The sequence below is a fragment of the Geotrypetes seraphini genome, chromosome 1 (genome assembly GCF_902459505.1).
Source record: "Geotrypetes seraphini chromosome 1, aGeoSer1.1, whole genome shotgun sequence".
In the NCBI taxonomy this organism is placed as follows: Eukaryota; Metazoa; Chordata; class Amphibia; order Gymnophiona; family Dermophiidae; genus Geotrypetes; species Geotrypetes seraphini.
In genome coordinates, this window is record NC_047084.1 from 441,721,211 (window position 1) to 442,280,245 (window position 559,035).

The 559,035-nt window shown below is 43.5% G+C and overlaps 6 protein-coding genes and 1 long non-coding RNA gene across 19 annotated transcripts; 3 read left to right on the top strand and 4 right to left on the bottom strand.

The window, feature by feature from the left end:
* Positions 1 to 49,983: 49,983 nt before the first annotated feature.
* C9orf72 (C9orf72-SMCR8 complex subunit) lies at positions 49,984 to 164,268 on the top strand. Of its 5 annotated transcripts, none has more exons than XM_033919873.1 (10): positions 49,984 to 50,168; positions 64,576 to 65,054; positions 77,234 to 77,329; positions 80,913 to 80,977; positions 94,784 to 94,856; positions 124,947 to 125,063; positions 140,987 to 141,222; positions 151,110 to 151,167; positions 158,863 to 158,972; positions 159,058 to 164,268. In XM_033919873.1, exons 2-10 carry the CDS (start codon positions 64,611 to 64,613, stop codon positions 159,242 to 159,244), a joined length of 1,386 nt encoding a protein of 461 aa, XP_033775764.1. In that variant the 5' UTR covers positions 49,984 to 50,168; positions 64,576 to 64,610; the 3' UTR covers positions 159,245 to 164,268. The 5 variants fall into 5 exon arrangements, with proteins under 5 accessions (XP_033775764.1, XP_033775748.1, XP_033775774.1 ...); XM_033919857.1 differs by lacking the exon at positions 49,984 to 50,168 and adding an exon at positions 58,759 to 58,851; XM_033919864.1 differs by lacking the exon at positions 49,984 to 50,168 and adding an exon at positions 58,942 to 59,061.
* Positions 164,269 to 189,646: 25,378 nt separating this feature from the next.
* On the bottom strand, positions 189,647 to 223,797 carry LOC117348194. Of its 2 annotated transcripts, none has more exons than XR_004536929.1 (3): positions 223,017 to 223,797; positions 221,394 to 221,845; positions 189,647 to 189,966 (listed from the first exon to the last, which is right to left on the bottom strand). It is a non-coding gene; the product is annotated as an uncharacterized LOC117348194 (long non-coding RNA). The 2 variants fall into 2 exon arrangements; XR_004536927.1 differs by lacking the exon at positions 189,647 to 189,966 and adding an exon at positions 220,350 to 220,487.
* On the top strand, positions 223,041 to 423,959 carry MOB3B (MOB kinase activator 3B). 5 transcript variants are annotated; one of them, XM_033919933.1, is made up of 4 exons: positions 223,041 to 223,092; positions 277,710 to 278,308; positions 384,746 to 384,948; positions 421,950 to 423,959. In XM_033919933.1, the coding sequence occupies exons 2-4, from the start codon at positions 277,891 to 277,893 to the stop codon at positions 421,977 to 421,979; spliced, it is 651 nt and encodes a 216-aa protein (XP_033775824.1). In that variant the 5' UTR covers positions 223,041 to 223,092; positions 277,710 to 277,890; the 3' UTR covers positions 421,980 to 423,959. The 5 variants fall into 5 exon arrangements, with proteins under 5 accessions (XP_033775824.1, XP_033775834.1, XP_033775794.1 ...); XM_033919943.1 differs by lacking the exons at positions 223,041 to 223,092; positions 421,950 to 423,959 and adding exons at positions 223,131 to 223,283; positions 397,447 to 397,508; XM_033919903.1 differs by lacking the exon at positions 223,041 to 223,092 and adding an exon at positions 223,132 to 223,283.
* Positions 423,960 to 429,193: 5,234 nt separating this feature from the next.
* Positions 429,194 to 436,171, bottom strand: LOC117368110 (taste receptor type 2 member 41-like). The gene is made up of 3 exons (XM_033961440.1): positions 434,311 to 436,171; positions 429,976 to 430,073; positions 429,194 to 429,379 (listed from the first exon to the last, which is right to left on the bottom strand). Exons 1-3 carry the CDS (start codon positions 435,292 to 435,294, stop codon positions 429,247 to 429,249), a joined length of 1,215 nt encoding a protein of 404 aa, XP_033817331.1. The 5' UTR covers positions 435,295 to 436,171; the 3' UTR covers positions 429,194 to 429,246.
* Positions 436,172 to 445,548: 9,377 nt separating this feature from the next.
* On the top strand, positions 445,549 to 462,540 carry LOC117348201 (perilipin-2-like). Of its 2 annotated transcripts, none has more exons than XM_033919962.1 (7): positions 445,549 to 445,659; positions 446,816 to 446,853; positions 446,941 to 447,127; positions 448,035 to 448,117; positions 448,823 to 449,087; positions 459,169 to 459,350; positions 462,146 to 462,540. In XM_033919962.1, exons 1-7 carry the CDS (start codon positions 445,629 to 445,631, stop codon positions 462,494 to 462,496), a joined length of 1,137 nt encoding a protein of 378 aa, XP_033775853.1. In that variant the 5' UTR covers positions 445,549 to 445,628; the 3' UTR covers positions 462,497 to 462,540. The 2 variants fall into 2 exon arrangements, with proteins under 2 accessions (XP_033775853.1, XP_033775864.1); XM_033919973.1 differs by having other exon boundaries at positions 462,149 to 462,540.
* A 23,854-nt stretch (positions 462,541 to 486,394) lies between these two features.
* On the bottom strand, positions 486,395 to 517,175 carry WDR45 (WD repeat domain 45). Of its 2 annotated transcripts, none has more exons than XM_033919985.1 (10): positions 516,939 to 517,175; positions 516,173 to 516,247; positions 510,460 to 510,564; positions 508,914 to 509,019; positions 508,426 to 508,520; positions 504,013 to 504,092; positions 490,495 to 490,703; positions 487,964 to 488,065; positions 487,740 to 487,885; positions 486,395 to 487,539 (listed from the first exon to the last, which is right to left on the bottom strand). In XM_033919985.1, exons 1-10 carry the CDS (start codon positions 516,988 to 516,990, stop codon positions 487,430 to 487,432), a joined length of 1,080 nt encoding a protein of 359 aa, XP_033775876.1. In that variant the 5' UTR covers positions 516,991 to 517,175; the 3' UTR covers positions 486,395 to 487,429. The 2 variants fall into 2 exon arrangements, with proteins under 2 accessions (XP_033775876.1, XP_033775885.1); XM_033919994.1 differs by having other exon boundaries at positions 516,162 to 516,247; positions 516,939 to 516,991.
* Positions 517,176 to 533,842: 16,667 nt separating this feature from the next.
* Positions 533,843 to 553,681, bottom strand: UBL4A (ubiquitin like 4A). 2 transcript variants are annotated; one of them, XM_033920017.1, is made up of 4 exons: positions 553,527 to 553,681; positions 544,682 to 544,787; positions 544,374 to 544,546; positions 533,843 to 534,103 (listed from the first exon to the last, which is right to left on the bottom strand). In XM_033920017.1, exons 1-4 carry the CDS (start codon positions 553,572 to 553,574, stop codon positions 533,993 to 533,995), a joined length of 438 nt encoding a protein of 145 aa, XP_033775908.1. In that variant the 5' UTR covers positions 553,575 to 553,681; the 3' UTR covers positions 533,843 to 533,992. The 2 variants fall into 2 exon arrangements, with proteins under 2 accessions (XP_033775908.1, XP_033775898.1); XM_033920007.1 differs by having other exon boundaries at positions 544,374 to 544,576.
* Between the last annotated feature and the right edge of the window lie 5,354 nt (positions 553,682 to 559,035).

Consider the following 559,035-nt stretch of genomic DNA (forward strand, 5'->3'; position numbering starts at 1 on the left):
TTGAGGAAACAAAAATGTTTTTAACTTGTACTAAATATCAACAGATTTGTTTCCTGTCTCAGCTCTATAGGAAGTTTATTCCACATCTCTGGTCCAATCACTCTTAAAGCCTTTGACTGCCATCTAGCCTTTCTTACAACATCCACACCTGGCACTGGTAGTAAATTACCCTGATCTAATTGCAGCAGGGTATAAGTTTCTCTTTTAAATATGCAAGACTCTGACAATGTAATACCTTAAAATTTAGGGTTAATAATTTAATGAGCTATAAATATGAAAAAATGAATTCAGAAATTTTGTGTAATAATAAGCTATTTAAATTAACTTTGGGTCCATTGAAAAATTTTATTAACACTGATTAGTTGGACTATCCCCTTATTTACTATTTGATTTGCACATCCAGGGAGGGTGAGGGTATTATATTTTGTTGTATTAATTGACCAAAGGAAAGTGCTGTTTATGATTTTAATTGTATATATGTAATAATGCAACTTGTTTTTGAATTAGGGTGTGGGGTGGAATATATTGTAGTACTTCTTTGATCGATTGTAAGTGCTGTCTTGAAGCCAATTGTATGTATATTTTAATGACCTGTTCTTGAATGGAAAATTAATAAAGATTTAAAAAATAATAATAATTTAACCCTTTCAGGACCATAAGGATCGTAGGCCAATTTTTGTGGTTTTGACGACATTTTTATGGTAAAAAGGGCTTGCAGATGCCAAAAAATTGATTTTTTTTGTGAAATATCATTATTTTTATTTTAAAAAATCACACTTCTGGCTTATGGACAGTGTGGCAAGTGAATCTTCTCGTCAATCTAGCAACGACGCTAATGAATGAATGTCGGAACCAGTTTGTTTACATAAAGGTAGTATCATATGGAATCCGTACATATCAAATTTAGAACTGTAGACTATCCCAATCAAAATTTATAGGATTTTAAAGTTATGGGACAAATATGTCCCTTGGTCCTAAAAGGGTTAATGAGCCCTTTCCTTCATAGAAAGGCAGTGTACTTGATTCAAAGGGGTTTTTTGTACTTTCCTGACACCTCCCTAACAATGATTTATGTGGCTGACATATTCTGGATAATTTGCAATTTCTTAAATAAAATAGTGTGTAAACCGACATAAAATTTTTGTTCAGGCAGACTGAATGGACCATTCGGGTCTTTATCTGCCATTATTTACTATGTTACTATGTAAAATACATTACAATTATTCAGAACACTTAAAACAAAGGCACATATTACCATCATTAAAGCCTTCATATCTAAAAATTGTTTCCATCCATCAATTTTAAAAAGCTCTTTATGAAATGGCATTTACAACAGAATCTCAGTTAACCAGCCCTCAGTTAACCGGCACTCCAGCCAACCAGCAAAAAAATTGCCGGTGGGAAAACAAAATGTCCCTCAAAGCACCAACTGCAGCGGTCCTGAGCCGCAAATCTCCCTTCCTCCTCCAAGACCCAAAAAACTACAAGTGGCAGAAGTCCTGAGCTGCGAACCCCACCTCCCTCCTGACCCGAAGCACCAGCATGGCAGTGTCCTGAACCACAAATCCCCGCTCCCTCCAGCCCCCAAGCCCCAAAGCAGCTGAGACATTAACTCCCCTCCCTCCTGCCCCGAAGCACCAGCGCGGCAGTGATCCTGAGCTACAAAGCCCTCCTCCCTCCCTCCCTCAAGCCCCGAAGTGGTAGAAGCAGGCAGCAGTCCTGAGCCGCAAACCCCCTCGCTCACTCCTTCCTTCCCTCCCTTCCTTACCCGAAGTGCAGCTGGTCAGCAGGAGGCAGCTTCAAAACAGGTCAACATGTCAGAAAGACCCTGCCAGGGCTGGCCATGAGCAGCCTGTTTTGAGACTGCCTCCTGCTGACCGGCTGTGCTTCATGTAAGGAAGGGTGGGAGGGAGCGAGGGGGTTTACGGCTCAAGACCACCACCTGCTTCTGCCACTTTGGGGCTGGAGGGAGGGAGGAATGCTTTGCGGCTGAGAACCGCTGCCATGCTGGTACTTCGGGATAGGAGGGAGGGGAGGATTGAGATCTGTGTTCTAACACAGCACTCTCAATCAACCGTGAAAACAGTTACCTGGCATCTACTAAGCCCCTGGGATGCTGGATAACTGAGATTCTACTGTAATATGATCTCTAAAACCCTTACAGAGTGATACCAGACTAACACCTGGCTTACGCTGGCTTTTAAAATCTGCGGTAGTGGTTTCTATGAGCGTTAGAGCATTTACCTCGCTGGACCACAGTAGAAACCTCTACTGTGGCTTTATAAAAGGAGTCTTTAATGTTGGGAGTACCCTAAGATCAGCTGAAGATACATTACAAATAGCTTTAGTAACATTGACCACAAGATCACTAGATTTTAACCAAGTCTCCAGCCAGGCCAGACCAATCATTTAGCGACACACTTTATTGGTGAAGCTATTTGCCAAGCTGCTTTACTAGAGGGAAGCAAATGTGATTTTATTCCCCTCTAGCTGCCCCTGATGCAGTCATATAGGCAAAACGTGGCCAAGTCGGGATCTGGTTACATTCGTGCATTAAAGTTTTGGAAGTCAATTTTCAGCTGGTGGCAGACAGCACGCTTAAAGCCCACCATTGAATGTCAGGGATTTTAAAAGATGGCTAGCTGATAACCGATTAGCAAATATTCAGCACTAACTGGCCATTGGCTAGTGCAAAAAGATTGAACTACTCTTTATGCAGTCCTATCCAGGTGCTAACCTTGGCCGGTTAGCACTGAAACTCAGGCCCCGATTCTATAACCAGCACCTAAATTTAGGCATCGGTAGGCGCCCTGCCAATGGTCAGAAACGGCAGGGTTGAAGCACCTATCAACACCTAAATAAAAGGTGGCTAAAATGGCCACTGGAATCGTGGCTAGGTAGCTGCTTTAGATCGCCTAATGTCAAAGTAGGCGTGGCCATTATCTGAAGTGGCGTTAGTTGATCTAAAGCGGCTACCCAGCTGTGAATCACACCAAGATGGGCTCCAGTCTTTGCCTAGACCACAGCAGCCAATCGCAGCAGGAGAATTCCCCCCTCCCCCATCAGCAGAGCGGCAGGAATTCCACAAAGCTGCGATTCTTGGCACCAGTAACAGAATCGCGGCTTTAGAGAGTCCCTGCCGCTCAGCTGATTTTGGAGGGGGAAATTTCCCTGCTGCAATCGGCTGGCAGGAAGGATGCTCACTCCTTCCAGCCAGCACCCCCACACCTTGGTAACATCCCCAGCAGGAGGAATGCCCAATCACTCCTGCCGGCAGCTCCCCAAACATTCCTGACAGGAGGGATGCCCAGTCCCTCCTGCCGGCACCTCCCATTAACACTCCCATACCCCGAAACCCACCCAGACCCTTCTCCGTACCTTTTATTGGAAGGCCAGCCAGAGGGATGCTCACTCCCTCTGGCTGGCAGGCTCATCTCTTCCAAATGGTGGGCCTTCCCCTTCCTGGTGCATCCTAGGATGCACAGGGGAGAGGCCTAAGGCCCTGATTGGGCTAGGGGCCCTTTAAGGCACCTGGGCCAACCGGAGTCTTAGACCCCTCCTAGGGTGCACTGGAAGGGGAAGGCAGACTGCTTTTCAAAGGGCAGATGCTTTTTGGCAAGGGCCTTGATGAGCTCATGGCCAGTGTAGCAGACTGCCGCCCTAAGTTGTTGCCAGAAAGCATACCTCACTTTCCCCCCTGGGGGGTGTTGGAGTAAATTTCATCCCTCCCACTGGTCCCGCCAAAATAACTTGAGCCCCTTCACCCAGAGATTGTTCCTAGGGTACAGACAGTACTATAGCAACCCCAGATGCCAGCAGAACTCTGGGTTTCACGTCAACCTCTCCTCCAAAAATCCCCACTGATGCCAGGCTTGGAACTGCACCTCCATGCATTGAGGGATAGTTGTCAGTGTTTCAGAGGGAATAGAAACTAATCTCCTTGGACCAATGGGTGCTGGACATCATACGAGAGGTGCACAAGATATAATTCTTTTGTTCCCATCCGGATTTGTTTATAGATTCTCCAGCCGGGAGACCGGAAAAAGAGGCCAGGGTCTGAGCCATGCTTCAGCAGCTCTTAGATATTCATGTTGTAGAACCGGTCCCCGACGACAAATCTCCTTGGACCAATGGGTGCTGGACATCATACGAGAGGTGCACAAGATACAATTCTTTTGTCCCCATCCGGATTTGTTTATAGATTCTCCAGCCGGGAGACCGGAAAAAGAGGCCAGGGTCTGAGCCATGCTTCAGCAGCTCTTAGATATTCATGTTGTAGAACCAGTCCGCGACGACAAAGGCTCAGGCATATACTCCATATATTTCATTGTGCCTAAGAAAGGCACATAGGACTGGAGGCCCAACTGGAATCTCAAGGCAATCAATGCATTTCTGAAGATTCCATGTTTCCACATGGAAACAGCCCAATCAGTCCTTGCGGCGAAGGCTCCAGGAGAATTCCTGGCGTATATGGATTTAACAGAGGCCTATCTTCATATTCCCTTCTTCTCGGGCCATAGGAACCATCTGAGATTTCATGTTCTCCAGCAGCATTTCCAATCTGCAGCCCTTCCCTTTGGATAGGTGATGACACCCCGCAAAATGGGGATGATTGGCTCATCAGAGTTCTGTCTCAGACGGAGCATGAGTAGGCAGTGTGGAAGGTTGTGGTTCTCCTGAAAAGATCTAGATTATTAACTTCAGGAAGAGCCAGCTAGAAACAATTCAGAGCTTGGAATATCTGGTATTCAGATCAACATGGTACAGGGCTATATTTTTCTTCCTGAGCCATGCACACAGAAACAAATTTTGGACGTATTAGTGTTTCCATCACCCCACAGGTAGCAAGATATTCACAACATAAGGCACTGTTTATCCATTATTTCTTCATAAAAATTACCAAAATCTGGTTACACTCTTCCATTGCTGTTAGTTTTCAAAAATGGCGACAGCTTACTTTGTAGATGCAGAAAGTAAGGGCCTATCAACTTACACCATGTGTCAGAATCTCATTGGTCCATAAATAGAAAACTGTCTACATTAATAGAAATGTTGCCACTCAATACTAGCTTTTTAAAACTGGTCAGTTCCACTGAGTATAATCAATAAATCAAACATTGTTCTTTCTGTGATAGAAATTTTTTTAAATCCCCTCTCCTCCTCCCACCGAGTGCCTGATTCAAAACCACCTCTCTCAGGTCCAAAAACTTTTGATGGGCTTGAACAAGGAGGGAGGGGGGGCAGAATAGATCTATTTACATTACTTTTATGCTCAGTCAATCTCACATTCAGTTTCCTTGAGATTTGACAAGCATAGATGTTATCACATAGTCAGTGAATACTGTACACTACACAGCCACTTTTACAATTGGTGTTATATCTTAGTTTATATTTCTACTTATCCACAAAACACAACTGTAATCTCCTTTACTGCACACAGTTGATAAGAACCGCATGCCATGTGACCCTTAGGCTTCAGTCATTTGAAGTGGCTGAAGTATTGGTAGTAGAGATGGACACAAATTTTTTTTTCAGATTTTTACTTCTCCAATCCGCCCTTTCATTAGTAGGTTTAGGTTGCAATAGGAGGTCCCTGCTATTAAAAAGACTCTCTTGTAGGGTCTCTGGACTACCTTCTCAGGATAGACTCATAAGTTCTTAGAATTGATATTATCAGATTGTTTAAAGAGAAATTTTTGTCTAAGAGGACTACTAAAATTTTCCCAACCTCTTTCCCAGTCAAGGAGAAAACATTCAGGGCTCCTTTTACTAAGGTGCGCCAGCGTTTTTAGCGCATGCAGGAAATTACCGCGCGCTACACTTCTAGAACTAATGCCAGCTCAATGCTGGCGTTACGGTCTAACGCGTGCTATTCTGTGCGTTAAAGCCCTAGTGCACCTTAGTAAAAGGAGCCCTCAGTTCTTGGTAACATAAGAGCTTTCTGCTTCCTACTTATCCATATATAATGAGATTTTTCAGGGTTAAGCTTCAGCTCTGTCCTTTTATACCTCTGATATAATTCCTGCAGACAATTATTCACTAGTGACAAGGTTTCAACCTGGCCCACTCCAATCGCAATACATAACTGTCTATCATCTGTAAATAATTGGAAAGATAGCCTAAAATGCTGTATTAATCCAGAGATCATTTATCCTCTCTTTTTCTAATATATGCCATCGTCTGCCAGCAATGTCCCTCTGCTGTCTACACAGGACAAACAAGTCAGGCCCTAAGAAAAAGATTAAATGGACACAAATCTGATATAGTTTTTAGTATTTATATACATCCAGGTACTCAAGCATTTTTCCCTATCTGTCCTGGTGGGTTCATGCTCTGTCTAATATACCCAGAGCAATGTGGGATTAAGTGGCTTGGAAACACTGGAGGGGTGAGGGAAAGAGGTGGCAAGCTTTAAGTAAAAAAGGACATTGATGAGAGGGTAGTAAGAAAGTAATCTAGACAGATGCAGAAAATAAACTGAAAAGGAAAATGAGGGAAAAAAGGGAAAGGGAAGGAGAGGAGAGAGATGCCAGACCAATGGGGGTGAAAGGAGAGATGGAAGGGGGAGGCATACAGTTTCTGGAAAGGGCATAGAAGGAGAGAAGATGCCATATAGGGGAAGAGAGACTGCAGACAGTGGATGGAAGGAAGAGAGTTACAAGAAAATGAGGAAAGCAGAAACCACAGAAGACAAAGGTAGAAAAAAAATTTTCTATTTATTTATTGCTTTAGGAGACATGTGTCACTGTTTCTGTGGTGCACTGTATGCAGAGGCCAGCTTCTTACTGGTTCAATTTAACCTTTGTCTATGCATTTCTATTTTATTGCAGTATCCGGCTTCGGCATTGCAACATTTGCAGGCGATCCATCGCCCTACCTTGCAGCATCCGTGGAAGAACGGGCTGCAAGCACAAATTGAGGCCCCCACTTCTGCCTAGCTACAGTCAGTGGCCCGCCAGCAAAACGTACTGCCACAAATTGAGACCCTCCGCTTCGGCCTAGCTACAGTTGCGGCCCCCACAGCATCCGTGGCCAAAAGGGCCTGAAGCCGCATCCACAGGCAGCCACAAATCATGCCACTTTCCCCCAGTGGCCGAACATCAAGCCCCCGACTTGGGCCTAACCTGCCTTGACAGCCTGTAAGGATACATCTCACCAGCTATACCTGTAATTGGCTACCCTGCCCTTTTATTGAAGAACCCTTTTATTGAAGAATATGGCTAAAAGAAAAAAAGATGAGGAGTATCGTACTTTTCAGCAGGAATGGACGGAGGAATTCGCCTTTGTGGAGAGAGCAGGTTCTGCAGTGTGTCTAATATGCAATGATAAAATTGCATCGAAGAAATGGTCAAATATAAAGCGGCACTTCGACACACGCCATACTACATTTGCATCAAAATATCCTGCGGGGGACAGCAGGAAGAAAGCATGTCAAGAGCTACTGTGCAGAGTGCAAGCTAGTCAGCAGCAACTCCATGTTTGGACCCAACAGGGTGTCTGGAATTCGGCTAGCTTTGCTGGTGCTTTAGCAATTGTGAGAAACGGAAAGCCATTCATAGATGGGGAGTATGCCAAAACATTCATGCTTGATGTTGCCAATGAACTTTTTGATGACTTTTCAGATAAAGACAAGATAATCAAATGAATAAAAGACATGCCTCTGTCAGCAAGCACTGTTCAAGATCGTACCATCATGATGGCAAATCAAATTGAGGCAACACAAGTGAAGGACATAAATGCAGGACCATTCTTTTCTCTCGCTTTGGATGAATCAACAGACATAAGCCATTTATCCCAGTTTAGTGTGATTGCAAGGTATGCTGTCGGTGACACACTAAGTGAGGAAAGTCTTGCTGTTTTGCCTATGAGAGAGACAACAAGAGGGGAGGATTTATTCAAGTCTTTCATTGAGTTCGTTAAAGAACAAAATCTACCGATGGATAAACTTGTTTCGGTGTGTACTGATGGTGCTCCGTGCATGGGGGGAAAAACAGAGGATTCATAGCGTTTCTTCGTGAACATGTAAAGAGACCTATCCTAAGTTTTCACTGCATCCTACATCAGGAGGCGCTTTGTGCTCAGATGTGTGGTGAGCAGCTTGGTGAGGTGATGTTGCTGGTCATTGCAGGTGGTCAAGTTTATTGTTGCCCGAGCTTTAAATGATCACCAGTTTAAAACACTGCTGGAAGAAGTGGGGAATAATTATCCTGGTCTGCTTCTGCACAGCAATGTGCGTTGGTTGTCAAGAGGGAAGGCTCAGCTCTTTTGCGGCTTGTCTGAGCGAAATCTGGACTTTTCTTGAAATGAAAAACATCGAGCATCCTGTTAGCTAACACTGAGTGACTCTTGGAGTTCTACTATCTCGTGGACATCACTGAACATCTGAACCAGCTCAATGTGAAAATGCAAGGCGTTGGAAATACAGTCTTATCCCTTCAACAAGCAGTGTTTGCATTTGAAAACAAGCTAGAACTCTTCATCGCCAACATTGAAACAGGTCGTTTACTACACTTTGAAAAATTGGGGGAGTTTAAAGATGCATGCACAGCAAGTGACCCTGCTCAATATCTTGATTTTTAGCAGCTAGCGGTCTTCACATCTAATCTCCTGCTGTCATTCAAAGCGCGCTTTGGAGAATTTTGTGAGCGCACTCGTCTTTTTAAGTTCATCATCCATCCTGCTACAAGCTGCTGACCTGAAGGCCTCAGACATGTGGGTGAATAAGTTCAAGTCACTGAATGAAGATTTGGAAAGACCTGCATGACAGCAAGCAGAGTTGGTGAGCAAACACAAGTGGGGAGAAATGAAAAAACTTCAACCAGCGGACCAGCTGATTGTCAAAACTTGGAACGCACTTCCCGTCACATACCACACACTGCAGAGTGTGAGTATTACTATGCTGACAATGTTTGGCTCTATGTATGCATGTGAGCAGTCTTTCTCACATCTAAGGAACATTAAGAATAAAGACCAACCTACGATCACGTTTAACGGATGGAAGTTTCAACGCCTGCATGAAACTTAATATGTTTAAACTTTAAACATATTGTATGGCTCTCATGGAATTACATTTCAAAATATGTGGCATTTATGGCTCTCAGCCAAAAAGGTTCCCTACCCCTGTCCTAGAAGAATTTGTCTTTTTATGAAGACTTGGGATCCCTATATTCAAAAACTTTCAACTAGTCCTAGAGCAAGAAGTTTAATTCTCAATGAATTACATTGAAGCTATTGTTGTCTTAATTGCATTCCAGATCTTGGCTGTTTTTTTTTTTTTTGGGGGGGGGGTTGTCACCTTTCATCCGGGGAGGGGGAGGGAAAATGGGATGGAGGAAAAGGGGAATGGGATGGAGGGGGAAAAGGAAATGGGTTGGAGGGAGGGGGAAGGGGAGGGAGAGAGTGTGATAATGAGGGATTATGGTTTATAATATAAAATGATTGGAGGAATGATAATATTATTTGATAATATGTATTATATGGAATGGAGTTTTTAAATATATGAATTTATTTGTAAAGAATATCTTCATATATTATATGAATGTATTTTTTTTGTTCCTTCAATAAAAATGTTTAAATATAAACCGCGATAGCGGTTATTAGTGTAGGGAGCCGTGCTGAATGTTCTGCACTGCTCCCGACGCTCATAGAGTTCCTATGGGCATCGTGAGCAGCGCTGAGCATTCAGCGTGGCTCCCTGCGCTAATAACTGCTTTCGTGGCTTAGTAAAAGGGGGGGGGGTAAGTTTAAAATAAAAATATTTTTTCAGTAGTCTATTTTGTCATGTCCTCCAACCTTGAACAAAAGTCTGCTTACTTAGCGTATACAGTGGTGCCTCGCATAACGAACGCCTCGCACAGCGAACGCTGCGCACAACGAACTTCATGTCTTGCTTCCTACAACGAACTTCGTTTCACACAACGAAGTCGCCCGAGCTGCATCCTTCCGCGCAGGCACTGCGCTTAACTGCCCTCTCTCCGCCTGGCTCCCTGTGCAGTGGCGGACCGTCGGCTCGCAGGGGCCCGGCGCCTACTGCTGATGCGTTGGGGGGGCGGAGCTACTCTCGCCGCTTCCCCGATGCTAGAAAAAAAAAAAATGAACAGTTAAGTCCCAGTTTTTGCCGCTGAGACTCTGCCCTCTCTCACTGTAAAATTAGACTCTACTTAGTCTGTCTTTAAATTTAAAAAATGTGTGTTGTTTTAAAAAACAATTATGTTTTTAGATGTATCTAAATAAAAATAATAACAAAAAATTTATCTTTATTTATGTCATCTTAGCATATTTTATGCTACAGAACGAATTATTTTTTTTAACATGTATTGTTATGGGAAAACGCGTTTCACATAACGAACTTTTCGCATAACAAACTTGCTCCTGGAACCAATTAAGTTCGTTGTGTGAGGCACCACTGTACTTATGTATTCAAGCTCAACTCCAATCCCAGTGTAGTTCTCTCTATGTAAGATCGTTTGCACACACACACACACACACACACACACACCCCCGGCTCAGATCCTGGCTACACCTAACCTAGGCCCCAGCTACTTTGCAGCCTGTTTTTTTCTGGAACAGTGTCTGTATGATTTTACCTTTATACCTGTTAATTCTGATAGGAAAAACATAATATTTTTTTTCTGCATATTCATTTTTGCCCAGATTTTCTTCAACAAACACATCTTTCATGGGATTAACTTTGGCCTGCAGCTGTTCCTTGGCTAGCACCACAGTTAAGGAATCTAGAAACAGAAAAGCAATGAAAAAAAATTATTTTTCATCCCTTTGTAGGCACAGCATGTATAGCTAGCCGCTCAGCAGTGCCACAGACTCACAGGGGCATTGTCTTGCTTAGCCACAAGCTTTTGACTAAGATGAAGTATTGCTTTGAGCACCATGTCTTGTCTCCATGTCAGCACGAGATGCTTCGCTGCACAAACCCCTGCAGCTGAAAGCTCCGACAGCCATGGCAGAGACAGCAGTTTGTATTTATTCATGCATTTTGATTGTCATCACAGTAAATGGGCACATCAAACTCCACCAATATAGCAAGATTTATTTACATAACATGGAATCCAGTCCCAGCATCTTTTCCCTTCTGATTGTATGTAAGGCCAATGAAATGATTTGCATAGCTGTCAGGGACAGTCAAAGGAAAAGACCCCAGAGACTTTTTATCTTTTTTGCTTTTTACAGGAGTAACATCCTGGTTATTTACAGTTTGCATTTATTAAACCACCTCTGTTACAATAGCCTAAAGCAGTATACAACCAATAAAACATAAATATAAATGAACAACAGAGCTCATGAGTGAAACACACACATTGGTGAAAAGCAATAAATATAATATAAAGAAATTATAAAAGCTATACAGTCCCAAGCTATAGTCACAACATATATATATATCAACCAACAGCAGAAAAAAACAACAACCTTGAATCAGTTTCCAAGTTTATTATTTATTTGATATACCGGCTATCAAAAAAAAGTATCTAGATGGTTTACAGTCAATTAAAAGCGTTCAAACAAAAGTACAGTATAAGCGATTAAAATTTTCAAAAAAAAAAAAAGAGCAATTAAAATTTGCAAAAAAAGAGGGGATTACAAGACCAAGGGGGGACTAATATGACAAGAAGGAAGGAACAAGATAAAAATACATCAAGATAAAAACAATAAAATAATGGAGGGTGAAGGGAGTTCAATTAAACAACCAGTCCCTGCAAGGCTGGCTAAAACTAAGGGCTCCTTTTACGAAGGCGCGTTAGGGCCTTAATGCGCGGAATAGCGCATGCTAAAATGCTGCACGCGCTAGCCGCTACTGGCTCCTCTTGAGCAGGCAGTAGTTTTTCGGCTAGCGCGCTATAGCACGCGCTAATCCGGTGCATGCGTTAAAAACGCTAGCGCATCTTTGTAAAAGGAGCCCCAAGATATTTTGCCTCTGCACTCCTCTCTTTAAGCATGAAGTTCCACAGAATAAGCCTTCCTGTTGGTGAGGCAGAATCTAAAAGTAAGGCAGATATTATCATCAGTCAACCAAGAGAAGAAAACCCAAAATTTCCACAATGAAGCAACAAATCAACCAAAGGAAATTCTGGAAACAAATGTATCCCGATGCAGGTTCTTTATTCAGTCTATAAAATCCAAAGAACAACCTTTTCAGTCTATAAAATCAGATATTAAGCATGCAGCTGGATATTAAGACGCAGTCCACAGCAATATGAGAGTCACTGAATAAATCTGGCTTTTACCATACTGCTTTGGACTATACCTTTCTACCTAACTCCCTTTTACACCCAATGATGCTGATCAAAGGATAACAGGGTAACGTTTACAGCAATTCTTTTTTTCCGTATCTTGAACTGAATAAAGTTTGAAATTCATTAAAATCATCTCTCAGTCCCACCGTTTATCAGCATTTCACTAAAAGAAGCGTTAGCAAAATAAGGCCCTCTTTTACTAAGCCATGGTAGAGGTTTCTACCATGATCCAGAGTAGAGAATGACACGGTGAAAAAATTGGTCCCCGTCACCGCCCCGTCCCCGTCTCACCATCCTCTGCACCGCCCCGTCACCGTCATTCCCTTCACCGCCCCGTCACTGCCACTGCCACCCCATTCACCGCCCCGTCACCGCCACTGCTGCATACATAAAAGCCTCAAACGGGTACGATTTTATATACTTTTCTAATATCTCCCCTATGTATCTGCCATTGCCCCCCCCTGTGTCCATATACCATCCCCATGGCATGTCCCCTTTTTGTCTCTGTCCCTATGCCCCATGCACATAATTTCCCCTTTCTGTTACCTTCCTGTGTCCAGATTTCCCCTATCTTCCTCTTCCATACCAGTGTGTCTCTTCTTTTCAACCCCATCTAGCTTTTTTCCCTCTTTCTTCCCCCCCCCCCCTGCTTCTAGCATCTGGCTCACCTGCCTGTCCTTCCCTTTCTTTCCTGCTGTGGGTTTTTCTTTCCGTTTTCATCACCTTGGCCCAGAATCCTTTTCCCTTTCACTCCCTCCTTACAGTCTGAGCCGGGAACACGGGTGATCGCACGGTCCTCGCAGCCCCCACCCACCTGCCCAATCGATCCTAGTGTTTAGCCAGCTCTCTCCCTTCTCCTCACCTTAATTTGCAGGCTTTCTTTTTCAGCGACCTGCACGCTTTCCCAAAGAGCCGCACACGCGCGGCTGCTCAGTGTTCAATCTTCTGCTCTGCTGCAACTTCCTGTTTCCGGTTGCGTCAGAGCAGAAGATCGAAACTGAGCAGCAGCGGCTCTTTGATAGCGTGCGGGTCGCCGAAAAAGAAAATCTACAAACTAAGGTGAGGAGAAGGGAGAGAGCTGGCTAAACACTAGAATCGATTGGGCAGGCGGGTGTGAGCTGCGGGGACCGCGCGATCCTTCATGCCTCACTGCGGGGACAAGACCCATTCACCGCCCCGCGGGCGGTGAATGGCCTTGTCCCCGTCGCCGCAGCGACTGCTAGTTTTCTTCCCTGTTTTCGGCGGTGACCCGCGGCTAAAATGCGGTGGCCGCGGGTAAACCGCCACCGTGTCATTCTCTAATCCAGAGCGCTAAATGATCCAATGCTGCTCCGACACTCACAGGAATTCTGAATGTCAGAGAATTTAGTACTCTAGGCCGTGGCAGAAACTGTTTTAACCCATCTTTTAAAATGCTAGTTGGGGGACCATCTTTTACAGCAAAAGTATTCAGAAAACATTTTTTAAATATTTCTGAGGACTATAAAAACAAAGGGACCAGTATTCAGCTATATAGCTGATACTCAATGAAATCCAGATAAGTTATGTATCAGGACATTTTTAAGTAAATTTTCCAGAAACCTGTCCATTTAAGTAGGATTGCTGATTAAGCAGTTCCAAATTTTAACAGATCATCTATCTGCATAAAGATAGGATTGCTATTTTTGTCATTCATTAGTGAATGAATGGCTTTCTGAGTGCTGCAGTGCACAAAGCTGTGGGCAGCGGCTCCTCAAATCATTCCGCACCTGAACCGGAAGCCATCCCTCTGACGTTGCAACGTCAGAGAGAAGGCTTCTGGTTCAGGTGCAGGACACGCTTAGGAACCTTTTCCCACGGCTTTGTGCACTGCAGCACTCAGGGAGCCTGCCTGAAGATGCCGCGTTGATCGCACCGTGGACCGGCGGCTGAAGAACACTGTCTTCTGCCCGATGGAAGTGTTGGTTCTGTGGGCCAGCAGAAAATTGCTGTGGACCAGTGGTTGAAGAACACTGTTCTAAGGTGCCCCACTGTTCTTTTGGCATGTCTGGGTGGCCAGTCCATTACCATGCTGGCTCCACCCACATACTGATGATCTGGATTTGGACATTTTGAACTTGGATGTTTTTGTGGTCGTAAATGGCCAAAAAAGTTAGTCAAATTATGGTTGGACATCTTGATGGCCAAGATATCTAAAAAAGATGATTTTCCAAAAAATTAAAAAAAAGGATGAATGTCTAGCGGATTTGAAAACAGACATTTTCGGCATCCAAATTTTAGATGCACTTAAGACATCCAAATCGGACTTGGACGGACTGTCAAAAATGCCCCTCCATAAATGCCCTGGGCTCTTCCACAACTTAAATGGATAAATTTAGGCCATATGTTGACTAGAAGAGACAAAATCTATCTATTCACTAATTGAAAATCTTAAAAACAAAGGTCCCAATATTAAAACTGCAAGAGATATCATGGCAGCAATCCCGGATATTTAATCCAGTCACTGGCATTCAATTTCCGAGGTAAAGTACACCGCCACAGACTTAGCTAACTAAGCCAATATTCAGCAGTTGGCCAGCTAAGGCCTAGCAGCCAAAGATATACCTAATTTTTAGGTGGCTCTATCTGGCCACATGCCTTAGCCACCAAGCCGCTGTATACTGGCAGCGACTGACTAGCTTGAGAGGCCCCAGGGCCGGTTTGGGAACCACTGCCTTATGCAGTTTGCAGGACAAATCCACCCTTGAAAAGACATGAAAGAGAAATTTCACCTTCAGATGTAAGGGCTTTAGTAATAACTAGGTCACATTCTTCCCCAAGAAAATAAATGTAAAGATGCAAGAACACTCTCACTGGAGCATTATTCAATTTCTATTATCCGCCCTCCTGTACTAAGTGGAAACAGATTATGTTATCTCATTTGAATCCTGGACCTTCTTCTTCTAACAGCCCCTCTCTCATTATATTCATGCACAAAGACATTAATAACTTGGCTAATGGCTTTATAAATTAACATAATTATAGCACTAGTTACTCAGCAGCATCTCTTAAAAAGAGGCAATGTTTGTAATCAATTGCATAACACTATTTTACTCAGTTGCATTGTGATGAGCTGAGCGGTCATTTTCCCATCACATTGCCAGGACCTGCAGTGCTCCGGGCCAGGTTTTCTAACAACCCTCTCTGTATTCACACACATATACACTTCGAGACCCTCTTGAAGGTATAACGAACACTTTTATTAGTGTACAGGACCCGAATCTGTTCTTTCACAACTTCAGAGAAACCAAAACTCTATACTTTAAGTTCAGTCTCTTAGTCCACTGGAACCGTATCAATTCCCATTCAGTGCTCAATCAGTTAATCAGCTCTTAGCAATTTCAAAACCAGCGTGGCTTACCTCAGCCACACCAGACATTAGCTGTTCCTTTCACAGCAGTTAGGCTCTTCAGCAGACAGCCTCAATCAAATAATAATTGGCTTACCTTAGCCAGCACCTTTACTGTCCAAGCTTCCAATATATTCAGCAGGCTTCTCATCCAGCCAAGCACAACACCATTCACCATACCAGCTCTTCCAAGTAATCTTTCCCAGTCTTCATAGCTTCCCCCGGGGTTCTCCTTAACCCACAGCTTCTGAGCCTTCTCTGCTCAGGGAAGTCTCTTTGTGGAAGCTCTCACCATCCCACAGGTGCCGCTCTCACAGGGACCTTGCAGAATGAATCCCAGACTGGGCATACGAAGCTCTTCCTGCCTGGGTTCCACCCCATGACTCAGCAGGGTAGCCTGTTCATGTAGTTCAGCGTCACCTGCTGGTTGAGCTCTGAGCTACAAAGCTCAATGCATCTTGGACTCTGTAGTTCAGCGTCATCTGCTGGATGAGGATTAAACTCTGAACTACAGAGCTCAATGCCTTCTGGACCCTGGAGTTTACCCAGTAATTGTCCAGCGCCCTCTACTGCCCCACCACTCGTGAGGGAGAATCCCCGACTCCCTCACATGCATATACTTAGCAATGTTATCTAGTGGTCAGGGTTGATACTGATATTCAACTGGCATTATTCTCTACTGTAATTCTCAGACACATTTACTGACACACAAATAACACCATATTCTTTACCCTAGGAACCAATGTTAAATCTAACACGTAATTATCAGTTTAGATAATTCATTCCAAATTCTCTCTCATCAACAGGGTGCTAACATTAATCCTACAAGCCTAGAAACTCAATAACATGCTGCCTGTAGTGACTGTCGACAGAGATAACAGCAAAACAAATAAGAGGCAAGGAACTGCCACAAATCAAATGCAAGTCCAACAAGCAGATCAGTCCAAATAAAAGGAGTCAATCAGTCTGAATAACAAGAAGTCTGATTTATTGGTATCAATGACCCGACATGGCCACGTTTCGCCCACAGGTTTCATCAGAGGTAATGGCTATAACAGGGATAAGGAACTCCGGTCCTCAAGAGCCATATTCCAGTCGGGTTTTCAGGATTTCCCCAATGAATATGCATTGAAGCAGTGCATGCAAATAGATCTCATGCATATTCATTGGGGAAATCCTGAAAACCCGACTGGAATACGGCTCTTGAGGACCGGAGTTCCCTACCCCTGGGCTATAACATTAAAAAAATCAAACAAACAAGTAAATACACAGTCATAATTATAATGCCCCCCCTTTTACTAAGCAGCTTAGTAAAAGAGTGGGTATGTAATTTAAAAAAAATCTTATAAAATCATGCAATAAGAAAAAATTGACTTACACAAGATCGCCATATAATAAAAAGATGAGCTCATAAAGAATAAATAGTAAAAGATTAATTGTATATGTATGAAATATGCTGTGGTGACATACACAGGCAATTATCATATTGCACTTTCATAAGCATCGATTTTTAAATATGAACTTATGATGTACATTGTGCTAGACAGCCATTAACAAAGAGAGTGGCATTGTGAAAAATTGTACAGTGATATAACTGCTATTTGTCCTCAACAAATCACAAAATTATTCATTTTCCACATACCTGCAGGGGAAAGCAACACGGAATAAGTCTCTGCTAATCAGCACTTTTGTGCCACTTCTGTGACTTGTTGAGGACACATAGCAGTCAAAACTTTTACTATTTACATATTCTTTATGAACACATCTTTTTATTATGTGGCGGTCTCGTGTAAATCAAGTTTTCTAATTGCATGATACTAATAAATCAGACTTCTTATTATTCGGACTGGTTGTCAACAGACCTAATTAATCATGAAATGGGTCCTTCCTTCTCTAAGCTTCTGCCTTCATCTACCTGACTCTGCTCCTGGAGTAATGCCAGAATAACTAAAACCAGACACAGGGCTCCTTTTACAAAGGTGCGCTAGCGTTTTTAACGCACGCACTGGATTAGCGTGCACTATAGCGCGTGCTACCCAAAAAACTAACGCCTGCTCAAGAAGAGGCGGTAGCGGCCAGCGTGTGCTATTCTGAGCGTTAAGGCCCTAACGCACCTTTGTAAAAGGAGCCCACAGACATGTGCTGAGGGGCACTTTCTTTTTTATATATATATATATATATATATATATCTTTATTAGATTTTCAAACTACAATTGCGCCGAGCCCTACACCCCTCCCCTAATATCCCCAACATCTCTAGACCCTCATAGTGTTTTCCGCCAGTAGAAGCTGTTTTTGAAGTCCTTCATTTGGGTCTCCTGAAGCAGATTCCAAAACTGGACCACGTCGGGACCCCCCAAATACATCTAAAGATAAGTGATGTGTTGAGAAATATGCTTCTTTGTTGCTTTTTTGGCATGAATCCATCTATATCAGGATAATTATACATGCAAAAATGCAAAGTGCATCTATATCAGGATAATTGTACATGCAAAAATGCAAAGTGATGCACCTGGGCAGTAAAAACAAGGAGCATGGGTACAAACTGTTAGGTATAACATTGGGGAAGAGCGATCAAGAAAAAGACCTGGGAGTACTGATAGATAGAACCCTGAAGCCATCGGCTCAATGTGCAGCGGCGGCAAAGAAAGCTAACAGGATGTTAGGCATGATAAAGAAAGGAATCACGAGTAGATCAAGGGAGGTCATAATGCCGCTTTATAGAGCAATGGTCAGACCACACCTGGAATACTGTGTCCAACACTGGTCTCCATACCTGAAGAAGGATATAACACTACTGGAGAGGGTGCAGAGGAGAGCGACGAAGCTAGTAAAAGGTATGGAGAACTTGAGCTACAAAGATCGCCTCAGAAAACTGGGACTATTCACCCTTGAGAAGAGAAGACTGAGAGGGGATCTGATAGAGACTTTTAAATTGCTAAAAGGAATTGACATAATGGAGCAAGCTCACTCACCAACAGGGGGAAAGGATGGTGAGCAAGAAACAGCGTTATTCACATTGGCAAATGTAACCCAGTCTCGGACCAGAGGTCATGGCCTGAAGCTGAGAGGGGACACGGCCAAGACAAACGTCAGAAAGTTCTGCTTCACACAGCGAGTGGTGAACGCCTGGAACTCTCTCCCGAAAGAGCTGGTGGAGGAAACCACCATTCTAGGATTTAAGGGAAAATTGGACGCACATCTTCTTGCAGAAGACATTGAGAGATACGAGTGACATTGTATTCGCCAGGGTGTGCCTGGCTGGGCCTCCGCGTGTGTGGAACGCCGGACTAGATGGACCCCGGGTCTGATCCGGTGCAGGCATTTCTTATGTTCTTATATATAATTACAAAAAATAAGAAAGAAACATAAAAAGAAATACATAAAGAAAAAAAAAGATTGAAATTCTACATCATATGCTATGACTGGATGGTGAGCTCTGTAGGGGGGCAACCACACCCCATTAAAAGCTTCATATATCTGAATGTATGAAGAAGCAGTATCAATCAAATGCTACATTCATATTGAAGAATTATAACTGTCAGGAGATTAGTTGTGTTTTACATGTAAAGATGGATGTAGGGCAAGTGAAGGAGAGAAACAGCAAGTGGATAAGAAGGCCCTGGAAGCAGAGTTAAGAGCACAGACAGAAGGAAGCACAGCCAGAGTCTGGGAAAAGAGGAGTAAAAAGCACAGACAGAAGGAAGCACAGCCAGAGTCTGGGAAAAGATGAGTAAAAAAATAAAATCACCAGTGATTTTATTTTCAGTTTAGTGATTGAAATGTGTCAGTTTTCAGAATTTACATCTGCTGTCTATATTTTGCATTGTTCAGGAAGAAAAGTATTTCTTTCTATTTCTCTGGTGTTGAACTGCACGCAGAGCTTGGCATCTTAGGGTTTCATTTGTGTATACGGTATTAGGACTTTTAGTTTGTGGTCCTGTATTTGCATATTGTTTATTTGTGTTCTGCATGTGTGACCAAGGCCAAGTGTTCTGGTAGGAATGAATGTCGTAAAGTGTTATTGATGTCATGGGCCCAAGGAGGAAGAAATTTGTTGGCAGTTTGTCTGGGTTTTGGACTGCCCCGAGCTCGGGGCTGAATCTGGAGGGCCTCTGCGTATGTGTGGACGTTGACGTGATGACATCGGATTGACATCCACCCTTGTGCGGAAGCCCTCTAGATGCGGCCCAGAGCTCAGGGAAGGAGACATGAGTCGAGTCTCTTTCATTTGAAAGGAAACTCTGCAATGAGAGGGCATAGGATGAAGTTAAGAGGTGTTAGGCTCCAGAGTAATCTAAGGAAATACTTTTTTACAGAAAGGATGGTAGATGCATGGCACAGTCTCCCGGAAGAGGTGGTGGAGACAGAGACTATGGCCTGGGATAGGCACGTGGGATCTCTCAGAGAGAGGAAGAGATAATGGTTACTGAGGATGGACAGCTGTATGACCTCACAATGCAGATGTGAAGAGCCTTAGCCTATAGGAAGAGGAGATGGAAATGTTAAGAGCCTCGGCCAATAGGGAGAGGAGGAGATAATGGTTACTGTGGATGGGTAGACTAGATGGGCCATCTAGCCTTTATCTGTCATCATGTTATATGTTTCTATGAGGTTTGGGGGGACGGGGCTGAGGGGTGGGGCCATGTGTCATCTGTTTTTTTAAGAGGAAATCTAGTAACCCTACTAAAGGGAGCCTAAGGAAGAGGAGCAGCACCACAACAGACCTTCCTACCCTGCAATCGCCAAAAGCAAAAACTTATTTGAAGTAGGCTAAGTTTATCTTGGAACCTAGTTGACACTGTGACTTTGAAAGTCAGAGCTAAGCTGGGTCCAATTGTGCTGAGTATTGGAAGACAGTACTTGAACTTTGGAGACTGAAGGACAGAGATAAGGTGGTTGGGCTGTGTTTTGGAGGGTCAGACAAGTACATGCTGTAGGCCTACAGGAGCAGGTCACGGGAGAGAATTTAAAAATGTAAGGAGTGTCTTTACATGCCTATTTTCTCCTGATCTGTGAAGGGAACGGGTCAGTTATTCCAGTCTGCATGACAATAAATTATTTTCTTTAATGCTTAACCCTTTCTGCGGCTGTATTTATTAGGAGCTCAGACCTGTCCTTCCTTCTTAAATGTTCTTTGTAGGGTTACGTTTTTTCCCCCCAAGTTTGAATGCAATTTTTAGAAGGTAAGATATAATCCATTGAAGTTTTCTTCCCCTCAGCAGGATCTCTGTCAGCAATTTTTCAGCAGATCCTTTTGTAAAATACCACCACCCGGACACATCAATTCTAGTTTCAACATTCAATATAAAATGGTCTTTCACACTTGTATTATGGGGTTTTTTTTAATATGTATATATTTTTATTACTGCAAATGCCCTATGGATTCTATGAGGATTATGGTGAAATATAAATAATGATGATGATGATCATGTATCAGATGGGCTCCAGAATGTCCAACAAAGTCTGAGAGATACACATACAGTATATCACTAGAGCACTTAAAGGACCCTCTTGACGAAACTACAGTATCCATTCACTTATCAATTTTTATATAAACTAGAGGTCTCTTTCTATCTCTCTTTGTAATGGATCTTCTACAATAGTTCTGAGTTAGCATCTCCCCTACTTTAATGCTTGAACTGCTCAATAAAAAATAAATGCCTTATCTAAAGTTCTTTCCCTCTTTTTCATTACGTTCCAATCCTGCATACAGCCAGTTGTTAGAAAGACTAGAGGGTACTTTCAGTCAGATTCATTGCCTTAATCGAGCACAGCTCCTCAGTTAGCTCTTTCCTCTTTACTGAAAGGCTTAAGGGGAAAAACAGAGGGCTGTCCTTATGGCTCTTTATCATTCAATCAAGTAAGTCAATTTCTCTCATAACCTAGGTTGACCTCCTTCACACTAAAAGTGCTTAACTCTACAAGCAACAGAGTATTGCAAAATTTCTGTACACCTTAGCAGATGCACTCTGCTGCTGCCTTTCCTGACAGTTTCAGTGCTTTAAACAATCTCTTCACACCAACAGAAGTCTTTTCTCAATTTTTAGGTTCCTACAACATCCCACGTACAATAAATATTAAGTATTCTTCTCATAACCACATATAAGCTTAAAAGACTCTGCAAACCCATCTAATATAGCAGACATGTCCAACAGGTAGATCACAATCTACCTATAGATCACGGAGGGGTCAAAGGTAGATTGCCAGCCCCACTTGGCTCCATCTCTCCAGCAACTCACCCCGTTGCTTGAAGAGAGCTCGTGCCGGCAGGTCATCTGCTGAGAGCTTGCTGCCACTCCTGATCCTTTGCCTATCTTTTTTCCCTGCCTGCAGGAATCTTGCCTGCGGATGTATTGGGAGGCGTTTGTTGTTTTCATGCCAATAGTTTGTGGATACCCCAAGGACTGCCGCCCACACCCAGCGACGATACTCCAAAGGCCCGGCGTCATACCTGGTCTCCTGCCTCTCAGAATCACCCATTTCTGCCCCTGCCCCAACACGCCTTAGAAATGTGTTATATACCGGGCGATATCCATTCGCCCGGGCTTTACCTGAATACACTTAGGGGCTCATAATCGAAAGAGAAAGAGTCCAAAACTTGGCCTAAGTCGGCACTTGGATGAACATTTCCCAAATACATCCAAGTGCCGATAATAAAAACGGGTTTTGGACGTATTTCTAAACGACCTAGGCCTACATAGTGCCGCTGAATGACCAAACCTAAACGGGGTGTTTCGGGAGGAGTGTTGAGGGCGGGAGTTGGGCGGGACGTGGGCCGGCTTAGATTTAGTCGCACAGCATGTATAACCGAAAGTTAAACAGCCCAGGATCGACGGAACTTGGACGTTGTGACTTAGACCATGTAAAACATGGTTTAAGTCACAAAAACCCACCTAAAGTCACCAGATAAGCACTGCAAACACATAAAACAGACCCCCACACACTACCCCAGTGATCACCGACCCCCCTACCCCATAAAAATATTAATCATACCTTTAAAATTCAGCCTCCAGACCATCATCACCTGGCCGCCTGGCATAGGAAAGCCTAGTTGTCCAGCACAGAGGCGGCTTAAGTCATCTTGGGGGTGGGTTAGGGACCCATAGAGAGGAGGACCCACGCCCATAAGCCCCTGTAATCACTGCATTGATACTGAAACATTGGCACTCCCCTATACACCCCAAAACCCTTTTGTACTGGCATATAAGTGGCTCCTGCAGCCATAAGGGCTATTGGGGTGGTAGATAAGTGGGTCTAGGGGATTCTGGAGGTGGTTTGGGCGGCTTACCATGATCTATAAGGGAGCTGTAGTGAGGAGAAGACATGGCACCCTTTTTGTGAAGTTCACAGCAGTGCCCTGTAAGGTACCCCACTATTTAGGTGGCATGTCTGGGTGTTCAGTCCATCACTTTGCAGACCCCTCCCACGTCCAACAGGGCTTGTTCTAGGCGTTTTTGACTTGGACGAAAATGTGGTATAAAGATGAATGATTTAGCGACTTGGACGATCAGACCGGCAGGACATATAATTAGACGATTTTCAAAAGAAAAAAATTTTGGACGTATTTTTTGAAAATGTGTCCTAGGCTGTTTTTTTTACTTTGGACGACTTGTGACTTAGACGAAATGGACTTAGACGTCCCTTTCGATTAAGCCCCTCCACCCGTATTAGTTGTGTCATGTGCTGGTTGTTGGTTGCTTTATAATTTGTTTTTATTAAACATTTTCGGGCAGACACAATAAAGTGTCAAGAATTTGGTGATTTTGGCTGGCTTTTCCAATTTTGTTCTAACTTACCTATATGCCTTGCCTTCAAATTGGTTCAAACCACTGTAACTTTTGCTTACCTCTGCAATTTTATTTCGCCTTGCCTTTGCGTTGATTCTAAAACTGTGTGCAGAATTTATTAAATCGTGTGTGGTGGTATTTGAACTTGTTTGGCGGTATTTGATTTTATTTGGTTTGCTGGACAGATGTTTGAGTTTTTTTGATGATTGTTTGGTGGTATTTGATTATTGGTGCCAGTATGATAAATTCTTATTTTTACTTTTAGAACTGCATGTGTGGTTTTGGCATCTCCAGTCCTTGTATTGCACATCGTCCAGAGGTCTTCAGTTCCTGTTGACCTTTAATACTTTGGGACAGTGACAGTTTTGGACCAGATTCAGCCAGTGTTTATACTAACTTAGCAGATTTGGCCATCTTACATCCAGCCACTCCAGTATAACGAAGATGAGTGTTCCAAAGAAGAGCAAGACCTACCACTTTCATGATGAATGGGAAATGGACTACTTCATCATGGTGAAAGACAAGTGTTGTCTAATTTGTAACGCCCCCCAGTATCCTTGCCCATAAAGGGTAATCTGGAACATCATTATATGGCTCTGCATAGCAATAAGTTTGATGCTGATTTTCCACCCAAAAGTGAAATTCATAAACTGAAGCTCAAAGAACTTAAATCGAAATTGGCTACTCAGCAACAGTTGATGGCATTGCCAAGGTCAAATTCAGTCAATGCAACCATAACATCCTTCAAGATCAGCAACCTGATCACAAAGATATGCAAACCTTTCACTGAAGGGGAATTTGTAAAAGATTGTTTTTTTGAAGCAGCTGACAATCTTTTTGAAGGATTTAAAAATAAGAAAGATATCATAGCTGCTATTCAAGATGTACAATTGTCAAGAAACACTTGTGCAACGAATAGAAAAGATGTGTGGAGACACAACTGAACAATTGTTGGATGATGTTTCAAATTGTGTTGCTTTCTCATTCCAACTGGATGAATCTACAGACTTAAGAGACATAACCCATTTACTAGTCTTTATCCGCATGCCATCCGGCATGACTACCGGTCAGGAAATATTCAGTTCTTTCCATTATTTTGTGACAAAGTGTAATCTTCCATTGCATAGACTTGTTTCCATCACTACTGATGGAGCAAGAGCAATGACAGATGAGGTTAAGGGTTTCATAGCCCTCTGTAGACAGCATGACGACTTCCCAGATTTCCTTTCATACCACTGCATCATTCACCAGCAAGTTTTGGAAAGCAAGAGACTCAATACAAAGACTGTCATGAACATCATTTTCAAAACTGTAAATTCAGTTCATGGAAGATCACTTCAAAGATGGCTTTTCAATCTTACTCTTGATGAAGGAGCAGCGGAAATCATTTTGCACACAGATGTAAGGTGGCCAAGTAGGCACAAATTTCTGCAAAAATTTTGAAATTTGCTGAATGAAATAAGACATTTTTTGAAGGAGAGGGGAGATGACCAAGCAGAGTTGGACGATGAGGAGTGGTTATATGATCTGACATTTCTCACTGACTTTACAGGCGAACTAAGTGATATGAACTACAACATACAATGAAAGCAGTGCATGCTAATAGATCTCATGCATATTATTTGGGGAAATCCTGAGAACCCGACTGGATTGCGGCCCTCGAGGAGGGACTTTGACACCCCTGGCCTAGAGACAAATTTCCCAACTTGAGAAGATGCAGTGAAGTTGTACACTCCTGTTTCAGTTCAACTTATTTGTGTGAATCTGTGTTTTCCTATCTGAAAATGACAGAGTACATGACGTTCCAACATGACAGATGAACATCTCCAGGATTCCCTGAGACTTGCCCTCATGCAATATTCACCCAACTTCAAAAAGCTGGTGGATGAAATGCAGGCTCAGACGTCTCACTAATGAGCAAGAGCGAAATATTAAAGATGCAAGATCAGCCTGGATCAATACTCGACCTAAATTTAATACAAATTACTCAATAAAGTTAAAGAAAGTTATTACTCAATAAAACTTTAAGAAAAAATGTACTTTCCATTTCCCCTCATAGTTCTTACTGGATCTTCGTTTCTCTGTTTGTTTTTGCTTAACAGCTGATCACATCCAAGTAAATGACAGAAGGTTCATTAAAAATGGGGGGAGGGGCTCCTCCAGCTTTATTGGGTTAAAATTTAATTTGAAACTTAATTTTCATGGTGGTAGGTCACTAGCACTTTTGGCCGGAAAAAGTAGATCACGACCTGTTCGAAGTTGGACATGCCTGTAATATAGGAATTGGCAGAGATGTTAATGTAGATTAACTAATGAAAGGCTATCCCCTGGTCTACATTGTTATCATGTCTTTCCAGCCAGTCAGAATCACTATACCTGTAGCTGGTTAAGTGTTCATAGCTCATAAATGAAGTAAACTTTTTTTTTTTTTTTTTGCTGTGGTTCATATTTCATAAGATCATATATATAAAACTCGGCAAACTGAACCTTGTCAGAGGTAAACATTTTGGAGCTAAATTTCATAGTGATCTAAATCATTGTTTAAAACAACAACTAAATTACTTCCTGGCCTTGTATTTAAACACTTTTAAAATATATCTTCTCTTCACCAGATATAGTTTTCATACCTTTGCCTAAGGCTATTAGTTTCTTTTCAAAACTACTTTATCCATTTTATGTTTACAGTTTGTATTTGTGACTCTCTCTGTGACTCAAAGAGATTTGTCTCTCTGACCTTTTGTTTGTTCTGACTCGTTCAGTTAAGTTAATTTAAATAAATTACTGTGCCCCAAACTATCGGCATTATTACATGTTAAACCCCCTATGGATCAATATAAATGCCATCTTTTCCTTATCATGACCAGAATAGTCATGCAGATGGTTACCTGAAACTGGAAGAATTCTGATCGTCTAAATTTCCCTTTCTGGTGGGCAAATCTGTGCTCCAGCTATAGGTGTGAAAAAATGAATGCTGATAGTTTGGGGCACAGTAATTTATTTACAGTATTTTTCGCTTCTTTAGATGCCTGCCTGCCTGCAGGGAGGCCTGGAGGGGGGAGGCCTACCTGCTTGCCTGGAGGGGTGCTGCCAGGAAGGGGGAGTCCTGCCTGCCTGGGGGGATGCCTGGGAGGGGGGAGGCCTGCCTGCATGCCCTGTCCCTACCTGCCTGCCAGCCACAAGGCCTGCCTGCCCTGTGCCCTGGCCCGGCCTACCACTAGACCACCAGAGGGTGGACAGGGTACAAAGTCTGGCAGGGAGGGGGGGACAGGGTGCAGAACTTGGCAAAGAGTGTGAAGTTGGGTGCAGAGCCTGGCAGGGAGAAATTGGTTCAGAATTTTTTTTCTTGTTTTCCTCCTCTAAATCTGTGTGCGTCTTATGGTGAGGTGCGTCTTATGGAGCGAAAAATATAGTAAATTGGTCTTTGATTATGAGTCAGTTTTGGTTTATTTTCGTACACATCCAGGGAAGGTTGGGTGGGGGAGGTTATTTCTGTCCTAATTTTGACCTTTGAGTATTTAAACTTGGGGTAGGTGGGAAGAAGGTAGGAGGATATTATTAATCTGAATAGGGAAAAGTTATTGGAAAAATCAATGTTTCTGTGTTTTATTGATTAATCATTGGGTGGGTGGCTGGGTAAGTGAGAGGATGGGAGGGTATTATTAATTTGAAAAGGGTAAGGTTAATGGGAAAATATATGTTTATGTGTTTTATTGAATAAGCATTGGGTGGGTGGAAGAGTGGAAGGAAATGGTTGGTTATGCATATTTGTAAGTTTCCCAGCAAGAATGTAAGCCAATGAAATGGCTCTACGGATCCACCTGGAAATTGTGGCCTTGGAATTGGGAGCACCCCACTTAACTGATTGAGTCAGAACATACAAATGGTCAGAGAGACAAAACTCATTGGTGCCCTCCAGATAACACAGAAGAACTCTGCGCACATCCAGTTTCTTCAACAGGTGGTCCTGTGTCTTAGAACCTGTCAGTTGAAAGGCAGACAAACACACTTCCTGATTAACATGGAAAGCCAAAACTACCTTCGACAGGAGGGAAGGAAGGATCCATATGAAGGGAACCCCCCGCCTCCAAAATACGGAAAAAAAGGGTCTCTGCAAAACAAAGCCTACAGTTCTGACATACGACACTCCAAAGTAATGGCAACCAGAAAAACGGTCTTGAGCATCAAGTCCAAGAGGGAAGCATCTCGAAGAGAATCAAAAGGAGCCTTGGAAAGGCTTTAGAACACCAAGTTAAGGTCCCAGGAAGGGAAAGGATGCTTAACCGGCGGTCTGACACAAAGAGCCCCCTTCAAGAATCTAGTGACATCAGGATGAGATGCCAAGGAGGACCGACACTCCTGGGCTCTAAAACAGGAGAGCCCGGCCACTTGGAGCTGAAGAGAAGCCACAGTGAGGCCTTTATCCAAACCAGCCCGAAGAAAGGTGAGAATCAGCGAGATCAGAGCTGAATAAGGGTCCACCTGAATAAGGGCACACCAGTTTTGGAAGGCCTTTCACGCCTTAGCATAAGCCAACATCGTGGATGACTTCTTAGACTTCAGAAGACTATCAACAACCAGGGAAGAATATCATTTATGTTCTAAGGCTGCATGCTCAAAAACCATGCTGTAAGAGCAAAGTGGCCCAGATCTTCAATGGAGACCGGACCCTGCGAGAGAAGGTCCGGAGAGGTGCTCAGCCAAAGGCTGTGACCTTTGCGCAGCCACATCAGATCTGCGTGGCCACATCAGATCTGCAAGGCCAATCTGGGGCCACCAGAACAGTGGCGTACCTAGGGTATGTGGCACCCGGGGCCCATCATTTTTTGACACCCCCCCCCCCCCCCCCATGGAAAAAATTTTTTTTTTTTTTTTTTTTTTGCAATAACCATGAAATGGAATAAATGGTCAGAATAGAAACAGGCAGTGAAAATTTTCTTTTATTGAACCTCATTTATGTAACCATTATTCCAAACATAACATAACATAAATTATGTCTGAATTGTCATGACATCAGAAGTACATATGGAGTAGTTGCAGGTGATGCTTGGGACAGTTCTGATTATGTTAGTTTGGTTTTATGTGTTTTTTGAATAGAAGGGTTTTTATTTCTTTTTTTAAGGTTTTGTAGTTTGTGGTCGAGGTCAATAGGTTGTAGAGTTGGGGGTCAAGTGTTGCAGCTCGAATGGCTAGGAGGTTGTCGAACAGTTTTTTTTCTTTTGACGTTTTTGGTTGGAGGGTGTGTGAATGGTGTGTGAGTTCTCCTATGTCTGTTTGAAGTGGATTGAATTATTTAGCTGAAGAAATTAGTTACCCCCCCATTCCACACACATTAATTCTCTTCCATTTTTGTTCCCATTATAAAAAAACACTGATAAGTTCCCAGGAAAAAAATACATTAAAATAAGAAGTGAAAACAAAGGCCCCTACAGATGAGAACATAACATAAGAATAGCCTAACTGGGTCACACCAATGGTCCATCATGCCCAGTAGCCCATTCTCATGGTAGCCAATAGTGCTGCCCGATTCAGAGAAAAATATTTCATTCGATTCGATTCACCCTGTTGAATCGATTTTTCGATTAGATTCACTGTTAATGACACCGCTTTTTAAGTTTAAACAAAGTATAACAATAAATTTCACAACAACAATAAATTTCACAAAGTACTTAAAAAAAAAAAATCACATTTTTCCATTAAAGCAGTTCTGGAGACATTTGCTTGAACAGTCTTTTTTCCCAGTCCATAAGCAAGCAATATGAAAAAGATTTCCTTAATTATCTACTCAAACATTTTTGCTATTTACTTTCATTGTACCTAGACTACCTCTTCCTCTCAACACACTGACATGCTACCACCACCACCAACACTAGGAACACCTCACCGAGTATGCCAGCAATGCTTATAAACTTTATAAAACACATTATTATATTTTCTTATAAAGCATATATTTTAACTGAACTCAGCCTTGCCATTCACAAAAATAGAAAAGTTCCCATTTCAAGCTGTCTCATGTACACTTTTCAAATCTAACATATTGTAATCACAAAACAGAAAATAAAATTATTTTTTTCTACCTTTTGTTCTCTGATCAATATTCAAATCTTGTTGGTCCCAGGCTCTTGTTGTCTTGCTTGCCAGGGTCTCCTTTCTCCGTGCTAACCATCCGTCTGCCATCTCTGTTCTCCCCTTCCGTTTCCCTTCCCTCTCCCAGAGATCTGGCATCTTTCCTTTTTTTTGTCTCCATCCACAGATTCACCTTTTCTCAACTCCCCACCACCCCAGGATCCACCATCTCTCCCTTTCTGTTCCCAACTATCCTCCTATCCAGTATCTCTATCCCCCCTCCACACCATCTCCTGTTTCCAAGTTCTCTCCCTTTCTGTTCTTTCCCTCCCTAAATCCCATTATGCACCATCTCTCTCCCACTCCTCTGTTTTTAGACCCATTATTTCTAACCCCCAAAGTCTGGCATATGCACGTATCTTTGAACCCCCCCTTCCCTCTCTCCCTCTGTGTACTTTTACACCAGGACCCCCCTCCCCCGAAGGTCTGTCCCCCCTCCGAAGGGCTACACCTCACCCCTGAAGACCTGCACCCCCCCCCGAAGGACTTTACCTCCCACCCGAAGGTCTGTCCCCCTCTGAAGGCCTAAACCCCACCCCTGAAGGCCTGCACCCTCCCCGAAGGATTGTACCCCCCACCCGAAGGTCTGTCCCCCCTGAAGGCCTGCACCCATCCCGAAGGCCTGCACCCACCCCGAATGCCTGCACCCACCCCGAAGGCCTGCACCCACCCCGAAGGCCTGCACCCCCGAAGGCCTGTCCCCCCCCTTGAAGGCCTGACCCCCCCTTGAAGGCCTGCCTGCTTGTCCCCCCTTGAAGGCCTATCCCCCCTTAAAGGTCTGCCTGTCCCACCCCCTTGTAGGCCTGTCCCCCCTTAAAGGTCTGCCTGTCCCACCCCCTTGTAGGCCTGTCCCCCCCTTGAAGGCCTGCCTGCTTGTCCCCCCTTGAAGGCCTGTCCCCCCCCCTTGAAGGCCTGCACCCCCCCTTGAAGGTTGGCACCCCCCCAAAGGCCTGCACCCCCTTGAAGGCCTGTCCCCCCCCCTTGTAGGCCTGTCCCCCCCTTGAAGGCCTGCCTGCCTGTCCCCCCCTTGAAGGCCTGTCCCCTCCCTTGAAGGCCTGCACCCCCTTGAAGGTCTGCACCCCCCCCCGAAGGCCTGCACCCCCCCGAAGGCCTGTCCCCACACTTGAAGGCCTGCCTGCCTGTCCCCCCCTTAAAGGCCTGCACCCCCTTGAAGGTCGGCACCCCCCCTGAAGGCATGCACCCCCCCTGAAGGCCTGTCCCCCCCTTGAAGGCCTGCCTGCCTGTCCCCCCCTTGAAGGCCTGCACCCCCTTGAAGGTCTGCACCCCCCCCCGAAGACCTGCACCCCCCCTTGAAGGCCTGCCTGCCTGCCTGTCACCCCCCTCCCCCTTGAAAGTCTGCCTGCCCGCCCGCCCGCCCCACCCTGAAGGCCTGATGCCCCGACCCACCCCGAAGGACCATTCGCCCCCCTGGCCTCCCCGCACTACCTATGAAGCAGCCGCAGCAGGATCGCGACGTCAGCTATCTTTGCGCTGCTTAGGAGCTGCTTCCTTCGCCGCGGTCCCACCCCCTCCTCTGACGTCAGAGGAGGGACGGGACCGCGGCGCAGGAAGCAGCGCCCAAGCAGCTGAGGGATTGCTGACGTCGCGATCCTACTGCGGGCTGCTTCATAGGTGTGCTGGAAGGTCAGTGGGGCGAGCGGTCCTTCGGGCGTGGGGGGGACTGAGCGGCAAGGCCGGGAACACCCCCTCAGGGCTGGTACCCGGGGTGGCCCGCCCCCCCCCTAGGTACGCCACTGCACCAGAATGACATGGTCTGATTGGGCTGTGATTCGTCAAATAACCTGGACAATCATTGGCCAAGGGGGAAAGACAGAGGAAAATCTCCTGAGGCCACAGCTGCACCAGAACATTAAACCCCTCATTTCCAGGCTCGAATCTTCGATCCGCTTTTTTGTTTTTTGCCTTGACCATGAGGTCAAAGTGGGACTGACCCCAGCACCCTACTCACCCAGATCCAGAGTCTGTCTGCTGAGGAAATCTGCTTGAACATTGTCTATTCCCACCACATGCACTGCTGTCAGAGACAGGAGATGACGTTCCATTCAAAGAAAAAAAAGGCGGGTTTCCTGAGCCAGAGGAGTGCTCTTAGTCCCTCCCTGGTAATTGAGTAGGCTACTACCTTCACATTGTCAGAGAAGACCCTGACTATTTGGCCCTCCAGAGTCCTCTGCAATCTCATCAGAGCTAGTCAAATGGCTCTGAGCTCTAACCGGTTGACTGACCATTTTCGCTGAGATGGAGTCCAGGACCCCTGAACAGGACAATGATGCAATGGCTCCCCAGCACCAAAGGCTGGCATCTGTCATCACCACAGCCCAGGAGGTAATGTGTAGAGGTACGCCCCTGCAAAGCAACTGTGGGAGAAGCCACCAGTCCATGCTTTCTCGGGCTTCCAGAGTCCGAGGTAGAGAGGCCTGCAAGGCATCCCTGTGCAAAGCCTAGCAAGAGAGGATGCATGTGTGCCCTTGCCAAATGAACCACATCCAGTATGGCAACCATGGATCCCACAACTTGAAGATAATCCCATGCTGATGGAGCCAGCCACTGTAGAAAGGAAAAAATCTGGGTACACAGTTTCTGCTGCATGCTTCTGGTAGATAGACGCAGCCCACCACTGTGTTGAAAAGGACTTCCAGGTATTTCAGTGACTGTTTGGCATCAGATGGCTCTTCATGAAGTTGATAATCCAGCTCAAGTCCTCCAAAACCTGGAGCACTTGCTCCCCTGTGTCAACCCTTGGCCAACGAGAGAGCTCTGATCAGCCAGTCTAAGTACGGATGAACCTGGAGACCCATCTTTCGAAAGTAAGCCTCCATTACCACCATCATCTTGGTGAAGGTCCAGAAACTGTCGCCAGCCCAAAGGGCAGGGATGAGAACTGGTAATTCTATCCCAGAACATGAAAATACAAAAATTTGGGTGGAAAAATAGGAATGTGCAAGTACACCTCTGTGAGATCCAGAGAGGCAAGAAACTCTCTTGGGGCCACCACTGCAATGACCAAATGCACGGTCTCCATTCGGAATCAGGGAATTTTGAGAGCTGCATTCACGTGCTGAAGATCCAGAATAGGCCTCCAATCTTCTGAGCCTTTCTTTGGCACAATAAAGTATATGGAGTATCTGCCAGAACCCAAGAGGTCGGGCAGTACTGGCTCTATAGCTTGATTATCCAGCAAGTGCTGAACGGTGACTTGAACTTGGAGCACTTTGTCCAGGTGACCTGAAGGAGAGTCCATGAACCAATCTGTCAGAGGTCGAGTAAATTCCATCTTGTAGCACGATGAATAATGTCTAAGTACCACTGGTCGAATGTAACGCACATCCAGGCAGGAAGAAATATTGAGAGCTGGCTCCTATCCGCAGAGGGGCATCTCTCCACAGAGGGGCATCTCTCGGCCTGGTGTTTTTGATCCTTTCTGGCAGAGGGCATAGAACAGGGAGGTGGAAGACTGAGAACGCCTGTAGCCACTATATTGTCGTCAGGATCCCTGTGAAAATCTCTGCGATATGGCATTTGCATACGGTTTGGAACACCTTGAGCCACGAAAATTAGAACGACCAGAATCCCTGGAGGTTCTGGGCCTACTATCCGGCAGAGTCTTAGGGTGACGGTTTATGACCGCTTTTAAATTAAAATTAAATACTGAAAAAAAGCAAATTTTTTTTAGCTACACCTAACGAAAAGATAAAAGAAAATACGATTCATGTGGTCGGGCGAGAATATAATATTGAACAAACAATAAAAATACTGGGTGTAACTCTCGATAAACATCCAACTCTGGAAAAATATGTCGATCTACTGTTTAAGAAATGTATCTCGGTCTTATGGAAGCTCCGCACCATCAAAAATTTTTGGATGAACCTTCTTTCTGTCTGTTTGTATCCTGTATACCTCTAGAAATTTTCAGAGAACCCTCCGGAGAGTCAAACTGCTCCGAGACCAGAACACTCATATCAGGGTGCCAGGGAAAGGTAATTTACTGCGTGCGCACACCACATAACCAGGAGGAAGGAGTGGACGGAGCCAGCTGAGTAACTAAATTCAATTCCTGCAATGGCTCATAAATAAGGTCTAGCAGAGCCGCAAACTTAAATAATCGAAAGACAGTAGAATCATCCACAGGATCCAAGACCCCAGAGGGATCGCAGATCCAGCATACAGCCCCTGATCTCCCACTCCAGGAAGCGCTGTACTTGCAAACAAGGGTTCAGTAAGGGAAACATCAGGATCCAGGTCCCCCAGACAAGGATAAGGTAGCACAAAAGCCACAGCAGGATGAGGCGAGGCCATGCCCAAATTCACCATGCCACTAAGAGACACCGCAGAGGCAGACAGAGACTGTTCATGGGGAGACCACCTGCTCTAAACCTCTGACCACAAAAATTTCATAAATTTAGAAAAAGTGTCCAGCTCCTGGGGTGGAAACTCACCCTTAGATGACTTACATTTGCATTTCTTAGGCTGCGAAAGGTCCGCAGCCTGGCTGACGGAAGTACCAGCCATGCCGAGCCCCGAAAATAACAACGGCCACCACGACAGGCTAGCTGAGTGTTTGGTCACATGCTTCAGCATGGGAGAAGTTAAGTTGGACGCTATAGCCCCCCTCCCCCCAGCTGTGCCACATAGACCTTGGTGCAAGGATGCTCTAAAAGCACTAAATTTGCACAACTCTGGAAAGAATCCACTTGAGAACAGCCCAAGGACTCCATCCCAGCAGTTTTCCAGGCAAAATTTGCAGTTATGAAGAAACAGGGAACTTTAGAAAAAAAAGATTCCTAAAAATCCAGATGGCCGCTGTAAAAAAATTTGCTCAAAATTTACGATATTTTTCACAATTCCCAAACTGCAAAAATGGCGATTTTAGGATTTTTCAGCAGGGGAACATCCAGAAACCTTCAAAATCTGACTTTTTCCAACAGCCCCCGATGTCTCTCACAGGCTGTCAGCTTGTGTACTCACTGTGTGACCTGACAGGATCTGTGCTGCAAACTGCTTTCAGCTCTCTCACAGTAGTTGGATGAGAAATTTCACTGCCACAATACTGGGAATACTTCTACAAAGCAGATCTTCGGTCTATGTCTGACTACACTTTCACCCCTGCAGACTAACAGATGCTCACTGGAATGGGCAACATGCAGCCAGCACCCTGCGAGACACTACCGAGCCACCTAAGGGCGCCTAACAGCCTGTGCTCAACCCCTGATGAACAGCAGGTGAGACCACCTCAGGGATGGCCCTGAGCTCCAGAGAAAACTATACAGGATGGTAAACAGGTACCCAGTGGGATCGGCCTGCCAGCTACAGACCAAAGTCTGTGAATTCTCAAGCAGGTAGAGCTTCAAATTCGCTCCAAGCACTAAATTACCTGAAAAGGGGATGAAATTACATTAAGTTAAAAATAATAATATGGGGAAAGCAGAACACTCCTGCAGGCACCGTGCAGAAGGAAAGAACTGAATGTGGGGCTAGAGAGCCCAGTGAAGTACAATGGCGGCAGAGTGAAAAATCCACAGTGGATTCCTTCTGCAACAGCACACGGCTACTGGGAAATAACAACTGTAATGTAATGTAATTTATTTCTTATATACCGCTACATCCGTTAGGTTCTAAGCGGTTTACAGAAAATATACATTAAGATTAGAAATAAGAAAGGTACTTGAAAAATTCCCTTACTGTCCCGAAGGCTCACAATCTAACTAAAGTACCTGGAGGGTAATAGAGAAGTGAAAAGTAGAGTTAGAGGAAAAATAAAAATAAAATAAACATTTTAACAAGACAGCATTGATCTAAATACTTTGGAAGGTAGAAGAGAGGAGAGAAAGGAATAGAAGCAGAAGGGGGAGCCGTTGAACAGTAGAATTCTGGTGAAATTTAAATGATAGAAATAGAACAAAACAAAGACAAAAGGCAAAACAATAGATAAGATTACAGATAAATCATAAGCTGGAAAGAAAAATAAAATAAAACTTTGTCTTCAATCCACGGTTTCAGTGTCAGTGATGAAGTGGAGCAAGTAAGTTTAGGAGGAGCGATTGACGTTTCCAGAAAGGGCTTCTTCAGGGAAGAGACTTTTTTTTGAGTTCAGACGTTTTTATTGGTTTTATGTATTGCTTCAGTTACAAAAAAGAAATAACAGGTAGATAAACATGAACACAATTCAGGGAATACATTTCAACATGTTATACAAGTATTAATAAAAATAATAAGTGTGATGAGGATATCAAAAATCTCATTAGTAACAACTTCAATTATTACTACATAATATATGTGCATAAGCAGATATCAGAATAGGTACAATTAACAAAGTTATATATGATGAGCATATCTACATACACCAGTTTGAAAACAAAAGGTCAATTGCCACAATAATCTATAAGAGGCTTCCAAATGATGTTAAATTTAGATAGTGTATTTGAACGTTCCGCAAGAATACGTTCATACTTTCCTATTAAGCATAATGAGTTCCACCACATGTGGAAATCTATTTTGGAGAGATCTTTCCAACAATATAGGACTGATTGGATTGCTAGTGATATCATAAGCGTGAATAATCGAGACATAACAGGGAAGAGACTTGGCCGACAGTCCCAGGATGCCTATGTCTAGAATGTCTCACTTATTGCATTGGAAATGTTATTATCCTGGGAACGTCTCTCCTAAATGTGGCATCTGACAGTGTCTGTGTTGTTAAAGTGTACATTGTCTTTTCCCAGCATTTAGGGGAAGGTTTCATAAGAACACATGAATTGCCGGTGCTGGGTCAAACCAGTGGTCCAGCAGTGCCCAGCAGTCCGCTCCCGCGGCAGCCCTTAGGTCAAAGACCAGTGCCCTAACTGAGTCTAGCCTTACCTGTGTAATTCCTGGTTTATCAGGAACTTGTCTAACTTTATCTTGAATCTCTGGAGGGTATTTTCCCCTATAACAGCCTCCGGAAGAGCATTCCAGTTTTCCACCACTCTCTGGGTGAAGAAGAATTTCCTTACATTTGTACGGAATCTATCCCCTTTTAACTTTAGAGAGTGCCCTCTCATTCTCTCTACCTTGGAAAGGGTGAATAACCTGTCTTTATCTACTGTCTATTCCCTTCATTATCTTGAATTTTTTGATCATGTCCCCTCTCAGTCTCCTCTTTTCAAGGGAGAAGAGGCCCAGTTTCTCTAACCTCTCACTGTACGGCATCTCCTCCAGCCCCTTAACCATTTTAGTCGCTCTTCTCTGGACCCTTTCGAGTAGTACTGTGTCCTTCTTCATGTACGGTGACCAGTGCTGGACACAGTATTCCAGGTGGAGACCACATTACTGTAAAGATGTGCTTCGAGCTGAGTCGGTCCAGCGAATGGCCACTAGGAGGGTCTCCGGACTCAAAGGTCTCTCATACGAGGAAAGACTGGACAAATTGCAGCTCTACTCTCTAGAGGAGCGCAGGGAAAGGGGTGACATGATTGAGACTTTTAAGTACGTCACAGGTCGTGTCGAGGCGGAACACGATATATTCTTTCCCAAGGGACCCTCAGTCACAAGGGGGCACCCGCTCAAACTCAGAGGAGGGATATTTAGCGGTGACACCAGGAAATATTTCTTCACAGAAAGAGTGGTAGATCACTGGAACAAACTCCCAGTGCAGGTGATCAAGGCCACAAGCGTGCTCAACTTTAAGAATAAATGGGACATCCAGTGGGATCCCTATGTGGGTCGAGCAGCACTCAGACTTAATGGGGTGGGTCAGTGGAGTGGGCAGACTTGATGGGCTGAAGCCCTTTTCTGCCGTCACCTTTCTATGTTTCTATGTTTCTATCATGGCCCAGTACAGCGGCATGATAACCTTCTCCAATCTGTTCGTGATCCCCTTCTTAATCATTCCTAGCATTCTGTTCACCCATTTCACTGCCGCCGCGCATTGCGCGGATGGCTTCATTGACTTGCCAACTAGTATTCCCAAACGTCTTTCCTGGGGGGTCTCTCCGAGTACGGCACCGAACATCCTGTATTCGTGAATAAGATTTTTGTAACCGACATGCATCACCTTACACTTATCCACATTAAACCTCATTTGCCATCTCGCGGCCCATTTCATAAGCGTGTTTATGTCACGCAATCCTTCCGTGTCTTCACTACTGTGAATAACTTTGTATCGTCCGCAAATTTTACCACCTCGCTCGTCGTACCAATTTCTAGGTCGTTTATACATATGTTGAAGAGCACGGGTCCAAGCACCGAACCCTGGGGCACTCCACTCATGGCGATTTTCCAGTCCGAGTATTGTCCATTAACCCCCACTCTCTGTTTCCTATCCGCCAACCAGTTTTTAATCCACGTGAGTATTTCACCCTCGATTCCATGGCTCACAATTTTTCAAAGTAGTCGTTCATGCGGGACCTTGTTTCAAAACTATTTACTCCATATATGACTTTTATAATTGAATCCAATTTTAGATACAGTATAATCCAATTAAAAAGGGAAAAATAAAAATTCATCCAACTTTCTGTGCAATAAAATAAGTTCTCCTTAAATATAAGGAGAGAAAATGGAAACCAGAAGAAAACAACTCAGTAACAGACTGAATGCCACATCATAAACTCAAAGAGTGAAATTTATACATAAACCCCCAGATTCTATATATTGTGACCAAAGTCACACATGTAAATCTGTGTGCATTGCCAATTTGTGTGCACAACTTGATTGATTAACAAACCTATCAGCACTGATAATTGCCAATTTACAAACTATTATTGCCACTAACTAGAATTTACATGCATAACTTTCTAAGCGTATTCTATAAAGTGGTGCACGTTAAGTTCTCCTGCGCAGAACTCAAAAGGAGGCACAGCTAGGGGAGGGGCATGGGCAGGTTGTGGGATTTCCTTACAGTTAGGGGCACTGTTATAGACTACGCCCAATCCACGCACAATTTAGGCGCAGACATTTATGTCTTGTTTCATTGACATAAAAGGCCTCATCTAAAATGTTTGCCATGCAGACAGGCGCTACTCGTATTCTATAAACCACGCCTAACTCCAGAGGAGGTTTATAGAATAGCACTAAGCGCAAATTTTTTTTTAGCAACATAAATAGAATTTGGACTACAGCAAATATCATAATATGATTACCCTAATAGAGGGGTTCTTTTATTGCACAATAGTAAACACCAGCACATGCTCATTGTAGCTTAAAAAGGCTTACTGCAGAAAATTTCTAATCTGTGCAAACCAATCATGTGCTAAAAATATATTTTTTAATTTTTCCATGGAGGGGGTATTTATTTATTCATTTGTTCATTTTTATAGCCCGTCCTCCCCAGAAGCTCAGAACGGGTTACAGTAAAATAAAAACTAGGCATTTAGAACTTCTCTAACTGTCCCGAAGGCTCACAATCTAGCTAAAGTACCTGAGAAAACAATTAGTAAATAGGAAAGATAAAACAATTCAAATAATAAAAAAAAGAAAAGAAAAGAATAGCATTAAAGTAAATCAAAACCTCAACGACCCAAAGCAGCCCAAGCAACAGCAGGATACAATGGCCAAGAAGAACCCTCGATGATAGTCTATCACTGGCCGAAGATGATCTCTAGATCCCAACCGTGGTAGAAAGGAGGAGACAGGTCACAGCCGATATTGAAGTCCACAGTCAAAACAATATAATTAACAATTGCAGGGGAACAGCGCCTGATGGCCAATGGCTCAGCCGAAACTGGAGCTCTGCTACTACAGCCCTTTTACCCTCCTGCCGCCTCACATTCATTTTAAAAGAGCCCAAAGTTCTGCTGTCCCTAATCTGCAGCAGGCTGCCTCCATCCACCAGACTCCTGACGGTTAGCCCCCGGCAGCTGCTGTTCTTCTCCATCTCATAGCCGGCTGCCGCCAGAGCCCCACCATTGCACTACTCTGAAGGCCCGATGCGTGCTTTTTCGCCACTCCCCCAGGCTTCACTGCCTTTTCCTGTAAAAATCAGTTGTGCAGCTGCATTTTCACATGCTGATTAGCCAGGATTAGCGTGTGAACCCTTGGGGAAAATTCTATAAACGGTGCCTAATGATAGGCACCTAACTTAGGGCCCTCTTTTATTAAGCTGCGCTTCAGGTTTTCCGTGCAGGCCAGTGCAGTAAATGCTCCGATGCTCATAGAATTCCTATGAACGTCAGAGCATTTACCTCGCTGGCCTGCGCTAAAAGCTCCTAGCGCAGCTTGACAAAAGAAGGGGTTAATTAGTAAATTAGCTTCAATTATGAGCTTTAACAAGCTCATAATAAAATAAAAATTAATTGGGAAATAGGCACCTATTTTATTAGGCGCAATTCTACAAAAGACAGGTGCCTAGCGGTGCCTAACTCCAAAGTAGATGTGTTTAGGGATGGAGAAGGCCTTAGGCACCGCTACATTAGAGGCACCTACATTTTAAGGCAGGTACCTAGTACAGAATCGCACCTAAGTGTGATTGACAAGGCTATCTATTTAGATGCCATTTACAGAATTTCCCCTTACTGCCTACAAAATAAGTGTGTCATTTTGAACCAGTTTACAGCTATTTTATTTAAAAAGTTTACAAATAATAGCACTTTAAAAACACTTACGGGTAAATACTGCAAAGTAAAATCATATAGACATTGGATAAGAGGTTTTAGACTGATGAAAGATGTTATGTGCAATCTTATGTCCCACTGAATCCTCGCATATCAGAGTTATAGGCAGGTTACAAGCAGTATATCGCTACCTAGAATGAAAGACTAGGTCTCATCTGGATAATCTTCTTTCAATTAATCTACTACAGATTCTTTATGTATGGTGATTTATCCCTTCTTGTTAACTGGCTTGAAGAGAGAATACAGTACTTACAGCTTTGAGCACCTCCTCTGTCGAGGCGGAGCCCCTGTCCACACCTTAGTTTAGTCCCAAAGCAACCAAGCTCCACTGGAGCAAAAAACAAAAAAAGGAGGGGAACAGGGAAATTCTGAGATCTGAATAAACATGCCCTTCAAAAAGGGCAGATCTTGAAGCCACCAGCGGAGACTGAGACTCTAAGCTCCAGTCCAAGCGAGCTGCAACTAAAGAAGATGCTTCTGCGGAGACCAATGGGGCAGAAGAGATTCTTGTAGAGGCCACTTACGGCCTCTGGCCAAGGGGACAACCTCCAGCATGGCTGCCATGGAGCCCAGCAGTAATGCCAAGGTGTCAGATATTGCATTTCCAATAAAGACCGGATCTGGATCTGGAGCTTCTCTTTGTGTGGTTTGGGAAGAAACACTCAGCGCTAATCCATGTCAAAGAAAATGCCAAGATACTCCAGTCTTTGGGTGGGTTCAGATGGCTCTTTCTGAAGCTGACAATCCAGCTCAAACACTGGAGCTGGTCCATGACGAACCAGCAGCAAGCACTCCGGTCTGGACAGGGCCCTATTAGCCAGTAGTCCAGATAGGAATGAACCTGAATCCCCATGCGCTGGAGATGATCTGCCACCACCACCATTACCTTGGTGAATGTGTGGGGGGCTGTTACTAGCCCAAATAGGAGAGCCGCAAACTGGAAATGCTGCTGAAGTACGTGGAACCGCAGATATTTTCTGTGGTCCGTAAAGATTGGAATATGCATAAAAGCTTCTGTGAGGTCCAGGGAGGCTAGAAGCTCTCTTGGAGTCACCACCGTGATGACCGAAGGGGCTGTCTCCATGTGGAAACATGGTATCTTCAGAAACACATTCACTACTTTGAGATACAAAATGGGCCTCCAGTCCTCCATGTCTTTCTTTGGCAAGATAAAATATCTGAGCCCGAGCCGGAGACAGATTCTATGGCCTGAAGGTCTGAAAGCCTCTGGAGAGTGGCTCAGACCTTGATCTTCTTCTCCGGCCATCCAGCAGGATAATCGAGGAACAGATCAATGGGAGGGTGATAAAACTTGATCTTATGACCCTCTCGGACGATATCCAGCACCCATTGATCTGAGGAGATTTTCTCCCACTCTCCCAGAAATGCTAACAACTGCCCCCTCAATATGAGGGAGTGGAGCTGGCAGCCTGACGTCACTGCTGGGTCTTTTTAGGAGGGTTGAGGTGGGTCCCAGCAGTCTGCTGGTGCCTGGAGCTGCTGAAACACTGCCAGTAACATTGGATGGGCCTCTGTATGAGAAACCCTGGTAGTACTGTTGAGAGCGGCAGGAGGGACATAAAGTACCCCTACTCCCACCTAGCGGCCTGTGAGGCATGTTTTCCTGCAGGGACGTAAGACAGCAATCTACCACATTGGCCATAAGATCACCAAGGCCCTCACCAAAAAGCATCTGCCTCAGCTGGTAAGTCGCTCCTATCTGTGCCCTTCTCCTCTGCCAACTCGACTCTGTCCCTTCTATCTTGCTGCACCATAAGCTTGGAACAAACTGCCCGAATCCTTATGGCAGGCTCTGTCTCTGGCAGGGTTCAAAGCCAAGTTAAAAGCCCACCTCTTCGAGACTGCATTCAACCCTTAACTCCTCTCAACTCTATATCTCATGTCTGTCTGTCCAGGTTAGATTGTAAGCTCTTCCGAGCAGGGACCATCTAGTAAATGTCAAATTGTACAGCACTACATACGTCTTTCAGCACTATATAATTGAAAAAATTAGTAGTAGTCTGTTTGAGGTAGCCTTGGACACTGAGTCACCTGCCCATTGTCAGATCCAGAGCATCTAGTGAGCCAAAATTGCATAAGCAGACACCTTGCTCATGACTCTTATATGGTCGTAGCAAGCATCCGCCACATAATCCACACCTTCCCATACGAGATGAGGGTAGGTGTCCTCCTCCACAGAAAGTATCTGGCACAACCTAGTGTGGCAGGCCCTTGCAGCAATAGAAGCAGCAGTAGCCCTGATCCCTAGAACCAGGGCCTCATATTTTTTCTTGATAACCATGTCCACCCTGCGGTCCTGCGCATTCTTCAGCATGACACCTCCTTTGCTCGTGAGAGCAGTACGCTTGGTAACATGAGCGACCGCTGAATCCACCTTTGACTGGGCAAAGAGCTGCTGGAACTCAGGAGCCATGGGATCAACTGGAATTTTCTAACCCACTCCGATTCTTCCATAGCTAGGTTGTGAGCCCACTGGGACAGATAGGGAAAATGCTTGAGTACCTGATTGTAAAACCGCTTAGATAACCTTGTTAGGCGGTATATAAAAACAACTAATAATAATAATGATAATAATTAAAAAAAAGAAAGAAGGGGGTTTTACTCATAGTTTTCTGAAGGTGCCTGCCTGCAACTTTTTCAACACAGCTGAATGGAGGAAAGGACATTTCTACCTCAGATATTTCCTACGATTCCTCCTTACTCAGGGTACCCACAGCCTACACTCAAGCCACTGAGAAACTCAGAAGGCGAACTGGCTCCAGGGGCAATGGACCCTGAGCCCAGAAAAAACAAAGCAGGCTGGCCCTCCAGGTTCACCTGAAGGCTTGTCCTGCAGAGCTGCAGACCAGCACGGCAGGTCTGAGTTCTTTCTCAGGCAGTGAATTCCCAAGAATGAGGTTGCAGGGTACCAAAGCCTCAAAAAAAAAAAAAAACCCAAACCAAACTTTAAATGCAAGAAAGCAAAAAATCTAAGCAGAGCAGATCAGAACCCCTCTGCACAGTTTGCAGAGAAAAAACTGAGGTGTGGACTAGGACTCCACCTCTATAGGAAAGGTGCTCAAAGCTGAAAGTATTCTCTCTCTGCAAGCCAGTTCACGGGAAGGGAAAAATCACCACACGTACGGAATCCAGAGTAGATTAACTGAGGGTCTTTTTCTAATCCTCCTGTTCAAATTTAGGCACAACAAAGTCCAACTCTTCCATTAACAGAACACACTACTACAGAAATGGTCTCATAATTTCTTCCCAGGTGATAAAGGAAGAAAGGACAATTATTTCTGATTGATACTCTGATAGTTAATAGTGTGATATCATTAACTTTCAGAAAGAGGGAGCAAGATGAAGACATCCGAATGGCTGCTGCTTGCATTAAAGCAGATAAACTGATTATAACAAGTATTGCTGGAAGTACCTTCCATCTCATCACCTCCCCCCCCCCCTCCAGCAAACAAAGTTCTCTATTAAATTTTGCAAGTTGTTTCTAAATGACTTCAGTTTCAGCTCCCTGGGAGCATACAATCTGACAGTCAGTTTCTTTTAAGATACTGTTGAGGTGGCAAGTAAGATAAATAAACCAATTATAAGTGCTTTCTGTTGTGCTTATTGATGTTGCCCATCCATCAGAAATGGAGACAGGGAAAGGGATTGCGACTTGTATACTGCCTTTTTGTAGTTATGCAACCACACTCAAAGCGGTTTATATACAGGTATTTCAGTCATTTTCCTTATCTGTCCTGGTGGGCTCACAATCTATCTAATGTACCTGGGGCAGTGGAGGATTAAATAACTTGCCCAGGGTCACAGGGAGCAGGATGGGGTTTGAACCCACAACCTCAGGGTGCTCAGGCTGTAGCTCTAAACCAGGGGTAGGGAACTCTGGTCCTCGAGAGCCGTATTCCAGTCGGGTTTTCAGGATTTCCCCAATGAATATGCATGAGATCTATTTGCATGCACTGCTTTCAATGCATATTCATTGGGGAAATCCTGAAAACCCCGACTGGAATACGGCTCTCAAGGACCAGAGTTCCCTATCCCTGCTCTAAACACTACGTCACACTCTCCTCCATAGCTTTTAAAACAGTGTCCTGCAAACTTTGTCGAGCCGCAGCACGCTAAACGTAGTGACCGCGGCTTAAGGCATCCTGAAAGTGCTTGATGATGTCACGTGCGTGCATGACATCATCGCATCGATGTCCGCGCATGCACAAAGGCCCTCCATACGGGTCCTGAGCCACCAGGGGGGTTGAAAGCAGGGAAGATACGAGGAGAGGACAGGCACTGGCGCCGGCGGATTGCACACAGCAGGTCGGGTTTTCAGGACATCCACAATGAATATGTATGAGATGGATTTGCATGCACTTCCTCCTTGAGATGCAAATCTATCTCGAGGACCGGTATTGCCTACCCCTGGTACAGGATGTGCCTCTCGCGGCGAGAAGTATGTCCTGTAGGCAGTCAGCCAGTGCCTCTCCTCCCCAGCATCTTGTGGCACACCTGAAATTTCAGGAGGCACACAGTTTGCGATACACTGCTTTAAAACTTAAAACAGCAAGTTTACTTAAGGCAGTAAAATCATTTGCACCATTAATAAGTTTTATTTCATTCATTTAGAACACAGAATGCTATTCCAGATTGTTCTGTTGTGCTGTTGTCATATCACATATCCAGCTAACTTACTGCATGCAGATAATTGATAAACAAGAGTTCTGCTGATCAGTTTGGTTGGAAGACAGCCAAACTGAAAAAGAGGAAGTTGAGAGATGGATTCTGAAATATTGCAGAGGAGGGAGTTAAAATGTAATGGAAAAGGATATCTGTTAACTGGATATATGTAGGCTTCAGTGCAGGAAGGATGCTGGGTCTTATGAAAGGAGGATGTGAGCCTCTTTAGGTGAAAAAGAGGATACTTTCTCTAGAGAGAGAGGACAGAGGCTGTGAACTGCTTGCTCTTGAGTCCAAGATGGAAAATTCTGGCTTCGCAGGGCAAGGTGCAGAGAATACCCATAAGACTAGGGGCAGAAAAAATTACCAATAGAATAACAGCATGTGCTTGGAGTGGGGGGAATGAAGCCAAAATCTGGTAGACTTCTCAGCAACTTCAGGAAATAGGCCACGTGTAAAAGGTGGCCTGTGAAAACAGATATTACTAACCCTACCAGGTACAGACAGTGACATATTAATTTTGGGCCCAAAAAATTCACTAGGTCTTATTTTCGGGGTTTGCACATGATTATCTCTCCCTTCCTTTCCTTCACCCCAATTCTTCCTCTTTTCTTTCTCTCCCCCACATGTGTAGCATCTTTCCTCCCCTCCCCCTGTGCAGCAGAATATTGCCCAGCTTCTATCCTTCCCCCTACAAGTTGAAGTTGCTTCTGGCAAATCCCGGGACTAGGGCTTATTTTTGGGGTAGTGCTTATATTAAGACCTACCCTGAAAATGATGCTAGGGCTTATTTTTGGGATAGGTCTTATTTTCGTGGAAACACGGTAGTTGATGCCAGCCTGAATTATATAGTATAAATACGAGGGGCCGCTGAAAAGTTAGCTCAGCCAACAAAGTTGGAGCAGTCTCCATCAAGGGCTATACACACGGCCCAGCGATTTTTCACTTTTTGCATTCTGGTTTTTTCCAATGGAAAAAAAAGTGGAAAATCACTGGACTAAGGGCTTCTTATACTATGGTGCGCTAGCGTTTTTAGCGCACGCAGGAAATTACCGCGCGCTATGCTTCTAGAACTAATGCCAGCTCAATGCTGGCATTAAGGTCTAGTGCGCGGGGCAATGTAGTGCGTGCTATTCCGCGCATTACAACCCTAACGCGGCTTAGTAAAAGGAGCCCTAAGTGTACAGCCCTCAATGGAGGCTGCCCCAGCTTCGGCCCTCTTTTACTAAGCAGAGGTAGAGGTTTTTACCGTGACCCAGAGCATTAAATGCTCTGATACTGCTCTGAATCTCACAGAATTCCTACAAGCGTTGGAACAGCATCGGAGCATTTAGCACTCCAGGCCGCAGTAGAAACTTCTAGTAAAAGTGGGGGGGGGGGGGTTGTTGGTTGGGCTGAGAACTTTTCAGCGGCCCCTCTAGAAAACTGTATACTCTTTCCTATAAATTAAGTCAGATTCTGGGTTCTATCTTTCACAGAGATTACAGGATCTCAAAGTCCCTCCTCGAGGGCCGCAATCCAGTCGGGTTTTCAGGACTTCCCCAATGAATATGCATTGAAAGCAGTGCATGCACATAGATCTCATGCATATCCATTGGGGAAATCCTGAAAACCCGACTGGATTGCGGCCCTCGAGGAGGGACTTTGAGACCCTGTTAAAGTCAAGGTATTTTTAATGAAGTTTTAAAATGAAGCATTAAGAATAATACAAGCATTTAAAAATAACAGTACAAAACAATCAACAGAGTACGGTGCCAATACAATTTAGAATAGTATATTTACAATGAGCATACATTATAATAATAATAACTTTATTCTTCTATACCGCCATAGTCGTGAGACTTCTAGGCGGTTTACACTGAAAAGAGCTGGACAGTCAGCGAGTTACAATATGTTGAAGTCCGGGATATAGGTGTGACAGTAGGTTGGGCGCTGTTGCTTGCGCCACGAACGTTACAGAAGTATGGGGAAAGGGCGCAGCAGTGAGGGGGTGGAGAGAAGGACGGATGCCTCATCGCTACCAAGACAGCGCCCAGGGCAGAACACCCCATCTTACTATATCCTAAGTTGAAACCCTCAGTTCAATGTGCTAAAAAACAAAATTATGAACATTGTGGATAAACACTGAAAGTTTTAGAGTAACATCATATAGTGAAATGGCATGAAATAAAATTAACTATATCTGGTGAAGTCATTTAGGGCTCATTTTACAAAGCTGCAGTAGCAAATCCCAGCGCAGCAAATGCAACACAGCCCATAGGAATTGAATGAGCTGCGTCACATTTGTCACACAGGACTCGCTAAAGCAGCTTTGAAAAATGGCCCTTAGTTAACAATGAATATTGAGATAGCTCATAAGAATAATCCATTTTTTGGAGTAAACATATGAGATTTTATTCTTTGTTGCTAGTTATAATTCAATTTTTTATATAACACACACCAAGTTTCACCATTTAGAGTTGTCTACTAAATTTAGCTTTTTCCATGAAGCTACCGTATATACTCGAATATAAACCGAGGTAACCTTTTTCCCCATAAAAAGAGGAAAAAAGGTTGACTCAAATATAAACCGGGAGGTTAATATTCAAGTGCAGTACTTTGCCTTGCCCTGCACCCTGTTCTCCCTCCCTTGCTGCCCTGCCAGCCTCTGCACTCAGCCGCCTCACTCACTCACTCCCTGTCTTGTCAGTCTCTATACCCTGTCCCCCCTCCCTCCCAATGCCTTGCGGGTCTCCACCAGGCCTGCCATGAGACCTGGTGGTCCAGCAGTGGTCAGGACAGGAGGGGTTCATCCTGCCTCCGGTTCCAGCCGATTCTAAGAATTTTTACCTCCCTCCTGCCTCCCCATGTGTACCTTTAGTTTCCCTGGTGGTCCAGCGGTGAACTGCGGCAGGAACAACCTTCCTTTGCTCCTGCCCATACAGAGCTGCTAGCTGATTAGCTGCTGTGACTTCACACGGGACTGCATCAGGATCCTCCAGACTAGGGTCAGGCAGAGCAAGCACAGTGGCCGGGTGAAACAAGGACGTATCCATAGGAGAGACGCCATAGAGGCGGATTGGGACTTTGCAGGGGGAAAAACACTGGTTTTGAGATTCATACCACAAAAATTTCAAGTCAGAAGAAAGTGTCCAGCTCCTGGGGCATAGAGGCACCTTTAGGTGACTAAAATTTGTGTTTCTTAGGCTAGAAGGAACTGCAGCCTGGTGAATTGAATCACCAGCCGTACTGAGCCCCGAAAGTCACAAAGGCTTCCCCACCGGGCTAGCTGAGCGTTTGGTCCCCTGCTTCAGCAGGGGAGAGACTAAGCTGGATGCTGCGGGGCCCCCTGCTTGTGCCATGCGGCACGTGGTGAAATAACTCTCTAAACACGGTAAATTTCCATAATCCTGATAAGAATCCACATAAGGAGAGCCCAGGGACTATAACCCAGCAATTTTCTAGGCAAAATTTGCAGTTTTGAAGAAGCAGGGAGCTTTAGAAAAAAAAAAACACCAAATCGCTAAAAATCCAAGATGATCACCATCAAGAAATTTGCACCAAAATTGCAATTTTTTTACATTCCCAAACTATAAAAATGGTGATTTTAGGATTTTTAGGAACATCCAGAAACTCTCAAAACTCCAGTTTTCCAACCTCCTCCGATGTCTCTCACAGGCTGTCAGCCTGTGTTCTCACTGTGACCTGAGAGAAGCAGTGCTGCAACCTGCTTTCAGCTTTCTTACAGTAGCTGGATTAGAAATTTCATTGTCACAATGCTGTGAATGTTTCTGGAAAGTTGATCTTCGGGATGCCAGGCAGACTCCTATGTATGACTACACCTCCACCCACTGGAAAAAGGAGATATCGAGGCCCCTTTATAAGACTCTGATGAGACCTCATTTAGAATATTGTGTACAAATCTAAAGGCCACACCTTCAAAAAGATATAAAAAGGATGGAGTCGGTCCAGAGGAAGGCTACTAAAATAGTGCATGGTCTTTATCATAAGGTGATGAGGACAGACTTAAGGATCTCAATATGTGTACTTTGGAGGAAAGGCGGGAGAGGGGAGATATGATAGAGATGTTTAAATATCTATGTGGCATAAATGTGAATGATTCAAGTATCTTTCATTTTAAAGGAAGCTCTGGAATGAGATGACATAGGATGAAGTTAAGAGGTGATAGGCTCAGGAGTAATCTAAGGAAATACTTTTTTACAGAAAGGTTGGTAGATGCGTGGAACAGTCTCCCAGAAGAGGTGGTGGAGAGATAAACTGTGTCTGAATTCAAGAAAGCATGGGATAGGTACAGGGGATTTCTTAGAGAGAAGAGATAATGGCTACTGTGGATAGACAGACTGGATGGGCCATTTGGCCTTTATCTTCCATCATGTTTCTATTTTGAGCATTTAGATTTTGTTAGACAAGTGTTTTTTGCTGCCAAACTCTGCATTGCGCAAAAGTAGAAAGATACTATGGTACCCTCTCAACACTTTTATTTGGGCAGTTTGGCTTTTAGCTGCCATAGAGCAGATGGTATGGCTCTGTAAACGCAAATTGTGGAAATATGATTTTTTTGGGTACCCCTTTTCCATTCTAATGAAAGATTAGGTTCTTATCTGGATAATATTCTTCTACGAATTCCTTATGTGAGGTGATTTATCTCTTCCTTCAAACTGGCTTGCAGAGAGGAAATACACCTCCCCTATTGAGGCAGAGCCCTAGTACACCTCAATTTAGAACCAAAGCAATCAAGCTCCACTGGAACAAAGGACAGAGGAGGGGAACAGGGAAACTCCACACAAACAACAAGCAATTCTGGTCTTCTCTGCAACTTAGAAAACAATAATTAGAAGAAAGCAACATAACAAATGAAACACAACCATAGAGAACCAACCTCCTGTGTGCAACTGGCACTAATATTAAGGGAGTCAAAGGCTGAGGAATACACCGATACTGTGACCAGTCAGGTAGGCTCCCTGCCCAGGTCCCAGTTAGAACAAGAAAAATTGAAGCAATAAAGGAAACCCGGAGTGGAATTGGGAAGGGACAGACTGTGGTTAGATGTAATAACGACCTTAACCACCGGGGGAGCCCAAGGGGTCCTTGGAACTCAGCCAGGGCTGACAAAGCAGGGTGTCGCCCTCAGGTACTTAAGCCCAGGAAGGAGAGCAGAGAAGGAAGCAAGATAGGGAGAAGATTTAATCCTTTCCTCCCTAGGGTGCCCTCGCAGCCAAGCAGGAGCAACGATCCAGTTCCTATGGAGGTGCTGGAGGAGGGGTCTGCTGAAAAGCCTATGTTTTCCAGTGAGCTGCCCATGGAATTGGGAGAACCGTTGGCAGAATGTGCTCCTGAAGTTATTGAGGACATGCAGGTGAACTTTGTTGCTGTCCACAAACAGTGAGTGTGATTTATGGGAGTTGAACTGTTTGTGAAACCTTTTCTGCCTTTTTCCTGTGTGCAAGCTGAGGAGTGATTTCTTTGAGGGAGAGGTTTTGCTAATATCTTGGGCGGGCATAGTGAGAGTCAAGTGAAAGACTTTTGTAGGCAAAACCTATCACTCCCCTGTTTCCTGGCAGTGTAGGAAACTTGCCAGAGGCTTGTAGGAACTGTACAATTTTTGTTCTGAGAAGAAAAGCACCTGGAACTGTTTTGTGTTTTTTTTTCTTCTGAATTTTGATACTGACCGCATTTGCAGCAGTCAGGGTTTTGACCCAGTGGGGTTGCAAACCAGAGACACAGCTGAGGTGTCCTTAGCACTGAATATAAGTCAAGGACTTGTGGCTTTGCTACTGTTTTTTGCTGCCTTGTTTAAGTTTATTATTTTTGTTTTAGTCCTGCTGGACAAAGCTATCCTGACCAGCTTAGCAGCTTTATGGAAAAGACTATCTACCTGAAGACAAACGGAATAAAAATAAGATTATTTGTTTGCACAGTAATGGTAGTGATTTTGTTTTGATTTTTCTCTTTTGGGCCATTGTATTGGCAAGAGTGTGAATCCGATCCTGCAGGGCGGCTCCGGTCCGGGCCACACGTCAAGGTGCTATCTTGTGGCATGCACTGTGAGTGTTCAGGAATCCTATCTTGTGCTACAGTGGACCACAATACATACCGGGGTTCTTGGTGTGTGGCCTTCTGGCTGACAAGAGAAGAACTTCAGGCCTGGAATACAGAAAATATCTGAGGCAGAAAGCAAGTGATACTGAATAGACAGAGGGCAGGCCATAGGAAATCTGTAGTAGATTAACTAAAATAAGACTATCCAGGAAAGAAACCAATCTTTCATTCAGTTACATCTATTCCAGATTCAGTACATGAGGCGACTATTGCCCCTGGTCTAGGAACTTTTGACTTTGGCCTGAACGTTGTCCACTCCTTCCATGTGGGCCACAGAAAGAGCCTGAGGATTAACTTCTGCCCATCAAAAGAGCATCTGAGCTTTCACACAAGGGAGTGCTCCTGGTACCTCCCTGCCTGTTCATGTATGCCACCACCGTGGCGCTGTTGTTGAACATCCTTACAGCCTTTCCTTCTAGGATGCTCTTTAGAGCTAAACAAATGGCTCTGAGCTCCAGACGCTTTATGGACCACTTCTTTTGATGGAGAGTCCACTGGCCCTAAACTGAGCGATCCCTGCAATGAGCTCCCCAGCTAAAGAGGCTGGCATCCATCGTTGAAAGTTATCCATGTGATTACAGGGGGTACAAAGCAAGGATGCACTCTTTCCCTACTCCTATATGAGGGGCTGCTGAAAGGTTCTCAGCCCACCCAAGAAGAGAATGATGTGGAGCCATGAAACTTATAAGTTATTCATAAGAACATAAGAATTTCCATACTGGGACAAACCGAAGGTTTCCAACAGTGGCCAACCCAGATCCCAAGTACCTAGCTAGATCCCAAGTAGTAAAACAGATTTTATGCTGCTTATCCTAGGAATAAGCAGTGGATTTCCCCAAGTCATTTGAATAATGTCCTATGAACTTCTCATTTAGTAAATTATCCAAGCCTTTTTTAAACCCCCGCTAAGCTGATTTTACCACATTTTCCAGTAACAAATTTCAGAGTTTAATTACATGTTGCAGTGTTCTCCCTAGGGCCTTTCAGCCAGGCGGTCCACCCGGGTAATTTAGATGACCGCCCAGCTAAATTCTGCTGCTGCTCAACATTAAAAAATTAAAAAAAAGACGGCTTGGAGATTTCACCTTTGCCCGTAGCGAACTTATGCTCCGGGGCTCTAACATGTGCTGCCGGCTTCCCTTCTCTTCCCTCCGAAACCGGAAGTTATGTCCGGGGGGGAAGAGAAGGGAAGCCGGCACGCACATGTTAGAGCCCCGAAGAATGCATTCGCTACGGGCTAAGGCGGGAGACAGGTCAGTGAAGCTTTCCATTTGCTCTTCTTGCTGTCGGGTCCTGCCTACTTTCAGTTTCCGCGAAGGCAGGACCCGGCAGCATTTCTCCCAATCGATCGTGATCTTGGACCGATCAGCCTTCCTCTCCGACGGCAGAATTGATGTTGGGGAGAGGAATGCTGGTCAGCCCGAAGTAGGGAGCGCTTGGGGCAGCGGTGGTGGCTTTGGGGCCTGTTCCCCGATGGCAGCAGCATTGGTAGTGGCTTGGGGAGGGCAAGGAGAAAAAAAGAAAGAGGGCAGGAAGGGAGACAGAAGGAAAGAAGAGAAACAGAAAAAAAGAAAGGGGGCATGAAGAGAGAAAGAAAGAAAGGGCAGGAAGAGAGGAAGAAAAAGTTGGGGGGAGGGGAATAAGGTCAGGAGGTGAGGAAGCATATAGGCTGAAAGAAGGGAAGAAAGATTTGATGCACAGTCAGAAGAAGAAAGTGCAACCAGAGACTCATGACCAGACAACAAGGTAGGAAAAATGATTTTATTTTAAATTTACTGATCAAAACGTGTCTGAATTTATATCTGCTGTCCCCTTTTACTAAACCGCAATAGCGGTTTTTAGCACAGGGAGCCTATGAGCGTTGAGAGCAGCGCTGGGCATTCAGCGAAGCTCCCTGTGCTAAAAACTGCTATTATGGTTTAGTAAAAAGGGAGGGGGGGTATTTGTCTATTTTTGTATGATTGTTACTGAGGTGACAGTGCATAGAGTCATCTGCTTTAACCTCTTTGAAAAAAACCCGGAATAGGAATGATTATTAACATTTTCTCTACGTACAGTGTGCTTTGTGGGGGGTTTTAAAAATTTTATTGTTGGTAGATCATTTTGACTTGGTCATTTTAAAAGTAGCTCGCAAGCCTAAAAAGTGTGGGCACCCCTGCTCTAGAACATCGCTCCTTAGTTTTATCAAGTGGTGCAGTGAGGGGCCAGCACTTTACATCTTATCACCTCATTCTTTCTTTTTTCTCCTCATGTACAGCACGGTTCTTTATTCTAAGCAGCTCTGGCACTAACAGTACTATGGGTGCCTTATGCTACTTTCACTACCACTTGCAGTCAGGTTTGACATTTTATCATGGTTTTGGGTTTTTATTTAGTTTTTCACCAGTATTTTCATTTATTTATTAAAGCAGCATTTTTTTTAACAGCCCGATGCCCCTCCCCTATCAGTGTGCATTTAATCCACTGCCGACACTTTTTTGGCGCCTCTTTCAACGGATCAAATATCATAACCCCACTGTCGCGTGTTCACATTTATTCTGCATACGAGTTTATCTCATCAGTGCAGAGACCTTTTTGGTAAGTCCATTTTACTCTCCCTTTTTTACTTTCCCAAGTGCTGTGGTTTTATTCTTTGGTTTTAATAGAAGCTCAATTGTACAATAATTTAGATCTTTCCCAGGTTCACTTTTCATCTACCCGGTCGGCTTGTCTTTGAGCTACTATTGGCTTATGTTTTCAAGATACACTCTGTATTATCAGCTGTTCATTTCCCTTACGTTTACTTTTGCCCTGTTTAGGTCTATATAGTCTAGGCATACTGTTTGTAACCAGCCATCATTTTAAGTATGTATATGCCCTATTTTAGGGGGGGTTAACTTCTTTTGGCATGTTGTTTCATTAATTCTGATTTTGGTGTTACAATATGTTGTTCTCGGTTTTTAGTTTACACATTATTTATTCTTTTCTATGACATGTTCGCATCGCAATTTTACTCAAAAGTATAAATAGGTATCCATATTCAAGTTTCATCATGGTGCTCTGGTTTTGGCTCCAGTATTTGTCACTTCCGTCCACCAGGTCTGGCTATCCGCTACCGTCTCATATTTTAAAGACTCATTCGTTATAATTAGCGGTGATCCACACGTCTCTTCATAATGGACATGTCCGATTTTAGCATTTGGATCAGGGGTATACAGCCAGCTGGATCCAAAACCTTCCAAGCTGCTCTAAATGGCACCTGCACCTCAGCACGGCTGCCGTACTTATTCTGAAGCAGAGTCAACAGCCGCACTGAAATGCAGGAAGGTCCCGCGATGACTGCAATTGCCGCCTCTGCCTCCGGAAGACGTAAGTGACATCAGAAGGGGTGGACCGGCAGCTGCAGTCATTGTGGAACCTTGCCGCAACTCCCTGCGTCTGCCAGCCCACTCCCTCCAACATCACTTACATCTTCCAGAGGCAGAGGCAACAGAGCAGTCATCATGGGACCTTGCTGGTTTGGAGGGAGAGAGGAGTATAGAAGGGTGGTGGAGGGAGAAAAAGGTCAGGGTGGTATGGAAGGGTGGTGGAGGGAGAGAAAGGGGCAGATGCTGATGGAATTGGTGTGCAGAATTGCCGCACATGCTAGACGCTAACGCCAACATTGAGCTGGCTTTAGTTCTAGCCATGTAGCGCGGCAATTCTGCACGCGCTAAAAACGCTATTGCAGCTTAGTAAAAGGAGCCCTTAATTTTCCCCACCACCAAATTTCCCCATCCCGCCCCACCCGGCTACTTTTTCATGCTACCTGGCTGGAAAAAATTTCTGGGGAGAACACTGATGTTGTATGAAGAAATATTTTCTCCTGTTTGTTTTAAATCTACTACTTAGAAGCTTCTTTGCATGCCCCCTAGTCCTAGTATTTTTGGAAAGAGTGAACAAGCGTTTCACATCTACCCTTTCCACTCCACTCGGTACTTTATAGGCCTCTATCATATCACTCCTAAGCCATCTCTTCTCCAAGCTGAAGAAGCCTAGCCACTTTAACCTTTCCTCACAGAGAAGTCATCCCAAACCTTTTATCATGTTCGTTGCCCTTCTCTGTACCTTTTCTAATTCCACTATTTCTTTTATGAGATACGGAGATCAGAATTGCACACAGTATTCAAGTTGTGGCCACACCATAGAGCGATACAAGGACATTATAACATTTTCTTCATTTTTTCCATTCCTTTCCTAATAATTCCTAACATTCTCCCATCTTAAAGAAATTACATTGGCTGCCAATATTATTTTGTGTTCAATATAATATCTTAAAACTTGTCCCGTTTCATCTCTGCAACCACTTTTGTGAAGAGGAACCACATCCGCTCATCTCCATTCCCACAGAACCACTCCTGTCTCCAAGGATTTACCGTATTTTTCGCTCCATAAGACACACCTGACCATAAGGTGCACCCTAGATTTAGAGAAAAAACCAAGAAAAAAAAACATTCTGAACCAAATTCTCCCTGCCAGGCTCTGCACCCAACCCCACACTCCTTGCCAGGCTCTGCACCCTGTCCCCCCTCTGGTGTTCTAGTGGTAGGCCGGGACAGGGCACAGGGTAAGCCGTGGCAGGGCACAGGCTGGCCTGGATAGGGCACAGGGCAGGGGCAGGGCACAGGTCAGGCAGGGACAGGGCAGGCAGGCTTAGTAGCAGGCAGGAAGGCCTAGTGGCCTGGAGGTAGGCAGGCCTAGTGATAGGCAGACACCTGGTGGCAGGCAGGTTCCCTCCCCAACAGGGTCCCCATACCGAGACAGGCAGGCAGCCCCTCCCCCCCCTTTTACTTCAATTCCTCCCATAGGCCAGGGCTATAGGGCAGGAACTTTCAGCCTCCTGCCCTTTCCTCCAGCTTACTCCTGAGCAGCAGGGCCCTTCCTCCGGCTGACTCCCTCCTCCCCTTTCCTCAAGCTGACTCCCGAGGCTGAAAGCTCCTGCCCTACAGCGCTGGACCGCCGAAGGAATTAAGGTCGGTGGGGAGGGGGGCGGGTATTCGCTCTATAAGACACACCTTTATTTCCAACCAATTTTTTTGGGGAAAAAAGTGCGTCAATAAGAGCGAAAAATACGATACTGAAAAATTCTTTGTGGGGCTGCCAGAACCCCACTGAGCTCCCTCAATATCATAAACAATTTCTTCCGTGAACAGCGCAGTATCCATGCCATTCTCAAATGTAGTTTTGCTAGCCAATCACGGTCCTTTTCCAGGATTTTCTTCCGTGAATTTTCCGTATTTGTTAGCACGTTTGCTTTTTCATCCACATAGCAGTTAATAGCTTCTTTCAGTCTCATAATTCCATTTTTCGTCTTCCTTCTTTCACTAATATACCTGAAAAAATTTGTCTCCCTTTTTTATATTTCTAGCCTTTTGCTCTTCCATCTACGCTTTTTATGCTCCTTTTCTTGAGTATTTTTATATTTCACAAATGACGACTCTTTTGCCTTTCTCTGCCACTAATTTGGAGAACCATATTGGTTTCCTTTTCTCTTATTTTTATTTTCCTCACATAAAAGTCTGCTGCCATTTTTATTACTCCTTTCAGCTTGGACCACTGCTTTTCCACTTCCCTTATATCCTCCCGTCCTTTCTTCAGAAACTATCTCATGCTACTAAAGTCCGCACTAACCCCCCTCTGTAGTGTGGTTTTTAGCCGGCAGTAACATCTCCAACACTCATAGAATTCCTATGAGCGTCAGAGCTGTTACTGCCACGGCCAGCGCTAAAAACCACACTACAGTTTAGTAAAAGGGGAAGGGAGCAAGAGAACTGGCATTTTACTTACCCTTGCTGTTTTATAAATTAGTTTTCTGTACCACTAACTCTTATCTTTATGGTTATATTCGGTGGTTCCATTAATTTAAATTGCTACACTCAGTATAGATGGATTAAGTGGTGTGATTGCCCATTAGTCTATTTTAGAGCATGGAAACACGTTAATAAATGAAAACAAATAATCTTTTTTGTATTGAACTTAAATGTATATAAACACTTAACTTTGGCACTATTCATACATACAAGGTAGACCTTTTATTTAGTTTGCTTAAGTTATATTCAAAAATTTCAAGTTCTACCTATAACCTATGCTAGCTCCCCAGTCTGCCCTTAACTCTGCTTCCAAGTCCAAGCATTTTATTAATATTGTAGAACCAGAGCGAATTAAATAGACAGAACATTGGTTCTGTTCTTGTAACTCCAGGTGTATTATTAACACTTACCACTTTGGTAATAAACCACGGTTAACTAACACTGTCCTCGTAGTCCTGCCTTGATCAGACAGTGGTCATCCCTGAGCTACTGGAACTTGGGTGTGGCAACCTCCATGTGCAGCAATTTATTAGCATGTGAAGGTCGCCACACGCATATGCCAGTTGATCAGGTGACCTCTGATACTGCTGACCCATGCATGTATCAGCTTGAGCCTAGCTGCATCACCAGAGTGGCTGGGTTGAATTTATTGGAGGGAATAGGAGGTGGTACTTTTGGAGTAGTTTCTCAAACTGTGTGCCACAGCACAGTGGTTTGCCACAAGAGATTCCAGAGTTTTACTTTATTTTTTAAAAATTCCCTTCATAAGTACATAGAATAGATTACATAAGACTGTCAATGTTATGAGCGTATGTGTGCATAAGGATACAAGCCTAGACAAGCATCATTCTTGGAGGTCCTTGGTCCTTGAAAACTAACAGCAAGTAATTTTATTTTTTTATGAAGTAGTTATCCTAACTTGAGCAACAATGCAATCAAAGCTTTGTTACCATTTGGATCTTCTTATTTTTGTGAACCTGAATTTTCATCCGACAGAAATCGGAAAAAACCCCAAAAACAAACGACTGCAGATGGTGGATGATGAAATGCGTGCTTGCTTGCAACTATCGAGTCGCGTTTTCAGTTAATTTGCACACAAAAACAAGCGCATCCATCGCATTGATTGGCAATTCTATTCTATCTACTTTAGTTTTACCGTTGTTACAATTACCTGTACATACCTTAAAGCAGTGGTTCTTAACCCTTTCAGGACCATAAGGATCGTAGGCCAATTTTTGTGGTTTTGACGACATTTTTATGGTAAAAAGGGCTTGCAGATGCCAAAAAATTGATTTTTTTTTGTGAAATATCATTATTTTTATATAAAAAAATCACACTTCTGGCTTATGGACAGTGTGGCAAGTGAATCTTCTCGTCAATCTAGCAACGACGCTAATGAATGAATGTCGGAACCAGTTTGTTTACATAAAGGCAGTATCATATGGAATCCGTACATATCAAATTTAGAACTGTAGACTATCCCAATCAAAATTTATAGGATTTTAAAGTTATGGGACAAATATGTCCCTTGGTCCTGAAAGGGTTAACCCTGTCCTGGAGGACCACTAGCCCTAATGAATACGCATGAGAGAGATTTGCATATAATAGAGGTGACAGACATGCAAATCTGCTTCATGCGTATTCATTAGGGCTAGTGGTCCTCCAGGACAGGGTTGGGAACCACTGCCTTAAAGAACTTTGAGTAAATAACAATCATATTTAAGTTTTTATTGGTTAAGTTTTAATGTGCCGCAAAAAAAAAAAAAAAAACCCCCAACAACATTTGATCAGCTTAGTGTGCCGGAGTTAAAAAGTTTGAGAGACGCCGTTTTGGAGGATTCTGGTTATGTCGTTAACCACCGGGAGGTTCAAACACTCTCCCGTGACGCGCTCCAACAGCTCCCTAGCTCCAACTTGGAGATCGCCTGCCAGTGCGGCCTGTCGTCCCGCCTTCCCATGACTGACGCAAGCTCCCTCCAATCCCGCCGCGTTTCTGCTCTCTGACGCAACTTCCTTTCTCCTGAGGGAGAGAGAGAGAGAGAGAAGTTCCGTCAGAGGGGGGACGGCTCACCGAAGAAGGGAAGCTGCGCGATTGGTAGTGGGCGATATCAGGTATCAGCTTGCTGGTAGGATGGAGCGTTCAGGGAGGGGTGCTGGGTCGGGGGAGCATCTTTTAGACCGGGGAGGGAGACAGAGCGTGGGGTCGGTACACCGCTTCTTTGGTCTCCGACTGCATATGTGAAGCGGGGTGCTCGGCATTGGGGAAGCTGAATGCATGTGACTTGGTATTTCTGTACCGTACAGCAGATTACTTGGCTATAGGTTAGATATTTACTTCTAGACTAACCAGTTTATTGAGGTAGGATGACTCTTTGCGTCTGGGGTACACTCCGGCCCGGGAAAGCTCACGCCTCATTAAATTATTGTTTAGTCTATAAGGTGTTAACCTCTCTCTGAACGTTTTGCTACGCCAGAGGAACAAGGCTACTACCTATGTTATAGTTGTTAATGGAGGTGTGTCCCTGCCACTGAGCATCTTATTTTAAGACTATCTGAGGTCACTGAAAGGAAGCAGGTTTTGATCCCAGGTCTTCTGGCTCACACGCCAGTACTCTCTGAATGCTATGCTGCTCCCTTTCTTCTATGCTGTTGAGGCTGGGGGGGGTTTCCCCCAGCCTAAACTTGCTTTTCCTTTCCTTGTTGATGGGTGTCCTAGGCAAACCTTACACCCCACCCCCGATTTTGATAATTAAATTCAACAATTATGATCGTCACATAAGCATTCGGTAAAAATGCTGGCCAAAGTATGTGCTGCTGAGTTTATATGGCTGTTTTTGCTTTGACTGCAGTTGCTCTTTGTTGCCTTCCAAGAAGCTGTTGTCTTAGGGAACTGCCTAGACCTGTTCAATGGTCTGCCCCTTTTGCTGCTCTACAGTGCTGTAGAAAATAAAAGTAGTCATCAAGTTTCCTTTTTTTAAGGAAGGGGGGGGGGGGTCCATTCCCTGGCTTGTAAACTGATAGCTCAAAAGCAACTCTTGTTTCTGAGTAAAGACATCTCAAAGTACGGTAAATTATGTTCAGGCATAATGCGTTTCTTTAGCATGTAGGCTAAAAGTTACTTGATAAAGGGAATAAGCATTGGTATGCTAGTGCATGCTACAGTGGCTTGCTTAGTTTTGATGTGACGGGGCAGTTTCTGTTCTGCTTTTTATCATTTATCAGCTCTCACCATCCTCCTATAAGAAGTGACAAGGCCTTGAATATAATTACCACTCTTAACTGATTTCAGGAACAAAATAAAAGCTTAGAGAAAAGGATGTACTGTACTACGACTGTCAGTCCAGCATCCTTTCTCCAGCAGTGGCCTGTCTGGGTTCCAAAAAATAGATCCAATATTCAGCTGCAGACATTATTGTTCTTACATACGCATTGGGTTGTTTTCATATACTGTACAGTGTTTGTGGCTATTTGGAAAATGGAGTATGTTATATCTATTGTTACTTAATAAAGCATTGTTCAGATGCCCCTCACAAACTACCACTCAAAATAATATTTTATACACACACATTAGTAGCAACTAATGGCTTTTGGCTAGCAGTTACCAGTACTCTGGTTTTCTCTCTCACTACAGACTCTATATGACCAAGTCAAAGTGACCAAGACAAAATGATCTACCAAGAATAAACATTAAAAAACAAACAAACACACAAAGCACACTGTATGCAGAGAAAATGTTAATTATCATTTATATTCAGGTTTTTTTTCAAAGAGGTCAAGGCAGATGACTTTAAAATATGCAATGTTACCTCAGTAACAACTATACAAAAATAGACAAATATAACCCCCCCTTACTAAATCACGATAGCGGTTTTTAGCGCAGGGAGCTGTGCTGAATGCCTCGCGTTGCTCCTGACACTCATAGGCTTGCTATCTTTTTTTTTCCTCTTATACTCAACTTCTGTAGTTATTCCTGACATGATTGAATTGTACCACTGTTTAATTACTATAACCTCTGTTGACAGATGGTTTCAGACATCTAGTATGCTCATTTTATTTAATAAGAAACTGGTTTGAATTATAATTTTTATCAGATCTGTAGTTTAGAAACGAACAAAGCAAAAATCGAACAAATCTGCAGTGAGGGCGCAAATGAAACAAAACAGAACTGCAGACAACTGTACAGATACAGATAAATGTTTATTAAAATAACAAAATATTTGGGTCCCATGATCTGTTAAAAGGTGGTGTGTTTGTACGCAACAAATATTTTATTTGCCTGCATTTTGTCCAGTTGTCTTCTGTTTTGTTTTGCACTGTAGTTTAGAAATTCATTTATTTCCTCAAAAGTCAAGTCAAAGGGTATATGAATTGTGGTAGGTAATTTTTTTTTAAACTGTATATCAAAGAACTGTTCCTGCTGTAGGACTGACTCTTTAGATTGTAAACAATTTCTATTGACTGAATAAAGGCAGTATCATAAGAAAACAGCAAAATATAAAGAAATCAAAAAGTAGCGTGTAATCCGCTAGAACAAGGCAAAACAATACAGTCACATGTCAAGTTATATCTCCCCACGTACCCCAGAGATCCCCCCTCCGCCCCCCCCAAGTGTCCCCTCCAAGCATGTCTCAGTAACGCACGGGAGTCCGGAGACCCCCTGAGCAGGGAAAGCCCAAAACGTGACCAGACAAGCCAGTCCTATGAGAAACAAGAAGAAACATGCTCCCCCCAGGGTCTGGACTCTGATGACCCTAGGGCGAACACCAGCTTTGGGCCCCCTTGCCAAAAGACAATCCCAGAATTCCCCTCCCCCCCAAATCAGGATTGACTCTTTAATATTATAATTTATTCAAAGTAGCTTCAAAGGCTCAACAAGTACCTCGACTCCACCTAAGTGCACGTTGATTAAGCGCACGCTTCGGTTATCCACAGTCTACCACCATGGTCCCATTATTTTTTTATTTTTTTTTTACATTAGTCGATGGATGTAAACTCCGGATAATTGCAATTCTGATAAGCACACAATCCGCTTATGTTATAGGTCCCACCTCTATTTGTTCACATTACGTTCACTCCAGTTAAAAGCAATCGCATTCCCATGTGGATGAGTAATGTGTTTGGGATCAGCAGTCTAGGCCTGGCCAGGTGTTCGAACTTTCAGAACTGCACCATAACATCGCATTGGCAAAAATCTTTGTCTTTAGCTTAACATGTCTACCATGCTGGACAAAGCTCATTGTCTTTGATTGAACGTGTCGATGTCTTAAAGAGACTTGACCAACGGGAGAGTCAGGTCTCTATTTCAAAACATTACAGCGTTCATCCTAGCCATATTTCTCAGATTTACAAAAAAAAAAAAAAGCAAGCCATATTGAAAGACTGGCAAAACAACAGCAATCCTACCAGAAAATGAAAAAGAATTGGGAGGGCTGGAGACGTTGAACAGGCGTTGCTGCGATGGTTTGCTGAAGCTACAAGTCGTCAACTGCCAATCAGTGAGCCTCTGCTGATGGAGAAAGCAGCACAGCTATCCGAAGAACTGGGCATAGAAGACTTCAAAGCAACAAACAGATGGCTAGAGAGGTGGAAAGTTCGTAAAGGCATAAAATTTAAGAAGCAGCATGGCGAAAAACAAGACATGGATGAGTTTGATGCAGAAAAGATGGGTCATGGAAGTGTTGCCATCAGTTATTGGTGGATATGAACCATGCTACGTTTTCAAGGCTGATGAGATGGGCATGTCATCCCTGATGGAACATTGGCTTTCAAACGCAGTGAAATTGTTGGCTTCAAGGTTGCAATATGGATGGTAGTGAAAAGCTCGAGCCACTGATGATTGGAAAGAATCAAAATCCTCGGTGCTTCAAAAACATTAAACGCCTTGCTTGTTGAATATGAAAGCAACAAAACACATGGATGACGGCGACACTGTGGATTGAATAGTTGCAGAAGCTTGACAATCTGCTGAGAAGGCATAGGAGGCACATTGTAATGCTGTGTGATAACTGTGCAGCACACAACAATGATGTAAGACTAATCAACATCAAACTCGTGTTTATTCCGAAACACAACCTCTTTGATCCAACCGATGGATCAATGGATAATCACCAACTTCAGACGTCATTACAGGTCGCTCGTCTTAAGATATGTGATGGCAGTGATTGATGCAAGCATGGAATCCAGTCCCCAAGCTGCTGAGCTTGCGAGAAAATTGACGATGCTCGACTCTGTTTACATGGAGTCGAGTCTCGTCATCAACAATTTCAAATTGCTATCGATGGGCGAGCTTCATTCACGCATCTGATGAGGCAGCTGAAGCTGACACTTCGTCCATTGAACTCCCAGTTGCACTTTCGCCACAAGGTAGAGAGAATGAGAGGGTACTCTCTAAAGTTAAAAGGGGATAGATTCTGTACAAACGTAAGGAAGTTCTTCTTCACCCAGAGAGTGGTAAAAATTTGGAACGCTTTTCCGGAGGCTGTTATAGGGGAAAACACCCTTCAGGGATTCAAGACAAAGTTAGACAAGTTCCTGCTGAACCAGAACGTACACAGGTAAAGCTAGTCTCAGTTAGGACACTGGTCTTTGACCAAAGGACCGCCGCGTGAGCGGACTGCTGGACACGATGGATCACTGGTCTGACTCAGCAGCGGCAATTCTTATGCTCTTATGTTCTTAAGAGTTTGAGCTGTATGTCGCCGTTGACAACGATGTGCCCACATCATCTGACAGTACTAATGCCGATATCTGTACAGTCATAAAGGACACTGCACGCAACCAAGAGTCAGATGAGGACGGAGATACTGCTTCTGTCATCACAATTAATGAAACACCTGCAGAGATTGCTTCCTTCTCAGACGTTCTGAAGTCCCTACACACGCTGCATTGTCATCTGGAAATAAATGGATGTCACGACTATGGACAATTTTACAGCATCAGTAGTCAGATACACAGCCTGAATTGTGCATTCTGTGTGCAGAAAACAATGACTATTTCAGTAGAATGTTGGTTTAAAAAAAGTTTTCCAATGTATTGCATTAGACAGAACAGTGCTGTTTCTATAATTGAACCGTGTTAAATTGTATTCAGTGTGGTTTTTGCTGAATAAAAGTTTTATTGCATTTGACTACAGCGTATTGTGATTTTTCATGACTAAAAAGTGGTACTCTGATTAAGCGCACATTCCATTTAAGCGCATGTGGTGGTTCTGTCCGGAGGCCTTGCACTTAAGCGGAGTCGACTGTATAGAGGACAGCTTGAACTGTGTAAAGCACTATGCTATACTGGATATCAGAATCTTATCATCGGCTGAGAGGCGCCAGAAAAAAAGAGCAGTCATCAAAAAAAATCCAAAATGGTGCTCCCAAAAAATGGTATCCTTTATATAATTATCATCACAAAAATTTATCAATAATATAACTCGCTCCTGGAACCAGCAATAAAATATAATAATTCACAATGTTCTCAAAAAAGCAAAAAAAAGAAAAGATAAAATACAATCAATCATTATCTGGGAAAAACATCCAGTTATTTTAGTAACAGTACTTCTTATTCTTCATATATTTAACTGTTGTATGCAGCAAAGTCCCAAGGAATAATTTTGCCAATGTTCACGTCACATGCATTGGTTCCAAGCTAACAAAATAATTAATAACTATTGCACTACCTTCAACTACAGCATAATTTCAAATGTCTTTATAAAGAAACAGTAAAACTTCACTGCCCCCAAAGATGCCATCGGAGACATCGTTTGATTGCCGATTGTGATAGACACAAGCTGAATTGTATGGTATTATCTTTCTCATGATGGCATCTCTCTCAACTTTGTGTTCATAGGTTACCACAGAAAACGTCCCAACATGTGAGAAAACATGTCTGCTCTCTGCCCACCTCCGTCTCCTGCTGTGGCCAAGACCCAAATTACTTTAAATGGGCCTTCACCGTTGCTAGCTGCCACTTTTGCCTACTGGGATAATATTCTGGGCCCTAGGGTAAGACATATTTGGGCTCCAAAGTCCGAGCAGGTGGTTCTCGGTGATGGAGAAATAACTTTTCTTGCCAACCACACATTGAATGGTGAAATCTTGCGCAACGCAGAGAGTGGAGCCATTGATGTGAAGTTTTTTGTGCTTGCGGAGAAAGGAGTGATCATTGTGTCGCTAATCTTTGATGGGAAATGGAATGGTGATAGAAGCACATACGGGCTTTCCATCATCCTACCACAGACCGAGTTGGATTTCTACCTCCCCCTCCATCGTGTATGTGTGGACAGGCTAACACACATCATCCGGAAGGGAAGGATATGGATGCACAAGGTAGGTGACCATTTCATTGTGTACCAGATATAAGCATTTATTTTAGTTTTGCTTTTCAGTTGGTGGAATGCATAATTATCCGCCTCCTCCAGCCTCTTCCCCTGTCCTTCACTTTACTAGAATAAGGGGCCTGCTTGTAGGGTATGGTACTGGCATGATGACCTTCTGTAAGTGTTGAAGAATGTAGAAATAGATGGGGCTGTATGAAAAGATTTAAAACTACTATTATAAAAATTAAAATTACCAAACATAAAGAGGAGGAGTATAAAGGAAATCTCACTTGGCATATAGTTGCTGTTTAGTTGCAGACTGTGTAGCAATTGCCCAACTGTTTGAAGACATTAATGAGCAAGAAATGACCGATGTAGTAGACCGCAGAACCACAGAGCTCACAAACTTTCTCTCAAACATAAAACTTTTAAGACAAAATAAATTGTATCACATATCAGTTTTTTTCTAAACAAATGAATCCAGAACATAAGAACATAAGTAGTGCCTCCGCCGGGTCAGACCATAGGTCCATCCTGCCCAGCAGTCCGCTCCCGCGGCGGCCCAAACAGGTCACGACCTGTCTAAATCACCAGAAGGGGCCCCCATGCCGCCTTGGTTTCCCTTCCTAGCCCTCCGGTCTTGCACATGCACGACCTGGGTTTCTATACTTATTTTCTGGTTAGCTTTCTCAATATCCCATGATCCCTTTATCCTTCAGGAATCCGTCCAGTCTCTGTTTGAATCCTTGTACCGTACTCTGCCTAATCACTTCCTCCGGTAGCGCATTCCAAGTGTCCACGACCCTTTGGGTGAAGAAAAACTTTCTTGCATTCGTTTTGAACCTATCTCCCTTCAGTTTCTCCGAATGCCCCCTCGTACCTGTTGTCCCCTTCAGCCTGAAGAATCTGTCCCTATCCACCCTCTCTATGCCCCTCATGATTTTGAAGGTCTCTATCATATCACCCCTGAGCCTCCTCTTTTCCAGAGAGAAGAGCCCAGCCTATCCAACCTCTCGGCGTATGAGCAGTGTTCCAGCCCTTTTTACCAGTTTCGTTGCTCTCCTTTGGACTCTTTCAAGTATCGCCATGTCCTTCTTGAGGTGTGGCGACCAATACTGAACGCAGTATTCCAGATGTGGACGCACCATCGCTCAATACAATGGCATGATGACTTCCCGCGTCCTGGTTGTTATGCCCCTTTTTATGATGCCCAGCATCCTGTTGGCTTTTTTCGAGGCTGCTGCGCACTGTGCAGATGGCTTCAGTGATGCATCCACCAGCACACCCCAAGTCTCTCTCAAGTCTGCTGTCTCCCAACAATGCCCCCCCCCCCCAATTTGTAGTTGAACAACAGGTTCTTTTTCCCTATATGCATGACCTTGCATTTTTCCACGTTAAAGCGCATTTGCCATTTGTTTGCCCAGTCTTCCAGCTTGTCTAGGTCCCTTTGCAGGTCCTCACACTCCTCCCTGGAGCTAACTCTCCCGCACAGTTTGGTATCGTCTGCAAATTTTATAACCTCGCACTTTGCCTCCTTTTCTAGGTCATTGATAAATATGTTGAAGAGTAACGGCCCCAGAACCGATCCCTGTGGCACACCGCTCGTGACTCCCCGCCAGTCAGAATATTGGCCCTTTACTCCGACCCTCTGCAGCTCCAGCTTTTGCTTTTTTTAAACTTTTTTTTTTGCTTACAGGTAACATAACTTGCATTGGTAAACTACAGGAAAATCAATGATCAAAAGAAGAGCTAATATATACTAACCCCCTCTTCTATAAAGCCGTGCTAGCGGCTGCCGCAAGACCACAGCCCCAAAGGCCTTTAAATCTCTATGGGCTTTGGGGTCGTTACGGCACAGCTTTGTAGAAGAGGGAGTAAGTAAATCAAAAGGCCCATTTTTCAAACAACACCTGAGATCTGAATCATCCCGGTTGAGATGTGCTAAATTAGTGGTATTTTACAAAAAGTTCAGCCAAACGCAGCAAGTCACTCAGTCCTCCGTGGCCCCAGGTACGCTAGATAGATTGTGAGCCCACCGGGACAGATAGGGAAAATACTTGAGTACCTGATTGTAAAAACCACTTAGATAAACCTTGATAGTCGGTATATAAATACCTAATAAACTTGAAACTTAAAGCTGTGCAAGAGTGTATGAAGACCAACATATATTACTATATCTTGAATCTATACATTTCATCTGATAGTATCAGATTGGTCTCAATATACATTGAAGAATACTTTGATAGAAAAAGAGTTTGCACTGGAATAATCAAACTGTTAAACTGTTGCCTAAAACCAAGCCATCTGGACATAGGCAGGGTCACTGTTTATACTACACCAGCCACACAGACATGCCAGCAGAGAAGTAGGGCATCACTGTGAACTTCACATAATAATAATAATAACTTTATTCTTTTATACCGCCATAACCAAAAGTTCTAGGCGGTTTACACTAAAAAGAGCTGGACAATCGGCAAACTACAATAATGCAGTAAAAAAAATATATACATTTAAAAAGGGTACTAGGCTTCTGAGGGATGGGAGAGAGAAGATACTGAGCAGGTGAGGATGGGAGTGGTGGGGTGGGAGAGAGAGGATGCTAGACTGGTGAGGGAGGATGCTGAGCATATGATGGGGTAAAGAGAAAGGGTGAGTGTTTTGCTTGTAGAGGGTTGAAAGAGATTATGTTGGAGAAGGGTAGAGAGGATGCTGGACAGGTGAGGATAAGGAGGGAAAGGAGAGAAAGAGGATGCTGGACAGGTGAGGGAGGATGCTGGTCATGTGATGGGATAAAGAGAAAAGGAGAATGTTTTGCTTGAGGTGGGTTGAGAGAGATTATGTGCCAGATGTGCATCTCACCCAGAACCCCCTTATAATTACAGGGTGAGCCCTCCAAAACGCCCCCAAAACCTACTATACCCATCTGTCTACTACCCCAATAGTCCTTATGGCACCCTCTCCGACATTAGAAACAGCTTAGTTACAAACTATCCTGGATGCTGCTCCTAAGAAGCTGCCACATATGGCATCAGCTAGAAGGGTGGAACAAGCTCCCACATCCTACCTTGGGTAGAAACAGTTTATTCAAAATACACACAATTGTAATATTTATCATATCATTTCAATTTTTTTAACCCATCTCAGTTAGGTTTCTCACTGTTTCCATTTTCCTCAAGCTTAATTGCTCCAGTATTTTTAACATCTCTGTTGAGGTTTGTCCTTTCCTTAACTAAGGGGTCTTTTCAGTAAACTGCAATAAAATTAATAGTTACCACAGCTTAATGCAGGGCTTTAGCCCATGCTAGCTGAAAATCTCAATGTGGCAACCATTGGAGGTGTTGCATTAGCATTCAGATTAATACATGGTACCTGCGCCTAAGCCATGCCTAAAGTTAGGGATGCTTTAGACATCCAATCTAAGTATTTTTTGCTCCATAAGGTGCACTTTTTTCCCACCCAAAAGTGGGTGGAAATCTCGGTGCATCTTATGGAATGAAGATACAAATTTTAACCCACACCTACTCACCCCCCCGCACTGTTTTAAAACTCCCAGTCGCCACCGCAGTACCTTTTAAAAACATCCACCCATCTACCCACCTGCTGTCAAATGTCCACCCACTGCCGCCTCTTTAAAAACACCCACCACCGCCATTGTTGTACCTCACGAGAACTGACAGCAGACATTTAGAAAATCAGAACTGGGCCAGGCGGGAGCGCAGAAAGCGCGCACCTGACATCCGCACTCCTGATCTGTGCGCTGCTAGCGAAGGAGGGATGCACACTGGACCACCAGGTATGGGGAGATGATTTAAAAGTACTGGGGTGGGAGGGTGATTAAAAGAACTGACGGGGGGGGGATGATCTAAAAGTATACCAGTAAATATACAAAAGAGGTGGAGTGTGTGGTTTGGGCCAGAAATGGTGACCACAGGCCCCAATCTCTTCTTGGGATCCTTTGGTTGACAACAGAGGTGGCAGTGAGGCAAAAAATTAAATTTAATCATGGATGGACTAGACACAGAGGATCCTTGGTCATAAAAAAGTGTAAAATCTGAGATGATTTAGTATAGGCCACTTTTCTGTAAAATATCCAAAATGGCTAACAGCAGAGTAAAATATAATTAAACAGGTGCTGCAGTAGGTAGGGAAATATGCAGACAGATGGATCTAGCCCTGTCCATTGTCCTGTCCCGGCCTACTACTAGACCACCAGAGGGAGGACAGGGGAAAAGCCTGGGAGGGAGGAGAGACAGGGTGCAGAGCTTGGCAAGGAGTGTGGATTTGGGTGCAGAGCCTGGCAAGGAGAATTTGCTTCAGAAAGTTTTTTCCTTGTTTTCCTCCTCTAAATCTAGGAGCGAAAAATTCGGTAGTTAATGAGCCAGTTAAGGGTCTTAAGCGATAATTGGTACTTAGGTGTCCGAAGGATAAAGATGCCACTTTGTAGGTGCAGCCTCAATTTCATGGACGCCCATGTTTAAAACTCGCGCCTAACTCAATAGGCGTGGACGTAGAATGGGCATGGTTTGGGCAATGACTCAATTTGGGCATCCTTTGATTCATTTACATAACACTGAGCAACCTAGGATGTCCATAAGATGCCTATATTGTAAGAGAATAAAAACCAGGTCTACTTTTGAGCTTAGTTTGGGCGCCTAACTTTAGACGCGTTTTGCAGAATCAGGGCCTTAGTGCCTCCTGTTTAGGAGGTGTAAGTGGTCCTATATTAACTCTAATTAGGCAGTTTGAATTCAGTAAGTGCAGTGCAGTATATTAACTGCCAAACACCTCCATGCTTTCTCTCCACTTATAATAATAATAATAACAGCTTATATACCGCAATACCGTGAAGTTCTATGCGGTTTACAATGATTAATCAAAGGTACAAATTGATTGACTTTAAGAGGGGAGGAAGAAAGAGGGTTAATAGGACAGGAAATCCATTTTTGAGGAGAGAGTGATCAATAGAACAAGTTAATCGCTATAGAGGGGAGAGAGAAGAGAGGATCAGTTGTCTAGATACTTTAGGAACAGGTGTGTTTTCAGACGTTTCCTAAATTCCTCATAAGTAGTGGGCGAAAGCAATTGTTCTAGGTCTTTACCCCATGATGCTGCTTGGTGTGAGAGAAGATGTTCATGGTGTTTTTTCAGTTTACAACCTCTCACTGGGGGGGGAAACGAAGTTGGAATGTGAGCTTCTCTTGTGTCTGTTGGCTGAGAAGACGAAAAGGTCAGTTATATATTTAGGGGCAAGTCCGTGTAGTGCTTTGAAGCAGAAGCAGGCAAATTTAAACTTTACGCGCGCCTCCATTGGCAGCCAATGCAGCTGCCGGTAGTAGGGTGTCACGTGGTCAAACTTCCTCAGCCCAAAGATAGTTTGACCGCTGCATTTTGCATCAATTGTAAACGCTGCATGTTCTTTTGGGAAATTGCTAAATAGGCGATGTTACAGTAGTCAAGTAGACTCAAATTGGACTAGGGTTCTGAATGCCGCTGTATCGAAATAAGCTTTAATGGATCTGAGTTTCCAGAGAGTGAAAAATCCCTTTCTGATCAAGGAGTCCACCTGATCTCTCATGGTTAGGCACTGATCCAAAGTTACACCTAGTGTCTTTATGGTAGGTTGAATAGGGTAATTAAGATTATTGATACATAGTGGTGATTTGGTGTCATTACCCCTAGTATAAAAAGAACATAGTGCATGGTTTATCATGGGTAAATGTGAAAATGCTGCAGATTCCTTTAAAACAGCACTGTGTTAACCTTGCATTAAGGCCTGGATTCTCTATAGCAGGGCTGTCCAATCTTTTGGCTTCCCTGGGCCGCATTGGCCGAAAATCTTTTTTCTGGGGCTGCACAAACACGCAAATGCTGCAGCAAGACAGCGGAGGGAGCCAGCAAGACAGTAAATACCCGGGGGCAGCAAAGGAAAACACTGCATCACTCTCAACCGGGGCCGCACAAAATACTTCACAGGGCCGCAGGTTGGACACCCCTGCTCTATAGGGTGCCAATTATCGGTGGCCGCCGATCGCATGTCAATCCCATGACGGTGCCCTAAAGAGTATCACACCTTTGCGAAAGATGGGTGCCGGTAATGTAGGCCAGGGTTTTCCAAGCCTACACTTTGATGCTTGTCTTTTTCATGAATCATGTCTATGTAGGCACATTAGGCCTCCTAATGCCATTTCTGGCGATAGCCATACCAATAGTAGTGGCCTAAAGCGCCCATACAGGTGTGATTCGACAGTGCGTATTTAGGCGCTGGTAGGCGTATTAATGGTGCCGTTTATTGTGTTTTAAACATCATTTATTAATTAACTTAGAATTTCCCCCTAAGTTTTAACGTTCTTTAGTAGAAGGGCCTCTTAAGTTTGCATGCATTTCTTTATATAGATACTAGTAGATTACCCGTCGTTGCCCGGATATTTATTTATCCAAAATGTCCCACCTCCCACATGTCCCCAACCCCTCACATGTCCCACATGCCCCACCCCCTACATGTCCCACAGGAATGCCCCTTTCTGTGGGGCTGAACTTGGACTTAAATGGCATCGGAGGTGTCAATATTCATCTCAGTGAGCCCGAAAATTATGGGTTAGACACTAATATCTGTCATTTTTGATCATTTTTACATGTCGCTCCCCCTTCCCACCCCTACAGTATTTTTCCCCAGATAGTAAGTCATATGTGTACCAAGTTTGGTTGCAATCTCTCCACGCGTTTATGAATTAGACACTAATATCTGTTGTTTTCGATGTCACACACACACACACACCCCTCTCCCCCCCCCTGCCCACAGCATTTGTGCCCGGATAGTACTTGAGTACCTGAATGTAAACTACTTGAGCTATAAGTGGTATATAAATAAATTGGTTGAAATCTGCCCATGCGTTTATAGATTAGACACTAATATCTATCATTTTCGATGTCACTCTCTGTCCCCCCCATATCACCCCTTTACTCCCCCCCACACACACAGTATTTGTCCCCAAATAGTCATAAGTGTACCAAGTTTGGTAGAAATCTGTCCATGTGTTTCAGAGTTATGCTGAGTATTGTAGCCACACTGCAGCCCTAGATCGGGGCTCTAAAGCACACCCAGTGGCTGAACACAAAAAGTACACTAGCGTGTGACCCGGCCTGGAGTCACCCTGCAGGATTGGACTGACACAGAAAAGGAACTAGAAATCAAAACATACCACAGTTGTATAAACGTTATTAATGCAAATTTACTTCCAAAAAACATAAAGGTCAGATGACACCAACAAAGTAAATAATGGTCAATTGTAAAAAATCCAAGCAAAACAAAACTCGAGAACAAAAAAACCAGCTCATGATAAAAGTTCAGGTTTTTTTCTTTCTCTCTGACGAATACAATAATTCACCTGAGGAATTGCCCTCCTTAGAGCTTCATTTTCCTCAGAGTGCTCACCTCCTATTCTCAGGCAGGTTATAATGAAAAAAAATAAAGTTCTCTGCTCTGGCATCAACAGTTCACAGTTCCAAAACAAAGCCTCCAGCTTTTAAAGTACTGCTGGGAAATGGAGAGTGCCCCCAGGTTTGCCTTGCAAAAAGCTTCATAAACAGCCTGCAAATTCCCTCCCTGGGTGATTGCAAACCTCTCCCTCAGATAAGGCACTTTCAGCTTCTTAACTTCAAACAAAAGCAGAGTCCAAAACAATTCAAAAACAAAAACTTACTGTTGCAGCCTTATTCCCTTGCATATGGTTAGCAAGCCTACTTCCTTGGTTCCAGCACATTCACAAACTGTTCTGGCAGTTGTCCTTGTATTTCTATCGGAGTTTCCTCCTCGTCAGGCAATGGAAGATTCAGGGTCTCACCAGCTTCCTCTATCTCCACAAAAGTACATCTATCCCCTCTGCTTGGCCCAGGAAAGTCATCAGGAAAGAAAAGCTTTAACCTTCTCCCTGCCTGCCTGTTCCAAACTGCTGGCTTTTGTACTACAGGGACATGCCCTAATCTGGCTGAGTCAGCATGGAGTTGGGTGACTCTTGGGCTCCCCTGGTGGTGACCTGAATACTGTCTACCAAGAGATTTCTTAGTTGTCTCTGCCTCCCCCTGGTGGACAGCCGTGAAATCAATGTGACCAGAGCCAGGTCTGTCCTTCGGTATTCTCTTCCTAGGCTTCTTATTGCCTTTCCTGTCTGCCTTCGCCAGGACCTTGGCAGGCACAACGCCTGACTGGTCACAGTATTCATCTCTGCTAGTCCAAAAACTATGGGGTCGACCAGGCCTACACAACTCAAACGAAGTCAAACAGGGCTGAAACGAAGTCAGAAAATGTAGCGAGGGCCGCAGGTAGTGATCAAGGCTCAAAGCACCCTGAAGTGCGCTGACGTTGCCGTGATGACATCAAACACATGCGCTACATCATCACGTTGACATCTGCGCATGCGCAGAAGTCTTCCAAACGAGGGTGCCAGCAGGGAAGAGAGAAGGAGAGGCACTGGCAGCGGCTGATTGCCTACAGCAGTGTTTCTTAACTACTTCAAGCTAAGTACCCCCAACCATAGACCTCCCAAGCTCTGCCCTAAATCCACCCAAGCTTTGCCCCAGATCCTATCCCCTTTACTAATTGTAATGCAATTTTTTTCCTTTCATTTTTCATATACACACAGTAGATTTAAATTCTCAAAACTGACACATTTCGATCACTAAATTGAAAATAAAATAATTTCTCCTACCTTTGTCTGGTAATTTAATTTGTTTCTGGTTGGACTTCATTCTTTCTGTGCATAAAACATTTCTTTCACAATCCAGCTCCATCCCCTTTGAGTCCAGGTCTCTATCTCTTTTCCCTCTGCTTACCCTCCTTGGATCCAGTGTCAGTTCTCCTTTGTGCCTACCACCACCTTTGTTCCAGGTCTCCCTCCCTCCTCTGTTATGATCTTCCATCTCTCTGTCCTTCCTCAGGGTCTCTCCCCCTCTGTCTCTTCTGACTGTACCTCTCATAGTCCAGCATCTGCCTCCTGTCTTTCCCCTTTGGTCCAGGCCTCTCTCTCTTTCTTCTGCTTACAATCTCCCCCCCCACCCCATGTACAGCATTTGTTCTCCTTTCTTCCAGGTATTTCTCTACTTCTCTCTTTCTCCTTCCTTCCTCCCTCCCTGGTCCAGAATCTTTCCACCTCTCTGCAGTTTCTCTCTCTCTCTCTTCCCTCTATATACCCCCAAGTCCAACATCTGCCCCCTCTCTCTTCTGCCTCCCCTTTGTTTCAGGTTTCTCCCTCTCTCTATCTTCCTTCTGTTAACATTTTGAGTCCTCCCCTCTCTACCCTCTTTAGTCCAGCATCTGCCCTCTCTTCAAGTCTGTTTTCTCACCCCTCCTCAAGGTCCTTTACTCTCTCTCCCCAATCCTTTTCTCTTTCTTCCCCCTCCCGTTTCCAGATCCAGCGTCCCGCCGGGGCCCTCGCGATGGGTCATTTTCCGCTGCTAAGCTAATTACAGCAGCCTGCACCACCGACCCCAACGAGGACCAGTTTGCCAAACTGCTACGGGTCAAGAAGGAGCGCATGGCCAAGAACGAGCTGCAGCACATACTCAACATCGCTCATTCACAGGGGCACGAACCACCCGCTCCTGTTCCACCGCCCAGCACTCCCCGGGCCCAGCTGGGCAAAGAGCTGCAAGTGGCTCTGCGTTCTACTGCCTCCAGCCGCTTCTAAGCGCTGCTGCCCCACGAGAAGGAGCCCCAAAGCTTGCGAAAGAAGAGGCATTTCTAGCCACTGCTTGGCGATATGGCTGCCGAGAAATAGCGGCAGCTGGAGCTGTTGAGTGTGCTTAGCCGTAAGGAGCCATGGTTGAATGTGACCCGTGTCGCCAACAAACAGCTGTGAGAGGATGAGCAAGAGGCTGCACAGAGTAAGAAACTTTCGGGCTGCTGGATGAACTGGCACTGGCAAAAAGGGAAAAGGGCCTGGCGGAGAAAGGGCCGGCAAGAAAGGAAAGGGCCGAACAGGGAAATGGAGCAGAAAAGGACACTGACTGGACAGGAGACCTGAAACGTGTCTCCAGTAACAGATGCTGCATCTGTTTCTATTGGATGCGGCAGTATGGACTGGAACGGGAGGAGACTTGTACTTGATTTGAACCTAGCAGGCTGCCATTAGCTCTGCAGCACATTTCCTCTGCCACGGTCCCGCCCCTCCTCTGACGTCAGGGGCGGGACCGCAGCAGAGGGATCGTACTGTGGAGACTGACGGCAGCCTTATAGGTTTGTTCTGCAAGCAGCCGTAATTAGCTTTAAAGGGAGGAATCCAGGGGAATCCGAGGAAGACAGCCGGTAGAGAGAGCCGTATCGGGTGCAGGCCGTAGTGAGAGTTGTCTTGGGCCATATGTTGTGTAGGGCTGGGGTAGACACTAAAATCTGTTTTTGATAATTTTTACTTCACCCCCTTCCCACCCCCATAGTGTTTGTTCCAAGATAGTAAGTGATATGTATACCAAGTTTGGTTGAAATCTGTCTGTGCGTGAACATACGTACACACATCCAATTTTATATATACTAGATTTAGAGGAGGAAAACAAGAAAAAAAACATTCTGAACCAAATTGTGTACTAATATATAACAGCCCCCCTCACTTTCTGCCAAGCTCTGCACCCTGTCCCCCCTTCCCTGCCAGCCTTTTTAAAACACCCCCGTCACCTGCCAGTTAAGAAGCAGTTTTGTTGTGCATGACAACCATCCAAGAATCCTACAGCAGTGAAAGAATGAAAGTAAAAAAGACAAAGGGGAAGAGAAAGAGAGAGTTGTAAGTACAGGACAGAATGAGAAGGAAGTTGCAGCCTTGTCTTCTTGGATGGAAGTGGCGAGAACTGACTTCAGCCATTCAGGAAGCAGCGCCAGCCCAGGCAGGAGCTTGGAAGGCTCGCTTTGCCAGCTGATACACCGCTGGACCACCAGGCTATAAGTGGCATGTAAAACAGTATGATGAAGGGACATTTTTAAAACGATACTACAATAGGGGGGGGCATGTAAAAAGGTACGATGAGGGGGGGGGTGTTTTATAGGTGACATGCTTTATTTTTGCACTCTGAGAGCTCCAGCACTGTGTTAGAGAGGAACTTCAGGTGATATGCTGCTTGTGTTAGAGCACTATAAGAACTCCTGTGTTATATAGGAGCTATAAGTGTGACATGCTGTGTATTTGCTTTGTATGAGAACTCCAGTTTATGTTAGAAAGGAAGTTCAGTTATATCCTCCGTATGCTAGAGCTGCACGAATATAGTCGGTTGTGTATTTTTGGCAAAGATTCGATTTCTTACAGCCTGGGGGAGACAGGCAAGAGGAGCAGTTAAATGAGTAGTCAGTAGTTCACAGCTCTGAAATGTGCATGACACCCTGGGATCCCTGCGACCTATTTTCCAGCTATTCAGCAAGAATGCTTCCTATACTAGATAACAGTGTACTCCAAGGAAATTCACATAAGCCACTTCCATCCAAGAAGACAAGGCTGCATCTTCCTTCTCATTCTGTCCTGTGCTTACAACTCTTTCTCTTCCTCTCTGTCTTTTTTACTTTCATTCTTTCACTGCTGTAGGATTCTTGGATGGTTGTCATGCACAACAAAACTGCTTCTTAACTGGCAGGTGACGGGGGTGTTTTAAAAAGGTACGGTGCAGAGCCTGGCAGGGAAAGGGGGACAGGGTGCAGAGCCGGGCTGGGTGCACAGGCTGTTACATATTAGTACACAATTTGGTTCAGAATGGGTTTTTTCTTGTTTTCCTCCTCTAAATCTAGGGTGCATCTTATGGTCAGGTGTGTCTTATAGTGCGAAAAATACGGTAATTATTTTTTCTGGTGTAGGCAGATGTAAGAAGACTTTGAAATAATTCATCAAAAACATTTCAGTAGATATTAGAGAAATAGGAGAATTGGGGATTCATTAATAATACTTTAAAGCAGGGGCTTGCAGCCTTATGCCAGTTGTTAATACAGCTCACTGGTTGGCTTACAATGTTGAGCATTGTCTTGCAAATCTATCCTGCTTCATTCCCGCAGCTCACTCTCCCACCCTCATCCCCCCCAAACTCCATAAAGTTGCAACTATCCTTTCTTTTTCATGTTAGATTTGTTGATTATAAATTACTTTTTTGTAACACTCTGGCTGTTCTCTCTCTCTCTCTCTCTCTCTCTTTTTTTTCTCTCATGAATCTGTATTTATTGCACAGGGTCAGAGCATCATTCCTATGCTGACAGGAGAAGTTATCCCTATAATGGAACTCCTTTCATCTATGAAATCACACGGTGTTCCAGAAGAAATAGATGTAAGTCTTGCTCTCCCTGTGTCACATTTTGAGAAGAGGAGCGTCTGTCTGTCTGACATGATGCTGCCTCTGTGGAGTAAGTCACTGCCATACTGCACTCTGGAAAGCATTACACTCTTGTGTCCAGCTAACACAGCCAGATATTTTATTAAGGGAGTGTCTGGATCCTAGGCCTAGGTCTCTGAACCCATTTAACAGAGCCAGTAACCACTTCTGGTCAGCACTGGGAGTTTTAAGTCATGCCCTGAGTTCCAGTAGTTTTGCTGGCTATTTTATTTTAATAATAATAACTTTATTATTTTATGCCGCCATAACTAAAAGTTCTAGGTGTTTTACACTTAAAAAGAGCTGGACAGTCAGCGAAGTACAGTGATACAATAAAAATACAAACATCCAATAAAAATACAGTTTCAAGTAATGAATTTATCGAACAAAATGGTCTTAATTAATTTTTGAAAAGAGCAGTAAGACATAGCTTGGTGAATACATTTACCTACCCAAGATTGCAGTTTGCCTGCTTGAAATGCTAGGGTCCTATCTAAGAAGGTCTTATATCTACAACCATTAATTTTTGGATAAGCAAATAAGTGAGAACTTCTAATTTCCCTTAATGGTCTGTACAACACAAAATGAGGAAAAAGGTAAGCTGCAGACAATGCCGATATCAGCTTAAAGCAGATACAGGAAAATTTAAATAATACTCTTGCCTCCAACGGCAGCCAATGAAGTTCTAGGATAATAAAATGGACTGAGGTGGTCATTCTTTTTTAAATCAGTCGGACAACTGAAAGGAAAAAATAGGCAAGTTAAACTGGTATGCAGCTGGAAAGAGTAATGTACCTGTCCCTAGAAAAATTTCTCTGAGCACTGAGTTGCAGAAAAGAAAAGTTAGCAACTGGCTAAAAAGAATCCTTTTTAAATAAGAATCTATCTTCATATAATGCTTTTTTGCAGAGATGTGGAATGCCTTATTTCTTTTTTTTCCCTTTGTTATTGGTGTCAGCTATTCCTTCCTTCCCAGATGGCATGCCCAAATGGTTCATGTGACCTTCACCATTTTTTAAGATTTATGGAGTATCTATCTCCAAGTCATTGGCTAAGCCCCAGCTTTGAGCAACTACCAAATTAGCAGCAGCCTTCTTCAGGACACCTCCTCCCCAATGCACCCAAGCCAAGCCAGCTCCATTGGATAGCACATCTACATCTGGAGCCCTGCAATCATAGGGAAGCTCTGCTCATTCTATACTTCCATTAAACTCTTCAAAAAGGTGGGACACAAGAAAATAAAACAGCCATTTGCTTGCCAAGGTTTGAAAAGGCTTTTTATTACCCTAGAACTTCATTCTCTCTAGCTTAAGGAAAGAAAAAAAATTCCACAGCAAAAACTTGGAGAAAAAGCACTTTCTAGAAGAAGTGTCAGCAGTCTTTTGTAGAAGTTTTCTAATACAATTTTTTCATGTGAAATTTCCTCACTTCTATTTCCAGTACTTTAATTGATGCAGAGCACATTCGTTGCAGTTCTGTGGCTAGGGAGTAATAAATGGCTTGTATAATGTCAGGGGAAAGTCCTAGAAGCAGAAAATATATGTGGTATCTCGTTTTGCCTCTGGTGGGTAATTTTAGGAGGTGAGATTTCTATTTTTGAATAAATGTTAGGCATGTATATTGATGTCCAGCTACTATTGCTACACCATGAGACATGGACCGCATACATGTATTCACTGCTGGGTGATGGGGAATGATAGGTCACAGGGCTGGATGCACTAAAAACAGTTGTTAAGACTGTGCGGGTCGCAGTGGGCCGTTTTTTGTTGTGTTTTTTTTTTTGCCAATTTCAAAACGTTCAAATGATTTCCCATGCAAATGAGTTTTTGTGGAGGGCAGCCATAATCCCATCTGATTGCTCATTTTGAAAGCTACACTCATTCAAGCGCACAACCAGTAGGAGAAGCTTGAACAGCTGAGTGGTAGGGGAAGCCCCAAAGCAGCCTCCAGCTATTCAGCTTTTTTTCTTTTTTTTAATAGCACAAATGTGCATGTGTTACGCACAATATCTGCCCCATAAAAAGTTGAGTTGAGTCGCCTCTGCTCTCCCAACCCCCAGAACAAAAATAGAGAGAGACATGAGGGATGCCCACTCCCTCCTGCCACCACGAACCCCCCATGCCCACTCCCTCCAGCCATTGGATGCCCCCCATGGAAACCAGACCCCCCCTCCCTTTCCCCACTCCCCGCACTTAGGAAAAAAATCAACAGGAGAGATTCTCCTGCCACCATATTGCGCGCGCCCCCAGAACCGAAACCCCCCTCCCCATGATTGGCACAGACGCCCCCGGGAGGTGCCTTTAGTGTCTGAGGTAATCCGGGCCTTAGGCTCCCTGCCCAGCGCATCCTGGGAGGGGCCTTAGTTGTCTGAGCCAATCAAAACCTTAGGCCCCTCCCCGTGCATCCTATGATGCACCAAAAAGGAGAAGGCCAATCATTTAGGAGGGACTGGGCATCCCTCCTGCTGTCTTCTTCACTTAAGAAGTATAGGGATGATTTGAGGGTATTGGGGGAACAGGGGGCTGAGGCAAGAGGGAGTGTGCATCCCTTCTGCTACGCTTCACACACACCCTCCCCCCCCCCCCCCGAAGTTTGTAATTGAGGCGGTTCACAGCAAGGGGGTTTATGCGGCAGCGGGAGGGAGCGGACATCCCTCCTGCCTCTATTTTTGTTCCAGGGGTATGGGACAGATATTGTGCATGTGTTTACACACGCATATCTGTGCCCATAGAAAAAAAGTTTAAAAATATGGAGGACCTGTTGTTTTTTTTCGGGTTGGTATTACTTTTCTGTAAAATTTAGTGCATGTCTTTACCTCATTTTAATGGCTTGTTTTTATATTAATTACCTCATTTTAATGGCTTGTTTTTATATTAATTACCTTATTTTAATAGTAATGAGGTCGTTTGCATGGCAAAGTCAGAGAATGTATGAACACACAGAAAACCACGCAGTGACCCGTTTTGTACATCGGGTTGGCAAATTTGGTCAGTCGCTAAACCAGGCAACCTGGTTTAATGACTATTGATACACAATCAGAGCGTTTAGTGACTCTAGGCCACAGTCCATGATCCACAGCAGATAACCAGAGGGTATTTAACACTAGCTGTAGATACTAAGTTATATATTGTTTTCTGCATACCAACCAGCTTCATATACGAGGTACTGTATATTGTTATCTGCATATAAACCAGCTTGGAAACTTGAAGCTAGTAGTAATTTTTCAGTAACTAAAGAGATGAGGAGAAAAACAAAACAGACCATGGTACTTGCAAGGAGGCCTCAATGCCACAGTAAGAAGCATTTTGTGCAAGCATATATTCCATATTGAAACGATACGTCAGAAGCAAAGGAGTAACTAGCACTGTTTACCTAATGTCGGTTTATTTATGTGATCTGGTCAGCATAGCGTTCCTGCATCTTCTGGTAGTTTGAAGCTCGAAACTGATGGGTTAAATGTAGTTAGATAGCATTAGAAAGGGTCCTTGTAGACAAGTGTCAGCTTGAGCCAATGTTTTATTACCCTTTTATGTTTCAGATAAATGGCACCTTCCTAAATGATGATGATATCGGAGACAGCTGTCATGAAGATTTTCTACACAAGTACGTTTCCCTGCCTCATGGCAGGGGTTTTCTTTTCATCATTACCACTGCCCCCAATTTGTTTTTCTACATTCTTTTCAGTGACGAGAGGTAGAGAGCTGCACGGGAACAGGGATTGCAGGAAACCTGCGGCTATGACTTCCAGGTCCACAGGAATCCTGTAGGGACAGAAAAAATTGTTGTAGGTTTCCCACAGGATAACTAGTGATGCCAAAATGAGGCTTGGAACACACAGAAGTTATTGGAGAACCTGAATGAAGCTTGGCAAACGCTGAGAGACGCTATTGGAGCACCGGCTTCACTGCTTTTTAGAAATTAAGGCTTTGCCATTCTGCAGGTATAATATACACATTTGCTTTAAGCTATCTCAACAAAATGTTAGTGTGACATCATAATCTGAAATGAGCCTTTAAAAATAATTACATCTACTCAAAAAATAAATTCAAATACAAGGACAGGGGAAGAGTAAATATTTCCACTCAAATAAACCAAAATTAAAACCAACAAAGTGAAAAATATAGCAATAAACCATGCACACCATCATGCGCCCTCCATCAGCATGTGCATATTAGCATCAAACTGATGCAATGTTCAGTATCCAAAGTCTTTAAAGTGCCCACCCAACATGAGCAAAGATTCATTTCCAAACTGATAAATTTGTTGAAAACGGTGACTTATCTTGTCATAAGTAGTACTGCTAATTATGACACCATCTATAATATTTCAACAAAAGACAAAATTAAGGACACTAATAATCATAGATGCACTTTATAAACTTGACAAGCGGAGCTCAAAACCATGAGTTGGTATAGAAATCACAAACAGGGACAAGCCCTCAAATGTGTTTCACTGTGTCTATCATTGCTCCGTCTTGATTTGGTATAAAAATGTTTCATATGATTTAAACATTGGTTCCTAAAAGAACTGTTTGAAAATCCATTTTAAATACTCATAAACACTTTTTTTGTAAATTTTTTTTGATATTTAAACTTCAACTTAACTTTTATGTGAAAGTCAAGGAAAGGCTGAAGTTATCTCCCTGTGGCGGGGTCTGACGCATTTCACCAAGACGGCTCTCACTAGTTGACATTCAGGAGAAGAGCTTCATTCTAAAAAAATATGGAAAAACCATTTTACTGTGTTGAAAAGCGCAGAATATAAAACAATCTTACGATGCTGCTGGTGGATACCTTATATAACTCTCCTGACTTCTCTGATTTCTGGTTTGAATGACGTCACTCCCAGCTGAAATCCCGGTTTATCAATTAATCGAACTGTCACTGATTTGTGGAGAGGTGGGATATGGGAGCTCCCCTCTCACAGCACTGGCACACTCAGGCACATTCCTTGGAAGACCCTCATGGCTTTGGAAGCGCCACGATTGAAAAGAGGGGGGAACATGTCGGCTTTTCTGTGGAAGAAAGAGCGATCGTGGATATACCATTGGCAAACGGTAACCCCGACGGGGTTGAACCGTGAGGTTGAGTGGTGGGCGTTTCTCCACAAATGACTGACAGTTCAAGACGGAGCAATGATAGACATAGTGAAACACATTTGAGGGCTTGTTCCTGTTTGTGATTTCTATACCAACTCATGGTTCTGAGCTCCGCTTGTCAAGTTTATAAAGTGCATCTATGATTATTAGTGCCCTTATTTTTGTCTTTTGTTGAGTTCATCACTTTGGGATACTTTTTGATTAGAATTTTCTATCACCCAGTATTGTGTTACGGAAGCCATCTATAATATAGCTGCTTCTCTTACATATACACAGGAATGCATACTTTAGCTATAGATTCCCACTAACTGCGAATCTGCAGAAAGGTGTCACTAAGATCTTGATCTTCTGCCCTTGTGCAGAAGAGAATAGCTCCCTCTTCAGTTTTTTCCTTTTGCAAGCAAACTCAGAAGGGGGAGTTCTAGTATAATCCCTCTCTGTTCCTTGGCAAGTAAGTTATGTATCCCATCTCATGAGATCTCTTGTAGGAAGCCTCATTTACATACTTTTGAATCTCCCCTCTTACCTCTGGACTGCCCTCTGACTTCCAGTTGTCTTCCTACAAGTGAGACAGTAGGAGCTAGTCTTTTTTGCTGTATTTATTTTTTTCCTTATCTTCAGTAGTTTTGTGCTTTCATATTTTTTTTGTGCTGCAGTGGTTCCCGACGGGGACAGCTCTGGCTTTGGGAGATTGCAGACTACTGGAGAAATCTTTTTCCAGGGGATTGGCTGCTTCGCAGTGCACCTATCTGGACAGCCTGCATTCACAGATCAGGGCTCAGGGACCATTCCCTTGGGGGCGTTGCTCACCCCATGTTTGTCCACTAGTAGATTGGAGCACAGGCTGTGTGGCTTCATGGAGGTGTATCCAGGATCGGGGCCGACTGCGTTCCTCCAGCCATTCATGTAGGCAGCATTTCCAGGGGAGGTGGTGGTTTCTGGCTGAGGTGTTGGGCAGAAGAGGCAGTCAGAAGACCTGCAATTCATGTTCCAAGACTTGTTGAGGCAGAAGATCTCCCTGTAGCTGTTTCAGCTTCCATTTTGCAGCTCCCAGCGCACAGCATCGCACAGTGAGTAACAGCCTGTGAGATCGATTTGGGGGGTCTCTACTTTTAAGTTTTAAGGGTTCTGCGATTTAGCCCTAGGTCCCTCCACCCAAAAAATCCTAAAATCTCTGTTTTAGGGGTCAATGTGATTTTCCTGGAATGCTTTATTAGTAAAATTGCTCCTATGGTGACCATCTTGGATTTTCCCAATTTTATTTAAAAGCTTTTTTTTTTATTTCTACAAGCTTTGTTTTTGTAAAAAAACACATCAGATGGACTCAGGGCAGATGGCTGACAGGCAGGTATCCGAGTTCCAGGTGCCACATGACGCATGATGGGGGGAAGTGGCATCGACTGACATCGGGTTTCTACCATTCAGGTCATCCAAGGTCAGTCTAAAAAGGTAAAAATAGGACTGGGAGCTATGCAAGTACATCCCCAGCAAAAAGCAGCTTTGATTCTGTATCTAATGCCCTCAAAACTTTCAAGAGCTCCAAGAAAGATTCACAAGATGCGACCATCCCCCAGGATCAAGGTTTTTCCCCGGAATTTATTAATATGCTCTTTCAGGCTTATTTAGCAAAGAAAAAATTGCCAAATCCACCTACAATGACATCTCTGTTGGTGTCGGGGGCCCCTCCTTTCCAGGACACGGGCCCCCAGCAGAAGGGCCATGTGCAGCTGAGGGATGATCCATCAATGGACAGTTTGGATGATCCAGATGATGTGACCATGCCTTTGATTACTCAGACAGGCACCTCCACAGTGGGGGATTTGGCTGCAGTCATGGATCTTCAGGATCCAGATCTGGGAGATGCTCCGGATCTTGGGGATGACCCCATGGTGCAGAGACTATTTAAATCTTCCACATTGGTAGAGATTATTTCAGAATCCCTTCAGGAGTTAAAATAGGAGGCTAGCCAGTCCTCAACAATGCTATGCTCTCTCATGAGTAGCATAAAGTTGCAGTCTTCCTCCTTTCCTGACCAACTGGGCATTGCAAAGATGCCCATGGATTACTGGGAGGCACCGGAGGGTCCTCTGAGAGTTGACAAGGCCATATCCAAACTCTATACGATGGCAGAAGCTTTTAATCAGCATTTTGTCTCTCCAAGGTTGAATTCTTTGGTGGCATAGGTCATCAAGGGATACAAATAAAGGTAGGGATAGGTTATGAAAGGGTATAGATAGAATGGATAAAGGGGATCCAAGGGTGTAGACAAGGATCACCTTACAGGTCATGGACCTGATGGGCTGCCGCGGGAGCGGACTGCTGGGCGCGATGGACCTTTCGGCCTGACCCAGCGGAGGCAACTTCTTATGTTCTTATCTCTCCCTAGTGTCATGTTGAAGGATGCACAAGACCACAGGATTGATTTTGTGCTAAAAAGTCTTTTTTTTTTTTTTTTTTTATAATTCTTTATTCATTTACATCAAGTACATCAACATTGGTATTAACATTTTAACATATCACTTGAAATTCTACAATTAATCTTATCAAATTAAATTTATCCCCTTCCCTCCCATCCTTTTATATTTCATAAAAACATTTTCCAATAATAAATACCCCCCAACCCCCACCCAATTTCCATTTGTACTAATCAGGGAAGAAAAATATATGCTCATTCTTTACAATAATCTGATAATGGCCTCCACACATCCTGAAATTTATTAAAGTTCCCTTTTTGAATGGCTAATGTTCTTTCCATTTTATAAATATGGCATACTGAATTCCACCAAAAACTAAAGTTCAATCTATTCCAACTTTTCCAATTCTTTTTGATTCTGTGGCCTCTGGTTTGAAAGCGGCTACAGTGGCATCCTTTATCACTAGAGCCTGTCGCTTCAAGCTGCGTCACTTCAAGATTCTGACACTAGTTCTTCAAGATCTTTCCTTTTTGTTTTCTAGTGTGGACTATGTGGCTGATGCCCTGTATGACCTATTCAGAGTGTTGAGCTCTTCATGCCCCTCCTTCTCTTTTCTTCTGTTTCAGTGGAGTTTAATTGCTTTGGTACCATCTGAAGAGGGAACTATTCTCCACTGCAGAAGGGGAGGAGTTCAAGATCATAAAGTGAACCCTTCTTCAGATTTGTAGTTAATGTGGGAATCAACAGCTAAAGTATGAACTCCTGTGTGAAACAAGATTATCGAGGTAAAAACCTAATCTTTCGATCAGCAATTTGACCTTTGTTCATTAAATCCCACACTGAGGCTCCTTATAAAACATTTTAAAAAATTATTTTTGTTTTGGTATTCACAGAAATATTAAAATGTCATATATTATAAATTAAGATTGGGCTAGGACAGGGATCTCAAAGTCCCTCCTTGAGGGCTGCAATCCAGTCGGGTTTTCAGGATTTCCCCAATTAAAGTGCATGCACATAGATCTCATGCATATTCATTGGGGAAATCCTGAAAACCTGACTGGATTGTGGCCCTCAAGGAGGGACTTTGAGACCCCTGGGCTAGGACATTGTTCCATATTTTTTCCACTTGGCTTTATTTTCACTAAAAATAAATTCCCCATCTCTCTTCTTCTTTAAATCCTTAGTGCTGGAAGTAACTGTGGGTATGGATGAGGATGAAATGGATCTTAGTGGGGATGGTTGGGGATGGGATAGATGCCGATGGGGGAAATTTCTGTCCCCATGCAACTCTACTCTGCAGCCTGCTAGAAGTGAGTATGGCTTGAGCAACCTACAGATGAGAAAACAAGCGTAAGTGAACCATCTGGTGTGTTAAATTGCTCAGAGCTCTGTAGAGCAGCTACCCTGCAAGCCGATAGTCACGGCTGGATCACTCTGACAACTAATAGGATTTGATTACCATCAGCTAGGCAGCCCTATGTCAGACAACTGTTTTCTCATTACAGCAAGGTCTCAGTTCAGTGAGGTGCACTTTTGATAAGAGCAATGTTGCCATGGAGATAGCTTTGGGGCGAAAATAACTTTTTGGGACTTTATCTGGGGAGAGGAGTACTGTCTGAAAAGTAATGATTTAGCTTCTTGGCACAATTTCTGAAAGCTTTCACTTTCATCTCTTGGATTTTTACTTGTCAGAAGGGTCTAAATATCTGGCTTGCAGTAATATTTCTCCTGCCAATGAAATGTGGATGTTTGAAAGGTGAGGTAAAAGCCTTTATTTCTTGTTGAGATTAAGGATATGGATGCTATAAAGTGCTAGTGTGCTTCCTCAGTGTATTCGTCACCCCTGGTCACAGCCCCCACTCCCCAGCCCCATATGCATTTGCTATGTGAACAAAAGTTCAACATGAAACCAAATGTCAAGAAGGGATTTATTTTTAATATGTGAATATATGATGGCTAGAGCATATGAATACATAAAATCCAAAAGATACAATAAAGCACACTGGTTGAGAACTACTGCTGCTAGGTGTGTCACTAAAACTTTGGCATAGACAGTAGGTTTGTACTTTCCTGAACAGCCACATGTATTTGCAGGCAGGGAGTAGTGCAGAGCAAGGAGTCAGATAGATGAAATTCCTATGATAGCTCACTATTTATTGCAGCTGCAATTAGCTCGAGCTGGAAATCTTGTAGGTGTATTGTTCTTCCCTCCCCTCCTCCAGCAGTCACCACCAATGCATCTTGCACTACAGCTGTGATCACTGCTGCCACCAGGTTCTGAATTAGGATGCATCCTGCTCCCTTTTCTACGACTGTAGTCACTGCTGCCTGCCTGGTCCAGAATTGTGCAGTCCTGTCCAGGACTAGAGCAGAGGCCTGATAACACTCTCACCATCACCACCACTTTCCTCCTCTTTTGGCCAGACTTTATCATTGGGTAAAGAGGGTGAGTTTTATTAAAGGGTGAACTGATGAGGGGCTGAGAAAACAGAATATGAGCATGAGCTGCTTTTGAAGTTTGATCATCCTTTTAAGGATGTTTTTAGTTTATGCTAATTTGGCCATCTTAGCCCTTCTATTCGTTTTCCCCTCCTTTTGTTTTTCCCGTTATCTGTTCTTTACTATCCAAATATTGTAGTTACTCCCCATCTCCTCTCGTTCCAGTAAGTCTTGTCTATTCGTTTGTCTTTGTTTAATGGTCGTTTTCCTGTATTTTATAATTTAAAATTCTGTAAAACTGCTTTGAATTCTGATAATTTTAACTTGGAAACTTGGCAGGGCTGCAGAAAGAGAGATGGGTTGAATCTGGTGCAGTGATACCACAAGTGTTCCCTCCCCCCCAAAAAGTATGGCTTTGATGAATTTGATTAGCTGGCAGTGAGGATAGAGAGAAGGAGGGACTTAGGAACTGGGTGAGAATGTGGTTGTTTGAAGATGATGGGAGTGGGGACTAAGGGGCAGATTCTCAAAACTAAAATCTGCCTTTAACGTGCTCACTAAACTAGTTCCAGCTAGTTTAATGTGTATGTATTTTAGTAGCGGATTAAAACAGCTTACCGTGGTCTTTTCCAAGTTTTGTAACAGTCTCTGATACTGCCATATAAATATAGTACAATGAGGTCATTAATAGTAAAATGAGCACTCCGAGCTATTCTCTATAATCGCCAAGTGATTCTATAATCTCATTGTGTAATATAAGCATTGGCAAGTTAGATGCAAAGCACTGATAAAGACGCCTAAGAGAGAATTTGAAGAGAAAACTTGCCATAGAAGCAAAAACCCATATTAATAACTTTTTCAGGTTTATGAGAAGCAGAATGCCTCTGAGGGAATCCATGTGTAAAAAGGAGTAAAAAGGGCACTCAAGTAGGACAAAGCCATAGCAGAGAGACTGAAAGAATTTTTTGCTTCAATCTTTACCAAAGGTGTTAAGCGATCTACCTATACCAGAAATGTTTTTTAATGGTGATGATACAGAAGAACGGAAAGAAATCCCAATAAGCCTGGAAGCTATACTGAGCCAAATTAAAAAGTAGTAAATTGGATGGTAACACCCCAGAACTCAAACATGAAATTGCTGATCTGCTGTTAGTGATCTGAAACCTATTATTAAAATTGTCCACAGTACTTGAAGATTGGAAGGTGACCAATATAACATTGATTGGCTCCAGAGATGATCCGGGAAATTACAGACCAGAAAGCCTGACGTCAATGCCAGGCAAAATAATCAAAACTATCAAAATTACTGAATACATAGACAAAACAAATAAGGTTTAATGGGTCAGTGTCAACATGGATTCTGCTAAGGGAAGTCCTGCCTCACTAATTTGCTTTTAAGCATATGCATAAAGCTGAGCTGGTTGATGTAGTTTATTTTGATTTTCAGACAACTTACAAAGTCCTTCATGAGAGTCTCCTGAGCAAATTAAAAAGCCACGAGATAGGAGGTAATGTTATGTTGTGGATTAAGTACTGGTTAATAGATAGAAAACTCAGTGTAAGGTTAAATGGGCACTTTTCTCAGTGAAAAAGGGTGAATAGTGGCATGCCTCAGGGATTTGTACTGGGACGGGTGTTAACATATTTATAAATGATCTAGAAATGGGAGCGACAAATAAGGTGATCATATAATTTTATGTCATCTGCAAATTTAAAGTTGTTCAAAATACATGTAGACTGAAAAATTGCAGAAGGGCCTTAAGACTGAATGGGCATCCAACTGGCAGACACATTTTAATGTGGATAAAGGCAGAGTGATGGGAAATATAATCCAAATTATAGTTAAAGCTAAAGTATGAACTACCTTGTTTACGATGGCTAGCCGGAGAGGGTCCAGCATCTTCCATTCTGCTCTTCAAGAACTCGCACTGCTACTTTCCATGTCTTCAGTCATTTGCTCTCCTGCTCAGACAGGTTCCACCACCTCCACTGGTTTAATTATACTGGAATGGGGATGGAACTTTTTTATAGACTTTTTGTGGTTATACATTCAAAGCAGTTTACATATATATAGGTATATAGGGGCTTCTCCCCCCTTGGGAGGGGCCTGAGGCACCTGAGCCAATTAGGGCCTTAGGCTCCCCCCTGTGCATCACATGATGCACTGGGACGGGGCTTAAAGCCCAGGCAGACGCGTCGCTGGAGTCTGGAGGAGCAGGAGGGACTGAGCACCCCTCCTGCTCCCGACTTGTAGGTACAGGGGTGCCTGGCCGGGGGTGGGCCATGCTGCTCGGGGGGTGGGAGGCCTACGGAGCAGGAGAGACTGAGCACCCCTCTTGCTCCCAACTTTTAGATACGGGCCATGTCGGGCCGGGCCAGTCGGGGGGTGGGCCGGGCCGGTGGCAGGAGGGAGGCCTATGGAGCAGGAGGGACTTGAGCACCCCTCCTGCTTCCAACTTTTACATATGGGAGGGTATCAGGCCAGGGGGGTTGGGCAATTTTTGACTCTCCTGCTTTCTGCTGCCCTTCCCCACAGTGCAGCCCCGCTTTAAAACCACAGGCTTGCACTGGGGAAAAGGGCGGCAGAGAGCGGGGAGGCAGAGAGAGTCAGGGCAGGTAGACAGCAGGAGAGTCAGGGGAGGCAGAGAGAGCAGGGGAGCCAGAGAGAGAAGAGTCAGAGCAGAGCAGTTTTTTACACAAGCGACTGGTCCTCACCAGTCACTTGTTCTTGATCGGCCAGCCAGTTGTGTGTCAGGAAAAAAGGGTAGTGAATTGCGTCCTTCCTGCTTTGCATGCCGATTCCCCTCATTTGCATGCACAGATCAGGATCGGATCGCTACACAGGTTAGTGAATCAGGTCGCAAAGGGCTCGCAAACCGATCGGTACATGATCGGTTTACTTGGTGAATCCAGCCCTAAGTCGCTTATTTCACTACTTCTAGCATGACACACTCCTTATTTATCATCCTTATGATCGCCAACTTTTTTGTTCCCAGGCTGCAGGAAGCTTTCATTCCATCGGTTTGTATGGGATTTTTTTGGTTTTGTGTTTTTTTTTTTTTTAAATAAACTTGCTGTGTCAGTTTCAGTGACATAACACAGAGGAGGATCTCACCAGCAAGACACTGCCAGGAGTCAACAACCTTACTTTATGTGGTGTTTGAGAAGTTCAGGCATCTGTATTGATATGCAATTATGCATGCTATACCTTAGGATCATTCCCTTAAAAGAACAAAATCTGAGTCACAATGGCAAGTTGTAAGAATAAATTTATTTTATTTTATTTTTACTTTATACCAGTAGGAGCATAGTTTGTCATCTTGACTCACCACTAAGAACTAATATGACATCCATTTGCTAATATATTGCCACATTCAACAACTGATCAAAAATCCCAGAGCAAAGGCACCAGCTGATAAATTACTATAAAAATCTATATTGTTTTTGTTAGCAGCCTCTCCTGTGACCCAGTAAGTGGTAAAGATGTGTAATCTGATTGAAAAAGGAAGAGTATTTCTTTCACACTACACTAGCCAATAAATGACTTCTAGAGAGAATTCCCTATTGAATGGCAGTAATATTTCATTTTCTAAATCTTGTCAATCAACATATATATTTACGTAAGAAAGTGAACAAGCAGAGAGCTTTGAGAAAATGCTCTAAATTTAATTTTTACTCAGTGTAAAATAAAATAGCAAAATTACTAAATAGTCATATGCAAGTTTGTATGTCTCCTTGGATGTAAAATTGCATCAAAATTTTAGATATGCTCAGCTCTGAAAATGTTAACACAGAGCACACAAGCCGTCCAATAACAAACTACATATGCGGATAGTGCTGCATGTTAGCTTGGAATTTGACCTTGCTGAGAAATAAGACACTGTCGGGTTCTGAGTATCAATCTACAGTTTTAGGATTCAAACATAGCTTTCTTCAGAATAGTGATGAACAATGATATCCCAGCTTACACATAGCAGGCTTCAGCTTGAAGGAGGTTTGTTCCTGTAACAGTATGCACAAAACTAACCCACTTGGAGAAATTGCCCCTGAGACTTTACACAACAGGCTTTCAGTTCCAAATGGACATGTGAGTTCAGGGAGAGGGTGATGCAGTGGTTAAAGCTACAGCCTTGGCACCCTGAGGTTGTGGGTTCAAACCCATGCTACTCCTTGTGACCCTGGGCAAGTTACTTAATCCCCACATTGCCCCAGGTGCATTAGATAGATTGTGAGCCCACCGGGACAGACAGAGAAGCATGCTTGAGTACCTGAATAAATTCATGTAAACCATTCTGAGCTCCCCTGGGAGAATGGTATAGAAAATTGAATAAATAAATATTTTTACAGTACTCGGGTTTTCTATGTCAACAAATGCAACTTCAATAACAAGATTCCGTGGACCTCTCATTATGTTTTCCTGCATGGCTTACCAATGTCCACATTGCTGGAACCAGGTGTTGTTTTCAGCGAGTCCTTTGCAAACTCTAAGAACTATTCCTCCTTCTGATTCCTCAAATGCAAGGATGTAAGTCTTGATCTCAGACACTAAGGAAACCCTCCTGGCTTGCTCAACCTTAAAACTCCTGTCTCTCATCCCAGACCTTATGCAATGAGATGGTGCAAACCCAACAGCACTTACAAATATTCCAGATCTTGATTGTACAATACCAGAATTCATTCCAGAATTCATTCCAGATTATCTCTAGCATATCCTGAAGCACAATATATTCTAAGCAAATTGGCATCTAATCCAATCAGCATCTGGAAGAACTTTTTAAGGATACATCTACTGTAATATAAGCCTTGGAGATAAAATTAAGCCTTGGAGATATGAAGAGAGAGCTTGTGTTTCTGTTCATCGCTACAGTTCTCTATTTCCAAAGGAACACAGTCACTACAGTGAGATATTAAAACCAATTAAGAAAGTGACCAACAACTAAATAAATGGCCAATAAAATGTCTAAACTATGAGCTTCATGGATGCAAAAACCCGCTTAAGATTTTGCTCAAAGTGTACCTTAAAACTTGTCACAGTTTGTCATGACAGATTTTGACCAGTTTATCAGCTGCTATAGCTCCACAGCAAAAGTAGATACAGACTTCAGATTTTTATCATAGATTGTCCTTGCACTGAACACTGCACTGTCAAATTTACAGCAATTCAGTATGAATAGCTGCATCAGAACATTCCTTCAAATTTTGCCCCATTGATAGAAGGGCTGAAATTTGTCAATTTTCAGGGTCAATTATAAAAAAAAGTCTGCCTGAATCTTTTTCTAACTTGTACCATCTGAAAGAGGAAATATTACTCTACAAGATTTATATTTATTTGTTTTGCAATGCAATCCTTATTGAAATATAAATTTGCATAAAAGAATGGGATATCATGTGTGCATGGCCCATGAAATACACATATCACAAGGCTAGAAAATATACAGTATATGAAATAGATGTTGCATTGGTCCATGATGGCTTTGCCACTACTGGTTTCTAAATGAGCAGACTAATATCTCCACTTGCACAGTTTGAAGCCACGAAGGCTGCAGTTTGAAGATTGGCCTTACAAAAGTGTAGAAAACTTGCTTGTATGAATGTTGAAGTCTACTGCTTACATGTAGCTAATTGTCTGATATTTGTTCATGCAACTTTTCTTGTACAGTCGTTAAACACTTTTGCCCAAGAATGTAGGGCTCCTTTTACTAAACTGTGGAAGAGCTGCTTACTACGGGCCAACAAGGTAAATGCTCCGACTCTCATTCAGTTCCTGTGAGCGTCGGAGCATTTATCTCGTCGGTCCGCGGTAAGAAGCTCATCTGCAGTTTAGTAAAACCCAGCATTAGTTTCCTGCCATTTCTTGAAGGGAAGAAAAATATTTTTTGATTACAATTGCCCCAGCAAACGTTTCAACAGAAAGCACTGTAAGTCTTTTTGCTGGAAAAGGTTACAAGCTCAGATGGGTCCAATATTTCCCAATGTTTACAAATGATTTTCCTTGGGAGTCAAAAGATGAATAATTGGCACCATAACATTTAACAAGTAAATAAATAAATGCAATTTTCCTTGTGTCGGCAGCAGAGAAATCCAGATAAATAGATTAAGGTCATCCACCAGCAGACAAGAGATAGAGAACACTGAATGCAGGTGGATCTGTAGTGCCATTTTGTCAGCCTATATTCTTTCTAGGAAACAGTCTCCCGTTTCTGTCAAGGCACATTCTACCAGCAGTGTGGCTGAAGCTAGAGGTGTCTTCCCTGAGGAGATCTGCAGGGCGGCAACATGGTCCTTTCTACACACTTTTGCCAAGTTTTACAGAATGGATGACTCTGCCTTTGGGTCCTTGGTCTTATGGATTGACGCAGGAAGCCTGTCCTAGTTTATGGGCGACTGCTTTTGTACGTCCCATCTGTCTAGAATGTCTCACCTATTGCACTGGAAAAAGAGATTATGTACTTACCCTGATAAACTCTTTTCCAGTAGATAGGCGAGACATTCTAGACTCCCGCCCTGTCCTTCCTGTGCCTGCCTACTGTTTTAGTCTGTTTATGCATCTCCAAATTGTTTTTTGGATGCCTGTTAGCCCTTGGGGGCTGGGAAGTGGGAAGTATACTGGATATATGTTATTTTTATCTGTGCTCTTTGTTGGCTTTTTTTCAGTTGATGTTCTAATGTTACTTCTTGAGCAGAACGCTTGTTGCTGAACTTGATTGCCATAGGTGTGTCTACTTCACATTTATTTTCTGGCTCTCATTGCTTGGGTACTAACTGTAGGTGGAGCCTAGTGAAGTACAGCAGAGGCACAGAGAAAAACTCCAGAATGGAATCCTTCTGCAGATGGCATGCGGCCGTGGGGACACTGCCTATCTGTCTAGAATGTCTCATCTATCTACTGGAAAAGAGCTTACCAGAGTAAGTACATAATCTCTTTTTCTATACTAAGTATGCTTTAAACAGCTCTAGTATCATTTGAGATTTTTGTTTAATTGCTTAATTGAATGTAAGCTCCCCATGATCTGTATGGGTTCTTAACTTTGTAAATCACCTTGATCCTTTATAAGCATAGAGTGATCCACAAATCTTAGATTAGATAAAGCAACCATATCACTCTATCCGAGAATGAGACGATAAAGTTTGTTTATGGTAAGCCAATAGACATCATACAAACTAGGTTAGCCAAGTTCTGCAAAAGAACCTGGTTCTGAGGCCATGTGTAAGCAAGTATCTTATGAAATATTATTACGCATTGCCTGAAGAACAAACCTGTTATGGGTGAGTAGAGGCATGAGGAACATACTTGAAATAGCCTTCTAAATTCCTGTCCCATTAAGAATGCAGGTGAGACACAAGAATAAGCTTTTTCTAATTTTCAGTGGGTGTATTGTCATTCTGCTTGAAGATTGTTATGGAACACAGGTCATTACATTTTTTAATAAGCAGTCTGTTTTTTATTTAATTTTGCAGTGCCATCAGCTCACACCTGCAGACCTGCGGCTGTTCGGTGGTGGTGGGTAGCAATGCAGAGAAAGTTAATAAGGTGATGTATTGCGTAATTTAGCAGTTTCCACATAGATTATTAGAACTATGTCAACATGATACAGTATCTTCAGTAATTTAGAAGCGGTAATTAATTAGGAAGGTAATAGCATTTCAATTATATATTACATTGCCTGTAAGCATGATTAACATCACAGGGAAAGAAACTACCTTCCTATTAAATTATTCTGTTTGGTTTAATTAGCTTCATTTTGTGAGTTGCATTGCTTGTTCGTATCATTTCTGTATGAAAAGTAATATAAAATTCCAGTACAATAGGTGAGACATTCTAGACCAGGGGTGGGCAACTCCGGTCCTCGAGGGCTGGAATCCAGTCGGGTTTTCAGGATTTCCCCAATGAATATGCATGAGATCTATTTGCATGCACTGCTTTCAATGCATATTTATTGGGGGAAATCCAGAAAACCCGACTGGATTCCGGCCCTCGAGGACCAGAGCTGCCCACCCCTGTTCTAGACCATAGGGTTATTTCCCTTTACCCACATGGACTGCAGAAGAGAACCATTCCAGGTTTTCCACTCCGCCTCTAGAGTACTTCACAGCCTAGCTTAGCTCCTCCCATCAGTCTTTCTCTTCTGCATGCATGGCTACAGGTGTTAGAGTTATGCTCTCCCACATTTATTATTTTTAATTTGACGTAGTTTCATCCCCTTTCGCGGTTCTTTCGCATTTTAAGAAATTTGAAAAGCTGCCTGCTTGAGAATTCACAGACTTCAGTCTGTAGCTGACAGGCCATTCCTTTTAGGGTACCTGTTAGCCAATCTGCTTAATCTTCCTTGGAGCTCAGGGCCGTCCTGACCTGGTCTCACTCCCTGTTAGGGGGGGTCGAGCGCAGACCGTTCAGCACACTTAGGAGGCTCAGCAGTGTTCCATAGCGTGCATGCACATTTTTGCGCCTCCACCTGTCCTGGTGCGCAGTCGGTGGTCCACGCGGGTGGAGGCATAGTCAGACAGTGGGTCTGGCTGGCAGTTCAGAGAATCAGTTTGATAACAGCTTTTCCAGCAGTGTGGCAGTGATTTCTGATTATGGCTTTTCATAGAGGCTAGAAAGCAGGTGCAGCATCTGTCTTCAGTACTGTGAGTAAGAGGAGCTGACATGCTCTATCAGCGATTTTTAAAACTTAATTTCAATGGGGATTGAGGGTTTTCTAGTGTTCCCCTGGGTTCCCCCACCTGAATTATACCATTTTCCAATTTTTTTATTTTTGGGAAGGCCGTTTTTATTGCATTTTTTGGTGCAAATTTGGATCCGGTGGCCATCTTGGATTTTTAGCAATCTTTTTTTCAACTTCTCCCTGTTTCTTCAAATTTTGAATTTCTGCCAGGAAAACTGCTGGGATGGAGTCCTCAGGGTCTCTTTAGTGTGGACTCATGTAAAATTTGTGCAAATTTGCTGCTTTTAGAGCATCCATGCACCACGTGCAGCGCGGTTGGGGGCGGTAACTTCGGGTTCAGCCTCCCCTCTGCAGAAGCAGGTGATAACACGCTCAGCTAGCCCATTGGGACAGCCATCTTTACTTTCATGGCTTGGGTCTGCGCCTTTATCGGCGAGCCGCGAGTCAAAGCGCAAGTCTAAAGGTGACTCTATGCCCCAGGGTCCAGATGCCTTCTCGAACTTCATGAGAATTTTGTGGTCCGAGTTTCAAGCCAGGGGTCCAGCAGCTGGATGTTCTTCTGTTGCCCCTACGACGTCGCCAAGCACCGGTATCTCATCTGGGATGTCAGAGTCTCAGGCCGCACCAGCTATACCTTCTTCACAGTCTGTTTAGGAGGCTCCAGCTACAAATCCAGACCTCGCTGATCATTTATTCCTCGGATTAGTGGATCCAGATTGGGATGCTGGATCGGCGGATCCCTTCGGGGCTCCAGATCCTAGAGAAGATCCTACTGGGGTGCGCTGGATCTTTGCAGGACTTGGGCTTGGATGACAAGCCCACACCTTCTTCTTTTCTACTTCTTCTCCATGGCTCTGCAGTATGTACGCTCAATCTGCAGTTTTTCCCTGGCATCTGGATTTGATTTTTTTAGTCACAGAACAGTTTGACTCTCCAGAAGGTCCCTTGCAGAATGCTAAGGTCATGTCTCACTTGTATCCCCTGGCGCAGGAGTGTCAGCAGCTGCTGGGACAACCCAAGGTGGATTCCTTGGTGGCCCAGGTGACCCGACACACTTCGCTACCTAGTGAAGGGGGCGTTATGTTAAAAGATATACAGGGTTGCAGGGTGGTCATGATCCTTAGGAAACTTTTTGAAACAGCTAATTAGGAGTCAAAGCTGCTGTGGCTATGTAATTTGTGGCACGCACCTGTATGGATCGGTTGTGTACGCTAGAGACTGATGCAGTGGATCCTCCTCCTCAGCTTATGGCTGGGATGGACTACTTGGCAGATGGCTTATATGACCTTTTGAGAGTACTAGCAAAGGTCTCAGCCTATTCGATATCAGCCCGCCGAATGCTCTGGGCTCGGCAGTGGGCTGGGGATTCCACCCCCAAGGCAACCCTGGCTCAGCTGCTTTTTAAGGGGCAGTTATTGTTTGGCAAAAGGTTGGATAATCTCTTAGATGGTGTGATGTAGAGAATGACACGGTGAAAAAATTGGTCCCCGTCACCGCCCCGTCCCCGTCTCACCATCCCCGTCACCGCCCCGTCCCCGTCTCACCATCCCCGTCACCGCCCCGTCCCCGTCTCACCATCCTCTTCACCGCCCCGTCACCGCCACTGCCATCCCATTCACCGCCCCGTCACCGTCACTGCTGCATACATAAAAGCCTCAAACGGGTAAGATTTTATATACTTTTCTAATATCTCCCCTATGTATCTGCCATTGCCCCCCCCCTGTGTCCATATTCCATCCACATGGCATGTCCCCTTTTTGTCTCTGTCCCTATGCCCCAATGCACATAATTTCCCCTCTTTCTGTTACCTTCCTGTGTCCAGATTTCCCCTATCTTCCTCTTCCATACCAGTGTGTCTCTTCTTTTCAACCCCATCTAGCTTTTTTCCCTCTTTCTTCCCCCCCCCCCGCTTCTAGCATCTGGCTCACCTGCCTGTCCTTCCCTTTCTTTCCTGCTGTGGGTTTTTCTTTCCGTTTTCATCACCTTGGCCCAGAATCCTTTTCCCTTTCACTCCCTCCTTACAGTCTGAGCCGGGAACACTAGCGATCGCACGGTCCTTGCAGCCCCCACCCGCCTGCCCAATCGATCCTAGTGTTTAGCCAGCTCTCTCCCTTCTCCTCACCTTAATTTGCAGGCTTTCTTTTTTAGCGACCTGCACGCTTTCCCAAAGAGCCGCACACGCGCGGCTGCTCAGTGTTCAATCTTCTGCTCTGCTGCAACTTCCTGTTTCCGGTTGCGTCAGAGCAGAAGATCGAAACTGAGCAGCAGCGGGTGCGCGGCTCTCTGATAGCGTGCGGGTCACCGAAAAAGAAAATCTACAAACTAAGGTGAGGAGAAGGGAGAGAGCTGGCTAAACACTAGAATCGATTGGGCAGGCGGGTGTGAGCTGCAGGGACCGCGCGATCCTTCATGCCTCACTGCGGGGACAAGACCCATTCACCGCCCCGCGGACGGTGAATGGCCTTGTCCCCGTCGCCGCAGCGACTGCTAGTTTTCTTCCCCGTTTTCGGCGGTGACCCGCGGCTGAAATGCGGTGGCCGCGGGTAAACCGCCACCGTGTCATTCTCTAGTGTGATGGACCGTCATCCAAAGTCTCTGCCGCATAGGGTCAGACCTAAGGGGGATGGGCGTCCTAATTTTCGTGGCTCCAGAAGAAACTTTCATGCTTACAAACAGTATTCTCCCTCCTCATTGCAGAGATCTTCACAGGGCTTCAGAGGTTGATATGTGGGCTAAAGGCGCTCTCATCCGACCGTATCCTGCCTGAATTACCAACAAGACACAATGATGCCAGGAAGCCGAGGACCTCTCTAAAGATAGGGGGTTGGTTATCGGAGTTTCTGCCTGCCTGGATTACAGCAGACCAATGGGTCTTGGAAATTATTTGGCAGGCTACAAGCTGGAATACGCCCAACCACTGTCTAATTGGTTCGTGTTCTCTCCTGCAGGGAGTCGGGAAAAAGCTTTCAGAGTCCAGGTTACAGTTCAGCGCTTTCTGGATATTTAAGCAACAGAGCCAGTACCAAGCGATTTTTTTTTTTTTTGCTCAGTCAGATACTCTGTTTACTTTATCGTACCAAAGAAAGGGTTGGAAGATTGGAGACCTGTTCTAGAATGCGGCTCTCAAGATTCCTCAGTTCTGGATGGAGATCATGAAGTCGGTCATTGCGGCAGTGTTTTCGGGGGAGTTTCTGGCCTCCCTGAATCTTTCAGATGCATATCTGCACATTCCCATTTTTCCAACTCACCGCAAATTTCTAAGGTTTCATATGCTGGGTCAGCATTCTCAGTTTTCAGCTCTGCCCTTTGGCCTGGCAACAGCACCCTGGACCTTCACCAAGGTGATGGTTGTAGTAGCAGTTCATCTGAGGAAGATGGGGTTGCAAGTTCATCCGTATCTGGACAACTGGTTCATCAGAGCGCCCTCGGCAGAGGGGCATTCTATGGTAGAGAGTGTGCTCCAGGTGCTGGAATCCTTGGGTTGGATTGTCAAATTTAAGAAGAGCCATCTGATGCCCACACAATCCCTAGAATACCTGGGAATTCTGTTTGATATGGCAGCAGGCCGCGTTTACCTTTTTTGAAACTGCTTTCAACTCTTAACTCCCACTCACTGCTGTCAGCTACCTATACCCACTGTATCATTTCCTCTACCATAATCTCCCCAACCTTGTAATGTCACTAAATTAGATTGTAAGCTCTTCTGAGCAAGGACTGTCTATTGTATGTTAAAATGTACACCGCTGCGTGCACCTTTTAAGCGTTATAGAAATAATAAATAGTAGTACCTGCCCGAACCTCGCAGACAAAAGCTGTGTGCACAGATTTCAGATCTGTTGAAGAAGTTGGCTCCTTCATTGTGGGACTACCTGCAGATGCTGGGCTCCATGGTAGCCGTGCTGGATGTGGTCCCCTGAGCAAGGGTGCACATGCTTCCTCTTCAGCATACCTTGCTTCCTCGTTGGGCACCACACCGCAATGCCTTAGAGATGCATCTGCAATGGATGTTAGAGGCCAGGACAAGCATGGCCTGGTAGTTTCACCCTCAGTTGCTCTGCTAGGGTGTCCCATTTCAGCTTGCCTCCTGGATGCCAGTCTTCAGGGCTGGGGGGCTCACTGTGATCGTTGTCCCCTTCAGGGCCGTTTGACCCCATCACAGAGGAAGTGGTCCATCAACCTGCTGGAGCTCATGGCCATTTGGCTGGCCCTGAGAGTTATTTGGAGGGGCGAGCTGTCAGTCCGACAATGCAACGGCAGTGGCATATGTCAGTCGACAGGGAGGGACCAAGGGCTCTCCCTTTTTTTGCCTCAGGAGGCCCGGCTTCTGTTCTTTTGGACGGAACGTCATCTCCTGGCTCTGACGGCATCACATGTGGCCGGAGTGGATAACATTCAAACGGACTTCCTCAGTCGTCAAAGTCTGGATCACGGAAAGTAGACCCTTTCAGTTCAGGCATTTTAGATGATTGTGAGATGTTGGGGATAGCCCTGCCTCAATCCCATGGCCACGGCACAAAACAGGAAAGTGCCACATTTCTTCAGCTGCAGATTTGTGCCCGGAAGCACAGGGCTCGATGCTGTTGTACAGCCATGGTCTCAGGATGTTCTTCTCTGCGTCTTTCCACCTTAGCTGATGTTCGGCAGGGTTCTTCAAAGGATTGTGACTCATCCAGGCCGAGTCATTCTTGTGGCTCCCGACTGGCCAAGAGGACCCTGGTACGCAGATCTGATGTGACTGCAGGTAGGACACAGTCTGCGCCTGAGTGCCTACCGGGACCTTCTTACTCAGGGCCCGGTAGCCATGGAAGAACCGGGTCACTTTACTCTTACAGCTTGGCTCTTGAGCATGCGGCCTTAGAACGTAAAGCCTGTTCAGAGCTTGTGATCGCTACTCTTCTCAAATCTAAAAGGTCATCAACAGTTGAACACCTTCAAACATTGGGGTAACCAGAATCAGGTGGACCCTTTTTCAGCTCCAGTGTCGTGGGTCATTGCCTTTCTCCAAGCTGGTCTGGATAAGGGCCTCACTGTGGTGTCTTTAAGAGTCCAGATGGCTGGTCTATCTTGTTTCCGATCTCGGGATAACCTATCCTTGTTAGTGTCGCATCTAGATGTAGCTTGTTTTTTGAAAGGGGCTCTTTGGTTCTGGCCACCGTTAAGAATCCGTTCCCAGCCTGAGACCTTAATGTGTTGCTGTCGGGCCTTGCCAGAGCTCCTTTTTGATCTTCTTCACGATGCTTCTCTCCTGGATCTTATGATCAAGACTATTTTTCTGGTCATCATCACTTCTGCCCGCAGGGTTTCTGAACTGCAGGCATTGTCTTGTAGAGACCCTTTTCTCCAAATTTCGGAGACAGGAGTTTCGCTTCAGACAGTTCCTTCCTTTTTGCCAAAGGTGGTTTCCAGCATTCCATGTCAATCAGGAAGTGTATTTACCTGTTTTTCAGCCAACAGGTTCCACACATCAGAATTATCTCCTGAAAAAGTTGGACATGCGCAGAGTTCTGTTGCATTATCTGGAGGTTACTATCGATTTTCGTCTTTCTGAACATCTGTTTGTGCTGATGCAATCAATTAAGCGAGGTACTCTCGCTTCTAAGGCCACGATCTCCTGGTGGATCTGTAGGGCCATTTCGTCCACCTACATTCTTACTAGAAAACAATCTCCTGTTTCTGTTAAGGCACATTATACTAGGAGTGCTTCTTTGTGCACTGAAGCAAAATGAGTTCCTCCTGCGGAGATTTGCAGGGCAGCGACATGGTTGTCTCTTCACACGTTTGCCATGTTTTACAGAGTAGATGTTGCTGCTAGATGGGACTCGGCTTTCAGGTCCTCGGTCTTAAAGGCCGGCACAGCAAGCCACCCTGACATTTTGGGGGGATTGCTTCCCTTCCCCTATGGTCTAGAACAGTGGTCTCAAACTCAAACCCTTAGTGGGGCCACATTTTGGATTTGTAGGTACTTGGAGGGCCGCAGAAAAAATAGTTAATGTCTTATTAAAGAAATGACAACTTTGCATGAGGTAAAACTCTTTATAGTTTATAAATCTTTCCTTTAACAAAATATCTCAGTCCTTAATTATTTTAAACCTCAACAGCGAGTTGTCACTCTATGGAAGTTTTTTAGCCAATAATGTGGGGGGGGGGGAGGGGTTTGAGCTTGAGCTCTGCGGATAAAACCTGAGGCTTCCATTTGAGCAGACTCTCAGCTTCATTTAAGTGGAGTTGTGGGTTTGTTTTTTTTTGTACTACTTTATATTTCCCCACTTCACCTTTTGCAATATTGTAGTTATTTCACTTACCAGGGTAAGTACATAATCTCCTTACATAGTGTAGATGCTATGGTGGCACAATGGAATGATAGTTTGATTGATGCTTTGAATTTGGTGGTGCCTGAAAAAGTAATAGTATTAAAAGAACAATATAAACCTTGCCCTTGGCAATCAGAAGCAATTTTTCAGGTTAGAAGTGAGGTAAGAACGTTATTTTATGGAGGTATTGGAAATACCAGAAAATTCCCTATTCCCCCCCCTTACAAGGGCTTATTATCTACCTATGAAGTCTCAAGAAATTCAGGATCATGACCATCAAGAAGGTCCTATGGATGTTTTTACACTTTTGGAGAAATATAAGAACATAAGCATCGCCTCTGCCAAGTCAGACCATGGGTCCATCATGCCCAGCAGTCCGCTCCCGCGGCGGCCCCCCAGGTCCAAGACCTGTAAGTGATCTTTTACCTAAAATTTATTCCCTAATTGTATAATATCCTGTATAGTAACCCTCTAATTATACCCTTCAATCCCCTTTTCCTTCAGGAAATCGTCCAATCCCATTTTGAATCCCAAAATCATACTCTGCTCTACCACCTCCTCTGGAAGCGCATTCCAGGCGTCCACCACCCTCTGAGTGAAGAAAAACTTCCTAGCATTTGTTCTAAATCTGTCTCCTTTCAATTTTTTTGAGTGCCCTCTTGTTTTTGTTGCCCCTGCCAGTCTGAAGAATATGTCCCTCTCTACCTTCTATATACCTTTCATGATCTTGTAAGTTTCTATCATGTCCCCTCTAAGTCTCCGCTTTTCCAGGGAAAAGAGCCCCAGCCTCTCTAGCCTTTCAGCATATGAAAGGTTTTCCAAGCCCTTTATCATCCTTGTTGCTCTTCTCTGGACCCTCTCGAGTATCGCCATATCCTTCTTAAGGTACGGCGACCAGTATTGAACGCAGTACTCCAGATTCGGGCACAACATCGCCCAATACAGTGGCAGGATAACTTCCTTCGTTCTGGTAGTGATACCTTTTTTGATATTGCCCAACATTCTGTTCGCCTTCTTTGAGGCTGCTGCGCATTGTGCCGCCGGCTTCATTGTTTTATCCACCAAAACCCCCAAGTCCTTTTCTAGTTTGCCTTCCCCCAGTACCATCCCCCCATTGTGTAGTAATACATCGGGTTTCCGATACAGAAGTAGCTCTTCCAGCTACTTTATTGTTGACTAGTGTTATCTCCAAATAAAGATTGAATTCTTGATTTTCTGGGGTTTAAAATACAGATTTTCCTCGACGTTTCGAGAGAAATGCAGAAGAGGAGACGAGAATATCTAATTTGAAACCAGGGGTAACCCAACTAGGGGATAGCTTCTTTTTATGGTTCCCTTGCAAGTGTATTATCAGATACCGTTCTTTTAATTATGTTTTTGTAAATCCTTCTCATTTAGTTAGTTTTCTCTCCCCTAAGACGCCTGGAAAATGAAGGTGTAACAACTACTGTATAAAATGAATAAGTCCTTTGTTTCAGCAGCAGATATACATATCTTTATTATAAATATTATGTTTTAGTAATTACTCTTTTTTTCTGCTTCTTGGACCACTTATGAGGACTTGAGTGTAATTAAGAAATTATTTTCTGATTTTTGATGATTTTTGTTTAAATTGTTGTCTTAGATTATGCTTTCTGTACAAGATGTTAAGCTTGGAACATAATTTTGAAATTTAATAAAATATAAATTTTAAAAAAAGAAGTGAGGTAAGAAGAACAGAACGTTTATGGCACAAAACTCAGGATGTTGAAGATTATGATAGCTTTAAATTACATCTAACTATGGAATGGCTTTGTTGGCCAGATTCGAAAATGTGGAGAGAGGAATTCTTTTAGGAAAATGTTGAAGACTCAACTATTTGTTGATGCATTTTTCTGCATTCAGTATCCCACTTTAAAGTCTGATCGGTCTTGCTACATCCTGAGGCAGCAGATTTGTGAAACGCTGGCCACCGTCGATGTACCGATCAGCTGATGTACCGATCATCTATCTTTTTGAGTTTTGCACCGTAAAGAGCTTTATCAGTTTTGATGAAGGTTTTTTGCTGATGAGGTGACTGCTCAACCACTATTAATGAGCCACTTTTGTGGAGGTGGGAGAGCCCTTTTCTGAGACTTTTTCCTTCTATATAACTTGTTGTGGAGCCTCTGCTGTTCTGGCATTACACAATTTGACATCATGCATAATTTATGTGAAAGTGTTACTATCTATCATCATTGATTTTTCACTGTATCTGAGTCGTTTTGACTGTCCTTAAATGGTTCATCTTGTACTTAACATATAGATTTTTTCCAAGTAAGGAATGGGAATAAGATCTCAAGTAAATTCACGGTGAAAAGTGGAGTTCCACAAGGATCAGCGTTTTCTGCATTATTATTTAACATCTATATATATATTATTTAACATCTATATATATAGGTCAGCTGTTTCAATCACTAGGAGTCGAATATCGAATATATGCGGACAATATTATTTTAAGAACATAAGAATTGCCGCTGCTGGGTCAGACCAGTGGTCCATCGTGCCCAGCAGTCCGCTCACGCAGTGGCCCTCTGGTCAAAGTCCAGCGCTCTAACTGAGACTAGCTCTACCTGCGTACATTCCGGTTCAGCAGGAACTTGTCTAACTTTGTCTTGAATCCCTGGAAGGTGTTTTCCCCTATGACAGAAGAGTGTTCCAGTTTTCTACCACTCTCTGGGTGAAGAAGAACTTCCTTATGTTTGTACAAAATCGATCCCCTTTAAATTTTAGAGAATGCCTTCTCGTTCTCTCTATCTTAGAAAGGGTTAACAACCTGTCCTTATCTACTAAAGTAGTGTATTCCCTTCAGTACCTTGAATGTTTCGATCATGTTCCTTCTCTCAATCTCTTCTGTTCGAGGGAGAAGAGGCCCAGTTTCTCTAATCTTTCCCTCCAGCACCTTAACCATCTTGGTCGCTCTTCTCTGGACCCTTTCAAGTAGTACCGGGTCCTACTTCATGTACGGCGACCAGTGCTGGACACAGTACTCCAGGTGAGGGCGCACCATGGCCCGGTACAACAGCATGATAACCTTCTCAGATCTGTTTGTGATCCCCTTCTTTATCATTCCTAGCATTCTGTTCGCCCTTTTTACTGCCACCGCATATTGCGCAGACGGCTTCATCGACTTGTCGATCATAACTCCCAAGTCTCTTTCCTAGGAGGTCTCCAAGTACCGCCCTGTTCATCCTAAATTCGTGCTTGAGATTTTTGTTACCTACATGCATCACTTTACACTTATCCACATTGAACCTCATCTGCCATGTTGATGCCCATTCCTCGAGGCTGATTATGTCACGTTGCAGATCTTCGCAATCCCCCTGTGTCCTTACTACTCTGAATAACTTCATATCATCTGCAAATTTAATCACCTCACTCGTACCAATGTCCAGATCATTTGTAAAGAAGTTGAAGAGCACGGGTCCAAGCACCGAGCCCTGCGGCACCCCACTGGTGACGCTCTTCCTGTCCGAGTATTGTCCATTTACCCCCACTCTCTGTTCCTATGCTCGAGCCAGTTTTTAATCCACGTGAGTATTTCACCCTCGATTCCATGGCTTGCAATTTTCCAAAATAGTCGTTCATGTGGAACCTTGTCAAACGCCTTCTGAAAATCCAGATATACAATGTTGACCGGGTCGCCCTTGTCTATCTATCTGTTTACTCCCTCAAAGAAGTGCAGCAAGTTCGTCAAACACGATCTGCCTTTGCTGAAACCATGCTGACTGGTCCTCATCAGCCCGTGTCCATCAAGGTGATCAATGATGCGGTCCTTTATTAGCGACTCTATCATATTTCCCGGTACCAAGGTCAGACTCACCGGTCTGTAGTTTCCCGTATCTCCCCTCGAACCTTTCTTGAAGATCGGCATAACATTCACCACCTTCCAGTCTTCCGGAATCTTTCCTGATTTGAGGGACAGATTGGCTATTAGTTGAAGCAGTTCAGCTATGGTCCCTTTTCTTCCCAGTGTGTGTATGGAGAGATGAGCTAGAGAAGCAGATGAGTAATTATATGAGTGAAATTACTGAATGGATGGAAATTCAAGGTCTGACACTGAATGTAGACAAGACAGAGGTTATGTTGGTGGGTAAATCTGATCGGGAGAGATGGCCAAAAGAACTAAAAGTGGTAGATGAGGTATTGCAAGTGAGGGAGTCAATGGCAATTTTAGGAGTGAGATTGGACCCTGGGCTTACAAAGAATTGTCAAGTGACAAAGACAATACAAATATGTTTCGCTCAGATACATTTATTGTATCGTGTGAAACCAATGCTTTCACCGTTTGATTTCCGTGCCGTTGTACAGGCAATGATCTTGTCATGGTTGGACTATTGCAATGTCCTATATCTGGGAATAACCAAAGCCAGTTGCCGGTGGTACAGAATGCTGTGGCTAGATTGATAACAGGAACATCAAGATATGAGCACATTACGCCATATCTTCGACGACTTTTGAATCCAATACAAAGCAATTATGATCTGTCACCAATTCGTACTATATGCATGATTCCAGAATTCTTTAAGAGTAAGATCTCTAGTTATCAACCAACAAGATCAGTGTTTGGACAAGTATACATTGTTCAAAACAAATGTCAACCCAAAATATGCGGAAACCAATGCAATGACCTTTTCATGTGCAGGGGTAAAACTATGGAATGTCCTTGTTGGCCAAATTTGGAAATGCAGTGACAGGAGTTCATTTAGAAAACTTAAAAATACAACTGTTTGTTGATGCATATTTCTGAGTATTGATTGTTAGAATTAATGCAGTCTGGTTCTACTTGTCCTGATTTGTTGTAACATTTTATTTATGTAACCATTTTGTAAACCATTTTGATATAAAACGGTATAGAAATTTTTAAAATAAAAAATAATAAATATAGATATATATGTATTTAAAATATATACTTGTACACAAAGAAGAGGTGAGGAGTACCCTAGTGGTACCTCCAGCACTACTCCTTGTGATCCTAGGCAAATCTTAATCCTCCATTGTGCCTGCTACAAAAAGGTTGTATTCTAGTCCCATTTACTGTCCTTCCTATACAGTCATATGAAAAAATTAAGACATCCCATGAAATATTCAGTTCTTTCTTAAGAAATGTTCACATTTCAATGTCAAATCTTTTTCTTTTTTTATCTCTGGAAAAGAAAGTGATGTAAAATAAGTAAACAACAAAAGTTTTCCTTGATTTACTCATGAAACAAAAGATATCCACAAAAATGTGTATTCTAACTGAGGAATAAATTAGGACACCCCCACATATCCTCCCACTTAAAGTGGCTCAAATCACACACAGGTGTATCACATCAGGTGCACATGATTAGAACATCATTACTCAGCATTTTGAAGGAGGTTTTACCTACTTAAGCCTCAGACATTTAGTTTGGTGTGCTCATGACTGCTGCGGTGAGATCAAACACCATGGTGCAATCAAGAGAGCAGCTTATAAGTCTAATAAGGGATTTTTAAAAATCTCGAAAGAATTTAACATTAGTCATTCTATGGTCTGAAAAATAGTGTACAAGTGGAGGACTTTCCAAACAACTGCCAACTAGTCCAGGTCTGGCTGTCCAAGCAAATTGACTCCCAGAGCAAACTGTAAAATGCTAAGAAAAAAGTCTCCAAAAACCCTAACATGTTATTATGGGACCTATAGCAGGCTCTTGCTGCTGTTTATGTGAAAGTACATGCTTCTACAATCAGAAAGAGACTGCACAAATTTAATTTGCATGGGAGATATGCAAGGAGGAAACCTTTGCTCTCTAAGAGAAACATCAAGGCCAGACTGAAGTTTGCCAGAGAACATGTAGACAAACACCAGGACTTCTGGAATAGTGTTCTGTGGACAGATGAGTCTAATATTGAGCTATTTGAACACCAGAAAAGAGGACATTTTTGGCATACACCAAATACAGCATTCCAGGAAAAGATCCTCATACCAACTGAAGCATGGAGGTGGAAGCATGGAGGGGGATGCTTTGCTGCAGCAGGACCTGGCCAACTCACCACCACCGTGAGACCATCTATAAGAAAATTAAAACCTGAAACGGAACTGGACCCTGCAACATGACAATGACCCAAAACATACCAGTAAATCCACCAAGGACTGGCTGAAAACTAAGAAATGGAGATTCCTAGAGTGGCCGAGTCAAAGCCCTGTTCTTAATCCCATTGAGATGTGTAGCGTGATATTATATGTTACCACATTCTGCACACAGAGTGGTCTCTATTTGTGCTGCTTGCCACACTCTGTACACCAAGTGGTCTCTCTTTTTCCCCTCCCCTTTTTCATTTATTTTCCTTTCTTGCAAGGTTTAAATATTTTGTATATAGTAATTGCATCCTTAGTAGACTGTGTGCTTTTATTCCCAATTAGTATATTTAAGTTTGCTTGAAATGATGGACTTAAAGTAAAAATGATTTCTAACTGGGATTCTGAAAAGTTTGGAGTCCAGCCCTGCCCCCCAGCCATCTTTTCCAGGTGCTGTGCTAGAAGGCATCTATTGCAGGGGCATGGCTGGGTATGCCAGAAAAAGGACTGAGCCTTCAGACAGTGTTAAGTAAAAGGACAAAAGACATGGCTAGACAGATGCAACTAAGGCGAATACACAAAAACATGACTGGAGAAAATCTATCATGACCTCACTGAGATAAAGACTGCCCTTCTCTGTGATGCACTGCTATTTGATTGTATGTGAAATAGAGACTGCCCCTGAGTTTTGATGCATCCCGGGAATCCTCTCCACATCTATAAAGCATGGATACCATGTGGGGTTTGCTCGCTTTCCATCTTCCTTCGGACCAGTGCTGGACCAAGCTACAACCTCTGCAATCATGTGCTTCTAAACATGTGTTGGGCGCTATCCTGTGGCCTTCTAAGGACTTTTCAACCAGCATTGTGAGTAACTTTGAACCTTTAATCTTAGAGAGAAATTTTGTCTAGTGTTGTATTTCTGTTAATTCTTTGCTTAAAGATCCTATCTGTAACAACTGCCTACCTGCTTGATTAAATTTTCAGTTTGCTTATAAATGTTCTGAATCTTAGTTCTTGAATAAGTATTCATATATATTTAATTGTTATTACAGAGCTGAGTGTTAATCAAGCGAGCTAACTTCCCCCAAAATTAATATTTCCTTATAAAATATATTCATCTCTATGAGAGTGATATATTTTATTGGTAGAGATTAATAATAATTTTTATAACACATTTTAATGGTGCTGAATGTGCGGGCAAGAATTAATGGTGCACAGATAAAATTTCTTTTCTAAGAGTTAAAGTACTGGGACAGAAAATGGTTATTATTGTGCTGCTTTTAAAAGTAATTAGAAGAGTATTTTTGTGCTTTAAAGAAAATAGAAAGTATTGAAATTGTTTTGGGGCTGGGGTTTTTTAATGCATGAGGACCCATCTTTCCCTGTTCTAATCTATCACTGTTACTGTTTATATCCATTTTCCAGTCAGCCTGCATCCTGATGAACATATATTAGGGATCTGATGCTTGACGGCTCTATTCTTTTCCTTAAACTATTTCCTCCTAGTCTTCCATCCAGTTAACAGCTAGTGCACACTTTTGCCTCACAACTATCTTTCTAAGCCTCTCTTCTCCAAAAAAAGAGAGCATTTCTAAATACACCAAGCTTTACCCCGGTACCAACGAGTGAATTAGGGAAATTCATGGTATAAAAATGTTCTGGCGTAAAAAGAGAGCTGATTCTGCAGCATATGCTGAAGGCACCCCACAGACACCCCCTGTTTTAGGTGTAGACAATCTCACCTTATTCAGGCAGTGTGTAGTGTCGCCTGGGCCTAACCCATGGACTTCCTGTGTTTCGGATGATATAGTGTCCATCTCCGATGTGGAATCTAAATTTCAGACATATTGCTCATTGTATTCTATGAAATCAGAGCGCAAAAGAAATGCAGCTTGCCTTTAGTTAACATGGTCCATTTGTAAGAGAATGATAAGAGATAATGCCGAATTAAAGGAGAAACTAGAAACCAAAGAGAAAGAATATGCCTTATTGGAAAAGGAAAAGGAGTTTTTAGCAACACAGAATTCCTGCTTAAGGTACCAGTCCGACTCGTTAAAAGAACATGTCCAAAAGCAAATAGCTCAGGAAGACCACATGCAAACACAAATTGCAGCTTTAGAAATACAAGCAAGCCAGGTTCCAGAGGGAGTGATAGGACAGGGTACGGTATTGGAGTTCAAGAAGGGATTGGACAATTTTCTGAAGGAAAAGGGGATAGAAGGGTATAGATAGAGGGCTGGTATACAAGTCCTGGACCTGATGGGCCGCCGCGTGAGCGGACTACTGGTGGACCTCAGGTCTGACCCAGCAGAGGCACGGCTTATGTTCTTAAAACATTTGGTTTGGGAGCTCTCTTTGCAGGCCCCCACCCTAGATGAAAATGCAGACCATGCTCATTGCCACAGGGAAATACAAGGCCTAAAACAAAAGCTTCAGTACTCCTGTTTACAAATTTCAGCCACTACTGGGATTCCATACAAGCAGTCAGATACAAATAGAGCTACAATGAAGCCTGTGTCCGCAGTGATAAAGGTATCACAATCCCAGCCTATGGCCGGGGGAGTAACACAGACGATTAGCAGCCACTCCTTATCCCAAACAGATATGGAAGTCATAGCAAAGCAAGTAGACAAAATAGACCCCCATAATTTTCCCTGTACTTGTGTGATACTGTGAAAATTAGAATAGGATGAAAAACTAGACGCAGATGAATGAATTAAGATATTGCGCCTCTGTATTAGACCAGAATATGCAGAGCAGATGAACAAGGCAATTAATGTAGCCAAACAAGTGGGATTTTCTTTGATCCACTTATCCACTGCTTTTTGTATCTCTTTTGGTATGAGAACATTCAAGGCTCAAAGTGCAAAGATCCAACAAGATAGAAATGAAGGAATAGAAGATTATGTCCTTAGAGCAGTTCTATTACTAATAATGGCTGGGGTAGCCAACGGATGAGATTCACAAAGCCTAATGCCAGAAGATCTGTTAGATTGCCAGATAGATACAGAAGACCTTAGGGAGATTTGTCAGGGAATGCATCAGAATATAGCCATTTCTTTATGTTCTTGGACAGCAGGAGAATCTACTTCTGCTAAAGATTTGTGTGTGAAGGCCATGAATGTCCAAAGGTATCAGCCCTATGCTTCACACCCAGTAGCCACAGCTGGACCTGTTTTATACCCAGATCTAAAGCCATATCAGAAACAGGCCCCAGCATTGCATACAAAACCACAATACGTAGACCCACAACCTAGCTGGCATTCTGATCTTTGCTCTCATGAAAATAGGCCTTTAACTGAAAAGTCAGCATATCAGTACTTAGATGGTGAAACCCGCAGGCAAGCTTGCGACATTTTAAAATCTTATGGTAAGAACATGAATTATTGGAATGAGAAACCAAGCCATGTCCTCATAGCACGAGTTTTGCACCTTGTGACGCAAGACTTCCAAAGGGAGAAAAATCTGCCCCCAGATAAGCAGGAAGGTGTAGCTGCCTCTCCTACTCTTTCAATAAGAGATCTTGCTTCAGCCCTTCCTTTTAATGAGACATGAGGAGACGTGTCCAGTTTGGACCGAGCTTTTCCACAAGAGTTGCCATTTTGCAGATTGCAGTGGGACCCAGGTGGCAGACATATGGTGTTGACTGGACAATAAAATAGTAGAAATATTGATTTAAGTGACCTTGATAATATAGAAAAGTTTTGCTAGATAGTAAATAATGTTTCTTTTTCATTTTACCTCAAAAACTAACACTGTGAACCACTTTCAGTTAAACTTCTCTTGTATTTTTGTAGATTGAAGCATCCCTGCGTGCATTCTCTTATGATTGTGTGACAGAGCCTATGAATGAAGAAATGATCTATAGGAAGGAAACCAGAAAAACAATAGGGCCAATTAACTTAAGTTTTTCTCTCTCTCTTTCAGAAGCTTAGCATCCAGACATGGCCATTCAAAACTCTTTTTCATTATGCCTTTTCTGTGTATCGGCAAAGTTAATTTGTTCATGTGTGCACACAAAGAAGTGCTTCCAGCGCTGCGACTTTATATTGGGAGTCCAATGGATACCAAATATGAATATGATTCTTTTGCTATAATAGTGTGCTTATTTAAAGATTAAATTCAATCCTGAACCCTTGCCGATGGAAGAAAGCATGTTGGAGCTCTATGTTTGTCTGTTTGTTATGTGGTCTCTGTGCTGTGTTGTCTGTTGTAGCTTTTAGGGGTACCCCAGGAAACATTACACATTGGCCATTTCCAGAGTTTTGCCACCCTTCTGCTAATCCAAATGGTACCATGTCCCTTTCCAAAAAGATTCTCTCACATACAAGAAAGCTTCTTATGAAAACCATGCTCACAATGATTTTATGCTGTAGCTCACATAGTCTAATTATAACTTATTTAGGGGTTATATTATAAGATGGTATCTTAAAAGAAAAAAATATATATATAGAAAGCTTTATACTTGGTAAAATGGTGCTTATTGGTATTTGATTTCATGGTTCTATAAAAATAAAAGAAAAAAAAAAGGGGGTCTCTTTATTTAACTTACCAGTTTTAAACAGTGCAGTGCACATTTCTGACATAAGTTATTTTGGTATTACAATCAGTTCGTGTTTATGGTTTCTCTTAAGTGACATAATAGTTGTGTGCAGAACATAAAAAGAATGTCATATTGAGCACATTTAAGTGCATTAGTATTGTTTCTTTTTTCTCAAACAAATACCACTTTAAACACAAGTATATTGTCGCATGTTGCCATGCTCCGTACACAAAATGGTTTCTCTTTTTCCTTTTCTCAAACAAATACCACTTTAAACACAAGTATATTGTTGTATGTTGCCATGCTCCATACAAAAAATGGTTTTTCTTTTTTCTTTTTCCTATCTTCTCTTCTTCAAGGTATATTTCACTTGGATCCTGGTACCCTACCAGGCCAGTTAGAGGTATTCTTATAATAATTATGTTGCATATAGTTTTATTATAGTATTGAATTATTGTACCCATTTATTATCGCTAGTAGTGTTTGTTGTAACTAAAGCATTGAGGCCAAACAGTCATAGTGAGACTTTTTCCTTAGAAAATCACGTACTGGGAATAGTATTTTGTATAGAATGTTTCATCCCTTTGCGATAGAATTGGTCAGCTCTACACTCTTATTCTTATGATTTGGCTAGCATGCTGGGTTAAGAGAAAATTTCACCAGATTGAGAAGATGACATCACGAAACCAGACAGACAGTGCCGTGCCATGACGCACGCTATTATGTGGTACCCACTTGGGAAACTGCAGCTTTACACTACGGCTGGTCTCTGGGGGTGGTATACTTAACTCTTATATGAGTGGCATAGTAAGCCTATTGAAACTGGAACATAGCCAGACCCTAACCAAATCTGCCAATGAAGACTGGATACCAGATGACTGCAGTGATTGATCATGAATATGGTGAATATCTAGCATGTAAGCCATAAGTTGGAGCACAATTGTAATAATAATATTATAATTATTAATTTGAGGTGATTTGAAATGGGCTGTACATGCAATAAACCCTTCAAATATCTCACAACTGAAAGAATTCTGCATTGAGCAGTGGGCCAAACTTTCCTCAGACCGATGTCAGAGATTGGTAGATGGCTACAAGAAGCATCTTACTGCAGTTATTTCAGCCAAACTGGATAACATTAGCTATTAGGGTGTCCTAATTTATTCCTCAGTTAGAATACACATTTTTGTGGATATCTTTTGTTTCATGAGTAAATCAAGGAAAAGTTTTGTTGTTTACCTTCAATTACATCATGTACCTGCATATAGTCATGTGAAAAAATTAGGACATCCCATAAAATATAGTAACATAGTAGATGACAGCAGATAAAGACCCAAATGGTCCATCCAGTCTGCCCAACCTGAAGCCCTCCCTAGCCCATCCTCAACGAAACGGCCATATACAGACACAGACCGTGCAAGTCTGCCCAGTACTGGCCTTATTTCTTCATTATTTACTATTATTTTCTGATTCTAGATCCTCTGTATTCATCCCACACTTTATTGAACTCTTGTCACCATTTTCCTCTCCACCACTTCTCTCAGGAGCGCATTCCAGGCATCCACCACCCTTTCCGTAAAGTAGAATTTCCTTACGTTGCTTTTGAGTCTACCACCTCTCAACCTCAAATTATGTCCTCTGGTTTTACCATTTTCCTTTCTCTGGAAAAGATTTTGTTCTATATTAATACCTTTCAAGTACTTGAACGTCTGAACCATATCTCCACTATCCCTCCTTTCCTCTAGGGTATACATATTCAGGGCTTCCAGTCTCTCCTCATATGTCTTTTGGTGTAAACCTCCTATCATTTTCGTCGCCCTCCTCTGGACCACTTAAAGTCTTCTTATGTCCTTCGCCAGATATGGTCTCCAAAGCTGAACACAATACTCCAAATGGGGCCTCACCAATGACCTGTACAGGGGCATCAACACCTTCTTTCTTCTACTGGTTACACCTCTCTTTATGCAGCCCCACATCCTTCTGGCAGCAGCCACCACCTTATCACACGGTTTTTTCACCTTTAGATCTTCAGACACTATTACCCTAAGATCCTTCTCCCCATCCGTGCATATCAGTCTCTCACTTCCCAGCATATACGGTTCGTTCCGATTATTAATCCCCAAATGCATTACTCTGCATTGAATTTCAGTTGCCAGATATTAAACCATTCCTCTAACTTTTGTAGATCCCTTTTTATGTTTTCCACTCCCTCCTCGGTGTCTACTCTTTTACAAATCTTGATATCATCCGCAAAAAGGCAAACCTTCCTTGTAAACCTTCAGCAATGTCACTCACAAACATGTTGAACAGAATTGGCCCCAGCACTGAACCCTGAGGGACTCTACTAGCCTTTCCTTTCTCCGAGCAACTTCCACCATCCTCTTGCATCTGTCTGACAACCAGTTTCTTAAGAAATGTTCACATATCGATGTCAAATCTTTTTTTTTATTTATCTCGGGAAAAGAAAGTGATGTAATTGTAGGTAAACAACAACAATTTTCCTATATGTTAGCAATTGTTTGGAAAGTCCTCCACTATTTTCCAGACTGTGAAATAGCTAATGTCAAATTCTTTTGAGCTCTTTTTAAATCCCTTACTAGACTTATAAGCTGCTACAATCTTCTTTCTGAAGGCCTCACCATGATCTCACTATGGTGTTTGATCTCACCGCAACAGTCATGAGCACACCAAACTAAATGTCTGAGGTTTAAGTAGGTAAAACCTCCTTCAAAATGCTGAGTAACAATATTTTAATCATGTGCATCTGAGATGATACATCTGTGTGTGATTTGAGCCACTTTAAGTGGGAGGATATGTGGGGTGTCCTAATTTATTCCTCAGTTAGAATACACATTTTTGTGGATATCTTTTGTTTCATGAGTAAATCGAGGAAAATTATATCACTTTCTTTTTCAGAGATAAATAAAAAAAACAAGATTTGACATTGATATGTTAACATTTCTTAAGAAAGAACTGAATATTTCATGGGGTGTCCTAATTTTTTCACATGACTATATAATTTATTAATCATAGCAATAACAGTATTAGCATTAAACATACTTGCAGTTCTAAGGAAAGAGGCATGTCTAGTGTAAACAGCTGTCAGTCTCTCCCAGACCCTTCTGTACTGCAGGTATTTCCTCCAGCCTGGGAGGCCAAAATAATGCTCTTCCCTTCTTAAAAAAAGGGTTGCCAGCAGCCTGGAGTTCCTCAACCACAAATTGGGCTATCTTCTTCTTGGAGGCAAGCTGCATGATATGTCCCCATGCTTATGATGTTGATAATGTCAAAGGGTGCTTATAAAAATCACGATTCTGCAAACTGCGCCCATAAAATCAGTGTGATTCTGTAAACTGTGCTTAGTCACACCTAAACAATTCTAATGACAACTGCTATTTGGCGCGCTTCTATAAAGGGTGCCCATACTTAAAGAATCACACTCAGTGTGACCTTTAATCTGCACCAAAATTTTAGGTGCTTTTTCTAGAATTTGGGCCTAAACAAAAACTATAATCACTGCTATTAATGCCCTGATCCGATCTTATCTTATGCTCTTAAATGCAACCTAAAATACTAATCTAGACTAAAACACTTTTTATATAAAAACCCTAAGAGAGACTCTAAAGCAGTATATCGCAAACTGTGTGCCACAAGATGCTGGCAAGGAGGAGAAGTGCTGGTATGTCTCCTCCTCATACCGGCAAAGTGACAGGTTTAGGGTCGCAGCCGGAGGACATCAGTGCACTTCCGGATTTCTTCCGGCTGTGGCACCAGGTTTAGTGTGCCGTGGTGCCAAAATGTTTGTGGGGCACTGCTGTAAAGGCTAATGAGATTACTAATGAGTTCCGATTGTCTGACCATCTTTTTGTGCTTACTAGTCGGCTAGATGCGGTACACTAGCATCTAAGGCTACCATTTCAAGATGAATTTGCATGACCATCTCATCAGGATATATTGCCTGTGGCAAGCAATTGCCAGTCTCCTTGGAAACACATTCAACAAGAAGCATGGCTTCTTCATGGGCAGAAGCTCAGGCAATTTCGCCCAAGGAACTTTGTAGGACAGTGACCTGGTCCACACTACATATGTTTTCCAAGTTCTATAACGTGGTCTTGGCAGCATGGAAAGACACCATATTTGGTTCCTCGGTGTTACGAGCTGTCGCAGAATTCTCATCCTAGATTTTGGGGACTGCTTTTATACATCCCTACTGTCCAAAATAACACACCTATTGCAGTAGAAAAAGAGATTAGGTTCTCACCCTGCTTTCTAGTTGATAGTTGTGTCATTCTTGAGCCCCACCCTGTCAGTTATTTATCTGCCTGCCTGCCTGTCAAGTCAAACGTGAGATTTTGATGTCGGTCAGCCTTCAAGGGTATGAAGAATAGTGTATTGCTATAGCACATTGGGGAATATTTGAACTCCATAAATGTTTCTGATTGGTATGGTTAGTCTGAAGTTTGATTGTTCCATTGCAATGTTTAACATGTTTGTAATACTTTCAGAGCAGAACAGCACTGTGTTTTCCCGTACCCCATCTTCTTATATGGTTCTATATAGGGCTATTACCTGCTTTGGTACAAAGTGAAGGGGGCAGCAGAGCCCTCAGTAGAAGGAGGAGTTGAAAACCTGAAGTGTATTCCTTCTACAAGGCTCATGAGCATGAGGAGAATACCTTACTGTCCAGAATGGCACACACATCTACTAGAAAATATATTAGCAAGCTAAGAACCTAATCTCTTTATCATAGCCATTGGTATATTTCTTGGACAGATTTTAGTAATCAGACAACCTGCGGGCTGCCATGTGGCTTCAGGTTTTCAGTCTGTGTTTTGCTGGCATCTCTATTTGTTTCCCTTGTATGCTGCACTTTGCTCCTCTCCAGCATTTCCAACACTTGAGTTCTATTGAGTCTCTAACATAATCAGCAGAAATCGAGCAGATCTGCTGAATAATCTCCTGCTAGGGTCAGGAAGGCGGGTCTCGGAGGACTGTGGTGTGCACTTTTAAGAAGGTATCAATAAAAGTTGTGTGCATCTGAGCTAAGAGGAATTCTAAAGCATACTGTATATCTTTTCTTGAGGCCCAAGCCAAACTTTCTTAGGGTAGAGGGTGTTATACCTAAGCAAAAGCTGAATCATTCAGTATTGGTGCTATCTGAAAATTAACTGAGCCACTTTTAATTTCCTCAGTCTACAGAAAGTACATGCATAGGATTGAAGAGCCTTTATATTGTGTTTCATTAATAGCCTACCATACATTGCCGGTAATACTAATGTTAGGTGTCTTTGGCGAGACATAAAGATGTGCTTCTCGTATCAGAGTGTGTGCATTTTCATTTTACTGTATGGGCCTTTAACATACAGTACTTGAGAAAATACTTATGTATGCTAAATACACACATTTAAATCTTTTTAATCCTCTTATCTTCAGTACAACACAATGCAGTGTATATTTAAGAATAAAAGAGCAGGAGAAATGACACGGTAAGGCAAATGAATGGTTCATCAAGCTCAGAATACTATCTCTGACAGTAGCCAGATCAGGTCATTTGGCAGGACAAGGCAGAACTTGAGAAGAAGTCCTTTTCATATTGCAGAAGTCATGAAAACTCTCTGAAAATGTTTCTGCGGACATAAGTAGAACCAAAGTTGTTATCTAATCATAGACTGATGTTAAGACGCCATTATATCAGTCCTAGAGAAAACTAGAATCCTTAGGAATTTGTAGTTCGCTGGATCAGTATAATAGTTATTCACATTTAATGCATCTTCGAAGAACGCATTAGTAAAATAAGAAAATATAAGATATGATGTTCATCCACTTATTTGGATAAATCTTTGTGTTGCACAGTGAAAGATCTTACTACCTACAAAAAGACATTAAGCCCCAGATTTTATATATGGCTCCCAAAATTACATGTTGAAATTTGGTGTGTATCGGGCATATTCCATAATTGTGCATTCATGTTGACAAATGAATAGTTAATTGGCAATAATTGAGCACTAACAATCAATTATTGGTTTGAATTTACGTGTGCATCCTTGTAGTCTGTATTCTATAAAGATGTGCACATAAATGCTATGTGTGGATCTGAAAAGGGGTGGCCATTGGAAGGGAATGGGCAGCTCATGGGCATTCCTAGAATTTGCATACAATGTTGTAGAATAAGGCAGATCTGCACCTAATTTAGGTGTGAAGATTTACACCAGGTTTGATGGTATAAATCTTTGTGCATAAAATTGGGCACTGATCCCAGCACTAAGCACTAGTAGAGTGTGGCATAGAGTGAAAATTTCTTTATGAAAATGGTCGCAGAGATAAAGTGGTAAACTGCAGGCCGGTAAGCCTCACTTCAATTATTGGAAAAATAATGGATGCATTGCTGAAGGAGAGGATAGTGAAATTCCTAGAATCTAATGGGTTACAAGATCCAAGACAACAGGGCTTTACTAAAGGTAAATTGTGCCAAAAGAATCTGATTGAATTATTTGACTAGGTGACCAGAGAGTTAGATCAGGAAAGTGTGCTAGATATAATTTACTTAGATTTCAGCAAAGCCTTTGACATGGTTCCTCAAGGAGGCTCTTGAACAAACTTGGTGAGCTAAAGTTAGGACCCAAAGTGGTGAACTGAATTATAAACTGGTTGATGGACAGACGTCAGAGGGTGGTAGTTAATGGAATTTGCTCAGAGGAAGGGAAGGTGAGTAGTGGAGTGCCTCAGTGATTGGTGCTAGGGCCAATTCTGTTCAATATATTTATGAGCGATATTGCTGAAGGAGGGTTAGAAGGAAAGGTTTGCCTTTTTGCGGATGATATCAAGATTGGAAACAGAGTGGACACCCCGGAGGGAGGGAGTGGAAAACGAAAGTTGGAAGAATGGTCCAAAGTCTGACAACTAAATTCAGTCAAAGAAGTACAGAGTGATGCATTTGGGGAGTAGAAATACGAGGGAGATGTATGAGCTAGGAGGTGAGAGGCTGATATGCACAGATGTGGAGAGGAAGCTTGGGATGATAGTGTCTGAAGATCTGAAGGTGAGAAAGAAGTGTGACAAGTGGCTGTAGCCAGGAGGCAGTGGCTGTGGCAGGGCTGTAGCCAGGAGGATGCTAGGCTGTAAAGAGAGAAGCATAACCAACAGAAAAAAGGAGGTGTTGATACCGCTATACAGTGGTGCCTCGCACAGCGAACGCCTCGCACAGCGAACGCTGCGCACAACGAACTTTATGTCTTGATTCGTACAACGGACTTCGTTTCACACAACGAAGTCCGGGGTTCCTGCGGGGTTGGATCGCAGCGGGGTTGGTCGAGCCGCGAGGGTAGTCTCCTTCTCCTTACCTGCCCTGTCGCAGCACACAGCCGAACGGAAATCTTCCCGATGTCAGCGCTGACGTCGGAGGGAGGGCTTAAGCAAAGCCCTCCCTTCCTCCGACGTCAGCGCTGACATCAGGAAGACTTCCGTTCGGCTGTGTGCGGCTGCGGCAGGGCAGGTAGGAAGAAGGCAATGGCGAACGAAAGAGGGGGGAGGGGGCGGTCCGCCCCGAAGAATGTGCACAGCTGGTCAGGTCCCCCGATCGACCGACAACAGGCCCGGCCGACAAACCTCCCTGCCCTGTAGCCGCGAATCTAAATTACCTCTTACAGCAGCTTCAATAATCCAGCTGCTGTAAGAAGGTAATTTAGATTCGCGGCTACAGGACAGGGAGATTTGTCCGACCGGGCCTGTTCTGTTGTCGGTCGGGTGCAAAAGCGCCACAAAGGTGGAGGCAGGGAGGGAGGAAAGGTGGAGTGGAGAAGAAAAGACGCTTAAGGGGGGAGAAGGCCGCTGAAAGCACATGTTGGAGCAGGGGATGAGAGGGAGGGAGAGAAGGGGAAATATTGGACAAGGGCAGAAGGGATGCTAAATCATAGGGTGACAGGCAGAGAGAACAACAGGAAAAAGAGTGGAAGCAATCTTGAACCCTGAGGGTGAGGGCAGAGAGAGGTGGTGAGATGATTGATCATGGGGAGAGGGACAAAAGGGAATAGAGATGGGATAGGAAGATAGTGGAAGTAAAAGGACAGGGAGATGTATGTTTTTAGATGTATCTAAATAAAAATAATAACAAAAAATTTATCTTTTTTATGTCATCTTAGCATATTTTATGCTGCAGAACGAATTATTTTTTTTTACATGTATTCCTATGGGAAAACGCGTTTCACATAACGAACGTTTCACATAACAAACTTGCTCCTGGAACCAATTAAGTTCGTTGTGTGAGGCACCACTGTACAGGTCATTGGTGAGGCCCCACTTGGAGTATTGTGTTCAATTTTGGAGGCCATACCTGGTCAAGGATTTAAAAAGACTTGACGTAGTCCAGAGGAAAGCAACAAAAATGATAGGTTTGTGCCAAAAGAAGTACGAGAAGAGACTAGAAGACCTCAACATGTATACTCTGGAGGAGAGAAGGAACAGGGGTGACATGATACAGACATTTAAATATTTGAAAGGTATTAATACAGAACCAAATTTTTTCCCGAGAAGGGTAATTGGTAAAACTGGAGGACACAAATTGAGGTTGAGGGGTGGTAAACTTAGGAGTAACATTAAGATATTATTTTTCACAGGGAGGGTGCTTGATGCCTGGAATGCCCTTCCAAGAGAGGTGGTGGAGATGAAAATGATGATGGAAATCAAAAAAGTGTGGAATGAACAGTGGATCTCTAATTACAAAATGGTACAAATTGTAGAACTAGAGCCTATATTAGGCAGACTTGCTTGATTAGTGACCCATATATGGCAACTCGACTTAGGATGGGCCGAGGAGGGCTTCGACGGGAACGCCAGTAATTTGGAACATGAGGGCAGTATTACTGCTACACCTCCTCTTTTATATTTTGGAGCATGATGTGATAGTCTGGTGGGCACACTTCGCTTATGACGACACCCCACTGTTGTTTGTAAGCCACGCAGCTCCTGATTGGTGTAGCCTGACTTTACTACAAGAAGAGGCGGTCAGAGCAGACCGCGAATGAGCGAGACCACAAAAGAGCGGGGGAACACTATACACCATCCAGCAGTTCATTTAGGTTATTCTGATTTATATATATATATATATATATACATATATACACACACACAGTGGTATCTTGGTTTGCAAGCATAATTCGTTCCAGAAGCATACTCGCAATCCAAAGTGCTCGTATATCAAAGCAATTTTCCCCATAGGCCATAAGGGCAACTCAGATGATCCGTTCCACCCGAGCCTACACCTGACTTGACCCCCAAGCCGACACCCGACCCCGGGAGCAGGCTTTGTTGCTCCCCCAAGGCCACCAGTGCTGCTACCTCCCTTCGTGATCTCCTCCTCCCCCACCCCACTGACCGGCCCTGTCCTTACCCATGTGCCACCAGTATTGGAAAGTGCCTGCCACCGGTTTTTGCTGGGCTGCTGCTGGGCCTTGAGCATCTGCACATGCTCACGACTTTCTGGCTCTCACTCTCTCCGAGATTCTCATGAGAATCTTGGAGTGGGTGAGAGCCAGAAGGCCTTGAGCATGCGCAGATGCTCAAGGCCCAGCAGCAGTCCAGCAGAAAACCGGCAGCAGGCACTTTCCAATACCGGCGGCGCCCGGGTAAGGACAGGGCTGGTCAGTGGGGGGGAGCAGCGCTGGTGGCCTCAGGAGCAACCAAGCCGGTTCCTTGGGTTAGGGGATCACAAATCGAGTCAATGCTCGGTTTGCGAGTTACAGTTTGCTCGAGTGTTTTGCTCATTTTGCAAAACACTCGCAAACCGTAGTTTGATTGTATATCCTGCGAAGATGGGTTTACCTAGTAGTATATAGGTAGCAAGTGGTTCATTTATTAGTCCTAATATACCAGCAAGCAGTTAAGTTATTTTAGCATGTATGCTGTAAAAGTAACCAAGCTGATGGCATACAATCATCAAGCAGTTGCCAAACATTAGACCATTTCTCAAACATTTTTGTAAATCTGTATTAATGTTTTACACTCCCTCCCGGATGTCCACTCTGTTATAAATCTTGGTGGTATCCACAAAAAGGCAAATCTTACCTTCCAACCCTTCATCAATGTCACTCATAAAAGATAGAATTAGAAAAGGTACAGAGAAGGGCAATATAAATGATAAAAGGGATGGGACAACTTCCCTATGAGGAAAGGCTAAAGCGGCTAGGGCTCTTCAATTTGGAGAAGAGTCGGCTCAGGGGTGATATGATAGAGGTCTATAAAATACTGAGTGGAGTTGAAAGGGTTGATGTGAATCGCTAGGGGGCATACTATGAAGCTACTAAGTAGTAGATTTAAAACAAACTGGAGAAAATATTTCTTCATACAATATGTAATAACTGGAATTTGTTACTGGAGAATGTGGTGAAATCACTTAGCGGGGTTTTAAAAGGTTAGGATAATTTTCTAAAAGAGAAGTCCGTAGGTCATTATCACCTTAAGATCTCGACAACTCTTTGGTAATTCTTATGTAACTCTTATGACATCTCTTATGCTATTCCTGTAAACTTTTATGTAATCCGCCTTGAACCGCAAGGTATTGGCGGAATAGAAATCACTAATGTAATGTAATTATTGAGATGGCTTGGGGAAATCCACTGCTTATTCTTAGGATAAGTAGAATGGAATCTGTTTTACTATTTGGGATCTAGCTAGGTATTTAGGACCTGGGTTGGCCAACAGGATACTGGGCTTGATGGACCTTCGGTGTCCCAATATGGCAATTCTTATGTTCTTGTATTGAACAGAATGCCTCCAGCATCGATCCTTGAGGCACTCCACTACTCACTTTTCCTTACTCCAAGCAAATTCCATTAACCACCACCCTCTGGCATCTGTCCGTCAACCAGTTTCTAATCCAGTTCACCACTTTGGATCCTAACTTCAGCCTGTGAAATTTATTCAAGAGCCTCCTATGAGGAATTGTGTCAAAGGCTTTGCTGAAATCTAAGTAAATTACAGTACATCTAGTGCACATCCTCTATCCAGTTCTCTGATTACCCAGTCAAAGAATTCAGATTTGTTTAGCATGCTTTACCTTTAGTAAAACCATATTGCCTCGGATCTTGTAACCCATTAGATTCTAGGAAATTCATTATCCTTTCCTTCAGCAATGCTTCCGCTATTTTTCCAATAACCGAAGTGAGGCTTGCCGGTCTATAGTTTCCTGTTCATCTAACATGATCTTATCTACCCACACTACCTAAAAATCTTATTGCTGAGTTCTGCAATGTCTGGAGTTTATGCAAATCCACAGCTGCTAATCCAATCAAAATTGTGTTAGCATAATTCAAGCTTGCCAGAAATATCCTTCAACCTTTTTCTTCTCTCACTGTGAAAGTAAGGAAAAGGTCAAGACATTTCCAAGTCCATCCCAACAAAGCCTTTATTATTTCCTGACACTTCCAAGCTTTGCAGTGACATGAGAGGGTGAATCCGCTGGCTAACCCTAGAGTGGGAAAAGCAGCAGCTTGAAATAGGCCCAAGCATGTTCTTGAGCAACATTTGGAGAGGAAGAGAAAACTTGTTTTCCACAGGAGTTCTTTCAGGTCTCTTCTCGACTGTCTTCTCCCTTCTCACATTGAGAGAGCTTCTCTCACACACATACCCTTGTCATGTATTTCACTAGCCATACATTAGTAGAGCACAATGTGTCAACTTCATGTGAAATTAAAACTGAATAGAAAAACTGTGACAAAGTTGCACAACTGGCCTTGATTTGAGCTTCAGACTAGTGTTTCTAGGGCTGAACATATCTGGGCACATGGCCGTGAATGGGCAATATTCAGGTGTTGTCTGTGGGCACTTTTTTGTATAATTAATTTAATCATAAGTATTCAGAGGAAAAATGTCACCTAATCTTGTTGCTATCAATGCATGATTCTCTTTTATAAAAGACAAGAAACAGCAATTAGATTGTGTTTTGCCGCCTCTACTGTAGTGCAGTATGACAGAGCCTAGTGAGTGATGGAACTGTGTTTTGTGCCCTAGAAGAGCCATCTTTCTATGAGACCTCTCTCCATTGCAGGTGGTACGGACTCTTTGTCTCTTTCTGACTCCCTCTGAGCGGAAGTGTTCCAGGCTCTGCTGGACTGATTCTTCTTTCAAGTATGAGTCTGGGCTGTTTGTACAAGGACTGCTGAAGGTAAGCCATCCTTTGCACCTCTGATTGCCCCTCACACTGTGTTCCCTAGTGTGCTCAAGTGGCTTTTGGTTTTAGATATAATTTTGTTCCCCCGCAATTCACAGAAGTGGAGAAAATGATGAGGGTACCTTGTCTTCATTCTGACCATATTCATAACTTGCTTAAACCTATAGCATGAGTGAGTATGAATCTTATCTCCCCTTAAGTCAACAGCTCTTCTTTCATATACAGTGGTACCTTGGATTACGAGCATAATCCATTCCAGGAGCATGCTCATAATCCAAAATGCTCGTTTATCAAAGCGAGTTTCCCTATAGGAAATAATGGAAACTCGCTTTGAAGCGTTCTCCCCACTCCCCATGAGAACCGGCATTGCTCCCCCCGAAGGCCCCCCCTGCGATCCAGCACCCCCCCCCCCCCCCCCCCCGTGATTCGGCACCCCCCCCGACGCGATTGGGCACCCCCTACCACAATCCGGCACCCCCCCCCCCGACGTGATTGGCCACCCCGCCACGATCCGGCACCCCCCCCCCCCCGCTGCGATTGGGCACCCCCCCCCCCGCCGTTTCTTACCCTCATCTGGGCACCGGCATGTCTTGTGCTTGGTGCCGGTGCCCGAAGATCGGCCTCCTCTTCTGCTGGGCCTTGAACTGCCCAGATGAGGGTAAGAAGCGGAGGGGGGGTGCCCGATCGCAGCAGGTGGTAGCCAGTCGCGTCGGGGGGAGTGCCGGATCGTGTCAGGGGGGTGCCGGATTGCAGGGGGAGGGTGCCGGATTGCGGGGGGGCACTCGTAAATCAAGCCATGCTCGGTTTCCGAGGCACCGATTTTGCAAATGTTTTGCTCGTCTTGCAAATCACTCGCAAACCGGTGCACTCGTAAACGAGGTACCACTGTATAAACTCATTTTTGGTAGCTTACATATGTGTTATTGGAATATGAGATAATCTCACCATATGCTGTGGCTTTTTTGGTACAGTATTTCTAGCCTAAAGGAAGTTAATACATGAAGTTACTGTTTAGTTGTAGTCCAAGTTTGTATTTCAGATAAACTGCCTGTGTTTATTCCAGATCGGGTTTTGTATATGTCCTGCTTCGCAGGACCAGGGCCTGAATAGAAAAATAGGAGCTTGTAAACTGTAGCATGCAGTGTTTCTCATATGTCTATGGGGCAAAATGCATAGTTCAGAGTCAAAAGCTGTCAGGCTCCTTTGAAGACTTGACACTGATTTTACCAGGTTAATTCTTTGAGTTCCTGTTGCTGACACTGGCAAGAATCTACAGCAGTGGTTCCCAACCCTGTCCTGGAGGACCACCAGGCCAATCGGGTTTTCAGGATAGCTCTAATGAATATACATGGAGCAGATTTGCATGCCTGTCACTTCCATTATATGCAAATCTCTCTCTTGTATATTCATTAGGGCTAGCCTGAAACCCCGATTGGCCTGGTGGTTCTCTAGGACAGGGTTGGGAACCACTGATCTACAGTATATTTTTCTTCCCGCTGATTCTGCCAATTAGAGCTGAATTTTTGTGGGTCTACTTGGTGTGGTGGCTTATGACTGTTCTGCACCAGCCCCCTGGCCACCACCAGAATACAATAGATTCTTAGGCAAGCTATTCCAGTAGCCAAATAGATGCAGTGAGACTTGCATATTTTAGCCAGCATTAGGCTATCACTGGAGCTATACCAGTGATGCACATTGTGATGCATCTGCTGTTTTGGAATAGCTTCCTATGTGTGTCCTCTGGCTTCTTCCCCCATAACTTTCCCACACAGGTTTCTTGCTTTCTCTCTGGCTTCAATCCCAGCATGGGCTTCCTTCATCACTAGTGTGACCATATGGCTCCAGAAAAAAGGGGACAGATTGAGACATCCGGGTTTTACTTCCATTGAAAGCAACCAAGATGTCTCAATCTGTTCTCCTTACTTCCATTGCTTTCAATGGAAGTAAAAGCCGGATGCCTCAATCCGTCCCTTTTTTTCTGCAGCCATATGGTCACACTATTCATCACCTACAGCCCTCGTTGACTTCCAGCAACATAGAGCTTATTTTTCACAACAAAAGGCCTTTAAAGCCCATTTAGTAGATTCCCCGTCTTGTCTCAAATGTGGCTTTGGTGTCAGCACTTTGTTTAATGCTTTTTGGAATTGCCCTTATATACAGATATTTTGGAAAAAGATCGCTGATTATATAAATACTCTTCTCTGGTCATGAGTGTAGAGCTTTTTCAAGCTTTTGATTTTGGCGAGCACTGTAGACTTAAGGGTTAGAAATAAGGGGCAAATGTTGTTTATGCAGAATTCAGTCTTAGTGGAGAAATAATGTATTCTTCAGTATTGGTTGGATAATGAAACTCCCTTATTCTGGCACTGAAGGAACCACTTATATATATTTATGATGTGGGAGGCTAAAGAAGCACATTTAACCCTCAAATGTAGAAAGTATTTTCTAGCAATTTGGCAACCTTACATACAGTCTCTTAATTCAAGAATGAGGACTCTGATTTTAAATAAGTTACAAATATACATAGAGGGGCATAGTCAAAAGAAAAGTCTAAGTCCGTTTTGGCCTAACTCACAAGTCGTCCAAAGTCAGACACGGGAAAAGGTCCATTTTCAAAAAATACATCCAGCATATTTTTTTATTTGAAAATCGTCCAACTGTACATCCAGCCGTCTGATCGTCCAGACCGCTAAGTCTTTATACCCCATTTTCGTCCAAAAATTCGTCCAAGTCAAAAACGCCTAGAAAAAGACCTTTTGGACGTGGGAGGGGCCAGAAAAGTAAGGGACTGGACACCTAAACATGGCAACAGAGTAGTGGGGCACCTTACAGGGAACTGCTGTGAACTTCACAAAAAGGGTGCCACATAAACATCTCACAACAGCTCCCTTATAGGTCATGGTGAGCCCCCACAAAACACCCCCCAGAATATACTAGACCCACCTATCTACCACCCCAATAGCCCTTATGTCTGCGGGAGCCACTTATATGGCAGTACAAAGGGGCTTGGGGGATTTTGGGGAGGTGCACATGTTTCTCCATGAATGCAGTGATTAGAGTGGCTTATGGGCCTGGGTCCTCCTCTCCATGGTTCACTAACCCACCCCCAAGACCACTTATGCCACCTCTGTGCATCTCTACTAGGCTTTCCTATGCCAGGCTGCCAGGTGCTGATGTTCTGGAGGCAGATATGTAAAGTTGTTATTATGTTTTTTAGGGGGGGTCAGTGATCACTGGGGCTGTGTGTGGGGGTCTGTACTTTGTGTTTGCAGTGCTTATCTGGTCACTTTGGATACCTTTTGTGGACTTAGACCTGGTTTTAGATGGCCTAAGTCACAACATCCAAGTTCCGTCTAGGCAGTGTTATAAAACATTCGGTTATGCATGCAGTATGACTAAGTCTAGGATGGCTCACATCCCGCCCAAATCCTGCCCTCACCACTCCTCCTAAAACGCCCCTTATAGCTCTGGTCGTTCAGCAGCACTGTGAAGGCCTAAGTCGTTTTTAAATAAGTCTAAAACCCCTTTCGATTATCAGCACTTGGATTTTTTTTGTTACCGATCGTCCACATGCCGATTTAGGCCGGCTTTAAGACATTTTTCTGTTTCGATTATGAGCCCCATAATGTTTGGGATATATTGTAAATTGGGCTTGTATTTTATTCTGGTCCTCAGTTTGCTGTGTAAAGATTGATTGAATTGGGGGAGGTAGGGTGCTTTGCTTTGGAGTTTGAGGGGAATAGGCTCTAAGAAATAAAGCCTCCCTCTCATGTTACTGGATTGTTTATTTACACAAAATAAATTAAAAATTTAACCTCCCCTCCCCCCTTTTTACAAAATAGTAGTGCGGTTTTTAGCGCCAGCCGCGGTGGTATCAGCTCCGATTCTCATAGAATTCCTATGAGAGTCGGAGCTGGTACCACTGCGGCTAAAAATATATGCTACTGTTTTGTAAAAGGGAGGGTGAATAAGGTTCTCTTGCTTAGGTTTAAAGGAGCTTTGGATTATCTTTGTACACTGTGAAATATTTATCTGCTAAATGTTTTATTGTTCCTTGATTTATGTTTATTAATAAAAGTGATTTTTCACTAAAAGACCATTTTATGCTGCTCCTCCCTAGCATCCAACCGTGTTCAAATAACCTTAGTACCTACATGTGCATGTTCAGTTTTTATTCAGAGCCTTTCAGAAGAACATTGTTGTGGTAGCTGGAGTTAGAACCTATGATACAAGATTCTGGAAGGAGCTTTGCATGATGCCTGTCTTTGACTAGGATCAATGAAAGAGCGAGCCTGTTCAAATAGAAAGGAACATCCTCAGCTAGTCGGGGATGGAAGGCTCATGGCACCAGAATAGCAGAACTTCCAAATAAACTGAAATCTATAAAAAAAAAGAGGAACCTACCGGGACTGAAAAAAAAAATCCAGCTTTATGCCCAGCCGCTCCTTCATCTTTATGCCAGTAAAATGAGGACAAATTAGCTTACCTTGCTGGCATCATGCTAGGTAGGATGCAGTTTCCTTTTAAGCATGGCTTTGTGTGTACATTATCATACTCCAGGGAGCACCTTCTTAGTTCCAGAGAGAAGAAACCCCAGTTTAAAGTAGATGTTCCCTCTATATCCAGAGGGAGGGGGAGGGGGAGGAGAGCAGTGAGGTGTAGGAAGCTGTTAATGCCCTTCATTTTGGCATTCACCGCCTTTTGAGACCTCAAGAAATATCTCGTGGAGTAGGATTTGATTTGCCTGGTTTACGGTTTATTATTGCGCTTTCTATACCGCTGTTCATCCATTAATATCAAAGCCGTTCAGTTGAAATAAAATCAAACCAAAATTACAGTATAAAATACATTAAAAGCTTGACATCTTATGCCTTGCCTCCAGAAGACTCGATACATTGCTGCTACCACAACTGGAGCAGAGTTTCCCCTCTGGTCCACCTGTCAGTGATAGAGGCGGTTTGATTAATGTGGGCACACTGGAACATTTAGCTCTAGGCCACAGCGTTATGCCTCTGGAATGCTTTGCTCCTGGGGCAAGGCCATTAAAAAAAGATTTCTACAGCTCAGCTGTTATTGCAGAATGTCATGACAGTCTTTCTAGCAGACAAGAGGAGATAAATCCTCCCAGTTTACACAGTGCCAAAGTCATGGCAAAATAACATCACTTCAGAAAGAAAAGGAAAGTAAAAAAAAATGTAGTGTTCCATAAGAGTATCAAAACTGAAGTTTTGTGGATAAAATATTTGGTGTGTTGGTGGTGGCAGGGTGCCACTGTGCTTATTCTTACACAAATACCGTCTCCATTGTGTAACCTAACAACTGATCTTATTACTACATTTTGGTGGGGGGGGGTTGCTATCCCTTCCTAACTAAGCATTTGAGTTTGCTTTAAAACAATGTAAGAACCTTGCAACCTTCCATACAAACCCAGAGTGTAGTCCCATTTTATTGGTATAAATTCTCCTCCTGGAGAAATTCTGCACTACATTTTTGAAACTTCAGCAAAATTCTGTGCTGTTTATTTGTAGTATATTTGCACAGACTTTCCCAATCCTAAGGCCTGAAATTCCATCTTTCCATTTGTTTCTCAAGCTCCAGCCTTCCCAGTTCTATCTCTCACTCCAACTGCAATTTTTTTCTCTCCAACTCTCAGCAAGACCTCTAATTCTGTCTCTAAAGTCATCTCCTCCCTTTCTCCTAGGCACATACTCGATCTCTTAACTCTTCCTCCCACCAGGCATACCCCCACACACACACCCCTCTCATTCTTTCTCCTCCTCTCCCCAGATATCATTGTATCTCCATGGCACATCCTCATTTTTATTGTTCCCAACTTTAGTGAAACACTTTTAAGCTTTCGCTTCTGCCTCTACCATTCCCATGGTATGTCCTTGGTTTTTTCTTTTCCCCTCCCAAAAATCCTAATGGCGCACTTTTGCAGCTTTTGCTGCTCCCCTCTCTCCATGGCACACTCACCTTCCTCTATCCTCCCCACCCTCACCATGACACACTCACTTTGCTTTGCCTCTCCTCCAGCCCTCCTCATAGCACACTCATTCTATGACCTGTTCCACCTTTCAATCTCACACTCACCCTGTTCTGCTCTCCCACCCCACTGGCAAACTTGGCTTGTTCTTTCTCCCTCCCCTCCCCATGGCACATTTACCTTTGATTGCTCCACCCACCCCCCCTTCTGAGGTTCACATAAGCTGACTGGTCTGAATTGGCAGAGGAGGAGGAAGTGACCCGATTTGCAGTGATTTACTTTCTCCTCCTGCCATGTGGTGATTTGCAGTAGTGCTGCCTGATTCAGAGAATAATTCTTCGATTTCATTTGGCCTATTGAATTGATTTTTCAATTCGATTCACTTTTCCCGCCCAATTGGGCATCTTTTTCAAACATCCTGGTGGGTTTATTTTGTGATCTCTTCACCCACCCCACCCCCCTTTGCCCTCTTCAACCCTACGTTGGTGCTGTGGTGTAAATAAAGCAATATTTTTCCTTTCTCTGTTAGGTCATAGCTCACACTCGTTGTCTAACACGAGCTCTGACAGGATACACATTTCAAATCTGACATATTGTAATCACAAAATAGAAAATAAAATTATATTTTTGTTGTCTGGTCATTTTATTATTCAAATTAAGGTGGTCCCAGGTTCTGGTTTCTGTTTGTCTTCTGTCACCAGGGTCTCCTGCCCATTTGACATTTTCTTCTTTGTCTGTGATCACCATTCATCTTCCATCTCTGCACGTTCCCTTCCACTGCCATATCCAACATTTCTGTTTCCCACTGTCTATCATCTCTCACTATCTCTCTCTCCCTGCCTTATGCTCTAGGTCAGGGGTGCCCACACTTTTTGGGCTTGCGAGCTACTTTTAAAATGACCAAGTCAAAATGATCTACCAACAATATAATTAAAAAAAAACACAACGCACACTGTACGCATAGAAAATGTTAATTATCATTCCTATTCCAGGGTTTTTCAAAGAGGTCAAAGCAGATGACTCTATGCACTATCACCTCAGTAACAACCATACAAAAATAGACAAATATACCCCCCTCCCTTTTTACTAAACACGATAGCAGTTTTTAGAGCGCAGGGAGCTGCGCTGAATGCCCTGCGCTGCTCTCGACGCTCATAGGCTCCCTGCGCTAAAAAAACTCTATTGCGGTTTAGTAAAAGGGGACCTTAGTGTAAAATATAGACAGCAGATATAAATTGAGACACATTTCGATCACTAAATTTAAAATAAAATCATTTTTCCTACCTTGTCTGGTGATTTCATGAGTCTCTGGTTGCACTTTCTTCTTCTGACTGTGCATCCAGTCTTTCTTCCCTTCTTTCAGCCTGTATGCTTCCTCTCCTCCACACCTCATTCCCTCCCCCAACTTTTCCTTCCTCTCTCCCTGCCCTTTCTTTCTCTCTGCCTCCCTTTCCTTTTTTTCTGTTTCTCTTCTTTCCTTCTGTCTCCCTGCCTGCCCTTTTTCTTTCTTTCTTTCTCCCTGCCCTCCCCCAAGACACTGCCACTGCCATCGGGGACCCAAACTGCCATCGGGGACCAGGACCCAAACCGCCACCAATAACACGCCCAAAAGCCGACGCCGCCCCAACCTCTCCCTGCTTCGGCCGACCAGCATCGCGAGGAACTGTTGGGGTAAATGCTGCCGGGTCCTGCCTTCGCGGAAACAGAAAGTAGGCAGGACCCGGCAGCAAGAAGAGGAAATGCTTCACTAACATGTCTCCCGCCTTAGCCCGTAGCGAACGCTTGCTTCAGGGCTCTCAACATGTGCGTGCCGGCTTCCCTTCTCCCCCCCTCCCCCTCCCCGGGCATAACTTCCGGTTTCGGAGGGATGAGAAGAGAAGCCTGCACGCACACGTTAGAGCCCGGAGCATAAGTTCGCTACGGGCTGAAATCTCCAAGCCGGTTTTTTGTTCAGCAGCGGCAGATGACAGCTGGGCGGATCGCCCAGCTAAAAGGCCCTAGGTAGAAAGAACACTGGAGAGGAAGGCTGATCGGCCCGTAGATCAGGACGGCAACACGAGTGCGATCGACTCGAGTTGCCTTCCTGAGCTACTGGTCGATCGCGATCGACGCGTTGGGCACCCCTGCTCTAGGTCAAACCTCTCTATTCCCCTCCATGCAGCATCTCTCCCTTCCTCCCCTCCATTATCATGTACAACATTTCTTTCTCTCTCCCTTCCCTCCACTCTTTGTTTAATATTTCTCCCTCTCTCTTCTCCATGCATGTCTCTCTCTTCTCCACCATATGCAGGATTTCTTCTCCTCATCTTTTTGCATCTCTCCCTTTTTCTTCTCCCCCCTCCCCCCATGTCCATCAGTTCTTCTTCCCTCCTATCCCTCCTGTGCAGCATCTTTCAATCCCCCTCCCAACCCCCCTGAGCAGCAGCTTTCCATCCTTCCTATCCTCCTGACTGCCCCCCTCCCCCCACCATGAGATCTGACATACCTTCAGCCCTCCCAAAGCAGTGGTGGCCAGCAGGTAGAGGCAGCGTGGTGAACAGGCTGCTTCTGGCCTGTCCCACCAGGGTTTCCCTCTGCCAGTGATGTCATCAATAATGCAGCAGAGGGAAGACCCCCAACAGGGCAGGCCAGGAGCAGCCTGTTCACCACACTGCCTCTACCTGCCTGCCACTGTCAGTGCTGCTGCTGCTTTAGGAGACTAGAGGGTATGGCATGCACTGAATCAGTGAGTTTGATTTTCTTAGAAAACGAATCGATTCACCAACATGAATTGATGAATCAATTTGAATTGGCAAATCAGGCAGTACTAGTTTGCAGAGGAGAGGGAAACAGACGAGGGAGAGATCTGATGGTGACAATAAGTGCAGAATTCTGTGTTTGTGGGACTGGGGAATTCTATGAAAATTCTGTGCTGTGCAGTTGTACAGAACTCCCCTAGGAGTAAAATTTCTCTATTTCCCACTCTCATCTTTCGGTAGCATAGTCACGTCAATGAATATGCTCACCTCATGTTTTCTAGGGAATGTTTTTCAGCTGTACACTGCCATGGATGAGTCTCTTCATAAAGGTGGTTAATAAATCTCAATAAATAAAATCAATTTTCTGATACTGGGATTTGTAAAAAAAAAAAAAAGTAACATGGAAAATATAAGCAGTGAAGTTTGCTTTCACCTTACATTTTTTTGTGATGCTAGTGTGGATTCAGGTTTTACTGATGCCCATTACCTTATCCTCTACACTCCAGGGGTAGTCAGAATCATGGCCTTGTAGTTTCTTGGAAGCACTTGGGTATCTATCTGTTGGGTACCTTTTAGTATATAAGGAAATGTTGCACAATAAGTTTCCATTATATGTATGCAGCCTGTGTTCAGAGAGGAAGACCTTGCCACACTGCTTTCTGGTTGCTCTTCTTCAGTAGTATCACACTGACATCTAGTGGTGATGAGAAGGAATGACACTGCAGATTTCCTCGTAGAAATGCCCCCCCCCCCCCCAAAAAAAAAAAAAAATGCAGTACCATTCCATAAGGAGGACAGGTTTTAGCATATAACCTCCCTTCCTTGAATGAGCAGTCAGTCATCAGGATCATATGCAGTGCAGCCTGTAGTAAATTAGTCATACCCTCCAGTATTACCTATTACAATAGCATGGTTTCCTGTAGAACAAAATGCTAGCTAATACACTGCCAGCTCACATGCTTATGAATACTCTGCACAAATTGTATGCAAGTGCGTACATGTATGGAGTAGACATTCTCAGCAGTAGAATTTGAACAGCTCTTAAACTTGCATAGAAACAAAGGTTTCTCCTTTTTAACAGCATTAAATGACACTTTGGGAGTATTTAGTGGTGCTTTGCCTTTTTGTCTTACATGTAACAAGAATAACAGCTGCAGATATAGAAAATGAGAGCTTCTCCCTTCTAACAGATGTGTGTGGGTGCACGCTAGTGATGGGCAGCCAGAAAATGTTCATTTCTCTGAGGACAAGCAGGACAGTGCATCTTGCATCTGGGTGACATCATCTGATGGAGTCTGCTGCCAATGCCACCCATGTGTAATAGGGGATTGGGACTTGTATACCACCTTTTTGAATTTAAAAGGCTTTTGGCAACACCATATCAAGCATGCGCAAGTGCCTTCTCTCTCATTGTGGATATCCTAAAATTTCAACTGGCCGGGTGGTCCCTGAGGACTGGGTTGAAAACCACTGGCCTAGATTACATAACCTGTGCAATTTGCTATCTATTATTGATCCTAATCGCCTCTGTTGTCACCATACAAATTCACCAGGGGACAGCAGCAGCAGTCCAGCTAATACTTCATTGGAAGTCGCCCAAAGAAAACAAGTGGTGGTGTTTAGGGGTGCATCTTTGGGCAGCGTTACAACCCCCACAACTACTACATCAACCCATACTACTATCACCGCCCAAAACTTTCTCTTCCCCCAAGCACACACACAAATAGAATAACAGGCCCAATATATGCCCACCCACAAGCACCCTCTGAACATACATACAGGGATTGTATATTTACAATTCCCTATCCCTTATGGCAGGGGTGCCCAAAAGGTCGATCGCGATCGACCAGTAGATCGTGAAGGCAACGTTAGTCGATCGCAGATCCCATCCCAGGCTCCGTGATAGACTCGCGTTGCCTTCGTGTTCTACCTGCTTACTGATGCTGTAAACAGAAGCCAGGGCCGACCAGCCTTCCTCCCGACGTCAATTCTGACATCAGAGAGGAAGTTCCGGGCCAGCCAATCGCTGCCTAGCTGGCCTGGAACTTCCTCTCCAGAATTGACATCTGACATCTCTCCAGATGTCAGAATTGATGTCAGGAGGAAGGCTGGTCGGCCCAGCACTTCTACGTCGGGAAGCCAGGAGAACTCACAACTCGGCAGGGGTGGCGGCTTGGGGACCTGTTTCCCGATGGCAGTGGCTGATGCTTGTGGGAAGGCAGGGAGAAAGAAGGGAGGCAGGGAGACAGAAAGAAAGAAGAGAAACAGAACGAAAGAAAGGGGGCATGGAGAAAGACAGACAGAAAGAAAGGGGAAGGGAGACAGAAAGACAGACAGAAAGAAAGGGGCAGGGAGAAAGAAAGAAAGGGGAGGGTAGGGAGAGAGGAAGGAAAAGTTGGGGGAGGGAATGAAGTCTGGAGGAGAGGAAGCATACAGAAGGCTAAAAGAAGGGAAAAAATATTGGATGCACAGTCAGAAGAAGAAAGTGCAACCAGAAATTGATGAAATTACCAAACATAAAGGTAGGAAAAATGATTTTATTTTCAATTTAGTGATCAAAATGTGTCCGTTTTGAGAATTTATATCTGCTGTCTTTATTTTACACTATGGCCTCCCTTTACTAAACCGTAATAGCGGTTTTTAGTGCAGGGAGCTTATAAGCATCAAGAGCAGCGCGGGGACCTGCACTAAAAAACGCTATCACGGTTTAGTAAAAAGGGAGTGGATATATTTGTCTATTTTTGTATAGCTGTTACTGAGGTGACATTGCATAGTCATCTGCCTTGACCTCTTTGAAAAATCCCCAGAATATAAATACTAATTAACATTTTCTCTGCGTATAGTGTGCTTTGTGGGGTTTTTTTTACTTTATTGTTGGTAGATCATTTTGACTTGGCCATTTTAGAAGTAGCTCACAAGCCCAAAAAATGTGGGCATCCCTGCCTTATGGGCTATGTTCCCTCTAAGCTGAGCACATGAGCAATTAGTCACATATTCTAGGAACATCGCACACAGATTTTACATATTGCTCACAAAAATACTTGCAAATCTGGCTTTTAGAACTAATTGTTCACATGAAAAAAAAATGTACAACTTGTTGCTCAAATGAAAACAAATTTGCAAACACCCGGCCAGTCCTTAGGGGAGTATTGCTTATGGGATGCATCCTTATTCATTATGATCTATATTTCAGTTTTCATTATTAATTGTACTGTGAAAACTAATGATAGGCTCATACAGTTTTCTTACTGGTTTCTATATGTACTATCAACCAGTATCTGTTTCTGTGAGCAGGGTCAGAGTAAGACATTGGCAAACTATATACATTGGGCTAAATATTTAGGTGGCCCCATCAGATGTGCTCTGATCTCAAACATTTAGGATTGCCAGCTGTCCAGTTCTTTTTCCAGAATTCAACAGATTTTTGCACTAATTTCTAGTATGTTTGGACATGTTTCTGAGTTTAAAATTTCTGTCTTTAGTTCTTGTACAATCCCACTCTATTCCTGGACTAGTGGGTTATTTTCCCGTACTCACTAGAGCTTGTAGGAAGCCTCATTATACAGAATCTTGAGCTCCTCTCCTCTTAACGCAGGACTGCCCCCCAGGAATCCAGTTTCTTTCTTACAAGCCAGACTATAGGAGCACGGCATTTCTGCTTGTGTTTATTTTTCTTTAAACCCAGTTTGTTTTGTTTGCGTTTGCCGCCATCATGCTGCAGAGGTTCCCCACATGAGATTGCAGACTTTGTGGAAAGTCTGTTTCCAGGGGGCTGCCTGTCATTGCACCCTCTAGACAGCCTGCACTTTGGATCGGGGCTCAGGAACCATTCCCTTGGGAGCTCGCTCACCCAAGAATAGTCTACTAGTGGGTCAAGCACAGGCTGCGTGGCTCCATGGAGGTGTGCCAGGGATTAGAGCCAACCGCATCCCCCTGCCAGGTCGTGTGCATGGTGTGTTCGAGAGTGGCAGAGATCCCTGGTTGTGGGTATTGGGCCATTGTGGCAATCAGAAGACTGGCAGTCAATTTTGTTGTTGAGACAGATCTCCCTGTAAGCAGTTTCAGTTTCCATTTCAGCAGTCCACAGCAGCACATGGCACAGTGAGTACAGGGCTGACAGTCTGAATCAGCAATTTTGGGGGGTCTCCAAAAGTGGGTTTTGGGAGGTTTAGGAGTGTGCCCTAGCCCCACCCCACCCCTAAAATCCCAAAATTGCAGTTATTTAACATTCCCGGGCTGTTTATGATAAAAATTAACACCCTCTACAAGCTTCGTTTTTGCAAGAAAACCACTCAGATGGACTCCCCAGGGTGAGATTGCTTGGATTCTTGCCTTATTTTTGCTTGGATGGCTATCCGGCATGCAGCTGTGTTCCACGTGTGCTGTGGTACAGGAGGGGGGTGGAATTTCTTTGGTTCAAGTACCCGCAAGCTCTGTAGGGGGTTCCATTTGTTGTTCCTAACAGAAAATAGGCAAAAGCGGGTCCTGAGGAGTGCGTAGGTACTGTTCCAGGAAAACACAGTCGCAATTTGGTGGCTGAAGCTCACCAGTCCTCCAAGACTTCCAAGTGGGATCTGTAGAAGGCGATTCTTCTCCATGGCAGGAACAAGTCCACAGTGGCAGCCTCTGCGAATGCTTGGAGATGTTATTAGGTCTGGTGTGTCCAGGACCATGAAGATCTGTTGATTCCGTCAGTGCCTCAGATCCTGGATTTCCTTCAGGATGATCTGTCTTAGGGCCTGGCTGTGGCTTCTTTGTGAGTCCAACTTGCTGGTCTCTCCTGTCGCAGCCCTAAACCCTTGGAGGGGCTTTTTGGCATCTCTTCCGGATGTTGTCTCTTTTCTGCAGGGTGCGCTAAGGCTTCAGTCCCTCCTGTGGCCGCCCTGTCCATCTTGGATTCTTCATCTGGTCCTTCGATCTTTGACTCGCCCGTCTTATGAACCTCTGAGCAAGCATCCTTAATGGATCTCTCTGTCAAGACAGTCTTCCTGGGAGCCATTACCTCTGCCCACAGGGATTCTGAACTTCAGACTCTTTCCTGCTGAGATCCTTTCTGCGTATCTCAGATTCTGGTGTGGTTCTGCGCACTGTGTCCTCCTTTCTTCCAAAGCTGGGCTGTGCCTTCCACATTAGTTAGGATGTCCGGCTTCCTTCCTTTCCTCCCTCGGGCTCGTGGGAGCCTGACTGGTTGTTGTGCTCCCTGGATGTGCGCAGGTGCCTGTCGTACATTGGGGTCACAAATGAGTTTCGTCTCTCCATCCACCTGTGTGTCCAGGTGGGCCCTGCCTGAAAGGGCAGGATGGCTTCCAAGGCCACCATTTCCAGATGGATCTGATTGGTTATTTCTTCTGTTTCCATAGCAGCCGGTAAGAAATCTCTCTCCCCCCCCCCCCCCCCCTCTTTTTGATGTGGGCTCAATCTACCAGAAACATTTCTTCCTCTTGGGCTGAGTCCTTGGCGATCTCATTGGAGGAGGTTTGCAGAGTCCTTCTTGCATTCTTTCACCTAATTTTTCCAGATTGATGTGGTGGCCAAGCCAGGATACTGCTTTTGGTTCCTCCAGCAGGCTCATCAATCCCATCCTAACACTATGGGACTATTCTGTTACATCCCACTAGTCCAGGAATAGAGCGGGATTATACAAGAATGAAAGATTAGGCTCTTACCTTTGCTAATCTTCTTTCTTGTAAACCTACACTCTATTCCTGGAACCTGCCCTGGAAGTTGCTGATCTGCCGATTGTCTGCATTTGCAAGTATTGGTAAGCTGGTTTTCTGGGTTTCTGACCAGCCTTTGTAAGAGTACATGCATATGTGGTTAGCATTTTGTCTTGGAGGTCCTTTGTCCCAGCAGCGCAGGCTATGTCTCCTTAGAGCACTGTTTATTGTTCAGGTTTCTACTGTTTAATGACCTGTTTCTATTGTTCCCGATTGTTCTGATTTCATGTGATCAGCAGATTTGGCTTATTTTGGGGGGAGTTTACCCTTACCCCTCTCTTTTCCTTTATCCTCTATAGGTGTTTCTGGCTGCTTTGTCCTGGTGGGGCAGTTCTGAGGTAAGATAGGAAGAGCTCAAGACTTTGTATAATGAGGCATCCTACAAGTTCTGGCAAGTGTGGGAAAATAATCCACTAGTCCAGGAATAGAATGTAGATTTACAAGAAAGAAGAGTAGCAAAGGTAAGAACCTAATCTTTTGCTCTGTAATACTTCCCAATGTATGAGTGAGCCTGCCCTGCCTGTTTCCAATGTAACTAGTAACAGATTGGAGTAGGTTCTAGATAACAGCAAGACAATGGGAGCAGAGTCCTGGAAGTCTGCTTTAGTCATAGGAACAGAGGTGACGAGTTGGGGCAAATTCTTGTGCTGTAGCTGTATCGTTTCTGCATGTGATGGGGGTGGTAAAAATGTCCCCTCCCTCTCCCCCCCATAAAAAGAATGCCCCAAACATTTCTTCTAGTCACAGACACAAAGAAAGTCAATACATAATATATAACTTACACATATACACCCCTTCCCCTCTTGATAAATGTGGAGTTCAGAAGTTTTAACACTTGAATTAAATGAAATGAAGCATGTACACTTCTCCCTCCCTATTTGCGGTTTCAGCGATCACGGTTTCGACTGTTTGTGATTTTTTTTTTGCCTGGGCCCCCGCATCAACCAGAACCGGCTCCGGGACTTGGATCAGGGCTAGGAGGAGGGGGCGATCGGAGGAGGAGGAAGCGATCAGAGCCCTCAGCCGTGGACGCAGCTCCGGTGGCAACTTCATGCATGGACCTTACCTGGTGGTCTAGCAGTGACGTGGGGCAGGAGTGATCTTCCTACACTCCTGCGGCACCCATGCAGAACCATGCTGTGAGTTCCCGTGGTTTCATGAGATTACAACTTTGCACGGGACAGGATTGTAGGAAGATCACTCCTGCCCCACGTCACCGCTAGACCACCAGGTAAGGTCCGGGGGTGGGTCAGTCAGCCAAAAGTTATTCACAAATTTTCCTTATTCATGGGCTGGCTTTGCCCCTAACCCCCGCGAATACGGAGGGAGGACTGTATTTCTAGTTCAACCAGCTTCAGTATATTTATTCCAGCCAAGTATTTGGTCTGTCTTCAGTTCTTAAGAGTCACTGTATATCACACTGTAGTGTGTTTATAAATAGAAAATTGTTAACAAGTATAAACTTTGTCTCTACAGGATGCTACTGGGAGCTTTGTGCTGCCATTCCGCCAAGTAATGTATGCACCATACCCAGCCACCCACATAGATGTAGATGTTAACACGGTGAAGCAGATGCCACCCTGCCATGAGCACACCTACAACCAGAGGCGTTATATGAGGTCAGAGCTGGCAGCTCTCTGGAGGGCTACATCAGATGAGGAGATGGCCTTGGATTCTATCATCCATACAGATGAAAGCTTCACACCTGACCTGTAAGTGCTGTTCCTGTTAGAAGCCTACGCTTATTACAGCTGTAACAGAACAAGTTGTTGCTTAGAAAGGGAAAATATAACTGGCTAGAAGGGAAGGCATGAGGAGTTTGTAAAGAAGAGGAAACTGGGTCATTTAGGAAATCCAGTTTATTTAAACATAAATCTCTTTTCAAGTTAAAGATTTTCCTTTTTTTTTTTTTTTTACCTTTCTGTAAATCCGCTTGCACTCCACAGCTTTCATCCCATGAAAAAAACCAGAATGGTGCAGGAGGTTGCAGACTTGGTTAAGGGAGTCCACATATTTTTTTTTGTTCGCAATCCGTGACTTTGTGATATGTAGCTGTGGACATTATCACGCAGATAATTTTGCGTCATCTGGGTTATATTGTTGAACCTGTTATGTGCTTTGGATCTGAAGTGATTCTTGCTCCAATGTTGACCAGTTTTTACATATCTTATAATCTTTGTAATAGTTCTACTAATAAAGATTTAATTTAAAAGAAATAATTTTGGTGACTTAGATGGATAACTGATAGGGGAGTCTCCCAGTTTATAAATAAAATATCTTTCATGACTTTAAGTCAAAATCAAGGAGTTCAAAAAGTTCTGATCGCGGTTCTTCCTTTTTCCATTTTGATGGGCAGTGCCTGCCCCATCTGTCTTATGAAGCCAGTAAAAGAGAGACTCATGTGGAGATGTGTGTCACTGAGGAGCTAGGGAAGGATCAGATGGTATGCCATAAAACTCTGCTGAGCATTCTGGTAACTCCTCTCCTAAGTAGATGGAGATGTCTTAGTCAGACTGGTCAAAGCATAGGCAGTGGAACACTTTTTTTGTTTGGGGGGCCCAAAAGCTCCGCCCCAAAACCTACCTAAGCTTTGCTCTTGCGATAAACAATACAAACATTTTCCTGTTCCTGTGGTTTGCCGCAATTTACCGTGAGAATGGATCACCGTGTCATTCTCTATTTGCAAGTCCAGAACTTTATTGCTTAGACCAGTATTCTTCAACCTTTTTACACCTATGGACTGGCAGAAATAAAAGAATTATTTTGTAGACGGCATCGGTCCGCAGACCGGCCGTTGAAGAACACTGGGCTAAGTCATGGGCCAGACCCTGCCCATCTCTATCCAATCTCCACCCTAGACCCTGCCCCCATAGTCCTAATTGTAACACTATTTTTTCCATTCATTTTTCATATATACACACACAATATAATCTTATTAACAATGCATCAATCGCACCGCGGACCATCAGTTGAAGAACACAGTTTGGGCCTGATGCACATGCCAGCCCTGTGGACCGGCAGGAAATTTCTGTGGACCGGCACCAGTCCATGGACCGGTGGTTGAAGAACACTGGCTTAGACCACAAGCATTTGTGCATGTTGTTTTCCAGCTGCTTTTTGTTGGTTGGTTTGTTATTTATATGATACCAGATTAGGCATGAACTACTAAAATGAATGGGGATGACATTCTGAATTCATCTTCTTCCATGAACCTCCTCTTCCTTGTGTGCTCCCTCCTCTTCCCCCCCCCCTTTCACTTCTACCATTTGGTTTAAACTGACAATATATTGCCTGAATTATTCCACTTAGAATCCTTTTTTCTGTCACGGAAATATGTAAAACATTGTAGTACAGCCTTTTGTTTATTGTGCCAGAAGTCAATGTACCCAGGGCAGGATTAATTCTTTGAGGGCCCCCAGGCACACAAGTACACTGGGCCCCCCTGGCCCAGTCCCGCCTATGCCCCACCCACATCCATTTATCTGTTTTCTTATTTATTTCCACTTGTATTTCTTTCATTTTTTTTAATTCAAAACAAACAAAGATTAGCATACCAGTGCACAGTTTTTCTTCTATGCAACCCCCAAACATCTCTGAACAATCCTTCCTTCCCTTCAAACCTACTTACCCAGGACTTTAACTCTGAACCCTTTCCATACATATATAAAAGTGTTCAAATATATTGTAAAGCAGTAATACCATCCGAAATACTGTATAAGTCTATATTAATAACCAAGTTTGCAAAGCCTCTGAACTGCCTCACTCTATATCAACCAACTGTAACCCATATGAATGGATAAACAACCAAATCTGTAACTTCTCTAGTACGTTCCACTCCATGTATGTTAACTTGTGACGAAACAACACGGCAAGCAGTCCACACAAAAATCCAACATGAAACAAAAGAAGATCGGCAGAAAATTAAGGAGATTCAAATCAGGTTTATTCAAGGTGCTCCCAAGAACTATGACCGGTGCATTTAGCCAAACAAGGCTAGTCAACGCTAACAGAAAACATGTCATACATACAGAACACAGATATACCCTCACCCAGTATGGAATAAGTAATCACAAACTAAAAATAGAAATATGCAGATAAAGGTTAAACTGAACCGCCAAGAAGCCAAACTGCATACAGTGAAACACCAAAGAAACAATGACACATAGGGCTCCTTTTACTAAGCTGCGATAGCGGTTTTAGCGTGCACTTAGCGCACACAGAATTGCCGCACATGCTAGACACTAACACCAGCATTGAGCTGGCATTAGTTCTAGCCACGTAGCGCAGGTTTAGCGCACGCTAAAAACGCTATCACAGCTTAGTAAAAGGAGCCCATAGCCCCCTAATACTCTGCAAAATATAAATATAGCAAATGTAAATTTGAAGAAACTGACAAACAATCACCACTTTACAAATTAACAAATAGAAATAAAACAAAAATTGAAAATAAAAATATACCATTTTATTTGACTAATCAATTTTTAAATTAACTTTCAGAGACCTTCAGGTCAATATAGTATATTGCTATTACATTATACTGTCCTGACCTGAGAAAGGAGATTTTGGTCTCTAAAAGTTAGTAAAAAAAAGTATTAAAATTAGTCCAATAAAAATATTACCTTATTTTCTGTTTACAAAAGTTTTATCAATACAACTTCAATACTATTTTATTCTAAAGAAACAAAAAAATCTTTTTTCTACCTTTTGTCGTTTCTGCTTTAATCATCTTGTCTTCACTCTCTTCTTTCTATCCAGCATCTTTCCTCTCTCTGTCTTCCATGCAACATCAGCCCCTTCCATCCACTGTCCGCCCTCTCCCTGTTCCATATGGTATCTTCCCTCTTTATATACTCCTTCCATAAACTGTCTATCCTGTGCCCCTTCTCTCCTTTATACATGATTCATTTCAGCTTCACCCCTCTCCATTTTTCTGTCTCCACCCCCTCCCCTCTCTCTTCTTCTTTCCTTCCTTCCTTCCCACTCCACTTCATGGTCTGGCATCTCTATCTCCTTCCCTTCCCTCCCCCATGCCCTGGCATCTCTCTCCCTCCATGCTCTGGCACCTCTTCTCCCTCCGGGTCTGGCATTTGTCTCCTTAGTTTCCATTCCCTCCCCCCATGCTATGGCATCTTTCTCCTCTCCTTCCAACTCCCCTTCCATTATCTGGCATCTCCTCTCCTTCCTTTCTCTCCCTCCCTCCTTCCTTCCTTTATCTCCCTCCCTCCTTCCTTCGTTTCCCCTGGTCTGGCATCTGTCTTCTTCCCTCCCCCATGCCCTGGCATCTTTCCCTCCCCCTCTATAGTCTGGTATCTCCTTTTCTTTCCCTCCCTCCCATGGACTTGGCATCTCTTGTTCCTCTCCCTTTTCCTTCTCTCTCTCTTCCCAATTGGGTGCAGCAGCAGCATTTCTCCCCCCTTTCCCCCTTCAGCAGCATTATCTGAATTGCAGACAGGAACCCTATGCGATTCAGATAAGGTTTTCTTTGATCAACATTATTTGGACACTATTGCTCATTTTTGAAATTTGAAAATTTGCCAACACTTAATTTTTAACTTGAATTTAGTATTAGGGGATGGGTTTTTGAATCGCTTTTTTTCCTTCTTTCAATACTTACATTGAACATTTGCTTCACTGGCAGCTTTTGATTGCACTTTGTATTGGATTAGATGATGTATGGGGCAGGACTTATTTAGGTTATAAACCTACCCCTGTTTTACTAAGGTGCGCTAACCAATTAGCGCACGCTAAATGCTAACGCGTCCATAGACTAACATGCATGCGTTATCATTTAACGTGCACTAAATCGATTAGCACGCACTAATTGGTTAGCACACCTTAGTAAAACCGGGCCCTAGTGCTGGTCACCTATAAATTTCCTGTCTAGGGCTTTAAAAGTATTTATTAATTATTTATTTAACTTTTCAGCCCGTACTGATTTGTCCCTTTAGTTTAAAAAAAAAAAATTGGAGGGGGGAACTTTGCTAGGTTTGTCTTGAGAGAAGACTTGAAGTTTTGCCAAATTTTGTGTTTTGTTTGCAAATTATTATATGTTGTGGTATTCAGCCTATGCCTGCTATGTCTGTCCCCAGAACAGTGTGCAGCTCAAGAGTAGACACTCCACAAACAGCTCAATTTAAACGTAAAACTGAACATTTTGATGACTTTCCTTCTTTGGCCCCTAGAGGGAGCAGGAGAGCAGATTTGCCTGTTTCCCAACCCCCACACAGCTCTAGTTTAGCTCCCAGCAGTCACCTGCAGGCTGGAAGCAGAAACAGCCAGAAAACCTTTTCACCTGAGGGTTGGAGTGTGGCTGCAGGCTATTACATCAGAGAGCAGAACAGTTAGAGAGGCAGAAAGAAAAGGAGCAGCAACAGGAAAGGCAGAGAGACTCAGGGTTGAGAGCTCTGAATGGCAGAGAACAGCTGGAAAGTATGGAGTTGACTGAGGCTGGTTTGGAGTCGCCCAACTTCATGCCTCAAAATTTCCAGGACATGGAACTAGAGCCTTATGCTGAGCCCCGGAATGGAGTCCTGCCAATGGAGGTTTGATGGACTGGAGGCAAGTAATTCAGATTGCCTAAATCCTTAACTTGGACACTGTTTAACTAAGCTGACTGAATGTTTTTTTGTGGTAACCCTGAAGAAGGTGTGGTGCTTGGAGGCACCTCTAAGACCTGAAAAAGAACTGTTTTGAATTTTGGGTTTTTTTTACTCTTCCCTCTGGGTGGGGGGAAGGGCTGTTACCAGTCCAAGGCAGTGGGGAATGCTCCGCGTTTTCTGTGGTGGGATGGAGGGCCTATGATTGGCGAATTACGATCACACAGAGCACACTCCCTGGCCAGCAAGTCAACTGCTGGGGCCTAGTGCCGTAGCACTAGCACAGGCTGAAGATATCAGCCTAAAAATATCAGCCTAAAAGACTGTTTTTTTGGAAGCTTTGAAAGTTTGGACAATTAATTGACTGGAGAGCCAGCAGCAGCTTTGGGAAAGCTTGAATTATATGTTTTTGAACTTTATTGACTGACATTAACCCAGAGACTGTTTAGCAGGGTATTTTGTTTGGGACTATATTTTATATCTGGAGCATCCTGACAAGATTGTGGTTTTCTTTTGATATGAAACTGATTGAACTTGAAACAAGCAAGCTGGTTTGAATGTTTTGTATGAAGAATAAACCCAGTAATGGCTTGATACAATACCTACCTGGTGTGGCGGTGTTCACTTCTATTAGCCTTTTTTTTTTTTCTTCCTTGTGTTGCCCGCAGCGGCTCACAAGAGTTTTCTCTTGCCCCATTGCCCTGAGGCTGCCAGTGACAATGTACACTATTTAAAATCACATAAGTTTTGTTTAAAATGAATACAGTAAGCAATAAACAAAAACTTATACAAAAACTGGTGAACACAAAAAGAAAGACAAAAAGATAGATCCGAATTAGAAAATTTACAGAGAAGGACAATGAAAACGATAAAAGGGATGGGACAAATTCCCTAAGAGGAAAGGTTAAAGCAGCTAGGGCTCTTCAGTCTTGAGAAGAGACAGCTAAGGGGAGATATGATAGAAGTCTATAAAATAACTAAGTGGAGTGGAACAGGTAGATGTAAATCACTTGTTTACTCTTTCCAAAAATGCTTGGACTAGGGAACATGCAATGAAATTGCTAAGTGGTAGATTTAAAACAAACTGGAGAAAATATTTCTTTACTCAATTTGTAATTAAACTCTGCAATTCTTTGCCAGTGAATGTGGTGAAAGCAGTTAGCTTAGCAGGATTTAGAAAAGGTTTGGTTAACTTCCTAAAAGAAAAGTCCATAAGCCATTATTAAGGTAGTCTTGAGGAAATCCACTGCTTTTTCCTAGGATAAGCAGCATAAAACCTATTCTGCTCTTTGATATCTTGCCATGTACTTGTGATCTGGGTTGGTTACTGTTGGAAACAGGATACTGCCAATATGGCAGTGTCTCGCAAGCTTTGTGAAGCTACGGCACACTAAACGTAGTGGCCATAGCTCGAGGACATTTGGAATTGCACGGATGTCAACACAATGTCATCACATGCATGCATGACGTCATTACGTCAACATCCACATATGCACAAAGGCCCTCCAGACGGGGCCCTGAGTAACCACTGGGGGGTGTTGGAAGAGAAGAGGCGCAGAGAGAAGGAAAGGCGCTGGTGCCAGCTGACTGCCTACAGGATGTGCCTCTCACCACGAGAGGCACATCCTGTAGGCAGTCGGACAGCGCTTCTCCTTAGCGTCTCGCATCACACCTGGAATCTCAGGGGCACATAGTTGGCGATACACTGCAATATGGCAGCTCTTATGATCTTAAAATTGTGGAGCCCATACCAAGTCTACCTGAGATTTAATTCCTTACCTTTTATTTTTAAATATTTTATTTCATTTCATTTATTCAAATTTTATAGACTGCCTTATGCCAAAGTAGTGTACACAAATATGATGCTACTGTGTTTCCCCGAAAATAAGCCCTGGCAACAGAAGACCAGTGGTCCATCATGCCCAGCAGTCCGCACACACGGCGGCCCTTAGTTTAAAGACCAGTGCCCTAACCGAGCCTAGCTTTATCTGTATACTTTCTGGTTCAGCAGGAACTTGTCTAACTTTATCTTGAATCCCTGGAGGGTGTTTTCTCCTATAACAGCCTTCGGAAGGGCATTCCAGTTTTCCACCACTCTGAGTAAAGAAGAACTTCCTTACATTTGTATGGAATTTATCCTCTTTTAACTTTAGAGAGTGCCCCCTTGTTTTCTCTACCTTAGAGAGGGTGAACAACCAGTCTCTATCAACTAAGTCTATTCCCTTCATTATCTTGAATGTTTCGATCATGTCCCCTCTCATTCTCCTCTTTTCAAGGGAGAAGAGGCCCAGTTTCTCTAATCTCTCACTGTATGGCAACTCCTCCAGCCCCTTAACCATTTTAGTTGCTCTTCTCTGGACCCTTTCGAATAGTACTATGTCCTTCATGTACGGTGGCCAGTTCTGGACGCAGTATTCCAGATGGGGGCGTACCATGGCCTGGTACAGCAGCATGATAACCTTCTCCGATCCGCTCGTGATCCCCTTCTTAATCATTCCTAGCATTCTGTTCGCCCTTTTCGCCGCCACGCTTTGCGCTGATGGCTTCATCGATTTGTCGGCCAGTACTCCCAGGTCTCTTTCCTGGGGGGTCTCTCCAGACATCCTGTATTTGTGAATAAGATTTTTGTTACTGACATGCATCACCTTACACTTATCTACATTAAACCTCACCAGTCTGTAGTTTCCCGGATCTCCCCTCGAACCTTTCTTGAAGATCGGCGTGATATTCGCAACTTTCCAGTCTTCCAGAATCCTTCCCGATTTGATCAACAGATTGGCTATTAGTTGAAGCAGTTCCACTATGGTCCCTTTCAGTTCCTTTATAACCCTTGGATGGATGCCATCCGGTCCCAGGAATTTATCGCTCTTAAGCCTATCAATCTACCTGCATACCGCCTTCTAGACTGACCATGATCCCTGTCAGTTTCCCATCCTCGTTTCCTGTGTATAGCCTGTTGGGTTCCAATATGTTGCATATATCCTCTTCAGTAAAGACAGACGCAAAAAAATGTGTTCAGTTTGTCAGCGATGGCTTTGTCCTCCTTTAGCGCTCCCTTTATTCCATGGTCATCCAACGGCCCCCACCACTTCCTTCGACATTGCCGGTTTGTTATAAGGTACATTTAGTCTCGCGGTTCGGATGGGAGGGAGATATGGATCGGTGGGGGGGGGTGCGGTGGCGGGGGGGAGGCATATAGAAAGATGCTACATGGGGGATGGGTGGAAGGGAGGGATAGAAGCTGCAAGGGATGGGTGAGAGGGGAGGAAAGATACTGCATATTATCACCAACGGGCTCAGGGCAATGGGTCCTGGAAATACTCTTGTGGGCCGCGGTGGGCGACACAAGGAAAAAGAAAGTCAGGTTTAGTGGAAGAAAACACAGACAAATTAGGAAGTTGAAAATCAAAATCAGGACTGGATTTATTCTTCAGAACAAAATAAACCAGTTGCTTCACTCTTTTGTTCCTAACCCAGTCCTCAAATAAATCAAACATAAACCTTTGTCAGGATACAGCAGCAAACAATAAAGTCCCAAAACATAAGGTTTGGTATAGCTTAATGGTCCGAAAGCTGCACAAAAAGCTTCACCGTGGTTTTAAACCCAAAACAAGAAACCTTAACTTTCAAGCAAAAATGGAATCTTCATATAATCAAGAGTCCCAGTCAGTAAGGTTTCACTCAAACCAAAAATAGTCCAAAAACATAAGTCTTTACTTTCCTCAGGAAGACTTGTGCTTGTATCAGTGCACCTGCACTGATTCCTCCAACAGCAGTAGTGCTGGGCAAGGTGGCGTGCTCCACGTGGTGATATATTGCCAAGATTTGGCCCTCGATCCCACCGCATGAACGTGGGGCAAACCCCACCACCTTAGATACAAAACAGTCAAACTTCAAAAAGGAAGAAAAGAAAAACTAATCCACAACAGGATAAATCCAGCACAGCCCTTGTCAAAAGAATCCTATCCTGCTTTAAACTTAGCAAGACTGGCAAGGCACAGTTTCAAAATTAGTCCCACCAGCTAGAGCCGGATATTTTTAATCCACTTAAGAGTTTTAAACACTTGCCTCGGACCAGCACATTTCCATGGGCTGGACACTTAGGAATCTCAGTAATTGGCTCTGGCTCCAGTTCCATGGCTTGGGATACTTCGGAAGGGTCAGAAGGTATCTCTGCTCCGGCCTCTGTAAACTCCATACCTTCAGGCAAAGAACAGCCCTGCAGATCTCCCAGCCCTGAGTTCTGCAGCTGCTTCTGTTCCCTCCAACTCTCCCTCTCTCTCTCTCTCTCTCTAGAAGCTCAGACCTTTGGTTTAGGAGCTGGCAACCACGCCCCAAACCCTCAGGTGTAGAGGATATCCAGTTGCTTCCTCTAGGATTGCGTGGGGGAAGGGAAAACTGCTGCTTAACCCCAGGTCTCCCCCTACTGGTAACAGAAGGTACGTCAGGCAACATGCTAAACTGGGGTTTAACCTGAGCAGGTTGGGAACTGTCTGCTTTTGATACAGGTCTCACCCTAGGGCCAGACCTAGCAGGCACAGTCTGCATATCACAATATGTGAGGGAGAGAAAGGAAATAGGAAGAATTGGGGTGGAGGAGAGGAAGGGAGAGATGATCATTGTACATGAAAAAAAATAAGACATCTCCGAAAATAAGACCTAGTGCCTTTTTTGGGCCCCAAATTAATATAAGACAGTGTCTTATTTTCGGGGAAACACGGTAGCTAGCAAGTCTACTTGTTAGAGGTTTATTTTTTTCTATTTAACAATTGTGTTCCTGTGCCTTCTTCAACTTCAGCTTTAAAAAAACTGATTTTGTCTTGCCTTTTTTGGTGGGGGAAATTTCTGTTCACTGTTCCAGACAGGTAATAGTAATTGTGCCTAACCTGCTTCATATGACCCAGAGTCCAAATTGGAAACATTTTCTGTAACTTACTAGAAGACCCTGGTGTTTTTTCTTACTCAAAATAATTCACGTGGCTCTTTTCTTCCTCTTTTCACAGGAACATTTTTCAAGATGTCTTGCACAGAGACACACTGGTGAAATCCTTTTTGGATCAGGTACTGTACCCTATTCCATCCTTTACATTGCAGTGAATTGTTTGTTTATAAGAGAATGCATATCACCTACATAAAATGGGAGACCTTGATTTTCCAGATGTCCCTGGAGCTGAAAGAGGAGGGGAAAAAAACAACTGAAGTCTCATTTTACATTAAATTTAGATTCCAATGTTCCTTCTAAGCCAGGAAAGCAGATGTGCATGTCATGATGTGTTCTGAGCAGCAGTTGGTTTGGGCTAGGCTGTCTCGTGGTGGTGGGGGTGCAAAGACAAACAATTTCTGAAAATTATTCCAGATTATATTTAAAAATTAAGAAATTAAATTATGCGGTTTACACAATTTAAAATACATTTGAAATACAATAAAAGCAGAAGAAATTAAAAAGTAAGAACCAGTGACTAAAAACCCTAAAATCTGATAATTAGTAAAAATATTTTATATTATATAATTAACTACCTAAGTACTTCAGAAATAAATGTGTTTTTAGATGTTTTCTAAATTTCAGTAGAAATGAGCAGTTGATCTAGATCTTTGCCCCATGCTGCTGCTTGATATGAAAGAAGATGCTGATGATGTTTTTTAAGTTTGCATCCTTTAACAGGCGGAAAAGCAAAAATCAAATGTGAGCTTCTTTTATGTTTATTAGTTGTAAAAGAAAAAAGTTCATTTATATATTTAGGAGTCAGACCAAATAGAGCTTTAAAACAAAAGCAACTGAATTTAAATTTCACGCGCGCCTCCATTGGCAACCAATGCAACTTCCGATAAAAGGGTGTCACATGGTCATATTTTTTTAATCCAAAAATCAACCTGACCACTGTATTTTGCACCATCCGTAATCGGTGCATATGTTTCTGAGAAATTGCTAAATAAGCAATGTTGCAGTAGTCAAGTTGACTCAGTATAAGAGATTGCACCAGAACTCTAAATGATGAAACATCAAAATATGCCTTAATTGTCCGGAGCTTCCAAAGAGTAAAGAAACCCTTTTTAACCAAAGAATCCACTTGGTCCTTCATTGTTAATCCCTGGTCCAATATTGCACCCAAAACTTTAACAGTAGGTTAAACAGGATAATTAAATTTATTAATGCACAATGAAATGTTGGTGTCAAATGGATGAGGTAAAGCGATGAAAAATTTCATTTTTTCTGAGTTAAGCTTCAACCTGAATTCAATCATCCATTGCTCTGTCAAATCCAATATTTCTGTTGCCTTAGGAATAATTTCAAAAACAGAGGTAGCAAATGGGATAATAATCGTGAAGTCATCAGCATATAATAAACATAGCCTGCATCTTGTACATATTGTCTGCAGTTTTTTTCTTGTTTCTCGTTTGTTGTTCCTATACTACAGCCTTTGTTGGATTTTTCTTTGTTTTATTTCTTCCATAAACATAGAACAGATCTTGTTTCTCATAGCTTTTTTGAATTGCTTCTGTTGTTTCAAAGTGAAGTGTGGTAGGAGCCATAGAAATTGATCTTCAATAGTAACCCATATACTCTTCTCACAGATACACATCCAAAGCATGGAAGGAAATATGAATGATCTTAATGAAGTCCTTTGTTCCAAACATCTTTTAAGTGTATAAATTTGTTTTGGAGTTAAAGCAGAGAGATCTCAGAATAAGACCATAAAGAAAACAACAGTGCTAAGAAAATTGGATAAGTCGATATTTAGAAGAATCTAGCTTGGTACTGCTATACTTCTGCCTCAAGGCAACCAAGATAGCTTGATAAAGCTATAAAGCTTGATAGCTATAAAGCTTTTTCCACATGTTAAACCTGTTTTACATGCAGAAAATAACTTTAAAAAAATGGCATGGATATTGTAGCCACACTGTAGCCCAGGACCAGGGCTCTACAGCACTCCAAGTGGTTACACATAAATAGTACACCAGCGTGTGACCCGGCCTGGAGTCACCCTGCAGGACTGGACTGTTATTAAGCAGGAACTCAAAAATAAAACAAACAAAGTCACCACAATTAAGATTTGTAACAAAATAGTTCAGTTTTACTTATTGTTTCATTCAGGTAAGTAGTTCATCATTACAGCTGCAAAAATTGTCAAAATTCAAAACAGCAACCAAAATGCCAAAAAGGGACAGCAAACAAAACAGCCCTAAAAATAAAGTTCAAATTAGCAGCTAAGTCGTCTTCTCTCTGTAGAGCTAACATAAGCCTGCTCCCAAGCAGCTTGTTCAATTTTCACAGCTACCATTCAGAGTACTGGCTTCCACACTTCACAGTAATTGAAAGAAACCAGTAAAGCCTCTGGCAACTTTATATGACTGCAAGGAAAGGAGAGTGACACAGGTTTTGTAAAAATAAAGCCACAGGTATGGCCTTCAAAATCCCACCCAGGGTGTTAACAAAATCTCTCCCCAAACTTACACTCCTAGCTTTACCAAAACATCAAAATAGTCCAAACAGGCAAACAGTCAAAACACTCACTCTTTGTAGCTAGAGATCAAGTCCACCTGCATGGGCTCAGGAAAGTCAGTATCACACACTGCAGAACTTTCTTGACAATCCATGGGTTCCACATCCAATACAGGCAAGTTCTCAGCTTGTCCAGCTTCTGTTAGCTCCATGGGAATGGGTCTATTGCTCCTGTTTGGCCCAGGGAATTCCTTAGGGAGGCAAGGCCTGAACTTCCTCCCTAGCCGGCCTGCCTGTCTGATCCCAACTGCTGGCTTACATACTCTAGGGCCATGCCCTACTCTGGCTGAGTCAGCAGTGTTCCAGGAGGCTCTTGGGCTCCCCCGGTGGTTGCTTGGGTACAGCTCACCTAGCTCATTCTCAGATAGTTCAGGCTCCCTCTGGTGGTCAATGGAGATATTATCAGAATCATGATCAGGAGAGACCTTGGAATTCGCCTTCCGGGTTTTCCCTTTTACTTTTTCCCCTGTCCTAACTGGGACCTTGGCAGGCATCATGTCTGACTGGTCACAATATATAAGTGTGCAAACAATACACACAGAAAAATTCTACTTGGTTTATGTGTAGGCATTCCCAGGGTGTAGTTGCAATCTACTTATTATTTTTTTTATAAAATTCCCCCATGCATTTACAGCTTCTCTAGAGCAGATATAAAAGCATGTGTCAGCATTTGATAAAGGGGATGGTTCTGGGTCCCTGTTGCCTTAATAAGAATAGGGATTTCTAGTACGACAGACACTTTATTCCTGAACCTTTGGGTGGTCAACTCCTTCTCATTATTGTAGAGGGCCTCATTAAACATAAACATAAAAACTCATTTGTATTCCGCAAATACCATTAAGTTCTATGCGGTTCACAGATATTAACAATACAAATGAATAAACAACCAGTATCTAACTTCCAAAAGATTCTATAAAAAGATGTGACTTTAAAACACATCGAAATTGTTGATACAAATTTGAAAATGTAAATGTGTAAGTCAGATCCCTAATCCATAAGGCTGTCTGGAAGGACAGCAATCATTCCTGGAATTCTTTGCTCCGCCTCCCATCCCTCTAGGTTGTCCTCCAATTCCTCAGTTGTCTCTCTGCAAGCGAGATGGTAGGAGCCTACTCATGTTTATTTTCAATTAAATTTAGTTTTGCTTACCATTTGCGAGACTTTTCAGTGCTGAGAAGATCCCCGGCTGCAGGAGAGCACAGACTCTAAGGTCAAGGGTCTTCTTCTAAGGGGCAGACTGCTTTGCAGTGCATCCACTTGGACAGCATGCATTAACAGTTCTGGGGCTCACCCCAGTTTTCATCCATAGTGGGCTTGAGCGCAGGCTGAGTGGCTCCATGGTGGTTTTTCTAGGATCGAGGCTGACTGCTTTCCTCCCCTCATCTGCGTGCAAAAGACCCGGTGGGGATTGAGGTCTCCAGCTAGTTCGTTGAGCCCAAGTGGCAGTGTGAAGAGACAAGCAGTCCCGATTCCAGGCTTGTGAGGCAGAAGTTCTCCCTGAAAGCTGTCTGTAGCTTAAGCACTTGCAACTCCCAGCACACAGTATGGCACAGTGAGTAACAGGCTGAGAGCCTGAAAACCAAAATCAAGGGGGGGTTAAAATCAGTTTTGGGGGTTCTTGGGTTAGATCAGGGTCCTCCAATCTAAAATCCCCAAATCGCTAGTTTTTGGACCCCAGTTTAATTCCCCTGGGCCGTTTTTGGCACTAAAATCTCTGCCGCTGCAGCCATCTTGGATTACCTGATTTGAAAATAAAGCCTCTATTTGCCTCAAAACACCTCAGTTTTGCTCAAAAACAGGTGTGATGGACTTGTCAGGCCAGGATACCTTGGATTTATGCCAGATTTGTGCTGGATGACTGTCTTGAGGATCGTCCATGTCCCACATGCTACATGAGGTGGGCAGGAGTCACTGGCTTAGCCTTCTCTAGTTCCTCAGGGAGTGTTAGTGCCCAGATGGTGTGAGGGCTAGGGAACAAAGTCCAGGTTGAGCTAGGAAGCAGTGCAAGTGCATCCCCGCAGAAGCACAGCCAAGCTGCTGGCGCAAAACCCTGGAAAGGAACTTGAGCATCCACAGGGGCCATCTGAATTCATTAATATGATGTTTGAAGCTTGCATATTTAAGGGCTGCATGGAACCCTCAGGAATCACAGCCATTCTGGCACCAGGGGTTCCCCCTAAGAGCGCAATTCCCCAGCAACAGTGCCTTGTTCAAAATGGAGATGTCCAGTCTGAGGAAGACTGTAACAAAGTGGGCTCTGTCCCAATTTGTTTACTCTCTTAGTCGGGGTCCTCTGTAGCAGGAGATGCTGCTTTATCTTTAGGGGGGTCAGATATGGATCTCGTGGAGGTCCTTGAACTTGGAGAGGACCCAACTGTACTCAGACTATAGTCAAAACAGTGTTTTTGGTGGTGATTACCTCAGGTTGACAAGTGTTGAAACTGCAGGCATTATGCAGAAATTCCTTCAGAATTTCAGATTCAGGCATGGTCTTGCACATAGTCCTATCTTTCTTACCAAAGATGGTTTCCAGCTTTCATATCAATCAAGAAGTACAGTTGCCTGTTCTCATTCCCTCGAGATCGAGGAAGAGTGATAAGGTGCTGAAATTGTTGAATGTGCACAGAATTTCGACTGTCAGATCATTTTTTTGTACTGGCGGGTGGCTGCCCGTAAAGGTCGACCTACTTCAAAAGCAGCCATTTCAAAATGGATCCATATGACCATTTCTTCAGCCTATATTGGAAGTGAAAAGCAACTGCCAATATCAATCAAGGCACAAGCCACTAGAAGCATTGCTTCCTCATGGGCAGAATCTTCAGCAGTATCTCTGGAAGAAATCTGTAAAGCAGTCAGATGGTTCTCTCTCCATACGTTCATGAAGTTTTACAGGGCGGATGCAATGGCCAAAATAGATTCTGCATTCAGGTCGCCCATACTGTTGGCAAAGTCATCTGCCTTGCCTTAGCCTCTGGGGACTGCTCTGAATCTTGTCATACTAGAAAGAAAGATTAGGTTCTTTTCTCTGTAATCATTCTAGTAGACACTTTATTCCTGAAACCTGCCCTGTCAGATGATCATTTGCCTGCTTACTGCCTCGATTGTTCTGGGACATCTTGTTTTTTTCCTTTATCTAGTTTTAACAAGGATAGAGGGTGCAATTACTGTGTTGAAGAATCTACGAGGGGGCATTGAAAAGTTCTCAGCCCAACCAAGAAGGGAATGACATGGAGCCATGAAACTTACAAGTTATTCCACATATTCACTCCTAAGTTCAACAAACTTGGCACATCATGTCTGAAGTTTCTGAAACCCTTCCAAAAATACTCTGATGTCTGGTCACTGAAATACTGCTCCGCTACTTCAATCACCTCCAAATCACTCAAATTGTCACTTTTTCAAACTCTCTTTTTAAGGCTTGAAAACAGAAAATAGTTAGATGGAGCAAGATCTGATGAGTAGGGTGGATGGTCTATGCACTGAACCCCAACTGTGTCAAAACATCCATCGTTTTGCCAGCCTTGTAAGCAGGTGCATTGTCAAGAGAACTCCTTTACAGAGCTTTCAGTGCCTTCTTTAATAGGCAAAGCAAGTTACAGTAGCATTCTGCATTAACTGTTTGGCCCCTTGGAAGATAGTCAGTTATCACAACAGTTTCCTGATCTCAAAACACTGTGGATATGACCTTTCCTGCTGACCTTTGGGTCTTGAATTTCCTTAGTCTTAGAGAATCTGGGTGCCACCATTGTATGGACTGTTGTTTTGTCTCAGGATCATAGTGGTGTAACAATCAACAGTAACTAGTTCTAAAAAGTTGGCACCAGCTCACTGAAAATACTGTAAATTCAACTTGGAAGTATCCACTCGACGTCGTTTCTCATCAGCATTCAAACATTTGGGCACCCGTTGGCTGCCGGCTTCTACATAACCAGCTGCTCACGGATTATACACCCAACATGGTCCCTGGATATCTGTAGTATCTCAGCAATTGTTTTAGCTGATATTTGCCAATCTGCCAAAATCAGGTTTTCAGCATGGTCGACAATTTCAGGAAATGACACCGTTTGAGGCCTCCCAGATTTTGCTGCATCTTTTGTCTCAAAATCTCCACAATAAAAGTTTGCACACCACTTCTTCTTCACTGTAGAGTATGATGGACATTTGTCACTTGTGGTTGTGTCACCTTGTTATGTATTAAAAATAGTTAAGTTTTTAATTCACATGTTATGTTAATGATATGAGCAGAATAGACATGCTTCTCGGGGAGCATCCCCATACCCCTCTCTATTCTTTTATATATATATACATATATATATATATATATCCTTTTACATTTATCTCCCCTCCCTATTCTATTTCCTCTCCAGGGCTGACCATCTGCTTTGCTATGAACTAAGGAATTGGAGGACAGCCCAGAGTAATGGGAGGTGGAGCAAAAGAATGCTAATGAGGCTCTCTACAAGAATTCTCATGAGAAAGGGTTGACTACCCAAAGGTTCAGAAATAAAGTGTCTGTGTACATGCTCTGTTTAACACCCTTCTTATTCTTGCTCAGACTAATTTTATCTAACTGGAAATCCTTTGATTTGATTGATGTCCATTTTTGGTTACAGTCTGTGTTATTACAACATAGACGTGAATTATTAATCTCCGCAACTATGCCTCTGAACAACAAAACTATTAAGAAATGGGCCATTTATGAAACCTATTTGAATTCTATATAATTATGTATTTTATCATATTCTTTCTCTCTTTCCTTATTTTTTTCTCTGGCCACTAAGGAACTTTCTTCTTCTCTTTTCGTTCTATCTACTTTTATTTCATCTCCCCCTCCCCTATTATGATATACTGAATAGTTTGGAGAACTTCTTTCTATATCCTTGATTTTGCTGTTATTGTATCAAGCTTTCTCCGTCCTTATTGTTGGAAGCTTTTTGTTTTATTTTAGTTCTATTGTTGTATTTTACTAAAATTTTTAATAAAAGTTCATGAAAAAAAAAAAAAAGAAAGAAGATTACCGAGGTAAGAACCTAATCTTTCCATATTGGGCACCTTTTTATACTTCTCACATAGGTAACCTTTTATAAAATCCATAAACAACCAAAAGATTGCCCATTCCAGAGTAGTAGAGGAGTCCTTCTGTTGGTTAACCACTACTTCCATTAGTACATATCTTTTAATACCTGTGCTATTCTTGTAAGTGTATTGCGTGCAGTCTCAGGCTTTATTTCACATTTTCTTGATTACTTTGGCAGGTCTTTCATCTGAAACCTGGCTTATCTTTGAGGAGCACGTTCCTTGCACAGTTTCTTTTGATCCTTCATAGAAAAGCATTAACACTGGTTAAATATATTGAGGATGAAACGTAAGTAATTTTTTTAAGTAGTTTATGTGTGAATATGCATCACTATTTATACCTATACATGTCTTTTATTTATTTTTTAAAACAGACAAAAAGGAGAAAAACCTTTTAAATCCCTCCGAAGCTTAAAGACTGACCTTGACTTGGCAGCAGAGGGCGATCTGAGCATAGTGATGGCTTTAGCTGAAAAGATCAAACCAGACCTGCATTCCTTCATCTTTGGGAGGTCCTTTTACACTAGTCTACAGGAGCGAGACGTCCTCATGGCTTTTTAAAGTAGAAAACTGGACAATATGTTTTATTATGGTGCTCCTGCTTTAAGTGCCAGGCATTTCTTAGAAAGACAATTGAACTTGCTGTGCCATTAGTGGAAGCATTGGAACAAGCATTTGCTGCCTAGAGGAGAAAGGCAGCTTTTAAAACCAGGATGCATCTTTGAAGAGAGTCGGGGGGGGGAGGGGGTTGTTTTATTTTTGTGTTGCTGCTACTAACTGAAAATAAGTACTTTGAACATTTAGATTTGGTCTTTCCAGGCTGCTATGCTAACATTCATGTACTGTGATCAGAGTTGCTGGTACTAAATGCTCAATAATGTGCAAAAAGATTCCCTTCAATTGTGGATGAAAGGGACCTCTTGAGACACTGCAAGCATTGTCCCTGTTATGTCCTCTATTACTGTAGTTGTATCTGTTTCTATCTAGCTATAGGATATGAGAACATAAGAACTTCCATGCTGGGACAGACCAGTGGTTTACTGAGTCCAACATCCTGTTCCAACAGCCTCAGTCCAGATCTCTTGAACATCTCAAAATCTGATGGAGAGATCCAATCCCTCTGGCTTACTCCCAGAAATAAAAAGTGGCAAACTTTTAAGTATGTCGGGTTAATATTAATGGTCTTATCCTTCAAAAAACTTGTCCAAACCTCTTTTTAAATCGAATATTTCTACTAGCCTTCATTTTATCATCCAGTAACAAATTCCACAGCTTAATTGTGCATTGACTGAAAAACTCTTTCTTCAACTCATTTTAAATCTGGTACCACTTGGTTGCTTGGAGTGAGCCCTAACCCAGGTACTATTTGAAAGGGTAAAATAATCATTCCCTAATAACTAGTGATCTTATAAAGTTTTTATAATATCCCATCTGTCATCTTTAAGATGAAGAGCTCTCATTTTGTTAAGCCTTTCTTCCATATATTTTCAAAATTATTCAACTACAAGACTCCCCTGGAAAATTACTACTACTAATTCTTTAATAATCATATTTCTTATGTTTGTACAAGAAAAGATGGCAATGAAAGGAAGAGGTGAGGGCTCAGAGAAAGATGGAAATATCAACACGAAAGGAAAAGAGGCAGAGCTCAGGTACCTGGTAATAGCAATATGACAGAAAGAGTACTGAGATGAGAAAAATCTAGAAACACTATACCAGCTTCTTAGGGACCTCTCTTATTCTTGGTTAGCTGTAGTTATGACTTACCCAAACTAATCAGAAAGGTTGAAAGTATCACAGCTAGACAGAGTGAGGGGATCCATTAGCATTTTACAGCATCACTATCAATGTGACTTGGCATTAAAAACTCTCAAATAAAGGGAAAGAGGGAACTTAATGTATGGGCAACCATTTTCGTATACTCCATGACCTACTCCTGGACAATTGCCATTTAGGTATGCAACAGTAGTGCTTATAGCCTGCTGAAAGAAAAAAAACAATGGAAGGAACATTGGAATAAGAAGTTGCACTAGAGAATTCTGCTCCTCTCTCTACCACTTGGCCATAATTATGAACCAATAGCCATGTATCCACAAAATAATAGGGAACATTTTGTTATAAAATTACCTTCTATACCATGATAGGAGGATCCCTATCTATTTTATAAAGACAAATAGACAAGACACCTCCTATCATGAGACAAAGCTCAGGTTCCTGGTGACAGTAATATGGCAGAAAGAGCACAGCGATGAGAAAAATCTAGAAATACTCTACCAGCTCCTCAGGAAACTCTCACTGATTGGTTTTAAAATACTAGTATATGTTGCATAATGGATGTGTTCACTTACGCCTTCTTGAAAGCTGGTGTGAATGAAGTGCTTTATACAGATATACACATATTTCATAAGTTGCGCATATTAGGTACTCCCAAATTCTCTCCCTCACACACACACACACACACACACATGGTGCACTCCTTGACATGGTGCATATTAGCCAGTATTTTATAAGGATCATTTATGCACCATAGTGCCAAATTCTTAACCTGCTGATGAAGCATGGCCGAAAGAGTGGTTGACAGTTGGAATAAGCTCCCAGTACAGGTGATCGAGGCCAGCAGCGTGCCAGATTTTAAGAACAGATGGGATGCTCATGTCGGATCTCTACGAGGGAAAGGTCATCAGAGAGCGATTAAATAGGGGGTGGGTCAATGGTGTGGGCAGACTCGATGGGCCTCGGCCTTTTTCTGCTGTCACTTTCTATGTTTCTATGAAAGGTTAATCTGTAACTGGGGGAAATGAGCACTGACATGCCAGTTCAGCATTGTTTATCTCTCAGTTCTGTCCTCTCAGCTGTGATGCTAATACAGATAACTGCAGCAGAAGGAAAAAAAAGAAATCAAATTCACACCAGCAACTTCAAACTCGGAGAAAAGAATGATGTAGGCAAGACACTGCACCAAGGGTGGGGTGGAGAGGAGAGTGGAATAGTAATGTTTTGTTTTGTTTTAAGTCAGAATCTTTGGGCTCCTTTTACATAGGTACGCTAGCGTTTTTAGCGCACACACAAGATTAGCGTGCGCTAGCCGAAAAATTACCGCCTGCTTAAAAGGAGGCGGTAGCGGCTAGCATGCGGCATTTTAGCGTGCGCTAAAACCGCTAGCACATCTTTGTAAAAGGAGCCCTTTATTTTTAAGATTAGTTTTTATTTGCCTAGCCTTGATAGTGCCATACGGGCTTTTTGTTTTGTGCATTTCAGTATTCAGTTCCTTGTTATAATTCAGACCGTAGGGATGGATTATAATACTTCATAAAGTATACAATGTCCAATCCAAAGGTGTGCCAAATTATAACAGATGTAAGGTATGTTGCAAAGATAATCGGTCGTTCATTTTTTTTTCCCAAATATTTGTATAGTTCGTTTTATTTAAATAATATTGAGCCACACATAACTCTGGAACCTTTTTTCTTCCCCTCTTCCTTGCTTTTATACTTTTATGGTTTTATGCTTTTATACTTTTATGGTTATAAACCATATCAAGGTGCAGGGCAAATATCAAAAGATAGCTTGTAAGTGATAAGTTTAACACCATACAAGCTTCTCAGGAACCTCTCATTTATTGGTTTAGCAGTAGTTTTGTCTTGTCAAAAACTAACCAGAAAGGCCTGAGAGACGATCGCAACTAGGGCAGCCATTTTCTTTTACTCTATGACCCTTTGTACTGTCCTAATGTAACACTTCTCTCTTCAACTCCCCTCCCCCCCAGTATGCACACACATAACTATATTAGTAGGGGGCTTTTACCCTCCAAAAACTAGCTGTGCTCTAATTTGGTTCTGTGATGGACAAGGTTTCAGAAATCTTAATTGTTGGTGTTTCCTCAGGAATAAAATTTTTAAAAGAGAGTGGATTTTAAAACTTGATATACTGTCCCATCTTGTCAGGTCTAAAATGCTTACAAATAAAATAGCAAAAAAAAACCAAAAAAAACCCTACAATTTTTAAATAGGAAGGGAAGAGCAAAGTCATAGTCCTAAAACTACCTAACAGGCTCATCAGCAAATCAACGGCAATCTTTTCCCCCTTTTTACAAAACCATAGCATGGTTTTTAGTGCTGGCCACGGCAGTAACAGCTCTGACGCTCCGCTGCGGCCAGCGCTATAATTTTGTAAAATGAGGGGATTATGCTGAAATAGAACAGGCAAAGGCTGTCATTTTTTTTTTCTAGCATCGTTCTGAACTATTACATCTGACTGTGCTGTCTTCTGATGTACTATCCTGGAAGTGGAAGAATAACCAGGCATTATTTAGAGTGGAGGAGTAGCCTAATGACTAACACAGTGGCTAAGAACCAGGGGAACTGAGCTTGATTCTTACTGTGGCTCTCTCTGGCCATGGGTAAGTCACCTAACCCTCCATTAACACACATACAATAAAACTTAGATTATGAGCTCATTATGGACAGAGAAAGTAGCTGTATATAATATGTAAACAATAGTTGTACCACAAAAAGACAGTATATCAAATGCATGACCCATACTTAGAAAGGCTAAGGCTTCCTTTTATCAAGCTGCGGTAGGGGTTTAACGCGCGTAATACCGTGCGTTAAACTGCCTCCCACGCTAGCCGCTAACACTTGCATTGAGCAGGCGTTAGTTTTTTTAGCCGGCCGCGGGAGTTAGCGCGTGATGAAATGTCCGACGCACTAACCCCGCTAGTGCGGCTTGATAAAAGGAGCCCTAAAAGTACCTGGTTAACTTTTTTCTATCCACAGATGAATTTTGTATTTTTGCTCTCTGTAGGGAAATTTGATTCCCACTTCTTTTTACAAAGTTAGAATTTAGCTATGTCTGGAAACTTTAGACCACACAATGAGGATGTTGCCATCACTGTTTGATTTGAGCCAACGATGTACGAGATATTGTTTTAAACTTTAACACTATTAACCATCAAGCTCTAGGTTTACGTTATATAGATGGATGTCCAGTACTGAATGTTGGTTCAGGTATTAATTTTGTTGCTTTGTCTTTTTAATGCTGCCTACCCAGTGACGGTCTTTGTACATCCATGTTAATACACTGTAAATTATTTTTTGTGCATATTTTAAAGTTTATATAAAATTCTACTTATCCATTAATATACTGTTTCTACGGTGTTATCTCAAACATGTTTTTCCATTTGCAATGAGCCTAAAATCGCTACATGTTTTTAAAATATAGGGTGATAAAGTATCACTCTTGTGCAGCACTTATCTGAATGTTATGTGACATAGCATTCACCTCCCCTCCCCGTATGCCTCACCCACGAAGAAGCATTCCCCAGTGTTGTTCCTGAATCCATATTATTGAATTTAACATTGTGATCTGTTCTAGAACTTTCTTTCGCGTAAACACATCTGCTCTTTCCAGCCAAAGTGTGTGCTTTTGCCTCCCCTCTGAGGCACTTGTGTTCTGGATCAGTAAATTGGGCAGGGTTGAAAAGTATATGAGTACATTAAAATGTCAGGAAAGTATGCATATACAGTGGCAGACCCGGACTCTAGCATCCTGACTTATAAATTGCAATAAATATCAATCGACATCCACTTCTTGTATGTAATTTCTTTAGATTTTAAACATATGATTAAAGCAGTTTTTAGGATTCTCAGAAAGGGTGCAATATTCCTCAATAAACTTTTTTGAAGATCTTTTTTTTTTAAGAACACAGAGGTTCTAGAATCAGAAAATAATATTAAATATTGAACAAAGGCCAGTACTGGGTTGACTTGCACGGTCTGTGTCTGTGTATGGCCGTTTGGTGGGGGATGGGTTGGTGAGGGCGTCAGTGGCTGGGAGGGTGTAGATGGGCTGGAGTAGGTTTTAACAGAGATTTCGGCAGTACCGGGTAGAGCTTTGGATTCTTGCCCAGAAATAGCTAAGAAAAAAAATTAAATTGAATCAGGTTGGGCAGACTGGATGGACCATTCGGGTCTTTATCTGCTGTCATCTACTGTGTTACTATCTAGCTTGTACATTTTTATAGTGAATTTTTCAACCTTTTATTTTCAACTTTTTCATTTATATAACTATATTATTTCTTTAAAAATTATTTTAAAGCTGGATCACTTATCTTTTTTACTTTCGAGCACAGCTTCAATTTTGTCAGCTGGGGACTTCTGCTGACATGTTTCGCCGTACTGGCTTTTTCAAGGCAATCCCCTAGACAGAAAAGTATAAATGGAATGCTATTGTAGTAGAATACAGTGATACCTCGGTTTACAAGCGCACCGGTTTGCGAGTGTTTTGCAAGACGAGCAAAACATTCACAAAATCGGCGCCTCGGAAACCGAGCGCGCCTCGATTTGCGAGCGCCCCCCCCCCCCCCCCCGCAAACCGGAACCCTCTTACTTTACTGTAGCCTCCGCACCGGCACCAGCATGTCCTGTGCGGTGGTGCCGGTGCCCGAAGATCTGCCTCCTGTGCTGGGCCTTGAGCATGCTGGTGCCGGTGCCGGTGCGGAGGCTACATTAAAGTAAGAAGAGGGTTCGGGTGGGTTGGGGGAACCTCAGGTCACGGCGGGGGGGGTGCCCGATGGCGGGGGGAGGTTGACGGTTCACGGGGGGGGGGGTCTTCGGGGGAGCAATGCCGGTTCTCGTGGGGGGGAGCAGCACTGCTGGCCTCAGGGGGGGAAGGGGGGTGGGAACATATCAAAGCGAGTTTCCATTATTTCCTATGGGGAAACTCGCTTTGATAAACGAGCATTTTGGATTACGAGCATGCTCCTGGAACGGATTATGCTCGTAATCCAAGGTACCACTGTACTTTCATATCTTCCTATAACATACACATAGGGCTCCTTTTATCAAGCCACGCTAGCAGTTTAATGCGCATAATATTGTGCGCTAAACTGCCGTCCATGCTAGCCGCTACCGCCTCCCTTGAGCAGGCGGTAGTTTTTAGGCCAGCGCCGGGGTTAACACGTGATGAAACGTTGCACGCGTTAACCCCGCTAGTGCAGCTTGATAAAAAGAGCCCATAATTACTGCCACCTATATAACTTGAAATTTTAACCTATTATGAACTTTTTAGTTAAATATTTACAGCTCTTACTGATTTTTGTTCACACATGCTCATGTAGTCCCATTCTTTTAGTGGGCTAAAGATGGCAGCGGCATCCTTTTAACTAATGCCTTGAAAAAGCCAGTACGGCGAAACATGTTGGCAGAAGTCCCCAGCTGACAAAATTGAAGCTGAGTTCGAAAGTAAAAAAGATAAGTGATCCAGCTTTAAAATAATTTTTAAAGAAATAATATAGTTATATAAATGAAAAAGTTGAAAATAAAAGGTTGAAAAATTCACTATAAAAATGTACAAGCTAGATCTTCAAAATAAGTTGTTTGAGGAATACTGCACCTTTCTGAGAATCCTAAAAACTGTTTTTTAATCATATACAGTACCAAAGACATGTACTTTACACCAGTGTTTCTCAAGCTGGTCCTGGTGTACCCCCTGAACTGTCTGGTTTTCAAGATAGTCACAGTGAGTGTACTGAGATAAAACCAAAGATTAATAAAAAAAGAAATCTAAGATCTTGACTAACTTTTGGGAGCTAAAACTTACTTCCTCAGGTCAGGACAGAATGAGCAACATTAAAATTAGAATATACAGTATAAATAAATTATAACAGTATTCCAATGATATTCTGAAGAGGAGAAGCATGAGTTTGGAAGAGATGGGTGAGTAACGAGCAGTAGAAATTTATGGTTTCTAATGTGTTAGATTTGCATACAATGGATGCAGCAATTAAATACTTTGAAACTAATAAATGTGGACTTAAACATGTGAGGTTTTCTGGGTCCTGCATATTTATTATACATTTCATAAAAACCAGACTGACTAGGAAGTATGCCAGAACTAGCTTGAGAAACACTGATTATAAATCATTTTCAAGTGGACATAGGCAGCTTTATGCAATTGAATGCATACCTTTTTTGAATATGAGTTTGGTGCTAATTAGGCACTGAGTTGCCATAATGAAAAGTGGCCTGCAAACTCCCCCCGCCCCCGCCCCATAATGTTGAATAATGAGTAAAATGAGAAATTTTGATCATAATTCATGTAGTCTTTACTATGGTATCTCTTGTTCCAATCCATTTCTTCATCTCCTGTCCAACTTTTTCTCTCCTTTCAGTCAACTTCTGTCATTAGTCCTTCATTTGCCTTCCCTTCACTCTTCATCACACACTTTATTACTCTTTCCCGTTGTCATTTGCCCATCTTGGTCCCTCACCTCCTTCCCCATTTCATAATATCAGAATGTGAATTCTGTTACATAAACAAAGGAATCTGTATGTTAGGTGATCAATCTGTGCTTACAAATGGTTGCAGAAGAATATCAATCACATCTTTCAGCTCCTCCTCCTTTACCATTTTTGGGGATACTCTGCCTGGGAAAGGACACAGACTCCACAAGGGCGGATTCCAGCTCGTAGGGCAACCCCCAGGTATACCTGATGAGCCAGCCTGCCTAGGGGCCAGCTTACCTTCTGATTTATTAGATGCTTGAGCACACATGATGGCAGATAAAGGCAGACAAATGGCCTATCCAGTCTGCCCATCCACAGTAACCATTATCTCTTCCTCTAAGAGATCCCACGTACCTATCTCATGCTTTCTTGAATTCAAACACAGTCTCTTTCTCCGCCACCTCTTCTGGGAGACTGTTCCATGCATCTACCACCCTTTCTGTAAAAAAGTATTTCCTTAGATTACTCCAGAGTCCATCACCTCTTAACTTCATCCTATGCCCTCATTCCAGAGCTTCCTTTCAAATGAAAGACATTTGACTCGTGAGCATTTACGCCATGTAGGTATTTAAACATCTCTATCATATCTCCCCTCTCCCGCCTTTCCTCCAAATTATACATATTGTGCTCTTTAAATCTGTCCCCAACACTTTATGACAAAGACCACATACCATTTTAGTAGCCTTCCTCTGGACTGACTCTATCCTTTTTATATCTTTTTGAAGGTAAGGGCTCCAGAATTGTACATAATATTCTAAATGAGGTCTCATCAGAATCTTATACAGGGGCATCAATATCTCCTTTTTCCGGTGATCCACAAGGGTGGAAGTGTAGTCAGACATAGGAGTCTGCCTGGCAACCCAAAGATTGGCTTTCCGGAACCATTCTCAGCATTGTGGCAGTGAAATTTCTTATCCAGCTACTGTAAGAGAGCTGAAAGCAGGTTGCAGCACAGCTTCTATCAGGTCACAGTGAGTACACAGGCTGACTTGACAGCCTTTGAGAGGCATCGGGGGAGGTTGGAAAAGTGGTGTTTTGAGGGTTTCTGGATGCTCCCATGTGTTCACCCTCCTGAAATATTCTAAAATCGCCATTTTTACATCTATGTTGCAAGTTAAACTAAATATTGTCCTTTTTCATGAGTTACAGAGCAGAAATGTATATTAACTCTGGGGAATTTCCCCATGCCCTTCCTTCTCTTTTCTTCTGTTAAAGTGGAGATTGATTACTTTGGTACAAACTGAAGAGGGCATTATACTCCACTGGTAAAGGAGGAGAAGCTGAAAGATGTGATTAACATCCTTCTGCAATAGTTCGTGAGCACAGATTGATCACGTAATGTATGGACTCCTGTGTGCATAAAAAGAAAGAAAGATTATCCAGGTAAGAACCTAATCTTTCAATGATAGATTTGTTCTACTACCGGTATATTTTGTGCTCATGATTTATAAACCAGCCTTTTGATTGACTAAGTGGGAATTTACTTTTTTACATACTGAGATTTAAATGCTGGTTTCACTCTTTGAGGGTTATTCTGCCTCAGTTAGATTTAAATGCTAGCTTAGCTAATTAGCAGAATTTCTATTTAAGTCAATGGATCTTATTCAACAAGGATTTTTCCCATGGGAAGAAGTTCCTTTTGAATGCAGCCCAATGAGAGCTGAGGCAGTTTAATATGTTAAATTGGATTGTTTGTAATTTGCAAATGTTTGCAAGATATGCTAAATGGAATCCATATGTGTAGCAGAGTAACTTTGCAGTTTGTTAACATACAAAAGCCATATGGCCCACTTAAGAGGCACTTAGCAGTAGATTTTCCCAAGTCTGCATCATCTGCTGAATATTCTTGCCTACAATAAATTTGGTCATCGCTCTTTTTTGCTTTACCATCTTTCAACAAGGGCCAGCTTATACATTAGGCAAGCTGGACAGTCGCCTAGGGTGGCAGCTTCTTGAGGAGGAAGGGAGGGAATGGCAAAGAGCAGCTGCAGTTGAAACAAGATAGTAGGTCTAAATAACCACACATTAAAAGATCCATCAATGCATTCTTTTCCTGTGCAATATGTGAGACATTCTAGACCAGTTGTTCTCAACTCGGTCCTGGAGTGCCTCCTTGTCAGTCAGGTTTTCAGGATATCCACAATGAATATGCATAAACATAATTTGCATACACTGCCTCCATTATATGCAAATTTCTTTCAAGCATATTCATTGTGGATATCCTGAAAACCTGACTGGCAAGGGAGTACTCCAGGACCGAGTTGAGCAATACTGTTCTAGACAAGCGGGTAGTGTTCCCATGGCCATGTGCCATCTGTAGAAGAAAACCAGTTTGGATTTTTCTATGTGCTTCTCTGTACTTTCTGGAGCTCCTTAGCTCCACCTATAGTTTTTCCCTTCTGTACACATGCCTGCAGGAGTATGTTCATTCTGCTCTCCACATTTTATTATTTTATTCAGTGTTTTTAGTCCTTTTTTCTTCAGGATTCTTGTTCCCTGAACGTTTCTTTTACTTTGCCTGCATTGAGAACACACAGACTTCTGTCTGTAGCTGACGGGCCAGTCCCAGTGGGTACCTGTTAACCAGCCTGCTGAGTTTCTTTGGAACTCAGGGCCGTCCCTGAAGTTGTTTCACTTACTGTTAAGCAGAGGTTGAGCGCAGGCTGTTAGGCGTCCTTATGAGGCTCACAGGGGTGAAGGTAGGCATGGGGTCTGACTGGTAGCCCAAAGATCAGCTTTCCAGAGCCATTCTCAGCATGAGGCAGTGATTCTCTAATCTAGCTACTGTAAGAGCTGTTACAGCTGTGATATGGATCAAGGGAGGTCTGAAAAGTGGAGTTTTCAAGGTTTTTGCTTGTCCACCTGTGTTCCCCCACATGAAAAATCCTAAAATTGCCATTTTTTAGCTTTGCTATGTGTGGAAAATATCGCAATTTTGGTGTGAATTTCATAGCAGTGGCCATCTTGGATTTGTAGTGTTCTTTTTTCTGCTTCTCCAAAACTGCAATTTTTGCCTCAAATCTTGTTAGGATGGAGTCCTTAGGCTCTCCTCATGTGAATTATTTCCAGGATTGTGCAAATTAGGTGCTTCAGGAGCATTCTTGTGGCGCAGCCAGGAGTGGCAGCAGCACAAAGCTTAGCCTCTTCCCTGTTCAAGCAGGTGACAAAATGCTCGGCTAGCCCGCTGGGGCAGCCTTCTTTATTTTTGGGGCTCGGCATGGCCTCTGAAACACATAATTAAGTCATCAGAGGGAGAAACTATGCACCCCAGGAACCAGAGACTTTCTCAGAGTTTCTAATATAGATTCAAAGCAGGCGTTCTTCCCCTGCACAATCCCACTCCACATCCGCTGCATCTCCCAATGGCGTTGCGTCTCTGGTTTTGTCCTTGTCTCAGCCAGCGGTTGTTCCTGGTCTGCCTGACCCTGTCTTTATGCTGATGACCAGTTTGCTTACCCCTTATTTTAAGGTGCAGCGCTTCCAAGAATGGGGGGATCAGGAAACTGTATGCTGGATCTTTGGATCCTTCTGGAGCTCTAGGACCTGGGGACAATCCCACAATTCTGCGCTTATTTCATCTGTGGCTTTGCCAGATCTTATTTCTTCGTCTTTGCTGGAATTGCATTTGGTTACTCAGCTAGTTCTGTCCTCTCTTTCCTCCAGGCTTTTGGTGCACGCTTGCAGTCTTTCACCTTTCCCTGACACCCTGATACGAGCATTTTAATATTGGAGCAATGTGACTATATGGAATATGCTCTTATGTTGGTGAGGACCATGTCTTGCTTGAACCCTCTGGCACTGGATTGCCCGCAAGTTCTGGATCAGCCTAGAGTGGATTCTTTGGTTATGCAGGTGCCTGATTGCACCTCTCTAACCAGGGAAAGTGCTGTGGTGCTTACAGATATGCAGTACAACGATGTGGACGTTGTTCTCCAGAGGTTTTTTTATGCAGCTGCTTTGGCAGCGCCTTTCTTGCCTGCACACTCTGGAGAGTGAGGCTGTAGATTCTCCTCCTCAGCTCTTATGGCTGGGTTAGCTTATGTGACTGCCACTTTATATGCCTTATGCCGGTTTTGGCATTTTCCATTTCTGCCTGCAGAATTCTCTGGATTAGACAGTGGGCTGGTGATTCCACTTCCAAAGGTTTTTTTTGGCGAGACTTCCCTTTCAAGACAGTTGTTGTTTGGCAAGGACCTGGTTGACCTCATGGATTCTGTGGTATTCAGTCACCCTAAGACCCTGCCTGATAGCAGATCCAGACCCTCTAGGGATTCTGGTTGTACTAATTTTCATGGCTCCAGGCATTACCACTTGTATTCCAGTGCCACATCTCACCCAGATAGCGGTACTCCAACTACAGATATGCCAAGTCAACTGGCTCTCATCCTGAAACCCCTGCCAAGAAGGTGCATTGCGCCAGGATAGGAGACCCCTATCTACAGATAGGGGGCAGGCTGTCAGCGTTCTTGCCGGCTTGGGTTTACATTACACCTGTGGGTTCTGGCCTTTATTTCATTGGGCTTCAATTGGAATTCTCACGGCCTCTGACCAATTGATTTATGTAAACTCCCGCAGGGCACCCGGACAAGGCACTCCAAGTGCAGGCCACTGTACAGCACTTGCTGGATATTCAAGTTCTACAGCAGGTGCCGCCCGATCTTTCAAAATCCGGCAGATACTCCATATGCTTTATCGTGCCACTTAATGATTCCGACAGCTAGAGGCCTATTGTGGAGCTGCAGCACGTACATAAGGCTCTCAAGATTCCACACCTTTCATAAGAACATAAGAATAGCCTTACTGGGTCAGACCAATGGTCCATCAAGCCCAGTAGCCCATTCTCACAGTGGCCAATCCAGGTCACTAGTACCTGGCCAAAACCCAAAGAGTAGCAACGTTCCATGCTACTGTTCCAGGGCAAGCAGTGGCTTTCCCCATGTTTTTCTCAATAACAGACTATGAACTTTTCCTCCAGGAAACTATCCAAACCTTTCTTAAAACCAGCTATGCTATCTGCTCTTACCACAACCTCTGACAATGTGTTCAAGAGCTTAACTGTTCTCTGAATGAAAAAATATTTCCTTCTTTTAGTTTTAAAAGTATTCCCCTGTAACTTCATTGAGTGTCCCCTAGTCTTTGTAATTTTTGACAGAGTGAAAAATCGATCCACTTGAACCCGTTCTACTCCACTCAGGATTTTGTAGACTTCAATCATATCTCCCCTCAACCATCTCTTTTCCAAGCTGAAGAGCCCTAATCTTTTCAGCCTTTCCTTATACAAGAAGAGTTCCATCCCCTTTATCATCTTGATCGCTCTTCTTTGAACCTTTTCTAGTGCCGCTATATCTCTCATGAGATAAGGCAACCAGTATTGAACATAATACTCCATGTGAGGTCACACCATGGAGTGATAAAGAGGCATTATAACATTCTTAGTCTTGTTAACCATCCCTTTTTAAATAATTTCTAGCACCTTATTTGGTTTTTTAGCCGCCGCCACACATTGGGCGGAAGGTTTCATCATATTGTCTACGATGACACACAGATCCTTTTTTTGGGCGCTAACCCCCAAGGTGGCATCTGGTAATCGTGATTTGGACTATTCTTCCCAATGTGCATCACTTTGCATTTATCCACATTAAATTTCATCTGCCATTTGAACGCCCAGTCTTCCAGTTTCCAAAGATCTGCCTGCAATTTTTCACAATCTTCATGCGTTTTAACAACTTTGAACAGTTTAGTGTCATCTGCAAATTTAATCACCTCACTCGTCATTCCAATTTCCAGATCATTTATAAATAAGTTAAATAGCATCGGTCCCAGTACAGATCCCTGCGGCACTCTACTGTTTACTCTCCTCCATTGAGAAAAATGACCATTTAACTCTACCCTCTGTTTTCTGTCCGATAACCAATTCCTAATCCACAACTGAACTTTGCCACCTATCCCATAATTCTTTAATTTTCTCAGGAGCCTCTCATGAGCAACTTTGTCTAAAGCTTTCTGAAAATCTAGATACACTACATGAACTGGCTCACCTTTATCTACATGTTTATTCACACCTTCAAAGAAGTCAAGCAAATTGGTGAGGCAAGATCTCCCTCAGCGGAACCCATGCTGACTCTGTCCCATTAAATCATGTTTGTCTACGTGTTCCACAATTCTATTTTTTATAATTGTTTCCACCATTTTTCCCAGCACTGAGATCAAGCTTACCGGTCTGTAATTTCCCAGATCTCCCCTGGAACCCTTTTTAAAAATCGTGTAACATTGACCACCCTCCAATCTTCAGGTACTACAGAAGATTTTACTGACAGGTTACAGATCACTAACAGCAGGTCAGCAATTTCATGTTTGAGTTCTTTTAGTACCCTGATATGCAGTCCAAGTGATTTATCACTTTTTAACTTGTTGATTTGGCTTAGTACATCTTCCAGATTCACCAAAATTTCTTTCAGTTCCTCCGTATCATCGCCCTTGAAAACTATTTCCGGTTCAGGTAGATTGACTGAAGCGAAGCAAATAATTCATTCAGTCTCTCCACTATGTCCTGAGCATTCCTTATGCTCCTTGACCATCCAACAGTACCATGGATTCCCTCACAGGTTTTCTGCTTCTGATGTACCTAAAAAAAAATATGAGTTTTTGACTCTTTGCAAGTTTCTCTTTATATTCTTTCTTAGCTTACTTTATCAATGCCTTGCATCTAACTTCCCAGTGCTTCTGTCTCTTCTTATTTTCTTCATTAGGATCCTTTTTCCACTCTTTAAAGAATATTTTCTTGGCTCTAATAGCCGTTTCACTTCACCTTTTAACCATGCTGGCATGTTCTCTCCAGTAGACTCAATTCCTTCTTTGATGTATAGGGCAATACCCCCACCTTTTTGATATACTCTGTCTCTGCGGTAGTTGTATCCCGGTAGCGCAGTGTCCCAGGCGTTTTCCTCGTTCCACCATGTTTCCGTGACGCCGATGATGTCAAGGTTATCTTTTTGTGCCATAGCTTCCAATTCCCCCCTCTTATTTCTTAGGCTTCTTGCATTTGTGTACATACACTTGAGTTTGCGGCCTGTTACTTTCTTGCAGTTTCATCCCTCTTGTGTTCTATCTTGCCTATAATCCGGTGAGTCTTCCCGGCTATCTTTCTGCACGGTATCCTCTGGGTATACCGGTTCCCGAACCATCAACTCATGGTCAACTGTCGGCTTTCCCCTTCTTCCTAGTTTAAAAACTTCTCAATTTCTCTCTTGATGTTATTTGCAAGTAGCCTTGTTCCGTCTCTGCTGAGGTGGAGTCCATCCTTTCTGATTAGCTTGCTCTTCCCACAGAATGTTGTCCAGTTGCGCACAAAGTGGAATCCTTCTTCCTCACACCAGCACCTCATCCATGCGTTGACTGCTTGCAGCTCCGTCTGCCTCTTCTCGTCAGCCCTGGGTACTGGCAGAATCTCCGAGAACGATGCGCTCTGCGTTCTGGTCTTCAGCTTCCTTCCCAGCATCCGGAACTGGTCCTTCAGTCCTTTCCTGCTATAGTTCCTGTTGCTCACGTTGTCCCCACATGAATCACCACCGCCGTATCTTCCACTTCCACTTCCACGCTGTCGATGATCCTGTTGATTCAGCTCACTATGTCTTCTACCTTGGATCATAGTAGGCAGATCACCAGCCAATCCTGTCGATCTCCCGCTATGTGGCTATCGACCTGTCTGATGATGGAGTCCCCCACGACGATCGCTGTCCTCTCTATCTTCTCTTACTTCTCTAGCCGCAGGTCTGTGTATTTGCATGCCTAACTACCAGCCTTTGACAAGCACAAATGCTTAGGTGTGAAACGCTGCTCCTTGTGGCCGTGAGCAAATGACTTAGGGACAGATGCACTAAAGTCAGTAATCATCTAACGATCGTCACTAAATGGTTTTCTGACGATCGTCTTTATCGACCCGCTGCAGAACACGGCTCACTATGTGGTTTTCTGCATGATCACTCATTCTCCAATCCAACCATGCAAATAAACTCATTAATATTGAAATGCCATGTAAACTAGCAGAGTGATTGATGCACTAACATGGATTCCTGATGCACAAAAAAAGTGATCGCTTTTAGCGATCCAAAAAAAAGCGACTGGCCATGACTAGTCGCCTTAACTATAGTTTAGCCCTTTTTTTTTCTTTAATGAGCACAGATGCTGTGTGCGTGTTACACATGCACAAAATATGCCCCATTAAAAAAAACCAGCACTCCACCTGCCTATGACAGCCCTCCCTGACATCCCCCTTATGAACAAGCACCAGGAACCGACAGCCCCCCCCCCCCCCAAGGCAGCAAAAACATCAGCAGGGATGCCCACTTCCTCATGTCATGCTGACCCCATCCCTGCATGAGAAAAAATGGCAGGAGGGATGACCCCTCACTCCTGCCATTGCAACACACAAGAGAAAAATAGCAAGAGGAATGTCCACTACACACGTACCCCGCACGAGAGAAAATTGGCAGGAGGGATGCCCCCCTGAACCATCCTCAACCCTCCCCCCCCAAAAAAATGTGATGAACACCCACTCTTTCCTACCACTAGATGCTCCCCTGAAACCCCCCCCCCCCCAATACCTTTTACCAAAGTTGGAAGTAGGAGGGAAGCATTGTCCCTCAATCTTCAAAGCCCGCCGATCCAAAATGACAGACCTTCCCTCCTCGGTGCATAATGCATAGGGAGAGGCCTAAGGCTCTGATTGGCTCAGATGCCTGCCTTTTGGCGGGAAGGAGAGGGGATGGTTTGGAGGGGCCTCTGTTGACAGGAGGGCATGGGTATCTCTCTTGCTAATTTTCTCTCATGCAGGGAGGGAGGGTGTCAGCATGGCAGGAGGGAAGTGGGAATACCTCCTGCCTATTTCTCGCACGGTGGGGAGCCGCCATGGCAGGAGGGAGCGAGCATCCCTCCTTTCTCACATATGGGGGTTGGTATAGCAGTAGGGAAGTGGTCATCTCTCCTACCAATTTTTGCTGGCAGGGGGGTCGGTCCCTAGTGCCAGTTCATGGGGGAGGGCCATCATCGGCGGAGGGGTTTTTCTGTTGTTTTTTTTTAATGGGGCAGATGTTGTGCATGTGTAACACACACTTAGCATCTGTGCCCATTTAAAAAAAAAAGTTTTCTGCCCCAAACAGCTGAATTTCAAGAGACTTTTTTGGGGCTTCTGCGTCTCAGTTGTTCAGAGTTCCCCTGCTAGCTGTGCACATGTGTGAGAGTCACTCGCAGCGATCAATCGGACATGAGAGTCAGGGATTACGATGAACTTCCGTGAATCATTTGCATACAAAATCTTTAGTGCATCAATAACTCTTTTAGAATCGACCAAAAATTGGATCAGAGTGGACCCACACACAGGGCAGGATTAATTCGTCGAGGGCCCCTAGACACACAAGTACACTGGGCCCCCTAGCCATGTCCCGCCCCGCCCCCATTTATTTACCTGTTTTCTTATTTACTTCTTTATTTCCACTTGTATTTCTTTTTTTCTTTTATTATAAAATTCAAAACAAATAACAAAGATTACCATACCAGTACCAATATACAGTTTTAGTTCTATGCAAGCCCCAAACATCTCTAAACAAAACCCCACTTCCTTCCCTTCTCACATACTTGCCCAAGACTTTAACCAAGTTTTCAACTCCTCAACTGCCTCACTCTATGTCCTACAACTTTAACCCATATATATGTATAAACAACCAAATGTATCTCCTCTGGTGTGTTTCACATGTCTGTTAATTTGTAACAAAACAACAAGGCAAATGGTTCACCAAAGAATCCAACGTGGAACAAAAGAAGATCTGCAGACAATAAGGAGATTCAAATCAGGTTTATTCAAGGTGCTCCCAGGAATCATGCCTGATGCATTTCGCCAAACAAGGCTGGTCAATGCTAACAGAAAACCATGTCTTTCATACACACTGGACACAGAACCACCCTCACCCAATATGGAATAAGTAATCGCAAACTAACCCCCCTCTCCTTTTACAAAAGCACGGAAGAAGTTTTTAGCACTGGCTGGTGGGCTGAATGTTCTGACAATCATAGGAATTCTGTGCCCATCAGAGCAGTGCAGAGAATTCAGCATGCTGGCTTGTGTTACAAACCGAAGGAACGGTACAGTTTAGGGGGTGAAGAAACAGTGTGCATATCCCCCAATACTGAACAAAATATAAAGATAGCAGATGTAAATTTGAAAAAAGAGAAATACCAAATCACTTTACAAATTAACAAATAAAAATAAAACAAAAAAATGGAAAATAAGATACCATTTTATTGGACTAATACATTTTTTAATTAGCTTTCAGAGGTCAAACCCTCTTTCCTTAGGTCAGTAAAGTATACTTCTGTTACAGTATTGTATCCTGACCTGAGGAAGGAGAATTTGGTCTCTGAAAGTTAGTCAAACATGTATTAAAATTAGTACAATAAAAAGATCACCATTTCTATTTCTAAACACTTATCAGCACAGCTCCAATACTACTTTATCCTGAAGCAAAAAATAAAATTTAAACTATCTCACTAACTCTATCTTCTTCCCCCCATCCAGCATATGCCCCCCATCTAGCATGTGGGAAAGCAGCAGCAGTGGTGAGGAAATGAGGGCTCCTCACCTCTTCACTGCTGCTGCTGCTGCTGCTGCTTCCTCATATGTGACTGAAGCTGATAGCACAAGTTTTCCCCACTTCCATCATCTGCCCCCCTTCTCTCTATCTTCACCCCACTCTCTCTCCATCCCAGGCAATTCTATCACATTATCCTGCCCCCTCTGTGAATTGCCTGGCTGGAGGGAGAGAGGGAGAAGGGGACAGATGATGGAAGTGGGGAGAACTTTTGCCGTCAGCGTCAGGCATATGTTGGAAAGCAGCAGCGGTGAGGAGGTGAGGGGCTAGAAGCTATCTTCTTCTCATTCATCTCCTTGCCACTCCTGTCCCTTGGTCTTTCCCACAATTTCCAGCATATCCCCTCCCTCCATTCTTGTAGCCTAGCATCTCTTCTCTATCTCTGATGGCCTGACATCTCCCTGTCCTTTTTCCTTCACTATCTTCCTATCCCATTTCTCCTCCCTCCCCTCATAATCATCTCACCACCTCTCTCTTCCCTCCCCCTCAGGGTCCAAGATTGCTTCTGCTCTCTTTCCTGCTGTTCTCTCCCCCTGTCACCCTATGATCCAGCCCCTCTCCCGCCCTTGTCCAACATTTCCCATTCTTTCCCTCCCTCTCATCCCCTGCTCCAACATACTGCATTTCTTGTTCTTCCTGACTGTCCTTCCATCTAGCATCTTCCCCTCCACAGGCCTGCCGACTTCAACTCATTTACTGCTCTGTGCTCTCTCTCTCTCCCGCCATTGGCGAAGCCTGTAAACAAATTTAACACACGCCGCAGGGCTCAAACAGTGCGCGTGCTGCTGATGGCTTCCCTCCTCCTTCCTCCCCCCCTCATGACGTAACTTCCCATTTCATTTATGGAGGATGAAGGAATCCGGCAGTGTCACGTGCACTGTTAGAGCCCCACGTCATGTGTTAAATTTGTTTACAGGCTTCGGCAGCGGATGGAGAGAGAGCAGTCACAGACCGTGTTTCTGTCAAGCGTGGGTCCGGTGTTGCCGATCGAGGGGGGGCCCCAGTGTTGCTGATCGATGGGGGGAGCCCCGGTGTTGCCGATCAATGCTGGGTAGGGGCCCGTCACAATTTAAACATTTTTTTTCAGTGTTCTCCTTCAGCGGGCCTCCCCGACCATTTCAGGCCCTACGCATGTGCCTACTGGGCCTATTCATTAATCCGGCCCTGCCCACGCAGTCTTACTGATCCCGTTTAGTGCATCTAGTTCTTAATTGCCCACATATATTAGATAGATTGTGAGCCCACCAGGACAGATGGGGGAAAATGCTTGAGTACCTGAATAAATTCAAGTAAACCAGGACAGATGGAGGAAAATGCTTAAGTACCTAAATAAATTCATGTAAACCATTCTGAGCTCTCTTGGGAGAACAGTATAGAAAATTGAATAAAATAAATGTGCACTAAGTTAGTGTTCTGTAAAATTTCCTCCCTCCCATCCCTCGTGCAGCAGAATCCTTTGCCCAGCTTCTATCCTTCCCACCTTCCCATCCCTCAGGCAGCAGAACCCTTGCCCAGTGTCTATCCTTCCCTCCCTTCCTCCCACCCTTGGACAGCAGAACCCTTGAGTATCCCCCTGCCCCCACCGTGCAGCCGAACCCCTGCTGATCCTTCATTCTTCCCTCCCCGCCGCCCGCGAGCGAGCCCCATCAGTAACACGGCAGAGTGAAATCCCTGACTGACAAGGCCAAGCAGCCTGTTTAGAGTGCTGCCGGCCCGACGCTGCTTCAGTTGAAGGTAGGGTGCTTGCGGTCGGCAGGGAGGGAAGGTCAGCAGGGGTTTGGCTGCGCGGTGGGGAGCCAGGTTGAAGAGTTGCCGGCGAATCCCGGGACTAGGGTTTATTTTTAGGATAGGGCTTTACAGTGTTCCCTCTAAGGTGAGCGCATGAGCGATCGCTCACTATTTTCAGTGACGTCGCTCATGTGCTTTCCCCTGTCGCTCACTCGAGGGCGGGCGGAGGTGAGAGGAAGCGGCGGCGGCGGCCTGTATTTGTAAAGTTAAAAGATGCAGCGGCGGCTCCTCTCAAGATCCCCGACTGCATCGTACTTCCGACGCAGGTGGGGATTCGTGAGAGGAGCCGCTGCCATGTCTTCAGTGTCCTCCAAGGGGGGGAGGGGAGCGGTCCGCCCCGGCTGTGCATCCGCCCTAAGGCTGCAGTTGGAGAGGAAGTTCGGGCCAGCCACTCGCTGCCTGGCTGGGCGGAACTTCCTTTCCGACGGCAGAATTCACGTCGGGGGAATGCTGGTCGGCCCGGTGGGAAGCAGAGAGAGCTTCGGGCAGCCGCGGCAGTGGCTTTGGGGCCTGTTTCCCCCAATGGTGGCAGCAGTGGCTTTGTGGAGGGTAGGAAGCAAGAAAGGGAGCAGGGAAACAGAAAAAAAAGAAAGGGGGCATCAAGAGAGAAAAAAGAAAGAAAACAGGGAGAGAGGAAGAAAAAGTTGGGGGAGGGAATGAGGTCTGGAGGAGAGGAAGCATACAGGCTGAAAGAAGGGAAGAAAGATTGGATGCTCAGTCAGAAGATGAAAGTGCAACCAGAGACTCATGAAATCACCAGACAAGGTAGGAAAAATGATTTTATTTTAAATTTAGTGATCAAAATGTGTCTGAATTTATATATGCTGTCTATATTTTACACTATGGCCCCCTTTTACTAAACCGCAATAGTATTTTTTAGCGCAGGAAGCCTATGAGCGTCGAGAGCAGCGCTGGGCATTTAGCGCAGTTCCCTGCGCTAAAAACTGCTATTGTGGTTTAATAAAAAGGGATGGGGGTATATTTGTCTATTTTTGTATGGTTGTTACTGAGGTGACAATGCATAGAATCATCTGCCTTGACCTCTTTGAAAAAACCCCAGAATAGGAATGATAATTAACATTTTCTCAGCGTATAGTGTGCTTTGTGTTTTTTAATTTTATTGTTGGTAGATCATTTTGACTTGGTCATTTTAAAGTAGCTCGCAAGCCCAAAAAGTTTGGGCACCTCTGAGCTAGAGCGTTGAAACTGTGTATTTCTATTTTATCCCCCCTTTTATAAAACTGTGGAGCTTTTTTAGCGCCAGCCGTGGTGGTAGCAGCTCTGATGCTCAGAATTCTATGAGTGTCAGGGCTGTTACCACTGTGGCTAAAATCCACACTACAGTTTTGTAAAAGAGTGAGGGGTTAGTTTGTGATGACATATTCCATACTAGGCGAAGGTGTTTTCTGGGTTCTGTTTGTTCAAAAGACATGGTTTTCTGTTAGGATTGATGGTGTAGGATTGATCTGTGCTGGTCTGGCTTGTTTAGTTTTACAATGGGTGTATTGATGTACTGATCACTGCAATATGTAAGATGCTGCCTTTTCCTAGGTACTCATGTGTGACATGTGGTTTGTTACTAAAAATCATGTTTTTCTTACAGATGGGGGGGTGGGGTGCCAAAAAATGATGGGCCCCGGGTGTTACATATGCTAGGTACGCCACTGTATGTAAAGATATCAGAAAGCTGGCGTAGCAAAAACTTTAAGTAAATTGTTATTCTTCTAAGTTTTGAGTATTTAACCCTCCCACAATCTCACGGGCACTCGTTTCAAGTTTATTGAGATTTTGATTTAAACGCAATATCAAATATTTTTAATGCGTATAACAAAAATAAATTTGGGGAAATAAATAAAACCATTTGAACAATAAACATACAAACATATCCATAGATGATTAAAATTACATAAGGAGTACAAGGATAAACTACATTTGTTTAAAAATGCGTCCTCCGTGCCTGCTCATAAATTTGTGGAGTATGTAACTTGTCGCTCATGCATATTTTTTTTTGCACACACCTCATCAATCCTTAGAGGGAACATTGATTAGGACCTATCCCAAAAATAATGCTAGGGCTTATTTTCGGGGTAGGTCTTATTTTCAGGGAAACACGGTACTTGCCTCGAGTGGAGGACTGGCCTAGTGTTTAGAGCAGATGCCTCAGCACCCTACGGTTGTGAGATAAATTCACACTGCAGCTCTTTGTGACTCTGGCATGTTACTTAACACTTAATTGCCCCATGTGAGCCACACAAAAAAGCGGTATATCAAGTCTCATCCTATCCCTTTTTAGTACAGTACTTTGAGTTTGCATTACTAAACTGTAATAACACTCTGCATTACAGTAATTTAAAGCATAATACCTTTTTAATGCTGGATTAAGCAAAAACTGATTTGCATGGTGGTAAATAGTGGACAAAGAGACAATGATCTTATAAGCTTGACTTCCATCCTCTAGTATAATTCCATGGCTAGGTGAAAAAATGCCTGATCAAGCCTTGTGGGTTTGGCAGTAACTCCTGTGTGCAATTAAGTATACAATGCTGATTTGTCACAGTCTCCAGCTAACGCTTAAAGGCCTCTCTGAGGAAATAAAGTAAGGTGTTAAATGCTTATAGAAAATCACAATTATTTTGACTGAGAAGACTGAGCTGTTCAATAGTGGTTTAGTTGGGGGGGGGGGGGGTTAATGTTCTTTTTTTTAATCTCAGTAAGTCACACTAAACATTTTCGCATGCACTAAATGAAATGAAAGCATATCATTACTGGTTAACTACTTATAAAGCAGAATGCTGTTAACTTTAAGAGGCTGTAGTAAACCTTCTGTTCTAAAGGGTAGCACAGTTGGCATGTAAAACGCATGCAAATTGCTGAATGGCATATTGTTCCTGATGTAAAAGAAGAAGAAAAAAAGCTTTATAATCTAATGCTTTTTTTTTTTTTACTCTTTTCCTAAGGCTGATCACAACTCAGCCTCCCCTACCACACAAAAAATTCCTAGTGGATGAAATGGCTCCTATGTACCTTCCATTCCTTCCCTCAGTCTCCTCTGTTGACACGTCCTCCAGTTCTCTTCTTACTGGCCAATGCTATGGACTGGGAGGATCTGCTTTCAAAGTGGTCGAGCCAAGGGCCACTCAGGGTCAGGTAACCTGTAAGTCACTGGATTCCCTTGATCCATCCACCCAGCTCTAAATTCGAGAGGCAAGAGCAATACCCACTTACTCTTGCCTAATCCTTGCTGGAAGCATTCCCTTATTTGGCAAATTGTTCCATCCCAACATACTGCTGAAGGCCAGGTGCCCTCATTTCAGAAGATGACAATGTCAGAGGCAGGAGTAAGGGAACATCATCGCTCCTGCTTCCCAATGAGAGGTGAGATATCACCGTCTGGGAAAGCTGGTCAGTTGCTACCAGTAGGTAGGTCTTGTCAGACAAATCTGATCAATTTCTTTGACTGGGTGACCAGAGAATTGGATAGAGGATGTGCACTAGATGTGGTGTATTTAGATTTTAGCAAAGCCTTTGACAGTGTTCCACACAGATATCTAATAAATAAACTGAGTCCTCTTGAGATAGGCCCCAAAGGGATGGGCTGAGTCAAGAACTGGTTACGTACAACACAACAGAGGGTAGTGATCAATGGAGCTCACTCGGAGGAAAAGGATGTTACCAGTGGTTTGCCTCAAGGTTCTGTTCATGAGCCTATTCTTTTAACATTTTTATAAGTATTAAGTCAAAAAACAGCAAGGGAATATATTTATCCAAGGTGATACTTATAAATCACTGTTGTACTAATCACCTTTGTTTTACTTCAAACACAAATTACAACACAAGTTGATGTGGTTAAGTGAACACTCAGACCCGCAGCTGAGGTCCGGTGAAACAAGTTCACGGAGCAGCTGTTAAGGAGACCATCATTGTTGTTCACAGTCTCCTCCACCAAACAACGGAGCAGCTGTTAAGGAGACCATCATTGTTGTTCACAGTCTCCTCCACCAAGCAACGGAGCAGCTGTTAAGGAGACCATCATTGTTGTTCACAGTCTCCTCCACCAAACAAACAGAGCAGCTGTTAAGGAGAACATCATTGTTGTTCACAGTCTCCTCCACCAAACAAACGGAGCAGCTGTTAAGGAGACCATCATTGTTGTTCACAGTCTCCTCCACCAAACAACGGAGCAGCTGTTAAGGAGACCATCATTGTTGTTCACAGTCTCCTCCACCAAACAACGGAGCAGCTGTTAAGGAGACCATCATTGTTGTTCACAGTCTCGAGGAGACTGTGAACAACAATGATGGTCTCCTTAACAGCTGCTCCGTGAACTTGTTTCACCGGACCTCAGCTGCGGGTCTGAGTGTTCACTTAACCACATCAACTTGTGTTGTAATTTGTGTTTGAAGTAAAACAAAGGTGATTAGTACAACAGTGATTTATAAGTATTAAGTGACATGCCCAGAGTCACAAAGAGCTGCAGTGTGAATTTATCTCACAACCGCAGGGTGCTGAGGCATCTGCTTTAAACACTAGACCACTTCTCCACTCGAGGCAAGTACCGTGTTTCCCCGAAAATAAGCCCTAGCATCATTTTCGGGATAGGTCTTAATATAAGCTGTCAGGTAAGATTTGCCTCTTTGCAGATGATACCAAAATCTGCAATAGAGTTGACACCCTGGATGGTGTGAATGACATGAAGAAAGACCTAGCGAAGCTTGAAATATGGTCTGAAATTTGGCAGTTAAAATTTAATGCTAAGAAATGGAAGGTCACACATTTGGGCTGCAAAAATCAGAGGGAATGGTACAGTTTAGGGGGTGAAGTACTTATGACAGGACAGAAGAGCGGGACATGACAGAAGAGCGGGACTTGGGTGTGATTGTATCTGATGATCTTAAGGTGGCCAAACAGGTTGAAAAGGTGACTGTGAAAGCTAGACGGATGCTAGGGTGCATAGGAAGAGGTATGGCCAGTAGGAAAAAAGAGACATTGATGTCCCTGTATAAGACTCTGATGAGACCTCATTTAGAATATTGTGTTCAATTCTGGAGACCGCACCTTCAAAAAGATATTAAAAAAGATGGAGTCAGTCCAGAGAAGGCTACTAAAATGGTGTATGGTCTTCGTCATAAGGTATATGGGGAAAGACTTACAGATCTCAATATGTATACTTTAGAGGAAAGGCTGGGGAGGAGGAGATATGATAGAGACGTTTAAATACCTACATGGTGTAAATGTGCATGAGTTGAGTTTCTTTCATTTGAATGGAAGCTCTGGAATGAGAGAGCATAGGATGAAGTTAAGAGATGATAGGCTCAGGAGTAATCTAAGGAAATACTTTTTTTACAGAAAGGGTGGTAGATACATGGAACAATCTCCTGGAAGAGGTGGTGGAGACAGAGACTGTGTCTGAATTCAAGAAGGCCTGGGATAGACACGAGGGATCTCTTAGATTGAGGAAGAGATAATGGTTACTGCGGATGGGCAGACTAGATGAGTCATTTGGCCTTTATTTGCCATCGTGTTTCTATGTTAAAATAAATCACTTTTTCTATGTTTGTCATCTGGACATTTTATTTTTCCATCATGTTGGTCCCATTTTGTCACATCTGCTTTTATGTGTCTTCTGATAATTCTCTTTCTAGTGGTTGCTGTCCCAGTCTTTTCTCCTCTCTCCTGTCTTGTTTCATTCCCTCACTATACCTGTCTTTGATATATTGATCTTTCCTTTTTAGCTCTTTCCACCTTTTATCTACATATCCACATGATCAAAACATTCAAGATAATGAAGGGAATATACTTAGTAGTTAAAGATAGGTTGTTCACCCTCTCCAAGGAAGAGAGAACGAGAGGGCACTCTCTAAAGTTAAAAGGGGATAGATTCCGTACAAACGTAAGGAAGTTCTTCTTCACCCAGAGAGTAGTAGAAAACTGGAACGCTCTTCCGGAGGCTGTTATAGGGGAAACAAAGTTAGACAAGTTCCTGCTGAACCAGAACATGCGTAGGTAAGGCTAGTCTCAGTTAGGGCACTGGTCTTTGACCTAAGGGTCGCCACGTGAGCGGACTGCTGGGCACAATGGACCACTGGTCTGACCCAACAGCGGCAATTCTTATGTTCTAATGTTCTTATTCATTTACCCCTGCAAAGAAATCCAGCAGAATGGTGAGGCAAGATTTCCCTTGACTAAATCCATGTGGGCTTTCTCTCATGAATCCATGTTTATGTATATGTTTTGTCATTTTGTTCTTTATAATAGTCTCTACCATTTTTCCTGGCACTGATCTATAATTTACCAGATCACATTGGAACCCTTTTTAAAAATTGACATCATGTTAGCCAACCTCCAATCTTCCTGTACTATGCTGGATTTTAGAGAAAAGTTACAAATTACTAACAATAGCTCTGTAAATTCATTTTTCAATATATCTGTACTCGGGGATGTATACCATCTGGTCCAGGCAATTTGCTACTGTTCAATTTGTCAAATTGCCCCAAAGAGATTTTTTTGAGTTTTGCAGATTCCTCTACTCCCCATTAGCACATTTCTACTACTGTACTCACTTCTCTCTCAGTTTTGTCTCATTCATCTTGTCATTCCCCTTTTGATCTCTTCCACATGGCTCCACCTTTTCCAGAATCCCCCTCCCTCTATCCACTCTTGTCAGGCTACATCACCCTGTCCCTTTCTCCCCATCCTCTAGCATCTTGTTATCCCACCTCTCTTCCCTCATGCCCTCCCATGGATCCATCTCTCTTCTCTTCTCTACCATGGTCCAACATTTCTCCCCCTCTTTTCTGCTGTTCTTCCCTCCCCCCTTGATGCAGAACAATAAGATGGAGGGGGAAAAAGAGATGCTGCATCTTTCTCCCTTCCACCCCTAGACCTAACATTTATCCCTCCCAACCTTTCATCCCTAGGTCTAACTTCTCTCCCTTTCTCTTCCCAACTGCCCTCCCATCCCATATCTCTCCCTCCCTGGACCAAAATCTCTCCCTTTCTCTTCATAGCTATCCTACCCTTCCATCCTATATCTGTCCTCCCTTGAAATATCTCCCTCCCTCCCTCCACACCACTGCACATCCAACTTCTCTCCTTTTCTCTTCTCTCCCTCCAGACCATTGCCTACTATCTCTCTAAATCTTCTGTTTCCAGGCCCCATAAGTTCTTCCCCTTCACTTTACCTCCCCCAACCCTCAGTCTGGACCTTCTTTAAACACCTTCCCTGTTCTACTTTTCTAAAAAGCCAGCTGGTCCAGAGGGCTTCCTCAGGTCAGCATGCCTACCCCTTCTTTCAGCACTGGTCCAATATCACCTTCATGTTCGCCTTTGAGGTCTCATTGAAAAACTGGCCACAGCAGTGATTCTGAAACACTGCATGCGGCCCCCTCTGTGCTTTTCTTCTGCTACTGTCCTCCCAAGAGGAAATGGGAAGTTGTGTCATTGGGGACAACTACAGCAGCCACTTTTTCAGTGAGACCTGGAACATGAAGATAATGTTGGATCGGTGCTGAAAGAAGAGGGAAGGCATGCTGGAACACAGGGCACCCTCCAGAACTATGTGGCCAGGGTAGTTGTCTTGTTTTCCTCCCCTAATGTTGGTCCTGCATGACTATTGGGACATTTCTTGTACCCTCTGCTCTCGCATAAAGAAGAGGACCCTTAAGGCCAGGAAATTACAATGTAACAAGTTTTTTGGTACTACCATGATTTTTTTCCAACATGGCCTGTTTCTGCACCTGCTCCTCAACATCCTGCCACATCAATATTGACCCTGTTATCGACTCCCATTTTGCCCACAGAGCATGGTACAGAGGTCTCGCATTAGCGAGAACATGCATTGCTGTCTTGTGAATCCAAAGACTCACATAAAAAAAGTTAAGAAGTGATAGGCGTACATCTAAAGATACCTTAGATCTGCATGCATCGATTGATGACTCTGATAGGCATGTATCCAAGGTGTCTCCTGAATTGATGCCCCATAAGTGTTGATGCACAGTCAGCAAGTCATCTTCTCACCACGGACACGTCTCAACGTCTCTGGTGCTTCAGTCCCCATTACAATAGCAGCCGACTGTACCTTTACCTATATTGGTACTGGCACAATCGTTGTAGGAGCAGCTTTGATTACTGCTGCAACAGGAGCTTGCTGGTATGCTGCAGCTGCTCTCAATACCAAATGCTGCCCCCAAGCAACCACCTTCAGTCCAGTCTAGCCAGAACATCAGCCTTGATATGGCTTCAGGCATTGCTCCATGACTTCTCAATGTCTAGCCTCCACGCTGCAATGGCACTCCATACACTCTGCAGAGACCATTGTGTCCATGCATCTCCTTGATGCTCATCCATGCACTCCATACAATCTCCTCGACAGTTGCCTCAGTGCTCTGCATCTAGCTATTCTAGGCATCATGTGGACTACTCTGACTCTGACCTGTCCTTTCACTTCTCCATAGACATTCCTGATTTTCCACAGATGAGTCATTTGTCACACGGACCATTCCCCTCCTCCTCCATGATGTTCTTCTCCATCTGAGGATTTGTCTTTCACCAGCATTATCAGACACATGGGTCAGGAGCTGCCCATTAAGATGAAGTCTGAAGAACAGCCTCAATCTGAGCTTATGGAACTTTAGATATAAAAAGTTGCCTAAGCACTGTATTAAGGTTCCACTTCATAAACTAATAAGAGAGACCCTTTTTATTTTAAAAACTGGGAAGCACCGTTAACAATCCCAATAGTACCTCTTAGGCTGGATATTTTATACAAGCTCCAACCTTGTCCAGTTTATGATAAGCTTCAGCTTCAACATCAGTCTTTAGTGGTGGAATCAACTTTGAAGTGTGCTCATAATTCTCATTCAAATACCACTACTCCACCTGGCATAGAGGTCAGGACAATAGACAAATTTGGCAGGCAAGACTATCAGTCTATCATGCTTACTAACAGGATTCTAAATTATAGCCTCTACATGACTTTTATTTAAAATCTTTAATCAAGCCAGTCTCCACTTTTCAACAATATATTCCATCCGACCACCATAAACAATTCAGGCATTGGGTCAGAAATCTGCTGGAAACCAGAAAGTGCATGGTGCGTTCCTCATTCAATGCCTTTGTTACTTCATTAACCTCAGCAGTGGCCATTACAATGTGTAGGCAGGCCTGGCTATGAATATCAGACTTCGATTCCTCTGTCCAAGACCACCTATCTAATATCCCATGTTTAGGAGATAACCTCTTTGGTGATCGTATTAAAGAGGTTACAGAAAAGATAAAAAGGTACACATTACATGACCACTTTGGTATAAATGTGCTCTTTTCAATCCTTGCAATCAGCTCAGAGGTATACCAATGCCTCTAGATGCTCTTATTATAATAGAAGATGCTATAATCAGTCTTCTGCTATCTCTCGTTCTTCCACCCAGAGGCGACCCAGACAATAATTCCAATCTCAGCAGCAACTCAAAACAACAATCCAATATTTCCCTTTCTCGTCCACCAGATCTTCTAGTAGGGGACCAGATTCATCACCACTTTCATTGCTGGACATCAGACCGATAGGTGCACCAGCTCATTGGCAGAGGTTATGCCCTTCACCTATTTTGCAAACCTGCGGACCAGAATCCAAAAGCATCTCTTTTCAGCTCTACTCAGAGAGCTCTCCAACTCAATGCAATACAACCAGTTTCTCTGCAGGAGAGAGGCCGAGGGTTCTACTCCAGGTATTTCCTCTCCCATTTGTTCCAGCCAACAGCTTTGTCCATGTACTTCCGCTGCCTCTGCCCCACCCTTCATGCATATGCCCAGTTTTTGTGCATGTGCAAAACTGACCATGCATGGCGGGGGAAGACTAGCTTTTGGGCAGTGCTGCAAGCCAGCGCAAGTGGGAGAGGGAGAGTTCTTGCTACCAGAGAATTCTTGCAGCTGGTGGGGCTTGAGGATCCCCACCAGCCATAACAAGAGCAGTTCTGTACAACCTCAGGGTATAAAGACTACCTCAAAGCAGTAATTTTATCCATATACAGTAAAACCTTGGATTGCAAGTAACTTGGGACTCCTTTAACGAAGGTGTGTTAAGCGTTTTAGCAGATGCACCGGATTAGCGTGTGCTAGCCGAAAATCTACTGCCTGCTCAAAAGGAGATGGTAGCGGCTAGTGCGCGTGACAATTTAGCGCATGCTATTCCACGTGTTAAGGCCCTAACGCGCCTTCGTAAAAGGAGCCCTTGGTTTGCAAGTGTTTTGCAAGACAAGCAAAACAAGGAAAACTGCAGACAGGCGTACAATGATGCAGGCAAAGTTTATTATGACAATAGATAAAATGCGATTAAAAACATCACCTAAAGGCAAACGAACCAAAGGACCCGACACAGTCCATGTTTCGGAAAACACACCTTCGTTGGGGGTCCCAAATGAAGAAAGAATCAGTTAAAACCGCAAACAAGCTGTCTTTCTGGAAGTTTTCTATCTGCCATTTTCTGCTAGGAACTAGGGAAAAATCTCTGCTTTGTGAGGAGCCCGTTTGCCTGTTGCCAGTGGAAGCTGCAGGGCTTGGAGGTTTGTGCAGTCTGCAAGACAAGCAAAACGTTTTATGAAATTTTAACTTGATAAATAAGCAGTGTCTTGCAATACAATTACATATAGTATACACACGTCACATCATCACAATTGAGCTAATGGTTCTTCTCCATCTATGACACTGCAGGAGAGTAGTGACTGTTCTAAATGAGTGAGGTCTTGCAATACAAGTATATACAGTATTTTGTATTAAAGTTTTTGGGTTGTGGAACAAATCACCTGAGTTTCCATTATTTCTTATGGGGAAATTCACTTTGATATATAAGTGTTGTGTTTTTTTTTTTTTAATATTTAAATTTCTATTGAGATTTTCATATTACAGATTTACACACCTAATTCAACAACAATACAGAATACAACAGCAGACAATGCAAGGACATCCATGTTTATCCTTCACTGAGACCTAAGAGACCCAACCCTCCCCCATCACCACCACCAAAAGACCCTCCCGAGCCCCCCACACCCACCAACCCCACCCCAGCACTCCAGTGTCAAAAGTTCAAAAGAGAACTTCTAGCTCTATGGGACAGACCCTCCCAGATAGGGGCCCAGATTCTCCTAAATTTCCGCCAGGGCCACCCCTACGTACATCCAAATATTCAAATTTTAATAAAGTAAACAGTTCATTTCTCCACATAGTAACAGTGGGCATCTCAGCTTGGCGCCACAGCACAAGGATACATTTTCTAGCCAATAAGGAGGCTTTGTGCAGCAGCAAAGTGACCCCCTCTAGACAAACCCAATGTAGTAACTTGAGAAAACAGCAGAATATCCACTAGCTAAGGAATCTGCTTATGCAATATAGTCTGTAGATACAGTGCAACAAAGGACCAAAAGGTCTGAAGTCGGTCATAGGACCAAAACATGTGAAGCAAGCCTGCCGGGGTGGACTGGCACTTGGGACACCGAGCATGATATTGCAAACCCAGAGACATATGCCTGGTAAGGAGACACATGCAGCCGCAGAAAAAACTTGTACTGCTTTCCTGCAAAAGTATGGTGAGTCAGCCGAGGGAGATGTTTCATGAGAAGACGAAGTCCATCTCCTGTAACTTGTTCAGAGGGGGACAGATACTGGTTCCACACTGCTGCCACGAACTCATAGTCCCATGGGGGCACTAAAGCTCTCCAAACTGACCTGATGAAAAGACAAACTGATTCTGGTCAGGCGAGATAGAGTCTCACACACCACATCCGCCATATCTTCATTCAAGGTAGCAACATCCAAAGAAAGAAGGTAATTAGATACTTGACAATAGTAAAACCAATCACTGGTCTCCAGGAACTCTTCCGCTTGTAGGTCCTGAAAAGAATGAGGTGCACCCTCGTCTGACACCACATCACACACATAACAAAGTCCCCGAGCACTCCATCTCTGTAAATACCTTTTAGAAGCATCAGGATCCAGATCTTGGTTACCCCATAGTATCAGCAAAACCATGGAGGTGAAAGGCAAATGCATCCGTTTGCACAACCATTACCAACATTGTCGTATGGATCTCAGCAAAGGATGACTCCTAGTAGGAAAAATCCAGTGAGGGCGTTTCACATGAAGATAATAAAGCAGGGAGTAGGAGCCATCAGTTGTTGTTTAAGAGAGACTGGAGTGTAATGTTGAATGTTCTTTATCCAATCCACCAGGTGTCTGAGAAGGCAGGCTATGTTGTATCTCTGCAGGTCCGGTAGTGCCAGTCCCCCACTGGCACTACCGGCAAAGACAATTGATTAAGCAAAGACAATTGATTAAGTGTCATGCGGGGCTTTCTATTATTCCACAGAAATTTGCGCAATACATTCTGATACATACCAAGATCCTCGTTAGTGATATACATGGGAAATGTCTGCATCATATAAACCCACTGGGGGAACAATACCATTTTGAAGAGGGCAATACGCCCCCTCAAAGACAAGGGAAAACGAGGATATGCAAGTGTTTTGGATTACAAGCATGGTTTCGGAACAAATTATGCTCGCAAACCAAGGTTTTACTGTATTTTATTTAGAGATTAGGAGCACCTCAACCTGTCTCTGAATAAAGGGACTTAAACACCAGGACCTTGTAGGAAAATCCCTTCCCCCTTGAAAAGAATCTGTTCCCTTGAATAGGAGCATGCATGCTGTGAGCACTGCAAGGAAATAAACATTCTGTGGGAGCCTGGAAAATGAATCTGTTGATAGTCTATCCTTCAACCAGGACACCCCCTTACACTTTTATAAAGATTTTTAGGACTGCTTGGGTTTTGAGTCTAAATACACATTTTTATTCTATTAAAGACTTTGTATTTACTGTATTCTGACAACACTAACCAAATTACTACAAGCTAGGAAGCCTCTTTGAATTCCAGAGTTCAAACTTTGTTTTAATGAACAAAAAACAAGATTCAGTGATGTGCTAATTGGCAGGCAGAAGAATTGACTCCTGAAATTCTGCTCTCCCTGCTCCTGGCTCCATTTCTTGCTAGTTCAGTTTAGCCAGGGGTTAGCAGAGATATGTTGCTTACTTCTTCCTTCCAAAGCTGTAATGCAGTCCAGACACCAGACACTTGGCTGCCAGGTCATCCAGCCCCAGAAGAATCCGACGTTGATGTAACTGAGTTGCTAAGTGCTATAAAATACGGTAAGATCCTATTTAGATAAAAGATGATTTCTGAATCTGTGCTTCTGTATCTTTATGTCCTGCTAGGAAATAAATCAACTGTGCAAACAACCAATTGTGTGATGAGGAGCAGAGCTATCAGAACTTTCTACTGTGACACCAAAAAGGATAGTTAGTATTAATCTATAACATGTCTACTCAGTCTTCACAAGTAAAATTCACCAGATCCTAGTTCCACCATTGTTTTCAAGTGGTTGGGTCAGTCTTTTCTAATTCATCCCTCCTCTCTTTCTCTGAATGTGGTGCTGCAAATGTTGGTTGTATGCTGCAGAGCTCACAGTGGGTCATCTTTTGTGACCCGTGACCCACCACACCTTTGACCCATGACCCATATGAATGACCCGCAGTGCATTTTCACGACTCCAAGATACAGTGTCAGCAGATAAGGCTACATGTTACTACGTTGTGACATAATTATGTGTCGAGCATTGAATGCGCTGAAGTGTCTCTCACATTGAGTCATCTAGTGATATCTGATCACAACAGAAACGTCTTGCAACAGAGACCCCACCACTTCTGTGGGTTAAAGTGAGGTTGAGGAGGGTTTGCTTCTCTCTCGTAATCTCTCATTTCATCATCAGCTCTCTGTTCCAGTGTGAACCTGGATACTTGGCTCATGTTACTGGCACTAAACATGTGGAGGGACATAATCAAAAGAAACGTCTAAGTCCGTTTTGGCACAAGTCGCCCAAAGTCGGACATGGGAAAAGGTCCATTTTTGAAAAATATGTCCAACATTTTTTTTTCCTGAAAATCATCCAACTGTATGTCCAGCCGTCTGATAGCCCAGACCGCTAAGTCGTCCATCTTTATACCCCATTTTCATCCAAAACTTCATCCAAGTCACAAACGCCTTGGGCATGGGAGGGGCCAGAAAAGTGATGGACTGGACACCCAGACATGGGGTATCTTACAGGGCACTGCTGTGAATTTCACAAAAAGGGTGCCACAGAAACATCTAACTACAGCTCCCTTATAGGTCATAGTGAGCCCCCCCAAACACCCCCAGAACCTACTAGACCCACCTATTTACCACCCCAATAGCCTTTATGGCTGCAAGAGCCACTTATTTGGTAGTACAAAAGGGTTTGGGGGTTTTTAGGGGGGTGCACATTTTTCACCATGAATGCTTATGGGCCTGGGTCCTCCTCTCCATGGTTCACTAACCCACCCCCAAGACCACTTAAGCCACCTCTGTGCAGCTCTACTAGGCTTTCCTATGCCAGGCTGCCAGGTGCTGATGTTCTGGAGGCAGATATGTAAAGTTGTTATTACGATTTTTAGGGGGGAGGGGGTTCAGTGATCACTGGGGTAGTGTGTGGGGTTCTGTACTTTGTGTTTGCAGTGGTTATCTTGTCACTTTGGATACCTTCTGTGGTCTTAGACCTGGTTTTAGATGGCCTAAGTCACAACATCCATGTTCCGTCTAGGCAGTGTTACTTCGGTTATACATGCAATACAACTAAGTCTATGATGGCCTACATCCCACCCAAATTCCGCCCTCACCACTCCTCCTAAAACACCCCTTTTAGTTCTGGTCGTTCAGCAGCACTGTGAACACCTAAGTCGTTTTTAAATACATCTAAAACCCTGTTTGATTATCGGCACTTGGATGACTTTTGTTACTGATTGTCCACGTGCCGATTTAGGCCAGTTTTTAGACATTTTTCTGTTCACCACAATAAACACAAGATGCATAAGCATAAGTATAACAATATTTTTCAAACATTTTGAAAAAGTCTATTTGATGTGCATATATCTGCTATTTTTTTCTCCAGTCCTTGCAAAACAAAAGTGACTGAAAATGATTATGGTACCTTGTCTCTGAACTTCTGCAGCATGTGAATGGATCAACCTTCAGCTTCTTGCATAAAAGTTCCAGTGGTGCACTCAAGTTGACATCTGTAACATATTCTATAGATGCCGAGGCTGCTTCAATAACATCATCGTCAATTGAGTCAGTCGATTCAATGGCTAGCATATGAAGGGAGGACTTCACTTGTTCGAAGAACCCTTGGTGTTCCTTTAGGTTTTTCACAAGCTTGGATCAATATACAATATGTTGCCACAAAGTGCAGCATGGTCAAACTGCTCCAGTATTTGTCAGTTAATACTGCTAGAAATTATTTCTTCATCAGACTAATTGTGTCACTGTCGTAACACTGTGGTTGCCAAGCTGCATGAAGAGTACAGTATACCCCCGAAGTTTGCAGGGGTTTCATTCCAGGAGCACCCGCGAACTTTCAAAAACTACGATTATTGGACGCAGTTTAGAAGCGGAGATCGGAGGTGGGAGAGGGCTTCAGGGGTGGCGACTCGCCACTTTGGTTTTTTTGTTTTTTTTTAACTTGGATCTCGTCGGAGGTGCTGAGGACTTCTGCCCGTCTGCAGTTGGCTGCCGATCTGTTCTTTTGCTTCTTGTGCTTTTGGGACTTTCTCTGGTATCATTAAAGTCTTCCGATTTTTTTTTTTTTTCTTTTTAATTTCGCTTTGTCCAAAACTAATGCTATGAACTCGGAAGTTTGAAATCCCCCCTTCTTGTGGACTTTTTTAAAGAGGCTCTGAGCGGAAATAATTATGACCAGGGAGATTTGGGGAAAAACGCAAATGACTGGGGCTGCGAACTCAGATCTGTGACTTTGCGGGGGTATACTTATAATAAGCCAGCAATGAATTTTGCAAAGTGTGAATATTGGAATATTCAAGAATATTGAATAACGGAAGAAAAATGTCCATGAAAGACACCGTGTCCTTTTAAAGGTCGCTATCAGTTCAGGAAATCAAATGTTCCTTTCTGTCCCTCAGCAGCAGAATCAGTGTATCACAACTCTCCAAAATTGATGAAAACATGTCATGCCAGCCACGCCATGGTCTAGTTTCTCTCTCCCCACCCCCCCCCCCCTCCATTTAAGGCTTTTTTGGCAAGTTGGACTGTATGCTTGATGCCTGTTTTGCATATTTGACCGATTCATGGTAATAGTTCAAGTTTCAAGTTTTCAAGTTTTATTAAAATTTTGATGTATCGCAATATCATAAATTCAAAGCGATTTACAATTAAAAACAGGGTCTTAGATATTAATTCAGAACATTGCGGTCCGGCTCATCTTTGGTTTAAAAAAATGGGAACATATCACCCCATACTTCCAGATACTCCACTGGTTGCCGGTGGAATCCAGAATACTCTTCAAGTTTGCCTGCATCAGCTACAAAGCTATCTTTGGGATGCTACCAACTTACCTCGCCTCTCAATTCATCCTCAACAGCTCTAATAAGAGCTCTCACAGAATAAATCTCTTTAATTACCCATCCCTGAAATCATGTCTTTACAAGAAGTTCCTAGACAGAATGTTATCATTCCAGGCAGCCAAACTGAACACATGGCTCGTAAAACCCATTCTCGAGGCCACTTCTTACGCCGACTTCAGAAAATCACTGAAGACCCGTCTCTTTAACAAATACTAATTCCTAATTCTTGCCCAATCCCCCTCAGCTTTCCTCATCCCAATCCCCAATTCTCTTGATTTTAGATTAACTCATCCTTCTTCCCATTTATAAAGGTATTTCACCCAAATTGTTTTCCCCTGCACCCCAATCTCTGACTAGATACTTCCTTTTGATTCAAACCATCTTGGTTCTCTTCCATTTGCAATTTGTATCCCAGAAAGTACTTTTTCTGTTCCTCTTACATCTCATACACTCATTTTATGTATCTTGTTGTAAACATCTCTTACTTCTTGTTGTAAACATCTCTTACTCTCATTGTATGTAATTTGTTGTAAACCTCTTTGAACTTATGGTATAGCGGTATATAAGAAATAAAATTATTATTATTATTATTAATTATAACAAACACACAAACATTACGAACTGATATGTAGGGGAAGTATAGTAAAGGAAACATAAAAAGTAGATACAAAGGGAGGGGTAAAAATTTTTAAATGTATTAATAAGAATTAAAAGAGAACATTAAGAGGTTTTTGGTTTGGTATTTTTTAATTTCTCAGAACCTAAGACAGAGGAGACATGAGTTTCTGTAGAGATCGGGGTCACAGGAAAATCCGACAATTAGGTCTCAAAGGCTTCCTTGTACAACCAGCATTTTAACAGTCCTTTAAATTTACTTAGTGATTTTTCTTCCTTAATAAATGATGGTAAGGAGTTCCATATTCTGGGCGCTGTAACCGCAAAGATCGTATCTTGTCTTGTATTTATTATGCTAAGCAATGAAATTACTAGCAGTTTTTTGTCCTCTGATCTCAAACTTCTAGTAGGAATATATGGAATAATGTACTTTTCTGGCATATGTCGGAGTTCATGGACATGACTTTCTTCCAGGCTGTGTCAATGACGGTGACACAAGAAATTTGTGTGAGTTTTTGCAGCAGTTGCAGCCACAACATTTAGTCCTTTCTTGGTCATGCATGGTGTATCATCCAAATTCAGTCCAAATTCTGAGAGAGTAGTGTTACTGAAGTTCTCTGTGTTCTTTGCTATGTGTTTCTCTGGAAAATACTCACATTTATCCATTGCATGATGCAGGATCCAGTTATTCACTCAAAACACAGTGAAATCCCTGTAAGAATTTTTGTTGAAGTCATTGGTCATCATATCTGTGCAGAATGACACAGCTTTATGGACAGAGCTAGTCGTAACTTGTTTCTTGATCTCCTCATAGCATTGCTTCATTTTTTTCAAAGACCGCTTCCCTTACTGTTAGACGTCCATACAATACATTATCAAGCCTTATCTAATATAATAAAATGGTAAGCCGCGCATGCGCACTTCCTATGTGTGCGCCGGTTTTCCGTGAGCTGTAGCGACACATAGGAAGTGCGCATGCGCGGCTTACGGTTCTTTGAAAGACGCGGCGGTGGCTACTCTCACGATCCCCGCCTGCGTCGGACTTCCGACGCAGGCAGGGATCATGAGAGGAGCCACCGCCGCGTCTTTCAACTTTAAAAAAAAAAAAGTCAAGACGGATGTTGCCGCCGCGGCTGTCGGCGGCTGCAGGCCGCGGAAGCTGAAGCCCGCCGCGGCCGATCACGGAGACGGGCTGAAGTTTTTTTCAACTTCAGAGACGCTGCAGCGGCTCTCTCTCTCTCCGGTCATCGGCGGCGTCTTCGTTCCTCTCCCCGGCACACCCGAACCCCTGTTCAGCCTCCCATCCGACCCTACCTTCGGCTCCCTTAGTTCCTTGCCGCCGCTCCTCTTCTCTTCCCGCCCCGCAGTACCAACAAACGTCCTTACTCCAGCAGGGGCCGCAGCACTCTAAACACGCTGCTTGGCGGCCTGCTACTGCCCTGATTTGCTCTGCCCGACATGGCATGGGACCGCGGGAAGAGGGTGGCAAGGGACTAAGTTGGCCGGTAGTGCTGTTTTTCCGTGATGGAGGAACACGCGAAAAGAAAAGAAAACAAAATAAAGAAAATGTTGACCCCCGCCGAAGAAGTGGAAGGTGGAGGAGGGGCGTGAGGAGCCGGAGAGCTGTATGTAAGTGTGTGTGTGTGTGCGCGTGTGTATAGCCGAGGAGGAAGTGCAGCAGGAGCAAGGAGGTGGGGAGAGTGGATTTCCCCTACTTGGATGTCAGGCATCAAGAGGATTGGAGTAAAAGCTTTGGTCCTGTGATCCTCACTCTTTTCCTGGGGCTACTGCTGGACAGGGGGGGGGGGGAGCAGGACATAAAGGAGAAGAGCTACTGCTGGACAGGGGGAGAAGGGAATGGGAGGGGTACTGCTGGACAGGGGGAGATAAAAGGAGAAGGGCTACTGCTATATGGGGGGAGCAGGGAGGTGTTGCTGGACAGGGAGGAGGTAAAAATAAGGGAGAAGGGCTGCTAGCACCCGTTAATGTAACGGGCTAAACTACTAGTGTTTCTATAATTGCTGCCAATTAAAATCATTTGCTGGGCAAACAATTTCAAACCCAAACTCTCAACTGAGAATGATAGTCCAGCCTCAACAACTAGATGAATTTCAGCACTCTTCAGAGCAGGTCTGTCCCCAGGAACCAAGAACCTGTCTCACAAACCGATCAGAGTTTGCCTGCCTAGTCTAGCAACAGCACATATCTTCATAAGATCTCTTACTAATTCTTTATTGCCTATGTATCTCTCCCCACCTCCCCGACCCTCTTAGGTCAGTTATACAACCCGAAGAAGCTTCTGATATGTTTTACACCTAGGAAAACCCAGAATTTCCCAGTATACACAATAATAATTTAGCATCTTTTAATTTTAGTTTGGCAAAGGATGTTAAGGATTTTTTGGCGATGTATTTTAATGTATATTATTGTAATCTGCCTGAACTTCTAAGTACCTGTATTTGTATATGTAACAACAAGCAAGCATTAATTTTATTTGCAATCAAACCACTACCAATTGTAATATTTTTATGTGTGCATGTGAAAAATATCTTTATTGGTGCAACAAGGAATATACATCTCCACAAAGACAACAAGAATGCACAATAAACACGTCCACCAACTGCAGAGAGATATACAAACAAATATGCCAAAACCCAAAGGAAACTTCGAGGACGAGAGCATAAACAAAATACATAGCGGAGTACAGCGGCACCCAATAATAGGAACCTCTGCTAAACAAACCATACTTCCCCGGGAAGAAAGAGCAGACTGAAAATTATGCTCTCCCAAAATACTATAGAAGATCCCTGTTGCATTTTCAATAACCCCAAACAAAGGAACAATCAAAATAAAAACCCCAGTCACCAACCACCCATCCAGTCAAAAAGTTCACAGCCCAAAACCCCTCAGCCATACCATACACACACCTGTCATTCCCCCCCCCCCTTCCCAGGGTTGCGAGTTCTCCCTCTCCCAAAGCTTCCAAGAAAAAAAGGGGGTACGGACTCAAGTCCCCAAGCAGACTGCTACCAATTGTAATTTTGCTTGATGGGTGCACATTAAGCAATGAATTTTAAAGCATGTGCATATTTTCACTGCCCTGAAAATGAAACAGTATTTTGTAAAGTCCATACACAATAAGTAGTTTGGTGAATGAGTGAAGTGAGCAAGCAGAAAATACAACCACATACGAAGGCGTTTCCTTCAAGTTAAAGAGCATATTTTAAAGGGTCATACACCACAAAATCCCAAGCAACATTTGGATATAATTAGAGACACACTGAATGCCCAATACTTCCTATATTTATAGGGAAAGTCTCATTGTGGTTAAAAAATGTTTTTTGTTTTTTTTAATCTCTTGCAAAAATCTGAATCCATTAATATAATCCAAAAGAACACTGTACATACACTTCTTCCCTCAAAATAGCATTTGAAAGTGTTCTTCTGCATGATACAGCATCCTCTTTCAGAACTAGAAAGTAAAATCAAGTGTGTAGTCTCAAATCTTATGGTTCTGATTTGTATTTTGTTGATGGCAGCCTCTCTCATCCTCTGTCCTCCTTGTTTCCTTATCCAGTAGCTTGCTGCTTGTTCATCCCTTTTTCTGTTTAAACTTTATTTGAATGTTCCATTTAAACTTCATTTTTCTCTCATCTTCAAGCTTCTTTCTATCTTTTTCCCTTTTTCCAAACGTCACTTGTTCTCTCCTTCATCCTCATTTCTTCAGTTTACTTTGTGTCTTCCCTCTCCTCCTTTCCTCACTCCAAATCTCTGCCCCCTGCCATGAGCAGTGGAATAAGGATGGGCCATTGGGGCCGATGGTCTGACCAATAATGTGGCCAACTATATAGTTGGGGAAGGGGCATAGATCAGTTTGTTTGGCCTCTCCAGCCAAAATGTCGTTCCACTGCCTCTGTCTTCTGATCTCTCCATTTGCCTTTTTAGCAATCCAGGTTTCTTTTCCCTTCTCCCAATCCCTTTCCCTGGAGCTGCCTCCCTTTTCTTTCCCCACCTTGTCTGGCTCCAGACAAACCTACAAACTGTCCCTTTTTAATAACACACCATAACTCAGCCTCTCTCTCCTTTTCCTTTCCAGAGCTGTCAATATGTCTTGCTCCCTACTCACTCTATTAGAGTCCTTACAACTGTGGCTTTCTTCTTTTAAGGGCACCAAACACAAGGAGAAAGTCCAACCTAATCTGCAGAAAAAAAACAACCAGGAGAAACAAACAAAACTGCAGACTGTGTACAAGATGCAGACAAAAATTTATTGTGCCAAAATTAAAATGCAAACAAATAAAATAAAACCCTTTTACCAATCAAGGGACCCGACACGGTCCGTGTTTCGGACAAACCTTCGTCAGGGGTCCATGGTAAAAAAGATTGGAACATACCATAAAAAATGAAGATAACCAACAAAGTGCCTGTATGTAGTGTTCGCTGAGGATTGCTAAAAAAAGTAAAGTGTCTCAAGGAAGCTGCAATCAAGGAGTTTTTTTTTCGATATTAGGGTGCTCAAGCACCTAGAGTACCTACAGAGCTGGTGCCTATGGCTGTACTCATAAGGGTAGCAGGGAGAGAGTAAGAGAATCGCAACAATAAATGATCACAAGAAGAATTTTGCCTGGTGAATTTCTAAATGCTTTTTAAAAAAATTTATTTTACATTTCGAGCTTGCAAATTTTCTGCAGTGAAGAGAAAGAGGAAGGCAGACCCCCAGTACATGTTAGTTGCATGGTCAAGAGAGTGGATTTTGGGTGGGCCTAAGGCAGAAATAGGTGGACAAAGAAAATGTGCTTTCCACCCCTACCTCACCTCATCCACCGCCGCCCCTAAGACTTAAACTTCACAAAAAAAATTATAAGCACCCGAGCTGGCAAGGATCCCCAAGCCCCACCAGCTGAAGATTTCCCTGAAAGTATCAGAAACTCCTGCATTCAGCAGTCGGCAATCGGCAGCCCTATGCATACTCAGTTCCTGTGCATGCGTGGAAACTGAGCACTAACTGGTTATCAGCATTGGTAGTTTAGGAGGCAATTGCTGACTGCCGAGCTGGACAAAGGTGTTTCTGGCACTCACATGAATGACCAGTGGCATAGTAATGGGGAGACAGAGGGAGGACCACCCCAGGCACCATCTTGGTGGGAGGTTCTTCTCTTCCTCTTCACCCCCAAGTATTTCTCCTAAAATGTTCACCAGCAAGATCAGCATCTTCCATCTCCACAACCAGGAAGTGGCATCGGAAGGGAGCCAAGGCCAGCGTAAGCAGGAAGTGGAAGATGCTGCCACACCAGCAAACATTTCAAGAGGTACATGGGAGGGGAGGGGGCTTAAGCGACGTGGAAGCGTGGGGGTACATGGCGTGGTGATGTAGGGTGCCACCACCCCAGATGCCTCCCTCCCTTGCTATACCTCTATGAGTGACAATCATTTTCAACATGTATTTGTACTAAAAAGTGGATTTAATTTAGAGCAGTAAAGACCGTAAAGTTAGTGCACATGAAGCCTCTAACAATCGACCCTTCACAAACATCCCTTTCTTGGCAAAACTTACAGAGAAAATTGTCTTTCACCAAATTTCAGACTTCTTCGAACAAACAAAAGTTTTACATCCAAATCAAATGGGATTCTGTCAACATTATTCCACAGAACTTTCACTCATTGGGTTGACCACTAAAATTCTTTATCATCTTGATCATCATCAGTCCGTTCTGCTTATCTCCTTAGACCTATCATCAGCATTTGACACAATAGACCATAAGCTTCTTCTGTCTCGCTTGCACGAAATTAGAATTACAGACCAGGTCCTGGACTGGTTTTAGTCTTTTTTTCACTGATCGGGCTTCCAAGGTAGTCTTTAATACAACATCCTCAGATTCAATTTCAAGTGAGTATGGTATCCCACAAGGCTCAATTCTATCTCCTCTACTCTTCAATATCTTCTTGGACCCTCTCTTAACATTAGGGCAATCTACAGGTTTTACGATGTACGCCTATGCGCATGATGTCCAACTAGTTCATCCGATTGACTTCAACAACCTAAATGAAATAAAGCTCGTAAATCAAAAACTAGAAAAAATTAACTCTTGGCTAGACTCACATATGCTTTCTTTGAACATCGGAAAGTCCAAATTAATGATCTTTCCAATTAAAGATGGACTTTCCCTTTAAATTCCTCTTATACTCAAAACTCAACCTATCAATGTTGTATATTCATTAAAATTACTGAGAGTTACTTTTGATAGTAAATTTAATTATCATCTTCATATTAGCACAGTGGTCCAGCACTGCTTTTATCCAAATGCTGGAGCCCGCTTCTCTGAATATTTTGATCCACTCTCTCGTGATTTCATGTATCGATTATTGTAATGCCCTCTGCAAAGGCATAACAAAAAGGAAATAAGAAGACTCCAGATAGTACGGAACACTGCAGTAAAAATTATATTTAATGCAAAAAAAAATATGAGCATGTTACTCCCCTTTTACATGAAGCTCACTGGTTACCAGTAAAACACAGAATCATGTTCAAAATTCTGTTATTAACATTCAAAACCAGACAAAATCACCAGCTAGAATTTATTAATAACCTTCTTATTCCTTATAATCCAACTAAGAATTTAAGATCTACATCTCAAAATCTTCTCTCTATCCCATCACTGAAATACATAAATACAATGAGGTCTTCAATTTTTTTCTGTTATTGCCCCTCTCTTTGGAATAGTATCCCGACGTACTTACGTGAAAAATCAACTCTTATCGATTTCAAGTGCCTCTGAGACCTAACTGTCCTTTTAAGGGTGACCTAGAATCTAGATGGATTTTACCATCAGCACCCCTCCCTAGTAACAGTGGCTTTAGCGCCGGATTGCAAACAATTGTTATTGACCTCTGTTTCCTATCTACATTTTAGGAAACAACTAAAAACTCATCGGTTTTCTAGATTTTTGAGCAATTAACATCTAACTCACAGGTTATCTCTTATATTCAGTTGTAGTTCCTTATTTAATTTTTTGTTAACCGCATAGAACTTAACGGTTATTCGGTCTAGACATTGATTTTATGTTATGGTAACTGAACATAAGAACATAAGAAGTGGGGGCGGAGCTTGTCCGACATGGCGATCAGACGTGCAGATTGAGAGCTCTCTGCGACAGCAGGATATTAGCAGAAAAATTGTCTCTTTTCAGTCAGATAAAACAACGCTATTATCTCCGGAACTAACTGGCGATTCTACTATGTCTCTGTCAAAAAGCTGCAAAGCAGAACAATCACCTACCGCAACCCCCAGTGGAAAGCGGCCTAAATACGAGGCCCCTTCGCCGGAGAAGCAAGCGCCAAAATCTGTAGACTCGCAATTAAAGCTGCTTATAACGGAGGTGCGTGCCTTTAAAACTATAATGACTAAGCAAGTAGAAGAATCACAACTAATCCGTGTGGAAATTGAAGCCCTGAACTCACAATTCACGGACGCGTGCCATAGATTGGACGTGCTTGAAGCGTTTCAGGCGGCACATGTTCAAGATGTCTCCCTAATACCCAAACATGAGCGGGACATTGCGGCCTTAAAAAACGATTTGGAAGATCTTTCGAATAGAAGTCGTCGGAATAACATTAGAATTCTAGGAATTCCAGAATTGGCTGAAGGAAGCGACACAATTGAATTTCTCACTAAATTAATTCCTTCCCTGCTGGGCGTGAAATTTGATATGCCGTTTGAACTGGAGAGAGCACATCGTGTTCCTTCTAGAATCAATCAAGCCCAAAAATCGCCTCGTCCCATCGTAGCTAAAGTTTTACGCTACCAACAGGCGCTGCAGATTCTACTTGCTGGTAAAGAAAAGAAACAAATCTTATATCAAGGTAGAAAAATTCTTCTGGTACCTGATCTTGCGAAGTTGACGGCGAACCGCAGAAAAACTTTCTTACAACAAAGGCAAGATCTGAAAGATATTGGGGCCCGGTTTGGTCTTCTATATCCTGCCAAAATGCTGGTCACACATCAAAATAAAACCATCACATATTTAGATCCGGCTGAGTTGCAGCGTTATATTGACTCTATTAAGATGCAATAAGTTTACAGCACTGCATCATTTCTTTCCTGAAGCAGCTTATACTGAATGAGACAGTCCTCATCATCACCGACTTCTCTTCGTATGATTCCTGCTGTTCTTGGAGAGCTCCGTGGGTTGCGCTGATCGACCTTCTACAGTCACAAACCCACCCTGATTTACATGTGCTGTTCAAATGTCCTCTCTCTGGCACTGTTTGCCGCATTAGAGAGGGCATTTTTGATTGTTCACCAGTTCCAAAAGCCTATTTATATCTTATGTTTTTTGGCTATGTTATATTTCAATATTGATACATGGTATAATATCCAAGTCTCAAAGTGTATATTATATGATAATATATGACCAATTTACACATTCTTTCCTTTAATGTCAATGGTTTGAACCACTGTATTAAAAGAAAAAAGGTGACTAATTATTTGCGTTCCTTGAGACCAGATATTATCATGTTTCAGGAAACGCACCTTAATCAGTCTGATAGTGCAAAGACATTAATTCCCGGTTATACTTCACCTTTCTTTTCTCCTGCTCTGAAGAAAAAGAACGGAGTATCCACATACTTTAAGTCATCCCTTACATATTCTGTTGTTTCTACCGAATCTGATTCAGAAGGTAGATGGTGCTTGGTATATGTTATCCTATATAATAAGCCCACAATATTTCTTAATATCTATGCTCCCGTTTCAGATAAACCTGAATTATTTCGATCCTTGCAGAACATTTTGTTAAAATTTCCAAATGCTTCACTCATTATAGGTGGAGACTATAATCAACCTTTTGATATTGTTTTAGATAGAACATCCAAATGCAGAATTACTAAATCTAAAACTCTAGATGAACTCAAGAGTCTTATCAAAAATTTTGCTCTTATAGACCCTTGGAGGACTCTAAATCCCACTGAACGTGAATATACGCATTTTTCAGCTCCTCACAGTACCTATGCCAGATTAGATTATTTTTTAATTTCCTCCTCTCTTTCATCAAACATTTCAAATGCTGTCAACCACTCTATTATCATTTCAGATCATGCACCAATCTCTCTATTTCTTACAATCTCTATGTCTCACACCATTAAACAAAATTGGAGGTTAAATAATAGTATTCTTACAGATGAATCCATTACTTCCCGATAGAACACTTTTACCACTAATTTTTTCATTACTAATTCTGACCCCTCTCTAACATCGGCTACGATTTGGGAATCTTATAAAGCCACTTTGAGAGGTGAGATTATCAGCCTAATGGCATGGAAGCGTAAACAATCTAATACAAAATTAAATACCTTAGAATCAGAAATAACAACACTTGAAACCCAATTTTTCTCTAACCCTACAAATATGATACTGCATTCACAACTGCTTAAAAAAAATATGAATACAATACTATTGCCTCTGCACTGGCTAATAACGATATCTTCATTTTGAAATCTGGACATTATGTAGGGGGGAATAAAATGGGTAAAAACTTAGCCCGCTACTTAAAAAAGAAAAATGAGAAACACCATATCTCCTCCATTATAAATTCCAAAAACCAAACTATTACTGACTCAAATGGTATTAGTTCTGAATTTGAGCATTTTTATTCTGAACTATTTCAATCTGAATCAGACTCATCGCAAGATGAAATAAATAATTATTTAGATACCATTTCACACCCGACCCTGCCTTCCCACATAAGAACAGAATTAGAAAGTCCAGTTACTATCCAAGAAATTCAATTAGTGATTCAGTCTCTTGCTTCTAATAAATCCCCTGGACCAGATGGCATTACCAGTGAATTTTATAAAACTCTGTCACTTCAACTAATTTATTACAATATTATAATTTATTACAATATTATAATTTTGTTCATTCTCACCCTGAATTACAACGTAATTTCACAGAAGCTAATATAGTGATATTTCCTAAACCTGATAGGGATCCCACAAAAGTAGGGAACTACCGACCAATCTCATTACTCAACTCTGATTACAAAATTTTAGCAAAAATTCTTGCGAATAGAATTAACAAAGTAATTCAGTTGTTGATTTCTCCCGATCAAGTGGGATTTGTTAAACAACGTTTTATTGGAGATAATCTTCAAATTTTTCATAACCTCTCTGGATGTGCCAAAACTGTTGAGGAACCTGTGGTGGGACTAGCAATAGATGCCGAAAAGGCCTTTGATCGGGTGGAATGGCGATTCATGCTGCAGGTTCTGAAATGGTATCATTTTGGGGATAATTTTGTAGCTTGTATTCGTGCGCTGTATTGGAAACCATGCTCACGAATTCTAATAAATGGCTCTCTTTCAAAACCAATTTACTTATGTAGGGGAACTAGGCAGGGATGCCCCCTTTCACCTCTTCTCTTTAACCTTTCCTTAGAGCCCTTTTTATCTGCCATTAGACAATCCCCCAATATACAAGGAATTCCCACTTCCTCTCGAGATTTTAAGGTCGCAGCGTATGCTGATGATATTATGCTCTATCTTAAAAACCCTACACAATCTCTAACGGCCCTTATCTCATTAACCAACTTATACTCAACATTTTCAGGATATAAAGTTAATTGGAATAAATCTGTTATCTTTCCACTAAATAATTACGCTTCGTACTCAGATGTCCAAACATTCCCATTTTCATGGTCTACTTCACCTGTAAAATATTTAGTACGTATGTACATAAAGATCCTGAGACTGTTATGGATTTCAATGTCACTAAATTGAAAGAACTAATAACTCATACTATCTCGACTTGGTCCCCACTTTATATTACATGGTGGGGTCGCATTTCGGCACTTAAAATGACTTTAGCACCTCAAATTTTGTTTAAACTCATTATGCTTCCCAGTTTATGTAAACCACAGATGTACAAATGGATTGATCGACAATTATCTTCTTTTATCTGGCGTAATAAATGTCCTAAAATAGCTCTTAGTAAATTAAAAGCTACTAAAAATTATGGAGGCGTTAATCTTCCTGATTTTTACAAATACCACTTAGCATCGTTAGTCAAATATGGGGCTTACTGGATCACCTGCGATGAGTCTGATGATACTTCTATCATACCTTCCTGGCTAAATTTGGAAATGTCGATCAGCAATCCAATCCCTATCCATGTCCTCCCTACCATGCGAATTCCTAAACATCTTAAACAATATCCTCTCTTTCCAGCAACTCTCTCTGCATTACACGCTCTAGATAAAGTGGCTCCTAAATCTATCTTTTCCCACAAAATTATGTCGCTTTGGAATAATACTTCCCTGAAAATTAATAAGCGATGTATAAATTGGGAGAAGTGGAAAAATGCTGGTGTATGGTCTGTCAATGCATTATACAATGGATCGGTACTGTTACCCTTCTTCGCTTTCTGTGCAAATTTTCTGTCATTATTTTCTAAAAAGCACCAATGGACGATTCTTTCTTCCTTCCTCTCTACTCTTCATCTTTCTGACACTTCATCTATCTCAGAATGGAGTACAGTTTCTAAAGAAACAGGAAAAGAAATGTAATTTTATTATAAAATATTAAGGGATTCTAGTTATGTTCCTTCCTTAACCATAATGGATAAATGGTCTGCAGACTTTGAAACTCCTCTGACTGAAAAAAATTGGTGTCAAATATGGTCCAAAATCAATAGACCATTCTTGTCTGCTAACATGTCTCAGTCGTTATTATTTGTCATGTGGAGAACAATTTGGACTCCATATAAGAAAAAGAAAGCAAATCTCTCGTCTGATGATACTTGTTGACATTGCCAAAATTCACAAGGAACGCTTAAACATATGTTTTTTTCATGTCCTCATATCCAATCTTTTTGGACTCAAGTTTGGACCCTTATATGTCAAATTACTAAATGCTCTGCAAATCTATCCTTTGATATTATTATTAAACGTTCTTTACATCCCTGCTTTAAATATTGTATATGTGAAAACAAATTGATTGATATTATGATTTCAGTAGGTATCCAACAGATTCTGCAATGTTGGAAATCAGCCTCAAGATTAAACTTTACCTTTTGGTGGCATTCTTTATGTTTATATAAACGATTTGAGCAATATGCGGCAGAAAAACTGCCTTTGAGACAGAGGCAATCAAATCAAAATCTTTGGTCACCTATTGAAGAATATCTGCAATCCGTGTAAACATTTCAATGAATATAACAATATCCGCTCTTGTCCTGTTTAACAGATTCCTGTTTTTCTATGGCTTTTGTGAACTTTCATTATACTTGAATGTAATTTTGTTTTTTGTTCATTATTACAAAATACAATCAAAAAGATTGGAACTTAAAAGAACATAAGAAGTGCCTCTGCTGGGTCAGACCAGAGGTCCATTGTGTCCAGCAGTCCGCTCGCGCAGTGGCCCAACAGGTCCAGGACCTGTGTAGAAGTCCTCTATCTCTACCCCTCTATCCCCTTTTCCTCCAGAAAATTGTCCAATCCCTTCTTGAACCCTAATACCGTATTCTGTCCTATCACGCCCTCTGGAAGCGCATTCCAGGTGTCCACCACCCGTTGGGTGAAGAAAAACTTCCTAGCATTGGTTTTGAATCTGTCCCCTTTCAACTTTTACGAATGCCCTCTCGTTCTTGTAGTTTTCGAAAGTTTGAAGAATCTGCGAACAAACCACCGCGGAGATACGTAGTGATGTTGGCGTGCAATTTGTTCATGAATCATAAAAGTCTGTGCGGTGGATCATGAATAAATTGCACGCCAACATCACTACGTAGCTCCACGGTGGTTGTGCTTCTACTTGGATTGTGGAGATATTTCTCCTGGTTTGTTTGACCATGGTAATTGACTGCATCATTTAAAACCAATTAAAACATCACTATAAAAAAAAAAAAAAAAAAACGGAGGTGCCCGCAGGCGCCTACAAAAAAAAAGAATGCCATAATCACATCTACAGAGGTGCCTGTGTAAACATGATTCTCAACAAACATAGGCACCGGTAATGTAGGTGCCTATGTTAGAAGTAAGCCGCAATTCTCTTAACAGCACCTATGCATGTCTGACACGCAGAGGCACTATTTTTGGAGGCGTCAGACGATGGAAGAGCTGTTACTAGAATCAGGACCTTTTGTGTCCTTCCTGTTTTATTTTGTATTTCCTTTCCAGTTTCTGAGATTTTTTTTTTTTTTAAATTATTGTAAACAGCATTGACCTGAGCCCATAAAATGCAGCATAGCTAGTTTTACAATAAACATAAACATGTCTGCTTGGATAGCCGGTAGATTTTTTTTATTTATGTATTCAATTTTCTAAACCGTTCTCCCAGGAGAGCTCAGAACGGTTTACATGAGTTTATTCAGGTACTTGAGCATTTTTCCTTGCCTGTCCCAGGGGGCTCACAATCTATGTAATGTACCTGGGGCAATGGGGGAATTAGGCGACTTGCCCAGAGTCACAAGGAGCAGCGTGGGTTTGAACCCACAACCGCAGGGTGCTGAGGGTAATCCTGACACTTGCTGCAGCACAAATTGTTCCAGTTTAAGACTTGCAGGAGCAATGCCTTCAAATTGAGTAATTTTTATGCATAGAAATAAACCTCATGTCTATGCAAGAGTACACTACGTTGGAGATGATTTCAGTCTCCTAGAATCACTGCTAAAGTTCAACCTGGTACCTGCGTTGTTCTAAAGAAGGCTGATTATGCACCGAAACACAGACTATGTGCAGGGGTGTCAAATGTCAGTCCTCGAGGGCCGCAATCCAGTCAGGTTTTCAAAATTTCCCCAATGCATGAGATCTATTAGCATACAATGAAAGCAGTGCATGCAAATAGATCTCATGCCTATTCATTGGGGAAATCCTGAAAACCTGATTGGATTGCGGCCCTCGAGGACCAACATTTGACACTCCTGGTAGATCTGAGTCTCACTTTTGTGAGCATGTACCATCAGTAACACATTCCGTACATAAATAAATCCTGAGGTTGCTTTTCTTTTGATTTTAAATTGACTATTTGAATGAATCATTTTTCCTGGACATCCAGAGACTTATGTTCTAATCTACTCTGTATTTTCATATTTCAATTTTGTCAATGAATGAAATTAGTTCATTGGAAACAAGACATTCCATTAATTTTGATAAGAAGCATAGTTTAGATACTGATTTGTAATTCTTGGGTAAGGAAAGATCACAAGAGACTTGTTTAGGGATTGGCCAAAGAATTGATATTTAAGGCCAGTGCCAAAAGGCCATGGACTGAGATTTTTAGCCAGGGAGAGGGAACAGGGTCCAAGTAGTAAGTCATACAGATCATTAGAGAGATGGCTTTGGATAGCTGATCTAAAGTTGGAAGAGAAAAAAAGATGACAATGTTGCAGATGGCAATAATGGAGATAAAGCTAATGGGGGAGTAACTGAAACAGTGGAAGTGTCTCACTTCTGGTGATGTCAGCAATGTAGGTGGGGCCTAAGTGCTATTTTTAGTTCTCCTGGGAGAACAGGAGATGGCTGAGAAGCAAAGGGAAGATGGAAAACAAAAGCAAAATACAACAGAGGTCAGCATTGCCCCCTCCCCCTCTCTTCTTTCTGCCTTGAGATGTTCTGCAATTTCCTTTCTCTTTGTTAACCCCTCCAGGTTGGCATCAACATAGTAGCAAGCCAACACAACACTCAATGTAGCTGGCATGGGGCCATGAACATCCAGACATACTCAAGACTCCACACCAGCCACAATGTCTTCCATAAATATATTAATAGCCCTAGATAGAAGCCTAGTTCACCTAGGGCTCCTTTTAATAAGGTGCGCTAGCGTTTTTAGCGCATGCTGCATTACCGCATGGGCTAACCCCGCTGGAAGCCCGAAGTCATAATGCCGTTGTACAGATCCATGGTGAGACATCATCTGGAATATTATGTACAATTCTGGAGACCACATTACCAAAAAGATGTGCTGAGAGTTGAGTCAGTACAACGAATGGCCACCAGGATGGTCTCGGGACTCAAAGATCTCCCGTATGAGGAAAGGCTGAATAAATTGCAGCTATACTCGCTCGAGGAACGTAGAGAGAGAAGAGACATGATAGAGATGTTTAAATATATCACGGGCCGTATCGAGGTGGAAGATGATATCTTCTTTCTTAAAGGGCCCTTGGCCACAAGAGGGCATCTGCTGAAAATCAGGGGTGGGAAATTTCATGGCGACACCAGGAAGTATTTCTTCACCGAAAGGGTGGTTGATCATTGGAATGAACTTCTGCTTTAGGTGATTGAGGCCAGCAGCATGCCAGATTTTAAAAGGAAATGGGATACACACGTGGGTTCTCTAGGGAGGTAAAATCAAGGGGGGTAGGTCATTAGAGTGGGCAGACTTGTTGGGCTATGGCCCTTTTCTGCCATCATCTTCTATGGTTCTATGTTTCTACGTGCCAAAAACTAATGCCAGCTCAGTGCTGGTGTTAGCGTCTAGTGTGTGGCAATTCTGCACACGCTAAGCACACGCTAAAACCGCTATCGCAGCTTAGTAAAAAGAGCCCCTAGTGTTTTGGTTTGTACTGAACGCAACCTTACCTTTCCATTCTTGTTGCATCCTTTCAATTCATGTTTCAAGTTTCTTTATTTTTGATATACCATTTATCATACAGGTATCTAAACGGTTAACAATAAAATAGAATATAAAAATTAAAAAATGAAATAAAAACATGGCTAAACTAAAAGGAGGGAAGCACTTACGTATTGACATACATGATGATGGGGAGAGGAGAATTATTAAATACATCGAAATGGAAAATAAAAATAAAGGGAGGCACATTTGGGTAGGGGGGTCGCTTCAAAAGAAGTGTTTTGATTGTCAAAGAAGTTCTACAAAAGAGGAACAATAGTTGTGGAAATCAGGGTTTACAAGGTATAGGCATCTTTAAAAAGGAAAGTTTTGAGTTTGATTTTAAATTTATCTAAAGAGTTTTCTAAACGAAGGTCGGCAGAAAAGGCATTCCACAAGTTGGGAGCTGTAACAAAGAAGATGGATTTGCGAGTAGTGTCGATTTTGATTACTAGATCGAAGAGTCCTACAAGATGCATATGGAATTAGAAGTTTATCAATGAAAGCTGGTTGGTGGGAATGTTTTGTTTTGAAAGTAAGTAGTAGTATTTTATAGGTAAGACGATGTGTGATGGGCAGCCAGTGTGCTATACGGAGGAAAGAAGTAATGTCAAATTTTTGTGCATGATAGATTATTCCAGTCCTATTTCCTCTCCTCCATTTCTCCTTCCTCTTCCCTCTCTACCTCACCAAATTTCTTCACCTCCATATCCTACACGTCTTGTATTCTCCATCTTTGATTCATGCCATTTCCCTGTCTACTCCTATTTACCTGGACCTAGTGCTCTGGGCCCTCTGCCCTGTCCAGTGGTTTTTCCCCTCCCCCATACAAAGTTTGCTCCATTGGCTGCATACTTCAGGATACCTGAACTGGCCTGGTGATTTGAGCATTGCAAATCCTCCAAAGCAGGAATCATGACAGATTCTTATAAACCATAATTACAGTATCCAGTTTTCTTGCTTTATGTGGGTAACAACCCCCTCCCCCCAAAAAAAACCCAACAACACAAAACTTGAAACAATTCCGAGGAAGTACAAGGGATAGATCAGAAATAGCTAAATTCAATAAATCTTCTACAAGAGTTTCTTGTAAGTAAGATTCTTACAATTAGGTATTCTTTAAAAAAAAAACAACAACATATTTATTGAATATAAATGTTGGACCAGAAGAACATACAAACTAGATAGCATTATTATATACAGTACAATGTCTGAAGTGGTCACCTTTTGCCGATGGCTGCATCAGAGGCAAAGACAAATTCTCTCTAAAGAAGGCACAACCAAAATTAATCTGAAACAATTCCAGAGAGGTGAACAAACAAGTACTTTTCTCTGAACTAGCAAAGGCAAGTAAAACAGTGCAGCATCCAAACTCTGTACGGTATTGATCCATTAGCGAAACATGGCCTTGTCAGACATTATATGTAATAAAGCTACCTAGTTTCTATGCTCTTCTGGTCTGCCCTTTTGTCTTGCTGTTTTCCACATTGCAAATCACCTGCCTCTCTTGTGCTATTCATTTTAATATAAATGTTTATTGTCTTCCTAAAAATACCATAATTACTTTGCATTCTAATTAAAGATGGCAGGAATCATTCCAAACCAGTGCCGCTTAGTATAAAAAAGAGCAAGACAGTAATTTCTTAGATTTAATTTTACCATCTGCTGGATATCATAAATACATCTGTGCAACAATAAATACTGTCACTTTCTGAAACTATTTAGGTGCAAAGGCTCCCCCTTCCCCTCCACCTCTCCATCTGAAATTGGCTCAAGCGAAATGCTAACAACCACTCTGAAATCATGTACACCAGTTTTGCTCCCTCAGCCACAAGAGACTCAAGCCAATGGAGGAAGGTAGAAGGTGGCCATCAGGACTCTCTGAGAGGTGAAAACTCCCACCCTATAGCCCTGTCGGTATACACTTCTAACACATGCTTTTCAACGCTACCGGCACCTCCTGATCTGTCGTTAATTCTGGATCATTAAAGGACGGCGCTTCATTTTGTGCAGAATCTGGGTATTGGTCGGAGTAGGAGGCTACTACAAGCCACAGAAAAGACCGCTAGTAGCCATTTTGGGCACCAATAGCTGAAATACTTCAACGCTAAACTGGTTAAAACTGGTTTAGCATCGATCGTTAAAGGCACGGTGAGTTTTGACCATATGGGCCCTACCCAAACCATCAAGGAGGGGCTCCTCGGCAGAAGGAAGGACTTGGAACAGGCCACTAAACATTTTTCATCGTAGGCGACTAGCTCCTTCAGGTAAAGTAGGTGTGAGGGGAGCTGTGGAGGCGATGCTGACCTGTGGGGTGGTGTTGCAGCTGCTGCTATAGCTGTACCTGCGGGGGATGAGGCTATTGGAATCGTCAGGGGGGGATCAGTGGTATAACGAGAATGAGAGGCACCTGGGGTGGTGGCGCCCCTCCCCTGCCCTCTTCTCCGCCTCTCCCACCTCCTTCTCCACCCCCTCCTGCCACATGCGCCCCGCTTCCCTTCCCTCGTACCTCTATAACATTCCTGGTGTAAGCAGCAATCCCCAAGCTGCTGTCGTGCCAGCGTCATCTCTTCCTCTGATGTCATTTCCTAGGTGCGGGTCAGAGAAAGAGCTGACGCTGGTGCAACAGCAGGTTGGGGGGGAGGTTGCTGTTTGCACCAGGAATGTTACAGAGGTACAGGGGAAGGGAAACAGTGCGCATGCGTGACAGTGGGGTGGGGCGGCAGAGAGGAGGATTGGTGCCTGCGCCCTCACAAAGACGGACTGTCCCTCCGGCCCTCCCCTTACTATGCCACAGTTGGGGAATGCTAGTTGGTGTCACAGCTGGTGCTGAAGTGAAGGGTGGTGCTGGATCGGGGATGGGGAGAGAGGTTTTGGACTCATGGGGGGACTGGGGCTAGAGGGAAGGGAGAGAGGTGCTGGACCTTTAAGGAGGGGAGATTGGAGCTGAAGGGAAGGGAGAAGTACCTGACCCGCAGCTGGGAGCTGAAGGAAAGGGAGAGGTACCAGACCCGTATATCAGAGCTGGAGCTAAAGGGAAGGGAGAGAGATGTTGGATCCATGGGAGGGGGCTTGAGGAAAGGGGGAGAGGTGCTGGACCTGTAGGGAGGAGAGAAAAGGGAAGGGAAAGAGAGATGCTGAACCAAGGAGGTAAAGGGAGTGAAATATTTAACACAGTGGAGGGAGAGAGGGAGGAAAGAGGGTGCAAGAGATATATTGATGTAAGCATGTAAGATGTGAGAAGCTGGACACAGGGAGATATACAAAAACAGGGGAAATGGTGGGCATGGATGGGAGCATAGGGACAGGGAAACAAAGTGGAACGCTGCATGAGGGTGGTATATGGACATAGTCAGTGGGACAGTACCAGACATAGAAGGTTAGATGGACACAAAGGGAAGATGGCTAGACATAAGGGAGAATAGGAATGCAGAAGAGAGATGCTGGACTTGGGGGGGGGAGTGCATAGAGACACAGGGGACTGACTGGACATGAAGCGAATAGGGACACAGAATAGTGATGATGATGATGATGATGTTGAACGCAGGAAGATGGGAATAGGGGAAATACTGGAAAGGGAAGTATAGGAGTCAGAGAGGGAGATATTGAATATTGGGGAAAAAAACATGTACATAGATGGAAGATGGAGGGTGAGCATGGGGAAGGACCTTGGTGTGTGAGTTAAGCGTAGACAGAAGGAAACACAGACCAGAGCCTGAGACTAATGTGATTTGAAGAATAAAATGACCAGACAACAAAAGGTAGAAAAAAATAATTTTATTTTCTATTTTGTGATTAGAATAGATCAGATTTGAAATGTATATCCTGCCAGAGCTAGACATAACTGGGAACTGCAAATTCCAGGCCATGCTTCTTTAGCTTCCAACTGGTCAGGAGGCAGTTGCCCTATTGCACTCCCCTAACAATATTCCTGTCATGTGTTACTGAAGTAGTCTGTTAGCATGATTTTTCTTTCTGCAGTAATTTGGCTTGTTCAGTCTTCAGATAGTGGAGGGGATATTTGTGAGGGGGAGGGGAGGAGAGACAGGGGTTTTGTTGATCCTTGTTCTGTATTATTTGTGATTTATAAAATGACAATTGTACAAAATAGAGTTTCTTTTTATACTTTAATAAAAATAAGTTCAATATAAAATCATATTAAGTGATATTAAAGTATAAAATGATTGTATCTTATGTTACACTTATTGTGAATTTTAAAAATGAATAAAGATTTATAAAAAATAAAAAAAATAAAATCATAACTATTTGAGGCTTGTGCAGATAGAATCAGACAGTTTGCAGGGTTGAGGCGAGGATAGGGACCAAGCTTTGGGGATGGGTCCCAGCTCACGAGGATGGGGTAGGCACAGGGATCGAGCTTGTGGGGACGGGGACCAAGCTCACAGGGACAGGGGCAAAGTTTGTCCCCGTGTCATTCTCTGTTGGTGACACCTACTGTAGCAGCATGAGCAGTTTTAATTTGTGAATTAGATTTGAGCACTTGTTGATCTATCACTTTTATTCTCTTATTCTGTTCAGCAATTTTAAATGAAGTATCTTTGGAAAACAAAGATAAATTCTCTTGTAGAGCTTCCTCAATCTGAAGCTGAGGACTGAAGCTCCAGTATGAGCTGTGAAAAGCCTTCCATATCAGATGTTGATAATGTATGAACAGATGACATTCTAATTTCTAATAGATTTAATACACATTTACAGGTAGAATTGCAACAACTTTGGGATCTGGCTCTTGAAAACTCTCTGGACCTCTGCCTCCAGAGTTCATTTGGTTGGGAGGGGGGGAGGTGAAGTTTGACCAGACAGGGACAGAGAAACAAAAGATGAGAAGCTACTACTCACAGTTCCAGTTGAGGCTAAGCCACTTAAACATTGTAAATGCTGATCCATGGGACCTTTCAGTGAGTCCTCCTAATAATGCAAAATGTCTTCCTTTGTGTTTCCCCATGTGTCCTGACCAGCAGTTCATCACTTCTTGCGCTTCAGTTGACTGCAAAGGGGCTCCAAAGGGGTGTGTCCACACGGGCACATACCTGTGGCTGTGTTCCATGGAGAGGTGCTGATCTTCTAGTGCCAGAAGCCCTCGGTGATGTTAGTGACACCAGTCTTCCATCTCCAGAAGTGCTTGCAACAAGACCGGCACCTCCACAATTCATAGATACTCTCCAGCAGGGAGGAATTTTAAAATAAAGCTTTTTCCAAACCTGTTTTACACCCAGAGAATAGGCTTTTCTAAAATTGTATGGCAATATATGCATGAAAAAAAGAATGTGCACAGAAAGAGTGCCTCTCATCCCAACTGCTGCACCCTGAATGACAGGCAGGGGTGCCCAAACCCTGCTTACTGAAGTTCTCTGTGGCCAGAACCTCCCCCAGTGAGAAGAAATCAGCAGAGTAGTTTCCAGCTGCTGACACTGGCACTTCTCATGCATATTCAGTTCATAGAAGCATAGAAACATAGAAATTGACGGCAGAAAAGGGCCACAGTCCATCGAGTCTGCCCATACCAATGACCTACTTCCTGACTTTTACTCCCCTATAGATCCCACGTGAATATCCCATTTTCTCTTAAAATCTGATACGCTGTTGGCCTCAATCACCTGCTGGGGCAGCTCGTTCCAATGATCGACCACCCTTTCGGTGAAGAAGTACTTCCTAGTATCACCTTGAAATTTCCCTCCCCTGATTTTCAGTGAGTGTCCTCTGGTTACCGAGGGTCCTGTAAGACTGAAGATATCATCTTTCACCTCTATACGCCCTGTGATATACTTAAAGGTCTCAATCATGCATATCATCTGAGCTTGAAGGACTACCAGCATCTGGAAAGCATGTCACTGACTTCACATTGGGGCAGGTTCAGACTGCGAAGCTCTTCAGCTGGTAGAGCTTGGGCATCCCCGCCAGCAAAGGTAAAAATTTTCTTTTTTTTTTTTTGTAAATATTTATTTTTATACGTACAATAAGTGTGATAATACATAAACACATTTGCACATTGAGAATATCACTTAATATTCAGCAATAATACCAATCATAAAATCTTATCTCCTTCCCTTCCCACCCCTTCATAATAAGTAGAGCTTGGGCATCCCCACCAGCAAAGGTAAAATTTTTAATAGGAGCAAGAGCAGAGAGGAATAGGTGGTCCCCCCCCCCCCCCAAACTACCCCAGGGTCTCCTAAAAAAAAAAAAAAATGGGCTGGTGGCTATGTTCCTGGTTTAATATCCTTTTTAAAAAAAAATAAAAATAAAAAATCATTCCCATAGGCTATTTGACTGTCTTAAATAGATTGTTTGTCTGTCTTGCATAAATTATAAGATCTGTCAAGCAGGGACTGTTTCTTATAAGTTTTGTGTACAGCATTATGTATGTCTATAGAAATAATAAGCAGGATCAGTTGTAATAAAACCATGCCCACAGTGATCTGGCTTATCTGTTGATGCACATAGTCCTGAGATCTGGTGTTGTACAGCCCATGCCTTCAACATATTCCCTAAAATACTGCCCGTTCTGCAAGGTAGATCGCCGAATAGCAACAGTAAAGGTTGACAAAGGAAAACAATATATTACTCCAGGCGGAATTCTGCACGTGCAAGATGGCAGTTCACATAAACAGTCAGATCTAAGCCAGCACAGGAGGAGGAAGTGACCTGCGGTGCAGCAGTTCACTTCCTCCTCTACTGCTCGTGTCCGTAGTGAATTCTGCACAGCATATGTAAAATTCTATGCGTCCTGAGGGGGTGAGGAATTTGGCATAATATGTAAGGTGACACTGTGAACTATCTTGATACATAATTAGACTAGCTTTTGGAGCTAACTCCCCCAACAGAATGAGCAAATGCTGACATTACCAGAAAATACAATTGAATATCAGAGAAAATATCTCATGTAAATGTTTTCTAATATCACACCTGAAGAAGAAAAAAAAAGAGAAAATATTCAGGCCACTCTGGGAGATACCCAGCTCTATGCTATACATATTTAAGGGTGTAGTTTAGAGTTCTGCAAAGGAGCGGGTCCCACGGGAATACCTCCATAACCCACGGGACTCCCACGGGGATCCCCCTCTAGCCAACCGGACTCCCACGGGGATAGAAGGCTTTGGAAGTAGGGTTCGTCCATATAATATAATGGACACGTCAGCCTTAGTAAAAGAGGGGATTTATAAGTTAATTACCTGAACAGAAAATAAAAAAGGGTTCCACCAAAGAGATTCAACAAGGAAAACAGCAGCGCAAACGCAGAAGAAACTGTGGAATTGATGATCCTGTCAGAAGTACTTGCTGCTTTTTATGGGGATTGGCGGGGATGGAGGTAATGCCTTGCGGGGATGGGTGGGGACGGAGAGGATCCTGGCGGGGATGGGTGGGGACGGAGGGGGGACGGGTGGGATTTCTGTCCCCGCGCAACTTTCTAGTGTAGTTATCAATGTGAACTACCTGGTTACATTTTTAAAGCTGTTCGTAATTCAGATTTGTATGTAACTCAGATCTTGTAGATTTTAAGATTCTTGCTGCTTACCTCTGCTCCCAGCTGACATAAGGGCCAACTGTCCTTACCAGTGTTCCCTCTAAGGTACAGCATGCACAACCACAAACTGTTCTTAATGTGGCTGTGCATCAGTCCTGAATCTGCTACAGGAGAAGTGTAAAAGCCTTCGCCACTGGAAATACTGCTCAGTGAAATCAAATGAAGCCGCGACCGCATTCTTAAGTACGAGTCGTACTGAAGTCGGGCATCTGTAACTCGGGGACTACCTGTGCTTTTAAAGCCATATTATTTTGCCTGTAACTTGTGCTAAATTAACACAGGCCCCAATCTATGCAGTGAGACCTAGTTTCTAATAATTGGGGTTAACAGTAGAATAACAAATCATAATGGAAGCTCACGTTGATAACCTTCTCCCCTAGAGGCCCTTTTATTAGTGTAAATCGTGTTTTATTGTTGTACAATCAGCAAACACACAGAACAAACAACAGCACAACAAGGTTGAGAAAACCAAAGTACAAGACGACAAGTTTTGGAAATAGACCCCGGTCCCCCACCTTGCCCACTCCCGATTGCATACACTCCACCCATACTGGAATCCCCCCCAAAAAAAAAAACTCCACCCCATCTTCCAAAAGAAAACAAACAGACCAGAAGAACTGCTGAGCAAGCTGTGTTCTTCTGCCACTCAGCAAGCACCGAAAAGAGACATCCCAAACCACTCCCACCCTCTCCAAGCTGATGAACAACACACTCCACTGCATCCATACCAACCATCCACACTCAGCCAAACATCCCTGGGAAGCATCCGAGGATATGCGGTATCATCGCCTAGAACAAGTTTAAGACTAGACTTCTGGCCCTAGGGGAAAGCGATTGAATATAGGAGTTCCAGATCTGCAAAAAAAAAAAAATTAAAAAAAAATTAAAAAAAATTTTCCGCTTGAAAGACAAGCAGGCATGCTGTTGCTCCAAGAGCATCACATTATGAAAGCGGTTCCTCCATGCCCAGTAAGCAAGTGCAGTCAGTTGCATCCATACACTAAGTATGATCTTCTTGCCTAATACAGCAGCTTCCGAATCAGTATCCGATGTCCCCGAGCAGACACCCTCAAAGATTCATACCAATCCAGAAGTAAGCCTACCGGCGACATCGGAAGAGATTGGCCAACAAGCCGTTCCAGAAAGCGGAGTACAGCCCTCCAAAAGACTTTCACGCAAGGGCACCCCCAAAAAGTGTGGAAAAGTGAATTACATCCCTGTTGACATTTAGGGCAGGTTGGGGAAGAGATACCCCCTGCTTTGTGCACCTGCTCTTGGGAAAAGTAGGCTCAATAGACCACTCGAAATTGGCATTCCCTCAGTTCGGCGCTAATAGATAAAGAGGAAATACGATTAATAAGGGAAGGAAAATTCAAAGGATTCGACAGATATACCCAGATCTCTCCCCCAGCGAAGCCCCAGAGCTTCATAAGACTTCCGAGGAGAGAGATAGAAGCCCTTTTATTAAGCTGTGGTGAAAAGCATGGTTTTTTTCTGCATGCTAAGGCCATTTTTTACTGGAGCCATAAGGTAACCCTACACGTTATAGCCCTCACTCAATATAGACTACTGGAGATGTGGGCAGGGGTAGAGTGGGGCATGGCCGGGGCCAGGCAGCCCAGTGTACTTGTGTGCCTAGAGCCCATCGAAGGATTAATCCTGCCCTGATTTAACTAACTTAAATGGGTAGAATCAGAGACCACAAATACCACAATGTTTTGGGGTTTAAGTTTAAAATCAGGACTAGTCAAAAAGTCTCACCCTTTAAACTGGGTAGCTATGATGCTATTGTGGTGGTATGGAATCAAGATCTTGCCTCCTCTGAACAGATAACCGGTGATGGCTTGCGTCTTCTTATGAAACATCTCCCGCGACTGACTCGCTCTGTGGTTCTGCAAGAACAGTATTACAAATTCCTGTTACGTCTGTACATTTCCCCTTATAGGGCTTATGTTGCTGGATTTGCCTCTCATGCCAGCTGTCCCAAGTGCCATTCAACGCCAGCTGGTCTATTTCATATGTTCTGGTCCTATGACAGATTGCAAACCTTTTGGTCCTTTGTTGGTCTTCATTTGCAGACGATCATGCGGAGAAGAGTTCCTTTGCGGGCGAATGTCCTGCTTTTTTCTCAAATCTCCTCCGTGGGATTGTCTAAGGGTAATTCTTTAGTATTGCAAAAAGCTTCTTTGTTGACTAGGAAATGTATCCTTTTACTATGGAGGCAAGCAGAGGTACCTACCGTTACTATGTGGAAAATGAAATATTTACCTTGTTAAAATATGAAAACAGTGGAACCTTGGTTTACGAGCATAATTCATTCCAGAAGCATGCTTGTAAACCAAATTATTCGTATATCAAAGCGAGTTTCCCCATAGGAAGTAAGGGAAGCTCGCTTGATACGTTCCCACCCCCCACCCCCCCGAGGCCAGCGGCGCTGCTCCACCCCCCTGAGAATCTCAGAGAAATTGAGAACCAGAAGGCCTTGAGCATGCGCAGATGCCCAGGCAAGAGGCAGGAACTTCTTTCACCAGCACCGGCACCAGCATGTCCTGTGGGCTGTGTGCCGGCGCCAGATGGGGGGTAAGACTGAATAATGTTCGGGCAGGGGGGGTGCCAGTTCACACAAGGGGGGGTGTTCACGAGTGTGGGGGGGGGAGCGATGCCGGTTCTCAGGGGGTGTGCTCGCAAATCAATTCAACGCTCGGTTTGTGAGACAAGATTTGTGAGAATGTTTTGCTCGTCTTGCAAAACACTCGCAAACCACGTTACTCGCAAACTGAGGTTTGACTGTATTTCGATGTTAAGCATTGTGGCCCTGGTTGTTGGAGAAAATTTCAGGCTATTTGGGCTCCTGTTTGGGATAATTTGTCCCATGGAGCTCAAAGTGCTCTTTTGAATTTTTGATACTGGAGTGCTTGGGTGGGTGAAAGGTGTGTGTGTGTGGGGGGGGGGGGGGGGTTTGGATCTTGCCTTGTAATTATTGATAGACTCTCTTATCCTTGGATTTGTTTTAAGGATGTATTTTGTTTTCAGAGTGTTGTATCTATTATCTTGCATACAAATTTCTAAATAAAAAAAACAATTAATAAAAAAACTGGGTAGCTTGCCAGCTCTGCCACTCCAAGTGCAAAGACAGTAAAAGTGCCACCAGTCTGGGGCCAAGGACAACCTCCACTTTCCACTCGATATGTAACTGTGAAAAGTTCACAGATTCCAAGTGGATGATCTCGAATGAGAATCACCATTGCCAGCTCTGTGAGTGCTTGAGCGCCCCCAATGCTGACCAAATTCCTTGAATATGTCCAGGGGAGGCTCATTTCCACTGAATTCAGCACCCCCCCCCCCCCAATCGTTTTGGGAAATTTGGCTCATAACGATACGTACAGATAGAGGTCCTGCTCTGCCTGCTCCCAGGTCACCAGGAATTAAACGCAGCCTTGCGCAGTACCAGCAGCGGCCGGTAGGCGGCTCTTGCCGACTCGCAGAGGGGGGCACGTTAGTGTTTGTATAAAGAGCATGTGGATGCTGTCCCGGGTCGGGAGTGAGCTTTCGTCCCTCTCTGCGTCCGTGGCCACGGCTTTCGGAAGCCACCCGAGAGTTGTGGGGGGGGAGAGAGAGGAGGGAAGGGACTCGGCTGAGTGCGATCGCTAGGTAAGAGCTCCGGGCTGTTCACGTTGTTCCCGGGGATGGGGGGCGAGGGGGGGGGGAGACGCTGATCCCGGAGTGTTGTGCAAGCGTGCGACTGCTGGAGTCGGGGCGAAGCGTTGCCACCTCCTGCGAAGCTTTAGTCTGTGCCCGAGTGGCGGTGTCTATGTAACTCCTGGCCGGTTCTATCCCGGGGGAAGGGGGGTCCCAAGTGCCCTCCTTGGGGTGTATTGCGGACGGGCTTTGGAGGGCGGGGTTTCTGTCCGGAAAGGCCCCCTACGTCTATGGTTTTTTTTTTTGTATATATGCTAAACGTCCTAGTAGGAGCAGAAATGGGTTGTTTTCCCGGGGTCCGGGTAACTGTCACGGGGTCTCTTCCCACCGCTTGGGTTGTTTGCAGCAGAACCCTCCGCGTGTAGTTTGAGCATCAGTAATCTCGGCCGGTACTTTTCCGAGTTTAAGAAAGAATGAGCTTGTCTCTCGGCGTTCTCTCCTTCCATCCCGCTCTCCCTCCCGTCACGTGTTTTGAAGGTTCCCAAGCGGAAAAATAGAAGAAATTGTGTTGGATGAGCTGTTGGTGGGGGGGCTGGAGGGCCATGTGCTTTGCTTTTATTTTATTTATTTTTTTACATGTAATGATGTGTTTAATTATACAAGGCAGGATTAAAGTATAGGCAAACAAAGCAGGTGCCTGGGGCGCTCTTAGATGCGCGATTCAGTGGCTCCCAGGGCGGACTTTTTGCCTGTTAAGTCAACTGCTGGCAGAAATAAGAGTGGTGATGTGGTGGAGGAGGTGCGCCGGGCCTCCCTTGTCTTCCAGTGGTCAGGAAGAGTAGGGAAGCAACATAAAAACGGTCTCTTACGCCTTGGGATCTTGCCAGGTACTTGTGACCTGGGTTGGCCACTGTTGGGAAACAGGACGCTGTGCTTGATGAACCTTCGGGCTGTGTTATCATGAAGCAGCATTTCTTACCTAAACTAGGCTCCATTTTACAAAAGTTTTCAAGAAAGAGTTAATCCTGTCTTGGTTTAATAGCTGAGGTGTTGAAACCAATGTTACTCTCTTACAGAGTTGGGGGCGACTGTCTCCACAATTTATTTTTGACTTACTTGCCTGCTGTGATTCCGGTCTTTGGAGTTTCTAACAGTCCTGAGTTGTGTTTGTTTTTTGGGGTGTTTTTTTTTTTTTTTAGCAGATTCGGTATTTTCCAGATCAGTGGTTCCCAACCCTGTCCTGGAGGACCACCAGGCCAGTCGGGTTTTGGGGATAGCCCTAACGAATATGCATCAGAGAGATTTGCATATAATGGAGGTGACAGGCATGCAAATCTGCACCATGCAAATTCATTAGGGCCATCCCCAAAACCCGACTGGCCTGGTGGTCCTCCAGAACAGGGTTGGGAACCACTGTTCTAGATGACTTTATTTGTATAGGCTTATTTGTATATAATTATCTGCCTTTTCCAAATCCTAGCTGAAGGTGAGTTATAAGCAGGTACATAAATTATTTCCCTGTCACAATCTAAGTCAGGGGTAGGGAACTCCAGTCCTCGAGAGTCGTATTCCAGTCAGGATTTCCCCAATGAATATGCATGAGATCTATGTGCATGCACTGCTTTCAATGCATATTCATTGGGGAAATCCTGAAAACCCGACTGGATTGCGGCCCTCAAGGAGGGACTTTGAGATCCCTGTGCTAAGGTCACAAACAGTGTTAGTGAGAGTGGTGGGATTTAAACCCTAGCTGTTTGGGGCCCTGTTAAAACAAACGGGTTATGTCTTCTGTTAGTTTCATTTGACTGGGTTTGGATATAAATTAGTGACTTCTCTAGGCAGAAATATTTAAAGGGGGCAACATTGGAGCAAATGAAATAGGGAGGAGGCAAATAAGGGTCCCCAGCAATTGGTCTTAAAATACAAAATATTTAATAGGTCAGTTAGTCTAAAATAAGAGACAGCGTACTGATGCAAAAATCAGTGTAATTTTGTAAGTATAAAACTACAGCAAGATACAGAAATGAAAGATTAGCATATAAGCTTTATAAAATAAGTTAATTTTATAAACTTACATATATGAATACTAAACCCAGGAAATAAAACTGGCATTTCTGCCTTAAAAAAATATACACTTCTCCCTCCGGATTCGCGGGGGATAGGGGCAGAGCCGGACCGCGAATGGCGAAAAACCGCAAATTTCCAGCACTGACCCACCCCCACCTCCCTCCCGCCTTCCCGGACTTACCTGATGGTCTAGCGGGCTTTCGGGGCAGGAGCGATCTTCATAATATAATACGGAAAATGCAAGGTGTTACAAGATTCTCAAAGATGACACAGGTTACACTTCCCACTCCCCATTCGCGGTTTCGGTAATCGCGATTTCACATATTTGCGATTTTTTTTGGGGGGGAGGGGAAAAAAATTTAAAAAACCCAAACCATCGTTAAGTCTTCCCCCCGGCATCCCGGCCTTACCTGGTGGTCTAGCGGGCTTTCGGGGCAGGAGCGATCTTCCTACGCTCCTGCCCCGTGCAGATCCCCATTAGGAAATGGCTGCTGTGAGTTCCCGTAGTCTCTCGAGACTACGACGGGAACTCCCCACAGCTATTTCCTAATGGCGATCTGCACGGGGCAGGAGCGTAGGAAGATCGCTCCTGCCCCGAAAGCCTGCTAGACCACCAGGTAAGGCCGGGATGCCGGGGGGAAGACTTAACGATGGTTTGGGTTTTTAAATTTTTTTTCCCCTCCCCCCCCAAAATCGCAAATATGTGAAATCGCGATTACCGAAACCGCGAATGGGGAGTGGGAAGTGTAACCTGTGTCATCTTTGAGAATCTTGTAACACCTTGCATTCTCCGTATTAAAACATCTAGCCTCAGATTTTCCTGGAAAATGCTTGTACACTGCCCAAGGTGATCAGTCACTTGAAATCTGACTTATCATTTTGGGCATGTCGTAGGCAGTGCTAATGGCAACAGGCATGGGTGCGGGTTAGATTTGGAAACATGAGTAGCCTCCCTGAAAGCCCTATTCTTTTTAGCAATCGAGGACTCTTCAGCTGTTCACTTAAAAAACAACAACTTGGGGCTCCTTTTACTAAGGTGTGCTAGTGTTTTTAGCAGGCGCTGGCCGAAAAATTACCGCCTGCTTAAAAGGAGGCAGTACCGGCTAGCGCGCGTGCCTTTGTAAAAGGAGCCCTTTATCCCGCCAATATTCGCTATCCCAACATCTACTTACAATGCCTTCTCTTGGCCACATAAATTACGATACAACCCGATCCTCTATTTTTTTCCGTAACTACCCCCCTCGCTCTGGAATTCTATTCCAACCCACAGTATATAAGAGAAAAAAAACCAATGAAACCACTTCAAATCAAAACTGAAAACCTTCCTATTCACTGATGCTTTTATACACTGTACAATATACCGCTTAGAAGTATGCTAAAAGGTATAACAAAGTTTATATAAACTGTAAAACTATTATTAAACTGGTCAGAAATGGCCACTGACCAGCTAACTAGCATTTTTGTGGCTAACCATTAATTTTCATCCGGAGATAACTGCTGAATATTCCCAACCTACTGCTAAACTGATGAGTTTAGAGCTTAAGTTTGGCTGCTTAAATAGCAGTCCTATCTTAAAGGGATTAGGACTTATATACTGCCTTTTTGTAGTTATACAACCATATTCAAAGCAGTTTACATATAGGTACTTCAAGCATTTTCCCTGTTTGTCCTGGTGGGCTCACAGTCTATCTAATGTGCCTAAGCAACTTTATATAATAACTCTCTGTAGTACACTCTGCTAGTTAAAGTATGGACCAGTAGTCAGTGCTCAATACACCAACCCGATCTCTAAATCAACTATAATATAATTTATTTTATATTATAAGAGGAGGGGCCTCAGATCCCCGTGCGCTGCCAGCAGTCGGCTTATCAGCCGCACTGGAAAGGGAAACAACCTCGTCGGCCTCCCTCCTCCTCCTCCTGCCTGGTTTTTGCTGAAGTGGACCAGTGAGGACAGCAATATTTTCATTGAAATAATTCAACCCTTGAACAGTCCCTGCCTAAGCTAAGTTTGAGTTTTTTTGATTATTCACCATTGGAAATCAGCAAACTCCAGGCAGGAGGAGGAGGAGGGAGGCCGACGAGGTTGTTTCCCTTTCCAGTGCGGCTGATAAGCCGACTGCTGGCAGCGCACGGAGATCTGAGGCCCCTCCTCTTATAATATAAATTAAATTATATTATAGTTGATTTAGAGATCGGGTTGGTGTATTGAGCACTGACTACTGGTCCATACTTTAACTAACAGAGTGTACTATAGAGAGTTATTATTATATATTGTTGCAGTTTTTCTCTCTGGTTCCTAAATCTATATATATAAAATCGGAGGTATGTATGTGTGTATGTATGTATGTGTGTGTGTGTGTATGTGCCGCGATCACGCAAAAAACGGCTTGACCGATTTGAACGAAACTTGGTATGCAGATCCCTCACTACCTGGGGTGATATGTTCTGGGGGTCTCGCGGCCCACCTGCACACGTGGGCGGAGCTACAAACAGAAAATCAGATTTCATCCATTCATGTCAATGGAAAAAAAGTAAAAAGCTGCCATTCTCACAGTAATTCAAAAACGGCTTGACCGATTTGAACGAAACTTGGTATGCAGATCCCTCACTACCTGGGGTGATATGTTCTGGGGGTCTCTTCACCCAAGAATTTATATGTTCTTGCTCCTGGAGGTGAAACTAAAAATGTTGTTTATAATCAAGTTTTGTGTTAGTTGTATTGTATTCATTTTGTCAAATATTTCACATTATAATTTGAATATTGTACTTTTTATAAAGCTGTAAAAAAATAATTTCATTCACCACTATAAAGTATCTTTATTTGAATCCATTTACAGTGTTATTGCTATAATTAAATACCCGTGCAACGCCGGGGCATCAGCTAGTAATATATATGGATTAAGCAACTTTCCCAGAGTCACAAGGAGCATTGTGGGATTTGAACCCACAACCTCAGGTTGCTGAGGCTGTAGCTCTAACCACTGTGCCACACTGGGGCCCCTTTTGCAAAGTGGTAGTGAGTGGTAAATGCACTGAAGCCTGTTCAGTTCCTATGGGCTTTGATGCATTTACCACGACAGCATCGTTGCCGCTGCTTTGTAAAAGGGGATCTTAACCGGTCAGCTGTTCCAAAGGGAAGAGAAGAAGAATGTGCTTTGACCTTACTAGTCACAGGCTTTCCCTTTCTTTTTGGTTTCAGACGTACTGCTAGCGAGGAGTTGAGGAGTAGCCTAATGGTTAGTACAGAGGGCTTTGATATTGGCATACTGGGTTCGATTCCTGCTTAGGTTAGGCAGAAAATAATTATTTATTTAATATTATTTTTCTTAAATTCACCACCAAGTACAATTAGCATTCATTATGAAGAAAATACAAAGTCCACTTGAAGGAAGAGAGATGCAACCTATTTACTTAAAAAAACAAAAGAGAAAAAAAATCAACATCCAGTCATTCAAGTATGTGGCAAATTATTCCACACCTGATGATCCTATATTAGTTTCCCTATGTAATATTAGTCTTTCTAACTGGTTTGGTTCAAAGAATACATACTTAGGAGCTCATGATCAAAACATCCAGATGTCCAAAATCCCACCTAAATTGGCACTTGGATGTCCTAATTCAGTGATTCCCAAGTTCTTCAAGCCAAGTACCCCCTAAGACTAACAAATGCCAACTGAGTATCCCTGCCCAAGCTCCGCTCCTGATGCCACCCCCATAATAATAGTACTAATTGTAATAATGCAATTTCTTCCATCCGTTTTTCATATATACACAATATAATCTTATTACTACATAATGGTAACAACAAATTTAAAAAAATCACAAAGCAATTCCATGAGTCTCTGGTTGTACTTCCTTCTGACTGTGTATCCAATATTTCTTTCTTTCTTTCTGCCTTCTGCATGATTCATCTCCTCCGGACCTCATTCCCTTCCCCAATTAACATCTCTCTGTCCCTCCATGAGTCCAATTTTTCTTCCTTTCTTCTCCATGTCTCCCTCTCTCTCTCTCAATGTCCATCTGTCTTGAGAGATCCAGGCGTCTCTACCACCCTCTTTACTGTCGCATCGAACATTTCTCCCTCTCATCCCCCAGATCATGTGCAGAATTTTTCACCACTGCCCACCAGCCCCATGCCCATTTCTCCTTCTATCACCCCTCTCCAACACCATGCCACATCTCTCCTTCCTACATTCCTCCCCTTTGCATCCCCTTCACTCTGGTCCCTCTCCACTACCATATCCAACATTTCTCCCTCTCATCCTTCTATTCCCCATGTATCTCTACCTCGCTCCTCTCTCTCTGCCCAATTTTCCTTTCTTCCTTTCCCCATGTGCACCATATCTTTCCCTCTCACTCACACACTCATGCCCAACAATTCTCCCTTTCTATTCCCTCCCTCCTATGTCCAAAGTTAGTGCCCCCTTCCTCTCTCCCTTCTGTGTCCCATGTTCATGCCCCCTCCCTTCCTTCTGTGTTGAGTTTGTGCCCCCCTCCCTGCCTTCCAGCCTTTGTCCCAAAATTAAGTTGTACGCTGGGTATCTGTGCCTACCCATCCGCAGCCGCTGCTTGGGACGTCCAAATAGGTCATTTCCTCCCCCCCAAAAAAATAAATAATAATAATAATTTGGATGTCTTAATGGTTTTGAAAATTTATGTTTCTCTGCCATAACTTTTGGAATTCTTGTAGGAAATGTTCAAAGTCAGAGGTACTATTGAAAATGCCCCTCTGTGTTCATCAAAGTACCATTTAGAGGGAAATGTTAAGGAAAAACCTCTAGATTTTAACTGAAGAAATTGCTTCTGCTGCATCTGTGTGATCCTAGACACATCTGGAAATATTTGTACTTTCTCTCTATAAACAAGGACATAGTTTTCCTGAAGTAATATTTCAATTTTCTAACTTTATCTATCTCAGAGACAAAGAGAGTGGAACGAGAAGAAAAAAAAAAAGTTACTAAAAAAAAAAAAGCTGTCAGATTTTCCAACTCTCTATCACCTAAAGAGACAACTTCTGACTGCTTTAAGGCATCCATCCGGTGCTTCCTCCAATACTTTCGGAGGCAAATAATAACTCTTATTAATAACAATATTATCTGCATTAGTCAACATTAAAACTTAATTGAAGTATTTTCTCAATAGTATCTCCACTGAAAGTAATAGATAAACTGGAAATAGGGATAGGATTTCAAATCTGGGATAGGATTTTAAATCTCAGATTCGTAGCACTATACAGGTTCTCCATTTTCTCTATTTGCCTATGTAAATACAAACTATCCTTAATTCCTGGTGAGCCAGCTTGCTGAAGAACACCAACTTGTGATTCAGTTTTCTTAGAGACATTATCTAACTGTTCTGTCTTAGAGTCCAAATCATAGTAACATAGTAAATGACAGCAGATCAAGACCTGAACGGTCCATCCAGTCTGCCCAATAGTTATACCCATTAAAAATACATGATTAAATTAACTAGTCTCTTCTTTGATATTTCTGGATCATAGACTGTAAAGTCCACCTGGTATTGCCCTAGGTTCCAAATACTAAATTTGCCGTCCAAGCTCACTCCAGCCTATCCAACCATCCTGTTTGCAGAATATCTACCATAAAGTCTGGCCAGTAACATCCTCATGTTCCAAATTACTGGAGTTCCTGTTGATGCCCTCGCCAGCCCATCCTATACCAAATCACCACATATGGGACACAGACCGTGTACGTCTGTCCAGTGCTGACCTTAGTTCTTTAATTTACATCCTTCAATTTCTAATTAGAGATCCTCTATGTTTATCCCACACTTTGTTCCTCTCCACCACTTCCTTCGGGAGGACATTCCAGGCATCTACCACCCTTTCCATAAAAAATAATTTCCTAACATTGCTTCCGAGTCTTCCTCCCCGCAACCTCAAATTATGCCCTCATCGTCCATCTAGGAGACCACTTGATGAGAAAATAGAGCTGTTGTGCTGGACCCTTTAAATCCTATATAATAAAGAGCTAGCCGCGCATGCGCACTTCTATTTGCGTGTTCCGTGCCCTTGCGCACGTATACGTCACCAGGTGGATCGCAGCCAACCACCGATCTCTGTTCCTCCTGCACCATGGCACACCAGGCATGTCCCTGCCTCCCCCGCCGCCGGCCTCGAGCTCCTGGGGGCCGGCGGCGCGAGCCGCCTGGCCGATGCTGAGGCCCCGCCTCCCGCTTCCACCCTACACGGCGCCGCCATACCCGGCCCTACAAAACGCTGAGGCCTCGCCTCCCGCCCTACACGGCGCGCCAGACCCGGTCCTACACTCAGACCCGCGAGCAGGGCTGCTATGGAAACAGAGGGGATCAGGAGCTAAAGAGAGATTGAAAAAAACAAACAAACAGTGGACAAGGAGAGAGACACACAGACACTCACAGAAGGACAGGGGGCTAAAGAGACAGATTGAAAAAATCACAAAACACAGAGGACAAGGAGAGAGACACACAGACACTCACAGAAGGACAGGGGGCTAAAAAGACAGATTGAAAAAAATAACAAAACACTAAGGAGAGAGAGACACACAGGAAAAAAATGACAAACAGACATACAGCAGCCAAGGAGACAGACAACAACAAAAAAATACAGACATACTTACATACAGCATCCAAGTAGACAGACAGAGAGACAGTGGGCAAGGAGACAGCAAAAAACAAAAATACAAACAGCCAAGGAGACAAACAGAAAAAAATAAAAAATACAATGCCCAAGGATAAATTCAGGAAAAAAAGACATACAGACGAACAGTGGCCAAGGAGTTAGACTGCAAAAAAGACATACAGACATACAGCAGCCAATGAGACAGACAGACTGACAGCGACCAAGTAGACAATCAGCAAAAAAAAAAAAAAAAGACCAAGGAGATAGACAGTCAGACAAAAGTTAAGGAGATAGACAGCAAAAAAAAGAGACACAGCGGGCAAGGAGACAGAGAACAAAAAAATACAAACAACAGCCAAGGAGATAGATGGAAAAAAAAGGCACACATACAGTAGCCAATTAAAAAGACAGAGAGACAGTAAAAAAAACCCAACCATACAGTGGCCATGTCAACCGTGCCTCAGAGTGGCCTGCGAGGTTCGTTACAGCTGGTAGGCTGTTTTAAAGAAGAGGAGCCGCATGCTGGACAGGGGGAGCAGGTAAGGAGTGCTGCTGGACAGGGGGAGCAGGGAAGAGGGTCAGGGGGAGAAAGGAAGGAGTGCTGCTGGGCAGGGGGAGCAGGGAAGAGAGTCAGGGGGAGAAAGGAAGGAGTGCTGCTGGACAGGGAGAGCAGGGAAGAGGAACAAGGGAGCAGGGAAGAGGAACAGGGAAGAAGTGCTGCTGGACAGGGGGAGCAGGGAAGAGTGACTGGGGAGCAGAGAAGAAGTGCTGCTGGACAGGGGGAGCAGAGAAGAAGTGCTGCTGGACAGGGGGAGGTAAAAGGAAGGGAGAAGGCCTACTGCTGGACAGGTGGAATAGGCAAGGGGTGATGGTTGACAGCCGAGGAAAGAGAGAGACAGAAAGCGGCCAAGGGGAGAGAGAGAGAGAAAGAAAGACACACACACACATCTATTCTAGCACCCGTTAATGTAACGGGCTTAAAGACTAGTAAATAAATAAGTCATAATGTTGCTGCACGACTCATATTACGTGAAATCCAGTATTCTCACATTACCCCTCTTCTCAAGCCACTTCATCGGCTCCCCATCCATTTCCGAATACAGTTCAAACTCCTTTGACTTACTTACAAGTGCATTCACTCTGACGCCCCACCCCCCCAAATATCTCTCTTCACTTATCTTCCCCTATGCTCCTCCTTGTGAACTCCGTTTATCGGGCAAGCCCCTCTTATCTGTACCCTTCTCCTCCACTGCCAACTCCAGACTTCGTCCCTTCTTTCTTGCCACACTGTATGCCTGGAAAAGGCTGCCTGAATCAATACGTCATGCTCCATCCCTAGCAGTATTCAAATCCAAGCTAAAAGCCCACTTTTTTGAAAACTGCTTTCATAGAAACATAGTAGTAGTACACGTAACTGGAAGAGTTATGATCGACTGAATTACACTTTCTGGTGGGCAAACCTATGTTCCAGTTACAAGTATGAAAGAATGAACGCGGAATGTTTGGGATATAGTATCACATTCAAAATGGAGTGGAGCCCATTGACTGCATTTATTATGTCACAATAACTGTCATGTACCTTTCCTTTTATTTGACTTCCTTACACATCCTGGGTGGGTGGGGGGAGAGGAATGTATTATTGTTTGTTATACTTAATTATCTATATTATTGAAATTAAATATGTACTACTTCTATCAATTATGGGGAGGAGGGGGGAGAAAATGATTGTTTTTTGAATTATTTGTATATTTAAAGTGCGTTCTGTGTAGTGTTTATGTTTAAATTCATTGTATGGCACTGCTAACATTTGAAAATTAATAAAGATTTATAAAAATAAAAAAAGCCCACTTTTTTGAAACTGCTTTCATAGAAACATAGTAGTAGTAGCAGTTAGCAAGTAAGTTGCCCCAGATACAAAAAAAAAAGTAGATTATGAGCCCACTAGGGACAGGTACCTGCATATAATGTGTACAGTGTTGTGTACACTGTCTTAGCACTACAGAAGTAATTTAGTAGTAGTCGGCAATGAATATCAGTGTTTAGTTCACACCTTTTCAGTAGTCACTCAAGGTTAGTTACAGTCAGGTATGCTAGATATTTCCCTGTACCAAAAGGGCTTACAATCTAATTTTTGTACCTCAGGCCATTAAAAGTTAAGTGACTTGTCCAAGATCACAAGGGATAACTACTTGCCATGCTCACCCCTACAACACAAGCATGCTCTAAGCTGCATCTCTGCTATGAGTGCCATCAAAAGGGAAAGGGGATAGGATTTGACGTATCGCCTTTCTGTGGTTACTATCAAAGTGAGTTGCATATTGTATACAGGTACTTAATTATGTTCCTGGGGACCTCCAGTGCTGGTCTGCAGAAATTTTCTGCCGGTCCATTGGGCCCAAGACAGCGTTCTTCAGCCGCCAGTCCACGGTGCGATCAATGCGGCGTCTTCGGGCTGGCTCCCTGAGTGCTGCAGTGCACAAAGCCATTGGAAAAGGCTCCTAAGCACGGCCTGCGCCTGAACCGGAAGCCTTCTCTCTGACGTCGCAACGTCAGAGGGAAGGCTCCAGATGACGCGCGCGAGGAGCCGCTGCCCACAGCTTTGTGCACTGCAGCACTCAGGGAGCCGGCCCGAAGACGCTGCGTTGATTGTACAGTGGACCGGCCCAAAGATACCTTTGGCCAAAGATACCTACCGCGGGGTAGGCCAAAAGGCAAGGCACATGGAGGGAGAGAGACAACAACAGTAGGGGAAATGCTTTTATTTATTTTTTTATTTAGTGGTTGATTTGTCTTTTTTTTTTATTTAGTGATTGATTTGTCTGTTCAGGAAGAAATGCATTTGTTTCTTTTCCTCTGGGGTTGTACTGCTTGCAGAGTCTTGTGTCTTAGGGTTTGCTTGTAAATATTAGTACTTTTAGTTTTTGGTCCTGCATTTGCATGGGGTTAGCTGTTTTCTGGTTGGAATGAATGTTAAAAAGCATACAGTGTGCTTTGTGTATTTAATTTTGTGGTTAACCATTATGTGTTGTTAATACAATTATATTGTGTGTATATATGAAAAATGAATGGAATAAATTGTGTTACAATTAGTACTATTATGGGGGCGGGGTATGGGGCTGAGATTGAGTGGAGATGGGCACGACTGAGCCCAGTGTTCTTCAACTGCTGGTCCACGGACCGGTGCCAGTACACAAAATAATTATTTTATTTCCGCCAGTCCATAGGTGTCAAAAGGTTGAATGAACACTGATCTAAATAATGAGCTATGGGCTTCCCTTTTAGGAAATTATGCAAACCTTTTTAAACCCCCCTAAGCTACTGATTTCACCACATTCTCTGGCAACGAATTCCAGAGTTCAATTACACATTTTGTGAAGAAATTTTTTTCTCTGGTTTGTTTTAAATCTACTTACTTAGTAGCTTCATCGAATGTCCGCTAGTCCTAGTATTTTTAGAAAGAGCGAACAAGCAATTCACATCTACCCTGAAAACCTGACTGGAATACGGCTCTCAAGGACCGGAGTTCCCTACCCCTGCTCTATCATATCACCCCGAGCTGTTTCTTCAAGCTGAAGAGCCCTAGCCACTAGCCTTTCCTTATAGGCAAGTCATCCCATCCCTTTAATTTTTTTTCACCCTTCTCTGTATCTTTTCTAATTCAGCTATATTTTTTTGAGATATGGTGACAGTATTTGAGGTATAGCCATACCATAGAGCAGGGATGTCAGTCCCTCCTCGAGGGCCGCAATCCAGTCGGTTTTCAGGTTTTTCCAGTGAATATGCATGAGATCTATTAGCATACAACGAAAGGAGTGCATGCAAATATCTCATGCATATTCATTGGGGAAATCCTGAAAACCCGACTGGATTGCGGCCCTCGAGGATGGACTTTGACATCCCTGCCATAGAGTGATACAAAGGCATTATAACATGTTAATCTTTGTTTTCCATTCCTTTCCTGATAATTCCTAACATTCTAGTTACTTTCTTAGCAGCAGCACATTGAGCTGAGGGTTTCAATGTATTCTCAACAATGAAACCTAGAACCCAGCATCACATAGCTATAGTTCGGGTTCTCTTTCCCACATGCATCACTTTGCATTTGCTCACATTAAACATAATCTGCCGTTTTGATGCCTAGTCTTACTAGGTCCTCTTGCAATTTTTCACAATCCTCTTATTTAATTATTTCACTAGTTATTCCCACCTCTAGATCATTGATAAATATGTAAAAAGCAGCGGTCCCAGCACAGACCCCTAGGGAACCCCACTATTTACCCTTCTCCATTGAGAATATTGACCATTTAAACCTACTCTCTGATTTCCATCTTTCAACCAGTTCTCAATCCATAAAAGGACATTTTGAAAATCCAAATACACAATATCAACAGGTTCACCTTTATCCACATATTCATTCACCCCTTCAAAGGAATGCAGTAGATTAGTGAAGCAAGATTTCCCAAGACTTAAAACCATATTGGCTTTCTCTCATTAATCCATGCTTACGTATATGTTCTGCCATTTTGTTCTTTATATTAGTCGCTACTATTTTGCCCGGCACCAACGTCAAGATTCACTGGTCTATAATTTCTCAGATCACCTCTGGAACCCTCTTTAAAAAAAATCGGCATCACGTTAGCCCTCCTCCAGTCTTCTGGTACTATGCTGATTTCCTTTTTCTTGTGCACAGATTGGGCTAAACCACCTGCTTGCTCTCCGTTTCTGCTTGTGCCAGCCCTCTGCTTCCTCCTGCCAAGGCTTTATGCCTGCTTTTCGGGGGAGGGGGGGGTTTCACACCTCATCTGCTCTTTTCCATAGACATAGAACTAGAAAATATGACAGCAGATAAAGACTCTCTGACCTATTCTGTCTGCCCATCCATACCAACTGTTCAGCTGTACAATGTAAACCACTTAGGCTATAAGCGGTTTTGAACGTGCCGAGTAGTCACTGTAACGGCACCCCCGGACCAGTTGCTGCTTTTTGTTGCCAAACACCGGCACCGCTCTTCAAAAATTCCTCAGCAATTTTTTTTTTTTTAAATTCTTTATTCATTTTTTAATCTTACAACAAGTGTACAAATAATAAAACATTTAAAATTAAATACATCACTTGAATTTCTTTCTAGTATAACATCAAATAAATTTTTAAGAATCCACCGGAGGGCTCATTTCAATGTTAAATAGCGCATTTGCATGCCATTGTCGGAGACTGCTTAAAACCTCGCTAAAGACAGAGATAATCCGTTTTGATAATCCGCAGCTAAAATACATGCAGGCAAACAGTTTAGCGACTGCGATAAAGTTTTGAGAATCTTGCCCTTGGTCCAGTGCAACAGTCTGATAGGCAGTATCATTTCACGTTCAATTCAGCAATCCTCAGCTTTTAGTCAGTCAGCTTCCAGCCTTTTTTAAAAAGACATGAATGGCTTACCTAAGCCATACCAGACATTAGCTGTCTCTTTCTCAGCAGTATAAAGACCAGATACACTAAACAGGATTGGTAGAACCGTGTGAGTCCACTCAAATTCTAAAAGAGCTATTGATGCACTAAAAATTTTGGATGCAAATGATTCGTGCAGAGGTTTGTTGTAATCCCCGTCTCTCCCGTCTGATTGCTGCGAGAGCGACTTTCACACATGCACAGAGCCGGCAGGGGAAGCGTGAACAGCTGGAAGGCAGGGAAAGCTTCAAAGCAGCCTCCTGCCATTCAGCTGTTCGGGGCAAAAAATATATTTTTTTAAATGGTCATAGATGCTGTGTGTGTGTTACAGATGCACAATATCCATCCCATTTAAACCCCCCACCCCCGCCAATGACTGTCCTCCCTGTATCCCTTCTACCTTTGATGACCCTCCTCTCCCCTGTGGGGAGGAGGCATCAGTTTCTGGTGCCGGTTCTTCAGGGGGATGTTGGGGAGGGCTGTCATTGACAGGGGGGGTGGAGTGGGTTTATTCTTTATTTAATGGAGAAGATATTGTGCATGTGCCCATTAAAAAAAAGAAAAGGGCTGAACAATGGTTAAACACGTAAGTGACTGGTCTTGACCAGTCGCTTTTTTTGGATTGCTAAAACCCCTGGGTTTGTTTTTTGTTGTTGTTTTTTATTTTGGGGGGGGGTTGTGCTTAGCCAAGCGATGTTAGTGCATCAATTGCTTGGTTAGTTTGCATGGCTGGATCAGAAAATGGGCGATTGAGGGGGGGAAAAAACTTCAGTGGGCCGTTTTGTGCATCGGGTCAGCAAATGCAATTGTTGCTAAAGCCGTCAGCGACAATTGCTGACTTGAGTGCATCTTGGACCTAATTCGCTTCAGTGCACAGCTTCAACCAAACAGTAATTGACTTACCTTATTAGCCAACAACTTTAATGTCTAAACCTTCACCCTGCCAGACTCTCTCTCACAGTTTCTCTGGAGGTTTCTTCCCCGAGACCTTTCTCTCTCTTGGGCCTCTCTCCCACGGGAACCTCTCTGAATGACTTCCAGACTGGACATATGAACCTCTTCCTGCCTGGGTCCCAACCCATGACTCAGCAGGATAGCCTGTTCATATCGTTTAGTGGCACCTGCTGGATGAGGGTTGAGCTACATCCTGGACCCTGTAGTTTATCCACTAATGGGAGAATCCTTGACTCCCTCACAGCGCTGTATAAATAGTATACTATAAATAAATATGGTACATTTAATAGCACGCCTCATTAGGAAAGATCAAAGCAGGTTACATCATAAAATATGAGTAAGTATTCAGTAGCATGACTACTATTCAGGTTCTAAGCCGTGTTGAACATACAGATACAACTCATGGGGAAGTTGGTTTTTGGGTTGGTTTTTTTTTTTAAATCTTTATTCATTTTGAAACCGTAAATAAGTGCAACATATTATACAATCATATTACACTATAAAAACACTTAAATTCAATCAAAATTGTAATCCACGACAAATAGATATATCACCCCCTCCCCCCCATACTCGTATTCAAAGATTGCACTCAATTAAAGAAATAAAAATATTTTCCAATCATCCCTCCTACCCACCCACCCTGGACATGCATGATCAAAGGGCAAAATCAACCATCACCCTTTGCAACATTTTGTCAATGGTTCCCCAAATCTTTAGAAACTTCTTATAATGTCCCTGTTGTATTCATGGGGAAGTTCTATGCGCCTACGTCGTAGAATCTAATGGGCATTCTAAATTTAACATGTGGGTGATTATATAAATTTGGTTCCTAAGTAATTGTATTATGGGGAATTGGGGAGGAGGAGATTATTTTAGTATGGTCCATAACTAAACTAAACCTTAAGTTTGTATACCGCATCCATAAAGATAGAGCTCGGCACGGTTTACAGGTAATTCAATAAATGAGGGAAGGACATAATAAGAAATTAGAGGTTATGAAGAGGATAGCTAGCTTTACATTTTAAATAGATAGCTTTACATTTTGGAGAAAAGCCAGGTTTTCAGATGCTTTCGGAATAATTGGAATGAGCCTAGGTTCCGCAGCGGGGCAGGGAGGTTATTCCAAAGCTCAGTGAATTTGAAGAAAAGGGATTTCCCTAATTTACCTGCATACATGACACCTTTTAACGAGGAGAAAGATAGTTTGAGTATGTGGGCGGATCTGGTAGTGTCAGGTCTCGAAGAATTCCAGGATAGTGAGATTAGGGGATAACATAACAGCAGATTCCTAGACTGCATAGCCATGAGTTCAATGCGGTTAACAAAAGATTATGCTAAAGAAAAAAAAACCCCAAAAGAATGTTGTACAAAGTGCGAGAATATCTAGTTGATTAAGAATTTAGAGAAGAGAGAGGTTTTCAACAGCTTTCTAAAGTGCTCATATGAAATAGATCTAAATAACAGTCGTTGGAAATCTTTATCATAATATGCCGCCTGATAAGCAAGAGTGTGCTCGTGATATTTCTTACTTTTACAGCCCTTAACCGAAAGGCAGCTGCCGTAGTGGCCCATCATCAGACATGAGTTTGCCATACCTGTTCTAAGCATATGATTAACTGTTCATAGAAATGCATATTTTCGGCAGCAGCTACTTGGGTAACTGCAGCTTTGAAAATACACTCATTTATTTAGCCTGTCCTCCCAAAGGAGCCCAGAATGGGTTACAAGACTACATTCACAGTATAAGCAGGAAAGACTTTGGTGGGAAATACAAAATTGGTGGACATAGAAGTAGAAATTTCAGCTTTTACAGTATAATCATAGCATACAGAAATAACTTTAATCATCCTGTTATATGTTTAGACGTTCTACCTGCCTTTTATTTCTCAAATACCATATATACTCGAATATAAACCCAGGTAACCTTTTTTCCCCCCGAAAAAAGGTTGGCTCAAATATATACTGGAGGGGGGTAGATTAATATTCAAGTGCAGTGCCTTGCTCTGTCCTACCAGGTTTTGTACACTGTTCCCCCCTCCCTCGCTGCTCTGCCAGGCTCTGCATCCAGCCCCCTCCCTCCAGGTTCCGTACCCTGTTCCCCCTCCCTCCTGATGCCTTGCAGGCCTCCACCGGACCTGCTGTAAGTCCTAGTGGTCCAATGGTGGGCCAGGACAGCAGGGATCCCTCCCGCCTCCTGTCCCAGCTGATTCTAAGAAGTTTTACCTCCCTTGCGGCAGCCAATTGGCTAGCGGCTCTATGTGGGCAGGAGCAAAGGAAGGTCGCTCCTGCCACGGTTCGCCGCTGAACCACCAGGGATTCTAAAGGGGGAGGCAGGAAGGAGGTAAAACTTCTTAGAATGGGCTGGGACAGGAGGCGGGAGGGATCCTTGCTGTCCCGGACCACCGCTGGACCACCAGAGATTTAAAAGGTATACCAGAGGAAGGTAAAAAGTTATTAGAGTCGGCCGGGACAGGAGACAGAAGGGATCCCTCCTGTCCCGGCACACTGCTGGCCCGCTAGGTCTCACAGCAGGCCCTGACAGAGGCCTACAACAGGTTTAGGAGGGGGGCAGGTCAGCACTGACCCGAATATAAACCAAGACCCCCATTTCTGGGCCATTTTTTTTTTTGCCCCCAAAATCTGTTTATATTCGAGAATATGTGGTAGATGTGGTATAAGTTGGTATTGAAAAAAAGTGGCTGGGGAGTAATAATACCACACAAACAGAACAAAAATCTCCCACCAGAAAATACTGTACAGTATACTTATCTTTAGTTTAAAACAAGAGGAACAACGTATTTCCAATCCGCGCACACAAAAGTAGCACATGAAATGATCTGTCACAAACCAGCCATGAAAGGTATAAAAGCAGCACTTCTGTGGCAGCTGATGTGTTTGGTAGTTCTAAATATTTCTGGTGGGAGGGTTTTTTTCCTGTTTGTGTAGATGTACAGTTTAAGTTTTACATTCAGCAGCTGAAATTTCACTGATGGACATATTTATTTTCATGTGCCTTCATTCTGCCCCAAACTGTGCCTCTTTTCTGGATGGCTCAATTTGCCATTTTTACATTGGTATGGCTAAATCTATATGTATATATGATTTACAGTGCTTTAAAAAAAATTCCGGTTCATGTTTGGCAGTAAACCAGAAATGAATATTTGAGAGATTTTCGTGCGCCACTTCAGGTTATCTCGTGCACATTTATTGCCAATATCCTGAAACTCAACTGGCCGGGGACCCTTCAGGACAGGTTTTTAGAATATGACACAAGGACAAATTTGTCCTCGTGGGATCTCAACATCCTCGTTCTGTCCCCGTTAGCTCTGTCCCTGTCCCATTCCTGCAAGCTCGAACACTTATGATTTTAAAGTGTTTGAGGCTTCGGCAGATAAGGACAGAGCTTAGGCATTGGTGGAATGAGGCACTGTGACATCACAATCTGAGCTCTAGAATGTTCCTACTTATGATTTTAAAGTGTTTGAGGCTTGGGCAGATGAGGATAGAGCTTAGGCATTGGTGGAATGAGGCACTGTGACATCACAATCTGAGCTCTAGAATGTTCCTACTTATGATTTTAAAGTGTTTGTTGAGGCTTGGGCAGATGAGGATAGAGCTTAGGCATTGGTGGAATGAGGCACTGTGACATCACAATCTGAGCTCTAGAATGTTCCTACTTATGATTTTAAAGTGTTTGTTGAGGCTTGGGCAGATGAGGATAGAGCTTAGGCATTGGTGGAATGAGGCACTGTGACATCACAATCTGAGCTCTAGAATGTTCCTACTTATGATTTTAAAGTGTTTGTTGAGGCTTGGGCAGATGAGGATAGAGCTTAGGCATTGGTGGAATGAGGCACTGTGATATCACAATCTGAGCTCTAGAATGTTCCTACTTATGATTTTAAAGTGTTTGAGGCTTGGGCAGATGAGGACAGAGCTTGCAGGAATGGGGCAGGGACAGAGAGATCCTGTGGGGATCGGACAAATTTTGTCCCTGTGTCATTCTCTAGGCCACCACTGGCATAAGCGTACATTAGGAAGAATAGAGAATACTACTTTCAGGAATTCATCCTCCAATAGCAGTGGTGAAATTTTTTTGTGATTTTTATTCCTTTCTCCTAGCTCTAACTGGATGATTTTTCACTGTATTGTCATAGGTCAGAACATGAGCAGCGACATCATATAGCTTGGCTTTGCATAATACACTTTTTTTTTTGCGTTTGAAGGGTGGAAACTAGAGTTGTGGTGGAGGTGGTTAGGTGGAGCATAATACGATGCCTACAAAGAAATGGCAAGCTTTTAAATTTGAGGCTTCATTCAAATTATAGGTTGTTTGTGGCTTTGTTGATTGATACCTAGAAGAGAGAAAGTGCTGCAAAAGTTATGAAGAAGGATCTAATTAGTGCTCTCTGTTTTTGTGTATACCAGTCCATAATTTGGTAACCCATATTTTCTGTTTAGGGCGATAATCAACTAGGTTCTAAGCTCTACCATACATGGTGGGAAAATGGAGTTGATGCTACTGTGCAGAGGTGAGAGAGAGCTTTCAAAGTTGTGTCAATGGGGCTGGCAAGAGATACGGGTTTGATTCCTGAATCCAACTTCTGTGTGGGACATTTAAGAGGCAGGGTTCACAGCCATGGGTGTAGGGAGGCTTTCTTAGCCCTTTTTATCTACTGGCTACACTTGGTATCCATGCAACCCAGATTTGGGAGGTAACTGCAGTTTATTTATTTTTAGCATTTATTTACCACTTATAACCTAAGCGGTGTACATTCATTTTTCCCTATCTGTCCTGGTGGGCTCACACTCTAGCTAATGTACCTGGGGCAATGGGGGATTAAGTGACTTGCCCAGGGTCACAAGGAACAGCGTGGGATTTGAACCACAACCTCAGGGTGCTGAGGCTATGGCTCTAACCACTGCACCACACACTCCTGGTCAAGGACTAGCACAGAAATTGTTCTGGTTCGTGGGGGTGGGATACCTGGGAAGTCACCGGGTAGTTGTGAATGGAGGCTTCATGGTGCCATGGCCCAACAGGGACTGGTTCCAGTTGAGCTGGAAGCCAAGAAGAGCAGGAGGAAGCTGCTGGTCTGAAAAAGACAGACGTGATGTTAAGAAAGCAGCAGTAACATTTCCTGTGTGCTCCTTATGTGCACTAGCTCAAAGAGAAGGAAAATGCTTTTAGCACTGGTATTAACGTGATGAAGTAGTTTTAATGCAAGGATATAAGCTTTTTATATAGCCTTGCATTTAGCTAATACCTCGGCCTGTCTGCAATGTAGGTTTAGTGTGATGTGTGTTGCTGCTGAAATGATGTTTCATAGCCTGATAACAGGGGAGGATCTTTCTTAACCATAGAATGGTTTGGTAATTCTCCAAGAGATGTGTTAAGAGAAAATCTGTCTGATTTCAAGAAAGCCTGGGCTAGGCACATGGGATCTCTTAGAGAAAGAGAGAATGGTTACTGCGGATGGGCAGACTGGATGGGCCATTTGACCTTTATCTGCCATCATGTTTCTATGTTTACTCTCGGACCAGCACCGGAGTATCAGAGCAACAGAGGTGTGTTTGAGTGACCCTGGAGCAAGTCAAGTCCTTCACAGTAATAAAACAAATAGAAGAAAGAGACAAAAGGTCATATGCAGTAAATATATTTGTAATTTTCAGTGCTTGATGAGAGCTGGGGCAGATATGGTTTTAGTTTTACTTACATAGTTGGAAGGGGAAGAGTTCCCTTTTTGCAATGTGGGGTGCATTTAGCAACAGGAGAGGACAGAGCAGGAATGAAACATGAGGCCATGTAAGAACATAAGAATAGCTTTACTGGGTCAGACCAATGGTCCATCAAGCCCAGTAGCCCATTCTCACGGTGGCCAATCCATGTCACTAGTACCTGGCCAAAACCCAAAGAATAGCAACATCCCATGCTACAGATCCAGAGCAAGCGGTGGCTTCCCCCCCATGTCTTAATAACAGACTATGGACTTTTCCTCCAGGAATTTGTTCAAACCTTTCTTAAAGCCAGCAATGCTATCCGCTTTTACCACAATCTAGATATTTCCAGCCTCTTTTACAGCACAGATGTGTGTGGGGGGGAGGGGGGGTCTAGCAGGGGGAAAAAAAATCTGTGCTTCACCAAGAGAAAAGAAAAAATGACAGAGGGCAGGGTCCTTTAAAATGGTACCTTGTTCACTATTTTGGTGCCTCGTAAACCGAGCTTGCATTTGCGCATGCTCAAAGCCTTCTGGTCTCGCTCTCTCTGAGATTCTCAGATTCAGAATCTCGGAGAAAGCGAGACCAGAAGGCTTTGAGCATGCGCAAATGCTCAAAGCCAGTCCAGCCCGGCCCAGCCCAGAAGAGGGAGGATCTCCGACGCCCAGCCCAGGCCGCGCCAGAAGAGGGAGGATCTTCGGGCACCGGCACTGGTGCCCAGTCGGGGTAAGGGATGTCATTGCCGTGCTCCGCGGGGGGGATGTAGGATCGCGGTGGAGGGGGGCAACGCGAGCGGGGGGGAGGATGCTGGTTCGCAGGGGGCATGCTGGATCGCGGGGAGGGGTATGGAGCAGCGTCGGTAGCCCTGGGGGGGGGAGGAGGTGGAACCAATCAAAGCGAGTTTCCCTTACTTCCTATGGGGAAACTTGCTTTGATATACGAGCAATTTGGTTTACAAGCATGCTTCTGGAACGAATTATGCTTGGAAACCAAGGTTCCACTGTATATTTATATTCATTAATTATTTATTTATAGAACTTGTGGAGATATATTCTTTAAAGGTTGAATGTTTACCATAGTCTTATGGACCACCCTACTGTACATCTTTACCAAAGGTGAATTCACAAATTCCATCCCTTGAGCAGGGGACTATCTTGACACTATCTTTCGAGAGATAGTTATTCTTCTTCCAGGGCAATGCCATAATACATTTTTAATTGCTTGTATCCTTTCTAGACTAACTATTTTAAAATTGGGGAGAAAAAAGGCTCATGAGCTTGGCTACTTCTCTAGCCAAGACTAAGTATAAACCAAAAATAAAAAGCTGGAGTCTCTATCGGCAACTTAAATATCCGAAATCATTAATTTTGTCTCTCTACAAGCCAAGTTTTGATGTTCATGCACTAGCCCAGTGTTTTTCAACCGCTGTTCCGCGGCACACTAGTGTGCCGTGAGATGTTGCCTGGTGTGCCGTACGGTGCAGACACTGATTAGGCCTCAGGCCGGGTCCCGCACACACTCCCATGAGACTCCCCCGGTCCCCGCTGCTGTTCAGTTTCGATCTTCTGCTCTGACGCAACCGGAAACAGGAAGTTGCAGCAGAGCAGAAGATTGAACACTGAGCAGCCGCGCGTGCATGGCTCTTTGGGAAAGCGTGCATGTCGCCGAAAAACAAAACCTACAAACTAAGGTGAGGCGAAGGGAGAGAGCTGGCTAAACAGTAGGATCGATTGGGCAGGCAAGTGGTGGCTGCGGGGACCGTGCGATCGCTCGTGTTCCTGGCTCAAATTGGAAGGAGGGAGTGAAAGGGAAAAGGATTCTGGGCCAAGGGGATGAAGACGGAAAGAAAAACCCACAACAGGAAAGAAAGGGAAGGACAGGCAGGTGAGCCAGATGCTAGAAGCAGGGGGGGGGAGAAGAAAGAGGGAAAAAAGCTAGATGGGGTTGAAAAGAAGAGACACACTGGTATGGAAGAGGAAGATAGGGGAAATCTGGACACAGGAAGGTAACAGAAAGAGGGGAAATTATGTGCATGGGGCATAGGGACAGAGACGTAAAGGGGACATGCCATGGGGATGGTATATGGACACAGGGGGGGCAATGACAGATACATAGGGGAGATATTAGAAATGGAGAAAATAGGAGCACAGAAGCGAGATGGTTTGTGGGGATGGGACAGGGACCGAGCTTGCAGGCTCCAGTGGCTTGCACAAATTACATTGTAACGTGCCATGAAAATAAGAGGAAGGAAGGTAGATAGGCCACGCGAGAGGAGCTGAAGGGTAGTAGAAAGGAACAGATGGTAAAGGAGGGAGGGAAGGGTGGTGGTGGAAAGGAATAGAACAGACATTGAAGGAGGGTGGAGAGGAACAGACCCCCAAGGGAAATGTGGAAGACAGAGTGGGAAGAAGACAGATGCCAGACTATGCGGGAGCGGAGGGAAGAAGATGGGTGCTAGACCAATTGGGGGGGGGGTGAAGGGAGAGGCACAGTAACAGCAAATGGAAGATGCAGAGAGAAGACACACAGTGGATGGAAGGAATTCAATGAGAAGATGTGGAAAGCAGAAACCAGACAACAAAGGTAGAAAAAAAAATTATATTTATTTATTTTTTGCTTTAGGATAAAATAGTATATTAGTTGTGTTGATAAAAATTTATAAACAAAGCCCTACCAGCTGAACATCTCTTTCTCTAGTTCAGCAGCAGGAACTTTGATTTATAAGAAAGGAATAAGCTAAATATTACAGTACTAAGGCTTATATGGATGCAGCGGGGACGGTGACGGGGCGGTGAATGGGATGGCAGTGGCGGTGACGGGGCGGTGAAAGGGATGGCGGTGACGGTGACGGGGCGGTGAAGGGAACGGCTGTTGACGAAGCGCTACGTGTGTGTCTTTCTTCGATTCCAGCCAGAATATCAGCTTTGTGTTCAGCCAAACAGGCCCAGGTTTCGCACTGAATAAAGTATTTTATAATTTTTCACTATTCTGTTTACTTAATATTTCATAATAAAGTAATTATAAAATACTTTCTTTGTGTTTATTTGATTCCTATTCAAGAGAATTACTTTATATATAGTCAATATAGGCACAGAGTTAAATTTTTTAACATTTTCTAATGGTGGTGTGCCTCGTGATTTTTTTCATGAAACAAGTGTGCCTTTGCCCAAAAAAAGGTTGAAAAACACTGCACTAGCCACAGAGCCTGCTCACACATCAGAGAAGCTTGGCTGTTGGTTGCAGCTGTGCTTGCTACAGTTCACAGCTCCACTGCACTCTTCTGAGTACATTTTGCCATTACTCTCTCTAACTATTCCATGCTCTAAATTATCTACCTAAGAACATAAGAATTGCCGCTGCTGGGTCAGATCAGTGGTCCACTCACGCAGCGGCCCTTAGGTCAAAGACCAGTGTCATCTGTATACATTCCAGTTTAGCAGGAACTTGTCCAACTTTGTGTTGAATTCCTGCAGGGTGTTTTCCCCTATAACACCCTCCGGAAGAGCGTTCAGTTTTCTACCACTCTCTGGGTGAAGAACTTCCTTATGTTTGTACGGAATCTATCCCCTTTCAACTTTAGAGAATGCCCTCTCGTTCTCCCTACCTTGGATAGGGTGAACAACCTGTCTACTAAGTCTATTCCCTTCAGTATACAGTGCTTTTATTTTCCTAGTAAAAGGTTGCTGGTACTCATGTGGAGGGCTGTCGTTAAGGGATGGGGGTGACCACTGAGTGATCCACCCCCACAATAACCAAACGTCCAGCAACAGAGCCTATGAGTAGGAAGGATTGCAAATATTATTCCCAGTCCTTAGAGCACTCTGGGAAAAGAGAACTAGTCAGGCTGCTACAAACCACGACAGACACTACATGTTCATAAAATACCATGCCTAGATCACATATCCAAGACATAGATAGAACCTTATTAACTACAGATGGCTACTTATTAGAAATAGAAATGTGCAGGCAAAAGCTGAAGTGGAAATGCTAAAAAGCTGACCTCTGTCTGCAGTACAGCATTGGAGAAATAGAAGCAGAATTGCATTTCCTCCTATACTGTGCTAAATGCAAATACTGTATATCAGATGCCACACTTTAGGCTTCCCCAAAATAGCATATTCCAATCACTAAACAAGAACATTTTTTCCTACCCTTTTTTTTTTGTCTTAATGACTTACCCCCTCTTCTACGAAACCGCGCTAGCGGTTTTTAGCACAGAGAGCCGTGCTGAATGGCCCACGCTGCTCCTGACGTTCATTGAGTTCCTATGAGCGTCGGGAGCAGTGTGGGCCATTCAGCGTGGCTCCCCGCGCTAGAAACTGCTAGAGGGGGTTAATCTCTTTAACCTAGTGTGTCTCAAACTTTTTTTTTTGCTCCGGCACACTAAACTGAGCAAATGTTTTATCACGGCATATTATAATTGAAATGATAAAATTGCAAGACCAGCAAAAAATTAAATGAGGGTTTATTTAAAGTTCTTTAAGCTGTGTATCAGTAATTGTAAAAATAGTAAAACAAAAGTAGATAGAATAGAATTGCTAATCAATGTGATGGACGTGCTTGTTTTTTGAGTGCAACTTAACTAAAAATGCGGCTCAATAGTTGACAAGCAAACACGCATTTCATCATACACCATCTGCAGTTGTTCTCTTTTTTTTTTTTTTTTTCAATTTAATTTCTTGCAGAGCTGAAAATCCAAGTTCGCAAAGATAGGAAGATCCAAATGGTAACAAAGCCTTGATTGCTTTGTTGCTCAAGTTAGGCTAACTACTGCATAAAAACTAAAATTACTTGCAATTAGGTTTCAAGGACCAATCATGTCAAAGGATGATGCTTGTTTGGATGGTTGTATCCTTACGCACACAGACGCTCATAACATTGACAGGCTCTTGCATATGCGACGTACATGTCATCTATTCTAGTGTATACTTATAAAGGGAATATTTAAAAATAAACCTCCTCTTTTCCTAAGGTGCGATAACTGATTAGTATTAGCGCACACTAAACGCTAACGTGCCCATGGACTAACATGCACGTGTTAGCGTTTAACGCATGCTAATCGGTTAGTGCACCTTAGTAAAAGAGGGCCAAAGTAAAATTCTGGAATCTCTCATAGCACACCTGGAATTTTTTGCAGGGCACACAGTTGGAGAGACACTGCTTTAATCCATGCCTCCCCACAGTTTGCAGGTGCTGAGCTGTTATGTGCTGGCTGCAGCCTATGCCTCCATGTTCTCCCATTGACCTGTAGGGGGGGGCTGAAGATACTGCTTCTTCAGTTGGGGGCACTCTCTATACGTGTATTCGAGATGCACAAGTCCTTGGCTGTCTCATTAATTCTTGAGCACTGTGGGTTAATTTTAGAGGGCAGTGCAAAAGGTTCTGATACCACTGCACAACAATTTTTTGGTTAAGTCTTGATTCCTGAAAAGTTTTTGGTGATTATGACAGGTACCAACTTGGTATGCTCAAATATGGTTTTGGTTTTACTGCATCACGTAAGAACTATGAGAAATAGACATTTTTATGTTTACTGACAATAAAATATATAGTCAAGTTTACGTTTCGCACAAGCGACTAAATGAAACAGAATTAAAAGTGTTTTGCTCCCGAGTTTCTTTTATATTCAGTGTCTGGTGCATCACGTTGTAGCATCCAACAATAGTCGGCAAGCATTGACGGATTCCAATTGCCCTGGTATCGTTTCTCCATCGTAGCTATGTCTTGATGAAACCTTTCACCGTGCTCGTCACTCACAGCACCGAGATTTGCGGGGAAGAAGTCCAAGTGTGAATGGAGGAAATGAATCTTGAGTGACATATTGCACTTCATTCTCTTGTATGCTTTGAGAAGTTTGTCTACCAGCTGAATGTAGTTTGGGGCTCTGTAATTGCCCAGAAAATTGTCAACAACGTCTTTCAAGGCTTTCCAGCCAATTTTTTCCGGCCCAACTAACAGATCTTCAAATCGCTTGTCACTCATAACATGTCTGATCTGGGGGCCAACAAAAATACCCTCTTTGATCTTGGCATCAGTTATTCTTGGGAACATCTGTCTTAAATAACGAAAACCTTCCCCTTCCTTGTTCATTGCTTTCACAAAATTCTTCATGAGTCCCAGTTTAATGTGAAGAGGAGGCAAAAATATCTTTGTCGGGTCAACAAGCGATTCATGTGCTACATTTTTCTGTCCTGGAACTAACTTTTTACGGAGTGGCCAGTTCTTTCTAGAATAGTGCGACTCTCTGTCTCGGCTGTCCCATTCGCAGATGAAACAGCAGTACTTTGTATAGCCAAGCTGCAGTCCTAGTAACAGAGCAACGACTTTGAGGTCTCCACAGATATTCCAGTTATACCTGGTATACTGGACATACTTTAGTAACATTTCCATATTCTCATATGTTTCTTTCATATGTGCTGCATAGCCAACAGGTACTGAAGGATAAACGTTGCCATTGTGCAACAGAACAGCTTTCAGGCTTAACATTGACGAATCAATGAAAAGACGCCACTCTTCCGGGTTGTGATCACAACCAAAGACCGAGAACAATCCTTCAATGTCACAACAGAAACAGAGACTGTCGACTTGTGCAAAAAATTTGGTTATATCATGATGCCGGTCTCGAAACACAGAAATTTTCGTACCTGGTGATAGCAAACACCATTCCTGCAGTCTCGAACCTAGCAGCTCAGCTTTTGCTTTTGACAGACCCAAATCTCTGACCAAATCGTTCAATTCGGACTGTGTTATCAGATGTGGATCGCCTGATGAGGATGGTTCAAAATCCGGGTCAATGTCACTGTTAGAACCCTGCACTGCAGTTTCTTCATCTGGTTCGTCTAAGGTCCAATCCTCTGGTGGTTTCGGAACTGGAAGACTGTCATCATGTGGCATGGGTCTCATTGCTGAAGGCAGATTAGGATATTCAATTGACTTCTTGTTTTTGGCAGAGAAACCAGACACATTAGTCAAACAGAAATAACAGTCCGTCACATGGTCTTTCTGTTCTCGCCATATCATCGGAACAGCAAATGGCATCGTCTTTCGAGTACCTCTGAGCCAGGCTCTCAGACTAACAGCACATGTCGCACAGCAAATGTGAGGCGCCCATTGCTTGTCTTGATCACCTATTTTGCAGCCAAAATACAGATGATAGGCTTTCTTTACAAGGGCAGTCATCGAACGTCTCTGAGGCGTAAGTGTATATTCCCCACAGATATAGCAGAATGTGTCGCGGCTGTTACGACACCGACGAGACATATTGCCCGACACCAAAACGTCTATAGCATCAAGCTTACTTACTGTTATATTGCTACAGCTACTATACTACTATACTTTACTATACTGATACTATATACACACACGGACTATCTATATTAACCAAATGAGCAGGATCGGTGTATGGAAGCCACCATTATAGCATGGTGAGACAGCACAAGCTCGTTCAGACCTGCCCAGACATGCCCAGGATGTCATCTTCCATAAAACAGCTTCCAACCTGGCTAGATTTTATGCATGGACATACCCAGGCGGCACAAACCGTTGTTGATAAGACACTTATGGGAGAAAAAATTGTTTGCATCCAAATATAAGAAAAAATCACGACAAAATTGAAGATTTCTCTGAAATGGTACGTGATGGGTAATTTTTGATGTAATATTCATGATCAGCACCCAAAATTCTATAAGAAACACCCAGCAGTGTTCAGGAAGCAAAAACTTTGTTGTGCAGTGTACTCAGTACAACCTAATATGCCTGGAAAAAAAGCCTTATATGTGTGTATATATTTTTATTTTGATATCCTTTATTTTCTGATGGTTCCTGATGTTATGGGGCCATTTCACTAAAGTGCACTTGGGCAGTTAGTGCACAACTTTGGTAATTTTATTACCACACTGATATGAGAGTGCATGCCAATTCATGTGCTAACAGCATAGTCCAGGGGTGGGCAACTCCGGTCCTCGAGGGCCGGAATCCAGTCGAGTTTCAGGATTTCCCCAATGAATATGCATGAGATCTATTTGCATGCACTGCTTTCAATTCATATTCATTGCGGAAATCCTGAAAACCCGACTGGATTCTGGCCCTCGAGGACCGGAGTTGCCCACCCCTGGCATAGCCTCTTATGGGGCAGGAAATGAGTTGTATATGATACAAGAATATTTTTCCCTCCCTTCATGTGATCAAGGAAGAAACTGAACCGCTTTTAAGAAGCAACCCCTCCTTTTGTTTCCTTTCCTCCCCTTTTTTACCTTCCTTTTTTTTTTTTTTTTACTTCGATGTATTTTATTCACCTAGCCTAACCCCTCTACCTTCTGTATCAAACCAGTCTAAGTCTCGTCTGTCAATTATGTAAATATTTGGTTAATGACCTTTTTTTTTTCCCCCCCCTTTTTTTTTTCTCTTTATTTTAGAACTATATTTTAATTTTAACAATGTAATTTACATTGTAAGTTTACTCTGTAAACCGATCAGATACTTGCTGATGGTCGGTATATCAAATCTATATATATAAAATCGGAGGTGTGTATGTGTGTGTGTATGTATGTGCCGCGATCACGCAAAAACGGCTTGACCGATTTGAACGAAACTTGGTATGCTGATCCCTCACTACCTGGGATGATATGTTCTGGGGGTCTCGCGGCCCACAACTCTATGTTGCTTGCTCAAGGGTGGGTTCACCCAAGAATTTATATGTTCTTGCTCCAGGAGGTGAAACTAAAATTGTTGTTTATAATCACGTTTTGCGTTAGTTGTATTGTATTCATTTTGTCAAATATTTCTCATTATAATTTGAATATTGTACTTTTTATTAAGCTGTAAAAAAATACTTTCATTCACCAATATAAAGTATCTTTATTTGAATCCTTTTACAGTGTTATTGCTATAATTAAATACCCGTGCAACGCCGGGGCATCAGCTAGTATAAAATAAACTTGGACCAGGAAATGGGCCTGGGCTACATATTAACAGTCATAACATAAGGGTTGACAAAAGTCAATCAAGCCCAGTCCTGTTTCCAACAGTAGCCAAATGGATCATAAGTACCTGGCAAGATCCCATGGAGTAAAACAGATTTTATGTTGCTTATCTTAGGAATAAGCAGTGGATTTCCTCAAATCCATCTTAATTATGGCTTGTGGACTTTGTTTTAGGAAATTAGCCAAATCTTTTTTTAAAACCCTGCTAACCTAACTGCTTTCATCACATTCTCTATCAGCGAATTCCAGAGTTTAATTACACATTGAGTGAAGAATATTTTCTCCAGTTTGTTTTAATTCTACTACTTAGTAACTTCATTGCCTGTCCCCCCCCTTATCCTAGTGTTTTTGGAAAGAGCAAACAAGCAATTCATATCTACCCATTCCACTCAACTCAGTATTTTTATAGACTTCTATTATATCTCCCCTGAGCTGTCTCTTCTCCAAGCTGAAGAGCCATAGCCACTTTAGCTTTTCCTCATAGGGAAGTTGTCCCATCCCTTTTACCATTTTTGATGCCCTTCTCTGCACTTTTTAAATTCCGCTATATTTTTTTTTTCAGCTGTGGTGACCAGAATTGCACACAGTATTTGAGATGCAGCTGCACCATGGAGCATTACAAGGGCATTATAACAGTTTAGAAAATGACACGGGGACAAATTTTTCCCTATCCCCGCAGGAACTCATTTTCCCATCCTGTCCCTGCCCCATTCCTGCAAGCTCTGTCCTCATCTGCAAAAGCCTCAAACACTTTAAAATCATAAGTGTTCAAGGCTTGTGTGGTTAAGGCAAAGCTTACAGGAATGGGATAGAGACAGGGACAGCAACAAAACTCGCAGGGACAGGACAGAGAAATTGAATTCCTGCGGGGATGGGGACAAATTTATCCCCGTGTCATTCTCTAATTCTCATCTTTGTTTTCCATTCCTTTCATGAAGATTCCTAACTTTCTTTTTGCTTTCTTAGCCGCTGCCATACACCGAGATGAGGGTTTCAACATATCCTCGATGATGACAATTAGATCCTTTTCCTGGGTGGTAACTCCTAACATGGACCCCTACATCATGTAGCTATAGTTGGGGGTTCTTCTTTACTACATGCATCACTTTGCATTGGTGTCAGGTCAAAACCGCGGAAGACAAAGGCGCGCGCCGACAACTGAGCGCAATGCGGAGGTGTGCGCCGAAGAAAATAACTGTTTTTAGGGGCTCCGACGGGGGTGTGTGGGTGGAACCCCCCCACTTTACTTTATACAGATCGCACCGCATTGTGGGGGCATTGTGGGGGGTTTGGGTTTGTAACCCCCCACATTTTACTGAAAACTTCACTTTAAAAACAGGGAAAAAGTTAAGTTTACAGTATAATGAGGGGGGGGTTACAATCCCCCAAACCACCCACAACGCCGCCGCGATCTGTATTAAGTAAAGTGGGGGGGCTCACCAACAAAACCCCCCGTCGGAGCCCCTAAAAACTGTCATTTTCTTCGGCTTGCGCTCAGTTGTCGGCGCGCGCCTTTGTCTTCCGCGGTTTTGTCTATGAACCCTTTGCATTTGCTCACATTAAACATCATCTGCCATTTTGATACCCACTCTCTCAAGGTCCTTTTGCGATTTTTCACAATCCTCTTGCGACTTTGCGATTGAATAACTTTTTGTGTCATCAGTAAATTTAGTGTAAATCTTTTTTTATTGTTGTACAACAAACAATCACAGTAAACCATTAGCACAACAATCTGGAGAAATCAAGAAGTACAATAGTTAGGTTTGTTTTCCCCTCCCCCCATGCACTCGCCCCCTTCCCCCCCACCCCACCAACGTGTCATCAGTAAATTTAATTATCTCACTAGTTATTCCCATTTCTAGATCATTGATAAATATGTTAGAAAGCAGTGATCCCAGCACAGACCTTTGGAGAACCCCACTATTTGCCTTTCTCCATTGAGAATATTGACTATTTAATCCTACTGTCTTTTTTGGTATCTTTTAACCAGTTGTTATCCATAATAGGGCATTACCTCCTATCCCATCACTTTCAAATTTCCTTAGACATCTTCCATGAGGTACTTGTAAAATCTAAATATACTATATTGATCGACTCACTTTATCCACATGTTTGTTCATCCCTTCGAAGACATGTTGTAGATTGGTTTCAAGTTTATTTAAAATTTTTTATACCGCTCAATCAGGCTTCTGAGCGGTGTACAATAAAAATGCAGTTTTTGATGGATAAAACAAGTTTAGAATGTGACAATTAAAAAACGACAAGGGACTTTAGAAGGATATAAAATTCAGAGGTAAGATTTCCCCTTGACTAAATCCCTATTGGCTTTGTGTCATAATTTTGTTCTTTTTAACAGTCTGTACCATTTTGCCCAACACTGACTTTAGACTCGCCAATCTATAATTTCCCAGATTACCTCTAGAACCCTTTTTAAAAATAAAAAAAAATTGGCCTTATGTTGCCCATCCTCCAGTCTTCCGGTACTATGCTGGGTTTTAAAGATAAATTACAAATTACTAACAGTAGCTCTGAAAGTTCATTTTTCAATTCTTTATCTCTGACTGCACAGTAAACGCATATACACTATCTGCAACCACACTTAGTACATTATAAAGTATGTTTTTCTGCAGGGACTATATCGGAACCTGCTGGGAATAACCCCATCTGTTGGTTTACAGGCTTGGCACTTCCCATGCATTAATTTTTGATTCTTAAAGTGTGGTAAGTGCCAGACTCTGCTACATTGTAGTAAAGAGGGCCTTTGAAAATAGGTCCTAAATCATAATGTCTGGGAAGCACTGCTGTTCACTAAACTACAATATACAGTGGAACCTTGGTTTACAAGCATACTTCGTTCCAGAAATATGCTCGTAAACCAAATTGCTCGAATATCAAAGCGAGTTTCCCCATAGGAAGTAAGGGAAACTCGCTTTGATTCGTTCCACCTCCTCTTCCCCCCCCCCCCACTTGAGGCCACCGGTGCTGCTCCATACCCCCCTGGCGATCCGGCATCCCCCTGCGAACCGGCATCCTCCCCCCACCGCTCGCGTGGCCCCTCCTTCCCCTTGATCCTACATCCCCCCCCCCCCCGAGCACCGAAATAACATCCCTTACCCCAATTTGGCACCGGCACCAGCACCAACGCACAGGACATGCCTGTGCCGGTGCCCAAAGATCCTTCCTCTTGCCTGTGCTGGGCTGGACTGGGCCTTGAGCATTTGCACATTCTCAGAATCTCAGAGAGAGCGAGACCAGAAGGCCTTGAGCATGCGCAAATACTCAAGGCCCAGTCCAGTCCAGCACAGGCAAGAGGGAGGATCTCCGACACACCGCCCAGCCCAGCACAGCCAAGAGGGAAGATCTTCCGGCAACGGCATGTCCTGTGCGTTGATGCTGGTGCCAAATCGGGGTAAGGGATGTTATTTTGGTGCTCGCGGGGGGGATGTAGGATCGCGAACGGGGGGGAATGCCGGATCACTGGGGGGGGATGCCGGATCGCGGGGGGTGGTGCTCGTAAATCGAGTCAAACTCTGTTTCCGAGGCGCCGATTTTGCGAATGTTTTGCTCGTCTTGCAAAACACTCGAAAACCGGAGCACTCATAAATTGAGCTTTGACTGTACTATATAGGAAGGGTGTCTGACCTGGTTCTCATTCCCTCTACTTTCTGTCAGCTTAAATTTATTGATGGCTGTTACAAGGCTGCTCTTGTCTATCTGGAATGCAAATACAGATTATTATTATTTTTTTTTTTTGGGGGGGGGTCATCTTGAATTAGTTTGACCTGACTGGGATGGTTTGGATTTTTAAGCGAGTCACCACAAGCATTGTGAGCAGTGGCTCAGATTAGTGAAACTCATCTCTTGTGTTTATGGGGTTTGGATCAGAGCTGCTCAGCTTGCCAGGGAGGCAGGAAGATCCTGTGCAATCTGTCACTTAACCCCTAAATTCTGGCTGCATCATTGAAGCAGCCAAAGGGCCAGTTGACAAGCTCTCCTTCCTCAGACCTATGGAAAACTGTCCTGAGGTGCCAACACAGGACCAGATTCTCTAATCAGGGGTGTCCAACCTTTTGGCTTCCCTGGGCTGCATTGGCCGAAAAAAATGTTTCTGGGGCCGCACAAATGCGCAAACGCTGCAAGCAAGACAGAGGAGGGAGCCGGCAAGGCGGTAAACACCCAGGGGCAGCAGAGGAAAACACTGCATCGCCCTCGACAGGGGCCGCACAAAATACTTCACGGGGCCACATGCGGCCCCCCCAGGCCACAGATTGGACACCCCTGCTTTAAAGGGTGTCTAACTTAATTGGCAAAATCCCCTTAATAGCCTCAATTGGGGGAAAAAATTAATTAATTGCCCGATAGGTGCCTACCCGATTCTATAAAAGGTAGGCGGCTATCGCATGGTGCTTATCAATGTCTAACACCTAAGTGGGCATCTTTATAGGCGGAGTGTGATTTAGGTATCGCTAAGCACGATTCTTCAAAAACTTAGGCACCTGAAATGTAGGCCTTTAAAACCCTCGCCTACGTTTCCAGCATCTAAAGTTTTACATAGGTGTCGCTAAGCACAATTCTGTAAATGGCAACTAAGCATGATTGACACACAGCTGGTGCTGTTTTTCTAGTTGCCAGATGAATTAGGTGCTGTTTACCTACTCTTAGTGATGAGAACACCCTGCTAAGGGTGACAAATAGAATTCAGTTAGAAAAATCACATATGTTAAAGCACTATAACATAACATGACATAGTATTTGTATACCGCAAAACCATGAGGATCCTTGCGGCTGACAATTTTTATTTTTTTTTTTTAAGCTGAACATGAGGCATTGAATTACTGAAAGAATAAGATTGTCAGAAAAAATTATCGTACAAATAAAGTTTTTCACTGCTTTCTAAAGTTCATATACAAGGTAGAAGTAAGAAATAGTTGACAGAATCCCAAGTAGGTGCTTGATATGAGAGCAGTCTAGTATGAAAGCTTTTGTAATGGCATCCCCTGACTGATGGAAAATTGAAATACATAAAGAGCATCAAACTAGAAAAATTAAAATGATCCACTAAATACCCTGGAGCCCTGCCACGCACCACCTTATAACATAAACATTCAAATTTAAACAACACTTGACATAATGGGAAACCAATGCAGCTCTCTGTAATATGATCTGCCTTTTTTTAATCTAAAAATTAAGCATACCTTGGTATTTTATATCAAACGCTGGCAATAGTAATTTTTTTGAAGGACCCCCCCCCCCAAATGTTATAATAATCCAATATTCCCAAAACAAGTGATTGGACCTTACTTTGACAATTAATCATTTAGGTCTCCTTTTATGAAACTGCGATAGCGGTTTCTAGCGTGGGGAGCCGCGCTGAATGGCCCGTGCTGCTCCTGACGCTCATTGAGTTACTATGAGCGTCAGGAGCAGCGTGGGCCATTCAGCGCGGCTTCCTGCGCTAGAAACCGATATCGTTGTTTCATAAAAGGAGACCTAAATGATCAATTGTCAAAGTATGGTCTGATGGTACGAAACTTCCATAACATAAAATAACACTTTCTGACCTGGGCGTCTACCTGTTTAGTCATTGATAAATTTCTATCCAAATATACACCAAGTATCCTAATGGTTGAGACAAGTGGGAAAGTTATTCCATTTAAAGTCAAGTTTTTCTCATCACATTTAAATGGAGAAGCTAGGAAGAATCTGTTTTTCTCTGAATTTAGCTTGAGTTTATAATCCTTCATCCACTCCTCCACCGTTGGTAATGTCTGTAAAATATTTGAAATGTGTGAATGTAACGGAAGTACAATAGTTAGGTTGTCAGCGAAGCTGTACAATTTGTGTGGGAAAAGAACCCCATTTCAAGGCCAGGCACTCTTGTAATGGTTTGTTTCTGTACACTTCTTCCTCCATATTCGCTGTGATAGGGGATTAACAGACCCGTGAATACAGAAAAACCGTGAGTAACTTTTTCATATGTTATTCGCTGTTTTCTATTAAAAAAACATTGTGAATATGGTGAAACCGCGAATAGCATAATGGGAAACCTGGCCTGTTTCTGAAGGAGAGGCAAAACAAGGTGAAGAAAGTGTTGGGAATCGGTGATTCTCTCTGTAAATGCTTGGAATCAGCGAAAATGCTTGAGTACCTGATTGTAAAAACCGCTTAGATAACCTTGATAGGCGGTATATAAAATACTAATAAACTTGAAACTTGATTTCTCCATGCAAGCTGATGTAATTTGGGGAGAGGAGTCAGCAAGCTAAAAACCGTGAATAATGGAAACCACAATTGCTGAAACCGCGAATACAGAGGGAAAAGTGTACTTACAGAATTGAAAGGCCTTGATCACAGTGAATTTCTTGGTTCCTAGGATTTGCTTAACTTTACCCTTATTCCTAAATAAAAAAATATCTTTCGAAAGGCTTCCCTCAGAGGCTTTTTTTGTGGTGCAGTGTAGAATCCAAGGAAAATACTGTTAGTCTTTAAACGAGCTTCTGCATGGATCAAACCAAGAGATTCTTGATAGTTGAGGTGAATAGGCTGCTTCTGAAACCCTGTCCGTGCTATAAAATGAACTTATTGAATGATTTTAATTAACCTAACATGCCCATCCATTTCTAGATGTTGTATTATAGGTTTTATGTGGAATAAAATAATAGAAATTTCCCTAGCAACAGCAGCAGATGAATCCAGAGACCAATGGGATAGCTCACATCTACCAGCAGGCGGAGATAGAGAAACTGATTAACAGGTGGTCCTATTGGCTGGCACTCCTCCTGTCTCATCAGTAATCTCTATCTCCCAGCAGGAAAAGGTCGCTATTCAACTAGCTCCTGAATTCTGGCTGTGGCTGGAACTTTATTTTCTCCTGTTGAGGTTTCTCTTCAGTGAGACAGGGGTGTCCGGCTGAACGGTGCCGGCTTTAGAGGTTACACTTGGGCCCCCCCTTGTCCCTGCCTCACCCTCCCTCCATTGCTAGAGGGTCTGACTGGGTCTCAAATTTTTTTCTTCTTTCCCATCTCTGTAAAAAAAAAAAAGAGACCACAGTTGTTACATTCTGCCATGCTTTTGCTGCAAACTGGCTTCAACCGGCCCTAACAACAAGCTGTGAGTATGTCTGGCTTTTACAGTTGTTTGAACTTCAGGTTCTGTTTGGGAGTCTTAGTACTGTGGGTTCGGTCATCATACATTTAAGGTATGGATATTTTATTGAGGCTAAGTTTTATGACTAGAAATCCATGGAGGGAGCCGGGACTTCCCGCCCTTTGCATGCACGCGCTTTGTTTCCTTGTTGGTTACAGCGCAGCAGTAGCAATGCGATTTCATGCTCGTACTTGTTCTCTTTGTTGGGTTTCAGTGCAGCAGTAGTCCTGTTTATTCTGAGGCTCTCTTTCATCAGTGTTTGTCACGGCCATGTGCAGCTGATTGTGCAGGTGCCGGTTTATAGCAGCGCGCATGAGATGGGATATGTTTTTTCCGGCGCTGTGGGCCGTTCTTCTGGTTATTCCCCGAGTCTGATTTTCTTTCTATGCAAGCCGCGGCAGGGTAAATTTTGCGGGGCTCGAATCCGACTATGTTTCTAGGAGCGTTGATGCAGCGGCCACATGTCAGCGAGAATCAGGCGTGCGCACGGGTCTCCAGCGATGGCGGGAGAGCTGCAGCGTTCCGGTAGTTTGTTTCCAGCTGACTTTGGTCAGGGTATGCCGGGGCTTCTCTCCTTTCCAGTTCAGACAAGTTGTATGTGTTTCACCAGCTTTGGGACAAGCTTGGACAGCTTTATATGTCTATGTCTGTGTTCCTGCTGTACTCCCTTGAAGGAAGCTGCTTGTTTAATCGAACTCTGGGGTTAGCACTCAAGGGGTTTACCAGAGAGACTCTGACCTGTGCTAGGTCACCCAGTCTCGGTTTGTCTCCAGACTGGGGCGACATACGGCAACTCACGGCACAGTGAGATCAGCAGTAAGATAGTGCCCTGTATTTCACACAGGTATCTCATTGTCTCTCTTGGGGTCCCTGCAGATTGAGCCTTTGTCTATTGGTAACTGTCCTTGTTTGGGCCTCTGTGCTGAGCTGCATGTGTCTAGTAGTGGCACAGGATATTTATGCCTAAAGGTAGTACAAGCAGTTTCCAAGTTCGGGCTGTCTCTATGGGCATAATGACACTGCGCATATTCCTACAGCCAGGACTCTCTTTCTCTATTTCTGAGGGGGCCTGGACTTCAGATTTCCATGCTTATCACGCTGGTTTCTCCTGTCACCATTTTCTCATGGCACATGCTAGACGGGCCCCCCAACCAGACAGAAAAGGCTGTACAGCTCCTTTTAACCAGGAGCCAGTTACCTATTCTATCAAACCCATGGAGGATCACGCACTATGTGGACATACGTATTTCGCTCATGTTGCATGGGGTTAGTACTGTTTTCATGGTTCCAGTATATGCCTCTTTACATTGTGAACCTTGATTTTTCCTAGGAGAATCTTCTTGCAGATCCTACAGTCTTATTCTGCCATTCCCTGACCTTCTGCACTTCATTCTGAGGGGATCTTGACTTCTTCCAATGACTCTTCAGGCTTTCTCATGAGGGAAAAGACACTATAATGTCAGGTCAGAGGGCTGTGAAGATTTTTCAGGATGCTTGCATCTTTGCATTCTCAGGTTTTCCAGTTCGTTCTTGGAGTCTCTATGTTTTGTGTTTCCCTTTTCAGTGTTACTGGTCCTCAGGATGGTTCTTGTAGTTCTTCGGGAACTAAGGGACGTTGTTCCACTTACCGCATGGTGCCCGAGATAGGGGGCATTGGGCAGGCTGGATCCCATTCTGCTGAATTAGTTTCTCGGGGTTACACATTTCTGCAGACAACCTGGGAGTATATTTACATTTTCTCTATGGACTCCGAATCGGCACTTGGTTTGCCTACCTCTCTTGGAGTGGCGCTTTCGGTTTTGGCACATGCCATTTTGCCTACCCAAGGCTTCACGAACGTTTTAGGTGATATGGGCGGTGGTACCGTTTTGGCGCTACCAGGCGATTCATCTAATTTCTTCTTGACTGCCTGCTTGATTCGGACGACTTCCAGTCGGGCCATTTGACTGACATGAAAAGGATGATATCTTTTCCTCAGTTCTTTACACGTGCATCTTTGAATTTGCACAGCACTCTTTTCTCCTGTACTATTTATAGGTATATCGGGGTGATGTTTTTATTCATATAGGAGAGACATGTGTTTCTTTCCGGAGACTTCGGCGTGGGGTCTCGGTCTCAGATTGGTATTCTTCTTCGCTTACCATGACCAAGAGTATGGGATTCTGTACAGTTTCTGGGATCCATATTGCTGACTCCACTGGGGACTTCGGCTTGCTTTCCCCTTCTTACGCTACAGCAGTCGCTTTTGTTCCGGTGGTTCCAGGTATCTCAGGGCACCAATTATTTGGTATGCTCCCCTGCATCACTCTGTATGATTTGGTGGCTCCGCGCGATTTCTCTTTTCAAGGCATGCCTCGGTCTTTGCTGGACTATCTCATGACCACTGACCATCCCGGGCTGTCGGGTTGGGGGGCTCCGTGGCTTCCATCCTCAGCTCCTGGAGTCTGGTCTTCAGAGGCCTCAGTACTTGTTCATTCTTCTGCTCTTGAGCAGGGTCAGGCTACCTTTCTGGAGCTTCAAATCATTCTTCTGGATTGCCGCTGAGGGTCCTTTTGGTCAGTATTAGGATGGGGGTATTTCTCTACTGCTTGGGCAGTAAGTGTTGTACTCATTGGCAGGTGAAGTTGTTCTGCTTCAATGGGTGGACTCATCTTCGTCTTCTGTTGGCAGATCCTTTTATGGATCAGGATAAGAGTTTGGATAGACTTTCTCTCCGCGGAATCTGAGCATGGCCCATTTCTTGTATGTTACAGTGTACAGCGCTGTGTACGCTCTGGAAAGTGTGCATGTTAGTAATAGTGTAATCTTCTGCATCCTGGATATGGAGATTTGTGGCTCAAGCGTTCTAGCTCTTTTTATGGAAGTGAGATCTGCTTGACCTAGACCTCATGGCCTTGTCTCTCAATTCTAAGCTTCCTAGCTTCTTCGGCGGGCCCAGGGAGTGGGAGTTAGAGGGGGTAGCTGCATGGCTCCTTTCTCGTTTCTGCCTTCTCTTTTTCAGTGTTTTCCGATGGCTTGGATTTGCCACCTTGAGCTCGCTTTCCGGGCACAGTATTTGTAGAATCTCTGGATTGGCGGCGCCATCCTTACTTTGCGGATTTGATGAGTCTTTCAACAGCCGGACTAAGAAGTTTCCTGGTATCTCCGGCTTTGCTCGCCTAGGGTCCGTTCAACATGGATATTTGTACTACTTTAGTATTACGACCTAGTTTTTTGAAAAATCTTGGCTGACGTGGAAGGATTATGCGAAGCAGGTTGTTTCTTCTCTTATCCAGGTGCTACGGACGTCTTCTCCTGTGGCTTCTGCTTCCTTTTGGAGGTTTTTCCTTTCTTGGGTGCTTCTTAACGTTTGAACCACTCCAGAGTTCCTTTTTGGCACAGGTGTATTGCCGAGGGCTTAGCGTTCAATTCCCTTCAGCTTCTAGTGCCATTCTTAGCTTGTTACAAGGGCTAGGTATATTGCTCTTCGCTTACTTCTCAGCTTCATGTAGTTCAGGTCCTAAACAGAGTGCGGTATATTCATGCGCCTCTTAGAAAGCCCAGTTTGTACAATCTTCACGTACTTCTTCTCAGTATACCGAAGGCTTCATTTCATCCTTGTCTTTTGGGACTCTAAAGGGCTGTGCCGTTGAACATGGGGTTTCTTGTGGCCATGGCTTCAGCTCTGCAGTTTTCTATGTTGCAGGCCTTGTTCAACGGGGATTCCTATTTCTGATTTCCGAAATATGGGGTATCAGTTCGGATGGTACCATTATTTCTTTCTAGGGGGGTGTCATCCTTTCTTTTATGTCATGCTCACTTTTCCTTCCTTCTTCCTGGGAGGGGAAATTGGGAGCAGTGCTTTTATTCACTGCATTTTTTGATATGTACATAGCGTTCTCTGTGAGCTCGGTTTCTTACGACTTTTAGTTGTTTATATCTCCTTTTTGCATTCTTCAAGGGACGCCTCAAACGTTTGGTGGCGTTCGAAGCCTCCATCGCTCAATGGGTCCAGGAGGACATTCTTTTTGCTTGCTTGCTGGCAGGGAAGCGGTTGGCGAAAGAACTTCATGACCATTCCGCTGGAGCGATGGCTACTTCTTGGGCTCGGCCCAGAGGTTTTTTTCTTTGGAGGAGATTGTCTCGCGGCTAATTGGTCTTCCGAGCGTGCTTTCTCTCCCCATTTCTGCTTGGAAGTGGGGGCGCATGCAATAGGGGCGTTTTGTGCTTTGGTTGTTGCGGAGACGGCGTTTGCTTCCCACCCAGATTGAGGATTACTTTGCTACATCCCATTGGTCTCTGGATTCATCTGCTGCTGTTGCTAGGGAAGGAAAAATTATGTTCTTACCTGTTAATTTTCTTTCCCTTAGACGCAGCAGATGAATCCAGAGCCCCACCCTTTCTGGATATTGTCTCTCGGTTTTTTCTTTTGCAACTTTCGCAGTTTGTTATTATGGCAGGTTGTTTTCTGTATTATTGCATTTTGAGATTTGTTATGGGTAAGAAGTTTTTTACATGCTATGCCTATTGCTGGTTACGTGTGCTTGGGCAAGGAGCTATACTGATGATACAGGAGGAGTGCCAGCCAATAGGGCCACCTGTTAATCAGTTTCTCTATCTCCGCCTGCTGGTAGATGTGAGCTATCCCATTGGTCTCTGGATTCATCTGCTGCGTCTAAGGGAAAGAAAATTAACAGGTAAGAACATAATTTTTCCTTATTTATCAGCCCCTCTGGATGTGAGAAAGTGGCATCTGGCTAGATTTGAATAAATTATAGTAGAAACATATCCAGCTCTCAGGGTGGACTATGAATAATTTTGGGAGAATGCGGGACCATGTGCAGAAACATTGTGGGACCTCATTTGCATAAATTAATAGGGGCTTAAAAGCAGAGCTTTTTGTGAAATTACGGTTACTCACTGGTAGGACTGGTTTGCCAACTTTAACCAAGTTTCCAAGTTTTTATTTAATATTTGATTAAACGCTTATCCAAAATTCTAGGTGTTTTACAATGATAAAAAGGGGAGGACAAAATCTCAAACAATTGTGCGTTCAATCCCAATTTAATGGACCCCCCCATTAACAACATTTTGACTGGATTGACTTGTGATATTTGACCAGGTGTGTGTATTTATATGATGCTAACTGCTGGAAAATTGTTTGCAAATGTTTTAGAGTAGGTGATAAATGCTGCTTGGGCCATGAGAAGTCTGGTCAAGTTGTCAACTCGGGGCCAGAATGCATGATTGGTGTGAAAAGAAATAAAAACGATACTCTTCAAGAAATCACTGAAACACTCTTAACATCACAAATACCTTCCCTCCTCCCACCTTCTTCTCGCCCCACAGTTACTATCTGTTCTTCTCCTCAACTTCTCTTGAATTCACCAATGATCTTCCATTATAACCCACCATTTATAACTCTTTTGTAATCCGCCTTGAACCGCAAGGTAATGGCAGAATAGAAATCTCTAATGTAATGTAATTAAAGGAGAGGGGGAGGAGATAATGGGATTTGATATAGCAATCCAATCCAATCTTTTGGTTTATATACATAAGAAGAAGCTATTCTGATTCCTCGGATGAAATTACTTTTGTAACAGTTGTTGAAAAAGGAAGGTCTTTAGAAATTTTCTAAAGGCATAAAGAGAAAAGGTAGTTCTTTTTTTTTTTTTTTTTTAGTTCAATCATGTTTATTGAAAAATTTTTTAATATACTGAACAATAAGGCAACAATGACCAATACACTGATCTCAACTGGTAGTTCATTCCAGATAGAGATAAAGATGTATACAAAGGAGCAAGAAACATAACCCAATGCCTTTAATCCCTTAATTGAAGAAAAAGAAAGTTTATACAGTTGAGAAATTCTTGATCTTGTAGTTTGTAATGAATTAAGAGAAATAGGGACCAGAGGCGAAAAGACTCCATTCAAAATTTTGAACTCTCTGCTTGCAGTGGTGATAGTCAAAGCAGTATACAGACGTACTTTCTCTGTCCCTGATAGACTCACATTCTAAGTTTTGTACCTAGGTAATAGAGGGTTAAGTGACTTGCCCAGGGTCACAAGGATCTTCAGTAGAAACTGAACCTGATTCCACTGGTTCTTGGCTCACTGAACTAACCATTAGGCTACTCCTTCCACTTGTATCAGACCAAACTCAGTCTGGCAAATCCAGCTGGCTTGCAGATTTGGATTTCCGTTTGAAGTGGGTAACAGCTGAGTCACACATGTAGATGAAACACCAAGCTGGGACAAGCCCATCTGAGCCTGGAGCAGATTATGTACAAGCTGGCTCAATTCTCAGGATCTTGAATGCATTGGGTGAAATGAGCAGATTACTATAGTATGCAACAAAGGCTTACAAAGGTTGTGAATAGATAAATTATCAGACTTCCTTAATATTTATACCTGTCAGACTGATAAACTGTAAACTCTTAAAGAATAAGAAAAACCCTCTTCTGGAAGTGTGCGTGAAAAGTGAGACGACTGGGGCCTCCATTGATCATATTTCTTCCCAGATGCACTGAATGGGAGAAAATTCTTTGCAGAATCAAGCTTACAATTTTACTGTCCGGGTTCCTTCACACCACACATCCATATTTTATTCAAGACGTAACTGCTCTGAAGCAGGGCTCTTTTAAAATCCGCTCTCAGCTGGTTTAGCTTTTGGGAGTTTAAACATTTTGGCTGCTAGCTCCCCACTTTGCATGTTTATTTTGGTTTTCTTCTTGCTTATTTTACTGCAGCTGTTTTGAAACAAACTGCTATTTATGTTCCTTTTGTTCAACATTTGGGGACAATTGAGGCTTTTCTTTTTCCTGGGGGGGTGGGGAGGTGAAGCTATTTGACAGCTGAAATCCTACAGTGGCGTAAAGAGAGGAGAAAAAGCACAGAGCAGCAATTCCACTAATCCTCTCTTGTATTTCACAGGGTGAGCTAAATCTGCAAACTAAGCAGTTATTTTTAGGCCAAGCGTAGGCACTGCAGACCTAGTTAATGTATATTCATTAGAGTTATCCTGTTTGGGGACCATTGGACTTCTAAAACAATAGCTGTGCCATAACTTTTTCTGCCTCCTGCTTTTCTTGTGAACTGACTACACTGACTGGCTTTTTTGCTAGCTCTACGTATTCTGAGTCACAAAATTTAATTTGTTTACTCTCTTCTTTCCTCCCTCTTTTTTTCCCCTATGTTGCTTTTGACACCTCTTTCCCTAGCTCTGCAATAGCAACAGCGGTCTTCTTTCCCACCCTAAGTCCTGAATCTTTGCAGTTTAGCCAGGCCCAATTGGCTGTAAAGGACAAGGGATTGAAACTAGGATCATTTTGTAGCATGCAGAGAGGCCATCCTTCAAGATCTTGAAAAATGTTAAGCGAGCAGTATTACCCTTGTTTTCCAAAGTATTACCTTGCCTCCTTCTCAACTTTATTTTTTATTTAAATTTAACTTATGCATGTTCAGTAGTAGTTAAATAAGCATTTCCATATCGGGACAGACTGAAGGTCCATCAAGCCCAGTATCCTCTTTCCAGCAGTGGCCAACCCAGGTCACAAGTACCTGGCAAGATTCCACTCCCCCCCCAAAAAAAAAAAAAAGTAGATTTCATGCTGTTTATTCCAAGAATAAGCAGTGGATTTTTTCTAAATTCACCTGAATAATGTTTTAAGGACTTCCTTTCAGGGACTTGTCCAATTTTTTTTTCTTAAACCCTGCTACATTAACCTCTTACCATATTATTGGGCAACAAATTCCAGAGCATAATTACACATCGGGGGCTCCTTTTATCAAACCGCGGTAGAGCATTTTACTATGGGATGGCAAAGTAAATACTCAGATGCTCACTCAATTCCTGTGAGCGTCTTGAGCAGGGGTGTCAAAGACCCTCAAGGGCCGCAATCCAATCGGGTTTTCAGGATTTCCCCAATGAATATGCATGAGATCTATTTGCATGCACTGCTTTCATTGTATGCTAATAGATCTCATGCATATTCATTGGGGAAATCCTGAAAACCTGACTGGATTGTGGCCCTCGAGGACCGACTTTGACACCTGTGGTCTTGAGCATTTACTTCGCCAGCCCGCAGTAAAAAGCTCTACCGCGGTTTGATAAATACCAGTATGAGTAAAGAAATGTTTTGTCAGATTTGTCTTAAATGTACTACTTAGTAACTTATGGACTAGGGGGCATGAAACAAGCACTCTGTTCATGATTTGATAGACGTCTGTCGTGTCTCCGCTGAGTCATTTCTTCTTAAGAGCCTTTACCTCGTTAGCCTTTCCTCATAGGAAAGTCATTTCATCCCCTTTATCATTTTATTTATTTATTCATTTGTTCAGTTTTCTATACCATTCTGCCAGGGGAGCTCAGTGTAGGTTTGAACCCATAACCTTGGGGTTGTAAATAGTGGGGTAAGTTTGTCTTAATTCTTAGGTGGGTTTAAGACCTAGTTACTCAAGCTGGCTTTTAGCAGCTTAGTTTGGACCTTTGATAGGGCGGACTATGATAGGAGATATAGGTTTCTTTCTTTTTTTGTTTTTGTTTTGTTTTGTATTTTTAAGGATTTCTTTCCTTTTGTAAATAGTTGTGCCTTTTTTTATTTCATGAAAGGCAGTATGGCAAATTGTGTGCAGTAGACTCTCAGTTATCCGGCACCCATGGGGATTGGTGGATGTCTGATAACTGTAGTTTCTGGTTGCTTGAGAGTTACTGTAAAAATAGTTTTATCTCCCTTCCTAACTCTATCATCCCTCCCCCCACCTCTACTTGTTGATCCAGTATCTGTTCTTCCCTTCTTTCTGGGTCACTTTCTTTCCCCCCTTCTCCCTCCCACTCTTATGGGTTCACAGTAACATAGTAAATGACAGCAGATAAAGACCTGAACGGTCCATCCAATCTGCTCATTAGTTATACCCATTAAAAATACATGATTAAATTAACTTGTCTCTTCATTGATATTTCTGGGTCATAGACTGTAAGTCCACCTGGTATTGTCCTAGGTTCCAAATGCCGTCCAAGCTCACTCCACCCTATCCAACCATCCAGCATTCATTCATTTCCCCTCTACCCTACAGAACCAGTATCCATGTCCCTTCCTCCCCCCACACACTTATGGGTCCAGCATCCATGGCAGCCAGTCCAGACAACACCCCACCCTCCCTCACTTACCTGAAGCAGTAGCGGCAGCTGGTGAGCAGAGGAAGCTCCGTAAACAGGCACTTTGTGGCCAGCCCCGGCAGGGCCTTTCCTCTGCTGTGATGCTTTGGGTAAGTAAGGGAGGAAGGGGGGTTTATCAGGACCGGCTTTGCTGTTTCAGGGGCTGGAGGGTAGAAGGGGTGCTTTCAGGACCGGCTGTTGCTTCAGGGGACGGAGGGAGGGAGATTCGTAGCTGCTTCTGGAGCTGGAGGGAGGTCAGGAGCACACGACTTTGGAGGTTGTCTGAGGAGCACAGGAGACAGGGGTGGGGGAGGTGCTGGCTGAGAGTGCTGGTTGGTTGAGAGTGCTGGCTAGTTGAATACTGGTTAACTGGAATTCTACTGTAGGTTGATTTACTTTTTTATAGTGTGACAACTCCTGGAATCAAAATTATGTATGTTTTATTGTGGCCATGCCCATTGCTCATAGCCCAACCCACCTGGGTTCCTTCATAGGATGTAGCAGAGCAGCTTTGACACAGGTTTCTGCTCATAACAGTGCTCTAGACTTTACATCATCCATCTGCATGAGAGGGATTAAGAAAAGAGAAGATTTTGAGAATCTCCCAGATTTATGTACTGAACGAGGTCATCTTTGACTCCTCTCTCTCTCTCCTTCACTGCCCAGATACAACATATTAAAACCTGCCACTTTTTTCTGAATAATATTACCAAAATCCTACCCTTCCTCTCTGAGCACACTACCAAAACACTTATCCATGCCCTCATCACCTTGTGCTATATAAGTGATAAGTAGTAGTTAAACCTGTCAGTACCACCTCCCTCCTACCCAACTACTATGAGCAGAAATGGATATATGAATTAAATGCAGTTAGCCCTTTTGGCCTTTAATGCAGAGCTGGACTGGATGACTTTGATTTGAGAAGTGACGCAATTTGCTCTGCAGTCTCTGTGATTGGTAGAGATAGTCAGATGATGAGGTGGTATATAAATGATTTGAGAGATGACGCCATTTTAGAAAGAAACAGAGCTGGCGGTGGATCTTTCTAAATGGTGGATGTTTGAGGTTATAGATGATATTAGTAATATTGTTATTCTAAACAGTGGAATGATGATTTAATGTTGATTTTCATAGGGGATACTCCTTGAAACAGCTAATTTGCTAAACAAAGATATACAATAAACTGCACAATACATTAGACCATTAAATAGTAAAATCAGGAGAAAACTATCCTGCAAACCATGTTTTCTTTTTTTCTTCTTTGAGGAAACATTTTACTATATACAATGATAAATTTATCATATGTTGTAATATTTTTTAAAAATTTTGAATGGAGTTGGAGCCGGTACGTTTTTATCGATCACAATGCCAACTCCGACTTTGACTTCATATCTCCTGGTTTTAATTATTACCTAAGGAAAAGTACGTGCGCACACACACACAAAATTGCACCAGTTTTCTGTGTGGATACTGTTTACATAGAAAAACAGGCATGAAGTTTAGATTATTCAAAACTAAACAACCTCGTTCCACCTTGGGACTGCCTTCTGGAACCCCCCTCCCCCCCTATTTAACCCTTTCAGGACCAAGGGACATATTTGTCCCATAACTTTAAAATCCTATAAATTTTGATTGGGATAGTCTACAGTTCTAAATTTGATATGTACGGATTCCATATGATACTGCCTTTATGTAAACAAACTGGTTCCGACATTCATTCATTAGCGTCGTTGCTAGATTGACGAGAAGATTCACTTGCCACACTGTCCATAAGCCAGAAGTGTGATTTTTTAAAATAAAAATAATGATATTTCACAAAAAAAATCAATTTTTTGGCATCTGCAAGCCCTTTTTACCATAAAAATGTCGTCAAAACCACAAAAATTGGCCTACGATCCTTATGGTCCTGAAAGGGTTAAAAGTACACACATTGTTCCATATTGCGCATAATTTTACCTACATCCAGGGCAATCATTAATCAGAAGGCCCAGTTCCATGGGTAAAACAGCATTTTTCTCACAGAAGGGACTTTCATTATTACCCCTGTGAATGTAATGATTTATAACTTGTTGTTTTTATGATTTATGATGGAAGGTAGAAAACCAAATTTGGTATAAAATAAATAAATGTAGGACTACTTTTATTCTTTAAAGTGTGAAATACTAAGAATTTCTCATTGACTGGCTGAAGTTCGAGTTGGGACCTGCAAGTTTTGACAGCAAGACTTGGTAAGGGCGGAATGTGGCATGTTGGAATTCTAAGAATCTAGATGCTATGTGCCCACTGAAAATTGCTGTTTATGGATAAACTGATAAACTCAGTAGAATTTGTAATTTCTTTCTGGAGGCAATAGCAAACAGTTTATTCAAACTCTGATCCTTTTTGCTTTAACGGTTATTCTTAAAGGCAGTGCCTGTAGAAAGGTGGGGTGTGTGGGGGATAGGAGTGGTAGGAAGAAGAGGGGGCACATGTAACCAGTGGATTTTCAAACCTTAATGCAAATTTCACCTGGTCACACAGAGGAGCTCCATCACTGTATCATGACCTCATTTTCACACTAGAGGTGGGGGAGTTTTTACTTTCTTACATCACAACTCCTGCAGACTTCAAAAATATTGGCTGGCATAGTACCTTAGACTAGGTAGGATGTCTTGTGACCTCTTGCAGTCAAAACTTTGAAGAGACATATTCATAAACAAATAGTCACAACCAGAGGGGATTATTTGGAGAGTGGTAATCACATTAAATTAATAAGAGGGACTGTTCTTCATTTATCTTTTTATTTTTTTCTGGACATGTATTTGCACATACCAAAGGAAATAAGCTAAAATTGTTTGCTTACACTTAGACATTTTTTGTGCTAAAAACACTGCGGCATAAGGAAATAACTAGATATTTGGAGTGGTCTAGTGGTAGAGCTGCTGCCTCTGCACCCAGAGGTCATGGGATCAATTTCCAACCTGCCATTATTACCACACACAAAACACGGACAATCCTTAACCAAATACAGAGCAAGGGATTGCAAATAGAAATATGAAGACCAAAATTGAACTGGGAGCCCCAAGAAATTACTGCAACACTGGAGAAACAAAAACAGAAGTGCTTTTTTTTTTGTACTAAACGTAATCCAAGGCAGAGCCATAGATGGTCCTGGATCCAGGACCTACCAAAATTAGCCACCTCCTTTTCTAGGGTTACCAGATTTTCCTGAAGGAAAATCCAGACCCATGGCCACGCCCTCCCCAGGCCCACCCAGTTCCATCCGCGCCACGCTCCAGCCACACCCCCAGTTTCACCCCATAACCTGTTCGTGCGTCAGGGCAGCATCCGTGCATGCACAGATGCGACGCAATGATGTCACGCTTTGCATTCACACGTTCCCAACGTCGGGAGCTTTTCAAAACCCAATGTGCCGGGATTTGAAAAGCCGTCCCAGGAAATCCGGACATCTGGTAACCCTATCCATTACTATGGCTGGTTAGGGATCCTGAAGCCCTATGAGCTGAAGACCACCTTTTCATCCTCCTTCTTCAGTCATGCAGACAGAAGTATCCCTGAGTTGCCATCGGCTGCAGAGCTTGGAGAGATCTGGCTGCTGAACTGAAGGAAGAGGACTTCAGCTGGTGGGGCTTGGGAAATCTCTGCTAGATCAGTTATTTGGTTTGCATTTCGGCGTGGTGGATAGAGAAAATTTAGTACCCATCTACTTTGGACTCTGCCACCCCTCACCCATCCACTTTGGACTCTGCCACACCCCCACCCCTCACCCATCCACTTTGGACTCTGCAACCCCCCACCCCTCACCAATCCACTTTGGTCTCTGCCACCCCTCACCCATCCACTTTGGACTCTGCCACCCCCCACCCCTCACCCATCCACTTTGGTCTCTGCCACCCCTCACCCATCCACTTTGGACTCCACTCCACCCACCCAATCAGCTATCTGGCTGTGCAACTGAACACAATACTGTGATACACATATTCCAAACCTAACATATTCCACTTAAATTCAAAACAAAATACCTTTAATCTACCTCTAATTGCCAGGACGTTCAAGTGCCGATAATCAAAAATCATCTTTTTGTACATCTAGCAAGGTATTCCAGCGAGAATGTGACAACTTTAATAATACCATATGTGCCTACCAGATCTCTGCATTGATTGATTGAAAATACAAAATGGTGCTAGTTTCTTCTTCTACAACTAAATTAGAAACAACATGAAAAGACATTTTTTTCTAGCTCCATTTTATGGAGTAGGCTCCCCGTGGCTTATGAGGGCTGAAGTATCATGTAAGAAATTTGGGATTCATTTGAAGAACCATTTTTTTCATGTGCCTTTGGAAGCTAAGTGGTGGTTCCATTTTGAGATTGTGCAGATGGTACTAGCTACTTAACTCTAGATTTACTGATTAACTGTGTTCTATGTTGTTGCCAAAAGTTAATTTTGGGTATGCCTTCTATGTATGTACTGTATATGCTTGAATATAAACCCATCTGAATATAAACCGATATATCATTTTTGCCCCTCTTTTTAGGGGAAAAATGGTATTTTGAATATAAACCAAGAGTTTTTATATATTACCATTCCTCCCCTACCACCCATGCTTCTTCCCTCCTACTAATCTCCCTTCTCCACTGACACCGATGCTGCCAGGCTTCCTCCCCTCAAACTGGCAGGGTTTTCCTGCTGTCAGCAGCTTCCCCCACCCCTCTGAACTGGCAGACCCCCACCCTGCTATAGCATGCAAGTGTGTCCATTCCCCACAAATGGGCAGTGTTCCTCTCCCTCTTCTTCCCCTCTACATGACCCCCAACCCCAGGCCTCACCTTGCTTCCCTGGCAGTCTAGTAGCACATTGGAACAAGATTGATCCTCACTTGCTCTCTATGTTAAAAATGGTTGTCGAGACTTCCAGCGGGGGTTTGGTGAGAAGGCTGAGGGGTGAGGAGAGAAAACTGTGGAGGGAACAAAGAGGTGTGGGGTAGAGTAGGGAGAAAGATTTAGGTGGCAGCAAAAAGCTGAGAGGTGTTTACCCTGGAAAAGGAACAGATGTATCTGGGGGTTGAACCTGCCAGGAGAGGCAAATGGGTTCAACCTAGGTTGGACAACTGAGAACTGGGGAGGATAGAACCTTAAGGGCAATATTGCTGAGGGAGTGGGAAGATTAATTTGTCATAGGTTAATTCTGTACAAAATATTTACAAAAAAAAAAATAAGAATAGCCTTACTGGGTCAGATCAATGGTCCATCTATCCCATTATCCCATCTTCACGTTGGCCAATCCAGGTCACAACTGACAAAAAACCCAAATAGTAGCAATATTCCATGCTACCGAGCCAGGACAAGCAGTGGCTTGTCCGGAGGATGTGATAGGCCAGAGCACTTTACAGGGGTTCAAGGAAGGTTTGGATAGGTTCCTGGAGGACAAGGGGATTGAGGGGTACAGATAGAATTAGAGGTAGGTCATAGAAGTGGTCAGAAACCACAGGTCATAGACCTGATGGGCCGCCGCGGGAGCGGACCGCTGGGCGAGATGGACCTCTGGTCAGACCCAGTGGAGGCAACTTCTTATGTTCTTATGTTCCCCCATGTCTTTCTCAATAACAGACTATGGACTTTTCTCCAGGAACGTGTATAAACCTTCCTTAAAACCAGCTACACTATTCGCTCTTACCACATTCTCTGGCAACACGTTCCAGAGCTTAACTATTCTCCGAGTGAAAAAATATTTCCTCTTATTGGTTTTAAAAGTATTTCCCTGTAACTTCATCAAGTGTTCCCTAGTCTTTAAAATTTTTGGATAGAATAAAAAATCGATTCACTAGTACCCGTTCTACTCCGTTCAGGATTTTGTAGACTTCAGTCATATTTCCCTCCATTGTCTCTTTTCCAAGCTGATGAGCCCTATTCTCTTTACTCTTTTTTTCATGTAAGAGCAGTTCTGTCTCCTTTATCATCTTGGCCATTCTTCTTTGAACCTTTTCTAGTTCTGCTATATCTTTTTTGAGATAAGGTAACCAGAATTGAATGCAATACTCAAGATGAGGTCGCACCATGGAGTGATACAGAGGCATTATAACATTCTTATCCCCTCTTCTACGAAACCGAGCTAGCGGTTTTTAGCGCAGAAAGAGCACAGAGAGTTGCGTTGAATAGCCCATGCTGCTCCCGACGCTCATTGAGTTCATATGAGTGTCGGGAGCAGCGCAGGCCATTCACCGTGGCTCCCCACGCTAGAAACTGCTAGCATAGTTTCGTAGAAGAAGCCGTTAGTCTTGTTTACCATTCCTTTTCTAATAATTCATAGCATCTTGTTTGCTTTTTTGGCCACCCCACACATTGGACAAAAGGTTTCAGTGAATTGTCTACAATGATACTGTGATCTTTTTCTTGGGCTCTAACCCCCAAAGTGGACCCTAGCATCTAGTAGCTATAATTTGGGTTATTCTTCTCAATGTGCATCGCTTTGCATATGTCCACATTAAATTTCATCTGCCATTTGGGTGTCCATTCTTCCAATTTCCTAAGGTCTGCCTACAATTTTTTATAGTTTGCATGCACTTTATCTACTTTTAACAGTTTAGTTCTTCTGCAGACTTAATCATCTCGCTTGTTCCAATTTCCAGATTGTTTATAAATAACACCAGTCCCAATATGGATCCCTGTGGCAAGCCACTATTTATTCTCCTCCATTGAGAAAAATGGCCATTTAAGCGGTTCTTAATCCACAAGTGAATATTGCCTTCTATCCCATGACTCTTTAATTTTGTCAGGAGCCTCTCATGAGCAACTTTGTCAAAAGCTTTCTGAAAATCTAGATACACTACACCTTTATCCACATGTTTATTAACACTTTCAAAGAAGTCAAGCAAATTGGCAAGGCAAGACCTCCCTTGGCTGAACCCATGCTGACTTTGTCCCATTAAATCATGTTTGTCTGTGTTCCACAATTTTATTTTTTATAATTGTTTTCACTATTTTACCCAGCCCTGAAGTCATGCTTACTGGTCTGTAATTGGCCCAGTATTAGCCACCCACCAATCTTCAGGTACTACAGACGATTTTAGTAACAGGTTACAGATCACTAACAGCAGATAAACAATTTTATTTTTGAGTTCTTTCAGTATCCAGGTGATCTATCACTCTTTTATCTTGGCAATTTCGCTTAGTACATCTTCCATGCTCACTGAGATTTATTTCAGTTCCTCCACATCATCACCCTTGAAAATCATTTTCGGTTCAAGTAGATCTCTTACATCTTCTTCCGTAAAGACTGAAGCAAATAATTCATTCAGTCTCTCCGCTAAGGCCTTATTCTCCCTGAGCAGCCCTTTTGCTCATTTATCATCCAATGGTCCCACATATTCGCTCACAGGTTTTCTACTTCTGATGTACCTAAAAAATTGTTACTATGAGGTTTTGCCTCTTTGGCAAGTCATTGCATCTAGCTTGCCAATTCTTATGTCTCTTCTTATTTCCTTCATTTGGATCCTTTTTCCATTCTTTACAGGATTTTTTTTTTGGTCTAATAGCCTCTTTCACTTCACCTTTTAACTAGGCTGGCTCTAGTTTTCTCTTCTTTCCACCTTTGTTAATACGTATTAATACGTGGAATACATATGGTCAGGCCTTCCATGATAGTAGTTTTTAAAAAAAAAATTTTTTAACATCCACACCTGGTTTACAGTCCTAACCATTGCCACTGACATTTATAGTTCCTTGTTACCATTTTCCCCATTTTATTGTAGTCACCCTTTTGAAAATTAAATATATAGAGAATTTTAAATTTTTGTACAGAATTTACAGTTTTTTTATGTGTAGAATTCTCTAGGCTGTAGTTATGTTCTTTCTATAGCATAGCATCAAGTTACCTCATTTGAATATATACATTCTTGGTAAAAGTTTTATTTCAGGGAATACCTCATTTAATTGCAAAGCTATGTTCAGAAATTGTTGTTTTGTTATGTAAGATAAAACTTGGGGGTCCTTTTACTAAGGCACACTAGCTGATTTAGCGTGCATTAAAAATTAGTGCGCGGTAAATGCTAACGCGTGTGACTGCGTCCATTATATCCAATGGACGCGTTAGCATTTAGCGCTTGCTAAATCAGCTACCGCACATTAGTAAAAGGACTGCTTGGGGTCCTTTTTATCAAGCAGCGGTAGGGGTTTAACACGTATAATACCGCACGTTAAACCGCCTGCCGCGTTAGCTGCTAACGCCTGCATTGAGCAGGCATTAGATTTTTAGCTGGCCGCGGGGGTTAACGCGTGATGAAATGTCAGCGCTAACCCTGCTAGCACGGCTTGATAAAAGGACCCCTTAGTGTTTTAATTCAGCTTTGGGTTCTTATACATGTCTGTCTTTCAGTTTAGTGTTCTTCAACACCAAGACATGAGGTTGTCTGGGCAAGCTTTCAAGGAGAAGAGCTGGAGATCTGCTTAGCAGCATTCAAAAGTCTCAAAGGACTGAGTCATTGGACCTGTACCACAAGCTCATCAAGTTTTTGGAGAGGAAAAGATTGGTAATAATCTGCAAACCGATAAAGAACATGTCAATTGGACTAAAACAAGTTTTTAACAAGGACAAGACTTTTCGGCCCAAGCGCAAATTTGAGCCAGGAACCCAAAGATTTGAGCTCCATAAACGTGCTCAGGCCTCGCTTAACTCAGGGGTAGACTTGAAAGCTGCAGTACAGCTCCCCAATGGGGAAGACCTGAATGATTGGGTGGCAGTTCATGTAGTTGACTTCTTCAATAGGATCAACTTGATCTATGGCACTATCTGTGAGTTCTGCACGGAAAGGACCTGTCCAGTGATGTGTGGGGGCCCAAAATATGAGTACAGGTGGCAGGATGATCTCAAATACAAGAAGCCTACTGCTTTGCCAGCACCTCAGTACATGAATCTCCTTATGGACTGGATTGAGGTGCAAATCAACAACGAGGAAGTATTCCCTACGAGTGTGGGTAAGTCAGAATCAGGCAGTCTGCCAGATTTGTGTTTGTATGTTCAAACAGTCCAATTTGTTGGTGCATTGTAAAGTTCATGTTAGACGGGAAGTGTTCACACACAACTTCTTCTGTAGTACGCCAACCTGGGAATGCTCATTAACGTAGAGAATCCTCACAGTATTACAAATGGGAATGCTCGTATGCTGACCCATAACACTTTTCAGGTACTTCAGTGCAGTGGTGTAGCAAGGGAGAGGGGCGCCTGGGGCAGTGGCGCCCCTCCCCCTGCTCTCATGTCCTCTCCTTCCTCCGTACCTCTAGTTGTTGAAGTTGTTGCTCGGAGCATTCAACAACGTGCTCCTCGCGACCCCATTGGCTCTCCTTCTGATGTCACTTCCTATGTGCGACACCCGGAAGTGGCGTCAGCGCGAGAGTTGACGGGGTCGCAATGAGCTTGTTGTTGGCCGCCACAAACAGCAACTTCAACTGGAAGTATGGAGGAAGGGGATTGGGAAGTGTGGGGGGGGGCAGAGAGGAGAAGGGGTACAGTGCCCCCACCAACATGGCGCCTGGTGCGGACTGACCCCCTCACCCCCCCTTACTATGCTACTGCTACTGCTTCAGTGTTTAGTTCTAAATAGTGGTCCCTCAGCTGACTTTGGAAGATGTGCTACTGGTGCTGATTTTCTTGAAACGAAATGATATGGAGCTAGGAGCCAGCAGCAGCCTCATTCTTCCATTCCAGTGATGGTGAAGAAAAGGAAGCAAGGTTCTAGGTTGGTGACCTGGCAGAAAAAAAGCAAGTTGAGACAGAGCATCTGTGTCCTACCCTTGATCAAACTTTGCGATACTACTGGAATCTGGATAGCTATGATGTGGGATGAGTTTCAATGAGTGCGGGTGGCAGTGGGATGAGTTACCTAAGAACATAAGAAGTTGTCTCCACTGGGTCAGACCAGAGGTCCATCATGCCCAGCGGTCCGCTCCCGCGGCGGCCCATCAGGTCCATGACCTGTGAAGTGGTCACTGACTATTCCTATATCCTACCTCTACTTCTATCTATACCCCTCAATCCCCTTTTCTTTTAGGAACCTATCTAGACCCTCCTTGAACCCCTGTAGCGTGCTCTGGCCTATCACAGCCTCCGGGAGCGCGTTCCATGTGTCCACCACCCTCTGAGTGAAAAAGAACCTATTGTGCATGCAAGTACCTAAGCATTTTTGGTAGGATTTATGTTCACGTTTCCATTAACCAGGTGAATGCATTTCCTGGCAAGCTCTTGTAGCTATTTTCCTGAGCAATTGTTTTTTCTTGCTTGAGCTGAGGAAAGCTGGCATCTTAGGGTTTCAATAATTGCAAAACAGGAATTCTTTCCCTTCATTGCTTCTTGCAAACAGAAACAGCAGATAAATGTTAATCCCCTAGTAACTGTGCTATAAGATGCATTATTTTTACCAGGTGTACTCCTTAAACAAACTCTGATCTGAAGAAGAAGGGTTACCTTCGAAAGCTCAGCATAAAATGCATCAATTTAGTCCAATAAAAAAGGTATTACCTTATTTCCTTTGGGTTTTTTTTTTGTTTGTTTTATTTCTTTATATTACCTTGGCAAGTAGACCTACGCGGCCACCACACCATTTCACTCAATGAAGAAAGGTAGATGTTAAAGAGGGAAGGGAAAAGGAGAGACCCCAGAGAAACCCTACATGGTATACTATGAGAGAAAATGTCATCTCTTGTAACCTGATAGATCTGAGATCGCAGAAAACTGTTAAACCAGTAGAGGAGATCAAAGCCATGCATCTTCTATTTGGTCCACTGTTCTAGTTGCAAGCAGGTTTCTTATAGTTTTATAGCAGTGGTCTCAAACTCAAACCCTTTGCAGGGCCACATTTTGGATTTGTAGGTACTTGGAGGGCCGCAGAAAGAATAATTAATTTCTTCTTATTAAAGAAATGACAATTTTGCATGAGGTAAAACTCTTTATAGTTTATAAATCTTTCCTTTTGGCTAAGTCTTAATAATAATATTGTAATTTATAGGTAAAGAGACATATGATCAAAACGGTTTTATTTTACTTTTTGATCATGATAAATATACCGAAGGCCTCAAAATAGGACCTGGCGGGCCCGCATGTGGCCCCCGGGCCGCGAGTTTGAGACCACTGTTTTATAGTGTTTTATTCTGCCTGGGGAGTGATTCTGAAAGGCATTTCCACAAGCAAAAACGGTGTTTTACAGGCAGACAAGACCATACAGAGCTACGCTTGCATCCAGAGAAGTTGCCCACTGATGCCTGTGCCCAGTCTGCTTTGCCCTTGTCGGCGAGAATAGATGGTGGCCCAGGAGCAATTTTTGCACACCTTCACCTTTGCAGCGACACTGCTCTCGGATTCCTTGGTACAACTCTGTACATGGAAATAATGTTTTGCAAAAGTACTGTATTTGGATTATATGTACATAAAGTTCATGCACATGTAGCTTGTGTATGCTCTAATTTTATCTGATCTGAGCAGCAGCATTATTGGGGGGCAGACGTTTGCATGCAAAGAAAGTAAGGGCTCCTTTTACTAAGGTTCGCTAGCGTTTTTAGCGCACGTACAAGTTTAGCGCGCGCTAGCTGAAAAGTGACCGCCTGCTTAAAAGGAGGCGGTAGCGGCTAGCGTACGGGGCATTTTAGAAACATAGAAAGATGACGGCAGATAAGGGCTACAGCCCATCAAGTCTGCCCACACTATTGACCCTCCCTATTAAGTCTAATGACCCCCTTAAGTATAATTGTAACTACTGCCACTCTACTGACCCGTTCTTTCAAGTCTGTACCCTGGAGACCCTATCCCTTGGCGTGACCCTCGTAGGGATCCCACATAGGTATCCCATTTATTCTTGAAGTCTGAGATGCTGCGTGCCTCGATCACCTGCACTGGAAGCTTGTTCCAATGCTCAATCACTCTCTCTGTGAAGAAGTACTTCCTGGCGTCACCACGAAACTTCCCTCCCCTGAGTTTGAGCGAATGACCTCTTGTGGTCGAGGGTCCCTTCAGAAGAAAGATATCATCTTCCACCTCGACCCGTCTTGTGATGTACTTAAATGTCTCAATCATGTCTCCCCTCTCCCTACGCTCTTCGAGAGTGTAGAGCTGCAATTTGCTCAGTCTTTCTTCGTACGGGAGATCCTTTAGCCCCGAGACCATCCTGGTGGCCATCCGCTGAACCGACTCAATTCTGAGCACATCTTTACGGTAATGTGGCCTCCAAAATTGCACACAGTATTCCAGATGAGGTCTCACCATGGTTCTGTACAATGGCATCATGACTTCAGGCTTCCTGTTGACAAAGCTTCTCTTGATACAACCTATCATCTGCCGTGCTTTAGATGAAGCCTTCTCCACTTGAGTGGCTGCTTTCATGTCAGCACTGATGATTACTCCTAAGTCTCGTTCTGCCGTAGTCCTGGTTAAAGTTTCTCCATTCAGGGTGTAAGTTCTGTAAGGATTTCCGTTACCGAGATGCATGACCTTACATTTCTTGGCGTTGAAGCCCAGCTGCCAGATCGAGGACCAACTTTCTAAAGTACGCAGGTCTTGCTCCATAGCATCCTGTAGATTATAGCCGTTTACTATATTGCTAATATAGTAAACGGCTATAATCTACAGGATGCTATGGAGCAAGACCTGCGCACTTTAGAAAGTTGGTCCTCGATCTGGCAGTTGGGCTTCAACGCCAAGAAATGTAAGGTCATGCATCTCGGTAACGGAAATCCTTACAGAACTTACACCCTGAATATACCTTCTGCAGAAGCTTGGCGACCCATTTTTATTTTTAATAAAATTATCCTATCGGAAATCTTTTTTTCCTCATTGCAGTACGTGTCTCGCACATGCTTTCACTAGTTACACGTGCTATGGTTTATAATTGTATATATAACCCCATTTTTTTATGAAACCTATGCACTGCTTAGAATTATGGTAAGCGATATAACAAATTTTGAAATTAACTTGGATTATTGTTATGTTAGGTACAATCTTATATCCCGCTGAATCCTCATTAGTTAAGAGTTCTAGGCGGGTTACAGCAATATGTTGCTACACAGAGTTCTGTATAGAGTTAAATATGTTACAGAGCCAAGTTGGACGTTTTTCTGTTCGGTTTTTAGTCTTTGCACATGGTCCAAGTTATTGTAGAGGAAAGAATGGGAGAAAGTTGGAGGAGGTTAGGAATTATCCAATTACTTAGCTGATCCACCATATTATTGTAGGAGAGCTGCTGGCCTCTATGATCATAATCATGATAGATTATAACCTACCTATGTAATTTTAAATAGAAAGCATTAGCTGTTTGCTAGGGATATCCAGGGCTTGAGGCTGTAAACCATATGAGACTGGCTTGAGTTCTAGATGCAGCCTTCTTGAGACTTAGCAAAAAAAAAAACCAACCCACACACACACAAAAAACACAAAACCCAACAAACCAATTAGCTAGAACACATGATTTTGAAGAATCATTGAGCTTTTGCTGAACACTAAGGCACAATATCAGAAGATTCACAGATTTTAATGAGCATGAATCCTGCCATAACACTCTAAATAAATTGATACAGCTCAGGGCAGGGGGGTGGGAACTGTTGGAGAAGAGGTCTGTGAAAAGTATGAGGAGTTATAAGAAACTTGTAGTTTGAGATGACTGTAATCTGGGGGAGGGGGAGGATGATATAATGGCCTCCTTTTACGAAACTACAAAAGTAGTTTCTAGTGCAGGGAGCCGCGCTGAATGGCCCGCGCTGCTCCTGATGCTTATTGAGTTCCTGTGAGCGTCGGGAGCAGCACGGGCCATTCAACGCGGCTTTCTGCGCTAGAAACTATCGCAGTTTCGTAAATGTTGCTGTGATATTCAAGATGAACAGCTTGAAAGATTTGTAAAGTTGTATGGCATTTTGGTTAATTAAAAGCAACCTTCTAGAAATGTATGCAATCTATACACACATGGATTTATGATCATATGGCCCACTGTTGAAAGTAGCTGATATACTGTATTTAGCCTAGCTTGTATGGAGAGAGCCATTTGGTTCTTTGATGATGCTACTGATGGCTTTTCTCATCTCAGCATCAGTCCCCTGACTTAGTCATATATCATTTACTTATACAGTATACTCTCGCATTTGATCATTAAAAAAAATACAAAATATGCTTCAAGAGCAAGAATAGAAAACAAAACATCATTTCTAATCCATCTATTACATAAGCTTTCTCCCTGTACTAGCCAAATTAGATACCAGTGAAGCCCTTGCAAAGAGGAAGTGGTTTTATTTTTCTTGCCTAGACTTAAATGTTCATTGCCATTGAATATCGAAGGTGCCCCCCATAGTCAAAATGTATAAATAGATTTTAGTTCCCTTTCTCTGCATGTTTTGGGACATCTTGTTCTTCCCTGGGACTACCTTTTAGGATCCAAGATTTTACTCTGCAGAACAGATTGAACAAAAGCTGGCAATACCAGAAAATGAGTGACTCACAAAAAGCATTCAAGTGATAGTCTGAAGGGTAAGGTGGAGCCAGCCAGAGGTAGAGGATTTAGTTGACAGCTGAATGGTAGATGACACCGGGGAAGGACCTAGCGGAGGAACCACACAAGAGGAGGAGACCGTGACTCACCGAGACCCCGAGGGAGAGACACCGCACTACACCGAGGACACGGACCTGAGACAGAGGAGGTTGCTGAGGAAAGGGAAGTCTGCTATTGTGGTGGGAGACTCGATCTTGAGAGAGGTAGATAGTCACGTAGCTGGAAAAAGGGAGGACCGGCTAGTGACTTGTCTCCCAGGGGCCAAGACACGAGACGTCACTGATAGGATCGAGAGGATCCTGGACGGAGCAGAGACAGAGGAGACTGCGGTGATAATTCACTTCGGAACTAATGATGTGAGCCGGAGGAACTTCAGCATGGCCACGCTGACTGACCAGTTCAGGGTCCTGGGATGAAAACTGAAGCGGAGTACCCGGAGGATAGCATTCTCAGAGATCCTGCCTATACCGAGAGCAGATGCAAAGAGGCAGGCAGACCTCCAGGCTGTGAATGCATGGTTGAGGAGATGGTGCCAGGAGGAGGGCTTCCACTTTGTGAGGAACTGGACGTCCTTCTGGGGAAAGAGTAAGCTCTACCGGCGGGACGGCCTGCACCTGAGCACAAAGGGAACTAGACTACTGGCCGCCAATGTGAGGAAGGAGATCGAGAGGGCTTTAAACTGAGGAGAGGGGGAAAGCCGACAGCTGATCTGATGTTGACGCTTCGGACAACAGTATCCAGAACAGATGCTGAACGGGCTGACTGCACGGAGGAAGTAGAGAGACCGGTGGATCTTATGATCAGACAGTGAGGGAAACAACAGGCAAAGGGAGCTTGCTGGGAGGAGACTAAGGGGCATGGAGACACAGGGGGACTGGGTGGCACGAGGACGAAAGCTGAGGGCAATATAGGGGTGACACAAGGCGAGGGGGATCGAACGGAGGCCAGGGCCCAGGAGGGGGCAAGAAAACCCAGAGGAAAAGCGGGGAAGTGGGGTGGCGGGACTGTGGGGAAGCTGAAAGCTACGAGGGTAAAGGCTGAGGGCAAAGCAGAAGTACAGGGAACAGGAGAGGCGGCGCAGGTAAATGCAGAGGGGGAGGGAAAACGACGGGACCTGCGGTGCTTATACGCAAATGCAAGAAGCCTCATGGCCAAGATGGGTGAACTAGAGGTCGTGGCCAAGGGGGAAGACCTGGATATAATTGGAATTACAGAAACATGGTGGACAGAGGAGAATCAATGGGATGTGGCGCTGCCGGGGTACAAGCTCTACAAGAGGGACAGGACCCACAAGAAGGGGGGAGGCATAGCACTATATATAAAGGACTCAATCTACTCGGTCGGGATGGATATGGCAACGAAGGCAGAGGGGCTGGAATCGCTATGGGTCAAATTGCCGGGAAACAAGGGTGCAGGCATAAAACTGGGGCTGTACTATCGCCCACCTGGTACGCCGGAAGGAGTCGGACACGACTTGGAAGCTGAACTGAGACAGGAGTGCAGGACTGGAAGGGTAACAGTGATGGGGGACTTCAACTACCCGGGGATAGACTGGAGTACGGGTCACTCCAACTGCACTAGGGAAACAGAATTTGTAGAAGCTGTGAGGGACTGCTTCATGGAGCAACTGGTCAGGGAACCGACGCGAGGGAGTGCTACTCTTGACCTCATCCTGAACGGATTAGGGGGGCCTGCAAGAGGGGTAGAAGTGGGAGGACCACTAGGCAACAGTGACCACAATGCGATCAGATTCACATTAGAAAGGGGGACACCCATAGTAAGGAGGACCGCAACAACTGCGCTCAACTTCAAGAAAGGGAACTATGTTGCTATGAGGGAAATGGTGGGGAGGAAGCTCAGAAACATCTTTAGGATGGAGACTGTGGAAAGCGCCTGGACCCTATTCAGGGACACCCTGCAGGAAGCACAAAGAATGTACGTCCCCAGTTTCAGGAAAGGCTGCAAGAACAAGCGGTCAAAGGACCCGATTTGGATCTCAACAGAAGTAAAGAGGGCAATAAATGACAAAAAAGTATCCTTCCGGAGATGGAAAAAGGACCCAATGGAGGAAAATCACCAGGCGCACAGGAAATGCCAAAAGGAATGCCACCATGAGATTAGAAAAGCAAAAGGGAAATACGAAGAGGGGCTGGCCAGGGAAGCGAAAAACTTCAAGGCATTCTTCAGTTACGTAAAGGGGAAGCGACCAGCGAGAGAGGAGGTGGGGCCGTTGGACGATGGGGATAGGAAGGGAGTGATTAAGGAGGATAAAGAGGTAGCTGAGAGGTTGAACACGTTCTTCTCGTTGGTCTTCAGGAGAGAAGACACATCTAATATACCGGACTCAGAGGAGCTCATGAGTGGGGAACGGGCTGAAAAATTGGAGCACATAGAGGTAAGTAAGGAGGATGTCCTCAAACAGATAGACAGGTTAAAATGCGGCAAATCACCGGGTCCGGACAGGATCCACCCAAGGGTTCTGAAGGAACTAAGACAAGAAATAGCGGGCACAATCCAGCATGTTTGCAACCTATCCTTGAAAACTGGAGAGGTACCAGAGGACTGGAAATTGGCGAATGTCACACCTATCTTCAAGAAGGGATCGAGGGATGACCCCGGGAACTACAGGCCGGTGAGCCTGACTTCAATTATAGGGAAGATGGTGGAAGCTATGATCAAGGACGGCATTTGCGAGCACATCGAGAGAAATGGCCTACTGAGAACAAGCCAGCACGGATTCTGTAAGGGAAGGTCGTGCTTAACGAACCTTCTGTACTTCTTTGAGGGAATAAGCAGTCGGGTGGACAATGGGGAACCCATCGACATCATTTACCTCGATTTTCAAAAGGCTTTCGACAAGGTGCCACATGAAAGGCTGCTTAGGAAGCTGTGGACCCACGGGGTGGGAGGGGATGTGCACAGATGGATCGAGCACTGGTTGTCGGGTAGACTGCAGAGGGTCGGAGTAAAGGGCCAATATTCTGACTGGCGGGGAGTCACGAGCGGTGTGCCCCAAGGATCGGTGCTGGGGCCGTTACTCTTCAACATATTTATCAATGACTTGGAAAAGGAGGCAAAGTGCGAGGTTATAAAATTTGCAGATGATACCAAACTGTGCGGCAGAGTTAGCTCCAGGGAGGAGTGTGAGGACCTGCAAAGGGACCTGGACAAGCTCGAAGACTGGGCAAACAAATGGCAAATGCGCTTTAACGTGGAAAAATGCAAGGTCATGCATATAGGGAAAAAGAACCCGTTGTTCAACTACAAATTGGGGGGGGGCATTGTTGGGAGACAGCAGTCTTGAGAGAGACTTGGGTGTGCTGGTGGATGCATCACTGAAGCCATCTGCACAGTGCGCAGCAGCCTCGAAAAAAGCCAACAGGATGCTGGGCATCATAAAGAGGGGCATAACAACCAGGACGCGGGAAGTCATCATGCCATTGTATCGAGCGATGGTGCGTCCACATCTGGAATACTGCGTTCAATATTGGTCGCCATACCTCAAGAAGGACATGGCGGTACTCGAGAGAGTCCAAAGGAGAGCAACGAAACTGGTAAGAGGGCTGGAACACTGCCCATACGTCGAGAGGTTGGATAGGCTGGGGCTCTTCTCTCTGGAAAAAAGGAGGCTCAGGGGTGATATGATAGAGACCTTCAAGATCATGAGGGGCATAGAGAGGGTGGAAAGGGACAGATTCTTCAGGCTGAAGGGGACAACAGGTATGAGGGGGCATTCGGAGAAACTGAAGGGAGATAGGTTCAAATCAAATGCAAGGAAGTTTTTTTTCACTCAAAGGGTCGTGGACACTTGGAATGCGCTACCGGAGGAAGTGATCAGGCAGAGTACGGTACAAAGATTCATACAGGGACTGGACGGATTCCTGAGGGATAAAGGGATCGTGGGATACTGAGAAAGCTAACCAGAAAATAAGTATAGAAACCCAACCAGGTCGTGCATTTGCATGTGCAAGACCGGAGGGTTAGGACTTCGATGGGAAGATAGGACTCAATAGGAAACCAAGGTGGCAAGGGGGCCCCTTCTGGTGATTTAGACAGGTCGTGACCTGTTTGGGCCGCCGCGGGAGCGGACTGCTGGGCAGGATGGACCTATGGTCTGACCCGGCGGAGGCACTGCTTATGTTCTTATGACAGGCAGAAGAATGTTTTTGGCTTATAATGTGTTAGAATGCCCATGTTTTTTGTTCCAAAAAGTCAGATCATTTCAATTTCAAAAGGCTTATGCTTCTGGATTGTTTTAAAACAGGGTTGTCATACATTAATCCTTGAGGGCCGCAATCCAGATGGGTCTTTAGGATTTCCCCAATGAATTTGCATGAGATCTGTTTGTAATCGGTGCTTCCATTGTATGCAAATAGATCTTGTGCATATTAATTTGGGAAATCCTGAAAACCTGACCTGGCAAGGGCCAAAGTTGTGTGCCCTGTATTCATATTGCGCATAAAAGGAAAAAGAGAAAGTGAATGCGTAAATTGGCAAGCATAAATCTAATTTTAAATGTTCACCTGATCAGACCCCTGATTCTACAGGAGTAGATTAGGTAAGAAAATCTGCTTTTGTAAATGTTGTTATATTCTTTATTTTCTGGCTGTTAGTTCCAAAAAGTACCAGACATACATGGATATAAATGGAGAAGGTGGTAGATGAGTTTGCATGGGAACAATTCTTGTTAAACCGTTCAAGTTACTGTTTCCTCTAAACTGAGTCCTCCACCTACAGTCCCGCCAGTGGGGATTGTGTTTCACTACCGTATTTTTAATAGTGAGGGGCAAGCAAGCTCCGAGGGGACTCCAGGGAAACCTGCCTGTCCCTAATGATTCAAAAACACCACCCCATACTGGCAGCAATGCAAATGGAGGATACCCCCTCAACTTAGAGGGAACAGTGGTTCAAACGCGTTCACCCTGGAGGATAGCACAGAAGTGTGAGTGCAAACAAGTCCTAGCTGCAAACAAAATCTCAAGATCTGAAAAAATGTGCCTGGTGGAATGTCCAGTGCAGTGATCTCTGAAATGAAGCTTGGCTTTGAATGAAGTGTGTTGGTTCCTTCCACCTCTCTGAAATTGCCATTCGCATGCCAAAACCTGAGTCACTCAGAAGTGACTTGTGTATGTAGCTTTGTTTGGCTCGAAGGTCTTTATTAAAAGTAAGAGACGAGCACAAAGTTTGAGGAAGCCTAGCCCCAAGGTGACTGGCACATTGTCAGGGCAGGGATAGGCATCGTTCTTCTAACAATATTTTAGTTGTTTAAAAGCTGCAGCAGTCATAGCACTGAAAAGATCAGGCATGCATAAAAGAAAAGAATAAAATTGTTGAGACAACATCTCTACAGTGTAGGAATTCGTTTGGACAAATAAAAACTCTTCAGTGCATGTTATGTTCCTGCTGTAATGGGAGTTACATTGTTGAAGGCATCCTAATTGGTTATACAACATTAACATTTATGCTGTGAAACTAGTCCTGTGGTAGTCAGAATATGACCCATAGGTGGGTTTGGTTATCACAGTGACCACAATAAGTAGGCCTGAATTATAGCTACATGTGCTGCCTCTGCAGCATCCAGACCCAACAAGCAGAAGGTAGGCCTGAGATTTGAACTAGAGTCTTCCATGGGGAAAAACACACTAAAAAAAACATTTAGGGCTCCTTTTACAAAAGTGCGTTAGGGCCTTAACGCGCGGAATAGCACGCGCTAAAATGCTGCGCACACTAACCGCTACCGCCTCCTCTTGAGCAGGCAGTAGTTTTTCAGCTAGCGCGTGCTAATCTGGTACTTGTGCTAAAAATGCTAGCGCACCTTTGTAAACGGAAGCCCTTAAACCCCCCCCAAAAAAAAAACATGCAAGGGAAGATGATGGATGCCAGACCAAAGGGGGGGGGGCAGGAGGAGAGATGGCAGGGGGAGATATAGACAGTTTCTGGAAGGGACAGACAGTGGATGGAAGGAAGAGCATGACAAGAAGATGAGGAAAGCAGAAACCACATGACAAAGGTAGAAAAAAATTATATTTTTTTATTTTATTGCTTTAGGATAAAGTAGTATTGTAGCTGTTTTGATAAATGGTTAGAAACAGGAATGGTGATCCTTTTATTGGACTAATTTTAATACATTTTTGACTAACTTTCAGAAAACAGGTAAAGGGGCGGGGTGTGGGTGGGGCTAAGGGGCCCATTGTACTTGTGTGCCTGGGGGACCTTGAAGAATTAATCCTGCCCTGATTTTGATGATGTAGGTGGTACCTAATATTTCTGTAATGATTCTGTGCTTGTTCTCCAGTTGCATCTTTGGTGCCTGGTGACCTGCTTTCTCTCCAGTGGGTCTGATACCGTTCTTCTGGTTTTCTTCTCCAGTGCAATGTCTGCTTTTACTAGCAGCAAGCTTCCCAGGGCATTAACTTGAAGCATAATGTCTGTAACATATTTCAAACATGAGCAACGCAGAAGTAGAGATTATTACCAAACCAGCCCAAACTTGTCAGTGGTCTCTGAGGCGCCCTTATTTTTCATGGGTCAAAATGTTATGTTTCTCTTGTTTATCCAGTAAAATGGTTTTGGTGAGCGCATGTCTTGCAGTCCGAGAAGCCCTGATCCGAGCCCCCTTATCAAATCGGAGCTATGAGGTTTTGCGCAGAGGGTGTAAAGCCATAGTTACTCAGCTGCCCAGTTCAAGGTCTGGTTTGATGTGGGAAGGCAGTGTCAAACAGAGCCTGGGTCAAAGGTCTGTACAACACAGGGACATAAAGGACCAGTGTTCTCTCTGTAGCTGACACGAGCATAAGTGCATGTCACAGTTTAGCCAAGAAAACATTTTCAAAAACATCACATGTCACAGAGCCCTTTTGTTTTAACAGCAGTCTGAATCTCAACAGACTAATTCTTTCATCATAGCATAATACGCAGTATCCCATGCTTTACTTTAACTAGTTTTATGACAAAAATAACCCAATAGGAGAAATGGCTAATCAATAAAAAAAACAAATCTCTCCAAAAGTGGAAATAGAATGTAGTGACAGCAACGACAAAGAACCACCAAAATAATAGAAATAACGAAATAATTAAGTAATTGTGTAATTAATTAAATAAATGGTGGGTTGGACCCTCAGTTCGCACAACCTCACAACCTCCATAATGCTCCCCACTTCCGCCTTAACGTTCCCCTTCTCCACATTAGAAAACAGATCAAAATCTCTTCTTTGCAACAGATCAAATCCTTAACCCTCCCCTCCCCCTCCTCAACGCTTCCCACCTCTTCCTTTACTTTTTCCCCACCCTTCCAAGATTGTTGCTCCCCCCCCCCTCTCATCTAACATGCTTTGTTCCCCCTTCTCATAAATCCAATTGTATTCCTTCCAAGGCAGGCCCAGAGGTAACCCCCACATACACACACCAGACAGTCTTAGAGACCCCTCTGGTTGCCTAAGGGCCCACCCTGTGGCCCTAAAATTCCTTGAAGAAACCAGAGGCAGGCAAGGAAGAGGGAGTAGGCATCATTCTCGACTCCCTCAGGGGCTTTGTCATCAAAATGGTATGCCCTAACCCACCCGATGCGTTCTGGGATGCACTGGATAAGATTTATCTACCAAATAAGGGGAAAATTCACTAGCAGTGTCCTGCGAGACTATAGAAACTCATTACAGTCGTTTTTGTTCCCGGTTCAGCACAGGGCAGGAATGTAGGAAGATTGCTGCTTTACCGCTAATTCACCAGGCTTTAAAAAGTAAGTACAGTGGAGAAGTCCGGGAGGCGGGGGTGGGTCACCCAGACGAATACCGCAAATAACTGGTCACGAGTTCTGAACCCATGGATATGGAGGGGGGTGTGTGTGTGTGTATTTTTATGTATAATATATAAATATACTCTATTTTTAAGGGAAATAAAAGCAGTCAAATAAGAGTTACATTGTTATATCTTCTTTAACATTGATACAGCATATTGGGTAATTTTTAATTATATCAATATGTACTGTATATCTGAAAAATACAGTGTTGACATGCGGTGCTGTACTCATCGGAATGTTCCATGCTAATACCAAATTATCAGAAGATAGAGAGACTTAACCTTTTCCTGTCGTGTGTCCCGGATGACGGAATATTCCAAAAATGACACTAGACAGTGGATAAACAGTCTGTATGGACTAAAAGAGCCAGGAACACAAAATATTTGAATTTACAGACTTATGACTTATTTACATTATGTTTACAATAGCCGTAAATGATAACGGTGAATAATATAAAACTTTGCTAAACTAATTACGATTGGAACCAGCGTAACGTAAAATTTATTACGATAGGAAAAGGTTAATCAGCATACTTATTGTCATGGCAATACAAAATATCACGCGTTCCTGGAAAATCCCACTCAAATATCCACTTCTAATGGCAAACTGTATGTAGGTGTCTTAACTTCTAAAGTGAAGAAAACAACCGTTGGGGTAGAAAGGCAGGTAAGACCATTTCCTTGTGAAAACAATTTCACTGTTCTGCTAACTGAAGTGTGTCTCCTGGACATGGAATATAGGCAAAATTGTTTGGCTGGCATTTTTTTTTTTCTTTATATTTTCCTTCCTTCCTTTTTCCCCTTATTTAAACAGATGGCTAGTCCACATTGAAAAAAAAAAAGTTCTTTCCCCTAGCTAAACTGAGATAAATCTAAAGCAAATGGCCGCCTCCATGCCAATTTACAAAAAAATAACAATTTTAATCATCCCATACTCTGCCTGTCTGTTCAGTGTCTTTCCTCCCTAGGTGAGTCACTCAGTCCTCCATAGCCTCCCCAGGTACGTTAGATAGATTGTGAGCCCACCGGGACAGATAGGGAAAATTCTTGAGTACCTGATTGCGATAACCTTGATAGGCAGTATATAAACACCTAATAAACTTGATACATAGAATAGAATTGTGGTAGTAGATAAGGATCTTCCTAAAGTGCAGAATGGTTTTACAAAGTTAGAAATCCTCTGTTGGCCAACATTCAAGAAAGGAGAAATTGGTACCTTCAATGTAGTAGCTTAACTGCTCCAATACAGGCAAGGGGAGAGGGGCAGGGCCGCGAGTTCTTTATCATATCAATCTTTAGCTGTACTTAAATTGATTGCAAGGATGGTGTATATAGGATCTCTCCTTTCGTTCGGAATTGATTTGTAGTATAGGTACAAGATCCTTTATCCAAAATTCTGAAAACCGAAACTTGACATTTCATTTCTATTTGAAGGTATTGCTCCAGTACCCTAGTTTGGAACGTCCTTGTGTTTTGAAGTGCTTGAAGCTTTGAAGTGTTTAATGTTTGCCTTACTTTGAAATAAAAAAAAGTCTGGTGGCAATTTTATAGTCTTATGGTCTATCTTTTTCTGACTTAACATTACCATTCCAAAATTCGAAAAGTTCCTAAAATCGAAATTTGCCTGGTCCCAAGGATTTTGGACAAAGGATCTTGTACCTGTAGTATGATATTCCCCTTATTAATTTTTTTTATTTAAAAAATTTATATACCACATATAACCTACATGGTTTACATAAGTAGCATACATAAAATTTGACAATACAAACATCATTATTATTAAAACAAATCCTCTTGACAAAATAACTTCATAAGACATAAATCAAATTCTTAACCATGCATATGGCTTTATCCCAGGACAAGCAGGCAGCATATTCTCTACATGTGGGTGACGTCATCCACGGAGCCCCGACGCGGATAGCTTTTCAAGCAAACTTGATTGAAGATTTCAAGTTTGCTAGTGCTGCACCACACATGTGTGTGTCTTCCTGATCCACTAGAGGGCGCATCCCCTCCTCATGGTCCTCAGTTCTTAGTTTTCCGCGGAGCCAGAAAGCCCTGTCTCTCTTCTCTGCGTTCTTCTAAGTGCCTTTCTAGCACCGCAGCTTCTTTATTTTGTTAGGGAGTCGCTGTGCGTTGTTGATTTATCGTGTATTTTCTTTGTTTCAAAAAAAAAAAAAAAGGATTTTTTCTTGTGATTCCACCGGCAGGCCCTTCTCGGGCTTCAGCCATGCTGCTAGGCCTCGTTTGGCTGCAGATGTGTTTCTTTTTCCCTGGCCTCTCTCTGGGCTCACCTCGTATGAGCTGAATGGCCGGGACCCAATTTCCTTCGATCGGATCGATCCCCGGTAAGTATTTCTTTCTTTCTAGGTGTGTTACCTCGGTAACGCCGCCGGCTGAGTCTCAGGCATTCCGGGCATCGCGTGCAGTCGGGCCTGCCTCTCGGAGACCTTCGAAGCGTGCCTCCTTTCATGGGAATACTCTTCTCGAGGTTGCCCTCATGGAGTGCACTGCTGCACCTTCATTACCAGTTTCATTGGTACGGTGCCGACTTCTGAACGACTTCGGTGGTCCTCGACGTTGACTGGAGCTTCGTGCCTCGACCTCGACTGGGGCTTGGTGCCTCGACGTCGGTGGGGGCTTTGTGCCTCGACGTCGGCTGAGGCTTCGTGCCTCGACGTCGACTGGGGCTTCGTGCCCCGACGTCGACTGGGGCTTCGTGCCCCGACGTCGACTGGGGCTTCGTGCCCCGACGTCGACTGGGGCTTCGTGCCCCGACGTCGACTGGGGCTTTGTGCCTCGATGTCGACTGAGGCTTGGTGCCTCGACGTCGACTGAGGCTTTGTGCCTCGCCATCGCCTGGGATCGACTGGGGCGTTCTCAACTGGGGCTTTGTGCCTCGAGGTCGACAGGGGCTTTGTGCCTTGCCGTCGCCTGGAGTTTGGTGCCTCGTCATCGCCTGGGGCGTTGTGCCTCGACAGTGCCTGGGGCTTTGTGCCTCGCCCTCAACTGTGGCTTTGTGCCTCGCCGTCAACTCGGGCTTTGTGCCTCGATGTCGACTGAGGCTTGATGCCTCGACATCGACTGAGGCTTTGTGCCTCGCCATCGCCTGGGATCGACTGGGGCGTTCTCAACTGGGGCTTTGTGCCTCGAGGTCGACAGGGGCTTTGTGCCTTGCCGTCGCCTGGAGTTTGGTGCCTCGTCATCGCCTGGGGCGTTGTGCCTCGACGGTGCCTGGGGCTTTGTGCCTCGCCCTCAACTGTGGCTTTGTGCCTCGCCGTCGACTCGGGCTTTGTGCCTCGCCGTCCTCTGAGACGTGTGCCTCGGCGTCGACGGAGGCTTGGTGCCTCGGCGTCGACTGCAGCTTTGTGCCTCGACGTCGCCTGGGGCTTTGTGCCTCGACGTCGCCTGGGGCTTTGTGCCTCGACGTCGCCTGGGGCTTTGTGCCTCGACGTCGCCTGGGGCTTTGTGCCTCGCTGTCGGCTGGGGCTTTGTGCCTCGACGTCGCCTGGGGCTTTGTGCCTCGACGTCGCCTGGGGCTTTGTGCCTCGCTGTCGGCTGGGGCTTTGTGCCTCGACGTCGACTAGGAGCTTCGCGCCTCGACGTCGCTTGGGGCTTTGTGCCTCGACGTCGTCTGGGGCTTTGTGCCTGGACATCGACTGTGGCTTGTTGCCTCGGCGTCACCTTGGGCTTGGTGCCTCGATGTTGACTGTGGTTTGGTATCTCGCCGCCGCCTGGGGCCTTGTGCTCGATGTAGACTGCGGCTTTGTGCCTCGACATCGTCTGAGGCTTTGTGCTTCGATGTTCTGCCTCGACATCGACTGTGGCTTGGCGGATGCTTTGTACCTTCGACATTGGCTGCGGCCGTGTACTCCGCGTCGCCTGACGCTTGTGCTTCGACGTCGCCTGAGGCTTGTCCCTTCCCGTCGACTGTGGCTGGGGGCCTCATCGTCGGCTGGAGCTCTGTGCCTCGTTGTTGACCTTGGCTTCGTGCCTCGCGGTCAACCGGGGCTTTGTGACTTGACGTCGTCTGGGGCTTTGTGCCCCTTGGTTGACGGTGGCCTGGTGCCTCGACGTCACCTGTGGCTTGGTGCCGCGATGTCGCTGGGGGGCTTTATACCTCAGCATCGGCTGAGGCTTGGGCCTCGGCGTAGACTGCGGTTTTGTGCCCCGTTATAGACGGGGACTCTGGGCTTCGACGTCTCCGGCTCCTGTTTGGGAGGGTTCCCCGCTTTCTCTCTGTGCATTCCGGGCGGAAGTGCTGGAATCTTCTAGTACGGAGTTTGGTCTCCTGGAGGAGACTCTCTCCCTGCTCGGGCTCTATTGCTCCCGCCAGGCGTCGTCTCGCTTGGCGCAGAGTGTGGCTGGGGATCCGAACCTCCAGGATCATCTCGCCATTTTACTTGCATGAGTACTACGTTTCTTGAACCTCTCTTGCGGCGGACACTAACCGCCTCTCGGAACGCAACCGGTCCTTCGCCTATCTGGACGCCTGCAGATCAATCCCTTCTGCCTTGGCTCCTTCTCCGGCGGGGCCCTCCGGATACCTTTCCTGTGTTATCTCGGCCTCTTTTGCAGCGGCCGTAATAGCTGCAGCAGCGCCGGGTTATGGTCCAGCTGCCGGCTTCGGCGGCTCCTGGCCGTCCTTTGGACTATTCTCGCATAGCCTTTGGACTGCTCTCCTTTTGGGGATTCCTCCCCTCCCTTCAGGAGGGGTGTCTCCTTCGGGTCTATGCACCGGGGGGGTAGCCTCGCCTCTGTCGGTTGGGCGTTCCCATCTGCCCATCTGAGTCTTGTCCGGGCCCTTCCTGCCCTGCACTAGGCTCTTGTCCGGGAGCTGTTCGGCTTCTGTCCGCCCCAGTCTCGGGAGTCCGTCGGGGCGGACTTGAACCCAGTTTGCGCTCCTTCTTGTCTCGGCCTCGGGGGAGGCCCTTGTTTGTTTATGCCAGGAGGTGGCCCCTCTGTCCTCGGTCCACCTCCGGTCTTTTCGGCGCTGCCTCGGCAGGCCGCCCGTCTGCGCCTGAGTCAGCTGGTGTTTCAGCGGTCTTCGGTCTCGGCTGAGCCGATGTTGATCCTTTTGGGACCATGGGCTTCACGGTTCAGGTCCCGCTGTTCGCCTGGTTTCCTCTTCGTGTTCCCCACTGGACCTGAGCGTCTCAGTGGTGGCAGGATCAGGATCCGGCTTCCCAGCACATTGCGGTGCCTCCCTCCTTGAAACGCTTGCTTCATTGGGGGGGTCACTTCGTCGTATCAGAAGATTCTGACGATGGACTCCTCTGCATAGGCTTAGAGGCCTGCCTCGGGGCCTTCGGACTCAGGGTCTTTGGTCGAGAGCGAACCGTCGCTGCCACATCAGCCGGCTGGAGCGCCAGGCCATTTCCACTGCCGTGGTGGATTTTCGCTCTTGGCTGCAGGATTGCAGGGTCCTGGTGCGTAAAGACGTCCAGGTGGCGATGTATTCTGTGACCCAGCCAGGGGGTACGGGTTCCCTGTCACTTTGCAGGGAAACCCTTCGTTATTGGTAGGGGACGTTATGCCGCAACCTCTTTCTTCGGGCGGTGTATTTCCAGGGCGATCAACGTTGTTTGGTGGACGCGTTGGGTCGCTTTTCGGCCGCATGAATGGTCGCTCCATTCTCAGACTCTGCGGCAGGTAGTTGTTTGGTGGGGAACTCCACAGGGGGTTCTGTTCTGTTCGCCCCTCATTCACTGGTTGCCTCGATAATGCTCGCGGATGTTCTCCCGGGTTCGCCTCGAGGCGGATGCTTTCTTCTCGATTGGACGTGCAGGTTCCTCTATGCGTTCCCTCCCTTTCCTCTGATTCTCCGGTCTTTGGTTCACCTCCTGTCGGTCTGTGCCACCATGATCTTGATGGCTCCTCTGTGGCCCCGGCAGCCGTGGTTCTCCCTTCTCCCTGCTCAGTGTCAGGGAGCCTCTGCTTCTACCTATGTTTCCTTCTCTGCTGTCTCAGTGTTGAGGTTTTCTGTTACATCCCAATCTGCAGTCTCTACACTTATCAGCTTGGTTCCTCACCACGTGCTTCCCTCCTTCTGTTTCTCTCAGTCGGTAGGAATGTTCTCTAGGCCTCGCGGAAGAGCTCCACTTGGCAATGCTATTCCCAGAAATGGCCCAGATTTGCTGCGTGGTGTGCTGAGCACCACATGGATCCGCTGTCTGCCTCCTTGCCTTCAGTGCTGGATTATCTGTTCCACTTGTCTCAATCAGGTCTCGAATCGATATCTCTTCGAGTCCACCTCTGTGCGTTTCCTGCCTTCTTTGGCCGCTTGATGGGCTGCTATTCTCTGTCCATCCGACGGTTTCCCACTTTATGATGGGTCTCTTCAATGTTCATCCTCCGTCAAGTCCCCTCCGGTGGGTTGGGATCTTATTGTGGTCATGGCGCCATTGGTGAAACCTCCGTTTGAACCCATTGCTGAGGCTCTACTTCCCCTGGCGGGTGGTATTCCTGGTTGGTCTCACGTCTGTTCGTAGAGTCTGTGAGCTGCTAGCTCTGGTTGCGGACCCGTCTTTTGCTGTATTTCATCATGACACGGTGGTCCGGCGTACTCATCCCAAGTTCTTGCCTAGGTGATTTTGGACTTTCATCTCACTCATTCCATTGTTCTTCCGGTCTTTTTTCCGCAGCCCACTCGCCCCCGGGCGAGGGGTGCTTCACACTCTGGTTTGTATGAGGGCGTTAGCCTTTTCCCTGCATCCTACTGAGCCTCATCGGACGGCTCCTCCACTGTTTATCTCTTTCGATCCTCGTCCGTGGAGTCGCCCTGTTTCCAAGCGCATCTTATCCAACTGGTTGGCTGCTTGTTTTTCCTTCTGCTACGCTCGGGCTGGTCTCTCACTGCACGTTCAGGTCATGGGACATTATGTCCGAGAGCTGGCGGCGTCTGTCATTTTCCTCAGAGCCTTGCATATTGAGGTGCTCTGCGAGCTGCCACTTGGTCTTCGGTTCATACCTTCACCTCTCACTACTGTTTGGACGGTTTTCCCGGCGCGACGGCCATTTTGGCCAGTCGGGGTTCCATGCTCTGTTTTCATAATTGCCAACTTTCCCTCCGTCCCTTTTTGGTTAGCTTGGAGGTCACCCACATGTAGAGAATATGCTGCCTGCTTGTCCTGGGATAAAGCACAGTTACTTACCGTAACAGGTGTTATCCAGGGACAGCAGGCAGATATTCTCGCAACCCTCCCACCTCCCCAAGGTTGGCTTCTTTGCTAGCTATCTGAACTGAGGACCATGAGGAGGGGATGCGCCCTCTAGTGGATCAGGAAGGCACACACATGCGTGGTGCAGCACTAGCAAACTTGAAATCTTCAATCAAGTTTGCTTGAAAAGCTGTCCGCGTCGGGGCTCCGTGGATGACGTCACCCACATGTAGAGAATATCTGCCTGCTGTCCCTGGATAACACCTGTTACGGTAAGTAACTGTGCTTTACTTCCTGATCACATTTGCATTCTATTACATAAATGCATTAGCAAATAGGTTTTCAATAGTTTCTTAAAGCCCAGTCTAGGTACACAAAACCGCAAGGTTCCAGTCGAGCTATTCCAAAGCTTGACCTCCCCCACTCCCCCTACTAACACCACAGCATCTCCAATTGTTGAATGTACGATAGACTGACTTTTATAGGAATTTAATTGCATGTTTTTTCAGATATCAGACATTTTTGTGGGCAGTAAATTACAAACCACTCCTTCAGTATAACGGGAGAGACATGGTACACAACCTGATGAATTATCGACAATACCTTGTATTGCACCCTGTGCTGGATCGGTAACCAATGCAGTCGTTTAACAATTGGCGTTATATGGGCTACTCTCGACACACCGGTTATCAATCGTGCTGCTGAATTTAGAAGCAACTGCAACGCCCTCAACTTCACCTTTGCAACCCCCACTATGTAGCAGGTACCTCAGAAATAGTTCCCTCTGTGTCCACAAATATGAACATTCTGGAGTCCTTGCTCCTAAAGTTGCACTATGATGTAATGAAACCTGGATTTGCCTATCAGTTTCTGGGGTGGTTGGAAAGAACTATAAAAGGCAGCACTGTTTTTACAAGAGACAGGTCTTATTAGACAAATCTGATTTCTTTGACTAGGTGACCAAACAGTTGGATATGAGAGGAACGCTAGATGTGGTGTACTTAGATTTTAGCAAAGCCTTTGACACGGTACCACATAGGTGTCTGATAAATAAATGCAGGGCCCTTGTTATGGGACCAAAAGTAACAGACTGAATTAAAAACTAGTAGAAGGAGACAGGGGTAGTGATAAATGGAATTTGCTCCAAGGAAAAGGATGATGTTTGTGGAATGCCACAGGGATCTCTCTTTGGGCCGGCTAATTTTAACATCTTTGTGAGTGATTTTATGGAAGGACTTTTTGCGGATGATACCAAACACTGTAATGGGGTAGACACGCAGAGGTGTGGATAACTGGTTCCATAAAGACAGGACTGTGACACAGTTCCATTTATGTGGTTACCCTGGCTGGTTAAGTGGTGAATAACGGTATTTAACTGGCCATCATTTCAAGTTGAACTATTCTGAATAAATTCAGAATATCTCCAAAGAGCCAATCATTTTATAAGTGCTATTTATTTTAAAAAAAGCCAAGTGTATACTGGTAAAAGAAACCAGAATTCATCAATAAAATATACCCCCCCCCCCGGGTTCCAGGTGCCCATTCTGAATTAGTTCTCCTGCTCCCGCTACCAATGTGACTTCTTTTCCCTTTGGGTTCTCTCCCCCCCCTCCACACCCCTATATAAGTAGACAAGCTATACCTTAGATCAGGGGTGTCAAAGTCCGCGAGGGCCGCAATCCAATCAGGTTTTCAGGATTTCCCCAATGAATATGCATGAGACCTATTAGCATACAATGAGAGTAGCACATGTAAATCTGGGGAAATCCAGAAAACCCGACTGGATTGCGGCCCTCAAGGAGGGACTTTGACACCCCTGCCTTAGATGATTTTCACTTGCTCTGAAGTAGGTGCAAATGTCAACTCACTGCTCATTGAGACTTGGGTTTATATGAGAAATTGCATGGGCAATTGCGCTTACATCTTTGGTGTTTAATGCCATCACAAAAAAAAAAATTCACTAGATGCTTTAATTGGCTCTTCTCAGACATCCAATTTGACATGGTTCAAAACTTCAGAGGATTCCATTTGTCTTTTCAAATGTGTTTCGTACTAAAATGAATGCTCTCGATGTAGTTCCTGGCATCCTTGTAAGTATTTTACAAAAAGACTTGCTGAACATGAAGCCTTTCTAAAATACATGGGGGGGATATGTACATCCAATCCTGGACAACTCAATTCCTACCCAGACAGCTTGCGTAAAATGGAGTTTCACATCTTCTAAATAAAAGTTTTTGTGTGTTTCCACAGTTGGCACTGCCCTCCATGAAACCTAATTACATCCCAACTTATGGGCAATTCTGTAGTACTGTGCCTTGCCTAATCCTTGAAAGTGCACCACTTCTCATTAAAACCAGTTCAGTTGGTTGCAGCAATCAAAAGGCACTATTTCCCTAAAAGTCACTCAAACAGCACACATATATACTTCTTGAAACAAAAATATCATTGGTTCCATAATGCTTTCAGGAGCAGAGAAATCAAACAACCAGGATCTAGCACTGTCTTTAGGCCTTAATACTATTTCCTTGCAGTACATCATGTTCCACAAGTGTTGGTCACAAGACACTGGCCACGCTGTTCACATCACATGGCTGTGAGGGTGAAAAGTTTGAAGGACTGAATTTTAAGAGGACTGTTGCTTACATTAGGCTGCTACTGGTAGATAAGCTGATCTAAACTGTAAAACTTTGATAAATGAATTGGATATGTACAGTATAACATAACATAAACTAACGTTTGTATACCGCAATATCTTGCAGCTCTATGCGGTTAACCAACAAGAAGACTGAACATTTACAGCGAAATACAAAAGTCAATCATCCAAACACTTCATGTACGATTAAGACTTCAACAATTTCCTAAAATGTAAATAGCACGTAGAGCCAGATAAAAGTCGATGATAATTGTGTCCCAGCTAGCAACTTGGAATGATAAAGATTGATCAAAATATATTTTATAAACACAACCTCTTAACGGTTAGAAAACCTAACTGTGTGATGGCAGGCAATGAACTTTTAGGACTAGCAAATATAAAACATTCTGCTAAATAACTAGGGGCCAGGCCTTGTGATACTTTATAACATAGACATCCAAATTTTAAAAACACTTTGCAATTCCTTATAATAGGGAGTCACATGATCAGTTTTCTTCAAATTAAAGATCATACAAACTGCTTTATTCTGTATCATATATAATCTACTAAGTTTTTTTTCCCCAAAATCCTGCCAGATGAATATTACAATAGTCCAAAATACTCAGGACTAGAGATTGAACCAATAGCCTGAATGGAATAGTAGAAAAATAAGATCTAATTGTTCAAAGTTTCCAAAGCGTGAAATAGCTTTTCTGAACTAAAGCATAGGTCATAAGTAGATTCTTGTCTTAGGGCTCCTTTTAAGGAGGTGCGCTAAGCGTATTAGCACACACACCGGATGAGTGCACGCTATAGCACGCGCTAGCTGAAAATCTACCGCCTGCTCAAAAGGAGATGGTAGCGGCTAGCGCACGTGGCAATTTAGCGCATTAAGGCCCTAACGCGCCTTCGTAAAATGAGCCCTTAATATACTCCTAGTATTTTAATGGATGAAAAAATAGGGTTAGAAATCCCATTCAATAATAGATTCTCTTCATTACCTTTAGATGGAGTAGCTAAGAAGAACTTCATAACGTTCCTCACGTAGCAATGAAAAAGATAGGCACAAAGCATGAACTGAAATGGTATTGTCTTTTTCTGATGCAGGTACCACTTGATGCTGCTGAAACTGTTAATTCAAAAGTTGTCATTACAGCAGTCCAAAACAATTATGTGAAGGGGTTAAAGTGGCATGAAAGAACACACCCTGACAACCTGCACTTCCTATCAAAACGGAAAGGCGTTGAGAGATTGAATCATTATGAGGGCTGCTTGCAACTGGCCTATAAGTAGCCTCCTCCAATAATGTCCCATCTCCACCCCTATTAAATCCCACTAATTCAGCTTTTTCCCCTACCTCACTCCAACTCTTATCACTGCGACTACTGTCCATCCCTTAGCCAACACCAGCACTATCATCTTCTTCTCCTGCCTTTCTCTTGCTCTGTTCTCATAATAATCATACTTGGAAACTTTTGAATTTGTTACTGGGAGCAAGAAAGAGGGTGGCTTTATGCATCCCTCTCCCCTCCCCCTCCCAACATGCACTGATTTTATTTGGAGTGAATTAATGGGAAGTAAGGATGGCAAACTTTCTACTCCAGACTCAGATGGGGAAAGCAGCATTCTATTTCTTAACAAACTCAGCTTGGCTGGCTGGTACAAACAGTGCACCCCCCTCCCCAACTGTAGGCACATAGCCACACTCTTTTAGTCTCCTTTTAAAGAGGTACATGCATACCACATCGCACACCCTTTCATTCATCACCTTAACCAGCACTCTTACTTGCCTCAGCCTTCTTACCTGTTAAGCCACAGTTGCATGCTCCTCTTTTTTTTTTTTTAGCCCATTCAGCCTACAGGATGCCACATTTCTCTTGTGGCCTAGGCAGACTGCCTCAACACATGCACTTCCTCCTCCATAGCCCATGGGCTGCTACCACAATATATTCTGCCATAGGTCAATGTGACACTCTCTCTTCCTCTTTCTTCAGCTCGCCTGATTTCCTATTACTTCTGGCTTGCGCAAGCAGATTGAGCAGAAATCCACCAGTTCATTCAGAATTTGGAATTTTCTGGTTGAAACCCAGATAGTTCCCAGTATGATGATGACTGATAGTAGTGCAAAGACACTGGAGTAGCAGTCCAGATCCCTGTGCCCACTCTGATGTTATCTGTATTCTCCTTGTTTAGTGAGAAAGCATGTGAAAAGGACTGGAGATAATCTCGGAAGCCCAGTGTTGCTGTCTACCATTATAAAAGCTGCTTCTGCTCTGGGAGGTAACCAGCTTTAGTATTGGATGGGGTAGGGGCAGTGTGAGTTTTGCTGTAGAGAAACTAATTCAGTAAGGACTGAGAGGGAGGCAGAAGGAGATGGTCTTCGAAAAGGGAGGGAAAGTTGGGAAGAGAAGATCTGATGTGATGAGCTCTGTCTTTATTACTTTATTATATCTATAATGTAAGTCCTGAAGACCTAACATATGCGTAGAATCACTATGCTGGCTTTGAGCCATTTCAGTGCTTTTATATTCTTTTCTGGCTGCTCTAGCTCAGTGTTCTGAATTCATTGCCAGTAGACCCTTCAAAGTCCTATTCACTATCTAAAGAACTGTTGCCTCTGTATCCCCCACAGTTGGTTGCTTCATTTGATTTGTGTTGCCTAATGCTTGCATCAACAGTTTTCTATTGAGCGACCTTTAACTGCATTCCAGGTCTTGCTGAAAAGCCTACTTTCTCCTTCAGGTTTAGCTTTTTCAGGAAGTCCATTACATCAGATTTCACTGGAAACTAAAGCTTCAGTTATTGCTTGATAGTAATTAGCTTTAAAATTCTTTGAGTCCTTGGTGTAATGGTGTCCTTGGTGTAATTTTAGATGTGGAAGGTAAAGAGCCCTTATTTCCTTGTCACCAGCAGCAGATGAATCCAGTGATTTGTGGGTTATAACCATTTACCAGCAGGTGGTGATAGAGAGCATTAAACTGAGCTCTGTCGCACAGGATGTCATGCTCCTTGATTAGCTAGTATTTCTCATAACAAAGCAAGACAATTAGTAAAAATAATGATATAAGTAGAACTCTTTCCTCACAGCCACTAGATATGAATCTTGACAATCGGAACTTGATGAAGTCAGAAGGCCAAACACCTAAGAAAAAGAAATGGCATTATCTCCATAAACTTGAACTAACATGTATGTCCCTGTTTCGAGGATGGCACACAAAAACACTCAACAACAATAATGAACACCACTCAGCAAGACACCACCACACATCGACACAAACACAGTTGTGAGACACTGATATATAACACCTTACCGAGTTATTTGCACAGTGCTGCCAACGTAAGCACACGGAGGCAAATGCGTGAACTTGTCAGACCTCGCAGATTCATGATTAAAGGAAAGAAAATTATCAGATAAGACATCATTTTTCCTTCCTTGTCATCAGCAGCAGATGAATCCAGCAGCACTATAGAAATTATTAGTAGTGCTAGTTTTTAAGGTCATATAATCTGCAGTCAAGACATGTAACCTTTTGTGATGTGGGAGATAAATGTATTGTTTATAATGCCTCTTCCTTGTACAGTACAGTGGAACCTTGGTTTACGAGCATAATTCGTTCCAGAAGCATGCTCGTAAACCAAATTGCTCGTATATCAAAGCAAGTTTCCCCATAGGAAGTAAGGGAAACTGCTTTGATTGGTTCCCCCTCCACGAGGCTACCGGCGCTGCTCCATTCTCCCCCCCTTCCTTGAGGAATCCGACGCTGTTCCAAACCCCTCCCCGCGATCCAGCTTCCCCCCCTGCAAACCAGCATCCCCCCCCCACTCGCGTTGCCCCCCTCCACCGCGATCCTACTTTCCCCCCTCCCGAGCAGTCAATGACGCCCTTTACCCGACTTGGCACCAGTGCCGGTGCCCGAAGATCCTCCCTCTTCTGGCACGGCTGGGCGGTGTGTCGGAGATCCTCCTTCTTCTGGGCTGGGCTGGGCTGGGCTGGATTGGCTTTGAGCATGCGCAAATGCTCAAAGCCAGTCCAGCCCAGCCCAGACCAGAAGAAGAAGGATCTCCAACGCACCGCCCAGCCCAGGCCGCGCCAGAAGAGGGAGGATCTTCGGGCACCGGCACTGGTGCCAAGTCGGGTAAAGGGTGTCATTGACTGCTCGGGGGGGAAGTAGGATCGCGGTGGGGGGGGCAATGCGAGCGGGGGGGGATGCCGGATCGCTGGGGGGGGGCGCTCGTACAGCGAGGCAAGATCGGTTTACGAGGCACCAAGTTTGCAAATGTTTTGCTCGTCTTGCAAAACACTCGCAAACTGGTGCACTCGTAAACCGAGGTACCACTGTATATGCTATGTTCCAAGGTGACTGTACATTTGATTTGCTTCTGGGGTATCTCCAGTTTTCTCTTCCGTTGTGACAATCAAACACCAAATAAAACAGAATTTAGGCAAGTATTGTCACTTGTTAAGCATGGATCAAGTGGGTGCAAATCAGAAATCTTGTATACCTTTTTAACCAAGATGATGGAGTACAAAAAAAACCAGTCCTGGATAAGGGGAAACTTTTTAAGGTGGCCATACTCTGTGATTGGCAGCAAGGATGCATCATTAACAATATGTTCAGGATAACAGGCAGAATAAATGGGCTAAATGGTCTTTTCCTGCCCTCAGTTTACTATTTTACTATTCTGTAACCACAAAGAATCCAGATGTGTGGTTTCTGATTCCGTTCTTGGTAAGTCTGTTCCTTCAGTTGGCACCTCTTTGGAATGAGTCTCGTTTCCTAGGAGACTAGGAAGTGCACGTGCAAAAGTAAACAAACTGTAGCCATAGCAACCAACCTCAGCTCCCGGTGCCCTGCCTCTGCTAGCAAATTAGTCGGCCGGTAACTTATTATTCTTGGAGCTGTTTTTCCTCTCTAGGGCTTATTTTCATAACCATGGGCTGGTATTTAATTTTTTTTTTTTTACTTTTGTTTTTCATGGAAAGTAGGGAGGCGGATGCTGATTTGTAGTGTGCATCTGCCGTGAAAAACATAGCTTGAGCAGAGAGAGGCATCTCTGCGTTATGCAGCTGTAGCTTTTACAATATAACACCCATCTCCTCCTTAACTCACATAACTACAAGTGGAGCTGATCCTTCAACATTCTACAAAATCAGCTTGCTTTTCACATTTTGCCTGTAATGCTTATATATAAGATATAGGGAGATGCTCAGCAAGTGCATCCAGTTTTGCCAGGCCAGATACTTTTCAACAAGATCCACTCGGAGCATTTTCCAGAAATCTGAAATTGTCACATGGTAATTATAACAAGATTGGGTTGTTTGCCTGCTTACCTTCACATTACTCTCTGGTTGATTTTTCTTGCACTTTTCGCCTCCTGCTTACATGTTTTCTCCTCCTGCTTACATGTTTCTGAAGGGATAATTTCCATTTTGCTTACCAAATTGTTTATTGCAGAAATGCCAAGGGTGAACCACTGCAAAGACTGAAATTTACTATCCACAATAGGAAGATTTTCCAGATGCTCCATCCAGAGTATAAATCTAGACAAATTTAAGTATAGCATTGCTCTGCAGATGGAAAAAAAAAAAAAAGCATCAGAAAAAAAAAATCTTTTCTTTGGAGCCTGTGAAAGCATATAAGCAACAGTGAAGCCACATGGATAGATTCTCTGGGCTGAAAACGGATGTGCAGTTTTCAGAGCACATGTACTTGTAGGTACAGGGATAAGGGATGGGGCGTGAGGAGATAGTACCTCTAGCATAACAAGGACAGTGCAGGCCACCCTGGAAGCAGGGAGTTTGGGGTGCATGCTCGCAGCCTTGACTCCACTGGTCCCCTCCCCCTCTGGTGTCATCTTCCTGTTGCGTGGTGGGGGAACTGGCAGAGCCAATGGCTGCGTGTATGCAGACCATGCCGTGCGATCACTTCATGTCCTCTCCCCAACACTGCCAGATTTCTTCCTACTGATTCTGTAGCTTGGATTTTCTCCCCTGAGGCTGCCTCTCTTGAAAGTAGTGATCAGGATCAGTGAATGCACTATCACTAAGGCACCAGTGAGTAACAGAGGAGACTCCCAGATGGGTTGATTCAGAAAGGGTACTGCAAGCAGTTTACAAGAAAGCAATTGGCTTCCCTATGCAAAAAAATAAGTTTTGTGCAAAAGCAAAACATCACATTAGGCACTAGCGCACAGCTTATTTAAATGGATGGTAATGAGGCTTTTAGCCATTGCACCCCAATTCAGAGAACATCTGCAAAAGACTTTAAGTTCCTGCATTATGCTTCCCTTAAAACACCAGGGGGGGGGGGGGTGGTAGTCAGATGGTTGGGGCTTTGTTTCATGGGGTCAGGTTGGGGGATTTTTTTGCTGCAGCAGCAGGTTTTTAAAAAAATGTCTTCCCTCCTGTCCATGTTCACATGCCGATAAGAAGGGAGACATTTGTTGTTACTGCGTGAATCATATGTGCGGTCTCTTTTCCCTCCTTGCCACATGAGTTGTGCACACTTCAGTTTTGCATGTGATAATTTATCCCATGTTGATAACTAAAGACGTCTTGCTTTAGCAAATGTGCACTCACACGGCCCTGCTGCGTGGCTTTCTGCATCAACCCCAGAACGTGCAAATGAGAGAACCTTCAAAAGAGTGTGATAAATTTCTAATGAATAAGAATGCCTAATGATATTGTTGCATAGTATGAGCGAAGAGAGGCAGAAGATGTAATAATGTATGAGTGGCTGAAAAGTTCTTAGCCCAACCAAGAAGAGAATGACTTTGATGTGGTTTAATCGGTGATCTGAAACTGTCAAAATATAGAATTTTGTTTCTGCAAATTGGCACTTAACGAGTTAGTCAGTTAGTGACAAAATTAACAGAATTTAGGAAGTTGGTTGGGCTGAGAACTTTTCAGCGCCCCCTCGGAATAACAGGCACCAGCATATGGAGAGCTGTGTTCAGTCTATCATGTAAATTTACATGATCATGTAAGGGGACCCCGGCTTGACTCTGCTGGGCACCGAGATTCCTCCACTCAGGCTTAAATATTACCGTAAGTAGGTTTTTGGGACCAGTCTGGCTATGTCTTTTTGGTCAAGACAAGAGACTTCTGGAGGGTCGATGTCCAAGATGAAGGCTTTATTGAAACAATTTACCGTATTTCCCCACATATAGGCTGCCCCTCTGCATAGGCTGTACCCATGTATAGGCTGCAGAAAAGGACGGCCTATGTTTAAAAACCGGAAGATAAGCCACCCCATAGTATTAGCCGCAGCTTATCTTCTAGTATCTCCCCTGCCTTTTAAAATCTCCCCCCTCCCAATCCTGGTACCTTTTTCTGAGCCCCCTGGACGGCGGACAGCAAATAGCAGTGCAGGGCAGCCGCGATCTCTTCTGCATCTGTCCTTCCCCCGCACAGCCAGCTGAATCGCCGAAATCAGCTCTCACGGGACTCACGAAAACTTGACGTCAGTCACTCAGCAAGCACTGCGGGGGCAGGCCGGATGCCGAAAAGATCGTGGCTGCCCTGCACCGCTGGAGATTTGCTGGCCATAGACTATAATGGGCGCTTTAGCGTTGGTAGCGCGTGCTAAAATGGCTAGTGTGCCTTAGTAAAAGACCCCTAAGTTTTTTACTTAGGCCTGTGATTTGATTCTTTGTTTTATATATAATAATAATAATAATAACTTTATTTTTCTATACCGCCATAGTCAGGCGACTTCTAGGCAGTTTACAATGTAAGAAGGCTGGACATTCAGCGAATAACAAAGGTCTTAGTACAGTACAATGCTAATACAATACAATAAGTCCACATATAATACAATACAGTAAGTCTAAATACAATACTATACAATAAGTTTAAATACAGTACCGAACAAAGAGTCTAGATGCCGTACAATAGTCTAAATGGTAAACTTGCATATTAATTGGAGATCTAAGGGTAATGAGTGTCTGAAAGATTTAGAACATCCATGAGGGGGGTCTTAGTGGGGGAGGGGACCGTTTTAGTCAATGAATTTAGCGAATAGGGTGGTTTTGATCGATTTGCGGAATGTATTATAAGTCATATTTGGTTCGTTTATGTGGTTTTTCAGCCAGGTTTGCTGTCTGTTCGCTTGGAACTTAAAGGTTCTGTCCAAGAAGGACCTTTAAGTTCCAAGCGAACAGACAGCAAACCTGGCTGAAAAACCACATAAACGAACCAAATATGACTTATAATAATATCTTCCCCCTTATTTTATTTCTTTTGTAATTTCTAATTTTTTTCTGTCCTTTGTAAACAGAATCGAGCTAATTTTGGTGATGACCTGGTCTATAAACCTAAGTTTTAGTTTAGTTTAGTTTTTGTTGGTTCAGAGGCCGTTGGTGAAAATACTGTATAAAAATGATGTTGGTGTTCTAAAGGGGATACCCCTCGATACAGCGTTGAGCGAAACGTGGAAGAATAAAATGAGTACTTTTTGGACACTCAAATATTTGTAAATTTTTTTTTTCTTTTTTTAATATCTTTATTCATTTTAAAGCTAAAAATAAGTGCAACATATTATACAGACATTTTACACTTAAATTCAATCAAATTATATTTCATAACAAATACATGTATCCCCCCCCCTTCTATATACCCAACAGTTTCACTCAACCATAATTAAATTAAAAGTATGTTCAAAGGGCAAAATCCATAATCACTCCTTACAGAATTTTGTACGGCGTTTGCATCTATTAGACAAACATGGTTTTTCTTGTTACATAGATCTTTTTGGACCCCTGTTCGTTTACAGAAATTGGGTAGGTCTAAGTCTAATAGATGTTGGCACGGTCATCTCGATGTAGGGACTTTGGATCATCTACTGTACTACTGTCCCTTGATACTTAAGTTTTGGAGATCCATTTAGGGTCAAGTGAATAAAATATTGGAAAATCCAGTGGCATTAATGTACGATACCGTGCTATTTGGCATGTTAATGAGGGATAAAAGCCCAATATCTTCCAATAATAATAAACTTCTCTTTATTGTGACAGGAGTTGCCATACAACTTACTTTGAAGACCTGAAAAAACTGGGACCGGTTAAATTATAATTTCTGGTGGGAATCTTTATGCCACATTTTTAAAATGGAATGTATTGATTGCTATACAGCAGAGTCATTATAGGAAATTTAAGGATGTTTGGGAGCCATTGATTTGTAAAATTTTTTGATAATGCTGAAAAGTTTAAATTTTTGAAGCTGAAAGTTATGTATGCTCTAAGACTGACAATGAGGCTGGCTTGTAATTTCTCATAACCAAAGTTTGCTTTCTGTTTTGAGTGGAGTCGCTGAGGTCTGCTGGATTGTGACCTGTGTGGCTAATGATAAGGTCTGTTGACTGATGATTTCAATCTAAACGTGGCTGTCAGGTATGACAGCACACTGTGAGGTTTCCTTTCATTCTAATCATGAGATGGGAAAGTTCGGTGTAGTACTGCGGCTGTACAGACGTGAGGTTTTAACCTGGAAATTCATGTACACTGTGGGCTATGATTCAGCAGTGTTAATCCAGGGCACATGAAGAGCAATGATTGTTATTTTTAAAAACACTTTGAAGTGGCAGGTGTACAGTCAGGATATCCACTAAGGCAGAGAGAATCAAAGGTTAAATCGGCTGGAGTACTATGTTTATTGTGGGGTCACCTGCAACACCAGCTGTCTACTGCTTACCAGTAAGTGTTATCACAGACATCAGAACTTCCTGCCTGCTTTTTTTCTCCACCACCCCCCACCCCCACCTCCACGGTAAGCATTAAGCCAGGGGTGTCCAACCTTTTGGCTTCCTTGGGCCGCACTGGCTGAAAAAAATGTTTCTGGGGCCGCACAAACGCTGCAGCAAGACAGAGGGGGGAGCTGGCAAGATGGTAAACACCAGGGGGCAGCAGAGGAAAACACTGCATTGCCCTCGACTGGGGCCGCACAAAATACTTCACTGGGCCGCTTGCGGCCCTTGGGCCGCAGGTTGGACACCCCTGCACTAAACAGAATGTGCAGTGAGTGGGGGGGAAGGAAATTATTGTATGCAATTGACTAAATATTGCCTTGCCTAGTTTAAAGTGGGTGCCAAATTTGCCCCTTCCAAGAACCACCCCCACCCCCAACATAGCCATATTTAGAGATATCTTTAAGTCAGAGGAGTAAACTACATTGGCCCGATATTCAGTACTATTTAACTGGCCAGGAATGGCTCTTGGCCGACTAAATAGCAAGATGGGCCACTGAATATTAGCAGATAGCAGCTAGCTTGATCACTGGCTATGTCACGTGACATACGTAGCCAGTTAGCAACAATATTCATTCTGTTACATCCCCTCCGGAGTCAATACGACAGGTGTTATATCTTGACCTGCAAACTGGGTCTTGCAGAAAACCACACATTTTTTTCCTTCTTCTCCTCCCACATGGCTGAGGAATACAGAGCACCTTGCAGTTTGTATTTATGCAAGTGAGCCATGCAGAAGAGCTTCTGATCTGCTCTGCTTCTTTTACTCTTTTTTTTTTTTTCACTTAAGTTTGTCATTTTTCGGTGGCTTTGCTTTCTCTCACAGAGAATCCCCTCCGAAAGGGGTCCCAAGGCACCAGTTTCCACAGAGTCAGACTGAAGCTTCAGGTGGTCCTGTAGAACCAGCCTGCTTTGTGCCACCTCTCAGCTCAGAGTCCATTCCCCTGGGAGCAAGCTTGCCTCTTGACCTTGTCAGAGGCACAAGTGCAAGCTGTATGCGCCCTGAGTAAGAACCCTTGGGGTATTGGGGCATAGGCTGCGTTTTCCTGCCCCCAGTCGTGTGGTGAGGTTCAGAGGGGGCGGAGGTTTTGGTCGGGTTCCATCCAACTGGCAGTCCAAAAATCCTGAAGATTGGACCATTAGGGGAAACTTGGAGGCAGAAATTATTTTCCCTTTACTATAGCTGCTGTGAAAATGCTGACAGTTCCATTATAGCATAAGGGAGAAACAGGGGAGGTCTAAAAACAATGTTTTGAGCAGTTTCTGGTGGTAAGGTTGTTTTTTTATATTTTCAAATCGTCTCCCTGGGATGTTTTTGGTGCGATTTTCCTGGCGGCAGCCATCTTGGATTTTATTGATTTATTATTATTTTTTTTTAATCAAAGTCTTTATTCGGCCCCAAAATCCTTCAATTTTGTTTAAAATCAATAGGGATGAACTCTTCAGCCCCTAATCTCATCAAATTCATATCTGCATTGCACAAGATTAGTGGTAGAGGAGCATCCATGTGCCACTGCACACGAGGGGAGGGGGCAGGAGCTTAGGGCTTTGCCTCCTCCAGGTCCTCAGGGCTGGTGATCCTGTGAGGGTCTGAGAAATGGGCAGAAAATCCTACTCGGTTCAGGATTTTGGGGCAAAGCCAAATGCAAACGTACTGAGTCCAGGGCCACCTCACAGGCGTCGTTTTGGGCCTGTAGGGGGCTGTTGTTGGCCCAGGTATGGCTTTTCCCCAGAATTTATTCAGCTCATATGGAGAGCATACCTTACGGACCCAGCTCAAGCGGCGCAGCCAGTGGGCGCACCGCAGACTTCCATGCCAGTGCATTCCTTTGTGGAGGTCACTACTCAGGTCACCAGAGCCTCAGACTGCCTTAGCTGGTGAACTGATAAACTATGCTGGATGCTGCTTTCACCATGGATGACAGTTAAACACAATGTCTCAGAGAGCCCTAAACCTGGTGATGACCCCTCCGTCCATTGGCTGTTTAAGTCGGTCTCTGTCCACCATTTTATTGTGGACGCCATAAAGGAATTTATGAAGTTCGGGGGTTCAGCCTTCCACATGTCATTGTACCATCATGAGTTGTTCCAATGCTCTGATGACCTTTTTTCCAGCACATCCATATCTCACGGCTCTGGTTGCAGAGCAGTGGAAGACACCAGAGAGTTCCCTTTGATCGACTAAAGCTACATTTAAGCTTTATGCTATGGCACCAGACTTTCAGCATCTATTTGAACAGCCAGAGGTGGATTCGGTAAAATGGCTCAAGTTACCAAGCACACTGCCCTCCCTAGTGAAGGATGAGTGATGCTTAAAGATTCTCTCAGGACCGCAGGGTGGATATGGTCTTGAAGAAGTTCTATGAGGTGGTCTCTGCGAGCATTAAAGTGGTGGCAGCTGCCTCTTTTGTGGCGCATGCCTGTCACAGGAAGCTGCGCCAAGGTCCATCAGCGGACGAGGCCGCCTGCCTCCAATTTGTGCTCGATGATCTCTCTGTCTCTCACCCAGCCCTCTCTGTTTCTCACCTTGCTCACCCCTCCCTCCTCCTGTGAGACTGTCATTGGCATGCTTTTATGTTTCACTTATATATACTGGTTTTTGTCAACATTTGCTTATTTTTTTTATCTGAAGAAGGATTACTTTTGAAAGCTAATCAGCGCACTAAGTTAGTCAAATAAAAAAGGTATCGCCTTTATTCTTTTTGTATTCTTTCTCTTTATTACCTAAAAAACTGGACTGCCACAACATTGTATTCGAATTACGATATGAAATGATATTATATGAGAAATACTGTTTCAAATGTTTAATTACAAAGGGACGTAGTAGATATGGACACAACAGAAGCCATCCAAAGGCTAGCATGCAAAGAAGTGCTAGTGTTGGGAATTATATCTGCCAGCTGTATCCATTTAAAGCACTATTGTGTCCCTGATTTTGGTCTGCCTGAAATCCATTCACAGATGGTGGTTTATAGACCTCACAGATGCTGAAACAGTCACCGTTGGTTGCACTTTTTTTTTTTTCATATTCATGTTTCTGAGATTATTTAAAGAATGGTTTTAAGGATATATGATAGATTAGAGTGTGTTTTAAATAATGCTTGCAAATCAGTATGACACCCTGTTATATACATGTGTTTCTGCCATCACACATTTGATGATTTGTAATACCGTTTCATTGTTTTTAAGTTAGCAACCCCCATGATTTTATTGGTAGTATTTGAAAAGAAAGTCTATTCTTCATCTTTTGTTCTCTGACCACACTCTTCAGATGCCATCTGCCATTGAAAGAGCCAGTGCAGGCCAAATGTCAATGGATGAATGTTCTTCTGTGCAAGAAAAAAAGATTAACAAAGGTACTGTGTATTTCTCTGGTTGATAGAGCTTTAGCATCCAGGGACCATAACCTCATCTTGATGCTCAAAGGGCTTGTTTTTGCATTAACTCCATAATTTTGGATCCTTTTCATGGCACTTCCACAACACTGCTGCGTTTTAGCTGTGCCTGATCCATGGCAATAATTAACCACTGTTGTAGAGGAAAGACATTAAAATGCACGCAAAAATTATTGCTGGTTCTGCAAGGGCTTGAAACCTTTAAAAACTACTCTGGAAATGGTTCCAAATCTGTGAATTTCCCCACCTGATTGACTGGCATTAAATCATGTGAACTTTTGTAGCAAGTGCTGTTTGCTTCCTAATTAATCTGGACCTCCTAGACCTGCCCCCAGGCCCGCCCGGTCACGCCCCCCAAGCCCCACCTCCAATCCTGCCCCAGCCTTGCCCCCCACTGCCTTCTCTCGTTGGGCAGGATATGCGCGGATGCCCTCCTACACGAAGGAAAGCTTTTCAAAACCCGAAGGAAATGTCCGGGGAAATCCAGACATCTGGAAACCCTAATGTAGTATGCTTCTTTTCAGTTCTGGCTTATTAATTAGCTGGCTACTTACCAGCTGCACTAAGATTAATGCAGATGACTTCTCCATATGTCCCGCTATCTCTCTACATTCTCAATGGCTACTATGTTAGATTAGAGTTTATTTTAAACTTGCTATACCACTCACTCTAACTGGCAGAACGGTGTCAGGTCAAAAGCGCGCCGGGACAAAGGTGAGCCCAGACAATTGAGCGCAGCGCGTGCTGCCGCACCGCTCTAAATTACTGTTTTTAGTGCTCCGACGGGGGGGGCATGGGGGTGGAACCCCCCCACTTTACTTAATAGACATCGCACCGCTGTGTGGGGGGTTGTAACCCCCACATTTTACTGAAAACTTCACTTTTTCCCTGTTTTTAGGGAAAAAGTTCAATTTACAGTAAAATGTGGAGGGTTACAACCCCTCATAACGCCGGCGCGATGTCTATTAAGTAAACTGGGGGAGTTCCCCAACAAAACCCCCCGTCGGAGCCCCTAAAAACTGTAATTTAGAGCGGCGCAGCGGCGTGCACTGCGCTCAATTGTCGGCGCGCGCTTTTGTCTTTCGCGCCGTTGTCTATGAACCGACAGAACAAAGCAGTGTACATACCAAACTATAAAGAAAAATAAAATAGATAAAACTAAAGGAAAAAAGGAACTCCAGTTAATGATAGGAAAGAAACATAATTTACTGTGGACAAATGCAAAGTGATGCACATTAGGAAGAATAACCTAAATCATAGTTGCCAGTTACGAGGGTCCATCTTGGAGGTTAGCGCCCAAGAAAAAGATCTGAGTCTCATTGAAGACAATACAATGAAACCTTTTCTCTAATGTGCTGCGACAGCCGAAAAAATCAAACAGGATGCTAAGAATTTATTAAAAAAAGGATGGTTAACAAGACTAAAAATGTTATAATAGCTCTGTATTGCTCCGTGGTGCGACCTCACCTTGAGTATTGCATTCAATTCTGGTCGCCTTAGCTCAAGAAAGATATAGCAGAACTAGAAAAGGTTCAAAGAATAGCGACCAAGATGATAAAGGCGATGGAACTCCTCTTGTATGAAGAAAGACTAAAATGATTAGGGCTCTTCAGTTTGGAAAATAGACAGCTGAGGGGAGATATGATTGAAGTCTACAAAATCCTGAATGGTATAGAACGGGTACAAGTGGATTGATGTTTTTTACTCCATTATAAATTACAAAGACTAGGGGGCATTTGATGAAGTTACAGGGAAATACTTTTAAAACCAATAGGAGGAAATATTTTTTCACTCAGAGAATAGTTAAGCTCTGAAACAAGTTACCAGAGGTTGTGGTAAGAGTGGTTAACATAGCTGGTTTAAAGAAAGGTTTGGACAGTTTCTTGGAGGAAAAGTACATAGTCCATTATTGAGACAGACATGGGAGAAGTCGCTACTTTTGGGGGTTTTGTCAGTTACTAGAGACCTAGATTGGCCACTATGAGGATGGGCTACTGGGCTAAATGGACCATTGGGCTAACGCTGTAAGGCTTTTCTTATGTTTTTATAAAAAGACAAAGGGAAAAAAGAAAGATAGGGGGAGAAGAGGGGTTAGGGAAAGAGATAACATATATACATTAGGTAGGCTGCAGGGTCTTGCATCAGAAGCCTCAAAGTTCAGTCAGTGTGACCATAAACTTTATTGAACAACCAGGTTTTCAGGTCAGATTTAAAATTCTTAAATGAAAGACTACTACTTTGAAACTGTTGTATGGTGTGCCAATGCTTTTTAGAACAGGGTATGGCTACTTCTGTTTTTCACTGTTTTGCTAGAAGGAGCTGTGATCTTTCATGCATTTTGTTTTTAGTCAGAATTATGCTGATCCCACTTCTACTTAAAGTAACAGGGCTTGATTTTTCAAGTTCTTTTCCACATACTTCATGGGAAGGAAGCCTAAGTGAATCTGGCCCATAGCCACCAGGAGTGACTTTCCCTTGATCCTTGCTTTGTGTTCTGGAAAAGAAGGCATATGTCTGTGGTATTCACTCCCAGTGCTTGAGGGCGCTCAGTGGATCAGATTTTCGGGATATCCCTAATAAATATGCATGATAGAGATCTGCATGCCTACTTCATGAAAACTTGATAGGTCAGCTTGGCCTGAGGTGAATAGTGCTGACCTATGGGATAAAGGCAGAGTAGCATAAACTTCCCTTGGAACTGAAATGCACAGGCAAATGGAAAAGATTTGGGAAAGGATTGCACAGGCTACCGGAACATCATCTGTGATCAAGAGGACTTGGTATCCTTTCTTCAGCTTGTTTCTCTTAAAAAATATTAGAACTGCATAACTTTCAGGCAGGAAGCGCAAAGGTCGCACTCCAGCGTCGCGCCGCTCTGCTATCAAAGCCAGCCGTCCAGCAGGAGAGCGCACTGTACCACCGCAACTTTATAAAGGTACCGGGGGGCTTCGGGCTGCGGGCAGCTGTGAGCTGCAGGCGGGTTCCTTCGGCTGCAGGTGGGCTGCTTCGGGCTTTCTAGCACCAGACCACCAGACGCACCCCCCTGTAGAGGAGGAAATATTTTTTTCCTTGGTTTTTCCTCCTCTACAGGGACGTGCGTCTTATGTACGGGTGCATCTTATAGAACGAAAAATGTACATTTTTTTTTTTATAATTACTTTTTAATTGATTTTAAATGAAACAGTCTATTATTGTGCCGATTAAAAATAATTAAACCAATTAAGATGGTGTTGGGGCACCTAACATCGGCTAACATATGGAGCAGTATAGAGAATTTGGACCTAAATGTTCCTTCTAGTTATTTTAATGTCTTATTACATTGTATTTATGATTTACCCACCTTAGGGTCCATAGTCAGAGGACGTTATCAGGATCAGCATACAGGAGGTGTTTGTTTACTAACTGGATAAATATATCTTGTCAAAAGTTGTGTTCAAAATCCAGAGGAGTCGGTGACATTGGAGTGTGTGTGATTCTAACTTTAAGCTAATGATGGGTGACGTTATCCAGATGTCAGTCAGAGATACAGGGGGGGAATTCATTAACAGACACTATCGCATTAGCACAGGCTACTGATTAGGACCCACTAAACACACTTTTAGGAATATAATGGGTATTTTTAGCATTTAGCATGAGCTAATCTTTAGCACACGGTAACGCGGTTAGTGCCCATTGATGAATTCCCCCTTAGTAGGCCTAAGTATTGCAATAAAAATATCTGGATATATTTTTAAATGTCCAGTTAAAGATTTCTAAATACATTTATCTGGTATCTGAAAACAAATATAATTTTGACTGCATATTGGACCTCGTCTGTTTAAAAGACCCTTTGACTGATTATTGCTATTTTTGTGTGATTTCATGGGCCTTTCTCAACTTGGTTGACTTGTTTTTATTTCAAACCAGAAATAAAAAAAGTTTTGAGGAATGCTGTCTAACTTTTCCTTTCCCCGAGCAACATTTTCAGCAGTATCACATTCCCAGAATAAATTTTTTTTGCAAGCTGTGTCACCAGGTCAAAAGGATGGAGGAGGCATTATGTATATAGAAGGGGCATTTGGGCGTCTAATTATCCTGCAGTCAGGAGCCTGGCTACAGTTAAATACAGTAATCATTTGTAGTGCACTGACTTGGAATGTTTCTTGGCTGTGTACACAGAGGCATCTAGCACTGCCCCCTTTTGATGCAATTATTAATATAAAAGGTATTTCCTTATCATTAGCAGATGAATCCAGATGAGTGGGTTGTGTCCATCCACCAGCAGGCAGAGCTAGAGAACCAACCTGAGCTCTGTCATATAGGGTGGTGAGCTCACTGGCTAGCCAGTATTCTCTATCTCCAACAGGCGGTGAATGGTCTCTCCCAAGCTCCTGGATTCATCTATGCCTTTGCTCCTGTTTTAGGCTTCTATTACAGTTGAGCAGGGTTTAGGTTGACTGAGTACCTAACTTGGGGGTGCACCTTGTTCGTATCCCTACCCTACCCCAAGGATCCCTTCTAGGCATTGGGTCCCCTTTTCACTTAAAAAAACAATAATAAATAAAGAGGCTACTTTAAACCCAGGGGAGCCAATGCTATTGGTGCTGCCTGAGCAATTTGCTCTAGAAGAGCAAAGGGGCATTTGCCATTCCTGCCGAGTTGGGTGAGAGCAAGTTGTGTGTTTGTTCTTCTCTGTCTCTCCCACCTTGCTCTGCCTCCTTCACAGTTTTCCGGATGGACCTCTCTGTGATTTTCCTGGCCTCTCCATGGCTCACTCAGACACCTTTCAAAAAAGAGATAGTGTCGGGGAATTGGAGATGGTCTGGGGCCCTTTCGGGTCAACAGCTCTAGTCATACTTTGCTACCGCATGGCGTGTGAGCGGGGCACCTTTAGGAAGTTCTGCAGCATTGTTGAGATTGTTGGCGGGAGCTCGCCTCACTTCTGCGGTGGCGGTACTTCCCACTGGTTCTTGGCATGCGGTTTGCCATTTTCGGGGGTGATTGGCATGATCACATTGGGGGACGGGATGCCATGTGGCCTTTTCTTCCTAGCCTCTCCTTTTGAGCACATGTCTATCCTTCGAACAGGGAAATAAAAACTCACTCGTATGAATGTTCTTGTATCAACTATTCTATCAAAAATTTACAATGTAAGTGTGTAAATGGTGATGTACAGGTGGTCCTCAGTATTCACAACTCCATTGGCCAGTGCTCATTATAGAGTTGAGAGCTTGTTAACCCAAAGGGGTCCAATAAGTGTGATACATCCCTGGACCGTGTTTCATGTGCTAAATATGTGTAGAAATCAACACAAAAATAATAACCACCAAAAAGGGTTTAAAAGCTGTCCCTGTGGGGATGTTCGCAAAATTATTTCAAAATATTGTCAACAGGAGATCCTCTAATCCAGGCGTGTTAGTCGGTCCTCGAGGGCCGCAATCCAGTCGGGTTTTCAGGATTTCCCCAATGAATATGCATGAGATCTATTTGCATGCACTGCTTTCATTGTATGCTAATAGATCTCATGCACATTCATTGGGGAAATCCTGAAAACCCAAACGGATTGTGTCCCTTCAGGACCGACATTGACACCCCTGCCCTAATCCAACGCCCAAACATTAAAGGGACAGTTCTTATAGTTCTTATAATAAAGAGGGGTACTTTTCGTCAGTAGCATAAAGTGTCTTGTATAATTGTTTCTCAAAAGTCTGTGCAGAATGAAGCTTTACAGAGCTCTGTTACGGAGGCATCAGCCTCTTCCTCAGGAGCAAGTGCACTGAAGGACAAGAAAGACACCGGGAACAAACAGGAACTCCAAATGATTGTAGCAAGATGGCGCTTCGGTGTGGAGACACCCACATTCAGCCCTTTCTCAGGGATTCTTGCAAGGCGTTGTGCTCCTGGCTGAAGAGCAGTGGATCAGGATCCAGGGCTGCCTGAAGGTCGCCGCTCCTAGTGGACGAGATTTCTAAGAACCTTCTGAGGCGTGAAAACAAGGCCCAGGCCTCAACCCGGCAAGCGCACTCACCTTATCATATTGTTGCCTTTCTTTGTAATTACATAAGAATTGCCATCTCCAGATCAGACCCTGGGTCCATCAAGTCTGGTGATCCGCACAAGCGGGGGCCCCGCCAGGTGTACCCTGGCATAGTTTTAGTCCCCATATCACTGTATGCTTCTCAAGGGAAATGTGCATCTAATTTACCCTTACCTGTATCACTCTATGCCACTCTTAAGGATATGTGCATCTTAATTGGGTTCTATTTTTGTGAAACTGATCCAGGGCAAGCAGTGGCTTCCCCCATGTCTGTCTCAATAGCAAACTATGGACTTTTCCTCCAGGAACCTGTCTAAACCTTTTCTAAAACCAGTTCCGTTAACCACTCTTACCACATTCTCTGGCAAAGCATTCCAGAGCTTGACTATTCTCTGAAATAATATTTCTTCCTATTGGTTTTAAAAGTACTTCCCTGTAACTTCAAGTGTCCCCTAGTTTTTGTACTTTTTGATGGAGTAAAAAATCAATCCACTTGGACCTGTTCTACACCACTCAGGATTGTGTAGACTTCAATCATATCTCCCCTCAGCTGTCTCTTTTCCAAGCTGAAGAGCCGTAGCCTCTTTAGTCTTTCCTCATATGAGAGACCCATTGCCAAACTTACTTATGGTCTGGCTCTTGAAAGGCTAAGGAAGTTGGGGTTTTCAACTCCATGTTGAAAACTAGATCTACCTCCTTACCAATATTTCAGAATCTGGAGGGTTTTTGATACTTCCTCCAGAGAGCATGTTTCCCCACGGTGGGCTCAGATGCTGGACTTTTTAAAACTGTCTGCACACTATCCCTAGTCCATACTCCATAGATGCGTTCTGGAAAAACATGGTTGAACTTGGTTGAAATCAACTCTCAGTGGATACAGCTGCTATGAGATATTACAGCTATTACCAAAGCAACAATGCTGCTGACAATCAAATGTACTGTGTATCTAGATATCTGGAAAAACTCTGGACAGAGTTCCTTAAACAATACAGGTATGAACCAACATTGAGATTCATATTTTGGAGATTTGCGGATAGAGAAGAGTGCATGATAGATACTAATGACAGAGGTCACAGGTTAAGTACAATGTGGTCTCTGGATAGATGTGTCTCTGCTTCCCAGCATTCCATTCCATATTTGGCTCTTCTGTTAGGCCATGTGATTCCAATACTATTCCATAGCTGCCATACATATCAGAAATGATTTGTTATCTACACATGACTAAGCCTTGCAACAATCTATTTATATATCTGTATCTAACATATGTGTACACATACATATAAACACGGTATATATTTCTTCGGATATAAAAAATAAAATAGAATAGTGTGCAATTTTCTGCTTCTAATATTTTTTTTCTGTGATTTTGTTTTCCTGATCTGCTGCTAAAAATTCCACCACAGCCCCTAATGATGGAGGCCACCCTAGAGGTCTCCAGGAGGCTGCTGTTGGCTTGCGGGCATTGCGTTGAATAATACAAGCATAGCGTGCATAAAGAGGTGCCTGTTTGGAGCATTTGCTAAAAAGGAAAATAGGCACCTCTTTCCTTTTATAGAATACTTTTTGTAACTAGATGCCTTATATGCTCGAATATAAACTGACCCAAATATAAACCGAAGTAACCTTTTTTTCCCCCCCCCCTCAAAAAAGGAGGGAAAAAGGTTGATTCAAATATAAACACCCAAAAAGTAGAGCATACAAGCAATGACTGTTCAAAATAACAAAGGGCTCCTTTTACTAAGGTGCACTAGTGTTTTTAGCGCAAGCTATAGTGCGCGCTAGCTGAAAAATTACCGCCTGCTTAACAGGAGGCGGTAGCAGCTAGCAGGCGCAGCATTTTAGCATGTACTAAGCGCATACGAAAACCGCTAGTGCGCCTTTGTAAACGGAGCCCAAAGTGTATGAAATATTTCTCATCTGCACATATATGTGCAATGTGGGCTGACTGAAGCAAACCTCCGGGGGAAGAAGACCTCAGACTCCATTCAACATTTTTCAAAACAGCATCAATATGGGGGTCAAATAAATTGTATGTTGGAAAATCCAGTAGCATTATCGTATGATACTGTGCTGTTTGGCATGTCAATGAGGGCTAAGAGCCAAGTATCATCTAAGAATAACAGGCTTCTACTTATTGTGACAGGGGTTGCCATACAACAGATTACGAATAATTGGAAAAACTGGAAGAGACTTAATTACAGTTTCTGGTGGAACTCTTTATGTCACATTTATAAAATGAAAAGGACAATAGTCGCACAGCAGGGGAATTTTAGAAAATTTTGGAGATTTGGGAGCCATTAAACAAAATATTGTAGTGATTGAATATTATTTTTCCCCTTAAAAATGCACATTCAGGATGGGGGGAGGAGGGAAGGGTTTTTTGATTTCAATATAAAATAAGGTATATAGGAATGGGATTTATGGTAGGTTTTCTTGAATTTAAAGAATGTTACTGATTTAGGGGGAAGGGGGGATAAATTCTGATATGGATTTTAACAGAATATTAAGTGTTGTATTTGAGTTTAAAATGTTATAAATGCTGTTACACTTATTGTAAATTTTTTAAAAATGAATAAAGAATTGGGAGAAAAACCCAGCTTGTGTTGGTCAATTGAATAAGTTGTATCATTAATCATTGGTCTTAAAACGTCCCCCCTGGTTATATATGCTATTGGTAAAAATATCATTCAGAATCAAAGCAAAAAAATGAATAAATAAAGAGCAGGAACTTAGCTTAATCATTATTGTGCCCATCCCCCTCCTGCTCCGTGCATGCACCCCTTCCCTACCCCGTACCTCTTAACTTCTCCGGCGCGAGCAGCATCACAAACTTCCTGTCTGCGTCGGCTCTCCTTCTGATGTCACTTCCTAGGCGCGCAACCTGGAAGTGACAGAGCGAGAGAGAGAGCTAACACTGGTGCAAGAAGCAGGTTGGACTTGCTGCTCACGCCAGCGAAGAGATAAAGGTACAGTGGTGAGGAAGCACAGGGGGGAGTGGGAAGGAGCTGGGGGCAGAGAGAAGAAGGGGATGCCAGCGCCAAGACGGTACCTGGGGCGAACTGACCTTACTATACCACTGCCTGTCCCTTCTTTCTTTTTCTTTCATTGTATAATTGGAAATCTCTCAAGTTCTTCAGCTGGGATTAGACACACTGGGGGTCATACAGTTTCAAACCTTGGAGCTCCTGAGACTTTGGCAAATGAAAGTTTATTCAGGAAGGTTTTCCCTTCTTCCGCCTTCATTCCTTGTTGCACTGGTGGCCCAATGACACCAGCCTGCTCAAAAGACTCCTATTCACGCTTCAATATCATCCGTATACTTTCACCTGGAGCTACCTGGCTCATGATGTCCTCAGAACATTTCATCAACAGCAGAGAAGCTCCTTTTGTCGCAATTTTGCGGAGCTCAGGGCAGCCTTTCACTCTCTCCGTATTTGTCCATTTTGTTTTGTGGTCAGCTAATGCTGATCCAAATGAGCATGTTTTTATATCAATAAACAGGGAGGACTGGATTCTTTTTATCTATGCCAAGAGGCAGCACAGATGTGAGATTCATGATCAGTGACCAGCAATCAAGTTTTCCAAGTTCCAAATGTTATTCATATTTGATATACCACCTTGCAGGAAACTTATCCAGGTTGTTCTACAGTTTTTAAAAATTAACCTTGAGAGATAGAAAAGGGTTACAATATAAGAACATAAGACTTGCCATACTGAAACAGACCAAAGGTCCAACAAGCCCAGTATCCTGTTTCCAACAGTGGCCAACCCAGATCCCAAGTTATGCTGCTTATCCTAGGAATAAGCAGTGGATTTCCCCAAACCTTCTCAATAATGGCCTATGGATTTCTCTTTTAGAAAATTACCCAAACCTTTTTTAAACCCTGCTAAGCTAACTCATTTCACCACATTCTCCAGCAACAAATTCCAGAGTTTAATTACATATTGTGTGAAGAAATATTTTCTCCTGTTTGTTTTTAATCTACTACTTAGTAGCTTCATTGCATGCCCCCTAGTCCAGGGATTTCAAAGTCCCTCCTTGAGGGCCGCAATCCAGTCGGGTTTTCAGGATTTCCCCAATGAATATGCATTGAAAGCAGTGCATACACATAGATCTCATGCATATTCATTGGAGAAATCCTGAAAATCCGACTGGATTGCAGCCCTCAAGGAGGGACTTTGAGACCCCTGCCCTAGTCCTAGTATTGGAAAGAGTGAACAAGTGATTCACATCAGGACATAATTTGAGGTTGAGGGGTGGTAGATTCAGGGGCAATGTTAGGAAATTCTACTTTACGGAAAGGGTGGTGGATGCCTGGAATGCGCTCCCGAGAGAGGTGGTGGAGAGTAAAACTGTGACTGAGTTCAAAGAAGCGTGGGATGAACACAGAAGATTTAGAATCAGAAAATAATATTAAAGATTGAACTAGGCCAGTTACTGGGCAGACTTGTACGGTCTGCGTCTATGTATGGCCGTTTGGAGGAGGATGGGCAGGGGAGGGCTTCAATGGCTGGGAGGGTGTAGATGGGCTGGAGTAAGTCTTAACAGAGATTTCGGCAGTTGGAACCCAAGCACAGTACCGGGTAAAGCTTTGGATTCTCGCCCAGAAATAGCTAAGAAGAAAAAAAAAAAAAATTTAAATTGAATCAGGTTGGGCAGACTGGATGGACCATTCGGGTCTTTATCTGCCGTCATCTACTATGTTACTATGTTACTATGTTACCCTTTCTACTCCACTCACTATTTTATAGACCTCTATCGTATCACCCCTGAGCCATCTCTTCTCTGTTAAAGAGACCTTGTATCGCTCTATGGTACGGCTACACCTTGAATAATGTGTGCAGTTCTGGTTGCTGTTATCTCAAAAAAGATATAGTGGAATTAGAAAAGATACAGAGCAGGGCAACATAAATGATAAAAGGGATGGGACGACTTCCCTAGCTGTTCTAGCTTTTCCTCCTAGGGAAGTCGTCCCATCCCTTTTATCATTTATGTTGCCCTGCTCTGTATCTTTTCTAATTCCACTATATCTTTTTTGAGATAACAGCAACCAGAACTGCACACAGTATTCAAGGTGTAGCCGTACCATAGAGCGATACAAGGACATTATAACATTTTCATCTTTGTTTTCCATTTCTTTCCTAATAATTCCTAACATTCTGTTTGCTTTCTAACAGCTACCGCATATTGAGCTAAGGGTTTCAACGTAGCCTCAACAATGACACCTAGATCTTTTTCCTTTTCAGTGACTCCTAACATAGGACCCAGCATCATGTAGCTATAGTTCGGGTTCCTCTTTGATTTGACAGGACAAAAAGAAAAAGAGCAGGGGAAGAGAGAAGGTATAGGAGAGGGACCGTATTGTTGATCCCCTACTGCTGTGCTCAGTGGTAGCAATTCATGAGAGAATCATGTACCAGAAGAATCTTGAAATAGTAGATTCTTTAAACTTGTTATGAAGTTATGCAGTGACTTTGGGATGGAGGTGAAGGGGAAGTGTGTTCCATTGTATGGGGCCAGTAAAACTAAAGTTTCTGGTGTGAATGGAGTCTAAACTATTAAATGTAATCTAATCAGACATTTCTAGACCTAACTGCTTTTACCACATGCTCCAGCAACATGTTCTAGAGTTTAGCTATGTGCTGCGAAAAAAAATATAACTTCATGGCATGTCACCTCATCTTTGTACTTTTTCAAAAAGTAAGAAATCGGTTTGTGTTTGCCCATTCCACTCCATTTAAGATTTTATGGACTTCAGCTGCCTTGTCTCCAAACTGAGGAGCCCCAATCTCCTTAACCTTTCTTCATATGTGAGTAGTTGCATTGTCTTTATCATTTTGATCTGTCTTTTTCGGTAAATTTTCTAATTCATATTATCTTAATGTACATTTTTAATTCTTCTTTAGTGAAAATGTGCATTCCATTTTTTCTTGTGCTGACAAACACAGCTCTTATTGTGCTTTCCAGTGAACTGTGATGCAAATATCAAGAGAGTACAAACGCCTTGTTAGAAGTGTTCTGTGGTTAAATCTGTACATAGTAACTCTATTGTACTTCGGTTAGTATTTAAAAAGGCATCTTTGTGCACTGCACAATACGGCTGCGTTAAATATAGTCATGGCCATCCTTCTGTAAATACAGATTGCCAGGGCTTCCAGAAGTAGGGTTACCAGACGTCCGAATTTCCCCGGACGGCTTTTCAAAACCCGGCACTTTGTCCGGGTTTTGAAAAGCCTCCACAAATCACATCAGGCAAGAAGGAAATCTGTGCATGTACGGATGCCACACTACAACGTCACGCGTGTGGCATCCACGCATGTGTGGATTTCCTTCCTGATCGACAAGAGCAGTCATCGGGGGGTGGGGCTAGGGTGAGACTGAGGGCGGGATTAGGGCATTACAGGGCGGGGATGGGTGAAACTGGGCGGACCTGGAGGCAGGTCTAGGGGTCCAGATTTTCTGATTGGAAAATCTGGCAACCCTATCCAGAAGGGAACCTTCAGCTTTATGACCTTTCCTAATTAACTTTGAAGCTCATAGTCCAGCCTTCCATTCTAGATTCTGATAGTTAAACTCAACAATCTTGATGACATCGCCATCAAATCTCCCAGAACAATCCTGTAAAAACAGAGCTGGGTATAAAAGAAGATTAAGGTGTAGGCAAACAAGGCATGCACCTAGGGCCCAAAAGTTATTTTTGTGTGGGGGGGAGAGGATGACATGCTAAGAACGCAGAAGTCTAGGATTGGCATCTGTCTGGATTTTTTCAGGATTTTAAAAATTTGTAAATCTATTTGTGTTGAATCCAGAAGAAGGGCTAAATGGTCTATATTTTTATTTCATAGTTTATGCCTTTACAGATATCTAATCCAATCTAAAACTTAAGTTTATATACTGCGTCTTCACCTGAAAGGAGTCGATTCGGTTAACAAAATGAATATCAAACAAAAATAATATAGTAAAGTAGATAAACATGAAATAATTAATCCAGACTTTTGCTATCAATTGAAAAGAGAGAGCTCATTATCAACTAAAGAACAAGATTATTTAGATGCCCCAGAGCAATTATCTAAATACTTCTGAAATAGTAAGGTTTTCATAGTCTTGCGGAAAATCTGAAAAGAGGTAAGAGTTCTAATAGAGGAGAGAATTTCATTCCAGATCTCTGTAAATCTGTATATATTGGGATTGAGAGAGCTTGCCAATCGATTTTATGCCCTAAGACGGAAAAGAAAGCTTATATTTTTGAGTAGGATCCAGCCAATGGGAAAGGTTTCTCTAGACCTAGCTGAGCTGCAAGGGATGTGAAAAAGCTGAGCTCTGCATAAGTGTTGGGGACAGCTAGTGTAACAAATGAGCATTTTGGGCCAAATTCTGTAAAGGACGTCTGAAAGTTAGGTGTCATTTAGACGTTCAGCGAGAAAATGCTGAGCTCGATTCTATAATGCATAAACGTACTATAGAGAATTGCACTAAGCGCCACTCAGCGAGTCTACGTCCTTTATAGAATTGCCTTTTAGGCATCACATAGATGTCTTCACAATATCTGTGATAATATCTTCTAGATAGAAAAATTGCCCATGACATTATAATTCAAGAAATCTTCAGAGCTTGAGTGGGCGTCCTTGATCTAGCACGGAGCTTGGGGGAGGGATTCCAGATAGCCATTCTTTTCATTGGATTAGAATTTGAAGGGGCGGGCCCATTGTATCCTGAACTACGTGATGACATTGGGCTCCCCTTTGTATTTAAATGCTGGCAAGAAGGTGGCCGCCATACCTGAGGACATAGTGGTCGCAGTTACTGGTGGTATATTAGTTAGGTAAGTGTAAATGTAAGTACTTTGTTGCTTAGTTGGAGGTTTCATTTTGTCAGCAAAATCGAAAACTAATCAGTATTAATATAATGCTTCTGTCTGCCATAGGGGTTAAGCCTTGAGAAAGCTGAGCAAGCGAAACATGTCGGCGTTGAAATCCCTAGCCAGAGACCACGATATTTAAGCTACGTATGCTGAATAAGTTATAAGTTTTAAATAAACTTAAGCATAAGCACTAGTAAAGTTAAAAAATTAATAATATAAGAAGTTGGATCCAATGACGACTTGACACGTAAAGCTTAGAGCAATGAGATATTTCGAGCTCTAAGTGGTACCGCTGAGAATTCTGTTAAGGTGAAAACTACAAAGGGGTCGTTGACAAGTAGTTGAAAATTTGACAACTATTTGGCTGTTCATTCTCTACATTTCAACACATGTACACATATGCACCATTATATATATTTTTTTTAATTCGGATATGCACAATACTAGCTGCTCTCAACTTTGTGTGCATGCACAAGTTTTGCAGAGATGTAATTTACATATAATTTTACTGTATTGGCGAGCAAAAATTGGGCATTACATTTGCCATAGAAGCCAAACGTTCAGCCATCAGCATATATCTCTAATGCAAGCTTTTAGTGAGTCAAATCCAAATCAATATTGAAGGTTTTCAGTGTATCAAATGCTGCTATTCTGGAAAAAGTAGTTGTTCAGCAGGAGTAATGCTTGCCTCTTTAAATAAGAGTGCTTATAATGCAAGAGGAGTGTACTGTTACAGTTGGCTCTGTCCATGGGAAGTGGCTAAGAGTAGAGTGATAATCCATTGATGGGTTGATGCAGAAAGCTTGTGTTAAGAGTCTTGCACTGTTGGCTGGGTGACCTTCTTGTCTGTAATAAACTGATCAGCAAAACTGCAAGGTTTGTTTTTGTTCTTTTGCCCCCTCTTCTATTAAACTGCACTAGCAGTTTCTAGCACTGAGAGCCGCGCTGAATGGCCTGCGCTGCTCCTAACGCTCATAGGAACTCTCTGAGCGTTGGGAGTAGCACGGGCCATTCAGCGTGGCTTCCAGCGCTAGAAACTGCTAATGGTCTTCCACTGACTTACTAGTTGAAAAAAAAACCTCATAAGCAGGGGTCCCCAAAGTCCCTCCTTGAGGGTCGAATCCAGTCAGGTTTTCAGGATTTCCCCAATGAATATGCATGAGATCTATGTGCATGCACTGCTTTCAATGCATATTCATTGGGGAAATCCCGAAAACCCGACTGGATTCGGCCCTCAAGGAGGGACTTTGGGGACCCCTGCTCATAAGCCTTCAAGACTGTGATGTTTTTTCTTTTAAACTAACCACGGGGCCAGAAAAAGAATCTGAGGATGTGCTCCAAAATGCAGGCAATCGCAAAACTTGTATGTGTTATATTGGAAAAATTCAAAAAGTATTGTACCAGGTTGTTGGGGTTTGTTTGTTTTTTGTTTTTTTTTGCTCCATTTTGAAATGTTAACAATAGTCACAATGGGTTTGCCCAGTGGTCAAGGGCCACTGCTGGGTGCTGCCCTGGCTGTGGGAGTCCGTCATCACACAGTGGCAGTATCTAATGGTCAAATTTAGAGCCAATTATTGTAGGGTTCCAGCAGGAGCCCAGGTATGATGCCCAATTGAACTCAAATTATGGGGGTCGATAAGACTCGGTGAAAATCAATAATTACAATTCCCTCAGTAGAATTTCTTTGTCAGAGAGGATGTAGTTTTTGAAAAGATCTTGCCCTTTTTAAAAAATAATTTTGACACACATGCTTTGCTGAAAATCTTTTTTTGCCTGCTATTTATGGTACAAAGGCTCAGTTAATTGTTCAGGCTTGAGGCTTCCTGCGCTGTTTGCTATATATTTCTGTGTGTTCAACAAAGCATGTTGTGGAAAACTGTAGCTAACAAACCACTTACTAAACATAGGTGGAGTGCAACCCACAGCCATCTGTGCTGTAGACAGGTCAGTGAGATTTGGCAAGAAGTCACGGATGTGTCATGATTCAGAGCTTGCTGTGGCTTTTTAACTAATCCCAAACTTCCTATGGGGAAGTGAGAGTGGTGCAGACTTGTCATTTTTTAATGAATTCCTCATATCAAAGCTTAGATATTTGTTAACTCGTCTCACTTTAATTGATTGCTCTTTGGCTCGCTCTGAGGATTCATTTTACTCTGGTTTGGAGGAAAATTTCAGGTAGTTCTGTATACAGGTCAAGAAAAATGCATGTTTTTTTTCAAATTCAAGTATGCAGATATTGACTTATGCAAATGTTTTTCTTTATATGTATTAGTAGAAATCGCAAATGGAAGCAAAAAAATTATTAATAATAATACCAAACAATAAGCAATTAAAAACCAAGGCTATTGAGATACACTTTCTAATAATTATATGAGAAGCATGTAGATCAAAAAAATGCCATTTTTCCAATTCTCATAAAGGTTTTATGAGCAGTGGTGATTTTTTTTTTTTTTTTTTAATCCGTGCTTCTCATCCTATATAATAAAAGACTAAGCTCACATGCGCACTTAGGATTTCGTGTTCCCTGCCGCTGTGGTGTGTGATCCGTGGCAGCCAACCCAGCGGCAGGGAACATTCTGGCCACTCCCCTCCTCCCGCCCTCACTCACCCTGGAAGCCAGGCAAGCTCTCTCCCTGCCCGCGTCCTCGGCAGGGAACACACCTCGGCCCTCACTCGCCGCCACCACTGCTGCTGCTGATCCTCATGTAAAGAGCAGCCTGCGATGGTGGCCGGCTTTAGCGAACCTCGCAGGCCACTCTCCAACCTCGGTAGCACGTTCCCTCTGACGCCCGGGATCGCGTCAGAGGGAACGTGCTACCAAGTTGGAGAGCGGCCTGCGAGATTCGCTAAAGCCGGCCACCATCGCAGGTTGCTCTTTACAGGAGGATCAGCCACCACGGGGATTGTCAGAGGAGCCGCCAGTTCTTTGAAACTTTTTTTAAAAACTTCAGCCGCAGCAGGCCAGCCCGCGGGAAGGGAAGGCAAGGGGGAGGGGCCGAACGGAGCAGGACAGTTCACTAAGAGAAGGAAATGGGGGTGGGGGAAAATGCTGCTACTGCTTCAGCAGGGACCTGGAGGGGAAGGGAAATATCACTGCTGCTTCTGAAAAGGAAAGTGGGGGGGGGAGAGAAGGGAATGGGGGGTGGGGGAAAATGCTACTACTACTTCACAGGGACCTGGAGGGGAAGGGAAATATCACTGCTGCTTCTGCAAAGGAAAGTGGGGGGGGGAGAGAAGGGAATGGGGGGGGAAATGCTGCTACTACTTCACAGGGACCTGGAGGGGAAGGGAAATACCGCTGCTGCTTCTGCAAAGGAAAGTGGGGGGGGGAAGAGACAGAAAGAAATACAGACAGACAAAGGAGGCCAGGGAGAGAGACAGACATAAATAAAGACAGACAGGGGACCAGAGAGACAGACAGAAAGAAAGACAGACAGACAAAGGGTGCCAGGGAGAGAGAGAGAGAGAGAAAAATAGCAGGAGGGAGAGAGACAGAAAGAAAGGAAGAAAGAGACAGGAGCAGGGAGAGAGACATAAATAAAGAAAGACAGACAGGCATATATTCTAGCACCCGTTAATGTAACGGGCTTAAACACTAGTTCTTCAATAAAAGATAAGTATAGAAGCATCTCCTTGGAATGATTTTTAAAGACTCAAACAAAGAAAACTTTGTGGATGTTTCATTGATGTTACACAAGGTATTGTGGCCATACAAATATTTATTTACTCGGGACTGGATTCTGCAACCAGCGCCAGTATCGGCCAGGGCCTCCAAAATCGGTGCCGGTTACCGTTGTAGAATCACAGCCACATGTAAAGTAGATGCCTCTGTGGACAGGACATCAGTAGCCTGTTCAGTAGGAGCCTGCAGGTGCCTACATTTAAAAAAAAATTAGGGTAAAGTTTTTAGTAATATATGTATTTATGTTCTATTGAATGATTATTGGGTGGGTGGGTGGATGGAAGGGTGGGTAGGGAAAAAAAGGTTGATTATGAGCATGTTAAAATGTGCTTTTATTGTATCATCGTACGTTGCATTTGTTGTATTGCATTGTTGAAGGTATGAAAATCAAATAAGATTTATTTAAAAAAAAATAGTTTCTAATTGGTTTTAAACGACACGGTCAATTACCGCATTATTATCGCCAAGGCAAGGCAAATCATAGGTTGCATACGCAGGAGTTTCGTCAGCTGTAAGCCTGAAGTCATTATGCCATTGTATAGATCCATGGTGAGGCCCCACCTGGAATACTGTGTGCAATTCTGGAGGCCGCATTACCGTAAGGATGTGCTGAGACTGGAGTCGGTCCAGAGAATGGCCACCCGGATGGTCTCGGGACTCAAGGATCTCCCGTATGAGGAACGGCTGGATAAGTTGCAGCTGTACTCACTCGAGGAACGCAGAGAGAGGGGTGACATGATCGAGACATTCAAGTATCTCACGGGCCACATCGAGGTGGAAGAAGATATCTTCTTTTTCAAGAGTTCTGCAGCAACAAGGAGGCATCCGTGGAAAATCAGGGGCGGGAAACTGCACGGGGACACCAGGAAATTCTTTTTCACTGAAAGGGTGGTTGATCGCAGGAATAGTCTTCCACTTCAGGTTATTGAGGCCAGCAGCGTGCCTGATTTTAAGGCCAAATGGGATAGACACGTGGGATCTATTCACAGAGGGGAGGGTCATTGGGGTGGGCAGACTAGATGGGCCGTGGCCCTTATGTGCTGTCTATTTCTATGTTTCTATGTTTAAACCAATTAAGTTAGGTGGATTTATTCCATATTGTAATAGCAATGTAAGCAAAAGAAGAATTGAGCTGTTGTTCATACCGTACTCCTCTAATCTGTGGAAAACGTAGTAATAAAATACCACATAAGCTGATGGAAGAATAATGCAAATGAGAAAAAAGCAAAATCAAATTATCTGAAGTCGGTCTGTAATATACGATGAACTATGCAAGCTGATTTAAACTTAATTCACCTCTCAACTGATAACCAATGAAGCTTCTTATATGCTAGTGCAACACTTTCTTATCTTTTTAGACCAAACATTAATCCAACGGCAGTATTCTGGAGCAACTGCAATTTTAAAAAAATTATTTTATTTATATTTTAACAATTGGGTCACAAGCATCCACTTCTCAAAAAAATACAGAGATCAGGAAAATAGGATTACGAACAATGCATATAATGAAGCATTTCTATACTCTTCATTAGACTATATTCAGTGGGGAGGAGAAAAGAACAAAAGAAAAGAAGATCTCCAATAGGAAAACTACAAATATTACAGAAAATTAGGCTTAATGTGAAACTTCATCCTGTCAACTTACAAACCCTACACATTCTGGATTAACTTCTTACCCCCTCTTCTATTAAACTGCGCTTGCAGTTTTTAGCACAGAGAGCTGCGCTGCTCCCGACGCTCATTGAGTTCCTATGAGCGTCGGGAGCAGCCCATTCAGCACAGCTCCCCGCGCTAGAAACTGCTAGCGCAGTTTAATAAAAGAGGCCCTTAGGCCCAGATTCTGTATAGGACGCCCGGGAGAGGCAACCTATACATAATCGGGCCTACACTAACCCCGATTTTGTAACCGACGTCCATGTTACAGACGCTGGTTACAGAATCAGGTTACAGTAGACGCAATAGGTATAGCGGCCGCAGCCACCTGTTCCCCACTCACCCCCGATCGCTGGCAGGAGGGAACCCAACCCCTCCTGCCAGAACGCCGCCCACCAGACACCCCCGATCGCCTGCAAGAGGGTGCCCAACCACTCCTGCCAGAGGACGTCCCCCCTCCGAACTCCCCCGTGCTACGCTGCCCCCCTCGCCGTGCTAACATTCCCCGATGCCCCCTCCCTATCCTCCCACCCCCCAACTAACCTCTTAATTGTTGGCCGGATGGATGGGTCTTGCTGCTGTCCAGCCGGCAGGCCCGCCTCGTTGAAATGAGGCGGGCCTGGCCCATCCCTGCTAAGCCTAAGGCCTGATCTGCTCCTAGTTATGCAGTTACCCTGACCAGTTAAGTGCTGAATATCAGCACTTAACCAACAAACTGATGACTCTGCCTCCTGGAATGCTGCCAAACTAGCCGGTTTTCATTTAGGTGTTAATTGCTAATTTTTAGCAGCAATAACCAGTTAAATGCCACTGATAATTACTGGATATCTCTGAACAAATAATTTTACGAATATTCAACCAAAAAGGTATCTATAGGGTATGTCTACTAAAGTGCACTAGTAAATGGGACTAATGCATCCTAACGCTGGAGTTTCCCATGCACTAAACCCATTTCTAGCTCAGGATATAGGGCAATTTCTGGTATCTCTTTATCAGGTCATGTGCTAATGTTCACATTAGTATGTGTAACCTGAAAAATAAAATGGATGGGGGAGCACTGACCCCTGGATTCTCTTAACTGGCACCCATGTCCGATCACATGTCAATCACATGACAGTGCCAGGTAGAAAATCGCACATCAAGTGCTTATGTAGGTGTGTCACCAACACTCCTCAGCGCAGAGCTATCTTGTGACAAACACTGGAATTCTGGCGTGTCCCCTTTAACCAGGGGTATCTTCAGGACTTTTTGGTTGGCACTAGGCGACTGCCTAAGCCTAGGAGAGAAAAGGTAAGTATGGGCTCCCAAAACACCACCACTCAGACCAAACATTCCAAAGCAAAATAAGGTGTTTATTCTGACCTCAGCGGTCCAAACAGTGTAACACAAAGCACAGACACTGTAGTATTTCATCCAAAATAAAGTCACTTGCAAAAAGGAAAATAAGAAAATACAAAAGCTAAAAATATCCCTATATGGGTTTGTTTTGTCAAGGATCTTATACCTTATTTCAGTAATGCATTTTCAAAAGATATTCCAACATGCTTTACATTTCTTCCCAGCACTCTTTGTCAGAAGCATGAAACAGATACTTTCAGCAGTCAGGCAAAGTTCAGAACAAAACCTTGCTACAGGCAATATCAGATACCTTATCAGGCAGTAAGCCTCAGCACAGCCTGGCACAGCACAGCACAGCTTTGCAAAAACCCCAGCGTTTCTTCAGCTATCTCATGGCAGGCAAAAACAGCTGTGAGAGATTAGCTAATTAGCTTCCAAGGAACGGTAGCCACAGCAGGATTTCCACAATTCAAAAATAAACTCATTCATTCCACTCTCAGGCTCTCTAGCCCAAACTTTACTTTAAGTAAATCCAGTGGCAGCATTCAGGTAAGTATTGTACTTAAACCAAAAATAATATAGCCTAAAACACATAGAAATTCTTCAGGCTTTTTCTCACCCAGAAAGAATGCATGAGAGAGAAAAAAAAACCACCAACTGTTTCACAGTTACTTACTCTCTCTCTTTCTCATTCAATGTCCATGGCTTCTGCCTGGCTCTCTATCACAGGACCAGCGGTTTGTACCTCCATGCTTTCCACACCATTAGGAAACTGGAAGCCTGAGGTGGGGAGGAACTCTTCCACCTCCTGCATAGGCCAATCTGGAACTTCTGGCTCTGCTGCCTGACTCCACGGCTCCTGTCCTGCCTTGGGCTGTGGGAGTGACTCACCCTGGTCACTCGCTCTTCCTCCCTGCTGCTTGCAGCATTCTGCTCTTAAGCAGCTCAGAGCCAATCCCCTTCAGCCTGTAGCGGGGGATGGGCTTTGGTTCCAAAGCAGCCTTTCTCTGCCTGGGTTTACTTGGTGCAGCTAAATTCCTTGTAGCTTCTCTAGCTGCCCTATAGCCTGACGGCTGCTGTTGACAGTCTGCCTGCCTCTGTCCCATACCACTATTATTCTGAATATAGGGGCAAGAGGGGTCAGCCTCAAGTTGACCGCCAGAATCAACCTGGTCAGCTCTTCTGCACCGGATCTTATCAGGGGCAAAACTAGAGCTGGTGCTGGGTTTGTCACAGGTGCGATTCACGCAAAGACAGGTACCACAAATGTAGGCCTGGAAAACCCTGGCCTACTTTTCTGGTGACTATCTGGTGACCATATTTGCTGAGGGATCTTTTCCACAGTCTGCCATCAGCTGAGCTGGCAGGGCTCCCCAAAACCGGTGCACCCTGGAATACACTGGGAGGGGCCCAAGGCCAGGGTGCACCGGGAAGGGGAAGGCCAACCATTTTGAGGAGATGTCCTACCAGCAGGAGGGAGCGGTCATCCCTCCTGCCGATTTTCCGTCAAAGTACAAGGGGGATGTGTGGAGTTGTCAGGCTTAGGGAAGGGGTCTCTCCTTGGAGGGGTACTGTGGGGGGATTGGTCAGTGGGAGAGAGAGAGGCTGCCTACCATTTCTGGCACTGGCCATGCCCACTTTGGTTTTCAGCGGCCTAAAGCATCTTAAGTAGGCATGATTCTGGTGCCTTTTATTTAGGTGCCGGTAGGCATTTCAACCTTCAATTTTTGTGCCGTTTCTAATGGTGTTTTTCAGTTAACTTAGGCATCAGTAGGGTGCCTACCAGCACCTATGTTTTAGAATTTCCCCTTTACTGCCTTCTATTTAGGAGGCACTAAGAGCTCTATGGACACACTAAGCAGTTAGTGCACAGTAATAAAAACATGCTAGCTGAAAAGACCAGTCTGGTCGGGGGCGGTGGGCCGGGTGCTGAGTCAGCTGATGCCAGGAGAGAGTGAGCATCCCTCCTGCCATTTGTGGATTGATGGGAGGACAGGGGGTTTGTATTTGTCGGGGGGGGGTCCTCGGCCGTTTTTTGACAGGTCTGTCTGCCTTTTCATTTTTTTTATGGGGCAGATAATTTGCGTCCGTGAATTTGCAACGTCAGGGAACGCTTCTGGATGAGGTGTGGGATGCGCGAGGAGCCGCTGCACGCGGCTCCGTGCCTACTTCAGCTGTGAGGAGGAGGGAGCCAGCCACAAGGTAAAACTGGGGGCATAGGACCGCGGGCTGCATAAAATGTCCAGGCAGGCCAGATTTGGCCCGCGGGCCTTGAGTTTGACACCTGTGGCTTAGTGAATCTAGCCCTTTGTGGTAAGCATTTTCACACCCACTAAGCACTGTTTAGGGTAAACACCCTATAGTAGCCAAATTCCTATGTGAAAATAAGCATAGAAGTTTCAAAATAGAAGTCCTGTGCATACTTACCCTTCCACCAACTTAATCCCACCCCTTCTTATTTTGGAAGCAAAAGTACATACAGTGTGTGCATTTTTATCTGCAATGACAATGTGTGTGTGTGTGGAGGGGGATTTTTTCATATAAAGAGTTTTGAAACTTACCCCCAATATTCCTAGACTTGAACTGAAAGTTATGCAGTTCTAATATTTTTTAAGAGAAACAAGCTGAAGAAAGGGTACCAAGTCCTCTTGATCACAGATGATGTTCCGGTAGCCTGTGCAATCCTTTCCCAAATCTTTTCCATTTGCCTGTGCATTTCAGTTCCAAGGGAAGTTTATGCTACTCTGCCTTTATCCCATAGGTCAGCACTATTCACCTCAGGCCAAGCTGACCTATCAAGTTTTCATGAAGTAGGCATGCAGATCTCTATCATGCATATTTATTAGGGATATCCCGAAAATCTGATCCACTGAGCGCCCTCAAGCACTGGGAGTGAATACCACAGACATATGCCTTCTTTTCCAGAACACAAAGCAAGGATCAAGGGAAAGACTCCTGGTGGCTATGGGCCAGATTCACTTAGGCTTCCTTCCCATGAAGTATGTGGAAAAGAACTTGAAAAATCAAGCCCTGTTACTTTAAGTAGAAGTGGGATCAGCATAATTCTGACTAAAAACAAAATGCATGAAAGATCACAGCTCCTTCTAGCAAAACAGTGAAAAACAGAAGTAGCCATACCCTGTTCTAAAAAGCATTGGCACACCATACAACAGTTTCAAAGTAGTAGTCTTTCATTTAAGAATTTTAAATCTGACCTGAAAACCTGGTTGTTCAATAAAGTTTATGGTCACACTGACTGAACTTTGAGGCTTCTGATGCAAGACCCTGCAGCCTACCTAATATATATATATATTATCCCTTCCCCTACCCCCTCTTCTCACCCTACCTTTCTTTTTTTTCCTTTGTCTTTTTATAAGAATACAGTGGTGCCTCACACAACGAACTTAATTCGTTCCAGGAGCAAGTTTGTTATGCGAAAAGTTCGTTATGTGAAACGCGTTTTCCCATAACAATACATGTTAAAAAAAATAATTCATTCTGCAGCATAAAATATGCTAAGATGACATAAAAAAAGATAAATTTGTCAAAATGGTGAAAATGGTGGTCTTGCTGAGGCCAAACTCTTTGACGAGGTCACACTGTTTTACCCCACATTCACTCCTTCTAATTATTTCCCGTTTCATTTCAACAGAAATCACCTTCCTGCTTTTTTTAGAAGCCATGATATATAAAAAATATTGAGTTTATCTTAAAAGGACGACTGTATACAGTGAGAGAGGGCAGTTAAGCGCAGTGACTAACGACTGCCTGCAGTGCCTGCGCGGAAGGATACAATACATCGGCAGCTCGGGCGACTTCGTTGTGTGAAACGAAGTTCGTTGTGTGAAACGAAGTTCGTTGTGTGAAGTTCGTTGTGTGAATCAAGACATGAAGTTCGTTGTGTGCAGCGTTCGTTGTGCGAGGCGTTCGTTATGCGAGGCACCACTTACTAGTCTTTAAGCCCGTTACATTAATGGGTGCTAGAATTTATGTCTGTCTGTCTTTCTTTCTGTGGTCTCTCTCCCTTCCCCTGTGTCTTTCTTCCTTTCTTTTTGTCTCCCTCCAGCTGTCTATCTTTCTTTCTTTCTCCCTTTCTCCCTCCCTCCCGCTGTCTGTCTGTCTTTCTATCTGTCTCTCTTCCTGCCCCCTATGCAGCAGCAGCAATTCCCTCCCCCCCCCCACTTCCCTGTGCAGCAGCAGCATTCCCTCCCCCTCCATTTCCCTGTGCAGCAACATTTCCCTCCCACCACCCCACTTCCCTGTGCAGCAGCTGCATTTCCCTCCCCCCCTTCCCTGTGCAGCAGCCGCAGCAGCATACCCTCCCCCTCCATTTCCCTTTGCAGCAGCATTTCCCTTCCCCCACCCCACTTCCCTGTGCAGCAGCAGCATTTCCCTCCCCCCCACTTCCCTGTGCACAATAAAAATATTGAACAACAAAAATAAACACCAAAAATCTGTAACAAATTGTATACTGCTTTGGTTTAAAGCGGTTTATAAGTTTTTAAACAAAATAAATAAATTGTAAGGCAATACATACTCCTAAATACCTAACTTAATAAACATTGCCTTCTTATCTGGAAACCTTCCTCCTCCCTCACCCAAGGTAGGCTTTTTAGTTCTTCTGCTGCTGTTTTCCTGAAACTTTTAACAGTACAACCTGATCACTTGGGGATACCAAAAGTACAGTGGGTAAGCTGGAAAATGACTGATTTCACTTCTTCGTCCTTCTAATTTTGGTGCTAAATTTTGAGGGTGTGAGCTAATAATAACCATCCAGGTAAAACAGAGCCTGCCCCTTGTCATGCAGGGGCAGTGTGTTCACGTACCCTTCGGCGCATGCTCGGCAGGGTGGGAAGCCTGGGCTGTAACCAGGTTAGAGGGTGCTCGGGTGCGTGGGAAGCTGATTGCGGGCTAGTGGGTGTGAGGAACGCCCAGGATCATGAGCAATGCCTGGCGTTCTGTCGCAGACCATTACAATTGGAGCCTCGGGAGCCATGACTCCCTTAGTTCCTTGCCGGATTTATTTTTAAGTTTAAAGCTGCCGCGTTGGCTCCTCTCACGATCCCCGCCTGCGTCGGAAGCCTTCTCCAACGCAGGTGCGGCTCATGAGTGGAGCCGTGGCGACAGCTTTGAACTTAAAAATAACTTCGGCTAGAACATTACCTTGGGGTCCGTTGAGTGGTGCCATTGTCATATTTCCTCCCAAACTAATAGAACCCTAAGCACGCATGCGCACTCCTTCCTAACACGGACCTACGGATCATGCAAGTAAGAGTGCGCATGCGCGCTTAGGGTTTTATTATATAAGATAAAAGCTTTACTGCATCAGACCAATGGTCCATTTAGCCCAGTAGCCCATCCTCATAGTGGCCAATCCAGGTCTCTAGTAACTGACAAAACCCCCAAAAGTAGCGACTTCTCCCATGTCTGTCTCAATAATGGACTATGTACTTTTCCTCCAAGAAACTGTCCAAACCTTTCTTTAAACCAGCTATGTTAACCACTCTTACCACAACCTCTGGTAACTTGTTTCAGAGCTTAACTATTCTCTGAGTGAAAAAATATTTCCTCTTATTGGTTTTAAAAGTATTTCCCTGTAACTTCATCAAATGCCCCCTAGTCTTTGTAATTTATAATGGAGTAAAAAACATCAATCCACTTGTACCCGTTCTATACCATTCAGGATTTTGTAGACTTCAATCATATCTCCCCTCAGCTGTCTATTTTCCAAACTGAAGAGCCCTAATCATTTTAGTCTTTCTTCATACAAGAGGAGTTCCATCGCCTTTATCATCTTGGTCGCTATTCTTTGAACCTTTTCTAGTTCCGCTATATCTTTCTTGAGCTAAGGCGACCAGAATTGAATGCAATACTCAAGGTGAGGTCGCACCAAGGAGCAATACAGAGCTATTATAACATTTTTAGTCTTGTTAACTATCCCTTTTTTAATAATTCCTAGCATCCTGTTTGCTTTTTTTGGCCGTTGCTGCACATGGGGCGGACGGTTTCATCATTTTGTCTACAATGACACCCAGATCCTTTAATTGGACACTAACCCCCAAGGTGGACTCCAACAATCAGTAACTGTGATTTGGGTTATTCTTCCCAATGTGCCTCACTTTACATTTGTCCACATTAAATTTCATCTGCCACTTGGGCGCCCAGTCTTCCAGTTTCCTAAGGTCTGCCTGCAATTTTTCACAATCTGCATGCGTTTTAACAACTTTGAACATTTTAGTGTCATCTACAAATTTAATCACCTCACTCGTTGTTCCAGATCATTTATAAATAAGTTAAATAGCACCAGTCTCAGTACAGATCCCTACTTTCATCTCTGTTATTTCTGATCTGAAGAAGAAGAGTTACCTTTGACAGCTCATCATAAAATGCTTAAAGTTAGTCCAATAAAAAAGGTATTACCTTACTTTCTTTGGTTTTTGTTTTATTTCTATATATTATCTTAAAAAGTGGACTAACAGGGCCACCACGCAATTTCATCTCTGTTACTGAGAGACATGCATAGAAGATTCTTAGTTGCAGAAAGTTGTAATTCAAGTTAGAGATTACATTACATTAGAGATTTCTATTCCGCCATTGCCTTGTGATTCAAGATGGATTACAAAAGAATTACTAAAAACATATTACAAGAAGATATCTGGTAATTTCTAGAGGAGATAAAGTGTAGATGAGGTTGCTTTGGGGAACATAAGAACATAAGAAGTTGCCCCCGCTGAGTCAGACCAGAGGTCCATCTTGCTCAGCGGTCCGCTCCCGCGGTGGCCCATCAGACCTAGTGCCTGAACAGTGGTCCCTGATTAATTTTTTAACTTACCTCTAATCCCATCCCTATAATCTACCTTTACTCTTATCTGTACCCCTCAATCCCTTTGTCTTCCAAGTACCTATCCAAAGCTTCTTGGAACCCCTGTAGCGTGCTCCTGTTTATTACATCCTCTGGTAGCGCGTTCCATGTATCCACCACCCTCTGTGTGAAAAAGAACTTCCTGGCGTTTGTTCTAAACCTCTCCCCTTTCAATTTCTCTGAGTGCCCCCTTGTACTTATTGATCCCCTTAATTTGAAAAATCTGTCCCTGTCTATTTTTTCTAAGCCCTTCACGATCTTGAAGGTTTCTATCATGTCTCCTCTAAGTCTCCGCTTTTCCAGGGAGAAAATCCCTAGCTTTTTCAGTCTGTCAGTATATGAGAGGTCCTCCATGCCCTTTATTAGCTTAGTTGCTCTTCTCTGGACCCTCTCAAGTACCTCCATGTCCTTCTTGAGGTACGGCGACCAGAACTGAACACAGTACTCCAGTACTCCAGGTGCACAGTACTCCAGGTGCACCATAGCACGATACAGTGGCAGGATGACTTCCTTTGTCCTGGTCGTGATACCCTTCTTAATGAAACCCAACATTCTGTTTGCTTTCCTTGAGGCCGTGGCACACTGCGCCGACGCCTTCAATGTTGTGTCTACCATCACTCCCAGGTCTCTTTCAAGGTCGCTCACCCCTAGCGCTGATCCCCCCATTTTGTAAGTGAACATCGGGTTTTTTTTCCCTATATGCATGACCTTGCATTTCCCTATGTTGAAACTCATTTGCCACTTTTTGGCCCATTTTTCCAGTGTTGTCAGATCTTTTTGGAGATCTTCGCAGTCCTCCATGTTATTGACCTTGCGATATAGTTTGGTGTCATCCGCAAATTTAATAACCTCACATTTTGTTCCTGCTTCCAGGTCGTTAATGAATATATTGAATAGGAGCGGTCCCAGCACCGACCCCTGTGGAACTCCGCTCGTGACCCATTGCCAGTCTGAATAATGTCCCTTTACTCCAACCCTCTGTTTCCTGTCCGCCAGCCAGTTTTTGATCCATCGGTGGACCTCCCCTTGCATCCCATGGTTCCATAGCTTCCTTAGTAGTCTTTCGTGTGGCACCTTGTCGAAGGCTTTTTGGAAGTCAAGATAAATGATATCTATGGATTCCCCTTTATCCACCTGGCTGGTTACCCCCTCAAAGAAGTATAATAAGTTCGTGAGGCATGACCTGCCCTTGCAGTAGCCATGCTGGCTCGACTTTAGCTGCCCATAGTTGTCGATGTGTTCCCAGATGCTGTCTTTAATCAGTGCTTCCATCATCTTTCCCGGGACCGAGGTCAAGCTCACCGGCCTGTAGGGAATCGGGAAGGTATTGGGAAGTGGGAAGGAGCTAACGGTATTAAGTCGTTTCCAGGAATTTCTTGAAAAGTAGAGATTTCTTTTCTGAATGTTTTGTAGTCTGGGGTCATAATTAGTAGATTGGAGATTTGGTTGTCGAGTTTTGCTGCTTGTGTGGCTAGGAGGCCATCATATAGTTTTTTCCATTTGACTTCTAGAGATCAAGAATGAAGTGCTGTGTTGGCTCTCTAAGTGATGGATTTCATTTAGTAATTTTACAGTTCTTATACTGATGGGATGAACTGCAGCAAGCCATGGTTTTCATTGCATCTCTCTGATAATCTACAGCAGGGGTGTCAAAGTCCCTCCTTGAGGGCCGCAATCCAGTTGGGTTTTCAGGATTTCCACAATGAATATGCATGAGATCTATTAGCATACAATAAAAAGCAGTGCATGCAAATAGATCTCATGCATATTCATTGGGGAAATCCTGAAAATCCGACCGGATTGCGGCCCTCGAGGAGATACTTTGACACCCCTGATCTACAGCTTCTCTTTATTCCTTGCACTTCTGTTGCCTAGATTTTTTTTTTTCTTATGTGAGCTGCCACATCACTGTAGTGCTAGTTCTTATAAGAAAAAGTACATAGATAGCTGATCTCAGGGGAAGGCTGTGGCTGCCTGCCTAGTGGTCTTTCTCTCATAAATCAGCTGCTACACTAATTGAATTCACTTAGATAACATGCTTTTAAAGGGAAATGGTAGGTTTTTAAAAAAAATATTTAACAGCTTCCTCTCCCCCACATCGGCCTCTCACCCAGCTCAAACTTCAGTTCTACTGTGAATAGGAGGTAGGTACTTGCTGTTTGTTATATTTCATGTTGCATTTCTGCCCCGTCATGATGATAACACTGGAAGCAATTACTTCGGACGACACAGTAAGGCAGTTTGACACATGGCTTTTCTGGGACTCATGGTGTTATCTATCCAAGAAAGCCAATAAAGCATGCTTGAAAATACTGTGTAATGTCTGAAAAACAGTTTCAAAGGTCATTGCCGTTGCTTAGGCTGCTGTTGCCCTTTTCAAAAACAGCCTAAAACCTTTATAGGAAAATCACAGGTTTTCTGCAGAGAAGTACTTTAATGTTAAAATAAAACTGTCCCTAGTTGATAAGGGAGATAAGGAATAGGGACTTGTATACTTCATTTTTGTACTATAGGGACTTGTATACTGCATTTTTGTACTATAGGGACTTGTATACTTCATTTTTGTACTATAGGAACTTGTATACTGCATTTTGTACAACCACATTCAAAGCGGTTTACATTACAGGTACTTAAAGCATTTTCCCTATCTGTCCTGATGGGCTCATAATATATCTAATGTACCTGGGGCAGTGGAGGATTAAGTGACTTGCCCAGGATCACGAGCAGTGCGGGATGGGCTACATAATGTGTTCCCTAAGGGTAATGGTTTAGTCTCCAGGACTGACAAATGATTAGTTGTTGTGGTGGATTGGATTCAAAAATCTTAGAGTCAATATTCAGACTTGGCAATGAGTGTGGCGGGGTTTTAAAGCCAGCTGCTGCTGAAAAAAAAATGTACCGTATTTTTCGCTCCATAAGACGCACTTTTTTCCCCCAAAAAAGTGGGTAGAAATAAGGATGCGTCTTGTGGAGTGAATATCACCCCCCCCCTTTTTTTAAAATCCCGTTGGCCCAGCGCTGTATCAGCAGGAGCTTTCCGTGCTCCTGCCCCTCCCCCGCTAGACGGCTGACCTCTCGTGGCAGAGCGGTGCACAAAAAGAGAAAAATCCAACAGAATCTGCAGTATGCCGAACAAGGACAAACCAGACAAAAACTGCAGGCTATATACAAGATACAGGCAAAGTTTAAACTTTGCCTGCATCTTGTACATAGCCTGCAGAGCGGTGCACAAGGCAGGCGCAAGCTTTTCGCGCGCCTGCCTGGTCTCGTGCCACTCTCTGAATGGCTGCCGTCAGTTCTCACAAGGTATGTACTGTTTCATTCAGATTTTGGAGTGGGTGAGAGGGAGTTAGTGACCATTAGGGGAGTGTGGGGGTCATAACGTAATCCCTCCAGTAGTTATCTGGTCAGTTTGAGTAATTTTTTGGTACATAGACGTTTTTAAAACAAGTCTACCCAGTCCTCTTTGGGGGGGGGAGGTGTCCCTCTTTTGCCTGTTGTTGGAAAAGTTACAATCCTTGTCTGTGTTCTGTGGTTGTGAGTTGTTGTTCTCTTTATCAATAAAAACAGATTTAATAATAAAACAAGTCTAGCCTCAGATGTCTAAGTTCCATCCAGGATGTCTTGGGAAGTTTTAGATTATTGCTGCAAGATGTCCCAAGTCTAAGCCTAACCAGAACACTGCTCCAACAGGCCCCCTTTTAGTCTTGGACACTTGGAGGGGGCATAATCAAAAGATACGCCTAAGTCCATTTTGGGCCTAAGTTGCTAGTCGCCCAGAGTTGGACAGGGGAAAAGGTCCATTTTCAAACAATCCAACTTTTTTTTTTTTTTTAATCTTTTAACTGTACGTCTAGCCGTCTGATCATCCAGACCGCTAAGTCATCTATCTTTATACCCCATTTTCATCCAAAAATTTGTCCAAGTCAAAAACGCCTAGAAAAGGACCTTTTGGACGTGGGCAGGATCAGCAAATTGATGGACTGGACACCCAAACATTGCACCTGAATAGTGGGCTACCTTACAGGGCACTGCTGTAAACTTCACAAAAAGGGTGCCACATACACATCTCACCACAACAACCTTATAGGTCGTGGTGAGCCCCCCCAAAACACCCTCCAGAACCGACTAGACCCACCTGTCTACTATCCCAATAGCCCTTATGGCTGCATCTGCAACTTATATGGCAGTACATAAGGGTTTTGGGGAGGGCACATGTTTCACCATGCATGCAGTGGTTAGAGTGGCTTATGAGCCTGGGTCTTCTCTCCATGGTTCACTACTAGCCCACCGCCCCCACCCCAGATCACTTAAGCCACCTCTGTGCAGCTCTACTAGGCTTTCCTATGCCAGGCTGCCAGGTGCTGATGTTCTGGAGGCAGATACGTAAAGTTGTTATGATTTTTAAGGTGGGGGGGTCAGTGATCACTGGTGGAGTGTGTAGGGGTCTGTACTTTGTCCCTGCAGTGGTTATCTGGTCACTTTGGATACCTTCTTGTGACTTAGACCTGGTTTTAGATGGCCTAAGTCACAACATCCAAGTTCCGTTTAGGCAGTGTTGTAAAACTTTTGGTTATACATGCAGTATAGGACGTCCCATGTCCCGCCCAAATCCCACCCTTACAACTCCTTCTAAAATGCCCCTTTTAGCTCTGGGCTTACTGCAGCACTTTGAAGGCCTAAGTCATTTTTGAATACATCTTAAAACCGGTTCGATTATCGGCGCTTGGACGACTTGTCTCACTGATCTTCTAAGTGCTGATTTAGGCCAGTTTTTAGACATATTTTAGAAAATTGTTTTAGAAAATTGATTTTAGAAAATTGTTAAAGACTCAACTCTGTGATAGGCTGGTATCTTAATGCATTCTGCTTTCAATTTTTGCGGCGGCAGCAAAAAGGGCAAACAGAATGCTAGGAATGATAAAGAAGGGGATCATGAACAGATCAGAGGAGGTTATCATGCCGCTGTACCGGGCCATGGTACGCCCTCACCTGGAGTACTGTGTCCAGCATTGGTCTCTGTACACGAAGAAGGACACAGTACTACTTGAAAGGGTCCAGAGAAGAGTGACTAAGATGGTTAAGGGGCTGGAGGTGCTGCCGTATAGCGAAAGATTAGAGAAACTGGGCCTCTTCTCCCTCGAACAGAGGAGATTGAGAGGGGACATGATCGAAACATTCAAGGTACTGAAGGGGATAGACTTAGTAAATAAGGACAGGTTGTTCACCCTCTCCAAGGTAGGGAGAACAAGAGGGCACTCTCAAAAGTTGAAAGGGGATAGATTCCGTACAAACGTAAGGAAGTTCTTCTTCATCCAGAGAGTGGTAGAAAGCTGGTACGCTCTTCCAGAGGCTGTTATAGAGGAAAACACCCTCCAAGGATTCAAGACAAAGTTAGACAAGTTTCTGCTGAACAGGAACATGCGCTGGTGGAGCTAGTCTCAGTTAGGGTGCAGGTCTTGGACCAGAGGGCCACCGCGTGAGTAGACTTCTGGGCATAATGGACCACTGGTCTGACTCAGCAGTGGCAATTATTCTTATTACTTCTTTCTCTGAAAAACACCAAAAAGTCCAACAGGACAGAGAACCCACGGGTATAAAACAGTACAAAAGGACATGGGGACGGACAATGAACACTCCACTGAAGATCACTGATGTAAAACCAACTTGTTTACTTCATAAAAGGACACAAGCAGAAACTGTGGACCCGACACAGCACTGTGTTTCAGCGTCTGAGGAACGCCTGCATCAGGAGTCACTAAAAATGAAACCAAACCTGTAGCATATAAGTTCACAGATGGCAGGTCTGGGATAAAACAAAACTCAGTCCAATTAACATGCCAGAGTAACCAAAATCACTGAAAAGCTGTGGAAGCATTTTCAAAAATAAACAAGTTGGTTTTACATCAGTGATCTTCAGTGGAGTGTTCATTGTCCGTTCCCACTTCCTTTTGTACTACTTACTACTTTCCCTGCCATGCCAGTATTTTCCGCATTATATTGTAAATGCTTTCTGTCTTTATCTGGTTTTAAGTCCATTATTCTTATTTGTATTTTATCTGTATCCCATTTATTAGCTCACTTTGTTGTGAACCGCCTAGAACTTTTTCGGCATGGCGGTATATAAGAATAAAATTATTATTATTATTCTATTTCCATTTCGATTATGAGCCACATAGTAGAATACCTCACAAGGTGTCCAGAAAGATGGTTTCTAAAATCGACACGTGGACATCCTGGCAATTAGGATGTTCAAGTGTTGATTTATGCTGTTTATTGGACATCTTAAGAGTTTTGAAAATGTCCCTAATAGTCTTTATTGGTGATTCTGTGCATAAATTGGCACTGACTTCATACTCCACATAACCTTTTTTTGTTTGTTTGTTCAATATTTTTTATTGAAAATTTTTCAGGTTTGTACAACATAAAGATGTATTTAGCGCACGCTAATATTAGAACGCGCTAAAATGGCTAGCGTGCCTTAGTAAAAGGATCCCTAAATATTATATCATTCATTAACATATAGTACTAGCGCTGGACAACAAAAGTATTCCATATAAGTTGTAATTAGAGAAGATGAATCGTCTAATAGGATGTACCATATGCAAACAATCGTTCAATATATAGTAAGCAATCAAACCAATTACTTATCTCAGAGGATCTTGATTCTTTTTATCCTTTCATCGCTTTAGATCCTCGGCTCGCTGAAATATTTCTTAGCTGCTCAGCAGTAACCGCTGCTCTGTTTTCAATGACCGTTTTCTTTTTGGATTAGACATAGAATGATTTTGAATTTGCACCTGCAAGTCCTAAATGTTGGAGAAACATGTTTTCTTAAATATTCTTATGTGTTGTAAGACTTCAGGAAAATAATTTTTTTTTTCCTCTGGTAAATTTCCTAAGAGAGAAGGTTGAGTGCCGACTTGATAAGATGGAGCTACTCTGCTGTTACAGAAGTATTAAAATGGGGCAACAGAATGTTCTCATTGAGCTACATTTACTTAAAATTGCTATATGATGTACTTAGACAAGGAATTAAAAACTCAGAAGGAGGAAATTAAGTCCTTAAAACAGGATTTGGCTTTGGTTACAGCAGATACTCAGAAAATGGACAAAGAGGTAATTACAATTAAACAAAATCAAGATCTAATTGTGAAAAATAGCATTATCTTGAGAACAGTAATCGTGCTAACAATCTACGTTTGATAAATTTCCCCAAAATTTCCTCAGTTACTCCTCAGGTTATGATTAAACGCTACTTCATGGAAGTTCTAAAAATACCAGAAAATTTCCTACCTCCCCTTACAAGGATTTATTATTTACCTACAAAGTCTCAAGATACCCAGGAAGGTCATTTGGATGTGACTGCATTATTGGAAGAATCAGATAGAGAAACAGCGACTCCAGCTACTCTCTTATTGACTGTCACATTATCCCTTGATAAGGATTGGATTCTTAAATTGTTCTTTAAGTACAGATCTAAAGACTTCATGGGGTTTAATATTCAGATATTCCCTGATGTTTCAAGAGAAACGCAGAAGAGGAGACGAGAATTCTTTTTTTATATTGAGCATGGATAATGAGACACCAGCGCACTCATAAAGGTGTTGACAATTAAGCTGCTAGCTTTCATTCAAGGTGTGCAAAATAGCAAATATATGGAAATGACGCATAACGCAAGGTTTACCAAAATAATTATTTATTGCTTTTATTTTTCCATCATGGACCTCAAAAGGCGTTAGCGGGAGGTTGTTATAGTTGCCAAAATGCTGGCCTTCTGATAACGATCTCAACCCGATACTTCGAAGCTCCCCAATATATACCTTCAGTCCAGTTTGACATCATTGGCCCTCAGCCAATCAACCAACAGAGGTGGTCCTTAAATTTGGACAAAGAAAATTCCTTTACATGTTTAAAAGTTTCAGAAATAATATTTGTTGTTTACATTCATCCTTGAATATACATTAACATTTTATAACATATCCAATATTCTTTTTGTCCTTTTTAAAACTTATTTCAGACAGTTTGTCCATGTATCAGGCAAGCAGCTGAAATGTTCTCAGCCTTATCCTGGAGGAGGGGTACTCCCTCCTCCTGCTTTGAACAACTGACAGTTTCAAATTACACTGATACTCACACAGAAGCCTTTCTAAGAGTGGGCTTCATGTGCCCCCCTTTCTATGCTAGAGACTGCTACAGGTCTCTGATTCTAACTTAACCATTTCCAGGTGCTGTGTTCAGGATTTTTCCTTGGTGTTCTTTCTATCAAGTCCGCTTCAACTGCAATCTCTCAAAAACATGGAGAAACCCATCAGGCGTTCCACAAGGATCCCCACTATCCCCACTACTCTTCAACATCTACATAGCTTCATTGGGCACGCAGCTAACCCAGCGAGGCATAAAAGTATTCAGCTATGCAGACGATTTCACAATCATAATCCCATTTACGGCATCCCCCTCTGAAACCATCCCCCCAGCAACTGAAGCGCTAAACACGATGGAACAATGGACCACAGATTTCAAACTGAAGCTCAATTCAGAAAAAACAATTCTTCATAGCCTCGCCACACGCACAGAATACGACAACATCACTACACATTAACAATCTAAACTACCCCATTCAACCAACGATGAAGATCCTAGGAGTAATACTAGACCAAAGCCTAACCATGAAGGACCACATAGACTCCTTAATCAAAAGAGGGTTCTTCACTCTCTGGAAACTTAAGTCCATTAAGGCGTACTTCCACACTTCAGCTTTCAGAATGCTAGTACAATCCCTAATACTAAACCACCTGGACTATTACAACATCACCCATCTGACGATCCCCCAGAAGCAAATGCAAAGACTACAACTGATACAAAATGCAGCAGTAAGGATGATTTTCGGGCTGAAGAAGTCCGATCACATAACCCCTTCTTACCGACTCCTACACTGGCTGCCGATGGAGGCGCGCACAAAGTTCAAGCTAGGATGTCTCTGCTTCAAAGTATTAAATGGTCTAGCCCCAAAATACATCACAGATCTCTTCTCATTCCCAACCAACAGACACGAAAGAAAAACACACATGAAATTTGTCTCCCCACCGGCTAGAGGGTGCAAATATAAGAGACACTATCAACAACTGCTATCATATCAAGCAGCCATATGGGGTAAAGATCTAGAAAAACTCATTGCACACACAAACAATTATGAAGAATTCAGGAAACACCTAAAAACTTACCTATTCTTGAAACACCTAGGCAACGAACCGGAACATCAACCCCCCTCGTAACATCATCACATAACTAAACTTGCAAACTGTTAACCCCAACCCCTAATCACTAACTACGAACACTCTATTCAAGTCACGGAATATTTCTACTTCTGAGCAAACAGCTTGGCACTTCCGGGCCTTGCAACACACAAACTGTTGTTAACATTATTAATATTATCAGATGTAGACTGCTTTACTCTTTAATTCATTGTACGAGAAGTATACTGCTATACTCTTTAATTCATTGTACGTAAAGTTTCTCTTTATTGTATTGAGATGTACACTGCTAAACTCCTTAATTCATTGTACGTAAAGCTTCTCTTTATTGTATTTACATTTTCTTTTATTATATTCACAATCTCTTTTACTGTAAACCGCCTAGAAGTCGCAAGATAACTTTATTTTTATATACCGCCAGCTATTATTATTATTATTATAAACCATTTCATTTTTAGTACATCTTCTTTCATATATATTTTTCATACATCCATCCACACTTGGGGCCCCTTCATTTATCCATCCATATATTTTATTCATATTTATTGCATGTTATATCTCAGTTTGGGATATGTAATCTAATATGCTCTTCCTAACCAGCCTAAGGCACATCTGGTCTCAATTAGAACCACGAGACTAAAAGTGGGAAAAACCTGAACAAAGACTAGGGATATAGGCTGAACACAAAATGGAGTAAAGCCACGCAGAAGACACAGAAAAACAGATGGAGTTCATGTATATCCTGATTTCCTCTATGATCTAGCTTAATAGCAAAGTACATAAAAAGAATATTATTATGCTTTTCCTTAATATTAATCTGTTGTGCGCTTTTCTGGCCTTGGCTACATCCATATTCAGATTTTTATTCACCAACTTTTTGTACGCTTCTATTGGGTATGGCCTTAACCCTTTCAGGACCAAGGGACATATTTGTCCCATAACTTGAAAATCCTATAAATTTTGATTGGGATAGTCTACAGTTCTAAATTTGATATGTACGGATTCCATATGATACTGCCTTTATGTAAACAAACTGGTTCCGACATTCATTCATTAGCGTCGTTGCCAGATTGACGAGAAGATTCACTTGCCACACTGTCCATAAGCCAGAAGTGTGATTTTAAAAAAAAAAAAAATAATGATATTTCACAAAAAAAATCAATTTTTTGTCATCTGCAAGCCCTTTTTACCATAAAAATGTCGTCAAAACCACAAAAATTGGCCTACGATCCTTATGGTCCTGAAAGGGTTAACTAACACAAATGCTTGTATCTAACTAGAGTTACCCAGAATCATACGAAAAGCAGGCATTTTTGTAGAAAAACTCCACAAAATACTGCACCAATCATGTCCTGATGTCCATTCCATTACCGTCCCATAGACATCGCCCCCCACTGGCCACGAGCCACTAGTCATCAATATATATATCTTTATTAATTTTTCAGTCTAAAAACAGGAATGCATATAAGTAATTTGAAAAACAGCACTTACATCCATCAATAAATATATGAGAAACCATTTTCACCCCCCTCCCACCCACCCTAATTCCAATGTATTCAATAAAACCATACAACAGTACATACATGAAATTAATAAACAAATCCTAATATAATATCCCTCTCCCACCACCCCCCTTCCCTGGATGTGCAAATTAAACCGGAAATAAGGAAATAAACCATTTAATTAAAATTGGGCAATGGACCCCATGTCAGTTTAAATAACTTATTATTACCCATTTGTTCAGAATTCATTTTCTCGTATTTATAAGACAAGCATAATGAATTCCACCAAAAAGTGAAATTTAATCTATCAAAACTCTTCCAATTTTTAGTGACCATTTGCATGGCTACCCCAGTCTTTATACCAAGTAATCTGCTTTTATGTCTATCTATTGGAGGTACAAGAGATAACAATGTCCCACAGATTACCTTTTCATATGACAGCAGAACTGCGGTATCCAGAATCAAGTTAATCATGTGATGCACGGGGAGGAACCTAAAGCCCTGATTGACTGAGGCTCCTCGCCTAAGCCAATCAGGGCCTTATGCTCCTCCCCATGCATCACATGATGCACCGGTTCGGGGCCTAAGGCCCACATTCCCAGTGTGTCATCAGGGAAGCAGGAGGAGGCAAAGGAGCAGGAGGACTTTGCGGTTCCTCCTGCTCCAGAAGACGTTGCTGGAGGCCTAAGGAGCAGGAGGGACTAACCACACCTCCTGCTTCCACCTGTTAGGTACAGGGGAGTGTCAGGACGGGTTAGGCCAGGCCTGATAAGGGATGGACCGGGCCAGTTGGGGTGGTGCAGTGTGCCATCAGGGGTGCTGTGATGTGCCAGTCTGGGGTGGGCCAGGCCAGGGGGGGTGAGTCAGTTGGTGGCAGGAGGGAGTGGGCATCCCTCCTGCTTCCAAATGTTAGGTACAGGGGAGGTGTTGGGTCAGGATGGGTCGGGCCAGGCCCGACCAGGGGTGGGCCGGGCCGGTCAGGGTGCTGCGGTGTGCCAGTTGGGGTTGGCCAGGCCCTGGGGGGGTAAGTCGAGTGCCGGTCAAGGGGGTGACTCAGTTGGTGGCAGGAGGGAGTTGGTATCCCTCCTGCCATATTTGCACGGGCAGGGAGGGCAGCGTCAGGTGGTGGCAGGAGGGAGTGGGCATCCCTCCTGTTATTTGTGGGTCGCGGGGGGGAATCGTTTGTCGGGGGGCCCTCGGCCGCTTTTTTTGACAGGCCTGCTTGTCTTTTATTATTATTATTTTTTATGGGGCAGATATTTTGCGTGTGTAACACACGCAAAATATCTGTGCCATGTAAAAAAATTAATAAAAAAGACAGGCAGGCCTGTCAAAAAGCCCGCAGATCTGATGGGTAACTCGGCTGCAGCGGTCGGGTTTGCCAATAGTAAAACCCAACTCAAAATAGCCAAGCAATTGTTAGTGAATCAATCGCTTGGCTATTTTGCATGGGGTTTTACTAATTTGCATGGGATGATCGAGATCGAATTGCTACAGGCGTTGGTGAATAGTGCAGGAGGGAAATCTGGTCGTAAAGGGCTCGCAAACCGATCGGTACATGAACGGTTTGCTTAGTGAATCTAGCCCTTTGTTTCAGCAGCAGTTATACTTATCCTAGTTATTAATGGCATGTTTTAGTAAATTACTCTTTCGTTATCTCTTGGATCATATATGAGGACTTGAGTGTAATTAAGTAAGTTTTATTTCTTTGTATATTTGATGATTTTTGTGTTCAGTTGTTATGTCTTAATTACACTTTCTGTAATTTTAAAATATAATAAATAATTTTTAAAAAAGTGCTATATGATACAGCACACTAACAAGCATAAATGTATTTATTTAATTTGTTTCATATCCCTTTCTCCCCAACGAGCTCAGCAGGCATGGTTAACTAGAATATTCAATTTGTTATGACGCACCATTCTTTTTGGATTTATTGATCATAAATATATTTAGCATAAGCAGTGGTCTAGTAAGGGTGAGAGGCGCTCCCTCCTCCGCCCTCTCCACCCCCACTCCTTCTCCACTTACCCCTGCTGCGTGTGCCCCTTCCCGTTCCCCGTACCTCTTCAACTTTCCCAAGCAGCGTCGCCACCTTGCTGCCTGTGTCGGCGTCAAATCGCCTTCTGACGTCACTTCCTAGGCGTGGGACCCAGAAGTGACATCAAAGGGAGAGCTGACGCGAGCAGCAGGTTACAGTTGCTGCTTGTGCTTGTGAAGAGCTAGAGGTACGGGGGGGGAGAGCGGGAAAGAGCAGTGGGGCAGAAAGGAGGATGGGTGCCGGCACCCATCGCCCCTCCCCCCTTACTATGCCAATGAGCAGAAGCACGTTTCAAACCTTGTAGGGTGACGTCTTTTTGAGAGTCTCTAAATTCTGTGTCCTCTGAACAGATCTGTTTATATCAAACTCGCAGCCCAGGGGCCACATGTGGCACGCCAGGTCCTATTTTTAGGACCGCGGTATGTTTATCATAATCACAAAAGAAAAATAAAACAGTTTCTTATCATATGTCTCTTTAGCTATAAATTACATTATTATTACAGTATAATCTCGTTATAACGGACTACAAGGAACCTGGAAAAACAGTCCGTTATATCCAGAGTTGCATTTTTTTTAAACTTTATTTAGGTCAACTTGAAACAACGTACAATCAATGAACAACAGTCACTGCACAAGCATATCAGCAACATCAATAACAAAACTCAGCAAAACATTGGTATGGCATGAAATGATTGCAAAACCACAACACTAAAATATGTTCTAAAAAGCATTATGTCGTACTGTACTGGAAGAAAAATACTCTGTCATTTTCTTCTGGGCTGCATTTTGATACTATATCACTGGCATGCCACGCACCTTGTAGGTGGAGCCTGCATGTCTGTTATAGCCAAACAAAACTACAGCTAAAAGCGGCTCTGGGGACCAAATTGGTTGTCCGTTATATCTGAAAGTCTGTTATATGCAAGTCCGCTATATGCGATGATTTTCTGTATGTTTATAAAGGCGCACGGCCGGGACCAGCGGACCTTGTCCGCTATAGGTGAAGTTCCGTTATAAGCGAGTCTGTTATAACAAGATTATACTGTATTAAGATTTAGCCAAAAGGAAAGATTTAAAAACTATAAAGAGTTTTTACCTCATGCAAAATTGTCATTTCTTTAATAAGATATTAACTATTTTTCTGAGGCCCTCCAAGAACCTACAAATCTAAAATGTGACCCTGCAAAGGGTTTGAGTTTGAGACCACTGGTTTATATTGCAAATATTGTATTAAATGGACAAAATTGTTTTAAAGCCCAATAGATGGCAACTTCCAAAATCCAAAAACTGTGATGACAAACTGCTCATTTTGTCTTTTAACCAGAACATCAAGGAAAGATATTTCATTAGGGTTACTTTTCATGGTAAATTGAATGGAGTGATGACATTTGTTCAACCATGAGTGGAAATTTTTCAAACTTTCATTTGATCCTGACCACACTACAAAAATATTGTCAATAAAATGAAGCCGTATTTTTAAATGACTCTTAAATGAATTGTTCTTGATTCTTCTGTTCTCAAATGCTTGCATAAAAATTTGCCACAACGTTGTGGCTCCCATTGCAACCCGGAAATTTATTGGAAAAAGCCTTAGCAAAAATAATTCTTCTGCATGGCCAAATCTGTTAGCCAAACCCCAAAAATCAGTGGGTACTCTATTCAAGAAAATCCCGAATGACACTTAAGCCCTCTTTTACTAAGGTGCGCTAACCGATTAGCGTGCGGCTAAACACTAATGCGCACGCTAAATCGATTAGCGCGCGCTAATCTGTTCGCACACCTTAGTAAAAGAGAGAGTTAGAGCTTCTTTTTGAGGAATCACAATATATAATGATTTCACATTGAAAGTGTCTAAAAATGTGATCTCTTCTACATCAGGTGTTGCTTGTAATTTCCCCTCAAAATCCGTTGAATCGCACAAATATGAAAAACCTTTACAGACTAATGGACACAAAAATGGAAATGAGCTCTGGTATTGAGACCCAACTGGATACTTTAGGGCGCCCCAGCAGGTTCACTAAAGATTTACGTACTATGGGAAGCAAATAAAATATTGACGCATGGATTTTATGCATTAAAAAAACAACTCTTTTTTGGTAAGAAACCGATTATCCAGAGCCATTTTTGTGTATTCAGATATTTGAAAGTTTAGAATTGGAATAGGATCTTGTATTAATTCCTTGTAATCTGTAAGATTGGACAGCTGATGTGTAACCTCAAAGTCATAATCCAACCCTGTGCAGCTCCCCACATTCAAGTTTTATACTTACTTCATATTTTGAAGGAGCTCCTACTATTGGGGCTTTCACAAACTAGCCATCTTCATTAGTTTGACTGGCACTTATTTGTATCCAGAAACTAGAATTTTCCTCTTGTTAATGCAAGAAAGTCACATTTTGATATCCTGCTGCAACTACATTATGGACCAAAAAAAACCCCCACATCCATAGCAACAATTCATTTTCACAAGGTAGTGTTGAGGTGCAGTGGGAAATATTAACATTTTACATCAACTTTAATCAGGACACGACGCACTCAATTTCATAAGAATTGGCCGAGTTTTGTGGAAAATACGACAAAAAACATTTTGGTGTGTGGAGGGATTTTTTCGGTTCATACCGTAGATCAAATTTAACATAGAAAATATTCACTCTTTGGACTATTAAAAAAAAAAACCCAAAAAACAATCTGTTGACTTGGTACTCTGTAAGACACAACAGGATTTTGCTAATGACTTAATTTTTTCACTGATGATTATATGCTTAACCCTTATTATGTTAGTGGGGGTTGTTTTGTTTATTTACATACCAGAGATTTTTTTTTTTTTTAATTGACTAAGCTTAAATTGTTTTGGTAAATTATATGTGTGACAAATGAGGAATAGCATTTTTCTCAAACTGATCGTTATCTGATAGAGGGAGAGGACACTCTGTCACCAGCACATTGCCACCGTTTCAAATGTGTTTGCCTCTCCTGGCTGGCCTGAATTTTTTCCAAAGAGGAAGTTTTTGATCTCCTGAATTCCAGACATAGTTCTTCAGTCTCCGAATGCACTTGTATGATGGCTGCCTATTTTCCACTGTATTAACTCACAGGGGTATTTTTTTCTCTTTTGCTCTGGCATTTAAATGGTATGACCATTTTGGTGGGCTCTTGGCTTGCTGGTAGACACTGGGGACATTTGCCAGTTATGGTGACCGCTTTATTGTATTTTTTCTGATGGCATTTCATTATTTATATAACTAGAATTTTTTTTTTAACGGTAACAGACTGTAAACTGCTGTTCCTTGATTAGTGCACTTGGAGCATTTTTTTTTTTTTCTTCAAAGAGTAAAGACACAGCTGTAAGAGATCAGATATCCTGTCTCATTTTGAATGCCAGTAAAAACCTTGGGGAGTCTAAAGTAGTGATAATAACAAAATTGTTTTAACGATCAAATGAACTCTATATTTAAAAAAAAAAAAAAAAAAAGCAATGAACACAATTTCCCTCTTTCAGTTTATTTCTGATGTGCTAGCATTTAGAGTAGGGTGACCATATAGCTCATTGTGAAAATGAACTAGTTAACTCACTTCTGGTTTTAAATGTCATATCCATGGAACTGAGAAACTGAAATTATGAGACCACCGAACAGGGAGCCCCAAACCCAGCTGGGGTCTTTTCCAGATAAGCCCCGCTACTAATGCAAAAAGTGCACGGGCGAAAACTTAAGCCCCGCCACCACTAATGCAAAAAGTGCACGGCGAAAACTTAAGCCATGCCACCTTATAAATTATTAAACTATTGAAGCCCTCTGAGGAAATTATTCACATGATTTGAATAATGACTCGGGGGAGTCCAAGGGGGGGCTCCAACCCCTCCCCCCCCCTTGTATATCACTTTCCCCAAGTATTCACTTAGCATGGTGTTAGCTAAAACTGTGGCGGGGGTTAACTTTTTGGCGGGGCTTATCTGGAAAAGATCCCCCAGCTGAGATTTTAGGATTTCCAGAATGCCTATGCACAATATCTGTTTGATTTTTTTTTTTTTTTTTTTTTTTAATTTATTTGCTCACTTTTACAAACACAAGTTCAATATGGGTTGCTATTAAATGACCTAGAGGACTTTACAATCTAAGGCAGGGGTGTCAAAGTCCTTCCTTGAGGGCCGCAATCCAGATGGGTTTTCAGGATTTCCCCAATGAATATGCATGAGATCTATTAGCATACAATGAAAGCAGTGCATGAAAATAGATCTCATGTGTATTCATTGGGGAAATCCTGAAAATTCAACTGGATTGCGGCCCTTGAGGAGGGACTTTGACACCCCTGATCTAAGAGCTAGATTAACCTACACTAATGTGTTGCAACACACTAGCATAATGGGTTCCAACACAGTCCTCAGGGACCGCCTGACCAATTGGGTTTTCAAGATACTCACAAAGAATATACATGAAAGATACGTATCTGCAATCACATATTCATTGTGGTTATCCTAAAATCCCAACTGGCCAGGTGGTCCCTGAGGATAGACTTTAATAACTTCTACACTAGCACATTATTGTAGATCTCATTATACGTCTTAAGTTTTTCAGTAATATATTTTCAATAAGTTTTTAGTAATTGGGGTGTTTACTCTGGTACGGTTTGCTGGCTAGGTGAAGAAAACTCAATAATTGAAATAACAGTAAGAACATAAGAACGTAAAAATTGCTGCTGCTGGGTCAGACTAGTGGTCTGTCATGCCCAGCACTCCGCTCACGCGACAGCCCTCTGATCAAAGAACAGTGCCCTGAAACTAGCCCTACCTGAGCACGTTCTGGTTCAGCAGGAACTTGTCTAATTTTGTCTTGAATCCCTGGAGGGGATGAACACGCTTTGGTCTCCATTTATTAGAATAGTAATTGATATCACCTATTATTATTTATTAGGATTTTATATACCGCCTATCAAGGTTATCTAAGCGGTTTTTACAATCAGGTACTCAAGCATTTTTCCCTCTCTGTCCCGGTGGGCTCACAATCTATCTAACGTACCTGGGGCTATGGAGGATTAAGTGACTTCCCAGGATCACAAGGAGCAGCGCGGGGTTTGAACCCACAACTCTAGGGTGCTGAGGCTGTAGATCCAACCACTGCACCACACATTAGTATACTGTTGCCCAATTTGCCAACTTTTCTACTCTCTGAAAACATTTCTGCATTTGTCTGTTTATTCTATCTCGGGGGACTATAGTATAACCCTACCTGTGGATTCATATGGCTTTTTCTTCAGCATATATTAGGCGTGGTAAGCAACCACCGGTTTCTTTGAGAGCACACTCTAAGAGGAGTGTAGCTTCTTCATGGGTAGAGCCCAAATCAGTTCCACACGAGGAGATTTGTAGGGTGGCTACGTGGTCCACCTGCCATACTTTCACAAAATTCTACGTAGATGTGGCAGAATGACTGGATACCTCTTTTGGGTTCTCGGTGCTAGAAGCAGGCTCATCTGCCCTACCCTAGGACATAGGGGAATGCTTTGGTACATCTCACTGGTTCAAGACTCGTATTCCTTTTGCAGTAGAAGAATAATCTTTCTAGTACAAAGGTATATGAGGCTTGAACTAAACTAAACCTTAAGTTTATATGCCACACCCTCTCCACAATTATAGAGCTCGGCATGGTTTACAAGAGCTTAGTGTAAGGAGGGAACAACATAATGGGATTGGAGGTTGAGTATAGTGGGGAAGAGAGCATTACATTTTTGAGAATAGCCTGGTTTTCAGGTGCTTTCGGAATATTTGGAAGGAGCCCAGATTCCATAGTTGGACAGTATGGTTATTCCAAAGCCCTGTGATTCTGAAGAAGAGAGATTTCCCTAATTTTCCTCGCATAGAGGATACCTTTTAGCAAGGGGAAGGATAGTTTAAGTTTTTGGGTGGACCTGGTGGTGTCTGGACTCAAGGAGTTCCAAGATAGTGGAATTAGGGGAGGGAGGATGCCATGTAGGATCTTAAAAGCTAGGCAGGTGCATTTAAAATGAACCCTGGAAATTACTGGAAGCCAGTGAAGTTTAGACAGAAGTGGGGAAACATGATCAAATTTGCTTTTTGCAAAGATCAGCTTGGCAGCAGTATTCTGAATTCGCTGAAGTCTTTGAAGACTTTTTTTGGTTAGACTTAAATAGATGGAGTTACAGTAATCTAGTCTGGAGAGGATGATAGACTGTACAAGGATGGCAAAATGTTGTTGGTGGAAGCAGGATCTCGCTTTCCTCAGCATGTGGAGGCTAAAGAAGCATGACTTTACCAAGGAGTTGAGATGGTCATTGAAGGAAAGAGAAGAGTCTATAATGATGCCTAGAACTTTGCTTGAAAATTCAAGCTGCAGTGTGGCACCAGAAGGCAGAGAGATGAGGGTGGGTAGCAGATCTAATTTTGGGCCGAGCCAGAGTAGTTTCATTTTGGACTCTTTCAGTTTCATTTGTACTGTGAGGGACCAGGATTGGAGTTTCGTTATGCATGCTGTTATGTCTTGAAGGCTCACCCTTTCAGATTTCAATTTAGCCTGCTTACTGTCTCAGACACGTATGTATTTTCTAGTTGCTTGGAAGGTCTCCATACTGTCCAGAGAAATCCTCCTCAAGAGGGGAGGCTTGTTGATAGCTCTCTATTGGATATAAAATAAAATGTTTTGACAAATGGGAGTAGGAGTGTGTGGTGCAGTGGTTAGATCTACAGCCTCAGCACCCTGGGGTTGTGGGTTCAAACCCCGCGCTGCTCCTTGTGACCCTGGGCAAGTCACTTAATCCTCCATAGCCCCAGGTACATTACATAGATTGTGAGCCCACCGGGACAGAGAGGGAAAGTGCTTGAGTACCTGATTGTAAAAACCGCTTAGATAACCTTGATAAGCGGTATATAAAATCCTAATAAACTTGAAACTTGAGACTGCAGGAACTGCATAAGTGTTAGTTCTGGTTGCAATCAGGTAGGTGGCTGTTGAGTTCCACCTTGTTTTTTATGTTCCTATTGGCATTTGGTTTCTTTATTTGTACTTGATTAAGAGCAGAAGAGATTTGGCTTCGTTGGGGAGTTCCCCATGTCCCTCCTCTTTCCTGTTGTAGTGGCTGTCAGCTACTTTGGTACGAACTGAGGAGCACAGCACAGTGCAAAGATAGGGGTAGTGGAGCCAAAATATGTAGATGATGTCTTCTATACAAACTCACGAGTAGAGGTGAGTAACCTACTGATTCTAGGCTCATAATCCTTTCTACTGGGAAGATTATTGAGGTAAGAACCTAATCTTCCCATAGTAATGCCACATGGCATCAGAAAGCGTATCTGTGCAGCATCCTACAGACTTGTAGAGTAAAGAAAAGGGACAGACTTGTGGTTTCTGTATTACCCCTAACCTCGGCATCAGGTCCAGAGGCTGACTAGGAAGAAATCCTATTTTATGTTCTTTTACCCTTTCTGTTCTTCCTTGATACAGGTGATTGTCTTAATTGTTGTTCTGAAATATATATACTTTGCAGCATACATCTGTTTCCTAGTTTTTGCACCGTTTCTGGCCCCCATTTAAACAAGAGTCTCCAACTTAGGGCTAGATTTACTAAAGAGCATCAGTAAGACCATGTGGGTCTGCTCTGATCCAATTTCTGGCCGAATCAAAAAGCTATTGATGCACTAAAAAGTTTCCATGCAAATGAATCATGCAGAAGTTCATCATAATCTCCATCTCTTCTGTCTGATTGATCGCTGTGAGACTGAATCTCACACATGTGCAAAGCCAGCAAGGGAAGCCCCGAAAGCAGCCTCCTGCCACTCACTGTTCGAGCAGGAAATCTATTTTTTTTTTTAATGGGCACAGATGCTGTGCTTGTTACACAATATCTGTCCCATTAAAAAAAGAAATAAAAAGCCCCCTCCCCCGCCAATGATGGCCCTCCCCGACGAATGTGGCACCAAGACCACCATCCCTGCACTAGTGAAAGCAGCCCACCCCTGCACCAGGCACCCCCCAAACATCCCCTCCCTCCAATAAAGGCAGGAGGGATGCCCACTCCCTCCTGCTACTAGAGGTTCCCAAACACCCCCCAGCCCCAAACCCCCTCCATACCGTTCAAAGTAGTTGAAAGCAAAAGGGATGCTCCGTCACTCCTCCAAGGCCCACCTGTCCAAAATGGCAGGCCTTCCCCTCCTCAGTACATCAAGTGATGCATGGGGAGACACCTTAGACTACTCCCCCTTGCATCCCGGGATACAGAGGGAGGAGCCTAATGCTCTGATTGGCTCAGACACCTAAGGCCCCTCTAACTTGATGCACCGGGAAGGAGAAGGCCCACCATTTTGGACAGGCGGTCCTCAGAGGAGGAGTAACTGAGCATCCCTCCTGCTCCCATCTTCCTTGAAAGGTATGGGGGGGTTGGGGGACCTCCGGTGCTCTATAAGGGGGAGGGGATGTTGGGGGGGTGCCTGGCATGAGGGTAAGCCTTTGGTGGCAAAAGGGAGTGGACATCCCTCCTGCTGTTTCACTGCCGTGGGGGGGTGCAGCTTGGCAGGAGGGAATGGGCATCCCTCCTGCCGATATTTTGCTAGCAGGGGTGGGAGGAATTCCCAGTGCTGCATTGGTCGGGAGTCATCAGGAAAGGCTGTCATTGGTGGGGAGGGAGATTTTTTTTCATGGATCATATTTTGTGTGTGTAGCACACGCAAAATACCTGTGCCATGAAAGAAAAAAAAATCAGGCAGACCTGTCATTAACATACCTGTCAGTTTTTTCAGATCGCTAAAACCCTTGCTTTTTTTTGTGCATAGCCAAGCAATGTTAGTGCATCAATGGCTTGGCTAATTTGCATGGGGTTTTAGCTATCGTATATACTCGAATATAAACCGGGATTTTTCTGCCAAAAAATCGGCCCAAAAATGGGGGTCCCGGTTTATATTTGGGTCAATGCTCCCTCCCAGAATTTTTTTAAGGCCGCCGCAGCAAGGTTCTGTCCCCCTTACCCTCCCTGCCGTATCATACCTCTGCCGATCCGTGGTGGAAGTGCAGCAGGCAGGAGCAAGCTTTTCAAACTCCTGCCCCGCTGCTAACCGATTGTGCGATTGAATTTCCTCTGAGCGGCACGAGCAGCAGTTTGATTTGGCGCTGCTTCTCGGCGCTCAGCAGCTTCCTTATTGGCTCCCGTGAATTCTCACTTTTTTTGCTACTTCAGCTTGTCTGCGGTGTTCTTTGCTCACATGTTTAAAGACAATAGATTGTTTTCAGTCCAATTCTTTATATGTGAGTTTGCAAACCATTGGACCCCTGAGGAAGGCGTGTTCACTGAAACACGGACCATGTAGGGTCCGGTTGGATTTTTATCACTGTATTTTTTATCATTGTACTTTTTAAATTGAATTTTCATGTTTTTTTATGATGTCAGTGTATAATAAATTATCTCCAGAACATCTGTATCCACAGTGTTTTGTTTTCACCCAGAGCGAGGTAACATTTTAGATTTCTGTTGGGGAAAGAAGTAGATAATTCTGTCCAGAGTTGTAGAAGGGACCTTATACCCCAGTTTCACTACTGCTCTGCAGCTTATATTTCATTAGACTTTAGAACATTTTGTTGTTGGCAGATTTTTTTTCATTGTTTTCTAGTCCAACAGTTATATTTATCATTATATGCAACTATGCAAATATGAAGGATCTTATAGGATAATCCAAATATGTTATCAGAGTTGGCAATGTAAAAAATACAGGTCAAATCAAACAGAAGTAAATACTGCCACACATTCAAAAAGGTAAGCTTATGGAAGTGTGATACTCTAGGTAGCCTCAGTTCATCCCTCTTGTATTTCTTGTAGAAAGGTGCCAAATCGGTTTTCCTTCTTTGCCACCTGCCCCTATCCTGTCCAAAATCATACATCAGCTCTGAATTGTAGAAAAAGATGCTCTTTCAACCATCTGGCTCCACACAAGTTTTGATGCAGCTACATATCTGTCTGTTATAATAATAATAATTTTATTCTTATATGCCGCCAAAGCCTAATAATTTGAGGCGGTTTACAATAAGAAGAGCTGGACAATCAGCAAAATGGTCACAATATAAAATCATCGAATACATGTATAACAAATATAGAAGGAATAAAAACTATAAAACTTTTAGGTTACAAATTGATTAAACAATTTCATTTTTACTAGTTTTCTAAAACTAAAGTAGGATGAGGATTGCTTAATAATGTTATCCAGCCAATTGTTCAATTTATCTGCCTGGATAAGGCAAATGGAATACAAAAACACAAACTTGAACACATACATTTTACCAAAGATAATCTTAATGGCCAGCTACTGTCTTTGATATTATTACCTTATACTGTTTGCACAATTTGATAACTTTAAGTAGCATATACTGTATAGTTCTTTATAGCATGTATAATTCTTTGTAAAATGTTTAACTGTATACAAAATTCTATGTAGCAATATGCTGTTTGTAACCCGCCTAGAACTCTAATTAATGAGGGTTTGGTGGGATATAAGATTGCACATAACAAAACTTCTGCTAAACCTATTGAACTGAGCTACAATGTGAAAATGGGGTTGAACAAATTTTACAAATGGTCGGCTAGAATGTATAAATTGCTAAGGCTATTATTTTAGAAACTAGTATTTTAGCCCGTTATATTAACGGGTGCTAGAATATATGTCTGTCTGTCTGTCTTTATTTTTGTCTCTCTCTCCCTCCCACTGTCTTTCCTTCTGTCTGTCTCTGTCCCTGGCCCCCTTTGTCTGTCTGTGTTTCTGTGTATCTCCCTGCCCCTGTGTCTTTCTTCTTTTCTTTCTGTCTCCCTTCCTCCTGCTGTCTGTCTGTTTTTCTATCTATATGTCTCTCTCCCTGTCTCCTATGCATCTGCATTTCTCTCCCACCACTTCCCTATGCAGCAGCCAAAGCAGCATTCCCTCCCCCTCCCCCCACACCACTTCCTTTTGCAGCAGCAGTAGCGTTTCCTCTACCCCCCTTTCCCTTCCCGCGGTCTGTCCGGCTCCCTTAGTCCCTTAATGCCCCCCCTTCCCTTACCGCGGTCCCGACTACGAACCTAGCGATTCCAGCAGCGTGTGCACAGACATACGGAACACGCAGATAGGAGTGCGCATGCGCGGCTAGCGTTTTATTATATAGGATATATCCATGTATACATTTTTTCAGTCATTATCATTAAGAAAAAAGATTTCTAAAGAAAGAGATCTTAAATTTCTGAAACAAATTCTAGAAACAACTGACTGATTGATATTTTATTTTACTCTTGGGACCCCTTATAAGTAAGGATGGAGTTGGTCCAGAGGACTGCTACAAAATTGGTTAGAGGTCTTTGTCCTAAATCGTATGCGGACAGACTTAGAGACCTTAATATGTATACTCTGGAGGAAAGATGGGAGAGAGGATATGATAAAGATGTTTAGATATATCTATGGCGTTAATGTACAGGAGGTGAGTCTTTTTCAAATGAGGGAAAACTCTGGAAGGAGAGAGCATAGGATGAAGTTAAGAAGTGACAGGCTCAAGAGCAATGTAAGAAAATACTTTCTTCCTGTTTTAAATGATTATTGATTTTATAAAAACATTTTACAACAAGTGTAACAGAATATTGAACAACTGCCAAATCCAAACTACCACAACCAGTCACAGGAGAACCCAGACACCATTCACATACCCTCCAATCAGAGACATCAAACAGAAAGAACTGTATGATGGCCTTCTAGCCACACAGGCAGCAAAACTAGACCACCGACTCTCTAATCTACTAATCATGACCCCAGACTACAAAACTTTCAGAAAAGAAATAAAAACCCTGCTAATCAAGAAATCCATGAAGACTAACTAACACTGTGTGACACATTACAATCCTCTGAAACAACCCGCTCTACTCTGTAACACCTGGACAGGTCCAGAAATCCTCTTCTGTAATCTGCTTTGAACCGCAAAGTAATGGCGGAATAAAAATCACTAATGTAATGTAATATTAATCAATAGCATTCTTTAAAAACACTTAAGTACTGTAAGGATATACCAATAAGATAAACCCCTCCCCTATCTAAATTACTCTTGCTTATTAATTGTACTAATAAATATAGATTCTACTAAAATTACCCTCTCCTTACCCCCACCCCATCTACCCACCCCCAGATGTGCATAAAAACAATAAACTCAGGAATTGATACTTCTTTAACCCAAAGACTATGGGCTCCTTTTACGAAGGTGCACTAGCATTTATAGCATGCACTGAATGAACGAGCCCATTGAACTCCAAATTTGTTTAAATTTCAGGTACTCACCTTTTTGTTCTGCTAATATTCTTTCATTCCTATAATATAGGCAAAGTGTCTCTCACCAAAAAGGGAAATTTAAACAGTCCCAATTCTTCCAATTTCTCCTAATTAGTTGCAATCCCACCCCTGACATTATGAGAAAAAGCCTATCTTTATATTCATCAAGCAGATTTCCAGGCAGGAATGGTATACCAAATAAAAGGGTCCCATATGATAAAAGGTACATTGACTCCAAGAATTAAAGTAATTTTGCTCCAAATATTTTTCTCAAAAACTTAAATCAACATATGAAACAGCATATGATCTAAAGTACCCGGTTCCAACTTACAGTGCCAACATTTATTGGACCTAATCTTATCTACTTTTTGCAACATCACCGGGGTCCAGAAAATTCTATATAATAGAAAATACATAGCCTCATAGCAGCAGGCCCTGTACAATTCAGACGACGAATCCATATTCTAGGCCATCTTGCTAAGGAGATCTTATGCTGTATTTCAATGTTCCAAATATCATTGTATAAAAGGATTATTCGACTCATTTCCGTTCATATGCAAGGAAGATGGAATAAAATATTTGGGTATAATAATTGGTTTGATATAACGGCTAAAGTGGAGAGCAGCCGCATGATACTTAAAGTCCTAGATTTCAAACGTACGGACTTTAATGCAATGGGAGAGTACCTGAAGAATGAGCTGTTAGGATGGGAAGACATAAGAGAAGTGGAAAGACAGTTTCTAAGCTGAAAGGAGCGATAAAAATGGCTATGGACCTTTATGTGAAGAAAATCAATAAAAACAAGAGAAAAAGGAAGCCGATATGGTTCTCCAACCTAGTGGCTGAGAAAATAAAGGCAAAAGAGTTGGCGTTCGTGAAATATAAAGAAAACCCAAGAAGAGGAGAGCGGAAAGGACTACAGGGTGAAACTGAAAGAAGCCAAGAGAGAGATACGTTTGGCGAAAGCACAGGTGGAAGAACAAATGGCTAAAAATGTAAAAAAGGGAGACAAAAATTTTTTCAGATATATTAGTGAAAGGAGGAAGATGAAAAATGGAATTGCTAAACTAAAAGATGCTGGGAACCAATATGTGGAGAGTGATGAGGAAAAAGCAAATGTGCTAAACAAATACTTCTGTTCTGTGTTCACAGAAGAAAATCCTGGAGAAGGACCGAGATTGTCTGGCAAAATTACACGAGAAAATGGAGTAGATTCTGCGCCGTTAACGGAGGAGAGTGTTTATGAGCAACTTGAAAAACTGAAGGTGGACAAAGCGATGGAACCAGACGGGATCCATCGCAGGATACTAAGGGAACTCAGAGACGTTCTGGCGAGTCCTATTAAAGACTTGTTCAACAAATCTCTGGAGACGGGAGTGGTTCCTAGGGATTGGAGGAAAGCGGATGTGATCCCTATTCACAAAAGCGGTCACAGTGATGAAGCAGGAAACTACAGGCCGGTGATCCTCACTTCGGTTGTTGGAAAAATAATGGAAGTGTTGCTGAAAGAAAGGATAGTGAACTTCCTAGAACCTAATGGGTTACAGGATCCGAGGCAACATGGCTTTACAAAAGGTAAATCGTGCCAACTGAACTTGATTGAATTTTTTGATTGGGTGACCAGAGAGCTGGATCAAGGACATATGCTAGATGTAATTTACTTAGATTTCAGCAAAGCCTTTGATACGGTTCCTCATAGGAGGCTGTTGAACAAACTTGAAGGGCTGAAGTTAGGACCCAAAGTGGTGAACTGGGTTAGAAACTGGCTGTCGGACAGACGCCAGAGAGTGGTGGTTAATGGAAGTCGCTCAGAGGAAGGAAAGGTGAGTAGTGGAGTCCCTCAGGGTTCGGTGCTGGGGCCAATCCTATTCAATATGTTTGTGAGTGACATTGTTGAAGGGTTAGAAGGAAAAGTGTGCCTTTTTGCAGATGATACCAAGATTTGTAACAGAGTAGACACCGAAGAGGGAGTGGAAAATATGAAAAAGGATCTGCAAGGGTTAGGGGAATGGTCTAATGCCTGGCAACTAAAATTCAATGCAGAGTAATGCATTTGGGGATTAATCAGAAGGAACCGTATATGCTGGTAGGTGAGAAGCTGAAATGCACGGAAGGGGAGAGAGACCTTGGGGTGATAGTGTTCGAAGGTCTAAAGGTGAAAAAACAGTGTGACAAGGCAGTGGCTGCTGCCAGAAGGATGCTGGGCTGTATAAAGAGAGGCATAGCCAGTAGAAGGAAGAAGGTGTTGATGCTCCTGTACAGGTCATTGGTAAGGCCCCACTTGGAGTATTGTGTTCAGTTTTGGAGACCGTATCTGGCGAAGGACGTAAGAAGGCTTGAAGCAGTCCAGAGGAGGGAGACGAAAATGATAGGAGGCTTGCGATAGAAGACATATGAGGAGAGACTGGAAGCCCTGAATATGTATACCCTAGAGCAGTGTTCTTCAACCACCGGTCCATGGACCAGTGCCAGTCCACAGAAATTTCCTGCCGGTCCACAGGGCCAGCACATGCATCAGGCCCAAAACAGTGTTCTTCAACCACCGGTCCACGGTGCGATCGATGCAGCATTATCTTCGAGCCAGCTCCCTCTTCCTAACTGATTCAGTACACAAAGCCACGGGCAGTGGCTCCTAAGGGCATCCTGCGCCTGAACCGGAAGCCACGTCAGAGGGAAGGCTTTCAGATGAGGCACAGGATGTGTAAGGTGCAATTAGTACTATTATGGGGGCGTGGTATGGGGTGGAAATTGGATAGAGATGGGCGGGGTCTGGCCCACGACTTAGCCCAGTGTTCTTCAACCGCCGGTCCACAGACCGATGCCGGTCCACAGAACAATTCTTTTATTTCTGCCGGTCCATAGGTGTAAAAAGGTTGAAAAACACTGCCCTAGAGGAAAGGAGGGATAGGGGAGATATGATTCAGACGTTCAGATACTTGAAGGGTATTAACATAGAACAAAATCTTTTCCAGGGAAAGGAAAATGGTAAAACCAGAGGACATAATTTGAGGTTGAAAGGTGGTAATTCAAGAGCAATGTTAGGAAATTCTACTTTACGGAGAGAGTGGTGGATGCCGGGAATGCGCTCCTGAGAGAGGTGATGGAGAGGAAAACGATGACTGAGTTCAAAGAAGCGTGGGATGAACACAGAGGATCTAGAATCAGAAAATAATATTAAATATTGAACTAAGGCCAGTACTGGGCAGACTTGCACGGTCTGTGTCTGTATATGGCCGTTTGGGGGAGGATGGGCTGGAGAGGGCTTCAGTGGCTGGGAGAGTTTAGATGGGATGGAGTAGGTTTTAACGGAGATTTCGGCAGTTGGAACCCAAGCACAGTACCAGGTAGAGCTTTGGATTCTTGCCCAGAAATAGCTAAGAAGAAAAAATTTAAAAAAAATTTAAATTGAATCAGGTTGAGCAGACTGGATGGACCATTCGGGTCTTTATCTGCCGTCATCTACTATGTGACTATGTAAACAAAATTTGGAAGAAACTATTTTGATTAATGAGAAATTGTTGTTACTTAAAGTTAAGGAAATGTGTGAAAGATGGAACCCTTTATATCTATCTTGGTGGGGGAGAGTGCAAATAGTGAAAATGATGATCACGCCGGTAATTTGTTATCAAATGAGCACGATCCCAGTTTATTTTAAGATATCCTTTTACAAAAAAATTAACAGAATTCTTACAGGGTTCATTTGGTCGGGAAAGGCCCCTAGAATTTCCTTAGCGTCCTTACAAAAACCTCAAAACATGGGTGGGATTAATTTTCTGAATTTTAGCAGATACCATCAGGCATATATCTTGCGTCAAGGGATGTATTGGATCCTCCCAAAGCTTTTGGACAGCCTGCCTGAGTGGCTTCTTCTTGAGGAAAAGCTGATGGCTCCACTTCACCTTAAATTTGACTTCAAAGAATATACAAAAATAATAAGATTTTTCTGGCAACCTGGAAAACTTTGACATTTTTAGACGCTTTGTTACCTGTCCATACTGCGAAAACAAAATCTCTATGGCTAAATTCAAAAATAATGGTGGGTGAACTCCAAAATTCTATGGAAGCAATGGGTGCAAGCAGGAATTCATTCATTAAATGATGTGATTGTTCAGAATAAGTTAGCCTCCTTGCTTCATTTGCAGCAATCATAGAATCTTTCAAAGACCCAATCTTTTAAAGTGTTGCAATTAAGGCAATCTATACAAAAGGGAATCCAGAATGGTGTACTCTTGCAAATCAGGGGAGCTTGCCTTTCTTGTGTTTTCAAGTAGATTTTCAGGTGGAAAACGACATATTCTTTCCTAAGGGACCTTCAGTCACAAGGGGGCACCCGCTCAAACTCAGAGGAGGGAGATTTGGTGGTGACACCAGGAAGTATTTCTTTACAGAAAGGGTGGTGGATCACTGGAACAAACTACCGGTGCAGGTGATCAAGGCCACTAGCGTGCTCGACTTTAAGAATAAATGGGACATCCACGTGGGATCTCTACGTGTGTCGAGCAGCACTCTGACTTAATGGGGTGGGACAGTAGAGTGGGCAGACTTGATGGGCTATAGCCCTTTTCTGCCGTCATCTTTCTATGTTTCTATGTTTCTATCAAGCTTCTAAATGGTATAAAATAATAACTGAATATATAAAGAAAATACTTTCTTTACCGAAAGGGTGGTAGATGCGTGGAATAGTCTCCCAGTGGAGATGGTGGAAATGAAGACTGCATATGAATTCAAGACAGAATGGGACAGGCATGTGGGATCTCTTAGAGAAAGGAGGAGATAGCAGATGTTGTGGATGGGCAGACTGGATAGGCTATTCAGCCTTTATCTGCCGTCATGTTTCTATGTTTTTTTTAAACCTTGTGACTGAAGAAAGGTCCATCATAACATAACATAACATAAAAATCCATTTATATACCACAATACCTTTCAGTTCTCAGCGGTCTACAAAGGAATTTAAAAAACTGTACATGCACAGTGAATTATAAGCTCATTTACAAAATGTATCAAATAGATAAGTCTTTAACATCTTTCTAAAAATCTAATTAGAGCTGGAACCTAATGTCAACTTATTAAAACTCTTGTTCAAAGAACCCACCTGATAAGCTAAGATTCTATGGATAAATCGCTTGTAAATACAACCTTTTACTGTGGGAAATGTAAATATAGTAAAATTACGAGTCAGCTTTCTGTCTACAAATTTAAGATGATTAACGAGATAAATTGGCACAAGACCATACAGTGTCTTATAGCAAATACAGCCCATTTTAAAAAGTATCCTTGCTTCAACTGGAAGCCAATATAACATCCGATAATATTTTGTCACATGAGCAGATTTTTTTCAAGTTAAAAATCAATCAAACTGCTGTGTTTTGAATGAGCTGTAATCTATTAACATTCTTTAATAAGAAACTAAGGGCCTTAGTAAAAGAGGGGGTAAGTAAATAATATTACATTAATCTAGGAGACTTACCCCCCTCTTCTACGAAACCGCGCTAGTGGTTTTTAGCGCAGAGAGCCGCGCTGAAAGGCCTGTGCTACTCCCGACGCTCATTGAGTTCCTGTGAGCGTCGGGAGCAGCGCGGACCATTCAGCGCAGCTCCCCTCGCTAGAAACTGCTAGCGCGGTTTCGTAGAAGAGGGGGTTAGAATCAATGATTGTACAAGAAGTCTGAAAGCTGAAAAATTAAAATATGATTTAATTGTCCGAAGTTTCCATAACATAAAATAACTTTTCTTAACTAAAGCATTAATTTGTGCATCGAATGACAAGTTACGATCCAAGTGGACTCCTAAAATTTTAATAACTGAGATAATGGGATAAGTAATCTCATTCAGTATTACTGTGCCCGCCTTGATTTTATTATATGGTGAGGTTAGAAAAAAAAAATAAAAAATTAGTTTTTTCTGTTATGTTTCAATTTAAAATCTCTCACCCATGATTCTACAGGAACTCAATGAGCGTCGGGAGTAGCGCGGGCCTTTCAGCGCGGCTCTCTGCGCTAAAAAATCACTAGCGCGGTTTCGTAGAAGAGGGGGGGTAAGTCTCCTAGATTATTGTAATATTATTTACTTACCCCCTCTTTTACTAAGGCCCTTAGTTTCTTATAAAAAAAGAATGTTAACAGATTACAGCTCATTCAGAACACAGCAGTTTGATTGATTTTTAACTTGAAAAAAATCTGCTCATGTGACAAAATAATATTGTTAAAAATTGTAAAATATCTTATGATATTGATGAAATAGGAACAACAATCAAACTTGTTAACTTTTGCTGACCCAGCTTCTTGTGTACCATGTAAAATTGCTTGCACACAGTTATCCAGTGTTCATTTTGAAACAGGTAGGCCTGTATTTCTTTTATTCGGTTGAATTGTTGGTCTGACAACTGCCACAGATGGATTAAAAGAGGCCTACTGAAGAACAGGCTTACCATGCTAGCTGCTGCTACACTACTGCTGTCACCCAGAGTGAAATTTGAAAGTACCTGTACAACTGTTTTGAAATGCTGGTACCAGCTTCCCCCCTCCCCCCCCCAGTAAAATGGACAACCTAGACAAAAGTGCCGTAAAAGATTAGCATTTCCAAATGTTTTTCCTGTTTGGTTCTAACAGCTGCTGCAACAGCAGGCAGAAGGGTGGCCTGCAGAGGGTGGGAAGATGAAGTATTAGTTTATCTATTAACCACTTGGCAGCTGTCAGCCCTTTGGGAAAAGCAGAGTTTGTGGCCCCTGGGATTGTTTTCCTTGGCATAAAAGGACAGACATTTCCCTGAGATAATAGCAAACATCTGTTTGGGTGGATAGTGTGTGTAGCTGAATTTCCAGAAGCAGTGTTTTTCAAGCCAGTCCCGGAGTACTGTAGCCAGTCTGGTTTGCATAATGTATGAGGTTAGATGTGCATGGATTGGAGGCATTGTATACAGATATCTCATGCATACTCTAGCAAAGTGTATCTTAAACTGTGTGCCGAGGCACACTAGTGTGCCTCCTGAGTTTCCTAGTGTGCCGCAGCACACTGAGGAGGAAGAGAGGCGCCTACCAGCTGAATTCCCTACACGGAACAGCGCAAGCGCTGCCTGATTCGCAAAAGGCCTGCATGTTTACCCCTTCTCTCTAGCGTCCTCCATCTTCCCTCTCTGGCCTCCCGTTCTCACCTTTAAAACTAATTACAGCAGCCTGCAGAGGATCGCCGGTAAGTAAAATGATTTTATTTTCCAATATAGTGATTGAGGATTTATATCTGCTGTGTGAATATGAAAAACGAGTGGAAAAAATTGCATTACAGTTAGTAAAGGGGATGGGATCTGGGGCAGAGCTTGGGTGGGCCTAGGGAGGTCTGTGGTTGGGGTACTCAGTTGATATTTGTTAGACTTAGGGGGTACTTAGTTTGAAGTAGTTGAGAAACACTGCTGTAGGCAATCAGCTGGCGCCAGTGCCTCTCTGTCTTTCTGGCCCTCTTCCCTGGCGTCTCAGGGCCCATCTGGAGGCCTCTGCACATGCACAGACTTCGACGTGATGATGTCACACATATACGTGATGTCATCAGGCGACGTCCGTGCACTTCTGGGTGCCTCAAACTATGGCCACTATCTTTAGTGTGCCCTGGCTCGAGAAAGTTTGAGAGACACTACTCTAGCACATACTTGAGAAGAACTGAGGCCTAGATTCTCAAAAATTTGCATTAAAAACCAGCAGGCCGCTGTTGCAGCCGTTTCAGTAGCGACTTAAAAAAAGCAGTCATTCTCCAAAAATGCTCATGCAAATGAGGTTGGTGAAGAGTAGCTAAGAATCGCTAAATTTGCAAGAGCCCATCGCTGGTAATAGCAACGGGCACATGTGCAGAATAAACACAAAAAAATAATCTCAACAACAACAAATTGAGCTGCGAATGTCAAGCAACCTTCCACTCAACAATGGGAGAGATGCTCACTCTCTTCCACCGCCAAGCAACACCCCCTCCCAAACACCCCCTTTGGAAGTGGGAGAGATGCAATCTTCCCCCCCTCCCCCCCGGTGCCTCCAACCCTCGCCCTCTCTCCCTTACCTTACTTAGATGGCTGGCCAGAGGGATGCCTACTGATTGGCCCAGATGCTTAATGCCCCACCCATAGGATCAGAGCCTTATGCTCCTCCCCGGTGCATCTGGGGAGAGCCTCAGGCCCCTCCCCGGTACATCTGGCCCTGAATGAGGATGCTTTGAAAGTGGTGGCAGTGGGCTGAGTATAGATTAAACCAATTTGTGGAGTGTGAGGAGAGAAAGGAGAAGGCTTAATATTCCATATTCAGTTGTAGACCAGAAGGCTGAATCAGCTCAAGTGTGAAACTTGAGAACAGAAAAACTAAAGGAAGATGATCAACAATTGCTTAATATTTCTATGATGCTGGAACTTTCAGACAGGGAAGTCGCAATGCCGGTAACACTTCTTATAGTTGCCTGAGCACCGGATAAGAATTGGCTATTAAGACTTTTCTTCAAAAATAAACAGAAAGAATTTCTTGGGTATAAAATGCAAATGTTTCCAGATCTGTCACGAGATATACAAAAACGTCAATGTGAATTTTTGTTGTTAAAGCCAGGCGTTATCGCTCTTGGGGTCGACCTTTTTCCTTCGATACCCATGTAAATGTGTGATATTGTATCAAATGCAAAAATGTGTTTTCTTTGATCCCAGCCAACTGACAACCTTCTTGTCAGCGGCTCACCTGAAAAAAGGAGGATAAATACGGGTACTCTTAGATTGTTTGATTTCCTTTCTCAGCTAACATAATTGCTAGTTTTTGCTTCTATTCTCTGTTATATTCTCGCTGATTCTACATCTTGGACCCTTATTGAGGACTTGAATTAGTTAAGCTATATTGTGATAGTAGATTATAGTTTGTATTGTATTTTATTTTCTGCCTAACTTTACCTTTCTGTACAAGTGGATACTTGATATATTATTGAAAAATGATAAATAAATAATGTGGGGAAAAAACCAGTTGCATCAGTGGTCAAGGCTTCAGGCATGTTTCCATGTATCCAGCATATTTGTGTTTAGGGTTTCACTAGTGTACAGCCTTATGGAATGAGCTGAAAACTGGTCTTCTCCTTCTCCCTATGCTAGCCATCCATTGCGCTAGGTACCATAGCAGATAGGAAAAATAAAGTACCCGAATAACAAGAAATGTAAGCCACATTGATCCATATGTTGGAAAATGCGGTATATCAGGCACCAATAAACCATAGCAAGCACTTTTCAAGACTGGAAAAAGAAAATAAGGGTTTTAATTTAAAATATTGTTTACCTTTGTTTTGTTTTTTTGGGTTGTGCAAATGCATACCCCCAGCTACATGGCACATTATATATTAAGAACCCAGTAAAATACCATTACCCCAGGACAAGCAGGCATGATATTCTCACATGTGGGGTGACGTCATCTACGGAGCCCCAGCGCGGACAGCTTTTCAAGCAAACTTGATTGAAGTTTCAAGTCTGCTACACTGCACCACGCATGTGCATGCCTTCTTGCCCACTAGAGGGCGCATCCCCACCTCGTGGTCCTCAGTTCAGTTTTTTCCGCGGAGCCAGAAGCCCTGTGGAAATTGAGCTCCTGTTTTTCTGCCTTCTGACACCGCGTCTGGGTTGTTTTGCTCGGTCGCTGTGCTTTATTTGTTGTTTTCCTTCTTAGTCACGTCGTTTATCGTCGAAAAAAAAAAAAAGTTTTATTTCTTCCGTTCGGCTCCGGGGGCTCCCGGGAGCCGCAGCCGCGGGACGTCGTTCGTTCCCGGCCCCTTTTCTTTTTCATGTCCCTTCCCTTGACGGGCTTTAAGAAATGCACCCGGTGTGATCGGTTGCTGTCAATTACCGATCCGCACCGGTGGTGCTTGATTTGCTTGGGTCCGGAGCACCCTACTGATTCCTGTGAGAGGTGCTCCACTTTTCAGTCCAGAGCGCTCCGCCGACGCCGTGCCCGGATGGCGGAGCTCTTCTCTGCAGACCCCGCGGCGGGGAAGGCCTCGACGTCGGCCTCGGCCTCGGGATCCTCGCCGCGTCCCTCGACTTCATCGAAGCCTGCTGCTCTGACAAAGCCTTCCTCGGGTAAGTCCCCGCTTCCCTCCTCAGCTCCGGGTTCGGCGAAGAAGCCATCCTTGGGCTCTTCGACAGCGGGTGGGTCGGCCTCGGCCCAGCCCAAGGTTGGCAAATCTAGTGCCCCGAGGGAATACTCGAGACCGAGGTCGCCCTCTAGGGAGCACCCCCCGGCCTCGGACCTACCGGCCATGATGGGGATCCCGGCCTTTCAAGACTTGCTCCGAGCGTTGATTACCTCGGAGCAGTCCGGAGCCATCGAGCAGCTGCAGCAGGCTTCGGCCTCGACTGCGCCGGTCTCGACGGCACAGGCCTCAGCGACCTCGGCCTCGGTGCCCTCGACGTCGGGTGCCGGTCCGGCCCCGACCTTGCCCTCGACTTCAACCTCGGAGGCCCAGCCTGAGAGAACCGTTAGGCCTAGGGACAAGGTGCGTCGGGTCAGGAGGATATCCTCGTCCTCTTCTTCGAGGTCTTCCCGGGGCTCCTCGCCCTCGGGTCGGCCTCGGGCGAGGCGTCGTCCGAGGAAACCCAAACGTTTTCGGGGTTCTCCTCGGAGGCGTGGCCGCTCTTCGCCGCTCGAGGGCGAGACCTTGCGTGTCTCGGAGCTCCGCCTCGACAACCCAAGCCTGATTCGTTACCCCGCGAGAGGGGGTTCGAGAGACTCTTCCCCGAGACGGAGGAGGCGCGCCTCGGTACCTCGGACCCCCGGGGTTTCTCCCAAGGGCTCTTCGGGGCACAGGCGTTCCCCGACCCCTTCGAGGTCGCTTGATGTGGCCTCCTGGGGATCGGGGTCTGGCAGGGAACCGCGGTATTCCCGCGAGGCTTCCCCCTTCTGTTCGGCGGGGAGATCTCGGACCCCCTCACCGGCCGCCAGAACATCCTCCTTCTCCAGGTTCGTGCAGGATATGGCACAAGCCTTGGGGCTTGACTTAATGGCGGGTTCTCAATATACTAAAGAGTTCCTAGAGGAGCAGGATCTTCCTACTCCCCCGAGGGAAACTCCTCGCCTTCCCCTGAATAAGGTTCTACATCAAACCTTCCTTAAGAACTTGGACTCCCCTCTTACAATCACTGCGGTGCCGTCGAAGATGGAGTCCAAATACCGGACCATTCTATCTAAAGGGTTCGATAAGCCTCAACTCTCCCATCAGTCATTGATTGTGGAGTCGGCGCTTAAAAAGACTCAACCCTCCAGAGTCTCGGCGGCGGTCCCGCCCGGAAGGGAGGGGAGGACCCTGGACAAGTTTGGTCGTCGCCTCTATTCTCAACTACGCATTTACGTTTTCATCCTATTTGCGTAGCATGGTGAAGGACCTACCTCAGTATCGGGAGGTCATGCCTGCTTCCCATCGAGAGGGGTTTGCCACATTCATCTCCAATTTGTCTCAATTGCGGCTGTACCTGTTCCACGCTGTGTACGACGCGTTTGAGCTTGCTTCGAGGGTCTCGGCCTTTGCGGTGGCTATGCGCCGGCTGGCCTGGCTCCGTACCCTCGATATGGATCCTAACCTACAAGAACGCCTGGCCAATTTACCATGCGTGGGTTCTGAATTGTTTGATGAATCATTGGAGGCGGCGACCAAACGTTTGTCGGAACAGGAGCGCTCCTTAGCCTCCTTGGTCCGTGCTAAACCTCGTGCCCCGCCGCAAAAATCCTTCCGGCCGCCCCCGAGGAGATACCCGCAGAAGTCTACCCCTGCATTTTCTAGACCTCCGGCACGGCGCCCTCCCCAGCAGGGTAGAGGGGGACAGCCGAAACCTCCGGCGCAGGGAGCGTCCAAGCCAGCCCCGTCCTTTTGACGGGCTGTGCGGATGGGGGCGGGCCCCCTCCGCAATATCACCGGACCCCCTCCCAATCGGGGGCCAATTCAGGTCCTTTTCTGTGGCTTGGACCGAGATTACATCCGACGCATGGGTGCTCCGGATCATCTCCGAGGGCTACTCGCTGAATTTCTCAGCCACGCCGCCGGACCATCCACCCGGAATGTGTCCGTCCAACCGCAGCCAACTTCCCCTTCTCCTTCTGGAAGCCAGGGCCTTGTTGAGCCTAAGGGCGGTGGAACCCGTGCCCCCAGAACAACGGGGAACGGGGTTTTACTCCCGTTACTTTTTGGTCCCAAAGAAGACAGGGGACTTACGCCCCATTTTGGACCTCCGAAAGCTCAACAAATTCCTGGTCTGGGAGAAGTTCCGGATGTTGTCACTTCCGTTTTTATACCCTCTGTTGGAGGAGGGGGATTGGATGTGCTCCCTAGGCTTGAAGGAAGCATACACTCATGTTCCGGTGCATCCCGCCTTCCGCAAGTATTTACGGTTCAGGGTGGGAGATTGGCACCTTCAATATCGGGTCCTCCCATTTGGTCTGGCTTCGTCCCCTCGAGTCTTCATGAAGTGTATGGTGGTGGTTGCGGCAGCTCTGAGATCCCAGGGGCTTCAGGTCTTTCCCTACCTGGACGATTGGCTCATCAAGGCCTCCACCAGAGAGGGGGTTATCTCAGCGACCCGACAGACTATCATCTTCCTTCAACGTCTGGGGTTCGAGGTGAACTTCCCCAAGTCTCAGTTGAACCCGACTCAATCCATTCAGTTCATCGGAGCCGTGCTGGACACGGTTCGCCTCCGTTCCTTCCTTCCTCCTCCTCGGTTGCAGGCACTGCTTCGATTGAGTCGCCAGGTTTCGCTGATGCCCGCAGTTTCGGCTCATCGCATGTTGGTGCTCCTGGGCCACATGGCGTCGACGGTCCATGTCACTCCATTTGCCCGATTACACATGAGGCTTCCTCAGTGGACCTTGGCCTCCCAATGGCGTCAGGAGTGCAATCCACTCTCTTGCCAGATAAGGGTGACTCCCTCTTTGAGACGCTCGCTCCGTTGATGGACAAACTCTTCCAATCTTTCAGGGGGTTTGCTCTTTCTCGTTCCGCCGCATCGCAAGGTCCTGACCACGGACTCCTCGGAGTACGCGTGGGGGGCTCATCTCGACGGTCTGCGGACCCAGGGTCTATGGTCGGAGGAGGACCGTCTTTGTCACATCAATGTGTTGGAGCTTCGTGCCATTTTTCTGGCAGCTCGAGCGTTCGGCCACCTGCTTCATGACCAGGTAGTCCTTGTACGCACGGACAACCAGGTGGCGATGTATTATGTAAACAAACAAGGGGGTGCGGGTTCTTGGGCCCTGTGCCAGGAAGCCCTGCGCCTTTGGGAATGGGCGGTCTCCCAGAACATCTTCCTACGTGCGGTTTACATCCAAGGAGAAAAGAATTGTCTCGCAGACAAACTCAGTCGTCTTCTCCAGCCGCACGAGTGGTCGCTAAACTCCCGAGTCCTACGCGAGGTCTTCGACCACTGGGGGACCCCTCAGGTGGATCTCTTTGCTTCCCCGGAGACTCGCAAACTGCCCCTCTATTGTTCCCGGATGTACGCCCAGGACCGTCTCGAGGCAGATGCCTTCCTTCTCGACTGGGGAGAGAGATTCCTTTATGCGTTTCCTCCTTTTCCTCTGATAATGAGGACGCTGGTTCATCTCAAGTCCTCCAGAGCCACTATGATTCTCATAGCGCCACGTTGGCCTCGTCAGCACTGGTTTTCCCTGCTCCTTCAACTCAGTGCCAGGGAGCCTCTACTTCTGCCAGTTTTTCCCTCTCTGCTGTCTCAGAGTCGGGGTTCGCTGTTACATCCCAATCTTCAGTCATTACATCTGACGGCTTGGTTCCTTTCCCCCTGACTTCGGCGGTCAGGGAGGTGTTGGAAGCCTCGCACAAGGCCTCGACTCGGCTTTGTTATTCCCAGAAGTGGACCAGATTTTCATCCTGGTGTGCCTCGCACCATCTGGACCCGAGTTTGGTTCCGGTGTCCTCGGTTCTGGAATATTTGCTGCATTTGTCCAAGTCTGGGCTGAAGACAACTTCCATCCGGGTGCATCTTAGTGCTATTGCTGCTTTCCATCGGCATCTAGAGGGTCGTTCTCTCTCTCTTCATCCTCTGGTGGTTCGTTTCATGAAGGGTTTAGTTCATGTTAATCCTCCTCTGAAACCTCCTCCTGTAGTTTGGGATCTGAATGTGGTCTTGGCTCAATTGATGAAACCTCCCTTTGAGCCAATGGACAAGTCTCTTCCTAAGTTTCTCACTTGGAAAGTGATCTTTTTACTTGCGCTCACGTCTGCTCGTCGAATTAGTGAGCTTCAGGCTTTGGTTGCAGACCCGTCCTTTACTGTGTTCCATCATGACAAGGTGGTTCTTCGCACCCATCCCAAATTTCTACCTAAGGTTGTGTCTGATTTCCACCTCAATCAGTCTATTGTCCTTCCGATGTTCTTCCCGAAGCCCCACTCCCATCCTGGTGAGGCGGCACTTCACACGCTGGACAGTAAGAGGGCGTTGGCTTTTTATCTCCAACGTACCAAGTCTTATCGGAAGGTTCCTCAATTATTTTTGTCCTTTGATCCTAATAGGCTGGGACATCCTATTTCCAAGCGCACCTTGTCTAATTGGCTAGCTGCTTGTATTTCTTTTTGCTACGCTCAGGCTGGTCTCACGCTCCATGGTCGAGTCACGGGGCATAAGGTCAGGGCTATGGCAGCTTCTGTTGCTTTCCTCCGGTCTACTCCTGTGGAGGACATATGTAAAGCTGCCACTTGGTCTTCGGTTCATACGTTCACCTCCCACTACTGTCTGGACACTTTGTCCAGAAGCGACGGTCGGTTTGGCCAGTCAGTGTTACGTAACCTATTTTCCTAAATTGCCATCCTCCCACCTGCCCTTTTTTGGTTGGCTTGGAGGTCACCCACATGTGAGAATATCATGCCTGCTTGTCCTGGGATAAAGCACAGTTACTTACCGTAACGGGTGTTATCCAAGGACAGCAGGCATATATTCTCACAACCCGCCCTCCTCCCCGGGGATGGCTTCTTTGCTGGTTATGGAACTGAGGACCATGAGGTGGGGATGCGCCCTCTAGTGGGCAAGAAGGCATGCACATGCGTGGTGCAGTGTAGCAGACTTGAAACTTCAATCAAGTTTGCTTGAAAAGCTGTCCGCGCTGGGGCTCCGTAGATGACGTCACCCCACATGTGAGAATATATGCCTGCTCTCCCTGGATAACACCCGTTACGGTAAGTAACTGTGCTATTTGCTACCAGTCTGTTATTCCGGTGTACGCTGTGAAGGATATATCCCAAGTCAGGTTTTTGTATTTTGCTACTTTCATATATCTGCACCCCACCCCCATTTTTCATATCATCAAGCGTTGTAGTACTCTTTACAAAAATAGAAAATGTTGGCTGGAAGAGGGGGGTTTATTTTTATATTGATACTGATTGATTATAAGTGCTTATTTGATTATTATTATTGGTATGTATATTGTATTGAATTTTTTGTTGGCTTTGAAAACTTAATAAAGATTAAAAAAAAAAAATAGGAAAGTTGCCCAAGCCCCCAGCTTTCTAGGACCCTCTTGCCTTTCTGGATGGTACATATCACTACCTAACCTACTGCTACCAACCTGGCAGTTTCCTTAGGAGTTATAGCTTACTAGTAATATAAGATAATCTACATCCTATTCCAGTGTTTCTCAACTTGGTCCTGGAGTATCCCTTTGCCAGTTAGGTTTTCAGGATATCCACAATGAACATTCATGAAATAGATTTACATATAATGGAGGCAGTGTATGCAGATCAAGTTTATGCATATTCATTGTGGATATCCTGAAAACCTGACTGGCAAGGGTGTACTCCAAGACTGATTTGAGAAACTGTTCCTTAATTAACCTCTGATCTGAGATGAGAATCCTCTTAAAGTAGAGCTGCTTATATGTTCATTTCATTTCTTAAAAAAGTATAATCCGGCCTGATTACTAGTAGCTATACAGGTAGAAAGCCTGCACTTGGAACCTTGGGCTTTGTGACTTTCTACAGGCCTCTAAGGCCGGGGGAGGGGGTGGAGGTAATACTGTGTTTCCCCGAAAATAAGACAATGTCTTATATTAATTTTAGGTCCAAAAAAGGCACTAGGTCTTATTTTCGGGGTATTTACATGATCATCTCTCCCTTCACCCCAATTCTTCCGCTTTCCTTTCTCTCCCCCCATATGTGTAGCATCTATCCTACCCTCCTTCCCATCCCTCGTGCAGCAAGACCCTTACCCAGCTTCCCTTCCCTCCTTCTCATCCCTTGTGCAGCAGAACCCTTGAGCGAGCACTGCCCTCCCCCCCAGCACCCGCACCCGCCATACAGCTGAATCCCCATCCTTCCCACCCTCCCATTGGAAACCTGCTGCGAGCCTTACTTACCTCCCTAAGCACCATCGGGCTTCATCAGTAACATGGTAGACTGAATTCACGAGCGGACAAGGCCGAAGCAGCCTGTTTAGCGTGCTGCTGGCCCGATGCTGCTTAGGGAGGTAAGTAAGGCTTGTGGCGGTGTTCCGATGGGAGGGAGGGAAGGAAGGATGGGGATTCGGCTGCTCGGGGGGAGGGGGGCAGTGCTCGCTCAAAGGTTCTGCTGCACAAGGGATGGGAGGGAGGGAATGGAAACTGCTGGCGAATCCCGGAACTAGGGCTTATTTTAGGGGTAGGGCTTATATTAAGCCCTACCCCGAAAATCCTACCAGGGCTTATTTGGGGGGGGGGGTCAGTCTTATTTTCAGGGAAACACTGCATGAGACAGAGCTCCTGCTGCTCAGAAGTTCTTCATCTTCCTGTGACTGAAATGTCTTGGATATGTGGAGGGCCAGGGTGGATAGAATTGTTTTAAATAAAGGTCCGGATTCTCTGACTGGCGCCGTTATTGGTGCCTACCTTAAAAGTGGATGCTGATCCCATGTCAATCACGTGACGGTGATGGTTACAGAATAGCGCCTTCGGCAAAGGTGGGTGCCAGAACTGTAGACCAGTGTTTTCCAGGCCTACATTTCCGGTGCCTACCTTTGATGTGAATTGAACCTCCATAGGTGCTTTAGGCCACCTAATGCCACTTGAGGCATTAGCCATGCCCACAGTGGCATTAGACGACCTAAAGCGACTACAGAGGTGTGATTTAGGTGCCTTGAAACTCAGTTAAAAACATTGTTTAAACGGCGTTTTTTGGGGGGGGTTTTACTGAGCTTGGGCACCTACCGGCACCTTAAAAAAACGGCGCCATTTAGAGAATCCAAGCCAAAATGCTTTTTTGAGGAAATATCTATCTAAAGTTAGTTTTTCTATTTAAGATATATTATGGTCCAAATGTTATTTATCATGAAATAAGGATTCGTTTTTAATTAGGTAGCGTGAGGCTGTATATTCGTACAATTTTTAAATTTTTTTATAAATGCATTCCATTAATCCATTCATAATGTCATGGGCAATTTTTCTATCTAGAAGATATTAACACAGATGCTTGGTTTTGCATTTCTCAAAACTGTAAATTTGTGTCTGCAGAAATAACAACATGCTTCTTCACAGCAAAAATCTTTCTGTAGAAAACCATGATTTAAATCAAATTCACCCTGTAGAGGGCCATTCTATAATCTAGGCAGCAAAGGTTTCATGCTTCCTCTGTGCATAAATGCACTTAAGTCCACCCTTACTTGTAAAAGTGCCACTTTTTTAATGTGTTCAATTTAAATAAATTCCCTCTTATTTTCAGGTGTTCCCTTCCCAAAGAACTTCCTTCAGATCTGTAAGAAAATACTGTGCAGACTCTTCCGAGTGTTTGTTCATGTCTACATCCATCACTTTGACCGGATGATCATTATGGGAGCAGAAGCCCATGTCAATACCTGTTACAAACATTTTTATTATTTTGTGACTGAGCTGAATCTCATAGATCGCAAGGAATTAGAGCCTTTGGTAAGTGGAAAAATAGGCAATAGTCTCAGTAATGAAGAATGATGGCTTCTCTTAGTCTGCCAAGGTCTGTTAAATCATTAATGTTACTTTTTGAGATTGTTTTGAGTATTTTAAAAAATACACTTCTCCCTCCATGTTCGCGGTTTCAGCAATCACGGTTTCGATTATTCGCGGTTTTAGCTTGCTGGCTCCTCCCCCCCAAATTACATCAGCTTGCATAGAGAAATTGCTGATTCCAAGTGTTTACACAGAAAAATTGCTGATTCCCAGCACTTTCTTCACCATGTTTTACCTCTCCTTCAGGAACAGGCCAGGCTTCCCACCATGTTATTCGCGGTTTCACCATATTCACTATGGGTTTTAATAGAAAACAGCGAACAACATATGAAAAAGTTATTTATGGTTTTTCTGTATTCGCGGGTCTGTTAATCCCCTATCACAGCGAATTCAGAGGGAGAAGTGTAGATTGAAAAACTTGAAACTCCTTGCATGCTTCCAACAACAACAACAATCTATATGCAACAGCAAGAGTTCCATCACGCAGTGGCGTAGTAAGAAGGGGAGGGCGAGGGGGTGGTCTGCCCCAGGCACCATCTTGCTAAGGGCACGGCACCCCTCCTCTTCTCCACCCACCCCTACCGCCCCGCTCCTCTCCTTGCCACGTGCCCCTTACCTTCCCTGTACCTTTTTTTTTACTTCCCTGGCACGAGATTGCTGCCCATGTTGGCATCGGCGTTCTCTCTGACGTCACTTCGGGGCCTGCACCTAGAAAGTGACGTCAAAGGGAATGCTGACACCGACTTGGGCAAGCTGCGCATGCCATGGAAGTTAAAAAGGTACAGAGAGAGAGAGAGCCTATTTCTGAGAATTTATCTGCTCTCTTGGAAGACTCACTTTCTGAAGTCTTAACTCGTGCAACACTTCTACTATCTTTTGTTTTTGAGCAAGACTTGGGGCTCCTTTTACTAAACTGCGTTAGGGCATTAACACGCGGAATAGCGCGCGCTACAATGTCACGCACGCTAGACGCTAACGCCAGCATTGAGCTGGCGTTAGTTCTAGCTGCGTAGCGTGGGGTTAGCGTGCGCTAATCTGCTGCTTGCGCTAAAAAAGCTAGCGCACCTTAGTAAAAAGAGCCCTTAAATGCAATGATGGGTCAGGTTTTTTTTCGTAATTCTCATCTTCTAGGATAGAAGGAAAAGATTCCTGGCACTGAGAGAGGAAACTCAGGCTTTAGGGGCTTCATACTTACAGGCATACCCCTGTAAATGTATAATAAAATATATGGGCATTAAATATGTATTTACAGATCCAAGTCATCTTAGGGCAAAGGTGGGCAACTCTGGTCCTTGAGGGCCAGAATCCAGTCGGGTTTTTAGGATTTCCCCAATGAATATGCATGAAATCTATTTGCATGCACTGCTTTAAATGCATATTCATTGGGGAAATCCTGAAAACCTAACTGGATTCTGGCCCTCGCGGACCGGAGTTGCCCACCCCTGTCTTAGGGCCTTCATAGATATTAAGAAGATCTCCAGTGGAGTTGAATTAATTAACCATGCATGATTAAGGAAAGATAGGTGGATTATTTTCAGTTTAATGCCTTTTCTTTAATGTTTGTTGCTTTTACTTATGAATCTCCTTTGATTTCTACTTCTCTCGCCCCTTTATTTTTTTCTTGGGGTCTAAGGAAGAGTAAATTTTTCTTTTCTTTTTAGAGATATGATAATTGCTTATTGATGTTAGTTGCTCTCTGTTTTTCTTGAACAAGGTGTATAATTTTTCAAAAAGTAGAAATAATTTTTTTTTTTTTTAAAGTACAGGGGCACTCGCACAGCAGGTGGGGGGAGGGGTGCCGCTCACCCTTACTGTGCTGCTGCCCTCATGGCAGGCCAGTTGCTATCAGTAAAGTACACATTAAAGACTCTAAAGTCATCTGTCTTCTCTATTTAGGGTTACCATTTAATTACACAGCTAAGCGATCTTCAGTTGTATATTGAGTACCATAATTGATTTAAATATTAGTGTTAATCCTCTAGAACTGATTCTGGTTTCACAGACCTGTTTGCTATGCTGTGAAGTTACTGTCTCACAGCAAGTTTGTTTTCAAAGTCTCTTTTGCCCTGCCATATTACTGTTTTGCTTGGCATTTCAGACCTTGTACTCATCCTTATTTTCATCATTCCATTTTCTGAAAGATGCACTCTTGGGTTTCACTGTGTCTTCTTCCTTACCATTAAACTACACTAGCCATTGTTTCACCTTCTTTCAACCTTTTTTAATGCATGAAGGGCATGATTCTGTATAGGATGCCCTGTCTCAGCAACCACCTAAGTCACTTTTGAAAATGGCACACAGGCGTCCTTTACAGCATTGTCACCCCAATTCTCTAACTGGTGTCCATGTCACAGATGCTGTTTAGAGAATGGCATTGTGGCTGAGCTGTTTGCAGCAAGAGTATCTCCCTGCCGCGATCAGCTGAGCGGCAGGGAACTTGCCCCCTTCGTGAAGTCTAGCAGCAAGAAGGATGCCCACTCCCTTCTGCCACCCCCCCCCCAAAGCATCCCCCAGCAAAAGGAGTACCCAATTCTTCCTGTCAGACCACCCCCTCCCCCCCAAAAAAAAAAGGCAGGGGGGATGCCCACTCCTTCCTGCCAGAACTTCCCCTCCACCACCCAGCGACCGACTGACTGTCATCTTATTACCCTTGATGTCCCGAATGTCATCAAAATGTCTTCCTTTCAATATTTCCTTTATCTTCAGGTAAAGAAAAGTCATTGGGAGCCAGATAAGATGAGAAAGGAAGGATGTTCCAATACAGTTACAGTAAAACCTTGGTTTGCGAGCATAATTCGTTCTAGAAGCATGCTTGTAATCCAAAGCACTCGTATATCGAAGCAAATTTCCCCATAGAAAATAACGGAAACTCAAAACGATTCGTTCCACAACCCAAAAACTTTAATACAAAATACAGTAAAACCTTGGTTTATGAGCATAAATTGTTCTGAAAACATGCTTGTAATCCAAAACACTCGTATATCAAAGCAAATTTCCCCAAAGGAAATAATGGAAACTCGGTTCAGCAAATGGCCACTAGGATGGTCTCAGGCCTCAAGGATCTCCAATATGAAGAACGTCTAGGTAAGTTGCAGCTATACTCTCTCGAGGAACGCAGAGAGAGGGGAGATATGATAGAGACATTCAAATATGTTACTGGCCATATTGAGGTAGAAGAAGACATCTTTTTCCTTACAGGACCTACAGCAACAAGAGGGCATCTGTTAAAAATCAAGGGTGGGAGATTTCATGGGGACACTAGGAAGTATTTCTTCACCAAAAGGGTGGTTGATCTTTGGAATAATCTTCCACTTCAGGTAATTGAGGCCAGCAACGTGCTCGATATTAAGAAAAAATGAGATAAGTATGACTGTTCACTTCGAGGAAGTGATTAGGGGGGGAGGGTTTTTAGAGTGGGCAGACTTGTTAGGCCGATGGCCTTTTTCTGCCGTCATATTCTATGTTTCTATAGATCATACCGCGTAGCCAGTGAAGGGAATTACTCTAAACCATGGAAAAAACCCTCAGGGGTTCCCCAAGGCTCCTCACTATCACCCACACTATTCATCTATTAAAAAAGTTAAACTTAAACCATTATATATATCCAGATGATATATCCTTCCTAATCCTCTTAAATGACATAACAAACGAAACAATAGATAACCTTTCTCACATAATGACCGAAATCGAAAAATGGACAACTGACTTCAAACTGAAACTAAACACAGAAAAGACAAAAGTCTTCTTGGCAAGCCCCAAGGACAAAATTACCAGAACATCATTACAATTAAACAGCCACGAATACCAAATCTCCAAAACCATAAAAATACTGGGTATCACACTGGACACACACCTAACCATGGCAGACCACACGAACTTAGTGATAAAGAAATGCTTTTGTACACTCTGGAAACTAAGGACCATTAAAAAATACTTTAACGCTACGTCTTTTAGACTACTGGTGCAGTCTCTGATCCTATCAACACTGGACTACTGCAACATTGTTTATCTAGGTATCCCCCCCCAAAAAAAAATAAAATTAAGAATAGTGCAAAACACAGCAATTCGCTTGATCTTCGGATTGAGGAAAAACGGCCACTTACTTCAAAAAGTTGCACTGGTTGCCAATGGAGGTGCAAATACTGTTCAAATTTGCCTATATTTATTTCAAGCAGGTCTGGGGTCTAGTGCCTTCCTACCTGCTACCACACCAGAAACCGAAACATCTTTACGTACCCAAAGATCACAGGCTGCAAATACAAATCCTTTTTAGATAGGACCTTCATGTTCCAAGCAGGCAGGCAGCAGCCCTGGCTGGATAACTACATAAATGGAGCCAGTCTGATCTACGGCACATTCCGAAAATCAATTAAAACCGTTCTGTTTGACAAATTCATCTCCTAAACAGAAGCCTCTCCACTCACAATGATCTATTCGGGATCCGGAAGGTTCGCCCCCCACATTTCGCCCCCAGCAATTCGCCCCTCACATTTTGCCCCCGCACATTTCGCCCCCCGGATGTTTCGCCCCCACACATTTCGCCCCCGCACATTTCGCCCCCCGGATGTTTCGCCCCCACACATTTCGCCCCCGCACATTTCGCCCCTGAGCGTTGGATTATGTGTACTGCACATTTCGCCCCTGAGCGTTCCTCCGTTCTCTCTCTCTCCGTACCCCACCCCCAATCTCACTTACCCGAAGCAGTAGTGGCAGCCTGTGAGCAGAGGCAGTGCCGTAAACAGGCTGCTTTCGGCCAGCCCTGGCAGGGCCTTTCCTCTGCCGTGTTAGTCCTGACAACACCCACTCCCGCAGCTAAAAACGGATCGGCTGGCAAAAAATCTGACTCCTCCCGGGATGACGACTGCAAAGAGACGAAAAGCACTGATCCCGATAGCACTGGAGGCCCCGGACCCACCCCCAATCCAGTGCCCAGCTGTGGCGGCCCAAGCCCTGTGGGCAGCGGCTGGAGGCCCCGGACCCACCCCCAATCCAGTGCCCAGCTGTGGCGGCCCAAGCCCTGTGGGCAGCGGCTGGAGGCCCCGGACCCACCCCCAATCCAGTGCCCAGCTGTGGCGGCCCAAGCCCTGTGGGCAGCGGCTGGAGGCCCAGGACCCACCCCCAATCCAGTGCCCAGCTGTGGCGGCCCAAGCCCTGTGGGCAGCGGCTGGAGGCCCCGGACCCACCCCCAATCCAGTGCCCAGCTGTGGCGGCCCAAGCACTGTGGGCAGCGGCTGGAGGCCCCGGACCCACCCCCAATCCAGTGCCCAGCTGTGGCGGCCCAAGCACTGTGGGCAGCGGCTGGAGGCCCCGGACCCACCCCCAATCCAGTGCCCAGCTGTGGCGGCCCAAGCCCTGTGGGCAGCGGCTGGAGGCCCCGGACCCACCCCCAATCCAGTGCCCAGCTGTGGCGGCCCAAGCCCTGTGGGCAGCGGCTGGAGGCCCCGGACCCACCCCCAATCCAGTGCCCAGCTGTGGCGGCCCAAGCCCTGTGGGCATACAGGGGGCCAACGGAGGCTCAGTCGAGCAGGTCAAGGTAGCTCCGGGACCAGGCGGCTTGACGGCAGCGGCTGTGGCAGCAGTAGGAGCTGGCGGCGGTGGCAGCCAGGGTTGGGCCGGGGGCCCCGGGGCCAGCATCACATCCATCCCGGACTCGCTGGGAGGCCCCTTTGCCAGCGTGCTGTCCTCGCTGCAGAGACCCGGCATCCCCAAGACGGCACTCGTCAAGAGCAGCATGTTTTGAGGGCCGGCAGCAGGGCTTCGGTGTTGGACTATGAGGGCGCGGGGCGCCGATCAGGAGCTGTCCACGGTGCCGGCCGCTGCCTCGGAGCTTGGGCGCCCACCACAGACTGTCTCGGCTCCTTCCACCTCTCTCTCCTCCTCCCCCCCCCCTCCACCATGGGGCTTTTTTTTAATGCATTTGTTCTTTCATGACAAATATTAGTTGAATGCAGGGGCGAAATGTGCGGGGGCGAAATGTGTGGGGGCAAAACATCCGGGGGGCGAAATGTGTGGGGGCGAAATGTGTGGGGGCGAAATGTGTCTGGGGGCGAAATGTGTCTGGGGGCGAAATGTGGGGGGCGAAATGTGAGGGGCGAATTGCTGGGGGCGAAATGTGGGGGGCGAAACTTCCGTGAACCGATCTATTCTCCCTCTATCTACCTCGATGTAATTTGCTGTCCTCTACCTATTTCTTATGTAGCCCTCACTTCTTGCATCCTGTAATTCGCTGATTGTCCAGCCTTCTTCGAATGTGAACCGCCTAGAAGTCTTTCGACTATGGCGGTATAGAAGAATAAAGTTATTATTATTACTATTATAGCACAGCCAAAAACACAGGGCTCCCTTTATGAAGATGCGCTAGGGTTTTTAGCACACGCACAAAAGCGGTAGCTGAAAATCTACCGCCTCCTAAAAAGGAGGCAGTAGTGGCTAGCGTGCTCGGAAATTTAACACGCACTATTGCACGCATTAAGGCCCTAGCGCACCTTTGTAAAAGGAACCCATAGTCTTGCCTCTCCTTTGCTTTTGTTCATTGGTGAGCTTCTTTATGACCCATTTTTTGCACACATCTTTTCATGCCAAGATTAAGATTTTCCTGTATCTCTATTGATGCTTCTATACTTCTCATAGTCAGCTGACCATTTTGATGCACAATTCAACAAATTTTTGCAATGTTTTCATCAGTTCTGGTCATTACTGGCTGCCCTGAACTTTCTTCATCGGTGATGCTTTCATCCCCTCAGAAAAACGTTTAATCCATTTCTGCACTGCCATTTTATTCATGGCATTATCCCCATAAACTTGGACTAACATGTCCCTGATTTCACTTCCACTCGTGGCAAATTTAGCTAGAAATGTAATGTTTGTTGCTTTAATTCAAGCTCCGACATTCTCGCGAAGGCACACAAAAAACACATGACAACAATAGTGAACGCCACTCAGCAAGACACCGCCACACATCGACATGAACACAGCTGTGAGACAATGATATACCAAGGTTATGAAACCTTGCTGAGTTGTTTGAACATTGCTGCCAACGTAAGCGCACAGTGGCAAGTTCGCAAACTTAATTGTCTGAACTCGTATGAAAAATACCAGAATGAGTAATACCTGCCCTGCAACTGGTATAATTGTCCAAGCTTGCAACTTACATAGAAACATGACGGCAGATAAAGGCCAAATGGCCCATCTAGTATGCCCATCCACTGTAACCATTATCTCTATCTCTCTCTGAGAAGATCCCACCTGCCTATCCCAGGCCCTCTTGAATTCACACACAATCTGTTTCCATCACCTCTTCCAGGAGACTGTTCCACGCATCTACCACCCTTTCTGTAAAAAAGTATTTCTTAGATTACTCCTGAACCTATCACCTCTTAACTTCATCCTATGCCTTCTCATTGCAGAGTTTCCTTTCAAATGAAAGAGACTTGACTAATGCACATTTATATCATGTAGATATTTAAATGACTATCATGTCTCCCCTCTCCCGCCTTTCCTCCAAAGTATACAGAGATCTTTAAGTCTGTCCTCATACGCCTTATCATGAAGCCCATCCCACACACTATTTTAGTAATAATAATAATAATAATTTTATTTCTTATATACCGCTGTACCGTGAGGTTCTAAGCGGTTTACAGTAGAAACAGAAGAAATGCAATAAGTAAGATTAATTAAGATGAAGAGAAAGTACTTAGAGTTCCCTGACTGTCCCAAAGGCTCACATTCTTGCTAAAGTACTTGAGAAAAGTAGCCTTCCTCTGGACCAACTGCATCCTTTTTATATCATTTTGAAGGTGCGGCCTCCAGAATTGTACACAATATTCTAAATGAGGTCTCACCAGAGTCTTATACAGGGGCATCAATACCTCCTTTTTCCTACTGGCCCTATCTCTTCCTATGCACCCTAGCTTTCTTCTAGCTTTCACCGTCACCTTTTCAACCTGTTTGGCCACCTTAAGATCATCACATACAATCACACCCAAGTCCCGCTCTTCACCCCCTAAACTGTACCATTCCCTCGGGTTTTTGCAGCCCAAATGCATGACCTTGCATTTCTTAGTATTAAATTTTACTGCCAAATTTCAGACCATTCATCAAGCTTCACCAGGTCTACTAGCATTTTTTTTAAAGAAAAATAGGCATCTACGGTACTTTTCTTTATAAAATAGCACCTAATTAATCACCTTTTTACCCTCTTAGGCTAGGTGCCATGTTAAACAGTTCATATAAAGATGGCTCTGTTTCATTGTGTTTTTGTCTAGGAATAAAATTATATTCTTTGGGGTCAGTATTCATCCTGTGTCAGTTGGTGTTTTTTTAACACTGGTTGCCACAGGTCACTTTTGACTGGGTATTCTGTGCTGGGCCAAATCCGGCTACTGATTCTAAATATCCAGGTCTTCTGTGGCTGCCAGAAGTTATCCAGGTACTGTTTTTATTCAGTTCCAAATAGCTATTCAGGCAGGTAGCCATTTCTGAAATCCGATCGGCCCAAATATTTATCTGGGTACCAACACTGAATGCTACCAGTGCCCAGAGAATGTCCAGCTCTGTTTTTCTCTGCCCTCAGACTGTGCTGGCACTGCCAAGATAATGCCTGGGCAGTTTGTGCAGGTATTCAGTCTGGTTAAGTGCCACTGAATATCTTCTTCAGAATCAGTCAGCAGGCGATAACTGGTCAGGAGCTGAAAAATCATTAAGTTTACCATGTTTATTTGCCCTCACCGCTTATGTACGGTCTTTAGTTAATTCTTGTTAACCACATTGAATTTCACAGTGTATCACGTTATGCAAATAAAATGTTATGTTATTAAGAGTAATACTAAAGAAAGGAGATGTGAAAAGCCATCAGTGTGTTTGCATTCCCTCACAAAATGTTGACACATGTGACTGCATTTTAAATAACACTTGGCCTGTACCAATACCACAAGTATTTTAATTTGCAGCAACAGCCTCCCACAAAAATAGCTTGCCAGGATCCTTCCATCCATCCTTTGTGTCACAAGGAAACAGTTAGTCACTGAAAATAAATAACATGAGAGGCTCAGCAAAATGATTGTATTTTCATTTTACCCATAAATTCATGGAAATTTGTTTAATAGTTGCCAAATAATATTTTTTTTTCTTTTTTGACTAGAAGCTATTTAAAAAAAAAAAAAATACTATCGCAGCAATATTCATAAGCACTTGTGCTATTAGCAGTTGCACCCACCACATAAGGCTTTCCCCCCCCCTTTTTTTTTTTTTTTTAATCACTAGACTTTATTTGCATATCCTTGGACGTATAAGTTCCTACACATCAGAGTTTTATATGTCCAAAAAGTAGGAGTGATTTGGGTACTTTTTTATGGTGACTTAACCACATGACTGTTGCAGGGAATATGCTACGTTCCCAGCTGTAGTAACAGGGCAGAAACTTTGCAAGTGATTTACTAACCTTGAAGTAATTGGATATTTCAGATTAATAAATTGTATGCAAATGGTTTTTCTTTTTTTTTTTTTATGAGCTTGTGATATTTTTATTTTTATGTTTGAGAGTTTCTATACCGCTTCTAAATTCAGAGCGGTTTACTTGGGTTTCTGCAAAGGTATTATGCTACATGAGCTTCTGTAGAGATGTTACCTCACAGATTTACAATACATGGACGCTATACTGAAATACACAGAGCTCTGTGGTGGTGTTGCAATACAGTTATTAATATTGGCGTGATTATGCCACAATCATCCTACTTATATGCACATGTCTTTACCAAATCACTCGTCCTACCAGATTTTCGTGAGAAATGTGAGAATTTAGTTGCTCCTGGCACCTTTATTTTGGGATTGTTTAGAGCAGGGGTGTCAAAGTCCCTCCTCAAGGGCCACAATCTAGTTGGGTTTTCAGGATTTCCCCAATGAATATGCATGAGATCTATTTGCATGCACTGCTTTCATTGTATGCTAATAGATCTCATGCATATTCATTGGGGAAATCCTGAAAATCCGACTGGATTGCGGCCCTCGAGGAGGGACTTTGACACCCCTGGTTTAGAGTAATGGTTATATTTGCTGATGATTCCAAAAAGGAAACAGAGTGACAGGATGACTCAAAGATTCCAGAGGGCTGGCCTAATACGCATGGAGTAACCAAGGTTATAATCCTGTATTGCTAGCTTGTTTAATTTTTTGCATTAGTACAGTGGTAAGTCATTGGCTGGGGGCCTGGACTTGGTGATGGGAATATCGCGCGTGAGACACCAGCACGACAACAATCCAGCGCTGACAATTCAGCGCAAGACAGAAGCACGCCGCCGAAAAACTTATTTTTTAAGAACTCCAACGGAGAGTGTGGGGGGGGGAACCCCCCACACTTTAATGCATAGTGTTCGCGCTGCCGTTGGGTGAGGTGTGGGGAGTGCAACCCCCCACATTATAGACAAAACGGAACTTTTCATGAAAAAAAATCAGAAACTGTTCCGTTTTCTCTATAATGTGGGAGGTTGCACCCCTCACACACACCCCCAACGGCAGCGCAAACACTATGCATTAAAGTAGGGGGGGGTTCCCCCCCCACTCCCCGTCGGAGCTCTTAAAAAATAAGTTTTTCGGTGACGCACTTCTATCTTGCGCTGAATTGTCGGTGCGCTGGTGTCTTGCGCGCCACTGACTATGAACCCCTGGACTCTAGATTGAGCTTGGAACTTGTAAGTCAGAGAGAAATACGTGGTCTGGAATGACCTAGCAGTAGAGGTAGCAAAGGCCTTCACCATTATAGAATTTCAACATGCTAGGAGAAGAGAGAGAGGATAGAGGTTAAGAGATTGCTTAGAACTGGGGGATGGGGGGGATGCTGTTCTTGGGTTAAGTATGGGAATTTATATATATATGGTCTTCTACAGAAAGCAGTAGAGAACTCGAAAAGAGGATTAACTGGGCTGATAGATTGGACCAGTTTGTCCTTAACCTGTCATCCTTTTCTGTGTTATTATGTTGATAATAATCAAGTTGATGTTTAAACCCCATGGACAGTGTTTTTTTTGGGGGGGGGTTATGCTGGTCACAGTGCTTAAATACAGTGCATAACAAATATTCAATGGCACTATCCATATAGTGCTTCAAACAAAGCGACACTCATCAAAGCTCTTATTATTCAGTACTTTCTTTCACTTGAATTCTTTTTCTAGCTTGCTTCAATAAATAACTTCATCATTCATTCATATATTAGAAATATTTTTCACAATCTTCCATTCTTCAATTGGCCTCAGGGCTACACTTGAATTATCTATTTCATGTACAGTTCAAGTATTTTGTAGCAAGCCTCCTCATTGGTCAGACTTAGTCAAGCATTTTATAAGATTAATATTAAGCCGATAGAACTTATCTTAATTAGCAACAAAGAGGAACTCCGACATGAATTCGCTTTTCGCTATTAGTTGTTTCAAGGAAAGTCCCCTATAATAAATATGAAGCACCATTAGAAACTAACTAACAAAGTTAAATAACCCAGCAAAATAAATCTATATATACATATTCTCACCATTTAGATCAGACCACCACACTCTCCGTGCGGTTCTAATATGGCGGTGACATCTTAGTGCAACAATTAAGTATACATTCAACTCTCATTCCTCCAATCACAAAGCTCTCCATAAAGGCCCTCCCACTTTCAGAGCTACGTCATCCATTCTAACTCTGCCTTCAGCCCCATAGGGCCAACAGCTTTCAATTCAAAAATCCATTTCTGCTCGCGATAATTAAGGAATCTTTCTAGTGAGCAGCAGTAAATATTCAGAGACCACTGACCGGTACCGACTCTATGAATTGTTTGGCCTAATGGTTATCAGTGATATTCCGTCACTACCCATATAGCAATATGGATAATTGACTATGCAAAGAGTTAGAATGCCCACATTATATCCTTTATAGTGCTACTGAAAATTCATGGATCAAGTGCTTATCCAAATAGTCTGCTTCTGTGGGAGGGGAGTATGCAATCAAAAAGAGGCATCTTGCCAAGTACTTGGACCTGAATTGGCCACTGTTAGAAAAAGGATACTGGACTTGATGGGCCTTCAGTCTGTCCTGGTATGACAATGCATATGTTGTTATACAGTATAGCATATATAAGCCGATTATGCACACAACGACATATATGCACCTATGTACATAAATGCCAAAATTCTGCCTAAGCGTTACATTTCTGTATATCTTACATAGAATGTATTTTACAGATAAGAATACACATAGGGAAGAGCATGAGAGGGACTTATACATGTAAATTGTATTCTATAAATTATGTGTTTATATTCATCATTTAGGCATGGGTACTTAAACCAATTCTATGGCTCTACGAGTGCTGAAGCCTAAATTATAGGGATGTATTTCACTTGTTAAGCTAATATTACCTCTGATACAGATACATGCTTTTCAACACAGGCTACTTGTTTGTTCTTCCTTTAGGAAATTTAATGGGATATGGGATTTCAGTAACAGGAATATGTTTGCCAGGCCATCCGCCTCAAGTATGTCGCATTCAAATGTTTCAAATATTTGTCTAGAAAGTATTTTGGGATTATGTTGGAATGAATGGTGCTCTTTCCTGTGTGCTGTTAGTGTTCCAAGATACTTTTGGTGCCACTCAGTGGAAATCTTAAAGAATGCAACCTGACTCTTCAGTAATACAGAAAAACCTTGGTTTGCGAGCATAATTTGTTCAAGAAGCATGCTTGTAATGCAAAGCACTCGTATATCAAAGCAAATTTCCCCATAGGAAATAATGGAAACTCAGACGATTCGTTCCACAACCCAAAAACTTTAATACAAAATATTTTACGTACTTGTATTGCAAGACCTCGCTCATTTAGAAAATGTCACTACACTCCTGCAGCATCGGAGAGGGAAGAACCATTGGCTCAGTTGTGATTATGTGATGCGTGTATACTGTATGTACTCGTATTGCAAGACTTTGCTTGTATATCAAGTTAAAATTTAATCAAATGTTTTGCTTGTCTTGCAAAACACTTGCAAACCAAGTTACTTGCAATCCAAGGTTTTACTGTATATTGTTTTATGATGCCCTTCACCTTTACAGGTTTCTTGAACACAGTCCCAAAATATCCTTATAGTTGGTCTCTCTACAGAGCCAAGGAGATAAGTAAATGTAGTTCTTTGAAAGTACACTTCCCCCTCCATATTCGCGGGGGTTAGGGGCAGAGTCGGCCCGCGAATATGGAAAAACCACAAATAATATTCGGGCCGGTTCTGCCCTTATCCCCTGCTTCCCCCGGCTATTTCTAACCCTGTGAGCCCCCCCCCCCCCCTTAAGCCTTACCTGGTGATCTAGCGGGTTTTCAGGCAAGAGCGATCTTCCCACGCTCCTGCCCTATGCAGATCGCTCACAGGAAATGGCTGCCTTGAGCTCCTGTAGAGTCTCGAGCCATTTCCTGTGAGCGATCTGCATGGGGCAGGAGCGTGGGACTATCGCTCCTGCCCTGAAAACCCGCTAGACCACCAGATAAGGCTTAAAGGGGGGCTTACAGGGCTTAAAATAGCCTGAAAAATGAAAGTATTTTTTTTTTGTTTAAAACCACAAATAAGCGAATCTGTAGATACAGAATTCGCAAATACGGAGGGGGAAGTGTAGAAGGCAAATAAAATTAGAGCAGGCTTTTTTTTTTCTTTATCTGCCTTCTTGATTGTGGCAAAATGATCAAGAAGTGTAGGACAAGCTACGGTGTGCGAGACCAAAGAAAAAAAGCAAAAAATAATGAAATTCAGAATCCGCTGTTAAAAAAGGAGTTTATAAAACCTATTTTTTAATCAGAAATGGTCTTTTTAAAACTTACACGGTGGTATAAGTGTGTGAGTACGCACACAGTAATTTGGGCAGAGCTGTGATGTACAAATACATGCACAAAATTTAAACCAGGTTTGAAGCAATTATAAATGTATAGATCAGCATTTGGACGCTAAAGCGTTTGCTTCTGTCTGCCTTTAGAACTTAGCTTCTTGCATCAGTGTCCTGTTATAAAATCAAAAGAAACAGAAGCAGTGGAATCCAATAATCTTGACGTGATGTTTGTTAGAATACAATAAAAACTCCACTTCACAGAGTGTCTGACATGACAGTTGGTTGGTTGGTTGGTCTGTGGACTTCCATTTCTGACTGGAATATTTGGGCATTTGTTGTCTATTCTGTTATAAAAACAGGCACAAAAAGATAAACTTATTAATTTCTCTCCACCTGTCAAACATTTTATAAGCATAAGCATGTAGTAAAACGTCATCTTGGTTTAGACAACTATAGATATTAAATATAGATTTATACTCCTTTTGTTGTTAGGTGCCATCGACTCATGCTCGAGTCCTAGCAACTTGATGAATTGCAGATCTAAAAAGAAATTGGTTTTGTACTAGTCCAGTAAGGTCCTCCAAAGTCATCCCCATGGTTGTTTTCAATATGTACAGCCATCTGATCGCAGATCGCCGCCTTCGCTTGGTTCCTTCAATCTTCCCAAACATGATGTCCTTCTCCAGTGATCTCTCTCTTCTGATGATGTGACCAAAATCAAACAGTCATAACTTCATCATTTGGGCTTCGAGTGACATAGCCGGTTTGATCTCTTCCAGAATTGATTTGTTAGTTCTGGCAGTCCACGGCATGCCTAAAATCCTTCCCCAGCACCAAAGCTCCTAGTACCAACAAATGTCCTCTGGTGGACTGTGTATAAATGTAGGTACAGCTTAAGAGCAGAGGGCAGAAAGAGGAAGCATGTTTTGACAAGGAAAGGATTTCTTTTGATTAAACAATATTAGCACAGGAAACAGGCTCTGATAATCAATGACTGCTGCCCAGAATAATGGTCATTGCGCATTTGTTCAGATAGATTTTCTCCTAAGCTCTGCTCAGTTAATTTAATAAGGCATATGTGCAATAAATTAAGCCTTGAAACTAGGACTATACTCTTCATGAAAGAAATCTGAAAGGAATGCCAGTTGCCAATGATCAGAATAAAACTTGGAGGTCAATTTTCAAAGATGCCTGTCTTTGGAAAAATAGGTGCCTATTAAGAATGCGCATTTGTTAACATGCATTTAGTTTGTTAGTATGCCTTAAGTGCATGCCAATCAATTTAATGCATGTTAACCTACAAACTTATGTTTTACTTGGGTTTTCATTCTCAACATGGAGCCCTGGTGCTGGCTAAAGCAGGGTTCCATGCCTGTGTCCCCTGTGATAAGAGGATGACAAACAATGCTGACCATGAGATGGGTCATCTGCTTGCTGTGAGTGTGGAAGAATGTCTACAATGGTCCAGACAAATCACCTCTTCGGACCCTGGGAAAATTATGAAACTGAGGAGCGCCTCTTGAGAAATTCTTTGGTGCATAAGCTAGTTGGCTCTGCACACTGTCCCCATCATTCTGTAAAAAGTCACCTAAAGTTAGGTGTCAATTTGTTGTAAGCTCTTCCGAGCAGGGACTGTCTATAAACGTCAAAATGTACAACGCTGCGTATGCCTTTCAGCGCTATATAAGTGATAAATAGTAGTAGTGTTCCATAATTTTAATGTGCAGGGGGAGGTTCATGGGTGGGGCATGAACAAGTCAAGTTTCAAGTTTATTAGGATTTTATATACCGCCTATCAAGGTTATCTAAGCGGTTTTTACAATCTGGTACTCAAGCATTTTCCCTATCTGTCCTGGTGGGCTCACAATCTATCTAACGTACCTGGGGCTATGGAGGATTAAGTGACTTGTCCAGGGTCACAAGGAGCAGCGTGGGGTTTGAACCCACAACCCCAGGGTGCTGAGGCTGTAGATCCAACCACTGCGCCACACACTCCTCACTATAATAATTATGCATGTAACTTATAGAACAGTATAAAATTGTGCACTAACATGCTGCATTTTGTTGCATGAGTTTGTTTGCCATTGACATGGCATAAGTGGGAGTGCCTAAATGTTGGCACATAAATATTGACTACTGCTAGTATTCTATAATTGAATCTGGGCACCTAGATGAGTGCCCAAGAGGCAATTCTATAACAGGGCATCTAGAATTAGGAATCTTGAGGGAGCGTAGGCCAGGATTCTCAAAAAACCCGCATTAAAAAGCGACGGTCTGCTAACCCAGTTGTTTTGATACCGAATCTAAAAACCCGAGACATTCTTAAAAAATTGCGCATGCAAATGAGGTCGGCAAACAGCAGCAAAGATTCGCTAAATTTGCATGTGACCATCGCTGGTGATAACAATGGGTACGTGCGCAGAAAAACGCCGTCAACGCCATTAAAAAAAAACCACAACAGCAGGAGAGATGCCCACACTCTCTCGCTGCCCTAAAATCCTGGCCACAATCCCCCCTGCAGCAGAAGAGATGCCCACTCTCTCTTGCTGCACTAACTATACTCCCCACCATGACCCGAGCGCCGGTCCCGTAGTAGGAGAGAATCCCACTTTCTCCTGCTGCATTAAACCCGACCCAACTGCCCACCCCCCCATCCCGCAGCAGGAAAGATGCCCACTCTCCTGCTGCACTAAACTACCCGCTGCGACTCGACCGATCCCCCACTTAGTAGTCACCCCCATCTCTGCCACCCCCTTCCCCATTACCTCAACAGATGAGCCAGAGGGACATGGACACTGCTGCTGCTGCGTCATCTGTTATGGGAATTGATGCACCAGGGAGGGGCCTGAGGCTCCGATTGGCCTAGGTTGTGTAAGGCTCTTCCCATAGGAGCAAGGGAGCAAGTGGCGCAATCGCGAGGAGGGCTGGGAAGGGAAGCAATGTGACAAGATACTTTACTGCTGGGACAAGGCTATTCACCGCACCACAGGGCGGTGAATGGCCTTGTCCCTGTACCCATGGCGACCAGGGTTTTTCCTCCCTGTATCAGCGGGTTACCCTTGGCTACCCGCAGGTAACAGTCACCGTGTCAATCTCTACTACAAATCTCTGTGAGCTAAGTAATTCTGAATTTGCTTTAAGCATACTATCCCTTTCCCCTCAATTTTATACCCTACTTTCAGCTAATAATTTAAAAATTAAAAAAAAAATTAATTTAAAAATAAAACTCTCTTCGTTTACTTTTTTGGGGAAGTTTGGTTCTCATCTGCTTGGTTCTTTGCTGAATTAAGGACTTATATACCCACCCCTGGGTTTGCTACTGATATATAGACAACCCAATAATCAAGAATACTTCTCAGTCAATTCCCATACCAACCAATCAGAATGACTTTTATTCAGTGCAATCGTTGTAGTACTTTATACAACTCCAGAACAACTGTTGCTAAGTAACTGAAGAGAGTGGGCATCTCTTTCCCCCCCTCTGAATGTCCGCGGCAGGAGGGATGCCCACTCCTCCTGCTGCAACCCCCCCCCCAAAAAAAAAAAAAAATCATGGGCAGGGAGGGATGCCCACTTCCTCCTGCATGACCCCCCACTCCCCGAAAGGCATGCCCCTGACCTGCCCACCCAGACTCCCATCAATACCTTTTTTAGTTGGCTGGGCAGAGGGATGCTTCCTCCCTCTGACCGGCAAGCCCACCTTCACAAAATGGCGAAGAGTCCCCTTCTCAGTGCATTGTGGGATGCACCAGGGAGGGTCTTAAGGCCCTGATTGGCCCAGGCGCCTGAGGCCCCTCCCATAGGAGGGGGTCTTGGGCGCCTAGCCCAACCAGAATCTTAGGCCTCTTGGGATGCACTGGGAGTGGCTTAAGATTCTGATTGGTCAGATCTCTTAGGCCACCCCCCATCCCTTAGGCCACCCAGACGTGGTGAGACCTGGACAACAGCAACAGTCATGACGCCAACTGTGGAAGCCTAAGAGAACAACTAGATGGGTGGCTAAATTGAAGGCAAATTATATGTAAATTTGGATAAGAGATGAGGAACTGATCATTAGTTAATAATAATAATAATAACTTTATTTTTGTATACCGCAATACCACAAAACAGTTCAGAGCGGTTTACAGGAGAAGAGACAGTACATTTACAGCGAAGATACAGAGAGTTAGATTAACCAGTGTAATGTAACCAGTAGCAATAACAAAATAATCCAGTAACAATTACAAGGGAGTGCAGAATGGGGATAGTCAAATCTGGGGGAGATGAGGTATATAGGTGAGAAGGGAGAGGAAAGGGAAGGAAGGGAGGCGGGGTAGAGTTAAGTAGATTGGTTGGGAGGGATGGGGTTAGAGAAATTTATCAAAGAGGTATGCTTTGAGAGATTTCCTGAAAGATAGGTAGGATGGGACAAGAGAGATGAGGGTGGTCAAGCAGTCATTCCATTTGCCAGCTTGGAAAGAGAGGGTTTTGTCCAGGAATCTTTTGTAGATACATCCCTTTGGCGAGGGGTAGGCAAACAGGTGGGCATTGCATGTACGGTTAGAGCCTGGGAACACAAAGTGGCGTGACAGGTATATCGGGGATGAGCCAGTTAAGGATTTGAAGCAGAGGCAGGCAAATTTGAAGATGACCCTTGCTTCAATTGGAAGCGAATGAAGTTTTCTGTAGAAAGGACTAACATGGTCTGACTTTTTGAGGCCATAGATGAGGCGGACGGCGGTGTTCTGAATGAGTCTTAGACGTTTAATGGTTTTCTTGTAGGAACCCAAGTATATGATGTTACAGTAATCCAGGGTGCTTAAGATTAGGGATTGGACCAGCAATCTGAAGGTGGGGAAATCAAAGTAGTGTTTGATAGAACGGAGTTTCCAAAGGGTGGAAAAGCATTTTTTGACCTGGGCATTGGTATGGTCTTCAAAGATGAGGCAGCGGTCCAGGATGACTCCGAGAATTTTAATGGTGGGATTGATTGGATATGTTAGCCCGTTAAGTTGCAGGGTGGTGGTTGTTAGTTTGTGGTTGGGACTTGCAAGGAAAAATTTGGGTTTTTTTGGGTTTAGTTTCAGTTTGAAGCGAGTGGTCCAGTGTTCAACCATGGTGAGGACAGTTGAGATGTGTTGTTCTGTCTCTTGTGACAGTGAGGTAATAGGGATGATGATTGTAATGTCATCTGCATAAATGTAAGATTTCAGGTTTCGGTTCGATAACATGTGTTCCAGTGATGCCATGTAGATATTGAACAGCCTTGGGGAACTCCACAGGGGTTGCACCAGGTATGGGAGAAGGTTCCGTCATTGTGAACTTGGTAGGTGCAGTTTTTTAGGAAGCCTGTGAGCCAAGAAAGTACTTGTCCGGAAATGCCAATGGAGTCGAGGCAGCTAAGCAGTATGTCATGGCCTACTAGGTCGAATGCACTGCTGAGGTCAAACTGGAGTAGCAGTGCGCTGTTTCCCAGTGAGAATAGTTGGAGGAGGTGATCGGTTAATGAGGCTAGAACGGTTTCCATACTATAGTTGGTGCGGAATCCTGACTGGGAATCGTGAAGGATTTTAAATTTTTTTAGGTAAGCCATGAGGTTATGATTGACAAAATCTTCCATGATTTACAGCATGTGTGGCAAGCTAGTCCAGATGTAGAGTAAGTGGATACTTAATAACCAGATGTTTAACTTTGGCAAATTGCAACCTGTAAACTGTATATTATGTATATTGGTATTAGATCCCTAAAATGTGTCAAGTTAGGATAAAAACTTGCACAATAACTATGGCAAATTGTAACCTGTTAACTGTATATTATACATTCTGAGCTCTTTGGGGTTGAAGGGATAGAAAACGAACGAAATAAATAAATGTATTATAGCTTGGGAGTAGAGCCAGGCTTTCACCCACTTTGTAAAATAGAGGTATGAACCATAAGTATAGTTTTATCACAGTAAGATAGTCTTAAGGATGTGTCCCAAGTCTTGCCAAAGTAAATCAACACTTCCATATTAATAAGAACATAGTTTTGTTTATGTTCTATTGTAAGCCACATAAACCACCAAAGAAAACCCTCCAAACATTGGACTGGAAACAAGTTCTCACTTAACTCCATTACAGCCCATCGGAGAGTTTATGCAGCCATTTGTCTTCATTGTCTTTTAACAATCATATACAAAGCATATACAGTATTAGCTAACTAGTGTCGTCCATTCAATTCTATTATGATCAGATTGGTATTCTTCCGAGTTAAATCTCATCTAATTAGATCTGCTTCCACCATGATAGCTGAGCCGAAATCTGCATCGCTAGAGAGCATTTGCAAAGTAGTCACCTGGTCCTTGCTCCATATTTTACTTCAATCAGAGACCATGCCTTCATTCAAACTTGAACAACCCTTCATAGAAAGTCTTCAGCTCTTGGGTAACCAAATGAATGGATCGCTTCTCAGTAGGTAGAGGAGAGGAGGGATAAGGGAGATGTGATAAGAAATGGGCAGAGATTTAATAGTAGACATTCAGAATATAGCTGTATAGCTGCCCAATCCCTCCTGCCGCCAACCCCCGCTAACATCCACGGCAGGAGGGATACCCAAACACTACCCCCCCCAACCCACCCATAACTTCTCCCATAACTTTTTGTAGAATGCCGGCCGGAGAGATGCCCACTCCCTCAGGCCTGCCTCTTCTGAATTGCGGGTCTTCCCCTTCCAGGTGCATCCTGGGATTCACTTGGGAAGGGCCTAAAGCCTTGATTGGCCCAGGCACCTAAGGCCCATCCCATAGGAGGGGCTTTAGGCGCCTGGGACAACCGGAGTCGTAGGCCTCCTTCCCAGTGCATTCTGGGATGCACTGACAGTGACCTAAAACTTCGAATGGCCAGATCCCTAAGGGTGCTGGTTATAGAATTGCAGCTTTGAGGAGTCCCTTGCCATTCAACTGATGGGGGGGGAGGGGGAAAATCATCCTGCCGCTCTTGGCTACTGCAGTCTAGTGCCCAAGAGAAACGGCTGAAATGTAGGCCTGGGTTTTCCAAGCCTATATTTCAGCCACCTATCTTGGTGCAATTCTGTAACCAGTGCCCTGGAATGATTGACAAGCGATCGGTGGCTGCTTTTAAGGCGGCCGCCGACTAGGGCGCAGGTTACAGAATCAAGCCCTTAGTGCAAGAAAGAGGAATGAGACTTAGGTGTGATTGTATGTGGTGATCTTAAGGTAGCCAAACAGGTTGAAAAGGTTATGGCAAAAGCTAGAAGGATGCTAGGGTTCTTAGGGAGAGATGTGACCAGTAGGAAAAAGGAGGTATTGATGCCCCTGTATAAGACTATTGTGAGACCTCATTTAGAATATTGTATACAATTCTAGAAACTGCACCTTCAAAAAAATATAAATAGGATGGAGTTGGTCCACAGGAAGGCTACTAAAATGGCCGGTGGCCTTCATTATAAGGCATATGGGGACAGACTTAAAGATCTCAATACGTATACTTTCGAGGAAAGGCAGAAGAAGGGAGATATGATAGAGACTTTTAAATATCTACGGAAGCTCCAGAATGAGAGGGCATAGGATGAAGTTAAGAAGTGATAGGCTCAGAATTAATCTAAGGAAATGCTTTTTTACAGAAAGGGTGGTAGATGCGTGGGATAGTCTCCTGGTAGAGGTGGTAGAGATGAAGACTGTGTCTGAATTCAAGAAAGTGTGGGGCAGGCACGTGGGATCTCTTAGGGAGAGAAGGAGATAGTGGATTCTGTGGATGGGCAGACTGAATGGGCCATCATCTTTATCTGCCATCATGTTTCTATGTTTCTAAGTGCTTGGAAATTATTATTTATATAGAAATAAATATTTTCCAGAGAAGGGAAAATGGTAAAACTAGAGGCCATGAATGGAGATTGCAGGATATTTACATTTAGGAGTAATGTCAATTAATTCTTTTTCACAGAGAGGTTGGTTAATGCCTGGAATGCCTTCCCAAGGGAGGTGGTAAAGCCGAAAATGGTGACAGAATTCAAAAAGATGTGGAATGAATACAGGGGATCTCTAATTTGAAAATGAATAGTATAAAAAACAAAAAACTTACATTTTTGTATGTGTGTGTGATATGTCTAGTGATGCTTAATTGGCGACTCCAGCTGTGAAGAACTAAGGCTGATACTAGGCAGACTCATACAATCTGTGTTCCGTATATGGGCTGGAGAAGGTTTCAACGAAAACTCCAGTAATTTGGAACGTGAGGATAGTGCTGGTTGGACTTTGTGGTCTATCCTGCAAATGAAAATATGGTTTGGATAGGCTGGAGTGGGCTTTGCTGGCAATTCCAGTAGTTGGCACCTAAGGACAGTACCAGCAGACTTCTATGGTCTATGTCCCAGAAGTCAGCGAGACAATTTAATCATGAATTAATAATGAGTGTGACTATTTGGCATACTAGACGGAGCATTCTGGTCTTTATCTACCATCATTTATAGGGTTAGAGGGCATGTCCGGATTGCTTTTCAAATCCTGGCACTTTGTCCGGGGTTTGAAAAGCAAATCGCGTTGGGAAGGGCGTGAGGCTGAGGGGGCAGGGATGGGTGGAACTGGGCAGGTTTAGGGGTCCGGATTTTACATACGTAAAATCTGGTAACCCTAATATTACTATGGAGTAACCCTGAGTTTAGGAGTTGTCCACTTCTAGACTGATTCAGTCCTGCAAGCTCTGTCCTCATCTGTGCAAGCATCAAACACTTTAAAATCATAAGTGTTCGATGCTTATGCAGTTAAGTCAGAGCTTACAGAAATTGGGCACGAACAGGGCCAGCCGTAAAACTCGCGGAGACGGGATGGGGAAATTGATTTCCTGTGGGGACAGCGACAAATTTGTCCCCGTGTCATTCTCTAAATGAGTATTCTCTATACCCATCTTAAAATTAAACCGTACCATGCAGTAATCACTTGATGCCAGATTATCAAAAATGTGGGCACCCACTTCGCTAACAGCTTCTGCAAACCCAGCTGCTCGTGGATTATATACCCAACATAAGAACATAAGAATTGCCACTGCTAGGTCAGACCAGTGGTCCATCCTGCCCAGCAGTCCGCTCATGCGGCGGCCCTCTGGTCTAAGACCAGCACCCTAACTGAGACTAGCCCTACCAGCGCACGTTCTTGTTCAACAGAAACTTTTCTAACTTTGTCTTGAATCCTTGGAGGGTGTTTTCCCCTATAACAGCCTCTGGAAGGGCGTTCCACCTTTCTACCACTCTCTGGGTGAAGAAGAACTTCCTTACGTTTGTACGGAATCTATCCCCTTTCAACTTTAGAGAGTGCCCTCTCATTCTCCCTACCTTAGAGAGGGTGAACATCCTCTCCTTATCTACTAAGTCTATCCCCTTCAGTACCTTGAATGTTTTGATCATGTCCCCTCTCAATCTCCTCTGTTCGAGGGAGAAGAGGCCCAGTTCCTCTAATCTTTCACTGTACGGCAGCTCCTCCAACCCCTTAACCATCTTAGTCGCTCTTCTCTGGACTTTTTCGAGTAGCTTCGTGTCCTTCTTCATGTACGGCGACCAGTGTTGTACACAGTACTCCAGGTGAGAGCGCACCATGGCCCGGTACAGCGGTATGATAACCTTCTCCGATCTGTTCGTGATCCCCTTCTTTATTATTCCTAGCATTCTTTTCGCCGCCGCCACACATTGCATCAACGACTTCATCGACTTGTCGATCAGAACTCCCAAGTCCCTTTCCTGGGAGGTCTCTCCAAGTACCGCCCCGGACATCTTGTATTTGTGCATGAGATTTTTGTTACCAACATGCATCACTTTATACTTGTCCACGTTGAACCTCATCTGCCATGTCGCAGCCCATTCCTCGAGCCTGATTATGTCAAGTTGTAGATCTTGCAATACCCCTGCGTCTTCACTACTCTGAATAGGTGAATTTTATCACCTCGCTTGTCGTACCTATGTCCAGATTGTTTATGAAGATGTTGAAAAGCACGGGTCCAAGCACCGAACCCTGCGGCACCCCGCTGGTGACACTCTTCCAGTCCAAGTATTGTCCATTTACCCCATCCTTGTATATCTGTAGTGTCTCAGCAATTGTTGTAGCCGATATTTGCTGATTTGCCAAAATCAGGTCATGGATAGGGTCAACAATTTCAGAAGTTGACCTTGTGGCCTCCCAGACCTTGCTGCATCTTCAGTCTCAAAATCTCCATGCTGAAAGTTTGCACACCAAGTCTTCACTGTGGAGTATGATGGACATTTGTCACTCAATGTTTGCATTATACATTTATGGATTTCCTTTGGAATTTTCTTCTGCAGGAATAGGAACTTCATGACAGCTCAGAGTTCCACACTTGAAAATTCTACGCTTTTGTTTGACATGATTCAATCAATGATCTGAAACAGTGTCAAAACATAGCATTACAATTCTGTAAATTAGCACTTTGCAAAATAAAATAGCCCTCTTTTCAGCTACAGTGGCAAAATGACGCTCAGAATTTAGGAAATTGGTTGGGATGAGAACTTTTCAGCACCCCCTCGTAAAACAGGTAAAATTGAATCAAATTTTTACTCTCTCAAAAAGTACAAAAACTGGGAGACATTCAATGTTGTTATATGGAAATAGCTTTAAAACAAATAGGAGGAAATATTTTTTCAATCAAAAAATAGTTAAGCTCTAGAATGCGCGATACACACCAGTTTTGAAAATATATGTACCATAAAGTGACCTAGGTACTGGAGAAGAGGATAGGTTAGTAAGAAGCTAGGTTTGTTTAAAGGTAGGGGGAACAAAAAGGTACATATTATACAAGGTCCCTATTTTTTTGCTTTTGAAAAAGTTGGGGGGAAGGAGGTTAGAAAGAAGAGTTGTGGGAATGGGGTTGATATGTTGCTTAAAGGTCATGCTAATGGTTTATATAGATAGATATGTATCCATGCCAAAATGTGCAAAAAAGTAAAAAAAAAAAAAAAAAAGAGAATGAAAAAAAAAAATTCTACAGAAAAAACAGAGCCAAAAGTAACCAATTTGCTAATTTTAGGACATGGCTACTTCTCCAGCTGCAACTCTGCATTTTCCATGTAGTAATTTTAAAATGTGTTTTATTTTATCAGAAAAGCATTTTTATTTTAAGTATATAAAAATTGCAGTGTGCCGATAAGGGATATACCCAGTGGTAACAGGATTTACCACCAAATAATTGGTGAGAACTTAAGACATCTGAAGTTAAAAATATGCTTGGGATAACTGGCAATTTCAGCCAAGAGAGACTGAAGTAAAAATGACATTTAAAGAAACCAACGAAAACAATTTGCACGGAGTCTTTTTCTTTTTTTCAGATATCAGGAACGTCATTTTAGAAAGGCTTTTTTCATATGGGGGAAAAAAAGGACATTTCTAAAACTGCACAGCTAGATACAAACACGGCAACATTTGAGGACAAAGATTTAGGCAAAATCTTTGTGCGCAGACTGTGAATGAGTAGATTTGGCCACTTATTCAATCACACAGCTAGCATGCAAAGGGGCCAAGTGCATAGCCATGAGGGGACCTGGGCCCCCCACTTTGCACTCGGGCCCTCTCCAGAACTCCAATGCCCCCTTTTACCTTGCTGGCAAGGATGCCAAACCCTGCCAGCCAAATAACTACAGTGCTACCACTCCTTGCTGTTCCTTTCCTGCTCTGACCTTGCCAGGACTCACACGTGGTCCGAGAATGTGTGAGAAGTCCTGGCAAGCCCGGAGCAGAAAGGAAGCAGAGGGGAGCAGCAGCGCTGTAGTAATTTGGCTGGCGGGGCTTGGCATCTACACTAGCAAAGGTACTGTTAGCTCGCATGCACGAGGGAGGGGAGAATATGTTGGCCTCCTGTTTACTCTTGGTCCCCCCTTAAAATGCAGGGCTGGCTACACTACTGTTAGGGGCCCTTTTACTAACCCAAGTTAGGTACTAACACGCACCTAATGCAGCTTAAAATGGCATACCATGGCATGCACTTGGCATCCTACGATAAGTGCCAGATCAGCACATGGTAATCATGACTGTATATTGGTATTAGATCTCTAATATGCGTTGAGATAGGATAAAAACTTGTACTGTAGCTAAGGCAAATTGTAACCTGTTAACCTATTAAAGACTTGTTCAGCAAATCTCTGGAGAGGGGAGTGGTTCCTGGGGATTGAAGGAGAGTGGATGTGGTCCCTATTCACAAAAGTGGTCACAGGGATGAAGCAGGAAACTACAGGCGAGCCTCACTTCAGTTGTTGGAAAAATAATGGAAGTGTTGCTGAAAGGATAGTGAACTTCCTAGAATCTAATGGGTTACAGGATCCGAGGCAACATGGCTTTACAAAAGGTAAATCGTGCCAAACGATTGAATTTTTTTGATTGGATGACCAGAGAGCTGGATCAAGGACATATGCTAGATGTAATTTACTTAGATTTCAGCAAAGCCTTTGATACGGTTCCTCATAGGAGGCTGTTGAACAAACTTGAAGGGCTGAAGTTAAGACCCAAAGTGGTGAACTGGGTTAGAAACTGGCTGTCGGACAGACGCCAGAGGGTGGTGGTTAATGGAAGTCGCTTGGGGAAAGGAAAGGGGAGTCCCTCAGGGTTCGGTGCTGGGGCAGATCTTGTTCAGTATGTTTGTGAGTGACATTGCTGAAGGGTTAGAAGGAAAATTGTGCCTTTTTGCAGATGATACCAAGATTTGTAACAGAGTAGACACCGAAGAGGGAGTGGAAAATATGAAAAGGGATCTGCAAAAGTTAGAGCAATGGTCTAATGCCTGGCAATTAAAATTCATAGAAACATAGAAAGATGACGGCAGATAAGGGCCATATAGCCCATCAAGTCTGCCCACACTATTTACCCACCCCCTTAAGTCTTCTGACCCCTTAAGTATAATTGTAATTATACTGTGCAATGCAAAGAAATGCAGAGTAATGCATTTGGGGATTAATAATCAGAAGGAACCGTATATGCAGGGAGGTGAGACACTGATATGCACGGATGGGGAGAGGGACATTGGGGTGAGAGTGTCCGAAGATCTAAAGGCGAAAAAAATAGTGTGACAAGGTTCTGCCAGAAGGATTCTGGGCTGTATAAAGAGAGACGTAACCAGTAGAAGGAAGAAGGTGCTGATGCCCCTATACAGGTCATTGGTGAAGCCCCACTTGGAGTATTGTGTTCAGCTTTGGAGACCATATCTGGTGAAGGACGTAAGAAGACTTGAAGTGGTCCAGAGGAGGGTGACGAAAATGATAGGAGGCTTGCGCCAGAAGACGTATGAGGAGAGAGACTGGAAGCCCTGAATATGTATACCCTAGAGGAAAGGAGGGACAGGGGAGATATGATTCAGACGGTCAGATACTTGAAGGGTATTAACGTAAAACAAAATCTTTTCCAGAGAAAGGAAAATGGTAAAACCAGAGGACATAATTTGAGGTTGAGGGGTGGTAGATTCAAGAGCAATGTTAGGAAATTCTGCTTTATGGAGAGGGTGGTGGATGCCTGGAATGCGCTTCCGAGAGAGGTGGTGGAGAGGAAAATGGTGACAGAGTTAAAAGAAGCGTGGGATGAACACAGAGGATCTAGAATCAGAAAATAATAGTAAATATTGAACTAAGGCCAGTACTGGGCAGACCTGCACAGTCTGTGTCTGTATATGGCCGTTTGGGGGAGGATGGGCTGGAGATGGCTTCAATGGCTGGGAGGGTTTAGATGGGCTGGAGTAGGTTTTAACGGAGATTTCGGCAGTTGGAACCCAAGCACAGTACCGGGTAGAACTTTGGATTCTTGCCTAGAAATAGCTAAGAAGAAAAAATTTAAATTGAATCAGGTTGAGCAGACTGGATGGACCATTCGGGTCTTTATCTGCTGTCATCTACTATGTTGCTATGTATGTTAGCCTGTAACCCATTCTGAGCTCTTTGGGGAGGATGGGATAGAAAATGAAATAAATGAGCTAAAAAAAAAATGTTTTGAGGGGACAGAGAGTGGTTGTTCTGCAAAATGCTTGAGTACCTGAATAAATTCATGTAAATCGTTCTGAGCTCCCCTGGAGAACGATATAGAAAATTGAATAAATAAAATTGAATAAAATAAACAGTATAGGAATACTGCGTGAGCCCCGACTGCCTACAAAATGGCCATTAATACAAAAAAATAGAAAATTAGCTATTTTACAGCTGCAGTAAAAATGGCCTTAACGCTAAGGCCACCTTTTGCTGCAGCTTAGTGAAAGGATCCTGTTGTGAGCTGAATATTCATGTAAAGACAACCAGGTAAACCTAAACTGAATATTTTATACCCAGAGAGTATTTGATTATCTACCTCTTGTGCTTATGCAAGGTGTTAAACTGATGACAAAAGAGAAACAAAGCGGGCTATTTATGTCCAGAGTGTGTGTTAGCTTGATCAGCAGAATACAAGCCTTCTCACCCTACTCGGCAAACTTGTATCAACCCTACTCTGCTGAGCTAATCTGCAAGAGAATAATTCATTCTGAATGCTTATGCCATCCGTGGCCTCTTTGTTGTGGCTGTCAGCGCTGGTAACTGCTGATGCCAAGCTACGAGAGAGAATTTTATTGTTGAGCATCTACCCCCAGGACACCAGACCTCTTCTACTAAACCGCGCTAGCGGTTTTAGCACGGGGAGCCGCGCTGAATGGCCCGTGCTGCTCCAGACACTCATTTTCTATGAGTGTCTGGAGCAACTTATTAAACAAGTGACACAGACCCCCCCCCCAAATGCTTTCAAATGGCAATGGCATTCAGCCCCCACCAGGTATATCATGGTAAAAACCCTTGCAGACCTGCATCAGGTCCCCAAGCTATCCGTTTCCCCCAAGACTTTTTTTCAAGCACTGCCTCTGTTCAGAAGTTAATCAAACTTTTTCTGTCAATTGAACACTTGATGGGACTTTCTCAGATGGGTCATATTCATTAAATATTAATAATAACTTTATTTTCCTATACCGCCAACACCCAAAGAGTTCTAGGTGGTTCACAAAGTAAGAGGACTGAACAATTCAGTGATGAAGCAAAACACATAAGAAGAACAGTACAATATATCTTTTTATAAAACTATAGTATGAATACTATGATATAATCATCAGTCAGGTAACAAATTTTTTAAACAAATAAGTCTTAACTAATTTCCTGAAAGTGCAATAAGATGCCGTCTGTCGAATCATATCATCTAACCAGACTTGAACTTTACCTGCTTGATAGGGCAAGGTGCTATCAAAAAACTTTTTATAACGGCAATTTTTGGGATTAGGGAAAAGTAAATAAACCGAAGCGCCAAGTAGACTTAATTGGACTATACAATTCAAAATGAGAAAAAAAAAAAGGTAAGATGGAGATAGCCCTCTGCATTCTAATTGTTGAAACTATGATAAGAATTTTTCCTTTAGGTACAGAATAGGCCCTTTTTCAGTAAAGCTGTATTTTCTGTTTTCAAAGACATTAAGGGGAATCCTTTCCAGTGGAATTATGCATAACTTAAGGTTGATTTCTGTATTATAACTCAATATTGCTATAGAAATGATTAATGGTAGTAGTAGTAGTGAGGGCAGTTTTGGGTCCAAAAGGGCTGAATGAGAGCCGACAAATATCTTCCTACTTGGGATCATGACACCAATAACGCTTCTTGAAATTCCTACTAGACCACCTGACCTTGGTCACACATGCAGAACACAGATAAACCCTATACAAATACAGGACCACAAACTAAGGGCTCATTTTACCAAGGTGCGCTAACTCCGCGCTATGTGCCAAGAACTTACGCCAGCTCAATGCTGGAGTTAGCATCTAGCGCGCGCGGCAATGCAGCGCATGCTTAAAACCGCTAGCGCAGCTTAGTAAAAGGAGCCCTAAAAGTGCTAAAATACACAAATGAAACTAAGATGCCAGACTCTGCAGGCAGTATCCCACCAGAGAAAGAGAGAAATACTTTTCTTCCTGAACAGTGCAAAATTTAGACAGCAGACTGAAATATGTCAGTTTTGAGAATTTGCATCACTAAATTGAAAATAAAATCATTTTTCCTACTTTTGTTGTCTGGTGATTTTATTTTTCTAATCATCTTTTCCCAGACTCTGGTTGCACTTTCTTCTGTTGGTGCTCTTAGCTCCGTTTCCATGGCTACCTTATCCATTTGCTGCTTTTCTTACCTTCTTCATTTTATGCCCTATATCCATCTTTGAAAAAAGCTAAAATCCCCAGATATAAACCAAGAAAGGTTGAAAGCACTGCACACAAATAAGCCACAACCCTAAATAAGGGCGATATAACTATAAATATATAAATGCGAGGCCTCGGTGCAATAGTAAAAGCTATGGTGCACTGATTACCAGTGCTCCTGGCTTACCACTTGAAAGCGGGGCTCTTTCTCAAGCCACGCTGTGCACCATCATAGGCCCCACATGTGCAGGCCGCCCAAGAGGTCTTGGAGGACCGCCATTGGCTTGCAGGCCTTGCATTGAAGCCCACTGTTATAACTTGTTTCTGTTCTTAAATTATTTAAGAAAAAACTTTAGGGTCCTTTTACTAATGCATGCGTGCTAAACGCTAACACGTCCATAGACTATAATGGACACATTAACATTTAGCACACGCTAATATTTAGGGCGAGCTAAAACGGTTAGTGCACCTTAGTAAAAGGACCCCTTTATCCTTAGTAAAAAGACCCCTTTATCCCCTTTATTGTACAATATTAGCCAAGTTGGGAGCACCACTGAAGCATGCAGTGTCATCCTTGAAGTTAATCTGAAAGGTTTTGCATACACTTTAAACTGGTCATGAGCAAACAGAGCCATCTAAGGTCTGCCACACTATATCCATATGAGTGACCTAATTTTTTATTATTGTTTTATTTAAAAAAGCTTCTACTCCATTTAAATCCTAAGCGGGTTACAAAATCACATAAATATAATACAAATGCCATATAAAATACATATAATTCAATTTACCAAGCCACTCAAATTTTCAAAAAAACTTTCTGAGAAATAAACTGCTATTAGATATCTGTTCCTATATTTAAACAGTGACTGATATATTTCTCAGTAGCAATCAGTAACAGTCCTCAGCGACACCACCAGGGACTCAGTACATTCATAGTCCGTGGCTTTAAGTGTCCTCTCCTCATCGGACCTATTTAAACTTACAGCCTCTTTTACAAAGTCGCACTAGCGGCTGCTCTATACTAATAGCCCCGAAGCCCAAAGAGATTTAAAGGGCTTTTGGGCCATTGCTGCGCGGCAGCCGCTAGTGTGGCTTTGTAAAAGAGGCCTTTAATTTTTACTTTTTTAAATTTTATTCAATTTAATAATACTATTAAATATATAAGTACTTAGCTTAATGGTCGATATGCAGGGATGTCAGGCCAACATGTTTCACCTATTAAAGTTTCTTCAAGGCAATAATCCCTCTCTAGTGTTTTCCTGGATGGGTTCTTGGTTAGCTTTCTCACTCCAGTCCTCCCCAGGGCTTGAATGCAGCCACAGCTAAGGAAGGTTTCTCTCCTTTGGGATCCTTGTACTTTGGGACTGCCTCCCTAATGATTCTCCTCTGTGGCAGATAAACACCTCCCTGCTGAACCCTGCTGAACAGTTAACCTAATAGCAGATATAAAATACATAAACATAATTAAAACAAACATAAAACCAATAACATATTACTCTTATATCTTCCTCCAATATTAAACAAAAAAAATAAACATACTTCTCCCCTCAAGAAAAACAAAAATCACTAATTATATAAAAATGGCATAGGATATTGCATATATTAAACCAACCTCAATTCAGGAAAAAACTTCATTAAATAAAGTAGTTTTTTAAAAAAACTTTAAATTGTTGTAATGCTCTGAAGATTATACAGACCTCTTTAATCGTGACCCAACACTATTTCTGCCGACTATACAAATCAGTCTATCTTGAGGTCATGTTCCCACCTCTTGGAAACATGCCCTCATTATGCCTCTTCTGAAAAAGCCAACCCTTGACCCCTCTGACTCTGCTAATTTTAGACCTATATCGAATCTTCAAAGTTTTAGAGAAGTGGTACACCATGGGGATAATTTGCATTCTTTACTCTGCTCTCCCTTTAAATACTCTTGGCTTTCTTTCACCATTGCTGAAACCTCTCTATAGGGATTCCCTAAATGTTCTGGTTCAGTAGTATCCTTTCAGGATGCTCCACACTAAACCATAGAGAAGGTTATACTGGTCAGGTATGTCACAAAGAACTCGCATACACTATTTGAATCGCATTCTACATTTGGCAATTTGTTGCTCAGTTCGTAACATATTTGCCCCCTCAAACTAAGGTGAATTAGTTGCAAGGAAAGAGAGTTATGAATTTACTGTTTGGACATTCCTTAACTGCTTGCTCGGTGCAGTTTAGAAATATTGCACATCTTTAAAACTAGAAGAACTCAGAAGGAGCACATTAACATATTTATGAAGATTGCTTCCAGTGCAATAGGCGAGACATTCTAGACCAGTGGTTCCCAACCCTGTCCTGGAGGACCACCATGCCAATCAGGTTTTCAGGCTAGCCCTAATGAATATGCATGAGAGAGATTTGCATATAATGGAAGTGAGAGGCATGCAGATCTGCTCCATGCATATTAGGGCTATCCTGAAAACCTGATTGGCTTGGTGGTCCTCCAGGACAGGGTTGGGAACCACTGTTCTAGACCATAGGGTTATTTCCCCATACTCGCATGCTGTGCAGGAAGGACAGGGTAGGAGTCTGGAATGTCTCACCTATCTATTGGAAAAGAGCTTACCAGGGTAAGTGCATAATATGAAAAGGGTCATCAACTTGACATTGCCACTTACACATCTCCCAACCTCAACACACAAAACATCCACATCACCAACGGCTCTTGGAATCCAACCTTATGGTCCGACCACTACAAGTACACCTTCACCATCAATTGGATGTATAATAAAATCAAACCTATTCCAATCACAACCAGCTTCAAATCCAGACAGAAAATCGAACCCATTACTTTCTGGGACACAGTAGACCCATTACTAGACTTAAACAACCACAAGGAGTTCATAAACACATGGCGTTACATTAGTGAAACCACTTTGAACAAACTAGCACCACTAAAAACAAAAAACAAAATAAGCAGACCATCAGACAAATGGTATGACACTGAACTCATACAACTAAAGAGGCAATGCAGACAACTAGAAAGATCATGGAAAAAACAGAAACAAGACCACATTAAAACAGAATGGAGATCCCAAATCAAACAATATAAAATCAAACTGAAGGAAAAACGTAAAGACTATTACTCCAAACTCATTGGCACAGAAAAACTAGACACCAAAAAACTTTTCAGCATTGTAAAAAACCTCACAGATACCAAACCCTTCCTCGCCACCCAAGGAACCCAGACTCCAACAGCTTCACAATCAGATCTACATTCAACAATTCCCAAAATATCATTGAAGAGATACCAATAAAACCCACAAATGACGAAGCCATCTCAGCAGATAGGACCTGGACCAACTTCCCAACGACACAATGGTCAGACCTGGGCCTGCTATACAAAAAATACAGCAAATCCTCCTGTGATTTGAACAACTGTCCTCCTTACCTATTAGCAACAGCATCTACCAAATTCATTACTTGTCTCACGTTATGGTTGCAAACCACTCTCAAGGAAGATCAATTCCCTCCAGAACTTGGAGAAATAATAATCACCCCCATACTAAAAGATCCCAAAGGCCCAATAGACAACCCAACAAATTATAGACCAATTGCTTCTATCCCACTATACATCAAAATCATCGAGGGTCTAGTTGCACAATATCTATCCAATTACCTTGAAGACCACAACATTCTACATCCAACTCAATCTGGTTTCAGAGCCAATCACAGCACAGAAACATTACTGGTATCTTTACTTGATATAGCCCGACAGCACCTCAGCAAAGGAAACAAGTTACTAATCATCCAACTCGACCTTTCAGCAGCATTTGACTTAGTAGATCATCTAATACTTCTTCAGACACTAGATGCCATAGGAATAACTGGTAAAGTTCACAACTGGTTCCAAGGCTTCCTTCAAACAAGATCATATAGAGTTAAGTCAAAAGATATTTTATCTGAACCATGGACAAACCCCTGCGGAGTACCACAAGGATCCCCACTATCGCCCATACTATTCAACTTCTTCATAGCTTCCTTAGGCACTGCCCTAGACGCCCTAAATATAACATCTTTCAGTTACGCAGATGACATAACCATCATTCTCCCATTTGACATACAAGACCCCAGCTCCAATGAACACCTGATAACAACACTAGATACTGTAGAAAAATGGATGAAGAACCATAAATTGAAACTGAATGCAGAGAAAACCAAATTCCTACTACTAGAGAAGGAACAAAAGCAATCTATAACAGAACTGGAAGTAAATACAATCAAATATCCCATACAGAGCACTCTAAAAATTCTAGGAATACAACTAGATAGACGCTGCACTATGCAGACACAGATACACAAAGTCATACAGAAGGCATTCTTCACCATGCGAAACCTAAGAAAAATAAGAAATTTCTTTACCAAAGAACACTACAAGATCATTGTACAATCCCTCACACTCAGTAACTTGGATTACTGCAACAGCCTCTACCTAACATGTCCTAACAATATGATAAAACAACTACAGACAGTTCAGAACACTGCCATCAGACTCATCTACTGTCTCAGCAAATTTGACCACATCACTCCCGCCTATATAGACTCTCACTGGCTTCCGATAAAAGCAAGAACTCAATTCAAGTTCTATTGTTTGCTGTTTAAGATAACCCATGGAACTGCCCCATGTTACCTAAACAACCGCCTAAACCATTACCGCTCATCCAGATCAAGAAGAACTCAAAACCTATTCACCTTCCCACCTAATAATGGAACCCGTCTTAAGAAACTATACGACAGCCTTCTAGCGACACAGGCAGCAAAAATTGACCCCACAATCACCAAACTAATGATCAATACAACAGACATCAAAGTGTTTCGAAAAGAAATCAAAACATTTCTATTCAGAAAACACGTCATTACCAACTAATATCCTCCCTTTATGCACAAGCTCTCCCTCAATAGAATAACACATTAATTCAATTCTTAGAACCTTTCCTATCATACATACTCTGATTCCTATATAAACATTTTCCACACTATCCAATAAATTTATTAATTCATTATTAGGTAACTTCCAATCTGTAAACCGTATATACTGATAATCTCCACTATATTCTGTTATCACTTGATTCCCTTGATATGTAATTCTCAAAATTGAATCCTCTACCACACCATGTAATGTACACGAATCACTGTTATGTAATTTATCTAGATAATCTATATTACGCAATTCTTTTGGTAATTCCTATAATTTGTATTCCGCCTTGAACAATATATAATGTATAATGTATTCGAAATTAATTTTCCTATGAACTGTTTTCCTACCTTCTACTCTATGTTTATAACCTAACTAATTTATTTTTCTCAAGTACTTTAGCAAGAATGTGAGCTTTTGGGACAGTCAGGGAATTCTAAGTACTTTCTCTTCATCTTAATTAATCTTACTTATTGCATTTCTTCTGTTTATACTGTAAACCGCTTAGAACCTCACGGTACAGCGGTATATAAGAAATAAAATTATTATTATTATAACATCCTGAGTAAAAATGGTAAAAGGGATTGTATAATATTTGTTGGTTACATACTTTGTCCTTGAAGAAACTACAATAAAACCTTGGTTTGCGAGCATAATTTGTTCCGAAAACATACTTGTAATCCAAAACACTCATATCAAAGTGAATTTCCCCATAAGAAATAATGGAAACTCCACAACCCAAAAACTTAAATACAAAATACTGTATGTACTTGTATTGTAAGACCTTACTTGTTTAGAACAGTCGCTACACTCCTGCAAGTGTCAGAGAGAGAAGAACCATCGGCTCAGTTGTGATGATGTGATGTGTGTATACTGTATATACTTGTATTGCAAGACCTTGCTTGTATATCAAGTTAAAATTTAATAAAATGTTTGCTTGTCTTGCAAAACACTTGCATACCAAGTTACTTGCAATCCAAAGTTTTATTGTACTATGTAGTGTACATGGGAAAAAAAATGGCATAGGATAATAATAATAATAATAACAGCTTATATACCACAATACCGTGAAGTTCTATGCGGTTTACAAAAGATTAAGCAAAGGTACAAACTGACTGACTTCAAGAGGGGAAGAAGAAAGAGAAGTAATTAGACAGGAAATTCATTGTTGAGGAGAAAAGTGATCAAAAGGACAGTAGGTCGCTATTGAGAGGAAAGAGATAAGTGGATCAGTTGTCAAGATGTTTTAGAAACAGGTGTGTTTTTAGACGTTTCCTAAATTCCTCATAAGTAGAGGGCGAAAGTAATTGTTCTAGGTCTTTACCCCATGATGCTTGATGTGAGAGAAGGAATTCATGGTGTTTTTTCAGTTTGCAACCTCTCACTGGGGGGGGGGAAACGAAGTTGGAATGTGAACTTCTCTTGTGTCTGTTGGTTGAGAAGGAGAAAAGGTCAGTAATGTATTTGGGGGCAAGTCCGTGTAATGCTTTAAAGCAGAAACAGGCAAATTTGAACTTTACGCGTGCCTTCATCGGCAGCAAATGTAGCTGCTGGTAGTAGGGTGTCACGTGGTCAAATTTTTTTAGTCCAAAGATTAGTCTGACTGCCGCATTCTGCAACAGTTGTAGGCGTCGCATATTTTTTTGGGAAATTGCTAAATAGGCGATGTTACAGTAGTCAAGCAGGCTTAGGACGAGGGATTGGACTAGGATTCTAAAAACCGATGTAACAAAATAAGCTTTAAGGGATCTGAGTTTCCAGAGAGTGAAAAATCCCTTTCTGATTAAGGAATCTACTTGGTCTTTCATGGTTAGGCATTGATCCAGAGTTACACCTAGTATCTTTATGGAGGGCTGGATAGGGTAACTAAGGTTATAGGATGTCTTTACAGCAGTAAGAGGAGCTGTAGGATCTAGTCTAGATTCTGTGGGGAGAGCTTAAGCAAAGCATAAACCAATAATTTTTCTCTTGTTACAAATACATATTTCTTCTTGTGTTTTACAGAAAGAAATGACTACTAGGATGTGTCCTTGAGGAGCTGCTGCTGCAAAAGAGAATAGACTGTTTCTTTACATGCGGAGATTCCTTAAGCTTGAGACATCAGGCCCTGGATTTTCCTATCACAGTCGCATCCAAGTGTACTCTTAACCTTAAAATGCTGCTAACAACTGCCTTTGGAAACTGTGGATTAAAGGAACTCACTTTTTTTCTCATTTGTGAATTAACTAGGGCGAACTCCTGCAGCCAGAAACAACTGACAAACTCTTGATTTCTGCCTCCTTGCCCTGCCAAACTCAGGCTGCCAATGATTATTCTATACTAAGTTATGGAATTTTTATTTTTTAATGAAATCTGTTTTGATTAGAAGTGTTATTACTCTTTTGTGTCCAACTTCAGCACATTTTTTAACTACAGAGCCTCGCCGCTATTTTCTACACATGCTCTTCTGTAATTTGCAAATGATCGAAGACGCTGAGGGTCTTCGTAAGAGGTGGAGGTCCAGCCAGTATTACAAACATTCCAGAGCACAGTCTTTCCTTCATGTGCTTTTGTTTTTTAAATTTTAGTTTGTTAAAATTATCAGTAATCATGAGGGTTTGGGGGTCAAAAAACTTCTCATTCACAATTCCTGAAATCCAGTCCTATAAAAATAAGATGTTGGGTTTTTTCCTGCTCCTTCAACTGCCCCATTTAGCATCCAGTTTTTACATTTATTTATACATTTTTTCATTTATTTTATCCTGTTTGCCCTTGTTTGAGCTTTTACAGTTGCTTTTAAAAAAAGAATGTAAAGACTAGCGAGTCCTAAATGTGCAATTTTGCCAGACTAACCACTTAAGTATTGTATGGCTGTCTTTAGAGCTCCAAAGAAAACTTTTTTAAAATAGTAATGACCACTTTTAGTTAGTAAAAAGCTATGTAGGAAATTAATTGGAATTAATTATCATAACTGGAATAACCACACTGGTAAGAATCACTAACTGTAGCCATGTCTTGTTTGTTTGCATCCTGAATCATTATGGGATTTGCAGGCTGCCTTTTTTCTTAAGGAAAACCAATATTAAACCGAGGATGTCTGGAGAGGGATTCATAAGAGGATTAGTCTGCTGGAGAAGCTAGAACTTTTTAAATCAGAGAAAAATAATGGTCTCTGCTTCATTTTGAATAAATTTTTGGGAAATGGCTAGAAAAAAACCAATAGCATGACTTACATGTAACACTATCACTATCTCCCCCTTTTACTAAGCCGAAATAGAGGTTTGTATATGACCCGGAGCATTAAATTCCTATGAGTGTCAGAGCTGCATTGGAGCATTTAGGGCTGCAGTACAAACCTCTATCATGGCTTAGTAAAAGAGGGCCTATACTGAGTTGTGTAATGGGGGTCATTGTTATTCTAGCATGATGAGAGACGTGCCACATTGGGTCTTAGAAGTTTCTTTTCTGCTAAGTTTTGAGAAAAATCTGCCCGTTTTACTGATGTATGACACTACATCCAAAGGCGCAATGTTTTCCTTATTCCTGGTTGTTTGGGAATATGTGAGATGGAGAAAAAATTCTGAGTTTATTGACCAGCTCAGCTTTTCATAGTACTCGTATATAAATCTTTGTGTGTTAAGGCTGCAGAGAGATAATATTTTAAAAGTAATTTTTCTTCCTATGTGACCTCTTATAAAATACTGAGCAGCATAAAAGTACATGATTTGACATGTTAGCATTTATAGGAGCGATGTACTTGATTATAAAAATCATTTCTAGTTTCTGAATTATTCAGACATCAATAATAACAATTTATTGAAGTCTCTCTCCTAATGTGACTGCCTCTAGGCTTGGAATATGTGTCCTATTCTTATAACAGCGAGTGATTAGGTGTACAGTGTATTATTATCATTATAGCTTATTTGTATATATGTGTATTGTTTTGGTTGTCCTAATTTGTGACCCCTGTATAAAATTTTAAAAAAATTACACATGAATTATTTGAAAATGACAAGCTTAATAAACTATTTCTGAAAAGATCAAGTGTATGTTTGTGAATAGAAGGACTGGTCTGAATAAATGGCTGACCAATTGAAATACTGAATGAGGGGAAGATTCTCAAAACTTTTAACGTGGTCACTAAACCAATTCCAGTCAGTTTAGCGTTCTTGTATTTGAGCGGCAGATTATCAAAACGGCTTACCATGATCTTTTCCGAGCTTCCTAGCAGTCTCCTTCTGCTATGCAAATGTATTACAACGAGGTCATTAATATTTAAATGAGCACTCCGGGCGATTCTCTATTATCGTTTTCTGGCAGGTCTGAGCCTTATTTCCTGGTCAGTATCTGAGTTCTGATTGGCTTAGGCATTGACAGGAAAGTAAGGCTTGACAGCTCACACCTGCCAGAAAATTGTGTCACCGCCAAGCAACATCCCCCCCCAAACACTGGGAGGGATACCACTCCCTCTCGCTGCCAAGCAACAACCTCCTATGTGAGGGGCCTTAGGCATCTGGCCCAATCGGAGCCTTAGGCCCCTCCCTAGATGCACTAGTTAAAAACTCTCCTTGTCTAAAGTTCTTTTTCCTCCTGATCTTCATCTTCCACATACAAGGATAACCAGGTCATTGCTGGGAGGAGCCCAGTATGTGCTTGATGTTTTCTGATACCAACCGGGACTGTAGGTATAGTGCTATACATATGGTGCTAGATCAGGGGTGGGCAACTCCGGTCCTCGAGAGCCGTAATCCAGTTGGATTTTTCAGGATTTCCCCAATGAATATTGTAGCCACCACTAGAGCCACAAAGTGAGACTCATCGGTGCCCCTAGTAGCTACAGCCAAAATTGCGCAGGCGTGTGACCCAGTAAGGAATCACCCTGCAGGACTGCAAATATATATAAACCAATCCACAAAGTGTCAGGTTTCAGTTCCCAAAAGATAATTTAATGTCAGAATGTTTCATGTAAAGAAAACCAATATGGCCAAGCAAAAACACAAGGCAATTTGCAAAACAAAACTTCCAAAGAAAACTCTGCGTAGAGATCAGGATTTCTCCACACAAACAACTTAATCCTCAATGTGGTTTTACCCTCCAAACAGCTTCTTTTCAATAAAGCTTTTCCCAAGCGTGTACACAGCAGGTCTCAGGTAAGTTCAGTTTCACTACTGCAATAATCCAATATTCAAAAAGTCTCAAATAAGAAAGCCTCCAGCTATCATAGAGCACTGCTGGGTTTAGGAGAAGTGCCTAAAGTTTGCCTTCAGAAAAGCAGAAAAAAATAGCTTTCAAAATCCCTCCCAGTTGGTGGCAAACTTCTCCCCACAAAAGGCACTCTCAGCTTCCTACCAAAAATGAGCTGAGAACAAAACGATAAAGCAAAACCCCACAGTTCAGGTAGTCAATGAAACAGGCTGATAAAAAAAAGCCTTCACCCAAAATAGCAAACAAAAACTCACAGTTCTCTGCTCAGTCTTTGCAAATGGCCGCTAAACCTACTTCCATCTGCTCAGGTGCTGCACACAAATCTTCAGGAGCCAGCTCTCCCTGAAGTTCCATTGGCACCTCTTGGTCTGGTGCTACAAATTCTGGAGTGGCTCCAGATTCTTCCACTTCCATCGGGTCACAGGCATTACCCTCGCTTGAGCCAGTAAGCTGTTCTTTAGGGAGAGCCCTGAGTTTCCTCCCTAACCTTCCTAACAGCTTAACTGAAATCCACAGGTTTTTCAAGAGGGAAGCCACTCCCTGCTCTGACTGAGCCTGCTCTCACCTGGGCTTCTCTCTGGCTCCCCCAGTGGACATTAGGGCAATAGCCTTCCTCCCTATTCCTAGGAATGGGTTTAACATCTATGTCCCTAGCCCTGCTGTGTGAATGAAAGTGGCTGTGTTGGTTTTCTTTATCCCCCCATTCTGGGTCTATGGCATCTTCAAGTGGGTCAGATTGATACTAGGAGCTGGCCTTAGAACTCCTTTTTGGGTCCCTTGCCACCTTTTCTCCCAGCTTTCATAGGGACCATGGCAGGCCCAGAGCCTGACTAATCACAATATGCATTGAAAGCAGTGCATGCAAACAGATCTCATGCATATTCATTGGGGAAATCTTGAAAATCCAACTGGATTCCGGCCCTCGAGGACCGAAGTTGCCCATCCCTGTGCTAGATGTTTTGCACTACACCTGTAGCTCTAACTTTCTAGCGCTATACATTTTGTTCTGCCAGGCAGGGCATGCTGCTTATAAGCTCCTGTGGATCATTTTTTGCCCTACGGGCACACTTCTTTTTTCAGCATTTGCCATACCATTATTTCAGGAGATGGACGGTTATCTCTGTGAAATATTTATTGTCGTTTAGATGGCTTGGTCAAGGATAGAAATATGTCAAGTTTACAATTGCCTTAAATATTCCCAGTTCTACATTTGTAAGCTTATGTCACAGGCCCCGGTTGTTTTTGCCAAAATGTCTATATTCCTATTTGTATGACTCATCTATTATGGCCTTTAGTGTGTCTGAAACTATGGAAGATCTGTAACCAAGGGAAGAATACTCCAGGAGTTTCTCCACTAGTATACAGCCTGATAGAGCAAAAGAGAAATCACCTTGTCCTGGGTGTCCTACATCGTTCCTTCTTATTAGCCAAGACAAGAAGACTTGTCTAAGGTGTTAATCAATGAAGCACACATCCTCAATAAGTATGTTTTGAGTAATCCTTAAATCAGACCCATGTATGACAGTTATTGTTTTTGTTCACAATTCAGTAAATTATAGGAAATAATTCTTATAATTATTAATGAAATTTCCACAACACTCTTCAAAATGAATATTTATTAATAGTTGTGCCAATTTAAAGCATTTTTCTACAACTCCAATATCAAACTGACCTAGCAAAGTGTCATATTACTTTCCATAATGTCTAGCAGATGTTATGAAGTATGCTTATAATTAGGGTTGCATTTCAATTCAAATTTTTAATCATGATTAACTGTACAATTACAGACAAGGCATTGCCATCATTCCATGGGAGTGGGGGGGGCATAGGGACCATATATTTTCTCTCCTTCCTTCCCACATGAGTTATCATAACTTCTTCTGGTGGAGATGCCGAAGAAATCCAATTCTACAGCTGCCGCCTTCCTCCTTATACTGCCTCAGTTGCGAACTGAGCATGCTTGGGGAGTGCAAGTTTTGACATCAGGAGGCACACCGCTGAATTCCTCGCATATGAGGCAGTATGAGGAGGAAAGGGATGACTCAGGCAGCAGATTTCTTCAGCTGACAGAGTTTCAGTTACCCCACCAGCCATTGAACGAGTTCTGCAGCTTTGGAGGGGGCCTGTGCTAAAAGAAGGGCTCAATCTTTCTAGGACCTCCCCCCCCCCCAAGTCTTCTTCAACCTCCAAGTCTAGTTCCCTCTATCCCAAGGTCCAACTTTCTCTCTTTTTCTCCTTTTCCCCTCCCCTTCTGACCCCAAAATCCAACTCTCCCGTCTCCCTCCAGCATCAAGTCCACCTCTCTGTCTGCGCCCAGGTCTAACTCTCTCCCTCCCTTCCCTCTTCCTCAGGTCCAGCTCTTTCTTCCTTCCTTTTTTCTCCACTCCCAGGTCCTGTTCTTCATCATCCTTCCTCCGTCGGGAACATCTCTTCCTTCAACTTACTCCCTCAAAGGCATCTGAGGCATCTCCTTCATCCTGCCATCTTAGTCCTGACCCATTTCTCACAATTCCCTCCCATCCACCCACATGGTCTGGCATCACTTCCCTCCCCTCATGGACCCAATGTGGCTGCTCTCTGCCACCTGCCATCCACCACTTACCTTTAAACACAGTCCTCAGCCCTCTGACCTGGCCCTCCTCTTCTAATGTGAGTTCCAGAGTTCAAAGCTAAGCGGTGGGTGGCAGAGAGCAGCTGTGTAGGGTCTGGGAGGAAAGGGAGCTGATGCTGGACTGTGTGAGCAGAAAGGCAGACAGGTAAAGGGAGGCAGAAGGCTGCATGTAATTAATTATTAATACATCACTTATTTTAAGGAAATTATATCAAAGTCATCTGAGTGGGAAGAATTATTTTTCCTTGTGTCCAGTTGAAAAATTTAGGTGATATCCCCTCCTGAATGGACCTCTACATGAAAGAAAATCCTTTCTAGGACTTGCCGCAGCTTGGTATTGCTCAGAATCAGGCTCAGGATCACAGAGTGCAGAGAGGAGTAGGCAACATTCACAACTGAAACAGCATCAAACCATAGACTTTTCTTGTAGAATAATCCTGATATTCCCAAGATAATGCATATGAAGCTAAGAAATTCGATCACGTGACTCCCCTTCGTAAGAAAGCGCACTGGCTCCTAAGAAAGCGTACTGGCTCCCAGTCGCGCACCGTATAATGTATAAATTAAGTCTGCTTACCTTCAAATCTTTGCTATACAAAACTCCGGCTTTCATTTACAAATCATTGATTCCCTATACCTCAATCAGACTACTGAGGTCCAATGATCAACATTTATTAGTTATTCCCTCACTTAAAATTATTAACACACGGCGGCATTTCATCTTTTCTGTTACAGCTCCTCAGACATGGAATTCCCTCCCTATTTACTTAAGGGAAGAAAACAATTTGAATAAATTTAAGAGCCAACTAAAAACTTTCTTTTTAAAGATGCATTTAATAATTAGAAAGCCTGACTAGGAGTTTCATTCCAATCCCATAACTTCTCTGACGTTCATTGTTCTTTCCCTTCCTATTGTTTTTTACCATAATTGTCTTCTCTTCTATCAATCAATTTGTATTTCTTTTCCCATCCTTTCCTTGTGTTTTATTATGTTTGTAAAGTTAGTCTTCAATATGTTTTGTAAGGTTTAGTTCTCTGTTTGTTTTGTTGCCTCCTTAATTTTGTAATTTTACCTATATGTTCATCGCTTAGAATTTTGAATAAGTGATCAATCAAATTTATAATAAACTTGAAATTGGAAATGTAAGGGAGCGAGAAGAAAACCCTGACTTTAATAGCGGTGAAATATACCTCAAGACTAGGATTTCGGTTGTTGCCTTTCATGCGCCAGGTGTGACCGCACAAAGATCTGATCAGCAGAAGAAGTGCCACTCAGAATATGAAGAAATGAAGCGAGTATCCAAGGTACAACATAGGCAGAACGTAAATAAAATAAGCGTCCACTTCTAAAACTCTTTTTAAAGCAATCTTTGGTGAAGTAGCTTTGGTGGCGTTACTTTGGTGTCCCTCGTACAAGTTCCAAGATAATGAGCAATTGGTGACAGTGCAGCTGTTTGAGAAGGGATCAGCGGTGGAGTTGCTCTGGGAGTTTTTGAATGCCTAAACTTAGGTAAGGCTGGTGACTAAGGATGCCAGCATGGAACCAAGGAGCAACCAGGGTATTGTGCGAGGGATCTTCAGTTTCACAAAAATAAAGACAGGACGTCTCTGGTTGGGAATCTTGACGCAATAAAAAATGCTAAGCAAGTCATATTAGATTCTTTACACATCCAGAGGGAAATGTACATTGAGGAGTTAAATTATTTAATTATGATATTGATATTGAAATTGCATCATATGTATTATATTAATAATTAAGATGAGGATGGGAGTAAATGATTGTTTAATGTAATAATTGTATAGTTATTAGTGCGTTCTATGCAGTATTTATGATTTACCAATTGTATTGCACTATCAAAGTTTGAAAATCAATAAAGATTTAAACAAAATAAAAATGCTAAGCAAGACAGCAAACCAGACGTTAGCACAATCTAAATATATCCATATAGTGAAAGTCACATTAACAAACTTTGCCAAAGTATGCAAATTTGGATAAACCATAAGTATGATTTTATGGGGCTTTACTGCCCACTGGAAGAAGAATCTAACTATGCCCAGACTTGTCAGGATGACATCATTGGGGCTCAGACATCTGGTCTTCACCCAGTCAATGCCATTCACAACCACAATGAAGGAGTTGGCTACCAATCCCAACAGTGTGAGAGCAGCGATGATGATCAGTGCGACAATCTCAACTGGAAGTAACATCTTTCTCTGATAAAAATCACAGCTCACTGAGTAATGTCAAATGAAGTAGCCTCAAAGTCCTCCTGCCCTGCTAGTGATTCGATTGATGGACAAATCCTGCCCTCTGACTGCTGGTGTCTTAGAATCTGCAGAAGACGAGAACAGAATTATGAACAGGGACAAGATTTTCATATTTTGATTTCAATAAGGAAATTGTGTGAAGAGATGCAAATGACAGAAGGATTCTGTTGCCAACTGTTCTATTGTACAAACAAAGTCTGCCATGTTCCAAATCAGAGGAATTTTTTAGTACAATATCAATTTAGAGAATAAAGCATTGTCTTGTCTGGAAGGATACTTCTGCCATATTGTACAACTTATCTAATGAATCAACAAAGACTGTAATCACAGCACCTAGAATATAAACTACTACTACTACTACTATCCATTCAGTCGTGTCTGACCCTTGGATACTCCAGAGGCCAGTCCTCACCTTGCTTCCCTGTATTCCATGGCTTCTTTCAATTGTTTGTTGTTCATTCCTGTGTCATTCTTGATGGTATCCAGCCAACAGGCCTTTGTTCTCCCCTGCTTCCTTTTACCACTGACCATTCCAAATAGCACCTCCTTTTCTAGTGAATTTGCCCTCATCACATGTCCAAACTAGGTCAGTTTCTGTCTGGTAATCTTTACTTTCAGGGACAACTCTGGGTTTACATACTTTAGACGATGTTGTATCTCTTGGAAAATTGCTTGAGTTTTCACAATTGCAACAGTCCTTTGATAACTCTAAGACTCAAATTTATAAATGGTTGCAATTGAAGCTTGCAATTGAAGCAAGCCATTCAGAAAGGGTTCCCTGAATGGAGAAATTTCAAAAATTACTTTAGTTTGCAGATCCTATGCTTTCAGACAGATTCCTTAGGGCATCAGGCCTCCCGGTGGAATAAATTGATATCTGACTTATTGAATAAAAAACCAAAGACGAGTCTAAAGGACATTTGGAGCATTGAGATTAAACAGCATATTTCTGTAGCTCAATGGCCCCGAATTTGGACTTGGAGGATGAAATGTACAATGTCTGCATCAATGAGACAAACTTGGTTTTTTCTGTTACAAAGAAGCTTTTGGACCCCTGTGCGTTTACAAAAAATAGATAGTTCTAGTTCTAATAGATGCTGGCATTGTCATACAGACATTGGGACATTAGATCATCTACTGTTTTTTTGTCCTCTGATACTCAGATTCTGGAAATCGATATGGGGACAGATCAATGAAATTCTTGATTCATCATTTCTGCTGACATATGAAATAATCATATGCGGTACCTTATTGCATGTTAAGCCCCCATTAGATCGTTATAAAAGCCAGCTTTTATTGATAATGACAGGGATAGCCATCCAAATGATAACGAGAAATTGGAAGAGTTCTGACAGTCACAGCTTCTCTTTCTGGTGGGCAAGTTTATGTTCTACGTATAAGTGTGAAAAGATGAATGCAGAATTATTAGGGAAGAATAAGGTATTTAAATTAGTGTGGGGCCCATTAGCAGCTTTTGTTGCATCTATTTAAGTTATATCTCTTTTCAAGTTAAATTAGGTTTGGTTCCATACACATCCGGGGAGGGTATTTCATAGCAATGTATTGGAATATATCTATATTTCAGGTTTGTAAAGGGTTGGGGGGGATAATGATGATCTTTTAAAATTTGTTGTTCAAAGGTGTGTTTTTATGGTTGATATCTTCAAATGTGTACATTTGTATTGCACTGTTCATATTGGAAAATAATAAAAATTTACAAAAGAAAAAAAAATAAAGAAACAGCAATGCATCTCCCCTAAAGCAAAAAAAAAAAAAAAAAAAGTTTTCTACCTTGTCTTCTCTGGTTTCTGCTTTCCTCATCTTCTTGTCACTCTCTTCCTTTCATCCACGGTCTACCCTCTCTCTGCCCCTTCTATATGGCATCTTCTCTCCTTCTATTCACTTTCCAGAAACTTTATGCCTCTCCCTTCCATCTCTCCCACACCCCCATGGTCTGGCATTTCACTCTCTCCTCTCCCTTCCCCCCACTTCCATCAGCATCTGCCCCCTTTCTCACTCTTCACCATGCTTCCATACCACCCTGACCCCCTTTCTCATCCTTCACCATGCTTCCATACCACCCTAACCCCCTTTCTCATCCCTCACTACACTTCTATACCACCATGACCCCCTTTTATTCCTTCCACCACCCTGCTATGCTTCTTTCTCTCTCCATCGAAATCAGCAAGGTCCCGCAATGATTACTTTTGTTGCCGCTCCTTCGGAAGAGGTAAGTAACATCGGAGGGGGGGCTGGGCTGGCAAAGACAAGGTCCCGCGATGACTGTAGCTGCCGGTCCCCCCCCCTCCAACATCACTTACCTCTTCCGAAACAGCATCAGCAAAAGTAATCATCGCGGGACCTTCGTTCACTTCAGCACGGCTGCCGACTCTGCTCTGGAATAAATACAGCAGCCATGCTGTGGTGATGTGTTCAACGCGGGAGCTTCTGGACCCAGCCAGCTGTGCACCCCCTTGGAGCGTGCACCCGGGGCGGATCTCCCCCCCCCCCTTGGTACGCCACTGCCCTCCCACATTCATATGGGCTTGTTTTAAATTTAGATGTTTTTCACAAAAAATCCTTTAATGATGTATGGAGTCCATTGACTAATTTTATTACATTATAAGGGTCATGTTTCTTTCTTTATCATTAGATTTCCTTACACATCCAGGGAGGGAAATGTATTTTGAATAGTTAAATTATTTATTTATAATTTGTAATCACATCATATGTATTATATTAAGAATGAAGATGAGGATGGGAGAAAATGATTGTTTAATGTAATAATTGTATAGTGAATAGTGTGTTTTGTGCAGTTTTTCTGATTTACCATTTGTATTGCACTATCGAAGTTTGAAAATCAATAAAGATTAAAAAAATAAATAAATAAACTTAGATGTTTTGCGTTTCAAAAAATGGTAAAAAAAAAAAAAAAAAAGATAAGACATCCTAAGGTCCAGAACGTCTAGATTATCTTTTTTTTTTTTTAATGACTTGACATCATGCAGTTTTGAAAATGGTCATTTTCCTGACCAACTTTGGACGTCCTTGCAAAAACATCCAAAGTTGGACTTAGATGTCCTACTGAAAATGACACTCCATGATTCCAACTTTGTGAAAGCCTTCTTTGTAATTGGACATCATGTGGATTATAACGAAGATGAAAATGAAGTTGTAAGTGATGGAATTAAATAGCAGTACAGTACTCCCCCGAAATTCACGGGTGTTCCGTTCCAGGAACCCCTGCAAATTTCAAATAAACGCGAATACGGTTTTTAGCCAGGGGAGACAGGAGAGGGCAGCTTGAGAGGCAGGAGAGGGCAGCCGGAGCGCCAGCAAGTGAAGGAAATCACTCGCTGTATGCTCCGACCGCCTCTTCCTGTACTAAAGTCGGGCCTCACCAATCAGGAGCTGCTTTGACACACAGTTCCTGATTGGTAAGACCCGACTTTAGTACAGGAAGAGGCGGTCGGAACATATAGCGAGTGATTTCCTTCACTCGACAGCGCTCCGGCTGCCCTCTCCTGCCTCTCAAGCTGCCCTATCCTGTCTAGTCATTCGTGGTCAGAAAATACTGCCAATGACCGGGACCGTGAACCACCAACCGTGAATTTGCAGGGGAGCACTATACTTCTAAAGCAGATGAGAATGACAATAATAAAAAGTATTCTTTGCTATATGGAAGTCAAGTGTTTCAGAGATTTTCTCAACTAAAACCTGCAGAGCCAGTCCAAAGACATCAGTAATATTGAACCTGGTCTGTTTTATTTGCAGAACCTTTTTATCAGACTGAATAATCCATTTTCTGATAGTACGATTGCTGAATACCTTTTTAGCTATGCCGGATTAATGAGTCACAAGCGCAATAACATGAGTGACAGTCATTTAAAAAAATTTAATTTTACTAAAAGCAAAGTGGATTGAATTGTAGAGCAATAAAGTTGTTGGGTTTAATTTTTTGAAGTTCATAAACATGGAGGCAGAACATACTGTATAGATTGTGGAAAATGCAGCAGCTAAATTAATAGGGGGAGGCTGTTGGTTTGAACTTTCAAGTTTATTAAAATTTAAAATACCATTTATAAATTGTCTAAGCTATGTACATAATTTTAAAAGGCTAAAAACATAACCTATCAAAGCACCAAATTACTCTTTATGATATCTGTAAGTTATCATGAAGTGTAATTATAATCTTATCAACTTATTTTAAAGAAATTATAACAACAAAATCGGAGAGGGAATGATTATTGTGCCCTCATTTCCAAAGTGACGGTTTTATGTGATATCGTCACCTGAAGGAACCTCTGCATGATGAAAAATCCTTTCTAAGACTTTTCTGAGTTTGGAATTACTCCGAATCAGGATCACAGAGTGCAGAGATGGGTAGGCGGCATGCACAAGTAAAATAACAACAAAGCTTAGACTTTCTGTACAGACCAAATCTGATACTCTAAATATAACGCATATGAAATTAGAAACATAAAGAAGTAGGAAAGAAACCATGACTTTAATGGCAGTGAAATACACCTCAAGACTGGGAATACAGTTGTCTTTCATGCGCCAGGTGTGACCGCATAGGGATCTGATCAGCAGAAGAAGTGCCGCACAGAATATGAAGAAAGGAAGAGAGTATCCAAGGCACAACACGGGCAGTAGGTAAGTATAATAAATGTCCAATTTTGAATTTACTTCTGAAGCTCTCTTTGGTGAAGCATCGTCGTCGGAGTTACTATGGTTTCTCCTGTACATCTTCCAGGCTAATGAGCAATCGATGAGCTCGCTGCGGTTGTTTGAGCAGGGATAAATGGTGGAGTTGCTCTGCAGGTTTTTGAATGTCCAGGCTAAGGGAATGCTGGTGACCAAGGATGCCAGCATGGAGCCCAGAAGCAAACAGGGTACTGTCTGAAGGATCTTCAGTTTCAGAAAGATAAAGATGGGATGGCGGTGGTTGGCAATCTTGACACAATAGAAAACGCTAAGCCAGGCAGAAAACCAGGCGTTAACTAAATCTAGACATGTCCACATACAGAAAATCACATTAGTGAATTCTGCCAGAGTTGACCCATTTGTATAAACCATAACCATGATCCTATTCAGCATCACAGACCACTGGTAGAGGAATCTAACTATGCCCAGACTTGTCAGGATGATGTCATTGGCACTCAGACGTCTGGTCTTCACCCAGTCAATGCCATTCACAACCACAATGAAGGAGTTGGCTGCCAATCCCAACAGTGTGAGAGCAGCGACGAAGATCAGTGGGACGATCTCAGATGGAAGCAGCATTTTTCCCTAATAGTGAACTGAGCTGGGATTTGTGATTCTGAGTAATGTCTCATGAAGCATTCCTGCAAAGCCCGTCTCAAAGTCCTACTATTGATTCAATTCATGGATTAATCCTGCACTCTATGACTGCTGGTGTCTTTGAATCTGCTAGAAGTTAAGAACAGAATTAGGAACAGGGAGAAGGTTTTCATGTTTTGTTTTGTAATAAGGAAGAGATGTGAAGAGATGCAAATGATAGAAGGATTCTGTTACCAACTGTCCTATTGCTTGTACAAACAAAGTATGTCATTTTCCAAATCAAAGCAACTTGTTTAGTACAATATCAATGAAGAGAAGAAAGCATTAGCTTTTCTACATCTTGTACAGCTTAATATCTAGTGAATTATCAAAGACTGCAACTTTCATTCATACAGTATATCATCCTTGAAGGATCTATTGGTCATAATTACAGTACATTGAATTTCCAAACCATTTAAAATGAAAGCTTGCTATCTACCCCGAAGTTTTGCACCAAGAGAATTACCGGGCCACTCTTGATTTCATTATTGTGACTGGAAATGATACTAACACAGCGATTTTGAGCCAATTAAGGCCTTTGGCCCCTCCCACTGCATCCCAAGATGCATTAGGAGAGGGAAGCCCCATCATTTGCAGCACGCTGCCCTGTAGGCAGGAGGGAGTGAGCTTCTCTCCAGCTGTTTGCTCTTCCTAAGGTATGGGGTGGGGGGTCTGGGGATGTGGGAGGGGGGCCCAGGAATGTTGGGGGGGATGTGGAGGTGGTTGGAGATGTCAGGGGAGGTACGGGATGTCAGGGGTATGTCCGGCTGTGAGGGGGGATATCAGAGCGATGTCAGGATGTGAGGGGGATGTGGGGGATATCAGGGCAATGTCAGGGGGTGATGTGGGAGATATTGGGAATATCAGGATGTCAGGGGGATGTAGGGATGTCGGGGGGGGAGGGGTGTAGGGCTCTGCAGCTCAGCTGATCCTGGCAGGGGGAATCCCCATCAGCTGAGCTGTCAGGAATCCCCGAAACCGGCTCAGCTGATAGGGATTCTTTCTGCCATGAACAGACAAGGTAGTTGGTGGGTACGTCTTCAAAACTTGCTTTTGTATGTTTTACACATGGATGTTTTTATTTTTGAAAATGAGCAAAAATAGTGCAACACATACAGAACAATCACACAAGAGAGCACAATAGGCCTTCAGAAAAGAGATATGGAATACTTTGATTCAGTCACTCTGACAAGGCCCATGTTTCGGCTAAAAACCAGTGTTAGCAGTCAGTTTGTCCACATACTTCATCTATCATATAGTAATTCCACAGAAATACCACTATCGAGCATTTCTCACTTGAGGGTGAATGTTAAAACATTCAACTTGACTCATGCTGCTTCAAAACCATAACAGGCTTATCCCCAATCTACCTGTCACACCACTTTGTATTTCCAAGCACCACTTGCACACGCAATGCCTATCTGTTTGCCTTCCCCTCCCTGAAGGGCTGTATCTACAAGAGATTCCTTGATAGAACACTGTCATTCCAAGCAGGCAAATGGAATAAATGCCTAACCACCCTCATTTCAGATACACCCTCCTACCAATCCTTTAGGAAATCAATTAAAACCTATCTCTTTGATAAATTTCTCTGACTCCTTCCTGTCTTGTTGTACCTCTGAAATACTTATTGTATCCCTGATATTCTTCCGGATATACCTAACCTCTCTCGACCTACCAATGTAATTTGAAAATATTTTCTGTAACATCGCTGTCTGTGTACAGTCTCTTCCTCTGTAAACCGCTCTGAACTGCTTGTGGTATTTGCGGTATACAAAAATAAAGTTATTATTATTATTATTACCACAGCATTGAATTTTTTTAACGTTCACCTAAGGTTTCTTGTTTGTAACCTGCATAGACCCTGTCAGATAATTGTGGTTTATAACAATAGTAATAATGGTAATATGGAGATACTGTAGCAGAATGGTTTATTCTCACTGCTCTAAGACTGTACGACTGTAGAGTCTTGCGGCCAGGATTGTACTGGGCTGGTGCAGATAGCAAAGGCATCTTTATACCTTTCTCTAAGTGTTTTTCCTTTAATTTGGGACATAGTCACAAATTTACAGTAAATGTTACAGTAATCATATATAATACAGTAAAACCTTGGTTTACCAGCATAATTCATTGTGAAAACATGCTTGTAATCCAAAGCACTCATACATCAAAGCAAATTTCCCCATAAAAAATAATGGAAACTCAGATGATTCGTTCCACAACCCAAAAATTTGAATACAAAATACTATGGGCTCCTTTTACTAAGCTGTGCTAGCGTTTTTAGCGCACACACAAGATTAGTGCACGCTAGCCGAAAAATTACCGCCTGCTTAAAAGGAGGCGGTAGTGGATAGCGCACATGGCATTTTAGTGCACCTTCGTAAAAGGAGCCCTATATGTACTTGTATTGCAAGACCTCGTTCATTTAGAACAGTGGTTCCCAAACCTGTCCTGGGGGACCCCCAGCCATTCAGGTTTTCAAGATATCCCCAATGAATATGCATGAGAGAGATTTGCATACCTGTCACTTCCATTATATGCAAATCTCTCTCATGCATATTCATTAGGGATATCTTGAAAACCTGACTGGCTGGGGGTCCCCCAGGACAGGTTTGGGAACCACTGATTTAGAACAATCACTACATTCCCACAACGTCAGAGAGAGAAGAACCATCGGCTCAGTTGTGATGATGTGACATGTGTTTACTGTATGTAAAGACCTTAATATTGCAAGACCTTGCTTCTTTATCAAGTTAAAATTTAATAAAATATTTTGCTTGTCTTGCAAAACACTTGCATACCAAGATACTTGCAATCCAAGGTTTTACTGTATATTGTAGTATACAGTGTGTGGCAGGGTGTCAGGTCAAAAGCTGCGCCGGGACAAAGGCGCGCGCAGACAATTGAGCGCAGTGCGGAGGCGCGCGCCGCAGAAAATTACTGTTTTTAGGGCTCCGACGGAGGGGCATAGGGGGAACCCCCCACTTTACTTAATAGAGATTGCGCCGCGTTGTGGGGGGGTTTGGGGGGTTGTAACCCCCCACATTTTACTGAAAACTTCACTTTTTCCCTGTTTTTAGGGAAAAAGTTAAGTTTACAGTAAAATGTGGAGGGTTACAACCCCCCAAACCCCCCACAACGCTGGCGCGATCTCTATTAAGTAAACTGGGGGGGCTCCCCAACAAAACCCCCTGTCAGAGCCCCTAAAAACTGTAATTTTCTTCAGCGCGCACCTCCGTCTTGCGCTCAGTTGTTGGCGTGCGCCTTTGTCTTTCGCGGGGTTGTCTATGAACCGTGTGGTAGCAGCAGCTAAGAAAACAAATAGAATGTTAGGAATTCTCAGGAAAGGAACGAAAACTAATCAGGAAAATGTTATTATGCCTTTATATCACTCTATGGTGCGGCTGCATCTCGAGTACTGTGTGCAGTTCTGGTTGCTGTGTCTCAAAAAAGATATAGCGGAGTTAGAAAAGGTACAGAGAATGGCGACAAAAATGATAAAAGGGAATGGGGCGACTTCCCTAAGAGGAAAGGCTAAAGCGGCTAGGGTTCTTCAGCTTGGAGAAGAGACGGCTCAGGGGTGATATGACAGAGGTCTATAAAATGCTGAGTGGAGTGGAAAGGGTAGATGTCAATCACTTGTTTACTCCTACCAAAAATACTAAGACTAGGGGGCATGCGATGAGGCTACTAAGTAGTAGATTTAAAACAAACTGGAGAAAATATTTCTTCACACAGCGTGTAATTAAACTCTGAATGTGGTGAAATCAGTTCGCTTAGCAGGGTTTAAAAAAAGGTTTGGATAATTTCCTAAAAGAGGCCATTATTGAGATAATTTGGGGAAATTCATTGCTTATTCCTAGGATAAACAGCATAAAATTTGTTTTACTACTTGGGATCTAGCTAGGTTCTTGGGACCTGGGTTGGCCACTGTTGGAAACAGGATACTGGGCTTGATGGACCTTCGGTCTGTCCCAGTATGGCAGTTCTTATATTCAAATAGAATGTAGCAAAGTGATAGTGAAATTCTTTCATATGCTCAGCACTCAGAAAATGTACTTATAAACAGCACAGCTACACCTACTCATATAAAATATAATTTTCAGAAGCCTTGGAGGTGACTAGTTTCATATGAGCCACGCTGCCCATGAGGCACCTCAATTGCGATGGGCTTCACATGCTATTTTATGTTATTTCCCATCAAAAACCATTTTCTGAAAAAAATCTCTCAAGGTATTCCATATCAAAAAAAGTACTTAGCTTAAAAGAGATGTTCCTCTTGCTGGACACTCGCTGCAGTGATCAGCCACATACATAGCCAGCGATCACGAAATGAAATGCTCCAGATGAGGTGACCATCTTTCTGTAGTATAAGAAAACAATAACAAACATTGAGAATATTGAATACACAGAATGTAGCATCCCACAGAACCAGACCCCCCTAATCTGTATGGCTATATATAGAGATTGGTATATCTCTCGGTATTTCTCTCTCTCTCTTTATATATATATATATATAAGGTACAGCAAAATGCAGCTAATATGATGTTTCTATAATGATGTGTGAGACATGAATGGAACAAGTGAGAGCTATGTAAATAGGCATCTACATATGTATATATGGGTTTGTGTATATATCTATGCTGATCTAAACATTGTAACAAACTTTCATGGAGAGATGTACCCACACATAACTAACCAAAAAGAGCACTGTGGAGTGACGATATTCCTGAAATGGACTTTATTGTGTCAAAGTTCCAAAAGTACAATAAAGCAATCCACATAAAACTAAAATAATCCATATAAAAAACCTAAAGGACATGATAGAAACTTATAAAATCATGAAAGGCATAGAGAAGGTGGAGAGGGACAGATTCTTTAGACTAGCAGGGACAACTAAAACAAGAGGTCATTCAGAAAAACTGAGAGGAGACAGATTCATAACGAATGCAAAGAGGTTCTTCTTCACTCAGAGGGTGGTGGACACCTGGAACGCGCTTCCCGGAGAGGTGATAGGACAGAGTACAATTCTGGGGTTCAAAAAGGGACTGAATGACTTCCTGGAAGCGAAGGGGATAACAGGGTACAGATAGAGATTTACCTTACAGGACATTGAGCGAATAGGGTATGGATATTTTAGGTTAGGTAGGGAACACTTTCAGGTCATGGACCTGGGGGGCCGCCGCGGGAGCGGACTGCCGGGCACGATGGACCCCTGGTCTGACCCGGCAGAGGCAACGCTTATGTTCTTATGTTCTTATGACCTAGAGCGCTGAAAGCGCAGGACCCAACACGGTCCGCGTTTCAACAAGATAGTCTTCTTCAGGGGTCCCTGAAAAGTCCTTTGGTGGTAAACGCGTAGAAAAACTGATATGTGGAGACTCTTCAGAAAAACGCTGCTGGAATCAAAGCAAATAATGCGCGTGAGAGGCATTTAAATACAAAGGGCAGGAGATTAGTTCGCAGTGATTGGTAACATCAAACACGTGATAAAAAAAGTTCAGAGGGCAGGAGCTCAGCCTGCAGATTTGTGTATATATCTATACTGATCTAAACATTGTAACAAACTTTCATGTTCCTACTTTACCCAAAGCAACAGCGGTGCATCCAAGGCAAAAGTATACAGCAATAGAGATAGAAATCACCACACACACAGACCAAATCATAGGTTGCATACGCAGGAGTTTCGTCAGCCGTAAACCTGAAGTCATTATGCCACTGTATAGATCCATGGTGAGACCGCACCTGGAGTACTGTGTGCAATTCTGGAGGCCGCATTACCGCAAGGATGTGCTGAGACTGGAATCGGTCCAGAAATGGCCACAGGATGGTCTCGGGACTCAAGGAGCTCCCGTACGAGGAGCGGTTAGGGAAATTGCAGCTCTACTCACTCGAGGAACGTAGAGAGAGGGGAGATATGATCGAGACATTCAAGTAACTCATGGGCCGCATCGAGGTGGAAGAAGACTTCTTCTTCTTCAAGGGCCCCGCGGCAACAAGGGGGCATTCATGGAAAATCAGGGGAAACTGCACAGTGACACTAGGAAGTTCTTCTTCACTGAAAGGGTGGTTGATCGCTGGAATAGTCTTCCACTTCAGGTTATTGAGGCCAGCAGTGTGCCAGATTTTAAGGCCAGATGGGATAGACATGTGGGATCTATCCACAAAGATAGATAGGGTGGGTCATTAGAGTGGGCAGACTTGATGGGCCGTGGCCCTTATCTGCCGTCTATTTCTATGTTTCTATGACCTCTAGTGATTCTAGAATGACAATCCGAGGAGAGTATGGTGTAGTGGTTAGAGCTACAGCCTCAACACCCTGAGGTTCTGGGTTCAAACCCATGCTGCTCCTTATCACCCTGGGCAAGTCACTTAATCCTTCACTGCCCCAGGTACATTAAGAGCTACCAGACGTCCGGATTTGCCTGGACATCTCCTCTTTTTAGAGGACATGTCCGAATGGCTTTTCAAAATCCAGCACTTTGTCCGGGTTTTGGAAAGCTTCCTCTTTAGATCGCATCAGGAGGCGGCATCCGTGTATGCGCAGATGCAATGCAGTAATGTCATCGCGTCGCATCCACACATGCTTGGATGCCCCCTCCCAACCGATGAGAACAGGCTGAGGGGGGCAGGGCTAGGGGGCAAGGCTGGGGCATAACGGGACGGGGATGGGTGGAATTGGGCGGGCTTGGGGGTGAGTCTAAGGCAGTGGTCTCAAACTCGCGGCCCGCCAGGTACTATTTTGAGGCCCTCGGTATGTTTATCATAATCACAAAAGTAAAATAAAACAGTTTCTTGATCATATGTCTCTTTAGCTACAAATTACAATATTATTATTAAGACTTGGCCAAAAGGAAAGATTTATAAAACTATAAAGAGTTTTACCTCATGCAAAATCATCATTTCTTTAATAAGACATTAACTATTTTTTTCTGCGGCCCTTCAAGTACCAACAAATCCAAAATGTGGCTCTGCAAAGGGTTTGAGTTTGAGACCTCTGAGTCTAAGGGGCCAGATTTTACCCAAGTTAAATCTGGTAACCCTAGGTACATTAGATAGATTGTTAGCCCACCGGGACAGATAAGAAAAATGCTTGACGTACCTGTAAGTAAACCGTTTTGAGTGTGGTTGTAAAACTACAAAAAGGTGGTATCCAAGTCCCAATCCCTTTCCTTTCCCTCATCATTGCATATGGACCAAGCTACTGGATTTCTGGAACAACATTGTTAGCCCCTCAGGCATTCACTTATCTGCAAGCTGTAACTGTGCATGTATACAACCACCTGCTGGCATTGGGTGCCAATCTCAAGCTTATTGCCGGAGCAGACACATCACGAGATGCCCAACAATCCAGCTATTCTCACATATACAGTACTTGCCCACATAATATTCACCATGGCCGATATACACTGATCTCTTTGCCTGGAAGAGGTTAATCTGTCTATTCCACCCACTGAGCTCACCACACCATCTGACATAGGGCATGCACAGAGAGTATCTCTGGATACTGAGATGGACTGAGACCCTTCATATGGACAAGAACTTTCTAGATATTTGACATCTGTGTGACAGTAGCACCAGTCAATGAGGAGAACAAGAGGGCACTCTCTAAAGTTGAAAGGGGATAGATTCCGTACAAATGTAAGGAAATTCTTCTTCACCCAGAGAGTGGTGGAAATCTGGAACGCTCTTCCAGAGTCTGTTATAGGGGAAAACACCCTCCAGGGTTTCAAGACAAAGTTGGACAAGTTCCTGCTAAACTGGAACATATGCAGGTGAGGCTGGACTCATTTAGAGCACTGGTCTTTGACCTGAGGGCCGCCGCGTGAGCGGACTGCTGGGCACGATGGATCACTGGTCTAACCCAGCAACGGCAATTCTTATGTTCTTATGTACCTTGTAAAATCTAAAGGCCCCATGCTTTCACCCAAACAATATTATTGCAAGCCCTTTCTAGAAAGGCAATCACATGTAGGGTTGCCAGATGTCCGGGAAAATCCGGACATGTCCTCTTTTTAGCGGATTGTCCAGGTGCCCGAAAAGATTTCCAAAACCCAGCAGTTTGTCTGGGTTTTAGAAAGCCCCGAGCTTGGGGGCCATGTCTGGAGGGCCTCCAAGCATGCTCAGTTGCACTGCAATGATATCACACGCATGTGCTCATATGTGTAATGTCATCGCATCTTATCCGCTCTTGCTCAGAGGCCCTTCAGATGTGGTCCAAACTCAGGCAAGAAGAGACGAGATTTGTGTTGGGGCGAGGCTGGGGGGCAGAATGGGGCAGGGCCACTTGTCCTCTTTTTCTTTTTTTATGAAGAAATCTGGTAACCCTAGTCATGCCACAATAGGGCAAGGGTCACACATGTTCTTATATCACAACTGCTAAGTTACCTAGTTGGACCCTTGAGATTGGGAGACAGTCCAGGATTTCTGATCAGCCCATCATGGTGCATTATGCAGTACTGCTTTTCAACATGCAGGAGGATCAGGCACTACAAATCCCACAGTTGTGATTTTCAAAACCTGGAGTGTACTAAAATCTGCAGCCTGGAACAGTAGGGCTACCAAATTTTATGTCAATAAAATCCGGACCTCTGGACCCGCCCAGTTCCACCCAGCTCCACACTCAGCTCCGCTCCTCTCCCCCCTCCCCCCCCCCCCGCTGCAGTTTGTTGGACAGGAAGGCATTTTTGCATGCGGGAATGCAATGCAATGACATCATGCGCATGTGTGTGACATCACTGCATTGCATTCCCGCATATGTGGATGCCCCCTCTCGACACAATTTCTTTTCAAAACCCGGATCAAAGTGCCGGGTTTTGAAAAGCCATCCGGGGAAATGGTAATTTGCCATCTTAGCAACATGTACTTGTATACCATTTGGCAGTTCATATAAACAAGCACAGACCACAAGTATAGCAAAGGTGACATCAAAACACAGACCCCATTGTAGTTGAGCAAGCACTGATGTACCACCTTGACAGGGTGAGGTGCCACTGGCAACATGTCCTCCCCATGTACATAAGCCATGCTCCTCTCAGACTAAATTCTCCCCCATATTCATTGCAAGCTGCCACGTTACCCATTCCAGTATGAAAACATGCAGTCTGCTCCAGGATTTCTACACACCTCATCCTAGTGCATTTTGGGCCCTAATTTCACTGGTTCATTAATTTCAGTGGATAGAATAATGGAGATTTAAATGGAAAGGCAGGACAAGCAAACAGTCTTCCTCCTGGAATGGATAACCTGAAACCTCTGTGTTGAGCTGGTCCCGATTGTCAACTTATATCACAGAGCAGCATAGCCTTTGTAGCGTGTGATTCTGTGCATTGCAATCAGTGCTGCAGGTCCCATAATGCAGTAGGATGAGGTGGGCCAAAATCCTGGAGCAGACCACATGTCTCCTTACAGGAATGGATAACTTGGCAGTTCAGTGAATAGTATAGCTACATTGTGTGGCAGACTAAGTGTATTTTTTTAAGATAATCAAGATGATTTGATTATAATTACATTTCATGAAATCTGGTAGATATCAGATAAGTAATTTGGCCTTTTTAGGTGAGCTTGGTAATGGAGTTTTAGAAGAATGAATGTTATGCCAGTTTAAAATACTCACATTAATTTAGAAAAGTGTTGTGGAAAATTGTCTCTATAGAAAATGCTATCTTGAAATTGAAGTACCAGTATTAATACATAAAATTGGGTGCAGAGCTTCCAACCTGCCCAATTCTAGGAGGGAAACTTTTTGACATGTCCTGGTTTTGAACTTATATCTCAAAGCAGTGATATGTATCAGGATAGGGATATCAGAAATGCAGACATGCCTAGAACTTCCTTCCTAGAACTGTGGTTAACTTTACAGCTCTGGGATTGAGTGAGACAAAGACAGATGGGGGAGATGTGCACTGAGGCAGGAAAATTAGACAGAAGGTAGTAGGTGTGAAAGGGGAAGAAAGGAAGATACTAATTATTACAGTTTTTAGCCAGACCTTTCACTGATTTGAAATGTTCTTTGAGGCACTTTCATAAAAAAAGAAAAAAGCTTGAAAAGTCATGACTTCCTTTAACAACAATCTGTGCTTACAGGGCCACATGAAGAGAAAGGAAAGACAACTTGAAACATAAAACCAATCTAGGTCAGAGGGAAAGAGGTGCAGGAGGGCAGAAGGAACATAGTAATAAAAATTCTTAGGCGGGGCCAAGGGGTGGAGGTGTGCTGAATCTCTGGACCCCACCCTTGTCTTCCCTACAAAAGTCTCTGAGCAGAGTAGGAGAAAATGTTTGGTTACTTTGGTTTTTGGAGACAAGGTAGTATACTGCATTAGTGCATATATTTTTAAATTGGAGGTGTTGTAAGTATTTTATGGTTGCAGCTGGTTTGGTTGTTTGATTTTGTTTAAATACTTACATGGGGGCCAGGTCTTTGGAAGATAACAAGGCTTTTGTATATTAGGACTTTGTAAAATACATTTTTCTAGTACCTGACAGGTTGGTTCTGTGTAGTTTGAATACAATTTATTGGGAAATGTAATAAGTTATGTGCAACTTAGCTCAGGGATTCAAATTGTGTTAAGATTATGTATGAGTTACTGGTATAAGACAGATAACTGTGGTTATCCTTAAAAGCCTAATTTTCTCATGATGAGAACTGGCACTACTCATCTCCCTATTTTGTTAACTCACCCCCCCCCCCCCCCCCCCACACACACACACACACTCTCAGCTAAGGTATGTTTTATGAAAAAAAAAGTTCAGAGTCTTGTTGCTGTGTAGGTGCCACAATCCATACTAGAAGTTCATTTTATGTTTCTATTAGAGTGCACTTCTAGTGTAATAATGGCACTATGTTCCTTTAGCATTGGGCTGAAACATGCTTCACCCTCCCTCTTACTAATTGAGTATCTTTTTAGGGTGGTAAATGCTACATAGGTATTTCTGAGTGGAACATTGTATAGTTGTGCTTTATGGGGGGTTTTTCTCTTTCTTTCCTTATTTTCTCTCTATTCTCATGCACTCGCCCTCTAATTTGCTTATCTGGCCTACAGTTCTAGGGTAAGACTTCCAAGGATAATAATAATAATAACAGTTTATATACTGCAATACCATTAAGTTCTATGTGGTTTACAGAAGATTAGTGGAGTACAAGTTGAGTTGACGTACAAGTTGAGTTAACTTAAGGGATAGGGTTGGACAGGAACCTAGTGTAGCTCCAGGTCTTTTTTTTTTTTTTTTTTTTTTTTTGTGGCTGGGTCTGGCCTCCCTACCAGTCACTGCTTTCCCCCCATGGTTTCTGCTGTATATTATCTACTTCTGCTAGCATGTGTACAAACATACAGATACATGAACCTAAGCAAATTGGCAGACTCTGACCATGAGTTATAACTTAATTAGTAGCTCTTCCTCATGAGCAGGCCTTTCAATTGTCCTACAAAGAAACTTACACTATTTGTTTACTGCTTTATAGGCTTTATGAAGAAAATGGATTCGGAGGTAGCAGAACAGGTATGTATGTATAAATGGTATGAACCTGACTTGGTGTGCTCCTGTTTTATTATTTGGCTAATGGTCTCTTAAACTTTTGCTTGACAGAATGTGGTGACAAGGGTGTCTAACCTGCCACTGGTGAGCTCTACCTGTGACATGGTATCATCAGCTTATACTAATACAAAAGAGAACCTGCAGTCTACCTGTGAGGTGGCTGAGAAGGGGGCGAAGAACATTACTGATGAAGTACTTGCAAGTGCAAAACCCCTTGTACAAAAACTGGAGCCTCAGAGTAAGTATCTGAAAGCTGCACCTGGTGGGGGATGGGCAAGGCAATTAATGAGGAATGCTGTCAATCTTTTTGCTTTGTATCTATATCCACCTATGTCATGCAGAAGGTCCCTGACCCAGTTCTTTAGAGGGCTGCCTGTTCTTTAGCTCAGCTGGGGTTTCTGAGGAGTCGGCAGTCATGATGTTGACAGTGGTTGCTTGAAGTGATCAGGTCAAAGCCTCAATTTGGTTGCAGTAATTCCTAGTGTCTGATTACAGCCCTTAATTTGCTGCAGTAACTAGGAAAAGTAAGTTAGAAGGAAGTGTCAATGTGAGTGAAGGAGTAACCTATCAGTTAGTGCAGTAGGCTGAACCTGGAAAACTGGATTCAATTACCATTGCAGCTTCATGGGCAAATAATCCTCTATTATCCAAGATAAACCTCTCCTCATCTCCAGTTATTCTTTCTCATCAAAACCTTAAGCATGTCAACTGCTTCCCAAATTGTATATTTACGGGAATTGCACTATTTCCCAATTGTACAGCTCCCCAAATTGTAAATCTACTAGAATAGCCCAGTCATCTTTTCTGTATCCTAAACCCTAAATTGTAATTCTCCTGGAAATGTCCAGCTGTTTCTTTTGTAATCCGCCCAGAACTGCAAGATACAGATGGAATAAAAGTCATTAATGTAATGTAATAACAAAATCTAGATTGTGAGACTATGAGGAAAGTCAGTACCTGAATACAGGTACCACAAAAGCAGATATAAAGAATCTTTAAGAGTTCTAAGGGGCCTGATTTTTAAATCCTGATTCTGTTTGAACACTTTCCTACTGCTTATGTACACTGCCATGACATGATATAGAAAGACTTAAGACTATGTCTTTTTTTTCAATGTGCACTGGGCAATAAACGTTTCTTTGCAGTTGCTCTTGCCAATGACCTTGCCCGCATGGGACTAGACAAGATTGAAGAGAAGCTGCCCATCCTCTGTAAACCAACTGATGAAGTAAAGTAACTTCTTAATTTCTTTGTGTACTAGTTTGAACTTAAGTGTGGGAAACGAAGCTGCACAACTTGGCAGTTCATAGCCCTGGCAGGGTCCAGCTCTGGATTACCACAGCTAGTAAACTGCAACCCGTTTTTGCCATTGAATAGACTTGTATAACTAGAATCTGATCAACTTATTGGCATCTACAGTGGAGACCAGTGGTCTCAAACTCAAACCCTTGGCAGGGCCACATTTTGGATTTGTAGGTACTTGGGAGGGCCTCAGAAAAAATAAACATCTTATTAAAGAAATACAATTTTGCATGAGGTAAAACTCGTTAGTTTATAAATCTTTCCTTTTGGCTAAGTCTTAATAATAATACTCTAACTTATAGCTAGAGACATATGATCAAGAAACTTTTTTGTGTTTACTTCTATAATTATGATAGACATACCGAGGGCCTCATAATAGTACCTGGCAGGCCACATGTGGCCCCCGGGCCATGAATTTGAGACCACTGGTATAGAAGAACTTCAGCGGACTATGAAATGGTAGTCGAATCTAGGATCAATGAGAACTTGATAGATGCTCTTTCTAAGTCATCGGGGGGGTTTTTTTTGGGGGGGGGTGTTTTTGCAGTAACTGGGGAACCTCAAAATGCATATGCATTTCAGTCTTAAAATGACAATTGTAGCATGTTTTAATATCTACTCTCCTTTATAGGTAGATGCTAATGCTACTGACATGGTGGCTGATGCAAAGGAAGCTGTAAGGGGGACTGTGACAGGTGCCATCACTGGAGTGGTGGACAAGAGCAAAGGAGCTGTGCAGGGGAGCATGGAAATGACCACAGCAGCTGTGAGCAGCACCATGAACACTATTCTAGAAAGTCACATGATGCAGATGGTGAGCACTGGGGTAGATGCAGCACTGACCAAATCTGAGGCTCTTGTGGATCAGTATCTCCCAGTAGCTGAAGAGGAAGCAGGTAAGACTCTTTTATTGCAATAACTTACAGAATCACTTGAATGACATTCCAGACTACTAAATCTTTGTTTTTGTCTTAAGAGTGATTTGTGTTCTAACAGTTTGTACCCTAATGCAGCAATTAAAACTTTCATAGCAAGTTTTTATTATAGCTCTATACCAGTGGTCTCAAACTCCAACCCTTTGCAGGGCCACATTTTGGATTTGTCGGTACTTGGAGGGCCTCAGAAAAAAAAGTTTGTCTTATTAAAGAAATGACAATTTTGCATGAGGTAAAACTCTATAGTTTCTAAATATTTCCTTTTGGTTAAGTCTTAATAATAATTTTGTAATTTATAGCTAAAGAGATATGATCAAGAAACTGTTTTTTATTTTACTTTTGTGATTATGATAAACATACCAAGGGCCTCAAAATACTACCTGGCGGGCCGCATGTGGCCCCCGGGCTGCGAGTTTGAGACCACTGCTCTATCTACAATAAATAACTGGTTAAACAAAAGATTTAGTTCTGCAGGGATTTCAAAACTGCTGCTGAAGAGCTTCTAGATTAAAACCTTTGTCAGCTTTCCTGTTCAAGATTGCTTTCTCCTCTTTTTTCCATTTGGCCATTAGATTGCTTTCTCCTTTTTTCCATTTGGCCATTAGATACCTTTCTCTGTCACAGGACAGTGTGGATCAGGGACACCTGCTAAAGTCAGCCCTGAAGGAGGATTGGGTCAGATGTTACTGAGCCCAGCTCCAAAAGACCTAACCTTGATTCTCTTGGCCTGGCACCAAGGATCAGAATCTGTGTGGAGAGCTGTGCAGACTACTTTGCTGAAGCTAGCTTTCACCTGGTGCCAAAGGAGGCCTTAAGATTGAAGGTTTCTCTTGAACCTCCTCAACATATGCAGCCAGACATTCTGGTATATATGACTTCCAAGAGTAGTGGAGGTAAAAAGAGCCCATGGAGAAAATTACCAAGAGGATACTCTTAACTTATCCAGAATACTGTATGTTGTACTAGAGAATGACATGGGGGGAAAATTTTGTCCTTGTCACCGCCCCATCCCTGCGACTACTGTCCCCGCAGCATCCATACAAGCCTCAGTACTGCGATATTTAGCTTATTCCTTACTTATACATCAAAGTTCTGGCTGCTGAACTAGAGATGTTCAGCTGGCAGGGCTTTGTTTATAAATTATCAACACAACTAATATACTACTTTATCCAAAACAAAAAAAAAAGAAATCGCATCTTTTTTTTCTACCTTTTCGTCTGGTTTCTGCTTTCCTCATCTTGCTCATTCATTTCCTTCCATCCACTGTCTTCTCTCAGCATCTTCCATTTGCTCTATTACTGTGCCTCTCCCTTTATTCCCCCCCCCCCCATTGGTCTGGCACCCATCTTCTTCCCTCCACTGACCCATAGTCTGGCATCTGTCTTAACTTCCAGTGTCTTCTCCCCAAACCCCCTTCCCTCTTGCCACCTCACCATTCTTCAGCACCCTGAAAATCTCCCTCCCTCCCCCTTACCTTCGCGGCACATTAGTAAAGTAACTCACTGAAGCTGGCCGAGCCTGCCTGCAGTCGCATGTGTGTGTGGGCGGAAGCTTCTCCTGTGACGCAACCGGAAGTTGCATCAGAGGAGAAGCTTCCACCCACACACATGACTGCAGGCAAGCTCGGCCGGCTTCAGCGAGTTACTTTACTAATGCGCTGCAAAGGTAAGGGGGAGGGAGATAAGATTCGGTAGATAGAAAGGAGGGAGGGGGCCACACACCGTGCATTCCTTCCCTTAATTGCAGGGCCAAGGCCATTCACTGCTCCACAGGGTGGTGGATGGCCTTGTTCCCGTGCCTACAATGAGCACTATTGTGCTCATCATTTTTGGCGTGCCACCATACCACTGTCATTCTCTGTTGTACATCAAAAACTCCAAAGGCAATAGCAAATTGCTTGGCATATCTGAGGAAAATATACCTGTCGGTCATGTATTCCAATGATTGTCTCAAAGGCATGCAGTCACCTCATTGATTAGCAGAACTGTCTCTACAAGCAAACTAATTACAAAATTAATATTCTAGTTAGTTGTAAAAAAATATATGGCAGTTCAGGTGGGATATTTCATGTAGTGTCTAAGCTTTTAGTATAAACTAGCTGATGCCCCGGCGTTGCACAGGTATTTAATTATAGCAATAACACTGTAAATGGAATCAAATAGATTATAGTGGTGAATGAAATTATTTTTTAACAGCTTTATAAAAAGTACAATATTCAAATTATAATGTGAAATATTTGACAAAATGAATACAATACAACTAACAAAACTTGATTATAAACAACATTTTTAGTTTCACCTCCAGGAGCAAGAACATATAAATTCTTGGGTGAACCCACCCTTGAGCAAGCAACATAGAGTTGTCCATGGGAAAAACAGGGGGATCTTAAATCCACTCTACAGTATGTAATAGTCTGTCCCTGTGATTTGTTGATTGTGATAGAGAATGCAAGTCTCAGTGGAATTTGCAATCTCTTAAACTGAAAAGGAAGATCTGTTGGAATAAGTGGAATCCAAAAGTTCCAGTATTGATTTAAACAACTCAATATGTGGAAACTCAGGTTGAAAAGAAACTCCATGCAGTTGTTTCCCGGTTCAGAATGGAACCTGTGTTCCTAGTTCAGCATATGTGAGTACTCATGTAATGTAATAACATGAACTGGGGTGCATGAAGGAAACAGTTACAAACACAGTTAGAACATACAAACTCTATGTATGGTGTCCGTGGTAGAATAGAAATTATGTCCCTAGTGGTTATAGTGTCATAAAGTGTTTTATAGTTGGAATTACGGTGAGAATGGCAGCTTTTTACATCCTTTCCATTGACATGAATGGGTGAAATCTGATTTTCTGTTTGTAGCTCCGCCCATGTGTGCAGGTGGGCCGCGAGACTCCCAGAACATATCACCCCAGGTAGTTGGAATTACTGTGAGAATGGGCCGCGAGACTCCCAGAACATATCACCCCAGGTAGTTGGAATTACTGTGAGAATGGCAGCTTTTTACATTTTTTTCCATTGACATGAATGGGAGAAATCTGATTTTCTGTTTGTAGCTCCGCCTACGTGTGCAGGTGGGCTGCGAGACCCCCAGAACATATCACCTCGGGTAGTGAGGGATCTGCATACCAAGTTTCGTTCAAATCGGTCAAGCAGTTTTTGAATTACTGTGAGAATGGCAGCTTTTTACATTTTTTCCATTGACATGAATGGGTGAAATCTGATGTTCTGTTTGTAGCTCCGCCCACGTGTGCTGGTGGGCTTCGAGACCCCCCAGAACATATCACCCCAGGTAGTGAGGGATCTGCATACCAAGTTTCATTCAAATCGGTCAAGCCGTATTTGTGTGATCACGGCACATACATACACACATACATACCTCCGATTTTATCGTCTGTCGGACGGTCTACATCAGTGGTGAACCCCGACGTTGAAAGAGGGGACACGCCCCTTTAGAGACCTCACTGGATTGAAGGCCTATACTCTGCTTGTCAGATTGCTTCTCCATTACTATATGGCCAAAAGTGTGTTTCTGGGTTGCCTGCTTGTACTTATGCAGTGTCTCTACCTAAACTTCCTTATTTTCTTGCAGATTTGCTGTGTTATTTTACTTCCCCTTTTATGCGGTTTTTTCTTTCTTTTTCTAGTTTAAAACCAGCAATGGAATGTGGTCTGCCTTAAACACTGTTTTGTTTTTTTACTAATCCTGTTTGTTTGTCATTACACAGGCCCTGTGGCGTCAACTTTGGACGATCCCGGACCCTGGAGCAGGAGTTCACGTCAATTCGCCCAGGACCGGGCTACCATCCTTAGCTGTCCTACGGGTCCTGTATAGCACGTTGGGTAGTTAGTCGGACTGACCGGTGGTAGGTAGTCAATAGTTCATAGGTTTTAGGATATATTTGCTTGCGGACGGGTTGAGTAGTCCGCCGATAGCTTAGGTAGTCAATAGCTTAGGAATTAGGATATATGTATATATGTTTATGACTGGCGGGTGGTAGTCAGTCCATAGTTTAAGAATTGTTTAAGACTTAGGATATGTATATATGTTCATGACTGGCGGGTGGTAGTCAGTCCATAGTTTAGGAATTGTTTAAGACTTAGGATATGTATATATGTTTATGACTGGCGGGTGGTAGTCAGTCCATAGTTTAGGAATGGTTTAGGAATTAGGATATATATATATATTCATGACTGGCGGGTGGTAGTCAGTCCATAGGTTAGGATAGGAGTCGGAATACATTCCGGTTGGCGGGTTGTGTAGTCAGCCTCTAGTTCAGGGCGTAGTTGATGTATATATACGTAGGTAATTAGTAGTTAATCAGTTACCGGTGGGTCGGGTAGCCGGTGTTTAGGTATAGTCTCAGCGCAGCTGTATTGTCACCCACTAACACTTCCGTTATATGCCTTCTTTTTACTCTCCTTGAAATCTTTTTTTTTTTTTGGTACAGACACTGATTCGATTACTGGTTAAATTCTTTCCTTTATTTCTTGTGGTCTTGAGCCACGCCTGACGTTTTCTCTGCTATATCAAACTATCACTGTTATAGTGTGACTGTTGAACCAGCTTTGACTGGTGGTTATGCTGTTTTTGTGGTCTCAGGCCACACCTGAGTTATTGCTACAAAGGTACCTGCTCTTCTGTGATCACATTGCATCATTTTGTAAGTATTCTTATTAGTTTTATTTTTAGACTCATTGGTTTGTTACTTGTACACTTTGTAGTTGGATATATGTTTATTTCTCCCATGTTGCCTGCTCCTGCAGTCTCCCACCCCCTTCTTCTCCTGCTTCTCCGCTTTTGCTGCTAGCGTCTCAGTCCTCCCGTTTGTATCACTCTCTGCCACTGTTCACTGCCCCTTTGCTCTCCCCAGCAAATACTCTTGACCCTAGTCCTATCTTTCCACCTTCCGTTGCACACCAAGTGCAATGGCAGGCAGATCGCACTCTTACAACACATACTGGTCGTTACTCCCCTGTCCCGTGGGCCACTATCTCTCAGGCATTAGATGATATCTGTGAAACTATTCATCAGCAATGCACCCCATCCCCCACCTTCCCCCACTTTACAGGAAAACTGTGGTTCAGCAGTGTTCCTGGCTCGGGAACCCACATCTTGAACTAGAATGCCCACTAAGTCCGATTTCTCCCCCTACTCTTGCTGACATTAGGAATCCCCCTGTCTTATACTTCTCTGGCTGCCAGTGCTAGCCATGATTATTTGTGTTGTGCCCCTAGCCCTAGCCTCTCTTTCTCTTGCCTGTTCCCTCTTGATTCTCTCTGCCGTTAGTTTTTTACCGATCTTCTGTTAAGCCTTTGCTTAGACAATCCTGTTCCTCCTTCTGCCCCCATATTTCCTGCAATTTTTGAGCCGAAAGTATACACCTCTTCTCTGCATTGTGCTTTGTGTTACCTAGCCCTTCTGATGTCACCATACTGCTTGCTTATGACGTTGATTTCATGGACCTACCTTGCCCAGCTTTCTTTATTTACGCTTGATATGTTGTCTTTATGGATTTTATTAGTGTAGATAGTATTATCATGTGTGGCCACTATTGGGTATGGGTTTTGGCTTATTCATTCTGTTTTTCTGGGTTTATTTCTTTGCTACTAACAAGAGGGGTCTTCTAGCCTGGGCATAGCTCTGAGTCTGTGTTTTACTGTAATATTTTCAGCTTGTCATGCTGTCTAAAGGCTTCCTTCTTCGTTTGGGCTAGCTGTCGCTTGTGTACTGACCTGTGTAACATATGGCGCTTTGTGAGACAGCGAAAGCATTGCTCTCGTGGATTTTTGTTTCCTGTTCTTTTGTGGTCACGTACCAGAGAAAAAAAAAATTGGGGGGGGGGGGGCGAGGGGGATGAGAGTGAATGAGACTGAAAGAGGAAGTACATATTTTAACTGCGTTTCAATGTTACCATAAGCTTTCATTAAACAATTATTTATTTCATATAAGTTTGCTGGATTATAAAGGATTGTTTTTGAGAGAGGAGAACGAAATTACAGAAATGATTTGGATCACTATCGTTTTCAATAGAAAGTGTTATGTTAGATTGGCAATGAAGGGAATATATAAAGATAGTGTACGTAGATAGGAAGGATTCGTGACAAGTGATTATGTCTAACCAAATAACTGAAAAATGACTGATAACTGGCATTGTAAAAATAAACGCACCCTTTGTCTTTTTAGGTCTGGAATTTTTATTATGGGCGTTTCCCATCACCTCACTTTTTCCCATTACTAACGATCATTTGTTTCTCTAAAGTTAGGAAAAACTACAGTGCACTTGGAGAACACCTAATGCTAGTACTTTAAATAGGAAAAAAATGAAATAAAATTATACAAGAGGGGCACTACCTTGATATTTGCTAGCAATTAATGTCTGTATTTTTCAGCGTTACAGTCTTATGTTACTATGAGTCATTATCTGTTGTATTGTGCCCTGTGTCAACTTCAGTGTTTATGGAAATGCGAGCGGATTATATAATTATTTTGCATTGCTGATGAATAGTTTCACAGATATCATCTAATGCCTGAGAGATAGTGGATTATATCTTATTTTTTTACTACTCACCACAACAGACGTCTAGACGGGCGTAAAAATCGGAGGTATGTATGTGCCGCGATCACGCAAAAACGCAAAAACGGCTTGACGCCCGTCTAGTGAGGGATCTACATACCAAGTTTCGTTCAAATCGGTCAAGCCGTTTTTTTTGCATTGCTGATGAATAGTTTCACAGATATCATCTAATGCCTGAAAGATAGTGGATTATATAATTTATTTTTTTACTACTCACCACGACGGGCGTCTAGACGGGCGTCTAGACGGGCGTCTAGACGGGCGTCTAGACGGGCGTCTAGACGGGCGTCTAGACGGGCGTCTAGACGGGCGTCTAGACGGGCGTCTAGACGGGCGTCTAGACGGGCGTAAAAAACAGCTTGACTGATTTGAACGAAACTTGGTATGCAGATCCCTCACTTAGACGGGCGTCTAGACGGGCGTCTAGACGGGCGTCTAGACGGGCGTCTAGACGGGCGTCTAGACGGGCGTCTAGACGGGCGTCTAGACGGGCGTCTAGACGGGCGTCTAGACGGGCGTCTAGACGGGCGTCTAGACGGGCGTCTAGACGGGCGTCTAGACGGGCGTCTAGACGGGCGTCTAGACGGGCGTCTAGACGGGCGTCTAGACGGGCGTCTAGACGGGCGTCTAGACGGGCGTCTAGACGGGCGTCTAGACGGGCGTCTAGACGGGCGTCTAGACGGGCGTCTAGACGGGCGTCTAGACGGGCGTCTAGACGGGCGTCTAGACGGGCGTCTAGACGGGCGTCTAGACGGGCGTCTAAGACAGACGTAAAAAACAGCTTGACTGATTTGAACGAAACTTGGTATGCAGATCCCTCACTAGACGGGCGTCTAGACGGGCGTCTAAGACAGACGTAAAAATCGGAGGTATGTATGTGCCGCGATCACGCAAAAATGGCTTGACCGATTTCAACAAAACTTGGTATGCAGATCTCTCACTAGACGGGCGTCTAGACGGGCGTCTAAGACAGACGATAAAATCGGAGGTATGTATGTGCCGCGATCACGCAAAAACGGCTTGACCGATTTGAACGAAACTTGGTACGCAGATCCCTCACTACCTGGGGTGATATGTTCTGGGGTCTCGCAGCCGTCTGTCCGTCTAGACGTCCGTCTGTCTAGACGTACAGGTGGGGTTTTCAATTTACAAGGTATCCTACCCACAGTGCCATAACATTCAACTTTTCAGTCAACTAGTGTGTTAAATTTGGTGACGGGTCAAAAGAGCGCAAGGACGCCGACAACTGAGCGCAGGGCTTAATCAGTATGAGGGAGGTTACAACCCCCACAACACCAGCGTGATCTCTTAGGTAAAGTGGGGGGTTCTCCACCAACACCAACATCGGAGCCCTGTAAAATACCATTTTTCTTTGGCGCCATGAAGTCATAGAAACATAGAAACATAGAAGATGACGGCAGAAAAGGGCTACAGCCCATCAAGTCTGCCCACTCTGCTTACCCACCCTCTGTCTATGCCCTAATGACCCAATTTCCTTATCTTGACCCTCGTAGGGATCCCACATGGGTATCCCATTTATTCTTAAAGTCTGCCTCGATCACCTGCACTGGAAGCTTGTTCCAATGATCAACCACTCTCTCTGAAGAAATACTTTCTGGTGTCGCCATGGAATTTTCCGCCCCTGAGTTTGAGCGGGTGCCCTCTTGTGGCCGAGGGTCCCTTGAGAAAGAAAATATCATCTTCCACTTCGACACGTTCCGTGAGGTACTTAAATGTTTCAATCATGTCTCCCCTCTCCCTACGTTCCTCAAGAGTGTAGAGCTGCAATTTGTTCAGTCTCTTCGTACGAGAGCCCCGAGATCATCCTGGTGGCCGTCCGTTGAACCGATTCAATTCTGCGCACATCTTTACTGTAATGTGGCCTCCAGAATTGCACACAGTACTCCAGATGAGGTCTCACCATGGCCCTGTACAATGGCATTATGACTTCAGGCTTTCGGCTGACGAAACTTCTATTGATCTGCCTTGCCTTAGATGAAGCCTTCTCCACTTGATTGGCAGTTTTCATGTCTGCACTGATTACTCCTAAATCTCGTTCTGCTGAAGTCCTAGTTAAAGTTTCTCCGTTCAAGAAGTACGTCCTGCATGGATTTCCGCTTCCGAGGTGCATGACCTTACATTTCTTAGCATTGAAGCCTAGCTGCCAAGTTGAGGACCAACTTTCCAATGTAAGCAGGTCCTGTGCCATATAATTCTGTAAACTGCATTCACTTACTATATTACATAGTTTGGCGTCATCGGCGAATAGTGTTTTTTACCTTGAAGCCCTTGAGTCAGATCCCCTATGTTGAAAAGGAGTGGACCCAGGACCGAGCCCTGCGGCACCTCCGATGTTTTAGAGAAGGTACCATTAACCACCACCCTCTGAAGTCTGCCACTCAGCCAATCATTGACCCATGCACTCAGTTGTCAGCACGCCTTTGTCCTCACGCGCTTTAGACTATGAACCATTAAATTTATTTTAATTTTTTTTTTTTTTTTTACAAAGCTATGCTAGCAGCTGCTACAATAATCACTCTGATGTCCATAGGTAATTGGAAGTCGGTTGTTTGCTGCATGGCAGCCGCTAGTGTGGCTTTGTAAAACAAAACTAAGTTAAACTTAAAAGAATTGTTGGGTTCCCTGAAGAAACTTTAATCCAAAACATGAACCACACTGGGACCCTCTTAACACTGACTTTTCTAGACATTTGCATTTTACGTTAAGTGTAATTTTTTGAGTTGTGGTCTTAACCTATATAAGCACATTAAAGCATAGGTGTTTTGTGTTATTTTTTTGTTTTGTTTGTTTTATACTGCAGACTTTGAGCCTTCAGTAGAAAGCATTAACAGTATTCAGAAGCTTCTCGATCGGTTCCAGTTTATCTAGCTTAGTTGCAGGTCCCAGTCCTAAGTTTTCTGAAACTGAGTAAACTTTTGGAATCCAATGTCTACCAATCTCTGCTTTTTCTATGGAGCTGGAGCTAAGGGGGGGGGGGGGGTGCTTCAGGCCTGAATCTCAAAGGCGGGGAAAAGGTTTTATAGAGGCTAGATTAATTTTAGGTAGGGGAAGAAATGTCCACTTGGGCCATTCGCATAACCCTTCTCCATGTCATTATCTTTATTTGGCAAAAAATTGGTTGCATCTGCCTTGAGCCTGACAGCTGACTGAACTGGACACCAGTAACTAGGAGTGGTTAGACAAACTTTCATTTCATGTCACTTTGGAATTTCAATTTTTGGTCCGGGAGTTGTGCCTCCTGTTTTTCATAGGAAACCTAACAAATCTCTAAGGGCAGACCCCTATTGGTTCAGGAGGGAATCATTAGGACAGGAGAGACAGTTGGAATATAGTAGATGCACCCATGAACAACTTTTCTCATCAAATGGAGGGAGGGATTTCAAATATTTTTTTACCTCTTTCAAGATGTAAAGATCTGTATCTAAGCTAATTCACTTCTTTCTTAGCCAAAGAAGCTACCAAAGCAGAAGGATTAGAAACTGGAACTCTGAAGCCCATTTACATCAGACTGGGGTCCCTGTCTTCCGAGGTTCGCAGGCATGCTTATGAACAAGCCTTGAACAGGGTCAGAGATGCTAAACAAGAAAGCCAGCAAGTCATCTCCAAGCTCCATAACACTATTGAACTGGTAAGAGATATATTTCAAGGTGGTCTCCAATGAGCTTGCTAGTGTGTTAAGGTATATTTAGCTCTCTGCACACAGAATGAGGAAAAAGCTAGGACTAGAGTCTCCAGCAAAGATGTCAATCTTATTGACATTACTCGATGAGGTCTCCAACTTTATTCAGCAGCAAGCCGATAATTTACATGAAGAGCTTTCCTACACAATGTTTATTTCAATATGTTATGTGTAATCGTGCTGCTGTGTTCCAGATGAAATTTCTGGTTGGCACATGTCTTGATGGCCAGGAGAGGTTGTACCAGTCCTGGATCTCATGGAAGAGAAGCATAGGGCAACAAGATGCAGAAGAAGCTATAGGCAGAGGTAGAGTCTAGATGGCCAGTTTTGCATTTAACAAAATATGCATCGCTTTTATTAAAGCATAGTTAATATGTAGTTCATTTTAATTCCCTAGAAATGGTAGGGACTGCATCAACAGTAAGGTAGCAAGTAACAAAGCAGTTAGGGATAAATTCACTAAGCACACTGAACTTCTGACCACTTAACAACCTGATTTTTTTTTTTCCCCCCCCTCTGGCCCAATTCATTAACCTACTGTCCTGATCATCCTCCAATCCATGCATGCAAATGAGGGGGAACAGCATTCAAATGTAGGCAGGGAGCAATTCACTAAAGGACACCCAGTGGCATACCTAGCATATGTGACACCCAGGGCCCTTTTTTTTTTTTTTTACACCCCCATCTGTATGAAAAACATGGTTTTTAGTAACCATCCACATGTCACAAGAGTGTACCTAGGAAAAAGCAGCATCTTACATGCTGTAGTGAGCAGTAAAACATCAATAAGCCCATTGTAAAACTAAAGCCAGACTAGTACAGGTCAGTCCTAACAGAAAACCATGTCTTTCAAACACACAGAACACACCTTTGCTTAGTATGAATATGTAATCACAAACTAACCCCTCCCCTTTTACAAAACTGTAGTGTGGCTTTTAGCCATGGTGATAACAGCTCAGACTGCTACCACCATGGCCAGAGCTAAAAAATGCTCTACATGTGCCCCCTTTATTTTCCTCCAACCCAATTCCATCCAGTATCCTTCCCCCCCTTATGTGTTTCTCTCCTTTCCCTCCACCACCCTTCCATACCACCCTTCTGTCTGTCGACTGCCCCTCCGCCGTCACTTAACATCTTCGGAGCAGAGGTGGCACACGCAATCATCGCAGGACCTTCCTGCATGGCTGCCGACTACTTCAGAATAAGTACAGCACCCATGCTGAGGTGTAAGTGCTGTTTAGAGCAGCGCGGGAGTTTCCAGACCCAGCCGGCTGTGCACCCCCCACCCCGCCCATGATGCGCGACAGGGCTGACCGATCCAAAAATAAGTGACTGAGGACCAGTTGCTCAGGTCCTTGCCTTCTGCTGCCTCACTTCTCCTGCTCTCTATACTGCAGTGCAAGCCTGTGGGCTCAAAGTGGCTTAAAAGCACAAGCTTGCAAAGAAAAGTTTTCTGCTCTGGGCTTCAGGATCGCTATAGAGCAATCCAGGCGCTCGGTTGGGGGGGGGTGATTCTGATCACCCTCATTTGCATGAGGGCAATTCATGAATCAGCCCCCCGGACATGGATCAGATCCCTTAACATTTGAATCTGATCCGTGCCCTTAGTGAATCTAGCCCTTAATGTCCTAACTGCATTAAAGGGGACTGCTGCACTTTACACACAGTACTTCGCTGTCTATAATCTGGATCCATGTGCAACCTAATTAAGAAGCCCAACAGTAGGTGCTAATCTATGGATAGGTGGCACAGATTAGGAGTAATGCATTAGGCTGCATGCAGTGATGTAGTAAGGTAGGAGTGGGGACAGGGGAAGAGACTGCTCCAGGTTCTGCCTTGGTGGGGGCACTAGCACCTCTCTGCTCACACCACGCTCTGTGCCCTCCCTATTTAAATCTTTACCAGTGTGAGCAAATTCTCCAGCCTACTTCTCGTATCCACTTGGCTCCCCTCTGAAATCACTTCTGGGTCAAGGGGCCAGGAAGTGACATCAAAGGGAAGCCAATGCCAGCTCAGCAGCAGGCTGGAGAAGCTGCTTGCATTGGTGAAGATTTTTAAAAGGGGAGAGGGTGTAAGGATGCCCCATCCCAGCTACCTCCTACCCTTGCTATGCCACTGGCTGCATGCTAATATATAATGCTGTGTGCCTAAATCTTGGCATGCAGAATTCTCACTGGGCTTCAACCCAAAGCTGGGTACTAGAATTCACCCCCCCCTAACTAGGCACTAATCTATTGAAGGGGCTCATCCTGCAGTGCCTAGTTGGTGCCTAGTTCTGTGGCACCATTTCTGAATCCAGCCCTAACCTAGCATCTGTGTTTATGGAATGTGTTCAGGAATGTTTTGAAGGGGAGGAGGTGTGAGGTGAATATCAGTGGGGCTCACCATTGCTCATTCAGGAAAATTTTTCAGGCTTTTCATTCTGGATTTGGAAATATCTGATTAAACCTCTCCAGTATATTGGATTAAACTGTTTCACTTGTATCTAGGCCAAGGATACAGGAGCTCAAACTTCAAGGGCAACAGTCAGGTTTTGGGGATTTTTTCCCAAGATATTCTTAATGAATATGCATGAGTTGCATACCATAGTCATTTCCCTTTTAGTAGAAGTCGTCAAATTTTGTTTTCTCTAATCTAAACATGATCAAAACACATTGTGACCCATTTACTCTTGTGTTATGATATCTAATTAGAACAGTAGTGCCTTTGTATCGCATGGATTCTTGAGTGTGATTCTCTTCTAGCAGATCACATCATCTGCCTTAGCTACTGCCCAGGACCTGTCTAGCCAGCTTCAGACCAACTATCTTGCATTAGTAGCCAACATCCAAGGCTTACCTCAAAGCATCCAAAACCAAGCCCACTATGTTAGCTACCTGGCTGAGGATATCAATCAGAACTTCCACTCTGCTTCCTTCAGAGATGTGTCTGACCAACTCCTCACCACAATCAAAGAAGAGCTGAACAAAATCGAGGAGTTCCTGGAGGAGTTGATGGATTATCTTGCCAACAATACACCGCTCACCTGGTTAGTAAGTCCTGACTGCATGAAACATAAAGGTGAACAGGAAGAGCAAACTCTCCAGCAAGAGTAAATAGAGCATCAGCTGAAATGTAGATGATTAGTATATAGCTACAATGTGATAACTGCTTTGGTCTGTTAATATTATTCTATAAGTCTCTCTTAACTGAAAGATGTACCTAGATAGCTGCTGGAAACTATCTTGTCAATGGCTAGAAAAGCATTTTATGACATGGTCGAGTACCTGAGTCTTTGGTATCAATTGCAGCATATCGCTAGCTATACCTGATTGCTCTGCTCTTTAATAGAAGCTGAACTATATTTTCATTTCCTAAGTGGAAATTTGTAAAACTTGCTGTTTTCTCTAGAAATAATTTGGCTAAATATTTGAAGAAAATATGGCAAACTAGGTCGGAAACATGCCTGTTTATCACTGAATATTTGCAATGTTTACAATAAATGTATTTTGGCAAAACAACTTGTTAAATCATGTTTTCAATATTGGTGCTGATTTCTCCAGTGTTAATCTTTATTTTAGCTTCCTTGGGGAAATAACTAAAATTTGCTCTTGAAAGAAGATAGTTGTCATTCTAATAAGGATGATAGCTTATCTGAAACTCTAGTTGATGATGATTCGGGTAGTAGAATAATGGACAAGAGAATTTAAATTGAAGTTCAACACAATTGAGGGGTTTTTGGTGGGTTTTTTTTGGGGGGGGGGTTCTTAGCAACACCTTTAGAGAAAACAGTCACTAAATCTGGGCTTATCTATCCTATTTCTCCTATTAATCTTCTATTTAAATCAATATCTTTCAATGCCCCGATAAATGCTCTGGTCAGTGAAGTTTCCACAGCATAAAATAACTCTGCCTCTATTTTGAATTCTCTGCTTTAAGACTTCTTGTACAGTCTTAAACCTTTTTGGACTATTGTAATATCTAATTGGCATCTACTAATATGAATATTAATAGACTGCAACTTATTCAGAATACAGCTGTCAGATTGAAATCAATCTGAAAAACTAATCACATCACAAAATGCAGTTTTGCACTGGCTTCAATTGACACAAGAAGTCAGGTTTTTGGGGGTTTTTTAATGGGTTGCATTTGTTATAAGATTATTTATATGGATTGATACCTACTTATCTTGTGGATCACTTTCTTTATGGATAGAAAACCAACCTTGCACAAACTTCATCTATTTTCATTTCCAATAGTAAAGTATTCACAAACTTTTTTTTAATCTTTATTCCTTTTTCTCTCAAGTGTACAATATTATTACAATTAATTCACATAACTCACTTGACATTCTTACACTATTATTATACATGTTTTAATTCCCCCCACCCACCTCCCATCCCTTCCCATATCAATAAAATCTATCCAAACATAGACATCCCTCTTCCTTAATACAATTAATCATATTTTAACCTATCCCTCCCCCCACCCTTTCTTCCTCAAAACTCTTTTTTCATTTTATTATATACATTAATGCACAACAAATATATCTCATCATAGTACATATATCCCTAATTTCATAACAACATATTTCCAATAATTTTACTCCCTTTCCTTTTCTATTCATACGTATATACCATGTTTCTTATATCCATTAATCAGTTGATCACTATTTAATTGGATTATCCTATCCCCCCCACCCACCCCCATTTCTACAAATTATCCCCTAAGGAAAAAGAATAAACATTAATCATTATAATATTCAATTAATGGCCTCCACACCTCCTGAAACCTTTTAAAATGCCCCTCTGTACTGCAAGAAATCTTTCCATCTTATACATATGGCATACTGAGTTCCACCAAAAACTACAATTCAGTCTAGAACAGTTTTTCCAATTAGTCGTTTGCTGAATTCCCACACCAGTAAGAATCATCAGTAATTTATTGTTTGCTGCAGATATTTGGCATTTAGCCCTCATGCACATTCCAAAAACCACTGTGTCATGACAATGCCACATGACTCTCCATCATTAGGTTAACTTGATCCCAGATTGATATCCAAAATGCCTGAATACATGGACAATAAAATAAAAGATGGTCTAAAGTTCCAACTTCAATTTTACAATGCCAGCATCTATTAGACTTAGAGCAATCTAATTTTTGTAATCTAGTAGGGGTCCAGAATGCTCTATGCAACAAAAAGAACCATGTTTGCCTAATAGATGCCGACATCGTACCTTTAATTCTCCAAGACCAAATACGTGGCCATTGAGATGCATTAATCTGATGTTTAATCTCAATGCTCCAAATATCTCAATCCATTTTTTGGTTTCTTATTCAAATAATTAGATATAATTTTATATCACTTTGCAGCCTGGTGTCCCAGAAAATCTGCCTGGAAACATAAGAATTCTAAGCTGTAATGATCATTTAAAGATTTCCATTCAGGGAACCCCACCTGAATAGCCTGCTTCAATTGCAACCACTTATAACTTTGTTTTTTATTCAGACCATATTTATGTTGCAATTGTGAAAAATCAAGCAGCTTACCATTATCAATTACTTCCGTTAAGGATCTTATACCTGCTTTAATCCAATCCTTCCAGACAACCTTAAACCCGCCTATTTTGAATCTTGGAGTTTACCCAAATAGTCTGTTTCGATTTTAAAATAGAATCGGTAGTTAATTTGTCTACAAATCTTAATGTTTTCCAAGTATCCATTAATACTCTAATGTCTTTAACGTATTCTAGGCACTTTTATACCAAGCAGAAGATCAAGCCTAAGTGGAAAGATAAGTGATCTCTCCACCTGTAACCACTCTGGTAGTTGTTCCAAAAGCTCTGGGAGGACCCAATACATACCTTGGTGCATGATATAGGCCTGATGATACCTATAAAAATTGGGAAAATTTACCCCACCCTCCTCAATTGGTCTTTGCAAAGACACTAGAGCCACTCTTGCAATTTTACCCAGCCAAATAAATTTAACCAGAATACTATTTAATTTTTTATAGAAAGACCCCTGAAAAAACACTGGTATCATTCCCAATTGATAGCAAACTACAGGCAAAATCATCATTTTAACAGTTTGAACTCTTCCCCACCATGACAAATGTAAAGGATTCCATTGCTCACACAACTCTGTTACTTTTTGTAATAAAAATTTTTCATTTATTCTCATTGTCTCTTCGAGTGTTTTATTCAACCAAATACCTAAGTACTTTATTCCATCCTCTTTCTAAATAAAAGGGAAAGAATCGAGTATACCTTTTGTACAATGCACATTTAAAGGTAAAATCTCTGATTTAGTCCAATTTATTTTGTATCCTGAGAATTTTCCAAATGTATCTATTACCTCCAGTAGATATGGAATTGTTGTTTCCGGATTCCTCAAATGAAGCAAGATATCATCTGCATAAGCTGATACTTTATATTCCACTCCAGCACATGGAATACCCTGTATGTCCTTTGCCTGTCGAATAGCTAACAAGGGTTCAAGAACTATATCAAAGAGCAAAGGAGATAATGGACAACCCTGTCTAACTCCCCTCTGCAATTTAAAAGCATCTGAAAAATTATTTATGTATAAACGAGCAGTTGAAGCTATATAGTGCTTGAATCATTTGTATAAATCCGGATCCAATACCAAACCACTCCATAGCTTGATACATGAAATTCCATTCTACACGATCAAAAGCCTTCTCAGCATCTAGTGATACTGAAAAAGCTGGATCATTAATTTGTTTTGTTAAATAATACATCTGAAATGCCAGTCTAGTATTATTAGAAGAGTGTCTTTGAGCAACAAATCCAGTTTGATTCATTCCTATTATATGCGGAAGAGCTTTAGCCAATCTTAATGCTAAAATCTTAGCTAATAATTTACCATCTACATTTATTAAAGATATAGGCCTGTAGTTTGAAACCAATGTTGGATCTTTATTTGGCTTTGGCAAAACAATAGTTAAAGATTCTGCCATAGTGCCTGATATACAACCTTTATTCAGTTGATCCTGATATAATTTTAATAAGGTAAAAGGGAAATTTGAAATTCTCTATAAAACTCTACAGTAAATCCATCTCCATCTGGAGCGGTCCCAGCTCTAAGGGATTTCAATGCCGTTTGTAATTCTTTTAGTGATATAGGTTCATCTAAACTTCTTTTTATATGATCAGGAACCTTAGGACCTTCAACTGAACTCAAAAAATCCAACCCATCTTTCTCTTTATTTAAATAAGACTCGGAAGAATACAGTGACTTATAATACTTCAAAAATTGTTTTAATATACTTCCAATTTGAGAATGAGAATTCCCTAACTCATCTTTAATTATACCTATTTTCTCCTTCCTTTTTTTTTTTTTTTAATAATTTGCCAATAGTCTCCAGCCCTATTTGCACTACCATAATACAACATTTGCTGAGTAAAAATATCTTTCTTTACTAATCCAGAGGAAATCTCATTATATTCACTTTTTTTTAACAATATTTGAAATGTAGCTTGTTCCCATTTGTTAATCAATTTTAATTCTAAATTTTTTATTTCTTTTTCCAAACTTACAAATTGCTTCCTTAGTAGTTTCTTTTTATATGCAGAATATGATATAATTTGTCCTCATCGTTGCTTTGAAAGCATCCCATAAAATTTCAATCAACATTTCCTCTAAATCATTAAACAAAAAATATTCACTAATTTTGTTCTGAAATTCTGTGCAAAATTTAGAATCGGCAATCAATGTATTATCAAACCTCCATACAGGTTTGGAATTATCCTGATCTACTAAGTTAACTTCTATCCACACACCACCATGATCAGATATTACTATTGGTTCTATGTCAGCTTTTACAACTTGCTGTACCATCTGATCTGAAACAAAAATATAATCAATTCTTGAAAACGATTGATGAACATGTGAACAAAATGTAAATTCCCGATCATTAAAATGAAGAATACGCCATATCTTTTAAATTACATGATTGTATCAAATTATCTAATCCCATTGATTTCATAATTCTACTAGGCTTTTTATCCATTATTGGATCTATAACAGCATTGAAATCCCCTGCCACCACTAAATTAGTAGTAGCCAGTGGCAAAATTAATTGTTGTAGAGATTTAAAGAATTCACTTTGATTTGAATTAGGGGCATACACATTTAGTAACGCCATTGTATTATTGCCCATGCTCATGTCAACAAGTAACCACCTTCCTTGAGGATCTGCTTTAACCATATTAAATGTTGCTGGACATTTTTTATTAATTAATATTGCTACTCCTGCTTTCTTTTTTATCGCTGGTGCATATAAATATTGCTTTATCCAATTATCTGACAGCTTCATAGACTCTATTCCAGACAAATGTGTCTCCTGCAGAAAACAAATATCTATTTTGTTGCTTAATATGACTACCTTTTTCCTTTTTATTGGATGATTGAGGCCATTTATGTTCAAAGAAAAAATTTTAAAACCCATTATATAAATAAAATATAATATACAAATATCCTTCTCAAACATATTATAAACTTTTTCCTTTTCCCTTAACCCAAAATACAAGCTTACCCTCCCTCCCTACCTTCTCTGTCCCTCCCAAATACCCATCCCCCTCCCTCCCCACCCCCATCATAAATGAAGACTTCGAAACGCACATACTGACTGTGTAAAAGAAAAACTCCCCACAGGCAACATCATACTTAATCTACCCGCTTCCCTATAACTTCTTATTAACAATGAAAAGACAAAAAAATATATATTTTCCTTTTTTGTATTTATTTATTTTTTTAAATTTATTCCTCTTCTCCTTTTCCTCCTATCTTTTTTTTTTCCATCTAACCCTTAGTATCTCATAATATACAAGAAATAAAAACTTCAATCTTTTATATGTATTTCCCAAACCTTCCCCATTACTCTATAAAAAATCTATTAATAACTTATAAATAAATTTCAAAGGCATTTTTATATCTTATATTTTTTCCTTTTTTTCCTTTTCTCTTCTCCCTTTTTTCCCCTCCTCACTTATATAAATAACCCTTTACATTTACCCTTCAACCCCTTTCAAAAATTAGAATAATCATTTAACACATTAGTCATTTCCATTTTTCCAAGAATTAGACAGCATTTATATATCATCATTCATATTTCTCATTTGAAGACATCAAACCTATGATCTTCTCTCTCTTATATGGATCAGGAGTCCAGACTATTCCAATTAAGACGTTCTTCATTAAACTGTCTTTACCAATCTACATCTAGCAGATCACTCAGCAACTTTCTCAATTCCATTGACCACAAAGCTCAATCCAGAATGTTGTCAATCTCCACAGGTAAATTTCCTCTAGCTCAGTCCATTATACTGACAATCCTCATGGTTGAATTTCCTCAAACTCAGTCCAAAATGCTGCCAATCCCCACAATTGAATTGCTGCGAACTCAGTCCAGAATGCTGCCAAACTCTTCAATTAAATTATCACCATCTCCAGCTATACCACTGCCAATCCCCACAGCTGCATTGCCTCAATCTCAATCCAAAATGCTGCCATTCTCCACCTTTAAATTGTCACGAGCTCAGTCCAGAATGCTGCCAATCTCTTCAATTAAATTACCTCCCTCTCAGACCATAACGCTGCCAATCTCCATAGTTGCATTACCTCAATCTCAGTCCAGAATGCTTCCCATCTTCACAGTTGGATTACCATAATCACAGTCCAGAATAATGCCATTCTTCTTAATTAAATTACTTCCATCTCAAACCATAACGCTGCCAGTCCCCATAGTTAAATTGCCTCATGCTCAGTCCAGAATGCTGCCAATCTTCACAATCAAATTGCCTCGAGCTCAGTCCAGAATGCTGCCATTCTCAACAGTTAAGTTTCCTCAAGCTCAGTCCAGAATGTTGCCAATCCCCACAGTCAACTGTCTCAAGTAAAGAAGAACACCAGATTCATCTGGTGTGATATAACATTAGCTGAGCTGATGTCACCGGCTGGTAATATTTATTGAATGATGGTGTGGGTAAAATGGGAGGGGGGACAGATAGTGAGGGGAATATATGAGGTGTTATCAAGGGTCTGTAGAATAAGGATTGACAATTTTATAAGAGGAGGTAAGAAAGGGTTAATAGATAGAGCTTGTAAGAGAGAAAAATGATTAGGGAGGTTGCTAAGGTGATGGGGTGGAGCAGTCACGTGATTGGTTGGATGTTGTGGCACTCTGGAGTGAATTCTGTGAGGAAAGGGGAACAGTAGAGTAGTCTCTTCAGGAAAAGATTATTCTCTTCAGAGTATATTAATTCTTACTAAGAATATTATTCTTTCATTGTGATTTTAATGTTAGGAAGTTTGGTTTATTTTGAGTAAGGATAATTTTTTGCCTTGTTAACCTTCTCTGTGTCTGTGTTTTAGTCAGGACAGGCTATTTGTCTGTCAGGTGCTGGATTTGTTGCCTGATTAAGCAGAGACTGCAATGGAGAGGAGCAGTTTGGGCTCTTCTATGGAGGTTTAACAGCCTGGCAGCACAACAGTCCCCTGTGTGGAGCAGTAGTTAGCGCTGGGCTGCCATTTGGTGAGTTGTCTGCACGACCGTGGGCAGAGTGGGTTGGCTGTGAGGGAGATGGGATGTATAAGGTGTTTGCTCGCTAATGTACAGTGTGTCAGAGAGGGACTTACCTGTTGGGGTTATTTTGTGTGACACAGAGAGGTCTTTCTGTTGAGGTGTAATTTTGCCAGGTTGTTTCTTAGTAGGCTAGTTTGGAGGAACTGGCAGGTGGTTGGTCTTTAGTTCACGAGGGTAGTGACTGGCTGGTCTGTGTGCCACATGGTAGGGCACTTCTAGATAGGTTTGAGGCTTTGACTCTAAATTCTGGTGTTAGGAGGGAGTTGGGAAGTGCCAATGCTGCATTCAGGTGTTTGTTTTTACAGCTAGGCAGAGTTGTGGATTTGCGGCCTTCGCGGATTTGGTGTTCCCGTGTCTGGGAGCTTAGGAGCACTGGCAGCTGCCATTGCAATAGTTATGTGCTCAGCGGCTGCATGACTGTATGGCATCAGCATTCACAGTATTGTGATTTAAAAATTTTGTTTGAAGTGTCAATAGGGGCCATCTTCCTAATTTTCCTTTTGTGCTATGGCCTTTCTGGGTCTCTTGGATCTTCCTGTGTCTGCCATTCTTTCTGTGGTGATTCAGCATGGTGTCAGCTGTCCTGATTTGTTAGCTCAGCTGGAGATGACCTGTTCTTGGTGTTTAAGGTACATTCATATTATGTACTTGTGGTGTTTTTCTGGGTGTGTGGTGTGTGTGTTAGGGGGAAATAGATTTCTTGGTGTCTGTCTCTGTGGAAAGGGAGAGGGTTCATTGTAGTAAAGTTGAGGGTTTGGTTTATTTGTGCTGGAGAAATTAAAGGGTAAAAGTTTTTATGGTGTTAGTGGGGAATCATCTAGGTAAGTGGTGAGCAAACCTAAACAAAGTTATTGTAAGGGTAACAACCTATTGTGTATGTCATGTATAGGAAATACTGAGTGGAGTGCAGTGAAAAGGGCTGATGTGAATCGCTGGTTCACTCTTTCCAAAAATACTAGGACACGGGGGTGTGCAATGAATCTATTAAGTAGTAGATTTATAACAAACCAGATAAATATGTCTTCACACAACATGTGATTAATCTATGGAATTCATTGCTGGAGAATGAGGTGAAATCACTTAGCTTAGCGGGGTTTAAAAAAGGTTTGGGTATTTTCCTAACCGAGAAGGCCTTATTGAGATGGCTTGGGGGAAATCCTCTGCTTATTCCTATGATAGGCAGCATAATTTCTGTTTTATTACTAGGCAGTGGCGTACCTAGGGTATGTGGCACCCGGGGCCCATCATTTTTTGACACCCCCCCCCCCCCCTCATGTAAAAATTTTTTTTTTTTTTTTTTTTTTTTTTGCAATAACCATGAAATGGAATAAATGGTCAGAATAGAAACAGGCAGTGAAAATTTTTTTTTTTTTTTTTTCTTTTTTTCCAAAGTATTTTTATTGAGAATGGCAAAAGGTCCAGACAAGCAACCATGGTCTGTACAGAAACTTATACATTATCAAAAAGAACACAGAATGAGAGTAACAGCAACAACAAGCATGAACAAGCCTCTCCCAAGAGAAAATTGCCAATGAGAGGCATAGCAATACACAACAAAAGGCCAAAACTTGGGGCAAGCAAACAAATCCCACCCCAGAACCCACAAGAATAATAAGCCGGACTAGACCCTCAGCCATATTTTATAATGAAAAAAACCCCCACAAGCAACAACACCCAGACCGCTCACCAGACACACCAATCCGCACAACAAGCACCCAAGAAACACCCAGCCACCACCCAGACAAAACTACCAGACACACCTACCCCACCAAGCCCAGACCCAACCCCCCCCTCCCCAGAGAGTGCAAGCGCAAAGTGGACCGTGAAAAGGGCAGCTGCAGAAGTGGAAAGCCCCAGATAAGTAGGTTAGCTAAAGAAAGCCCACAGATAGAAGAAATCAGGATAACAGAAGTTCCAACAAATGCTCCCACAGAAAATTTTCTTTTATTGAACCTCATTTATGTAACCATTATTCCAAACATAACATAACATAAATTATGTCTGAATTGTCATGACATCAGAAGTACATATGGAGTAGTTGCAGGTGATGCTTGGGACAGTTCTGATTATGTTAGTTTGGTTTTATGTGTTTTTTTAATAGAAGGGTTTTTATTTCTTTTTTTAAGGTTTTGTAGTTTGTGGTCGAGGTCAATAGGTTGTAGAGTTGGGGGTCAAGTGTTGCAGCTCGAATGGCTAGGAGGTTGTCGAACAGTTTTTTTCTTTTGACGTTTTTGGTTGGAGGGTGTGTGAATGGTGCGTGAGTTCTCCTATGTCTGTTTGAAGTGGATTGAATTATTTAGCTGAAGAAATTAGTTACCCCCCCCCATTCCACACACATTAATTCTCTTCCATTTTTGTTCCCATTATAAAAAAACACTGATAAGTTCCCAGGAAAAAAATACATTAAAATAAGAAGTGAAAACAAAGGCCCCTACAGATGAGAACATAACATAAGAATAGCCTAACTGGGTCACACCAATGGTCCATCATGCCCAGTAGCCCATTCTCATGGTAGCCAATAGTGCTGCCCGATTCAGAGAAAAATATTTCATTCGATCCGATTCACCCTGTTGAATCGATTTTTCGATTAGATTCACTGTTAATGACACCGCTTTTTAAGTTTAAACAAAGTATAACAATAATTTCACAACAACAATAAATTTCACAAAGTACTTAAAAAAAAAAAAAATCACATTTTTCCATTAAAGCAGTTCTGGAGACATTTGCTTGAACAGTCTTTTTTCCCAGTCCATAAGCAAGCAATATGAAAAAGATTTCCTTAATTATCTACTCAAACATTTTTGCTATTTACTTTCATTGTACCTATACTATTATTCAGTAGAAAAAATGGACTTAACTGTGCAGGAAATGAATCTCCTCATACACCCACCATATAGTGCAAAAATGTGCAAAGGTCTGTTTTTTTCTTTCGATCACTACATAGCCTAATGCCACACAAGCAGCGCTGTTACAAACATATTCTGAAGGTCAATGCTAAGGTTGACAAATTTTCCTTCCTTGGACCAGAAGGAGATACTGACAAACCACTGGAAGAGATTCTAAAACAACTACCCAGAAATAACACCCAAAGACCCACTCAGTGTGTGAACCAGTTGAGTGGAGTGGACTAACTGGGGGTGGAAATGGGCCCAGAGTTTGCTCAGCAGAATTTCCCAGACTACCTCTTCCTCTCAACACACTGACATGCTACCACCACCACCAACACTAGGAACACCTCACCGAGTATGCCAGCAATGCTTATAAACTTTATAAAACACATTATTATATTTTCTTATAAAGCATATATTTTAACTGAACTCAGCCTTGCCATTCACAAAAATAGAAAAGTTCCCATTTCAAGCTGTCTCATGTACACTTTTCAAATCTAACATATTGTAATCACAAAACAGAAAATAAAATTATTTTTTCTACCTTTTAGTTCTCTGATCAATATTCAAATCTTGTTGGTCCCAGGCTCTTGTTGTCTTGCTTGCCAGGGTCTCCTTTCTCCGTGCTAACCATCCGTCTGCCATCTCTGTTCTCCCCTTCCGTTTCCCTTCCCTCTCCCGGAGATCTGGCATCTTTCCTTTTTTTTTGTCTCCATCCACAGATTCACCTTTTCTCAACTCCCCACCACCCCAGGATCCACCATCTCTCCCTTTCTGTTCCCAACTATCCTCCTATCCAGTATCTCTATCCCCCCTCCACACCATCCCCTGTTTCCAAGTTCTCTCCCTTTCTGTTCCTTCCCTCCCTAAATCCCATTATGCACCATCTCTCTCCCACTCCTCTGTTTTTAGACCCATTATTTCTAACCCCCAAAGTCTGGCATATGCATGTATCTTTGAACCCCCCCCTTCCCTCTCTCCCTCTGTGTACTTTTACACCAGGACCCCCCCCCCCCGAAGGTCTGTCCCCCCTCCGAAGGGCTACACCCCACCCCTGAAGACCTGCACCCCCCGAAGGACTTTACCTCCCACCCGAAGGTCTGTCCCCCCCCTGAAGGACTGCACCCCCCCCCCGAAGGCCTGCACTCCCTTGAAGGTCTGCACCCCCCCGAAGGCCTGTCCCCCCCTTGAAGGCCTGTCCCACCCCCTTGTAGGCCTGTCCCCCCTTTAAGGCCTGCCTGCCTGCCTGTCTCCCCCTTGAAGGCCTGTCTCCCCCTTGAAGGCCTGTCTCCCCCTTGAAGGCCTGCACCCCCCCTTGAAGGCCTGCACCCCCCCTTGAAGGCCTGTCCCCCCCCCCTTGTAGGCCTGTCCCCCCCCCTTGTAGGCCTGTCCCCCCCTTGAAGGCCTGCCTGCCTTTCCCCCCTTGAAGGCCTGTCCCCCCCCTTGAAGGCCTGTCCCCCCCCCTTGTAGGCCTGTCCCCCCCTTGTAGGCCTGTCCCCCCCCCCCTTGTAGGCCTGTCCCCCCCCTTGAAGGCCTGCCTGCCTTTCCCCCCTTGAAGGCCTGCACCCCCTTGAAGGTCTGCACCCCCCCAAAGGCCTACACCCCCCCCCGAAGGTCTGCACCCCCCTGAAGGCCTGCCTGCCCCCCTTGAAGGCCTGCACCCCTTGAATGTCTGCACCCCCCCCGAAGGCCTGTCCCCCCTTGAAGGCCTGCCTGCCTGCCTGTCACCCCCTCCCCCTTGAAAGCCTGCTTGCCTGCCCGCCCGCCCCACCCTGAAGGCCTGATGCCCCGACCCACCCCGAAGGACCGCTCGCCCCCCTGGCCTCCCCGCACCACCTATGAACAGCCGCAGCAGGATCGCGAAGTCAGCGTCGGGTACCAGCCCTAAGGGGGTGTTCCCGGCCTTGCCGTTCAGTCCCCCGCCACCCCCGAAGGACCGCTCGCCCCCCTGGCCTCCCCGCACCACCTATGAACAGCCGCAGCAGGATCGCGAAGTCAGCGTCAGCGATCCCTGCTGCTTCCTGCGCCACGGTCCCGCCCCTCCTCTGACATCAGAGGAGGGGCGGGATCGCGTCGTAGGAAGCAGCGCAGGGATGCTGACGCTGACTTCGCGATCCTGCTGCGGCTGTTCATAGGTGGTGCGGGGAGGCCAGGGGGGCGAGCGGTCCTTCGGGGGTGGCGGGGGACTGAACGGCAAGGCCGGGAACACCCCCTTAGGGCTGGTACCCGGGGCGGCCCGCCCCCCCCTAGGTACGCCACTGTTACTAGGGCATAGAATTTGGATTATAGGATCTCACTAGGTTCTTGGGTCCTGGGTTGGCCACTGTTGGAAACAGGATACTGTTCTTGATGGACTTTTGGTCTGTCCCAGTATCACAATTCTTCTGTTCTTATAAGGTGCAAGGCATCAGAAGCACTATTGGATAGAGTTAAGGGGGGGAGGGGGTTGGTCGAGTACTCTGGAAAGTAAAGATAGAGATGGAAGGATAAATATCTGCCACGATAATGATGGGGGACAAGACATTTTTGGATTTATTAGGGATAGGAAGACATGCAAAAGTGGCATTGTGGAACCCAAGGGTACAAGAGGCCAATAAGTAGCAGATGGTAAAGAGATAGATGACTTCTTCACTAATATTTTCTGTTCTGGGTTCACAGCTGAAGTGTTTGGGGGGGAGGGTGTACAAACACCTCATGTGACTGGGGCAGGAGGTGTAAAAAACCCTGATTGATTTTCAGTGGCTTGGGTTTGTGAGGGTTCGTTAGAACTACGGGTGGATACCACGAGGGGAATGGCTGGTACATCCAAGGGTACTGCAAGAATTTGGGGGTAGTTCTGGTGACTCTGCTGACTACCTTCTCACTGCTTCTGTAGAGTAGGGAGTGGGTAATGCATGAATAGAGCAGGGAGAATATGGTTTCCCTCCACAACAAATGGAGAAAAGGCAGTACTAGGGATATACAGACCGGTAAGTTTGACTTATTGGTGAGTATCTCAATAGAAACACTTTTACAACAGAGCTTGGGGATTCACTAGAGACAGATTTGGATCGACAAATCTGCTTACTTTCTTTGGGTGATCTTGGCATTAGATAATGGGAGTGTGGTGAATATGGTGTATTTTGATTTTAGTCATTTTACCATTTTCATAGGCATATCGTATTCAGTGTTCTCGGTATGGAGGGCTCCACTGGTGGTCTGGGGCAGGAACTAGTTGGTCAGTAAGGTGTCAGTGGGTTGTGGTCCCAGGAGATGGTTATGCCAAGGGAGGATCTTATCGGTAGTGTGTTTGAAGGTTTGTTATTGGGCTTGTTCTTTTCACAATTATATAAGTGGGATTGTTGTAGGAGGCCAAAGCAGTAATGGACCAGACAGTCCTGATGGTGTGCCTAACGAGGATGGGCTTAAGTTGTAGAATGGCTTCATATTGTGCAGCTCAGATTTCATGTTTAGAAATGCCAGGTCATGCATTTGCATTGCTAAACCACAAGGGAATGGTGCGATTAAAGGGTGAAGACCTTGGTGTACGAATGAGGAGTGCGGGTTTGGTGTGATTGTATGTGATGAGCTTCAGGAGGCAACCAGGTTGTAACAGTGCTAGCAAAAGCTAGACAGATGTTTGGATGCATGGGAATCAGTATGGCCAGCAGGACAATGGAAGTTTGCTGCCCCTCTACAAATTTTGGTGAGACCTCCTTGTGAATTTTGTGTACATTTAAGTTCAGTTCAAAGGAAGGCTACTACAAGGGTTGATGGTCTATGTCCTATAGGCATATGGGAACTGAGTTCATGATCTCCATCTGTATACTTTGAGGAGGAGCATGAGAAGGGAGATAATAGTGATGTTTAAATACCTATGTGGCCTAACTATACATGAGATGACTCCCCTTTTATTTGACAGCAAATCCAAAGTAAGAGGGCAGGGGATGCAGTGCTGGGCTCTGCAGTACGGTATGGCGCTACATTGTTACAGAAGGTGAGGTAGATGCATGAAATAGTTTTGGAATTCCAGTAGGTGTAGGAGTAGTAGATGCATGAAATAGTTTCTGAATTCAGGACGGCTTTGGATAGGCACATGGACTCTCTCTGGGAGAGAGGAGTTAATTGTTACTGTGGAGGGGTATACTGGCTGGGCATTTTGGTCTTTATCTGTCCTTATGTTTTTTCTAAGTGGCTTTGTTTGTGTCCTCAGACTGGAGGAACTGCAAGGCGCTGGATAGGTGCTGAGAGCCAAACTGCTTTGTTTGACTCATTTTCTGCAATTTTGGGTGCCAGAGGTGCATTGCTCCTTTCTCATATGGAACAGCCGCATGTTCTATTAGTACTGTATTGTTTGTTTGTAGGATGATTTTAGAAGATGGTTCACTTGACATTTGCTGGTGTGGGGATTTTATGGAAGTTATGAAATTGGTTGTGGGTGCGTGCGATCTGGTGTCCATGTGCAGGGTTTACTTGTTTGTTTGTTTTTTGTATGAGGGTTTAGTGACATTTGTTTGCAGTATTGCCTAATGTGTGCACTTCATGATTTGTAGTGGTGCTCTGGCGATTAGCCTTTTTGCAGCACTGGGCAGATTATCGAGTGGGTAAACTGGCATCTTCTCGACCTGCTATTGTGTTCATGGGGTAGCTGTCTGGAGATGTTGGGTTGACTGCAGGTTAAATGCAATTGCCTATTCCCCGGTCACCTTCTTGGAAGGATCAGGAATTTGGATTATTTTATACGTGTGTGTGTGGAGTAACAGGAATGTGCAATATCTTGTTTACCATTCTATTGGGCTGGTGAGGATTTTCTTAGCTGTTTCTGAGTCCAGTGGGCATATGGAGCATTTGTTGGGAGTGACCCTTGCTAATCCTTTTCCAGCAAAGACAGTTTCCTAATCTTCTATTCTGCTTCCCTTATGATTCTTTTGATGGGTTGTGACATTTGTTTAGCAAAGGGAGAGGATTTCATACTGCCCCTGAGGCAGGATCTGTTGTCTGCTGTCTGTGTTTTGCCTAATGCCCCCACCCCTTTTTGTTTTGTTTGGTCCTCTATTGAGTGTGTAAGGAGGATTGGGACATGGTTGCTATTGAGTGGGTTTAATACTAAGCTTTTGGAGTTATGGATAGCATGTGGGGGTTTAGAGTGGTTTCTCATGAGTTTGTTGCAGCTATTTTCCATGGACATTATTGTCCTGATGCTGTCAACCTTTCAGGCATAGGTTTGGCCTATTTTATTGGAGACTTGTTTTAAAGCTGTTGGCCGCAGCTTATGTGGTGGGGGGAGCGGTGACAAGCTCGAGGCTGTCACCGCTTGTGGCGGAAAATGGGGTTTGGCCCAGTTGGATCTGGGAGATGAGCAGTTAATAAATAAATAAATGTGACACTCGTATGCGATACCGCTGCGAGGGGAAGCATGACCTTGCGACACCGTGGGTCATGTTTGGGGGGAGGGGAGGGGAAGCATGGCCTTGCGTCACCGTGGGCCGTTTGGGGGAATGTTATAAATTTAAGACTTAACTGGAGCTAGTTTCGACACCGAATAGCTCCCTTGGGGTGTGTGAAATATGCATTGGGGGTTTGTTGGTTTTTGGACACAGATTGCATTGTAAGTGAAGATAATATTCAGATAGATAATAAAGCTGCGGCCAAATATTTATTCCAATAAAACTGAGTTGTGTGATTATTGATTGATGGTGATTAGCTTTCAGTTGCAGGTGACGGGAATGCGAATGCTAATGTTAAGAAGAACACCAGATTCATCTGGTGTGATATAACATTAGCTGAGCTGATGTCACCGGCTGGTAATATTTATTGAATGATGGTGTGGGTAAAATGGGAGGGGGGACAGATAGTGAGGGGAATATATGAGGTGTTATCAAGGGTCTGTAGAATAAGGATTGACAATTTTATAAGAGGAGGTAAGAAAGGGTTAATAGATAGAGCTTGTAAGAAAGAAAAATGATTAGGGAGGTTGCTAAGGTGATGGGGTGGAGCAGTCACGTGATTGGTTGGATGTTGTGGCACTCTGGAGTGAATTCTGTGAGGAAAGGGGAACAGTAGAGTAGTCTCTTCAGGAAAAGATTATCCCTCCCTCCCTCCCATTTGTGCTGATATGTTTTGTGTCAGTGTTGTGGGGTGGGGTGGGGGGTTTACATGTTATATGTCGACTTGAGTGGGTTTGGTGGAGCTTATGGGGTTGGGGGGGAGGTGGTCGCAGCTTTGGGTGGGGTGGAAAATGGGGTTTGGCCCAGTTGGATCTGGGAGATGAGCAGTTAATAAATAAATAAATGTGACACTCGTATGCGATACCGCTGCGAGGGGAAGCATGACCTTGCGACACCGTGGATCATGTTTGGGAGGAGGGGAAGCATGACCTTGCGTCACCGTGGGCCGTTTGGGGGAATGTTATAAATTTAAAGACTTAACTGGAGCTAGTTTCGACACCGAATAGCTCCCTTGGGGTGTGTGAAATATGCATTGGGGGTTTGTTGGTTTTTGGACACAGATTGCATTGTAAGTGAAGATAATATTCAGATAGATAATAAAGCTGCGGCCAAATATTTATTCCAATAAAACTGAGTTGTGTGATTATTGATTGATGGTGATTAGCTTTCAGTTGCAGGTGACGGGAATGCGAATGCTAATGTTATGGAAAATGACAAGTTTTATATTCAAAAACCATACCCCACTATGAATAAAGTCAAATAAACATAACCTATGCATCACACTATTAAAACATTAACAGACTTCTCATTAATATCTTCATTTTCATTTTAGGTATTCATCGGGCTTTCACATTTATCTATATATTCTTTTAACTTCCCTGCTTCTTCAAAACTGAAAGTTTTGTTATGATGAGTCACCCGCATTATAGCCGGGTATACTAATCCAAATCTGGTACCCATTGCTCTCAATTGTGGGCGTAATTCTAATAGCTGTTTTCTTTTATATGCAGTTTCCTTGGCAAAATCCGGGACTATAAATATCTTTGCATCCTGACATTTCATATTTTTATGTTCCTTTGCTAATTTCAGGATCTCTTCTACTTGCTGATATCTAAGTAGCTTACATATTAAAGGTCGTGGTCCCTTTTGGCTGCTTAATCTCTTTGCTGGAATTCTGTGCGCCCTTTCTATCTCCAACGGAAACTTATTTTGAATTGGTAGAATCTTAGGTAGGAAATTTAACAGAAAAGTAATAGGATCACCCTTCTCAATCTCCTCTGGTAATCCAAGTACCCTCAAATTGTTCCTTCTTGCACGATTAGACAAATCCACAAAATCCCTTCTTAATGCTTCAATTTCTTTGATCCTTTTTACACAGTACTTTTTCCTCCTCACATTTTTCCACCCGTTTTTCTAAACATTCTATTTTCAAATCCACTGCATTTAACCTTTGAGTTAAACTCACTATCTCTCCTTTCACCTCCTTTATGTCTTGAATTTTCCAAAACGATATCTTTTATCGTTTGTATTTCTCTCATAAGATCTCTTATCAATTTCATTTGCTGGCAACGGCACCATCTACGGGGAAGTGGAGTCAATTTTAGATTTTTTAACAGACCCCGAACCAGCTCCAGCCACGGAAGATTTACTTTGTCTGCCCGACGCCATTCTTATACTTCTTTTCTCTCACTAATTTTGTCTTTCCTTTAAACTTTTACTGCTATTTTTTTAAATCAAGCTGCCTGTCACCATGGAGCTGTTTCCTCACACAGCCATCTTTGTTCGCCTCGAAGCCACATCCCCCCATCCACAAACATTTTTTTCAATAGAACATTAGCTTACTAAGTTGGCCTCTGGGGCAAGAATTTTAGCAACTTAATACCTAATTTCTGTTCTATGAAAATTTTTTTAGAAGCTCAAAACGCATCTCTTTCACAAAACTAATTTAAATAAGAACATAACGTATGATTTGCCACTGCTGGGTCAGACCAGTGGTCCATCATGCCCAGCAGTCCACTCACACAGTGGCTCTTAGTCAAAGACAAGTGCTCTATTTGAGTCTAGCCTTGCTTGCATACTTCCTTTTCCAGTAGGAACTTATCCAACCTCCATCTTGAATCCCTGCAGGGTGCTTTCCCCTATAACAGCCTCTGGAAGAGCATTCCAGGTTTCTACCACTCTATGTGATCTTCCTTATGTTTTTATGGAATCTTTTCCTGTAACTTTAGCAAGTGCCCTTTCATTCTTTTCACCTTGGAGAGGGTGAACAATCTTTCTCTACTAAGTCAATTTCCTTCAATATCTTGAATGTTTTGATCGTGTCCCCTCAGTCTTTTAAAGGAAGAGGCCCATTTTCTCTAGCATCTTATTATATGGCAACTCCCTTAACCATTTTCATCACCCTTCTCTGGACCCTTTTGAGTAGTACTATGTCCTTTTTCATGTTCAGTGACCAGTGTTGGATGCAGTATTCCAGGTAGGGGGCATACCATGGCCTGGTATAATGGCATGATAACCTTTTCAGAGCTGTTCATGATCCCCCCTTCTTAACCATTCCTAGAATTCTGTTTGCCCTTTCCCTATGCATATACAGTTCTTGCATTTAACCACATCAAACTGAGGTTTGTGGGGTGTATATTATATTAAATAGCCCAAGGTGATTTAACAGTCCTAACTAAATGCAATTTAGAGAGAACATGAACTCGCAGGCCTTGAGCATGCGCAGATGCTCAAGGCCCAGCAAGAGGAGGCAGATCTTCAGGCACCAACCCACAGCCCCAGCAGATGGTAAGAAGCGGCGGGGGCACTCATAAATCAAACCACACTCTGTTTCCAAGGTGCTGATTTTGCAAATGTTTTTGCTCATCTTACAAAACACTTGCAAATCGGTGCACTTGTAAACAGAGGTACCACTGTACTTGATGCAGGCTCTATACAGTCAATGTTGTGGGGTGATAATCCATATCTTCAGGGCTTCTACTAATAGAAGGAGTATTCAATGTTGAATAAAGATATTGTGATTGAAATAAAGTGACAATGTGCTAAATGTGATGTCAAAAAAGTAGGTGGAAATGGTGCTGATCAAATTGTTATACTAAAGATGGCATAGACAAAAGTATGGTGCATATAAAGTGCTGAGTTACAGGTGATCAGACATGTGAGAAATATAAGACATGAGTAAATGAGAAGATAATTGGTGTGTGAGGGGATGTGATGGCATACAAGAACCTAAGCCTTGTGAAATGCATATTAAGTATACTTGTCATACTAAGGTTACCTTTTGCACACTTGTTGTACTCCACTTTGTTTTTTTTCTCAAAAGGTAACTTTGTTCCATATATTCATCTCTTCATTTAGTGCAATATATTCTTCGGCTTCTGCTATTTGCATACAGACATTTCAAACAATGTGGGTTATCTATTTACAATTTACTCAGCAGTTGGCATGGATAACTTGCAATCTTTAAAATTAGCTGCTTTGTTTTTTAAGGAAACCTGGTCTATTGTGATACCTATTGCAACCTCACTATCAAAATGTCCTGTCTTCCCTATTGTCTTTATTTTTTTAAGAGATCTTATTCCAAACCATGCTTTTTTGTAGCAACTAATTTAGCCCCCCCACTCTCCTTTAAAGCTTGCTTTTATCTCCTTTTTAAATGTTTGACACCATTAGCTGGATGAAATAGGTTAGAAACTGGGCAACAATTCTGTTGAAGAGAGAGCATATATAAAATCCTCATCCCTGCACTATTATCTCATCCATACCTTGAGACTAGACCTCTGCCTGTTTCTTGAGTCTTATGAATGGACCAAGGAGCACTTTTGAAAATTCTACACTGGATGTTCTGGATTTTAACCTCCTACCTGAAGAGCCTAAATTTAGCTTCCAGAACCTTCCTACCACCTTCCTCTGTCATTGGTACTTGCATGTACCAAGATAGCAGGCTCCTCAACCAGGTCTATAGCCTATTATCTAGGTGAGACATGAGGTCTGCTACCTTCATACACCAGGCAGGCATGTGACCAAGTGCTCCTCATGGCCACCAGCATAATGATTGAATTAGAGAATGACATGGTGACAAAATTCATCACTGTTCCTGTCCCTGTGGATAACTGCAGGAAACCATCTTCATGTCATTCTTTAAGGAGAGAGGGAAGAATCAGAGTGGGCACAACCACTGACCTGCAAGCTTTGCTTTGAAGAATGCTGGTGTAGAAGGACTGAGGCTGAAATAGACATTAAAAAATGACATGGGATTATTTCCCGCAGTTATCTGCGGGGATGGGAATGATAATGAATTTTGTCACTGTGTCATTCTCTAGATTGAATCTCCCACTAAAACAACCATCTTAACCCTTCCTTCCTGGGCAGAAACTGCTGGAGCCACAACCACATTGTGAGAGGATATTGCATCTCCTGGTGGACAGGTCCTGGCTAAAGGATTACTTCAACTTTTTAAGATCTCTGTTTCAAGGTGGCACAGAGGCTGCCATACTGAAAATGGGACTTCTACAATGTCCTTGTAGTCTCTATCAGCTCCTCCAAGTCTGCTACTCTAGCCTCAAGAGATTGAACCCATTCCCTGTGTGCTAGGAGCTCTTTGTGATCCAACAATCAAATATGTAACACTCGGTGCAAAGACTGAATATCCCCATCTTGCTGTTGGACTACTTTCTGCATCTTCATATTGGTGACTTAAGTTGGTATGGGAGTTGAAATATGTACACTAATATCATTAAGATTGCAAGTTAGAGGTTGGGCAATGGTAATGTTTAGTTTTTATTTTGTAATTGGTAGGTTACTCTTGGAAGGATTTCTTAAGAGCTAATTACTTGACTCAAACCATATCTTTTCAGTGCTAGGTCCTGCCTAATAGAACAGTCTCCCTGGTACCCTAAGACAAAATCCCACAATTGACCATTTCAAATAGTTGTAACAGCAGGTTCCCCTATCACCTTCCCCCCCCTACCCTCACCTGTATCTTCCTCTTCTCTGCTGGTGACATCAACCCCAATCCCCCCAACCAATTCCCACCATACTCTTACAGTCCACCTTACTCCTGCAGGTCAACCTGCTATACCACCAACCTTTATTTCTATTCCTCTCCTTTTCTTGTGCCCTATGGAATTCCCACTTCATTAACAAGCTTGCTTACATCCATGACCTCAATCTCTCCATCTGCTCACACAATGGAGACTCTACTTCAGCAGCTGCTCTGTGTCATGGAGGCTACCTTTTCTCACACACACCTTGTCGGGTTGGTCAAAGGAGGAGGCATTGGCCTGCTGCTCCGCCATGTTGCAGATTTCAACCCCTTTTCCCACCACAATTGTCAACATTCTACCTCCTTTGAAGTTCATTCCATCTATTTATTTGCTCCCCTACATCTGAGTAGCAGTCATCTACCACCTCCCCCCCCCCAAAAAAAAAAAAACAAAAAAAAAAGTCCCATTCTTCCTTCCTCACTGACTTTGACTCCTGGCTCTCCTTTCTTGAGTCCTCATTCCTGCCCCTTATCCTCAGCAACTTCAACATCCATATCAATGACCCCCCTCTGACTCCTTTGCTTCCCAGTTCCTTGCTCTAATATCCTCATTCAATTTTTAGCTATGCTCCACTACCCCTACACACCAAAATGGACACAGCCTGGACCTAATCCTTTCCTCTAACTACTTGGCTATTCTCCAATACCAGCCTTCCCTTCTCTGACCATCTGTTAATGTTCACAATTTATCATCATCACCTCTCCCCCCCCCCCACCCCACCCCAGCCAATTGCCACCAATACATTCAGGAACTTTTCAGGCTATTAACTTGGAGCCTTCTCCACCGCTGTCTCATCCCTCTCCTCAACTCCTGTAATATTTTGGATAAAAAGCAAAGATAGAGATCAGACAGTAGTGACTAGGTATGGAGGGGATTAAAACTGGTGTTTTGGGGTTTTGTTTTGTTTTTAAATGGGATGCACTGTGATCAGTTTCCATTAATCTAAGAACTGGCCAATTTGTAATTGACAGAAGGGTAGGTAAAAGTCCTAATGTAGGGTTCTTTATCTAGTGCTGTATTTGCTGCTTCTGATTTTATGATTATCAGTGTTAAAACAAATAAAGAAAAATCAGAACCATGGTCCAACCCCTGCAGAGTTCCCCAAGGACCACCTCTGTCTCCCACACTATTCAACCTATACATAGCTTCCCTCATCTACTGCCTAGACATGGCCTAACCTCATACAGCTATGCAGATGACATCACCATTCTCCTCCCTTTCAACCATCCAGAGCCCACCATGACAGGCACAATACACAGAACACTCAAAACAGTAGCAAAATGGATGACAGAACACAAACTAAAACTTAACTCTGACAAAACTAACTTCATCCTCCTAGAAAACAGCAAAGCATAATAAAAAAATAATAATAATAAAAAAAAGAAAACAGCAAAGCTCCAACCTTAACAAACCTAGTAATAAACTCTATCTCATACCACATTCAACCCACGCTAAAACTGCCTGGAGTACTGATTGACAGAGGCTGTACCATGCAACCACAAATCAACAACTAATAAAAGCATCATTCGTGACTATGAGAAACCTAAGACAAATCTGAAAATTCTTCAACAGGAAACAATTCCAACTTTTGGTACAATTGCTTATCCTTGGACTAATAGACTACTGCAACATACTATACCTCCCCTGCCCTGTGACCATGATAAAGCAATTACAAACAATACAAAACATAGCCCTAAGACTCATCTATTCATTGAAAAAATATGTCCACATCAAAGAAGCATACCACAACTCATACTGGCTCCCAATACAAGCGAGAATACACTTCAAATTCTACTGCCTACTATTCAATGCTATTAACGGAGAAAGCCCAATCTACTGGAACAACCGACTAACTCAATCCACCTCAACCAGGCACAGGAGAACCCACTCACTATTCACACACCCGCCAACCAAAAATGTCAAATGAAAAAAAATATATGACAACCTAATGGCCACCAGAGCAGCAAAACTAGACAGACAAATCACCAATCTGCTGTCTTTGACCACAGACTACAAAACCTTCAAACAAGAAACTAAAACCCTACTCTTTAAAAAATGCATAAAACCTATTTAACACGACCAGTTCCTTTCCAAGCTCCACCTACCACACTATCTACCCTTATCAAATCTAAAATGTTTCAAATTACACAACATATATCACCGTAAGTTCTTGACAATTCTTATGTAATCTAATCTAATCTAATCTTTAGGTTTGTATATGGACTTTGCCTCCAAAAACTTGACCAAACCTTTCTTAAACCCAGCTACACTAACTGCTGTTATCACATCCTCTGATAACGAGTTACAGAGCCTACTTATTCTTTGAGCGAAAAAAATATTTCCACCTATTTGTTTTAAAAGTATTTTTAGATGGACCAGAGCAACAAAGTCAAATTAACAGATTCCCCATCCCCAATACACATTGTTATACAACCATTGAACCCAGGTCTGCCTTAATCTCCTCAAAACAGTTAGATGGGTTAGTAATATTACTGGAGCATTTAGACACATTTACTATGTTCTTCCAAGAGATGGTAATCTCTCATGCCATTCAATAACTTTATTGGTATGACAATTTGTATATATGCTGCTATAAGACTTTTTTCATTTTCATTTTACTTTTACTATACCACTGCACAAGAACGCAGCAGTTTACAATCTAAAACTTTGCAGGAAAAAGGAAAAGAATGCCATCATGTAGATCGGAAAAAACATATCACTCAAGAGTAATAAGGAGCAAAAGACAAAACACAAACTCCTGGGTTCTGGTGATGTTCAGGATTGTCTCTTGATAATAGAGTACCACATCTTTTGCTGTTATGACAGCATATGCCAAGATTACATGGAATTCTTTTCCAGTTACAGGAGGGTTTCACATTTATAGTATCCTCACTAGTGATTCTTACAGATTCAGATTTATCGATGGTCATACTTCTCCATTTTCACCACAGAAAAGCACAACTTCAATGACATTTATACAATGTTGCCTATAGGAGATTGTATATAACTTAAGATTGTAAGCCCTATCAATTTGCAACTTGTAATGGAGCTAAGTTTTGGAAAGTCAAGGAATTAAAATGCAACTCCAAATCTAATGCATGTAATTCTCAAATTATGCCACAAAAGGGCAACACTTTATTCATATTTGTGAAATGGATTTTGAAAACAAGTTAATCCCCTTTCTCGACGGCTGGGGTTTGCTAAAAGAGGCACCCAGGATGTCCCCTCCCATCATTCTCAGGCTGAAAAATTGAACTGGCCTCACTTTATTCAGCTCTGTGCAGGTAGATGTGCTTGGAAGCTCCTTTTCCCTAGTCCGTCTGACCAGGCTCAGTGCTGCGAAGCTGATTGCTGTGCAGGACAGGTCTCAATCCAGACCCAGTGACAGGACACGGATCTCATTTCTTGTTGTATTATGGTGGATTTTTTCTCCCTAATAATGGTCCTGGATCAAAGCAGTTATGCAAAAAATAAATCCATCAGTCCTTCCTCTGTCACACAGGAACTGACTGAGCCCCAAAAGCATCCATTCAGTACAGTGTTGCAAGGATCATGTTGCCACACAGCCACAACCCAGTAGTTAAAAGTCATCGTCATCGCAAATGTCCAAATAGACATCAAAAGCTTCACGGTTACAGTTTCCATCAGGAGTGAAAACATATTTATGAAAAGTGCCATCAACACAGATTGCTGCAAGAAAAAAAGAGAGTGCTTTAAAGATGTGCCGGGTACAATGGGAGGCAGCAGGAAACCCAAAGATGAAGACTATAAGTTTCAGGACAAGATGGGGACCCTAGAGAGTAATGGCAGGGGAAGAGGGAGAGGTCTCAAGGTACAAAGGGAAATCTGCAGAGGGGGGGCAGAGGCCTGGCAGGTGGTGTAGTTCTTACCAATGACAGAATTGACATTCTTTGAAGTGTTTTTGCCAAAGGCACATATACAGGCCGACTCTGCAGGTACAGTAAAACTAGCCAAACTCCACTGTGAATCCACATACTGGCCAATCATAGGCCCCACCTTCCCGACTCGAGCCAGGCTGCAGTAAGAAAGACAGACTTAGGACACACATCCTGACCCTCACATTCTATACCTATATATGCAGAAATGTACTCACGCTGAACGACGGTTCAGTTTGGTGTCCTTCAGAGCAAAGATGTGAACAGTCCCTTTGTCACTGGAAGCGCAGAGGAAGGAGGAGTCATGGCTAAAATTAATGCTAATATAAGAGAGAAAAAAATGATAAGATGGAGGCATGGGGGTATAGTGCTCTTTTTCATGATTTCTCTAGATATACTATTGGAAATAGATATGGGACAGAGGGAGAGGGAGAGCAATGGTTGACTCAGGCATCAGGGTCCAAGGGAGGGCATCAACAGCAGAGCCATTTTACCTATGCAGAGCAAGGAGCCCATTAAATGAATACAGAGGGGCTAATGTAATATGTGTTATCCTTTGAGAAAGCAGTTTATTTCTGTTTCTCCTAGAGTAACAGTTTTAATATCTTTGATTATGAGTCAGTTTTGTTTTTTTTCCATACACATCCAGGGAAGGGGGAGGGGAGGATATTTCTGTCCTGGTTTTGACCTTCGAGTATTTACATTTGGGATGGGTGGGAGGTTGGAAAGACATCATTAATTTGAATAGGGTAAGGATATTGGGAAAATTTATGTTTTTATGTGGTACTGAATAATTATTGGGGGTGGGTGGGGGGGAAAAATGGTTTGATTAGGTATATTTGTAAGTTGTAAGTGCTTTTGTTGACTAATAGTATGTTATATATCTGTATATTACATTATTGCAGTTTGGAAAATCAATAAATTAAAAAAAAAAAAAAGAGTAACAGTTTTAAAACAGAAAAATTTGTGGCAAGCCACCATGCTAATAGACTAGCATGATTAGTATGAAAAACACTTACAAACTGGTTGAAGCTGAAATCACTTCTGATATACAAAAAAAAAAAAATGTGCTGTACCTTTTTTGCAGCTTAGAGCTGCAGTAAAGATTCTAATGCAGGAGCAAAAAAGGCCATCTGATGACCTTGGTGGCTCAAGTGGGCCCTGAACACCATTTTCCTCCCTATACCCCTAGCCCACCTTGGCTGGGAGGCAGAAGCAATGCCCACTTGTTCCTGCCTCCTATGTTGCTAATTTACAAAATGATGGTGTCTGTTGGTATAGGAAATTATCACTCCTGCTTTATGATCAAAGTGGATTGGAAAGAGGGGAGCTGGGCCACCTGGAATTCCTTTTATAGAAATTGTTGGGAGAGTCTTCCTTTGCTGTCAGTATTATGGAAAGAAAAGTCATTCTGCTGTCTAATTCAATCCCTCCTCTTCCATCATTCAGGAACAAGAGGGAAAGGTATGGGAGGAATAATACTGCCGAGTAAAGAATCCTCACTTTGCTCTGTAATTCAATCCCTCCCTGCCTCTTTGTTTGCAGGGAACTAAAATGTTGGAGGGTCCATATATTCAGGCATTTTGGTTATTAATATGGGATCAAGTTAACCTCTTTATGGAAAATCATGTGGCATTGTCATATGATACAGTTTTATTTGGAATGTGTATGAGAAATAAAAGCCAAATATCTGCAGTAAATAATAAGCTTTTGATGATCCTTACAGGAGTAGGGATACAACAAATAACATTGAATTGGAAAAATTGTTCTAGACTAAATTACAGCTTCTGGTGGAACTCAGTGTGTCATCTGTACAAAATGGAACATTTACTTGCAATAAATGGTCATTTTAATAGATTTAAAGATGTGTGGAGGCCAATAATAAATCATAATGATTAATGTTAATTTATTATTCTTTTTCCTTATATGATAATTGAAAGAATGGGGGGATGGGTGAGTTATGATAATTTAATATATATGTGCATAATTTAATTGATTAATATACATAGGAATTATATTATTCATGTATAGTTATGAGATGGGGATGGGATATAAATCTTTTAGTTATATATTGTTATGGAATTATCAAGTGATAATGTAATATGTTGTGTTCATATTTTAATGTACACTTGATGTATATGTTAAAATGAATAAAGATTTGAAAAAAAAAAATGTTGGAGGAACTGAAAGATGCGATTGGCATCCTTCTGCAAGCAGCTTGCGACCAGAGGCAATTCACGTCGGGTACAGACTTTTATGTCCTTGTTACAGAAATGGAAACAGTTTGTCACGGCTACCGAGATGAAAACCAAATTTTAATTTTCTTTTCCTATGAAGAGCGAGAGACTATGGATCGAGACTGGAAGGGATGAGGAGTCGAGGGGAAGGATGTTTGGGAAAGCAAGGTGGTGGTATAGGACAAAAAATGAGTGGGGAGAACAAGGGTGATGCTAGAAGGGAGGGGGTTACATAAGGGTCCTATGCTGGAGCCATTGCCACTAGAAGGACAGTTGTTCCTTCACCTAAGGAAAAAGTACTGTGATAAAGCACCACTGGTAGATCAAGGTGCAGAGGGGAAGCGATTCCAAGTATCTGCCCTCAGTACAAAAAAACAAAATCTGGTTCAAGCACTGTTCAAAGTTCTCTATCTTGCTTTCATCTGCTCTGTCCCAATTTGCTCTTGTACCCGGTGCCTCTCTCCCGCTATACCTCATCTGCTTTCCTATCTTCTTTTTGGTCTCCGACTCACCAGTAGAGCGTGGCAGGATCTGTTCCCCTTCTCAGCTCCACCAGCTTCTCCTTAGTTTGCGTGTCAAACAGACGGATTAAGGTGCCCTTCTTAGAGGCTGATGCTACCACAGTTCCTTGCTGGTTGAGGGCGATGCAGGCAATTTCACTCTGGTGAGCATTAATTGTAAAAGGAGCAGATGAGGTACCAGGCTTTGTGTTAGACAGATCCTGCAGGACAAGAGACAACATATTTATGAAGACAATCCAAAGTCTCAGCACAGTTCAGCTAGTACCATGTCTAACATCAGAGATTTGAGATTTCATGCATCAGTTCTGTTAGTAGTGTGGACTTCTGAGTTGTTGTGGTGCAGGACAGACCAGTCAGGAGCTTTGCTATCTTCTAGCTTAGGAGTAGGCAACCACAGTCACGAGCCAAGTTTCCAAGTTTATTGGTTTTTAATATCCCGACCATCAAACAATTGTCTGGCCGGTTTACAATAAAATTATAAAAAAAAAGCATTAAAAGTAGCAGTATGTGCAAAAAGATGTCTTAAGTTAAACATAAATGACAAAGACTTGACGAACTGGAGTGTGAGGGCAGTAACAGCGGAAGGGGAAAAAGTTACATTGTATAGATGAAAAGGAGAGAGTGGGGGGGAGGATTGAACAAAAGGGAGGGGAACATTTAAGATAATGGAAGTTTGCTGACCGAAGGAAGAGAGAGAAGATGCTTTTAGGTTTGATTAATAGCATCTCGAAATAAGAAAGTCTTTAGATTGATCTTGAATTTGACTAGTTGTTGTTCATCGCGGAGGTATTGTGGAAGTGAGTTCCATAAGGTAGGGGCTGTTATAGCGAAGTTTGTTTTGCGTGTATAATAAAAATCTTTAAGAGATGGAATATAGAGAAGTTTTTGGTCAGATGATCTTAATGTACGAGTGGAACTTTGAGGAATAAGAAGTTTATCGAGGAATGTAGGTTGATGTAAGAGTTTGATTTTGAAAGTGAGTAGAATAATTTTGTAAGTGATACGATAAGAAATTGGAAGCCAGTGGGCTTCCTTTAAGAGAGGAGTGACATGATCGTATTTGGTTTTTTTGTAGATAAGTTTTATTGCGGTATTTTGTATCAGTTGAAGGCGTCGTAATTCTTTTTGTGGAAGGCCATTGAGGAGCGAGTTGCAGTAGTCTAAGTGAGAAATTACTAAAGAGTGGGTTAATATAGTAATAGAGTCAGTATTTAGAATGGATATTAATGATCTGATGATGCGAAGTTTATAGAAGCAGACTTTTACTACGGAGCTAATATGTTCGTGAAAAGAGAGATCTCTATCAATGATAACGCCAAGTAGTTTAATTTTAGTTTCCATGTGTAGTGGGACAGATTTGATAGAGATAGTTCCTGGTAGTGATTCAGATTTTTTGATCAGGAGTAGTAGCCCACAAGATTTGTCAATGTTAAGTGAAAGTTTATTTGTGTATAGCCATTCGTTTATGTTATCCAGTTTATTATTTATGTCTTTTATGTCAGAGGTGTTAGTGATATTAATAGGGTGAAGAAGTTGAATATCGTCTGCATAGGCAAAAATGGTGAATCCTATCGATTGGGCTAATGTAAGGAGAGGAGAGAGGAATACATTGAATAATAATGGTGATAATATTGAACCTTGTGGCACTCCGAAAGTTTGAAATATAGTTGAGGAAATTTCATTTTTTACCCAGACTTTAGAGCTGCGTTTCTGAAAGTAAGATAGGAACCAGGAAAGTGCTGAACCTGAAATGCGGCAATCTTTTAATCTTGAGATAAGAAGAGAATGATCAATAGTGTCAAAAGCTGAGGAGAGGTCTAGAGAGATTAGAATGACAGATTTTTGGTGTTCATGGTAGTATTGTATGGTTGAAATAAGGCCAAGTAAAGATAGTTCTGTGGAATGTGAAGAGCGAAAGCCCGTTTGACAAGGGTGTAATGCATGAGTTTTTTCGAGAAAGTCGGTTAATTGGGAGTGAATGATTTTTTCCGTAATTTTGGAGAGTAAGGGAAGATTAGCGATAGGGCGATAGTTTTTAGGGAGAGAAGGATCTGAGTTGTATTGTTTAAGTTTTGGGAAGACGAGTGCAGATTTCCAAGTGTTGGGTACTGTGCTTTCTGAAAGAGATTTTGAAATCATTTCCCAGATGAAAGGGCCGAAGAAGGAATAGAATTTTTTAAGTAAGAACGGGGGAATGCTCTCTAAGAGATTATTAGGAGAGTTTAAAGATTGTATTGTAAGAAAAAGTTGTGATAGTGAGGGCATCTTGAAATGACTGAGAGAGCTAAAAGAAAGTTGTGTAGAAGGGTTGATAGTTTGAGTGGGGGGGGTAAGTATAGATGTTCCGAGGTGAGATCTAATGTCTTTTATTTTTGTATCGAAGAATAGAGATAGTTCGTCTGCAGAAGGAGAAGTTAAAGTATGAGAGTTGGGTTTCAAGATTTTCACTATGAAGATGTGGTGTACACTGCTGTATTACTATGCCACTTGATTAGTAATTAATCATCTATTGTATCACTAGAAGTACTAAATATACTGCACTCTTATTAATTATTATATAGCTATATGTAGACTACCCAACATACTGTAGCTACATATATATGTTATTGTTCTGTTAAGATGGATTGATAATTGAAGATATACAAAGAAGGAATAACTATAATAGCTTGACATTTTCAATAAAATAAAATGTGGACTGATGAAGAGTTTAGCAGTGGGAATAATTTAGTGCCCACCTGCAGTCCGAAAGTCCACACAAAACTATCTTACATATGTAGCTACAGTACGTTGGGTAGTCTACATATAGCTATATAATAATTAATAAGAGTGCAGTATATTGAGTGTGTGGTGTGGCAGTGGCCAAAAAAGCAAACAGGATGCTAGAAATGATTAGGAAAGGAATGGTAAATAAGACCAAGAATATTATAATGCCTCTGTATCACTTCATGGTGCGACCTCACCTTGAGTGTTGTGTTCAGTTCTGGTTGCCATTATCTCAAAAAAGATATAGTGAACCTATAAAAGATTAAAAGAAGAATGACCAAGATGATAAGGGGGATGGAACTCCTCTCATAAGCAGAAAGGCTAAAGAGGTTAGGGCTCTTCAGTTTGGAAAAGAGAGAGCTGAGGGGGGATATGATTAAGGTCTGCAAAATCCTCAGTGGTGTAAAACGGATAAAAGTGAATCAATTTTTTTATGATTTCAAAAATTGCAAAGACTAGGAGACACTCAATGAAGTTACATGGAAATACCTTTAAAATCAAATAGGAGGAAATATTTTTTTCATTCAAAGAATATTTAAGCTCTGGAACTCATTGCCAGAGAATATGGTAACAGCAGTTAGTGTAGCTAGGTCTAAAAAAGATTTGGACAAATACCTAGGAGGAAATGTCCATAGTCTACTATTTAGACAGACATGGGGGAAGCCACTGCTTGCCCTAGGATCAGTAGCACAAAAGTTGCTACTATTTGGATTTCTGCCAGGTACTTCTGACTAGGATTGGCCACTTTTGGAACATAAGCAGTGCCTCCGCTGGGTCAGACCCGAGGTCCATCGTGCCCAGCAGTCCACTCATGCGGCGGCCCAAAAGGTCCAGGACCTGTGCAGTAGCCCTCTATCTATACCCCTCTATCCCCTTTTCCAACAGAAAATTGTTCAATCCTTTCTTGAACCCCAATACCGTACTCTGTCCTATCACGCCCTCTGGAAGCGCATTCCAGGTGTCCTCCACACGTTGGGTTAAGAAAAACTTCCTAGCATTTGTTTTGAATCTGTCCCCTTTCAACTTTTCCGAATGCCCTCTTGTTCTTTTATTTGTTGAAAGTTTGAAGAATCTGTCCCTCTCCACTTTCTCTATGCCCTTCATGATATTGTAAGTCTCTATCGTATCCCCTCTAAGTCTCCTCTTCTCCAGGGAAAAAAGCCCCAGTTTCTCCAATCTCTCAGCATATGAAAGGTTTTCCATCCCTTTTATCAGACGTGTCAATCTCCTCTGAACCCTCTCGAGTATCGCCATATCCTTCTTAAGGTACAGCGACCAATATTGGATGCAGTACTCCAGATGCGGATGCACCATCGCCCAATACAATGACAGGATAACTTCTTTCGTTCTGGTTGTAATACCCTTCTTGATTATACCTAGCATTCTATTCGCTCTCTTAGCGGCTGTTGCGCACTGTGCCGTCGGCTTCATTGTCATGTCCACCATTACCCCAAAGTCCCTTTCTTGGGTACTCTCATTCAATAACATCCCTCCCATCGTATAGTTGTACCTCAGGTTTCTGCTTCCTACATGTAATAATTTACATTTCTCAACGTTGAACTTCATCTGCCATCTCGTCGCCCATTACCCTAGTTTGGAAACAGAATACTGGGCTAGATGGACCATTAATCTAAACTAGTGTGACTATTCTTATGTTTTTATGATTTGATACAATGGAAGCAGTACATGCAAATCAATATCATGCATTTTCATTGTGATAATCTTGAAAACCCAACTGGGTTGTGGTCCTCAAGCACTGTGGTTGCCACCCCTATTCTAGTGCCTTCTCTTCCTCTTCATATTTATGTCTACTTACTGCTTTAGATTAATGGCAACAGGACTGGCATAAGTAACCCAAAATCCCTGTTCTATTATACTGTACATTACCAGACTTCTAGGCTTTATTTACCATGAAGAGAAGAATACGCATATCAGTTATGATTTAATCTACCAGGAAAAAGGAGTAGCCTAATGATAGGAGCAATGGCTGAGAACCAGTAAATCTTTGTTCAAATTACACTGCTGCTCCTTGTGATCTTGGGCAAGTCATCAACCCTCCATTATCTCAAGCAGAAGTTTAGATTGTAAGTCCCCTGAAGAAAGGACAATACCTAAGTGCCTGAATATAACTTGCCTTGAACTACTGAGAAAGGAGTGAATTTCCACAGTATTTTAATCAAGTATATTAAGCACAGTTACTTACCGTAACAGGTGTTATCCAGGGACAGCAGGCAGATATTCTTTACGCATGGGTGACATCGCCGACGGAGCCCCGGTACGGACCTTTTTAACTAGAAAGTTCTAGTTGACCGCACCGGGCATGCGCGAGTGCCTTCCCGCCCGACGGAGGAGTGCGTGGTCCCCAGTTAAGATAAGCCAGCTAAGAAGCCAACCCGGGGAGGCGGGTGGGATGTAAGAATATCTGCCTGCTGTCCCTGGATAACACCTGTTACGGTAAGTAACTGTGCTTTATCCCAGGACAAGCAGGCAGCATATTCTTTACGCATGGGTGACCTCCAAGCTAACAGAGAGGGAGGGGGGATGGTTGGCCATTAGGAAAATAAATTTTGTAACACAGATTGGCCGAAGTATCCATCCCGTCTGGAGAAGGCATCCAGACAGTAGTGAGTAGTGAACGTGTGAACTGAGGACCAAGTGGCAGCCTTGCAGATTTCCTCGATGGGCGTGGAACGGAGGAAAGCCACAGAAGCAGCCATAGCCCTGACTCTGTGGGCCGTGACAGCACCTTCCAGTGAGAGACCGGCCCGAGCATAACAGGACGCAATACAGGCAGCAAGCCAGTTGGAAAGCGTCCGTTTAGAGACAGGACGACCCAGACGGTTAGGGTCGAAGGTCAGAAAGAGCTGAGGGGACGAGCGGTGAGCCCTGGTACGGTCAAGGTAGTATGCCAGGGCCCGCTTACAATCCAGCGTGTGCAACGCCTGTTCCCCAGGATGAGAATGGGGTTTAGGGAAAAAGACAGGCAACACAATAGACTGGTTGAGGTGAAAAGCCGAGACCACCTTGGGAAGGAATTTAGGATGGGTACGCAGAACCACCTTGTCATGGTGAAAAACAGTGAACGGTGGATCGGCAACCAGTGCATGCAGCTCACTAACCCTCCTGGCAGAGGTGATGGCAATGAGGAAAAGCACCATCCATGTCAGAAGTTTGAGCGAAGTTGTGGCAAGAGGCTCAAAAGGGGGCTTCATGAGGGCTGATAAAACCACATTCAGGTCCCAGACTACAGGAGGAGGCTTCAGAGGTGGTTTGACATTGAAGAGGCCTCTCATGAACCGGGAAACCAGTGGATGAGCCGTCAGAGGTTTTCCGAGGATAGGCTCATGAAACGCAGTGATGGCACTGAGGTGGACTCTGATTGAGGTAGACTTGAGGCCAGCGTCGGACAGAGAGAGCAAATAGTCCAGTACAGCTTCCACCGCTAATGAGGTGGGATCGTGATGACACAGTAGACACCAAGAGGAGAACCTGGTCCACTTCTGATGGTAACATTGGAGGGTGGCCGGTTTCCTGGATGCATCCAAAATGCGACGGACAAGCTGCGACAGATTCTCTGGAGAGGTTAGCCCGAGAGAAACCAAGCTGTCAGGTGGAGCGAAGACAGATTGGGATGCAGTAGAGATTGACGTTGCTGCGTAAGTAGAGTAGGAAACACAGGAAGAGGAATGGGCTCCCTGGAGCTGAGCTGAAGCAGGAGGGAGAACCAGTGTTGGCGAGGCCACCGAGGAGCGATGAGAATCATAGTGGCCCTGTCTCTGCGGAGTTTGGATAACGTCCGCAACATCAGAGGTAGTGGAGGAAAGGCATAGAGGAACCGAACCGTCCAGTCGAGCACGAATGCATCTGGGGTCAGACGATGAGGAGAGAAGAGTCTGGAGCAGAACTGGGGCAGCTGATGGTTGTGAGGTGCTGCAAAGAGGTCCACCTGCGGAGTGCCCCAGCGAGCAAAGATGGAGTGGAGTGTTGACGGGTCCAGAGTCCACTCGTGAGGTTGAAGGATGCGGCTGAGATTGTCGGCCAGGGAGTTTTGTTCGCCCTGGATATAGACAGCCTTGAGGAAAAGATTGCGGGCCGTGGCCCAGGTCCAGATGCGGAGAGCTTCCTGACAAAGGAGGCGAGATCCGGTGCCGCCTTGCTTGTTTATGTAATACATGGCGACCTGATTGTCTGTGCACAGGAGAAGAACCTGAGGGCAGAGAAGGTGTTGGAAGGTCTTGAGAGCATAGAACATGGCTCTGAGTTCCAGGAAATTGATGTGATGTTGACGCTCCTGAGGGGTCCAGAGTCCCTGGGTGCGTAGATCTCCTAGGTGAGCTCCCCACGCATAGGGGGAGGCATCCGTGGTTATGATCATGGAGTGAGGGGGTAGATGAAAGAGTAGACCCCTGGAAAGATTTGAGGAGTTCAACCACCATTGAAGAGATTGCTGAAGAGACGATGTCACAGAGATGGGATGAGAAACAAGATCCGTGTTCTGTGACCATTGGTTGGCAAGAGTCCATTGAGGTGTCCTGAGGTGGAGTCGTGCCAGAGGAAGCACATGTAAAGTCGAGGCCATGTGGCCCAGGAGGACCATCATCTGTCGGGCAGGAATTGAGTGATGTAGGAGCACCTGACGACAGAGGTGGAGCAGGATCCGTTGACGATCTGAGGGAAGAAACGCCCTCATTAGTGTGGTGTCGAGAACTGCTCCAATGAACTGAAGTCGCTGAGTAGGAAGTAGATGCGACTTGGGGTAGTTGATCTCGAACACCAGGAGATGGAGGAGAGAGATGGTGTGATGAGTTGCTTGTAGCACAAGTGGCGACGTAGGTGCTGTCACCAACCAATCGTCCAAGTAGGGGAACACCTGGAGGTTGTGAGACCTGAGGAAGGCTGCCACCACAATAAGGCACTTGGTGAACACCCTGGGCGATGAAGCAAGGCCAAAAGGTAGCACCTTGTACTGATAGTGACGGTGCTGTATCTGAAACCGTAGGTAGCGACGTGACGTCGGATTGATCGGGATGTGATTGTAGGCCTCTTTGAAGTCCAGGGAACATAGCCAGTCGTGTTGAGAGAGAAGAGGGTACAGCGTGGCAAGGGAGAGCATTCTGAACTTCTCCTTGACCAGACATTTGTTGAGATCCCTGAGATCGAGGATGGGACGAAGGTCTCCTGTCTTCTTGGGAACCAGGAAGTAGCGGGAGTAGAATCCCTGACCCCTTTGGGCCGGAGGTACTTCTTCGATGGCATTGAGAAGAAGGAGGGATTGGACCTCCCTCAGGAGGAGGGGGGTTTGGGAGGAGTGAGAAGCAGACTCTAGGGGAGGATTGTCTGGTGGGAGAGTCTGGAAGTTGAGAGAGTAGCCGTGGCGGATGATGTTGAGGACCCATTGGTCTGATGTGATGACCTCCCAACGGCTGAGGAAGATTTGGAGACGTCCTCCGATTGGTTGAGGAAGAGGCAACGAGGGAGGAAGACTGGCTATGCCCTGGAGAGAGGAGTCAAAAGGGCTGAGAGGGTTTCGGAGGAGGGAGAGGCTTGGCAGGTTGATTAGACTGAGAACGAGTCTGAGTGTGTTGTTGACGGGGCCGCCTAGGTTGCTGTGAAGGCGGATTGAGGGGTCTGGCAGAGAACCTGCGTTGATACGAGGACTGTGGTCTGTAAGGGCGAGCAGGTGGAGCCTTTTTCTTAGGTTTGACAAGGGTGTCCCATCTGGTCTCATGGGCCGAGAGCTTCTGGGTGGTTGAGTCTAGGGACTCCCCAAAAAGTTCATCACCAAGACAGGGAGCGTTGGCTAGGCGGTCTTGGTGGTTGATGTCCAAATCAGATACCCTCAACCAGGCCAGGCGGCGCATGGCAACGGCCATGGCAGATGCACGGTAGGTCAGCTCAAAGGAGTCATAGATAGAGCGCACCATAAATTTCCACAGTTGAAGGAGGCTGGAAATTTGCTGCTGGAAGAGCGGAACCTTGCGTTCCGGAATGTATTTTTGAAGGGCGGACAGTTGTTGTACGAGATGTTTCATGTAAAATGAAAAATGAAATGTGTAATTGTTCGCCCTGTTGGCCAGCATTGCGTTTTGATAAAGGCGCTTGCCAAACTTGTCCATCGTTTTGCCTTCTCTGCCAGGAGGTGTGGAGGCATAAATACTGGATCCCTGAGTCTTCTTCAAGGTAGACTCAACCAGGAGAGACTCATGGGGCAGCTGAGGTTTGTCAAAACCCGGGATCGGGATGACCCTGTAAAGGCTATCCAGTTTACGGGGGGCCCCGGGGACGGTGAGTGGGTTCTCCCAGTTCTTATAAAAAGTTTCCCGCAGTATGTCATGTACGGGTAACTTGAGAAACTCCTTGGGAGGCTGTTCAAAATCCAAGGCCTCCAGAAAGGCCTGGGATTTTTTGGAGTCAGACTCTAGAGGGATAGAGAGAGCCGCTGACATCTCCCTGAGGAACCGTGAGAAGGAGGATTGCTCAGGCTTAGAAGTGGTATCGGGCGCTGAGGGCTCCTCGTCCGACGACGATGCGTCCTCCTCGGTACCGGGCGGGGAGTCTTCCCATAAGTCCGGGTCCCTGATATCAGTGTGCGCATGTCGAGATATTGGGGTGGAAGGCTCAGTATGGTGGGTCTTAGATAGAGACTTGCCAGAGCGCACCGAGACATTACCGGGAGAGGAAGATCGGTGCTGGTCTTGATCCCGGGAAGAACGGTGCCGGTCTCGGTCCGGGGGGGACCGGTGCCCAGCCTGGTACCGAGGAGGATCGGCCTCAGCGTGGGTATGACCTACGGGATGGGCACGAAGATGTTCAGCTGAGAGAATCGGCATAGAAGAGTTAAGTGGCACCGATGGAGTGGATACCGGTTGGACGGTGCGAGGCTCGGGCCGGTCCGGCACCGAAAGGAGCGGTGCCAGAAGGGTTGGTAACAGGTGCTGGAGTTGTTGCTGCAGCTGTTCCTGTAATTTGTCTTGGAGGATGGTCGCGATGCGGTCATCCAGGGGTTGCACCGGAACCGCTTTTTTCTGCTTCGGTTCCTTAGGTGCCGCTCCACGCCCCGACGATGAGGAGGCCGATGACGAAGCACTCACCGAGATCGGGGCGGAGCATTTCCGGGGTTGACGTGAAGTCGGTAGGGCCGGTGTCGCCACTGTGGCCGGAGGGCGCTCAAGGGAGGTGGAAGGCTTCTTAGCCGGCTTACCTGGCGCCAGCGACGCCGATGAAGGATCGGGCGTCGTCGAAGTGGTGGGTGCCGATTTTGGCGGTACATAGTCGACGCAATCGGCTCCATAGCAGCTGTGGTGCCGAAGAGGATGTTCTGCTGGATTTGTCGATTCTTCAGAGTACGTTTTTTAAGAGTGGCACAGCGGGTGCAGGAGTCCGCCCGATGCTCAGGACCCAAACACTGTAGGCACCAATTGTGTGGGTCAGTGAGGGAGATCGGGCGTGCACACCGCTGGCACTTCTTAAAACCCGGCTGCGGGGGCATGAATGGGAACACGGCCTCCGCAAAATCAAACCCGGAGGCCTGTATGGTGACAACAGGCCCCGCCGGGGCTGGATCGAAAACAAAGTAGAAAAAAATACTTTTTTTTTTTTTTTTTTAAGAAAATGAAAAAAAGAAAGAACCCGAAGGGCAAGGGAGAAAAATTAAGAAAAAAAGCGCGAGCGGGAAGGCAAAAAGGATGTTTTCAACGACCGTTGAAACCACATGCGTCTTCTTCGCTCCGCGGAAACGAAGAAACTGGGGACCACGCACTCCTCCGTTGGGCGGGAAGGCACTCGCGCATGCGCGGTGCGGCTAACTAGAACTTTCTAGTTAAAAAGGTCCGTACCGGGGCTCCGTCGGCGACGTCACCCATGCGTAAAGAATATGCTGCCTGCTTGTCCTGGGATAATATATGTTAACCTGTAACCTGTTCTGAGCTCTTTGGGGAAGATGGGATAGAAAGCAAATTAAATAAATAATCAGCCTTTTTTGAGACTTGGCATCGGGATATGAGGCCTTGATTGAACTCAAAATTACTCAAGGAATAACTAGAGAAATTACTTGTGTTAAATCTTTAAGAATTAAAAATATATCTCCACAAGTTTGATTTCCAAAAATAAAAAATAATTAAATAAATGAATATAAATATACTAGTATAAAGTGCAACATGTGCTTTTAAAGTGCTCAGTCACCAACCAAAAAGTGCAATTGTACCATCAAATGTATAAGCGCTGGTTGTATTAAGGGACCATCATTGCACTAAAGTGTCCCTCTTTCTGCCTTCCATTTCATTGAGTAACATATATAAAGATTTTATAAATATAAAATTCATAAGTCACTTATCTGATGCATGAAAAGGGAAGTGAAGGCAGACCATAGCAGTAATACAGCGCTGTAATCATTTCATTACATTCTTGAGTGCTCTTAACAAATCCCGTGTTCCTATAAAAATGGTCTCCCTTGATTGAACTGCCATCAGCCTTTACAACTATCTGGGGATTTTTCCCTGCTTTTACATTTCATCTTAGCTTACTGTAGATCTACTACTGCAGTGAAAGATCCGGGCCAGAGATTTTCAGCAGTACTCCTTCCAAGATTCTGCCCAGCCTAGTCTCGCAAAGAGGCACTCAAGTCTATTCCTCATCTTTATAAGAGCCCTCTGGCTGCTGCCTTTCTCCCTTAGGCACTTGCTATATGTAATATTAGGTAGATAATATATACATGTATTTGTTATACCTCTTGGACTTGTTTGGTATGGAGTTAGTGGGGATACTACCTTTTGACCTTGCATGAAATCAAACTAAAAGCAATTCAGAGATGAGTTAACTTTCTAAATGATGCCAATGATGATATGCACCAGTTGCACTAAGGTGAACCTTAAGGGAGATGATTCTAAACCTGATTCGGATAAATGAAGAAGATATTCAAGCAGCTTCTGTGTGAGACATCAACACTCACAAGGGAACACTAGCCATCCCAAAAAAAATCCCTAGTGGTCTTGTGGGCTGTGCCGAACCCCCCCCCTAAAGGATCTGTCCCCCACCCCTAGCTCAAGGAGGTGACCCTCTCCCCTCCCTGGCTGGCTGTATGGCCCGACACCTTGACCAGCAGGAAGAATTTATTTGGAAGACCAGCAGGAAGAATTTCCACTCGCTCCTGCCAGCAGGCCTTCCCCTTCCCCTTCCCCTTCCCATTCCCAATGCATCCTGGAATGCACTGGGAGAGGCCTAAAGTCCTAAGTGGCTAGAGTGCCTAAGGCCCCTCCCCTGGGCAGGGCCTTAGTTACCACAGCCAACCAGGCAGGGGAAGCTGTGAACCAGCAGGGAAGGAAGAAGAATGGAGGGGGGGTTGTTTTGTTTTTAAGGAGGAGGAGGAGGAGCTGTGCTAGCGATAGTTATTCTGAACAAATACCAGGCACAGTTCCTCCCCCTTTTACTGATGTTGCTCCACACAAATAGCATGCATATTATTTGTATGCTATTCATGCTGATCATCCGTTGGGGAAAAAAATTGCTCCCGCCACAGTAATTTTTACCGTGGCATCAAAGCATTATGCATTGAGCCCCTTCTGTTTAAAAAAAAAAAAAAAAGGTTAGTTTCTGTTCTTTGCCATAAGGAGCAGGAAGCAATGCTTCTTACCTGAATGAATGTTAATTAAGGTCCTGTGATGAAGGTATAATAGCTGTAAAGGTCACCAGAGCAATCTGATTACTGTGTTAGCGTCAAAGAGTTTGTTTGTAGAAGTCCCCTAAGAATCAAACCTATATAGAGGAAAAGTCCCTGGTGACATGCTTTCTGAGAGGAGAGATGTTTGCCTGTACTGATCATCAAAAAAGCTCCAGCCTAACAGAACTCCTGACCTTTGTCTTGCTCTGTCAGCATAGATACCACAAAAGCCTCTCGTCGTAGACAAAACAGCGTTACATCAATGCAGACTGAAGCTGCTAACCAGTACAAGTTTCACCGTACATGGATAGTGCAGAATGTAAATCCCCTACTTGTTCTGTTTGTCTGTTTTATTAAGATTGTAAGCTCTACTGAGCAAGAACTGTCTCTTGAATGTTTTTATGAACAGTGCTACACAAGTCTAGCAGAGCTATAAAAATGAAAAGCAGTAGTGTCCCTTTTACTCACACCTTCAATACTCTGTGCAGTTCTGGTCCCACCCAACTAAGGAATGACGCAGGGACAAATTTATCTCCATCCCCACGAGTTCTTTTCCTGTCCCTGCCCCATTCCTGCAAGCTCTGTCCTCATCTGCCCAAGCCTCAAACACTAAAATCATAAGCGTTTGAGGCTTGTGCGGTTAAGGCAGAGTTTCCAGGAATGTGACAGCGACAAAACTCGCGAGGACAGGATGGGAAAATCGAGTTCCTGCGGGGACGGGGACAAATTTGTCCCCGTGTCTTTCTCTATGCCCCACCCCTTCTTAAAAAACAAACAAAAAAAGATATACAAACACTAGAAAGAAAGGGCAACAAAGATGATAGAGGGGCGGAATGGCTTGCCTATGAAGAAAAGATTTAACAGGTTAGGGCTTTTCAGTTTGCAGAAGAGAGAGAGGACATATAACCAAGGTTATAAAATCTTGAGTGAAGTGATATGGTTATAAACCCTTTCAAATAACAGAATTAAAGAACACTCCAAAAAAAACCCCAATCAGGTAGCAGATGTAAAATGAGCTGAAGAATATATTTTTTCCCTCAAAACAAAACATCTGTCGCCCAAAGGCATCTAGTATAGCTTCTATCACTTACCACCAATTGTAGGCTACCACACTTGTGTCCAGGGAAGACCAGAAGTTGTTTCTCAAGACTGGGGCAAAGGTCACAAAGCCCTATACAGAAGAAAAGGAAAATGTAATTCAATTTTTATTTGGGGCATTTATATTCTGCTTAGTCAATTAGATCAGTATAAGGTGGATTACAGCAAACAATATAGTGTCTCTTAAATCGCTTATTAAAAACCCACCCTCAACTGAGCAATATGGATCTTCTTAGCTATGTGTTTGTTAGTTCTGTGCTAAAAGAAAATGCCTGTAAAGTTCTCGATATTACCCCCTCCTCTCGAAATTCAAATAGATTTTTTGAGCCTTTATTGTGGCCAGGAGGGGACTTTCTGGTATGATGAAACTATGAAAAAGTGATAATTTTAAGAAGAGGTGGGCAGAGATACACAAATTATCTGCAGAATCTTTACAGGTGATGCCAAAGCTCTATCTGCTGGGATCATCATCACAAAGATTTAGCAAAGGCAAGAAAAGAATGAATAAATGGGGAATTATGGATGCAAAAGATGTCAAAGCTGAATGCTGGAAACAGGTAGAGGAACCATCACTGAAAATATGGAACATTTAGAATACAAAGCCTTGTGCCTTACAATCTGAGAAATCAATATCTTGTTTTAAGCACCTTTTGAGAGCCCATTATTTTGTTATTGCCTTTGAAATTCCTCAGTAGGGGACTGATTAGAAAGCGCATATTTTTAATGGTATTTCTACTGTGTGTGGTGGTCTTATATGATTGAGCTTTCCTATCATTTACTGTAGTTCTTTTTTCTTATTGTGTAGTTGCATTCTTTCTTAATTAATTGTGCACTACCGTGATCATGTTATATAGCCAGGTGGTATAAGAAGAGTGATACATTTCTGAATTTACATAAAGTCTTCTTTTTCAGTGGCTGGTCTGGTTCCGTGGAATGGTATTCCTGGAACTTTACATTTCTGTGAGAATGTGCCAAGGTTTAGAACGTTCTCTCAAGGTTTTCACAGCTGGTATCATGCTTGTAGCAGGTTTCCGGGTCTCGCTGCACCTTGTCAGGCAGAAACCAATGTTTCAGCCATCATGCTGTGGCTTTCTTCAGGATTTGCTGTGAGGTCTGCAGTTTGTCTTTGTAAATAGTGAGTCCAATGACCTGATTGGGAACAGGCAGTCTGTTGGGTCACTGAGCTCAATTTTAGCCACCTTCTAATCCACTAAGGACCAGTCAGCCGACTCCCAGTCCAGCACCTGCTCAGACCACCAGAAATAAGCCCAGGCTACAAGACCGCCTGAATGGCCAAGACAGTTGCATCAAAACTGTTTAAGGACAGCCTCCATCTTACGGTCCTTAGGGTCTCTCATAGCTGAACCATCCTCAACTGGCACTGTATGTCTTTGAGTGATAGTGAAGACCACCGCATTGACCACAGGAGACTTAAAGGTATCTCTATCCCCATCAGGAATAGGGTAGAGACTTGCCATGGACCGCGCCAAGCGAAAAGGCAGGTCCGGAATCTTCTACTGAGCGTATACAACATCTTGAATATCCTGATGCATAGGGAAAAAGCGGGATGCTGACCAGATCCATCACAGCAGAGGATCCACCACTCAAGGGGTGTCATTAGCTTCCTTCTCGAAGCATAAATCCAAAGACACCTGAAGAATAAGCTCTTCCCAGTGAAAAATGCGCACAACCGAAGCATCCTCGTCAACCTGCACCTCCAAAAATCCTCCATCCACTCCCTAAACTCCCTATTTATTTAAGGGAAGAACACAATCTAGACAGATTCAAGAGTAAGTTAAAAAGCTTTCTTTTTAAAGATGCATTTGATAACTAGAAAGCTTGATTAGGAGCTTCAATTGAATCCTATTTCCCAACTTTTTTGAAGCACACTGCTCTCTCCCCTCCTACTGTTTTTTTCCCATATGTGTCTTATTTACTATCAACAACTTGTATTTCTTTCCCCATCTTTTCCTTTTGTTTAATATGTTTTGTCAGGTTAGTTCTATTCGTTTGTTTTGTTTCCCCCAGAAATTTGTAATTTTATTGTTCTGTACATCGCTTAGAATTTTGAATAAGCGATTAATCAAATTTATAATAAACTTGAAACTTGATCAGATCCCCCTACAGGATCCTGGAGGTCCACCCCAAGATCCAAGTCCTCATCCAGAGAAAACAAATCAGCCATAAAAAGATCCTAATCCCAAGCCACCTGCAGTTGCTTGGACAATGGCTGAGGGGGCTGGACAGAGACAGCTGGAACAGGAAACTGAATGGGGGCAGCTGTTGAAGGTAAAGACCCCCCAGAAGATCCTGAGACCCCCGAGACAGAAGCAGGACCACAGCTGCCTGTAAATAAGCCTTGTACAGGGCTAACACAAAATCAAGGAAAAAAAACTCCCGGCAGCAATACTGAATTCACAGCAGGAGCAGAAGACACATTTAAGAGCTGTTCCTATCGTTCTAAGAACAGAAGGAAAGTCACCTGAGGCCGAGGGCAAAATGGCTGCGCTTCCTGCTAAAACCGAGAGAAGGGCTGCCGACAAACTGTCTCCCAAAAGAAGAAACGGCAATGAGGCCTAACTAGACCCCCACCACTAAAGCAGGACCACCTGCAGCCACCACTGCCACAGGAATCCCCAGCACCCCTGCCAGTCAGCAATACTGAATCTCCGTGACTTCTGGCAGTTGAGGGAAGCCTGGGTTTCTCCACTGAGCTCAACTGACGAGCGGTGCCCGCGCAAAGGGGAGCCCTGCATGATGACACCTGAAGCCGATACCAGTTCCCCCTCGAGGTAGCCGGAACACTTTGTGCACACACCAACCACATCCATAGCTCGGCACCCACAAAAAATGCACATACCGAAGACCCACTCACAACGCTGTATAAAAACGGCAGCCTCGGGTCCTTTTTATGTGCCTTTTATTTCTTGAACTTTTTTGCTTATTTATTTATTTTTTTACTTCTCACAGCTCCCCACTGGCTCTCTAAACTGTAGTCTGTGCCCAACAGGTGCTCAAGCGTAAAGTTGAGGCTCCTCTAAAGCAAAGACATGAGGGGGAGGTGTGGGAAATGGAGGGAAGGGACTCGACCCTTCTGAGTGTGGCAAACTCGAGATCAGTAGGACCCCTGAAAGGATCTCCCAAGCTCTGTCCGGACAGCAAAAGGGACCAGAAAAATTCACTAATCAGATCCAACAGGCCCCAACAAACCTCAGCACAGACTGCAAAAGCTTACCACTCCACCTGCCGGAGACTGAAAACAAACAGATTGATTGTACTGAATGATACACTTGTACTGTAGAGCTTTTAGTCTATTTGATCAAGGCCCTCCTTAATGTATAATGGTACCCCTCCACCAATGCGATCCACCCTATCATTATGATATAGTTTGTGCCCTAGTATGACCATGTCCCATTGGTTATCTTCCTTCAACCAGGTCTTAGAGATGCCTATTATATCTATCTTCTCATTTAGTGCAATACATTCTAACTCTCCCATCTTGTTTCTTAGGTTTCTGGCATTTGCATTCAGACATTTCACACAGTGTTTGTTGTTCCTATTTACAACATAATCAGCACTTGACAGCGATAATTTGCCATCTTTAAAATCTGTCAGCTCTGTATTTAAAGACACCTGATCCATTATGGTCTCTATTGCAATCTGTTTGGGTGATATATCTTTTAAAGATATCTTGCTCCGAACCATGTACTTTTGAGCAACTGTCAGCCTTCCCCCAGTTTCTAGTTTGAAAGCTAGGCTCCCCTTTCCCCAGAACATTGCCCAGTTTCTAACAAATCTAAAACCCTCCTCCCTGCACTATCGCCTTATCTACACATTGAGACTCTGGAACTCTGCCTGTCTCTTGGGTCTTGTATGTGGAACGGGGAACTCTTCAAAAAAAGATACTCTGGAGGTTCTGGATTTTAGCGTCCTATCTAAGAGCCTAAATTTGGCTTCCAGAACCTCCCTACCACATTTTACAATGCACCAAGACAGCAGGATCCTCCCCAGCACTGTCTAAAGTCTTATCTGACACATAAGATCCAATATTGAAAGCATACCAATGAAAACGTAAACTATGGCACAGCCTGGAGAAAAGAGATAAGGAGGCACATGTACAGGGATTCCCTGTCACTAGGAAGGGACAAAAAAAAAAGAAGCAAAATGTGTTGGGATTACTTCTCACAAGAGATAGAACAGAGAGATATGCAGATTCTCCTCTTGCTGATAGAGACAAAAGGAACAGCACAGGCAGGGATTCCCTTTCACTAGTGAGGAACAAAAGGTGCAACATAAGAGTTGGAAAAGGAAATAACAGGCTAGGATACTCTTTCACTGTAGAAAGAGGGGCTTGAAGAAGCAGTAATTCCCTGCCACAAGCAGGACAATTATTTTTGCTGTTGTACCTCTAGGATTGTCTCGTGTGTCAAACTCAAAAAGCTTGCTGGGGTTGTCAGGGAAGGAGTAAACATAGATTCTGTTCCGCAGTATAATAATTATCCTAAAGCACAAAAAAAAAAGAGAAAAGAAAACAGAATAATAAATTTTAAATATAGAGAAATTGATTGTCAGAGAGAAGAATCAAGAAAAGAGCAGAAAGCAAGTTAGGACTGAAAGATGGATAGTGAGAAAAGTCACGCCAATATCCTCTCCTTTGATTGCTGGAGGCCCTTTCCCATGCAGTCATTTGCCTCTGCCTTGTATCATACTCCTTTACCTCTTCCTTTTCTCTTTCCCTGTCAGGCAGGATCTCAAATGTACTGAAAACCTCCATCTTAAAACAGCAGCTTCTTAATTTGCTTTATGAAATATTTAGCTTTGCATTCTGAGCTGTTTTTCCTTTTTTCTGTAAAGCATTCTGCAAATCCCCCCAGCCTCTGGTCGTGATGCTCACTTATCATGTCTCACTCGGACAGCTAAAGCTGGTTTAGTGAAGGTAAATTCTAGAACCAACTTTTCTTTTCCATCCTTCACCTCTCGAGCGTCATCCCAGATCAGCACTATAGCATAGGGGAGAAAAGAAAGATAAAAGTAAGACATCAAACATTGAAATTAGGGCAACAGGAAGATTAAAAATTTTAATCGTGATTAATCGCAATTAATCATGTTGTGCATTAGCAATTAATCGAGATTAATATATAAGATATTTTTTAATGAAAATACCATAAAAAATTCCTGAAATCAAGCATAACTACTTGTTTATCTGTAGTTTCCTCTCTGTTACCTACCTAATCCCCCATTTTCTTTTTCTGTATTTACCCTCTCAGCCTTCACCAGCCTCAGCCCCAACCTGGTCTCTCCTTTCTATTGCTTCCAGTGTGTCTCCTCTTTTCTTTTCCTTACACTCATTCCTCATATCTAGTATCTCTTTCTCTCCCTCCGAGCAGTCATTTTCCCCCTCTCATCCTCAATCCCCGCCCTGGATCTCTCTCTTCCCTCCCCACTCCTTCTCCCAAGTTCAGCATCACTCTCTCATCTTGCTCACAACCCCCCCCCCATGCATCACCTCTGCCTCCTTGTACCCCTCCCACCCCACTAATGTAGCAACTCTCTCCTTCTTGCCCGATCTGATGCTCCTGTGCCAGATCCACCGTTTCTCCGGGTATGAAAGAAGCTGCAGTGGCTCTGGCTCTGTTTGACCCAGAAAAGGAAGTAACATCAGAGCTTGATGTAACTTCCTGTTTCTGGGTCACATAGAACCAGCGGCAGCATGCACATGCCGAAGCTGTCATCACCGCCTCTTTTCAGAGCCATAGAAGTGGCGGGTCTGGCGTAGCAGTGGCAGATCAGGTAAGTGTGTTAATCGCAATTAGTTTTATTGACCTGTGTTAAAGATTTAGCACATTAGTCATATTATTAACATGCTAAATCAGAAGCCCTACTTTAAATATCCTGATTCTGTTCAGTTTTGGGTTCAACTTTAACAAAATAGTTCTTGTTCAAAACAATAAAAAATTGGTAACCAGAATTATTTTGTTCTGCTTCAGAACAAACAGAGACTGAAAAAAAGTGAACATTCTATTACTTTTACAAAACAGAAAACAAATTTTAACAAAAAAACTGCTATAAATAGCTAGAAAAAATACTCTAGTTCCTTTTCTTCCCGAGATACAGTCTACTTTCTGCAATGAACCACAGCAGCTGACTTTCTTCTGAACTAATAACCAGTATTTCTTTCTGGTTCAGTTCCAGTATGAATTCAATAGATGTAAATATTGGTTCAGCTCAGCTACAGTTCAGGGGAATAAAAGAACAGTTAATTCCAGTCTTAGATTCAGGATGACCCCTTGATAAAGCTGATCATCATTTCAGTAAGGAGGACATGGGGAAAAAACACTATAATATTGCAAGAGAAACCTGATGAAACAAAACAGCACAAAGGGAAGTAAAGATCAGTATGACAGCATACAGAAAAGAAGAAAGACTGTCTTCTACAATACCTGATATCTCAGAAAACTTAGGATTGCTGCCTCCACCAATGATGGCAAGCAGGTTAGATCTCTGCAACATTTCCACCATGGCCACACTCCCCACCTGCTCTAGATCTGGAAAAAGAATAAGGTCAAGATACACCGAAAGAAGTTTGTATAACTGTACACACACATTTTTCTATCCATTTAACATTGCCCAATTTTCCTCTTCTAGTTACTCAACACTGCCCCATCCTCATTTACCAGTCCAAACCATCTTATTCCTGCCTCTTCCACCAAACTATGCCGTTCCTTATTCTATTCCATCAAAAGATTAGGTTCTTACCTTTGCTAATCTTCTTTCTTGTACATCCACACTTTATTCCGGGACTGTTGGGTTATTTTCCTGTACTCGCCAGAACCTGTCAGAAGTCTCCAGCAAGCCGAGATGGAATAGGCGGACAACTTAGAGAAAACCTTCAACATGTCATAAAGGGCATCAGCCATGTAGTCCACGTCTGAGACCAGGAAATCCAGATCCTCGAACACAATAGTGTCAGGATCATGGCAAAGCTTGGAATGGCATGCCCTGGCCATAAAAGAAGATCCTCCTGATCCCGGAGATCTGCCAGAGCTGCCACATCTCCAGCAGCCATGGTGCTCACTTGTGTAAGCAGAGGCATTGTAAGGGCATCAGGAGCAACCGCAGGCACAACCAGTATATTGACTGGGACCCCAGAAGGAAGGCAAGAGAAGAGGAAGGGTGACAGGCAGAGATTTCTTAACCAAATAAGCCTGATACATTATATTAATAAAGTCGAGGGAAAACCCATCACATGGGGTGGGAGCCGCCTCCTGCAGACCCTTTTTAGAACTTTTACAGAATTTGTTAGATTTTTTTCCCCCCCAAAGCATGATTGCATTTTGCCGGAGTGTTGCTTGCACACTCCCTGGGTCCCCCAACACCATTTTCCCAGGCAGCTGAGCAGAAATAGTAGGAAGACCCTCTTCAAAGGTCGAAGGCATGGGGTCCGACAAATTTCACCTTCCTCGTGGGCTGCAGCGCACATAAGAACATAAGAAATGAAAACAGAGAGATCCAAGATGGCGACGGAGTGAGTCACCCTTGAAAGCTGCTCCTGCTTGGCTTTGGCGATTTCTATTTCATTTAAAATTTCTTACCTTAACTATGCCTAAGCGCAGAGGCAAACAGAGAGGCGTTCTTCCAGCCTCATCTGGTACTTCAATGGCGAGACAGGTGGCAATTACAGCATATGCCACACCGGCTGGATCGGGCACATCCGCTGACCGAGGGGGGCAGACCTCGGTCTTGGAGAGCGAGATTTCGCTTAGCCCTATGGGTCCTGGAGCTCCTCCGCGGCCCGGGAGGATGTCGGGGACGCCGTCGGCAGCGCAGGAGGTGCCGGAGACGAGTTCTCCATTGACGCTGCTGAACTCACCCCTGACCCCGAAAGTATTCCAAGGCTTGCCGACTCTCTTGCAGTCGACAATGGAGAACGGAGGAGCAGTTGCTGGTGAGGAAGCAGGGACAGAGGAACAGCGAGCTAATGGGGTAATCCCCGGAATATCTTTGCCCCCTCCTCTAGTAAGACCTGAAGTCATCGATATGGAAGCAATTTGGAGTGGACTTGAATCAATACATAAGGTATGCTCTCAACTTTTTTCTTCAACACAGATTACTAATTTACAAGTTAAAACTTTCGAAGAGAAACTCCAAAAGCAGTCCAATAGAACGGACAATTTGGAAAAATCTGTGTCAGAAATAAAGGCTTCTATGAATTTACATTTGAAGGAAAAGTCTTTGCTGGTTAGAAAAATGGAAAATTTGGAAAATGCAAATAGAAATTTAAATCTTAGACTGTTGAACTTTCCGGTATCCAAATTTCAAACTCCAAGAGACTTATTTAATTTCTTTTTACAATCAGTGTTGAAATTTCCTGAAAATAATATGCCACCGCTCCAAAAGCTATACTATTTGAATATTCCCAAAGAAGAGAAAAGCAAAGGGACTGTATCAGGAGACTTGGATCTCACTGGTATGCTGGAAACATCAATTCAAGAAGAAATAACTGTTAGAGCAACTTTACTGGTAACCTTTGTTTTTCTTCAGGATAAAGAGGCAGTTCTCCGTTTATTCTATAGGACTGAGAATGCGGAATTTCACGGTTCCAAAGTTTCAATATTCCCTGATGTATCAAAATTGACGCAAGCCAGACGGAAGAAATTCCTGGCCTATCGACAGTTAACTTTGAATATGGGAGCAACCTTTCAGTTACGTTTTCCCTGCAAATGCTGTCTTACCTATCAGAATGTTAGATATATATTTTATGACCCTGACCAATTAAATTTCTTTTTAGAGGGTAAGACGGAGTCTAGAGCTCCAGATCCTTCCATACAGTCCTCTATCCAGGCAGATGGTTAAATCCAACCGCACTCTGTAATTTGTATGAGTTTTTCTTTTCTTTTAGATCCAACTTCCCTTGGAGGTGATGGACTCTCTCTTCAATATGTGGACTCTGATTAGTCATATATGTGGAATTATTATATATAATTTAATATAATTATTTTCTTTTTCAATTGTTAATTTCTTTAGATTGTTGTTAAACAATTTGTGAAAAATTATAAAAAAAAAAAAAAAAGGAACATAAGAAATGCCGCTGCTGGGTCAGACCAGTGGTCCATCGTGCCCAGCAGTCCGCTCAAGCGGTGTCCCTCTGGTCAAAGACCAGCACCCTAACTGAGACTAGCCTTACCTGCAGACGTTCTGGTTCAGCAGGAACTTGTCTAACTTTGTCTTGAATCCCTGGAGGGTGTTTACCCCTATGACAGACTCCGGAAGAGCATTCCAGTTTTCTACCACTCTCTGGGTGAAGAAGAACTTCCTTACGTTCGTACGGAATCTATCCCCTTTTAATTTTAGAGAGTGCCCTCTCGTTCTCCCTACCTTGGAGAGGCTGAACAACCTGTCCTTATCTACTAAGTCTATTCCCTTCAGTACCTTGAAAGTTTCAATCAAGTCCCCTCTCAATCTCCTCTGTTCGAGGGAGAAGAGGCCCAGTTTCTGTAATCTTTCACTGTATGGCAACTCCTCTAGCCCCTTAACCATCTTAGTCGCTCTTCTCTGGACCCTTTCGAGTAGTACCATATCCTTCTTCATGTACGGCGACCAGTGCAGGACGCAGTACTTCAGGTGAGGGCGCACCATGGCCCAGTATAGCGGCATGATAACCTTCTCCGATCTGTTCGTGATCCCCTTCTTTATCATTCCTAGCATTCTGTTCGCCCTTTTTGCTGCTGCCACGCGGACGGCTTCATCGACTTGTCGATCAGAATTCCCAAGTCTCTTTCCTGGGAGGTCTCTCCAAGTACCGCCCCGGACATCCTGTATTCGTGCATGAGATTTTTGTTACCGACATGCATCACTTTACACTTATCCAAGTTGAACCTCATCTGCCATGTTGATGCCCATTCCTCAAGCCTGATTATGTCACGTTGCAGATCTTCGCAATCCCCCTGTGTCTTCACTACTCTGAATAACTTCGTGTCATCTGCAAATTTAATCACCTCACTCATTGTACCAATGTCCAGATCATTTATAAAGATGTTGAAAAGCACAAGTCCAAGCACTGAGCCCTGCGGCACCCCACTGGTGACGCTCTTCCAGTCCGAGCTTGTCCATTTACCCCCACTCTCTGTTTCCTATTTTCCAGCCAGTTTTTAATCCACGTGAGTATTTCACCCTCAATTCCATGGCTCGCAATTTTCCGAAGTAATTGTTCATGTGGAACCTTGTCAAATGCATTCTGAAAATCCAGATATACAATTTTGACCGGGTCGCCCTTGTCTATCTGTCTGTTTACTCCCTCAAAGAAGTGTAGCAAGTTCGTCAAACACGTTCTGCCTTTGCTAAAACCGTTCTGACTGGTCCTCATCAGCCCGTGTCCGTCAAGGTGATCAATGATGCAGTCCTTTATCAGCGATTCCACCATCTTTCCCAGTACCGAGGTCAGACTCACCGCTCTGTAGTTTTCCGGATCTCCCCTCGAACCTTCTTGAAGATCGGCGTAACATTCACCACCTTCCAGTCTTCCGAAATCTTTCCCAATTTGATCGACAGATTGGCTATTAGTTGAAGCAGTTCAGCTATGGTCCCTTTCAGTTCCTTGATAACCCTCAGATGGATGCCATACGGTCCTGGGGATTTATCGCTCTTAAGCCTATCAATCTGCCTACACACCTCCTCTAGACTGACCGTCAATCCTGTCAGCTTTCCGTCTTCATTTCCAACATATAGCCTGATGGGTTCCGGTATGCTGTGTACATCTTCTTCGGTAAATACAGATGCAAAAAATGTGTTCAGTTTGTCGGCGATTGCTTTGTCCTCCTTTAGCGCTCCCTTTATTCCATGGTCATCCAACGGTCCCACCGCTTCCTTTGCGGGTCATTTCCCCTTAATATAATCAAAAGAACGGCTTGAAGTTCTTTGCCTCCTTGGCTATTTTTTCCTCATAGTCTCTTTTGGCCCTTTCACCGCCTTATGGCATCTGCATTGATGTTGTTTGTGCTTGTTCCAGTTTTTATCTGTTTTTTACCTTTTCCATTCCTTAAACAAAGTTTTCTTGTCTCTGATCGCTTCCTTCACCTCTACAATGAGCCACCAAATACCACCCTGGGGTGTCCAACTGAGTGATTTTCTTGCAAAAACAAAGCTTGCAAGTGCTATAAAAAACCTTTTTATTTCAAATTAGGAAAATCCAAGATCGTCATGGGTGCAAAATTTGCACTAAAATAGCCCAGAAAATCACAAGAAGCCTTCAAAAACAGCGATTTTAGGGATGGAGGTGGAATACATGCAGAGAAACCATCCAAAACCCCATTTTTCAGATTTCCCCCCAAATCGCTGATTCAGGCTGTCAAGCCTGTCAAAACATATGCTGACTGGAAAAACACTGCTAAAAGAGCTAAAACAGCTTACAGGGAAATTCACGGCCTTAGGAAGAAGTCAAGCTGGACTTCAAAACTTCAGACTGCCCTACCAGCCGGAATTCCACAGCCGGGCATCTCCACTACCCACAGACACACTACACAGATGCTTGGCAGAGGAACACAGTCTGGCTCCAATCCTGGGAACAGCTCCACGGAGCCAGACAAACCTGGGGTGAGCCAGCTCCCAAAGGGAAAATCCCAGGAACCCAGAGCCGAAGTGCAGGCAGTCCAGAGGGTGCACTGACAAGCAGCCAACCCCCTAGAGGCAGAGTTTTTCCAAAAGTCTGCAATCTCCTGCAGTCAAAGCTGTCCCATGGGAAACCTCTGCAACACAAGGACAAAAACCACGAATGAACACACTGAATTGAAATAAAATAAACAAGCAGAAAATACAAGCTCCTACAGTCTGGCTTGTAGGAAAGAAACTGGTTCCTGAGGGGACAGTGCCGAGTTAAGAGGGGTGGAGCTTAAATCTCTGAAATTTGTGTTTTTCTACAAGTTCTGGCAGGTACAGGAAAATAACCCAACAGTCCTGGAATAAAGTGTGACTGTAAAGAATCACCTATTTGCTTTTACCTCTTCCACCCAGTGTTGCCAATATCTTCTCACCATTCAACCACCTCTGCTTTTCTCCTATTACCCCACTACTATACAAACTTTCTTCTCCAATCCACTCAACACTGTCCGCATCTTGCTCTCACATTCAGCACTGCCAATGCTTTTACCTTCCACGTACCTAAGTGTCCTTTCTCCATCAAAGGCTCCACGTTGTATATGCGAACACCAGTTTCCATTGCACAACAAAAGCAACCTGACCCAGAAAGAAAAAACAGTGAGAAATCAAAAATTTCATGGACCAATTTATGATGGGAATGCAGGCATCAAAGACGTAGTAAAGATTATGACGAAGGGTGGTGGAAAAGAGGAACAGAAAGGCTAGTTCTAGGAAAGAATAAAGGGTGGTAGGCAACTGGAGACAGAGATCAGAATATAATGGATCAGCAGAAATAGGAGACAGAGGAAGAGCAGTGATGGAAGTTAGGGGAACATAACTTAAATACCGCAAAATGCCTTTTGGTTCAATGCAGTTACAGAAAAGTAGATACAACAAAGAAGAAAATATTTTTATCATTAGAAATTAACAGAACCATTTGAATGCGATACTGAGGCACAAGGAATTCCCCTATCTGTCCCATCACAATATAAGCTAAAGTGCCAGGAAGTAATGGAATCAATTTGTGTAAGGAAGGAAAAAAAGTGCAGAAGAATATAATACCTGGGGGGGGGAAGGATATAAAATATCATAACAAATCAAAATTTAACACAGAAAAACAGTGCATGGTACTATGCGGTTACAAATTAAATATAGGCTAAATATAAATTAAATACAACAGAGAGGAAAACGTAGAGGAAAATAAAATGAAGCGGAGATGAGAAGTAAAGGTAGGAGAGCTGTCTAGACTGGGGTCTGTTTATCTGTCACAGGACCGGAAGCGACATACTCTGGTCCTGGTTAAAGCGCAGACTGTTAACTCCTCGCTGCTGAGACGCCATCGTTGGCGCCGGGACTGAGCACCGAATCCCGAGTCGGAGCCCGGCTCTATTGGCGAGCGATCAGGTCACCTCCAGTCCCACCACCGAGTAGCAGCTCGTCCAGCCTTTCTGGAATCCGTACAGCTCCCAACGAGCTCTTGTTTACATCTGGCGGCACTTCCGGAACGACAGGAAATGACGCCTCCGCTGGAGCAGAGCCGAGTCTTTGGAGCGGTGTAGAGTGACGTCATAAGTTTATGTTAGCACGTGCTAGTGATTTGTTACAACAATGTTAATATTATATACTATCTTTACATTCTTAACTCTTATCATCTACATACTATTTCTCTACTTTAATGGTCTAACATATGATTTATTAGATTTACTTTCCTCCAGAATCTCCTTTTTCTGTTTTTTTCATCATGTTTTCATTAGCTTCTCGTGGTTGATGTTAGTGCAGGGGTAGGGAACTCCGGTCCTCGAGAGCCTATTCCAGTCGGATTTTCGGGATTTCCCCAATGAATATGCATGAGATCTATTTGCATGCACTGCTTTCAATGCATATTCATTGAGGAAATCCTGAAAACCCGACTGGACTACGGTTCTTGAGGACCGGAGTTCCCTACCCCTGGTCTAGTACAGTGGTTCCCAACCCTGTCCTGGAGAACCATCAGGCCAATCGGGTTTTCAGGCTAGCCCTAATGAATATGCATGGAGCAGATTTGCATGCCTATCACTTCCATTATATGCAAATCTCTCTCATGCATATTCATTAGGGCTAGCCTGAAAACCCGATTGGCCTAGTGGTCCTCCAGGACAGGGTTGGGAACCACTGGTCTAGGACAGCTTCTGGTCATACATATACCTTGTTTACTTTTCGGAATGGACAACTGATACCTTGCTATAATTATGGGCTGAAGTATATACATCTATATATCCTAGAGGAGAGAGGATACAAACATTCAAATATAGCCAACTAATGTTTAAAGTAGTGCACACAGGTCAAACTTTTTTTTCCTGGGAAGGCACTTGAAAACCAAAAGAACAGGTGTAAGAAATATAAAACGTTCCAGTCCCACAGCCTATTTGCATTCTTTTACCCAGCTTCACCCTGACCAAGAAGGCTTAGTAAGATACTGGGCTTCTTTTACTAAGCGTACTAACGTTCAGAGTATGTCAGGGCTTTTTCTTTTTTTTTTTTTTGTAGGATTGCGCATTTAACATGTAAATAATGATTAACGCAGTAAAGCTTTAACACGTGTCAAAAGTTTTAATCGCAATTAACACAGAAGGCAGAGGAAACACAGTCTGTTATCTCTCAGTCTCTGGCCCCTGCCCCGCTAATCATGCCTGTTTGCCTGGCAACATTAAAGATGCACTTTCCAGCTAGGACAGGCCTTCTTTCTATCACGAGCCGCCACCTCCTCTGGCACAACTTTCTGTTTCTGGTAGGCATGCTGCAGAAAAAGGAAGGAGGCCTGGAGTGTAGCTAGGCAACGTTCACAGGGCACATGCAAGGAGAGGGGGGTTGCTAAGTGCTAAGCTGTGTGTCTGTGCAGTTTCCCTTGAGGAAGGTGGTCCTGGTCCAAACACTGCTGCTGCCATCAGGGCCAGTTTTCAACATGCTGGAGCCTAAGGCATAGGATTACCATATTTTTGAAGCCAAAAAGAGAACACCCCTCACCTAGGCGGTTGCCTTCTCTATGTAGTCATGGTTTTAGCAAGCTATAATTGCACTCTGTACGACTTGCCCTCCATGGCACCTCCATCTTTTCTTGTGCTGCGCCCATGATATATATCAGACTTTCAGTTTTGCGTCTATAAAATACTGAGTGGAGTGGACTACCAACCCTTGAGTTGATAACCATGTGGAAACAACAGATGTAACAGATCCGAAGCATCAGGGGCAATTGCAAACATCAACCAAACACCAAAATAGCAGGCTCTGTGGGCTTTATTTCATAGCTTAGCCAGGCAAACTAGCTCTCTTTCCTGACAATAGTCAGGTTCAGGACTTACTACTACTACTAATCACGTATATAGCACTGAAAGAAGTACGCAATGCTGCACACCTTGATATCCACAGACGCTCCCTGCTCGGAAGAGCTTACAATCTAACTTGGACAGACATGACATAGAGGGTATGGGATGCAGAACCCAAGGTGAGAGGAATTAGGATCAAAAGCACTCTCAAAGAGGTGGGCTTTTAAACGGGCCTTTGAACACCCAACTTTTTCAAAACATTCATCAAATGGTCACATATAGCAAACAGCCCCAGAGGGCTCAGCAACACATGCAGAGTCACATCTAGGAAAAAGCAGTATCTTAACTTTTGCAGTGAGCACTAAAACATCAATACACTTGATTGTACTACTAAACAAGCCAAATTAGTACAGATAGATTCTGCATAATCAATGACAACAGAAAAGCATGTCCTTTTTTGCACGCACAGAACACAGATGCACTCTCACCAGTATAGAATAAGTAACTGCAAACTAAAAATAGAATATGTAGACAACAATGAAATTGCATCCTAAGAAGCTGGATTCTGCATAGAATGCTGTACCATATAAACAGTGATGCATGTCCCCTAGTACTGTGCAAAATAGAAAGACAACAGATGTAAATTTTAAAAGATTGACAAATACCAATCACCACATAGAAACAAAATGGAAAACAAGATACCAAGTTATTGGACAAATCCATTTTAAATTAGCCTTTAGAGGCCAAAATCTTCTTCCTCAGGTCAGTACCGTATACTGCTGTTAGTTTCCTTTCCTGACCTGAGGAAGGGGTTTTTGGTCTCTTAAAGCTAGTCAAAAATGTACTAAAATTAGTCTAATAAAAAGATCACCTTTCCATATGGCTTGGCCCTCTTTCTCCCCATTCCATCCGATTCTATTAATTGAATCGATTTTTTGATTCTGTTCACTTTTCCTGTCTAATTGGGCGTTTTTTTCAACATCCTGGTGGGTTTATTTTGTAGCCTTTTTACTCACCACCCTCTTTGCCCTCTCCAGCCCCAAGCTGGTGCTGTGGTGTAAACAAAATAAACAAAAAAGACTTTTCCTCTCTCTGGGGAAGATTCTCAAAACTTTGCGGTATAATCCAATGGACCCCTGTCACGGCTGTAAATATAACGATTTGCAAGATGAGTCATTCTCATATACCCATATATGCAAATAAGGTTTGTGGAGGGTTGCTATATTTGCATGTGATGAGTCGTTGGTGATAGTGATCGGCACATGCTCAGAATACACCCATGCATTAAAAATTTTTTTTAAAAGACCCGAATTAAAGGATGGCAGGAGAGATGCCCCCCACACCCCCTAGCAGGAGGGATGCCCAATCCCACACTCCCTCCTGCTGATGCCCACCCCAATGACAACTCCCCCCCCCCCCCCCGACACCCCAGTACCTTTCAGTCCATGGCCGGATGGAGGGATGCCTATTCCCTCCAGCTGGCAGGCCTGCCTCTTCAAAATGGGATGCGCCGGGGAGGGGCCTAAGGCTCTGATTGGCCCAGGCACTTAAGGCTCCTTCTATGGGAGGGACCTTAGGCATCTGAGCCAATCAGAATTTTCGGCTCCTTCCCGGTGTATATGCATGGAAAAGAGGGAGAAATGTTGGATAGGATGGAGGGCAGGGAGAGAAGGTGCATGGGGAGAGAGAAAGAAATGTTGCACATGATAATGGAGGGAAGGAAGGGAGAGATGCTGCATGGAAGAGAATAGAGCACAAGGCAGTGAGAGAGAAGAGAGATGGTAGACAGTGGGAAAGAGATGTTGGATATGGCAGTGGAAGGGACGATACAGAGATGGAAGATGGATGGTGAGCATGGAGAAAGAAGAAAACGTAAAATTGGCAGAAGACCCTGGTGAGCAAATTAACAGAAGACAAACAGAAACCAGAGCCTGGGACCAACATCATTTTACTAATTTGACCAGACAACAAAAGTTAGAAAAAATAATTTTATTTTCTGTTGGTTTTTTTTTTTTTTTTTAATACTTCAATCTGCATTTGGTTGATTCATATCTCTTCATTCCCATTTTTATGTACGTTAGTCAGATTGTGAGCCTATCGAGACAGGGAGAAATTCTTGAGTACCTGAATGTAAACCACTTATGCTATATGTGGTCTATAAATACTAAAATAAATAAATAATATCACTGATCAGATTACTACTCTCTTTGAGTCAGAAATGCTATCTTCTTTTTCCAAACTGATCCACAAGGCTTCCTCTTTTTCCCCACACCCTCTGTTATTGAGTGAGAGTTCCCAAGAAAGGAACTTGGGGGTATTAGTGGACATGACAATAAAGCCATCCGCACAATGTGCAGTGGCTGCTAAGAAAGCAAATAGAATGCTAGGAATAATCAAGAAGGGTATTATAAGCAGAATGAAAGAAGTTATCCTGCCCTTGTATCGGGCGATGGTGTGCTTGCATCTGGAGTACTGCGTCCAATATTGGTCACCATACCTAAAGAAGGATATGGCGATACTCGAGAGGGTTCAGAAGAGAGCGACACATTTGATAAAAGGTATGGAAAACTTTTCATACGCTGAAAGATTAGGGAGACTGGAGCTTTTTTTCGCTGGAGAAGCGGAAACTTAGAGGGGATATGATAGAGACTTATAAGATCACGAAGGGCATAGAGAAAGTGGAGAAGGACAGATTCTTCAAATTTTCGACAACTACAAGAACGAGAGGGCATTCCGAAAAATTAAAAGGAGACAGATTCAGAACCAATGCTAGGAAGTTCTTCACCCAACGGGTGGTGGACACCTGGAACGCACTTCCAGAGGGAGTGATAGGACAGGGTACGGTATTGGAGTTCAAGAAGGGATTGGACAATTTTCTGAAGGAAAAGGGGATAGAAGGGTATAGAGGGCTAGTATACAGGTCCTGGACCTCTTTTCTGCTTTTTTTATCCCTCCTCACTGGAGATTCGTTGGAGAATCTAAAGAATGATCAGAATTAATTTCTCCATATCATTCCATGGTGACCACACTTTTGAGTATTGTATGTAATTCTGGTTGCTGCTTCTCAAAAAATATATAGTGGAACTAGAAAAGATACTTACTGTAGAAGGGTGACCAAAATGATTATGAGGATGTAAGGATTCTTATATGAGAATAAGTTTGGGTTCTTGAACTTGGAGAAAAGATAGCTGTGATAGAAGTCTATAAAATCCTGAATGGAGTAGAATGGATAAATGCAAATCAATTGTTTCAAAATGTACAAAGACCAAGTGACAGTACATAAAGTTACATAGTAGCACATTTAAAACAAATGGTAGGAGATATTTTTTCACTCATTGCATATTTAAGCCTGAAGAGTGATAAACAGTTAGGCCATGGTTCTATAAAAGTCACCTAAAGTAAGGCACCTAGATAGGCGTACCTAGCCAATCTAGGTACCTAACTTACCCCCCTTTACAAAACTGCAGAAGTGTTGTTTAGCACAGGTCAGCGCTGAATGCTCTGTGGTGCTCTTGATGCTCATAGGAACTCTACGAGTGTCGGGAGCAGTGTGCTGGCTTGTGCTAAAATCCACTTCTGCGATTTTGTAAAAGTGTATGGGGGGGCATTAATTATTTTAAAAGCTTAATCAGCACCAATAATTGGCTTAAAATTAATTGGGTGATAAACAACTCTATATAGGCACTTATGATTTTCATGTAGGCGCCTAGTCCAAGAAAGTGTACATGGTTAGGAGCAGATCATGGACAGATTTTGGGCACATTTTGTCTTTAGGTGCCTAAACTGGCCTTAGGTCTATAAACTGTTATTAAGGTAGACCTGGTGAAATCCAAACTTATCCCTGAGATTAAGTAACATGGAATCTTCTGCTTTTTGGGACTCTGACAGGGAATCTTCTGCTTTTTGGTGACTTGCACTGGCCACTATTGGAAACAGGATGATGAGCTAGATTGATTCTTGGTCTGATCCCATAGGGTAACTTATGTTCTTATTAGTGTTTTCTGGCAAAAGTAGACAGTGGCAAGAAACCATTGTTAATGTATAGTAAAATGACTAAATAAATAAATAAAAAAAAAGACAGCAAACAGTCCTTCAGACTGTTATATATTCACCTGACTTTTGAATCCATGCATTTGACTATGTGCTCTTTGGATATTCTGTTGGAATGTTAACCTTTTCATTAAAGAAAATACAGAATGCATTGTAATAAATATATTTATAATTGTATAATTATTTGAATTGTATTTATTTTAACTTATTGTATTTGATATCCTGCCTCTGGGCTTTGGAGTATTGCAACTTCTGCTTTGGGGCCTTACTGAAGTCAAGTTTTAATGTATGATATCCATTTTGTAAATTGTATTATTATCAATTTACTTTGATTTTACAACATTTGAAAATGTAGTGAAACTGAATAAATAAGAAATGTATTGGTATGTTAATATTTGGGTTGATCGTAGCAATTGGAGGTTTCTGGGACATATGATGTGCCAGGTAGGTGTATTAGTACCTACATGATGATATGCAGCTGTAAGCACTGGGTAAATTGCCCTCTTTTTGAATGTCAGAGTGAGGAACAGCAAAGTACCCATTCAGGTACTTTTGCTGTTCCTCACTCTAACATGCAGAAGGGCAGCAATGTGCACACCCCAAGCAGTAGAGATTCCCATGTGGAAAATGCAGTGCAGCCCATTCATTTCCTAGGGGCTGTGTTGCATTTGCCATGCAGGGACATGTTACCACAGCTTTGTAAAAGGAGCCTTTGTGTCTCTGTTTATATCAGACCCTTGCTAACCTCTCTGCAGTGTTGTTCAAAGTATGTAAGTAAAAGTCTAAAAAAAAACTATAAAAAGGTGGTATACAAGTCCCAATCCCTTTCCCTTATTGTCTTTAGCAAATCTGTTATTTTTAGAGGTTTGATATTACTGTAAACCGCCTTGAATCTGTTTTGAAAATCTGGGATAAACTATCCCCCCTTCACTAAGCCAATTAGTACAGTGGCCCCCGATAATCAGACCAAAGCATATTGGGAATTAAGGGACTTCAGTGCCGTTGCTGTGTGGCTTTGTAAGAGGGTATATTTTTTTAAGGCAGGCTAATGATCCAAATGTATCCTACCAAATACACATCTCAACCAGCAGCCCAACTGTGGGCTCGATGCACGAGGGAATAGAAAAGAAAAAAAAGACACCATACAGTATGTACGTGGGAGTGGGGCAAGTTCTATGGGTGGACATCAGGGGTGGTCAACTGTGGTCCTCGAGGGCCGGAATCCAGTCGGGTTTTCAGGATTTTCCCAATGAATATGCATTGAAAACAGTGCATGCAAATAGATCTCATGCATATTCATAGGGGAAATCCTGAAAACCCGACTGTTCTAAAGAAGGTATTACCTTCCAAACCTAGTAAAAAATGTAATTAGTTCAATAAAAGGATACAATTTTCTTTATTACCTATACAAGTGGATTAATATGGCTATCACACCTATTTATTAAAAAAACAGGAAAACCCTGAATACATGGAGGTATATTTTCAAAGCACTTAGACACATAAGACTGGTTTCTGTATAGCAGGGGTAGGGAACTCTGGTCCTCGAGAGCCGTATTCCAGTCGGGTTTTCAGGATTTCCCCAATGAATATGCATTGAAAGCAGTGCATGCAAATAGATCTCATGCATATTCATTGGGGAAATCCTGAAAACCCGACTGGATTCCGCCCCTCGAGAATTGCAGTTGCCCACCCCTGGTGTAGATGCTGATAGGGTGAGGAGAGTGAGTCTCTCATATCACTAATTATTCCTTTGCATGACTTTTACAAAACAAGTGCTCTCATGAGGCATCCTCTGCCTCAAGAGATTTGTCTACAGCAGGGATCTCAAAGTCCCTCCTTGAGGGCCGGAATCCAGTCGGGTTTTCAGGATTTCACCAATGAATATGCATTGAAAGCAGTGCATGCACATAGATCTCATGCATATTCATTGGGGAAATCCTGAAAACCCGACTGGATTGCGGCCCTCAAGGAGGGACTTTGAGATCCCCGGTCTATAGTGAGCACCCATCCAAGCATGTCAAGAGTGCATCATAATCATCATTGCTGACGGCCGTAGAGAGGGCTGCGTGAGTGATCCAGTCACACAGGGCGTAAGAGGTGCCAAAAGTGCTCCCTGTCCTTTGTATTATCTGCTAGGCTAGGCAGCAGCACAGTAGACAGGATGGGGACACATTGCACAACGCATGATTCCGGCTCCATACCGTCCTGTCATTGCTGATGCTTTATCTTGTGGAAGGAAGAAAATTAGGGGAGGCAGAACTGGAAACAAGGAGCAATAGAATGCAGTTTTAGAGCAGGCAGTCTCTTTCTAGAGCTCTGAACAGCCACTGGACTTTGCGGAGAGCTTGCCAGAATGCTTTTGGCATCACGGGGAGGACACATGAACAGGTGCTGGGCAAGGTGAGCAGCAGGAAGATGTTTCACTTCCTAAGAAGAATGCAGCAACACAGATGGAAGAAGACAACGGGTGCATGGGAGAAAATCAGCAGCAAACACTGTGGAGAATGTGTAAAGATACAAAGCAGCAAGATGCTCAAACTCTTATTTAAAGAGCAGATAAATAAATAGAAATAAAACAAATAAACAAGATAACATGATACATTTTTATTGAACTAATATATTTGACTAGCTTTTGAAGGCAATTCCTTCAGCTTTCACCGATATATTTTGATATTTGTCCTCTTTGCTCATTTCTGTTCTAAAGAAGGTATTACCTTCCAAACCTAGTCAAAAATGTAATTAGTTAAATAAAAGGATACAATTTTCTTTTTTTACCTTTACAAGTGGATTAATATGGCTATCACACCTATTTATTAAAGGACAGGAAAACCCTGAATACATGGAGGTATATTTTCAAAGCACTTAGACACATAGGACTGGGTTCTGTATAGGAATCCCAGTCTCAGAAGCCACCTAAGCAGCTTTCGAATCACAACTGTCCTCCCTGCCACGATAAGTTTTACAACAACCCCCCCTTCCCTGCAGACTACCGGCAGGAGTAATCCCCCCCAACACCGGCAGAAGGGATGCCCAGTCCCTCCTGCCAGACACCCCCCATCACCACCAGGAGGGATGCCCATAAAGTAGTCCCCTGGACCCCCATTTTCTACTCCCCGCTGGACCCCACCCAGCCCATGCCCCCAAGGCCTAAGGGATCTGGCCAATCAGAATCTTAGGCCACTACCAGTGCATCCCAGAATGCACTGAGAGGCGCCTAAGATTCCAGTTGGTCCAGGGGCCTTAAGCACCTGGACCATTCAGGGCCTAAGGCCCCTCCCCGGTGCATCCCACAATGCACTGAGCAGGGGTAGGCCTGCCATTTGAGTGAAGGCGGGCCAGCCAGCTGGAGGAAGGATGCCTCCAGTTGGCCATCAGAATAAGGTGGGGTGGATTTCTGGGTGGGCTGGGGGAGGTCTGGGGGTGAGCTGGGGGGGTCCATTGCGGGTGGAGGAGGAGGGATCCGGGGGATACTTTACAGGATGGAGGGAGGTATACGGCCGGAGGGACTGGGAATCCCTCCTGCTGGCGATGTTCAGGGGAGGGAGGGTCCGGCAGGAGGGATTGGGCATCTCTCCTGACAGTAGACTTCAACCGGTTCAACCGGGGGGGGGGGGGGGGAGGGGGAAGGGGGGCAGGTTGCCACAGATGCGCTAAACTTATTGCAGAAGGAAGATCCCTTGCCGCGATAAGCTCAGCGGCTGTGGCTGCTTGAAATTCAGAATCTGACAGAGCAGATTAAAAAATAATAATAAAGCAAGATAAATAGGGGCTCCTTTTAATCCCTAGCCTGTTTTATCCTTTTCCACACCTCAGATTTTATTGTAATTAACCTCTCTTCTCTCATGCTCTTATTTGATGTTGGTTGTTTTTGTCCTTGTATTGGTATTAGTTTGTTTCTTAACCCTCCTTTTATACAAGTTTGTAAACTGCTTAGATTTTAACCCTGGCTTTATATTTGCGTTACATTAAATAAATTGAACTTGGCTACATTTCAGGTGCCTACTGCATGCCTAGGGAGGAGCATAGAGCCTCCTAGGCCTGCCTAAGGCCACTTCCGGGTGAAGCCACACCCACACCTAGCCTTCAGCGAGCTTAGGCAGGCCTATGCACCTCCCTAGGCTCCCAGAGGCTTATGGGGCTCCTTTTACAAAGGCACGCTAGGGCCTTAACACGTGGAATAGCACGTGCTAAATTGCCACATGCGCTAGCCTCTACGCCTCCTTTTGAGCAGGCGATAGATTTTCGGCTAGTGCGCACTAATCTGGTGCGTGCGCTAAAATTGCTAGAACACCTTCGTAAAAGGAGCCCATAATGTGGGCGCCCTGTCTTGGGATTTTTTTTTTTTTTTACGTGCATCCCGATTGGCTGGTTAGGCAGCAGTAGGCCACCTATAATTAGGATGTCGTTTATGAAATTGCGCCAAAGGTTTCTATGGGACTTTGTGTCCAAGTGCTTTGAAAATGAGCCCCGAAGTATTACTGCACTTTCTAGAATCTGTTTGAGCTTTGGGAGAGTAGCTCCTTCCAGTATAATATGATGATGTTCCTTACTTGTAGACCCCTCCCCCACCCCCGCCCCCATTTCAATCCTGCTTGTCAACAGAGCATAGCACATATAGCAATGTTACTTACCGTAACAGTTGTTATCCAGGGACAGCAGGCAGCTATTCTCACTAGTGGGTGATGTCATCCGACAGAGCCCCGATGCGGACGTCTCACAAGCATACTCGCTTGAAGAAACTTCAGAAGTTTCGAGATGCCCGCACCGCGCATGCGCGAGTGCCTACCCGCCCGATGCACCGGGCGTGTCTCCTCAGTTCAGATAGCTAGCAGAGAAGCCAACCCAGGGGAGGTGGGTGGGACGTGAGAATAGCTGCCTGCTGTCCCTGGATAACAACTGTTACGGTAAGTAACATTGCTTTATCCCAGGACAAGCAGGCAGATATTCTCACTAGTGGGTGACCTCCAAGCTAGCCCCAATGGGATGGTGGGAGAGTTGGCAACTTAGGAGAATAAATTTTGCAATACTGTTTGGCCAAACTGTCCATCCCGTCTGGAGAAAGTATCCAGACAATAATGAGAAGTGAAGGTATGAACCGAGGACCAAGTGGCAGCCTTACAAATCTCCTCAATCGGTGTCGATCTGAGGAAGGCTACAGAGGCCGCCATTGCTCTGACCTTATGGGCTGTGACTTTACAGGGAAGGGGTAATCCAGCCTGGGCATAGCAGAAAGAGATGCAAGCCGCCATCCAGTTGGAGATGGTATGCTTCGAGACAGGGCATCCCAACTTGTTCGGATCAAAGAAGACGAAAAGTTGAGGAGCAGTTCTATGTGGTTTGGTGCGATCCAGGTAGAAAGCCAAAGCATGTTTACAGTCCAGAGTGTGAAGAGCTGATTCTCCAGGATGAGAATGAGGCTTTGGAAAAAACACAGGAAGAACTATGGATTGGTTGAGATGAAATTCAGAGACCACTTTAGGCAGGAATTTCGGATGAGTGCGGAGGACCACCTTGTCATGATGGAATACTGTGAAAGGCGGATCCGCCACTAAGGCCTGAAGCTCACTGACTCGGCGAGCAGAAGTGAGGGCAACAAGAAAAACCACTTTCCAAGTGAGAAACTTCAGTGGAGCCTTGTTGAGAGGCTCAAAAGGAGGCTTCATAAGATGAGAAAGGACAACATTGAGGTCCCAAACCACTGGAGGAGGTTTGAGAGGAGGATTGACATGGAAAAGTCCTTTCATAAATATGGAAACCACAGGATGAGCAGAGAGAGATTTCCCTTGCAGAGGCTGATGGAAAGCCGCAATTGCACTCAGATGAACTCGTATCGATGTAGACTTGAGGCCAGAATGAGATAGGTGCAGAAAATAGTCCAACACAGAAGATAGGGAGGCTCGTTGAGGCTCCTTACGATTAGAAACACACCAGGTAGAAAATCTAGTCCATTTTTGGGAGTAGCATTGTCTAGTAGCAGGCTTCTGGGAAGCCTGCAACACATCCCTCACTGCTTTGGAAAACTGGAGAGGAGTTACGTTGAGAGGAACCAAGCTGTCAGGTGGAGAGACTGCAGGTTGGGATGGAGCAGAGATCCTTGATGCTGAGTAAGCAGTGAAGGAAACCCTGGAAGAAGGAATGGCTCCCTGCTGCTGAGTTGAAGTAGAAGGGAGTACCAAGGCTGTCTGGGCCACCGAGGAGCTATCAGAATCATGGTGGCATGGTCGGACTTCAGCTTGACCAGAGTCTTTTGAATGAGAGGAAACGGAGGAAACGCATATAGAAAGAGATTCCTCCAGTCCAGAAGAAAGGCATCTGCCTCGAGGCGATGAGGAGTGTAGATCCTGGAGCAGAACTGAGGCAGTTTGAAGTTGTGGGGAGCCGCAAAGAGGTCTATCTGAGGCGTTCCCCACTGAGAGAAGATCTGATGAAGGGGCTTGGAATGGAGGGTCCATTCGTGAGGCTGGAGGAGACGACTTAAGTTGTCCGCCAAGGCATTGTCTGCCTCCTGAATGTAGACAGCTTTGAGGAAGGTGTTGTGGCAAATCGCCCAATCCCAGACTCTGAGAGCTTCCTGGCAGAGGGAGGCCGATCCCATGCCCCCCCCCCCCGCTTGTTGACATAATACATGGCGACCTGATTGTCCATGCGAATGAGGTCGTGAAGCAGATGTTGAAAAGCTTGAAGAGCATTGAAAATCGCCCTGAGTTCCAGAAGATTGATATGGCACAGCCGGTCCGCACTGGTCCAGAAGCCCTGAGTGCGAAGACCGTCCAGATGAGCCCCCCATGAATAGGTCGAGGAATCGGTCGTGAGAACCTTCTGGTGGAGAGGAGTGTGAAACAGCAAACCTCTGGATAGATTGGAAGAGATCATCCACCAACGTAGAGACTGCTGAAGAGCAGAAGTGACCAGGATGTGACGAGTCAAAGGATCTGACACCTGTGTCCATTGAGAAGCCAGGGTCCACTGAAGAATTCTGAGGTGAAGTCTGGCAAAAGGAGTCACATGAACCGTAGAGGCCATGTGGCCCAAGAGAACCATCATGTATCTCGCTGAGATGGACTGGCGAGAAGACACTGACTAACAGAGATGAAGAAGAGCTTCCAGGCGCTGTGGAGGAAGGAATGCTCTGAGTTAGATAGTATCCAGAACCGCCTGGGTAGGTTGCAGATGAGATTTTGGGAAGTTGATCTCGAACCCCAGACTCTGCAGGAACCAAATAGTCCTTTGGGTCGCCGAGATGACTCCTGGAGCCGAGGCAGCTTTGATGAGCCAGTCGTCGAGGTAGGGAAACACCTGAAGACCATGGTTCCGGAGTGCAGCGGCCACCACCACCAGACACTTGGTGAAAACTCTGGGAGACGAGGACAGGCTGAAAGGGAGCACTCGATATTGCAGATGAAGATGTGCCATTCGAAATCTGAGGAATTTGCGAGAGGCCGGATGAATGGGAATGTGAGTGTAGGCCTCTTTTAGATCCAGAGAGCATAACCAGTCGTTCTGCTCGAGGAGGGGGTAGAGAGAAGCTAGGGTCAGCATGCAAAATCTCTCCTTGACCAGAACTTGTTGAGTACCCTGAGGTCCAGAATAGGACGAAGGTCGCCTGTCTTCTTCGGAACAAGGAAGTACCAGAAGTAGAACCCCCGGTTGTGTTGGTCCACAGGGACCGGCTCGACGGCCCGAAGCTGGAGCAAAGCCTGAGCTTCCTGAAGAAGGGCGGTCTGAGTCAAGTTGGAAGGATACTCTCTTGGAGGATGGTCCGGGGGGACCCGATGGAACTGAAGAGAATATCCTTCCCTGATGATGGTAAGGACCCAAATGTCGGTGGTTATAGCCATCCATCGATGGTAAAAATGATAGAGGTGACCCCCAATTGGAAAGACAGGGGATAGCAGAATGGTGTTGGTTATGCTCCCGACAAGAGAGTCAAAAAGGCTGAGGAGCCTTGGGAACAGCAGAAGGCTGAGGTTTTTGTTGAGACTTCTGCGGAGGCTGTCTCTTCGCCAGTTGCCTCGCAGCAGGAGCCTGCCTGGGAATGTAACGCCGTTGGTATATCAAGGGTGGTCGAGAAGGTCGAGACTGAGTAGGTTTAGGCTTCGGACGAAGGATGGACTGGAATGATTTCTCATGGTCCGACAGCTTCTTCGTCACCGTCTCGATGGACTCATCAAACAAATCCGCACCTGCACACGGGACGTTGGCAAGCCTGTCCTGGAGGTTCGGGTCCATATCAATGGTCCGAAGCCATGCCAAGCGACGCATGGCCACGGAACAGGCGGCAGCCCGTGCCGAGAGCTCAAACGCATCATATGAGGATTGCATCAATTGAAGACGCAGCTGGGACAGCGAGGCGATGACCTCCTCGTATTCAAAACGAGCTTGAGAGTCGATGTAAGGCATAAACTTCCGAAGCACTGGAAGGAAGAACTCCAAATAGGTGGCAAAATGGAAGGTGTAATTGAGAAATCTGGAAGCCATCATCGAATTCTGGTAGATGCGCCTCCCGAACTTATCCATGGTCCTCCCCTCTCGACCCGGGGGCACCGAGGCATATACCTGGGACAGATGAGATCGCTTGAGGGAGGACTCGACCAACAGGGATTGATGGGAGAGTTGGGAGCCCTCAAACCCCTTATGGTGCACTGTGCGATACCTGGCATCCAGTTTGCCAGGAATGGCAGGAATGGAGTACGGTGTTTCAAAACAGCGCATGAACGTCTTGTCGAGGAGCTTGTGAAGAGGCAGACGAAGAGACTCAGCAGGAGGATGAGGCAGATGCATGGTATCCAGGTACTCCTTGGAGTAGCGGGAACCCGAGTCCAAGGTGATGTTGAGATCATTTGCCATCTGCCGCAGAAAAGATGAAAAAGACAGCTGGTCCGCAAACACAGGACGCTGAGACGGACTCGATGAAGTCGAGGCCTCCTAATCCAAGGAGACATGGGATCTACAAGGAGAGAATGATCTAACGGTATCCTCGAACTCCGGGCCCGGAGGAGGCGAGACATCCGAAGATGAATACACCATACGAGGAAGCTTCTTCTGAGGCGAGACGGTAGAATGTCTGGACGAATGCCTCGAGCAGCGCCCCGCACTCCGTCTCGAAGGAGATCTGGAACGACGATGCGAAGGTGGCTCTGCAGAGGCCTCCGAGTAGATGGGGCTGGAGGCCGTAGAGCGAAGAGGAGGTTGGGTTGATGCCTCTCGAGCAGCATGCCACGGTTCGGGAGACGGCTTGACAGGCAAGGGGCTCCGGAAGAAGTCCTCCTGATGATGCACAGGGCTTCGGCTCCTCGGAAGCAAGTCCCAATTGTCTCTGTCCGAGGCGGGGAAGGGTTCCAGAGGCAGCATCTCACTAATCGAAGCACTCCTCGATGAACTTGCAGCCAAACGCCAAGCCTCCTCGCCTAGCAGTGAGAGCGAGCGGCGAGGCGGAGGATAAGGAGGCGGCTTGACCCCACGAGGAGGTTCCGCATGCCCACGCTGGATTGTGGCAAGCCACTTGGGCCCCATGGTAGTCATGAGCTCGAGGAAGTGGGCTTCCATGAGCGACCGCATCAAAGCCGATAAGGGGGGAGCCGCATCTGAAGTGGGACCCCCTGCACGGTCTTCGCGGTCCCGGGCGGCCGAGTGCTTAGCCTTAGGCACCTTAAGAACCACCAGGGGAACGGTCTGTGGAGGCACCTGACCTGAGGAGACCGGAGCAGGAGGCGGGGTCGAAACCGGAACGAAGGAAGCCGGTTTCAAAAGACCCGATGCAGCGGGAGCAGATGCCGACGTCGAAGGCGAAGCGTTGGTCGAAGCTGAAGGTTCCTTGGAAGCTTCCATAGCGAACATCGACTCCCACAGGAAACAGCGATGCTTGAAAGCACGTGCTATTAGAGTGGAACAAAGCCGGCACGATTTCGGAAGATGTTGAGGCCCGAGACACTGTAAACAGCGTCGATGCGGGTCCGTCAACGAAATCATGCGCTGGCACTTGGTTTTTAAAACCGGTAATAGGCCGGGACACAGGCCAAAAAAGCTCCGCTGCTAGATCGAAGCTGCGGGGCCCCAGCCACGCGGCCGATCCGGTTGAATCTATGGAAAATTTTTTTTTTTTTTTTAAACAAGAAAACGACAGAATAGAACACACGATAAGAGAAATAAACTCAAAACCGCAAGCACTAGAAGGCAAGAACAAGGGTTCACTCAGCGCAGAGAGTTGAAGCAAAACTTCTCAGCTCCGCGGAAAGAAAAGAACTGAGGAGACACGCCCGGTGCATCGGGCGGGAAGGCACTCGCGCATGCGCGATGCAGGTATCTCGAAACTTCTGAAGTTTCTTCAAGCGAGTATGCTTGTGAGACGTCCGCATTGGGGCTCTGTCGGATGACATCACCCACTAGTGAGAATACCTGCCTGCTTGTCCTGGGATAATAAAGCTAATATATAAATTCACCTGACTTTTGCTATTATGACATGTATATGTGTGTGTGTTTTTCACAGCAGCATGGTCAAAGGGCAGGAAGGCTGTTTTGCCAACAGCTGTAGAAAAGGATGTCATGGACCTGGCTGTTACGTAGGTTCTTGCCACCCTCAGAGATACCAGCAGACTAATCTGCCACTGTATAGCAGGAACAAAAGAGATGACAGCTTCCAGTGATCAAAACCCCCTCATTTAAAGCCATCAGCTTCCACTCATCCCCTCTCCTTCTCACAGGGCATGGCTGCTACCCTTATCACACACCCCCAATGCCTCCCCCTAACCATGTCCTCCACTCAGTTCTCATGCACAGTGAACTTTGAGCTGCTAAGCAAATGCTGTGGGGGAAAAAAAAAACCAAACCAGAGCCAAGAAAAGGACGTAGCAGCAGCAGCTTTACTTTCTCCACCACATGCAGACTTTATACTGTGTAACACTGAAAGACAGCATCTCTTTCAGGAGGTCCATGAGGGTCCCTCCCACAGTCCCGCTGCCAATCATGCAGTGAAGAGTGGGGACTCTCACTTTTAGTCCAGGAAACCTATCTCCACAGCTTCTGCCACCTCTGGGTGCAACAGGCGAGTTGCTAACCTCTCTATGTCATCCAGACTCAGCAGCCGAAGGCCCCGATCATAGTCCTGAGGAGACAGAAAGACAGAAGGGTCCCATCATACTAAGCAACAGACATGTGGCCTGTGTTGTTGACCAGAGCTAATAGGATTGAAGAACCTTCCTTGATGGGTACAGCACAGCTTGCCTTTGCACATTTTATGATACTCTGAGCCACTGACAATCATTCAGGTCTACAATTTTAATGCCCTCATAATTAGGGTAATAGTGTCCTCTGGAGGCAAGTGATGACCCTAAAGTTATTCTGCCCCTCCCTGCCCCACATCTGCTTTCGTTGACATGGAGGAGTGGGTGTTCAGACTGCTGCACTGCAAGAAGCCAGCCAGTCAAGTTTTCTGTTCTTTAGTACTGTGAATCTAAAAAGGAACGCAGATTGCTTAAGGGAGGTTCAGTGTTTCTCTAGAAAGTTAGAAGACAAGCAGAAGGATTACTAGATTTAAGAAACAGAAACATTAAACTTACCTGCTACATTAGTTCATACCAATGTTTTCCATCTCTCTACCAGCAGACAGAAGTAGACAATTCAAGTGACTTGAACTCTTCACTGGTATAAGGGCTGGTCCAGGCTCAAAATCTTCTGTAAGTATTTCTTAGGCCCCTTGTGGAATTTTATGGGGCTTCACTGGTAGTATGCTTGAGTGAGTCCAGGGACCAGCCACAGGAGATTCATGACAATGCTGTTCTACAGTTAAGTTCTCCAATGTTTTATTTTATTTCTATTTTATTCCTTTCTGAAGCGTTACAAAATTGATGTAAAAGGGACAAAGCATTCTTTATCAGAGCCATGATTCTAGAGTCCTTGTCTTCCCTCACACCTGTTTGTCTAGATTGGTCTAGCTAACAGGAGTAGGGAACTCCGGTCCTCGAGAGCCGTATTCCAGTCGGGTTTTCAGGATTTCCCCAATGAATATGCTTTGAAAGCAGTGCATGCAAACAGATCTCATGCATATTCATAAGAACATAAGCAGCGCCTCCGCCGGGTCAGACCATAGGTCCATCCTGCCCGGCAGTCCGCTCCCGCAGCGGCCCAAACAGGTCACGACCTGTCTGAATCACCAGAAGGGGTTCCCTTGCCACCTTGGTTTCTCATTGAAGTCCTATCTTCCCATCGAAGTCCTAACCCTCCGGTCTTGCACATGCACGACCTGTTGGGCTTCTATACTTATTACCTGGTTAGCTTTCTATACTTGTGTTACATCCCAGCTCCTCCCTCAGTATCCCACGATCCCTTTATCCCTCAGGAATCCGTCCAATCCCTGTTTGAATCCCTGTACCGTACTCTGTCTGATCACTTCCTCCGGTAGCGCATTCCAAGTGTCCACGACCCTTTGGGTGAAAAAAAAACTTCCTTGCATTTGTTTTGAACCTATCTCCCTTCAGTTTCTCCGAATGCCCCCTCGTACTTGTTGTCCCCTTCAGTCTGAAGAATCTGTCCCTATCCACCCTCTCTATGCCCCTCATGATCTTGAAGGTCTCTATCATATCTCCCCTGAGCCTCCTTTTTTCCAGAGAGAAGAGCCCCAGCCTATCCAACCTCTCGGCGTATGGGCAGTGTTCCAGCCCTTTTACCAGTTTTGTTGCTCTCCTTTGGACTCTCTCAAGTACCGCCATGTCCTTCTTGAGGTGCGATGACAAATACTGAACGCAGTATTCCAGATGTGGACGCACCATCGCTCGATACAATGGCATGATGACTTCCCGCGTCCTGGTTGTTATGCCCCTCTTTATGATGCCCAGCATCCTGTTGGCTTTTTTCGAGGCTGCTGCGCACTGTGCAGATGGCTTTAGTGATGCATCCACCAGCACACCCAAGTCTCTCTCAAGTCTGCTGTCTCCCAATAATGCCCCCCCCCCCCAATTTGTAGTTGAACAACGGGTTCTTTTTCCCTATATGCATGACCCTGCAATTTTCCACGTTAAAGCGCATTTGCCATTTGTTTGCCCAGTCTTCCAGCTTGTCCAGGTCCCTTTGCAGGTCCTCACACTCCTCCCTGGACCTAACTCTGCCGCACAGTTTGGTATCGTCTGCAAATTTTATAACCTCGCACTTTGCCTCCTTTTCCAGGTCATTGATAAATATGTTGAAGAGTAACGGCCCCAGCACCGATCCCTGTGGCACACCGCTTGTGACTCCCTGCCAGTCAGAATATTGGCCCTTCACTCCGACCCTCTGCAATCTACCCGACAACCAGTGCTTGATCCATCTGTGCACATCCCCTCCCACTCCGTGGTTCCACAGCTTCCTAAGCAGCCTTTCATGTGGCACCTTGTCGAAAGCCTTTTGAAAATCGAGGTAAATGATGTCTATGGGTTCCCCATTGTCCACCCGACTGCTTATTCCCTCAAAGAAGTACAGAAGGTTCGTTAGGCACGACCTTCCCTTACAGAATCCGTGCTGGCTTGTTCTCAGTAGGCCATTCCTCTCGATGTGCTCACAAATGCCGTCCTTGATCATAGCTTCCACCATCTTCCCTATAATTGAAGTCAGGCTCACCGGCCTGTAGTTCCCGGGGTCACCCCTTGATCCCTTCTTGAAGATAGGTGTGACATTCGCCAATTTCCAGTCCTCTGGTACCTCACCAGTTTTCAAGGATAGGTTGCAAACATGCTGGATTGTGCCCGCTATTTCTTGTCTTAGTTCCTTCAGAACCCTTGGGTGGATCCCGTCCGGGCCCGGTGATTTACCGCATTTTAACCTGTCTATCTGTTTGAGGACATCCTCCTTACTTACTTCTATGTGCTCCAATTTTTCGGCCTGTTCCCCACTCATGAGCTCCTCTGAGTCCGGTATATTAGATGTGTCTTCGCTCGTGAAAACCGACGAGAAGAACGTGTTCAACCTCTCAGCTACCTCTTTATCCTCCTTAATCACTCCCTTCCTATCCCCATCGTCCAACGGCCCCACCTCCTCTCTCGTTGGTCGCTTCCCCTTTACGTAACTGAAGAATGCCTTGAAGTTTTTCGCCTCCCTGGCCAGCCCCTCTTCGTATTCCCCTTTCGCTTTTTTAACCTCTCGGTGGCATTCCTTTTGGCTTTTCCTGTGCGCCTGGTGATTTTTCTCCGTTGGGTCCTTTTTCCATCTCCAGAAGGATACTTTTTTGTCATTTATTGCCCTCTTTACTTCAGTTGACATCCAAACCGGGTCCTTTGATCGCTTGTTCTTTCAGCCTTTCCTGAAACTAGGGACGTACATTCTTTGTGCTTCCTGCAGGGTGTCCCTGAATAGGGTCCAGGCGCTTCCCACAGTCTCCATCCTAAAGATGTTTCTGAGCTTCCTCCCCACCATTTCCCTCATAGCAACATAGTTCCCTTTCTTGAAGTTGAGCACAGTTGTTGCGGTCCTCCTTACTATGGGTGTCCCCCTTTCTAATGTGAATCTGATCGCGTTGTGATCACTGTTGCCTAGTGGTCCTCCCACTTCTACCCCTCTTGCAGGCCCCCCTAATCCGTTTAGGATGAGGTCAAGAGTAGCACCCCCTCGCGTCGGTTCTTTGACTAGTTGCTCCATGAAGCAGTCCCTCACAGCTTCTACAAATCCTGTTTCCCTAGTGCAGTTGGAGTGACCCGTACTCCAGTCTATTCCCGGGTAGTTGAAGTCCCCCATCACTGTTACACTTCCAGTCCTGCATTCCTGTCTCAGTTCCGCTTCCAAGTCGTGTCCGACTCCTTCTGGCATACCAGGTGGGCGATAGTACAGCCCCAGTTTTATGCCTGCACCCTTGTTTCCCGGCAATTTGACCCATAGCGATTCCAGCCCCTCTGCCTTCATTGCCATATCCATCCCGACCGAGTGGATAGAGTCCTTTATATATAGTGCTATGCCTCCCCCCTTCTTGTGGGTCCTGTCCCTCCTGTAGAGCTTGTACCCCGGCAGCGCCACATCCCATTGATTTTCCTCTGTCCACCAGGTTTCTGCAATTCCAATTATATCTAGGTCCTCCCCCTTGGCCACGACTTCTAGTTCACCCATCTTGGCCATGAGGCTTCTTGCATTTGCGTATAAGCACTGCAGGTCCCGTCGTTTTTCCTCCACCTCTGCATTTACCTGGGCCGCCTGCCCTTGGATTTCGGGCAGTTCTCCCGTTCCCTGTGCTTCTGCTTTGCCCTCAGCCTTTACCCTCTTAGCTTTCAGCTTCCCCACATTCCCGCCACCCCACTTCCCCGCTTTTCCTCTGGGTTTTCTAGCCCTATCAGCCCCCTCCTGGGCTATCATCCCTTGAGCCTCTGTTTGATCCCCCTCGCCTTGTGGTACCTCTATATTGCCCTCAGCTTTCGCCCTCGTGCCACCCAGACCCCCTGTGTCTCCATGCCCCTTAGTCTTCTCCCAGCAAGCTCCCTTTGCCTGATGTTTCCCTCGCTGTCTGATCATAAGATCCTCCGGTCCCTCTGCTTCCTCCCTGCCCGTTCAGCATCTGTTCTGGATACTGTTGTCCGAAGCGTCAACATCAGATCAGCTGTCGGCTTTCCCCCTCTCCTCAGTTTAAAGCCCTCTCGATCTCCTTCCTCACATTGGCTGCCAGTAGTCTAGTTCCCGCTGTGCTCAGGTGCAGGCCGTCCCGCCGGTAGAGCTTGCTCTTTCCCCAGAAGGACGTCCAGTTCCTCACAAAGTGGGGAAATCCTGAAAACCCGACTGGAATATGGCTCTTGAGGACAATGTCCGCGCTGGAGGACAATGTGGCTCAGGTGAATATTACACAAGCTGAGCTGCAGTCTAGGATCCGGACTCTTGAGGATAAACTTGACAATATTGAAAATCATTCCCGCAGGGGGAATCTCCGCCTGGTAGGCTTACCGGAATCTATCTCAGAAGCGGAATTTTTATAGCGCTGGTTGGTAGACACCTTGGTCCTGCGTTCGGTGGCGGACCAGCTCAGAATCGAACGAGCACACCGGCTAGGGTCCAAGCGTGCTCCGATGGAAAGACCATGTGTAGTGATCCTCAAGCTTCTGAATTATGTGCATAAGATGGAGATTCTCCATGCCATCCGACAGAAGGGGCCATTTACGAATGACAACCATCGGATCCTCTGCTTGCAGGACTACTCACCTTGGGTCTCCAGTCAGCAGCATGCTTATGCCTCCCTCTCCGCGGATCTGCACCGCAAGCATGTGCAGTTTGTATTGTTGTACCCTGAGGGTAAGCCTCACTTCTTTGATAACCTGTCTGATGCCATGAGCTTTGTGGCCCAGATGGCTACCCCGTCTACTAGTTCTTCCACCCAGTAATTTACTCCTTATTTCCATTGTTGTGTGCTACTCGCCTTTCTGTGACCATTGCTGGACTGCTGGTGTAGTGGCTGCTGTGTACGTGGACGTTGCGATCAGAGAGGGCTCTTGCTGGGAAGCCCACCGGGTGTTCTAGCTGCCGGGTTGGAGCAGTTCCTATCTTGCTTTTGTTTTCACATGAACTCCGCCAGGAAGCCACAGTCCCTGGGAGCAGCACGATGCACCCCATAAGCAGAAGTCTGGCGGCACTGCGCTGGGCGAATAGATTCAGTGGCCTTTGCTATCGTGCCCATTGTACTTGCATCACAACTGGGGAAGTTTCATTGCAGATGGCTTGTTGTTTGTCCCATGGAGATTTTGTTTCACAGCTCTTGCTGAGGATGGCGGAGTTTGGGGTTGCTGGTTGCCTGTTTGCTGGTGCATTGGAACTGCTTACTGAAGCCCAATGATCTGTGTTGGCCCTTGGATTTACGGCTGAACTGACTTTCCCTGGTTGATATGCTACCTTTTGGAGACATTTGGGCACATGTGGGGTATTTTTGAGGGAACTTTTGCTTGCTATGTTACTGTTTGGCGTATACATGGAAGAATGGCTGGGTCTGGTTTCTGTGGGGCTGCGGTGGGGGGGGGGGTTGTTGTTATTCAGCTCCCTGTACATTATGGATTGCCTGGTGGTGGGGGCAGTCGGGGTGAATGGGTTGGATGTGATCTGTTGGGGTTCTTCAGGAAGAGGGGAGGGACAATCTGATCTTTAGGTATTGTGGGCCTTGGTGTATCATTGCTGGGTGCTGGTGAGGTTTGTAGATCACAGGTGTGTGTTTGGGAGGTGAGTGTTCCTCTATGCTGCAGTGGTTTACCACTATTGTTAGGGTTTATTATGGCAGTTACATTGGTTTTTTGGTGGTTTGTGAAGGGATATATGCCGCTGTTTCTTTCTGTCCATGTTCTTTCTGGGTAATTGGCTTCATGGGAAGGGCTCTGGGTGGTTTGGGGCAGCCCTAGGTTGTCCCCTTAGGGACACAGGTGTTCCAGGGGGGGTATGGGAGCCATCCCTATGAAGGATGGAGGGGGTTGGGGGCAGTCAGGTATGTGTCTGGGGTTGATGGTTGTTTTGTTTTTCCTGTCTACAAAGTTTCCTTTGTTTTAATTTTTGTTTGGGTTTGGAGGTCCAGCTGGGGGAGGGCTCTCCTGGGGCTCGCTGCTCTCCTGGGCATTTCGAGATCTTGCTCACCACTCTGATGGAGTTGTGGAACTGATGGGTCTGTAGGCTGGGGCGGCCTCACCGTTTTACTACTCAAAATTTGGTTTCAGCTTTACTCTGGGCCTTTAAGGATCCTAATGGTTAAATTCATCTCTTGGAATGTTAATGGGGTCACTTCGCCTATTAAGAGACAAAAGATACTGCAGACCTTGAATCGTCATAAGGCAGATATTGCCAGTTTACAGGAGACGCACCTGACCTCTTGGGAGCATGAGAAGTTCGCTCGCTGGTGGGTGTGGGCGCTACACAGCATCCTTCCTCCCTTTATTCCACTTTCTTGGAATTCCTCAAATCCTAATACCACCAGATCCAACCAAAAATTAAAACTATCCTTCCCCTCATTAAAAGGCATTTCCCATGCAGGAAAACTAGGGACCTCCCTTCCCTTCAGAATCACTGAGCTCTGCAAAACTGGAAGTTACATCAGAAGCAAGGATTCTTGTGGCAGAGAGAAAGCCCGAACGGCTCTCTGGTGCAGATCGGGGCAGCAAGGCTCTCTCATTTCCGGCAGCAAGGCTCTGTCCTCTCCTCCTTGGCCAGGCAAAAGCGGTGGTAGCAAGGGGGCCAACGAATCAGTAAGTCCGATTTTTTTCAATAACAAACCAATTCGAATCGATTCACCCAAAGTGAATCGAAGAATCGATTTGAATCGCGAATCAGGCAACACTAGTGGGCGCTGATGCCGTACATAGGAAGGCAGGGGTTTTGATTCTTTTGCAGAAAAACTAGAACAGGACGGTGAAAGATGTCCATGCAGACCCGTCTGGATGGTTTATGTTAGCTCATGTTATATTACTCTGTAATATTTACACGCCAAATGTCTATGACAAAGTTTTTTTTACAGTGGTTTGTTTAAGGTGTTGAGTAAATATGCTGGAGTGCCGATGGTGTAATATTGTACGGCGGCGATGAGTTAATGGCCTCCTTTCTGAGTCCTTTGCAATCCAGAAGGGAACGCAGCAGGGGTGTCCTCTCTCTCCTCTCCTGTTTGTTCTCACCCTGGATCCGCTGATATGAGATGTTTTACAGAATCTTAATGTTAGTGGGGTTCGTATTGGTCAGGTGGAATTTAAGGTCTCGGCCTTTGCGGATGATTTCATGGTACATCTTACTAATCCGGTTACGGCCTTACCTGCTCTTTTGATGGTGATGGCCGAGTATGGGGATTTTTCCGGCTTTCGGTTGAATCTTGATAAATCTTTGGCGCTTCCAACATCTCCAGAGGTCCAGGCTGCTTGGCCAGGGATTTTCCCGTTACTATGGGAAGCTAGGGCCTTTTAGTATTTAGGTATTCAATTAACCTCTTCGGTTACCTCACTCAAACAGACTAATTTACAACTGCTTCTTGATTATACTCGTCACTGCCTAGATAGCTGGAAATTTTTTCCCCTTTCCGTACATGGCTGTATACACCTTTTTAATATGATTATTTTTCCAAAGTGGTTATATGTCCTGCAACTGTTGCCTATCCGTTTAATGCAAAAAGATCTTCGGGTGTTATATCAACTTATCTCTCGGTTTCTATGGAAAGGGGAAAAACCGAGGCTGGCATTTCATTATTTGATAGGGTCTTGGTCTTGGGGGAGCATGAGTGTCCCTGATATGCAGAAATACAATCAGGCCTGCTTACTTCATTATCTTGGGGATTGGATTTTGGAACAAGACATCTATACTTGTTTTGCTTATGAACTGGCGTATTATCATCCATGTCCCTCGGTCTTCTCTTCCTACTTACTTACGTTCTAGTCTCTTATTGGGATCTCTACGTAATATCTGGAAGATTTTGGTGTTGGGCTTGGGGGGGGTGGCCAGGGGTGTCCAACCAATTGCCTCTGCAAAGGAATCTTCAGTTCTTGCCCGGTTGCTCTTCGGCTTCTTTTCAACGATGGGGCCAATTGGGTCTGACTATCTTGGCACATGTACTCACCACCCCAGCCGGGACTCTTCCCTCTTGATGGATTTTTCAGCTCAGGGAGGGGGTTCTGGCCACTGATTTTTTTGCTTATCTGCAATTAGACCATTACGTATATTCCTCCTGAACAAATTTGAGGCATTTCGATTGCCCCCCTAGTGTGGGCAGCCTATTTTTGCGGAAAGCTGGATTGGTGGCTAAGAAGGTTATCCTGACGGAGTGGGTGTCGGATAACCCCCCCTCTTATTGGGCGTGGCACAATCAGTTACATGCTTTGATGTTGCTTGAGAGGGGTCGGGTGCGTGCTTCTTTTTGACAGTCTAAATTCTTTTTGCGAGTCTGGGGCCATTATATCTATTCTTTGTCTCCTAGAACCCGTAGTATGATTCTGAATGCCTTACGAGTCTGAGGTGATTTGAGTGGTGGGGGGGCCAGCGGCTCTGGGGCTGCCTTTCCCCAGCAGTGGATCTCCTATGTCTTCCTTCAGACCCTTTTTTTTGTTTGCCTTTTTGAGTGTTGTGTCCTATTTTTCTGGGGGAGGAGGAGCAGTACCGGGGAGCAGGGGGAAGCATTGCCTTCTATATCTCAGGGTTCATAAGAGCACAAGGCTCTGTTTGCACTGTTTATTATGCAATTTGTTTGGGCTTCTCCTGCTGGGTAGGGTTGAGCTTTTGGCTCTTTGCTGGTTTCTTTTCATGCTCATTATTCTTTCTGTGGTGTCATGCTGTGTTTTGGGATACTGTACTTTTGTCCATCAACTTGGTTTCGTGTGGCAGATGCCCTTTAACTCTATAAATTGAATTTTTTTGTAGTAGCGGGGACATTGGGACAGTGGATTTTGGTGTCGGGAGGGGCAGGGTGGGCTTTGAGGGGGAGGGAATTGGAGGATGTTGTTGGATATCTCTTGAACAGTTTTTACACCTCTGGTGGTTTTGTAATTTTTTCTTCTACCTGTTCAATAAAAATTGTTTTACATAGACATCTTGCATAGACTACCCTCACATCTTTTTTTTTTTTTGTTTACCTACAATTGCACCATTGTTTACAATCCCTAAACACATTGATAATTGGATACCTCATTTTTACTGAGCTGGATCTTATCAAATGCAAGATAGTTTTAACAAATTAGCAGTGAGGTACAACCTTGACAGGGAACACCGCCCATCCCCCTTTTTCACATGCTTGGTTGATTTTTGGAAGGATAAATTGGGAGAACATAGGGCTAGATTCACTAACCCCTGATTCCATGTCTGCTCCGTTCCCGATTGCATGCAGACCGACAAATTCACAAAAGGCCTGCATGCAAATGGGGGACAATCATTAACATGCCCCCTTACCCACAGCCAGGATCACTAGAGAGCGATCCTGGAGCATGCGCTGACCCTGACAGTAGTGACAGGAGAAGCAGCCTCCTGTCACTGCTGTCAGGGCTTCTGCCGGCTTTTTTTAATTTTAATCGGTCAGATAGTTTGCGTGTATTACACATATCCAATTGTTTTGTCATCCAGTCAAAGAAATCAGATTTGTCTGACAAGACCTGCCTCTAGTAAAACCATGCTAAACTAAACTAAACGAAAACTTAACTGTATATACCGGTCTTCAACCAGAGGAAGCTCGACACGGTTAACAATAAGTTAAAAAAGATAAACTAAAATACTGTTTCAGGTCCTGCAGTCCATTCACTTCTAAAATCCTTACAATCTTCTGCTTGACAAGCTTTTCCTAGTTTACTCACCACCAAGGTCAAACTAATAGACTTGTAATTCCCAACCTCCTCCTTGTAAAAGAAACACTACATCTGCCCTTCTCCGGTCCTCTGGGACCACTCCAGACTCTAAAGAAGCACTGAAATGCATGGGAACCTGTGCCCTGCTCTTACCTTCTGCACATATTCCAGAATCTTCTCTGCATCTGAGGCGCTGAAGTGCCGTGCCAGCACTTGAGAGAGAATAAGCCATATAGGCTGAAGCTGGGGGGTCATTCTTCTGGAGGGCTCTTCTGTGAGTGGCTTGTCTATCGACTTCACCACCAGATTGAGCTTGGAATCTGGACCTATAGAATAATCAGAGAGTCGATGGTCATCTGGGAAAAAAAAACAAAGGAAAGAGACCAGGAGCAGTCAGTAACTGTCAGAAAGAGGAGGGAGGGAGCAGGAGAATACTGGGGGGAAGGTTAGGGTCCCAGTACCTGACAAGGCTTTTCCTTTATAGAGAAGCCGCTGTTGTCCTGAGGGGACATTCAGCTTCTCAGCCACCAGACTCTTCACAATGCAGACTTTCTCTTGCTCAGAGACCTGTGAAGATAAAGAACAATCCCATGACAGCTCAGCTCAACAGAAGCCCTATCTTTCCCTGTTGCTAGCAATGTGAGAAGTCTCAGCTCTCTTGTATCCGTTTATCCCTTGCACAACTTCCTGAGGGGTAACAAATGAAAAGAAAAACAAAATGTTCCCTGAAAGTCAAGGTTGCAATTGATTCAGATTTATTAACCACCTTTATGAAAAGATTTACCCAAGGCTTTGTAAAGCAGGAATTTGGCATCACACTCTCTGCTCCAAGCATGGCATCTCACTTGAGTGCTAATCAAGCGAGCTAACTTCCCCCCAAAAAAATTAATATTCCTTTATAAAATATATTCCTCTCTATGAGAGTGATATATTTTATTGGTGGAGATTAATAATAATTTTTATAACAACATAATATCCATCCTACAATCCTGAGAACCCTTAAACCTCATTCCCCCATCACTAGGGAGGGTTGTACACTGGACAACCTGTGCCATGGCAGAATCTACCTCAGGCTGTTCAAACCTGCTGAAAATCAGGATCCAGGTGATAAAGCGTAGACAGTTTTAGAAGGTAGGAAAGAGTTTTCCAGGGTATCACATTGTTCTGAAACCAGACCAAGGAGCTGTGGACTGAATGGAACAGTCCAGGACTGAAGCCTGAGAAATGAAAGGTGAAGAATCCAAATGGAGCTCTTTCAGAACATCATCTGTAAAATGGCAGACAGAAGCCTGCTAAAAAATCTGTGAAGAAGGGTTAGCACCCAAATGCAGATGCTCAGGGCAGCCGAGGAGACCAGTCTCAGCAATGGCATCAGCCGGATCCAAAATAAAGACAGTGGCAGGAGACAGAAGAATAATATCTGCATGGCAACTACTGCAATCAAAGTCTGGCACAGTCAGATGAGAGGGCTCCCGAACAGGAAGCTTTGCCACAGGCGCAACAAACTGAAAAAGCCCCAACGCGCCTGCCAGCTGTGTCAAATGAGCGGGGTCTGAGGAATACACCTTTCAGAGGAGCTGAATAAAATCTGGTGAAAAGGCCCACTCTGCAACCATGGCAGAGGTCTGTTGAGCTACATGCACCATGTCAAAAGAGTCCCAAGACTCAGAATGCAGGTGTTTTGCTCTAGACTCCAGGACAGACTCTGCGTGAGATTTCTTCAGAAAGTACAGACCCAGGGGCCAGCTCCCCAGCTCAAGATTACTCAGAGGAGGCGAAGTCTGAAGCTCCAGCTCCCTCCCCCAGCGCACTACGGCACTCGGTACTCAATCGCTGATCCAGCACCATCAATGTCCATATTCAACAGATTAGGGGCTAGGGAGTTCATCCCAAATGATTGTGTGTCAAATCGAGGGGTTTTTGAGGCAAAAATAAAAGATTGATTTTAAAATCCAAGATGGCCACCATCACAAATTCACGGTAAAAATAAACAAAAAACAAAAATAAACAATAGCGATTTGTGGTCTGGAGAGGTGAGGGACCTGAACACTACCCTCAGAAACTGAAAACCATCTTTAAAATCATTTTACCAGCCACCCCCAAAGTTCCCATAGGAGATAATGGAGGTTTACTCACAGTTATGCAGTGCCAAACTGTCAGCATTAGAAAAGAAGGAAAAGGATTTTCTGCCTCAGAAACAGCTCCAAATGGATCCAGACTTGAAATCTTCAGAATGCCAGCCGGCCAGACAAAGACTACAACCTCCACCACCACAGATCCTCGTCCACACGGTTAGGGGCGGGAAAGGCAGCCTGCACCTTGAAACCCGGATGGGTTTCACTCCAGACGCATATAGCCTGAGCTTGAAACCCGTGACAACGTCACTGGCCAGCAGACTCCTAGAGGTAGGAACCCAGTCTAGAAATCATGGCACACAGCAGGCTGGCTCCACAGATCCACCAGAATTTCTCTGTGAAGTAGCAGTCTGGCACCACGGGTCTGTGTCCTTTTCTCCTACAGAGGACCACCGGGAAGGGGTCTCAAGACACTGAAGCCACCGAGAAAATGAACTTTAAATGAAAAAGAAACAGAGCAACTGAGCCTTGTTCAGAAGAGGTTACTAGATCGGGATGGTGCAGGACAGAACACAAAGGGGGGACTCTTCTTGATACAGCCTTTCGGCGAAATATGTCAGAGAACTGACAGGTCCCTTCCCGATATGAACAATGTAACAAAAGATAAGTTTTAGTATTTATACATTTTGAAACTTGAATGAGCACGGAGCACTTTAAATTCAGTAGTATACACATTAAACAAAGTGGGTCTGATGATGCGGCCAGTGCTGAAATCTTAATTTAGCCATTGAAAACACTTGACTATTTCTGGCACTTCTGAAGACTCCAAAGAAAATATAAAAATACAAATGTTTCTGATGGGACATTACAAATGTGCACACATCTCTATACACTTATACATTCATCAGGCCTTCCTCTCTGGCCGGTCCTGCCTACTTCCTGTTTTCATGAAGACAGGACCGGCCAGAGAGAAAGACCTGAAGCCAGCAACAGCAATGAATTGTGAATGCTGCTGCTGACCAATGAAGTAGTTAAATGAGGAAAGGGAGCAGAGGGGGAGAGAATGGCTTAGAGGGAAGGAGGAAGGTATGCCAGACCAAGGGAAAAGGAAGGAGGAGATGGAGAGAGGCCATATGGAACAGAGAGAGAGAGGGCGGACACTGGATGGAAAGAGAAGAGAGGGGCAAGACAGAGGGTGAACAGTAGATGGAAGGGGTAGAGAGAGGGAGACACACCGAATGGAAGTGTGGAGGACAGGGGGAGCAGACATTGGAAGGAAGTGGGAAGGAGAAAGAAAAAAGGTCACATGCAGGATTGAGGGAAGAGGATAGAGTTAGAAATAAAGATAGATAGACAGGGGGCCAGGGAAAGACACAGACAGAAAGAATGACAGTGTCCAAGGAGAGAGAGACAAATTAAAAAAAAACCAAAAAAAAACCAGACAGACAGACATCTACTCTAGCACCCGTTAATGTAACAGGCTAAAACACTAGTATAGTTATAAAATAAAGGGGTTCATTTTCAAAACACTTAGACACACAAAGTACCATAGTACTAGTGCTTTGAAAAAGAGCCCCAAAGTATCCAGGAGTTAGAGCAATACCTATAATAAGGCTAAAAATAAATAAGGGGAAGAGTTAAAAAAAAAAGAGGTATCAGTAATACAAAGGGTTAGAAGAGGTTCATGGTGGCCGGGGAAAAAATATGGAAATGCTGGCACTAAGAGCACACAGTCAAATATTAAATAAACTACACAGCTCCCCTCCCCTTGAATGAAAAGAAGCTGGGGGGAACAAACAAGTGAGAGAGGAGTACAATGGTCTGTCTGGCTCCTTATCCCAAGATTGGAGGGTGGGAGGTCTGGTGGAGGTAGGATAGGAGAGACTGATAATTATGACAGGATGGGGCATAAGAATACATCAACTGAAGAAGGCTGGAAGTTAGGGGTGGAATTGGGAAGAAAGAATAAGGGAAAGACAGTAATAATAAAATAAAATGAAAAGTGGTTTGTTCTCAGTGAATGCTGTAATCAGTCCACAGTTGTAGCTTTTGTTGTGTGGGAACTGTGACTATTGAGACTGGCTGTACATTCTCATTTATATTAACAAAAAACATTTCAAAGCAGTAACACAAAAGAATACTTATCTCTTTATGAAGCCATACCTAACATATCAAGTCAAATCTAAACTGACTTTTCAACCAAATTTTACCCAGGGGAACTGGCCCCAGAGCTCAGCCATAAACATCCAAAAGTTTATAGTCAAGCAGCCCATCCTAAATATGTGCCTATCAATCCAAAATTAGTGTAGCTCCCTTCTATATGAAACCAGCTTGCATTCCTTTAATTTTCCCCATAAACTGACTACTTAAGGTGGCAGGATACTTTGAAAAAATAGTGTTATTCAAGGATGCCTTTAACTTATAAATTATTTCTGAGCTTTCCCTCGTTCTCTTTTTTCTTTTCCATGCATCTTTTCTTAATTCCTTTTTTTTTTCTTTTTTTTTCTCTCTTGATATCTTTTTCATTATTGTATAAATTTATTAGTACATTTGTTATGTAAATTTTTCTTTTTTTTTAAATTGTATTTATTGTATAAATTGTTAGTTTTTAATATCGTATATGTCATTTCCTATTTTAGTATTATGTTTAATTTACATGTTACTTTTATATATTGTAATTCGCTTAGAAACAATTTAATTAAGTGATTAATCAAATATAAATAAAACTTGAAACTTGTTGACTCCTGAGGCTATTTTTTTCCCCAAGAAAATCCCATATCACCTAAAATAAAACCTTTGTCCTATTAGAAAACACTACCTGATTATTAATGAACATAAGTTTAATTTTAATTTATTTTTTATAAAATCATTAGTGGTGGTTGATTAGGGATTGAGTCAGTAAATGGCACCCCCAAAAATTTGGCGTTTAGTGCTATTTCTACAAAGAGCACTTTGGGATGCCAGAACTTACACCTGCTGAAGCCAGATGTAAATCATGGCATACGTTGGGTGCACATCCTGCTAATTTTGCAGCACTGCGCCAAATTTTGAGCTGCACATGAGAGAATTTAGGTTTGGTTCTTTATAGAATTGCACATAGGCAGTGGCATGTGCAACTCCAAATTAGTGTCAATCAACGCCAATAATTGATTGCTAGCAGCCAATTATTGAGTGTTAATGGCTCATTAACTAATTTTACCCCCCCCACTTTTACAACCTATTAATACTTTTAATCTCATGCTCACTTTTGATTAAAAATTTTAATTGATGCCTACCTCTATTTAATTTGCATATCCAATAATTTAAATATGTACTATGTGAATAACAGATAGCAGACCAACAGAGATCAGACATTTATTGAAGTTACTACAAAACCTGAATTAATAAAATATGACTGAAATGGTCATGTTTCGCTCTATGGGCTGCATCAGGGGCAGACAGACTGTACAAATAAGTATGTGTTATTAAAACCATAATAATCAGCATACCTGTAAATAAGTAATTAAAATTAAAACCATGCATATAAAATGTAAAATTAAGACATATAAGTAACTCCAGTAAATGTCTGATTGACCTCTACTGGTCTGCTATCTGTTCTTTACATTGGATCTTCTGGACCACCTCCCATGTTGTTATTTTTAGAATACGTATCATGTTACAAATATATGTTGTTGTTTTTTTTACATTTCATGTGTTTCCAGATTAAAAAAAGCATAGACAAAATACATATACAGTATATATATATATATATTTTTTTTTTTTTTTGGGGGGGTGGAATACTGAGAAGAGAGGAATGGGAGGTCTCCAACTAGAGATAGGCTAGAGGTGCAACTGCCAAGTGCACAAAACCCCTTAAAGACAGAAAAATGACTGAAATGCAAACATAAACTGGCAGAAGGTGAAAGGTCAGGAAATATGATTCTCTCTTCCTACAAGGTTCTGGGACAAGGACAGGAGAAGATTAGAAAGATAATTTGGAGGAAGAAAAGAGCAGGGATCAGAGTGAGCATAATTATGCTTGCCTAAATTGTCTAGTTAAGCCCCAAGAGAGGACAGAGAAGAGGCAGAGGAAGGAAGGCAGATAAAATCTCAGGGAGGTAGAACAATGGAAAAGGTTTAAAGAACCCAGAAGAATGGAAAGGGAACTAAGAGGTAGGAGGAGAAGGGGAGTCACAGATCAGCAAAGGAGGAAGGCTAGACAGAATGAGTCTTCTTTCACACCATTCCTCCTCAATGATGTCTTTTTTTAACTTACTCACCCTCTGATCTGGTAACTCACTCTCACATACAAAATTCCAAATATCTTGTGATGAAGCTCTCTCTCTTATCCCTCATAACACACCACCATTCTCTCACATCCACCACCCATAGTGAATCCCCTTCTCCTCTTAGGCAGGCTTCCTTAAATTTAAAGCATGTGCCCCATGCTACCACTTTTTCCTGTGCTCTCAGGACAGGAATGTCACCAACATAGTCTAAAAGGCAACACTCCACTTCAAAGCTAAAGGGGAAGAGAAAGCAGCCTTAGACATAACACTAACACTGTCATGCCTTTAAGTATGTTCAGACCCACAAGCAAGTAGTGGGCTTCCTGTGGATTTTGAACCCCATACCATAGCATTGTAGGAGACTAAGCTATGACTATAAGCCATACATGCATAAGAAGAATTAATTTGTTGCCAAAGAATTTGGTGAAATCAGTCAGCAGAGTTTTAAAAAGGTTTCGATAATTTCCTAAAAGAGATGTCCATCGGCCATTATTGAAAAGGCTTGGGGAAATCCATTGCTTATTCTTAAGACTAAGCAGCATAAAATCAGTTTTACTACTTGGGATTTAGCTAGGTACATTGGACCTGAGTTAGCCACTGTTGGAAACAGGATGCTGGGCTTGATAGACCTTCAGCCTATCCCAATATGGCAATTCTTATTTTCTTAAGTTATATTATTTAAGAAAAGGGTGATATCAAACAAACATTATATGGTTTTGATAAAGTACGGTACTAGAAGGAAGAATTTTCCAAATGAGGGGAAATGTTCATTATAGAACCTTAATATTCACTCCCAGCCCTTAAATGCCCTAAGTCAGGCTTTCAGGATATTCCTAATAAACCTGCACGAGATGTGCATATCTACTTTTCTCATGGTAGGCAAGACTAACTCCCTGTTTTACGAAACTGCGCTAGCAGTTTCTAGCGTGGGGCGCCGCATTGAATGGCCCACACTGCTCCCGACGCTCATAGAGTTCCTATGAGTGTCAGGAGCAGTGTGGGCCATTCAGCGCAGCTCTCTGCGCTAGAAACTGCTAGCGCTGTTTTGTAAAAGGAGGCCTAAGAGAAAAGATCAGACAATAAAATGTTAAAAGGGAGGTGATGCACAAAGTACACAAGAAGATACTATTTTTTATGGTAGACACCTAAAACAGATGTCCAGCAGATATTATGGGAGCCCAAATGGTAGTGGAATTCAAGCATGCATGGGAAGGTAAACCACCAAAGATTATGTTGTCAGGGCCAGCCTAATCATTCAGCAGGACTAGGTGGTTGCCCTGGGCAGTAAAGAAAATCTACAAAGAAAAACAATAGGTCCTAAAGGCCACACAAATTCAAAGAACCATCAGTGCTTACTTTGGCCAGAAAGATAGGCAGTTTTCAAGCATTCCATTTAATTAGGTGATTTGTTTTAATATTTAAAAGTACAATGTTCTATTATGCCTTTTCACAGGATTCTTGTGGGAAATTTGGGATTGTTCAGTTTATCAAAATTTTAGGGGAGAGGTGGACTATATATCTGAAAGTTAATGGGGAGCTGAAAGCATAAGGCTAAAAGTTCACCTAGGGCACCCAATACCTTTGCACTGACATTGCATACAGTTTTTATTTTAATGTTACCTTCTCTATCCATTAGTAAAGAGAAAGAGAGTAATTGAAAACTGGGTTGCAATTGAAAAGGCTTTTGCAGCAGACACAAAATTTGTTTTTAATAGGGCCTGCATGAAAATACATGCAGCATGAATCTTCTGGTGATGTAGTAAAGCGGTGGAATTTTGGAAAGAGCAGAGGACAGAAAACTCTTGTTACCCAGGAAATCAATACAGGTGGAAGCAAAATCTTATGGTTAGATTTGTTGCTATGTAGACTATAGTCCCCTTTTACAAAGTCACAGTAAATGTACCGAAACTCACAGGAACTGAATGGGCTTTGGTGCATTTACCATGGCAACCACAAAAGGCAGTAAAAAGTCTAATGGACTATCAAAGTGACCCAATCTGTCTCAAGCTCTAAAATTTCAGTATAACAATATAACAATGACAAGTATAGGAGGGATCCTCAGTGTGAAGGAAAAGTGTGTGTAAGCGCTGGAGAATTTTCTCCCTTCACTTTTTCTTCACACTAAGGATCCCTCCTATACCTATCATTGTTATACTGAAATTTTAGTGCTTGAAACAGATTGGGTCACTTTGAAAGTCCATTAGACTTTTTACTGCCTTTTGTGGTTGCTATGTAGTATCTTTTGCAGTATACCCCCTTCCTTTTTTGGAGTTATTTTGGCAGCATCGCTACCATGGCTTTGTAAAAGTGGCCCCAAGTTAAGTAGAAAAGTAGCCTAGTGGTTAGTGCAGTGACCTGGGGCTGGGTTCAATTCCCACTGCAGCTCCTTGTGACTCTGGGCAAGTCACTTAACCCTCCATCACCCCCAAGTACACCTTAATTGTAAACACAGAAAGTAAGAAATGATTTGGTATAATGGCAGCAAGCCACTGAAAACAAGTGAAACTCCAGACGCCTAAGAACAATAAGTAAACCCATCAGTATCCTGTTTCCAATAGTGGCTAATCCAGGTCACAAATACGTAGTAAGATCCCGGTGGAACTGAGAATTTGGTATGTGGTCTTTTTACTAGGGGGGGTTTATACTAGGACTTGTGTTGCTGGCCTCCGTTGTTTGAAACTGAAAATAAAGAAAATGTAAATAAAAATAAAATGCAGGCAACATAAACATACAAGCAGAGTATGAAGCTAATTTGCTCTTCTCGAAAACAGCTAGACTTAAATTAAAGCAGGTGAGAACTGGAAGTCAACAAGAAACAAGATTTCACATTCAGTGACGCTTCAGGTAGATCTGTAACATCGGTTCAGGGCTGCCCAGGATACCCCGAGATGATTTTCCAGACCGGCTTTACTTCCGGTCTCTCCCCTCTACTTCCGGTCCCTGCCCCCATCCTTCCGGTTTACCTGTAGGCTGCATTCCAGGCCCTGCAGCGCTTTTACCGTCAGCCGCATCCCAGTGATCAGCCCCACGGGCACCGATTCTACGTTCCCGGACCCCCAGTACGTCAATCCTACGTCACTCTAACACCCCGCCCCCCTATTCCATCAAATGAGTCGTACGTCACTGTCTCCGCCCTTCAGTGTTTGTTTGTTTTTGCCGGTGGCTGTCTCTCTTACCAGCGAGTATTTAGTTTTGATTAGAGCGTCGTCTCTGCCCGCTTTTAGAAGGTCTTGGCGCCGCCTATCGGTGTGACGGGGACTACTAGTAATGATTTCTAAAGCGCTACCGACCGCACGCAGCGCTGTACAGAATCATGATGGAGACAGTCCCTAGGCTCGAAAGAGCTCACTAAACTAAACTAAACCTTGGGTTTATATACCGCACCATCTCCACGGATGCAGAGTTCGGCACGGTTTACAGGAAGTAGGATGAGAGAGGAACTACAGTGGAGAGATTAAGAGTTAGGTGTAAAAGGGTGGGGGAAGGGGGAGAGGCCTAAGAGGGGGGAAGTGTTACAGTTTTGAGAATAGCCAGGTTTTTAGGTGTTTACGGAAAAGTTGGAGGGAGCTTGAGGTTCGGAGCGGGGAGGTGAGGTTATTCCAGATCTCAGTGATTCTAAAGGGGAGGGATGAACCAAGTTTGCCTGCATGGTAGATATCTTTTGTGGAAGGGAAGGATAGTTTAAAAATTTGGGACGATCTGGAGGAGGTAGGGGTTGGGGAGTTCCAGGATAGAGGGATTACGGCAGGAAGGATGCAGGATCTTGTAGGCTAGGCACGCACATTTGAAGTGGATCCTGGGGATTACTGGGAGCCAATGGAGCTTAGACAGGAGTGGCGAGACGTGATCGAATTTGCCTTTCGCGAAAATAAGCTTAGCTGCGGCGTTCTGAATCCGCTGAAGTCTGTGGAGGCTTTTCTTGGTTAGGCTGAGGTAGATAGAATTGCAATAGTCCAATCTGGAGAGGATGATGGATTGTACTAGGACTGCGAAGTGTTTTTGGTGAAAATAAGGTCTGGCTTTCCTTAGCATGTGAAGGCTAAAGAAGCATTTTTTTACCAAGGATTGGAGATGGTCGTTGAAGGATAGAGAAGAGTCTAAGGTGACACCCAGGACTTTGCTTGAGAACTCGAGCTGTAATGAGGAGCCAGAGGACAATGGGATGGAGGAGGGTAAATGGACTAATTTTTGGCCGAGCCAAAGGAGTTTTGTTTTGGACTCGTTCAGTTTCATTTGCATTGTGAATGCCCAGGATTGGAGGTTCGTTATGCATGAGGATATGTTCGTAGAGAGGTTAGTGAGGTTTGAGTTGGTCTCAAGGAGGACGAGGATGTCATCAGCATAAGTGTAAAGAGTTTCAAGGGGGGATAGTTGGAGTAGTTTCAGGGAGGACATGTAAATGTTAAAGAGGATTGGGGAGAGGGGTGAACCTTGTGGGACACCACAAGTCGGGGTCCAGGGGGAGGATGAGGTGCCGCTCATGTTAACCATGTAAGAGCGGGAGCGCAAGAATTTGGAGAACCAATCAAGAACTATGGAGCTAATGCCTATCTCGGAGAGTTGGAAAATTAGAATGTCGTGGTGGACAACGTCAAAAGCTGCGGAGAGGTCGAATTGTAGGAGAACAGCAAACTTGTTACGAGAATGCAGTTGCTGAACCTTAGAGATTAGAGAAGCCAATAGGGATTCGGTGCAGAAGTTGGATCTGAAGCCATATTGGTAAGGTAGGAGGATAGAGAATCTTTCTAAGTAGGAAGAGAGCTGGGTAGATATGATGGACTCGAGCAGCTTGGTGAGGAGAGGGATATTTGCTATTGGACGATAGCTGGATGGTATGGAGGGGTCTAGGTCAGCTTTTTTCAGTAAAGGGGTCAGTGCGATGTGTCCCATTTCAGTGGAGAATAGGCCTGATAATAGGGCAGAATTTATGAGTTTGGTAAGAGATGTGATGGCCTGTGTGGGGATTTTCTCAAATAGATAGCAAGGAAATGGGTCCAGGATGCAATTGCATGATTTTAACTTGAGGCAGAGTTTAAGGGTCTGAGAATCAGATATGAGCTCGAAGGCAGTCCAGGATCTGTCGGCAGGGATGGGGTTGAGAGCAGCTAGGGTGGGGTTGGGTTCAGGGGGCACCAGAGAGTTGTAGGAGACTGCGGGCGGGAAGGAGCGCCTTAAGATAGAGATCTTATCATTGAAGAATTTTGCCAAGACCTCGGCTGAAGGAGATGAGGGGAGAAGGGTGGAGTCATTTTTAGTGGTTAGGGAGCGCCAAATGTTGAACAATGTGCTATTCTGGTTGTTGGATTTGGAGATCTTGTCTCCATAGAAGTTCTTCCTTGCTTTTTTTAATATTGAGTTGTAGAGCTTGATATTGACTCTCCAGGCCTGTCTGTCAGATGGGGATTTGGATTTTTTCCATTTTCGCTCTAAGGCTCGACATTTTTGTTTCAGGTCTCTGTGGAGTGGAAGGTACCAAGGGGCTTTATGGGGATAGGTGATGGATTTAGTGGTTTGGGGGGCGAGGGAGTGGTAGGTAGACTTGGAGAGGGCGATCCAGTTGTGCCAATTGTTTTCAGAGTCTGCAAGCTTGGGAATGGAGGGGAGGTGGTTGAGGAATTTGGTCCAGAACAGATCGCTCGAGATTTTTTTCCGGAAGGTAATAGAATTGGGGGATCGGGGAGGGGATCCAAGATGAGACATGAAGATGGGGAGGCAGAAGGCCCCTAGGAGATGGTCTGACCATGGGACGTGTTCCCAACGGGTGTCTTCGGCAGACGTTTTATAAGCGGTGAGGTCGAGGAACTGGATGAAGTCTAGGGTGTGCCCCTTTTCATGGGTAGGAGCGGATGTGGGGGGGGGGAGAAACCTAAGGAGGTGAGGAAGTCATTGAATTCTATCGTGTCCTTGCTGGTGGTGTCGTCAAGGTGGAGATTAACGTCTCCGATGATTAGTAATCTTTGGAATTTGAGAAAGGCGTTAGTTATGGTCTCAAAGACGAGGTCAGAGGAATTGGACCAAGGGATAGGTGGACGGTATAATAACAGGATGCCCAGTGGGTGAGGGCGGAGCTCGTCATTGACTGAGGCTAGCATATATTCTAATGAAGCGTGGCAGCCTCTTTCGAGGAGCTGGACATCAAAGAAGGATTTGTAGAGGAGAGCCAGGCCACCTCCTTTACGATTGATTCTGGGTGAGAAGAGGCCTTGGTAGCCATGGGAGCAGAGTTCGTTTTGTGTGAAGAGGTCGTCTTTTGAGATCCATGATTCTGTGATGCACAGGAATCCAGGGTCAAGGTCTTCGAGGAGGTCCTTCAGAATTTGAGTCTTATTGCATGCGGATCTGGCGTTGCAGTAAAGGGTCGGGACAGGGGTGAGAGAGTTAGAGGCATGGCAGGGGAGGTTAGCATGGGGGACAGGCTTTAGAGAGGTGGGATTGACTTTGCGGGGGGGGTTTCTGGTGGGGTGATTCCTGGGGCGCGTCAGGGTGGGAATTCTGGTGCCAGGGCCAATATTGTGACTATTTGGGGAGTCGAGCAGGTTGGGAGAGGGAGGTTTCAGGCAGAGGGAGGTGTTGAGAGATGAGAAGAGTAGGAGGAGAAGGACCCAAAGGGGTGGCTTCATGGTGGGCTTTTTTGGTTGGCTTAAATGAAATCTCCAAGCAGAGGGGTGGATTAAAGGAGGCAGCTCAGGGTGAGCAGGGGACCTATTAATCTCAGAGTGAAAGTTTGAAACAGGAGGATATCAGGGGGGCTGGTTAAGGTAGTGATTATGTTATTATAATTAAAATTTTTTTTTTTTTTTTAAGTGTAGAAAGAGCCTTAGCAATGGGTAGAGTCTAGTAACTGGACAAATTCCAGCGGAGGAGCTTGGCGGTGGCTAATCGGGTAGGAGCCTTGATAATGCAATCAAGTAACTGAACAGTTCACAATGGAATTTGTACATGGAGACTTAAGCCAGGCAGGCAGATTGGAGGCAGCGGACTGTTCAGCAAGGGCTGTTGGGGGCGGAGTTGTCACAATCCAATCAATCAAGACAAAAATAAAAAATAAGGATGACAGTATTTATGGTAATTCCTCCTTGTGTACTGTTTCACACTACTTGTTTTCAATTACTGTGATGGTGAGATTTTTTTCTTTCTTTCTTTTGACGCACCAGTTTCCTGCTGTTCTGTATTATATAGGTTCAGTTTATCAAAAGAACTGGGATCTTTGTAATATGGTGGAATCAGAATACTGTATCCAGTAACGCATTCCGGTGAAATAGGGATGGTATGCTGAACAACCATAGGGTTGTCCATCTATGCTTGGGAGCATATTGCAGAAGATGTCAATCCCAGCTTTTCAACTCTTCCTCCTTCGCCACGGTCTCTGCTGCCTCCTTCAGTTCTTCTGCAAGCCCATGGTGTCTTTCTGATCTGCTTGTTATTTCTTTATTGTTTTGCAGTACTAACCAGCCAATCGGAATGCACGTTTTCCAAAAAGCTCCCGAGGCAGGCCACTTACGTTGGAGACATCTCCAAGAGCCTAGGGAGGCACACAAGGCCGACTAAGTTCGTCCAAGGCTAGGCATGGCTTGGCCTGGAAGTAGCCTTAGGTGGACCTAGGCCTCCGTAAACGTCATAGTCTCTGTAGGCCTGTAGTAGAATGGGCATCACTCCTGCTGGCGATGATATTAATGATAAGCAATTTAGGATAGGATGGAGGTTTTTGATCATTGATACTGCTGAGCACTGATTTTTTTCCTGGTACCATTTACTGAAAGCGGCCCTTAATTGCATTGGATCATTATTGGCAAGCAGCCTCTGCAGCATCCCCAACCTTAGCTGACTCACAGAGGAAAAGACCTGACTTGGTGATTGAAGCAATACATTGGACTTGCCACCTGAGACATCAGGCTGGCCCACTGAGAAATCTTGGAAAAGCCAACAATCTGTAGCTCTTAAAAGTTTATGTACTGTAGTTTTGGTTGGTTCTTTAAAAACTCTCACAATTTTAAAAGGTGCTAGAGGCTTGGTCTTCACTCTTAGTCCACAAGAGCCACTAATGGACTAGGTTTTCAGGATATCTCTAAGAAATATGCTTGAGAGAAATTTGCATAGTATGCAGATCTCTTTTGTGCATAATTATTAGGGATATCCTGAAAACAAAGTGTTGGTGGCCCTTGAGGACTGTTAATGAAGACCAAGGCTCTAGACCAGTGGGTCTCAATCCAGTTCTCAGGTTACACCCAGCCAGACAGGTTTTCAGAATATCCACAATGCATATGCATGAGATAGATTTACATACAATGGAGCTAGCACGTGCACGTTTATCTCATACATTTGCATTATGAATATTCCAAAAACCTGATTGGTTAGGTGTGTCCCAAGGACTGGGTTGAAAACCACTGGTCTGACATGAAGAACTATTCAAAAATGTTGAGGACCAGAGTACAACTCTGTAAAAACTCCTACAAAGCAGCATCTCTATGCACT

Bases quoted from the DNA above. Each gene is read 5' to 3' on its own strand.
- UBL4A (XM_033920007.1), bottom strand. From the start codon at position 553,574: ATGCGGCTGACGGTAAAAGCGCTGCAGGGCCTGGAATGCAGCCTACAG. The intron at 544,788-553,526 runs GTAAACCGGAAG...TTATCTTCACAG, and splicing joins GCCTGGAATGCAGCCTACAG to GTCTCTGAGCAAGAGAAAGT. The intron at 544,577-544,681 runs GTACTGGGACCC...TTTTTTTCCCAG, and splicing joins TAAAGGAAAAGCCTTGTCAG to ATGACCATCGACTCTCTGAT.
- C9orf72 (XM_033919873.1), top strand. From the start codon at position 64,611: ATGTCTGCTCTCTGCCCACCTCCGTCTCCTGCTGTGGCCAAGACCCAA. The intron at 94,857-124,946 runs GTGATGTATTGC...TCTCCATTGCAG, and splicing joins ATGCAGAGAAAGTTAATAAG to GTGGTACGGACTCTTTGTCT. The intron at 151,168-158,862 runs GTACTGTACCCT...TTACTTTGGCAG, and splicing joins TGAAATCCTTTTTGGATCAG to GTCTTTCATCTGAAACCTGG.
- WDR45 (XM_033919985.1), bottom strand. From the start codon at position 516,990: ATGGCGTCTCAGCAGCGAGGAGTTAACAGTCTGCGCTTTAACCAGGAC. The intron at 510,565-516,172 runs GTACGTGGAAGG...TTCTTTTTCCAG, and splicing joins GATGGAGAAAGGACACTTAG to ATCTAGAGCAGGTGGGGAGT. The intron at 504,093-508,425 runs GTACAACAGCAA...TCTTCTGTATAG, and splicing joins CACACGAGACAATCCTAGAG to GGCTTTGTGACCTTTGCCCC.
- LOC117368110 (XM_033961440.1), bottom strand. From the start codon at position 435,294: ATGCTGCTTCCATCTGAGATCGTCCCACTGATCTTCGTCGCTGCTCTC. The intron at 430,074-434,310 runs GTTCCTTCAGGT...CGTCTTCTGCAG, and splicing joins GGATTTTTCATCATGCAGAG to ATTCTAAGACACCAGCAGTC. The intron at 429,380-429,975 runs GTGAGCTGTGAT...TGACTTGCTTAG, and splicing joins ACTTCATTTGACATTACTCA to CATTTTTTATTGCGTCAAGA.
- LOC117348201 (XM_033919962.1), top strand. From the start codon at position 445,629: ATGTTTGGTTACTTTGGTTTTTGGAGACAAG. The intron at 445,660-446,815 runs GTAGTATACTGC...ACTGCTTTATAG, and splicing joins CTTTGGTTTTTGGAGACAAG to GCTTTATGAAGAAAATGGAT. The intron at 459,351-462,145 runs GTAAGAGATATA...ATTCTCTTCTAG, and splicing joins TCCATAACACTATTGAACTG to CAGATCACATCATCTGCCTT.
- MOB3B (XM_033919933.1), top strand. From the start codon at position 277,891: ATGTCAATTGGACTAAAACAAGTTTTTAACAAGGACAAGACTTTTCGG. The intron at 278,309-384,745 runs GTAAGTCAGAAT...TCTTATTTTCAG, and splicing joins AGTATTCCCTACGAGTGTGG to GTGTTCCCTTCCCAAAGAAC. The intron at 384,949-421,949 runs GTAAGTGGAAAA...TGTGTTTTACAG, and splicing joins GCAAGGAATTAGAGCCTTTG to AAAGAAATGACTACTAGGAT.